The sequence below is a fragment of the Podarcis cretensis genome (assembly GCF_951804945.1).
Source record: "Podarcis cretensis genome assembly, chromosome: 17".
Lineage (NCBI taxonomy): Eukaryota > Metazoa > Chordata > Lepidosauria > Squamata > Lacertidae > Podarcis > Podarcis cretensis.
Window position 1 is genome coordinate 32,860,177 of NC_137187.1, and position 462,476 is coordinate 33,322,652.

At 46.5% G+C, this 462,476-nt stretch overlaps 10 protein-coding genes and 2 long non-coding RNA genes across 27 annotated transcripts; 7 read left to right on the forward strand and 5 right to left on the reverse strand.

Annotated features, from left to right (window-relative positions):
* Nucleotides 1-5,214: 5,214 nt before the first annotated feature.
* Nucleotides 5,215-82,906, reverse strand: KANK2 (KN motif and ankyrin repeat domains 2). Of its 4 annotated transcripts, none has more exons than XM_079959260.1 (15): nt 82,854-82,906; nt 82,601-82,675; nt 48,211-48,330; nt 21,686-21,807; nt 19,256-19,923; nt 17,444-18,308; nt 15,438-15,551; nt 14,221-14,323; nt 13,530-13,766; nt 12,992-13,079; nt 11,790-12,009; nt 10,380-10,522; nt 9,581-9,781; nt 8,050-8,148; nt 5,215-7,309 (listed from the first exon to the last, which is right to left on the reverse strand). In XM_079959260.1, exons 4-15 carry the CDS (start codon nt 21,723-21,725, stop codon nt 7,250-7,252), a joined length of 2,838 nt encoding a protein of 945 aa, XP_079815386.1. In that variant the 5' UTR covers nt 21,726-21,807; nt 48,211-48,330; nt 82,601-82,675; nt 82,854-82,906; the 3' UTR covers nt 5,215-7,249. The 4 variants fall into 4 exon arrangements, with proteins under 4 accessions (XP_079815386.1, XP_079815387.1, XP_079815385.1 ...); XM_079959261.1 differs by adding an exon at nt 81,590-81,659 and having other exon boundaries at nt 82,601-82,892; XM_079959259.1 differs by having other exon boundaries at nt 82,601-82,892.
* A 12,861-nt stretch (nt 82,907-95,767) lies between these two features.
* DOCK6 (dedicator of cytokinesis 6) lies at nt 95,768-201,311 on the reverse strand. Of its 4 annotated transcripts, XM_079959066.1 has the most exons (49): nt 201,164-201,311; nt 186,605-186,695; nt 184,071-184,246; nt 183,037-183,105; nt 180,111-180,240; nt 176,387-176,599; nt 175,868-175,953; nt 174,724-174,790; nt 173,248-173,397; nt 172,532-172,612; nt 171,651-171,807; nt 170,024-170,148; nt 167,226-167,319; nt 166,412-166,574; nt 157,690-157,807; nt 156,912-156,982; nt 156,470-156,608; nt 155,255-155,356; nt 154,974-155,060; nt 154,179-154,410; nt 150,633-150,791; nt 146,599-146,774; nt 143,635-143,739; nt 140,721-140,810; nt 139,053-139,148; nt 138,213-138,353; nt 137,180-137,293; nt 135,722-135,892; nt 133,777-133,916; nt 133,517-133,686; nt 131,248-131,399; nt 130,223-130,405; nt 129,003-129,129; nt 128,651-128,735; nt 127,109-127,205; nt 125,414-125,548; nt 122,066-122,218; nt 120,195-120,353; nt 118,781-118,881; nt 117,150-117,342; nt 116,651-116,794; nt 114,632-114,763; nt 106,066-106,191; nt 103,987-104,076; nt 103,175-103,411; nt 101,159-101,302; nt 100,740-100,846; nt 99,107-99,274; nt 95,768-97,904 (listed from the first exon to the last, which is right to left on the reverse strand). In XM_079959066.1, the coding sequence occupies exons 1-49, from the start codon at nt 201,205-201,207 to the stop codon at nt 97,862-97,864; spliced, it is 6,333 nt and encodes a 2,110-aa protein (XP_079815192.1). In that variant the 5' UTR covers nt 201,208-201,311; the 3' UTR covers nt 95,768-97,861. The 4 variants fall into 4 exon arrangements, with proteins under 4 accessions (XP_079815192.1, XP_079815193.1, XP_079815194.1 ...); XM_079959067.1 differs by lacking the exon at nt 140,721-140,810; XM_079959068.1 differs by lacking the exons at nt 140,721-140,810; nt 143,635-143,739.
* LOC307206493 (uncharacterized protein) lies at nt 158,184-166,403 on the forward strand. Of its 3 annotated transcripts, none has more exons than XM_079959818.1 (4): nt 158,202-158,895; nt 159,835-160,005; nt 164,347-164,469; nt 165,223-166,403. In XM_079959818.1, the coding sequence occupies exons 1-4, from the start codon at nt 158,605-158,607 to the stop codon at nt 165,307-165,309; spliced, it is 672 nt and encodes a 223-aa protein (XP_079815944.1). In that variant the 5' UTR covers nt 158,202-158,604; the 3' UTR covers nt 165,310-166,403. The 3 variants fall into 3 exon arrangements, with proteins under 3 accessions (XP_079815946.1, XP_079815944.1, XP_079815945.1); XM_079959819.1 differs by having other exon boundaries at nt 158,205-158,895; nt 164,347-164,462; XM_079959820.1 differs by lacking the exon at nt 164,347-164,469 and having other exon boundaries at nt 158,184-158,895.
* Nucleotides 194,120-236,516, forward strand: TSPAN16 (tetraspanin 16). 4 transcript variants are annotated; one of them, XM_079959790.1, is made up of 9 exons: nt 201,445-201,722; nt 205,810-206,003; nt 221,874-221,997; nt 223,593-223,799; nt 229,278-229,352; nt 230,920-231,027; nt 233,086-233,223; nt 233,909-233,992; nt 236,247-236,516. In XM_079959790.1, the coding sequence occupies exons 3-9, from the start codon at nt 221,896-221,898 to the stop codon at nt 236,301-236,303; spliced, it is 771 nt and encodes a 256-aa protein (XP_079815916.1). In that variant the 5' UTR covers nt 201,445-201,722; nt 205,810-206,003; nt 221,874-221,895; the 3' UTR covers nt 236,304-236,516. The 4 variants fall into 4 exon arrangements, with proteins under 4 accessions (XP_079815919.1, XP_079815916.1, XP_079815918.1 ...); XM_079959792.1 differs by having other exon boundaries at nt 221,931-221,997; XM_079959791.1 differs by having other exon boundaries at nt 201,602-201,621.
* A 5,948-nt stretch (nt 236,517-242,464) lies between these two features.
* Nucleotides 242,465-314,778, forward strand: LOC307206611. Its single transcript, XR_013834415.1, has 3 exons — nt 242,465-242,724; nt 313,208-313,592; nt 314,124-314,778. It is a non-coding gene; the product is annotated as an uncharacterized lncRNA (long non-coding RNA).
* On the reverse strand, nt 249,340-282,106 carry RAB3D (RAB3D, member RAS oncogene family). Of its 2 annotated transcripts, none has more exons than XM_079959827.1 (5): nt 281,946-282,106; nt 260,757-260,985; nt 254,392-254,510; nt 251,063-251,187; nt 249,340-250,047 (listed from the first exon to the last, which is right to left on the reverse strand). In XM_079959827.1, exons 2-5 carry the CDS (start codon nt 260,982-260,984, stop codon nt 249,857-249,859), a joined length of 663 nt encoding a protein of 220 aa, XP_079815953.1. In that variant the 5' UTR covers nt 260,985; nt 281,946-282,106; the 3' UTR covers nt 249,340-249,856. The 2 variants fall into 2 exon arrangements, with proteins under 2 accessions (XP_079815953.1, XP_079815952.1); XM_079959826.1 differs by lacking the exon at nt 281,946-282,106 and adding an exon at nt 263,936-264,070 and having other exon boundaries at nt 260,757-260,984.
* TMEM205 (transmembrane protein 205) lies at nt 301,232-314,854 on the reverse strand. Its single transcript, XM_079959847.1, has 4 exons — nt 314,787-314,854; nt 307,015-307,136; nt 305,735-305,898; nt 301,232-301,911 (listed from the first exon to the last, which is right to left on the reverse strand). The coding sequence occupies exons 2-4, from the start codon at nt 307,112-307,114 to the stop codon at nt 301,609-301,611; spliced, it is 567 nt and encodes a 188-aa protein (XP_079815973.1). The 5' UTR covers nt 307,115-307,136; nt 314,787-314,854; the 3' UTR covers nt 301,232-301,608.
* Nucleotides 314,855-314,939: 85 nt separating this feature from the next.
* On the forward strand, nt 314,940-335,701 carry CCDC159 (coiled-coil domain containing 159). The gene is made up of 12 exons (XM_079959699.1): nt 314,940-315,082; nt 317,054-317,146; nt 318,024-318,066; nt 318,756-318,832; nt 320,912-320,993; nt 322,104-322,275; nt 323,261-323,328; nt 330,009-330,085; nt 330,972-331,060; nt 333,093-333,169; nt 334,122-334,231; nt 335,598-335,701. The coding sequence occupies exons 1-11, from the start codon at nt 315,047-315,049 to the stop codon at nt 334,220-334,222; spliced, it is 915 nt and encodes a 304-aa protein (XP_079815825.1). The 5' UTR covers nt 314,940-315,046; the 3' UTR covers nt 334,223-334,231; nt 335,598-335,701.
* A 10-nt stretch (nt 335,702-335,711) lies between these two features.
* PLPPR2 (phospholipid phosphatase related 2) lies at nt 335,712-384,002 on the forward strand. Of its 4 annotated transcripts, none has more exons than XM_079959657.1 (10): nt 335,712-335,841; nt 344,579-344,758; nt 352,874-352,979; nt 356,025-356,213; nt 363,243-363,363; nt 366,150-366,406; nt 369,163-369,339; nt 374,966-375,106; nt 379,632-379,756; nt 381,939-384,002. In XM_079959657.1, the coding sequence occupies exons 3-10, from the start codon at nt 352,914-352,916 to the stop codon at nt 382,042-382,044; spliced, it is 1,182 nt and encodes a 393-aa protein (XP_079815783.1). In that variant the 5' UTR covers nt 335,712-335,841; nt 344,579-344,758; nt 352,874-352,913; the 3' UTR covers nt 382,045-384,002. The 4 variants fall into 4 exon arrangements, with proteins under 4 accessions (XP_079815783.1, XP_079815785.1, XP_079815784.1 ...); XM_079959659.1 differs by lacking the exon at nt 335,712-335,841 and adding an exon at nt 380,456-380,500 and having other exon boundaries at nt 344,101-344,758; nt 381,939-382,013; XM_079959658.1 differs by lacking the exon at nt 335,712-335,841 and having other exon boundaries at nt 344,103-344,758; nt 379,635-379,756.
* A 24,634-nt stretch (nt 384,003-408,636) lies between these two features.
* Nucleotides 408,637-410,158, forward strand: LOC307206630. Its single transcript, XR_013834436.1, has 2 exons — nt 408,637-409,292; nt 409,653-410,158. It is a non-coding gene; the product is annotated as an uncharacterized lncRNA (long non-coding RNA).
* A 20,096-nt stretch (nt 410,159-430,254) lies between these two features.
* Nucleotides 430,255-433,023, forward strand: SWSAP1 (SWIM-type zinc finger 7 associated protein 1). The gene is made up of 2 exons (XM_079959783.1): nt 430,255-430,844; nt 431,928-433,023. The coding sequence occupies exons 1-2, from the start codon at nt 430,578-430,580 to the stop codon at nt 432,453-432,455; spliced, it is 795 nt and encodes a 264-aa protein (XP_079815909.1). The 5' UTR covers nt 430,255-430,577; the 3' UTR covers nt 432,456-433,023.
* Nucleotides 433,024-437,489: 4,466 nt separating this feature from the next.
* On the reverse strand, nt 437,490-457,656 carry EPOR (erythropoietin receptor). The gene is made up of 8 exons (XM_079959538.1): nt 457,408-457,656; nt 452,655-452,796; nt 450,145-450,329; nt 447,781-447,929; nt 446,111-446,261; nt 441,151-441,238; nt 440,327-440,414; nt 437,490-439,651 (listed from the first exon to the last, which is right to left on the reverse strand). The coding sequence occupies exons 1-8, from the start codon at nt 457,580-457,582 to the stop codon at nt 439,088-439,090; spliced, it is 1,542 nt and encodes a 513-aa protein (XP_079815664.1). The 5' UTR covers nt 457,583-457,656; the 3' UTR covers nt 437,490-439,087.
* Nucleotides 457,657-462,476: the final 4,820 nt, after the last annotated feature.

Below are 462,476 nucleotides of genomic sequence, written 5' to 3' on the forward strand. Positions count from 1 at the left end.
GTCAAAAATGTTCCCTGAGCTTCAGGATGTTTGTGTTAGAAGCTCAGTACACCTTCCATTGTGTAATTGGAATGCGGATGGCGCTGTGGTCTGAACCACTGAGCCTCTTGGGCTTGCCAATCGGAAGGTTGGTGCTTCAAATCCCTCTGTGAGCTCCTGTTGCTCTGTCCCAGCTCCTACCAACCTAGCAGTTCGAAAGCACACCAGTGCAAGTAGATAAATAGGTACCGCTGCAGCGGGAAGGTAAATAGCATTTCCGTGAGCCCTGGCTTCCGTCAGTGTCCGAGAAGCAGTTTAGTCATGCTGGCTACATGACCTGGAAAGCTGTCTGTGGACAAACGCTGGCTGCTCGGCCTGAAAGCGAGATGAGCGCTGCACCCCATAGTCGCCTTTGACTGGACCTATCCATCCAGGGGTCCTTTACCTTTTTAATTCTGTAAGGACAGAAGTGGGGGGGAGAGAATAGTGCAACCTGGAGCTTAGGGAACAGCAGGATCCTCTCCCCCTTGGTGCACAACCCCTGTTTCATGCTTGCATAAGTCGCTGCTTAGTCCTTGCTGGGCTAGGCAAAAAATCCAGGCAAAGTCCCTTTAATAGCTCACCTGAGATTCTGCTTCTGCATAGTGAAGAACAGCAATCCATGTTTCCGTTTTCTAGATGTCAACATGAGATGCTGCAAGTCCCTGGACAGCAGGGGGAAGCTGTCTTAAGGCTGCATTCACATAGCAGTTTATTCCATTTCCCTGGCTGTTATGTATTATAGCTGAGCTTTCACACAATGTAAAGGACACTTCTGGAAGTCTAGCAGCGTGTAGGGGAAGTTTAGTGCTTTTTTCTGTGTTAATCACTTCTTGAGGGGGCATCCATCCGCAACCCCAACAACTTAGAAAATCAGAGGTGTTAAAGTGAGGAGATTTGGGGTAGTTAAGCCAGCATACAATTCTTTCCAACCATTTTCATGGGTGAATTGAGGGAAAGAAGCATTCATGTGTAGGAGTGACATTGTCCGTTGACATTCAGTGTGTCATACTCAGTGGTGTGAATGAAATTTGGCATATTGGTCAAAAGGCTGCAGTTCTTGAACGCAACAGGTACAGCATTGTGAAAGGAGTGTTAGCAAAAGGGACAGAAGTGCTAGCATTACAATCAGGAAAACGTAATGCAATAAACCAAAATGCATATATAGCCCCTAGTTCACGAATGCCACCGGAAAACATCTGGGAGAACCTGGTATTCTTACACAAGTTTTGTGAAGCTATTCAGGTGAACACCTGACCATTGAGAGGTTGTGTCCTTGCAGTTGCACTAAGTTATATTTTATCAAGCGTTTTCTTCACTGTTCCTTGATGAAAATCCTTGGGGGGGTTGTTCTTTCCCTAGATCGTGAATGAGTTTAATAAATATTTAAATACACTGAAAGTACTTCGTTTGTTCTTTCTTGGCCAGTGTGAAAGCTGCCGTTGTAGTGTTACTGATGGTGGGGTTGCTCGTTTGTTGCCACCCCAATTTGTGATCCAGTGCACTTTCAGAATGCTTTTCAATAAAGTATCTCCCTAAAGGTTTGGGAGGAAGGGGCGGATGTTTATGATCATTTAAAAATGGGAGGTGTGTCCCCACCCACTTTTGCCTCTAAACTGCCCATCATCTGGATTTGAAGACTGAAAAAATAATGGTTTATAGATGATAGAATGGTTGGATCTTAAGGAATGAATATCACATATAGCTGCAGGTTAGAGAAGTCCTTTTATTACTATTTTTTCTTCTGTATCTTTTAGATTTTTTCTTTCTTTTCCATTTTTTCTCTTTCGTTAGGTTTCTCCTTGTCTTTTCTTCCTTCTGACTGTTTTCTTATAGACTAAGTAGCTGTCTCAGTATATTATAAAACGATACTTGGTGATAGGTATGTATTTTTGCATTTCCTTGAATATCAATAAATTGAAAGAATAGGGGATGATGCCGACAGTACCCTCTGATTTCTTTTCTTTCTTTTTTTTTAAAAAGGGCTTTCTTGCCTGTACTCTTACCCCACCCAGAAACTTGTGCTGCTGCCACAAATATATATATATATATATATATATATATATATATATATATATATATATATATTTGCAGGTCATCTTGCCCATCAGACGGACTGGCACACTGCTTGTCTCCTGACTTCTGCACAGAACAGCTTCCTGGAAGGGCTTTTGAGAGCTATGCTAAGGAGCAGCAGTGAGGGACGCAGTTGCCAGCAAAGCCAGCAAAGCCGTATGCCCCTTGTTGATCCCCTGCAGAGATGAATGGCCTCGCCTGTCCAGGCTGGCTTTCCTTCTCTCAGGGAGCAGGCCAGTTCCCCAGTCTTCAGAGCCAAGTTGCCTGCGGGCAGGCAGAATGCAAAGCTCGCAGCGAGCCGATTCACTTTTATTCAGCCGCTGCCAAAGCCTGGAGCCAGCTCCTTAAGACTCGAGAGCAGCCGATTAGCCGCCGCTGCAGCAGACATAAGCCCTAGACCACAGGAGCATAATCACTGCTTAAGCCGATTGCCCAAAGTGGCTATTAGAAGCTTGTTAGCTTTTTAAATGAGGGAAGTTGTTTCCCTTCCCAGATTCTTCCACAACAGTTAGGGTGGGGATGGGGGGGGGGAGAGTGTTTCTTTCTGCTCTTGCTTAAATTTAAAGGTGCTGACCTATAAAGTCCAAAACAGCCTCAGTCCTGTATACCTGAAGGAGCGTCTCCACACTGAGGTCCAGCTTCAAGGGCCTTCTGGCAGTTCCCTCACTGCGAGAAGTGAGGTTACAGGGAACCAGGCAGAGGGCCTTCTCGGTAGTGGCACCCACTCCCACCAGATCTCAAGGAAATAAACAACTATCTGACTTTTAGAAAACATCTGATGGCAGCTCTGTTTAGGGAAGTTTTTTATGTTTGATGTTTTATCGTGTTTTTAATATTCTGTTGGGAACTGCCCAGAGTGGCTGGGGAAGCCCAGCCAGATGGGCAGGGTATAAATAATAAATTTATTATTATTAATAATAATAATCAGCACATTTAGGGAGGCGCAACTGTCTTGCCTGCACTGGGTGCCAAGCCAAGAGGATGCTGCTGGGGGAGCCACAACAATGACAGAATGAAAGATGAGACATGAAGGGAGGGGATTTTGGCATTTCACTTTCCATTGGTGCAGCCACCGTCACCTACTCTGCCCCTCACCCAGGAGGTGGCATTGCCTTCAGTGAAACCACGTGACACTTCAGGCAACTGGATACCACATTGACAGCTCTTTTACACTAGCAAAATGAGAGTAAAATGTGCCTGTTGCCCTGGTCATCAGTGGCGTAGCATGGGGGGGACAGACACAGTCGGTTGTCCTGGGTACAAAATTGTCAGTTTCCCTCCATCCCTTGCCCCCTCTGCATGGGCCTGGGCAATCCTTGCTATGCCGCTGATGGTCAGTGCTGGATTTACATATGGGCTGAGCAGGCTGCACCCAAGACCTCATAATCTAGGGTAGCCTCAGCCTCTTGCCAAAAATGATTTTAAAAACAGACAGATTTTACTATCTAGGCCCAGTTGCTTAGTAACATTAAACAGGTGACATGAGTCTATGGCCATGTAACAATTACACAAGCATGTACTTACCGTTTAATAAAGTTCGTAAAACAAGCTCGCTCTGACAAAGAAAATTTCAGCCACCAAGATACGTATCAAATAATATTCCAGGAGAAAATTCAGACAGCTTTTCCAAACGTGGAAACAATTTTTTAGATAGTTCCTGCATTTAAAGCTTACAAACTGTACTGGCAAACGATGGTTTTTTAGACTAAAGAATTATATATGGTCAACAATGTCCCAAGATCAGTTGTCTGATCTAAACATTCTCTGCATAGAAAATGATAAACTGGAACTTACTGATTTTAATGATATAACTGATAAGTTCGCATCCAAAAGAGCTCGAGAGAAACTGCTTTGACTTTGCATATAAAGGTAAAGGGTAAAGGGACCCCTGACCATTAGGTCCAGTCGTGGCCGACTCTGGGACTGCGGCGCTCATCTCGCTTTACTGGCCGAGGGAGCCAGCATACAGTTTCCGGGTCATGTGGCCAGCATAACTAAGCCGCTTCTGGCGAACCAGAGCAACACACAGAAATGCCATTTACCTTCCCGCTGGAGCGGTACTTATTTCTCTACTTGCACTTTGACGTGCTTTCGAACTGCTAGGTTGGCAGGAGCAGGGACCGAGCAACAGGAGCTCACCCCGTCGTGGGGATTCGAACCGCTGACCTTCTGATCGGCAAGTCCTAGGCTCTGTGGTTTAACCCACAGCGCCACCCGTGTCCCATGACTTTGCATATGGTGTGATGTTATAAAATAGCCATGGTCCCCCTATGAATCTTCTGTGTGAATGTCTTCATTCATTCCATACTTCAATAAACTTATTGAAGGTTACAAATTAATATGCAATCTTTTTATCAATGCTAAAATTTCAGCAATGTTCTGCTTTCATTGAGTAGATAAAGACGAGGACAAAAGGATCTGAGATCGGCAACTTACCAAAGGTTACTCAGGTTTTTCCTTGAGTTAATCTTGCTCCTCTTTTAAAAATCATACTTTTTGTGCAGGGAAAAAAAGTTATGACAATATTACAGATTTCTCTCTCTCAAGTTGCTATAAGGCGGACATTGCCAAACTTGGCCCTCCAGCTGTTTTGGGACTACAATTCCCATCATCCCTGACCACTGGTCCTGTTAGCTAAGGATGATGGGAGTTGTAGTCCCAAAACAGCTGGAGGGCCAAGTTTGGCCATGCCTACATAAGGGAACAAGGGACGCAGGTGGCGCTGTGGGTTAAAGCCTCAGCGCCTAGGACTTGCCGATCGAAAGGTCGGCGGTTCGAATCCCTGCGGCGGGGTGCGCTCCCGCTGCTCGGTCCCAGCGCCTGCCAACCTAGCAGTTCGAAAGCACTTCCGGGTGCAAGTAGATAAATAGGGACCGCTTACCAGCGGGAAGGTAAACGGCGTTTCCGTGTGCAGCTCTGGCTCGCCAGAGCAGCGATGTCACGCTGGCCACGTGACCCGGAAGTGTCTCCGGACAGCGCTGGCCCCTGGCCTCTTAAGTGAGATGGGCGCACAACCCCAGAGTCTGTCAAGACTGGCCCGTACGGGCAGGGGTACCTTTACCTTTACCTTTACATAAGGGAACACCCCTTTAACAGTAACACCGCTAGAAACAGAAAGAGTCACATCTGATCATTTTACGTTTATTATGGCTATAAATGACCTTAACTTCCTTTAAAAGTGTAGAAATATCATCATATGACAATCCTAAAAGAGATTACATTTATCCGAGGCGATAGCCCAAGTACAAGTTCCAAACACACTCCTAAAGACATGCAGTTTTCTAAAGCCTCCTGTTGCCCGTTCAAAATGTCTGCTTTGGGGGCAGCGACAGAAAACCATTGCCAGGAAGAAAGACTTGTACTGTCTGTGCGTTCGGAGCAACACAGGAGCCAACTGGCTCCAAATAAAGATCTGTTTTCAAGCCCAACTAGTGTCTCATGGCTTTTACACAAGGCAGAATAGAGACTGTGCAAATATATCAGCTGGCAGATTTGCAGCTTCAGACAGTAGTCCTTCGCCCAGCCAGTTACAACCCACCTCAACATTTTGGACGTTGTCTCCTCTAGAATTCCTTAAAAAATTCTGTGCACTAAAATAATTTATATAGTCGTTTTCTTGGTGTATATTAATATATATATATTTATATATTTATATAAAAATAGGTTGTACCCTTTTACTATTTCAAATTATTGGCATTAAAAAAACCCCAAAACCACTATGGTTTATCTTAATTATTATACTTTCCCCCCTCCCCTACTGATCATTGGTTGTTAGGAGAGACAGACATAAATTTTGGTATTAAAACTCCAAATAATTAATAAGCGAAGAGGACTTTTTCAACTTGCATAGCATCCATTAATGAATTCGGTGCTTCGGGTAATCCCAAAGAGGGAAACAGTTTGGGTCTGCCTAATTAGAACTGCGTTATTTTGACATTTTTAGGCAAATAATACCAGATATTTTCCTCAGATCCCAGTCATCCAACATCAGTAAATCAGATTGTAGAGAGTAACTGACAAGGAGAGCTGATTAGCACTCTGGGCAAAGGGTTCAATTCACTGGGAGAATATCTCCTGTGCAAATCTGTTTAATTGGAGCTGTGCAAAGGCCCATCAGCATTCAGCCACAACATTTCCTTGTGCAGAAGAAATAGCCTACAGCCTAGCCAAATAATGGTTATCATTTTGGAAAGAAATCTAATCCCATCTACCCCACCCATGGAAAATATACTATTGCTTCCTTACCAAGTTGGCGAACTCAGTGAGAATTCACATTTTGCCAAATCTGCAAAATTCACTCATTCGAACCTTTGTGTCAAATACTCATTTTAGTTCCATTGCAAAGTTGTTTGTATTACAATAACACACACACGTAGAAACTCCTACCCAAATGAAGAAACATTGATTCAAAACAGGGCCTGTTTCAGGCAGTGTGGCCTTCAAAAATTATTTCAAGTAATGTCGTGTTTAAGTATGGATTTTTTTTCTTGAAAAAGAGAAAAGGAAAATGGATTCTGTGTGGAGTTGCTTTAGGCAGGCCTCTTAACAATACATTAAGTCCCATTTTACAATGAGAGGAGGAGCTGAGACAAAGAGATGCCCAAGATTATTCAAGAAGTGCGCTGCAGAAGCCTATGTGTGGCATCCACTCAGTCTCTCTATAGATTCTCCATAACCCCTACCAAACTCATCAGCTCAGGCTCAAGAGACATCTTTCGCCTTGCAGAGACTTTTAGTACTGCAATGGACTTGGGTGAAAGTTGGGCGGAGAGGGAAACATGTCTCTAGAAAGCAGGAAAGCCTTTAAGCCATGCCAAGTTGGCTGAGAAGCTGTATCCAGAAGTCCTTCACCGATTCTTCCTCTTTGGCTCAATAGCTAGCAGAATTGCAGCTGATCAGGCTAAAGTGGCCGCTCAGAAACTGTAGGGGGAGCTCCTTCTCCTGGAAGGCCAACCAGTCCACTGAGTGTAGCCGATGAGAGAGATGCCAGCTGATGGGAGGGGTTGCAGGAGGCCGAGAACAGACAGCATTTCTTGGGAGATTTACATGCTTACATTATGCACCATTGGATGCTTAGGTTCTGCAGTCCTTGACAAGTTCTCAGGTACTTCTTCAAAGGGAAGTGTAGACAGACAGGAAACCGTCTCGTTTTGTGTTACTGAGCATCACCGGACATAGATGCTATCTTCTCATCTTTCGGCTGTTTGGGGGTCCCCTGAAAAGTGCATTTCATGGTTAGTCTTTAATTAAACAGCCCTACTTATCTCATTTTGCCTCCTGTGTTGCTCCTCAGCCCTTTCCTTTGCCAGAAACAGCCCCCTGAACTCAAAACTGACCCTCGTGCAAAGTTCCCTGCTCACTTAAGCAGGTGGACAAGTCTGTGCAGAGCCAGCCCATCAAATTTATTTTCTAAAAACATCGTTCACCACAAAAGATACAGTGGTACCTCGCAAGACGAATGCCTCGTAAGATGAAAAACTCGCAGGACGAAAGAGTTTTTCGTTTTTTTGAGTTGCTTCGCAAGACAAATTTCCCTATGGGCTTGCTTCGCAAGACGAAAACGTCTTGCAAGTTTGTTTCCTTTGTCTTGCAAGTTTGTTTCCTTTTTCTTAAAACCGTGCATTCACTTCGAGGAGCAACTCATAGCACACGGTGTGGTAGGCTTTTTTGAGGTTTTTGAAGACTTTGGTGATTTTTGAAGCTTTTCCAAAGTCCGTGCTTCGCAAGACGAAAAAATCACAAGACGAAAAAACTTGCAGAACAAATTAATTTTGTCTTGCGAGGTACCACTGTACTGTACACTGTACACTGTCGCATTTTAACATGGGCAACCCCCAGTGCATTAGACCCCCATTCTGCGTCTGATCTGCTGGATATCATGCCTCAAGCAGGGAGCTGGACCAACTGCGCTACGAGGCCGGTGCAATGATTCCTTGACTGTACATGGCAACTCACCGGAGACGAGGCTTTGGCAAAGTTCAGATGAGCATACAGCATGATGGCAATGTCATTCTGGCCTGCTTCCACTGCGATGGAGAGAGCTGTGCTGCCATCCTGCAGGAGGAGGGAAAATCCAAAGTGTTGGTGCTATATAGCCTCGGCCCAGTATACCTGAAGGAACGTCTCCACCCCCATCGTTCAGCCCGGACACTGAGGTCCAGCGCTTAGGGCCTTCTGGCGGTTCCCTCACTGCAAGAAGCCAAGTTATGGGGACCAGGCAGAGGGCCTTCTTGGTAGTGGCGCCTGCCCTGTGGAATGCCCTCCCACCAGATGTCAAGGAAATAAACAACTACCTGACTTTTAGAAGGCATCCGAAGGATGTTTAAGGAAGTTTTTAATGTTTTTAATGTTTGATGTTTTATCATGTTTTTAATATTCTGATGGGAACTGCCCGGAGTGGCTGGGGAAACCCAGCCAGATGGGTAAGGTATAAATAATACATTTATTATTATTATTATTATTATTATTATTATTATTATTAGCAGTGCCCAGTTACCAAATATATTATAGGGTCTATGAAACTTGGGGTGCTTCAGAAGTGGAAAGGATTCTCAACTAAGGAGAAATGGCTTATGAAATTGATGGACTATGTTGACATGGTAAAATTAACTGCCAAATTAAGAGGACATAATGACGAAGTAAGGGACGCAGGTGGCGCTGTGGGTTAAAGCCTCAGCGCCTAGGGCTTGCCGATCGAAAGGTCGGCGGTTCGAATCCCTGCGGCGGGGTGCGCTCCCGCTGCTCGGTCCCAGCGCCTGCCAACCTAGCAGTTCGAAAGCACCTCCGGGTGCAAGTAGATAAATAGGGACCGCTTACCAGCGGGAAGGTAAACGGCGTTTCCGTGTGCGGCTCTGGCTCTGGCTCTGGCTCTGGCTCTGGCCAGAGCAGCGATGTCACGCTGGCCACGTGACCCGGAAGTGTCTCCGGACAGCGCTGTCCCCTGGCCTTAAGTGAGATGGGCGCACAACCCCAGAGTCTGTCAAGACTGGCCCGTACGGGCCGGGGTACCTTTACCTTTACCTTAATGACGAAGTGTTTAAGGAAGAACACAAAGCACTGGTGGATTATCTATCAAATTATCACTTTCCGCTCAGCCTGCAGTGGAATGGGAGACAAAGGGTTTGTGCACTGTATGTCGTGATTCTGTCCTGTGAACTGCCCTGAAACCTGCAGGTACAGTGGTACCTTGGTACCTTGGTTCTTGAACTTAATCCATTCTGAAAGTTCATTCGACTCCCAACACCGTTCAAAAACCAAGGCACGGCTTCCGATTGACTGCGGGAGCTTCCTGCACTCACTTGGAAGCTGTAGAAGGCGTGTCGGATGTTCGGCTTCCGAAAAACATTCGCAAACCAGAACACTCACTTCCGGGTTTGCGGCATTCGGGAGCCAATTTGTTCGGGAGCCAAGCCGTTCGAGTATCAAGGTACCATTGTATAGGATATAGGGCGGTATACAAATTTAATAAATAACAAAAAGGGCTCACGTTGTCGGAGAGGGCAACGTCGCAGCCAGGTGTGGCCAAGAGCAGGCGGACGATCTCAGCATGGCCATGTTCACAGGCGCACATCAGCGCTGTGGACCCATCGTCATCTTGCAAGTTGACATCCGCTGCGCTAGCTAGCAAGGCACGAACCATGTCCAGGCGCCCGTGGCTGACGGCCAACATCAGTGCAGTTTGCCCAGCCTGCAGGAGCAGCGAGGAGAAAAGCAACAGTGTAAGTTGCAGTTATATACTAGGGCCAGGGTTGGGTGGGGTGGGGTGAGAATTGAGGGTGAAGGCTGCTGCAATCTCTGGCTCATCAGAATCGCTTGCCTCTGTTTAGTGCACAAAATTGAAATGCTGGGGAAGGTGGGAGCTCTTGATTTAAGCGTGATTTGACACCGTAAGCATTGATCCAGCTTGCAAAGAAAGAAAAGCCAACTGAGAGTACAAAAATCTGAAAAGCGTTTCACAATTACCTTAACTTGCAATCAAGCTGGGGCCTGCAAAGCTTTCAAGAAACTGAGCTGTTTTGCAAAGTGTGTTGCTTTGCTTTGACAGGAGCATTTCCTCAATTGCCAATGATACTGTTTAAGAAACCTCAGTAAGGCAAACATGTGCAAATGAGGAATGGGGGAAGAGAATCAGGCTTTAAAATCTCATTTGTGCCCTCAGAGCAGAAGAATTGGTGGTTCTGAGCACCCCACCCTGGCCAAAGCAGAAGCCTTTGCAAGGCTCTCTCATCACCTGACTTCCACCTCCACCTCCCTGCCCTGCAAGAAACTGCTAACTATTTGGATACCTGGCTGGCTTTGGCATTTACGTTGCCCATTTTCAGCAGTTGCACAATTGTGTCCATATCACTCTCTGAGCGGGAAGCGGCCAGTGCTGTCAGCATGATGGCCGTATAGCCAGCTTTGTTCTGTTGGTCCACGTGGCACAAACCTAGAAAGGCAAAGGAATCAACAAGAAGCCGCATCCCCTTGGAACCAAAGATTTAGAGCGAATGGGTTGTGTAGCCCCTAAGGCTGGCCTAAGATATTGCCAACAGGCACCTGTCTGAGCCTGATTTCAAAACCATCCATGGAAAAAGATCCCCCCTAACCTAGCCAGATTATTGTGAGCTACTTCCTGATGTTTTGCCTAGATCTTCGTTCTACCACTTCCTGCACAGACCAACATCAGTCACTGCACCCACTTCCCCTTGATTTAATCCACCCCCTTCTTATTCTTATTCATTTCATGTTTATACCACTTTATATTTTTATGAAAAAAATCTCAAAGCGGTCAACAACACATCTGTGATAGGAATTTTGAGGTCTTAGATATATGGTAATGTTCATAACCGCACGTACATAGATCAGCACAGGAAGACCAACCAAAGAACAATGGTAAGAGAAGTTGATGAACCATGCAGAACTGGCAAAAATGACAGATAGACTAAGAGAAAAAGACAACAGAGACTTTGAAAAAGACTGGGAACCATTCATATTATATTTGCAGAAACAAAGAAAGTCAATAGACTTGATGGCAGGATTTAAATAAACATTCACACTATCAGCATTAGAAAATGTTTAGAAGATAGTGAAATATGATGGTGTATTTACCGGTACTTTTATTTTTATGTTTTTAGGCTTGATGTTATGTTATTAATAACTTTTTCTGTTGAGAGATAGCAAAGTAGCAAACCAGAAGCGGAAGTTGGGGGAAGCCTTGGAGAGGAGGGAGGGAAGAATATATAGTAAATGTTAAGAATTTGAGATGTATGTAATGAATGAAAAAGAAAAATGAATAAAATTAAAAAGAAAAGAATTGTAGAGTTGGAAGGCATCCTGAGGGCCAACTAGTCCAACCACCCCACCCCCCCACTGCAATGCATGGTCCCCCGTCCAATTTGAAACCAGAGCGGACCCTGCTTAGCTTTGCAAGTGTGCTAGCAGTTTTATTGCTGCACCACTAGGAGGAAGATGGGAGGTATAGTCCAGCAACATCTGGAGGGCATCAGGCTCCCCATCCTTGCCATAAATAGCTAGCCTGACTGGACACCCAAATGGTGGCAGGCACGAGCTTCAGGCCACATGGAGTTCCAAAGGTGCTGAGCAGCTGAAGCACAAGAAGCTGCAGCAAAAGGGATGCCCCAGTGAACCACCAAGCTGTGGGCCAGCCCACCTCTGGATTCCAGATTTCCCCATTTCTCTCTATGCCCACCTACCTGTTTCAAGAAGCTTTGTGACCACTGGGAAGTTGGAATGTGAGACAGTGTAGTGGAGGGCCGTGTTGCCGTTGGCGTCGGCCATATTGATGATGAACTCCAGCAAGTGTGGGGAGATGCACCGGAAGGCAGCCAAGTGCTGTGAGACCAATTCTGGATCCGCTTCTTTGTGGCAGGAAAGCCTCAGCCAATAGTGGAGCACGGCAGTATAGGCCAATTTCTATGGAAACACAGGAAGGAAAGGGCAGCCGTGGCAACTGTCAGGTGTGTGAAGCTGTTACGTCCCACTTTTTTGTCTTCTTTGCTAAATGCTTTTGGATCTCCTCGGGCGTCTCCCCCTCCGCAAACACCTTCTTCTGGCATATGTGCATGGTGAACAGGAGGAGCAGTCCCAACTAGGGGTTGGGAAAGGGATTATGTGGCAGGCTCACTATCTCATCGGAAGCCCTGCCAGTTCCTGATAGCCAGGGTGGAAGACAATGGTTGTGGGGTGCTTTGGTTTTGCTTTCGCAGCTGAGGAATCAGGGACTGGGAGCACTGGGGATATTGACAAGGCCTTAGAACCCATCCGGTTCAAGGCCTCTGGGCCCTTGATCTGTTGAATACTGCTGGGAGATCTTCTTCCTGCCCCTTTTTCTGCAGCAAAGCTGCCCCTCCCTGTTCTACCCCAGCAGCACTCCTCCTCATCTCCCCACAAGCAATAAACTTTGGGGCCCTAGGATTACAGCCTTAATACACTTTTAATTTGGTTTAACAAGCATGGTTTCCCAAAGGAAGCCAACCCCAGGGAACTGTGGTTCCGTGAAGTGGCAGGGAAGCCCCTGTGCAAATGGCAAATCTGGTAGTTCTTCTCTAAGAGATAACCTCCTCTCCATGTGGATAGGGATCAAATGGTTTCTTTAGGTCTCTCTGAGCCAGCAAAACGCCTTTCCATGAAATCAGGAGCCTCTACAGCAGCGGTTCTCAACCTGTGGGTCCCCAGATGTTGTTGGACTACAACTCCCATCATCCCTAGCTAGCAAGGCCAGAGCTCAGGGATGATGGGAGTTGTAGTCCAACAACATCTGGGGACCCACAGGTTGAGAACCACTGCTATACAGTATCACAGATGCAGACAACAACAAATGAGAGCTATGCTCCCACTTTAAGCTCCCTTCCACCCTCCAGAGCTTCCGCCCTCAAGAATGAGAGTGCAGGTATACCATTTCTTCGTCCATGTGTTCATTGGGGCTCTCCAGGTATTTCTGAAGGACTTCACAAGCTGAAAGCAGCTCCTTGCTGAGTCCTGTCCTGGAATGGGTAGATAGAAAGAAGAACATGGGGGAAGTTAGTTTTTGGACAGTGAGTTCCTTTGAGAGAGGAAGACAGGTGTAACATTATAAACTCTGCTTATGTTACAGCTATGCACTATGAAAATCTGACTATGAATTTCCTGTCCAGAGTAAAAGAGAGATATCTGAACAGCGACTGAAGACGATATGTGATCTCAACCGTTTCCTTTCTCTCTGCCGCCTCACTTTTCCTCCCTGTATTCTGGTTTTTTAAAAAATTGCCCTTCCTTCCATTCACGAAAATATTAGCAAACGGTATTTGTGAGAATGAGCAAGAGGTGGCACGCGTTCTATGTGCATTGAATCATTCATTCTGGGAGTAAAGTTTTGTTTCTCCAGAGAAGAGAATGTGGAATATTTGGGGCACAGAGTCATGACAGCTAGGAAGATGCCCAAGGCTGATGGTTACCTTGTTTTGCCTGGTGGCTCCTTGCTGGCGCTTTCTGCGGCTGGCATCTCCCCGCTCTCGGCAGAGACTCCAGGGCGAGAGACGGCTGCGGCTGTCCCAAGGAGTTTTGGGGGCTCCACTGCCATTGCCTGGGCTGCAGGGAGCCCCTCGCTCGCCTCGTGGTATTCGCTCTCGGTGCTTTCATTGTCTGAGACGTTCTCAGCTGTGCTGGAGTCTTCAGAGGAGGTGGACTCATACCTGGGGTGGGGTGGGGGCAACAAGGGGGTGAGAAGGAACAACAGAGAAAACAGCCCCCCAGAGCAGAGAGGACAAATAGGGAAACCTCCTGAAAAGCTCTGTGCCTAGTTCCGCCTAGCTCTGTGCCATTAGAGTACTGCAGGGCAGAGGATTTCCCAGGTGCCAGGTGTGCTGATCTTGGATCACAAACCACATGGGGACTGGAAAATACCTCCTAGCTCCTGCAAGTGGAAATCCAGCAAATAGCACGACTCTGGCGCAAAATCCCACACATGTGTGTTTTGTGGTGGCGGTGACATTTGACTTCCTACAGTCCAGGTTTAGTGTGAAATCAGGCAACCAGGAGTGTGGGAAACTGCTGCTGCTGCCGCCTGGCTGCAGCCTCACTGGACTCAAGAGCAGACTGAAAGGCTCTCATTCTATTTTTATTTTGGGAGCAGAGGCTTCGCCATACCCGCCATTGACACCAACAAACTGCAGGCTCTTCTTGTTGGCCAGAAGCTCTGTAGGATCCTCCTTCTTCTTCATGATCGACCGAATCCCTGCTCCGAATGAAGCTGTGGGGAAATGAAGGAAGGTGGCAGCAGTCCATTAGAGTGTATTATTATTATTATTATTATTAATTGAGTTTATATACCGCCCTATACCTGGAGGTCTCAGGGCGGTTCACAGAAAAGATCACAACATATATAATCAGAATATAAACAACAGAATATAAATAACACCCCCCCCCCAAGAAAAGAGGCACATTTTAAAAGGGTATAGGATATCAATCAGATCAACCAAAGGCCTGGTTAAAAAGGAACATTTTTGCCTGGCACCTAAAGGTGTATAATGAAGGCACCAGGCGAGCTTCTCTGGGGAGAGCATTCCACAGACGAGGAGCCACTGCAGAGAAGACCCTGTTCTCGTGTTGCCACCCTCCAGACCTCTCGAGGTGGAGGCACACGAAGGAGGGCCTCAGAGGATGATCTCAGGGTCCGCATAGGTTCATATGGAAAGAGGCGGTCCTTGAGGTATTGCAGTCCTGAGCAGTTTAAGACTTTATAGGTCAAAACCAGCACTTGGAATTGGCCCAGAAACTACCGTATTTTTCGCTCCATAAAATGCACCTGACCATAAGACGCACCTAGTTTTTAGAGGGGGAATGCAAGAAAAAAAAAATTCTTTAAAGGGAGCGCTGAGCAGAGCTTGTATGCATCCCAGGCTCTGCTCAGCACTCCCTTTCACAAGCCGCGTGGAGCGTGTGTGCGGCGCTTGCAGGCTTTTCCCTGAGGAGGGAGAAGGGCAGCCATTCACTGACAGGCTGCCCTTCTCCCTCCTTGGGGAAAAGCCCCCAAGACCCGCACACACGCTCCACGCAGCTCTTTAAAGGGAGCGATGAGCAGAGTCTCCTGCCTGCATTCACTCCATAAGATGAACAAACATTCCCCCTTACTTTTTAGGAGGGGAAAAGTGCGTCTTATGGAGCGAAAAATACGGTAATTGTTAGCCAGTGCAGTCGGACCAGAATCGGTGTAATATGCTCAAACCATCTTGCTCTGGTGAGCAACCTGGCTGCTGAATTCTGCACTAGCTGAAGTTTCTGAACCGTCTTCAGAGGCAGCCCTAGGTATATGGAAGGCACTGTATGGAGGAGCCCACAGCACCTCTCTCCATCCCAGTCCTTACCTTGGTCCTCTCCCTCATCTCGTGCCTCTCGTTGAGGCTCCTGGGATATGCAGGGAGCCGCTTGCTCTGTCTGGAGGGAGTCGGGAACTGATTTCTTTAATGACCCATGAAGTTCTGGAAGAAGAAGAGAGAGGCAACTGCATCAGCACTAGCTTCTCTGAGGCGTTACTCACCAGGTAGGATGTCATGGCTCCTGTACTGAGCTGGGCATCCTGACTTGGGCTCTGGCTCTACCTTGCAGACTCTCCTCTTGCAATCCTTCCACCCCACAGGTTGCCTACAGCTGCAGCAATCCAAGGAAAGAGGGTGATCTCTTACTGAACTGGTTCTGTTGGTGTGAGGAGACCGTGCAAGATTTTGAGCTACACCAAATCCTCCAGGGAGATGGAAGATCAGGGTGGTAAACAGTCATTTCAGAGATTTTGTTCACTGACCTCCAAAGAGGCAAATCTCCCTGTACGAACATTCAGCAACAGGTATTGCGAGGTGGGGAGTAGAGATTGGAAGTTTCACGCCCCAGGGAAGGAGATGCTTTCAAAGGATTCTGGGAAAATGTCCTCCAACCATTGTGTTTTGTTTTTCTGCCTACAGCGTTTCTGTGAGTTTCTGGTTGGTTGTAACAAAGGTATTGCCCAACTGTGAACATGTACAATGGCAATGTGTGTAATCAGCTCAAAGCATCCAAGGCCTTCAGTTATTTCCCCCCAAACCTCTGGAATCCATGCAGCTGGATTCTCTACCAAGCAGCTGAAAATAAACTTGGAAAATCTTAACCATTTAATACAGCACCCACAATAATCTCCCCCAGCTCATGCCCATATCTGGGCACCAAGCTCTCAGCAGCAAATCCCCAGGTGGCTAGGAGTTCAAATCCAGATTATTCTGGAGCTTCTGCGGTGGCCTTTATATGCTGAGCAAAGGATGCACCCAGTTCCAAGAGAATTAGGAGGGACACCAGTCTCTCTTCTTGGGCTCTCCAGGGACCTGGAGTTCAGGCTGGTTCCTGACTCATGAGAGCTCTTTTTCCACCAATTCTTTGTGGCAAAGCTGGCTCATAAATGGAGCTTCCAATCATCTTTTCATTCCAGAACCTTTGATCTCACCCTGGGAACATCACAGACTATTTTAAGAGTTTCTCTTTCCCTTGCTCCTGCTATAAACAGCTGGTAAAAATCAGCGTATTAGTTACACAAAAGCCTTTTACGGGGCAGGGAGAAAACAGCTGAGCGTTGCCACTGATTTCAGTCCAGAGAGAGGGAGAAAGATGAGGGCGTGCATTTTCTGGTAAGCCCAGACAAGGAAGAGAAAAAGGGGCTGCCAGGACTCTCTTTCCCTGCAGACTCACCAAAGCTGGGACTTTTGACAGGCTGTTTTAATCGATTGTTTTGTTCTCTGGCAGCTTGAGTTAAGCTGGTATTGGGGGGGGGGGTCATTTTAATTTGATATAGAGCTTTATACTTAGTGGGTAAAAAAAAAAAATCAATCAGTTCAGAGAATGCACCCAACACATTTCAGCTTTTACAGGGTATTCCTGGCACTCCCAATTCAAAGGCAGCAGGTAAGCACAACATCCAGTCCACAAGTAAACAAAGAGAAGCATAGATTTGGGAGGCAGAAGGAGAGTCAAGCTGCTTGTTCTCTTCTCTTGGCCAAGAGTTTTGGGTCTCACACGACAACAGCACATCTGCAAACTGAATGGAAAGATCCTTACCACCATTTCCCCATTTATTTTTTTGCTGTTTTATTATGTACCCTAAGGACTTGGATGAAGAAATGACAGAAAAGTTTTATTTAGAGTGGGGAGCCCTAGTCGGAGGACTGGTGGGATTTGTGGGAAGAGTAACAGAATTGTAGAGTTGCAGGGAACCCGAGGGCCACCTCATCTAACCCCCTATAATGCAGGAAGATGCGACAGATTTTCCACAGTTGGGGTGAGTGTATTCTCCTTCAGAAACATACACACACACACACACACACACACACACACACACACACACAGAGCTTACCTGCTGTATCCTGCTGTCCATTCCCCTCTGTGCCAATGATGCTGATCTTTTTCACAGTGTGGAAGGTGGTAGCTGTGCTCTCTGCGCCAGCATGGACCGGGAACGTGGTCTCCATCACCTCGTTGCTGCGGTATGTGGCATAGAGCGGCACCATCGCTTCTTCCAGCCCTGCGTCTTTGCCCGCCAAAGCCTTGAGGCTGGCATAGGACTCCTTGTTCTCCAAGCTCTGTGCCCTCTGCGGCCTGTGGTCCAGCCCTGTGGCTGTGCTGGCGGCGACCTCTGGCTCCCTTTCCACTTGGACAACCTTGACTGTATCCACCCGAATGGGGACTTCCTGGGGCCTCTGAAACTCTCTGCCGCCCCCTTGTCCCGGACCCTCTCCCCCTGCTTCCCATTCTCTCAGGCCACCACCGGACGTTCCTTTGCCCCCCTTCTCCTTGCCCTGCAGCTCCAGTTTCTGCTGGGCGGCTTGAAGTTCTTGGAGTGCCCTCTTCAGCTGCACCTCTAGCACGGCAATCTTGGCGGACAGGGCCTGAACCGCCTGGCGCTGGCTCTCCTCCTCCAGGGAAGGCAACCCCAACTCCTCCTCCTTGACCGCCACCCCAACATCGCACCTCCCCACCTCTGCCTCTTCGGCTGACATGCCCACGCCCACTGACCTCACTTCCTTCTTGTCCAGCCTGCCTCCTGCATCAGGCCCCACGCTGCCCTCCTCATTTCCACCAGCCCCCTCCTCGGGGATATCTATGTAGAGCTCCCCCTTGGATTTTCCTTTGCCGAACCCCCCCGGGTGCCCCAAGAACTTCTGGCTCTTGAGCTGGACACTCAGCTGCCGCTTCTCCTCCTGCAGCACCGAGATCTTCACCTGCAGCACATGAAAATGATGTATCGTTGGTACTTAATTCCGAGTAAAACAGCAAAAATGTATAGGACAAGTTCAAATATTTGCTGGAAATGTAAAGAAAAAGAAGGCACCTTTTACCATATGTGGTGGAAGTGCAAGGTGGTAAAAGAATTCTGAGAAATGCTATATAATGAATTGGAAAAAAACAATGTTTAAAATAACTTTTGTTAAAAAACCAGAAGCTTTTTTTAGGTGCAGAAATACTAAAGGAGCACAAAAGACTGTTTCTGTACGGAACGACAGCTGCATGGATGCTCTTAGCCTCAGAGATGGAAGGAAGACAAAGTTCCCACCAGACAGGAACGGCAGACCAAATGGATTGACTATGCAAAGATGGTGAAAATGACTGGGAAAATCAGAAACCAGGAAGACCAGAATTTCAATAAAGAATGGGGGAAATTTATAATTTACCTTGGAGATCACTGTAAACACTTGAACTCTTTAGCAGGATTTGAATAACACTTGCAGTGTGACAGGTACTAGGGTACTTAAAATTTGGAGTGGCTTAAAATATGCAGCGGAAAAGGACTAATGATGGAACCCATGGAAGGGTGGGGGGAAGAAGCCCAGAGATTCGGGTGAATCTTTGTTTATTTACCTTTTTATTACTTACGACTTTGAAAGTAAATTTTAATTTGTAAAACCAAATAAAAAATTATTATACAGTGGTACCTCGGGTTAAGTACTTAATTCGTTCCAGAGGTCTGTACTTAATCTGAAACTGTTCTTAACCTGAAGCACCACTTAATTAATGGGGCCTCCTGCTGCTGCCGCGCCGCTGGAGCACGATTTCTGTTCTCATCCTGAAGCAAAGTTCTTAACCTGAAGCACTATTTCTGGGTTAGTGGAGTCTGTAACCTGAAGCATATATAACCCAAGGTACCACTGTATAAAAGAGAGATCTTCACCTGTAGCACTGGGATCATCTTGACCTGCTCCTCCAACTGGCGCAGCTTCTTCAAGGCTACGGCCATCTGCTCCCGGACATGCTGGAGGTGCCCTGGCGTTGGGGAGACTGGGGTGGAGAGTCCTGAGCCGATGGGCGTGAACTGCCCAGGGGCGCCTTGCTGTGAGCCATTGTAGGAAGTCTGGCGGGAAAGGCACTGGCTTCCCACCAAGGAGCTTGTTGATCCAGATACGCTGCTGTGGAGGCTCCCGAGACCACCTGCCCTGGTCCTTTCTCCATCTCCAGAATCCGCCTGGTCTTCTAGCTTCTTCCTGGCATCCAGCAAGGTCTTCTCCACGCGGGCATTGAAGCTGCCGGGCGTGGCGTACTGTGGGTAGAAGCTGCGCCCGCAGTAGGAATAGGAGGAGTGGCGGCTATCCATGCTGGCATTGGAGCAGAGGGACTCGGTGGAGGTCCACCATGAGCCAGTGTAACCATAGCCTCTTGGCAGGGAGCTGTAGCGTGGTCGGCGGTGGACTGGAATGCGCTTGATGGTGTGGCCCTTCTCAATGTCATCCACATATTTGAGGAAGTCCAGGTCCAGGCGGTAGCCATAGGGAGTCTCCACGGAATAGGGCAAGTCCTGTTCCTTCCCATGGAACGCCGTAGCAGAGGTGGGATTGGCCTTCCCTGCAAGAGCACAGAGGGGAAGAGATCAGCTTAAAACATTCCTTTGTTTTTGTAATTAGTTGAGCGCCCTTGAGAATGCACTGATCATCTCAAATACATGGTGAAGTCGGGACCATCACGTCCTGGCTCAACAAACATACCTGAAGGAGCATCTCCACCCCCATCGTTCAGCCTGGACACTGAGGTCCAGCTCCGAGGGCCTCCTGGCAGATCCCTCACTGTGAAGTTACAGGGAACCAGGCAGAGGGCCTTCTTGGTAGTGGCACCCGCCCTGTGGAATGCCCTTCCACCAGATGTCAAGGAAATAAACAACTATCATGTACTAACTTTGGAGCAATTAAGGCGTTTATGATTTTTCAGTGGCACCACAGGAGTTCTTCCACTGCCAAGTGGCGCCAATTTCAAACAAGGGAAGGATGGGTGAAAATGACAATTTTGATTTCTCTCAGTTCTCATTTTCCCAGTCTGAAGTTCACGTTTCCACCTCAGTCTGCAATTTTTTATTTTAAAAGTCATCAGCATTTCTCCTAAAACACTCATTTTCTAATGCACGTTCTCCTAACATATAGTATTTTTGTATGCTGCTTTCACTAATAGGCGCATTTCTATGTACTCTTCACCTGAGTATTTTACATTTTTCATTTCCGTACACACTCTGGTCCGTGACCGAAATTAATCTATTCATTCATTTCTGTACAAATTACTTGAATGGCAATATCTGGAGGAGTGTGAATTTTGAAAGACGGTGGTGTTTTGAAAGTGTGAATTACCGTATTTTTCCGTGTATAAGAGGCACCCATGTATAAGACGATCCCTAATTTTGGGGACTCAAAATTAAGAAAATGCACTATGCACTATCCGTGTATAAGACGACCCCTTATTTTAAACGTCAAAAATATACAGTAAGTAGATTTGCCTTTGAGTGCAAATGTACTCTTATTTCTCCCCATATGTAAGGGTTTGAAGTCTGTAGCCTATATTTCCCTCAGTTGTGTGTGTGTTGTATTTCCTATTTCTTGGCAAATCAGCATGTCATTCTTCTTCTTTTTACACAACTATATAAAAAGCCATTTGATGTTTGCTCTGATTTGGTGATAAGAGTGAGTTTTCCCAGCAGAAAGCCGTGGGAGAAGCAGAAGTGTGGACCAACCCTACACATTAAGAGCTTTATTTTGAAGCCTCAGCTTATTTCTCTACAACAGTCCTAGGTACTATAACAGCTGATGACAGCGGAATGCCTACAATAGCTCAGGTGACCCCCATAACCCAGTAGATTCTCTTGTTTTTAGTATGGTACTGCTTTTGTGTGAAGGCTCAAGATGCATCACACATTTTCGAGAAGCAGCATAAAATATTTTAAAAATCAAATTACAGAAGTTACAAAACTCACAGGGAAAACTGTAAAATGGTGTACACAGACTCTGGTGCGCAGGACTATTCAGGGCCACAATACATTTTGAAAGGTTAATAATTTGCCTTCAATTTTGTAGTAACATTTCTTTACACAGCTGCATTTCTTAATTTGGGGAACATGGCATGGGGTGTGCGATTAGGGAGACTGCCCTGATGAGCCCCTGCACTTCAGAATATACTGCTACTGCTTCCTATCAACCTCTGCATCAAATACTCTCTCCCTACCAAATCTAGGAAATGGATCTTCAGAATTTTATCTGAGGCCATACATCACATCCAGCAGGCCTGATGCCCCATTTTGCAGCTTTATCTGTCCAAACAAAAAGTGTTCATGCACATGCACACATACCTGGGAAAGCAGTGGTCTCCATGTGCAGAACCTGTGCCATTCTTGAATTCTGGCCCCAGTTCAAAGTGTGTGTCCAAAGCAACAAGGAAGCTCTTTCAGAGTACAGCGAGGAGCCACACAGCCTGCAAAGAAAAGCAGGTTGAATCCACATGTGCCAGATATGAGACTATATTATGAGGCAGCCTGTTTTTGTTGGTTGAAGGAATGGATGACATTAGAGAATTCACATATTTTGGACTTAGAAGGTCATGACAATATTTTTGGTTGGAATGCTTATTTCTGATATGAAAAGGTGGCAGTTCATAAAGATTTACAAATCATATAATCAGGAAAATTATTCCGTTGTTGAACGATGGAACTCATTGCTACGAGAGGCAGTGAGGGCCACCAACCTAGCTGGCTTTAAAAGAGGGTTAGGCAAATTCATTGAGGAGAGGGCTATCGCTGGGAACTAGCCATGATGGCTATGCTCTGCCTCCATAGTCGGAAGATGTATTGCTGCTGGAAACTGCAGGAGGGGACACTGCCCTTGTACTCAGATCCTGCTTCCGGGTTTCCCACAGCCATATGGCTAGCCTTCATTTTCTTCTTTTTTTTAAATAATATTTATTACTTTTAAACCTTACAAACAAGAAGAAAAAGAAAAGGAGAAAAAAAGAAAAAAAGAAAAGAAAGAAAAAACAATACAATACAATATATAAACAATACACCACACAACATTAACACATTAAACTAAACAAAACAGAACATAAACAATTTAAAAACATACATCATACCATTTCAATGCCTTTTCTTTCATTCCCTTGTTTCATCGACTTCCTCTCACCTCCCTTTTTGTATTCCACTTCTATTAATTGTTTCAGGAAATCCTTTCCATCTTTCACTATTTTCTGTCATATAAATATCTTAACTTATTTTAACCTTATTTTCCATTAATACTATAATACTTATTTATGCTTAACTCCTTATAACACTTCTACTAATGCCATATAATTTCATTCCAACATTTTTCTAATACTCATTAATTTTACCATATTTCTATAAATAAACTTTAAACTTTTCCCAATCTTCTTCCACCATCTCTTCTCCCTGGTCTCGGATTCTGCCAGTCATTTCCGCCAATTCCATATAGTCCATCAACCTGGTGCTCTTCTGTCCGAGGCTCTTAACTCTTTTCCAGGTCCCTTCTGCAAGTCTTCTTCATATTTATACATACACTTTACTTTGTCTTCTGCTGATCTTGTTCTTAATTTCCTTTCTTTGAAGCTGAAGAGTAGGTCTCGGGGGAGCTCCAACCTAACAATGTTTTTATTCCTTCTCGACATGTCATCCACATCTCCATGGTTAAAACTAAAATCCAAAAGATATTTCAGGACGTGTTTCAAAGTCCCTCCAAATCTGCAGGTCCCCACAACTCCAATTTCCTCCTGACCCAGGTCCAGATCCCAAAGGTCAGTAAATCCCTGCATGAGGTGATCTATCCAACTTACTTTCTCCAGTCCAAGCAGGGTTCCAATCTGACTTTCTCTGAATTCAATCATAGAGGGCAACAACTTGTAATCATCAACTTGCCTCTGTAAGGCTGGGGCTCTCTCCCTCTCCACTTGTATTACTTTAGGTTCAACAACCACAACTTTCTCCCTCGCTTTCTCCACCATTTGGCATGTCAAAGTAGATTCCTGTATCGGTTCCTGAATAGTTTCTGTGTAGATGTTCACTTTTTGTCCCAAAATATCAATTTTAATATTCATCACGCCCGTCTTCTTGTGGAGCTGTTCCAATGACTCACTTATCTTGCATAGTGCAATCACTAAGGCTTCTTCTGTCGACATTCTCAAGCATTCCAAGGTCAATCTCACGGTTTTCTCTTGCAGCTGGAGATTCCACCAGCCCAACTCTTGTAACAATTTCAAAGGCTCCCTCTAGAGGGAAACAATTTCTGTTTGTATCAATCCTTTTAAGCACAGTTCAAGCAGTAAAATTAGTTTCAATTTTCAGCTACTTTTACTCCTTTTTAAATGCAGAAGGAGACAATGAAAACAATGTATTTCTCTTATTTAACTAACTGTCACAGTCAATGAACTTTCCCAAAAATGTCAGTCTTACTAGCAGTCCATTTCCAGGTTCAGAGCGGTGGTGATCCAACTTTCTTCACTCTCTCCTGCAGGCTTACATGATCCAAATTCCCCCCCCCCTCTTCTCCTGCCTCCAAGGGGGGTTTAATGATTTTAGCCGATGGAAGTTTAATCCTTTACATAGGACTTTCCAAGACTTTAGCTTGCAAATTCTTTGCTTCAATCTATTTACAAAAGGGGAAGGCGGACTTCCTGTTTGAAACCTCCCCGTTTCGGTGCCAAATTAAGACGTTTAAAAATCCAATTTTCCGTTCTACTCATGGGTAGTTGTTTAGAGTCAAATTGTCCACAGGAAAAAGTCAGCGCTCTCCGGCAACAGCAATGCGGCTTCACTCTGTGAAAGAAGCAGTCAATTCGAAGCACTGCGCCGCTCACCCCACATCGCTCCGGATCCCCAAAACTGGGTCTCCCCGTGAGTAGAGGAGGCGCAAAAGGTGCCAGCCGAATCCCATGTTCACAGGCTTCTCCTGCCTGCGATTTTTAGTGGGTCTCCGCCTTTGCCGTGGCGGCCAGACCCTGAATTCCACGGAGCAAGTTCCTCCCGATCAGAGGAATTGCCGGAGGCGCTAACCCATAAGTCTCGGCTAGCCTTCATTTTCAAATGAAGGCAAATGTCCTACAAATATATAGAAAATAGTAAAAGAAAAAAGAAAAAGAAAGGTATAGGGCCCCTGGACGGTTAAGTCCAGTCAAAGGCGACTATGGGGTTGCACCACTCATCTTGCTTTCAGGCCGAGGGAGCCAGCGTTTGTCCACAGATAGCTTTCCGGGTTATGTGGTCAGGATGACTAAACCGCTTCTGGCACAACAGAAACACCGTGACAGAAACCAGAGTGCATGGAAGAGCTGTTTACCCTCCTGTCACAGCGGTACCGATTTATCTACTTGCACTGGTGTGCTTTCGAACTGCTAGGTTGACAGGAGCTGGGACAGAGCAACAGGAGCTCACCCCATTGTGGGGATTTGAAGCGCTGACCTTCTGATCGGCAAGCCCAAGAGGCTTAGTGGTTTGGACCACAGCACCACCCACGTCACATGCAAGGGGAAAAAAAGTAAATACTGGTGGGAAGGAGGACTGATTGCTACAGAGGTATGAGAACAGGAGGACATCAGGATCAACAACGGGGCAAGGAGCAGCAGCAGGAGGAGGGCTGAATTGTATTTATTGTTTTCTAATAGCCAGCCAAATCTTAGACTGCGGCTCCCCAGTATTGTTAACATTTCTTGGGGAATCGCTGAGAAGCCATTAAAATTCTTTATCTCCTTATCCATCTTCTCCATTCTGGCCTCACATTCTCTGGTTGCAAAGCACAACCACAAGGAAGGGGGTGGGTGGGAAGAGAGACTTCATTTGTGCACTGTCTTTCCCCCCCCCCCCCGCCATCCCATGTCGGAACCCCCAGCCCAGCCCCAGAGCTGGGTCAGCAGATAGTCTTGCACTCCTTTCTTCCAGCTCCTTCCCCTGCCAAAACCTCAACGCCACTAGACAGTCCTGCTGCCTCAGCCCTGTTCCCACCACCCTGCTCCTTCCGCGATCGAAGCCGAGGGCCTGGCAGCTGGCGAGAGAGCACGAGCCTTCCCAGCCAGAATTCCTGTGTCAGAGCGAAGGAGGACCACAAAAATGAGCATCGAGAGCTGAGGCCTGGAGCGGGAGGTGCCACGACTTCAACTGCAGGCGGCTGGCCAAGAATGACTCTCTGACAAGGGAGGCTGCTGGGACTCCTCTGGTGTGGAAGCCCTAATCCCTGACAGGAGTAGGGGTTTGGAGAGGAAAACGAGCTCTGCGCATGCTCAGAGTCCCTTGCAAGTCCAGGCATCGTGCTCCCCGCTCCCTAACCCGCAGGCAAATAAAGGACCACAAAGACTGGCTTGAATAGAAACAGGCCACAACTTTTCATGGGGCAATCAAAAATACTTGCCCACCGGAAGTGACACGTAGGTGAAATAGGGTGACCCCCCCCCCCGCAGGACCACTCCCCCCGGATCCCTTTAATGGGATAGCCCAGTGTTTGGAGGGGCAGGTAGAGACTAGAACCTCGCCTTCATCCAAGACAAAGGACTGCCCCAATGCCCAACTCAGTTGTGATGACTGCTATGAGGTAGGCAATTGGCCCGGTGGACAAATCCCTACCCATTCCCATAAAACAGCAACCACCATAGCCACAGCAAAGTCCTTAACCATCAGGTTCAACCAAGGGAGGAGGGGTGTCGAACCCGACAAGGAGAGGTGAGGGCTGTTTAAATGGCCAGGGAGTGGACCTGAGGGAAGCCTTCCTGCTCTGTTGGCTCTGCCCCCCACCCCCACCCCGTGTCCTAGTCTACATCCCTATTTGCCAATCTGGGATGCAGGCTAGGATCTGGCTTCTGATAGGAGATTTGAGCTTAAGCCCCCGCCCCCTATTTGGAAGGGACACCAATGCCGCGATTCCCTTGTCGGGGGCCTTGGAGGAGCCCCTGCCACCCTGCGACACCTCTGCCCCGAAAGGCTGAACGGACTTATTCTTCATAGTCATTTCACGTGCTTTAGGGCTAAACCCTGGAGAGATCCACAATTACCGTACTATTCGGTGTAATAAGGTGCGGCAATTACCTTGGACGGCACAAATTCCTGGAGTAGAGACAGTCTGTCATCTGCAGTTAATCATGAGAGCTAAACAGAACCACCCACAAGGGCACGGCAGAATAAGTGAGGGTGGGGAGAGCAGCTCCCCTCTCATGTGACTGGCATCACATGGAAGTAGAATACATGAATTGGTCTTTTGCAGCACACACCATCTGAAAGGAGGTTCCGGCTGAGAGCTAGAACTGCATTTAACCAGCAATGTCATATTCAGGGGCGGCGGGTGGAGAGAATGCAAGGATATGGCTTCACTGAGCTGTGATTCCTGTATTGCAGGGGGTTGAACTAAACGGGTCCCTTCCAACGCTACAATTCCATGATTCTATGATTCACACTTACAAAGGAACATCCAGGAAACTTAAGAGGGCCAAATGCAAGCCGTACGTACCATGTCTGCTGAGGTCAGATCCAGCTGGGATCACAGGCTGTCAGGTGACTGACAAATGGGCAGCTCCACCCCCTGTCAAATGTGGCCTGTTGAGTTGGCCACAATCTGATCTGGCCTGCTGGCCAAAAGTGGTTCCCCACTCCTAGACTGGAGTCCTGGGGCTACTCACCACCCTGTCCGAAATGCATTGGTGGGGGCAAATGTCTTAGGAGCTCTCACCCCTATACAATAATCCCAGTTGGAGAGGAAATGTGAGTTTCCCTTCCGCTAAGGCCCTCCACTTCATCTGGGTTAATGAATGAGCAAAGCTTTGCTGCTCTAAAGAGGGAATGGGGAGTCACTTTATTACCGCACAAATAATCAAGGAGGAAGGGGCTAACAATGCCTATTAGATGCCCTGGCTGGGCATGGTGAGAGAGAGGTGGTCGTGTCAACAGGTCTGATGCTTGGATTCAACAGCTTTTCTCTGCAAGCAACAGCTGGCTCATCTCATCCGCACTGCTATCCAAACAGCCTGCAGCACAAAGCCATTACTCAGACACAGAAAGCAGCCAGATCCCACACATCTTCAGGCTGGGGAGGCAGGGGGGGGGGCACGATGCACTAAGTCATGGTGATGGCTTAAGAAGGAGTGAGGGGGCTTCATATCCCAGGGTTTTGCTGGAAGAACTCCAGTTGACCCTACTGCTGCCAGAGCAAATGACGGCATCCTTTCCAAACCAAAACCACCTGCAATCCCTTCCCTATTTTTGGTTTCTGGGGCTGATGGAAATGCAACAAGCCTTTCCGAAAGAGGGGCTTGTGTGCTGCGATTTGGGATGCGGCCAGCCATTACATCACAGCCACGCCTTTTGGGCTGCACAGGCAAGGTGCTTGGCCAGATGTGAAGAGGACGCGTCTGGGAAATCTCTTGACAACTCTGCCTACCTCAACTCCAGTCTTGGAGGGTTTGCAACCCCGCACCCTCCTGCATGGGCAGCTATAGTTCCTCTTTGCTTCCTGGCTGCCAGAAAAAGCTCAGCCTATGGAATGTGAGCTGGCAAAGGCTGTGCAAATGGGAAAAGGTGTGTGTGTGTGTGTGTGTGTGTGAGAGAGAGAGAGAGAGAGAGAGAGAGAGAGAGAGAGAAGAGGAGGAGGAGGAGGAGTAGGAGTTTGGATTTGATATCCCACTTTATCACTACCCTAAGGAGTCTCAAAGGCTAACATTCTCCTTTCCCTTCCTCCCCCACAACAAACACTCTGTGAGATGAGTGGGGCTGAGAGACTTCAAATAAGTGTGACCAGCCCAAGGTCACCCAGCAGCTACATGCGGAGGAGCGGGGAAGCGAACCCAGTTCACCAGATTACGAGCCTACCGCTCTTAACCACTACACAACACTGAGAGACAGAGATAGAAAGAAACAGCCTAGGCAGCAAAGCCAGTGATGGAATGCAGGTGGCGCTGTGGGTTAAAGCCTCAGCGCCTAGGACTTGCCGATCGAAAGGTCAGCGGTTCGAATCCCTGCGGCGGGGTGCGCTCCCGCTGCTCCGTCCCAGCGTCTGCCAACCTAGCAGTTCGAAAGCACCTCCGGGTGCAAGTAGATAAATAGGGACCGCTTACCAGCGGGAAGGTAAACGGCGTTTCCGTGTGCGGCTCTGGCTCGCCAGAGCAGCGATGTCACGCTGGCCACGTGACCCGGAAGTGTCTCCGGACAGCGCTGGCCCCTGGCCTCTTAAGTGAGATGGGCGCACAACCCCAGAGTCTGTCAAGACTGGCCCGTACGGGCAGGGGTACCTTTACCTTTAAGGAGTCTCAAAGGCTAACATTCTCCTTTCCCTTCCTCCCCCACAACAAACACTCTGTGAGATGAGTGGGGCTGAGAGACTTCAAATAAGTGTGACCAGCCCAAGGTCACCCAGCAGCTACATGCGGAGGAGCGGGGAAGCGAACCCAGTTCACCAGATTACGAGCCTACCGCTCTTAACCACTACACCACACTGAGAGACAGAGATAGAAAGAAACAGCCTAGGCAGCAAAGTCAGTGATGGAACCATAGTAGTCCTTGGTTTCCGTAAGGCCTGGTCTACAGGTTGGTGGGGAAGGTAAACAAAAAGATGCCAGCGGCCGGGGGGGGGGGGGGGATGAGCAAAGCAAACATACCAAGGGTTTGAATTTTGTCAAAGTTCTTATTTATTTAGAAAGGATGCTGAGAAAAAAATATAATGACAGCTCTTACGTCATCACAGGTATGAGTTCCAGGCAGGCTAAGCCTCTCTTTTTGGACAGCTGCATATTCCTACATTTCAGGGGGGGGGGTGGACTAGACTCTAGAATTCTATGAATCTATGAAAATCAACTACCGGTAATAACTGAAAGGAGGAAATGCAATATTGGAGTGTCATGGTGTGCTCCCCAAGCCAGGAATAGGATCCAGGAATACTGGATGTTTATGTGTTTTAATCCATCCTTCTGTGATTGCTGAACTACAGCTGCCTTTCCAGACACAGGAGAAGATTCAGTCACAATTCTCAGCTTTGCTAGTAACTCCATTGCAGAGCCTGGGGCAGCCAGCCAGCCAGCCAGCCAGCCAGCCATCCGCTTGGCTCTAAACCCCCAGCTCTTCTTCCTAACCTTCACAGAGGCGAATATTGCCAGCAGGGTCTCTGGCCCAGCTGACTGTGAACAAATCTCACTCCCTTAAATGCAGGAGCATAGCGTGGAAAGAATTTCGGCCTGGTGGCACATTTAGTCCCGTATTATATCAGCAAAGCATCTGTAGCCCAGGGAAAAGAGGGCTGCTTCCCATGCAAGCCAAGACAGCCATGAGGTTTCTTTCCAGAGCTGTAGCCAGGCAGACCTGCAACTCCTAGCAAAATTCCATGCGGTTTGGTCACACACAAACACCCACCAGAGCCACTGCCAGGGATCTGGAAAGTCTGAGGCAGGCAGGGGAGTGACACTGAGTCATGGTTACGGATTTCATGCTTCTAAAACCATGCAACAAGCATTTGACCTCATGCAATAGGTTTCGGTTTGAGATGTCGGTTCTACTTGGCTTGAAAGGAACCAGCCTGCGGAGGTGGCTATAGGAAAGGACTCACATCTCAAACCTGGGGACTCTGCCCTGAAGGATGCTGAGCCAAGGTTGCCCCCAAAGCAGACCTTGGGCATGGAGCACATAAGTTTCCACTGTCTGCCCATGAAGCCACTATGCCCCGTATGGAACTAAGTGCTCATATCCACAACTTGTACTGCCATCAAAGCCTGACAGGCCTCATACTACTGGCTCATCCTTGAAGCACATGAAAGAGTGCATCTGAGCACACAAAGAGCACATATCCTAATTACCAGGCTCCCTTGTGTCCTTGGAAAGTACCTCCATGGCTGGGACAGACCATGGACCAAAAACTCAAAAAGGATGCTTTTTGCCGCATTTGACTCACTCCATGGCCATTGGGGTTGGGTCTGCTCTGCCTGGTCTCACCTCCTTTTCCTCTGTCAGTCTGTCTGTCTGAGCACGCAGGCAGGTGGGCTCTTAGCCACTCTCAGCCAGAGTGGATATAGATTGTATTTGCTCCCCGATGGACCTGACCCCTTGCCGGGGGCCAACCTGTCCAGCCCATGGCAATGGCCCTGATAATGAATGAATGTTTGGAGTACATTTCCAGGTTAGGGAAATGTGGTTTCGAGGTTTCCTTGAGCCTTGGCACTACTCTATTTAGAAATTAACCATTGCATTGTGACTCTACCCTGACAAGGCAGGAAGGACTAGGCTATCCAATGCACTGAGAGAGAGAAGATCATCACAGAATCATAGAATCGTAGAGCTGGAAGGGACCCCATGGGTAATCTAGTCCAAGCATCTACAATGCAGGAATCACAGCTAAAGCATCCATGACAGATGGCAATCTAACCTCTGCTTAAAGGTAAAGGTAAAGGGACCCCTGACCATTAGGTACAGTCGCGGACGACTCTGGGGTTGCGGCTCTCATCTCGCTTTATTGGCCGAGGGGACCAACGTACAGCTTCCGGGTCATGTGGCCAGCATGACTAAGCCGCTTCTGGCGAACCAGAGCAGCACACGGAAACGCCGTTTACCTTCCTGCCGGAGCGGTACCTATTTATCTACTTGCACTTCGTGCTTTCGAACTGCTAGGTGGGCAGGAGCAGGGACCAAGCAATGGGAACTCACCCCATCATGAGGATTCGAACCACCGACCTTCTGATCGGCAAGCCCTAGGCTCTGTGGTTTAACCCACAGTGCCACCCGTGTCCCTAACCTCTGCTTAAAAACCTCCAGTTAAGGAGAGTTCACCACCTCCCAAAGGAGTCCGTTCCACTATCAAACAGCTCTTACTGTCAGAAAGTTCTTCCTAATGTTTAGTCAGAATCTCCTTTCTTGTAATTTGAATCCATTGGTTTGAGCCCTACCATCCAGAGCAGCAGAAAACAAGCTCGCTGCATCTTCCATGTGACAGCCCTTTAGCTATCTGAAGATGGCTAACATTTCTCCTCTCAGTTTCCTCTTTTCCAGGCTAAAGATATCCAACTCCCTCAACCATTCCTCACAAGACTTGGTTTCCAGACCCTTCATCGTCTTGGTTGCCCTCCTCTGCACATGTTCCAGTTTGTCAATATCCTTCTTAAATTGTGGTCCCAGAACTGGACACAGGACTCAAGGTGGGGTCTGGCCAAGGCAGAACAGAGAAAGCCAACCTGTTTAGCTTATACAATCAGTTAAGTCAAGTTAAGTTGTCCCATGACAACACTTCATTCTCAAATTTGCTTCCATGACCAAGAAGAACCGTTCTGCCCTGGGAGTTCAAAGCGTGATGAGCAATCAGATAAGCAACTGCAGGGTTATCTTGCAAATGCAGAGATAGGTGAAGTTCAGAATGCAGTGTGAGTTAACAGTGACCTTGGGCTGCCAGCTGCACAAACAGAGCAAGCCAAATTGATTTGGGTGGGCCAGGAAAACACATGGTAGGCAGAGTTTGCAAACAGTACACAGCAAGAGTACAGTGTTTTGCACCATGACAAAACCTCACATATAAAGAATTTTACTTTTGAAGAGAGGGGGAAAATTGTGCCGCAGATGTGAAAAGGAAGTGTGTTTGCAACTTAAAAAATAAATAAATATGAAAGCTGACTAGTGTGGTCATAGGCTCATTGGGGAGAAGGACTGAAACATGCTATTCTGTACATGCGTGTTCACACACATGGTCTACATGGCATCTGGAACTCCTGGCAAACTCAGCATTAAAAAAAATGTCTCTGTAGACTATGTTTTTGTTGTAGCCAGCAGATAACTGCAAGCCTGCCTTGTAGTAAGGGCTTCTTCATTCTACTGTACCCCATACATGTGCCCTTTTCTGATAGTTATTGAAGATGACATCATAGCCAAAAGTGCCTATGACATTGGACAGGCGCAGTTCAGGAAATTTCGGCAAGCAAGGCTGCTTGACCTGTTGAAAGAGATCACAGGTCCAAATCTTGAAGGACTGTTTCCAGCTACTTGGAGAAGAGAAGAAGAGAGAGAAAAAGATGAAAGAAGATGCTGTTTCAAAAGAGGAGGAACAGAGCACTGATATGAAGAGGGACCTGAATCTGTTCTCAGGACTATTCATCACTTTCCATTCACAAAACAGGAGATCAAAGAGACTTCAAACACAAACACAATCTTTGGCTTTCAGCACCCAGAGAACTCTGGTGCAAAGTCTTACGACGAAGCATCTCTTTCTTTGCAGCAAACAGCAATGCTTGTCCCAAGAGTGATGCAGCAGTTGCTGTTTATTCTCTGTTGGTAAATTTGTGCAACTTTGACACTGCTAGAAATTTTCATGAATGTGCCAAGGTAGGTCTCCTTGCCAGGCACCAGCAGTCAAGCAAACTGATATCATTCGGGATGTGCATAAGAAAGACAGCTTGCAGAGAAGTGTTCAAGAGAATAGGGGTGCAAGCGTAGAGAGATTCTCTCAGCATGGCTCTTTGCCAACTGACTTCTTAAGAACTGATCCTTAAACCAAGACTGAACTGCTCAAGTACCTTACAAAGAAAATCTCAAAGCGTACCTGCAGAAGCTCATGACCAGCAGACATGGAAAGCAAGTCATTTTCAAATATCAGCCATTTCAACATGGGCAATGTTGTTCCATGCAACTATAAATAAGTCCATTCGAGAATAATGCTCCTAGCTAGTATGGGATGCTGCTGTTTCTGCCGCAGCGGCCCCTCATGGCTGCTCAAGATTCCTGATATAGTCTTTGCCATTTGAGTCTTTCTGTAGATTCCCACCAAGCTACTGGTGCTGGGCTTTGGTATTGGGAAGAACTATAGACACTAAGCTGCTCTATCGGCTGCCGTGAAAGGGGAAGACCGTGGCATAGCCGTCCTTCGTATTCATCCAGTGTCACAATGACTAAATGGAGATGACCAGCTCACAGCATGGGAAATGCAAAATATGCTTCAAAACAGCTCTTTCAGTATGTGTTAGAGCTAGGCTGAGTTAGCTTAGAATCATAGAATCACAGAGTTGGAAGAGACCACAAGGGCCATCGAGTCCAACCCCCTGCCAAGCAGGAAACACCATCAGAGCACTCCTGACATATGGTTGTCAAGCCTCTGCTTAAAGACCTCCAAAGAAGGAGACTCCACCACACTCCTTGGCAGCAAATTCCACTGTCAAACAGCTCTTACTGTCAGGAAGTTCTTCCTAATGTTTAGGTGGAATCTTCTTTCTTGTAGTTTGGAACCATTGCTCCGTGTCCGCTTCTCTGGAGCAGCAGAAAACAACCTTTCTCCCTCCTCTATGTGACATCCTTTTATATATTTGAACATGGCTATCATATCACCCCTTAACCTCCTCTTCTCCAGGCTAAACATGCCGCAGCTCCCATTGCCGTTCCTCATAAGGCCCTCCTCTGAACACGTTCCAGTTTGTCAGTGTCCTTCTTGAACTGTGGTGCCCAGAACTGGACACAGTACTCCAGGTGAGGTCTGACCAGAGCAGAATACAGTGGCACTATTACTTCCCTTGATCTAGATGCTATACTCCTATTGATGCAGCCCAGAATTGCATTGGCTTTTTTAGCTGCTGCGTCACACTGTTGGCTCATGTCAAGTTTGTGGTCAACCAAGACTCCTAGATCCTTTTCACATGTACTGCTCTCAAGCCAGGTGTCACCCATCTTGTATTTGTGCCTCTCATTTTTTTTGCCCAAGTGCAATACTTTACATTTCTCCCTGTTAAAATTCATCTTGTTTGTTTTGGCCCAGTTCTCTAATCTGTCAAGGTCGTTTTGAAGTGTGATCCTGTCCTCTGGGGTGTTAGCCACCCCTCCCAGTTTGGTGTCATCTGCAAATTTGATCAGGATGCCCTTGAGTCCATCATCCAAGTCGTTGATAAAGATGTTGAATAAGACCGGGCCCAAGACAGAACCCTGTGGCACCCCACTAGTCACTCTTCTCCAGGATGAAGAGGAACCATTGATGAGCACCCTTTGGGTTTGGTCAGTCAGCCAGTTACAAATCCACTGAGTGGTAGCATAGTCAAGTCCGCATTTTACCAGCTTCTTTACAAGAATATCATGGGGCACCTTAGGGCTCATCCACATTGCTGCTTGCCCCGTGCCAAAAAAAACATGGGTCCAAGAGGTTTCCCATTTGCCCTGCAACTTTTCCTGGGGAAACCCTCTCTTTACAGCTGAATCAGACCAAGCATCAATCCATGGTAAAGGGCATCAACATTTGCTCTAATTCAGAGGTAAAGAGCAGGTTTTCCCAGGGTAAAGCGGCAGGCAGGACAAGAAGTGTGGACAAGCCCTTTATTATTGGTCTTCTGTTTTGTAATTCCCAACAGTACTTTTCTAATTGTATTTCTTTGCTGGAATATGGGCTCTTTTTATGCTGCTACTTTTAAGTATTTTAAAATTAAGCTATCTCTTCAATTCTCGTAAAAGCCTTGGTATCAGATCCAGTTCCTTGGCCTCCTGGTGAAACAGCTACTGAGTAATTTTTATGAGCTTGAGGCTCAAACACAGGTTTTTAAGCTCTTGTCCCTGTGAACCTCAAGTGATCGTCAATAATGTCCTCTGGTTCAGAATGGTCGGACTACAGAAGTAGTGGCAGCTGTATTACCTTGCAGTAGGATTGGTTTTCAACTCTGGTCACTTAAAAAAAAAAAAGGTAAAGGACCACCATGACGGAAGCCAGAGTGCATGGAAACACCATTTACCTTCCCGCCGCAGCGGTACCTATTTATCTACTTGCACTGGCGTGCTTTCGAACTGCTAGGTTGACAGAAGCTCACTCCGTCATTGGGATTTGAACCGCCGACATTCTGACTGGCAAGCCCAAGAGGCTCAGTGGTTTAGACCACAGCGCCACCTGCTCCTTCTGGTCACTTAGCACATGCTAAACCAACAAGGGCCAGCTTCCAGGATTTGGGGGCCCCAGTCCTTGACAGACATGGCTGGCTTTGTAATATTTAATGTATTTTATAATATAATGAATCTACTAATTTCTGCTGCTGCTACAGATGAAGATCTTAATCCTACCTATTTCCTCTGTACACTCCTGTTTTGTCGGCATTTCATGATTCTTTGTTTACCAAGGTATTTAATTCTGACTCTCCAAATCAATATGTAATGCTTTCAATAAAACATTTTTCAACTGGTGTTTTGAGGGGAAGTTATCATTACAGGATGGGGGGAAAGTTTTTCTTTTTAATGTGACAAGATAAATGGTATTGACTGCAAAGCAGTGAAAGGACAGAATGTTAAAACAAGCATTATTGTGCATAATTTAAAATTACCCATGAACTTTACTTACTTATTTCTCAGTAAAGGAAGGAAGAAAAAAAGAACACAACAATGATTTATTTATTTAAAAAAAATATATTTAAAACTGCAAGTATTTAAACTTTAAAAGTATGTAAAGAATTTGTGTAGAAGAAATGATGGCGAAGACAAGTTGTTCGTGGGGGGAGGAACCCTACTCTAGCCATGAGACTCTTACTCAGGTGACTATTTTCACCTGCTAGCAATACTAATACTAACCAAGCATATAAGCACATTTGAAACACAGGGAAGTCTCATAGCTCAGTAAAGACACAGTAGAGATTCCTGCATTGCAGGAATAGATGAAACTTGGGGTCCCTTCCAACACTACGATTCTATGACTCCAAACTACCATGTATGAGGGTGTGTGGCAAAAAATAATTGCACGATATAGACTAAGCAATCATGTGATAAGCTGATTGGCTCTACTGGCTCATTGCTAGAAAAGGAGGAATCAAGAATGGGACACACCAGCAGTACTCCCAGATGGGGTGGGATGCGGGTGGCACTGTGGTCGAAACCACTGAGCCTCTTGGGCTTGCCAATCAGAAGGTTGGCAGCTCCTGCCAACCTGGCAGTTCGAAAGTATCTCAGTGCCAGTAGATGAACAGTGGAATTTGCTGCCAAGGAGTGTGGTGGAGTCTCCTTCTTTGGAGGTCTTTAAGCAGAGGCTTGACAACCATATGTCAGGAGTGCTCTGATGGTGTTTCCTGCTTGGCAGGGGGTTGGACTCGATGGCCCTTGTGGTCTCTTCCAACTCTATGATTCTATGATTCTATGAATAGGTACCGCTGTGGTGGGAAGGTAAATGGGGTTTCCTTGCGCTCTGGTTTCCGTCACGGTGTCCCATTATGCCAGAAGCAGTATAGTCATGTTGGCCACATGACCTGGAAAGCTGTCTGCAGACAAACACCAGATCCCTTGGCCTGAAAGTGAGATGAGTGCTGCAACCCCATAGTCGCCTTAAAGGTAAAAGTTAAAGGGACTCCTGACCATTAGGTCCAGTCGTGGACGACTCGGGGGTTGCGGCGCTTATCTCGCTTTACTGGCCAAGGGAGCCAGCATTTGTCCGCAGACAGCTTCCGGGTCATGTGGCCAACATGACTCTACCGCTTCTGGCAAACCAGAGCAGCGAACAGAAACGCCGTTTACCTTCCCATCAGAGCGGTACCTATTTATCGACTTGTACTTTGACATGCTTTCAAACTGCTAGGTTGGCAGGAGCAGGGACTGAGCAACGGGAGCTCACCCCGTCGTGGGGATTCGAACCGCCAACCTTTTGATCGGCAAACCCTAGGCTCTGTGGTTTAGACCACAGCGCCACCTGCGTCCCTTGGACTGGACTTAATCATCCAGGGGTCCTTTACCTTTACCCAGTGCTTTTTCTGGGGGTACGCATACCCCTAAACATTTTGTGAATCTATGTTTGGCCCCATTGAGGGGCAATATTTCAATATTAGGAAAATGAGAGTAGAAAAAAGCACTGCTTTTACCTTTACTCCCAGATCACACAGATAGGCTCAAATCACTTTCAACATTGAAAGACAAGGGAGCTTGAGCAGAACAATTTCTGGGACATTCAGATGTGGGGACAATAACTGGTGAAGAAACAAATACTTGTACAGGACTGAATGACACAAGAAAGAAATCACATTGGATCTCTTCTCCAAAGGTTCAGGATGTGTGTTCTGGACTGATTCGAGATGGATGTTATAGAAACTGTTTGTGTCAGAAGAATGAACTGTGTCAACAGCACGGCACAAAAGAGAATGACATTTTTTCAGGTTGCATCAACCAGAAGTCTCACTGCCATACGTTGGAAATTATACTATAATAACTCAGCTCCGGGAAGACTTCTTTGGAGTGCTGTGCTTGTTTCTGGGAATCCCAGTTCAAAGAGTGCTACAAGACTGGTACTAAACAGCAGTCTAAATCACAGATTCTTTGAGAAACAGCTGAAAGAAATGGCTATGCAAAGTCTCAAGGCTGAAATAGTTAAGGACTAATAAAGCAGAGACATGCTACAAGAGACCAAAGACCCATCTGGTCCAGGTGCTCTCTTCCCCACAGTTTCCTACCACATGCCTTCAAAGAGATAGCTCAGTCGCTAGAGCATGAGACTCTTAACCTCAGGGTTGTGGGTTCGAGCCCCACGTTGGGCAAAAAAAATCCTGCATTGCAGGGGGTTGGGCTAGATGACCCTTGTGATCCCTTCCAACTCTACAATTCTATGATCAGGGCCGTCTTTAGCATATGCGCCGCCAGAGTGCAAAGATCTGCCCAGCGCCCCTATATTTTGACATGACTGATCTCATGACTATTTCCCGCGTTGCCACCTGGGGAAAAGCAAGCGCCAGGTGACCTCTGTGCGCACCCTGGGCGAAAGTCCACCACTGTCAGGTGATGGTGTGATTGCTCGAGAGCAAACAGGCAAGACTCCAACCTGTCTTTTCCAGGCTTTATTATCTGTACAAACTATCTTACAGTGCAGAGCGTCACAAGTCCAGAATATGGGAGTGGGCGGTCCTTATACCTTCCCCAGCATAACAGTCCTGTGATCCCCATCCTTCTCCTCCTCTCTCTGCGCGCAAACCTACTGCGCAACGTGGGCGCTGGCAAAGGGGGACTTGCCTCCCCTCCCCTTTGCTCAGGCTCAGTGTTGAGGCTCTCCCTAGCATCTTCTGATCCCTGCGCCCCTTCCCCACTGGAGGCGGGGCTTCCCTCCTCGCCAGAGGAAGAACTGCTTCGCAAGATCTTCGGAGGCTCCCTGTAACACAACTGCTCTTCCACCTCTCGCCTCTGAGCTGATGGCAGTTCCCTGACAACCACCTTCCAAGGGAGCCTGTTCCACTGTTAAACAGCTCTTACCGTCCTAAAATACATGTTCTAGGAATTCTTTGGATGTGGTTTGCAGCATGTTTGCCAAAAAGCTTGGCCATGATTAATGCTGCCAAAGCAAAACCAGCAGGGATCAATACCTTTCTTGCAGGTGCAGGCTCCAGCCAGATCTCCCTCTCTCCATCCCCAACTCGGTCTCTCCCTCCCTCCAGATGCCACAGGGCCAGCCAACAGAACTGAGGGAGATTGCCCAAGAAGACAGAACTGGGCCAAAAGAAAGAAAGCAAAGCCAGGAAGCTGAGCAGCAGCCGGTAGCCTCAAAGGTGAGTCTGGCACCAAGACACAGAAGGAGCTCAGGAAACAGAAGGGGGCAAGCAGAATATAAAATGGAAGAATGGTATAAAGAGGTGTGGGATGTAGCTATTAGTGATAAATTAACATGTGCCATTAAGGTAAGGCAGGGAAATATGCAGGAGAAATGATTTTGAGGAGATAATGGAAGGTGTTTGTATAATTTGTGAAAGGGGTCAAACCATCGCAAAAGGTGTTTGAAATTTTTGGAGGTTGGATAGTTACAATGGCATGGTCTCAACTGTGGGGTGCACATTTTTATTCTTATTTATTTATGATTATTACTTTGTAATATATTTTTTAAAAATGTATAAAATGTAAATTAAAGAATGAATAAAATGGGGGGGGGGGGAGAGAGAGAAGGTGCTCAGAGACCAGCCATACCCTCCAATATTTCTCTGATGAAAATAGAGACACCCTATTCCATATTAATAATAATTCTAATGTTATTATTTGTGCCCCACCCATCTATCTGCCTTGCAACACATATAACAACATAATAAAATATTAAATATTAAAAAAACTATACAGGGCCACCTGCAGGTGTCTTCTAAAGGTTGTCTAGTTACTTATATACTTGGTTCAGGGGTTGAAAATAGGGATGTCCTAAGGAAAAGTGGGACATTCTGGGATCAAATCAGAAAACAGGACAGCTTATGTAAATCTGGGAGTGTCCTTGGAAAATAGGGACACTTGGAGGGTCTGGACCAGGGGTCAGCAAACCTTTTCAGCAGGGGGCCGGTCCACTGTCCCTCAGACCTTGAGGTGGGCTAGACTATATGGGGGGGGGCGCGCGGAAATGAACGAATTCCAATGCCTCACAAATCACGCCAGATTTAGAAGGTGATTGGGCCGGATCTGGCCCCTGGGCCTTAGTTTACCTACCCATGGTCCGGCCCTACCCTTCTTAATTTGGCCCGCGGACAGTCCAGGAATCAGTGTGTTTTTACATGAGTCGAATGTGTGCTTTTCTTTAAAATGCATCTCTGGGTTATTTGTGGGGCATAGGAATTCGTTCTTTTTTTTCTTTTCTTCCAAAATATAGTCCAGCCCCCCCCCACAAGGTCTGAGGGACAGTGGACCGGCCCTTTGCTGAAAAAGTTTGCTGACCCCTGCTCTGGACCATCTCCAGGCAAGAAACTTACACAGGGTCAAGACTGTATGGTGAACACACAAGGAGGGAGGGGCAGCCCAAGGCCCACTAACTACAAAGGGAAGCAGCAGCAAATAGGGGATAAGCCCCTAACCCAACAGTCAAAATGATGCCCAGTTGCAAGGCTGCATGCAGCTGGAGGTCTCTATTAACTGAATTTGTTAAATCTGCTTAGATTTAGAAGAGTGACTAGTGGGGTGCCACAGGGTTCTGTCTTGGGCCCGGTCTTATTCAACATCTTTATCAACGACTTGGATGATGGACTCAAGGGCATCCTGATCAAATTTGCAGATGACACCAAACTGGGAGGGGTGGCTAACACCCCAGAGGACAGGATCACACTTCAAAACGACCTTGACAGATTAGAGAACTGGGCCAAAACAAACAAGATGAATTTTAACAGGGAGAAATGTAAAGTATTGCACTTGGGCAAAAAAAATGAGAGGCACAAATACAAGATGGGTGACACCTGGCTTGAGAGCAGTACATGTGAAAAGGATCTAGGAGTCTTGGTTGACCACAAACTTGACATGAGCCAACAGTGTGATGCGGCAGCTAAAAAAGCCAATGCAGTTCTGGGCTGCAACAATAGGAGTATAGCATCTAGATCAAGGGAAGTAATAGTGCCACTGTATTCTGCTCTGGTCAGACCTCACCTGGAGTACTGTGTCCAGTTCTGGGCACCACAGTTCAAGAAGGACACTGACAAACTGGAACGTGTCCAGAGGAGGGCAACCAAAATGGTCAAAGGCCTGGAAACGATGCCTTATGAGGAACGGCTAAGGGAGCTGGGCATGTTTAGCCTGGAGAAGAGGAGGTTAAGGGGTGATATGATAGCCATGTTCAAATATATAAAAGGATGTCACATAGAGGAGGGAGAAAGGTTGTTTTCTGCTGCTCCAGAGAAGCGGACACGGAGCAATGGTTCCAAACTACAAGAAAGAAGATTCCACCTAAACATTAGGAAGAACTTCCTGACAGTAAGAGCTGTTCGACAGTGGAATTTGCTGCCAAGGAGTGTGGTGGAGTCTCCTTCTTTAGAGGTCTTTAAGCAGAGGCTTGACAACCATATGTCAGGAGTGCTCTGATGGTGTTTCCTGCTTGGCAGGGGGTTGGACTCGATGGCCCTTGTGGTCTCTTCCAACTCTGATTCTATGATTCTATGATTCTATGATTCTATGCTTACTCAGATTTATCCAAATAGTCTGAAGACGGAAAAATGAAAATAGATTTAGTACACAAAGAGCCAGCTTTGCAAAAAAATCCACAATGCATCCAGAAGAGAGGAACCTCTCGCACCCGATCCCAGCAACAGGGCCTCCACATCATGTTCCCTTCCCCAGAGGCCATGAGCAGAGATAGACAAAAGCAGCTGATTGGAGACAGGAAGGGTGGGTGGGCATCCTGACCCCAGGGGCTTCCTGCTCTACTAAAAAGTATAATCCATGATCAACAAGCATCCACTGGAAAAGGCAAACAAAGCTTTTAAAAATAGCAGCATGAGGCAGAGAGGAGGCTTTTGCTTTTGAGGCACAAAGACACTCAGAAGTTGCAGCTGAAAAGGGAAGGGCAGGCTTGGGGGACTGAGATCAGGGTTTGGAACAACAACAAAAATCCCACTAAAGTAGAGGATGAGGTTGACAATGGATTTGGCCATTGCATGTGACCGTTCCATGCCCTCTCCTGGGAGAGTCTGGTGGACAATGGGCTTAAGCCTTGCGTGTCAGATACTGAGCAGCAGTGGAAGAACCATCAGCGGAGAGGTGTCAGAAGAGTTATGCTCCTCACAAATGGATCCGCTACTGTAAAATCCCATCCTACCAGATTTCCCTGCAATGTGTTTAACTGAATCACTTCTTTGATGAGTCTAGATCCAGCCTTAGTAAACGGAGAACCTTCAGCAGAAAGAGACTAGGTCCAGGTTCTCCACTCCTGCATGGTAGGTCACTCACTACATACATATACCCTCCGACATTTCTCCAATGAAAACAGGGACGTCCTAAGGAAAAGCGGGAGATCCCGGGATTAAATCAGAAACCGGGGCAGCTTCTGTAAATCCGGGACTGTCCCTAGAAAATAGGGACACCTGCAGGGTGTGCATTTATACAGTTTCCTGCATGTTGAAATTTAGCATATCATGGGAAGGCCAAGACATAACTCTTCTCCCAACAACTTTTCTATATGGAAGTGTGTGTGTGTGTGTGTGCGCGCATGCACATGAGAGAGAGAGAGAGAGAGAGAGAGAGAGAGAGAGAGAGAGAGAGAGAGGGGGGGGACATTCTATTGCAGTCTGAAGTGGTACAGCACAAGCACATGTTTGCCACAGTGAAATTCAGAAAACAGGCTACCAGAAAGTTTAATGGTGGAGTGTTGCGGGAGCCGAGGAGGGAACTTGGGACTGTGCCTAAAATCTCAAGTGATGCGGCACTTAAAATTCAGAGTGGCAGCCGCCAGTTGTGGCTCCCTCACTTGGGGCTAGTTGACAATGAGGGAAGGAATACACATGTCAAAGGGATAGGATTTCACTGCAACCCAAATAGTGGAATGAACAGCAAGAGGCACCCCTCGGAAAAGTTCCCTTCCATTTGCAAGACAGGATGAATGGGAGGCATGCTAACCCCACTTTGAAAATACATTTGGGTGTAGCTTATCTCGGTTGTGGGTGCACTGAATGAGTTTAAACGCCAGAGGTCCAGCTCCAAAACGCGCCCACACCCTTCTTGGGAAGGAAAGGAAGCAGCAGCTTGGAAAACCCCCTGAAGGCTTGGAACTGGAGACAAAGTGCACCGTTGTTCAAACGGTCAAATTAGATTTCTGTTAGGTTGGGAAACATTGGCCCAAGGAAGGATGAGGGCCACTTTTAGAAAATGGGCGATGCTGGCATAAGGCATTGTCCCAGCTCCACTCCCCCTGGTTCTGCTGCAGTGAATGCTGCGTAGTCTCTACGTATTGCATCCCAGCATCCTCTTCCAATTCATTAAAAAAAATATTGAGAGAAATAAACAACATGCAAGTAAAGTAAAGGTAAAGGGACCCCTGACCATTAGGTCCAGTCGTGGCCAACTCTGGGGCTGGGGTGCTCATTTCGCTTTATTGGCCGAGGGAGCCGGCGTACAGCTTCCGGGAGGTCATGTGGCTAGCATGACTAAGCCGCTTCTGGCGAACCAGAGCAGCGCATGGAAACGCCGTTTACCTTCCCACCAGAGCGGTACCTATTTATCTACTTGCACTTTGATGTGCTTTTGAACTGCTAGGTTGGCAGGAGCAGGGACCAAGCAACGGGAGCTCACCCTGTCGCGGGGATTTGAACCACCAACCTTCTGATCGGCAAGTCCTAGGCTCTGTGGTTTAACCCATAGCGCCACCCGCGTCCCAACATGTAAGTAATATATGAAAAAATAAAATAAGAGTGAGATATAACTAATCCACAATGTGTTTTCATTTTTAGGCATGCCCTACGTAGCAAGCATACACCCTTATTGGCATTTTTAGGTAGTCTCTAGGGCATACCGTACTTATTGGATCAAGCGGCTGACTGGATTTATTTATTATTTATTAATCTTATATCCCACCTTCCCTCCAAGGTGTTGTACATGGTTCTCTCTCCCCCCACCCCACCCTCCGCACACTCCATTTTATCCTCAAAACAGGATTTGAACCTTGATCTCCCAGGTCCTAGTCTGGCACTCGGACCACTAGGCCACACTGCCTCTTGTGCAATCCTGGCAATGAGTTCACCATCGCAGTTGTCTTACGAGGAACTGCCGGTCAATGGAGAAGAGTCCATGGGGCGCTGGGGGTGGCAGGTGGGGGTTAAGAGAAAGAACTTAGCTGTTAAAGTATGTGGACAAAGGCATGCGAGAGAGGAGATGAAATGCGGGGAGTGCCCTTTATTTACTTATACACTGCTTTTCAATGACATTCTCCAACGCAGCTTACAAAAACAACTCATCTGTACGGCTAGAAGCAGTACAGATGAGTGGGAATGGGGAGGGCGGGCTTGCAGCCCCCAAGTATCGATGACCCCCAGGGTTCCCTATCCCTGCAAAAGAGGGATTCAATCACAGCCACAGAATGAAGTCAGCTTCAACCAGAAAAAAACCAAAACTGTCTTCTGCCAGAAAGAAATAATGGGCAGCACCAGCCAAGTCCCCATGGGGAGAACCCTCTGGGGCAGAGGTGCCACAACTGAAAAGGCCCCCCACTCTCCTAGTAGCCACCTCCTTGACCCGAAGAAGGGCCTCCGAACACACAGACAGGTCCATGTGGAAGAAGGCTTCACTTCAGGCACCCAAGTTCAAAGCTTCCCAGGACCTTAAAAGGGTAACCAGCAACCAGCAGTTTGAACTGAATTTGGAAATGCACCAGCAGTCAGCGAAACTGTTGTAAAACTAGTGAGATATATTTCATTGGCTGGGCCTAGCAAAGTTGGACACAGTCCATCATCCGAGCAGTGTTCAAAGGAAGCCCCACATCCAAAGGATTTCAGTAGGGCCCCCTTCACAACTGATGTGGTTTGCATGTGTTTTATTCTTAGACTTTTGCATCCATGCTTAAAAGCTGTTTTTATGTGGTTTTATTTTTAGTTACTTTGCGAAACCTGAGCAGCTCAATACCTCAAAACCTAAGGTCTAGCAAACTCTTTTTTTTTAATGGACAAAAACACACACTGGCCAAACATTGTCAACACACCTATCTACTGCAATAATTAATAAATATTTGCAATGCACCATCCACATGCTAGGTGTTGTTCAAAAGCATCACGTTGACAGACTAATCCAGGCTGCTTGATTTCTGCATCAAAACCTGAGTTTCTCCATAGCTTATTAGTTCAATCCACCCTTTTCCATGCCATTATCAGGTGCAGTATGAAGCCTGCAGGGGACGCAGGTGGCGCTGTGGGTTAAAGCCTCAGCGCCTAGGGCTTGCCGATCGAAAGGTCAGCGGTTCGAATCCCTGCGGCGGGGTGCGCTCCCGCTGCTCGGTCCCAGCGCCTGCCAACCTAGCAGTTCGAAAGCACCTCCGGGTGCAAGTAGATAAATAGGGACCGCTTACCAGCGGGAAGGTAAACGGCGTTTCCGTGTGCGGCTCTGGCTCTGGCCAGAGCAGCTTCGTCACGCTGGCCACGTGACCCGGAAGTGTCTCCGGACAGCGCTGGCCCCCGGCCTCTTGAGTGAGATGGGCGCACAACCCCAGAGTCTGTCAAGACTGGCCCGTACAGGCAGGGGTACCTTTACCTTTACCCATGAAGCCTGCAAATCGGACAAATGGACAATGGCTAGCTTACCCAGATGCTAGCATAAGAGCCAGTGGGCTGATAAGGACAGAGCAAGTTCGAGAGGAGCTGACAAGAGAGGAAAGAAGCAGGCCGCTCTTATTTTCAGGGTGGGCAAGCTTGTGGCAGCATTTGAAAGGAGCAGAGTAAGTTGAGCATCGCTCCTTCAAGAGACAGGCAGAGCAACTCTGGCCCTTTCCCCCTATATGGAAGCAATTTTCTCCAAAAATAAACAATTTTGCAGGCTGCTACATGAGAACTTCCTCCTGCTGACAAAGAAATCTTGGCAATGATGGGGGAGGAGCGGAGGATGAAACACCAACCCAGTGGGAGAGCAAGGAAGTTCAGTTTCAGCAGCCAGGCTTTTTCCCCAGAGCAGGAAGCTGGGGCGAGTTGCGGCGGGGGACATGCAGGGAAGCAAAGCGTTTGCAAGCAGAGTGGAGCTGAAGCAGCAAAAGTCGAACTTGGGAAAGTGGAAATAGGACTTCCCTTCTGGGGTCAGAAGGAGAGGGAGGGCTGGGCTGCGTGAGTGAGTGACTGATCATAAAATCATTGCTTCCGAGGGTCAGTGATAGGAGGCTTTGAAATCTGGTACAAGCAGAACTTGCAAAAATAAAAATAAAAAACCAGCACCCCAAAACCACATACCTAGAGGGCTGCTTGAACCTCCTGTCATGGGAGCAAAAAAGGTAAAGGTAAAGGTACCCCTGCCCGTACGGGCCAGTCTTGACAGACTCTGGGGTTGTGCGCCCATCTCACTTAAGAGGCCAGGGGCCAGCGCTGTCCGGAGACACTTCCGGGTCACGTGGCCAGCGTGACATCACTGCTCTGGCCAGAGCCAGAGCCGCACACAGAAACGCCGTTTACCTTCCCGCCGGTAAGCGGTCCCTATTTATCTACTTGCACCCGGAGGTGCTTTCGAACTGCTAGGTTGGCAGGCGCTGGGACCGAGCAGCGGGAGCGCACCCCGCCGCAGGGATTCGAACCGCCGACCTTTCGATCGGCAAGCCCTAGGCGCTGAGGCTTTAACCCACAGCGCCACCTGCGTCCCGTCATGGGAGCAAACTGCTACCCAAATAGCCCTAAATAGATCTGAGTGGTGGCATGCCACAGGCAAGTATGCCTCTGAACACTAGTTGCTAGGAATCACATGTGGAAAGAGTACAGTGGTACCTTGGGTTAAGAACTTAATTCGTTCTGGAGGTGTGTTCTTAACCTGAAGCACCACTTTAGCTAATGGGGCCTCCCGCTGCTGCCGCCATGCAATTTCTGTTCTCATCCTGAAGCAAAGTTCTTAACCTGAGGTACTATTTCTGGGTTAGTGGAGTCTGTAACCTAAAGCGTCTGTAACCTGAAGCGTCTGTAACCCGAGGTACCACTTTAATGTTGAACCCAGGCCCTGCTTGTGGCCTTCCTATGGAAATCTGTTTGGCTGTTGTGAGAACCATAAGCTGAACTAGATGGGCCACTGGCCTGATACAGCAGGATCTTATATTCTCATAGGTTTATGCCTTCTAAAACACAAACTAAGCATCAGTTCAGGCAGAAAGCAAGCCGCATTCATGTGCTCAAACTACTCAAAGCCAGTCTCCATCGGAGGTCTTTACAGTACCTCTCACTTGATAGCAATCCTGCTCACTTTTCAGGTTCTTTCCTTTTCAGTGGAGAAGGTGCCACAACTCTGCAAAGCGGCTTAGCTGGGGATAGCATTCGTCTACAACAGCTCCCACACCAATTGTGATTTTCAGAGAACCTGCCTCCAACAGAACTCATTGCTGAATTCTGAAACTGAACATTTGTTCCTACCACCCCCATTTTCCTACCAACCTTATAGAAGCCAGAATGACAATCGTCTCTCACAGAGCAAAAACAAATGCCAAATGTTCATTTCCATGTAGATACATAAACTCCATGACCTCTGCACAGGACTGGGAAAAGAGTCATTCCACTCTACTGGCAGAAAGACATCAGCCATCTTGCTGGCCGATGTTTCTTGATCTTCCTCAAATTTCTCTGCTGGTTGGGAGCCAGTTTCATCACTGGCCGTCTCGACAGCTTTAACAAAATCACTCTCCTCGCCACTTGCAGCTTCAACCACAATGCATTACTGGCAACCTGCTAGTGGTGCAGCAATAAAACTGTGAGCTCATTTGCAAAGCTAAGCAGTATCTGGTAATAGTTGTCCACCTTGAGGAGCCTCACCAAGAGGGCAATCTATCTACACACACACACACACACACATATACAGTATATCAGTTCTGCTTTATGAAGCAGGGACAGGACCTGAACTCATCACAGTGGAATTAAGCTGAAATTAGCCAGGAGGTGGATGCTGAGCCAACCTCCTTTCAACAGCCCCAACTCAAGCACCTCCAGCCACTTAGGATATCACTGCCACCAGACAGAAAAGGAGTGAGCTACAGCCACCTTATTGCTCCCAGGAATTCCTCCCAGCAGGCCAGACAGTAATGTTCATGCATTGTCCTTGGGAACAGAAATAGGTCTAGGAGATTTAGGTGCAGGGCTTGCTAATCCACAGCAACTTTTCCTCCGCTCTTTCTCAGCACAGTCCATGCTTTAAAGCTCCATGTCCAAGTGCCTTTCTTTTTGCCCTAAAGCTTTCCCCATGAAGACCTACTCTTTAAAGCTGAATTGGAGCAAACGTCAGCCCTGCGGAAAACCTGAATCGATGTTTGCTTTGATTGAGCACCCAAGAGCGGGTTTCCAAGGGGAAAGCTCCAGGGCAAAAATAAAAAAATAAAAACCATGTATAGAGATGGAGCAGGGCAAAAGGTCAGTGTGGCTAAGTCCATGGTCACAGGGTTTGTAGTGGCAGCATTGTGAAGGATCTGGCAGCATTGTGAAGTAGCAAAAGGGCTAGCAATCTGCAATTCCTAACATTGCAGAAGAAGTCCTGGTTGTTGTGCGCATCAAAAAGGTTTCTCTCACCTCAATCAGTGCCTCTCCCGTCTCTCTCTCTGCAGCCTGGAGATAAGGCAGCATGCCGATTCCACAAGTATGCCCCTCTCTTGTCCTTCTCTAGCCAGCAGTCCCCGTGTATCACTGTCCCTTGAAAAGAAAATAGGAAAAGGTCATTTCCTCACCTGCAGCTGGTCCAGAGAACAAGAGAATAAGGAGGGTGAACCTGGGGCCCTCCAGATGTTGCAGGACTTTAAGTCCCATCATCCCTGAACACTGGCTGTGACTGATGGGAGCTGGAGTCTAACAACATCTCCTGAAGGTCAGTATTCCAAGACAGCAACATTCACCCAATCCTGTAAGAGATCATTTTCCTCTGCTGGTTCAGGCAGAAAGAACATGTCCCCAAACCCTGATCATTCAGCATCCGTTGCTTTAGTGCTGCCTCTGACTAATCCCTGGACTTTAGCTGATGCTTTCTTAAAAGCCCCAAACCTCAAGGATTCTTGAAACCTCAAGCATATTTCCGCCATCCGCCAGTCATCTGGAACTCAGGCCTGCTGCTGTTGCTCCCATCAAATTGCTGCACGACTCAGCCTGTCTGGTTTTAATTTCTTGTAACATGGCATTGACAGCATAGAAAGCTTTGATTCTGCTCTGCCACCCAGCCCCAAGGAAGGAACCACAGAGGTTTTCCAAGGAGGAGGTCAGGAATCTGGGATTCATACTCTCTACTTGTAGACACAGCATGGGCTTTGTGTGCAAATTTTGATTGGAACAAAGAAGTTGATCTCGTGTCCATGAGGCGTCAGTATTTTACCTCTTAGTAAAGCCAGGATTACTTGTGGCTGAGCGTAGAAAAATGCATCAACACACATGGGGTCAACTGGACCATTGTCATTGTTCATATGAAAGCCGTAACACTTGGATGTGCGGCTGTGAGTTTCAAAATGCATCTAAAGAAGACTTTGCCCCCCAGATGTTTAGGACTGCAACTTCCATCAGCTTCAGCCAGTGTGTCCAATGGGAATTGACATTCAACATCTGGAGGGCACCAGGTTGCTGATTTAAAGGAGAATTCCCAAACCTGAGAAAGGCTATCAAAAGGCCTTCAGATCACTAGACATTGTCCAGATCTTTAACTAAGACCAACAACAGAACCACATGATGCAAAAATGAAGCACATGCTAGCTTTTAAATTGTCACCTCACATAGTTTCCTGACTTGGAGCAGCATTTTTAACTTTGATGATTGTCCTACTTGGTGGGACGATCTACTTGGCTCTCAACATGGACCATGTGGTCAGTCCTGATTCAGTCACATCGAGCAAGAGCAAAGGGCTAAAGTTCATTCAGTGACAGCAGGGAGCCAGAGACTAAGAACTCATTGTAAGCAAGACAGGACAGAGTTTGGAAGCCCCAAGCCACCAATTGTCCAACATCAACAGGAAGCCAGGAAGACCTGTCTGGTTCCACGCATCCCCTGTGTAGCCAGAGGCCCAAACATGACCTGATGCTGGATCCAGGCTTGCAACATTGGCTGACAATACTTCCCCACCTGGCTTTGATATCTAACCTCCTAACTTGCAAGAGTCCAAAACAAAAGCCATCTCCAGCTGTTTTTCACCCTCAGGTGAGCACTAAGCCCTGGAGTGACCCAAGCAGTCACTCAGAAAGACAATATTGTTCAGCCTGCCAAAAAATCGGATGGGTGAGTCAAGACATGTTGCCCTGTGGATAGAATTCCTTAGCACCGTTGTAGAGAGTGCATGCTTTGCATGCAGAATGGCCCAGGTTCAATCCCCAGTTAGATAATCTCAGGAAGCAGATGCTGGGAAAAAGAGACCCTTGGAGACTGACCGGCTGCCAAGTCAGAGAAGGTAATATTGAGCTAGATCAGGGATGGGAAACTTGTGTCCCTCTTGATGTTGTCAGCTCTCATCAGCCCAAGGCAGCATGGTCAATGCTCAGGTATTATAAACGGTGTGGTAGTCTAGCAGGCTACCAGTTCCACATCCTTGGGTGAGATGAATACAGTCTCAGTATAAGCACAATTGGTTTACCCCAAGCTCTCTTGCACTAGAATTTAAGATACTGGTGTGTATCTCTTTGATTCTGCAGTCACCTGGGGCAACAAAATAGCTTGGAGTGACTGTGAACAAATTTTAGGCTGCTTCACAGTAACCCCCCCCCCCAAAAAAAAACCCATATGGGGCTGAACAGGTTTTTTTTTAAAAAAAGCTGTGTTTAGTTACATTTTTCCTCTCAAAATTAGATTACGGAGTTAATCTTGAACACTGCAGAATTTAAAAGAGTAAGATTAATTAGCTGAACAGATTCACATCTGCTTATACAACAAGTTTAATTAGACTGATGAACAGTGATTTATCTTTCTGATAATCTTTAAATTAAATTCCATGTATCAAGTTGACTATTAATTTATTGCTGCTAATGCTACACCATGGTCAGTGGTAACGATTTTATTATGAAATGGGATGAACATCCGTTATTAGCTTCCAAGCATCACTGCTTAACCAAAAAGAAAAACATAGAGCAGTATCTTGGTGGTGGGGGTGATATTTTGGAACTCGGAGAATGTCAGCAGTTCAAAATCTGAAAGGATGTCGGTACTGCACAACCACAGAGAAAACAGAATCCCGCTGAACTGTCCGCTGTAGAAGTGCCATTAAGAGGCAAGTCAAGGCAAATTACATTGGATAAACTGAGCCCAGCTGCTTTTGCTAGAACCAAGGGGCTGCAAGGGATTTGGAGATCACGAACATGCAAGCCACAGCCCTGAAGACTGAGTAGTCAAAAGTGGGGAAACATCCAAAAAAGTCTGTGTTGTGGGGAAGCCCCAGGAAACACAACATGTTAGTCCCTGAGCATGAGCGAAACTTCATTCCCATGGCTTTTAAGGACTGCTGTCTCCTGTCCCCTATGGGGAAGCAGCAGGCAGCAAGAATGACGCCTTCTGGCAGGGCCTCATATTTGAAAATTCCATGTTCAGCGAATGTTCAGACACAGAACTTTAAGGTGTGGCCCTGTGCCCAGAGACATAGCAGAAAAGGAAGTCTGGATGAGCCCTTAGGCTATCTCTTCAGTTTATGGCTGGGGAAAAATTTGAGCTAAGAATTTGTTGATTCTTAATTGAGTGCAGGGACGCGGGTGGCACTGTGGGTTAAACCACAGAGCCTAGGGCTTGCCAATCAGAAGGTCGGCAGTTCGAATCCCTGCGACGGGGTGAGCTCCCGTTGCTCGGCCCCTGCTCCTGCCAACCTAGCAGTTCGAAAGCATGTCAAAGTGCAAGTAGATAAATAGGTACCGCTCCAGCGGGAAGGTAAACGGCATTTCCGTGCGCTGCTCTGGTTCGCCAGAAGCGGCTTAGCCATGCTGGCCACATGACCCGGAAGCTGTATGCCGGCTCCCTTGGCTAGTAAAGCAAGATGAGCGCTGCAACCCCAGAGTCGGCCACGACTGGACCTAATGGTCAGGGGTCCCTTTACCTTTAATTTAGCGCAACCCCATATACATCAACTCAGAAACAAGTCTCACTGAGCTCAGTGTGCTAACTACTTAAGCCAGTATAGGACAGCAGCCTCAGTCTCTTCCAGCGGAATTCGATACAGAGGTAAGTGGGGTATTTGTGCTGGTATGAGGTCCGCTCATGCAATGGGACCCCCCCCCCCCCCCCCGCATGTTCCCCTAAAGCTGTCCTGGGGTTTTCCCCAACTCTCCAGAGCAGATTTAGGGGGGCTTGGAGAGAGGAGGATGAGGAAGCCCTGTTACATAAGTGGACCTCATTCTGTGCATGCAACAACTTAGTGGAATCCCACCCATAACACTGGAAAGAGTTCTCTTTTGAGCCCATGCTAGAAAGTAAAGATTATTTTACACCAAGAGTAATTGGGACCTTGCAGTTGTTGCTGGACTTCAGCTCCCATAATCTCTGACATTAACCATGCTGGCTGGGACTGATTAAAGCAATATCTGATGGCTCCGTGTTGGCACACCCAAGATTTACACCTTGACATAATTTTGTGTAGCTACAACATTGCCGGCCTTGACATCTCAGCTAGTTCTCAGATTTTGAGATGAGCCAGTCCCTAGTTGCTCCTTCCTAGGGCTGTTAAAGCCACAATATCTACATTCATATATAAATTATGGCATTGTTCCATATGCTGTAGAAAGATAAATAGCAGGTGCATGGTACAGGTAGACAACAAAATATACATAAAGAATGAGCAAGTGTAACAATAATAAGCAAAGAAGGGAAAAAAGAACTAGTTCAATAGCACTGAATTTTCAGATGACTGAACTAAAGTTAATACTTGAATGACATTTATCTTTGCTGTTTGTTTGTACAAGTAAGTGTTCACAATATGCATACTTTTTACGGGTGTGCACCAACCACAAGATTCGACTTGTGTTTCTAACTTTGGGAAGCAGCCCAATCTTTAAGAACCATTCTGTGCCTTTAAAATTCAACTCATTATTGGGGGCCAAATCAGATCTGTTAAAAATGAAGGTCAGTCCCACCCCCTCCATTTACTACAGTGGTGAACCTACACACACATTACAGAAATGAATAAAATTTGAGGGCACAGCAGTTCCTCCAGATTAAGGGGTTGCATTAAGCTTGCCAAATTGCAGGCACATAAAGAACCTTTAAAATTAATGGCGTATTGGGGTTTTGGAAGGAAGGAAGGAAGGAAGGAAGGAAGGAAGGAAGGAAAGAAAGAAAGAAAGAAAAGTTCTCTTTTATTTTATGCCAGAATTGGATGCAATTTGCAAGCATGATAAACCCTTATGAGGGAATGAAGTCTGCCAAATTTCAGAATGATAGCAGCAAAGAAGACGGAAAGGAAAGGAAAGGAAGAATTATGGTTGCAGGGATTCTATTTTATCATTTTGGGGTGGGTACAACAGAAATCATGGAGATGATGGAGGCAAAAAGAGCATGGAAGAAAATGTCAGTCCCTCTCATGGACTCTGCTAGTGGTTGATTAAAAACAAAGTTCCCAGAGTGCATTGGAGAATTAGTAAGTCCCTGATCTAACTCAAGATGCCTTGTTAACAGCACAATCCAACTGAATTATGAAAACTGCCCCTCTATGTGCCCCATAATTTGAAAAGTACATAGGGCCGACACACATTCCTAATAAATATTAATATTGATATTACAAAAGTTAGTGCGAATTTGTCACATGGAACATGGGATATTTTCATTCAAGCGTCTAGGGTTTTAAAAATAAAAATCTGAGCAAGTTTAGGCCTTTAAAAGTATTAACCCCTTCCTTCAATTAAAAAAAAACACCACAATTCTACAAGCTAAGTCTAGCTACGCTACTGTTCTGTGCCTTTCCCCCCCAACTCCTCCTCCCAGTTCATTTCAGAGAGAAAGCAAGAAAGTCTCTCTTCTTCACAAAGCTGAACAAAGCAACTTAAAACTGCCTTCCAAAAACCCTTGTGAAAAGAAAACTGAAACAATTTTACCACAACAGCAAAACCTGCAGCCATTTGAAACCCCACTGGGGAAAGAAAGCCCAAGCCCGAACTTTAAAGCAGAGGGCCAGCTGTTTTATTTATTATTATTAAGAAAAAGGGATGGGGGATTGGATTCTTTCACCTGGTAAGCTTTCTGTGATATTGAACAAAGACAAAAGCAGAGTACAAGGCAAAACCATATTGTAGGGTGTTCAAAGCAGTTGGAGCATTGTCTTTTGCAGACAAGAATAAAAGCAACGGCAAGACCCACGTATGAAATACATGCAAAACAACCAAAAAGATGCAACAGAGATTCTCTGGGGATTTGCACCACAGTGTCTGACAAGAAAGTCGCGACTTTGACAAAAGTATTCCTAGGATTTACGAACATACAAAATGCAAAGCTTTGGCTCAGTGAGTTTGGATCAGGGGTAGGCAACCTAAGGCCCGGGGGCCGGATGCAGCCCAATTCACCTTTTCAATCCGGCCCGCGGATGGTCCAGGAATCAGCGTGTTTTTACATGAGTAGAATGTGTCCTTTTATTTAAAATGCATCTCTGGGTTATTTGTGGGGCCTGCCTGGTGTTTTTACATGAGTAGAACGTGTCCTTTTATTTAAAATGCATCTCTGGGTTATTTGTAGGGCCTGCCTGGTGTTTTTACATGAGTAGAATGTGTGTTTTTATTTAAAATGCATCTCTGGGTTATTTGTGGGGCATAGGAATTCATTCATTTTGTTCCACAAAATATAATCCAGCCCACCACATGGTCTGAGGGACGGTGGACCAGCCCATGGCTGAAAAAGGTTGCTGACCCCTGGTCTGGATAGCTCAGCTGGTTAGAGGGCTCTATTGATAGGTGGTGTCTGCAGTTGCAGTTGTTCAGTGTGCCTTCAACAAGTCTCCTGGATGGCCATAACAGCTATTCTTCATGGCGGTTCAATTACCCCAACTAGACTTGTGCAAGCATGCACTGCACAGATGGGGGCTGTAACTGAATTTCAGTGTGCTGCAGCGAACGTCGGTGCAAAGCCATATCCCCCATCATTTTAGGAGGGCAATTCAGGGGGACCTCCATCACCACCCCACTGACCCTGTCACTTGCCCCCTCCCTGCCGCTGATCCCTTCCTCGTCCACCCCGCCCTCCCTCCACAACCTCCTACCTTTGTCCAGTCCTCCTCCTCCACAGCCTCAGGGGTATGTCAGAAGACACCCCTACTGGAAGTTTGCCTCGGCCTCAGCTGTGTACAGAGACCCAGACCGGACCGGACCGGATCTGCCTCTTCCCCTACTCCTCCAGCACTGCAGACAAACCTTTGGTGCTGCCATGGAGGACGGAGGAAGAGGAGGTCAAGGTAAGTTTTCCTTCCATTTTTTTTGATCCTGCACTCTGGTGTGAGCCAACTGACTCATGCCACAGCACGGAACCAGAAAGCCCCCGTCTTTGGGTCTCTCGCTCTGGCGCAACTGGCACAGGGGAACAAAATCGGGGCATTTGGGATCAGAAGTGGCTTCTGTTAATTTGGGGTGTCCCGGTTAAATTGGGACACTTGGGGGTTATGCAGTGTGAGGGTACCTGGACTTGCCAGATGAAGCACCGCAGAGGGTTGCTGTCCTTCTAAGTGCTCTAAAAATGAGGATAAAATCTACAAATAGTTCCCTCTTAGCACTGCACGGCATACCGACCTCATGTTCTTGGTACGGTCAAATCTAGCAATTCCTGCAGTCCGTCAAAGGTATTTCTAATGAAAGGAATATCAAGAATCCACCACGGTATCTCGCCTAGTGTGGGGGAGGCAGCGGTCACACCATCACCCCCTATTCCCAACCTCCAGCCCCGCCTCCCATCTGCCTCCAATATAAATAGACAAGGGTGGGAGGAGAAGGAAGCGGCTGGTGGGAGAGAAAGCCACGAACTACAGTCTTGGTGACCTTTGGCTTTCCGACTTGGAGCTATAGACAACACTCTTGGCAATGTGCCTCCCTGGCTGTCCTCCAGCTGCATCCCTATTCCCCTAGGAGTAGGGATGTCTTCTTCGCCAGGGCTTCGCATCCAGGGCCTCGGAGGGTCGGCAGCTTCAACTGCCACGGCTCAGGGCTATTCTTAGCATCCGAAATGCTAGCGTGGAAAGGAGCCAGAAAGTTTGCAGTACAAAGGCCTGCTTGTCCGAGGAAGAGATGAAAAACAGCCTCCGAAAGCCTGGAGTTTAAGGAGGGATGGGAGAGGTTTGGCCCAGGCTGAAGGGGTGGGAAGAGAAGAGCTTCTGGAAGGAAAACAGAAGAAGAAACACAAGGAAAGGGGAGAAAACCAAGAAAAACAAACCCTTCTCAGCAGATGCATGAGTAGCCACACCCCAAAAGCAACCAGAATTCCAGCAAATAATCTTATTCCTCTGGTCCTTGCCTGTGAGTCACTCTTGGCTCCTCCCTAGGAATAAAACTTGCCCAGAGGCTTGGAAAAAAAGGGCTGCTTTGCAAGGGTCATGCGGCCCCAAGCCACGGGGGAATGATGAAAGCTGGGTAGGGCCCCTTGCCTTGCTAAAATCACAAGAGCCAGGAGTCCAGGGACTGAACCATATAAAGTTGCCATGTGGTCGGTTTCAAAACAGACCCAGCTGCCCATCACTGTCAATCCTCACTCCCAATCTTTTCACTCCCAATCACTGGGCAGTTTTAATTTCTGCTTGTGTCAGTCTTCAGAACTCCACACAGCTAGTTAATAAAGCTGCTTGTTGCATGGAGGTCTGCAGCCCTGCCTGTGGGAGCCAAAACGCAGACTGAGCGTAAACGCATAGTCAGAGGGCAGAGGCATTGCCATTACCCGCATGGTGGCAAAACAATTTTAATTGCAGGGAAATGCAGAGTTAATATACAAGTGGTACCTTGGGTGTTGAACAGCTTGGCTCCCAAACAAATCGGCTCCTGAATGCTGCAAACCCGGAAGTACCGTATTTTTCGTCCCATAGGACGCTCCGTCCCATAGCACACACCTAGTTTTTTTGGGGGGAAATAAAGGGGGAAAATTTCCTTTATTTTCCCCAAAAAACTAGGTCGGGGAAACCGAACCAGGTCGAGGAACAGCGGGATGGCGGCGCTGCGCCTCCTTGCTGTCCCCCGAGCTTGTGGGGCTGGCCGATGTCTGTCCGGCGAGCGGGGCACTCTGCTTAAGGGCGCTTGTCGCGCCGGACGGCAGGCTGCTATCCGCAGTGTGGGGAGCCCCGCAGGAACTCCCGCAGGGCTGCCTAGGCTGCGGATGTGCTCCAGAAGCCTGGAGAGCGAGAGGGGTCGGTGCGCCTCTCGCTCTCCAAGCTTCAGCGAAAGCCTGCATTCGCCCCATAGGACGCACCCAGATTTCCCCTTCATTTTTGGAGGGGGAAAAGTGTGTCCTATAGGGCGAAAAATACGGTAAGTGTTCCAGTTTGTGAATGTTTTTTTGGAAGATTAATGTCCGACGTGGACTCCGCAACTTCCAATTGAGTGTAGGAAGCTCCTGCGCCTAGTTTGTCCAATGGTTCCAGGAGTCGAACAGACTCCTGGAAGGGATTAAGTTCAACAACCAAGGTACCACTGTAATTCCAGCTGTCAACTGCCAACTTGGCAAAATATTTTTACTACATTGGGAATGGTGCTATTGGGGTTTTCCCCCTTAAGTAACCTCTAGAGGGTTTTTTTCGACACCTGTAATGGGAGACGGTGGGCAGGCCAGAAGAACAAGAACAAAGAAGGTGTTTGGGTCCGAATGACACATGGCAGATATACCCTCCAACATTTGTCTGATGAAAGTAGGGATGTCCTAAGGAAAAGTGGGACCATTTGGGGATCAAATCAGAGACCGGGGTGGCTTCTGTAAATCCAGGACTGTCCCTGGAAAACAGAGAGACTTGGAGGGTCTCAGATACAGTGGTACCTCGGGTTACAGACGGTTCAGGTTACAGACGCTTCAGGTTACAGACTCCACTAACCCAGAAATAGTACCTCGGGTTAAGAACTTTGCTTCAGGATGAGAACAGAAATCGCGCGGTGGCGGCGCGACAGCAGCAGGAGGCCCCATTAGCTAAAGTGGTACCTCAGGTTAAGAACAGTTTCAGGTTAAGAACGGACCTCCAGAACGAATTAAGTTCTTAACCCAAGGTACCACTGTATGCAAAAGAGAAAGTTGTAATGTCAGAATCCAACTCAGGACTCAGCCCCAGAACCTACTTTCATTGAAATTCAAGGTTAGCTGCTGAGCTTTCCAGAGGTCTAAGTGGACAGCAGGGGTCACTCCCCATTAGCAGAGGGTTTTTTGTTTTTGTTTTGAGGAGTACACCCCTCACAGTTACTCTTTGGATGGTACAGAGGACCTTGTATTTTCCTAGCACTCAAACTGAAACAATTTGTGTCTGGGAAATAGCACTTCTTCCCCCAGGATTGCACCTTCGCTGCTGTTGAGGCATGAGCAGTAACAGCTTATAGAGAATATTGCTTTTGACATAATTAACCCACAAGCAGACACAGCTTCTCTCTGCATAGTTGCTTAGAAACAGGATACTGGGTACCTTCTATCATATGTGGTGGACTTGCAAGGTAATAAAAGCTTTCTGGGAGATGATATATAATGAAATAAAAAAAAATGCTTAAAATAACTTTTGTTAAGAAACCAGAAGCTTTTTTATTAGGAATTACAGGTATCGACATACCAAAGGAGCAGAAAAGACTATGTATGGAACAACAGCCGCCCGGGTGCTATTAGCCCAGAGTTGAAAAGAAGACAAAGCCTTGACCAAAGAAAAATGGCAGACCAAGCTGATGGAATATGCTGAGATGGCAAAGCTGACTGTAAAACTCAGAAAACCAAGAGGATAAAGACTTTATAAAAGAGTGGGGGAAATTTGTAAGTTACCTGGGAGACTACTGTAAGTAGATGGAAACAAGAGCAGGATTCTGACTCACTTGTAGTGTAAAAAAAATATTAAGGACAATATGGTTTGGTATAAAAATTGGAGTACGGATGAATGTGCAGTTGTAGATGCTTAAAATTAGACTCCATGAAGGGGATGGAGGGAAGTTTCGAGATTCAGAGAATCTCCTTATGCATATATGTTCTTATTAGTTTGTGTTTATTTGTACTTGGTACTTGTAAAATCAATAAAAATGATTTATAAAAAGAAAAGAAACAGGATTCTGGGCAGGATGAGCCCCTTGTCAATGAAGCTCATACTTGCACATTTCATGGAACAGACAGTGAACCAGTGCAAAGGTGCTGTCTCACATATCCTTCTTTGCTTTGCCTCTCGTGTGGTTGGGTCCTGGCTACTCTTTGGATGGTACATCTTCCCCTTTAACCATCCACACATAGCAGCTGCCTGGTTTCCCCTCTGCTTCCAGCACATGGCAGGACAAAGCCAACTAATGAACCACACGTTACATAAGGTACTTGCATAACCTCGTGAGTGTTAAACTACCACTGCAGGAGGAGAGACGTGACCATTGCATTCTTTGAATGCAAGTTGGCCAATGGAAGGCAAACTTCAGATATCCATGAAATTTAATTTAATTTCATGGTGGCCGAGAGAGAATATTTGGTTCAGTTCTGCAATAGACTTCAATGCTGCCACTGGACACTCTAAGAGAAAAAGCCACATATACAGTTATTCAATTAAATGTGCATTCGTATCGTTTTTGTTTGTTTTTTCCAAAAAGAGAGAGAAAATAATAGGTTTTAGAAAGTTGAGAAACTGCTCCATGGGGGAAAGTGAGGTGGTTCATCCATTCCACCAATCAGTGAAGTACACAAACAAGTTTCTTTCAGAAACACACAACCAGTTTGCTCCAAGATGGATCTCGGAGAAAGAAAATACCAGTTGAACAAAATCTAATCGGTATGCTCAAATAATGCATGTTTGAATGCTTCCTGGATGTATGAACGGACTTCAATGATTTTCATATTTTTATGAAATTGTATGAATCTTCGGCTGGTGGAATTTGCTTTCTGATCACTGTCAGGCTTGCAAAGTCCTCATTTAGGGCAAAACATTGCATGCTAACACATACAGCAAACCTAGATAAAAAATGCTTTGGAAGGGAGCGGAGTAGAGAAGTAGGTAGGGGGGTGTAAACGCTCAACTCTTGCCTAGCCAGCCATTTGTTTTTGTTCTAAATCAGCCACAGACGCTGCTTGCTTCTGTGTTTCAAATACACACATGTAAGGGTACACACATTTTTGGAACTGGGGGGGCAGGGGTGGGAAGGGAGAGAGAGAACAGTGTGGGAGACGTCATAAAAAACACAACTGAATAGGTAACAGGGTTTAGTGAGCAGGAAGAGGCTGTGGCAGAAAGCAGTCCAGAATTGGAGGCAGAAGTAGAAGCAGGCTACTGAAGAAGGCAAGGAATTTCCTCCTCCCGCTGTGACCAGCTCGCCTCCTGCTTGGTCTCCCAGAACATAGAGAGGAATTAGAGAGCAGTGGGAGGGTAGGGACCTTCGATCCTCACAACTGCCTCGCTGATACAAGACCAACTGGGAAGAGTTGCAGTGATCACTAGGCCTGTGCTGTTTTGACTTCTTTGAATAAACAGTTAGCTTCTCGGGCACCAGGTGTTTTATTGCTGACCTGTCCAAAACTCTGGGTCCTGAAGACAGCTAAGACATCCCCAACATAATCTGCCTAGCCTCTGCAGTCTGCTCTCAGACCCCCTGGCCTGCAGTTTGCAGTGGGGGAGAGGAAGCTCCCACTAAATTCAGATCAGGTCCCCTCACAGGCAATTCATGAAAGGAAAAGCCTGCGCTCGGAGGCAAATGGCATGACAAACGTCACGTGTCACCCGTCCTTAAAGGTAAAAGGTAAAGGTACCCCTGCCCGTACGGGCCAGTCTTGACAGACTCTGGGGTTGTGCGCCCATCTCACTCAAGAGGCCAGGGGCCAGCGCTGTCCGGAGACACTTCCGGGTCACGTGGCCAGCGTGACATCGCTGCTCTGGCGAGCCAGAGCCGCACACGGAAACGCCGTTTACCTTCCCGCCGGTAAGCGGTCCCTATTTATCTACTTGCACCAGGAGGTGCTTTCAAACTGCTAGGTTGGCAGGCGCTGGGACCGAGCAGCGGGAGCGCACCCCGCCACAGGGATTCGAACCGCCGACCTTTCGATCGGCAAGTCAAGTCCTAGGCGCTGAGGCTTTAACCCACAGCGCCATCTGCGTCCCACTGTCACCCGTCCTTACTATCCAAAATAGCAAACCCAGCCACGTTTGTTAACTGATGCACATACAAGATGTCAAAAAGGGGGGGGAAATACTTTGTGGAAGATGTCAGAAAGCGGAGGGGGGAGAGCGGACCCTCTCTGGTGTGCATAATATAGTTGCTGTTCTGAAATTGCTCATTTAGTAATTGTGCATCTTCCACACTCTCATGAACAATGGAATCACAGTATATGGATGAGAGTGGGAGCCAGCAAAACATTTTCTCTTTCTCCAGCACAATACAAGGTTCCCTAGTGGGGTGGGGAAGTGCCAAAGGAGAATGATGGGGACAGCCATGTTTGCATTTCCCACATCTGTCTCATTCATGCTAAAATGTATCTGAATGCATGTGTGCCTTAATTTTCACATCAAAAGCTGCACACAGGTGAGCAAAGACAAAACCTCCTCTCCTGTGGTCTGTCTCCAGAATTCCCCCCCCCCAAAAAAAAAAAACACCCCCACACCCCTTACTTCCAGTATCAGAGCTGGGAGGAAAGTTCCTCAGACAACAGAGCATGAGGTGGGAAAGCAGGCTCAATGCCCATGTAATTGCAGCCATCTTTTCTCCATGCAAAAAAATAGACTCCATGAGATGGGAGGAGAAGGGGCTTTTATGCCTCAAGTTCTTGTATAATGCTACAACGGCAGCAAGAATATCAATAGCTAGAAATTGGAAAAGTGAAATGGTACCAACAAAAAAGGAATGGCAGGATAAATTATTTGAATATCTCAAACTGGCAAAAAGGATGGATGTGATTAGGATACATTCGTCGTGGAATTTAGTGCGAGGAGGATGCAGGCCTAAGACACTTCATGTCTTTAGACTTTTTGGAAGGGGCAGGTAAGTGTAAACTTTGAAAGCAGTAGAGTAGTGAGCAGAATGTTTAGCCTTTAACCAAGGAGAGCCAAATTCAAATCCCAGGCTCAGCCCTGAAGCTTCCTAGATGACCTTTGGCAAGTCACTCATCCATTGTAAGGATTAAAATGGGATAAACCCCCCGCGTTGCTGACGTCCCCCACCCCCCAAGTTCTTTGGAAGAAGGACAAAGACATAATTGCAACAGCCAACACAATTTGATCCTTTGGCTGCAGCCGAAATGCCTTTTTTTTGCATTGTGTTTTCAAGCTTGCTTTCCCGCTTTCCAGAACAGCTAATCCAAAACAATCTTAAAATATGCATCTTGTTCTACGAAATGTTGGGAGGGGATGAACAGGCAGGCTAAGAAGCCTTTGGAGAGGCCAGTGGCATGAGTCACTCACTTAGTCCCACTCCAGAGGCAAGGAAAGCACTTCTTAAGAGGTCCCTGGAGGCTCAGGATACGGGCAGCTGCTTCCTGAACAGCACTCACAGGGCAGCCCACTAGGAAAAAGGGACAAACCCAGCTATGCTAATCATCTCTGCCATTGCTTGTCATACCTTTTTTACCCTGTAAGCTGACGTTTGCTGTCGTACATACTGCCAGCTGGTGTCTTGAATGGGCCTGTAGTTCTCCAATGGCAGTCTGGGCCCTGAACCTGGGAAGGCTGTGTGAAAGAAGGTCACCCTTTAGTGCTTACAAAGCTCAAGAAATTTGCAAAGGTTGGACTTGAGCAAGAAGGTGGGTGAGCCATCAGGAAAGGGGGGGGGGAGATCACAAGGTAACTGAAACCATCAACAGAACTGTACGGAACAACCTTACATTTACAGAGCAAAATATCCTCTTGAATTATGCACCCAGCACATGGAACCCCACAAAAGGACAATACGAGTGGATTGTCCCTGCCCTGACCACAGCAAAAAGACTGATACTGGTGAACTGGAAAAATAAAAATGTGGCTCCCTCCTACGACTGGACTGAAGACTTATACAAACTCGCAGCATATGAACAACTTGCATATAAATGCAAACTTGCCATGAACAAATTCAGTGATACTAAGGCCCAACCGCCTTCTCAATCCGGCCCGTGGATGGTCCGGGAATCAGTGTGTTTTTACATGAGTAGAATGTGTTCTTTTGTTTAAAATGCATCTCTGGGTTATTTGTGGGGCATAGGAATTTGTTCATCCCCCCCCCCCCCAAAAAAAATATAGTCCGGCCTCCCACAATGTCTGAGGGACAGTGGACTGGCCCCCTGCTGAAAAGGTTTGCTGACCCCTGGGTTAAGATCTGGTGAAGTAAAGTATACAGTTTTGGGGGGGGGTTCCCTCCTCCCCCCCCCTTTTAAATGGGTTCTGTTTCTGTTTTTCTTTTTCTCTCTTTTATTTACGTCTCGCCATGTTTAGTGCACATATAATTATGTGCTTTTTGAACTTTTGATAAATATGTTCACTTAAAAAAGAAGGAAAGGGGGGAGATTAGCAGCCAGACTCAGCATTACTCTGTTAAGAACAGAGACGGCGCATTAGTTTCCACATTAAAGCCCTCTGCTCAAGAGTCACTTTCTCCCCACCTCAAAACGCAGCTCTTAAATGTCTCCCAGCATGTAAAGGGGCTGAAGCACCCAGCCCCAGCCCTCCCTCTTTGCAGTTAAAAGCTTCCCAGGACAGGAAGCAGCTGGTAGCAGTGGGCAAAGGGGAATGGAAGAGGGCCTTGGTCGGGCAGAACATCAACACACATGGTGCGCTGATTGTTACAGTGTGTGGGCGATGCAGCTGTGGAATGCTCCCCACCCAGTCCCCTTCTGTTTCTCAGAACTGAAGGGCAGGTATGGGACATTCCATGGTGCCTGTTCCCCTGCCTTTGCCAGCTTCTCCTTCAACAGTGAGGTGGGGTGTGGAATCAGTGTCTTGCTTACATGATGCACACCCAGCACATATAGTGAAGATGCTTGCACAAGCACTGGGGAGAAGAAATTGGATGGAAACCTGCCTAAATCCCTCTCATCTCATGCCAATATTCCTCTCTCCAGCACTGAATTTTCTCTCAGTGGAGAGACCAGTTCTCATCAGAAATCCTTTTTTTATATATACTTTTCAGATTTAGACATTTCACTGATTTTACAGTCATTTTGACATTTCAAAACTTGGCTTCCTCCCCCCGCCCCTTTCCGTGGTTTCTTATTTTCAGTACAGTGGTGCCTCGCAAGACGAAAAGAATCCGTTCCGCGAGTCTCTTCGTCTAGCGGTTTTTTCGTCTTGCGAAGCAAGCCCATTGACGGCTTAGCGGATTAGCGCTATTAGCGGTTTAGCGGCTTTTAGCGGCTTTTAGCGGCTTATCGGATAAGCGGCTTAGCGGCTTAGAAAAAGGGGGGGGAAGGAAAAAAAACCCGCAGTAACTCGCAAGACATTTTCGTCTTGCGAAGCAAGCCCATAGGAAATTCGTTTTGCGAAGCACCTCCAAAACGGAAAACTCTTTTGTCTAGCGGGTTTTCTGTCTTGCGAGGCGTTCGTCTTGCAGGGCACCACTGTATCTTCTGCACATCCAAATTAACTTAATTTGCTCATTTATTCATCTTCTTTAAATATACAGTCATACCTCAGAAGCGGCGAATCACGACCCGCGCACGCGCAGACGGGGGTTGCATTCACTTCAGGATGTGAACAGGGCTCCGGAACGGATCCCGATCACATCCAGAGGTACCACTGTACACTCTCATGCACGGGTAGGCAACCTAAGGCCTGGGGCCGGATGCGGCCCTATCGCCTTCTCAATCCGGCCTGCGGACAGTCCAGGAATCAGCGTGTTTTTACATGAGTAGAATGTATCCTTTTGCTTAAAATGCATCTCTGGAATTTAAAATGCATAGGAATTCATTCAAAATTTTCCCCCCCAAAATATAGTCCGGCCCACCAGATGGTCTGAGGGACGGTGGACCGGCCCACGGCTGAAAAAGGTTCCTGACCCCTGCTCTTATAAAACTGCAGGTTATTACAATTTCTCATCAGAAATCTAAAGGAACTGCATCCCTAGATTCCAACATTGGAAGTTACAGTCGGATTGTAGGCAAGATGGAATTCTTTCAGCCCTGAGCCAAAATATTTAGCCTTGCTGAATTTTTGGAAGTTTCATAGGTGAAAACACTCCCCAAAGAACGGTAGTAGCAGTGGGGGGAGGTTTAATTTAAATAATGTCTGGCTTTCCGTAAATATGAGGTGGCAGAAATTTTTCTTCTTTTAAACCAGAAAAAGAACCTCTTGACATTGTGCAGGACATGTCCCAGTGAGGCTGCCGTATTGTGACAACAGAGTCATTCTGTCCCAGGAAAAGAGTGTGGCCAGGATCTGCCCAGCATTGACCTGAAGCAATGGCAAAACAATGGTGGGGGTGGCGGCAAAACAAAACCTCTCATATTTTAAGGCAAACTAAGCATTTTAAAGATTTGCTTGTCCACCCCTGAAAGTCATTGAATATCCCCACCCACTCTTTCATTGGGATCAAATGATTCCATGATAGTAAGGATGGGGGTGGTATTGACACACCCATAACTTCTCCTTGAACATATCCAGCAAGCTAAGGGTGTTGCTGTCTTGCTTTGGCATTCGAAGCCAAATCAACATGTGGTTGCAGTCATGCTGTTTTGGATGAGTCATGGGCTGTGGAAGGGCCAGTAGACTGAAACTCAATCCTGCCAAATAGACAAACTATAGATCTGTGGTTTGTGTGACCAGGGAGGAGATGCTCAACCTGTTTTGGATGGGGTTGCATTCCACCTAGGTGAAAAAAGGTAAAGGTAAAGGACCCCTGGATGTTTAAGTCCAGTCAAAGGCGACTATGGGGTTGCGGCGCTCATCTCATTTTCAGGCCGAGGGAGCCAGTGTTTGTCCACAGACAGCTTTCTGGGTCATGTGGCCAGCAGGACTAAACCACTTCTGGCACAACGGAACACCGTGATGGAAACCAGAGTGCACAGAAACGCCGTTTACCTTCCCGCCACAGCGGTTTATCTACTTTCACTGGAGTGCTTTCAAACTGCTGGGTTGGCAGGAGCTGGGACAGAGCAACAGGAGCTCACCCTGTTGCAGAGATTCGAACTGCCAACCTTCTGATTGGCAAGCCCAAGAGGCTCAGTGGTTTAGACCACAGTGCCACCTGCATTTCCACCTAGAGAATCAGGCCCACAGTCTGGGGCTGCCAAGGGATCCACTTGTGTCTCCTTGGGACCCCAAGCATGGTGTGCCGCAGCTTTCAGCATCCAAAGCTCATGTGCCAGCTATGACCCCTCCTGGATTGAAATGCATGGCCGTGGTTCTCGGTGCTCTGACATCCTCTAGACTTGACCGTTCTAAGTCTGTAATGTGCAAGGCTGCCTTTGAAGACTGCTCATGTTATTCAAAAATGCAGCTCTGGGCTAGTAACTGGGACCAGTCAACAGGAACCAGTTTTAAAACAGCTCACCAGCTTCGGCCTCGGCCCAGTATACCTGAAAGAGCGTCTCCACTCCCATCGTTCAGCCCAGACACTGAGGTCCAGCTCTGAGGACCTTCTGGCAGTTCCCTTACTGCAAGAAGTGGAGTTACAGGGAACCAGGCAAAGGGCCTTCTTGGTAGTGGCACCTGCCCTATGGAACGCCCTCCCATCAGGTGTCAAGGAAATAAACAATTATCTGACTTTTAGAAGACACCTGAAGGCAACCCTGTTTAGGGAAGTTTTTAATGTTTGATGTTTTATCGTGTTTTTCATATTCTGTTGGGAGCTGCCCAGAGTGGCTGGAGAAACCAGCCAGATGGGCAGGGTATAAATAAAATAATAATAATGATAATAATGATTGTTGTTGTTGTTGTTGTTGTTGTTGTTGTTGTTACTACTACTACTGATGAACTGCTCCCCTGGCTGCCAGTTTGCTTCTGAGCAGAATTCAAAGAGCTGATGCTTACCTTTAAAGTCACTTGGGAAGCTGGGATTTGAAGGAACACTTTCACCCACACGACAGTGCCTGTACACCAAGTTCATCAGACGTGGGCCTCATCCAGGTCCATCTCTCCTCCCTGCAGCCTGGTAAGTTCTAGTAAGTGGCTAACTCACCACAAGATTAGTCTCTCCAGGGAGGTTTACTAGATAGAGCTGCCCTTCTGTTTCAGAAGAAGGCTAAAGACTTTTAAAGATCTAGATCATGGGTCGGCAAACTAAGGACCGCGGGCCGGATGAGGCCCAATTGCCTTCTGGATACGGTCCGCGGACGGTCTGGGAATCGCTGCATGGATCGCCAGCGCGCACAAATCGCCAGCGCGCACGTTCTTTCCCTCTCCCTCACACGGTGGTAGCGCCTCCTCCCTCCCTCCTCCTGGCTTCTCCCCGCCCTGCCTAGAGGAGGAAGGGGGCTGGGCTTTGTTGGTGCCAGCAGCAGCAGCGCTCAAGCGGCCGCCATTTTAAGCAGCCCCTCTCCAGAGCCCTTTTGCGCGCCACTCATCATTCTGCCATTGCCACCAGCCCCTGCTGCTTGCAAGACACAGGTAAGCAGCCACTGGGGCTCGTGGTGCTCTTTTATCTCCCCCCGCCCCCAAAAAATATAGTCCGGCCCCCCACAGGGTCTGAGGGACAGTGGACCGGCCCCCATGCTGAAAAAGTGTGCTGTCCCATGATCTAGATTGCAGCTGGCTTTATTCTGTTGCTCTACTGCCCCACCCCCATTCCCTTACTTCCCCCCTCCCCTGGTAACTTTTCATTTGCTGTATAAGAAATGGATAGCTTTATACATAACCAATTAAGCAACAGAGAAAACAGCATTACAGAGCTGCTGAATGAGTAAAAAATGACAAACCAGAATACAGAAATGCAGTCATGAATTCAGAGAATGTCGGATAGAATGCATATATCCCATTTTTATTCCCTTAATGACTTTTTTATCCCTTGTTTTATTATAAATATATGCTTTTATTTTATTTTTCAGTTGTATTGAAATTGGATTTTTTTTGTAAACCACTTTGAGGGTTTTTAATAAAAAATCGGTATATAAAAACCATAAAAGCACAAATAAATGGCATGTTGCTCCACCCAAATAGCCTTCACTTTATCTATAGGGCTTCCTTGCTTCTGCCTACATATCCCCACACTTTCTAATTTAGACCTTTTCATTAGATTGCCCTCCCTGGAGGCTCACCCAGTTCCAAATTTAGGGTGTCTCTCCAGGGCCAGGTGAAGAAAACATTTCTGTTTTGCCCAGATTCCATATATGTCACCTACTCTGGCTTTAATCCAGTGAACGCTTATTGATCCTGTGCTCTGCTGTTTAAATTTTATATCGTCGTAACTGAGTTTTGCTTGATAATGTTTTTATGACTCTGCAGTATCAGAAGCGGTTATAAATAACACAAATAAGAGGTGGGCATGCTAAGTCTTAGGTGGAATCTACACACATATAAAATCATTCTGAAAATGTTTTTTAAAGCGTTTTTAAAAATAAATTGAATTTTCCATAAAACTCATCATTGCCACCTAGTGTCACATTGTATATTGCACTTAAAACACACTTAAAACGTTGTATAGCTGAGTCCTAGGGATGCGGGTGGTGCTGTGGGTTAAACCACAGAGCCTAGGGCTTGCTGATTAGAAGGTTGGCGGTTTGAATCCCCGCGACGGGGTGAGCTCCCGTTGCTCGGTCCCTGCTGCTGCCAACCTAGCAGTTCAAAAGCATGTCAAAGTGCAAGTAGATAAATAGGTACCACTCCAGTGGGAAGGTTAACGGCGTTTCTGTGTGCTGATCTGGTTCGCCAGAAGTGGCTTAGTCATGCTGGCCACATGACCCGGAAGCTGTACGCCGGCTCCCTCGGCCAGTAAAGCGAGATGAGCGCCGCAACCCCAGAGTCGGCCACGACTGGACCTAATGGTCAGGGGTCCCTTTGCCTTTAGCTGAGCTCCTTAGTCACATAAACTCTGGCTGGGAGAGCAGGGTCAACCTCTCTCCCAGCAACATCACCAAGTTAGCTCAAGCAAGAGCAAGAATGATATTCCTAAGCAAACTCTGGATCTGTACACAATCCCTGAAACCTGAAGAACAGGACAAAACTCACAATTGCTGCTTCCTTCTATGAGACCCATGAGACTCAGTGGAGCTGAGCTGGTCAGATGCAATCCTGCCTGCTTGCCTGCCTGCCTAATGTTGCTTCAAGCCTCTGCCTTTGCCTTGTGAGCTTTCTTTTTCATATTATATTCATTACTGCACATTATCATCACTTCCATGCAACTGATAATGCTCTTGGGATGCTTGTGTATGCGTGCAAATCTCTTTTCAGATTTCTTTTCAGTGCTTCCCTGAGCATTAAAAGAGAGGTACACAGCCAATTGTTCAGTGCTATCATTATGGGACGCAGGTGGCGCTAAAGGTTAAAGCCTCAGCGCCTAGGACTTGCCGATCGAAAGGTCGGCGGTTCGAATCCCTGCGGCGGGGTGCGCTCCCGCTGCTCGGTCCCAGCGCCTGCCAACCTAGCAGTTCGAAAGCACCTCCGGGTGCAAGTAGATAAATAGGGACCGCTTACCGGCGGGAAGGTAAACGGCGTTTCCGTGTGCGGCTCTGGCTCGCCAGAGCAGCGATGTCACGCTGGCCACGTGACCCGGAAGTGGCCTCTTAAGTGAGATGGGCGCACAACCCCAGAGTCTGTCAAGACTGGCCCGTACGGGCAGGGGTACCTTTACCTTTACCTTTATCATTATATACCTGAGCAAGAATACCCACCAGTTTGATCTGATCCCCCTCCATACCAAACCAGAGCCTGCAGGAGAACAAGTATTAAGAACCCTATTGGTCCAACGAAAGGCATTGCATTTTCCAACCTTCCAAAAGCCTCCAACAGAAGGCAGCCCAGTGCCTCCAAACCATTTTCAAGTGAAAAAGGAGTCTAAACACTGATGGACACTTTCTATGGCGTGTAATCAGCATGGTTGGACTATAGCTGGGGGTCAAGAACAGCACCTCGTATTTGTCCACATCTCCAGGCCTCATCAGAAGTGACCAAATGACCCAACAAAGTCCAATGTCTATCTTTCTAGCTGGATAAGTTTCAGGGAAATCCTGTCCGATGCTCTAACAAGGAATGACAGCTACTTCCTCCCCTTCCCTCCATGAGGATGCCTCTTGGCAAAGATTTGGGATGGATCTAATAGCAATAACCAGGCTTGGATCTATTACAGAAACTGGTTCCACTCAGACATATAAATCTGGCCATTAACGGCACAAGGGAGGACTGGAACAAAGAACTGGATTGCCTTGAATGCTTGAGACAGTGGCAAACTATGTCGGCCTCTAGCGGGTGGCGCTGTGGGTTAAACCACAGAGCCTAGGACTTGCCGATCCAAAGGTTGGCATTTCGAATCCCCACAACAGGGTGATCTCCTGTTGTTCGGTCCCCGCTCCTGCCAACCTAGCAGTTCGAAAGCACGTCAAAGTGCAAGTAGATAAATAGGTACCGCTCCAGTGGGAAGGTAAACAGTGTTTCCGTGTGCTGCTCTGGTTCGCCAGAAGCGGCTTAGTCATGCTGGCCACATGACCTGGAAGCTGTACGCCGGCTCCCTCAGCCAATAAAGTGAGATGAGCGCCACAACCCCAGAGTCGGCCACGACTGGACCTAATGGTCAGGGGTCCCTTTACCTTTACTTTTAATGCAGCAAAAACTTGTCTTCGTCAGAAATGTCTTGCACCCACATTATGGCACACAAGTTGTGGCGCTGAAACATACAATCTGGTCATGCCCTATAGTGGCACTGTTTTGGATGGAAGCCATTCTCCGTATTAGTTTTGTCCTGGGAAAATACCAGAATTTATTGGATGCTCAAGTTATATTCCAACTCTGTGGGCCTTGGCATTGGGGCAACATAAGTGGACTATGCACACCCTGTTGGTGGCCAAGAGGCTTCTGAGAGGAACCAATGTCTCCACTGATTGATCAGTGGTCAGAAGACTTATCTACCATTGCAGCATATGAAAGAGCTATCTTTGGCAGGCGACACAAAGAGAATAATTTGGGATCCGTACTTGGAATTATTTGCATGAATTACATGCCCAGTGGGCATTTTCCTGCCCTACTCCCCCCCCCCCAGCTTCAGTGGTACAATTACCATACTTTTCTGTGTATAAGACTTTTTTATTATTATTCAAAAATCATGTTAAAAATTGGAGGTCGACTTATACATGGATAGTGCATTCTGGGGACGTGTGATTGGTTGCTGCCACTAGTCGGAGATTGTTATTGGTGGCTGCAGCAAGGGCTGGTGCTGATTTGCTGTCGTTTCGGCAATAGGGTGGGTGATTTGCTGCTCCTGTCGACGAGTGGATAGGTTGCATTTGGAGCAGCCTTGTTGGTCTGGCGGCTGAGCGATTTTTAACAATCCTTCCCCGAAAAAACGCAACAACTTTTCTTAATTTTGAGTCCCCCAAAATAGGGGGTGTCTTATACGCAGGGGCATGTTAAACACGGAAAAATACAGTAGTTAATTTTGCACCCTGGACTTAATGGTCTTTGGGAGATATGGGGTTAGACAGACATGGGTATTATTTTGGTTATCAATTGCACAGTTTCTTGTCTTCCCACTCATTTGTGGGGAGGGGGCTGGGCTGTGGGACCTAAGCTTTGGCCAAGAGATCCAGCCATATGTGCAACCTCGAACGGCTTCGCCCTGCCGCTTGCTCATCCTGGCTCTCATCACATGGAAGCAGAAACTGGGCGCATCAAGAGGCATGGTTCCAGAGCAGGACTTGGGGTGGGTGGGGAATGATTATTCTTCAGAATTACCAGGAGGGTCCAACCAGCTCGCTGATTCAACACTATGAGGCTGTATTACTCACCACCTCCAAAGAGTTGAAGGTGACTTGAAAGGGGGGGCGACTCTGGTGCCGCACTCGTCTTGTTTTTGCCTCTAGTAAACAACTTCCATCATTACGTTTGGGGCCAATGCTTTGCTTAAACCACTTTCAGCTCTCACAGAACCGCAATTCCCCTGTCATCTGTTGTCTAAAACCATTAAAATGGGGGCAGTATACTGGGTAGACGTGCTAAAGACAGACATCCCTTTGTTTTAACGAGAGACTGCTCATGGTAATGTTATGAACACAGCTCATTTATTATAAGGCACACCCCCAACTCTTCTTGAAGCAGCCACCCTTTTTTCCTTTCCTCTTTTTTCCAATAGTCTTCCTTCTTCCTTGGAGGTTTTTAAGCAGAGGATGGATGGCCAACTGTCACGGGTGCTTTAGCTGCATTGCAGGGGGTTGGTTGGACTAGATGACCCTTGGGGTCCCTTCCAACTATGCAATTCTATGATTCTACTGAGGGCTCATCCACACTTAGCTTCTGCCCTGCGATTTCCAGGCACAGGTCCATGCTTTAAAGCTCCACGTCCAAGCACTTTCCTTTTTACCTGTCACTTTCCCCTTTCCACTCTCTCATGCTGAATCGAAACAAATAGCAATTCGCAGTTTCCACTGATTGCCATTTGCTCCAATTCAGTGATAAAGAGTGGGTTTTTCTGGGGAAAGCTTCAGGGTGGGGGGGAAATTGCCCGGACCCAGAGCTTTAAAGCACAGACCCGTTCCTGGAAGCGCAGCACAAAATGAAGTCTCGGTGAGCCCTGAATCTGAAATGGCGAAAAGAGAGCTGGGGAGAATGTGTTCTAGCCCCTCCTCCCCAGCACAACCTGCCTCCTTCCCACCCCCCTGATCTGACAAACTCCTGTCTTCCAATCCTTCTCCCCCTCCTCCCCCAGGTGCAGCGGCCCCTTTAAGACAGCTCCGTCCGGCTGCCAAGCACACAAGGATCCAATTAGGTCCTGCTTGCAAGACCTGGAAGCTAGGCAGCTGGGTGGGGTCCCCCTGGAAGCCTGCCTTTCTGGATCAGCTTCTTCCGCTCAGATAGTATGATGGCATAGGGGGGGGGGTCCACTTGGATTGGGAGACTCCATGGCAGGCTGGCAGGCGGGTTCTGCTGGTTCATAACCAGGTCCATCGGTGCCACGATGCAGCTGAATCTGGCACTGAGCATTTGAAAAAGAACCCTTCAGCCCTCCCTAACCTGCAGAGGCTGGGGGAGGAAATTCTATTTCCTGGATGCCAATCTGGAGTGAGGTGACGGAGATATAAGAACCTCCGCTTAGCATTTTTAATGAAAATACAGTCTGTGGGCAGTTTGCCTGCTCATAACCAGGCGTATGCCTCCAAGAGAGCCCATCCAGGTCACAACTGAAAGCCAGAGAGCATGGAAGAGGCAAAGAAGGGCAAAGCAAGGGAGATTCTCCACTGCTCCTCTTCTAATCTCTAAGGATTAAGGGCAAACTGAGAGTCAGGGCCAGGAGCCAGTTCTGTTCCTCAGCAAATAACATTCAGGACAATGGAGGTCACCCGGGACAATTGTCAAGGCTGCCCAAGCAGCCTCTAGACCTTCCCACCTTGACCTGGGACAGGGGTCTCAAGGTGGGCTGGAGGGTGCTTAGAGAGGAATCCTCCCTCCTGCCCAGCTTTGGTGAAGACCAGTTGCTTCTGGGGGACATTAGATGAAGCCACTGTCTGCTCCCTTTTCCTTCTTTTACTCCCTCTTCCTTTGCACCAGCCACGGGGACCAAAAACAGGGTGCGCTGTGAGTTCCAAGCCACTGCCTCCCCCTGGAAGCGAAACAAGGGGAAAGTGCAAAAACTCTATAAAGATTTCCTGCCCAGCCCACCTGTTCATCTTATGCCATTCAGGAAGAGAGTGCAGTTGAAAGTCAGAGCAGTGCACAGTGAACATGAGGGTGGCCAGTTGGTGCTTTGCTCCTTGGGCCAAGCTAAACGCGACGCCATCCACACGACTGGGGAATTTTTAAAAGAAAAAAGCTGGTATGGAGCCCTCTCCACTGACTAGGATTGCAAAGGCTTAAAGCTTCCCTGCCTGCCTGACCCTCCCACCGGGGTCCCAATCCGGAAGAACCCCACACCGGCTGCTGACATATAAAAAAGCATCTGCACCAATCACATGAACATTGTCACATGTCATGTGGCCCTTGTTTTTTACTGTGCTCCCAGCAGCCGCTTGGTTTGAAGACAGTCCCAATGTAGAGGGTTGACCCAACTGGAGGAGTTCCTTGCCTTGAGTCAGCAAGGGCTGCAAGGGTGTTCAGCAACTTGCCTGCACAGGAAGCAATGAGAAAAAGTCAACTCCATTCGGTAATGGTGAAGGTAAAGGACCCCTGGACAGTTATGTCCAGTTAAAGGCAACTGTGGAGTTGAGGCGCTCATCTCACTTTCAGGCCGAGGGAACCAGTGTTTGTCCACAGACAGCTTTCTGGGTCACGTGGCCAACATGACTAAACCACTTCTGGTGCAATGGGACACCAAGACAGAAACCAGAGTGCACAGAAATGCCGTTTACCTTCCTGCCAAAGTGGTACCTACTTATCTACTTGCACTGGTGTGCCTTCAAACTGCTGGGACAGAGCAACGGGAGCTCACCCCGTTGCAAGGATTTGAACCGCCGACTTTCTGAGAAGCACATGGGCCATCTCAGCAGCAGGCCTTTGAAGAGACCTGAATAAGGGGGTGGGGGAAGCTTCTACTGGAAATTGTGTCTTAGTTGATAAATCACATCTAAGTTATTAAAGTTTGCAGCATTAACTGAGGGGGAGAAGAATTCCATCCTTTGCCACTAAGGACTACAAGTATGAGGAGGAGGTGAAAGAATGCTAAGAGGTACCCATGTTGCAGCCAATGATCCTAACGGACTGCCTCTGGAGAACACACCGTGCCTTTTCTTAAGGGCTCTCTCTACTGTCCTAGTGTGCAGTCGTGCTTGTAAAGGGCAAGTGGGCATTTGGTTACACGCTCACAACACATGCAAGACAAGGGAAGGCCTTTGTGTTAGGGAAGGATGCCCACAACCATCTCTCGAGGGTGGGAGGGGAAAGTCAATGGCCTGAACCATTTTGCTGTGAGTGTTAGTGGCAAGGAGCAAGTTTCTAGCTTCAGGGCAAGAGGAGTGGAAGTGCAAGAGAAAAAGCCCATTTGAGCTTGGCTGGCCACTCCCCAAACCTTTCCTGCAGTGTGGGAGATGGGCGGAGAGAGGAGGAGGAGGAGGAAGGACTAGTTTTTAATAAGAGTCTCCAGCTGGCATGAAAGAGCCAATTGTATGATCTTGCCGAACTCCCAAGACCTCCTTATACAATGAGCCCCTTTAGCCCACAGAGCTGAAAGCTGCTACCTTTTGCCCTGCAGGCAACGCTTGCTTGCTTCTGGAGCTCTGCAAAAGCATTAGGCCCCTTCTGCGCAGCTCTTCAGAGGAACAGGTGCTGCCCCCTAGGGAAGAGGGGTGCAACTTTGGCAAGGCCAGGGCATGAGGTTGGTGTGGAAAAACACACAGCAGCAGGCATGGGTGGGTGGGGAGACTGACGTTCATCACAACAGACAAGAGTCCAATGCTGAACAGAACCAGGGTGGAAGAAACACACCATGTAGGTTTTTTGCCTCTGCGGGGGGAAAAAGGCAATCTTGAATTTGTCATCTCCGCCTGCTTTGCTCTGGGACATGATCATTGGCTATCACTCCAAGAGAGAAGACACCTGTTCTTGTGAAGTCAATAGGCCACTCAGGGGCTGAGGAATGCTGGGCTGCAGAAGAATTCTGACTCAAGACTCAACCAGCTGAGTCGAGAAGAGATGATTATTCCCTGTCTGTAGACATCTCTTGCCAAACCTTCTTTCCCTAGATCTTCCTCCCTGCTAACCCATCAAATTACCGTAAGATTGCAAGAAAGTTCCCAAGCAGAGAACCATCAGGCAAAAGGAACCTATTGTATTTTTGTGTTGGCCTGCTCTCATTTAACCCGATAACATAATCAGCACTTTCTTGGTGCTGAATTTGCAGTTCATTGGCACAGGACTTCCTATGCCTTGGTGCAAAATCATTTTCAAAGCGTATATGGGCCATGGCTTCTCTCAAATATAAACGTTACACTGCATGCCATCTTCTTCCCTTGAATTTCAAACCCAAGTGCAATCATTCACTTCAATATCAATAAAAGCGTGGTCTATGCATTCTAAGGTTCACAATTAAAGTGAGTTGGCTTGGGATGTGCTCAGCTATCATCTGCATCACCTTTTGAGGGTGCCCAGTTCCGCCAGTGTTGACAGCAAAAGTAGTCCCCACTGAAAGGTTTAAGTTTCTGGGTAATATTTATTGGGTGGACCATACAGAACTGATCCCATTTCACCTTGAGCAAGCCTGTTTCTCCGCTGGACAATCCTGAGCGATACCAGAGAACTTTCTGGTGGGAAGCCAGACCCACCCAGAGGAGTAATGGCCAACTAAGAATGGGTGGACTTTAAAACCAAGAGGAATGTGAGCTTTTTACAGGACCATCTTGCTCCTCCCCCTTAGGATGAAATTCTAAGTTGGTGCTCATAACATTTCCCACCCAATAGCCCTGCCCTCTGCATCCCCATATGTAGGGCTGGAATTCTAACGCAAGCAGCAGAGAGGCCCCACATCAAATTGTGGCTCCTTGCAGGCCCTCATTTGGCATTAATCAAGAGACAAGCCAAACAAACATATGCCAAAAAATATACAGGAGATTTTCTGTTGTCTGCTGCAGTCTATCTAATTGGCCCGAGAGACAATATGGGTTTGTGCATTTGTATTTTGCTTGCAAACAAATTGATGAACTAAAAGTTAGTTTTCTAAATATTTCACTTGCTCTCTCTTTCTGTTGTTTTCTACAAACCTAACTCAGGTGTTAAGTACTTGGGCTGTGTTCACACTCCTGTTTCCTGTGCAGTAATTTCTTTTCCAGTGCAGGGTTTTAAGCCATGTTCACATGGCACTATCCAAAATGCACACGTATCCTGTTGTTGGCATCTGTCTGTCTCAAGAGACAATGGATTGTGCCTCGAAATACTACTTTTTGATGTGTTGTTTCTCAAACCGACTGGAGTTCTTAAGCTGCTCCTAATATAACTCTACATAAGTGAACGCCTTTGCACAGGGTAAAGACATCCTGGCTGGCCAATGCTCCCTGGGGTGAACCCAAATGGAAACTAATCTGACACTAATGAAGCTGTGCTGATGTGAACAGCTAGAGAGGAAAGAGCTGTGAAATTCCCGAGGCCCCGAGAGCAACTTCGCTAAGGTGATAATGTGAACAGTCCCTAAGACCCCAAGATAAAAAGGTAGGCTGGACCCACCATTTAAAATAAGTAGATAAAAGGTAAAGGTACCCCTGCCCGTACGGGCCAGTCTTGACAGACTCTGGGGTTGTGCGCCCATCTCACTTAAGAGGCCAGGGGCCAGCGCTGTCCGGAGACACTTCCGGGTCACGTGGCCAGCGTGATAATGTGAACAGTCCCTAAGACCCCAAGATAAAAAGGTAGGCTGGACCCACCATTTAAAATAAGTAGATAGGCTGGTCTTATTGCACCCTTTCTTCCAGAATTCCAACCCCGTCCATACGAATATTCATTTAGTAAGTCAAGCAATAGAGCTATGAGTTAAAGCACTGCACTCCTCTGCCCCAGCACAAAATTTCTTCTTTGTGTCTTTGGATAATTTGGAGTTGGGACAATATCTGTGTTGTTACTGGCTGCTTTCTGCAAAGATCTATCTGAGAAAGGACAGCTTCTGGGCCAAAGCGCTGTTAGAAATTTAGATATATGAGCTAGGCGCCAAATGGCTCCTTAAACCAGGGCTACATTTGCCAAAATGGAATGCCTAGTTGCCATTTTGGGGCCAGATACGACTTTGGGGTTTCTGAAATCCATTCTGATTGTGCAGATAAAATATAGCAGATAGAATTCTACAGGATACGTTGCTAGTGTGTAAAAACAGTCAAGATCCAAGGATCCCCAGGCATGCAGCTCCAGGTGGTGAAGGTGTCAAGTGCCACCCTGATGCCTGGGCATATTCACTTGGTCGCAAGTGGCCGATAGCCAGGTTCAAAATGTACCTGGCGCCTGGCAAATTTCAAATGCTGGGCCAGAGTGACACTTTGAGAGCCCTTCTCCTCTCACTGGAGAATTTAGTGTGGCTAATTCTCATGCCCTGAGAATCAGAGAGACCGCATCATTTTGTCAGACAAGACACAGGACAGAGCACACACACACACTGAAAAACCAAAAGCCGCCTCCTCTTCATTTTACAGTCGTATGTGTGTGCAAAAGGGCTTTCTACAGCCACTGCCTGTCACCACCAATGAGCCAGGCTCAATTAGACCTTCAAGCCATCCACAGAAGACCATTAATTAGTTAATTCTTAATCACTCTCTAATCGGCTCACCACCCCCCCCCCCGCTCCCCCAGCTGTGATCCTGCTCCTCACAGTAGGGGATATCTGCGGGTCACAAGAACAGGGTGAGGCCAGGACACAAACTACTGCTCCAGACATACCTGCTTTCTCACGAAAGCCCCCACTGCCACCATCTTTATCACCATGTCCCCAGGAGGGCACAACACAACATGAGGCTACCTCAGCTACCATGTATTGGCAAACATGGCCAGTGATCCCAGGATGATAGGCGTTGAAGCCCAACAACAGCTGGAAGGAGACAGGTGGATCCAGTCTTGAAAGTGCAGCATGACCAGCTTCCTTCTCCAAAATGCTACTAGGTAGGTATTATCCAAGCCAGAGGCAGCTGCATTCCTGAACCACACTAAGATGCACATCACTGGACCAAAAGGATATTGCGGGTGTGTGTCCAGACACTAGGAGGGTGCCTCAAAACTCTCTGTACCACTAATATCTAACAGGCTAACACCAGAGGAGGAGGAGGGAAGCTTTGGGGGTTAGCTAGTCCAACTCCTGTCCAAATGCGTAGAGAATCCAGAGCTAGAGCATCAGCCTCTACTTGAAGACTTCCCAGCAATGGCACTGTGATTATCTGGCCAGGAACAGTCACTGACGCTGTTGACCAACTGGAGGCTGTCAGTTTACTGCACATTGTGCATCCCACCTGCACTGCTCCTATCTTCAAGGAAGGCACTTCCGTACGCCAATCGTCCACCCCCACAGCTGCCCAGAGGGCAGCTAGCCAGCCATGCTTATTCCCTTCTCAGAAGCTGGGAGGGAGGAAAGGTGTTCTTAAGCCACAGAGCAAGTCTGTGGCTGAGTCAGGAGCGGAAAGTAGTTAATGAGAATCACACCAGGCATCACAAAGATATCCTCGCCAAGGCAGCCCAAAAGCATGCTTCAAAGGACACACGCATACAATTGCTTCACCTTTCTTCTAAAGATCAGAGCCTTCAATTCCAGGCATTCTGCAAACTGCACCTTATATGTCCTGGGAGTCCTGCTCCAGAATCCCAGTTGTGTCAGTGAAAAATGTCCCTTCCTCTCCACTCTTTCTGCATCACACACTAAGTCCTGGGACTGAGAAGAGAGACTTCTCCTCCTGGCCAGAGACCCTGCCTGAAACAAATACCAAGCAAGGTGGTGGCAGGTTTTACTCCTCCCGGGGGCGGGGGGCTCAAGGCCACTCACAAATCCAGACTTGCTATTCTCCTACTTCTTGCCCATTGGTTCCTGAAAATCTACAGCAGCAGCAGCATTAGAGCCAAGGTGGAGAACTGCATCCGGCTGACACATTGGACCGGGAACTGGCCCATCCTTCATGGACCACTTTGACAGGCAGCCTAACATGATCCAGCTTTAAAGGAAGTTCTGAGAGCACACCCTAAGCACACTCTGAATTCCTCTCTTCCTTCTTTGCAGCCCCAGCTTGCATTCTGCATCAAATGCTAGCCCTCTGACTGTGATCCCCTGGTGGAGCATTCTCAAAGAGGGGGCTTGTGTTTGGTGCCAAATGTGAAAAGTGTCAATTAAATGCAAGGCCTGCCCGCTTGCAGAAGAACTCCTGGGAGTGTACTCCTGCCCCACCTGACTGTCATATGATGCCAGGTGGGTGTAGCGGGGCGGAGGACTGTGCAAGCCAGATTAGGACCACTGGCAGACTTAATTTGGGCCACAGGCTAGAAGGCTATATGCATCTCTCTCCCTTTCTTTCTCATTTGTTCTTGGGATAATAAGGCAATACTCATGACCCACAACTGTAACTTCTTTCTCCTTCCTCTGAAGACAATACAAGCCTACAGTATCATGTCCAGAGACAAGCAAAGGGACAGAAACAACGAATAGAAACAGAAAAACTCTTCCAAATCCAACTCGTCGTGGTACCTCTTAACTCTTTATTTGGGGGCATGTGCAAGGTTCACAGTGGCAAGAAACAACATCAACGATGAGGCATTTTAGCACTTAAACAAACAATTTGCGAGAGACTTGCAAAGGACAAGCTTCCACGGTTTGATAACAGCAAGTGAGAGCAATAAACCACAGCCCTTGCAAAGCATCTGGGTGTTCTGTAGGGGTGACGCATCTGTACGCTCCCACCCTCTGGTTCTCCCGCTCCCCCTGCAGCTTGGCCCAGCCCCATATCCTATGTCAGTCTGTCTTCCCTGCCTCCTGCCTTGCCTTCCCTGCCTGCGGAGCAGAGCAGAGGCACATTCTGAACCAATAATATTTTGTTGCAACACTACAGTCAAGAAGAGACCCTCCTTCACATAAGAGGAATGCAGTGTTTTGGGGGGCTATTCTACAACAAGGCCTGGGTGAGGCATTTCCCTTACACCCCCTAAAAATTAGTTTCTGCCAGCACTAAGCTTCTCTCCCAAGTGAACACTTGATTGTATCCTGGGGAAACTTGCTTTACATGTCTGTTAGCTTTACACCATGAAACTCCACTGGGGACCATTTTCAGGTCTGTATTACTCCAAACAGCTTCCTTCTGCAACAGGGCCTCCAAAGCTACCCAGAGGATAAGGTTGCGATAGAACAATGGCAATGCATGCTGATGCAGCTTCTGTCACGTTGGGTTCACAGAACTGTGCATAAGTAAGTGGGAGAGGGTTCTGTAGCAAGATCTCGACCCAGAAGCCAGCTCCCAGCATTCCATCCCAACTCTCTCAATGTTCTGGCAACCACTAGGAGGGGCTATGCCAGGAGACTCAAGGCTGCCCACAGACATTTTATCTCGATCTGGAATATTGTAAACAGCTGAAAGATGACCAAACGCCGCTCTCTGTTCACTAGAACAGTAGGAAGGTTTAGCAACACCCCCCCCAAAAAAAGTTTCCCAAAATGCACCCCTTTATTTTTGCTTTTGTTGGTGAGCGACTAGCACCCACTCCATTGGGTACAAAATAAGGACTACAGCTGGAGGGAACATTGCAGCAGGAGAAAACTCTCTTACACAGACCCACAGACACTGGGTTTCCTGGCCTCTACACTAACAGGAGCATTATGAGGGTGTTAGGCATCCTACAGTGTTGCTTTAGACACACTACATCCCTCGCTCTGCCATAGGATCTCTGCAATACAGTGGTACCTCAGGTTACGTACGCTTCAGGTTACATACGCTTCAGGTTAAAGACTCCACTAACCCAGAAATAGTACCTTGGGTTAAGAACTTTGCTTCAGGATGAGAACAGAAATCGTGCTGTGGCGGCACGGCGGCAGCAGGAGGCCCCATTAGCTAAAGTGGTGCTTCAGGTTAAGAACAATTTCAGGTTAAGAACGGACCTCCGGAACGAATTAAGTACTTAACCCGAGGTACCACTATATACCAAAGTCCCCTCTGCAACCAAGATGAAAATTCTGGTCCTGTCCATCTTCCTGGACTCCAGTTCTCACCATTCCTGGCCACTGGCCATGCTGGCTGGGGGGTGCTGATGGGAGCTGGGGTCCAGCAACACCTGGAGGGCCTCAGGTCTGTCACACCTCAGTCTACACAATCTCAGCCCATCAAGGCCACCAGTAGTTTGCTATTTCAGTGCAAGTCCGGAAACAGGGCGCACCTGGTGTGTCTTAGCTCAACTGAGCGCCTGCTCAAGTTGGAAAGGGTTTGCACCCAGCCTGCAAGACACTCTGTGGACAGATGGAGAGAGCGCTCCAAAATTGGAGAGGGCTTTTGATAAAGGCAGAAGTGCTGGCCCAAGCTTCCTGTTGCTCAGCAAGCCCAGGGGCCCCAAGGAGGCAGCAGGACTTGCTTGAAAGGCACTGAATGCCCTTCTCTCCCAAGGCTGCTGGAGGTGGGATATGGAGCTACCCAGCCTGCTCTGGTTTCCTGCAGGATGGCTATCCAGATGTTCTCAATTATGCTTCTCTCTCTGCACCAGCCCACCCCCGTCCGCCCCGCTGGCTATTTTCCGGGGAGCCCAACCGACCCCCCCCCTCCCATTCCTCCAGATCATGGCCAGAGATTGGACCGTGGGCCTTCCCCCTCCTTTCCCCCTCCTCCGGGTGCCAAACCCCGCCACTCCCGTCTGTTTGTCCCTGCTGCTGCCCCACCGATTCTTGCGGGCAGAGAGCGCGCGCCGATGCCAAGCTGCCCTCCCCGGAGCTCCCCAAGCGAGGAGTTGGGGGGGGGGGTGGCGAGGCGCGGAAAAAACAACTTGAAGAAGCCGAGTTCTGCCTGCCTGCCTGCCAGCCCAGCGAGGGCGGCTCTCGCTAATGGCCAACAGCTGGACGCCAACCCCCCCCCCCGCCCGAAAGGCGGGCGAGGCAGCGAGGGCGGGAGAGAGAGGCAGCTACACAGATGTCATTTGTTCCTTCGCTCCGGCTATTTCTTCCCTCGCACACATGGAACGCGCGCGGGGGGGCGGGGGGAGAGAGAAGCAGCGGCTTAAACCAAATTAAAACGGGGGGGGGGGAGTTGGGTAGCGTCTTCTTCCCTCAGCGCGGGGAGGGGTGTCTTTCGCTTTGTCTGGGCTTTTGAGGCAACTGGCAACCCCCCCCTTTTTTTTAACGAAATAAAAGAAGCCAGCTGAGGAGACTGAGGGCGCAAACTTCGTCCCCTCAGGACTTACCCGGAGCGAGACGCGCGCGGGGCGGAGGGCTGCCCGTCTCTCGCCTTCCCTGAGCCGCCTTGTCGGGGTCCCTTCCTAGAGTCCGAGGGGCGGGATGGGGGCAGAGAGAGAAAAGGGGGGGGGAGAAAAGGGAGGGGAAAGGCCGTTGAGAAGGTGCCGAAGTTTGGGGAGGCGCCTGGGAAGGAGAGGCGCCCCCGGAGCGGGAGGGGGCGAGGGGTAGCGGGGTTAGCGGAGCATCCTCTCCCCGAGGTACCTTCTCCTCTCGGCTTCGTCGGCTCCGCGCTGGAGAAGCTGCCTCGCCAGCCGAGCGGGGTCCCCGGGGCTGCGCGAGGCTCCGCCCCTCCCGTTGAGACCCCGCCCCTCCCGCCGAAGCCCCGCCTCCGCCGTCGGAAGGGCAACGGCGAGGAGGAGGAGGAGGAGAAGCGGAGCTGCCCCGCGAGCGGTGCGGACGGACGGACGGACGGCGCCTGCTTATGCCGCCCCGATCGGCCCATCCAAGCCGGGCGTTGTCTTCTGCCTGGTTGTTTGCGCGCTCGTAGGAACGCAGAGCCCCGTGAGACCATCGGGGGTCCCTCCAGCTCCGTGTTTTCCAAACTTGGGTCTGTTTTTGGACTACAGCTCCCATCATCCAAAGGTAGCAGAACCAGAGGTCAGGGATGATGGGAATTGTAGTCCAAAAAAACCAGCTGGAGACCCAGGTTTGGGAAACAATGTTGTAGCTCAGCATTGTCCACACTGACTGTGTGTGATGGCCTGGGATTCGGACTCGGAGGCTGAACCTGAGGAATCCCAGCCTGCATAGGAGTCCCCGCCTCCAGAACCAGCTGAGCCGGGGCTGGGGCTTGAGCCTGAAGGGTCCTCACCTGTGCTGGATCCTCAGGTGCAGGTACCAGCTGAGTCTGCTCTGGCTCCGGAGGTGATGGAGGACCCATTGCCTGCAGGTGCTCCACTCTCAGCCCCGTCAGGGGAAGCTGAGGCTGTCTCTGGGTCCGGTAACCCTCCAGCCTCTCCTGAGCTGCAGAGGCTCAGGGCAGAGAGGCGGAGGGAACTAAGTTCCTGCAGGAGGAGTGCTTGCCTCCAGGCCAGGAGAGGCGAGTCACCTGTGGACCGGGGCTGCCCTATGCCTTGGGGCAGATAAAAGCCAGCCAGCCCCAGTCCCAAGTTGCGGGAGCAACATTGTTGGTAGCCTGTTCCTGCCTGCACCTCTGCCAGAGTTCCTGACCTCACCTGACTCCCTGCCTTGGACCCTGCTTCAGCCTTGACGGACAGCCTTCATACCACACCCTCAACCTCGGACTGGACTCGGACCTTGCCACACGGTTAACCCTCGGCACCAGCACACTTTCAGCCCATCGGGGGAATCCATCTGCCTCAGTAGTGCCAGCACAGACTGGCAGCAGCTTTCCAGGATTTCTGGCAGGAGCCTCCCCGATTCTGATCTGGAGGGACTGAACTTGGCACCTTCCGCTTGTGAGGCAGACGCTTTGCCACTGAGCTGTGCCCTTGCCTTGCTTGTCATTCCCAACAACTGACAGTGGAGGGATTGCCTGGTCGGGCTGGCAGCCACTGATCCTGGAGCCTCTGACCCAGACTCTGACCTTCTGCCGCCTGAGGCAAAATGGGGAGGTGCTGCCCTGCACAAGTGCCACCCATCCATTCCTTGCCACCTCTGCCCAAGCCTCCCTTGCTGGGGTCGCATGGCTGTGGCTTCTGGGTTCCAGCGAGACCTCGCAAGAGCCCTGTGAGTTCACACAGAGGCCTTGCATTCCTGGAACCCCAGTGAGAAAGGGATCTCAGGAAGGTCGTGGGAGGCCTCTGCAAGATTTTGCGGGGTTCTTGCTTTGGCAGCGGAGGCACACCCATGAAGACACCTGTCTCAGTCTGCCTCGTGGAAGGGCCGACCTTGCTCTGTACACACTGTCAAGTAAAAACCCCACTTATTTTGGTTGAACTTCCTCTTAAATGCATATCAGCTGCAACCAATCTTGATTTTAGTGGATTTTTGTATTCCTCCTTATCAGTGCTGTTTTTCTAGAACTCGCTATGAATGCCTCCCTCATTCTCTTAGAATGCCAATGGCACCCACCTGAGAGGTGCTGGAACTGAGTTCCGGCTGGGGGGGCGGGCGGAAAGTGCCCTGCTTGTAATATGGCATAAGCAGTCTGCCCCCTACTCACAACTCCACCCCTTTAAGCTATGTGCCCCGGGCATCTTAACTGTCAGGACTCTTGTGCTGGCATATCGATCATGGCGATGTGGTGGCTCTCTCCGCAGAAGGGTGCAGAAAGAGCTGTGTTTTAATGTGGAAGCTTCTCAAGCACCTTCTCTTCCCATGTGAAAAGAAAATGGGAAGAACCATCTAAAGGATAAACCTAGGAGAGGGAGTCACACGAAGCTTAAGAATGGCAGAGAAATAGGTTGTTGCTCAAGTCAGATCAGTTGAGAAGGCGAGCGCTAGCTTTCAGGGGAGATGCCTGTTCCCCCACCCCCTGAAATGCTAAATTCAGTGCACAGCAAGAGTTGACAAAGTAGCCTCCAGGGAGAAAGTTCACACACACACTTGCTTTACTTGATTGCTGAAACATCAAAGGATGTTTTGCACATGTGTAAAAGCCTCCGCAGCTCTAACACCACAAAAATAACTTTCATATCAGCTCAGCTGCAGGACCCTTCCGTGGAGTCAGTTCACAACTTGAACTGTACTCAGGAAATATACATGCACAACCAAAGTGGCAGCCTCTTGCAAAGGCAGTGTGGGGTGCTGGGTTGGGGAGAGAAAATGTCTGCCTAGCAACAGCTTCTATCACTTCCAGGCAGACTACAACCTGCCATTGCCCACCATTTTCAGGAGGAGGCAAATGGACCAGAAGAGGGCAGTTAAGTTGGTTAGCAAAGTTTATGGCACAATGGCAGCTTGGGCACATATGCGCTGTGCTCTAGCCTAGTTGCATACATGGGAGAGTTCCTTTGTAAGTGATTTGTTCCTAATAATTTGAATGGTCTTGACAAGAAGACAGCCATTCACTAGAGCTCAGGGACCCAAATAAAGCTTGTTGACCGATCTTGTCACTCAAAAACAAAGAACTGGGTATGCAGAAAGGCAGAGATGGGGAATGTGGGGGCCTCAATATGTTGCTTGGTCCCAGCTCACATCAGGCCTAAGGGACGCGGGTGGCACTGTGGGTTAAACCAGATCAGAAGGTTGGTGGTTCGAATCCCCGTGATGGGGTGAGCTCCCGTTGCTCGGTCCCAGCTCCTGCCAACCTAGCAGTTCGAAAGCACGTCAAAGTGCAAGTAGATAAATAGGCACTGCTCCGGCGGGAAGGTAAACGATGTTTCCGTGCGCTGCTCTTGTTCGTCAGAAGTGGCTTAGTCATGCTGGCCACATGACCTGGAAGCTGTATGCTGGCTTCCTCGGCCAATAAAGCGAGATGAGCGCCGTAGCCCCAGAGTCGGTCACGACTGGACCTAATGGTCAGGGGTCCCTTTACCTTTTACCTTTACACATCAGGCCTAGCCAGCATGGCCAATGGCCCATGGTCAAGAATGACGGCAGCTGCAAGTCCAGGAACTTCTGGAGGGACCATGGGTTCCTCACGCCTGCAGAATCTGCTGTGCATTTGAGAATAGTGGGCACTCTGGCAAGATGCATTTAACAGGGAGAGGAACGACACAAGGCATGTATATGGGTGGGACCTTCCTCCTCAATTCATGCTGATGGTAAGGAACTTTCTGCCCAACCCTTAACTGAGCCAGGACAACTTCCTTCTTTCAGTCCTTAATGCATCTGACCATAGTTGAAGTCTTGGCTTCAGGTCAACAAGCTTGTTGGTCTGGTCTCCTTACAGCTTCTCACAAGCTGGGAGGTAGGTCAGCTGGCAGAAGTCCCTCGAGTCACAAAATAGTCCCTGTAGGCCTTTTAATGGCCTGGCCCTTCCTGTAAAGATTTCCAATTCCATTACATCTGTGATATTCAGCGGTTGCCCCAAACACAGAGCTCAGCAGACATTGAAGAAGGGAGAGTGTGGGCAGTCTCGTGATTTGGATAACCATTCAGTTCCTCCCAGCCAGTCGCCAGCAGCTAGCATGCCTTTGTATCAGAGCAGTTCCTCTTGAGCTCACCCCAAGGTGATTGTGGTGGGGCAGCTTCCCCCTCCTCTTATCGATACATTGGTAGTGGGTAGGAGAGAGTTGGGGCAGCAGGCAGGAAGTGGTCACCCCATAAATGTCGCCCAAAGGGAGGGCACAGATTGAGCAGACAGCTGCTAGGAAGTGATTCATTCAATAAGAGAGCAGGAGGGAAAATAACATGAGCAAATGAGATGCTCATGTTACATTGGGTGTCATTCTGGCACAGCTTTGGAGGGGATCCCAATTTTTGTAGTTCGTAGTTAATAAGCCTGTCGTTCCTTCAGGAAGAACAAGAGCATTTACTGTAGAAATCGCAGTGGGGCTAAAAAGTGACAAGTCTACCTTATAGCATCCATCTCATATTTCTAAACACACTTTCATGAAAGGAGTGAACATGCCCTCCTACATTTCTCCAATGAAAATAGGGACGTCCCATTCCATAATGATAATTTTACTATTTTTACTCCAGACATCTTACTGGGTTGCCCCAGCCACTCTGGGCAGCTTCCAACATATATAAAAACACAATAAAACATTAAAGAACCCCAAACCCCTTCCCTATACAGGATTGCCTTCAGATGGCTCAGGAGTCAGATAACTCCATAATGCCCTCCAACATTTCTCCAATGAAAATAGGGACATCCTAAGGGAAAATGGGACATTCCAGGATCAAATATGAAACCAGGCAAGCTTCTCTAAATCAGGGATGCCCCTGGAAAATAGGGACACTTGGAGGGTCTGAGAAGAAAGCTGGTTGAGCCTCTCCACTCTCACGAAGAATACTATGAGGTACATGTCCCCAGATTAAAATCTGAGTTTCCTGGAGTGATTTCTGCTATCACAGTGGTGGTTCCTGAAGTTCTGGGCTGAAATGGCTACCATACAGCAGATTAGTGTATCTGGGGACGTTCCCCGTTACACATAATGCCTTCTAAGCAGTCATGTCCACTAGGCTACATGACCTAATCTTATGGGCCATGGATTCCAGGGAGATTTCCTGCCTTCCTTCCAAACCAGTATGTTTAAGATTACAGCCTAAAGATTGTTAGGGTAGGGTGTGGCTTCCCACTAATTCAAAACCAAGGATCTGTTTTCTAAAAACATCCTCGACAAATATGGAAATCACTTGCAACGCTGTTTTCTCTTCCTTGGTGCTTTGCTTTGTTTTTTTCAGTCAGTGGTTAGGACAGTGGGAGGCATGATATTCCAGCTTTCAGGCAGGGGCGGAGGAAGGGGGATGCAGTGGGTGTGGGCCGCCCCGGGTGTCACCACTGAGGGGGGTGACAAAATGCCAGGCGGCACTCACCGTGGGGCCTGCAGTGTGCCCGAGCCACCGCGTCTCTCTTGAGAAAGACAGGGTGGCTTGGGCACACGCAGGCTCTGTTCGCCCGAGCGGCTTCCTCTGCTGCTGCTTTCAGGACAGACATCTGTTATGAAGTACACCCAAAAAAATCCAGCTTTTGCTATGGTAGCCTTCACCTGAAAAGGAAGCTCAATTTTGTCCTGGGGAAACGCAAGTACACTACATTCCCAGCAAGTTGAGTTGCAACACCTCCTGCTAAATCCTTGGGTTGCTCTCTCCTGCACATCAGCCTCTGTTATCATTTGTACATTTAAAGCAAACAAAAGAACACTGGGCTCCTTCTAGAAGTGTTATGCAAGGTAAGGTAAAGGGAAAGGGAAAGGGACCCCTGACCATTGGTCCAGTCGTGGCCAACTCTGGGGTTGCGGCACTCATCTTGCTTTACTGGCCACATGACCCGGTGTACAGCTTCCGGGTCATGTGGCCAGCATGACTAAGCCACTTCTGGCGAACCAGAGCAGCGCATGGAAACGCCGTTTACCTTCCTGCCAGAGCGGTACTATTTATCTATTTGCAGTTTGATGTGCTTTCGAACTGCTAGGTTGGCAGGAGCAGGGACCAAGCAACGGGAGCTCACCCCGTCGTGGGGATTCGAACCGCCAACCTTCTGATCGGCAAGTCCTAGGCTCTCTGGTTTAACCCACAGTGCCACCTGCATCCCAGTTACGCAAGGTACGATCACCTAAAATGTCACTCCTTTTTTGCACCTAATCAAATAGTTTCAGTGGTCTGAGGTTCTCACCAAATGAGCCCAAAGGGTATGCCAACCTCTTTCTTCCCATCCTACCTGTAAAGCGAAATAAGATGCATTTTTTGGAAGTCATTTCCCTGGCATGTAGGATGCCCCTTTCTTGGCTGGCACCATTTGAAAACTTTTAACGCCCACTCACTGCCAGGAAGTCAGGATTAGCAATCTTTGTCTTTAAGTGCATCTTGAACATAAAAAGTGATGCATTTCACCTTATCAACGGGGAATCTTTGGAGTCCCTAAGGATATATAATTCTTTCCACATTTCCTGTTCCTCACCCCATCCTGTTGGCTTGGGGGGTGGGGTGGGAATCAGCTCTCTCTTCTCCTTATCTGTGCTCATTCCCTCTTTCCACTGTTTTTCAGCCCCCAAACTCAGATCCTCCTTCTGTCACTATCTGTAGCCACTCACCGCAAAAAACTGGGCTTTTATTCTCAGCTGTTACCCCAAAGTCTCCTCCTGGCTCTCTTCTGGTTCTTACCTAACAACTTTCCCAAAGCCAGAGTCATAGCTACCGTGCGGGGCGCTAGCTGGGGTTTTTTTTTGCCCTGGGTGAAGCCTCCAGAGGGGTACCATTGAGGCTCCCAGCCTGTGTGTGTGCATGTCCTGGTTTTGGGGTGTAAAAATGGCATCATGGGTGAATTTTGCTGAATTGGCAAAATGTCAGGGAATACCCGGATGGCAATGCGATGGAAAAAGCAGTGGAAACAGCTCAAAGCGCATAAAATCACTATTTTTGCAGGTGTCAGGAATTTTTACTTTTTGAAATATGGCAACCCTATCTGGGGGTGTGTGTGTACCAAACGGGGTCTTTTACCCGAATGAAATCAAGCCTAGATTTGCCTCTGCCAAAACTCTCCAAAATTGCTACCCAAACTCCCTTCTCCTTTTCTGAATCCCTTGTTCCAAAACAAGCAGATCCTTCAGTCTAATCTTCCCTGTTCTCTCATTCAGCCAACATCATCCCCGCCCCCGCCCCCCCCCCCCCGCATTTCTCTTTCCTTACTTTTTCTGTGTTTTCAGGCATGCTTTTGGAACAATTGTTTTTTAACTCTTTCCTCTGTTCAAACATCTTTGGTAAGTATGTTACTTCCCTTTTTGATACAATAAAAATTGACGTTTGATCTTTCTGTTGCCCTTGCAGTGCCAAATTCTGGAGCGCATCCAGGTCTCCACGATAAAAAGATTCCAAAATATTACAGACAGATTCGTGATGAAGGTTAAAGGTTATCAAGGGCCATAATGGCTATGTTCAGAGGCCATGTACTGCACTCTCGGGCCTGCTTATGAGAAAGAGGAGAGCTTATTTACATGAACAGGGACGTGATAAGTGAAGCAGGTGAATCCATTCACCATCTCTCAACCTTCCCACTTAGCACCCTTTGAAGTAGCCTTTTAGCAGCATGCTGATTTTTTAGTTGATTTTTAAAATTTGCACTAACATGCCTTTTCACCTACGGTTAGTTTTAAAATATTCAGAAATCCCGCACAATAGTGGAGTGGTTAAACGAAAAAGCATTTTAGCATACATTTTCAAAAATGGACTATTTTTAAATCCCCCAGTGTTCAATTACCATAAAAACGCTTTTAGTTTGTTTGGTGTTGCTGTTGTTTTTAAGGGAGGAAAAAAGGTTAAATTGCAAAACATTGCCTCCCTAAAAAGTGCTCCAGCAGTGCAAATTAAAAAGCGACTGAGATTGTATTGTGAAGTGAATTTGCTCTTCCCCACCCAGATGGGTTTCAAATATCCAGTAGTATGAATGAAATATAATGAGATGTACACAAAGGGAAGAAAGAAAAGAAAAAACCTAACTCTCCTCCACAATTAAGTGTGGAAAGTAAATTACAGCCCTGCCAAAGTCTCACAGTGATAAGGGAGAGCTAAGAGCCATTGGTTTGGTCTATCACCCAGTAACAGCCAGAGGGTTCTATATGTGATGGCTTAAGAGGAAGCAAGAGAGACCAAGAGCACACATCTCTACATGCTTGGTTTAGGCATGTGGAAAATAATCCACTTCTGACAGTCCTCCTCTGCTTGGCTTTTCGAAGAGGACATTTCCATCATCCACTGTGGGACAAAGGACCTTGCGGGAACATGTCCCTGTCCCATTCTGCTGTTGCAATATGAAAGGGTTCATGGAACAAGGTAAAAAGGTAAAGGACCCCTGGACAGTTAAGTCCAATCAGATGAGACTATGGGGTTGCGGCGCTCATCTCACTTTCAGGCTGAGGGAGCCAGCGTTTGTCCATGGACAGCTTTCCGGGTCATGTGGCCAGCATGACTAAACTGCTTCTGGCACAACGGAACACCATGACGGAAACCAGAGCACACAGAAATGCTGTTTACCTTCCCGCTGCAGTGGTACCTATTTATCTACTTGCACTGGTGTGCTTTCATTATTATTATTTTTTAAATAATATTTATTAAAGATTTTCAAATATAACAGAAAAAGAAAAACATCCAAATTTAAAACCTTATTTTCATTGGCATCTTTCCAGGACTTCCCCTCCCCCCCCTTCTTGTATTCCAATTCTTTCAAATAGATTCAACAAATTCTTACCCCAAATTTTAAAATTATTATCATTGGCCCAATTTTAAAAAAATATTTTCCCATCCCCTAAAATCGACCTGTTCCCTTCCACGAGTTCCCGTCTTTAATATGCAATACAGATTAAGATAAACAGAAAGATAAAAAAAAAGAATAAAATGTAATTTAACACCCTTTGGATTCCAAATTTCCCTCCCCCCTTTCCCGGTTGCGTTCCCAATGTCCATCAATGTCTACTGTCATCCTGGAGCTCCCACATCTAAACCACAGTCCTTCACCAGTCCGCTTTGCCGTCTTTTTATTAGTCTTTGCCATCTTTTGGTCATCTTTGGTTTCACATGTCCAATCTTGGAAGGAGTCTATCTTCCAACTTTGTCCAGTTCTTGTTATTCTTATTGTTCTTGTTGTTCTCTCTCCTCCTCTTTTTTTTTTTTTTCCCCTGCTCTCCTGCACAAATGTTCTAATTCCAAAAAGCTTCTAATTCCTCTGCAGAGGCTTTGTTATTCAGGAACAAAACATTACGTCAAGTCCCTTCCATTCTTCAATAGATAAATCTATTGTCTCCTTTAGTGTGTAGACCTCTGTAGACAAAATAGTGTTCCATTTCTGCAGTTTCCCAGGCGATAAAAAGTCCTATTCAAATTCGATGCCCACAATACTTGTAGTGTCCCACAGCTCCTCTAGAGGGATTATAGTAACTCAGTTTTCTTCCCGATCACACCCAACAGTCAAAGTAACTTATTATTCCTTGTTTTAAACAATTTATATCCAATTTGTAACAAATGTGACCAGCAAAGTCTTCGTAACAAAGTTCTCTTTTTGTTCTTCCGCTTTGACAGCTCCTTTGACAGCTGTCAAAACCTCTATTTCTCCTCTCCCGGCGCTCTTTCAGATCGCTCCCGGGGTTTCCGGGGGGGGGGGTTGCATTTTAATTCACATTCCACTTTTCTCCTCCAGCCCAGTCTTATAATTTTCCATCGCGAAGTTAATAACTTTATCAAAAAAAGGTTACACTCGATCTTAGTTGTCAAATCCTTTGCTTTAGCTCCTCTACAACAGGGGGGAGGCTGACTTCCTTTTTGCACCTCCCCCGCTCACTCTGAATTTAAATAGAATTTTTCCCCTTTTTTAATCCAAGTTCCAATTACTCACGGGTTATTCTTTTAAAGACCAAATTTTCAATGGAAGAAGTCAGCGCTCTCCGTCGAATGGCATGTGGCTTCGCTCGGCAGGGGAAGCGGAGGACTCACAGCACCACCACCCCCCCTGTCACCCGCTCCGCAGCCTTTAAAAAGGCTCCTTCGCGGGTCGGGGGGGCGCAAACGGTGCCCGCCGAGTCACCATGCCCATGGGTTTCAGCGCCCATGGTTTTTGAGGGTCCCCGCGTCGCCGGCGCGGTAGAACCCAGCCCCTGCCGAGCAGGCTCCCTCCGGAGCTCGGAGGGAGTCCGCCATTCGGCGATGGCGCCAACCCGGAAGTCCCACTGGTGTGCTTTCAAACTGCTAGGTTGGCAGGAGCTGGGACAGAGCAACAGGAGCTCACCCCGTCGTGGGGGTTCAAACCACCAAACCTCTGATTGGCAAGCCCAAGAGACTCAGTGGTTTAGACCACAGCACCACCCGCGTCCCCTGGTTTGTGGAATAAGAGGGGGTCAAAAGGAGTCCATAGTCCTTTCACCCCTGCTTTGTTTTTAATGCACAATTACCCCATTTAAGGACAAATCACTAATTTTAGCATTACCTCCTGTCCCCATTAGCAGGGAGTCACTGCAGTTACAAATTTCTGAGCAAAGGCCTTTGTAGTGGAAAGCTCACATTTCTGCAGATATTCTCTTATTCTCTCCCAGTGTCTAGACATGGTTGCTGGCGCTTCTGGCTTTTAAAGTAATTTGTGCGGGGGGGGGGGGGAGTAACACAGGTTGTGTGTGAACCCAAACAACTGTTCTATTCTGAGCTGCCTTAGCAAAGCGCTTCCTTCACTGTTCTGTTTTATTTCTGCTAAGATAATCAGACAAGGACAAGATGCTATTTTCTGCTTTTGCTGTAAACATCCCAAAGTCATGGGGTTCCCATTAAATGTTCTGGGCCAGCAATGCTAACTCCTGCAAGTCCCAGGAGGCCCTCCCCAGATATGAAAGCGTCCCTTCAGAATTACGCCAAGACATGGAAGGACCTCTCCAATTGGACATTGAGGTACTATTATAATAACAGATCCAGCCGTGGAGTACCATATATTTCCGCCTATAAGACGCCCCTATGTATAAGACACCCCCTATTTTGGGGGATTCCAATTTAAGAAAATGGGGAGAGATGGCAAAGAGCTGTTGAGCTTTCAGAGGATTACCCAGAGTTGCTGAGCTTTTTTGGGGGGTGGATTACCCAGAGTTGCTAAGCTTTTTTTGAGGGGGAGTTGCTGAAAATCGCTCACCCGCTCGCATTGCTAAATCCGCTCCTGTCTGTCCCATCGCCAACAGAAGCTGCAAATTGCACGCCCAACTGCCGGAGCATCAGCCAATCAACACCACAGATTGATGCAGCAACCAATAACAGCCATTGACAGCTGTGGCAGCAGCTAATCAAACGTCCACCCTATGCACTATCCATGTATGACACCCACTTCTTTGGAAAAAACCTAGTCTTATACACAGAAAAGTACGGTATTTGCTGTCCACATTCCCGACACACGAGAAGCCCCCTTCTGGGGCTTTGCCATTAGCCTCCTGTCCTTCTATTACAATTTCACAATTCAAGCGTTCTTAACGGGGATTTCTTCTTCCCTTCACCCATTTCCAGTTCATAATAGCTTCATATCAGCCCAGTTTTCCCAATGCAGCAAAACATCAGCTGCCAACCTGGGCTGTGGCCTGGATGCTCATTAAAAACAGTGAAGAGCCTCGTGGCACCTGTATACATTTATTATGGAATAGACTACAACCCATGAGAAGGGTTCATCAAGAAGTGTGATCCTGAGTTACAGGCATATGCATAGACACACTTTGTTGTTTCTAATGCAAAAAGCTGGCACAGTTACTGCTCTGGAAACCATGAAAGCACTGAAGTGCCATGGATGGTCTAGTGTGATTACAGAGCCCACAGTGTGCCAATAGGTTTGCATGGTAGCTTCAATGATGAAAGCTCCCCGTACTTTCTTTCTTTTCAAATTGCCTGTGTTACTGCAAGACACCAGGTACCCCCAGCACTCGCCTGTGGGATTTCCTGTTGCTCCCTTATCTTTGGGCTCAACTCCTGCATCACTCTCTTCTTTCACTAGCTTGTTGGCCAGATGGTTTGCAAAAGCCCAGGCACAATTGCAAAACCAACCCATGGTCTGCAAACAAGGCCCCACTGAGCACCAGCTACGCCTTTGCCCTGCACCTGGGCACCAAACCCACACTGTTATTGGGAAACTTTGTCTGTAAGCTAGATCTTCCACCTTGGGATTCAAACTCTTCCCATTGTAACTGTCAGCCCTCCTGTGCCACGTTGTTGTTTTGTTTGTTCCTGGACAGCAGAGTACTAAGGTGGTACTTGGGAATGCTTTGCATAACGCATGCCTCTTCCATGTTAGTTTTTTTGCTTCATACGCCGCCTCCTCTCTTGGCTTCCTTGTTTGCAAATGCCTCTCCTCAAAACAGTTTCTCTGATTATTTTTCTAGGCCCCTGAATGCCCCATCCTTGGCACTGCAGCACTTGTGATTCAGAAGCATTGGTGCAGGAGGGCTAAAAGGCTGCACTAGAAATATAGCCACAATCGGCACCTGGAAAATACACATAGCCGAAGTTAAGTGTTTGCACGTTAAACAAATAAGTAGCTATCCTATTTTTAAAAGACATATTAAGGCAGCCCTGTTTAGGGAAGTTTTTAATATTTAATGCTGTATTGTTTTTAATACTTGATTGGGAGCCGCCCAGAGTGGCTGGGGAAACTCAGCCAGATGGGCGGGGTATAAATAATAAATTATTATTATTATTATTATTATTATTATTATTATTATTATTAGATAAATGTTTGGATTCAGAGCCATTGAGTTTTGTCAATGGCAGCAGAAAGGGTGTTTGTGGTGGTTAGAAAAACAAGTCTGTCAAAACAGAGAAGGAACAGGGATTAGGGGACAACAGCAGCCCTATCCCAAGGGTGTCCTAAAATTTCAAAGCACAAAGCAAACTCTGCCCATATCCGTGGGTTCTTGCTAACAATGAGGACCTAAAACTTGACCAGTTCAAAAATGGAAAGTTGGGTTCTCTGGATTCACTAGGCTCTTGGATTAGTTCTTGTATTCTGAAGTTTATGGCACAACTGTAGCTAATACAAATTCCTAGGTGACATGAGTGTGAGCAAATGACACAACCCTATTCATTAATAAGAACAGAATCAGTCTCTTTGGATTTTGTTTAATGGCATTATAAATAAAATGTTTACAAACTTCTCCACCAAGGAGCAAGACATACAGAAATCAAATCTCAGCTGCCTACCATTGGCCTGGCCATAGCACAAACGTAGCATTTACCATGTCCAGAATATCTGGCCTGGAGCAAGGTAAGAGGAGTGGAACTCTGATCCAGAGAGAAAGACATTTCTTAAACATGAGAACATGACATTTTGAATCTGAACTGTTGCAGTTTTGGTTATAAGTAAGCAACTGAACTCCAGCACTTAGCTCCTTTTGTCTTCCACTGTTAGGAAAGAGCACCAACCGTTAATTATTATTTTTTTAAAAAAGGTCTTTGGGTGGTTATGTGAAGGGGGTTACTGAGCAAGGGAGAGAAACAGTGGGAAGTTTCACCTGTTGGATTGGTCCAGTGCCTGTACGAATCTACAAAAACCAAAAAGGAGAAACTTGGAACCGAATCAGCACCGCTTACACAAATCTGTTTGTTCTAGCTTGTTTTGCTTTCACCAAAAATGATGCTAAACTGAGCAAGGGAAAAAAATACTTAGTCCAAATCAAGGGAGTCCATACAGAAATATCATCTGGATTAATCCTATGTATGTGGATGAAATGCTCCCCATTGCTTTCAAGTAAATCTGGATTTACTCTCTCCAGTAGTAAAAACACAAGAGCATTTTGCCGTTGCCCTCGATCCTCAAATCATCCCCTATTAAAGAAAGCAGAATACACCCATTTCTCCCAAATACACGTCGCTCTGCCACTATGGGCAGGGGCTAATCACTACTCCCCCAGGAGAAGGATGTTCATTCCTATAAGAGTGAGATCAAAGTCTAAACTCAACTCGAGCCTGCAGCGGTGATTTTCCTTCACTACCGCTTGCTTGGGAAGGTGGGGGAGAGGCACTGACGAAGGTGAGGGATGCTCACAGTTCATTCATCCTCTTAACGAACAAATGCACACACAACCCCTCCCCCTTGGCATTTTGGGGGGCGGAAGGAGGGGAACAGAACTCCTCTGCTCACTCTAGAAGGCACTGCTGTGATCAAGTGTGCGTGCAAATACTAGCCCCTGCCTCCGAAAGGGTATAGCAAGAGACATGTGAAATAGGGAAGGGTCTTTGGCCCATGCTGCAAGTGAGGAAGCTGAGGGTCCCAGAAGGCAGTTGGCAGAAGGCCATCACTTGGTGACCAGCTACATAAAAACCGGCAGTCAGGAGCTCCTGGGAAGGGGCTGGAGGGAAGAGAGGAGGAAGTATGGGGTCAGGATTCCTGGGTTTCAGCCCAAGCACTGGGTGGACATATCAAGCTCTTAGTGCAAGAGGACTTGTTCACCTCCAAAGGTGAGAAGCGAACCCAGGTGTCCTAGGTTTCAGCCCCCTAACTCAACCTCAGAGACCACTGCCTCTCTCTCTTCTCCCCACCCTCTCCAGTCAGGAATGGGAACAAGAACTTGGTCCTGTCATTCTTGTTGATTCATGAACAAATAGCTGGCAACTCTATGTGGTTGGTAGCCAAAAAGGGGAGTGTCAAAAACGGATCAGGAGAAAGGGGGAAACCTAGGTTTTTGGGCTAAGCCCAGCTGTCAAGACAGAAGACAAGACAGAATCCACAGTGGGTGGGCCTCCAACTGCAACCATACCCAGAGTTTCAAATCTGGCTATTCTTTGTGGAAGTCAAAGGCCCATGAGAGCAAAAGCAAATCTTCAGTTCATTAGGGAAGAGGATCTGCAGATGGTCTCACAGCTGGGGTGCTTCATCGAGAAAGCTGTGCACTGCAAGGCTTCCTGAGGGTGGGGCACAGCCCTGAGCTGCACAAATGTGGGAGCCAGATCACTCCCACCGCCAGCTCCCACAGAGATGTCTCCTTCCTCTTGAAGTGTCCGACTGGCCCACATCCTGGAGAGAGTCTGGAATGACATGGAAGCGTACTCCAAGTCTCAGCGTTGGCCTCCCAGAACAGAGCAAGCAGCCTGTCTTCCTGCTTGGCGGCAACCCTGGGGGATGCAAGGCTCAGTAGTTCCCTCCCACGAATGGTCCCTGCAGTTTTTCAGGTGGTCCGTTCCAGCGGGGGCTTCCCTTTCTAGGCTTCAGTCTTCCGCAAACTCAGTCTGCTGAAGGAGTTTCTGGCAGGAGGAAACAAGCACAGTGCAAGACTCAGAAGAAGAAAAAGCATGTTCTGTAACTGGGGATTGGGAGGGAACGATAACAGGAGGGCAAATGGCTTCATCCTGAAGGTTCAGGCAGATAAGACAGTACACATTTACTGTCCAAATCTAAGTCATCCTGAATGGATAAAAGCCACACTAGTAAAGCCTGAAGCACAGCTTCCAAAAAACTGCCACCTTTATAAAAGGTACAGAGCAAGCTGCCTATGCCAGCTCAAAAACCACTGGTCCACTTAGTTCAGTATTGTCTAAACCACTGAAGAGTCAAAGCCCCAAGGTATTTACACCTTAGAATTGGAGTGGGGTGGGCAGACAGGTGGTCCTCCAGATAAATGATGTTGGAATCTAACTCCCATGTCGAAACCAGCATAGCCAATGGCCAAGGATGACGTGAGCTATAAGTCCAGCAACTTCTATAGGCAGAGCCGCTGGTTAGCAAAACCTGCTAGGCTGAAACTATGCACATGAAGGAAGTGTCTGCACCAGCTATGTGCCGCAGTGCAGTATACTTGGGGGATGGGGAACGGCCCTTCAGAACTGGTGTACAGGATTGTGGGGACCCCAGAGGTTTTTTCCCACTGTGCTGGTGAGCAGATGGCCCTGGGCTCTGCCTTAAGAGGCTGGCTGGGGTGCCCTTCTGGTGCCTTCCAACTCTATGAGTAGGGGCTGTGAGCAAGGACCAGGACCAAAACTTCCTTTTCCTAACAAACAAACAAAAACGACATAAATGGGATAAAGGAATAAAACCAACATTTAGCAGAAATTGCGGATAGACTTCCAGGTTCAGGAAGGAACATGTCCTTTAAAAAAAAATGAAATGAAATGTATGGAGCTCATGCTGCACTCTGTGTTTTCTTTCCAGACATCCGGGCAAAATCCCAACAGGAGCTTCCTGCCCTGGGGAGCAGCACAAGGGCTTGGGGAGGTGCTTCCAGTCGATGGTGCCATGTCTGCAGAGAAACCCCAGTAGTCCCTTCTAGGCTTCTCATAAAGATCTTTGCTGAAGGGGGAAAGACAGAGGCCAAAACGACGAGTAGGTGGCCAGTGGAATCCTGGCAGCTGTCACCACCAAAGTTGCCTGTGTGGTCTGATCGAAGCATCTTCGATCTGAGTCTCTGCTCACGGCCTTTTTCGGAATCTGTGCAACAAGTTTCCCTCACCTGTGTGCAGAATGGGGGGCCAGAGGGGTGTAGAGTTGAGGGATCTTGCGGTTGAGAAGCGGGTGCAGGGCTTCCTTGAGGCGCTGGTAATTCCTCTCCAGCTCTCGGAGAAACTCCCGCTGGTCTGGTCCAATCAGCGTCTTGTTCTTGCGAAGGGCATCTTCACACCTAAAGAAAGAGGGCAGCGAGTAAGAGGTTCGTGGTGGAACCAGCTCAGGGCTGGTTGTCTCTCACTCCAGGCACAGACTCCAGGTATAAAGTGCTGAAAAGCAGACCATCTAAATTTCCTTAGTTTAAAGAGAAGCACAACCAGGAATTAGAACTGTCAATCCTCTGGACAGAGGGGAGCTAGGTCTGTTCTCTGCCACAAGAAAACCCAAGACCATCCTCTCTGCCACAAGAAAACCCAGGCCTCCTCAGATGATTCTTAAGCTGCTATCCTATGCTCACTTACTTGAAAGTAAGTCCCTCTGAACTCAGTGGAACTTGCCTGAGCAGATAGGCAGACAATTGAACCATTAATAAACTATAAATAACATCTTCATGTTATTTTTAAGCATTTAGAGGCTTAAAAATTACAGGATATTCTCTGAAGGCACCACCTTTTTAAAAAAGAGTGGTCCTTCTTATTACCAGCTATTAAACTGCTCTGGAAGTGGTTGCAGGGGGCAGAATATACGTTATCCGATTCAAGTAATGTTGAGTATGCTGGCAGTCAAAACATCCTCAGTTTGTCAAGCTTCATGCTTTAAGGTGCTGGTGAAACCACCATATTGATTTCTACTGATGATGTGTTGTGGTTTTCTTGTTGGACTGACTGATTTTAATGTTTTTAAATGATTTTCTGGATTCTTGTATTTTGTTATTCTGTTAAGATGCCTTGGGGCATTTCACGTAAAGGGCAGGATACTAGTCTAATGAGAAATATAATATAGGCAGCCTGCAGGTGCTTTCCGCAGTCTCCCCCTGCATTGACAATTAAGGAATAGGTAGCTTCATGAAAAATAATCCTACTTTCCCACCCCCCTCGCTCAACAAGAATTGCACCAAGATCATGCAGCTGGATGGCTCGGTTGGTTACAGTGCGATGCTGGTAACGCCAAGGTTGCAGGTTTGATCCCCATAAGGGACAGCAGCATATTCCTGCATTGAAGGGGGTTGGACTAGATGATCCTCAAGGTCCCTTCCAACTCTATGATTCTGTGAATACTAGTGGGACTTGTCACAGATCAAAGTAGAGAACGAAACAGGAGCAAAGCCCCTTCCTGTTCAATGGCTGATGTGTGGGAATGGGATAGGAAGTAATTTCTAGCCTAGCCCTCCATTTTCAAAGCATTCAGCATAAATTTAGACATTCAAATCTCCTGGAAAGAAGGTAAGCTAAATTTCCAACAGCAACTTCACATCCACCAAGATTCAAATTGCGACAGGAAGCTCTTGGCAGGGTGTTTAATTAAACACAGCAGGATGCCAGACAAAAGCAGCCACAACAAAACGTACTAATAAGCAACCTCAATTCTCTGAAAAGGCACTTGAAGCAGAGCAAGATTGAGTGGATATATCCATGTAAGGGCATTACAGGCGGAAAAGGATTTCAAGCTACAGATTCAGGGCAGGTGTGCTTGTGCAGTACCTCTTGGTGAAGTCCTTGAAGCAGAGCCTCAGCTTATTGTGGTGTCGGTAGAGCTTGGGGTCTTCGGGGATCTCAGCCAAAAATACCTGCGCCACCTCCAGAGGTCCCTGGAACACAAGGGCCTTGGGGTCAAGGAGAAGTCCTCCTACTGCCCTCCACATTGATTCTGACTCAGTAACTCACTCTTAGCTATCACAATGGCACCAAGGGTCTCCATCCTGCTTTCAGGCTCCCTTCCCCTACCCTCTACTTCTGTGTTAACCTGAACTCCTTACCCCCATCAGACCCAGGATTAATTTCTGTTCTCACCCCACACCTGTGATCTGCTGACTCCACAGTCTCAAGGGGTTTGCTACTCTGGCTGGAAGCTTCCCTTTCCCCCCAAATCGATCACTTATTCCCATTCCGTGGGCAACTACCTGGTTGACTATGGTGCCAACACATCCTTGCAGCACCATCTGCAACATCTTGGCATCAGGTGGATCTTGGTGGGTGGCAAAGGCCAGCTCCTGGGTCTTCTTCTGCATGTCCTCTATGGCCACCTCTATGGGAATGAGAATAATCTGGGGAGAAGAGACCAAACAACAGAAACATGGCTGAAGCGTCAGGAGATGGGCATGTGCCATTCATCTAAAACCCCAAACAAGACATTCTGGGCCCAATCTAAATTCTGCATTAAAAAAAGGGGGTCTCAGTTCTGCCAACTGCAAAAATTAAGCAAATTGAGTATATATACTGTACATGCAAGTCTCACTTAGCAAATGCAATACATTCCCAGGAAATTGAGCATTCATATAATAAGAGCATTATGGGAACTTTTCAAATTTGTGATCTCTCTACCCCTCCCTACCATGTTTTTTTCCTAAAATGGCTGCAGTCAACAAGCAAGAGAAAGACAAAGGAAAAACTGATTTGTCCAATCTCTCCTGATTTTGATTTATCAAAATTTGCTCTCCATTGGCTCCCTCCATGCAGTGACAAACCTTGAGGTCTCAAATTTCAGCAGTGCCCCGTGCGATGCCAAAATTCAGTGGCCCCACCTCCTCTTGCCTTCCATTCTACATCATAATTGCAGCACCCCCTGTGGTACCCCTGAACCCAGTGTGACTGAACTGGTCGCGCTCCCCTAAATCCGCCTCTGCTCCATGGTTTCTGCCTGGAAATGGCAGGCGCCAACCAGTAAAGCATAAACAAGCAAGGCAGATGGTGAACTCTGGCTGTTCGGATATCTGAATCAGCCATGCACATAGCGAGGTCTGGGCATGATTCATTGTGTTTCGATAAGTGAATTTTGCACAATGAGCAAGCAGATTGTGGGACTCACATGTATGCTTAGAAAGTTGAGGTCATTTTAATCTGTTTTATATTTTAACTCTTGTATGCTTTAAAGTATAGTTACATTTTCTTCTTTATTTCACTGTTTTATCTTTTGTAAACTGCTTTGAGGTTGTTGTTGTTGTCTTAGTAATATAATCTTTATTAAGAATAACATGAAACAATACAAACAACAAATAATGGTACTGGTCACCAGAAACAAAACAAAAGACAGTCATAATATTTGTATGGCAGAAAATAATAGCAGCGTGTTAAGTTAAAGAACTATGCTTTGGGGTTTGTCTGTTTGTTTTACTATCAAGTGGTGAATAAATTCCATGAAATATAAACAAACAAGTAAGTAACTAAGCAAGCAAGCAAGCATGGCTTCTCTTTTATAATTTATTCTGCAATGTTTATTATTTATTTTGAGTTTTGTCAGTCTCACAAGGGGAGTGGGGAGAGACATTTTAGCAGAAATGCTGGATCCCACCCCACTGGAAAACATGTCACAGTTTTTCTGGTTTCTGAGATTGCGGAATGCATTGCTTACAAGCTCAGGGACTCAAAACGTGCTTTTGAATTTTTTTGAGATTCTTGCTTAGCTGAATTTTTTCACTACTGTCAGGGAACTGCCATCAGCTCAGAGGTGAGAGGTGGAAGGGCAGTTGTGTTATAGGGAACCTCCGAAGATCTTGTGAAGCAGTTCCAGTGGGGAGGAGGTGCAGAGACCAGGAGATGCTAGGGAGAGCCTCAACACGGAGCCTGAGAAAAGCGGAGGGGAGGGAAGTACCCCTTTGCCAGCGGCCAGTCTGCGCAGTAGGTTTCGGGTGCAGAGTGGGGGGGGGGGAGAAGGATGGGGGTCACACGGCTGTTATTCTGGGGGAGGTACAAGGACTGGCTACTCCCAGATTCTGCTAGCGACTAATCCAAACATGAACTTGCGACGCTCTGCACTGTAAATAGTTTGCACTAATAATAAAGCTGGAAAAGACAGGTTGGAGTCCAAGCAACCACACCACCACCTGACAACTACACTATTTTTTTATTTCTGAGAATTGTAGGCCCCGCGGCCCTGCTCCCCATTCTCATATGCCTCCACCCCCCCCACCCCAGAGTACCTCCTCCTTGTGGATGACATTGATGCGGGTCTTGATGTAGGGGAAAGCGTGGGAGGTGGTGAGCAGAGTCTTGCGCTTGAACTGCTCATGCAGGTCGCCGTGCGCTCGCCCGTCCAGCGTGAAGGGAGTACAGAACATGAAAGTGCGCAGGTTGTAGTTCTTGTCAAAGTATGTGACACGATCCTTCAGCTCATACGTGTCGAAGAACGGCTCCACGTAAGTCAACTGGATGTATGCCTGGGGCAAGGAAGACATCAAGGCGGCAGGGGCAGTCAGTAGAAAGCTGGGGCAGCATCACCTCGTTCTCCTCTGCCGCACAAGGGGTCTGCTTGTCCTGACTGTCATCTAAGCTACCAAACACACTGGGACCAACTGACTATGGGAGAAAGCATCTCTTGGTGCTGCAAAGGCTGGACTACAGATAAAAATGACCTTAGCAGACTGCGGTAATAAAATGCCTTTACCTGCTGCCAAAACTATTGCTATGGCATGGGTCACGCCATAATTTCAGCTTCCTATGAACAAACCAAGGGTTATGGAAGTAGTGGGGAAATAAGAACCTATTTTAATTGTGATATACGGGGCTGGGAGAAGGAAGGTGGCCATTTAGCCTAGAAGGAATAGCATGCATCAAATCTTGTAGAGATCTCTTTCCTTGCTGAACATGAGACACAATCCCAGACCACATGGGGCAGAAGTCCCCCTCCTCCGTTTAGTTATTCCAGCCCAACAAAATATGCAGACTAGTCCCTCAGCAGTGCCTGGCTTGCTAACGCAATGCACTCCCAACACATGATAAAGAGCGAAACTACCTTGTTAGGATCCAGCTTGGCTTTGTCCACAGGGTTGGAACCTTTGATGATTTCTACCATTTCATGCCCAAAGCGCTCAGTGTAAAACTCCTACAAAGGGGAAAGGATACAGGGGAGTTCGTCAGAGCATGACAAAAGGGACAGAGATGAACATTTGGGCTTCTCCAGCCACTGAGACCAAGGAAAATTCCTTACAGCTATCGTGGAGAGAGGCTTATTCTGCACTTGCTTCTGAAGGGCAAACCAGAATTACCATATTTTTCGCTCTGTAAGACACACCAGACCATAAGACGCACCTAGTTTTTGGCGGAGGAAAACAAGAAAAAAAAAATTCTGAATCCCAGAAGCCAGAACAGCAAGAGGGATCACTGTGCAGCGATCCCTCTTGCTGTTCTGGCTTCGCCACGCAGCTTGCATTTGCTCCATAAGATTTAGGAGGGAAAAAGTGCGTCTTATAGAGCGAAAAATACGGTATGTGTGTTTTATTAAGCATGCACTAGCCAATTTGGGTATAAAGAAGGGGTAGGTAGGAGTCCTTTTTCCTATCAAAGCGAGTGCATGACAGAAAGCCCACCTCTTTCCCTTCCCAGCTCAGACCCAGGCTGGGGGTGAGAAATAACTTAAAGCATCTGAGTGTGGCAAGCAAGGCTTTCAGTTTCCATACCACATCACGATGCTCAGTTTGATATACAAAGGAGACTCTACCACAACTATGCTATTTTGTCAAATAGGGAAGGATGCCTTTAAGAGACATATGCTCTCCTTGGTCCTCAGAGTAAATGGTGGGAAAAGCCCCGAGGACACGATGATCTGCATGGACAGGTGCCATGAATCAGCCCTGAGAAAGCAGGCAGCCGCCTCCACCAGAGCTGACTCCAAAACCTCTTCCCTTTGGCTCTGCTAGGACTACAGCTGAGCGACACCTTTGCCAAAAGCCACAGCTGCCGTGGCTAAAGCGAGGGAGCTTTTGGGAAGATGGATTGTGAAGGGAAAGGGTTGCGCACGTGTAGGAGGGAGTGTGAGTCTTGCTTGTTGTAAGTCACAGCTTCCTCCCTCCTTCAACACTGCTTTAGCTAAGTTAATTGCTGTACCATTCTTGGCAAGACAAGGAGAAGAGACAGGTTGAATCCATGCAAATAGAGGGGTCAAACATTAGCAGAACATCCCACCCCAACTAAGTGCAAACTCTTGCAGGTAGTTGAGAATAAAGGCCATTATTTCACATATGATGGAATCCCCACATGGAAATGTAACTGAGCTGAGTGCATCTTTCCTTCTATCTTCCTTGGCTCCCCTGGCTTTCATTGCCTTCCTCAGTGTCTAATTTGAGTGCCTCTGGGCAGCAGAATCTATATTTTTAAATTGTTATTGTGTAGACCACCATGTACTCTGATGATGTCATCTAAACAACAACTTGTGGGTTCCCTCCACGTAGAATATCTGAGCTGCATACATGTGCTTGAAAGCCAAGCCTAGCAGCATCTTCTCAGCACATTTATGCCAGGTATTTTTGACCTGTCCATCTCCTCCATCGTCCCCACTTCCGCCAAGGAAAATGTTGCATTACTTCTCTATTAGCCTTTTGGTGCCTGTTATTATGATGACTATTTTGATTATTTCATTATTAGGCTGTCTGTCAGTATGTGTTTTACCACGTTTTTATTGTGTTTTTTATAACTGATGTTCTGTAATGTATTTTTAATGTTGTACACTGCCCTGGGACCTTTTCATAAAGGGTGGTATATAAACTGAATAAATAATAAATAAAGATAATAAATAAAAATATTGATGAAGACATTCCTCTTTCAACAAGTCTTCTAAAATCTTTATCCTAGTTGGAATTGCTTTTGTGACTGTGTTTTAGACTGCTTTTATATTTATAGTTGTTGTTGTTTTTATAAAAAAGGTTTTTATATATGATTTATTTTTAAAAAGTGTTTTTTATGTGAAACTGTTGTATATGTAAGTCGCTTCGGGATGCTTCATAAGAAGCACTTCAATAACGACATAAATGACCAAACCGACTCTCAACCTTCATGCTTGATCCATACCTTTTTTCAAGGATGTTTTAACTCTTACCTCAAGCCGGTGAGAGATCTCAGCCAGCTTGGTGATGGAGGGTTCCTTGTAAACAAACTCTTGTTCATCCAAATCCCCAAACTTGCAGCCATAAAAACCAACTCGGAAATACGTTCCAAACATTCTCTTAAGTGATCTGCATGGTAAGAGTTAAGATAACCGCGACACAAATCAGGCAGGTAACTTGAATGCTGACTCTAAAGCCCCAGTAAGCATGGCTTACTAAATCAACCACCAAAATACCTGCCCTATTCCCAACCACTTCTCTCCCTGGAGGCTTCCATATGCACTATGGGTGAATCTGGTGCTTGAGATCCAGGAAGCCTACATTAATGTTCCCACTGTCATTGAGTCCATAAAGAACCAACTCAATGACCACTGGGTTTACAATGTGCTTTAGAGATCTTTGCAGGTGCTTAAATCACAAAATCTGCACCTGTGACCCCACCTGAAATACAGCTGCTACAGTTCTAGAATCTCCCCTGAAGCCTCCACCCCAATTCCTGTACAGTGGTACCTCGGGTTACAGACGCTTCAGGTTACAGATGCTTCAGGTTACAGACTCTGCTAACCCAAAAATAGTACCTTGGGTTAAGAACTTTGCTTCAGGATGAGAACAGAAATCGTGCTCCGGAGGCGTGGCAGCAGTGGGAGGCCCCATTAGCTAAAGTGGTGCTTCAGGTTGAGAACAGTTTCAGGTTAAGAACGGACCTCCGGAACTAATTAAGTACTTAACCCGAGGTACCACTGTAAGGTGAAAGTAGTTCTCCTTAATACACACACAAATGAACCAGACCACTGCTCCCCAAGACAAAATTTCAAGAAGTGCACTCCAACTTACCAAATCAGGCCAGCAGGACCACAAGCAGATGGCAAAGTTGAAAGAAAAGCAAAATAAGAAAAAAGAAGTTAGAAAGAGTACGGCAGCTACTGGAACACAGCAACTGTAAGGGCGGGTAAGTGGAGGGCAGCTGGACTGTTTCCATTTATTTTTCTGTTCTACAAAGTTCAAAATACCACCTCATTTCTAACAGCCGCTGCAAGCCCTACGACTGTGTGCAGAAAATTCTCTCCAGCGATCTCTCAGTTGTACTGCAGAATTATCATTACCTGCTGTGTGCTATTTTCCCCCCTCTCCCACCATACTCCCTGTCCAAATTGGTCTGACAGGTCTCTGCAGCAGGAGCACAACCTGATACACCACAACAGGTGTTTATACTGCCATGACTGGCACCCACAATATCGCTGGGTGATGAGAGGCACACCCTTTCTATACTGATACATGCAATGCCCGAAGAAGTTGTGCCAGCTCCTCTGGGTCTGGAAGAAGTAGGCGCAATTAAGCAAAAGCATTCCCTCTCACAACTACAGTCGTCAAGGCATTGCTGCTAGATCAGGGCTACAGCCACAGCAATGGTTAGGAGGACCTTGCTTCCATTTCTGCCCTAGAAATGACTGCCTGCACGCAGCCCAAAACTGAATGAAATTGCCCCCTCCACAGCATCATCTGTATTTCAAACACGCTCTGAGCATCTGCTTGACATTTATGGAACCACTTCTCCTGAAAATTCATCAGAGTCCTTTAAGAACAGGCCTGTCTTACCCATAGAGGCTAGTGGGGCGGGGCACCAGGGAACCAAGTTCTGGAGGGCGCCAGGCGTGAGTCTGGAGAACACCAAACGAGCGTGCTAAGTGAGCGAGGGTGCGTGCGCCGCTCCCGCCGAGTGTCAGTTCAGGTTTTTCCCTTTTAGCCTGCAGCCCCCAAATTCTGCGGGGCGCCAGAAGGATAAAAGGGAAAAAACCAAGCCGATGCTCGGGGAGCGACGCACACACCCTCGGTCGCTCAGCACAGGCCACCTCGCTCAGTGTGCTGCCTACCGTGGCATGAAGTGGCCAGTTGAGCCAGGAGGCCCTCCAGCCGCCACCTGCCTCCTCCAGCCCTAAAAAAAGGTTGAGAACTCTGGGAGTGGGGGGGCGCTGGAGGGATCTTGGCACCACAACGCCGGATAAGCTTAAGATAACCCTGTTTAAGAAGCACTAGGTGGCTGAGCTGGAGCTGTTTAAATCACTTCTATTTTAATGTTTCTGAGATATTCTATTACCTACCTCGAGCTTTCAGGGCAGTGGCAGGAGGACACCAATAAGTGGTGTCTTGGGGCCCCCTCCAAGGCAGGTAGCTGGCTTAGGGACCCACAGACACTCTCATGCCTCCTCTCCCACATCCAAATACCAGCACCTTTCACTGCTGGACTCTTCTATGCATAGCACTTTCTCTCTCTCTCCCTGGAAAGTGCAGGGAGATCTGGGTTTGGGAGGCTTTGACACTCTACAAAGATCTTATGCAGACTTGTCTGCTAAATTGCATGGTGTGCACATGGGGAAATGCATTAATGATGCACACTATGCAACAGAACCCCACATAACTAGAACTAGACCCAGCTGCTGTGCCTCAAGGCTCCCTTAGGGCCACTTCCTGGCCCCTCTGCCACAGCCTAAACTGAGGCTGTTCCTGATCCCCTGATTCCTTGCCAAGCAAAGGCATCAGTGGGCTTTAGAATGGTGTCTTCCATTTTCAGGACCACTTCGGATATTACAGAGCGCGACGGAAATGTTCAGAGCGCGATGTAAGAGTGTGTCTGCTCTGCAGTGGTCATATAGAATAGCTTCACTGAAGTCCAAAATGAAAGCAAAGAAGACTTGCATGGTAGTTAAAGATGGACCAGCCTTCTCCACTATTCGTGCATCTCAATATCGCCACGTGATAACATGCATTTTCAGAGCACAGGTAGGATAAAGTTACTTCAAAACCAGTGCTTGGGGGGAAAGAGAAAGTTTGGGTAGATTTCCCCGTGGTCTGTATGCGCTAGAAAAGGAAGCTGTACTGGTCTCAGAGGTAGGCTGTGTCAGCTAACGTCTATGCCAAGTATCCAGGCCTCAGTGCAGGCAAGATTTTAATCCAGTGGCTTGAAAAGCAAGTATCTTGAGCTGAGGGACCAAGAGGTAGGTAGACAATTCAACCAAAAGGACAGAGACATAGCCAGGTAGCATCTGCTGTAAGTTACCCAGACTGATGGAATGAAACAAACTTCGAAGCAAGCAGTGACTTGGGATTAGCTCTCCAGACTGGCCCTGATCCCTAAAGACCTGGAAGATTTTGGTATGTGGAGTTAGCATCCCCATATGGACCACCTTTAATTCTCTTATCTGTCCAGTGACAGTAAGAAACAAAGAATTTATCTACTCGGCTCTTGTTCTGAGTCCCCACAACACCCAACAATGCAGTGTTTTTGTGATACTAAGAGGCTTAAAACGAGTGACGCTTCCCTTGTGGTCTATCTTTTCAATGGAAAATCAGTTCTGGGACTGGTAAAAGCTAACAAATACCAAACAGGTTAAGAACGTTAAGAACCTCTATTCCTAAAATCCTTTGGATCCACTGTAGAGGTGCAGGCTACAATGTCAACACAGCACTTCACTGCCAAAAACCCCCATTCCTTCCATTCTTTCACACTCTGCATGTTTGTTTTGAGTGGGGTGTGTGGGTGCATACATCTGAACACACACAAAACTCAGGATTGGGGTGCTGCTCTTAGTAATAAGACACGCTGGTGTACAAGTGTAATCTTTAAACCAGATGAAAGTTCTGCAAATGCACTAAATTTGCTTTGAGTATTTTAGTAGGCGAAGATAAGATTGCTGGATGAAAAATACTGAACTGTCTGGGAAGAGGCCTGCCTACTCAGGGAAGATAATGCTTTGGGACATTTTAATTTATATTAAAAAAGCCAAGAAAGGGATGTGGATAAAGAGTACCCCCCCCCCCCAATCATACTACACTGGAACAATCCAAGCTGAATACTGGGAAGATTCAGGAGAGACAAACGCAAGCACTTCCTCACACAGCACATACTGTAGTTAAATCATGGCATTCACTCCCACAAAATGGGGAGTTGGCCACCAACTTACAATGGCTTTAAAAGGGGATCTGACATATTCACAGGGAGTAAGGCTATCCATGTCACTAGTCATGATGGCTATATATTATCTCTAGCATCAGAAGCTAGTATCTAGTCTCTTAATGACAGTTATTATGCCCTGCATGGGAGCCTTCTTGAGAGTGGCCCCAGCAGGCTTCCCTCTTCAGAACAGCTTTTAAGCACTGTTATTACCCAACTATGGGAGGGCTGAACTGAATGTGATTTGAGCCATTCTGTACTTTGAAGTCGTACTTTGATGTCTCCTTACTACATATATGTTTACTGCCTTGGCTCTGGTAAAGAGAAGTGCACATTGTAAGTCTGGGTGTAAATTTTCAAACAAGCAAACAATTTTATTATTTGCACTGCATTTTCTCAACCTGCTTAAATGGATGGCACCTGGTGCTGGATCATTTATTAACTTTGCTTGACAAAGGACTGCAAAAGTAGAAGTCACAACGACCCTAACCTATTACCTTAACAAAACCCGGTTATCCACTTGTGGATCTCATTATAGAGAAATACTTCTGAGCATACACTTCCAGACCCCCAGATCATATGGGATGCAGGGGGCAAGCCTCTGGGCAGAGGTCACGATCCCTAAGCAGCTGTTTTGAGAAATGGGGATGGGGAGAATAGAATGGAAATGGCAGGGCAAGAAGAGTATGGCCAGGACAGCTCCTTCTCTCCACCCAACAACTGAAAGCAGTGAGTGAGCAGCAGGCACAGAGCTCTCCAGTGCACACTATGCAAGGACCCACCAGCTGACGGAGATGTCATAGAGAGGCTGCAGGAAGGGCCTCAGCAAAGCAGCTGGAAGAGGAGCATGGACAGCACCAGCTGCAGGATATGTGGAAGGGGACAAAGGCTAGGGGCACAAATCTGCAGGGTGAGCTGGACCAATGGGACTGTAGCTAAGAGTGATGCTGGCTACCTGCCTGCCTCAGTCAGGTGTGTGTGGCTCTGGCGGTGGCTGGGAGCCCTCAAAAGGAAGGAATGCCACTCCCAACTATGATCTAAGGCAGAAGTTCTCAACCTGAGGGTCCCCAGGTGTTGTTGGACTACAACTCCCATCATCCCTGAGCTCTGGTCTTGCTTGTTCAACAACATCTGGGGACCCACAGGTGGAGAAAGGCTGATCTAAGGCATTTATAGAGCTGTTTTCAGACCTCACAGAGCAGTTTAGATAAAAAAATGATTTTTTAAATGATAACAAATAAACATTATTTCATAAAATAGAGAAGGCAAACCACTGCTTGTTGTTGTTGTTTATAAAAAGTTGCTTCTGCTTCTTTCCCTCTCCTCCGTGGGCAAGATAGAACATAAAGGTAAAGGTACCCCTGAGCATTAGGTCCAGTCGTGATCGACTCTGGGGTTGCGGCGCTCATCTCGCTCTATGGGCCGAGGGAGCCGGCGTTTGTCCGCAGACAGCTTCTGGGTCATGTGGCCAGCATGACTAAGCCACATCTGGTGAACCAGAGCAGCACACGGAAACGCTGTTTACCTTCCCACCGGGAAGGTACTTGCACTTTGACGTGCTTTCGAACTGCTAGGTTGGCAGGAGCAGGGACCGAGCAATGGGAGCTCACCCTGTCACGGGGATTCGAACCGCTGACCTTCTGATCAGCAAGTCCTCGGCTCTGTGGTCTAACCCAAAGCATCACCTGTGTCCCTACAGATAGAACATAGGAAGCTGCTTTATACTGAGTCAGACCACTGGCTCATCTAGCTCAGAAATGTCTGCACTGACCAGCAGCAGCTCTCAAGGATTTCAGGCAGGAGTCTCTCCCATCCATACCTGGAGATTCTGGGGATTAAACTTGCCGCTTTTTGCTTGCAAGCCAGACACTCTATCATAGAGTGATGGTTCTGCATAAGCTCCTGGCGTGGCAACAGGAGAAGGAAGGGGCCACTGGCAGCAGCTGGAGGGCAGTTAATAATAAATAACAGGCAAGGGCAAAACATGCTGCCCTCTGCAAACCTGTGTTGTGGTGTGTTTCCTCTCCACTGGAAGACTGCCAGGATAGTGGAAGGACAAAGAGCTTGGCAGCACAAGCTTTTTCAAAGGGGCTGAACATCCACAGGTGGCACACACTTTTTTTTTGCTTGCTTTAGGTACTCTGCAGCACAGAAGCAGTTTAGCCTGTTCAATCTGCATCGCAAGATTCCTAGTTTCAAAGGATGGGCTTCTCTTGAATGGGGAGTCTGGCCACCTGTGCTTCCTGCTGAGAATCTGTAGTACAGGAAGCTGCCACTCAATAGACACACTCCAAAAGCAAAAGAAAGCACCCTATACCAACTGCAGTCTTGGCACAAGGCTTGTGAAAATATGAATGGAGTTCCATCACTTTAGTCATGGAACAAACTGACCAGTCCTAGCCTACACCAAACGTATTAACTGGAGGGGGCCCAGAAAAGACAGAGAGGGCCTTTGGGGTCTCTGCAGACAGGGTCATGTCCATTCTCTTAGGCATTCCAGTAGGATTCTGCAACACAGTGGTGCTCCTTTCCCAGATGCTAGGCCCTCATCTACAATCTTCCTTATAGCAAAACAGATATGTCTCATACAATAAAAGACTGTTTTGCTGCTGCAAGATACAGCCTCCACACGTCCAGCAGGCCTTTTGTCAGTAGCCAGCCTCTAACATTTACAGCAAACATTATTCGTAAGAGTACTGTAGTGTGCAGGATAATGGCATAGATTTGGAACTATGATCCTGGGTGAGACCATGAAACTGCACTGTTTCCATCTATTTTCCCTGAGGATTGCTGCCATTTTGAGGCACGCACAAACATTTGCCTTGCTCAGCCTGCACAAGGAAAGTTCAGGGGCTCCCACTCGGGTGTCATTATCATTGATTAAATTTCCATATTCCCTTTCATCCAAAGATCACAGGGCAGCTCACAATATAGAAACACAAAAATATGTACCATAGCAACAAACAATAACCACCACCCCCTGACAAACACAAACACACACACACACACACACACACACACACACACACACGAGTTTAAAAGTTGCAGTAACTGCACCAACAATGCCAGCTAGAGGAGGAGTTTGGCCGTAAGTGCACAGAGGAGAGTGGAGATTACGGAAGCGACATGCACACTCACACAAACACTGACACAGAAAATGTAAGACATGATGCAGCCTACCTCCCAGCCAGAGGCCTGATTGACAGGACGGAGAGGACAGGAAGGGAACAGAGAAAACAGGAAGAAGAAGGTGGTTATTTATTTGTTTTCAAAACTCAGCACCCGTCTTGTCACAAGCCGACCACAGGCTAGGCCCAGGCATAACCCTGAATGGCCACAGTCCAATCTGAACATAACAATTCCTGTTCTTGTGAGGCATCCCAACCACTGCCAATTTCTCGAAGAAGCAAGCAGGAGATGGCACTATAATCCTAGCTCATTTCAAAGTGTATTCTACCATCATCTGCAAGACCCAGCCACAAAGACTAGCACACTGCCAACCTGAGACCTTGAACACAACTTTGACCTTGGCCCAGGAGGGCAGGGAGGGATGTTTTGGTTTAAAATGCCACCTGCAATCAGTATAGATCCATCAGCTCCCAATAGCTCTTTTCACCTTTTTTCAGGGTTGACATTTGATGGAATATCCAAGTGAACCCTGTAAGAATCTGGAGCTCCCTGTTTAGCTGTGATTACAAGAATAGAGAGTGGTAAGTTCTGGCTTGGCAGCATCCTCACTAGGCTCTAATCCTGTATGGAGCAAATCCTAGAATTCTGGACTCCTGGCTGCTCTATACCGAACCCATACTGGGCACATTCCCCTCTCTATGATTCAACAGGGGGGGACGGGACAGGCTATGGGTTCCAGTTCAGCAAATAGGGGTGCTGATGCTTTCCTCATGCTGTCACAAGGCCCTAGAGGACTTTATAGACTCCCACTGCAACTCTCTGTCTCAAAGCAGGACTGTCCATTCAACTGAGTGCATAAAGAGCACCTCCACTATGAACATTGCCCACAGCATCTTGATTTACAGTATGCCGAAGCTCAGAACTCCCATGCCACAGCCCACAGCCCCAAAGTTTCCCCTGCATAAAGGTTTCACATCACGTTTTCTTATTTTGACATGGGTAACGAAATGAAACGTGAGAAGGACTTAGGCAACCATGGAGGAAGGAGAGCTTATGCTGGCTCTCTTACTTCAGCCATCGCCCTAACAAGGCATTGCAAAAAAGGTCTAGAGACCAGGAGTGGGGAATCTCAGGCCCCAGGGCTGAATGTGACCCTCCAGGAATCTATATCGGGCCCTTAGAACTCTTCCTAGGACATGCCCCCTCTCCCCCGGCCACACCCCTCACTGGCTTTTGCTTCACACTCCAACTTCTTTTGCCTGGCTGGAATATGTCATTGAACCTTTTGATAGTCTGGATGCCAGAGACAGGTGGGTGAATTATGTATAGAAACTAGCCCACTGTACAAAGGTAAGATCTACGTTTACTGCCTCCAACTGCACCCACCTCTTGCCTGCGGCCCCTGGAAGAGAATGTGGCCCCTGGGGGGGAGAGAATTTGGTCATTGGCTTGAAAAAGGTTGTCCAAGAAGCTGCACTCACTTGGCTCGATATCTTGCTGAAGGCATCCTGCAGCTTGCCATGCAGCACTGCCAACTTCTTGAAGTCACGGTTGGCTTCATGGATGGGGATGAGGATCTTGTAGACCTCGTTGACAGCCTCATAAAGCCCACCCTGAAGAGAGCGAGAAGGAATTCAGAAAGTCACTTCAGTCCTCAGGAAAGACCTAACATGGGGCTGCAGGGGGTAAGGCAGCTGGACCACACACGGCTAGAACCTCACAGAGCCCCCAGTCAAGGTGGAGGCCTGTTTGGAAATATGCAAGCAGAGCTTGCCTGCAAAAGGTTTTAACTTTCATTGGAAGGCAATTAAGTCTCTCCTAAGGGATGAAGCTTTACTAAGTCTGCAATTATTATTATTATTATTAAATGAATTTATATACTGCCCTATACCCGGAGGTCTCAGGGCGGTTCAGAGAACAAACTCGAGATATAAAACTCCCTTCTACGATTGGATTGAAGATTTATACAAACTCGCAACATATGAACAACTTGCATATAAACGCAGACTTGCCATGGACAAATTCAATGATATTTGGAATCCATTCTTACAAATACTGTAATAGGTTGAGATCTGGTGAAGTACAATAACAACCTTGTAAAATATACAGTTTTGGTCCCGGTCCCCCCCCCCTTTTACTTTCCCTTCTACACGGGTTCTGTTTCTCTTTTTCTTTTTCTCTCTTTTATTTATGTCTCACCATGTTTAGTGCACATATAATTATGTACTTTTTGAACTTTCAATAAAGTTGTTTTTTAAAAAGATAAAACTACAAACTACATAATAAAAATGAAAACAACCCAATAGCCCCCCCCAAAAAACCCACACATTTTATATATATATATATATATATATATATATATATATATATATATACACACACACACACACACACACACACACACACACACACACACATTTTTAAAAGGCATAGGATGTCAATCAGATCAACCAAAGATCTGGTTAAAAAGGAACATTTTGCCCAGCGCCTAAAGGTGTATAATGAAGGAGCGAGGAGAACTTCCCTGGGGAAAGCGCATGCCACAGATGGGGAGCCACTGCAGAGAAGGCCCGTTCTCGTGTTGCCACCCTCCGGACCTCTCGAGGAGGAGGCACACAAAGGAAGGCCTCAGAAGATGATCTCAGGGTCCGAGTAGGGTCAAATGGAAAGAGGCGGTCCTGAGCAGTTTTCGTCCAATGGGGCAGGGGGAAGCAGCTAATTGTTACTTGTGGGTTACAACCAGGTTCCTACTTCTGCTTCTGGAAACGAACTGTATGAATTCACACTACTTCACACAACTGTTTATTTACAATCACCACCTACTGCAGCTTCATGCGCCAGGAGGGGGCTTTTGTGTGTGTGTTGTTTTAAAGGCAGTGTGGGAGGGGGAGAGAGGTCTGCGGTCTTCCACGTACTTTAATTTTCACTAAAAACAGAGGGACTGAGATACCTGCAGGGAAACACAATTGGCCCCTTGCCTAAATGTATTACCGAGAAGTGGAAAAAGCAACACCCCTGAAATCAGAGTGCTCCTTCCCTGAGGAAAGGCACCCCAGATAAGCAGTGGTGCATTTAATGCTCGGCAAACTGAGCATCTGGAAACAATCAAAGTGAAGGAATGCAGCCAACGTGTGGAGAAAAGATGGCTGAAGCTTACAGAAAAACAGACAATAGAAGAGATAGAAGAAAACAGGTGGGAAAGAATTTACAAGAATTGGCTGCTATGGGAAGGGCAGAAAACACAGCCTCTCTGTGACCATTCAAGTCCCACTCACCCACCCACCCACAATCCACACCATTCAGGTTTCTAAGCCATTTGCAGTTTTAAAAGGAAGCAGAAATTTGTGCACAAAAAGCTGTGTTCTATGGCACTGGTGCCCAATCTCCAGGAGTCTAGACACCTGGGATTCAGCCGCCTACTGCAGCAAGAGAAGGCAGCTGCCACCCTCAAGCACAGGGAATGCTCTCATACACTGAAAGTAAAAAGTTCAAGTTCTCACCATAGTAAAGGAGGAAGCCGCCTGCTCGAGCAACCCAACCAGCCCTTGCTCAGTGAAGTACTTTCCAGAGCAGATGCCCTCTTCATCAGGGGACAGGACGTCATCCGAGACAGCAGATTCTTCCAGCACGTTGGAAGAGATGTTCTTGGAAAAGGACAGATGTTATTGTGGGGGGGAGGGGCACACAGATCTTCTCACTCTTCCCTCCCAAACAGCCTGTCAGTTGAACAAGGCAAGAACTCTAGGTCTCCAGGGGCTTAGGGAAGCAGAGGCCTTGCTAGGGGCAGGGAACATCTGGGCATCACCCCAAGTTTTGGTTTAGGGGAAGGAGAAATGGGAGGTAGACCCTCTGTTCATTCATTTCTCCTACAGGAAAGTAGAACTGGGGCTACGGGTAAGTACTGAAGCTAAGAAAGAACAGAGAAGAGCAGGTCAATGCCTTGATGCAGCAGACCAGTCTTTTTTTGAAATGATGCTTTGGCTTTGCCCTTCGTCTTACCTGGAAAGTGACACAGCCCACAGGTAGGTAGCGGCAGTCCTCCAGCATACTCAGGTACTCAGCTACCAGGGCAGCGGAGTGCACCAGACACTGAGCGGCCTCTGCATGGTTCCCACGCTCAGAGTGCTTCGCTGCCATGTTCTGCAGCCAGGTCAGCCTCAGATCTGGTGATGTCTGGTACCCCTTGGCTATCCTGAGAGGCAGGTAATGAATGTTCAGGGACAGAAGTCCTGAGTTCTATGGCCGCCTTTGCTACGGACTCACTTTAAGGTGACTTGCTTCAGGTCAATGGAGTTTAATGGAGGTGCAGGTCAATTCTGTGTCCAGGGCAGTGGTCTACAAGCTCCATCTGGTATGCTGGCTAAGACCCTACCCACCCACAGACTGTCTCGCCAGAGTGGTCCATGCTCTGGCTATCTCCCACTACTGCAATGTGCTCTACGTGGGGCTACCTTTGAAGATGACCCGGAAACTACAACTGATCCAGAATGCAGTAGATAGACTGGTGACTGGGAGTGGTGCCAGGACCATATAACACCCGTCTTGAAAAACCTATATTGGCTTCCAGTACATTTCCGAGCACAATTCAAAGTGTTGGTGCTGACCTTTAAAGCCCTAAACGGCCTCAGCCCAGTATACCTGAAGGTCTCCACCCCCATCATTCAGCACAGACACTGAGGTCCAGCTCCGAGGGCCTTCTGGCAGTTCTCTCACTGCAAGAAGTGAGGTTATAGGGAACCAGGCAGAGGGCCTTCTTGGTAGTGATGCCTGCCCTGTGGAACGCCCTCCCATCAGATGTCAAGGAAATAAACAACTATCTGACTGTTAGAAGACATCTGAAGGCAGCCCTGTTTAGGGAAGTTTTTAATGTTTGATTGCGTTTTTAATATTCTGTTGGGAGTTGCCAAGAGAGGCTGGGGAAACCCAGCCAGATGGGCGGGGTATAAATAAATTGTTGTTGTTGGACACGAGTGAGTGATGCACAAACAGTGGCTGTGTTTGTGTCATGGACATATACCGGAATGCATCTCAATACATTTACATCAACACAAGGAGCAATAGACATTCCCCACCTGCATGATGTCGTCCCATTTGTGTCAGTGCTTTCTGCCTGGGTTGATTAAGCCTATCAGCTTACACAAACATCCACCAAGAGATGAACGCCTGCAAGGCTCTCCCCAACCCCACAGTAATGTTACCACGTAGTGTGAATTTTTCCTTTAATATTCTCTGGAAGGTGTGCACTCCCCAGACCACCCTTTTCCAGCCCCAGAGCGCTTGGCCCCCTCATATGAAGAAGGTTATCCCGGACAGCATAGGCTGTAAGGCTAGCTCACCCACTTCCATTACATGCTGAGTGGGAACAAAAAGAGGAGCTCTCACCATATGCAACATATGAGGTGAGTGTAAAAGCAGGGAGAGATCTCATGCTGCAACAGGCTTGCCAACAGCCAATGAGGCTGTGGATGATCTGAGATATGAACCTTCTTTGTTTCAGGTGCAAATGCAGTCACATTGGCTCCTGCATTTTGACACCCTCCCTTTGGGAAACTGAGGTGAAGAAAGCAGGCCTTGCTTGCCTCTGGGCCTTCCTGCCACTTCCGTACCCAGAGCGCTGGCTACTGTCTCACCTGTACATCAGGTCTATCAGCATCTCCGGGTCCTCCTGATGTTCCTTCATCTTTACTGTGTCTGTCAAGATCATGTGCAGGTTGAAGACGAGGTCTTGAACCTGGTCAGGGAAAAGAGGAAGCACCTTCTAAGTCACAAGCATGGAGAGCAGGCACAAGAACACACAAATGCCTCCATCAAGAGTGGGGATGCCGCAAGCACTCAAGTAAAGGCACTTGCGAAAGAGGACATCCCTGACGCAATACTTGCCGACAGGATTGAGATGGGCATAGCCCTGTTCACTTATGGGCTGTGTTCACCTCGATCCTGGTACCCCCCCCCCAATCTGCCCACTTTTCAGAAGGAGAATAGCAAAACAATTTCCAAATTTAAATATTCTAACCCAGGCATAGGCAAACTCAGCCCTCCAGATGTTTTGGGACTACAATCCCCATCATCCCTGACTAGCTAGGGATGGTGGGAGTTGTAGTCCCAAAACATCTGGAGGGCCGAGTTTGCCTATGCCTGCTCTAACCATTTCCCAAGGTATATAACCATTTTAAGCAATTTCAGGTTCCTACCAGAGGCAGATTTAGGGGAGCGTGACTAGTTTGGTGCCGCCAGGGACACAACTATGGTTTACAATGGAACGTGAGAGACAGAGGGGTGCTGAATTCTGGTGTCACACAGGGTGCTGCTGAAATTTGAGACCCCAAGATCCACCACTGTTTTTACTGAATACTGTAATTCTGGTTCAAGAAGAAATATCAACATTTTCTGATATAGGAGGTGATCATTTTTTTCTCATTTAGGCTTACACTTTATATTTCCATAGGATTCCACAATATGACTATACAATATGTATATTGTTATGTATTTTTACTTCCTGGGAAGATTTATGTTTCAAATTTAGTGAACAGTCTTGTAGTACAGTATCACATTTCAGTTTTTTAAATAAATATTTTTATTTAAAAATAATAGCAAAATGTTTGCTTTAGTTTGATCATACACTGTTATCTGGTAAATAAAGCATTGTAATATTTTTAAATAAATCCAATATATCTATCCAGTGCTTTTTTCTGGGGGTACGCAGGGGTACGCACATCCCTAAACATTTTGTGAAACTTTGTACTTTTGTCCATTTATTAATTTTCCCCGATTTGAACTACAGATTGGTGATTTTCTTGAGTCAAAACGAGAGTACCCCTAAACATTTTTTTAAGGAAAAAAGCACTGTATCTATCACACATGTATTGTTGAGAAATTGGAAAAATTGCCTAGAAATCCCAATGAAAATTAAATTGTTCATAATTAATTGCAGAAGCTGTAGAAGAGACTGCCAGGGTCAGAAGGTATCAGCTCAAGCCACAACCCAACTTCTGGAACTTCCAGAGGCCCCTAGTCTGATGTTTATGGGTCTGCCATCCAATGTACCTGCTCAGCAAATGTGGTTTCTCGCAGCTCTGGGTCTTCCTCGGCATAGGTCAGTATGGTCTTCAATGAGCGCCGCAAGTGCTCCTCATTGAAGTTCTGTGACGTTCCCACAAGCGAGGAGAGTGACATGGTGACTTGCATCTTCACTCGGGCAAAGTTCTGTGCAAGAGAGACGTGGCAGGAGTCAGCAAGGCAGGGCAAGCCAGAAAGATTATTCAAATCCTGAACCAAGTAAAAGCAGAGGCGACGCTTGGAATGGATTCCGCAGAACACAGTTCTAGAGTGGACTGATTTAAATTAAAAATCACCTAGAAAAACGGCTGGTTCAGAACACTTTAGAATTGAAGTTTCCTACTGGTATTATTTCCTTTAAAATGCGAATAGTAATTGCTTGGCCAACTGTTAAAACTAAAGAGAAAGTTAAAATTAAAGAGAAGGTTTACACTATTTAGGAGAGCATGCTTCTTTTCAACATTGCTGCTCCTTGTTTCATTTCCACTCCTCTTTCCTACACAACATTAATGCACATGCCTTTCTCTAAGACCACCCCCACCCCAGGAATACAAGTTAGATAACAATCCAAAACTGTTGCTTTTGGCAACTCATGTCAAACACTTTGAAGAAGCTGGTCATGCACATAAGGCTGTGAGAGAAGCAGGAGTCTGGAAGCGTCTCAGAGGGGATCCTCTCCCGTTTCCCATAGCAGCAACTGAAGGATGTCAGCTGGGGCATCCAGGCTGGTTCAAATGTATTATTTTTATTTACATAACGCCATCAGTGTATGCTGTATTTTACGGAGTAATCAAATCACGAGACGGGCCCCTGGCCCCAAGCAGCTTAACAATTTAAATTTTGACATAGGTGGGGGAAGAGAACAGACGCAGGGAAAGAGTTTGTGCAACGTGGCAATACTGCAGGGATCAATGAACTGATTGAACCTACCCGCACCCTGAGATCATCTTCTGAGGCCCTCCTTCGTGTGCCTTCTCTTCGAGAGGTCTGGAGGGTGGCAACACGAGAACAGGGCCTTCTCTGCAGTGGCTCCCCATCTGTGGAATGCTCTCCCCAGGGAAGTTCGCCTGGCGCCTTCATTATACACCTTTAGGCGCCAGGCAAAAACGTTCCTTTTTAACCAGGCCATTGGTTGATCTGATTTACATCCTATGCCCTTTTAAAATGTGGCTTTCTTTTTTCGGGGGGGGGGGTGTTATTGGGTTGTTGTTTGTATTTTGAATATATATATATATAGTGGGTTTTATGTTGATCTGTTCTGTTAACTGCCCTGAGAGCTCTGGGTATAGGGAGGTATATAAATTCATTCATTCATTCATTGGCTCCCAGTACGTTTCCGAGCACAATTCAAAGTGTTGGTGCTGACCTTTAAAGCCCTAAACAGCCTCGGTCCAGTATACCTGAAGGAGCGTCTCCATCCCCATTGTTCAGCCCAGACACTGAGGTCCAGCTCCGAGGGCCTTCTGGCGGTTCCCTCCCTGCGAGAAGAGAAGCTACAGGGATCCAGGCAGAGGGCCTTCTCGGTAGTGGCACCCGCCCTGTGGAACGCCCTCCCACCAGATGTCAAAGAGAAGAACAACTACCAGACTTTTAGAAGACATCTGAAGGCAGCCCTGTTTAGGGAAGGTTTTAATGTTTAACAGACCACTGTATTTTAATACTTTGTTGGAAGCCGCCCAGCCATATGGGCAGGGTATAAATAATAATAAATAATAAACAAATAATAATAATAATAGTAATTCAAACAACAACAACTGCTTGGACTCTGGTGATGGCCCAGGCCTGCTCCCAGGAAGCACCCTTACAGCAGAAGAGACAGAGGACAGCTCTAGCACCTCCTTACTCCATTGAGCACTTACGTTTCCAATCTCGAAGTTCTGTCGCATGAGAAGGTACAGCGAGGTGCTTGCATGGGTGCGGATGATGCCCACCTTGCTACTGCAATGGCGGAGAAGGCGCAGACACAGGTCAGCACACAGTTCTGTGTCCTCCTCAAAAAGCATTTCGGGAAACTGCAAGCAAGAGACTGGAATTATTTTATCTAACAATGATAATACTGGCCTTCCTATGGACTGCAAGGAAGGCAATATATAACACTGGTCAACAACAAATTTGTTGTCTGCGTTTTTTCAGTTGATTTAGGACGAATCTGGTGCGCTGAATCCAAAAATCACATTGGTTTTGCTCAATCAGGTCAAGTTTTTGAGCTATGGCCACATGTCTTTTTTTACGTTTTTGTTCACATGTACGCTTGTGTGGAGCATTTTAGAAGAAGTTGGTGGGGGTAAAATGCCATGTCGAATAATTGTTTTGATTGGAAATGATTATTTTAATGACAAGAAGTATTCAGGTCCGATAGTTCTGGGTGATTATGTCGAAAAGGGATCAGTTTGAAGTCATAAAACCTCGAAATCTTCCATAAATTGGTGCGGCAAAGCATAAACTTATTTTGGTATTAAACTTGGTGACCCGGATAAAGCTTGGGCACCACACATGGTGTGCAAGGCATGCACTGAGACTCTACGTGGGTGGACCAATGGCAAGAGGAGTCTGAACTTTGGAATTTCCATGGTTTGGAGGGAGCCGACAAACCATGTCACTGACTGCTACTTCTGCGCTGTTGATGTGACTGGGATCAACAGAAAGAACCGGAGCAGCCTCAAGTATCCTGATCTTCAATCAGCACATCGTCCTGTAGCTCATTGTGATGAAATTCCAGTGCCTATCTTCGGAGAACTTCCTGACATTAGTGACGAAGATGCCTCCAGTGTTGAAGGACATGAAGAAGAAGAAGTGGTTCTTGAAGATGATGCTCCACATCCATTTTCCCAAAAGGAGTTGAATGATTTAGTTCACGACCTCAGCTTGTCAAAGGACTCTGCTGAACTGTTGGCATCCAGATTGAAGGGGAAAAGACTCCTCTCTGACATCAGCTTCTTCCGCAACAGGCATCAAGAGTACCTCCGTTTTTTCTCGGAAGAGAAGGACTTGGTGTACTGTGCAGATATTGCGCAGCTTCTGCTCAAGCTTGGAGTGCCACACTACGAACCCAAAGATTGGAGACTGTTCATTGACAGCAGCAAGCGATCACTGAAATGTGTTCTGCTACACAACAGCAACCAGTTTGCCTCTATACCCCTGGCTCACTCGAGTACACTGAAGGAGAACTATGAAGCGGTGAAGTATGTGCTGGAGAAAATTGGTTATGATCAGCATAAGTGGTTTATTTGTGTTGACCTGAAGATGGTGAACTTTTTGTTGGGACAACAGTCTGGCTTCACCAAGTACCCATGTTTTCTGTGCATGTGGGATAGTAGGGACCGTGCTCAGCATTACACAAAGAAGGACAGGCCTGTGCGGGAGGAATTGGTGCCTTGCAAAGGCATATGTTCTGGTAGTGAAGGCATATGTTCTGGTAGTGAAAAACTTTCTTGGCAACAATAAGGCCAGAAACTATGCAGAACCTGTCAACAACATGCTGACTGCTTTCAGAAACCTGGGCTGCAACATGAGCGTTAAGATGCACTACCTATTTTCACATATGGACCGGTTTACTGAGAACCTGGGTTCAAGGAGTGACGAGCAGGGGGAGAGATTCCATCAGGACATGAAAGAGATGGAGACCAGGTATCAGGGTCGCTGGGATGCAGTCATGATGGCTGACTACTGTTGGACTCTGAAGAGAGACCTCCCTGCCGCTGAGCATTCCAGGAGTTCCAAGAAATGGAAGTTCAAGCCCTGAAGTTTGAAAAACGGTGAAGCAACATGCAATTTACGTGTACGTCCCATTATCAATGCCCACCATTCAGTTTACAGTAATCGATGTTTCTATCAGGTAATCAATATATGTTGTTGGAAAAACATTTTTTTCTCTTAAAAACATATTTAGGATGATATGTGTTGACAAAAATCAGCTGATAATGCCACAAAAATGTAATCGATTTTGTCACAAGATCTGATTTTTTACAAATCAACATAGCACAAAAACCTGGCCTGATGGAGAGAAACGGATGCCATTTCCTGATTCAGCAGTGCAAAAATACCCTAAATCAATTGTAGAAATCTAGACAACATTCAAAAGGTAAAAAATTGTTGCCCAGTGTAATAGATGCATAAAACCCAACAGGTGATAATCTTAAAAGCAAGGTATTAACGCACTTAAGAGAGGTAAGTTTTAATATTAAAAGCCTCTGTGAATCAGGTTTTCACCCAACACTTGGAAGCATAAAGTGAGGGGTCTGTCAGGCCCTTTTACAGAGGTTGTTCCAGATCTGCAGCATCATAATTAAGTAGACTCAAATCATAATGAGCTGGCTTTGGTCTCTATCTTTCAAGGCTGAAATAAAGCACTTATTCAATAATCCACCTTGGCATGGCAACAGCTTATTTCTGGAAAAACAAGGAAGAGTTTGCTTTGGGAAAGTGGGGTGATAGAATATGGCAACTGCTGGCTGCTGACATCACCCTTTGGCAATGCTGGCTCACTAGGGGTGAAACAGAATGGGGTGCCTTTTCAGATGACCGGGGGCCATTTGTCTCATAAATCAGTCTTGGGGAATCCAGGCCCCTGCTCCCACAGGTGCAATTTTTAAAGAATACATTGGCTTGGTTAAATAAGTACAGGAGGCGTGAAACAGGTCTTACATCTGGACATCATGTTTTGAAAGATATTTTGGAAACACACATTGTGAAGTTGGAGGATTCCCAGACATGGCGCAAACGCTCTGTAGGATTGAGGTTGGTATTCATATTCTGGTTTTATATATATTTTTGTGTGTGTGTGTGTGTGTGTGTGTGTGTGTGTGTGTTTGTTCACTCTCTCTCTTGCGCGCGCGCGCTCTCTCTCTCTCTCTCTCTCTCTCTCACACACACACACACACACACACACTCTCTTAAGTAAGCAGACTCTGCTGTGGACAATCTCAGAAAAACCCTGGAGAGAAAAAGCCCCTTGAGCAGAGTTAAAGGTTGGAGAACATGAGTGGTGACAGACAAAAGCTAACAACCTGAGGGATAGATTAAGCCCTTCTTGTTCCTGAAGTAGCCATGCTCCACTTACAACCAGAGCTGGCGAACTTGGATGCAGACAAGTCAATAGTCTCCCTGCACTGTCTTCTTAGGAGCAGAGCAAGATGCTTTGCAAAATCAGCTGGAATTCAACCGCATCATTCATGTCCGCTGAGTTTTCCCAACCAAGCAGCACTCACCTTGCTGACCAGCGCCCTCTGGGTAGCAAAGCAGTGTTGCAGGAAGGCAGCACTGGGAGTGCAGCCCATTGTGTGCAGGAGCACCCTCAGCACCCCGCCGAGGACACTCTCCTTGGCTTCCGATAAGATCACAGTCTGTGGAGAGGAAACCGGGGAGGAGAGGTAGGTAGAGAAAGAAAGAAAAAATGGGTGGGAAATTGTACTCAAATTAGGAACCCCTCCATCAAAGAATGTGTAGCCCCATTTGTAACATGGTGAGGCTGTCAAAATTGCTTCATCCAGGCCAGACTTCATCTTGCAACAAGAAGCCCATGGAAGTCACTGGGACATGAGTGGCCAAGGCAGAGATGTGACTTTGTAAAATGAACAAGCAAAGCTTATCATCTGCATGCCTTAGGTGTTCCGCTGCCTCTGCTAAAGACGGCAAAGGACCAAGAGCTATGCTGGCCAGTGAATTCCAGCCCCCGGACTATCCTGACAAGACAGAAGTACTGTTTTTGGGGGACAGGAGGCGGGCAGGTGAGGAGGATTCCCTGGTCCTGAATGGGGTAACTGTGCCCCTGAAGGACCAGGTGCGCAGCCTGGGAGTCATTTTGGACTCACAGCTGTCCATGGAAGCACAGGTCAAATCTGTGTCCAGGGCAGCTGTTTACCAGCTCCATCTGGTACGTAGGCTGAGACCCTATCTGCCTGTGGACTGTCTTGCCAGAGTGGTGCATGCTCTGGTTATCTCCCGCTTGGACTACTGCAATGCACTCTACGTGGGGCTACCTTTGAAAGTGACTCGGAAACTACAACTAATCCAGAATGCGGCAGCTAGACTGGTGACTGGGAGCGGCCGCCGAGACCATATAACACCGGTCTTGAAAGACCTACATTGGCTCCCAGTATGTTTCCGAGCACAATTCAAAGTGTTGGTGCTGACCTTTAAAGTCCTAAACGGCCTCGGTCCAGTATACCTGAAGGAGCGTCTCCACCCCCATCATTCTGCCCGGATGCTGAGGTCCAGCGCCGAGGGCCTTCTGGCGGTTCCCTCATTGCGAGAAGCAAAGCTACAGGGAACCAGGCAGAGGGCCTTCTCGGTAGTGGCGCCCGCCCTGTGGAACGCCCTTCCAGCAGATGTCAAAGTGATAAACAACTACCTGACATTCAGAAGACATTCAGAAGGCAGCCCTGTTCAGGGAAGTTTTTAACGTGTGATATTTTACTGTATTTTTGGTTTTTATGTAAGCCGCCCAGAGTGGCTGGGGAGGCCCAGCCAGATGGGCGGGGTATAAATAATAAATTATTATTATTATTAATATCTAGGAGAGCCCAGCTCAGCATAACCACAACAGAGAGGATCAAAACAGCCAAGGACAAAGAAGACAGATGTGGCTCTCAATGCACTCCAAGGAAACACTTTAGCAGTAATAGAAAAACTGGAGACAACTTTTGTCCTCCAGCTCACCAAATCAGACTCTGCTTATGGAAGCTGGATGAGAAAAGTTGTCTCCAGCAGTTTTCATCAAGAAACTGAATTTTCCTTGTGGGTGTGGCTTGTGAACTGTGAGGGGGCGGGGAAGAGCTACAATTCAGAAGGTACCGCTGCAGAGCATAGATAAGAGATGCAATCTTCACCCTGGAAGAACAAATTAATCCCAGAGCCTTGCTCTGGCGGGTGGGTGCAAGACTGCAGTCTCCATCAGATCCTACCTGCACAATGATTTCTAGGGTGTCCAGCACCACCATGTTGGCTTCTGTGGCCATATTCCCATCCACCAGAGCCTCATGTTCCATCTCTTCCTTGGATCTGAGCAAGGGACAAAAAAGGGTGTGGGTTTGTGACATTTAGAGTCACCAGATGCCAATCCTCGCTTGCATGGTTATTCCGGTTTTCTGCTCACTGTGCTGCTCGTACAGGCCTTCCAAAGGTTGGAGCTACACTAGGGACATGCAAAGCCAAAGTCATTTGGCTTCCATGAAATAGGTAGCTAGTTCCTGCAATTAGCTCTTGCCAAAGATCAGGTGCAGCCCAAAGGGGCCTGAGGCACCTTCTCTATAAGGGTGGGAAAGCTGGGATATGGGATAATGGCAAGCCAACGAGAAGAAACTAAAAGCACATCTCTTTCTTGGACTCATAATCTTTATCCCACACAGTCTTTTTCTCTATACGTTTTCCAACACAATCATGAAAACTAAAACCTGAGTTAATTTTTTAAATAAAAATAATAATAATCTAGTAGATGCCCTGAATGCCATGTGATCATGGCTATGCGACAAACCAAACACACTAATTTATGATTAAGGCACTGCACACAACTCACACACACACACCATGAGAGTCACTGTGTGTTCAGGCCCAAGTTTGGTTTCTGTTCTTGGGTAACTGCCTGCACTGTGGGGACTGTTCTATAGCTTACTGCTCGTGGTTTGTCTGGAGGAGATAAACCATGAACCTGGATTTCAGCGTTAATGCTTTCCCCCCCAAAAAAGTTTTATTGGTTTTCACAGTATTATAAACAAACAAACAAACATAAATCATAGCCTTATTGAAAATTACACTTATTAACTTTGTTAAGTGACTTCCTCGCTTCTCTTTGGTTGAATTTCATTGCATGTCCTTTTAACGGTTTTCCAAATCCCAATTCTTATGAAATTTAACTTAAACATTAACATCCTTAAATCTTCACCTTATGGAATTAAAACATATTAATTCATCACTTAATATAAATAACATCCTAAGCCAATTAAGTATCTGCAAGCTATTTTCAATTAATTTAAGTTAACAAATTTAACTAGATAATCATTAAATTTATTCCACTCTTCCTGATACTCCTCCTCCTTCTGGTCGCGGACTCTTCTGGTTAGGTCGGCTAGCCCCGAAAAATCCATCATCTTCATCTGCCATTCTTCTACCATGAACCTGGATTTCAGTGTTAATGCTATGCTAAACAATGACTTCATTTGCAACAGCAACAGGGCGGAGGGGGAGCAAAGCAGCCACCGTCTTCTAATTATTATTATTATTATTATTATTATTATTATTATTATTATTATTATTATTATTATTCCCGAAGGTCTCAGGGGGTTCACATAAACAGATCACAGTATATAAAATAAAAATAAAAGGGTTGCTCATTTGCACTAAGCCACGGTTTCGCTAAGCATTATAGGTAAACCAGTCCAATGTGTGCATGTAAACAAGGGACTACCTTTCTCCTGATCCCCCCCCCCCAGAGTTGCCCACAAACGCACTTGTCCACCTTGTCCGAATTCTGCCTCCAATGGGCAATATTCTTCCTCCAGCGAACATTTTCTTGGTTTCCAAATGGACTCCGCTCTGTGTAAGAAGGGAAGGAAGGGCATGAGTACCATGACAGATCAGAAAACTCTTCCCCACCAAGCCTAGTTCCAGTCACCTAAAGCCAGCCCTTAACGTTTGAAAGATGCTTCAGCTAGAGTGAGCCTTCAAGGGAATGAATAGAGTTCCCTTCTGTTCACCAGATGGTACTCCAAAGAGTTTATATCTGCTTACTTCCAGAAGCTTGCTTCTGGAGACTACAGAAGCAAGCTCATGATAAACAGCCCCACCCTCTCTCATTCTCACCTCGGCTGCGTCGCACCATCTCCTGGCGTGCCCCAATAGTACCCAGGATGGCTTCCTCCAGTCGTGCTTTCATGTCCAGAGACTTCTTGAAGGTCAGGCTGTTGATGCGCTCAAAGGCCTTCTTGCCCTGTGGATGGCAGTGAGTCTAAAAGTCCTTGCTGCTAAGCAAGAGGGGGAGTTTGGCTGCAGGAGCAAAACCTGGCAGGCCCAGAAATCACAGAACAGGCAGACAGTTGCTCACTGAAGAAAGTGGCCAAGTGCTCATTTCAACAGGCGCTGAGCAGTGGGATGTGAAGCCCCTTCAGCTTTTACCATGGAGAATGCTTCTGGCTAGGGCCACATCAGCACCAAATACAATAGGCAAGAATTGGTAGGCTGCCATACTTCACATCTTCACAAGAGGTATTTTGGGGCTCCAAATGCAAGGTTCCCACCACTCCCCATTTTAGCTCATAGCCAACAACAGCACTATATTGAACTGAATTGCACTCCTGGACTTCACAATATCTTATAGGAATGATGTCACTTTAAATTGTTAGCGGCTTCTTACATTTAGCTTCCTATTCAATCTCCACGTTAGAAGAATTCTTACAGCAGGGGTGGGAAGAAGGTAGATCAGGATCTACTGGTCAATCTCTGTGTGGCATGAAGCAGATTGGCAAGGATTTATGCCCCCACAACTTAACAACAACAACACGACTCTCCCTGCTGAAATGGATCATGGTTGTACTTAGATGGGTGTGCATTTTGTATACGGAAAGACTGTGAACTTGACTCAGTTCTGGTACTGAGTACAAGTTCCTGGACTTAGAATTCTTTAACTGAAGTGTATGTTTTTTGCCTTAGACTCCAACAAGTGAACTCTCAGGGTTCTATTAAACAACAGAGAGGTCCTACAGCCTGAAGCCTTTCTGCTCTTGCCTTAAGACACCCAAAGTGTTGTAGAACCACTGTTTTCTAAGGCTCTCCTTGGAAGGAAATGAAGCCTCTGACTATTAAAGTCAGAGGCTGCATTTCTCTTGCCTCTTCTCCTCTCTTTCCTGGCCACGTTCTGTCAAAGACTGCATGCTTTGAGATCTGCAACCACTAAGGAGTTTGTCTAGGTGAGGAGTCCAGCCAGCTAAAGGTGGGATTCCTGTGTTCTGTCCCCCAAAGTCCTGGGATGGGCAGGAGGGAATCAGGGGAGCCATGTTTGATTCTCTCAGCGCCTGGACTCTAACCTTATACTCGAAGCAAGAGACGCAGAGGTAGAGCAGGTCAAGGAGACGGTTCACATGCAAAGCAGAGAGGTCAGCAAGCCAGCGATGCAGCACAGCTCCATCCGCATTCTTCAGTACCCACAGGAGACACACCAGCAGGTTGCGACTTGATTCAGCTGACAGCATGCTATACTGGCGTGGCGGCTGCAAACAAGCAAGAGATGAGCTCAGTGCAGCTCTTACAATTCACTTGACCCAGACCCCCATTCCCTCCCTTTCCCACTAAGAGTGCCTAAATGGCACAGTGCACCGAAGAAGGCCCTGCTGCTCTCTATTCATAATGACCTCCTTTCCTCTGGTTTTGAGCCCACATTGCCTAATGATTTCACTATGTCGGAATAGGAAATGCAAGTAGTAGCTGAATGGAGTTTTCAAATTGGCTGCTTCATGCAAGTCCTTGTGGTGTGTGTGTGTGTGTTTGTTTTTATTAAATGATTTTTCATAGTTACAAAAGAGGATGCCTTCACCCCAGAATGGCTGTCCTTTATTACATACACAGCCCAACAAGATAGTAATATAAACCTCGCAACAGCACACAAATTGATAAGGCTAATCTGACCCAATAACCGCCCCCCTCACATAAACAAACAAAACTCACTGTAATCAACTAATAGTTTTTGTACTGTTAAATCTCCTATTGTGTTGGAGAACAACCAAGTTACAAATCTGAACGCACAGAGACTTTCCTGCTGAGGACTGAGACCTGTATGCTCCTGGGTTCATTCCACAAGTTCCTAATAGACATGGCTTCTTGCCTAAACAGGAGGCTGTACAATACCAGGTATCATTATCACTGAGATAGGGAGCTTATGGTCTTCCAGATGATGTTGGATTCATCACCCCTGACCACTGGGCTGAAGGGAGGGAGTTGGGCGTCCAACAGCATTTGGAGAGCTATACAAACCCTCATCCCCTTCTAATGTGCAAGTATTCCCCACCCAACTTTCGGTTTCGTTCTCTAGCCCCAGAGGACAGTGTACACTCACCACTGATGGCATTTGGAAGACATTGGACCGATGAGCGTGGGGCAAGGGAGAGCCAGCAATGGCCATGGCAACTGACTGGCTAATGGTGCTGCCATCCCCATCGCCGTCCTCAACCGTCACAGAGGCCAGCCGCCCTCGCTGGCTGAGGTTCTCTGTAAAGTTGAATTAATTGCCCAATAAGGGCCGATAAGGGAAGAAAAGATAGCCCAGCCACCACCACCACCACCCAGTCAATAACTTTGGATAGTGATACTCTCTCTCTCTCTGTGTGTGTGTGTGTGTGTGTATGTATATATATGGACAGCTAATTTGCACAAATGTTCCTTAATAAGGTTTTGACTCTCATTTTCCTCTTCAGAGACATTCCAAGCAGCTAAAGTGAACAATAAAGGCAACGGAAGCTAAGCAACCCACCAAAGCTAATGTAAGCTAAGGTGATGGGAAAGTCACTTCAAGATTTTTTGTTTGGTTGATTTCACAGACTGATTTCGTTGAAGAGATTTCTGGCAAAATCAGAGCCAAGGCTAGGCTGGGGCCATGAACCACCTCTGCAGGCAAGAACTTCTGCAATGCTGACCACTAAAATGAAGAAGGGCCAGACTCCTAGCAGTGTATACTTGGCCATTCCAGGGGCCTCAAGCTACCTGCAAATTATTGGGGTAAAAAACCACACACTTCTTTCCCCTTATGTAAGCTCTGGGACAGGCTCTCTCAGCCTAGTGCCTTCCAGATTTTGTTGGACTCCCTCCGCTATCCTTGACCACTGGGCCAGAACAGCTCAGGCTAATGGGAGTTGTGGTCCAACAACTTCTCGAGATCCACAGATATGGAAGGCTGTTCTAGGACCGAGTTCACACAGTCCTGGGTAGCTTATCAAGTCAGTTCCAAGTGTCAGGCTGTGAGATTCCGTGCTTATAGCTCTGGATTCTATTAAAAGCACCAGACTTTAATCCCAGACTCTTCCTCTGGCTTTCTTTTCTTTTGTTCCTTCACAACTTCCTTGTTTTCCCTTTCATTAGCTTCTCTATACTATATCATGCAGTCTTTAAATCTGCATGACTTGAGACTTCCTTTGTGGCTCTGACTTTGCTTCAAATGTTGTACATTTCCCCAAAACAAATGAGAAACGACATGGGAAGCTATGACACATAACCAAGCCACAAATCACCACTCAAATTGTGGCTGTTTTCCAGGATTTCCTGAGCTGTGAGACTGACATGTTTCTGAATATTCAAAGACTGGTTCTCTCTTCTTAAGTGCCACTCTTAAGCTCACTTAAATTGCATTAGCTCAACTGACAGGCTTTAGATTTTTGCTTTTGTGTTGTTCAGTAAGTGTGTGCTGAACTGATGATGGGGAAACTGGCTAAGGATGTTGTAGTTAGGAATTAAAGGACAGAGTACAAAAGGAATTAACTAGGAAAAAACAGACGGCAAAGAAATATTTTTTTCTTCTTCTAGTCTTATAGCTGGGTGTCAAATCATAACACATTAAAAGGCATTGTATTTGGAACAAATCCTTTGTATCCTCTTAACCAGAGAACAGTTACTTCATTGACTTTGATATTAGAAAGAATGAATGCAGCAAGTTGCTCAGAATTTATAATTTCAGAGCTAGACAGAAAGCTAATTTGCTTTCATAAACTACAAATAGGAATCAAATGGCATCAGATGTAAGTGGAAATCTCTTTGATTGAATTTTCAGATACAAAGAGATGTCACCATTTGCACCTCTCACCAAGAGTGTGATTATTTTTGGAGAAACCTTAGATAAGGAGATGGAACAAACAGTTTTAATGGCGGGTGTGATAAGACCTAGCCAGAGGGATCCTCAGTGATACTAAAAACAATATAAAATAAAGAGAGAACCTGGTTTTAATAACAAGGCCAAAGTACTGACCAAATGCAGAACAGCAAAGCATTTTTTTAAAAGTCAGCTTGGTATGGCTTCACAGAATGACCACCATATCAAACCTCAGCTAGCAAAACTTATATGCTGGACAGCTGGATTCTCCTCCCTCGCTTGGGAGGGCAGCAGCTACAGTCAGTGAGTTTGACACAACTGGGATTGATGCCATGGCCACCCAAGCCCTCTGCTTAAGTGGCTCTATTCCAAGTATGCAGAACAAAACTGGTCAGCAGGCTTGCTGGCAGCAAGGAAGGTTGGGGAGAGGCTGTCGTTTCTGAAAACCGGCTAGGAATCTGCACACATTGGTACCTCCATCCATTACCACCCTCCTCCCTGCCTCCAGAAGGGCCCCCGGCCTCACCTGTGAAGTCGTAGAGCTGGGGCAGGGCATCCATGACGATGCCAATCAGAGGCAAGTACAGCTGAGCCACGTGCTCCCGTACCGAACGGTCCATGTAGCGAGGGTCCGAGTCGTGGCTGCACAGCAGGTTGTGAAGAGTGCTGATTGCCTTCTTGTGCAAGAAGAAGGCTCTGAGGCAAGGGAAGGGAAGAGAGCAGGGATGTCAGAAAGGGCTCTGGCTACAAGGGCATCAGGGAACCATCCCAAAGGACTGCACTTACCCCTCTGCATCTGGCTCCAGGATGAGAGCCAGCTCCATCAGCACCAGCCCTGCCAGGAAGTGCTGCTGCCGAAAAGCCACCGACAGCTCAAACATGCTGGCCACTCGTTGGTCCTGTGTGTGGCTGGAGAAGGCTGAGCCCTAGGAAAGGGGAAAGGCCATGAGAAATTAAGCAGAGCCGACTCCAGCCAGCGTGTCGCGAACGGTTCCTTTCCTTATCATTGCATGGAAAAGAACAGCATCCAAGCTTCACATCTCAGTTGCCATCATTTATTGGTAGCCTTTCGAATGAGCCACTCTCTCAGTTGTTGCTTTCGTGAACTACTTCTTTAAAAGGGGGGGGGGGCAAGGAAAAGAAAGGAAAAGTTCCACAAGTGTCAACTACGAAAGGTGATTGTGGCGTTTGCCCTCCTATGTGTGTGACATCATACTGGGTTCATAGGGAAAGGGTTAACTAATTGTAAAATGACTAACCAATGGGAACCCAAGGGGCAGAGTTAACTGTGTATAAGGTTTCAGCACAGAGAGAATTTGTTAAGAAGAGTTAGGGTTAGAGTGGTTGAGAAGACAGTCTGGAGTTAGACGAGAGAGGGAAGATAAGTCTGTGGGGGTTGGGCTAGTCTGGTGTGAGAGAGTGAGAGAATTTGTTAAGAGGAGTCAGTCAAACAGTTGAGATAATCAGTCAGAAGGTATTAGGAAGGTATAGGCTGGTAAAGAAACTAAAGTTAAGATACTGACAGGAATATTATCGGAGAAACCATAAACTTGTTCATGTTTGTAAAATAAACTTGGTTTTTTTTGTGGTTCACTTTTAACAACTGACTGGACTCAGTGTTTTACCAGAGAGTAACTGGCAGCAGGGAAGCGATCACAGTGGTGGCACAGGGATCAATAGACTGTTAAACATCCGGGGACCCTGTGTGATCACCACAGTGATATATAGCTCTGCAGGAGCAAGGGAAGCAGGAAGAGTTAATGGGCAGGGAATCAATCCTCTGCAGTGTTTCATTACTTCCTAGGGGTGACAGTGCTGCCCCTTTCAGCCATGGGGGCAGGGGACTGACCTCCCCAGGGAGAGTCAGCTCACATCTCCTGCCCAGTCACCACTTGGTCTCACTGATTGTGCCATCCATGGCAATGCTCCCAATTTCTTTTCTGTCCCTCCAATGCTGCCGTTTGCCTCTTGGTTTTTCAACATGCTGATTCCTCTCGCTACCAGTAAAAACTTTCTGTCTCTTTCAAGTCTTTCCTGGAAGCCTACTTCTTCGGCAAACCTTCTTTGAGCCAGTAGTCATCACCCCAACACACACCCCTACCCCAATTCCCAGTGGTATCTGCTACCTGCCCACTTGCTTAAGGCAGCTCTAAAAGGGATCAGACTACAGGGGTGCCCCGCAAGACGAATGCCTCGCAAGACGAAAAACCCGCTAGACGAAAGGGTTTTCTGTTTTGGAGGTGCTTCGCAAAACAAATTTCCCTATGGGCTTGCTTCGCAAGATGAAATGTCTTGCGAGTTTTTCCGACTTTTTTTCCCCTTTCCCCCCCCTTTTTCTAAGCCGCTAAGCCGCTTATCTGCTTATCCGCTAAGCTGATAAGCTGCTAAAAGCCGCAAAGCCGCTAATAGCGCTAATCCGCTAAGCCATCAATGGGCTTGTTTCGCAAGACGAAAAAACCGCTAGACGAAGAGAATCGTGGAACGGATTCTTTTCGTCTTGCGAGGGACCACTGTATTTCACAGAGAGGGCATCCCTTAGCTGTTCAGGATAGCAGAGGCTGGGGGCAACAGGGCAGCTGCTGCCTTCGTGCCCAGCTGGTGCGCTTGTGGAGGCACCTGGCTCAGGGTTGTTCAAGGCAGGCTGGTGGGACCGGATGGAGTCATGCTCTGACTCTGATCCACCAAGAGCATCCTCTTCTCACGTTCCCTTCCATTACGCTGGGCTGCTTACCTGGGAGGTTGCTGAAGAAACGGAGGGGGAGGGGGAAGCAGGTGGGGAGAGGCCACTGCAGGGCAGGTTCAGAGTGACGTAGTGCTCATGGCTGCAGATGATACGGATGAAGTCCATCCTCAGAGCAATGAGCGCGTTGGGGTTCTGGGTGGTCAGCAGCCTGTTATTGATCTGGAGAGGAGGAAGGAAGGTAGCTGTTGTGGGCTTGGTAAAGGTAAAAAAAGGTAAACCACCCCTGGATGGTTAAGTCCAGTCCAAGGCGACTATGGGGTTGTGGCATTCATCTAGATTTCAGGCCAAGGGAGCCGACGTTTGTCCACAGACAGCTTCCTGGGTCATGTGGCCAGCATGACTAAACTGATTCCAGTGCAACAGGACACCGTAACAGAAGCCAGAGTGGACGGAAATGCCGTTTACCTTCCCGCCGGAGCGGTACCTATTTATCTACTTGCACTGGCATGCTTTCAAACTGCTAGGTTGGCAGGAGCTGTGACAGAGCAACGGGAGCTCACTCCATCACAGGGATTCGAACCACCAACCTTCCAATCAGCATATGCAAGAGGCTCAGTGGTTTAGACCACAGCGCCAGTGGCATCCCTTGTAGGCTTGGTACAGCATTGTGAACCCTCCAGCCTCTAGCAGAGGCCACCCAGAGTCACCATCTCCTTCCCCAGTGTCCAGTCTAACATCAAAGCCCTGATTACAACTGAGTGAGGGTTCAAGCTTTAACCAATTAAAGGTAAAGGAACCCCTGACCATTAGGTCCAGTCGTGGCCGACTCTGGGGTTGTGGCACTCATCTCGCTTTATTGGCCGAGGGAGCTGGCGTACAGCTTCCGGGTCATGTGGCCAGCATGACTAAGCTGCTTCTGGCAAACCAGAGCGGCGCACGGAAACGCCGTTTACCTTCCCGTCAGAGCAGTACCTATTTATCTACTTGCACTTTGACGTGTTTTTGAACTGCTAGGTCGGCAGGAGCAGGGACCGAGCAACAGGAGCTCACCCCGTCATGGGGATTCGAACTGCCAACCTTCTGATTGGCAAGTCCTAGGCTCTGTGGTTTAACCCACAGCGCCACCTGCGTCCCTTTTAACCAATTACTTATGTATTTATTTGCATTCATACCCCACCTTTCCTCCAAAGAGCTCAAGCTGGCATACCTGCTTTTCTTCTTCCCCATTTTATCTTCACAACTACCCTACAAAGTAGACCTATGGCTGGCCCAAGGCCACCCTATGATCTTCATGGCTGAGCAGGGATTTGAACCCTGGTCTCTCAGGTCCTAGTCCAACACTCCAACCCCTACAACACACTGGATCTGAGTTCTGCACGTACAGAAAGTTTTCCGCAGCCACCTATCTAAATAAAACTCTTGCCCTCTCTCCTAGTTAATGTGCCCTCTTCCAGGAGGTAAAATTAGCAGCCTGGGAAAAGAGAACCACTGGGTTCCTCTTGTTACCTGCTTGTAGTAAGAACGCAGGAGGTTGAAGACAAAGCCACGATCCATGAGAGATAGTAGGTCATTGAGGAAAAAGGCCAGGCTGCTGTTGAGACGTTCCACCAGCTCAATATCCTGCAGAAGAAGCACAGAAGTATGTGAGGTGGCAATTGAAGGGGATTCCGTGGCGCTCTGGCAACCCCGAATGGAGGGTCAGAAAATGAGCAAGTGGGAGAGGGGATTAAGACCATGTGAGCGAGTGCAAACTGCTAGCACAGAATCAAAATGGGGCAGATATCTCACAGAATTCCCACACATCTCAATGAGGTTCATACAGAAGTTCTCAGCAGATTATACAAAAAGGTTTCCATTTTGCTCCAGTTGTGAATTTTAAAGGGAGATCAAGAACAACTAGCATTCTTTGGGGTTTTTTTGTGGTGTTATATAATCACATAAACCAACTTTAAAAAATTGTAGTCTGCGGGGGGGGGGGTTGCAGGGGTGTTAATACAGCTTAAGTTACTCAAATGTAATATATATGCATGAATGGATGCACATTTATAAAGAAGGTGGGTAAGACTTGCTGCATGTATCTACCTATATTATTAAGGGCTGCTATATCCCCACCATTAATGTTTTAATCTAGCAAGGATACTATTTTATACAGATAGTCTGCTTTGGTTGTTTTTTAAAAATCACATTTTACATGAAAAGTGGGTCACAACAATATATTCTAGGGCATTCAGTGAAGGGAATTCCATATCCATTATGTTTTTTGTCACTTGAGAGATCCTAGGAGTTAAATGAAAATGAAAAGCTTGGGTTTTATTTATTTACACCTGTAGTTTAGGAGGAAGAATATGGGAAAGCAGAGAAACCTGTACCTTGTTGCTCCCAACATTACACTTTTTAAAGTTTGCACTCTAATGCAGGTCAAGGTTTAAAACATGCAAACATGAATTAAGTCGCTTGGCGTGTTTGTGGAGTGATGCGGATAGGAAACTCTGAAGGAATGGATGGAGAGGCAGGCAAACGAAAGAAACCTTGCACAAACCTTCTGGCAACGGCTGGCGATTTCGGCACTAACGGTGCACACTAGGGCTGAGATGTCATCCACGAAACGGCCAGGGAAACGCAGCTTGCGAGGTGCCTCCAGCTTGTCACACAAGAACAGATGGTGTGCCATGCTCTTCACCTAAGAAAAGCATCAAGGGTGTTTCATCCTCCCTTTCATCCTCCCACTGCCCAATTATTCCAACCCCTTTGGGAATTCCAATTTAGACTGAGCTGACCTGTACGGCTGACCGTGGTTGGGCAAATCCTCTCTTAGAACAGTGCACTCTACTTGGGACTATCTGCATGTGAGCAGCTGAAAATCAGTTATGCTGCTTAAACTACAGTGCCAAAGCTGCTGGCCTGACTGAAGAGAGGTTAAATATCCAAAAAAGAACTGGCAAAATAAGACAGGCAGAAAAGAATTTCACTTTAAATCTGAGAAGTCTGCCACTGGGATTATCACAGAGCGACTGAGCCACTCATAATTCTGTTCCTTTCGGAAACCTTCCTCGACTTCCAAATACAAAATGATGAAATTTGGACCTAGGTGTGGTGCTTTCAACAGAGCACCTTGTAGAACTGCACATCAGTTCTTTTCATTGCTTAATATTTTAGGGAAGGTGGTTGGTTTTTTTTTTCAAAGGCTGATCTAGGATACACCTTGAGGGGCAACTCAGTTCTCTCATAACTTTCTGTAGTGACACTGTGCAAAGCAGAAATTTGGAAGCTGGACAGCAAAGGGACAGTCTACATAAGGCAACACATAAAGCCAGATCATGGATGCTCCTGGCCGGAAGGCCAACAATTTGTTTAGGGAGATCAGCAGCAAGGGGCATACCATCAACTGGAAGAAGAACCAGGCTTGATGCAAGGCAGCTTCCCGCACGGAACTGGTGCTCACTACCCACTGCAGGGCCAGTTCTTCATGAAGCAGCTAAAAGAGATTCACAAGGAGAGGAAACACTCAGCATGCCCCTTGCAGAAATTCAGGTCAACCATTGCAGGATTGAGTACAGAGCCACAGGCTGGTGCTTCTGGAGCTACCAGCTGCTTTCAAACCAGGGAAAGAGAGAGGGAGTAAAAATACAGCCCTCATCTGTACACCCTATCCTTCAACTCAAAACCTGATTGATTGCCTGTCAAAAAAAAGTCACAGATCTTCAGAAGATGCTGTTAGGTTAGAAAAACAATGACTGACAAAGACTAGGAAATGGGCCAGGTTTTGGAATAAAGGCCTAGCCTGAAAAACCACAGATCCCTAATGAGATTTCTGGGGAGTCATTCGTTCCCCAGTCAATTTACACAGATGGATGCTTCTTGGTGTAACTGACACCAACCAACTCATCTCACTTAGATCACTGCCTCATCTGAGTCAGTGGCCAAGGAGTCAGAAGCCTTGTAGCATACATGCTATAAACACAGCCATTTAGCGACTGGTTGTGTTTTCACTCCAGGCTTCCTGCATGCAGAATGGGAATGAGGGGAGCACACACAAAACTGCTCTCGTGTCTAAACAGAGGTATCAGCACCCAACTATCCCTTGTAGTTCTCAAAGCACTATTATCTGGATACAACAGCACAGTCTGGACTCCGGACCAATCTGTATTCAGAACTCGACAACCCAGACCCACTTCCTTCCCCTAGGTTGGGGTTTTTAAAAATCCATATAATGTTAAATATGTTATCAGTGAAATAACAAAAGCTGAAGTAGCCAAGAGTCTCAAGTTGTCCTCCCTCCCAATGAGCTCCAGCCAGGAGCAGCTTCCATCTAGGACTGCCTAAAAGCAAGAAGTCTACATGTTTATTCCTGGCAGACACATTGAATGTCTCCCATAGACGTGGGAGGAAGGTTCAGGTGAGTTGTGTATTATGAATAGAGGACTCAGAGCACCAGCTCTGCGAGAAAAAGCCAAAAAGATGGCAAATAACACTGAAGGAAAGAAAGTAGAAATGGAAGTATGAGAGCAAGCGGAATAGCATTCAGAGGAGGGTGGGATTTTTATCATGACTTAATTGGTTTGGTTCCCAATATCAGCAGGGCCTGAATTTCTTCATGGCAGAAACCAACCACAGATACATGATCTCCACCCAAAGGGCTTACCCAAGGCAATGCCACATTGCAGAGCTGCCTGCACTTCTGTTGCCTATTCAGAGCACATAACATTATTACACATTCACAACAACCAGTGCCATTTGCTTCTAAACCAAATACTTATACTCAGTGCTTTTTTTCTGGGGGGATGCATACCCTAAACATTTTGCGAATCTAAGTTTGGCCTCACTGAGGGGCAGTATTTCAATATGAGTAGGAAAATGAGAGTACCCCTAAACATTTTTTTTAGAAAAAAAGAAAGCACTGCTTATGCTAGATGGATTCGATGCATGTCTACTTGGAAGGAAGTTCCACTTAAATCCATGCAACTTACTCCCAAGGGTGCATAGGATCCTAGTCTTAAGTTTGTCTTCCAGGGCGACATTTCTGGGGTGCTTCCCAGGCTCTCTCTACCTTTTTGGTTGTTGATCTCATCGGGGTGGCCAGAGGAAAAGTGGAGTTCTCAAGATAGGAGGAGATACGATTAGGTGCTCGCTCCGCAGCCTGTGAGATGAGCAGAAGCAAGAGAGAAAAGAAGAGGACACAGTGGTGGTGAAGAGGTATTACTCAGGATGGAAGGAGGAGCGAGGTGATGGTTTGCAGGAACAGTGCCCGGCTTCCTTAATGAGAGGAAGGAGCTCAGAATTTGAAAGCAAACCACAATTTGGAAGGAAGCAGGAGTCTATAATGGATTTGCAAGGTCACCAAACTCAGGGCTGCTCAACCTAGACCAGATAGGCCAAACCAATGCTTATATGCAACTCAGTTAACAAACAGGACTACGTCCCACACACAAGGGGGGAGCACATTCAAGAAGAGTAATAAACACCAAGTGTAATCAACCTGTTGCCCTGGCAGGATGAGTACTTGTTGTACACAGGAAGAGCAGGAGGGTCCGTGGGGTGCTTTTAGGTAAAGACCCAGGCCTCCACTCCTGCCTGCCTCTCTAGTGGTGCACTGCTATCCAGTTCAGTAGATTAGAAGGCAAACATACAGCAGAGGTATGGAGAGTGCTTGCTTATAGCCATAGGATGCGCTCTCATCATAGCAGCTTTTTTTTTTTTTTAAGCAAGTGTAACTATCAGCAGTTAGGCAAGACCAGTACCTGCAGTCCACAAAGCTGCCATTAGATGGCACTGTTGCAGAGTGAAAGACAATTGCCCAATTTAGAGAGCTCTGATAAGGAAAATACAGTGATACCTTGGTTTACAAACATAATCTGTTCCGGAGGTCCGGTTGTAAACCAAAACAGGTTGCAACCCAAGGCGTGCTTTCGTCAATGGGGCCTTCCCCCCCAAAAAAAAAAATTGGTTGTAATCCCCCCCAAAAAAGGGACACTCACTTCAGGGTTTGACATGCTTGTAATCCAAAACGGTTGCAAACCAAGGTACTACTGTACCTAACACACCCTGTACTGAGAATGCTACATAAAATCACACGAATTGTGGCTTCTTCCCAAGAATATTCACTGACCACCAAGGGTAGGGTAGGATAGGATAGAATAGGATAGGTGGGGGAGACGCATCTTTCCCATGTAGCAGGAATGTCCAACGTCCAGCGCACATTAACAATTTCACAGAGAAGCATAATACCGGTCATATGTTTGCTGCGCATGGTGAAGGAAGCAGCTGTGCAAGCCAAGAAACTGCCTAATTTCACTGTGCAGGAGGACTTTGGAATGTGGGTATTATATGGTTGCAGAGAGAACCTTGGAAACCTTGAACCTCACATATGCCAGGGAGAAAATAATCCATGCTACTGTTTCCTTAAAACAAAGACACTTAACAAAATTATCTATCACATTTTTGCTACTGACTTTCTTCAGGGATCTCCAGGCAGCATACATGGGGTTAACCCCTATTCATTCTCATGCATCATCCTGCGGCACGTTAGGTTGTGAGGTGGAGACTGGTTCAAGGATATCCTGGAAACTTTATAATTGCTGACAGGGTGTTTTTTTAACTGAAATCCCCTTAGTCCAACTTCCACAATCTCTGCACTTCACCACAACGGCTCCTCCCACTCCCCCTTCCCCACTGCGCTTTGAAGTGTGGCCCCTGGCAAGCAGCAGTTCCTGCGTCAATAGTTTAGTCGCTGCTTTGGCCCAAATTAGACCTGCAAACCAAGCCAGTCGCTCCTCTGCATGCGCGATCCACCTGCCGTCTCCCCCTGCCCCTTCTGCCTTCCAGGCAGGGTTACCAAGTGCCAAGTGCAAAGAATCCTGCCAACTGTGATCCATCGTGGAAGGGAAACCGAAGCCTGAAGAGAATGCAGGTGGCATTTATAAAATAATCCATAAAGGAGATTTCATGACAGCCCTAACCCAGGAAGAAGCAGAGGAGGTGAGGTGCTGCCCAGGCTCCTAACTGCACCCTGGGTGTCAGACAGCATTATGTCTGCGCTGCTTTCAAATGCTCTTCCAAACTGCTTTCAGCGAGCACAAAAGGGTCAGTTGCGTGAGGAAAATAAATAAAACCTTGCACAGACCTTTGCAAACAAACCCCTCCCCTGACATTACCAAACCTCAGATGACGGAAGGCTACCGATATCAAAACTATGCTTTCCGTGTGAGGCAGTGCAACCTCATAATGCTGCGACTACACCTCTAAAACCTAAGGCTGCCTTGGGCTCTTTTGGGAGGAAGGGTGGAATATAAACAGAATAAATAACAATTAATATTAATAACAATCAGCGCTTTGGAGTAGAAAATGAAGTGCCAGTACTCCTATTTCGATCACAGTGTCATGGGAACCAGCACAAAATGGCTGCCATGGGGACTGAGAGCTGGAGGTGGGTTTTGTCACAAAAAGGCACAAATAATACAGTCAAACCTCGGTCATCAAACATAATCCGTTCCGGAAGCCCATTTGGCTTCCAAATGTTCAACAACCGAGGCGTGGCTTCTGATTGGCTGCAAGAGCTTCCTGAACTCAAGCAGAAGCCGTGGCGGATGTTCGACTTCCGAAAAACGTTCGAAAACCGGAACATTTACTTCCATGTTTTCGGCATTCGGGAGCCGAAATGTTCCAAAACAGAGGCGTTCGGAAACCGAGGTTTGACTGTAATGCCATTCTTTTGGAGTGGCAAAGGAGAAGCAGATGAAATTTCAAAGGTCAGTCCAAGAAGGCAGCTTTCATTTTCATTTTTTCATGAAAAACATGTCCCCTGATGCCTGTTGTGGGGCTCAACAGCCCCCCCAACTCGAGCCTTCTGGGAAAACATTACTCTTTACCCCAATGCAGGCATTAATGGCAGGCATACTCTGGTGAGCAAGTCAAGGAGAGGAGCAAGGGGTCGGAGCACCAGGGAGAGGGGAGGGGAAAGGCACCTGCTTCAGATCCATGCTGGAGTTCGGATGATTCCTACGAAGCACAGACTTTGGGCCTCCGGGGGCATATGCTGAGTTGACCCAGGAGTGAGAGCGGTCAATCCCCTAGGTAGCGTGCAAGAGAAGAGCAGGAAAGGAAAAACAATCAGAACCAAGAAACCAAGGGTAAAGAACCACAACCATTGCTGCTGTGATCGCAGAGAAGGAGAAGGAGCCTTAGTTAAACCAGGGCCTGCAATTGCCATGCAAGTGACCAAAAGGAACACACACAAAGCATCATAATGCATTAGAAGCCCAGGTTTTCCATTGCCACAAAGACCATTGATTTGGGGAGTTGTGTGCCATACGTTTTATGGTCACAGAATGCACCTGAGTGGGGCACCAGTTTGTAGGGAAGACAGGGAAGCAGGACAAATAATAGGGGAGGACATGGCATGAATCACCTGTAAGGGTCTATTCCTGGGGTTCCCAACATGCAGCACATGCCCCACAGGGCGGCAATTTGATTTTAAGGGGGTCAATTTGAAAATGAGTTATTAACAGTGTTTTTTGCATTTCTTATGGTTCTAGGGGCCTCATATACAGTATATAAATATATATTGTGACATACACATTTTTAAAATTAAAATAAAATTATATGTTGGGGGGGCATCAGGATTTTAGAGATGCTTAGGTGGGGCATGGCCCAAAAAAGGTTGATAACCACTGATCTATACTGTCTCCCACTCTGCCTTCCTCCAATTATGAACAGCAAGCATGCACGTGGAGGGGGTGATTCTGATCAGAACGACAGCAGAAGCAAAGGGCTAAAGACCACCACTCACCCAGCCACCCACCCACCTCATGCCATGGTCCCGATCCAGTTTGACCTCCTCACCCCAACACTGGCTGTACTTTCCTTTGTAAAAAACTTGCATACCAGGGCTAACCAAGTAACAAAACACCACACATAATCTGTCCCTTGAAAAAGCTTAATGGCAGTGATCACCCTCCAAGGTTTCAAAACAGCGAAAGTATTATTTCAGGCAATTGTTTTTCCAAAACAAAGAATTAGGATTAGTGGCAGGGTGGTACAAGTTGGTGCTGGGCCCAGAAGGGTGGCACTTGGGCACTCATGGCAAAGCTCACTGCTGCAATGACTACTGGGGTCCTATTTATGTGATTATTAAAATGCCAGATGTATACAGATAGTTTTTGACCAGTGGGAAACCTCTGGCCCTGTTAGGATATAGTTCCATTCCACCTTAAAAGGGTCAGTCATGATTGTTGTGTATCACATGCCTGTTTACTCCCAGCACTGTCTGCTGGGAACTTCCGTTTGTATATAGCTTTTGTATTCCAGCTGTTTTCCTGGACACGGAGGCAAGCAGTCATGTTTTTCCTTTGTTCTGAACTACGTTGAATAAAGCTGTAAATATGCTCTCTCTCTGTCTGCATCTTTCGTTGTGGAGACTCTGCTGAAAGGGTGTGCACAGGTCTTGGAATGTCTCTGAGGCTTGTGTCGCTAACTGACTGATGCTGTTCCACAGGAGACTGGTGATCGTCCGGAGACAACTGGGGGCCTGCCTGATGCCTCTGTCTCCCTGGCAGTATCCCAACCGGGCCTCCCCACTTGGCCCACGAGGCTGTTTCAGTCAAACCGCCTTCACCTGCCCTACATCTCATGTCACCTCCACCTGAAGTCATAAACGACATCTGGCCTGAGGCAGACTAAGATGGAGTTTGCAAGCACCCACAAAGTCCTGCGCCTGCAAACCACATTTAATTACTGGGGCTTGCAAATAAATGTGCCTTTGCCTACGTGGTTTGATTTCAAACCACGTAGACAAAAAAGGAAGAAAGGGGGTCACTTGACATCACTGTGCCATCCGGTGACTGACACATAAGCTGCCCCACCCCTCTATCAAACCTGCTCCATGGAGGGTGGGGGAGATAAGGCTCTGATCCAAGGGATGGATCCAGTTTCACATCCTTGTGGTATATGATGCTCGGACAACTTTGGAACTCCCTCCCTGAAGAAGCTAGACTGGCTTCTGCCTTGTCCTTCTGCCAACATGTAAAGACTTTCTTATTCCAAGAGGCTTTTGGGAACTGACTGCTTTTGATGAAAGGGCCGGTGCTGTGGTGTTTTTATTGCAACTCTCTGTATGATCTTTTATACCTATATATAGTTTTAATTCTATCATTTTTGTAATGATTGGGCTTTTTCTTCTTCTATGTTTTTAGCTGTTCCTATTCTATCTGTAGGGGACGCAGGTGGCGCTGTGGGTTAAAGCCTCAGCGCCTAGGGCTTGCCGATCGAAAGGTCGGCGGTTCGAATCCCTGCGGCGGGGTGCGCTCCCGCTGCTCGGTCCCAGCGCCTGCCAACCTAGCAGTTCGAAAGCACCTCCGGGTGCAAGTAGATAAATAGGGACCGCTTACCAGCGGGAAGGTAAACGGCGTTTCCATGTGCGGCTCTGGCTCTGGCTCTGGCCAGAGCAGCGATGTCACGCTGGCCACGTGACCCGGAAGTGTCTCCGGACAGCGCTGGCCCCTGGCCTCTTAAGTGAGATGGGCGCACAACCCCAGAGTCTGTCAAGACTGGCCCGTACGGGCAGGGGTACCTTTACCTTTACTTATTCTATCTGTATCCTGCCAACCTAGCAGTTCGAAAGCACGTCAAAGTGCAAGTAGATAAATAGGTACTGCTCCGGCGGGAAGGGATATGGCATTTCCGTGCGCTGCTCTGGTTCGCCAGAAGCGGCTTAGTCATGCTGGCCACATGACCCAGAAGCTGTACGCTGGCTCCCTCGGCCAATAAAGCGAGATGAGCGCCACAACCCCAGAGCCATCTGTGGCTGGACCTAACGGCCAGGGGTCCCTTTACCTTTACCTTTATTCTATCTGTAAGTCACCTTGAGCCCCCATCAGGGGAAAAGGTTAAGTATAAATAAATTAACAACAAGAACCCTCAGCAGCGCTTACCTTGCTGCCAACAATCTTCTGAACCTCTTCATCTGGGGAGTTTGGTGTGGTGGTCAGGTCAGGGTTGCTGTTGCTGATGCTTTTGGAGCGAGAGAGATTAAGGCTGACAGGGCGCCCAGTTGTGCGGGACAAGGTGGCGTACTGGATGGGGCCACTGTGGGGTGGCATTCCAGTCTCTGTAAAACACAAACACACACAAACCACTAGGTTAAGTCAAAGGACAGACGGGCATATTGGGGTGGGAAGAATGCTATTGAGGGATGATGCCTCCAGCAGTCACGAATAGGCCATCGCTTCCCATGGCCATGAGAAGACAATACGCTGCCACTGTGTCCCAATTTACCCTCCATTATTTTATCCTTGGATGCCTCCTCCCTGCACCAGAATGGAGCATCTCAAGTGAAGAGTCCTTCTGGCTCAGCCAGAGGGCGTGATCTGGCTGGGACACACTTCTGAGCTCCAGAATTGCTTCCCCCGTAGGATCTGGGATACCTTCTTTTCAATCCTTGTTTTTCCTCCATGTTCCGTTGGCATGGCCATGTTTTGTTGTTGGGTTTTATTAGTTGGTGCATCTTCTTAAGCTGTAGTACTTTCTGTCCTCAACCCCCTAATATCCCTATGGAAGTTTAAGGCTCTACAAGTCCTGTCTTTCCTGGTGGGTACAGTCAGTTGTCCATAAATCAGGCATAGGCAAACTCCAGCCCTCCAGATGTTTTGGAACTACAATTCCCATCATCCCTAGCTAATAGGACCAGTGGTCAGGGATCATGGGAATTGAAGTCTCAAAACATCTGGAGGGCTGGAGTTTGCCTATGCCTGCCATAAATTGATATCCTCTCTCCAGCGGAGCAGAAGAAACCTTCACAGTTAAGTCAATACTCTGTATTTCGGCGAGTCCTAATAACCTTTTCCACCCTTTTATGGGGTACATCATCATCCACATTTCTGAGTCGCTTTCCTCAAAAACGAGGACGATACTGCCTCTCTGCATACCAGAGACCACTGAAGAGCAAGTAGCTGTGTTTAGGCCACTCCTTTTTCTGTAGGGCCAAGAGTCTGGTTTCCCATCCCCACTGCCTCGTTCCTGGCACAGAGCTGCCACTGAACACCAAAGGCAGAATGTGGAAGAGGCACTGCTAGGGTGAAAATATGCAGGGAGTGTCTACACTGAGAAGAAACTCCAAGGGTTTGATGAAAGAAGCTCAGAACAGCAGTGGCTGCCCAGCTCCCTTGCTGTTTGGTGCCAGATCTAATCTGCGCTTTTAACTGCCAGGCATGGTGCCAAGAGAAGGGGAAAACAGAAATCCCCAACCCTTGCAGCTAGAAAAGTTAGAGGATGAGGAAGTCTTGAGATTTTTCTATTTTTGTCCCCCAAGAGACTTTTGATAGTACTGCAGTCCATGGAGGAAAACGACGAATGATCCCTCTCCCCTGGCCCCTTGGGAGTCTGGGTTTTCCAATACTGGGTGGAAGGAGCCAGCTCATAACTGGATGCTGTCTCCCTTCTGAGTGAGGAACATGCACAAGGGAGAATCTCAGTCCACTCCAATGATGACAGAATTGAGATTAAGGAGGATGTGTTCACCACCCGTAACAGTGTGTTGGCTGAACAGGAAGGGCTGCTAACTGGGAAGAGGTACTGCCTTCAGTGCTCCGTGCAATGGCCTTCACATGTATGGCCATGGATGTGGGGAAGGACCAAAGTCTCTCTTCTCCTCATCAGTGCAAGCCTGTTTCAAAGCAAGTTGACTTTCCTTCACCAATTTCAGTATGTGCCGCGTCTTTCCCACCATCTCCTGCAAACCGCAACAAATAATCTCCCCTTATGCATCTCACTAAGAGTGTTACTATGACGTCATTTCACTATCAGAACTTCTTGATGGTGGCTGGGGATGGAAGGGAAGGGATTGGTCCTCTTTTTCAAAGTGGGGGTGCTCTAAAAACCTCCTCCATCATATACATACATTCACTACCACCAATAAAGCTCATTCCTCTCACCCCACCCCTGTCAAGAATACAAGGAGAATGAAGATCTCATGATACTGTCAATATTGGCCTAGAGCACGGGGGGGGGGGGGGAGAGAGTACCATATTTCACTGCATAATGGTCACATTTTTAATGCTGATTTTTCTTTTCAAAAAAGCAGGGTGCAACTATTATGTGGTGGCGGCCATTACGCAGTGAGAGGCGGTAAATGCATAGCTTAGCTTAGGTCTCTAACCCAATCCTGCAAGCCCCACAGAGAGAAGCAGGAGGCTAGCTGCACAGGCCCTGTCTCAGGCAGTTACCGGGCACTGGGCACATCCACAGGTCCCAGCTGCCTGCCTCCAGGCAGGACCTTGCCGCTGTCGCATTTCTCCTCCATCGCTGGCTCTCGAGCCAGGCCTCCTCGGTTGCCACCGCCTTTGCTCCCCGTGTGAAACTGCCTCATCCTCCACAGGCTGAGGGCTGACTTGGCCAACAGGCAAGTCCCGCAGGCAAGCCTGGGCCCGCAGCGGAACACGAAGAGGGTGGGAAACAACTGTGCTAAGAGCTATTCCATTTACAAAAGCGGGCAAAACAAAACACTTCAGAGCAAAACAAAATGTCTGACTGACACCCCTGTGACTATTATGCAGGGAATGCTCTGGAGACTGATTTTAGGATCCGAAAAAGGGGTGTGTGTGTGACTATTACATGGGCATGGGGAAAGAGCTGATGTGCATTGAAACTAGTAGGGTTGGAGGTCAACAGTAAGTGGAGCCAATGATGGGTGAAGCCAACTAACTCCAAGTCTCCATCCTGCTCCCTACTGAGCTCTACAAAGGAGGCACTGAAACAAAGGAGGAAGAAGCTGAGAGCCAGCTGGTTGTAAGTTGGGGGTTGGCTGGGGGAAGAAATGAGGGAAGCACCCCATTTGCCCTAATGGACTAGCTTCCAGTAGCCACTAAGCCAGGGGTCGGCAAACTATGGGCCCCGGGCCGGATCAGGCCCATCTGGGTCCTGGATGCGGCCCGCACCGTGAAGCCGGAACCTGCCGCGAAGCCGAACCCCCTGGCAATGTCAATGGGAGGAAGAGGCCGAGCAGCAGCGGCTCTGCCCCTCAAACGCCGTGCCTGGTTTACCTCTGCCAATCAAACACCGCGCCTGGTTTACCTCAGTGGCGTTCGATTGGCAGAGACGTCCCCGCGCCGCGCTGAGGTAAACCAGGTATTTGATTAGCAGAGCCGCCGCTGCTCGGCCTCTTCCTCCCACCGCCGCCACCCTAGTGCTCCTAGTGGGCCAGAGAGCAGAGCGGATGAGTTCACTCTGCCTACCCACGAGAAGCAGCAGCAGCGGCGGTGGTGGTGGTGGCAGCCCCTGGGAAGGTAAGTGCAGCGGCTGGGGCTGAGGAGTGGGGAGTACTTGCCCCCCTCGCCTCTTCTTCCAGCTCCACACCCCCCGGTACCGCTTCTCCAGCCCACCACAAGGTCTGAGGGACAGTGGACCGGCCCACTACTAAAAAAAGTTGCCGACCCCTCCTCGTGTTCCATTTTGGGCTATGCACTTTGTCCCTAAAAGCTACTAGTCTACTGCTATGACTCATCTGCTTCAATTGGCCTCAAATTATTCATAAGTCCCATCTGTCCCACGTATGACCTTTCCTGGGAGGAAACTCGTGGAGCCAAGTTAGGTACCTCCCTGAACATGCCCATCTATCCCTTAGGGGCAGGCAACCTGCTGACTAATTTCATGGAGATAGAGGGAGGAGGAGAATAAGTGGAAGGAAAGAGATGGTAGGCAGAGAAGGAAGGAGCACTGCTCATTTTTGCCTCTCGACTCCAAAACTGCAAACATCTCACAGTGTCTGCTGGGTGCCGATCAAATCAGGCCGCTGTTTTCCTTGAGACAGAAACACACTGCTATCAGCACAAGGAGCTGGGCATCTCTCATAACTCCGGAGCGCCTGGGTTGCAGACCAGGGGAAATGGCACCCAGGGCAACATGAATGACAGCCAGGCACTTGCTCCTATCCCCACCTCGCACACATGGAACTAAACACTCTGTTCTATACCTGGTAAGCCTGGCTCTGCCACAGGCAGACGGAAAACGTAGAAGATGTAAGAGGCCAGCAGATGGTTGTGGCCATGCTGGTCCTGGCTGCTGTCAAGGTTCTTGTGGATCTGGTTCACCATCACAGCAATGGCTTCAAAGGCAGCACGGCCCAGGTTCACTGAGAAAATGGGGAGATGTGTGGACTTGTGTTAATGACCAAAAAGTGGCTCAAAACACCAAACACTGGAACAGAAAGGGCAAGCAAAGGTTAGATGGTTTTCAGCAAACAAGAAGGATGAAAGGCTGCTTGATCTTGGGAATTCATAGCATGTTAGGGCATGCATAAATTTGGAAAAAAGGAGCAACCGCGGGCTTTTTTATTGTCCAGTTTGCAAGGTCTACCACTTGTAGTTCTTCCTCCCCATCTCTAGCTCCTCGAACAACAAATGCACAGGCTGCTGAAAACTAAAAACCAAAAGAAAACACTTCCCTACGTTTAACCTGGGAAGAAGGTTGACCTTGTGCCAAAAATGTAGTGGATGTGTTTCCAAAAAATAATGTTTTCCTTCAGAAATCCTTACATAGAAAGATGCAGCTGTAGCTAGAATTTGGCGCAGAAGAATACAGATACAAATGGGACTTTGGTCTTCTTTATTGCTGCATGCTGTACTTTAGAAGAAGAAAGTCACATCGTAAATCTTTCTTGCTCACTGCTTCCAACACCTGCTTTAAAGCATGATGTGGGGTGGGGTGGGAAACATGAGGAGGGGTTCTTGACCCTGAAAGACCCCTTCCCATGAGTTCTCAGTTTTGGGCAGAGGACATGGGTGAGGGGGAAACAACATTGTCCCTAGCAAAAGGCAGATCTTTCAGAGAAGTGAATTTAATTGTGACAGCAACACTGGCAATCACGTAAATGGGAAAGTAATAAGCAACTGTCAGTACAGTCATACCTCGGGTTTAATGTGCTTCAGGTCGAGTGCTTTTGGGTTGCGCTCCGCGGCAACCAGGAAGTAACGGAGCGCGTTACTTCCGGGTTTTTTTTTTTTTTTTAATAAATGTTTATTAGCATTTCAATAATACACATAGACACACACAAAAAAAGAAAAAATAACAGAAAATACAAAAATTTAAAAAAAGAAAACAATTACAAACAAATGAAATTTCAATTTCTTATTTTCATATAACTTCTTTCTTAGACCTCCTCTCCCCTCCCCTTCTTGTATTCCAGTTCAAGTTATTAGTCCTGAAAATCCTTATTACTTAATTCTCAACCTTAAACTTAATAATTTTAACATACTGTAATTTTACCTTTCCTCATTCTTCCATAAAATTATTATTACATTCCTCATTTTCGTTTCCTTTTAACCATTTTAGACACCAATTTTAGCTTATCTAATCTTAAACATCTTATACATCATTTCTTATTCTTTAACATATTTCTTAAAGTCAATATTTCCCTTCCATAGCTTTCCCAACTTCCATACAAATATCAAAACAAATTAAAAGTAAGTAATTAAAAATTCTGTACCCTTTGGATTACCAAACTCCAACCCCCCTTTCCCGGTTTAGACCCCAATAAATGTTCATCAATCAATACTGTTTAACCTGGAGATCTCACGTCCGAGGCTCTCAAGTCACCCTCAGTTCCTCTCTGCCGGCCTCTTGGATAGTCCTTTAGGTTAAGCCCCAAGGCTCGAAGGGGCTCTGACCCAACAAGATCCATGATTTTTCCAGTTGACCCTCCATATTTAAGATTAATACTAATGAGGTGTTCCACTCTCAAATTTGCAATTTCCAACTCAGTCCAAACTTTCCACCTCAAGTTTTTATTCTCCTTTGTTGTCTGCATGCCAGGCCCCAAGCTGTAATTCTCCCTTGACATCTGCAAAATTACCAGTCCACCTTCCTTTTCCTCACAATCCACAGTCTCGTGACTCTCAAATTCCTCTTGTTGTTGATGTATATAAACTTCCTGCCTCCACTCCCTGTCAGCTTCAACAATGTTGTTTACTGCCAGGGCCAGGGTGTTCGCATTTGTAGTCAAAACATCTGTCTGATCTTGTAACTTTCCCAGGAGAGCCAGTATTTTGTTGAGTTTAGTCTGATTATTGCTTCTTTCAGCCATTTTTACAGTGTCTCTCAGTTTAAAAACCAGTCAGTAAGTTAATTTGTAGCTGCTCTCCCTTATTTTCTAGAAGTTGCAACAAATATAGCCAGCAGATGCAACAAAGACAAAGTTCCCTTTATCCTTTCCTTTTGACAGCTATTTTGACAGCTGTCAAAATCTTCAATAGTTCCTCAACAGGTTCTCTCACGGGGCGTCCCCGGGTTCTGGGGGGGTGAAACTTTAGCTCCAAACGTCAAGTTTATCCTCCGGTAAAGTTTATAGCGTCAAGCCGTGAAGTTTATTTTTTTTTTAAAAAAGTTCTCTCGACCTTAAGTTGCAAGCTCTTTGCGTTAGAATATCTACTCAAAGGGGGGGGCGACTTCCTTTTTGACCCTTCCCCGCTCGTTCCCAATTCAGGAAAAATTTGTTTAAGATCCAAATTCCATATTTACTCACGGGTTCTTGTTTTTGAGTCCGAATGTTTCAAGGAAAAAGTCAGCGCTTCTCCGGCAATGGCATGCGGCTTCGCTCCGCAGAAGGAGCAATCGACTCACAGCACCGCGCCGTCCCCCGTCCCCGTTCCTGAGCCTTTAAAAAGGCTCCTTCGCGGTTTGGGGGGGCGCAAATGGTGCCCGCCGAGTCACCACGTTCACAGGCATCCGCGCCTGTGATTTTTAAGGGTCCCCGCGTCGCCGGCGCGGACAAGACCCGATCCTGCGGAGCCGATTCCCTCCGGAGCTCGGAGGGAATCCGCCATTAATCGGCAGCGCTAACCCGGAAGTCCCGCGTTACTTCCGGGTTTTGCCGCTCGCGCATGCGCAGATGCTCAAAATGACGTCATGCGCATGCACGGAAGCGGCAAAACGTGACCCATGCATGCAAAGATGCGCCATCGCGTCTTACGTTCCATTCAGGATGCGAACGGGGCTCCGGAACAGATCCCGTTCGCATCCCAAGGTACCACTGTAGATGAATGGTTAAAACAACTGTGATACTGAAATGCCCCTAACATAACAGCCCTCCACTTTTATATTAAGAAAGGAGTTTTGTTCAAAAGTAGTCTCTTTTTTCCTTGGGAACCCCACCCAAATTTAACCAAATGAATGGTGCGCTCCTATATTTATGACTTGTTTTATGTGTATTTCTTTTTCATTCAACTCTTTCCAACCTGCGAGCTGACCCATTTTAACACACATCCTTCTACTTCCAGACTTATGAAGCCGGGATTCTACCACAACCCATGTTTCCCTTACCCTATCCTTGGAGTGAGTGATGCCAGTATGGAAAACCCTGTCTCTTACCATATGACTGTGCAAAATGTGAGAATGCTTCAATTTCAGATTTTGAAGACCCTTTGTGAAGCATGCCAGATGCTCAACCAAAGAACTCAATATGGCCCAGACAATGGTAACCATGGGACAGGGAGTGGAATAGGAGGAGAAGCACAGCACTCACCAATCTGCCCTGCGATAACAGGTGGGTACACAATGAGTTGGATGAGCTTGTTGAGAATCTGGTGGCTAAAGACAACCAGGGACTCCAAGCTAGCCACCCGTAGGTTGCCCACACTGGATTTCAGCTCAGAATCCATGTTGTTTTCTGTGAGGATTACGTCTTTTAGGCGGAAGGGGAAAGTGTATTCTTCCAGCACATGGATCAAGGTGAAAAACTTGTCCAGAAATGGGTCCTGCCAGGATAAAGGATAAGAAAACTATGGTGTAACTCAGAGTTCAAAGCATCTCTTAAATGTGGAGTGTCCTTTGTTCATTTCAACATCAGCAAAAGAACAGATATGTGCTATCTCAAGAATCCTTTGTATGTCTTTGATAATTTCTCTTTGAAAGATAAAGGATTGCCAAGTTGAACCAAACTGATGTTCAGTCCAGCTCAGTATCCTAAACCCCAGAGAGGTAAATGGCTCAGATGTATGTTCTCCCAACATGCATTGTTTTGATGAAGTAACCAAGAAAACCCCATTTTTCTCTCTGAGATGCTCCTTGATTTTTCAAACTGAAAAATAAGGCAACTGTTTTTGAGCTTCTAAAAAAACATTGCAAACAGCTTTCCACAAGCATGATGCTGGAAAGTGAGCTAGCATCAGGCTTTAATTTAGTTCAAGGCTTGGAGACAGGACAGTTGATGCAGGAGCAAAAATCCCAGCTGGCATGCAAGAACATGGCTCAACTGAGTCCTGCTTCTACTTGGCTCTACGTACATTCCATTCCTTGCAATGTGAAAACCTCCTCTCACCTGAGTATGGACAGAAGACACTGCCAGCACCTCCACATTGAAGACCCCCTTGTGGTTATCCACCCACTTCATGCCAGGCAGCTGCACCTACAAAGGAGCAACAGGGATAAAATATAATGCCACTAAAGGGTGTCTGGAAAGGAGTGAGAGAAGAAGGAAAGCTGGAGATGAGAGGCAACAAGGAAAAGAAGAAGAGAACATTCCTCACTTCAGCATAAGCAAGGAGAAGCCCTTCAAGGGACTCTCCTTTCCCCAGGCTACTTACAACAGCCGCTACTTACATCAGGGGTGAGTACCGAGTAGCTGGGAGGAGGCTTGTCAACAGACACAGGCAGGCAAAATTGTCCTGTTCTCAGCCGGCCATGTTGCATGAGGGGGATCCACTAGAGAGAGAGAGAGAGAAGGCCGGAGTGAGTCCTAGCAGGATGACATGTCTTCCCTTGTCAGTCCTTCACCTGCCCCTCCCTGCCCACAGACTGCCTTTACTGAGCAGGGGACAGCAGCAAATCAAATACTGCCCGCTGAGAAGGAAGATTTGTTACTGTACCCCACCTTGTAAATCTTCAGTACTCAAGGTGGATGGAAGGACAGGAATCCCACACAGGAGATGGAAGGGCACTCTCTGTGTCCAGGGCAGCTGTCTACCAGCTCCGTCTGGTACGCAGGCTGAGACCCTACCTGCCCGCAGACTGTCTCGCATGCTCTGATTATCTGCCACTTGGACTACTGTAATGCGCTCTATGTGGGGCTACCTTTGAAGATGAACCGGAAACTACAATTAATCCAGAATGCAGCAGCTAGACTGGGGACTGGGAGTGGTCACCAAGACCACATAACACCAGTCCTGAAAGACCTACATTGACTGGCAGTGCATTTCCGAGGACAATTCAAGGTGTTGGTGCTGACCTTCAAAGCCCTAAACAGCCTCCGCCCAGTATACCTGAAGGAGCGTCTCCACCTCCATCATTCAGCCTGGACACTGAGGTGAAGCTCTGAGGACCTTCTGGCAGTTTCCTCACTGCGAGAAGCCAAGTTACAGGGAACCAGGCAGAGGGCCTTGTTGGTAGTGGTGCCTGCCCTGTGGAACACCCTCCCATCAGATGTCAAGGAAATAAGCAACTACCTGACTTTCAGAAGACATCTGAAGGCAGCTCTGTTTAGGGAAATTTTTAATGTCTGGTGTTTTATCATGTTTTTAATATTCTGTTGGGTGTCGCCCAGAGTGGCTGGGGAAACCCAGTCAGATGGGCAGTGTATAAATAATAAAATTATTATTATTATTATTATTATTATTATTATTATTATTATTAGGCCTTCCACAGTGTCAGGATACGGGTTCATCTAGCCCAGAGCCGCTTAAGTGGCAGTTGCTCTCCAAAGTCTTAAAGTTACCAGAAATCTTTTGCCACCGGAGACATGGGTTTTGAACAGAGGAGCTTCTGCACATGAGCTCGGCTTCTGAGCTACAAAACGCCATGAGTTCTGAAAGCACTCACTGTGTAGCCAACTGGGGTCTCCAAAGGCGTATTCTGCTTCTGCTGACAGCTGATATGGTAAAAGGTAAAGAGCAGGTGGTGGTTGTCCGTCAGGTTGGCTGGGATCTTTAGCTTGAACTCCTCGTAAAACTCAGGGGACCTGCAGGATACAGGAGGGATGTCACAGTGGTCCACCAGGAGCCAGCACTGGCTAAGCCAGAGCCTCACCCACCCACAGGGGATCTTGAATGCATCAGACAATTTCTAATTTCCCCATGAAAGAAAACTGCCAGGAAGAAGATTGCACAGGAGAACAATCTTATTTTTATGAGGCAGTTAGCTTGGGAGACCGCTGGTTCCTTATCCAGGGAGCTGTGCATCCTGATCAAAGCTGCAACTCTCCCCTCCCCGCCTCATTTGCAACAATTATCCCGTCCTGCCACCATAGTTACTTAGGACTCACTTGTTATGGTATACAACAGCTGTGTAAGCTTCTTTTGCAAAGTCACTGCAACTCGATTTCCCAAAGATGACCTGGGGTTGTTAGGAAAGCCAGAAATAGACTTAGTCAGAGACAGGGAGGCTGAAGTCCAGCAGACCACAGGGAGGGAGCTGAGGACGCGACGGTCAAAGGGCCACCTGAAAAGGCTATGCAATTTTCAATGTTTGCTTACAAAAAAAAAATTACCCAGTATGTCTCAACGCTTTTCCACATTGGCTAGAGCCTCACCAATGCCACTGCCCTCTCCTCAATCCCCCCGAGAAACTAGAAGGGGTGGTGGCAACAGCAGCATCTGCCACCTGAACCAGGAATGCTACAGAAGGAGTTACTTTGGTCATTGGCTAGAATTCAGCATGGAAGGTCACCAGCTGCCCACCCTTAGCATGAAAGCACCACCCCTGGAGGCTTAGATCTGCTGTAGATGTAGCTATATTTTCCCATAGATGAGGACTAGGATCTTGACCCGAGGATATCACAAGAATAGGAACTGTGAATCTGCTTAGCAAAACTGTTCCCTCCAAGCTATGTATAATTAAGAGAAACGGGAGAGTTCAAAATACAGAGAGGGACTGGCTAGGAGACTAAACTTTGGGCAAATTGGCATATTGGGCTCTCTGTTTTCCTTTCTTATATTCAGATGCTCCCTCGCTCCCTCACAGCACAACCTAGATCTTTGCTCCAGAAGGCCAGTGGAGCTGCAAAAGTTGTAAGGAAGCCACAGGGAGGTTGCCTCACTCACTGGCATGGCTTGGCCAGGGTCCTCTCCAGCCATGAACTGGAGCTTCACCGCGATGTTCCGCACTGAACCTTGACGACTGCTAAAGTTCAGGCTTTGGGGATAAACATACAGCAGGTTCCTGCAAGAGAAGGGGAATCTTTACAGTTCTGAGGGAGAGCAGCAGCAAATGTGTACATGGCAGAGAGACCCATAACTGATGCGATTGCCAGAACACCTTCTCCTTATCTGCAAAAGAAATTAATGTACACCTGCTGGGAATCAGTTGCACTCAAAGATTAAGGTACAACTTAGTAGGGATTTTCACAGGCTATGCAGATAACTTAAAATGTGTTCTGTTCAGAGTTCCAGCCCACCAACAGCTCCTACTCCATTTCCTGCCCCTCTGGTCTCCCATTCTCTGCCCGCAGTTGGTCAGAGTTCCATATGCACAGAGCATGCTCAGTCCATAAAGGTAAAAGAGCAGGAGACCTTTGGAGCATCAAGTCTTTGCATCACGCCAGTCCTTCATGCCACCCTCTCCAAGAGGCAGCGGATTACATCACGTTGCTCGATCCCACAGCCCAGCCAGGATAAACATAGCCAGCATTTGGACAGACACGCCACCTTCCCCTCCCCGCAACCTCTTGCAACCGTTAAGAGGTGCCAGAATCCAAAGTTAGCCTTTAGGTACCTCTGCAATAAGCTGCCATCTGCCAGCATTGTGCAACTCTGTTGCCCCAGGTCAGAAGTTCTGTGCCCATGCTAAATGTGGGATGAGAGCCCAGGATTAAAATACTGCTGGCTCATTAAATGCTGGAGTGGGTTGTTCAGTCCAGCTCAATCGTCTCTTTCCCCATCGGACCCCTCCCTCGCTTCTGCATATAAAGCGGCAGGCTTACTTCCTTCGGTTTTTCCATTGGCTTGCAAGTCACAGCCATGCTGACTTTCCTATTCCTGAGTATCTTGCTGCCTTCTGCAGCCATACTTGCCCCTATCCTCACAGGCCAGCAGCAGCCCGCGGCTCCGCAGGAGGTAAACATTCTTTTCTACGGGGTAATGCAGTTTGCCAGCACGCTGAGTGACCTCTACGAGTCCACGACGCAGAAGCTTGACAAGATCAGATGCAGCTCCGACTTCTACGAGAGGGGCTTGGAGGAGCTGCGTCGTCAGACCCAAAGAGCCCAGCAGAAGCAGGAAGAGATCAGAGAGATTGTTGAGGGGCTGGAGGTAACTGTGTTTAAATTATAAGGGCAGGGGAAGGAGGGAAGACAGCGCCAGCCCAGATTAAAAGGCATTAGAGCAAAGCGGTAGTCATATTTTATTGGTGGGACAACAGGGCCTTGACCAGCTTTATGAAATGCTGCCCCCCCCCCTGCTGATTAGACAGGCACCTATGATCCTTTGCTTCAGATGCCTGTTGAAAACTTTTCCTTTTTAAAAAACCTCCCAGCTGAACTGTTGCTTTCAGTTTGCAGCCGATATGACAAAAAAATGAGCATTTTACTGTAATTTTGCTTACTGGCTGGTTTTTATATTACCGTATTGGCCTGAATATAAGCCTCACCTTTCCCCCCAAATTCCGACTGTGAAAAGTTAAAGTGCGGCTTATATTCGCGACCTTACGGTATGCAGCCAGGAGCGTGGGGCAAACAGTGCCAGGAGCGTGGCAAAGCAGTGCCCACCCCACACGTAGCCCCCCATCCTCTCCCCCAAGGCCTGGAAGGGAGACAGCGAGGAAGTGGAAAGGCTGCCAGCAACACAATGCGGCTTTCCTCCCCCCCACCTACCCCCCCCCCCAGTATGCAGCCAGGAGCAGCAAGAAATGGAGCGGCTTATATTCGGGTGTTTTTTAATTTCCCCCTCTCCAGTTTTAAAGGTGCGGCTTATATTCCGGGTGCGACTTATATTCAGGCCAATGCGGTATATGCTCTTGTCAACAGTTTGGATATTCTGTGTTAAGCATTTTACAATTAAAAAAATAAAAACAAATGAATAACGAAACCTAAGCAGGGGCTTACACCTATAGCTCCATTTTCAATCTTGTAATCTTCCGACCATACAATGCTAAGTTTCCCTACCTAGTCCACACCGCCAGGGTCCCAACTTCATCAGAGAGCCCCTTTGGTCAGTCTTCCTCATCCACCATTCCTGCTCTTTCTTTGATAGGATGAGAGCCTGGCAAGATGGCAGCAGGCTCACAGCAACAAGGAAGCGTTGCAGAAGATGCTTGCGGGCCAGCAGGACCTAGTGCGACAAGTGAAGGCTCTCGAAGGGATGCTGGCTATCATGGAAGAGCGAGGTTTCCAAAACAAGGGACGGGAATTTTCTGCTTTGAAGGTAATCCGCCACCTTCTCTTCTGTAAGGCGGCATCCTAAGTCACCTGCTCTGGCCCCCTTGCGGTTTCTGCCACTCTGCTCTCCAAAATCTCTAGGGGGCTTGAAGAAGTGCCTAGACAAGTGAACTCTGAGCTAATCTGTACAGCATGAGAAGCCATCTCCATGTAGCCCCACTGATCACTACACTCAAACTTACAGATACAGTAATGAACCAACTCATGCATAGATCAATGGACATGCACTCACATAGACAATCTTGCACATGGGTAGGCAAACTAAGGCCTGGGGGCCGGATCTGGCCCAATCACCTTCTAAATCCGGCCCGCGGATGGTCTGGGAATCAGTGTGTTTTTACATAAGTAGAATGTGTGCTTTTATTTAAAATGCATCTTTGGGTTATTTGTGGGGCATAGGAATTTGTTCATTTCCCCAAAAAAATATAGTCCAGCCCCCCACAAGGTCTGAGGGACAGTGGACTGGCTCCCTGCTGAAAAAGTTTGCTGACCCCTGATCTTGCCCCTCACCCCTCTAGCTCTTCCATTCATAGAAGGTGCAATCATTGAATGGGCCTTCTCCACAGGAGGAGGCATCCAACTGGTAGTGAAACCACAATTCCACCAGAGGCTTCTAGCTAGTCTGCCAGCAGACACAGGGAACTTGCCGAGGAGGATGGTTCAGCTTACTCAAGCAGTCACAGGGAGAGCAAAGGGGGAAGATAAAGAGGCTGCACCCCTGAAAGAAACTGGTCGGTGATGGGGACTGTCTTACTCCAAATGTCCCAGTAGAAGTGGGGACTTCCTCACCACCATTTATGGATCCTAGGAGGTTGCAAGCCTCCACAATCCCAACTACCTGCAAACTCTTCGGCATGGACAGCAGAAGCCTCAGTGGCTGCCGCCTGGCATTTGCACTGCTATCAAAGGCAGCCAGAGATCATGGAACCTTCTAAGCCTTTGACAGTGTTGCGTGATCAGGAGAAGCCCTACTGGAACCTCTTTGTGCCATGCAAAGCTGTTATTTGCAGCTGAGCCAATGTAATTGTGATTTCTGCATTGTAGAGGGCTGGATTAGATGATTCTCAGGGTCCCTTCCAACTCTACAATTCTATGATACTACAATAATAATTCCCATGGCCAGATGAAGTCCTGACAGAACCCCTGTGGGCTCCATGAAGCTGTCATTCTGAGGGCTGGCTGGGTGAGAAGGAGTTAAGTTGGGAATTTGTGTTATTCAAAGCCAGATAAGAATTTGGGAGCCTTGTAACCCTTTCCTCCTCTTTGAGTCAAGCTTGATGGGGCCCCAAAGCTCACATCCAGGCCTGAGCTAGGAAAGCTTCACACCAAGCACAGCGTAACATTCCAGCTCTCTCAAAAGCAACACACAGATGCTCGAAAGCTCAGTGGCAGCATCTCATTGCTCTGAAATATCAAGCCAGATCCCAACCCGTTTTAAACTCATAAGCTTATTTTCAGCTTATCCAAATCTCTTTTAAGGTACCGTCTGCTTTAACAGCATGAACAGCAGGGAGGGGTGTGCGTGGAGAGGGTAAGGATTAGGGCTCTCCGAGCTCAGTGCATAAATAAGACTAGGCAGTTATTTACTCCCAAGAGGGGAAGTACTGTTTTGGGGGGACAGGGGTCAGGCAGGTGTGGAGGACTCTCTGGTCCTTAATAATAATAATAATAATAATAATAATAATTTATTATTTGTACCCCGCCCATCTGGCTGGGTCTCCCCAGCCACTCTGGGCGGCTTCCATAAAAACCAAAAATACACTAAAATATCACAGATTAAAAACTTCCCTGAACAGGGCTGCCTTAAGATGTCTTCTGAATGTCAGGTAGTTATTTATTGCTTTGACATCTGCTGGAAGGGCATTCCACAGGGCAGGCGCCACTACCGAGAAGGCCCTCTGCCTGGTTCCCTGTAGCTTTGCTTCTCGCAATGAAGGAACCGCCAGAAGGCCCTCGGCGCTGGACCTCAGCGTCCGGGCAGAACGATGGGGGTGGAGACGCTCCTTCAGGTATACTGGGCCGAGGCCGTTTAGGGCTTTAAAGGTCAACACCAGCACTTTGAATTGTGCTCGGAAACGTACTGGGAGCCAATGTAGGTCTTTCAAGACCGGTGTTATGTGGTCTCGGCGGCCGCCCCCAGTCACCAGTCTAGCTGCCGCATTCTGGATTAGTTGTAGTTTCCGAGTCACCTTCAAAGGTAGCCCCACGTAGAGCGCATTGCAGTAGTCCAAGCGGGAGATAACCAGAGCATGCACCACTCTGGCGAGACAGTCCGCAGGCAGGTAGGGTCTCAGCCTGCGTACCAGGTGGAGTTGGTAGACAGCTGCCCTGGATACAGAATTGACCTGCGCCTCCATGGACAGCTGTGAGTCCAAAATGACTCCCAGGCTGCGCACCTGGTCCTTCAGGGGCACAGTTACCCTATTCAGTCTTCTGTCTTGTCAGGATTCAACCTCAATCCATTAGCCGTCATCCATCCTCCAACCGCCTCCAGGCACTCACACAGGACCTTCACTGCCTTCACTGGTTCTGATTTGAAAGAGAGGTAGAGCTGGGTATCATCTGCATATTGATGGACACCCAGTCCAAACCCCCTGATGATCTCTCCCAGCGGCTTCATATAGATGTTAAAAAGCATGGGGGAGAGGACGGAACCCTGAGGCACCCCACAAGTGAGGGCCCAGGGGTCTGAACACTCATCCCCCACCACCACTTTCTGAACACGGCCCAGGAGGAAGGAGCGAAACCACTGTATAACAGTGCCCCCAGCTCCCAGCCCCTCTAGACGGTCCAGAAGGATGTTATGGTCGATTGTATCAAAGGCCGCTGAGAGATCCAGCAGAACTAGGAAACAACTCTCACCTTTGTCCCTAGCTCGCCGGAGATCATCAACCAGTGCGACCAAGGCAGTTTCAGTCCCATGATGAGGCCTGAATCCCGATTGGAAGGGATCCAAATGGTCCGCATCCTCCAGGCGTGCCTGGAGTTGTTCAGCAACCACGCGCTCAATCACCTTGCCCAAGAAAGGAAGATTTGAGACTGGGCGATAGTTGGCCATACTGGCCGGGTCTAAAGATGGTTTTTTAAGAAGCGGTTTAATGAGGTAACTGTGCCCCTCAAGGACAAGTTGCGCAGCCTGGGAGTCATTTTGGACTCACAGCTGTCCATGGAGGCGCAGGTTAATTCTGTGTCCAGGGCAGCTGTTTATCAGCGCCATCTGGCATGCCGGCTGAGACCCTACCTGCCTGCGGACAGTCTTGACAGAGTGGTGCATGCTCTAGTTATCTCCTGCTTGGACTACTGCAATGCACTCTACGTGGGGCTACCTTTGAAGGTGACCCGGAAACTACAAGTAATCCAGAATGTGGCAGCTGGTCTGGGGACTGGGACTGGCTGCTGAGACCATATAACACTGATCCTGAAAGACCTACAATAGCTCCCAGTACATTTCCAAGCACAATTCAAAGTGTTGGTGCTGACCTTTCAAGCCCTAAACGGCCTTCGGCCCAGTATACCTAAAGGAGCATCTCCACCCCCATCGTTCAGCCCGGACACTGAGGTCCAGCTCTGAGGGCCTTCTGGCAGTTCCCTCACTGAGAGAAGTGAGGTTATAGAGAACCAGGCAGAGGGCCTTCTTGGTAATGGCGCCCATCCTGTGGAACGCCCTCCCATCAGATGTCAAGGAAATAAACAACTATCTGACTTTTAGAAGACATCTGAAGGCAGCCTTGTTTAGGGATGTTTTGTCGTGTTTTTAATATTCTGTTGGGAGCCGCCCAGAGTGGCTGGGAAAACACAGCCAGATGGGTGGGGTATAAATAATAAATTATTGTTAAGTTATAGAGGGAAACCTGTATGTAAGCAGCAGCAGCAGCAGCAGTAGTACCTCTGTCTCCTCCTGGCTCTTGATATCAACTTGTCATAAGAGCACCACACTCCTCTCTCTATTAGCACTGCTAGTAAATTGAGCATGTTACCCCTTGCAGAAAGCATTAGTAATGGCTGCAACAGCTCTCTAGGATTGACTTCTTGGGTGAAGCAGAGTACTAGGCTGAAATTGTGACTGCATAGTCCTGCTGAAGAGAGATCATATTCTGCACTGGTTGTGAGGGGAAGGGGCAGAGAGAAGGCCTGGTAACTGTATGAATAGATGGCCCAGAATGGGAAGTGAATGAAGTCATGGTTTAGGAGTCCCCAGGGTTGAAAACTGAGATGAGGAATTCCCCAGGGTTGCAGACTGAGATTAAGGGGTCTAAAACATCAGAAACTGCTAGCAATGGATAAAAGAACCCCCACCTCTCGGTTAACCGATATCCTCTCCCCTCAGGCACACATGCAACAGCAGAATCTCACCATCTGGTCCCTGCTGAGAGCTACCCAACAGCAACAGCAGCAAATGGCTCGGCAGACAGAACAGCTGCTCTGGATCCAAAGACTAGCAAGGCAAGAGGTGCTTCTTGGGGACGTTTCATAAACAAAGATCAAGTTAGTGTGTTGCTGTGATAAGGGCAGCTCCTGGCTCAAACTGCTGCCATTTGCTAGTTGTGGTAACCGTCTTTCTGATGCAGGGCACTCATGCCAAGATCTCAGTACTGTAAAGTACCCTTACTATAGTAATGGGCGCTGTGGTCTAAACCACTGAGCCTCTTGGGCTTGCCAATCGGAAGGTCAACGGTTCGAATCCCCGCAACGGAGTGAGCTCCCATTGCTCTGTCCCAGATCCTGCCAACCTAGCACACCAGTGCAAGCAGATAAATATGTACCGCTGTGGCAGAAATGTAAACAGCGTTTCCATGTGCTCTGGTTTCCGTCATGGTGTCCTGTTGTGCCGGAAGCGGTTTAGTTGTGCTGGCCACATGACCCGGAAGCTGTCTGTGGACAAATGCCGGCTCCCTTGGCCTGAAAGTGAGATGAGCGGCACAACCCCACAGTCGCCTTTGACTGGACTTAACTGTCCAAGGGTCCTTCACCTTTTCTCTTTTTTTACCTATAATAATAATAATGGGAGGGAAGGAACAAGTCTGATCCCCAAGACACAAAGTGCAACATACCTGCCTCTAACTTGCTAAGAAAGCAAAGACGATGACATACGCTAAGAGCCCAGGCCTCTGGGCCCACAAATAAGGAAGTCCACCTGAGAGAACGTAGGTTTGATCTTTGAGATCTGCTTGCTTAATGCCGTCTTACTTGTCCTTGTTTCTAGATGAAGAACCACAAAGCTGTGAAGCTGAATGTGGGGGACCTGAACAGAGACACCATGGCAACATTTGTGCCAAAGAGGGGATCGTGATTTTTGGAGCAGAAAACCTTTTGCTCACAGCGGCTTGGTGGTAACTATTTGCACCTGTCCTGAAACATGGCCGATTGTGTCATAGCATCCACAGGGTGGCCGGTAGGAGATCAGCAGCAGGCTAGAAGAATCCAGCCTCACGACGAGAACTCTCCAACACCTGCCGGATCTAATCTAAATATGTAGATCCTCACCTTCTCAAGTGAGGAACTGCGAGTCCTCCGAGGGATCTTTAGAAAAGTCGCAGTATCAGCAAAACAAGCAACCTTTCTGAAAGCTACATCGCCCTACCCAAGGCTACTGACTGCTGCATCAGAGATGGCTCTCATTATACAGAGCACATTATGTGTACACACTGAACATCTGCTTTTCAGTGTGGATGGGCATTCTGTGCTGCAATACTGCCTTGGCTGCCAGGGCTTACCAGGAATGAGAGTACAATATTATGAGTGCTTCACCAGATCAGACACTGGAAGGAAGCCGCAACAGTTGCTGCCAAAGGACTACAGTTTTATCTACTATGCGCCGAAAAAGATCTGGGTCATTATTCAGTATGATGACAGTGGCAGCTGAACACTTAAGGCCAGAATCTTGGTGCTGAACTCTTGACAACCCTGTGGTCATATTGCTACATAGCAACCTGCAGCCTGACAGGGGATGGGAGGAAGCTGGCAGCTTGTCACAGTTTCACTTAAAATTAGTACTGAGAACTGCAAGATCAACCAAGGAGAAACTCATCCCTTTGTTCCTGAGCACACAGTTTTAAGGAGTCAACACACATTATTCACAGAGGGCTAGGATAATGAGTGGAAGTCCTGAGTGGAGTTTCCTATAAAGGGAGGCAGCTTGTTGGCAACTAAGAAAAAACAGGTTACAGATGAACTGGTGGAGAAGGAGAGGGAACGAAAGCTGAAACCAATAGCTTGTTCAACCAATATCAGTTTACCATTGTAGCATTTGTTTCTGCCACTTCAGAATACAGAGGAATTCAGTACAAGGTTGAAAATATCAGAGCTGAAAAGCACGGAATTAAAGCACCACAAAGCACACAAAACAGAGCTGCTTTTGCACCCACTGGCCAGCAAAGCTGCCTTAAACCTACCTGTACGTTGTGTGTGGTGTGTAGACTTCCTTGACTGGAAACTCCAGGATCTCCTTGGTGGGCCGGACTCGGAGGTCAGGATACGGCAGCACATGCAGAAGTTCCGGCGACAGGCAGTAATGGGGGTTCTCCGGCACAGGAGAAATGTCGATCTTGAGCTGGGCTGTGAGGCAGAAACAAGAGGGCGTGTGGGTGTGGGTGTGTAAGGAAAGTTTGCATATAGAACCCAACATGACAAAACCGACAGACCTCTGAGACTGAGAATGTGTGGTAGAGGGCTGGAGAGTTCTAGGGTGCTTGAGTTTCCTGATCTCCATTATATCACTAAGAAGAATGAGCACACACACACAGATTGCACAAGGAATGGAAATGGACAACAGAAACTATGGATAGGCCTCCTTCACCTCAAACAGAGAACAATGATGAAGAATGGTTTAAAAACTTTTAAAATTAATAATAAACTACGCTGATTTGCTCTTGCTCTCATTTGACAGGATTCTGAAACACCTACAGCTATTTCTTGTAATGACTGATCTTTCTGCCTCACTTTGGGAGAAAACTGAACACAAACCCAGACACACACAAACACACACACACACACACACACACACAGACTTTTTCTCCGCTTTCTGTCCTCAGGAACCATTTCCTACTCTTGGCAAAAGTGGGATCTGGCCAAAGAGTTTTATTGCTTTTGTCACAACAGACTACATGGCTACCATAATCAACACCAGCTCCAGAATTTCCCACTCCACAGAGCTCTCAACAAGAGGCAGTGCCTTGTCGCAGGCTGATTTACAGGCACACACCTTACCTGTGACAGGTCGGAGTCTTCTTAGGACAGATGATGGCCGCCTCATGTCTGCCAGGAACTTGTATAGGTCCTCATCACTGAGACGATCACCTTCCTAGAGGTTTTTTTTTGGGGGGGGGGGAGGAAAAAAGGGGAGAGTTGAACCAGAACAGAAGAGTAACATCCACCAAGACAGTGGCATTAAGCCCCTTGTGAGTTCCTCAGTGGATGTGGCATTGCTCTAGCAATATTTGTTCCAATTTACTCATTTACCCTATGTATAGACTGTCCATTGCATTGCACTGCTAGGACTATTTCCAATAAGTCTAAACACATAATACAAGGAAACACATCAAAGCATACATAGGATAAAATCCAATCTTAAACCATTACAAATGATTGTTTGAGCAGTAAAGTACAAGATAAGATCTTGACACCAGACTGAAATAAAGCAATTCACCCGATGCCCTGAATTGGATTTTAACCTACATCAGAAACTCATTAACAGAGAGGGAGTATAAGCCTCTAGGGACAGGGAATTTCACGACTGAGGCACCACTACAGAGAAGGCGTTGCCAAACAAGTAGACGTGAGAGGCACCTGTAATATTCCTCAGGTTCATTTTAAGACTCTACCAGAACGTATACTTCACTGTATACAACTTAACTTTCAAAGTCCTAAATTGCAAGTCACTTGAAGGTTCTGTCAAGAATCTGAAGCTCTGTTGGAGCGTACAAGTTCTGAACATGCACTGAAGACTCTTGTGGAAAGTGCTTGAAAATCTTGAAGTTGTAAGAAAAGAAGGGGCCCTGCAAATAAAGGCAGAGAATCCTGCTGGGCCCTGGGCAGTGACCATACCCCATCTTCAACCCATTTCCCAGCATTTTATGCTGAGTGGGGAAAACAATGAAAGAAGAATCGCAGCTTCTTATGAAGAAAGAGAAAATTCTCTAGCACAAACAGGTAAAGGTGGACCATTTGGATCCCTTCCAATCGGGATTCAGGCCTCACCATGGGACTGAAACTGCCTTGGTCGCACTGGTTGATAATCTCCGGCGAGCTAGGGACAAAGGTGAGAGTTGTTTCCTGGCTCTGCTGGATCTCTCAGCGGCCTTTGATACAATCGACCATAACATCCTTCTGGACCGTCTAGAGGGGCTGGGAGCTGGGGGCACTGTTATACAGTGGTTTCGCTCCTTCCTCCTGGGCCATGTTCAGAAAGTGGTGGGGGGGGATGAGTGTTCAGACCCCTGGGCCCTCACTTGTGGGGTGCCTCAGGGTTCCGTCCTCTCCCCCATGCTTTTTAACATCTATATGAAGCCACTGGGAGAGATCATCAGGGGGTTTGGACTGGGTGTCCATCAATATGCAGATGATACCCAGCTCTACCTCTCTTTCAAATCAGAACCAGTGAAGGCAGTGAAGGTCCTGTGTGAGTGCCTGGAGGCGGTTGGAGGATGGATGGCGGCTAATGGATTGAAGTTGAATCCTGACAAGACAGAAGTACTGTTTTTGGGGGACAGGGGGCGGGCTGGTTTGGAGGACTCCCTGGTCCTGAATAGGGTAACTGTGCCCCTGAAGGACCAGGTGTGCAGCCTGGGAGTCATTTTGGACTCACAGCTGTCCATGGAAGTGCAGGTCAATTCTGTATCCAGGGCAGCTGTCTACCAGCTCCACCTGGTACGCAGGCTGAGACCCTACCTGTCCGTGGACTGTCTCGCCCGAGTGGTGCATGCTCTAGTTATCTCCCACTTGGACTACTGCAATGCGCTCTACATGGGGCTACCTTTGAAGGTGACTCAGAAACTACAACTAATCCAGAATGCGGCAGCTAGACACAGACTGGGGGCGGCCGCCAAGACCACATAACACCAGTCTTGAAAGACCTACATTGGCTCCCAGTACGTTTCCGAGCACAATTCAAAGTGCTGGTGTTGACCTTTAAAGCCCTAAACGGCCTCGGCCCAGTATACTTAAAGGAGTGTCTCCACCCCCATCGTTCTGCCCAGACGCTGAGGTCCAGCGCTGAGGGCCTTCTGGCGGTTCCCTCATTGCAAGAAGCAAAGCTACAGGGAACCAGGCAGAGGGCCTTCTCGGTAGTGGCACCCGCCCTGTGGAACGCCCTCCCATCAGATGTCAAAGCGATAAATAACTACCTGACATTCAGAAGACATCTTAAGGCAGCCCTGTTCAGGGAAGTTTTTAATCTGTGATATTTTACTGTATTTTTTGTTTCTATGGAAGCTGCCCAGAGTGGCTGGGGAAACCCAGCCAGATGGGCGGGGTACAAATAATAAATTATTATTATTATTATTATTATTATTATTATTATTAAGGTAAAGGTACCCCTGCCCGTACAGGCCAGTCGTGTCCGACTCTAGGGTTGTGCGCCCATCTCACTTAAGAGGCCGGGGGCCAGCACTGTCCGGAGACACTTCCGGGTCACGTGGCCAGCGTGACGAAGCTGCTCTGGCGAGCCTGCACCAGCGCAGCACACGGAAACGCCGTTTACCTTCCCAGTAGAAAGCGGTACCTATTTATCTACTTGCACTTAAGAGTGCTTTCGAACTGCTAGGTGGGCGGGAGCTGGGACCGAACGACGGGAGCTCACCCCGCCGCGGGGATTCGAACCGCCGACCATACGATCGGCAAGTCCTAGGTGCTGAGGTTTTACCCACAGCGCCACCCGCGTCCCCACGCACAAACAGGTAATTGCCTGCAAATCTCTGGTCCTGTTAGGTGCACTCCTACAGATGTGAAAACCAAAAGATAGTGATATTATGAATCAGTCCAGACAGCCCAGACTCCAAGCCTCCCACCTGCTTGAAGAAGTTGGTGACGGTGAGGGTAGCTGGGCGGAAGTTGCTGAAGCTGCACATCTCCTCCCCAACACTCATGCGCTCATATGTTTTCCTCTTGCGCTCATTCCAGGTTCCCTTGCGATCTAGAACAGAGGAAGATATGTTCAATAGGTGAGGTGCACACATGCACAAATAAGGAGTCATATTTAGGCAATAGGCAATGGTGAGAAGAGAACCGGGCTCTGCCAGGAACTCATGCTTGGTATTAGGCGAGTGGCTATCACTGCCTCTCAGCTTCATGTCCACAGCGCTGGGGAGGGGGATGTGGCCTACTTTGCAAGGTTGTTGTGAGGGCAAACCTAATGGAGACCACAATGCTGTACAACGCAATGGTAGCGCTAATAGGCATTTTGCAGAAACTACCCACAAGCTTCCTCAACAACTTAGAAGAGTTGTTTCTACAAAACCAACAGGTGTCCCACAATAACACTGGAAGCAGCTTTTCTAAAGTAGTGCAGTATTGTCCCTTGACAAATACCTTACAATTTGCAATGGAAATGAACTTCAGAATCTCCAGCCCAACCAAGGGGAGCTGTATCACTCATGTCATGCAGCTTTACACTTAAGCGATAAATGATTGATCGTAGCCAAGAAAACTAAGCCCCTTAATCTGTCAGAGTCTGCTACAGAGGTGGTACTTTGCACTGTGCTATATGGAGGCAGATGTACAGACACCAGGAAGCCCCTGAAGTTAAGTCCACTGAATAAAAAAACCCGTTTGCGTACTCTAGCAGACATGGTATAATGTGTAGCAAATTACACTTGAGGTCTGCCGTATAGAGCTCTCGGAAGATGCTCCTCATACCCAATTTTTCCCTGCTGATAGATTGAAGGATACCCTTGCTTGAAGAAAGGAGAGCAAAACGTAGAAACTGCCGCTTCCTTTGTCTCAGTCTCTAGCTCATGAGCATAAACAATCTACCTCATTCAACATTTCTGTTTTGTGAGCTTTAGGGCTGCATGGACATGACTGCAAATTTGTGGCTTGATTTTACTCTGTTTGTAATGCTAGCATGCTGTGAGTCAGCTTTAAACTACTCCTGTGATGCACAACTGCCAGTTACAAGTCATCCCATTTCTGATTATAAACATACGGTGCAATCTGTGGCACTGTTGTTGTTGTTACATCCCACCATTCCTTCAAGGAGCTCAAAGTGGCTTACAAAGTTCTCCTCCCCATTTTATCCTCACAAGAACCCTGTGAAGTAGATCAGGCTGAGAGTGTGTGACTGGCCCAAGGTCACCCAGTGAGCTTCATGACCATTTGGGAATTTAAACTCGGGTCCCAGTCTGACACTCTAACCCAGGCATAGGCAAACTTGGCCCTCCAGATGTTTTGGGACAACTCCCATCATCCCTAGCTAACAGGACCAGTGGTCAGGGATGATGGGAACTGTAGTCCCAAATCATCTGGATGGCTGAGTTTCCTATGTCTGCTCTAACCACTATATCACACTGCCTCAGTTCCCGAGGTTCCTTTGGACAAAAGCTCCATGTAACTGGGAAAAAGCAGCGTCAGCAGCCAACTCTCCACAGTAAAGGAAGCGTCCTTTCTCAAATGGCTTGGTCATGGCACTATACTCACCACTCTCAGAGTCGGAAGCATCCCTCTCAAGCATCCCAGTGCTGTTGATTATATTCACGAGGTGGATGGCAGTCCAGGCAAATGGCATGCGGTACCTTCCCAGACGGGTGCAGAACTGCTCTCCTGCCACCCGCAGCTTCTCCAGCTTCTCTTTGTTCTGGAAGCACAAGGGGGGAGAAATCAGGATAGCAAACTTTTTATAAAAGAATGGATATGGTTTATTGAATATTTGCAAATAAACTGTAAACTGATAGGAACAATGGCAGGATTACTGTAATAACCTGCAGTTTTATAAGAGTATACATTTAAAAAAGATGCATAAATGATTAAGTTAATTTGGAATAAGCAGAAAATATTTTTAAAAATAAATTTAAGGAACCGCAGAAAGAAGGGGAAGAAAGTCGATTTCCAAAATGTGAAAATGATTGTAAAATTATTGAAATGTATAAAAATTGAAAATCATAAATAAAAATTTAAAAAGGAAGCACAAGGGGGGAAACTTCACCATTACTGTGACCAAACTGTAAATGTTGAACCCCTTACTACATCCACCCATAAAATAAACCTGTAATGCAGGCCATTTTCATTCCATTGAGAACATGCAAGAGGTCATCCCAGGGCATCCAGGGATTTAATGATACAGGTAGAACTGAAACCTGGCGCCAAGTCTAGCATGCTAGCTAGCTAACACACACACACACACACACACACACACACAGAGAGAGAGAGAGAGAGAGAGAGAGAGAGAGAGAAAGAGAGAGAGAGCATGGCCAAGAATCCAACTGCTTCCTTATCACACACACACACACACACACACAAACTCACACACAGAGCATGGCCAGGAACCCAACTGCTTCCTCATCTTGCTTCCATCTACCTACCTTCAGAGCATCAGTCTCCTTCATGACCATGTATGGCTCACAGCATTCACTGATGTCCCCTTGCTGCAGCACCTTCTCCAGCTGGGCAGGGAAAGGAAAAGCAAGTTACTGGTGAAGAAGTCTAGCAGATGCCTTGGAAGTTCCCAAATATTAAACCAAGAGTGCTGTGAGCTCCACCTCATGTTCTACAACTAGCCCTGACGAGAGAGGCCTGCAACCAGAGAGGCCTCTCAGCTGTCCCTGAAGCTAAGGAAAGATGAAAAGTCCTGCACCTAGAGCTGGGCTTACTCAGTGCTTGAAAAGAAAATATGGGGCAAGGAGAAAAAAATAGTGTTCTGCACTATGTAATTACTTTTCTTTTGCTTATGTTTCTTTTGCGTTATTCATTCAGCTAACCAAAACCATAAGTAAAATGAAAAAGAATGGGCCCTCCCAGACCTCACTCCAGTTTCAGAGAGTCTGCTAGACCTTGCCCACACACATTCAAATCTCCCTCCAAACCCATGGGAACTAGAAACATGTTTTGTTTTGTTTTGTTTTAAGGATAGCTGAGATTCTCAAGCTGTTAATTCTGATGCCCAGCTCAAACAAGCTATTTCCCTGCACTCACAGAAGGAGGCAGAATATATGTGCCTCCATCGCTCACACAGCGCTTGCCAGAATGGCTGCAAAGGGGGATAAGCTCTGGAGGTATGACTGAAAATCAAACATCTTACCTTGATCACTAAGAATATATCTGGAGAAGGATGTGTGAGGGAGAAGATGGCTGAGCGAGCCAGCGTGGAGATAGCAGGGTGGGCACTGTGCGCTCGCAGAAGCCCCTTCATGTGCTCCGAATTCAGGTCAAAATAGAAGTTTTCAGAGATCTAGAAAAGTTGGGGAAATGGCAGAAGCCAGGCAAAGTTACCATGCATTCAAGACCCACTCCCAACCCGACACAGCAATAAAAGCAACAAAGCTAGGAGCACCACAACAGACAGCAGACTTTAGATCTGGACAAGGCCTATCCACTGTGGTCTTGAAATCTGGCTTGCTGTCGCCACCACTACTGTAACAAGACCTGGGACTTCTCTTTCCTGCAGCCAGAGAGCACCAGCCCTGTTTCCCACGGGCTTCTGCCAGATCTGCCTGGTTCCACACAGTAGTTTCCTGAGGCGCTTAATAAAGCCAAGCTTAGGAGACTGTGCTGGGGAGAAGTGACACTTGTCAATTACAGTGGTACCTTGGTTTAAGAACAACTTAGTTTATGAACAACTTGGATTAAGAATGCTGCAAACCCGGAAGTAGGTGTTTTGGTTTGCGGACTTTGGCTTGGAAGCAGAACATGTTGAGTGTGTTCCATTTGTAAATTGAGTCCCCCACAGCTATGGGAAAGCATGCCTTGGTTTAAGAACACTTTGGTTTAAGAACGGACTTCTGGAACGGATTAAGTTCATAAACCAAGGTACTACTGTATATCGCGTTATAACTGCGTTATAAACATGGTGCTTTAGAGCAGCGATCTGTCACCAATGGGATTTTCCATTAAGAGCTTTTATAGTGTTTTTTTAAAATCTGTATAGATCCAGCCAGAGAGAACTAAAGGCACAGAGACTAAAGGCAGCAGGGCATGCAGCTGGCTAGGCTTCTCACTGCAGCTGAAGTCACCCTGTGTCCTTGGGATGGGAATGAGGGGTCAGGTAAAGCACAATCTGAAGGCACCTGCATAGCTGCTGCCTGCGGAATGCTCTGATCCACCTTTCCCTCCTGGCTCAGCTGAGGCAGTTCATTCTCCTGCCTTTGAAACTCCTCTAACTAGAAGGAAGCGCTTGAGGCAGGAACCCACAAGAGTTTGCAGCACTAACTGAAGGCAGGGCAGTAGCTAGGGGAGAAAATGCCCCCTTTGCTCCAAATGTCTGGAGGCGGTTTCTACCTGTTCCAGAACAGGAAGAAACTGCAGACTGCTCTGATTCCAGGGGAACTAGTAAGAAGACACATCAAGTAGCCTTGTGTATGTGCTGCATGGACATAATCAAGAGCATCTCCAACCCAGCGCTTCCTATGTCTATCAAACTAGTCTTTCAAACATCTCAGCAATTTTAGGCAACTGACCAATTTGCATCCTACCTTGCTATGCTTTGCTCTCTGCCCATTTTATAAAATGGTCCTGCTTCTAGCTGTAAAGACAAGTATTGCTCAGAATCACATAGTACCTTCTTCTTCTCCTTCACATCGTAAAGCGCTAGCGATCCAAAGATCGGTTCGATCTCAATCTCAAACCTGCTCCATGGAAGGATATGAGAGAGAGAGAGAGAGAGAGAGAGAGAGAAGAGAAGAGAAGAGAAGAGAAGAGAGATGGTTCGGTGAGAAAACAACCATACATCAACCATAGCCAGCAGTGCACCTTGTGCTGTCCATGAACATGGGCATCTCCTGACAAAGCAACAAGGTGCCTTCTTCCCAAGGCAATTGCAGGTTGTTTGCAATTTAGCATGGGGGCCTCTTGTATGGACTGAACCTAGTGCCAGTGCTGCTCTCCACCATGAGATGATTGGAAACAGAGGCATGCACACCCTCCAGTGAGAACAGTGCATAAGAAATGGACCCCTGGATTCAGAATTTGGTTTTCCGCGGAGACAGCTTTGAAATCCTCCAGCAAAGTGTCATGTAATTCTACTCAATACTGATCCAGAGCAGAACTCGAATGTATAGTTAGCAGAGTAAAACTTAAACATGTTGCAAGATTCCCAAAAAGAGACCAGAGGCAATTAATATTTCACCCAGCAGAGCTTTGCTGCCACTGAAGGCAAATGAGCATAATGATCACAAATCCAATACACTCAGGACTGGCACTGTCCATAAGAAATCCAGTTGTAGGAGACTTAACTTACCCTTACAGTAACTTATAATAAGTCTAAACCTTAACACTAAGCATACTATGTACAGAACACCACACCAGACGGAAAAGAGATAGAAAGAGAAAGAGAAACCCAGGCTCCTTCTGGCTTATTATTAAAGTCAGCAAGACCTTGACAGAAGAGATAACAGAACCAGTTTAAGCCAGCTGTACTCAGCTTCTCTGAAGGAATAACCCAAACATCACAAACCTTCTGCTTGTTTCTTTCACACAGAGAAGCTTCCAGAACCCTCTTGAATTAATTAAATAGGAAAGAACTCTGCACATCTGATCAATACTTTCTGCACTAAGAAATGCAAACTGACACAAAGTTCAGCCAGGGCCTCACACCCTTTGCACAGCATCGCACCCTGAAGCATTTGTGAAAAGCAGTGCAATGGACCCAAACTTCCATGTATGTCCTACTTTGAGTTTGGTTTGGCAAATAAAAAGTGACTTACTTCAGAGACAAACACTTCACCAGGATCCTCTGACCAAAGTGCTCCTTGGGAACTTCTGGGATGCTGCAGCGTTCTACTGCCTCATCCTGAAAAGATAAAGGGAAGCACATCATCTATACAACCATGTGCTTAGCGTTAGGAAAACAGTATCGGAGCTTGCTAGAACAAAGGTGAGTCCAAACAGAGTGTCGTAGGGCAGGGAAGAGACTGGACAGTTCTGAGATCTCTGGAAGAGGAGGAAAGGAGGGGTGCCAGGCAAAGTAATGATCCCTCCCACTCCTCTTTCTTGACAAAACCACTTAAAAAAGAATGACAAGACTGTGGTGGTTCGTCCTCCAACCTTTACCACTCAGCAAAGTCTGTGGCCGTCAAAGCATCCTCTGCACAACCTGGTATCTGCCCCCAAGAGGCAAACAGGCACCTTCTAATCCTCATCAGCCTACATCCAAACATACCTGCCATCTCCTGGATGCTACAGGATCATGCAAAAGCTACTGGAATCTCAGGGCCTGCGCTCACCTCATCTGGGGCCGGGTAAAGGGCCAGGATTTCACCGTGCCGGTTCTTCTTGCGCAGCTCCTCATTCGTGCGGTCAGTCTCTTCGATGGCAGTGCGCACCAAGAGAGAGCGCAACAAGAAGTCGGCCGCGGAGTTCTTCAAGTCAAAGATGCTGGAGGCCCAGCTGCCACGGGGTGTATCATCGAGGGAGGTGGAGCAGCGTTTCAGGTCATCCTGGAAGGGACAAGGAATACCTGATGTTATGGTAAAAGGCCTTGTTGTCCACGGCATTGCCTTGTCGAGAGCCACATTGTCTTCCTACTGACAACAGCAAACTTCACAGAGCATCTAGCAAATGCACAGCAGCCCAGAGCATTTCGCCAGGCTCAGCATACCATATTTTCCCGTGTATAAGACACCCCGTGTACAAGACGCCCCGTGTATAAGACGCCATGTATAAGACGCCATTTTGGGGGGCTCAAAATTAAGAAAATGGGGGGAAATTACCCAGAGTTGTTGAGATTTTTTTTTGGGGGGGGGGGGATGCACCGCAGAAGCATCCAATCATATTTCTGCTCGCCGCCAGCAGCCGCCAATCGCCCGCCCAATTGCCACAGCAGCACCCAATCAACAGCAGCTATTGTCGCAGCCACCAATCACCCACACTAACCCCAGTGACAATCTACTGCTCACAGCAGGAAACAATACACCGCCCTGCCCCTGCACTACCTGTGTATAAGACGACCCCAATTTTTAACCATTATTTTAACGTAAAAATCCCACCTCATATACACGGAAATGTACGGTATTTGCATGCAGACCCCAGTGATGTGTTGTTGCACGCAGATATCCCAGACAAGCTAGCATGGTTTCTGTCTTCCAGCATTAGGCCAGACTGCAGCTTATACACAGTGAGGCAAAAGTCAGCATGGTCTAATTTTCTACCGCAATTTATTTGTGGGGGTTGGCGGGTTAGGAAAGATCACCTCTGTATATTCTCTGCCTTTCATCAGCTTGCATATGTAAACTTTGCCTTGCTAATTTGGCCTTCAAGTTTCAGAATATGCCAACGTATGTATTGTTTATGTATTTCCACCCTCTTTTTGCGCACCTGTGCGAACTAGAAATTTGGGACAGTATTCGACTTACTCGTCCCATCAGCGCAAGGATACCACTAGCACAACAAGGAGTCCTCTTCTCCCCCTGCATTACACCATCGCCAAATCTGCTCTAGAGATTTGGAGAAACTCCTAGAACAGATTTAGCAAGGAGCAGGGATAGGAAATATTAGGAAGTTCTGTTATGCAAGCAGTAGTCCTTGTGCTGACAGAACTACTTACTTAACACTACTTGCTTTATTTTTCTAAGATGCTCCTGATGCAATATTCCATGCCAAAGGTGTGAGTGACCTATACATATATGTAGCCATATATGTATAAGAAAAATATGAATGGGCTGGATTCAACTAAACAGCTGCATGTGTGAGAGGCAGCTCAATGTGGCCATTTTCTGTAGTCATGTCATATTTTTCCTTCTAGATAATTTCTTTCTCAAAAGCTGTTCTCCCAAAACACAGTTATTGTGGGGGGGCTGGTATTTGAAAATGGAATAAGAAGTCTAAACAAATACAGAAATCTAGGAAAGCAATTCCAGGAAAATAGGCACATGTACAGAATGTGTACTTCTGCATGGGGCCTTACATGTCATAGTTTTTGGAATAGGTTTTGGGCTTATGCAGATTTTCAGCCTACATTTTGGGCATAAAAATCCAATTAGGACCGTGCTGAATATTTGCCATGCTGCAATTACATTTGCTCCATTCACTGCCCAACTCACTCAAAATACTAAGAAAAAGGGGAGAAGGAGCTAAAAATATAGGCTTAAAATACAAGTGCCAGGTTTACAGAGATCGGAAGGCTTTTCTTCTGGGTATGGTTGGCCAATTGGTGCCAAGGAAGGATAGGACGTTTTTTATGTATGCTACTACAGCAGCAAGAATTCTTCTCGCAAAGTATTGGAAGACACAAGAACTACCCACTCTGGAAGAATGGCAGACGAAGGTGATTGAATATATGGGACTGGCAGAGATGACTGGCAGAATTCGTGACCAGGGGAAAGAGACAGCGGAAGAAGATTGGAAGAAATTCAAGATATATCTTAAAAATTATTGCAAAATTGAGAAGTGTTAGATGTCAGGGAATAAGAAATAGAGAATTGCAGCTGCAACTAATAAGTCAAAGAAAAAGGAATGTAATGAAAGTGAATTAAATAATTAATTATTGGAGAATTGCTAAAAAAATGTTAAAAATCAAGGATACAGTAAAAGGGAGGTATGGGGAAGTTGGAGAAACAAGGGGTATGAAAACAGGATTATGAAATTATACATGTTGTATATGTTTTTGTTTGTGTATGTGAATGTGTTGTTTGTTTTTATTTGTGTTGGAAAACCAATAAAAATTATTTTTTTAAAAAAAATACAGAGATCGGAATTTAACACTTTGAATTTCTGCATCCTTACATTCAGAAAGACTGATCAGATCTCAGCTTCTGATAATCTGAACTCAGCTTCTTTCCTATCAAGGCCACAGACTCTAGAGTACACTGCAGAACCTTTCTGTTGGCCAAGTTATTAGCTCTCCAGATGTCACAGGTTGAGTCCCTTCTGTTCCGGAATCTGGTGGATTCCTCCCCCCGACATCAAGAAAAGCCAGGTTCAACCTGTCATGGAATTGATCCAGAGCCAAACTCGCAACACATAGTTAGCAGAGTAAAAACTTAAACACGTTGTGGAATTCCCAGAAAATAGAGGCAATTAATATTTCATCCAGCAGAGTTTTACTGCTGCTGAAGGCAGTGAGCATAATTGTCACAAATCTAATACATTCAGGATTGGCACTGTCCATATGGAATCCAGTTGCAGCAGACTTAACTTAAACTTACAATAACTTACAGTAAGACTAAACCTTAACACTAAGCATACTATGTACAGAACACCACACCAGAAGGAAAAGAGGTAGAAAGAGAGAATGAAACCCAGGCTCCTTCTGGCCTATTATTATAGTCAGCATGACCTTCACAGAAGAGATAACAAAACAAGTTTAAGCTGGAACTCAGCTTCTCTGAAAGAATAACCCAAACATAATGAACTTTCTGCTTGCTTCTTTCACACAGAGAAGCTTCCAGAACCCTCTTGAATTAAGTAGAATAGGAAAGACCTCTACACATCTGATCAATACTTTCTGCAGTAAGAAATGCAAAGTGACTCTCAGAAAAGGAAGGATGGATACAAAAACTTGTGGAATATGCAGAAATGGTGAAACTTACCATAAGAATAAGAAATCAAACTTGTTACAAAAGAATAGAAATGGTGTATTGAATATTTACAGATAAACTGTAACCAGATAAGAACATTGGCAGGATTATTGTAATAACCCCCAGTTTTATAAGAGTACATATTTAAAGTAGATGAATAAATGAGCAAATTAAGTTAATTTGGAACCGCAAAAAGAGGGGGAAGGAAGTCAAACTTTGAAATGTTAAAACGATTGTAAAATTAGTGAAATGTATAAACCTGAAAAGTGTACATAAAATTTTAAAAAAGAAAAGAAATGCAAACTAACAGAACTCCACCCCCAAAAAAAGATGGTCTTTCATATTATATTGTGACTCTTTGCTCATGGATCCCATAGAGGACACAGAAGAGCTGCTCCAACATGCTAGATTTTACAAATCTGACTTGACTTACCGAATCCCCCTGACTGCTCCGCTCTTCAGCTACTTCATCAAGTTCAAAGACTTGCCTAGGCAGCCCCTTCTGCCTCTCCCTTTGCCTCTCGGCCGTAATAGCATTGTACATGGTGCTCAGCCTTTGGTACCTGAACCAGGGTAGAAGAAACTGTGATGGTAATGCCTGCTGGGAACCTTTGCGACTTAAAATGCAGAGACTTTAAAAGACAATCACATCAACCTCCACAAAGGTGCCATTCACCTTGCTATGACTATTTCAGGTATGCAAAAAGGATAATTTAATCTCAGAGGTCCCCCAAAAGGGGGTGGCTTCTTTCCTTTATACAATGTGCCCATGTGTTTCAGCCAAAAATGCCTCTGCCAAGGGCTTCTCTAAAGAGATCATACAATATTCATTAAACAATTGTCCAGTCACAAAATAAAAATGGTTAAAAAAAACTGAGAATTATTATATTAAAAATTCTAGCAAGTCAGAAATACGATGAAAAACTTATGTTAAACTGGAAGCAGCCATAACACCCACACAAAATTAAAAAGAAAAACCTAATACAAAAGAGCAACTTTATTTCTTACCAAACCTAGCTCAAACGTTTGAGCTGATAGGGCAAAAAAGCTTGTAGGAGGACCTCCTCAACCTGTGCATTTAAATAAAAGGTAAAGGTAAAGGTACCCCTGCCCGTACGGGCCAGTCTTGACAGACTCTGGGGTTGTGCGCCCATCTCACTTAAGAGGCCAGGGGCCAGCGCTGTCCGGAGACACTTCCGGGTCACGTGGCCAGCGTGACATTGCTGCTCTGGCGAGCCAGAGCCGCACACGGAAACGCCGTTTACCTTCCCGCTGGTAAGCGGTCCCTATTTATCTACTTGCACCCGGAGGTGCTTTCGAACTGCTAGGTTGGCAGGCGCTGGGACCGAGCAGCGGGAGCGCACCCCACCGCAGGGATTCGAACCGCCGACCTTTCGATCGGCAAGTCCTAGGCGCTGAGGCTTTAACCCACAGCGCCACCAGCGTCCCGTGCATTTAAATACTTTATGCCAAACACAGGTGTCTTAACTTCACTAACAAGGAGAGATTCGTTTCTCTTTTTTGTATGCAAACTTTGGCTGCTTCCTGATTTTTTGTATGAATACTTCTGGGCAACACAGTTTATTGTAGGGTGTCTCATTGGGGTTCCTCCATTGCCATAAAGCTAGGGGAACTTTCCAGCACAATTTGGTTGAGTGAGTGGGGGAGGGGAAGACAGAATGGCAGCACCAGAAAGGCAGGAAGAAGGAAAACCAAAAATTGGAAGGGAGGGAAATTGTGATATTATCAAGATGGCCTGTATGTCCTTTGTGGAACAGTCTAAATGAAAAAGCAAGCCGTTTCGGAACTGCTGCCCTAAAATGCTTTGAGAACTTTCTGAAAAATTATATGTGGATATTTTATAGCCGGAGGCTACCATTTGCGCAGAATGCTGCGGCACAATTGCTGACAGAAGTGAGGACTTGTCAGCATATAACTCAGAGCTCTGCACTGGTTGCCGATCAGCTACCAGGTCAGGTTCAAGGTGTTGCTCTTAGGCTAAAAGGTAAAGGTAAAGGGACCCCTGACCATTAGGTCCAGTCGTGGCTGACTCTGGGGTTGCGGCGCTCATCTCGCTTTATTGGCCGAGGGAGCTGGCATACAGCTTCCGGCCGCTTCTGGCGAACCAGAGCAGCGCACGGAAATGCTGTTTACCTTCCCGCCGGAGTGGTACCTATTTATCTACTTGCACTTTGACGTGCTTTCGAACAGCTAAGTTGGCAGGAGCAGGGACTGAGCAATGGGAGCTCTCCACGTCGCGGGGATTCAAACCACTGACCTTCTGATCGGCAAGTCCTAGGCTTTGTGGTTTAACCCACAGTGCCACCCGCGTCCCTTGCTCTTAGGCTACAAAGTCCTTAATAACTTGGGACCAGTTTACCTATAAGATAACCTTACCCCTATGTGCCCTTTGACTGCTTTGACCAGTGGAACTGGCACTGCAACATGTGCCACCTGTTCTGCATTTGTTAGAATTTGATCATTTAGTGTCGCAGTACCTACACTTTGGGAACTCCCTGCCTGTTGATATCAAGCAGGCACCTTCACCAAATTCTTTTCGACACCTTCTAAAAACATTCTTGTTTAGACAATCCTACCCAGATGCTTAGAAAGGTTTGTGTGAATTTTAATCTGCTTTAGTATTTAATATTTAGTTTTAGTATTTTAGTATTTTGTATCTACTCACTGGGTTTACCTGGTTAGGAAGGCAAGTCATCAATCACAGGCTGCAAGGCAGGGCACTGAAATGCTTGTTATGCAAGAACCAAAAGGCACTATTAATTAACAGTGAACTCTATTTGAAAGGCTCCCAAAAACTGAGATTACAATCCACAACATATACTATGGCTCATCTGAATGAAACAACTTTTCCACCACTACAGAATGACTGCTGAAGCAATAATTATGCAGCAATTGAAAGGACTTGGGCAACTAGGGCTCTGGCTATCAAATGGTCAATTATAAGCAGATACAATTATTACAGTGCAAGGATTCACTCCAATGCAATCTTAAAGAAGTTCCATAGAAAGTTAGGACTTTCCCTCCAACTTCTCTAGCCCTTCCATTGACACTTCAGAGGGCTGGAGGATGGGTGAATAACAGCTTGTGGGAAGGTGAAAGTCAAGGCTAGTCCAGCTGGAAGTAAGAGAAGTCAAATAGGTTCCTTTAGTTAGAATAATGTTTGTTTAAAATCTTTTTTCAGTTTGAAACGTAGCACTCCCCTACCAAAGGTTCTTTCTGTTAGGTCCATATTTAATCCACATCCAAAAAGATTAAGCACTGTCAGCAAATTTCACCACCGCCACAATAACGAAGAATCCGTCTTTGCTATCCTTTCTCAAATAAGAGGTGCAACCTACTTTCTTTGGACCATGACCCAGTCTTCTGTGTAGACTTGTACAGCATCTCGTACACGAGCATCCTGCTTCCTGGAGAAGAATGAAAGAGGAAGAAAAGCAGGCTAGTAAAAATGTCGACAGGTTAGTAACATCCAAAGACTTATCTGCAAGGAGAGATAAGTATCAAATTTCTCTCCACATGTTTTGCTTCCACACCTTTATTAAACAACAGATAATGCCTCCCGGATATTCTTTTTTCTCACATAGAAACAAATTTAAAATGTGGCCCTTGAAAACTACTAGCCTTAGTGCTTGGTAAACACTACAATAAGAGCCTCCTTGTGCTTTGAGCCTACAGGTGTTCCTGGGTTTTAGTAGCAGTCAAGAGTGGGTTTTCCCCCCTTGTATTTGAAAAGCTGGTCATTCCTTCCTATGAGCATGGTGAACTGGATAGTTTTTGTGATGATTTCTGCATCTTAGTGCCATGATGAATAGTGCACTGAAGTCTATTTTCCCTATTAATATGTTATTTTTCTGTGGGATTACCAAAAAGGCAGAATTGTGAAAACCCTTCAGAATTTTTTCCCACACATCTTAGGGGAAAGACCTGTAAGCAGAACCCACCCGGGGTTTATCTTGTAAAATCCCAGATGACTTTCAAGAATGACCTACACCTCTTCACCCTTAAGTCTCCTTTGGGAATTAAATGGATGCCTTCCCAAAAGCTTTGTGCAGATGTCAAAATTCAGTTATATTGCCATTTAAATCAGTCTTCCAAAGCAGCATTCAGCCACACTGAAATTGTTAATGTGAAGATTAAAAAATAGTCTTTGCCTACCACGTTTTCACTGGTCAATACTGCAGAACTAGCAAGTTCTAATGCAGAAAACTGCCAGCAAATTGCCAAGTACTTTTTCCTTGGCAACTCTTACATACGACTGTCCTGAGGTGAAGGGGGCTCTGCAGTGAAAGGCTGCAGGAGTAAATGGAAGCAGAGGTGCTTATCACAAGTATCAGAATAACCACAATCCACAATTAATAATCCCACCACTTACTCATCTTCAGGGATGCCAGGTTCCAGTGTTCGACAGTCCCGCGTTTGGTGGATCACCTCCAGGTCATCCGTGGGAAACTCAACCAGATCACGAAGTGGACCAGGCTCAGCATCTGGCACATGGCTGTCAAGGTACTCCTCAAAATCTACGGGCTCCACCACTTCTGTCAGAGGCACCTTAGAGAAGAAGGTCAAGGAGTGGGGTAAGGAAGAGGAACCTACAAGTCAGAAAGTCTTTAGCGCTCAATCAGAACAAATGGCCATTTGGGGTTTCTCCAGATTGATGTTTGCTCTGATTTAGAGCCAAACAGAGTTTTTTCCCTATCCAAGAGATATGCCTCCTCCTCTTTTTGGCTACAGGCCTGACTGGGCATGAAATTAAGTACAAATAAGCAACTACAGCAATATTTTTTTTAAAAAAAAACAAACAAACACAATTGTATAAGTTGTGTCTTTGCTTTCAATTTGTATTGTGTTGTTTTATGCACTGTGACTTGCTTTTTATTGATTACAGTTCAGAATAGTGTTTCCCAAAGTGGGTAGATCACCATTTGCTTTGATTGTTCACTAAACAGCAGTTTTTCCCTCGAAAGCAAGAGTCAAGCAGAAAACTGCTCCGGGTCCCTTCTTTCTAGGCACGGGACAAGCAGGAGTGTGGACAAGCTTTCACTTGCTGAAGTTGTCTGCTGTGCCTGAATCACTCCTAGCTGTAGCGCATCGTAACAAGGATGATAAGGATTTGTCCCAAGGCCTGAGTCTGGTATTCTCCATTTTATAGACTGGGAAATGGATGAACACCTTCCCATGAATCCATGATTCCAACATGTTTCAGGTAAATGCCCACTATTACCACCAAGTTAGACTATGAGAGCTAAAAAAAAAGTGTGTGAATTTCCCACCTCTTCCCCTCAGTCCAACAGAGGAGTCAGAGAAATACAGAGGTTTGGGGGCATTTCTTGGTCCTTCACAGAAGCTTCTGACAGAGGCGCCTCCCTTCATCTTGAAGGACAACAACAGGCCTGAGGGAGTTGCAGTCCTTCCAAGATGAGAATGCAGAAACCAAGGTGAGGAAGACTGCAGGAGCTCATCTTTAAGACTAGTAAATGTATTCCAGTTCCCACCACAATGCCCAACTAACCAGCACAAAAGTCATCTGAGCTGCCACAACACATAGCTCTGCTCTTAAATTATTACAATTACAACATAGTCTAAGTGACTTTGTTGAGCACTATTGTTCAGAGAGGAGCAAGAAGAAACAGGTGCTGTGGGGAGGAGAAGAAAGACCCCTTCGTTTCCTCAAGGCACAATTAACACTGCATGTCACAGGCCACTTGGAAACTGTCCAAATGCAAACATTTGTTCTTATGACAAATGGCAAAAGCTAAATTTTCTCTCCCTCCCATCTCCACCAACTGTCTTGCTGTTGCTGAGCAAGGGAGAGAGCCTACTGAGAGGCTAGGCGCTCTTCTGACAGCTTCTCAGTGAAAACCAGGGAGGAATCCCCTGAAAAAGTAACGAGGCTAAATGACAGAGAGACCTGCAAGAAGGGAAGAATGGGGAGAGGACACAAGCACAGAGGTCTGGGAGACTAAAACTATTTTTAAAGACATCCAAGCCAAACCTCACCCAAAAGATTCCAGTTTCAAACTCCTTCACACCTGGGAAATTGAAATCTACCCTGTCCTCACCCAACAGCTGCTTTAGGAAACACTACATAAGGGAAGCCCAGGAGTTTTTAGAAGGCCACAGATGTTTGTTTGTTTGTTTGTTTGTTTGTTTGTTTTAAAGCTGAAACTCCAGAAAATAAAGCATAGTTTCTGCAGCTGTTCTGGTCTTTATGCCACCCAGGAAGAACAAATAAAATGCAGCCAATATCAGAGATTGGGACTGGAGGTGGACTAGAGGAATAAGGCAACTAATTCATATGTAGCCATGGTTCCCCAATATGCTTCTTGCAGAAATGAAAGGAGATAGTAGTGGTTCTTATGCTTCTTCCAATTTTCCATCTCCGAAGAGGCCTCAGGTATGTCCATAGTGACAGTAAGCCAAAAGGAAATCCTGTCTCCCATGAGCAAATAGTGGAAGTCAGCAACCCACTGGCAAAGGGTAGCAGTTGGCTAAGAAAGGCAAAGATTTAGGACAGGAACGCAGCACATAGTCAAACTATGGAACTCACTCCCTGAGAAGGCAGAAGTGGCCACCAACTTGCATGTCTTAAAAAAATTAGAGAAGTTAATTAGGAATATTTAAATATAGATATCATTTAATTCAGTTGTTGTTTTTCTAAAAAAACAAACCCAATTCTAAATAAGAGGACTTCCTAAAGCACGAGCAAAATGGTTGTCCCTGCTATATGTTGGATTACTAGCAATTTCTAAAATGCCCTGGAAATGGGCAGTTTCCAAATTATGGTTGTCTGATACTGCCTATTTTCTTTGGGTGAACAGATTTTCTTCCCTGTCTTATTAGCCAGAAGCTGCGGTGTTTTCTGCCAGATCTCTACCCCCCACCAAGACATACTACTGAATAACTCACCGACTGTGGGGGGCCACCCCGCTTCTTGGAAAGCTGAGGGGAGTTGCCATATTCCCGGGACACCTGCTTCCTTACTTCAGCTGCCACCGTCCTGTAGGGGAGGAAGAAAACAATAAAACATCTACTTTTCTGGGTCTCAAAACGCTATCCTGAGAGGTATGCCCCATTGTGTCCCTGGAGAGAGTCTGGCAAAAACGGGAGCAGAATTTCTGCCCACCCACATTAGACTTCCCTAAGAAAGCATTCACTCCAAAAGCTGTCAAGCACGAGCAGCTTTTACCGTTATTGTCTGAAAACCAACTTTTAAGAACACCCCAGGTGCAATTACTATACAGAAGAGTCTAACACAAATATAATGTAATAATAATCAACCTCAGCAACTCATGAAGCACAATCCCTGCAGCAAGAAAATTAGTGTCATTTCACCAGCTCCTTCCAGGTCTTCTCTGCCACTGGCAGGAATCTTTACCACCACAAATACAAAACATAACAACTTACTGAACTATCAGGCAGAGGCCAGAAAGGCGGGGAGCAGGGGAAGGCTTGGTTTTGAAAAACCAAAAGCATTTAATCTGAAAGGGGAGAGGGAGCTGTGTTGTACAGTGGTACCTCCGGTTATGAGCTTAATTCATTCCGGAGGTCCGTTCTTAAGCCGAAAACATTCATAACCCAAGGTGCACGTTAGCTAATGGTGCCTCCCACTGCTGCCAGCATGCAACTTCCACTCGCATCCTGGGGCAAGGTTCACGACCGGGAGCATCTACTAGCAGAGCTCATAACCCGAAGCGTTTGCAAGAAGGACGGTACGTAACGTAAGGTTCCATGGCATCTTGCAATGTAAGAAATTCTTAAGATAGCCATCAGGCAAAAAACATTACTCGTAAGAAATACTAAAAGAAAATGGGGAGCAAGTTTTATGAGCATGAACCAAGAAGTCTTGAAAGTCCTGTTTGATCCACGGCCAAACCATTGGTTATGTTAATCACATGGTTTGCCCTTAAGTGCACAATGTTTATTTCACAAATAGAAAGTGCAGAGACCTGATCAGGATGGCGACGATGGTGTGGAGATAGGACATTTCCTCCCACTGCAACCTGACTATTAGCGTGGGAGGGGGAAGCTCCCACCGAAACTATATTTTTCCCATATTGCTGAGGAAGACCCACTGATTTATTGTGTTTAATCTTACAAATCACTTTGTGTACCCATGAACAGAAAAGCAGGGTAAAAATAGTAATCAGGATGATCCAGCATCTCCAAGGCTTCATCAAGCAAACTCCTCTTGGACAAAGGTTTTATGCACACTCAATCTCGAAAAAAAAGTCCTATTAAAATCAGTACATAAGATTGTGCAGGCTGCATAGAGACAACAAAGAAGCTATAGCTCTCTACACTCAACAATCAGCACCTGCTGGCCACCAAATTACACGCTGTCAGATACCTGTTAGGTATCTAAATCCAGCTGCAAATTCTATATACTTTTACTTCTTATGTTCCAAAATGGAACTCAGGGTTGTAATGATTTATTTAATACAGCAGATGTGACCAGCCAAGCTATAGAACTTCCTAAGACAGATTCAATTTGGCTTTGACGCAGCCCAGTGAAAAATCAGTGCTGGACCCTGTAGAAATCCACTGGAAACTACTTAAAGGGAACACTTTCAGTACCCTCTGGCTTCAGGCACAACACTAAAGGCAATAGATAACTGGGAGGCATCATGATGTGCCAGGCACAAACGGGCAGTACAAGCAAAATGGAAAAAGACAAGGGGACTCCTTTTCTCTGCCTTTCAAAGTAGTTCTACAATTATGAAACTGTCATGCAAGATTGGTGGACGTTGTTCTTCCATGAGTTCAGAAAGCCAGCTGTAAGGCAAGAGACAGAGAACTCTTAGAGTCCAAGTGCCTTGTTACTGGAGGGTTTCAGAAAGAAACTCACATCCTGGAGACTACCTCCGCAAGGATCAGCTCAGCTCACTAAATTACTCGGAAAGTGGGCAAATGCTGCACCTTTGGAAAAGCACCCAGTCTGCTAGCTTTACTGCATGTTCAAATTGCAGCTAATCATTCAACCACTTGAACTACTTTGGGAGGTTCTCTGATCTGACCTCTGTGTCCTCCAACCCATCCCCACCCTCTTAAAGGAGATCGGCTCATCACAGAGGCTGAATCAGCGTGTGGAAGTACAGTCATACCTTGGTTCTTGAACGCCTTGGTACTCATATGTTTTGGCTCCCAAATGCCAAAAACCTGGAAGTAAGTGTTCCGGTTTGCGAACGTTTTTTGGAAGCTGAACATCTGGTGCAGTGTCCATTTGACTGCAGGAAGCCTTGGTTTTCAAACAGTTTCGGGAGTCGAACAGACTCCCGGAATGGATTAGGTTCAAGAACCAAGGTACAACTGTACAAAGAAACCTATTCAGCATCTAGCAGCAGCTCTGTGTAAGAGGGAGGGAAAGAGAAGAGTACCTACCATCATTCCTGTCTTCTTTATTACTTTCCTGCATAGCCCCATCTTATGTTGCACATGGCATGGGAGCCCAGAAACCATGTCCAATAACCTTTTAGGCCCTGGTTCTCACATTACCTCAGTGGTACAGGATGAAGCCACAATACAGTAGCTCCCATACCACTTGTGTAACATAGGATAGAGCCACAGGTGCACCATTAAGGGTTTGATAGGAGGCTGGAGCAATCTCAACCTAAGACTTTAAATTGTTCACTCTGCTGGATAAAATTGTGGGCACCCAGCTCCACACCAACAAGCCATGCCTCTTAACCAATTGAATTCTGAAAACAAAGCAAATCTGGGCACTATTTTAAGGCAGGGTGTGCTTTCCTTTATCAAGACAAATTTCTCAGGGTAGAATTTACACAGAGTGAGGGCATATATAAGAGACAGACATGCTTGCCTAATTTTTTTTTTAATTAAGCCATGACATTTGTTGGATCCTTAACACAACAAAGTTTATCTCTCCTTTAATGGCCTAATAATAATCCAGCCCCATGTTCTGCCCCAGTTCCAAGTGGTTCCAATTATTCTTACATGGCATAATACAAATTAAGAGGCAGACAAGCTAGTAAAGGTAAAGGTACCCCTGCCCGTACGGGCCAGTCTTGACAGACTCTGGGGTTGTGCGCCCATCTCACTTAAGAGGCCAGGGGCCAGCGCTGTCCGGAGACACTTCCGGGTCACGTGGCCAGCGTGACAAAGCTGCATCTGGCGAGCCAGAGCCGCACACGGAAACGCCGTTTACCTTTCCGCTGGTAAGCGGTCCCTATTTATCTATTTGCACCCGGAGGTGCTTTCGAACTGCTAGGTTGGCAGGTGCTGGGACCGAGCAGCGGGAGCGCACCCCACCGCAGGGATTCGAACCGCCGACCTTTCGATCGCCAGTGACCACATATAATCTCAGCAGCTTGCTATGGCTATTTTTTTTTTAAGGAATATTCCCTATGGTAAAGCTGTACAAGATGAAAATCCCGTGCATGGTCTGCATCTTCTCTCTCTCCCCTCCCCATTCAAAGGGCTTCCAGGGGTGGGACAGACTGCTCTTGCCAGGGGTCTGAACCAACTGCTTACAGAGGGCTCCCATCCTCCTCCCTCAATCACTGCATCCGTTTTTGGCCTTTTTGCCCAATGCCCCTACCTTCTCTTCCTCTAGACTCCCCACCCAGGTAAAATTAAGCCAATGGCTACAATCTCAAAAGACTTGAGTTCCAGCTTCTGAAATCCACACTTCAGATCCATGGCTTTCCGGATACTTTTTTTTTAAAAAAATGCATCACACAAAATGCCTGCATGACAGTCTTAAGACCATCTGAGCATTAGGAAGGGGTGGGATATACATTTGACAACAATTGGAGTAGGATGGATTCTCAGTGAGTGAAATAATGGAACAGAGACAATAAAGACTGTGCAAATTCAAACAAAACAAGGACATCTGAAGAGCTTAACTGGTTTATTGTGGGATCTGTGTTTGTAAACAGAGTGAGAAAGAGCAGAGAATACATCCCATTCCATATTCTAGCAAGGCACGCCTTTGGAAACTTGTTCTTAGATCAACAGCAGGAACTGCTTCTCCTCCCCACCACACTCAACATCCCCAGTTAGCATATATTTGCCTCCAAGCAGGCTACTTAAAAAACAGACAGATGTACCACTAAATCCCCTAACAAGATCAAAGGGCATTTGGAGAAGAAGGGAGAGGAAGCAGGAGGTTGTAAATAAACTGTAATTAAGCGAGAACTTTGCAGCCTGGAAGGAAACAGGCAAGGCCTTAGGTTCTTGGGGACTGGTCCAGGAAACTACCTCACCCTTTCCTTTAGATAAGGAAGTTGCTTTATCAGTGAATCCATGAAGAACAATGCACACAGTTTCCGAGCAGAACAAAAACACCGCAAAGTCACATCACAGACTGGGAATGGTCCAAAAGGCAACCAAATATAACTGCCTGCTTCATGGAAAGACCCACACAGTTCCACATCAAACCAGATCACACTGAGTGCCTGAAGTAATAGCATATCTGAATAATATCCACTGTTTTTTATCCCGCATATACTCCAAAGAGCTTGGAGTGGCACTTTAGCTTTGCAACAAACCTATGAGGCAGTTTAGCAATTGGGCACGCAAGTTCTCAGAGTGCTGTAAAATCTGAAGACGGAACAATTGTTCTAAGTTTTATGAGTGTGCAGGCAACTCTGATGGTGCTAGGAGGGCTGTCCCTTTAACAGACCAAAGGCCTAGGTATTTGAGCGGCCAAAGCAACCCAGGGTTCATGAGTGAAGACGGAAGGTCACTATGCACATGAAGATTTCATTAGAGACCTTTTCCCAAGACCTCCCTGGCCCCCAAAGACATGTTTCTAACATTCACAACAACTACAGCTCGAAACAAGCTCAAAGCAGAGACTAAGTAAACCTTCCAGTGGCAGCAGGTTCTCTCTCTTCACTGCTTGGCACAGCCCTTGAGCAGATTTCCCCCAATAATCCTCTCGCATTACCTGATCAGGAAGTTACAGCCAATTGGCACAATTTCCCCTAGAATCCTGAATTTATAGTTTCCAGCTGCAGGGCTGAGGATTCTTTTTTATTTTCCTTTTTCCTGTTCAGAACTTAATATGCGTTCAAAACAAAACAAGAATTCTGGCCTACAGGTCCCAGAGATTAACTTTCCAATGCTAAAGTGAAGGCATTACTACTACATGTTACAGACATATATAACAAAACTCTGACAGCTGCTTCTATTAGGCAAAAGCACTATCAGGTTGGGGTGATGTGGAGCACAGAAACATCCGCCGTTTCCCCCCATTCCCCCCGCAAGGTTCAAGATGAATGTTTACCATCAAAAGCAACCATCTAGAATCTCATGGAAGCAGGGCTCAGGGCCAAACTAGATGAGATTTTTCAATTTAATGAGAATGGATTTTTAAAAATGCATGTTGCATCAGCAAAGAGAGTGGAACAAACAATGAGAAGAAATTTAACATCATCTATCCCTGCCACAGTCCTGAGGAAAAGCCTTATTCTGAAGTTAATGTTTTCTTCCATTGTGAACCCCCCCCCCCCGCACCTTCAGCAATCTCTTCAGGAACACATGGAGGAAATGTTTACATTCCTCCTATGCACCTGCTGTAATCCTTATAACTATATCTCACACACAGAGACGCACCAAAGCTGATACTATTTGCATTAAATAAATAAAAAAGCCTGCACTTAAAACACACAGTCATTTAACATCATATAATGGGCAGGGGTACCTTTACCTTTTTAATGTCTAGTTTGACCCCCAGGGAGAGTAACTGCAGCAGAAAAAATCAGCAAGCAGGGAAAGGGTTAAGTACCACCCACTCACCATCACTTTTCCACTCTAAATACCCCTTTTCCAATACTGGTTTTTTTTCCTAACTGCAGTTTCTGGCTGGGTTACCCATGCTTGTAAGTAATGTGTAGCTCTACCCTGAATCAGTTCCTGCTGATTTAACTGCGATGCTCCCCAGCCCAAATGGCCTAGAAGAAAAGATTAGAGGCCATAGGGGTCAAGGTCTGTTCAGTCCCCCCCCCCATAAAATATTTGAGGGGGGTGGGCTCCCACAAAGTTGATGGGCATTGCCATTCAAATGGCATGCAAGAGCTGCATCTTGTGACTGATTATGTGGGGTGGGGCTTACCTGGGCCCCGCCAATATTTTATTCAAGTTGGCCCCCCCTGTTGGGGCAACAGCCCAACAGTTTGGGGGGCCTGTTTTTGTTTTCTGAGGTGGGAGACTAACCATAGCCACAAGCCATAAATTATTCCTTGCTTGTGCTGTAGCCTGCCAAGCTGAATAAAGCAAAACGTTTTCCAAAGTGACACCTCTGCCATGCCTTTGTGTGCTCTAGAGCACTGAGCCAAACAGACTGATGCCTCGTTCATTTCTTCTGCACATACTGGCCTCCCAGAGAGAAAAGGGTACCATGCTCACTGTAAGTAACATTATCAAGAAGAACATTATCTGAAGGTTCTATAGGACATTTTTTTATGTATTATCAAGAACAAGGGGGAATATAGACTCCTCAGCCTTCTCCTTGAAACTGTTATTGAGAAACTCCACCCACCCTCAGGAAAGGACTATATAAGGATATAGATGATATAGCTAAAGGACAGGAAAGAAGCAAGCCGAAAGAACCTCTGGTTTTTAAAGTCTTGGTTTCCAAGTCCATTCCACACAAGAAGATATTTCAAAGTTCTCTCAACTTTGTCATACTTGAATATCATTCCTGAAAGCCAGGTTGCAGGGGCAGTTGAAGTTTCAACCAACTTCCACTGGATTCAAGTCTACCATTCTCAGATTCATATGTAACAATAGCCACCCACGAATTCAGGTTTCAAACTAATGAGAGTCCCGCTATAGCAACAAGGACTTGCTCTAGCACAGTAGGGCTTTCCCCGGCTCCTTGCACCATTCGCCTCTGAAATTAGTCACGGTGGGGTCTGGAGAATCCCCAGAAACAGCATGAAGGGGAAGGGGGGTGTTGTTCCATCTGGCAAGCTAAAAAAGGTTTGCACTGACATTACAATTGCCATAGCACTAGGTTGAATTCCTCCCCATGTCCAGACTACCTACACTGATTTCATGGCTCAACAAATTCTCCAAGTTGCCCGGAACACAAGCAACCAACCTTCCAACAGGCTGTCCCACATCCTGACCTGGCCACTTTTCCTGCAGTGTTTCAGATACTATCTCAAGGTGGCTGGGATGTAAAAAGTCCCAATGCTTGTGGAGGGCATCTCTCTGTCTTCCTCTCCTGCCCCTTTGTCATTGCTATGCTCAATTAATCTAACCTCAGTAACAATAATAGTACTGAACAAAGACACAACTCTCTGAGAACCTCACAGGCCAATCAATGAGGAACCTCACAGGTTTGTTGCAAGGCTAACGTAACACTCACACATTTTGGGAGGATGTGTAAGCTATTAACACAATGAATAATATTCAGAGACTGTTGTCTTGGGTGTAATCCTCAGACATTAAGAAGAAAGAATTCCAGGATTTCTAAGCAATACCTACTGCTGGCACTCTTGGGTTGAAGGTGAGTTCACATTTTTCTGTCTTTCTGAAATCATTCTCTGCTGTGATAAATGGCTCAGGGCGGACTGCCAGCCCTGAACACAAGAGCTTTATTGCTATATTTATGTAGCCGGAAAGGAAGGGAGTTCCTGTCATCAATGTTCACCTCATCCTATAAGCCTGTGTTTCTCAAACCTGTGTCCCCAGCTCTTGTTGGACTACAACTCCCATCATCCCTAGCTAGCAGGACCAGTGGTCAGGGATGCTATAAGCTGATAGGGTCCCCAAGGCAACTCACCTCTCACTCCATTTGTTTTCCCTTCCTTTCTCTCTTGGCTCACCTACCTTCAACCACAGACTTAACTCCTGGACTTCCAAACTGCCTAACTTTAGTTCCTTAGTTTAAATCATTTCCTCACTTCCCTGGAGAGAAAGTGCCTACAGAAAACAAGGAAGAGGTCTGTAAAGGAAAAGAAATTCTCCTAAGGACAGAAGGCAGATTGCAATTCACGGAACAACTTCTGGTGAACCACCTACCATCTGGTGATTGCTAGGACACCAGCAAAAGTAAATGAAAATGCTGGACTAGCTGGCCTTGGTTTAATCAAGACGGTCCTTTTTAAGCAAACGTGAAATATTTGAAATCACAAAACTAGTTAATTAACTGTTATGAGATCCTAAGAGTACCCTCTTCCTTTGTGAATTTAGCATACATCATTGGACCACAGGACCCTAGTTTTTTAAATTAAGCAAATCAGAACATACAAGACTGAAGTCAGCCAGCCCTTAACACCAGCAGCACTTGATCCTGTATATAATGCTATTAACTTGCTTCCAATACTGCAATCTCAGCTCTTCCATGGACAGCAATAGCCACAAAACTAACAAAACCAGGAGGTATACACTAGCAGAATCATCATTATTGAAGTAAAGCAAACCTGAAGTTCAACACTATGTGGAACAGGGCAAGAAGGGATTGTGCAAGTTAGTTAACTGTGTAAAGAAGGCACATGATCAAGCTGAATAGGTATGTCCCTGTAAACTGTCTGGATGGCTGAGTAGATAGGTGAATTGACAGATACATAAAATAAACTGCATCAGGTATTTGTGTGCCATAGACTTCCATGGCAGAAAATAGTACAGTGGAACCTCGGAAGTCGAACGTATTCCATTCCAGAAGGACATTCGACTTCTGAAACATTTGAATTCCGAGGGACGGCTTCTGATTGGTTGACAGATAGGCTTTTTGCAGATTGGAAGCTGCGTCGGACATTCGGGTTCCAATGAACATTCTAAAACAGGAACACTTACTTCCAGGTTTTCGATGTTCGGGAGCCGAAACGTTCGGGAATGGAGCGGTTCGAGAACCGAGGTTCCACTGTACAGTCAAATACAACCTTATCTCCTCATCTATTCACAATTACCCTTTAATACAAAATCTTGTAGTACCTCAAAGAGTTACAAATTTATTATGGCATAAACTTTCATAGACAAGTGTCTACACATCAGATGCATCCTAAACTGGCAGTATATTACACACACACACACACACACACACACACACACACTTGTATTAGGAAAAAAGAGATCTAAGTCTCCCTGTGGATAATAAAGGTGTACATTCCTCCATTTAAAGCAACCATTGAGGATCTGTTATTGCACCCATGTTCCTCTATAGGTCTATCACTGGCTTGATAAAGAAAGAGAAAACCAAGAGCAGCCACAGAACCACAGTACCAGAAATTATTCACCCTCAACTTCTGCCAGCACTGAAGTCACCCTGAGGCTCCCCACAGTGCCTTGTGCTTCACAAACAGGCAACCAGACGCATTTTAGTTATTTGTTGCCCGCTAGCATTTAGGGGAAGAAAGGGTGGAGTGGCAGGAAGAGAGAGAACATTTTGGTTTCAAAAACTGCTGCTCAAGTCTAAATGAGCTGCAACTGGAAGGGCTCACTCAAGAACCATTCAAGCAACAACAATAACCATTAGGCTGCATTCCAAAAACATTAGCTTGAACTTTCCAGTGAGCGGTCAAAAGGGAGCAAAGGCAGGAAGCAAATGGGGGGGGGGGGAATACATGCAAGAAAAATCATAGCACATCTGCCAAGGCTCCTCCCATCAAAAGGAAGATACTGTTTCCTTCCTTTCCATAAAACACTGCAAACAGCAGAGGGTAGATGGGACTGAGATTTAAGCATGCACTGCTACTTATCCACTAAGGATCTGCTCCCACAAACATGTTTCCTCCCACGCTTGCAACATGAGAGCTTCCTGAGAAGTCTCAGGCTTATTCAGGCAGACACCCTCAAGAAAGAGATTAGCTGTGCTAATCTGAAAACAAAATTCTCTCTCCTTCCTCTTCAGTATTAAAGTCCAGCTTAATATGCATTTGGGCTTCTTCCTGGCAAGCCTCCAGCTCCAGACCTTTAGCCCTTAGAATTACAGAAACCATTCTTCTTTCTCAGAATCCCCAAGCAAAAGTGCATCCCCACAAAAACTGAGACCTATTGTCAGTCTATTTGTCCTCCACAGAGCTAGAATTGTGCTGCATTTCAGTATTCTCCAAAGACAGCTTCTGAATATCCAAGACTAAAAGTTCTGCTCTGATGTTAGACTTGCAAGATCCTGAAAATGCCATGTATACTTGTCTTCCCTATTCTGGAGCCTTCCAGATGTTTTGGCAGGGCTGAAGGCAGTTGGAGCCAAAAACATCTGCAGGGTGCCAGATTGGGAAAGGCTGGTCTGCATAGCCAATACTGTATAGCTGAATGCCTATCAACTATCAAATTCATTCCCAAATACACACACACAAGATTGTACTTCAAATCTTCCCACAAACAAAGGTGGCTCACATCCAACTAAAGCATCCTCACTTTCTTTTCCTTTTCCTTTTTTCTTTATTTACTGTATGCTCTGTGAAGCTAAGTCATTAATATCCAGTGCAGGTAAGTAACGCAATGAGTATACAAAGGTACCGTAAATGATGCTACACTTATAACCCAACATCTATAAGAAGAATACAGTATAGCAATAGTAACAAACATTCCATCCGCTTAAAAGTTAGCCAGGAGGGGTTATCACTGTTAAAATTATGAGACTTGAGAATCCGAACCATCAATTAGCATTAACACTCATTTATGAGCTGCCTTAAGGCCACTGGTTCATCTAGCCCTATGTCCAGTACTCAAAAGGTTTCCAACACGGGTCTTTCCCAGCCTTACCAGAGGATGCAAAGGAACGACCTGCTTGCAAACGAGGCTCCCTGTCATTGTGCTAGGGCCCCTCACATTTTGATAGCTGAAGTACACTTTTTTCCTGAATTATAACTGGAGGCACAATCCAAGTCTGCAGCTCATAAAGTCTGTAAGAGTATATACATTCTCAAAGGAGCTCATCCTTCTGCATTTCCTAATAAGTCACTGATCTGAGTGTGTTTTCAGGATAGAAGGACAAGGCCAGAACAGTGTATCATGCAGAGACACAGCAGACAGATTCTCCTAGTAGACTCATGGGAGCTTTTACTCATATAATTACAGATTCATAGACTTGTAGAGTTGGATGGGGCCCGGAGGGTCATCTAGTCCAACTCCCTGCAATGCAGGCATATACAGATGGTCCATATGGACCCACAACATTGGCATTTTCAGCACCATGTTCTAACCAACTGAGCTACGAGTCATTCACTATGTTAGCAAAATGAGTGCTACAGCATGTGGGCACATTTGTAACCAAAAAAGGGAGGAGAACAGAGTGGGAAAAGGCTATCTATTGGGGGGGGGGTTAGGGTCCACATGATCACCTACATCCCCACCCCCACTGCAAGCCACAAAAGGTCACAGAGGTTGAGGACTAGTGACTTGCTTAAGGATGCTTAGTAAGTTTGTAGCAATAGTAGGACTTCAAGCAGCTCTCTTAACCACAATCTTATACTAGCTCTCAAAACAGATAATAAAAATGACCATTACAATTAATTAAACAACAGTATATTCTACTATCAACTATTTCACTGTTGAAAAATATCCTACAGATTCATATCGTTAAACATCTACCTATTTCACAGATCCACACACTGACGTATATGGACAACCTTGATTTTGAATAACACTTTATTTATTTATTTATTTATTTATTTATTCATTCATTCATTCATTCATTCATTCATATTCAGGCTACTAGTATACTATGGACATACACATTTTTAGTAGTCTGCAGAAAAACTTTCCCTACAAACAAATGTATGCATGTGCTTCGTTTGCTAAAAAGCTACTTGTTTCTAGCTTTTTAAAAACTTGAAGCTAATTATTAAAAGCTTACTCTTGCCTTGACTTGCTAAGAAGCTCCCATTTGTTTTTGTTTGTTTGTTTTAAAAAAAACCTTTTAAACTATGTATGTAGAGCAGAGATGGAGTGAAAGAGAATACCATGTCTTCATCCCCAGTTAACTCCAAGAAAAAGGAAAAATTAAGATACATAGTGTACAATATATGCCATGCTATCAATCAGAATGAGTACAGCAGATTGACACTGAAGATCTATAATCTGATTCTGGTAGTCTCGCACTCTACCTCCCTGAAAGTTACCGTATGTCCGTATGTCTCTTTCCCTACTGCTCCTGTCATGTGAACTCAACCAGTTCAAAGTAGCTTCACTTTATGAGGATGGGGAATATGGAAGATTACACATTCATCTATCACAAGAATGGGCAATCTGTTTTGCCTCCACCCCCATAAAGGTGATAATCTACTGTACCCTTGTTTGTAGGGCTGTTGTTCCACCATGAAGTATATTTCTTTTGAAAGGCAAATCAAGCCCTCGCTCTGTTCCACTACTTCTGGTGGAAAAATGGGAGTGTACAGATGAAGAAGAGGCCATTAGAACAGCAACAAGAAAGGGAGCGCCGCAGTGCATTTAACAGTTACATACACTGTCCCACTCATTTGTCGTTAAAATATATATTCAGCTTTGAAATGTACAGTGGTACCTCTGGTTACGTACTTAATTCGTTCCGTAGGTCTGTTCTTAACCTGAAACTCTTCTTAACCTGAAGGACCACTTTAGCTAATGGGGCCTCCCGCTGCTGCTTCGCCACTGGAGCACAATTTCTGTTCTCATCCTGAAGCAAAGTTCTTAACCCAAGGTACTATTTCTGGGTTAGCGGAGTCTGTAACCTGAAGCGTATGTAACCTGAAGCATATGTAATCCAAGGTACCACTGTATTGTTTAACCCTTGCTACCTCTGTGGCCTCACCCATATTAAAATGCTAATGTGTAAACTGCTTGGGATAGAGACCTGGCCTTTTGTATTACAGTGGTGCCTCGCAAGACGAAAAGAATCCGTTCCGCGAGTCTCTTTGTCTAGCGGTTTTTTCGTCTTGCGAAGCAAGCCCATTGACGGCTTAGCGGATTAGCGCTATTAGCGCCTTTTAGCGGCTTAGCGGATAAGCGGCTTAGTGGCTTAGAAAAGGGGGGGAGGGAAAAAAACCCGCAGGAACTCACAAGACATTTTCGTCTTGCAAAGCAAGCCCATAGGAAATTCGTTTTGCGAAGCACCTCCAAAACGGAAAACTCTTTCTTCTAGCGAGTTTTCCGTCTTGTGAGGCATTCGTCTTGCGGGGCACCACTGTACTCTGTAAGCTGTGTTGTTGTTGCTGCTGTTGTTTAGTCATGTCCAACTCTTCGTGACCCCATGGACCAGAGCACGCCAGGCACTCCTGTCTTCCACTGCCTCCCATAGTTTGGTCAAACTCATGCTGGTAGCTTCGAGAACACTGTCCAACCATCTCATCCTCTGTCATCCCCTTCTTCCCGTGCCCTCCATCTTTCCCAACATCAGGGTCTTTTCCAGGGAGTCTTCTCTTCTCATGCGGTGGCCAAAGTATTGGAGCCTCAGCTTCAGGATCTGTCCTTCCAGTGAGCACTCAGGGCTGTTTCCTTAAGAATGGATAGGTTTGGTCTTCTTGCAGTCCATGGGACTTTCAATAGTCTCCTCCAGCACCTTAATTCAAAAGCATCAATTCTTCGGGCAAGATACAGAATGAAGAAAACAGCAGCAGACACCCTGAATTTAAACAGGTGAGCACACAAGATCGCATCCTTGTGTTGCACATGAATTAACCTAGAGCAGCCATTAGCACCTGCCCACACACCCCTCCAGGACTGAACCCATACCGAAAGTGATAGTGTCTGGATGGATGGGCTCACTGTTCTTTTTCCTCTTTGACCTTACTTTTCTACATACAACCCCAAGACTGGAGTAACTTAGTAACTAGAGCATCCATTCAGGTAGCCCATGTAGTGGCACTCAGAGCAGAAACAAAAAAGGGCAAGATCAGGGATGGTCAATCTTTTGAACCACACTTACCTCCCCTACAACGTACCAGCGAACCCCAAAAGTCTTAGCAGAAGCATGCATAGGCAAGGAACAATTTCCTGAGGACTAGTTTCTATTCCTTTCCTCCCTCCCCCGCAACATACCAATGAACCGCAAGCAGCTTAGCGCTGGCATACATATAGGCAAGGGAGGAATAACAATAACAACAACAACAACAATAATAAAGTGGTTTCCCCAGTCACTTTTCGGAGGACTAGCAGGTTTCATGGGCATTCCCAAGGTTGGGCTTTCGTTTGTTTCCGGGAGTGTGGAAGGAGAAAAAGAAAGGCAAAGGCAAGGGAACCTTTGGAATCATAGGCACTATATGGAAGGGTCGAGCTGGACGGGACCCAGAGGATCACTTGGTCCAGGCCCCCTGCAATGCAGGAATCTCAACCAGATCATCCCTGGAAACCTCCAAGGGAGGCGAGTCCGCCACTTCTCGTGGGAGCCTGTTCCGCTGCCGAACAGCTGAGCGACTTAGGGAGGGGTCGGGTTGGCCAGCCTCACCCCCCCCCCCCGCCGCTCGCCAGCCGCTGAGCCCCGGGGTAGGAAGCCCCGCCATCCCCTCGACCCCGCTCGGCTGCTGGTGCGCGAACCCGCCCGCCTTCCCCCTCGCTTGCCCTCCCGTCGCCCCTCACCGGTTAATGCGGTGCGCGAAGGCCCTCCGCTCCGCAGCCGCCATTCCGCCTTGGCGTCGCCCGCGCCCGGCGCGCCTTCGGCTCTGGGGTGGCTTCCCTCAGAAGGTGCCTGGGCGCTTCTCCGGCGCAGCCTCGCGCCAGGGAAGGAGCGGCCGGCCGAGGAGGAGGAGGCGGGACCCCGTCCCCGAAACCCCGCCTCGGAGGCTAGGGCCGCCCCTGGCGGCTGAAGAGGCCGAGGCAACTCCAGCCTCTCTCTTTCCCTCGCTCGCTTTCTCCCGTCGGCCTCGGGATCGTTGCCTGAGGGCGGGCGGGAACGGCGCGAGGCAGGATGGGGCGGCCTTCTTTCCTTCCCTCCGCCCGGCGGCAGGTGCCTCAGGTTGCCTCCGTGGCAGGGCCGCCGGCCCACCCTAGAGGCGAGCTGAGGTAGCTGCCTCAGGCGGCAGGGTTCGCAGGAGCAGGTGCGGACTCTGGCTATAGGGCACCCTTCGCGAGGACAAGTTTTATATTCAAAATATTGTATATTTTGATTTTGTTCTGTGAACCACCCTGAGACTTCCAGGTCTAGGGTGGTATATAAATGCTCTATATATTGAATTTATATACAGTCATACCTCGGGTTGAAGTAGTTTCAGGTTAAGTATTTGCGAGTTGCGCTCTGCGGCGACCCGGAAGTAACAGAGCGCGCTACTTCCGGGTTTTGCCGCTCGTGCATGCGCAGACGCTCAAAATGACGTCACGCACATGCGCGGAAGTGGTGAATTACGACGCGCAGTCGCGGGTTACGCTCTGCTCAGGATGCGAACAGGGCTCTGGAACAGATCCCATTCGCATCCAGAGGTACCACTGTACTGCCTTATACCCTATTACATAAATATAGATAGGCATACATACATACACAGTGCTTTTTTTATTAAAAAATGCTTGGGATACTCTCATTTTCCTACTCGTATTGAAATACTGCCCCTCAATGAGGCCAAACTTAGATTTTCAAAATGTTTAGGGGTATGTGTACTCCTTCGTCCCCCCAGGAAAAAGCACGGGGTGGGTGTACACACACACACACATATATACACATACCAAGGAGTTCAAGGTGGAGTGCACATGGTTCTCCTCATTTCATGGTTCTTCTCATTTCATCCTCACAACAACCCTGTTGAAAAGATGGCTGGCCTAAGGTCCCCGAGGGAGCTTCATGGCTGAGTGGAGATTTGAACCCCGCTCTTCCAGGTCATATGTTCCAACACATCGTGCCACACTGGCTCTTATTTAGTCTCTCCCCCCCCCCATATTTCTTATTTGCATACACAAAATCCTTTTTAAATTTATTATTACTTTGCGCCCGCTCGGCTCAGCTTCCTGGGATCGCTCTTGATCCAGAAGCTGCGGTTTGGCACAGAATGCTGCAGCACGACTGGGCAGGCTGTGTCAGCGTGTAGCAGCCATGCTCAGAGGTCTGTGCTGGTTGCTGATTTGCTACCGTGCCAAGTTTCTGTTAGCATGTAAACCGCATAAGAACCTGGAGCCGGTTTACCTACAAGATCACCTTACCCCACATAACACCCATTTGACTGCTTTGATTGGTGGAATTGGTGCTAATACAGGTGCCACGTAATAACTGTTCTGCATTTGTAAGAACAGGATGATTTAGTGTGGCAGCACTTGGGAACACCCTGTCTATTAGAGCTCAAGCAGGTCGCTAACATCAGGGCACAATGAAAGTATCAGATTCTATCAGTCTGACTTTAACCTGGAAGTAACTGCAAGGGTCAATAGTATCTCTTAGAGAATCGCCAATGAAAATTCTCGTTATTACATATTTTACATGGCTGTTTATGTGTATATATTTTTAAAATTGTATATATGGATGTTTTATGATGCCCTATATTTGTAATGCCTAATAAAGGTTTGGCAAAGTAAATGATCAAGGAGGCACCCGCCTAGGACTTGCCGATCGAAAGGTCGGCGGTTCGAATCCCTGCGGCGGGGTGCGCTCCCGCTGCTCGGTCCCAGCGCCTGCCAACCTAGCAGTTCGAAAGCACCTCCGGGTGCAAGTAGATAAATAGGGACCGCTTACCAGCGGGAAGGTAAACGGCGTTTCCGTGTGCGGCTCTGGCTCGCCAGAGCAGCGATGTCACGCTGGCCACGTGACCCGGAAGTGTCTCCGGACAGCGCTGGCCCCTGGCCTCTTAAGTGAGATGGGCGCACAACCCCAGAGTCTGTCAAGACTGGCCCGTACGGGCAGGGGTACCTTTACCTTTACCTTAAAAAAACTCTTGTTTAGAGAAAAATACCCAGCTGCTTAGAAAGCCAAGGTAATTTTAATCTGCTTTAGTATTTTAACTTTTGTGTGTTTTAAAAGTATGGTTGTGATGTTTTTCTCGATTTTGTTGTTTTATCTTTGTGTAAACCGCTTTGAGGTATTTTTTTTTACAATCATGTCTTCTAGTGGAGACTTATCAAGCAGACCCTGCCTTTGAGCACTCTTTCTCACTTTATCTAATTATCCAAATTAAAGCTTCAGTTCATGGCTTCAGAGCTGGGCTTAAGTTTTGATCGCTGGCATCTTTTAAACTTATTTTTCAAAAAAACACAATTCTGTTTCTATTTTCTTCTTAGGATTTGCCTCAAATCAAATGTCTCCACTAGATGGAGACTTAACCATTAAAATGCTTTGAATTGTTCACATAGCAAGAGTCAGTCAAATGTAAAACTTGTAGACTTGTAGACAGAGATAGATAAATAATTACATGGGATCCGAATCAAAGTTTGTTAATATGTTCAAGTTTAAATGCAAGTTGTTAAACTAAAAACATTTGAATTGTGAAAACTAAATTTCACATGTATGCAAGCTTCAGGACAGCTCTTTTAAGCTTGTATCTAAAGTAAAATTGCATGTACTATTTTACTAACAGTTTTAAATATGAGTTATAAAAATAAGAATATATGTTAAAGAACTCCCTAGACTAGAAGATATTTTGAGTTCAGTTGTCATATTTATTTTCATTTTAAAAAAATGGTTGAAAGGGTGGAGAAATCCCCAGCAGCAGTCATTCAGGTGTGTACTGAAACACCTGTGCATTTCTGATTCCCTTTCTAAATCCAGGTTGTCAGGGGTTTTACTTTTTATACCAGAAGCCTGTGTGTAAATCATTTTCCATCTCTATTCGTAACAAAGCTTGGTTCTCATGCTCTCCTCCTCCTTACCTGGGATATTAGTTTGGTTATAGGGGATTCCATATGTATAAATGCCCAATTAGCATTTAGGATTCAAATTATGAGTTTTCCCCACAACATCCTTTTTAAAAATGGGGTGTTGGAAGTTTCTGCTGTTATAGGAATTCTAAGGTCTCTCATATCTATCATCTATCTATCTATCTATCTATCTATCTAAATAAAATGTTCATAAATTTACAATGCAAACACATACATAAGTATATAAACCATGTGTCTGAAATAGTACAGGAGATCAATCTTGAAACCATTTTGACTCTCCCAAACGGACCTCAAATATGTGTGTATGAATGGGGTGAGCCTGTGACCTGGTTTCAGGAATTAAAGCATTTACCATCACAAAAGATTGCCAGGCCTGCCCAGGTAGAGCAATGATTGACCATTGTCAGGTTTCCTGGCGGACAGGATTTCTGTAGTAGACTGCCCCCCCCTCCCGTGATGTATTTCTGCTGCGGACCGCCTCCTTCTGTGATGTATGTATGATGTTTGGGGGGGTGGTCTTGAGCTACAGGGTGGGCAATTTCAAAAGTCTATATAAGAGGTTGCACACTATTGTTCTGGGTTCCTCTCCTCCCTCCCTGTGTGGGGTGAGTAGGGGACCCTGTTGCAACAGTTTAATAAAGATCATGCTTTGCTTCTCAATATTCTCGGGTTGGTCTCTGTTATTTTCTCCTACCGAAAGAAAACCTACCTAAGGACTCTATACGGGCTCTTGGATACCCCATAAGGAAAAGGGAGCTGTTTTTTCTTATGACACTACCCTAAAAGGAACACCCTGTCTCATCATTACATTGGTGGTGATGCAGAGCACACTCCACAATGGCATCTATCTACCACAGAGGCATGCAACGACAAACTGGAATGCATCTTAACCACAACTTGTGTGTCGCCTTTTGATTGTAACATATGGGTGTCAAGGTGCCTCTTGTATAGGGACTGACTCTATAGGGCCCTGGGCCCTTCACCCAAATAAAATGTTTAGGGGGGGTGCATACACCACAATATTTTCTGCAAGTTGGCAACTTCCTCCCTCACAACCGTGGCCAGCCACCTCCCCACTAGCCGGAAGCTGCCCTCTTTTCCTGGCTTGGCTCCCCACAGCGGAGGAAGGTGGTGTGGGGAGAGAAGAGCAGGAGGGGGAGAGGCCCCGCCCCATATTTTGTTCAAGTTGGCGCCTATGGCTTCTTGTGCTCATATATTTACAAAGCACCTTTGACATTGTCTATAGCTGTAATGTGAGCAATAACAGCCAGAATTTCCAGAGTCTGATAAGATATTTGGGTGCAGGTCCTCTGGGGATAGCCAAGCCACTTGGGCGCAAATATAAACCAGCAGTTCCTTGGGTTTTGAAAATAAAGGGTTAAGGAGCTGTCTCATCTCCCGGGAGTGCTATGTAATCGCCTCCCTCTTCCCAGGCTGGGAGTTAAGGAGCAAAGAGGAGAAGAGACAAAACTGTTGCAGAACCAGGTGCAGGGCAGGGAGAGAAAGTATAGCTCTAGGCAGCAGGAATATGGGTGCCTGTTAAGTAGCTGGCCACACCCTGAAAACCAGAAGCACAGGAGGTGCTGGGGGCACAGCAGCACATTTCATAGCTGAAAACCATCTAAAGGTAAGTTGAGTAGAACAGCTGCTTCACCTGGATACATTGAAATGAGTGCAAAGTGTTGAATTTCTATTGAAGGACGTGCTGGGCCAGATCGAGCAGTGGCGTAGCGTGGGGGGTGCAGGGGGGCCCGGCCGCACCGGGCGCAACATCTGGGGGTTAGGGTTAGGGGGCGCAAATCCACGGGTTAGGGGACGCAAATCCACGGGTTAGGGGGTGCAACTTACTTGCCTTGCCCCGGGTGCTGACAACCCACGCTACGCCACTGAGATCGAGAGTGCCCTGACAGAAAGAAGGGCAGCAAGGCACCTCCATGTTTAAGAGCTGTATGATAAGACAAAAATCAGCAGGAGTTGCCAATGAATTTTAGTGAAATAGCTGCTTGGACACTGTGATTCAAAGCATAGTACCCAGTCTGCCCAGCCCTACATCTAATCTGATCTCTGGTTGACATGGATTGTTATCACATGGATAACTGCTTTCCTTTACCTAAGGATGGGGGTCCCATCAGAAGCTGGTTAATAAAGGCAAGGCTATCCCCCACCCAGATGGCAGCAGGGGAGGGCTGTAAAACTGAACTGATATGTGGTATGTCAGTGTTTCTTGACACCAGTATCTGGCCTCCGGAGCAGTTTAAGGTGCTTGTGAGATTGCCAACTCTCAGGTAGAGTTACCAGCTTCTTTCCCAGCTCCTGTAGATGTGCCTTTAAAGGTAAAGGTACCCCTGCCCATACGGGCCAGTCTTGACAGACTCTGGGGTTGTGCGCCCATCTCACTTAAGAGGCCAGGGGCCAGCGCTGTCCGGAGACACTTCCGGGTCACGTGGCCAGCGTGACATCGCTGCTCTGGCCAGAGCCAGAGCCAGAGCCAGAGCCGCACACGGAAATGCCGTTTACCTTCCCGCTGGTAAGCGGTCCCTATTTATCTACTTGCACCCGGAGGTGCTTTCGAACTGCTAGGTTGGCAGGCGCTGGGACCGAGCAGCGGGAGCGCACCCCGCCGCAGGGATTCGAACCGCCGACCTTTCGATCGGCAAGCCCTAGGCGTGCCTTTAATAGTAGCTTTATTTGCAGATATTAACAGGTGATAATGTTCATCACATTGCTTTGTTAAGTTTGACCTGTTGATTTCTGCAGCTCAAACAAGTAGAAGTGAGGGGTGCAAATCAAGCAGCCCTACTTTGAAGTTCTCAGGGTCTTTTCCTTTCTCAGAGTCTGATCTAACTTGGGGAATCAATGCAGTAGTTGGGGTGCTTTAGGTTAAGCCTGGCTGGCTCAGGGGAAAGATTGAACTAGCAGTTTCACAGAGACGTGCCCTCTCTTTCTTCAAATAGATGGGATCAGGCTTGAGGACTTGCTGTCCAGAATTATTCTTCCGTCAGAGTTTGGTTAATGTTTGCTTGCTGCATACTAAGACTTCAGTCAATGATTGTGTAGCCCAGTCAACCGTTGCAACTTTAGACTTCTAGCTACAAAGCGAAAGTTGGTGATTAGTCAGCATAAAAGTTCTAAACAGAACTCAGCAGGGACATTTCATGAGGAACTGAGGTTTATATGCACCTGCACCCCAAAACGAGCTTTGTCCCCCTCATATCATATATCTTCATAACTGGCAGACTTTCCCCTTTGAGATCCACAACCATTCTCAGCAGTGAAAATAATTGCTTTTGCACACCTGGATGCACATGACATTTTACAAATAAGTAACTGGGAGTGTGCAAGCCAAACTAGGGTTTGGGCCGCTCCATATCATACCCCTCCTACAAGAGAGAGTCCTCTACAGATGACAAAGAATAGTGTTTGGCCCAGTGCTTTGTTTAGTTACAAGATACCATCAAGCACAGCATCTCATGTCTACTATAGCCTGGATATGTATACATGGATAAGGAACTGGATTGTGCACCCCACAATAAGCTTTGGGCCAGAATTCTCTGGCTATGGCAATATGCAATGGGCCAAAGCTTTTTTAGGGGGACAGTTCCTTTTTAAGTTTTCCAATGGAGCTGTGCTCCAAGCTCTTACACAGATAACAAACTAGGAACTAGGAACTATAATCTTGTCCCATAGATTCTATTAGGTTCATATGAGCCAACTTCTAGAGGCCAAGGGGTCTTCAGCCCCTCCAAAAATATTTGAGGGTGCTGCCTCCCCCCAAAGTTTATGGGCATTGCCATTCACCAGCCACCACTGAAAAGCACCCAGGGGTCCAGTAGGGAGGGCTATGAATGATGGCATAGCTGCGATGGGCCAGTGAAGGACACTTCTAAACCACTGGAGATTCGGTGGGCACCTTTTGCGCCCCCCGGTACTGTGAGGGAGCCTTTTTAAAGGCTTCTGAGCGGCATCGGGGTAAGCGCGGTGCTGAGAGTCGTCACCCAGCTAGCGGAGTGAAGCCGCGTCGCCATGAGCGGAGAGCGCCGATTCCTTCCTGCAATTGGAATTTGACCACAACACCCGTGAGTAAGATTGGAAAAGTAACGGGACTTTTAAAAAAAAATAAAATTGGCTGAAAACGGGAAAGGCAAAAATTAAGGAAGTCTGCCTCCCCGGAACTGCAGAAGGAGCAAAGCAACGAAAATCAAGCTGCACTTAAAGGGAACCTTTCTAATTTTTTTAAGCTGTCAAACTGACATCGGACTTAAAACCTCCCCCCAGACTGGCAGGAGAAGGGGGGAAGGGATTGGAACGTTGTTAATCTGCTGGAAAATTAATGAAAAATTAAGAACTTCCATTGCCAAATCCCCTGGGGTCGGGCTGCCCAAACAAGACACCTGGGACGTGGTCTGTCCAACTCTGAGAAGTGGGGACTTGTTTGCAAAAAAGTTATCGGACCTTAGATGTACTTTGTTGCATTTTGGCCACATAGAAAAACAGAGACTTTACAATTTGGATATTGGAAACTTTTGGCTACTGTTGTATTCCCTTGCTTCTTTGTTGTTTTTCCATCTTTGCCATTTGGATACAATTGAATACTCCCTCTAGAGGGCTCTATCTGAAACTGTTGCACTTGAAAAAGTAACAGTGGGATTTTCCACTTGGGAATCAACTCTGTGAGAACGACCTTGAGGATATGAGTGCCCCTACAGATGAGATAGTAACAAGGCAGAAAGCAAAACTAGCTCACAAGAAAAGGGCCTCTATATCAGGAACTGCAGCTGTGCAGGAAAAAACACCAGCTTCTATGGATCCTATGACTCAGGCTCTACTTAAAATAAATCAATCCCTGGAAGCATTGACAAAACTTTCGACAGAGAACTCTAAAAAATTAACAGAGTTGACAACAAGGTTGGACGTGAATACGGCTAGTGTCGCATCGAACACAGATTCTATAAATAGATTAATTCAGGAAAATTCAGAAACACGAAAGATTGCAGAAAGTGCAAAAATAACAGCTGAAGAGACAAAGGAAAAATTTGGGCCTATTGTTAAAAAAGTGAATGAGCATGATGCAGCCCTCTCCTTACTGGAACTTCAACGTAAAGAGAAGAATTTAAAATTTAGATTGGTGCCTGAAGTGGAAGGGGACAACCTTGTGAAATTTCTCACAGAGAATATCATAACTTTTTGGCGGGAAGAATGGGAGGAAGATGAGGAACTTGAGATAATTTCAGCCTTTCGATTGGGTAGAAGGCAGGACAAAAAACCAAGGGATTGCTTAATTACTTTGAGATCAAAAGAAGAAAGAGATAGAATATTGAATTTGCATTACCAAAAGGCATTGGTGATCCAAAATTGTCAGATACAGATTTTTAAGGACATTCCTAAATACATTTTAGAGGTGAGAACATACTACAAGAGTCTAGTAGACCTGCTGAAGAAAAACACCATACCATTCAGATGGGAATTTCCACAAGGACTGTCCTTTAACTTCAATGGAAGGAAGATCAAAATAAAAACAATTCAGGACAAAGAACAATTTCTAGAGAAGTATCTGGAGGATTTGCAGAAAGGAACCGTGGAGGAGAGGGAACCACCCGATATAGCAAATTTGTCATTTGGACTTTCACTACCACCATCGGAGGAAGAGCAGAAGCTTGGAGCAGTTGGAGGAACAGCTACCTAAATACAAAATGTCTCTGCAACTCCTTAGTTGGAACTGTAATGGTTTGAACCTTCCTCGGAAAAGAAGACAGGTTTTTCACATTCTGAAGAAAGAACAATTAGACATAATATGTTTGCAAGAAACCCATATCGCCAGGATACACAGGAAATTATTAATAAATAAGAGACTCGGTCAAGAATTCATCTCATCAGATAAAGTAAAGAAAAGAGGTGTGGTGATCTATGCAAAGGAAAAGTTGGCTCCAAAATTAATATTTAAAGATGAACAAGGAAGATACCTGGCAATTGAAATACAAATTCAAGGAGAAAAGATATTAATTGTGGGAGTTTATGCCCCAAATGAAGGGAAGGCCGAATTCTTTAGGAAGTTGCATGAGACATTAGTTGACTTTTTAGACTATAAAATCCTAATGATGGGAGACATGAACGGAGTTGTTTCAACAAACATGGATAAAGCACAGAGACAAGTGATTTCAAAAGAAGGGAGACTACCAAAGATCTTTTTCGAAATGACTGAAACTATGGACTTGATTGATATTTGGAGAATAAAGAATCCTCTAGAGAGAGAGGGAACCTTCTTCTCTGAAGCAAAAATGACATGGACAAGAATAGACCAAATTTGGATTTCTAGTAGTCTGGCGTCAAGAACAAAAAAAGTAGAAATCTGCCCAAAAACGTGCTCCGACCACAACGCGGTCAAGATGGAGATGAAACTAACAACAACTGGTTCCTTTAGATGGAGAATGAATGACACCCTATTCAAGGATGAAGAGATCCATAAGAAGGCCCTTAAAACAATAAAAGATTATTTTGAGATCAACAGGAAAACAGATGTGGAAAAAAGAATAATTTGGGACGCAAGCAAAGCCGTGATGCGAGGTTTCCTAATTCAACAAAATTCCATTAAGAGGAAGCAACAAAATGAAAAGAAGGAAAAAATTTTAGAAAAAATAAAAGAAGGAGAGAAGAAGTTGAGGTCTAAACCAAAGTCTCATGAGATTTTGAGAGAAATAAAGTTTCATCAGATGCAATACATGGAACTTATGAACCAACAAATAGAATGGAAGATAAAGCAAATGAGACAAAAAACTTTTGAGTCAGCGGATAAATGTGGGAAACTTCTGTCATGGCAATTGAAAAAAAGGCAGAAAATGAACACGGTAACAAGTTTAGAAATGGATGGAAAGATTATCCACAAACCCAATGAGATCAACAATTGTTTTCAAAGCTTTTTTAAGAAATTGTATGCACAAGGGCCAACTAACGAGCAAGAAATAGAAGAATTCATTAGAAAATACGGCTTACCAAAAATCTCAGAACAAAGTAAAAGGATCTTAAATGAGGAAATAACAGAACAAGAAATAGAGGGTGCCATTCAAAATATGAAATTGGGAAAATCACCAGGACCAGATGGCCTGACGGCCAAATACTACAAATTGCTGAAAGAATGGCTGATACAACCATTGAAGGAAGTTTGCAATGAAATTTTAAAGGGGAAAAAGGCACCTGAATCGTGGAAAGAGGCTTTCATCTCACTTATACCGAAAACAGAGACTGAGAAGAACCAAGTTAAAAACTACCGCCCTATATCTTTACTTAATGTGGATTACAAAATTTTTGCAGACATTTTGGCAAAAAGATTGAAAAGAGTGTTGGCAGATGAGATTCATAAGGACCAAACAGGCTTTCTCCCAGGTAGACATATGTCAGACAATGTGAGGAACATTATAGACATTTTGGAGCTGCTGGATGTGGACATTAATAGGAAAGCAGTTTTGATTTTTGTGGATGCGGAGAAAGCCTTTGACAACATTTGTTGGACTTTTATGAAAAAGAATCTCCAAGGGATGGGGGTAGGACAAGGTTTTGAAAACGGTATAGGTGCAATATACTCTCAACAAAAGGCCAAATTAATTGTAAATAACGTGGTAACAGAAGAAATACCTATAGAAAAAGGTACACGACAGGGCTGCCCAATATCTCCTTTGCTTTTTATATCGGTCCTGGAGGTTTTGTTAAACATGATCAGAAAGGACCAGTTGGTTAAAGGAGTCCAGGTCGGAGTTAGACATTATAAATTAAGAGCATTTGCAGATGACCTAGTATTGACTTTGCAACAGCCAGACACTAGTACTAAAAGAGTATTAGAATTAATTGAAACATTTGGTCGAGTAGCAGGTTTTAAATTGAATAGACAAAAAACGAAAGTGTTGGAAAAAAATTTAACAATGGAAGAAAGAGAGAGTTTCCAGAATGAAACAGGTTTGGAAATTACAAAAAGGGTAAAATACCTGGGGGTAAACTTAACATCCAAGAATGTGAATTTATTTAAGGATAATTATGAAAAATGTTGGTCAGAAGTTAAAAAGGATTTGGAAATATGGTCAAGGCTGAAACTTTCCTTGTTAGGCCGAATTGCTACCATTAAGATGAATGTATTGCCTAGAATGCTGTTTTTATTCCAGACGCTGCAGATTGTGGATAAGATGGATTGTTTCAAGAAGTGGCAGAAAGATATATCAAAATTTGTCTGGCAGGGCAAAAAGCCCAGAATTAAATTTAAGATTTTAACTGATGCAAAGGATAGAGGGGGGTTTGCCCTGCCGGACTTAAGACTCTACTATGAATCAGCAGCTTTCTGCTGGTTGAAACACTGGCTACTTCTTGAGAATACTGATATTTTGGATCTGGAAGGGTATGACAATAGTTTTGGTTGGCATGCATATTTATGGTACGACAAGGTAAAGGTGTACAAAAGTTTTAAAAACCATATTGTAAGGAAAGCATTGTATAATGTTTGGATTAGATACAAAGATTTGTTGGAAAGCAAAACCCCTAGGTGGGTGTCACCGATGGAAGCTAGGGAAGTAAAAAAGCTTAATATGGATTCTAAATGGCCAAAATATCATGAGATTATAGAATACGATGGGGAAAGGGTGAAACTTCAGAGTTATGAGAAACTAAAACCTAAGGTTCGAGATTGGTTGCATTACCATCAGATAAATGAGACGTTTAAACAGGACAGGAAAATAGGATTTCAGAAAGAGAAGTCAAAATTAGAAACAGAATTGTTGGAACCCAATACTAAGAATTTATCAAGAATGTATAACTTGCTGTTAAAATGGAATACACAGGATGAAACGGTGAAATCAGCTATGATTAAATGGGCACAAGACATAGGTCATGATATTATGTTTGCTGACTGGGAACAGTTATGGACCACCGGTATTAAATTTACTGCATGTAATGCTTTAAAAGAAAATATTATGAAAATGATCTACCGGTGGTACATGACCCCAGTCAAGCTTGCAAAAATTTATCATTTGCCTAATAATAAGTGTTGGAAATGTAATGAGACTGAAGGCACTTTCTACCACCTTTGGTGGACCTGCCCAAAGGTTAAAGCTTTCTGGGAAATGATCTATAATGAAATTAAGAAGGTTCTTAAGTGGACTTTTCCTAAGAAACCAGAGGCTTTCCTCTTGGGTATGGTGGGCCAAGTGGTGTTAAGGAAGGATAGGACATTCTTTATGTATGCCACTACAGCAGCAAGAATTCTACTGGCAAAGTATTGGAAGACGCAAGAACTACCTACTCTGGAAGAATGGCAAACAAAGGTGATTGACTTTATGGGACTGGCTGAGATGACGGGCAGAATCCGGGACCAGGGGAAAGAGACAGTGGAAGAGGACTGGAAGAACTTCAAGATATATCTTAAAAATAATTGTAAAATTGAGGAATGTTAAGATGTCAGGGGGTAAGAAGTAAAGAATTGCAGCAGTAAACAAAAAAACTTAAGAAATATTTTTGAAAAAGAACTAAGACAATGGACTTAAGGGTTGCTAAAGAATTTTAAACAAGGATGCAGGGATTGGGAGGTATGGGGAAGTCAAAGTATGAACCGATGATTATGAAGTAATACTGTGTTACATTGTTCTTCATTTTATGTGTGGAAAATTAATAAAAATTATTATAAAAAAAAAAAAAGACAGTTCCTTTTTAAGTTTTCCAATGGAGCTGTGCTCCAAGCTCTTACACAGATAACAAACTAGGAACTAGGAACTATAATCTTGTCCCATAGATTCTATTAGGTTCATATGAGCCAACTTCTAGAGGCCAAGGGGTCTTCAGCCCCTCCAAAAATATTTGAGGGTGCTGCCTCCCCCCAAAGTTTATGGGCATTGCCATTCACCAGCCACCACTGAAAAGCACCCAGGGGTCCAGTAGGGAGGGCTATGAATGATGGCATAGCTGCGATGGGCCAGTGAAGGACACTTCTAAACCACTGGGCCCTCAGCTAGTGCCCAGTCTGGTCCTGACCGGATTGCATGCCTTATCACTGAGTCATCCCATATAGACCCAATATAACAAGGAGCAGATATGTAATTCTCTCAGTAGCAGTTTCAAGGGTTGACATTTGTGTGGGTTTAGTGAGGTGTTTTAAGAGTCCATCAAGGGACTGCAAGTTAGGGGAATGTTAAGTCAGGGGAAGGGAAGGCTGGGTCAGAGTCTGTGGGAATAGTTCATATGCAGGCCAAGGAGTCAAAGTTGGAGAACAGTAGTTTTGACAACTAGCAGTGGTAGCCCCCAAAATCTCCTAGGCTAGGGGTGAGGAAGCTCTGCCCCAAATGCAGCCCCCGAAGCCTGCCTGTCTTGCCCAGGGACTCCCCAAATCATGCTCCCATACCAGCTGGACCCACTCTTCCCAGGCCACACCCCACTGACCCTGATTCACACCTTCCTGTTGTGATGTGGCTATTTTGTGGTGCCTCTAAATGCTCTTAAAACCTTTTTAAATACGTTTGAATTTTGTCTTTCTTTGCATTGTTATTACCACTTTGCTGTTTGCTGCTCTGGGCTCCTTTGGGAGCGTGGGAGGGTTAGAAATGTAATTAATAAAATGCTATAAAATAATGCATAGTTCCACTCCAAGAGACCCTGCAGAGAACCCTGGGAAAGGACGCTTCCTTTGTCAGGCCTCCAAGCCAGGCACCCAGTTGAGGCTTTTGCTTCTTGTTCTGCAGGATGCATCAAGTGTGCTCAGCAGCGAAGGCTCCTGGTGGAGATTCCTCTGAGAAACCAAAGCCAGGCACTTCCGAGAAAAGAACAGTTGCTGCTGTGCTGCTAAGCAACAGCTTCGGCTTGTCTTCAGCAACAAGGAAAACAAGGGCCCAAGCTGAGCAACAAAAGGACGCTGGCAAAATGGCCCAGCAAAGCAGCAAATGCTGCTGTTGCCAGCAGTCTGGTGGCAAGCTGTCCACACCTTCTTGGAGACCTCAATCCAGAACCAACACATTCCATGTCTGGATTTAGGTACAGCCACTGCAGCCTTGACTGAGGGGGTCTTACGCTGAGGTCCAGCGCCGAGGGCCTTCTGGCGGTTCCCTCATTGCGAGAAGCAAAGCTACAGGGAACCAGGCAGAGGGCCTTCTTGGTAGTGGCGCCCGCTATGTGGAACACCCTTCCAGCAGATGTCTTTTTTTAAAAAAAATGATATTTATTCAACTTTTCAAAAATACAAAAACATTAAAACAACAGAGTAAAAAAAACAAAGACAAAAAGAAAAAAGGCAGAAAGAAGAAAAAAAGAAAAAAGTATATAAATTCAAAATTACTTCATTTCATTATCTTGTGTCTTAAACCTCCTCATACCTCCCTTTTTGTATTCCAATTTAGTCATTATTTCAGCAAATTCTTCCCATATTTGTAAAAAATAATTTATCTTAACAATCTATCTTAATTTATCAATATTATCTTAACTTTATCTTTACCTTCCGAACCATAAACTTTAAAATTTAGAATTTAAATTTATATTTATACTTAATACCTTCAAGTCTTTCTGCTAAAGCCAGTTATTTCCTTTCCGGCACAATCTATTATTTCATTAATATTACTCAGAAATAGCAAGATATATAAAAGAAAGTTATCTTCTAGTTTTATCCATCGTCCCTTTCTTCCTGGTTTCCGGTTGTGTCCGTCCTTTCTTCGCTTTAGGTCTTAACCTTCAGTCCGGTGTTCTAATGTCTGAGGCTCTCAAGTCACTTCCATGCCCCCTCTGTTGACTTTCTTGATCCTGATTATAGTACAACGCTTCCTTGTCCCTTGTTGAAGTCTTTCGTGGTTTCTTCCCTTTCTCATTGGGGAGTGGATCTCTGGGGAGTTCCATACAGTCATAGTCTCCATTTTCATTTGTCAGGTTGTTCCATTCCCCCCAGTTCCACTCCCCATTGCTGATTTTGTAATCCAAACAAAAGTTGCTCCAAAAATACTTGTCCTCTTGTTTCACAGTCCGACTAGAGTTAGGAATTTCCTTAACTTCAAAAGTTTGCAGACACCCTTTAAGTTCAATGATGTTAGATCTCTCATTTTGTAACTTTTGGGGTATAATAACAATCTCTTCCATCTTCCACTGCCCTTGGATTTGCCTTAAGTCAGTTTCCTGAATTGGTTGTTGTAGAGTTTCTCTCTCTTCTTCTCCTGTCAACTCATACTTCCTAGCTACAGCAGCCATGACATCCAGTTTTTCATCCACCAAGTTCATGTCCTCCTGCAGCTGCTGTAGCATAGCATCCACTTTGCCAAGGGCAGAAAGTAAAATCTCCTTCCCGCTCATTTCTAGTCAAGGTCAAGTATCTGGTCTCACGCTGATTCTCACAGCTGTTATGTCTCTTTGTGAACTACAACAAAGAAACTAACAAACTCCCTCTAGAGGGCACAGCTTCTGTTTAACCTCCATCTTTAAAATGTAGCAAACAAAGGAGAATTCACTTTCAATTTTCTAGTACTTTGTTTCCTTACAAAAAGCAAAAGCAGAGGGCAACATTAAAGTCAATTTGTTTCTCTTTTATTTCTATCTGTCCAAATCCGTTTTCTTCAAAGAATCTGTCCTGACGTCCCGTCCCCAGGTTAGGGGCAATGGGAATTTATATTCCTTAACTTTCTCTCTGCAGGCTTAGGTAATCAAAATTCTTTTACCCCCTTTCCTCCTGCTGTCAAGGGGGTTTTGATGGTCATAGGTGCAGGAAATTTCAATCTTAAATTCAAATTCAAGGCTATTTAGTTTGTACGATCTTTGCTTCAGTCTGTTTACAAAAAAGCGGGAGGCAGACTTCCTGTTTAGACCTTCCCGCTTCGTGCCTAATTCAGAAAGAATTTTCCCTTGGTCAAATCCTCTGTTTTTACTCACGGGTACTTGTTTAGAGTCCAAATGTCAATCAGGAAAAAGTCAGCGCTCTCCGACGATGGCTATGCAGCTTCCCTCCGTGGAAATAGCAATTGGTACGCTGCACCGCACTGCTCACCCCACTTTGCTCCGGAGCCCCGAAAAGGGGTTTCCTCGTGAGTAGGGGAGGCGCTCTTGGTGCTCTGCTGAACCCCACGTCCCCAGGCTTCTCCGCCTGAGGTTTCTAGCAGGTCCCCATCCTCGCCGCGGTGGGAAGACCCAAATTCCACGGAGCCTGTTCCTCCGGTCGGAGGAACTCCACCATTCGCCGATGGCGCCAACCTGGAAGTCCTCCACCCTTCCAGCAGATGTCAAAGCGATAAACAACTACCTGACATTCAGAAGACATCTATTAAGGCAGCCCTGTTCAGGGAAGTTTTAACGTGTGATATTTTAGTGTATATTTGGTTTCTATGGAAGCCGTCCAGAGTGGCTGGGGAGGCCCAGCCAGATGGACGGGGTATAAATAATACATTATTAGTAGTAGTAGTAGTAGTAGTATTACCATTCAGAAATCTTCCGAGGAAGATATGGGGAGCTTGACACATGTGAGGGCTAGAACTTAGCTGTTTGCCTTGCTTTCAGAGTTGCTGTGCAATAAGCATGTAGGAGGGGACGCGGGTGGCGCTGTGGGTTAAACCACAGAGCCTAGGGCTTGCCGATCAGAAGGACGGCGGTTCGAATCCCCGCAACGGGGTGAGCTCCCATTGCTCGGTTCCAGCTCCTGCCAACCTAGCAATTCAAAAGCACGTCAAAGTGCAAGTAGATAAATAGGTACCGCTCCGGTGGGAAGGTAAACAGCGTTTCTTTGCACTGCTCTGGTTCACCAGAAGTGGCTTAGTCATGCTGGCCACATAACCTGGAAGCTGTACGCTGGCTCCCTCGGCCAATAAAGCGAGATAAGTGCCGCAACCCCAGAGTCAGTCAGGACTGGACCTAATGGTCAGGGGTCCCTTTACCTTTACCTTTAAGTATGTAGGAGGTCAATACGTGATAACTAATCTGATGTGTGCAGACAGCTACACAGGCACTTGGTATAACGTCCCTGGCTCTGAAATGGTTTGTAGCAGGTTGGAAATCCCAGGGAAGGGATACCAAATGAATACAGGTGTGGCAAGACATGGTCAAAAGGAAAAGGGAGGCCTTGACAAACTTACTGGGGAGTGGCTATAGCAGTGATGTCACTTGACCAACTTTTCAGTGACAAAAAGTAAAAAAAAGTAAATGGCCCCTAGATGATTACATTCTGTCAAAGGCGACTATGGGGTTGCGGCGCTCATCTCACTTTCAGGCTGAGGGAGCTGGCGTTTGCCCACAGACAGCTTTCCGGGTCATGTGGCCAGCATGACTAAACTGCTTCTGGTGCAACGGAACCAGACATGCTTTCAAACTGCTACGTTGGCAGGAGCTGGGACAGAGCAACAGGAGTTTACCCCATCGTGGGGATTTGAACCACCAACCTTCTGATCGGCAAGCCCAAGAGGCTCAGTGTGGTGTAGTGGTTAAGAGCGGTAGTCTCGTAATCTGAGGAACCGGGTTCGCGTCTCCGCTCCTCCACATACAGCTGCTGGGTGACCTTGGGCCAGTCACACTTCTTTGAAGTCTCTCAGCCCCACTCACCTCACAGAGTGTTTGTTGTGGGGGAGGAAGGGAAAGGAGAACGTTAGCCACTTTGAGACTCCTGAAGGGGAGTGAAAGGCGGGATATCAAATCCAAACTCCTCCTCCTCCTCCTCTTCTTCTTCTTCTTCTTCTTCTTCTTCTTCTTCTTCTTCTTCAGTGGTTTAGACCACAGCACCACCCGCATAGCCAACTTTCTAGTTCCCACCACAGAGTGGCTGAAATCCTGTCTGATTGGTAACTGGGCACATCTGTCCTCTGCTACCAACTTTGCAGACGAAAACATAACTCATCAAGATTGGGTCAGCCCGACGTGCTATGCGTCTTAGTTGTAGTCACAACATTGTGATACTGGAGACTCAGCAGTGTGTGTGTGTGTGTGTCCCCAAACAGCATTGCTTGCTGGTGTGGAAGGTTTGTTCCCATGTTCATTCCCATCAAGGGCCTTTCCTGCCGCTTGTGTCTTTGCTCAGTGGATGATGTGGTTGCAACCCCTTTTGCTGAGTGATTTAATAATAATAATAATAATAATAATAATAATAATAATAATAAGTTATTATTTATACCCCGCCCATCTGGCTGGGTTTCCCCAGCCACTCTGGGTGGCTTTCAACATAATATTAAAATACAATAATCTATTAAACACTAAAAGCTTCCCTAAACAGGGCTGCCTTCAGAGGTCTTCTAAAAGTCTGGTAGTTATTTTTCTCTTTGACATCTGGTGGGAGGGTGTTCCACAGGGCGGGTGCCACTACTGAGGAGGCCCTCTGCCTGGTTCCCTGTAACTTGGCTTTTCGCAGTGAGGGAACCACCAGAAGGCCATCGGCGCTGGACCTCAATGTCCGGGCAGAATGATGGGGGTGGAGACACTCCTTCTATTTCTAACTGCTAGCAATATTCAATTTTGCCACCTGTCAGAGCTGCCTCCAGGTCCCAGCTCACAGAGGACCAACGCTAGGCTGTAGTTATGTACAAAAGTCTTTATTGCAATTCAGTTTCCATTTTAAAGCCGCAGCGTGCAGCTCTACGTCTCGACCTTAGACCGGCGAAGTCCCGTCTGAGTCTCCTCCCCTTCCACACCAGTTTAAGACTCTCGCTTTGCTCCACCTCTTCCTAAGTTCCTTTCTCCTCTGGGCCCTCCTGCCCGCTAGGGTCTCATCCTTCCTGGACTCCTCTGACGCTGACCCTGACGATTCTTGCCCCTCCTTCCGGCGGGCTTTAGGACCTGGTTCCCTATCCGGGCTACCTTCTGTGCCGCTCGCCTGTACCTTTGAACTTGGCGCGCGCGCCCAGCCTGCAACTTTCCTCTTGACCGTTAACTCGCTCTCCGATGGAGGCGTGGTCAACCCTGACTCATCTTCTCTCGCTGGTGGTGCATATGTGGGCTCTGACACCTGGGACTCCTCCCCCCCACTACGCTCTGGTGGGGAAGCTGGTCCTGATTTCCAACTGCTGCTCTGGGAGTCCCCGCTGGCCCCTTGCTTCTGGGGTGTCCCCCTTGGGTCGCCCCTTGCCCTGCCCATCGGCGCCCCCTTCTGTGAATCTTCCGATTCGCTGGAGAGGCTCATGGAATCTATCGGGCTGCTGTCATATTCTCCTACGCTGCCCTCGGATTGCTCCCCCTCGCTTTCCATCTCCTCTCCTCCCTGCGCTCCCGCTGAGTCCCTGACACCACCACTAATACTTTTCTTTATCCTGTATCCGTCCTTCCCTGCAAGGGTGCCAATTTGAATAAAATATGGGGGGGGGGGGGCTAGGCAAGCCCTGCACCACATCATTGATTACATGATGTGGTGCACACACACCATTTGAATGGCAATGCCCATCAACTGGGGGGGGGAATCCCCTCAAATATTTTATGGGGGACCCCCTCAGCCCCTAGGCATATGCTTCCCCTTGAACTTGAGTGTCAAGTTCAGATTTAATTATAATTGTCAAATTGGATTCAGAGAATTGCTTTGGAATACTGATTAGCATTACAAATGCCAAGCTGTGGATCCCTCAAAATAAATTGCAGATTCACAACTAGCGGGTGCTCAGCTAAGCAGCTGCCTCTGAAAACTCTTCATGAGCAGAACACCACAGGGCTGGCTGATGCTTCACCCTGCTGGTTTTTAAATTTTATTTTAAGTAACCACGTGGCAAAATAAAAGAAACATTAAATGTTGGATCCTCTCTTGGCCATCATGCCAATGGCAAATATCAGGTGAGGTCTATGCAGCAGATTGGAACTCCGTTGCGATTTCACTATGAAACAACTGCAGTGACAATCTCAGGACTGTAGTCAATGGCTAAGCATGGGATTTGCTTATTCTCTTGGCTTCATCCCTTTCAGCATCCTGAAAGAATTGCCTTAGAAGGAAGCTGCAATTAACCCAGCAAGCACATGTATGGGCAGCTAACCTAGTGGTGGGCAGCTTAGCAGCTTAGGGACTCAACCTTTCCCCCACTGCACTCCTGGAGAAGAAAGGGTCAAAGTGAGCAGATAGGAAGGAAAACAAATGCTCAAGAAGAGGGAACACCCACTCTCACTAGTAAGTGCTGTTGTTTCTCACCTCGCTCCAAATTTCATGCAGTAGGAGGGTGAAGATGGAGAATGGTTGCTTGATTTGCAAGCAAGCAATGGAAGATGTTGGGTTGGGGTCAGGGGTGCTAACTTGAATAAAATAGGGGGGCAGGTAAGCCCAACCCTGCACAATCAATCACATTTCACAGCTCATGCACACCATTTGAATGGCAATGCCACTTGAATGGCAATCAACTTTAGCCCCCCCCCCCCCCGCTCAGTCAAATATTTTATGGGGGCGGGATCTCAGCTTCTAGGAGTTGGCTCCTATGGTGGGGGTGGAATGAGTAGTTAACCTTCCAAAACCTATTCCTATCCAAAGCCAGTAGAAGTAGTTGCTGCTGACCTAGCCAAAGCCAGCATTACTTACCTGTGCAAATGTCAGCTCTTCTGTGGTCTCTTCACCTAGATGACAAACTCAGGACTGGTCAATGGCTAAGCAATGGCTTCATCTCTGCTGCTACAGGTGCAGAAAGATGGTTTGCTTCTCCCTTCTGAAGGTGATGATGTTTGTATTCAACGGCATAATATTTGTGAGTATGCAAGGTGGATGGTGAGTATGCAAGGTGGATGGGATGCGGGTGGCGCTGTGGGTTAAATCACAGAACCTAGGACTTGCCAATCAGAAAGTCAGCGGTTCGAATCCCCGTGACGGGGTGAGCTCCCGTTGCTCGGTCCCTGCTCCTGCCAACCTAGCAGTTCGAAAGCACGTCAAAGTGCAAGTAGATAAATAGGTAGCACTCCAGCGGGAAGGTAAACGGCGTTTTTGTGCACTGCTCTGGTTCTCCGGAAGCGGCTTAGTCATGCTGGCCACATGACCCAGAAGCTGTATGCCGGCTCCCTTGGCCAATAAAGCAAGATGAGCGCCGCAACCCCAGAGTCGGTCACGACTGGAGCTAATGGTCAGGGGTCCCTTTACCTTTACCTTAAGGTGGATGGTAGCCCAGGATGGCACGGCGGGGTGGGCCAAGCAGTGGAACAAATTCATAAACATTCCATGATTTTTTAAGGGCACAGCTAAATGTTGCAAAAGGGACGCGGGTGGCGCTGTGGGTTAAACCACTGAGCCTAGGGCTTGCCGGTCAAAAGGTCGGCGGTTCGAATCCCTGTGACAGGGTGAGCTCCCGTTGCTTGGTCCCAGCTCCTGCCAACCTAGCAGTTCAAAAGCACCTCAAAGTGCAAGTAGATAAATAGGTATCGCTCCAGCGGGAAGGTAAACGGCGTTTCCGTGTGCTGCTCTGGTTCGCCAGAAGCGGCTTAGTCATGCTGGCCACATGACCCGGAAGCTGTACGCTGGCTCCCTCAGCCAATAAAGCGAGATGAGCGCCGCAACCCCAGAGTCAGTCACGACTGGACCTGATGGTAAGGGGTCCCTTTACCTTTACCTTTAAATGTTGCAAAGACAAAACCACACGATTCCATTCAACTGCATATGTCTTTTATAATGGGGCATTCACTGGGGAGAAATAGTGATAGGAAGGAATGCAAATGCACCCCCAGGCTTATTGTATTGTCTTCCGCACCCCCTCAACTGGACACAAAGGCCAAGAGAAAAAGGCAAACTGTGTGGGAAACATAGGTAGGGAAATTTGCCTGGGAGAATTGGCCAGTGGAAAAATGGTTGAGCCCCCTCTCCTACCTGCAGAACTTTCCCTGCAGATGTCCAAAGCCCTGTATTTACTGGCATACATGTGATTAGGTAAAGGGTAAAGAGACCCCTGACCATTAGGTCCAGTTGTGGCCGACTCTGGGGTTGCGGCGCTCATCTCACTTTATTGGCCGAGGGAGCCGGCGTACAGCTTCCGGGTCATGTGGCCAGCATGACTAAGCTGCTTCTGGCGAACCAGAGCAGCGCACGGAAACGCCATTTACCTTCCCGCCGGAGTGATACCTATTTATCTACTTGCACTTTGACATGCTTTCGAACTGCTAGGTTGGCAGGAACATGTGATTAGAAACATGTTTTAACATGTTAACATCCTCAAAAGTGGATGTTAAGAGTTAAGGAAGCTGGAAACCGCTTTATATGTATAAAAGCTAACGGAATGGCAGAGTTCACTGCAGAATGACAGCTTCCTAGATGAGAAATGGCATCTTCTTACCTCTGTTCTCTCCCTTGCCTGTCCAGCTGGGGGGCCTGGCTTTGCTGGGAATCGGCATCTGGGTGAAGGTGGACGGCGGTTCCTTTGCGAAGGTCCTGGGAGCTGCAGCTCCACAGTTAATGCAGCTGATTAACGTGGGCTACCTGCTAATTGCCGTTGGCACCTTCCTACTTCTCATGGGCTTCACGGGATGCTGGGGGGCTGTGAAGGAAAGCAAATGCCTGTTGCTTGTGGTAAGTGCCCTAATTAAAATTGGGAAGGAAAGTCTCCCAGGGCTAGGCTTGGGTGTCATGGAACTTCTGCCTGGCTACAGGATTACACAAGGGCGTTTGCACATTCTGACTGAAATTTGTGCATCTGGGCCGTGTCTCGGAGTGTTAGCAGCAGCTAGTACAGGAGTAGGCAAACTAAGGCCCGGGGGCTGGATCCGGCCCAATCGCCTTCTAAATCCGGCCTGCGGACAGTCTGGGAATCAGCGTGTTTTTACATGAGTAGAATGTGTCCTTTGATTTAAAATGCATCTCTGGGTTATTTGTGGGGCCTGCCTGGTGTTTTTACATTTAAAATGTATTTTTATTTAAAATGCATCTCTGGGTTATTTGTTGGGCATAGGAATTCGTTCATTTATATTTTTCTTCAAAACATAGTCTGGCCCCCCACAAGGTCTGAGGGACAGTGGATCAGCCCCCTGCTGAAAAAGTTTTCTGAGCCCTGAGCTAGTAGCTCCAATATGCCATCTTGCCTAGGGGCTCCTAAAGGGTTGATGCATTTGGACAAGGTCCCTGACAGTGCTTTTTTCCAGGGGAAAAAAGGCGCCGGTATGCACCACACAAGGAAAGGTTCTTGGCACTGGCAGAAGAACGTGGGGGCGGGGGGAGCAGTCCTCCCCGGGTGCCATTCTGGGGGATGCCATCGTGCCCGCCCGCCCCCCACGACGCACACCGCTCGCCACTCGCCCCCGTGATGTACGCCACGCCCCCACGACGCGCACCAGCCATGCCCCCGCCTGTTCGCTGCTCTGGGTGCCAGAGATATTCCTCTGCCACTGGCACTCAGACCCTGCCAGAGCATTGCGCTTCCCTCCTTAAGCTGGGCAAAAGCTTCCCAGGCTTTGTGAAAGTGGCAAGAGATGTCTGACAGGAGATTTTGCAGCCCTCCTGCCTCCTTTCCAAAGTCGGGCGGGCTTTGGGAAAGAGATGTGAGGCTCTGATTTGGGGGGGGGGGGGTTTGCTGGTACTGCATAAAAGGTAAAGGTAAAGGTACCCCTGCCCATACGGGCCAGTCTTGACAGACTCTGGGGTTGTGCGCCCATCTCACTTAAGAGGCCAGGGGCCAGCGCTGTCCGGAGACACTTCCGGGTCACGTGGCCAGCGTGACATTGCTGCTCTGGCGAGCCAGAGCCGCACACGGAAACGCCGTTTACCTTCCCACTGGTAAGCGGTCCCTATTTATCTACTTGCACCCGGGGGTGCTTTCGAACTGCTAGGTTGGCAGGCGCTGGGACCGAGCAGCGGGAGCGCACCCCGCCGCAGGGATTCGAACCGCCGACCTTTCGATCGGCAAGCCCTAGGCGCTGAGGCTTTAACCCACAGCGCCACCTGCGTCCCATACTACCAGAAAAAAGCACTGGTCCCTGCACTTCCTGATCTTTGCAGGAGTCCTCCCTGGCTTCCCTGCACAAATTCCTCTCAGGTCAGTAACATGTAGAGCATTTAGCATGGATGGCTTTGAGCTGCAGTATCACCACTCAGTTCTTTTAAATCAAGAATGTATATGATGCACAGCAAGAGATGAAATCCATCAACCAGCACAGGCAGTTGTTGAACAGGAGAATACAGTGGTACCTCTGGTACCGGCATTTGTGCCGCTCCGGGTGCCAGAGCAGCTAGCTCCGCCTCTGATGTGATGTACTTTCAGATTTTCATTTTCATTTTCAAACATATTGACCCAGCTTGCACATAACACTAAGCCAAATGATGGCTAAGCTCAGAGGTGTGTAGTTAGAAAATTGCAGCTGCCTCACTTCTCCATTCCTACTGCTGCCACGCTACTGGGAGTGAAGCCATGGTTTGGCTTAGTTTTACAGTGGTACCTCGGGTTAAGTACTTAATTCGTTCCGGAGGTCCGTTCTTAACCTGAAACTGTTCTTAACCTGAAGCACCACTTTAGCTAATGGGGCCTCCTGCTGCCACCGTGCTGCCGGAGCACAATTTCTGTTCTCATCCTGAAGCAAAGTTCTTAACCCGAGGTACTATTTCTGGGTTACCGGAGTCTGTAACCTGAAGTGTCTGTAACCTGAAGCGTATGTAACCCAAGGTACCACTGTAAAAGGTAGCAAAAGGTTGATGGTGCTATGCTCAGCTATCTTGGAGTGCTTTCATGTGGAAGTATTTTTTGTGGAATCAGTGTTGTTCATGAATGCACATGTTTTTCACGGAGTCCACATGATGTGGTCATCATAAAAATGTCAGCCTATACATTTTTTACATTTAAGCCCCCCTTCCCTTCCGTGGGACATGTAAACATCTGACATGTAAAAATCTGACATGTAAAAATAACCCAAAATACACTGCCAATTTGAAAACGTGTTAGTGCATCTTGGGGGGGGCTTCATATTACACCAGTCAAATAAAACATCAGAATTAAAAAGTAAAAGTAAAAAAGAAATGGATGTTGCCCTCCCACAAAAACCTGATTTTTGCCCAATGTGAAACATGATAACCAAAGCTGGTAATGGTTGCTGTTATGAACTTCCAGGGATTTTTTTTTTAAAAAAAGGTTGTACACTTACACGTACAGAAATACCTGCATGCGTGCATGGCCAGAACAGAGAAATTCTCCTGGAGGTTGGGGAAGGAGTGATTGAAAGAAGGGTCTAAAAAACACAGCCCAGGAATATTCTGTTAAGCTTCACTTGTTGGTAGGGATGGCATAGCGGAATAGCAATTAATATCCATGGCTAAAAAAAACCAGGAATGTGCAAAGGTGGAAGGAACTTGTCACAGAAAAACCTGGTCTTTATGACTCGTTTGTGATATAAGGCTCCCCTTTCAGAACCACCTTTAAACTTTCAGTTATATTGAGAATGAGTGGAATCTGACCTTTCCGTAGGTGCACATAGACTCTTTTGAAAGAAGAGCTTAGGATCTACCACATTTGGCTCCCAGGAGGTCTGAACTAATTAGATTCAGCCAATTTTAACAAGACTCCCTTGGTGAGGTGGGCGGTGAACCTACTTCCTTTGAAGCTCTGAATTCACTGAACATGTTCATAAATAGTACAAAGGCCTCTCTAACCTAAGTTCTTTATAAAAGATCATAATATATAACCACCAGAGTTTTAAAACTTCAGAGGTAAAGGGTCAGACATAATTTATAGATGACTTAATGGGCAACTGTGGATGTTATGCTAAACCATCGTTTAACATTTCGCGAACAAGCTGACTTGGGTTTATGTGCCCCCAGCCCTTCCCAGCGCGGCCACAAGCAGGAGCCTGGAAGCTGGTGAAAATGAATGGCAACGTTTTTCTTCCCCCAGACAAATTGTAGTGTATCTTTGTTTAAAACGAGCCAGCTTAAAACCATAAGATTCTGAAGCTGGCTTGTTTCTACATAGCTAAGATTAACCATAGTTTAGAAGCTGGGTGGCATTCTAAACAATGTTTTTTTCAAATTCAGTGGTGAAAACTTTTATTTTTTCATTTTTTTAATTGGTTTTCCAAAATTTTTAGACAGACAAACAACCATACATCTTAACTGTACTTTATCCAATCTTAGTAACATTGTTAAGTGACTTCTTCAAATCCCCCTGGCTGAATTTCAGTGTATATCATTGTAACAGTTTTCCAAAACCGATTTTCTCATAAAATTAACTTAATCACTTAACCTCTTACTTTGTTTTCATTTTAACTTTAAACATATTATTCTCTAAAATTACATAATTAATTCCTAAGCCTATCTGGAATTTGCAAGTTTTTCCAATTAAGCTATCTTAGCATATTTAACTAAAGGTGAAGGGACCCCTGACCATTAGGTCCAGTCGTGGCCGACTCTGGGGTTGCAGTGCTCATCTTGCTTTATTGGCCAAGGGAGCCGGCGTACAGCTTTCCGGGTCATGTGACCAGCATGACTAAGCCGCTTCTGGCGAACCAGAGCAGTGCACGGAAACTCCGTTTACCTTCCCGCTGGAGTGGTACCTATTTATCTACTTGCACTTTGACGTGCTTTCGAACTGCTAGGTTGGCAGGAACAAGGACTGAGCAACGGGAGCTCACCCCGTCACGGGGATTCGAACCGCCGACCTTCTGATCGGCAAGTCCTAGGCTCTGTGGTTTAACCCACAGCGCCACCCGTGTCCCATACTAAATAGTCTTTAAATTTCATCCATTCCTCCTGGTACTCCTCCTCCTCTTCCAGTCAGGTCAGCTAGCTCCGAAAAGTCCATCATCTTCATCTGCCATTCCTCCACTGTCGGGACTTCTTGTGATTTCCAATTCTTAGCTAACAAAATTTTAGCTGCAGTTGTGGGAAAACTTCTGATCTCTTTGTTGTGCTTGTGGCACAGGGTGTGGAAGGCCAAATTTCACTACAGCTTGTTCTCATGCTAAACAATGGGTAGGAAACCTTTTTCAGAGTGACAGCAATTAATCTAAATTTCACCTTTGTATAGTTGGCTAGTTTTACACACACTCAAATGCACCCCTTTATCTTCCACCCAGAGAAGTAACAGAGTTCAAAGACACATTGCAGTCAGGCAAAGACACTTGACGATGTGAAATAGGACCAGTGAGGGGTGCGGCAGAGGAGGTGTATCCTGAGTAGAGTCCCGAGGGCCAAAAAAAGAAGTTTGGAGAGCTGCATTTGGCTCACAGGCCTCAGGTTCCCCACCTATGTACTAAACTATGGTCTGCTAAGATCTGTACTGGGGACTGGTGCTTTTAAACCTATTAAATTATCTGGGTTAGATGTTAGTAGTGATGAGCCCAGGTTTGCCCTGTTATGTACTGAGTTGAATAGGATCCAAATGCAGCAGTCTGATTGGTCCTAGAACAATGCAGCAGTATGACTGGTCTGCAGGAGCCACCCAGTCCAGCTCCAGGTGGAAGTGAATCCGCAACCTGATTGGCCTACAGGAGAATCCAGGAATTAGCCAATCACGTGCGGCCCATTGTGTAAATAATGTATATAAAGCAGATATTGTGGGGGAACTTTCATTCCTCACCACTATGAGCTGAATAAAGAGCATGAAATCCACTCTTGACTCCGAGTATATTTCAGCCCATTACCTCAAATTGCACTGATGACTTTAAAAACAGTGTGAAAGTGTAATGGAAATATTTGGGCTACGACAGATGTTACCATAAAACCTGGTTTACATCAGAGGAAGAAAGGCATCACGAGAACAAACCTTTTCAAAGGCTTTCTAACCTGAAGTTGGAGGCCATTATATGCTGCTGTCCTGAATGTCTTCAGGTAAAGAGAATGGGCAGCCGTTCCACTTTGAGTCCCCCAAGCTCCGAGTAATATTCAACTAAGTTTTATTCACAGTTCTTGCTCAACTTCATTATATTCATTAATTTCAACAAGTCTCCTCTGAGTTCATTGAATAGCACCCTCCTGTTTGCCACCTCAGGTGATCTCTCCCCTGGCATTTATGAGCTTTCTCTTTTTTTGCTGATTGTGGATTCCTCCTCCCTTTCCCTCTGTTTCTAGTTCTTTGTGGTCATACTGATTCTCTTCATAGCAGAAGTGGCCGGTGCTATCGTGGTGCTCCTTTTCTCTTCTGTGGTAAGTCAGTGCTGGCATCTGGAGTTTGTGGCTTCTGCAATTGGAATTTTAGCGGCAAAAGGATCCCTGACTAGAAGTAGAATCTGTGTTGTTTACCAGCAGGAGGCAACACAACACCACCTCTTAATTCTCACATTGTTTCTGGATTAAAGTGTCCCACTAGCTCCTGAAAAAGGCCGGGGGGTGGGCAGCACCAGATTTAGGGTGATGGGGGCAGTTCCCCCGCACAGGGCATACAAGAGTGTGCAAAACTATGATATAGTGGACGAAAGCATGCACAGTATGAAAGGGGAGAGGCGGAAGGGTGCCAAATTTTATCCTTGCTCAGCACACCATATTACAAAAGTCTGCCCCTCAAAGGAGGAGGGTTAGCACTCCCTTAGCATAAGCAACAAAGAGTGGCACTTAGTAGCCAGCAGAAGCTTAATAATAATAATAATAATAATAATAATAATAATAATAATAATAATTTATACCCCGCCCTCCCTGGCCAGAGCCAGGCTCAGGGCGGCTAACACCAACAAAATTACTGTAAAAACATAATAGGGGGGAAAGGGGAGGGGGGAAAGAAAAGAAAAAACCCCAATTTTAAATACAGGTTCAAATGCAATTTAAAATGCAGCCTCATTTTAAAGTAGCTGATAAATCAAGACCATAAGGGGAGGGAAACATAAGGGTCAGACCGAGTCCAAACCAAAGGTCAGGCGGAACATCTCTGTCTTGCAGGCCCTGGGGAAAGATGTCAAGTCCCGCAGGGCCCTAGTCTGTTGTGACAGAGTGTTCAACCAAGTCGGGGCCAGTACTGAAAAGGCCCTGGCCCTAGTTAAGAGCAATCTAACCTCCTTGAAGCTCGGGACCTCCAAAGTGTTGTTATTTGTGGACCTTAAGGTCCTCCGCGGAGCATACCAGGAGAGGGTATTAGAAGGTCTAGTGTATTTTCCTGTGGACTGAAGTTCCATAAGGTGGGCACCAAAACAAAAACGTCTTTGCTCCATGCTCAAATGATGCTACAGCAAATGATGAAATGCAGAGCAAGGTCTCTCACTTGTTGCCAACATTAAATACTCCTTCCTGAACAAGAAAGGTCTTGTTCAACCTTTTCCCATGTCTCCTCTTTTTTGGGAGTGCTGTCAGTCCCTCAACTCTGTGCATGATCCACTCAACTTTTCCTGTGGTTCCTGACTTCCTGCTGTCTCCCCAGTCCTTTAGCCTCTCTTCTTCTGGGCCTCCTCCCCACTTAGTTTCCTAGCTGTCAGCCTCCAAGTGCACCCTATATTTGTGTTCCCTCCTGCTACAGCACTCTTCTTGGCTGGGCACTATTTTCTTCAGCCAAATTGATCTTTCTATTCCTAAAGCTGTGTTTATCCTCAACATTCTGTTTCATTATATCCACAGCATTCAGCATGTTTGTGAACATTCCATGACTTCCATAGCTCATCCAGTGTCAGAGAAGAAGGGCAGGCAACAGTTTTAACCTATTGTATAAAACATGAGTGCAAGGAAGTCCTGGTTTTATGGTTCTTTATGGAAGTTATGATTTTCTTATTCACCTGTCTCCTGGTTGCAGGCAGATATATTTGTTGAGCACTTGCAAAATTGGGCCCTGAAGACTTTAAAAGAGGACTATGGCAAGCAAGAGGACATCACAGGCATTTGGGCAACAACAATGAAAGAGGTGAGTGAGGTTTGTTGTTGGGGGCACCAATCTATCTCAGGATAAATCCTAATTTCTGGTGTTGTAAGACAGAGGTTTTAAAAGAGCCTCCAAATACTTTTTGAAATGTTTTGAAATGTGCCTTGAGCTTTGTGGACGCCGTAAAATTCAGTCAAGTGATTTATTGCTTGACTGGTCATAAACGCATTAAAGGTAAAGGTAAAGGTACCCCTGCCCGTACGGGCCAGTCTTTCCAGACTCTAGGGATGTGCGCACATCTCACTCTATAGGCCGGGAGCCAGCGCTGTCTGCAGACACTTCCGGGTCACGTGGCCAGTGTGACAAGCTGCATCTGGCGAGCCAGCGCAGCACACGGAACGCCGTTTACCTTCCCGCTGGTAAGCGGTCCCTATTTATCTACTTGCAGCCGGGGGTGCTTTCGAACTGCTAGGTTGGCAGGCGCTGGGACCGAATGACAGGAGCGCACCCTACCGCGGGGATTCGAACCGCCGACCATGTGATCGGCAAGTCCTAGGCACTGAGGTTTTACCCACAGCGCCACCTGCGTCCCATCTCATAAACGCATTACAGTAGCACTATTTACAATCATTATAGCAACAGCTGTAACGGCATACTGTACTTAAGTTTCAGCCCCTCTTTAATGAACAGCAAGAAACAGACAGACAGCATCTATAGGTAGTCATGACGCAGCAGTTCGCAGACAGCATCTGTTGGTCAGTTGCCTGCAAAAATCGAAAACGAAAGTTGTTTTATTGGCACTTCCGGCTGAAGCTGCGCATGCCTGGAGTACCACTCCCACTTACATATGACTGTTCTGGAATCTTCTCCCTGTTTCTGGATGAATGACTCCCTAACAGATAGTACTCAACTGGTCTCCTTCTGGTTTTTGTGGCAGTTCAACTATCATCCGAACAGCTGGTGTAACCAGTTTTGTGATTGAAGGAAGATGAACACGTGTGCTTTTTTAAAAACATTTTTTTTACAGAGAAATTCTTTCTTGACGCTTCCTGTACTGCAACACTAAGGCTGTGTTCACAACACCTCCATTTACTGTGCACTCACTTGTGTTTCCAGTGCTGGGTTTTTGAAGCCATGTCCACAGAACGTTGCCCAAAATGTTTATGTATCTTGTACAGTGGTACCTCTGGTTGCGAACAGGATCTGTTCCGGAGGCCCATTCGCAACCTGAAAAGATCACAACCCGCCTCTGCGCATGCGCGGGTCGCGATTCGCCGCTTCTGCGCATGTGCGTGATGTCTTTTTGTGCGTCTGCGCATGCGCGAGTGGTGAAACCCAGAAGTAACTCTCCAGTATTTCTGGGTCGCCGCGGGACACAACCTGAAAACGCGCAACTTGAAGTAAACGTAACATGAGGTATAACTGTACTTTGATTAAGATACTGCAGCTTGATGTGTTGTTTCTCAAGCCAGCTTCACAAGGATTGGAGTCCTTAGGTCATTCCTAATTCAAATAGCCAAGGTGTGCACACCTTTGCAATGGATAAAGGCATTCCTGCCCTGACAGCATCCCCTGATGGGAACACAGACAAAAATAAATTGAAGCTGTGCTTTTGTGAAGAGCTGGGGGGTGGCAGAGCTGTGAAACATGATGTGGGGGACAATTTCATTGCACTTTAAGGCAGTAACGCGAGTACACCTTAAGCCAGGCATCCCCAAACTCGGCCCGCCAGATGTTTTGGGACTACAGCTCCCATCATCCCTAGCCAACAGGACCAGTGGTCAGGGATGATGGGAACTGTAGTCCCAAGACATCTGGAGGGCCGAGTTTGGGGGTGCCTGCCTTAAGCCAGCAGAGCAGGTAGCTCCTCTGCACAACTGCTCTCCTTAGAGTTGTACGACTCCAGCTCCCATCATCCCTGACCTTTGGCCATGCTGACAGGGGCTTAATGGGACTTGTAGTCCACATCTGGGTGGGCACCTAATTGGCTGTCCCTGCCCAAGCATTTCTTTTTTGTTCAATGGCTGCTTCCCAATCTCGAATGTGCATGCGATATAAAACGGCTACTATAAAACAAGATGGTTGTTTCTCTGTTTGTAGCTGAAATGCTGTGGATTCAACAACTACACTGATTTTAACAATTCCTACTTCTATCAAACACACACTGAGAAATACCCCTCCTTTTGCTGCTCAGAGAACAAAGAGTGCCAAGAATCCGAAGTAGACCATGACAAACAGGTAACTTGGCTTCCCAGAGATCACAGACTCCATGCATTTGTGTTATTGTGTGCCATGGGCTACCTAAAAAAAGGAGCGTAAAGCAAACTCAGCCCCATAAGTCTTTGTGGCAGGGAAAAACAACTGGCAAGTCAGAACCTCCTGGGTCAACTACGACTAATCTGGAAAGTAAGAAATGATAGTAGGAGTTCTCTTCTGTCGATAGAGAAGATCAGAAGATCAAAAAACTACTTAGGGTTAGGGTTAGGGTTAGGGTTAGGGGTTAGTGGTAGTGAGCATATTTCTGAAGCAGCCTCTTTTGCATAATATTATGTACTGAGTTGAATAGGATCCAAACTGATTGGTACTAGAACAATAGGATCCAAAATGCAGCAGTCTGATTGGTCCTAGAACAATAGGATTCAGAATGCAGCAGTCTGATTGGTCCTAGAACAATGGAGCAGTATGATTGGTCGGCAGGAGCCACCCAATCCGGCTCCAGATAGAAGTGAATCCACAACCTGATTGGCCTACAGGAGAATTCTGGAATTAGCCAATCACGTGCAGCCCATTGTGTAAATAATGTATATAAAGCAAATACTTTGAGGGAACTTTCATTCCCTCCTCACCACTATGAGCTGAATAAAGAGCATGAAATCCACTCTCGACATTATATTTCACATAATGTATTTATGTCTCCTTCCAGGGCTGCCTGAATGAATTCCAGGTGTTTCTGAGCCGCAATGGGAAAATTGTTGGAGGGGTGGCTCTAGCTATTGGGGTCCTTGAGGTAAGCTCACACACATATATGGCTTGATCACCGCAGGTGCTTCCAGAATGTCAGCATTTTGCATACCAGAACATTAGGTTTGTGCAGTTTAAAGTGGATTAAAAGACATTGTTGTACAAGTCAACAAAACAATAGCTTTTTGTGGTTTTGGAAAGTGCCAGGGAAATGCCTTGAAAAGGGTAGGATGAACAAATGATTAATGGGAAGATGCTTAACAATCTCATTAGCAAATCAGGATGGATGCTTGTTGGCATAAAACCACCCCATAAAGAAACCGGAACAAATGTTCAATAAAAATCAGACATAGTCCAATGGGACTATATGTCTCTTGCCCCTAGAGTACTACACTGCTTGCTAGTGAGCTACTGCACTGCTAGCATTCAAGGCCCTAAATGGTTTGGGACCTCAGTACCCCCCCCCCATATCAACCACCTTGGACTGACTGTAGATTGTATGAGACCCCATTGGTGATGCTGCCAATAGGAGTTGCCCAGTTGGCAGTGACCTGGGACAGGGCCTTCTAGGTGATGGTCCTTTGTTTTTAGTATGCCCTCTAGTGAGGTGCATCAGTCTTCCTCACTACAGTGGTACCTTGGTTCTCAAATGCCTTGGTTCTCAAACGCCTTCGTTCCCAAATGTTGGCTATTGTTTCTGGGGCACCTGCACCAATCAGAAGCTGCACCTTCATTTTCAAACATTTCGGAAGTCAAACAGACTTCTGGAATGGATTAAGTTTGGCGCTTTTGTTTTTGCTATTTATTTTGCATTTTTGTTTTTGAGGCTTTTTTCAGTTAATTTGTTTTTGTGACTGTGTGGAACCCAGTTCAGCTACTGATTGATAGATTGTGTGACTGCGGAAATGGATAAAAGCCCCCCATCCAAACAATGACTATCATCAGTACAGGTAAGGAAAAAATAATAATTTTAAATTTTATCATCTACAATACTGTCTTATTTCTTTTATAGTATAGTACATTGATTATTGCTTTCATTTTATGGATCAATGGTCTTGTTAGACAGTAACGAGTTGTTTTTAAAAGCCTGGAACGGATTAATCCGTTTTGCATTACTTTCTATGGGAAAGCGCGCCTTGGTTTTGGAACACTTTGGTTTTGGAACGGACTTCCGGAACAGATTAAGTTTGAGAACCAAGGTACCACTGTACTCACATTTAGGAGAACTTTAAAACCACTCCTGTTTACCCAGACATTTGATGGTTGAAAGTTATGTCCATGGCAACCCTGAAATTATTGGTTTGAAAGGAGGTGATAGCTTTTAGGAGTTTTAAACTATTTTTAGAAGTTTTAACTGTATTTTTAGAAGTTTTAACTGTATTGTTGACCACAAACTTGACATGAGCCAACAGTGTGACGCGGCAGCTAAAAAAGCCAATGCATTCTGGGCTGCATCAATAGGAGTATAGCATCTAGATCAAGGGAAGTAATAGTGCCACTGTATTCTGCTCTGGTCAGACTTCACCTGGAGTACTGTGTCCAGTTCTGGGCACCACAGTTCAAGAAGGATACTGACAAACTGGAACGTGTCCAGAGGAGGGCAACCAAAATGGTCAAAGGCCTGGAAACGATGCGTTATGAGGAATGGCTAAGGGAGCTGGGCATGTTTAGCCTGGAGAAGAGGAGGTTAAGGGGTGATATGATAGCCATGTTCAAATATATAAAAGGATGTCACATAGAGGAGGGAGAAAGGTTGTTTTCTGCTGCTCCAGAGAAGTGGACACGGAGCAATGGTTCCAAACTACAAGAAAGAAGATTCCACCTAAACATTAGGAAGAACTTCCTGACAGTAAGAGCTGTTCGACAGTGGAATTTGCTGCCAAGGAGTGTGGTGGAGTCTCCTTCTTTGGAGGTCTTTAAGCAGAGGCTTGACAACCATATGTCAGGAGTGCTCTGATGGTGTTTCCTGCTTGGCAGGGGGTTGGACTCGATGGCCCTTGTGGTCTTTTCCAACTCTAGGATTCTATGATTCTATGATTCTATGTTCTAGTACTGACAAGTTTGCTGCCGTGGGCTCTTCTGCGAGAAGGTGCAAGATGTGTATATAAACAGTATCACTTCCATGTGAACTTTATGCAATCTATTACCTTCTTCTGCTGTAACCCAGTTCTCAACTGATGTGTTTGCAGGAAATGCTAGCGTCGTGACGAGATAGTAAAAATGGCCAACAGCATTGTTCCATGTCTTCCAGAAGCGTCCTGTGTGTTAAATGCTGCCTCACCTGTCCTTTTGCCCCCTAGCTGGCTGCCCTGGCTGTCTCCTTGATCCTGTACTGTCAGATTGGTACATATGCCTGAAGCAAAATTGGCTACCTACCGCTCTGGCTCCAGCTCTCAGCTTCTGCACCAGCCATGAAAGAGACATCGCAAGCATCCTTATTCAAAGAGCAGATGTGGCAATCACTTTTACTGGATCAAAAGAGCGACATGATCCTCATCCTCATTCATAATTATTAGCTACTAATCCATCACTAATCATTAAACCCTAGTTTAACAGTACTTGCTTTGAAAAAACACCCTGAAAAAATATGTAAATATGTTTTGTGCTTCCTTTGCCTTACGTTGTGGGAAATCCAGGGGAGCCTTTACATCAGGGGTTGGGAACATCCAGCCTGTGGGCTAAATATGGCCTCCCAGGCCTCTCCATCTCTCCCTTGGGACTCTCTCAGGCCAGCCCTATTCTGACCCTCCCTGAATTATTTTGCCTGGTTGCAATCTGTCCCTCAACATAATAATGCCTCTCATTTGTGAGGCTATAATTTGGGCAGACGTCTCATTTTTAAGGTGCTTTGGCTCTGGTGTAATAGAGAATGAAAATTTTATTATACTTCGTAAAATGGGTATCTCGCTTGATTGTGGAAAACCTCAAACCTGCATTCTTGCTTTCTGATTTGCGATGTAGGCTGAATTGTCTTTTGATCTGTACAGGCCTGCTATCATGTATGCAGGGTGATCAGGTGTGCAGTTTTAGTGCAGGGGAGATTTAAACTATACAGTGGTACCTCAGGTTACAGACGCTTCAGGTTACAGGTTCCGCTAACCCAGAAATAGTACTTCAGGTTAAGAACTTTGCTTCAGGATGAGAACAGAAATTTTGCGGTGGTGGCGTGGCAGTAGCGGGAGGCCCTATTAACTAAAGTGGTACCTCAGGTTAAGAACAGCATCAGGTTAAGAATGGACCTCCAGAACGAATTAAGTTCTTAACCTGAGGTACCACTGTGTGCAGTAATGGGACCTTAAATCAGGGGTGGACCAACTTTGATGGCCCTGAGGACCACATGAGGATGAGGCAGTGAGTTGGGGGCCACATATGCACACAAACACACACACATATAACACCCCACCAGCAACTGTTTTATGAACACACACACACTAGCTTCAGCATGCTCATCAGCTAGGTGGGGAGAAGACATGAAGAGATTGCTGAGATCTCTTCTCACGCTTCTATGCAGCCCAGTTTTTTGGCACTGGACAGAGCTGAGGAGTATATCACTCGGCAATGCTCCTCTTCTTTGGCCATCACTCATAGCTGAGTAAGATTGTCTTCCATAAACATGGTCTTAACAGTGAGTCCGTAAGTGACTGTGGAGGCCAATTCTGGATCCACACGTCCTTCCACAGTGGGGACATTGGATTCCGGGTGGGAGTTGATCACGGTGAGGGTTTGCCAAGCGTGCCTTCCTCTTAGCACATTTCTCCCTTTCATCCTGAGTTCGAGCATCTTCAAAGCCCATGACACCTTTGGTAAAGGCTGTTCTCCAACTGGAGCGCTCGCTGCCCAATCAGCTGGGCACTGGGGAGGGGCAAGGTAGGATCTCAGCAAATCGCTTGTTTGTCTTCTTCCCAGTCCCCAGCTGATCGGTGCACACAGTTGCCTTACTCTCAGATGTGCGGCAGGCTGAGGGGAGCAGGATGGTGATGGGGAAGATGGAAGGTACAAAGGGACAATCATCATCATGTGCCTTCCTCCCAACAGCTGAGGGATGCTGTCAGGAGTCCCAGTTTCCAACTTGATAACATAGCAAGCATGGATAACTAAAAAGGAAGATTTATTGCAAAAACAGAGTTCTCCAATTGGCTCTAACATGTCACCATTCTCATTAATCATGATGACCCTTCTGATAACTGCTTCCAGCGAGACCAGAAGCAACTGAACTTACATTTTGTACTTCTTTTCCTATCTTGGAGCCCTCCCATTCACCGAGACCTTGGAGAGATGGGGTCAGCTCCCTCCCCTTCCCCATTCGCTGAGAGGCTGTCTCTTAACTCTTTCCCACCTGTGTGTGCTTCCAGTGAGCTTTGACTGTCTCCCTGCCATTGCCTTATCAGCCTGCATTCCAAGGGGCGGAGACGATGCTCACCCTGCATGGCAGTTAACCCTCTCTGTTCCTGGCTTCTTCCTTCAATTGACAGCAACCCTTCCCTGAGGGCTGGCTGCAAACCTTCCCTGGGGGTTGGCTCATTCATGACAGATGCACAAGTGCCACTGCAAAGTTCCTGTGATTTCAGGGAGGGAAGGGAGCTATGTAATCTGTTTGAGGCTGCATATGCCCTTTGGGCAGAGCATTTTCTGTGGACTTTTTCTCCTCCATGCCTGCCTGCCTCTGCTCCCAGGCCCTTCTCAGATTGCCAAAATGTATTTCATTCCCATAGTTTGTAATTCCATCTCAAATTTAATAAACTGAGATTGTTGCAGGCAATATCTGTTAAAAGTACAGAAATTAGTTATTTAAGGATGTCAGCTTATTAAAGTACGCTTAGCTGATTAACCAGCTGTCAATTGAAGGGTAGCATACAAATTTAACAAATAATAATTTTCATATGAGCAGAACTTCAGTATACTTTGTTGAAATGTTTAATTAGTGAAGGCTCCTGCTCATTGATAGGAGGGAAGCTAATCTGTATGTATTATATGACTTCATTTTTCCACATAACAAAGTAAAAAAAAAGTGTTTTTATTACAGTGTAATAAATAATAACCATCGTTTCCCTTAATGATCGCAATCCAGAACTTCCCTGATGTGTTGAGGTACCAGGTGTCTAGTTCTACCTTCTTTGAGTAAAATTTATGTTGATGGAGGGAATGTAACATACAAGTCTGGCTTTCAATCTTGGGCAAAAAGCTCTACTTGGGTTTGCAAAATGGTGGAGAGATGGGAACCAGGATGTACCAATCAGAGAGGAATAACCACCATGTCCATCAAAGTACAATCAAGTCCAAGCTGTTTTCCCTTGATCAATCCAAGCAAGATGGACCAATCCTTGGAGCACTACAGAGGACAAGAACATCCAACATCATGCTTCCATCACTCCCTCGTTGTTTCAAGCCAGGCCCTCTTCTGTGGTCCTTGCCCCAGGGGATTATTTTGTCCTGTTTGATCCAAACAACCTTGGCATGGCAAGCAGGGAAGCTTGGTTGGCTTTGACACATTATGAGACTGTATTAGAAGTGCCATTGTTTGGCTTCCGGTTCTGGTCTGTCCTAATGGAGGCAGCTCCCATGATAGTGGAAGATCACTGGCGAAGGAAAAACAAGGATGATTGAGGGTAAGGTAAAGGTAAAGGTAAAGGTACCCCTGCCCGTATGGGCCAGTCTTGACAGACTCTGGGGTTGTGCGCCCATCTCACTTAAGAGGCCAGGGGCCAGCACTGTCCGGAGACACTTCCGGGTCACGTGGCCAGCGTGACATCGCTGCTCTGGCCATTGATTGAGGGTAATTATCCTTAAAAGTCCCCCCCAGGGATGTGGGCTTCACTCGCAGTTCATCTCAGTACCTGGCTCTCGCTCCGGCATGGAATGCGGGAGGCAGGGAGGTGCTGAGTGCAAAAGCACTTCACCTGCCAAAAACCCTCCTACGCCGCCATTAAGAAACAGGTTCTCCTGTTAAATAGAGCTTAATTTAGACTAAAGTACAGGCACATGCTGAATAATGCTAAAAGTACTTGGAATTTAATTGGAAGTATAACTGCTCATTTATCTTCTTATTGGTACATCCCGGTTCTCATCTTTCCACCATTTTGCCAACCCAAATAGAAAATCATCAAACCATCAATTCTAGCACATGGGAGGCCACCTAAATTATATAATTTGGTATATGAACAATTGGTATTAGCAATTGTATTATGATTTGGTATTGTTATAATGTTGGAAAGTCATACTTCTGATTTTGCAGTGCAATTCTCCAAGCAAAAAACAAAACAAAACAAAACAAAACACACACAGAAAAAAATTGTATATTGTGGGAAAGTGTGAATAAAAAATATACATATGTGAAAGCAGCACTAAGAGCGCATTATTTTAGGGAAAATGTGCCTGGAAGTGCACAGGAATACTAGCACAATTTTTCCCCCTCACACAACTTAATAGAGAAATTAGGCAAACTAGAAATTTGGAAAGAGGAGATACTGAAATAAGCCCTAAATTGACAGACTTCCCCTCCCCTGATCCTGCCCATCTCTCCAGGCCTCAGGCAGCCTGTCTTTATTTTTTCCTTCTTCTGAAACATTGCATTTATTCAGTTAAACTATAGATTTGTCTAATTTTTAAAGAAAGAGTACATTTTTTTTAGGTTGAAAAAGGGCCCTAGGGATGATTGCAAAGTGGTTTTTGCTGAGTTCAGTCTGGGAGAATATGATTTGTCTGACAAGAACACTGTGAATGCATTTGCAGAACAGCTGTGTTTCCACTGAGCAAATAAAGCTTTGCTCCTGTGCAGCCCAAGCTTTTATGATGTATATTTAATGAAAAACAAACACCTGTAGTAAAAAAAAGAAAAGGTTCACTTTCTGTTCAGCAACAGAGAAGTCTGATGTCATCAGACCTGATATTTAGTTAGTATGAAACAAAGCACCCAGAAGAGCCTCATTGGCTGGTGTTCAGTTTAATATATTAATTGTGTTCATTTAGTCTATATTTTTGGGACGCAGGTGGCGCTGTGGGTTAAAGCCTCAGCGCCTAGGGCTTGCCGATTGAAAGGTCGGTGGTTCGAATCCCTGCGGCGGGGTGCGCTCCCGCTGCTCGGTCCCAGCGCCTGCCAACCTAGCAGTTCGAAAGCACCTCCGGGTGCAAGTAGATAAATAGGGACCGCTTACTAGTGGGAAGGTAAACGGCGTTTCCGTGTGCGGCTCTGGCTCTGGCCAGAGCAGCGATGTCACGCTGGCCACGTGACCCGGAAGTGTCTCCGGACAGCGCTGGCCCCCGGCCTCTTAAGTGAGATGGGCGCACAACCCCAGAGTCTGTCAAGACTGGCCCGTACGGGCAGGGGTACCTTTACCTTTACCTTTAGGCTATATTTTTAGCCTGATGTTCAATCGTATTGATTTCCAAAGCAGAACACAATTAAATTACAATAATACAAATGTAATCAATGCTTTTTTTTCTTAAAAAAATGTTTAGGGGTACAGTGGACACTCGGGTTGCAAACGTGATCTGTGTGGGGGGCACGTTCGCAACCTGCAGCGCTTGCAACCCGCAGCGTCTGCGCACGTGCTGGTCACGATTCAGCGCTTCTGAGCATGCACAAAGTGTGATTTAGTGCTTCTGTGCATGCGCGAGTGCAGAAACCCAAAAGTAACCCGTTCCGGTACTTCCGGGTTCGGTGCAGTCCGCAACCCGAGGTATGACTGTACTCTCATTTTCCTACTCATATTGAAATGCTGCTCCTCAATGAGGTCAAACTTATAGTCACAAAATTTTTAGGGGTATGCGTCCCCCTGTGTCCCCCCAGAAAAAAGCACTGAATGTAATAATAAAACAATGCAACAGCAGAAGGCCAAGATAAAATCAAAAGCCAACAGTGAAAAATGGATCTTTGGTTAATGTTTCTACCTTCAGGGAACAGCTTTAGCCACAAAGTTAGTTGAAATAAAGCACTTAGAAAAGACAGATCTATTTCTCAGCTTGAATAATTATAGCACAAGTCCTTTTAAGCCTTCAAACTGGGCCCAGGGCTGTGATTAACCTGATGCTTCCTTAATTATCTAAAAAATGGGATATCTCAGTCTACCACTTCCCTTTATTTCTCCACATACCTTGGCTACTAGCAGCCTCCACACAATCACATAAAATGGGCTGATTTGGTAGTCAGCACTGTACAGTCATTGTTTGCTTTTATAATTGGGGTTTGGCTACAGTTCCCCGTGCAGTTGTAATCTAACTGGACTACTACAATGTACTTTATGTGGGGCTGTCCTTGAAGACAGTGCAGGCAGACGTTTCAGCTAGTGCAAAATGCTCAAGGCCAGTGGGGGCTGCAGAAAACAAACTGTCTGCACTGACTCCCAGTCAGCTCTTGAGATTGATTCTGAGTCCTGGTTGCTCTGAGAAATGGCTGGAGCCTTGAATACCTTTGTCTCCTGCTAAATATGCTGTTATAAGTTTGTGGGGGGCAAGACTCCCCTAAAAATTTCAGGATTCAGTAAAGAGTTAGAATTTAAGCAACCCCCTAAAATTCATGGGTAGGCAAACTAAGGCCCGGGGGCCGGATCCAGCCCAATCGCCTTCTAAATCTGGCCTGCAGATGGTCCGGGAATCATTGTGTTTTTACATGAGTAGAATGTGTCTTTTTATTTAAAATGCAACTCTGGGTTATTTGTGGGGCCTGCCGGGTGTTTTTACGTGAGTAGAATGTGTCCTTTTATTTAAAATGTATCTCTGGGTTATTTGTGGGGCATAGGAATTCATTCATCCCCCCCCCAATATAGTCCAGCCCCCCACAATGTCTGAGGGACAGTGGGTCGGCCCCCTGCTGAAAAAGTTTGCTGACCCCTGCATCCTTAGGTCCAGTAGGGACAGGAGTTCAAACCACTTTTTCCATATCCAGGAAATTTCCTGGTAGAAATTACCTGGCAGAGGAGCCATCAGGAAGAACAGGGGAGGAAGCGCTAGTTTTGCAAGATGGAGAAAGGGGCTGGAACACCACGTGGGCTTGCTGAGACAGGCTGTAATGAAGACACAGACAGCATGACTGATTTCTCTGTTGGCAGACCCAAGCCTGCTGCACCTATGCGAGAAGCAAAGGACCCTCAGGGTGCAATGTTGGGATTCTCCATCTAGGCTCAAGTTATATATAAACCATGGGTCGGCAAACTAAGGCCCGTGGGCCGGATCAGGCCCAATTGCCTTCTAAATCCAGCCCACAGACAGTCCGGGATTCACTGCGTGGATCACCAGTGCGTGGATCGTCAGCGCTCGAGCTCTTTCCCTCTCCCTCCTTCTCCCTCACACGGCAGTGGTGGCGGGCGCCTCCTCCCTCCCTCCTCCTGGCTTCTCCCTGCCCTGCCTAGAGGAGGAAGGGGGCTGGGCTTTGTTGGTGCCAGCCCCTCTCCGGAGCCCTTTCACACGCCGCTCATCGTCCCTCGTTCATTTTTTTTCTTTTCAAAATATAGTCCGGCCCCCCACAAAGTCTGAGGGACAGTGAACCGGCCCCCTGCTGAAAAAGTTTGAGGACCCCTGAAATAAACCATCTATCATAAAGTCACCACAGCATCCGTTGTGCCTCATTTCCAAAGGAAACACAAACCCTAGGTAAGTGCCTGGACCCCTGAAATCTTGCACCGCTCAGAGATCGGGCTGGTGTGTAACAATACATTAATGTATGTCTGTGGCCTTGTCCTGAGTCATCTAATTTACAGAGTTAAAGCAGTGCAATAACTGCAGGGTACTTCCATCTGGCAATATCTAGGAAGCTTCCATTGACAGGTAGAGAGCTTTCTCTGATCACATATGTTTTACAGACTTTGGTTCCATGCCCGCTGCTGCAAATGCCTTTATTGTGCTATTATTAGTTGATTGGTTATTCATTATGCTATATTTTTAGCTTTAAAGTTTAATGAGCTATTATTCATATCTGCAGCTCATTTTTTTAAAGGAAGTTTTAATGTAGCAAAGTGTCTGATCCATAATTCAGTCGATAAATATAAAGCATCCTTTAGTCAACCCAGCCAGCCTGTGTGTCTCCAGACCTTACACAACCACTTTGTTAATGTGGAGTTATGAACATTAGCTGCCTTTGGAGTGATTTGGGGCCGTGTGTTGTTCTTGGCATGGCGAGACCTTCAGTACATTCCTAGATCAAGGTCATCTGACTCAGCCTAGTGTTTTTTTTAAAGGGTTTCCAAAACATGATATGTGGCCTTGATGCACACTGTAGAATTCGCATAACCAAACCCGATGAGAAAGTCACCCTGTATTTCACTCATTTCAGCTCTTGATTAACAAAAATACAATTATGACTGAAGATGATTAACTCTAAAAATCCATGTTTGGCACAAAGATATTTGGACGTGTGTAGGTTGTAGCACCTATCTTTAAAAGACATCTGAAGGCAGCCCTGCTCAGGGAAGCTTTTAATATTTAATGCTGTACTGTTTTTAACATTTGATTGGGAGCCACCCAGAGTGGCTGGGGAAACTCAGCCAGATGAGCGGGGTATAAATAATAAATTATTATTATTATTATTATTATTATTATTATTATTATTATTATTATGGAACAACATCCCCTATTTTCAAAGCTCCTTAGTCCCTGTTTGGAAATTGCACGGAAGAGTAGGAGGCACTCAGCCCTGCTTCTCCACCGAGCCCTTTAAGTGATGTGTGGTTTGGGTCCTCCACTCAAAACAAATAGGGGAGGGGACTGTATAAATTAAGCAAATCCTTCACAGCACCTGATTGGCCAGATGAGGTTTTTGACCTGCCACTTAAGGTCCAATGACAGGGATGGCAAACTTGTGACCTTCCAGATGTTGTTAGATTGCAACTCCCATGAGTCCTGGTCAACGTGGCCAATGATCAGGCATTATGCAAGTTGTAGAAACATCTGGTGAGTTGCAGGTTCCCCATCCCTGCCCTACAAATATTGTAAGCATCTATCCTTAGTTATTCAAATGAAAAGTTTCCAGAAGAAGCTGAACAACATGAATATCTTGTAAAAAGTCAGTAAATAATGTCAAATGGTGCTCATTAGATCAGCTTCATCTGAAGGTGAAGGCATATACTCGCTGTGGACCCTGCTTTCGGATGAAATGATCTAGATGTTCATTCCACCCAAAATTAATGTGCAGGTAGGGGGCATAACACTGGTAGCCTCTTCCCTCTGTAGTGGAACATCTCGAGAGAGCTTCTTCAGCATTCTTCAGGACAGGTTGCCTGGGGTGAGGGGAGGGCTTATCTCCCCTTACCTTTTGCCTTGGTCTTTCTAGGCTCTTTAAAGCTGAAGCACAACAAATAGCAATTTGGGTTTTCTGCAGATTGCCATTTTCTCCAATTCAGCTTTAAAGAGTGGGTTTTCACAGGCAAAGCTATAGGGCAAAAACCAAAAACAAACAAAACCAGCACTTGGACACAGAAGTTTAAAGTGCAGACCTTTGCCTTACAAAAGGTAAGTGTGGATAATCTCTAACTGATGGGATTATTGTTTGATCTGCTTATTTGTCAGTCTTTTGCATTCTGGAGTGATCGCCTCATTGGAGAAAAGGCCATGTGACTCTTTTTAAAATGTCTGTAGGCACCTTAAGTGTGTCTCTGACAGCAGAGGGCTGACTTTTGCAGCAAAACCTTTTTCAAAAACCACAAGAGCTCTTCAGCTCACAAAATCTGGAACCTGTAGGCACAGTTTAACTTGCTTGCCCTTTCTATTACCTGTGGGCCATCATCCGTAACACTGTGCACCAACACCTCACATGATTCCTTCCTGAGTGTTGATCCTGGCTGGTTGACAATCAATTTACTGTGCTTAAGAATAGTGAATATGTCTTTTATCTTCTATTGCGCTCTCTCTCTCTCTCTCTCTCACACACACACACACACACACACACACACAGAGGGAGAGGGGTGTGTGGGGAGAGATAGACTTAAACTTGTTTGGTTACTTAGTGGAAAGCCTGTATTTGAACTGACGAGATGTTTCTAGCAGACATTCCATACACATAATAAGCTGATTTGAAACTCCTGTCACTGCTGTGAGCCCAGACAGTCTTCCTTTGTTTTCTGGACGGAGGTGAAAGCAGGAGCTAATACCCAGAAGGGACATATACAGCTTATCTGATCAGAGGGGGTGAAGGAATTGTGCACACAGTTGAAAAACAGGGTCCTCAGTCACTCAGTCATGCAGGGTTTGGTTCTCTGCTACATAAATTCATGAGGGGACCTATACCAAACCAGCTTTATTGATAACAAACTTGCAGGGTTAGATCTTTTGATGTGATGATAAACCTACAGAAATTGTATTTGAAACCATTTTTGGTAGCATTTGATCTGTCCTGCTTTAGAAATGTGGCTTCCTCAGTTACCTTCTCCATCCCCAGTAGATCTAGGAAGCCCACCTTTTGTGTGACCATCCTCACACCAAGGTCCTTTAGCAGCGCAGGTTGGTCTGATAGAGCCAATGGGGTACTGCCTCTCCTCCGGTCCCCACCTGCCTGCCCTCTTCCTTACCATGGGGTGGTACAGTCCATTAGCTTCCTTCTCTTTTGCTATCCTTGTTAGGATAATGATGTTCCGTTCCACCTAAACAGATGTGTGGAGCTGTTGTATGTCACATGTCTGTTTACGTTCCAGCACAGCTTGCTGGGAACTTCCATTTTGTGTATAGCTTTTGCCTAATGCTGTTTCTTGCTCTTGGACATGAAGGAGAGGAGACACGTTTTCTTTGTCCTGATCTATGCTGAATAAACTGCTTGTAAATATGCCTTACATATGCCTCTGTCCACCCTTCCGTCGCGAAGAGTTTGTTATCTCTGCTGGCTTGTGTGCTCAGCTTCTGAAAGGCTTCTGAAGCTCTGAGTCGCAGTTTTGATGCAGAACTGAGGACAGGAGTTCGACCAGCTGCCGGCTGGTGGGCTGGAGCCAGCTGGGGGGTCTGCCAATTGCCCCCGTTCCCTTGGACGCATCACAACAGTCCTTGTAGAAGTCAGCAGGAAGAAGGATGCAGAAGCAATTAACATTATTTGGCTCTGACGCTTCCTACTCTCCTCCCTGTATTCTACCCCTCAGTTCCCAATAGGCACCAGCCCTCATGCAGTGGGTGAAGTTTCTGTCTCCCTCTGGTTCACAGAATCCCTTGCTGCCCCATACAGCTTAGGGCTAGACCAGGGGTAGGCACCCTAAGGCCCGGGGGCCAGATGCAGCCCAATCGCCTTCTAAATCCAGCCTGCGGATGCTCTGGGAATCAGCGTGTTTTTACATGAGTAGAATGTGTCCTTTTATTTAAAATGAACCTCTGGGTTATTTTGGGGGACTGCCTGGTGTTTACATGAGTGGAATGTCTGCTTTTATTTAAAATGCATCCCTAGGTTATTTGGGGGGCATAGGAATTTGTTTATATTTTTTTCTTCAAAATATAATCCAGCCCATGACATGGTCTGAGGGATGGTGGACCAGCCCACGGCTGAAAAAGGTTGCTGAACCCTGGGCTAGACTATCGGAAAGATTGTATTCCCTCATACAAACCTGCCTGAGTGCTGAGATATTCGAGGGAGGCCCTTCTCCCAGTCCCACCACCCTTGGTGGGGATGCGGGAGAGAGCCTTCTTGGTGGCGGCTGCTCCTAGATTCTGGTACTCCCTCCCTAAAGAAGTTGTCCTTCCACCAACAGATGAAGGAAGACCTTCTTGTTCCAACAGGCTTTGGGGAACTGACTACTTTCAATGAAAGGGCTGGTGCCGTCCTGTTTTTAAGCTGCCTTGAGCCCCTGCCAGGGAAAAAGGCAGGATATAAATAAATGCATCATAATAACAATCAGAGGGACGCCGGTGGCGCTGTGGGTTAAACCACAGAGCCTAGGACTTGCCGATCAGAAGGTCGGCAGTTCAAATCCCCTCGATGGGGTGAGCTCCCGTTGCTCGGTCCCTGCTCCTGCCAACCTAGCAGTTCGAAAGCACATCAAAATGCAAGTAGATAAATAGGTAACGCTCCAGCGGGAAGGTAAACGGTGTTTCCGTGCGCTGCTCTGGTTCACAGAAGCAGCTTAGTCATGCTGGCCACATGACCTGGAAGCTGTACGCCGGCTCCCTCGGCCAATAAAGTGAGATGAGCTCCGCAACCCCAGAGTCGGTCACGACTGGACCTAATGGTCAGGGGTCCCTTTACCTTTATATTCCTTGGAAAAGGAATGCCTCCATAGCAAGCCAGCACTGAGAAATCAGCAAGGCTTGGAGATGTCTTCTGCATACATTAATTTGGAATGATGCAGGGGAAGAAGGAGCACAATGTCAAACTGCCCCCCTGCCAATATCTTGTCAGTTGCATTTGTTAGTGCAGAAAGTTCCTTGATCTGGTGTGTAGAGATCTTTCCTATTCTACTTAATTCAAGAGGGTTCTGGAAGCTTCTCTGTGTGAAAGAAACAAGCAGAAGGTTCCTGGTGTTTGGGTTATTCCTTCAGAGAAGCTGAGTACAGCTGGCTTAAACTGGTTCTCTTATCTCTTTCTGTCAAGGAGCCTGGGTTTCACTTTCTCTTTCTATCTCTTTTCTTTCTACTGTGGTGTTCTGCACATAGTGTTAATGTTTAGTCTTATTATGATTCATTGTAAGTTTAAGTTAAGTCTGCTGCAACTGGATTTCTTATGGACAGTTCCAACCTTGAATGTATTGGATTTGCGACCATTATGCTCATTTGCCTTCAGTAGCAGTAAAGCTCTGCTGGATGAAATACAATTGCCTCTGGTCTATTTTTTGGGAATCCTGCATTGTGTTTAAGTTTTTACTTTGCTAATTATACATTGGAATCTACTCTGGATCAATAGTGAGTAGAATTTCAATGACGTATCTTATTCCTTGTGTGTACCCACAGGTGGGGATAAAAACAGGTTTGTTTGTCTTTTATCCAAGCAGCACTTAAAATGGGGCAATTAAAATGTTAAAAGTTAAATAAACCTTGTGGAGGGAGGAGTGTTAAGGTATATAGAATTGTACATATGGTTGATTTGAATATGTTATTATTGATTATGTATACCCAATGTATCAGCTGCCTGGGGGTTTTCACTGTTTGTTTTCACTGTTTGTGTTTCGGTTGTTGGTAAAATCAATCAATCAATCAATCATCCATTCCCCTATGAACCACCCTGAAAGGAACAGGCCTCCCCAACTAGGTTAATGAATAGAACAATAATGGGTGGTAATTTCTTGTAAAGAAATAAAGTGGAAAAACGGGAAGTGTGGAATGGGAAGTCTAAGGGGAACAGATGTAGGGAAATATGTAGAATATGCATGTATGCATTGAAATTCTGGAAAAAACAAAATAAAAAAAGGAACAGGCCCCTCCATCACCCCACTGTGACAGCCCTTCAAGTTGTATTTCTCCCTCCCTTAAAAGCTCAGGAAATGCGGATATCCGTCATCAAACTGCCACTGGGTTTATTTTTTTAAATAGCGGAGAAGTTGGCAAAAGGCTGCTGAAGTTGGCAAAAAGAGAACTGGCCTCCCAATCTCTTCAGCGATACAGGCAGGTTTGGCTGGTAATGTATGTAAACGGTTGGAGTTTGGCTGGAGACTTGAAAAGAAGTTGGGGGAATTTCTCCACTGTTCAGGAGGTGGGTCAGCATCACCCAGGATGCAAAGATAGTTTGTATACTGGAAGGAGGGAGTGTGTGTGTGTCTCAGAGAGAGAGAGAAGGGCAGAGAGAACAGGCAATCATGCTCCTCTGCTAGAAAATGCCAATCATGCTATGGGGTGGGGGGCAGAGGGGGACTGGGCAGCTGGCACATGCTGTCAGAGGCAAAACAGGTACAGCCAGAGGCAAACAGGGCAGATCAGCCAACCAGAGGTCAGGTGAAGAGGTGCACAGCTGCTGAGCCTTCCTCTCTATGTACGACAATGAATTGCTACAGGGTCCAAGGGGTGGGCACAGTCCTATCTAGCAAGAGCAGCTGCTGGACTGTGCAGGCGGGGTCTCATTCAGGGCAGTGTTTTTGTGGTTGTTGCTGGCCATGCCAGGGCTGGCGTCCAGGCTCTCGTTCATCTTCTCGCAGATTATGTCCACCAAGCGCTCAAAGACTTGCTTGACGTTGATGTTGTCCTTTGCACTGGCCTCAAAGAATTCAAAACCTGTGAAGGGGGAAAAGCATTTTGTAAAAAAGAAGAAGAGGGGGCCAGAGGAGCACAGAAACTAAGAGCCCCGCGGGATCAGGCCCATGGCCCATCTAATCTGGCATCCTGTTCTCACAGTGGCCAACCAAATGCCCGCGGGAAACCCAAAAGCAGGACCTTGCAAGCAACTCTTCCTTCCTGCAGTTTCCAAAAACTGGTTTTCAGAAGTATGGCTAGTAGCCTTAGCCACTGGTGGAGGAAGGGGTAGGGTGGGGCCTGGGTGTCATCCCTGAGCAGGGGGGACTGTTAGAATTCCTGCTCCATGGTTGCAGTCATGGGATTGTTGTCTTTCACATGATGGTATATGTTTTGACTCCACAGAGTGGGAAGTTACGGAGACAGGATATTTGTGTTACTGTGTTCCGTGAAGTGGGACTATTGTCCTTTGTCCTTTTTCTCTTTGCTGTCTGATGCTAGAGAGAGAGAGAGGGAGCCATGTTGCAGTGCTCTGTGTGTGTTTATATGTAAATAAAGTAGATTAGCCAAAATGCAGAGTTGCCGGGGTTCTCCCACGCAAGCTATGAAGACTCTGCAGATCCCTAAGTGTGCCGATGTCGACTGGCATCGGTCGCTGTGATGTTTGGGCTGAAGAAAGCTTTTGAAGCTCCCGAACGATCGACCAGGAGGGAGGGAACATGCCAGTTGGGCATGTGTCTCTGCCAGGGTCCTACTTGAGTGTAGGCTGAACTCCTGACAGGGACATCACTGCCCTGCCCCCCGGGACGCTCGCCCCGTTCCTGGTGAACAGTATTGCGCACCGCTCTGGGTGCCAGAGCAGCTAGCTCTGCCTCTGGCCTTAGTTTCCATGAATTTGCCTAACCATCTCTTTAAGCCGTTCCAAGTTGTTGGCCGTCCCTGCCTTCTGTGCGAGTGGTTCACTATGTGCTGCGTGACAAAATGCTTTGAGGGGTGGGGTGTTGAGGCAGGGGTCTGATTTAATCTGGAGCTGTGTAGATAGGAGGTCAGGACACACCTAGCTCATCCGCCAGCCTCTTGCCGTCCTCAGTGGGTATCACTCGGTCATCCTCCAGGTCACACTTGTTCCCGACTAGAATCACTTGCGCATTGTCCCATGAGTAAGTCTTGATCTGAGTTGCCCTACAAGGGGGACAGAGAAGGCATTTTTGATCTTGTAATTCTTTTTTTGTGAAACGCTTTGAGTTTGTTTCTTTATGGTCAAGTATCATCATCATCATAATTTATTATTTATGGCTGGTTTTTCCAGCCACTCTAAATTTTGTGAAATAAATAAATGAAACCACCCAACTCTAAAATCACACAACAGCACCGCTGCCCTTCACTACGTCAATCTTGTGCAAAATAATAGTGATTTGGGCTAAAAAGAATGGGATTCCAGTTTCAGTGCCTACAGCAGGGATGGGGAATCTGCAGTCCTCCAGATATTGTTTTGTGTCTTGCTCCCATCAGACCCAGCCAGCACAGATTCCCCATCCTTGGCCTACAGAAACCACAGAACTGAGGGTTGTATGAGTATGGACGAGATCAGAATGAGCCATCAGCATGTACACATAATGCTCTCAGCTTTCCTGATCGCTGCTTCCAGCCACCCACACTGATCTTGCAAAGTCACACAATCCCTGACCACAGGGATCATGGAAGAAGCATGGCTGGCTTCTTGCTGTGGCCACTGTCCCAAGGGTGAAGGCTATCTGGTCTCCCCTACAAGAAGCTTCCTGTGTTCCTGGAATAATCTCTGTAAATAAAGGTTAAATGGGTTAAAATAGATATACGTATATACATAGATGTATATAGTGGTGCCTCGCAAGACGAAATTAATCCGTTCCGTGAGGCTCTTCGTATAGCGGTTTTTTCATCTTGCGAAGCAAGCCCATTGACAGCTTAGCGGATTAGCGCTATTAGCGGTTTAGCGGCTTTTAGCGATCAGCTGTTAAGCGGCTTATCAGCGGATCAGCTGATAAACGGCTTAGCGGCTTAGGAAAAGGGGGGAAAAGGGGGAAAAACCCGCAGGAACTCGCAAGACATTTTCGTCTTGCGAAGCAAGCCCATAGGGAAATTCGTTTTGCGAAGAGCCTCCAAAACGGAAAACCCTTTCGTCTAGTGGGTTTTCCGTCTTGCGAGGCGTTCATCTTGCGGGGCACCACTGTATTATTATTTTATTATGAATACGTTGATAAGTTTAGGTAATAGGTTTATTAGAGTGAAAAGATGTTGAGAAGGACGGGAAGTCAAATTTATGTACTAAATTTATACTAGGAAGACTTACATATACAGTGGTACCTCGGGTTAAGTACTTAATTCGTTCCAGAGGTCCGTTCTTAACCTGAAACTGTTCTTAATCTGAAGCACCACTTTAGCTAATGGGGCCTCCTGCTGCCACCACGCCGCCGGAGCGCGATTTCTGTTCTCATCCTGAAGCAAAGTTCTTAATCCAAGGTACTATTTCTGAGTTAGCAGAGTCTGTAACCTGAAGCGTATGTAACCTGAAGCGTATGTAACCCGAGGTACTACTGTATATTTGTTGGGATTTTTATTTTGATAAGTTTGATTTACAGATTATAAAATGTCTTTGATGTACGGATGCAATTACGGTTAATAAAGCATAAAAAAGAAAGTAATGCAAAAGACGCTTCCAAGTAGCATATTGCATTGTCAAATGCAACAACCAAACAAGGCTAAATGAACTCTTCAGCATGTGGAATGTAGACAGACACATCATTTGCCACACACTATTTGTTTAAGAACGAAGGGGGATAAACAGGCAAGAGCGCATGTGGTTTCTCTGTTGGGAAATTTAACAGGGGTGTTTAGCTCTCCTGGTCTGGTGCAACAAACACAGCCAAGAGCCTTGTGGAACCATAGAATCATAGAGTTGGCAGAGTCCACAACCGTAAGGGCTAACAGGCTTAATGTGGTTTCGAGCTTTCAGGGACTAGAGTCCTCTTCATCGGTGCTGGGCGTCATATGTACAGATGCCACTCTTGAATGCTTTGAGGGATACAATAATTATTAAGGTAGATAAACTCCAGATGTTTCTCAAGGCAGACCTCAGACGTGAAACCGAGATGGGCTTGCAGCTAAGCAGCTAATGCCTGAAAGATCTCTGCCAACGCAACAAAACCTGAGCAGGCTTGCAACTCCTCCTGGGTGTGTCTGTGCAAGAGCTTTTGGGGCTTTAGTTATCAAGCCAGAAGTGACTGATTGCGGGATGCTGCAACTTTTAACCCGCAGTCCAACCCAACAAGTCTCTTCGTCGGCTTGGAGGACTAGCCGGGATCAGCAGAGGGGATGGCTCTGGTGCTGTGAGGATTTCATGCAGTTTGAGCCGTGGAGAAATCCCCATGCAGACCTGCCCCAGCAAGCTCTCAAAAGAGCTGCCTGCAATTCATTTCCCTTAAAAGGCCATCTGCAAAAAGGGAATAAGTTTGAGGAACCCTGGAACAGGGTAACCCAATGCTTTGCTCCATAGGCACAGGAAAGAAAGAACAAAAGAACGAAAGTTTGGATTTGATATCCCGCTTTATCACTACCCGAAGGAGTCTCAAAGCGGCTAACATTCTCCTTTCCCTTCCTTCCCAACAACAAACACTCTGTGAGGTGAGTGGGGCTGAGAGACTTCAGAGAAGTGTGACTAGCCCAAGGTCACCCAGTAGCTGCATGTGGGAGGAGCGGGGAATCGAACCCAGTTCACCAGATTACGAGTCCACCGCTCTTAACTACTACACCACACTGGCTCTTCATGCATGCCAGGTCTTTACAGGTTTCAAGGCCTTTGCCATACATCCCATAACCTTATCCGACAGCAAGGGGACAATTGTATAGCGTATATTTCCTACATAAGAAGCTGCCTTATAACCAAGTCGCACCATTGGCCCACCTAGTTCAGTGGTGTCTACTCAGGCGGTCGGTGTCTCTTTGGAGCCTCAAACAGGGAAAGGTCTTCCCCAGCTCTCTAATCCAATATCCTGAACTGGAGACCTCTGGGTGCAAAGTGTGTGTCCCACCACTGAGCTATGGTGCCTTTGGCCCACTGGAGAAGGAACTTTGGCACTGAGCGCTTTCATAAAGACCTGTTCCATACTGGGTGTAGGCAAGCGGAAGACTAAGCGAGTTGCGTCATAGCATTTGAATTACGTTCTCTCGATACCAAAGCAGTGGCTGTCCTGAGAGAAAGGACCTCAGGCACACCCTGCTACACCTCTACCTGAGCACACCCCCTTTTCTGCTTTAAAGGCACACAGGTAAGGTTGGAAATCCACATCCTGGGAAATAGGAATACATGGATCCCAGTCTCATCCTAGGATTCTGTGCAGCGTTCCTTACCAGTCTTGTACAGCACTGAAAGACTCCTGGTTGGAAATATCATACATGAGTAAGAAGCCCATGGCTCCCCTGTAATAGGCTGTTGTTATCGTCCGATATCGCTCTTGGCCGGCTGTGTCCTTAGAGAAAGAGAAGAAGGTTATTTATGTACATGCCACTACTGCGGCCCATGTTTTGTTAGCCCCAAAATGGAAAATGAGTGAGGTCCCAACCAAAGGAAAGTGGCAACTTAAGTTGACAGAATATGTACAGCTTGCAGACTTAATAGAATAAGAGAAGAAGAAGAACATATGTTTAGAGAAGATTGGGAAACTATTGAATGTATGGGGGAATACTGTGTACACTTGAAAACGCTGGCAGCATTAAGATAAATTTGACAGTGGAAATAAGTTTTGATGGATGTAATAATGGAATAGTGAATGGTTTAGTTTATGTAAAATACGCAGGGATTTATGATATGCAAAATGAACCATGGAAAGAGAAGAAGGAAAGTCACTGATATTTTAAGGATGTTTAAATGAGTATTCTAAATTGTAAAACAGAAAAATTAATAAAAGTATATTAAAAAAAAGAGAAAGAGAAGGTGGTTAGCCAGTAAGAATACAGTCCTTTCAGCCAAAATTCCCAGGAAGGATCCATCTCACTTCACCCACTGTAAGGAATCCTAAGAGCTCTACTGAATCAGATCAAAACTCAATTAATAATAATAATAATAATAATAATAATAATAATAATTTTGTACCCTGCCCATCTGCCTGGGTTTCCAAAGCCACTCTAGGCGGCTTCCATCTTGTCTGGCAACCTGTTTCTCAAAGTGGCAAGAAAATTTCTCAGGCGTTCCCCAAACACGGCACCCTTCCCTTCCACCCACCCAACCAGAATCAGTTATTGCCTGACCAGCCATACATCTTCCAGACTGGTTTGTGGCTGAAAGATGATGCCATATGCACCCAGCTTTATACACTTGGCTTTTCGTAACTCCTCGAGAGGTCAGGCTTCTCATTTGGGGTGGGAATCTATATTTTAATTTTAAGGCCACCATGTTTATTTGTGCATCACTGCGAGCCCTCTCTTGAGTGGAAAACATGACTCATAAATACATATAATAGAGCACTAGAGGAATACACAATGATGACCAAGTGAGATATGGAGCAAGCGCTAAGGTCACACATAAAGCACAGATGCAGAAAGGCTGTGGAATGATAGCTCATCCCCAGCTGCTTAGCCTTGGAGACAAGAGTCGTCCCTGGTTCTTCCTGGACACCTGCTCCCCTGCAGCCCGGAGACTTGCCGTTACTGTGGAAACCAGAGCTTACTTTTCAGGGCTATGACATAGGTTTCCTTTCATGCTGACAGCAGGCTCAAGGGAGAGTTTCCATGATGGCTCTGATGTGCGTAAGGAGTGCCATTTGACTGCTATTAAAATTTAAAGAGGTGCAAAGCTTAATGGAGCATTTAAAAGGAAAGCGAGGTCTTACGAGGCACCACCCAAGGACCAAGAGTCAGGGAGATGCTCTGGGGAGGGCAGCAGACTTAGCTGGAAGGACAGCTGGGCGCCAAACAGCCAAGTCTTGATCAAAGAGATTCTCAGGATTGGAGATTTCTCCCCACTGCTGACCAGTTATCATGCCACAGTCCACAAAACAGTCTTCTAAAAAGCCATTCTGTCCTGTGGTTTTGTGGGGAATCCTTTGGGGCCCTTTTGTGGTTCTATGTTTTCTTTTTTCTTTATATTTGTAGATGGTGAAAGAGTAATCCTACGCAACAACCAGCCATCTCCCCAATCCCAGAACGATCTCTGTGAAGCCCACCCTCCTGGGGCAAAAGAAGCGACGAGGACTGAGAAAGCTCGTCTACACAGACTCACTCTTTTGCCACAGAGGAATGCTTTCACCCATTTGAAGAGACATTGCGGAGAATGTTTTCTAACAACCAGTGACTGTACATCCCATGAACTGGACCACCTGAGGTCCCTCTCTAAAGTGGGCTTCCTTTTTCTGGTCTAAGGTAGAGATGACATGCTAAGGCCACCTACACAGCAGGCAGGTGCCATTATAAGCACTAATAATAATAATAATTTATGATTTATTCCCCGCCCATCTGGCTGGGTTTCCCCAGCCACTCTGGGCGGCTCCCAAAAGAATATTAAAAACACGATAAAACATCAAACATTAAAAACTTCCCTAAACAGGGCTGCCTTCAGATGTCTTCTAAAAGTCAGACAGTTGTTTATTTCCCTGAAATCTGATGGGAGGGCATTCCACAGGGCGGGCGCCACTACCGAGAAGGCCCTCTGCCTGGTTCCCTGTAACCTCACTTCTTGCAGTGAGGGAACTGCCAGAAGGCCCTCGGAGCTGGACCTCAGTGTCTGGGCTGGACGATGGGTATGGAGACGCTTCTTCAGGTATGCTGGGCTGAGGCCATTTAGGGCTTTAAAGGTCAGCACCAACACTTTTCTGGAGTCAGTGCCTGCACCGTATTTCAGGAGTAAAGCTGGCCTTAGCCATTCTATGCCAGCTGAAGGACAGCTTCTTGAGGGAGCTTTCCTTTCCTCATATGATGCCTTACTTTGTCAATCCTGTTGACAACGGCTGGATGTCACTACCTTGGAGACCATAAGAGGCCCATTAGGGAGGAGGACTCTCCACCAAGCCCTGACCCGTTTGGCGACCAATGTCAGCTGCTGCCGCCACCTGCAAAAGACCCATTGTATCTAGTATTTGCACAGGATTATCACACAGCTGCCAAGTGGCTTGTTTTCCCATGTCAGCCAACACTCTGGAACAATGCTCCAAGAAAACTTGAGTTCCAAAAACAGCACACCAGAACAGTATGTTTTCTGGCACCACTTTGCAGTGGGCCCAGGCAAAGGGTGGGGTGTGTGTGTTAGGGGAGGGGTGGGGACACACCGTGCTCCTTCTGGGGTAGTTTGTCCACCTTTGGTTCCCAGCCTGCACTCAGCTCTCACCTGTGGCTCCTAGAAGCTGTCAGCATGTGACAGCGGCCACACCCTGGGACTGGCTTTGACTGGCTGGCTAAAGCAGGTGAAGGTAGCCAATGGCCCTCAAACCCTCTGTGAATTAGGGACTTCCCCTGCTTGCAAAGACAGCCTCTGGCAAATTCAGGAGACAAGACCAATAGCGGTCCAATAGTGGTTTCTGCATGAAGAAGAAGAGTTTGGGTTTGATATCCCGCTTTATCACTACCCTAAGGAATCTTAAAGTGGCTAACATTCTCCTTTCCCTTCCTCCCCCACAACAAACACTCTGTGAGGTGAGTGAGGCTGAGAGACTTCAGAGAAGTGTGACTAGCGCAAAGGCACCCAGCAGCTGCATGTGGAGGAGCGGAGACGCGAACCCGGTTCACTAGATTATGAGTCCACCGCTCTTAACCACTACACCACACTGGCTCTGTACAGCATGTGCTGTAGAGGGAAGTGAGGGGCAGATAGGGCCCATCAACCTGGGAAGGTAGCCCATCTAGGAGAAGAAAAACTCTGATCTTAAACATCTGCTGCCTTGTGGGACATCTTCAGGAGAAGAAAAGGCTAAGGAGCGAACCCTACACGAATCCAGAGTCCTTAAGATGGTTGGGATGGCGCCTTGTATGCCTTCTTCCAGAAACTCCTGCAGCCAAGCTGGTGCCAAACGTATTGCCCTGCTTTCCTTTGGACCACATCAGGGAGGCCGATAGCAGGCAGCCCAGGACCTCTATACGCACTGCCCAGCCTTGCACCCCGAAGAGGTCACTTCCGTGCTCCTAACGCAGCGGTTTGACTTCACCCCCGGAGGCGCACTCCATTGTCTCTGAAGGCAGACGGGTGTCAACAAACAACAGAAACAAGACAAGGTGCAGGCCAAGTCACTTGAGTCGAGAGTCGGCGGTGGTTCAGCTGGGCCCAGGACACTTGGACCAGAAGGTTTGCTCAGTTGTGGACATGCTGCAGTTGCTTCCCTCTCATCATGGTCACTATGGACCATGGAGAATGGTGCCATGTCAAGACAAGCAGAAGATACGTTGAAAGACCCTCCTCAGGTCTGGAGTTCTCTTCCCCCACAAACCCAAAAGTCTGAGCATCTTCCAACAGAAATATCACAGTTTTATATGTGGTTCAGCTTTTTGAGGTCTGAGACACTCCTTCTCCTGAATTTGGTTTTATCAATAGGGGAGCACTTTGATGAGTTGCTTTCAAATAATGCTGTAACCTACTCTGACTTTTCAGGGTTGGTGGACGCTCAAAGTCCAAATAAAGAGGAAGCCAGTGTAGGCCTTTGGATGCTGCCAGCAATTTCCTGCTCCACCAGAAGGTAGGACATTGTATTCAGTACCGGCAATGGTTGTCACTGGAGACTTCCACAAGCACACAACCTTTCTACCTAAACAGACATGTTCCATTTATTTAATTTATTTACTTATTGCAGGGTTATGTCTTCCTGTTATGTCATCTCTCTCCCAAAGGTGGCACTAGCTAGGACTCTGCTCCAAACCTGGACTGGGGACACCTGGCTGGATGTGGGTGGTACTGTGATCAAAACCATTGAGCTCTTGGGCTTGCCGATCAGAAGGTCAGCAGTTCAAATCCCTGTGATGGAGTGAGCTTCCATTTCTCTGTCCCAGCTCCTGCCAACCTAGCAGTTCAAAAGCACACCAGTGCAAGTAGATAAATAGGTACCATTGCAGTGGGAAGATAAACGGCGTTTCCAAGAGCTCTGGCTTCCATCACGGTATTCCGTTGCGCCAGAAGCGCTGGCCACATGACCCGGAAAGCTGTCTGTGGACAAACACCGGCTCCCTCGGCCTGAAAGCGAGATGAGCGCCGCAATGCCATAGTCGCCTTTGACTGGACTTCACCGTCCAGGGGTCCTTTTACCTTTTACCTTTTTAATGGAGGCACACAAAAAACTAGTGTGACACATAGCCTGAACCTTGGGTAAAAATGGAAAGTTCTATTGGCTGCCATTCTCTACAAGCACAGTGTGAGTCTATATAGTTTCACTATATAGTTGCCAGGGAGGCGAATGGAATCGTACTGTGCCTGTAGAGAATGGCGGCCAATTGAACTTTCCATTTTTGTTATTTTGTTATTGTGAGACCAGGTTTAAATCTAGAGTGCTGATATGGCCAGGACGTTGATGAACTCTGGCTTTTCTCTATAGCTCAGTGGCACATGAGAGCCCATGGAGCCTAAAGTCCTACATCATCAGACACCTTCAAGAGTTGTACTGTGTTAGCCCAACATACATGTCACCTTTCAGTGACACACCCAGATGAGTGAAGCAGCAGTGCTGGCACACAAGCCAGTGCCTTTCCCCATGTGCACTTGCTTCCAGCACTCTGGCTGGAGAGAAACTTGAGGATGAAGCAAGGAAACATGGAGCTGACAAGCTGCACTCTGAGCCCAGGAATAGTCAAAGCCAGAGCTGCTGGCATAGCGAAGCAAAAACATCTCCAGAGGAATGGACCAAAAAGCTAGCCACCTCAGTGCTTGGATTCAAGGGTTCAAAGGAAGCAGAGGGCTACACACCTGGCTGAATCAAGACACTAAAAATCAAAAACAGAAGAAGGTACAGTTTGGGCTTCCATAATATCTGCTCGCACCCTATTCAGGACACTCATGCCATGTAATACACACCATGGTCTGTTTCCAAGTGGAGAGAGATGCCAAGATTCTGCTGGAGCACAGAATTCAGATGAGAACCTCCCTTTTCATTTTTGTAAGTGCAAGTTTCTAGTTCTTATGACTGCCAAAATATACCCGAGTGGAGGGGGGTGGCAATGCCTCCAGAGATCTCTGAAGGCAGAAGTGAGGCTGAACCATAGTTCCATTGGTTGCTCCCCACTTTATTCCTTCTCTCTCCTCCAGCCTAGCAAAAGAAGGGACACCTGCAGGACTTGGATTGCCTGGGATTGGAACAGAAATTTAATTTGATATATTTACTACATAAAAAAGGTAAAGGGACCCCTGACCATTAGGTCCAGTTGTGACTGACTTTGGGGTTACGGCACTCATCTCGCTTTATTGGCCGAGGGAGCCAGCATACAGCTTCCGGGTCGTGTGGCCAGCGTGACTAAGCTGCTTCTGGTGAACCAGAGCAGTGCACAGAAACGCCATTTACCTTCCTGCTGGAGCGGTACCTATTTATCTACTTGCACTTTGACGTGCTTTCAAACTGCTAGGTGGGCAGGAACAGGGACCGAGCAATGGGAGCTCACCCCGTTGCGGGGATTTGAACCGCCGACCTTCTGATCGGCAAGTCCTAGGCCCTGTGGTTTAACCTACAGCACCACTCGCGTCCCATTAACTGCATAGGATACATACAACTGGCCAAGTTTCTGTGCACCCCTCGCCAAGAACGGTTTCTTACCCAGATCTGCAGCTTGACTCTCTTTTCATTCCTGTAGACAGTCTTGACCTTGAAGTCAATGCCCACAGTACTGACGAAGGCAGAAGTGAAGGAGTCGTCAGCGTATCGGAAGAGGAACGACGTCTTGCCTACACTGCTGTTGCCGATGATCAGTAGCTTGAACATGTAGTCAAAATTCTGGTCGGCGGCATCTTTGGGCGCCTGCCGGGTGTCATTTGCAGAGGCCATCTGTGAGACGAGAGGAAGGCAGTTCAAACTCCAAGGGTCAAATTCCCACCGCTCTTTCCAGAGCTCACAGAGAAAACCAGCTCCAGAGAGTCAAGGCTTCTGTTTGGCCCTCGAGTTTAACCAAACTGCTCACTGCTCCAGGAGTGGCACTTTACATGAGGTACTCAAGAAGATCAGGATTAATGCAGAGAGGGAAGACTCAGTATTCTAGGGCTGCCATATGTCCAGAATTTTCTGGAAATCATTGGTATTTAGCTATCAAAAATTGTGTCCGGGCAGAATTTTCGGGAACTGCTTTAAATGTCCAGGAAAACCCAGGCGTATGGCAACCCATGCCCGATTTTGCCAAAAAAACTCAACTCAACTTATGTGTCCGGAATTTCACTTTCTGAAATATGGCAACCCTACAGTATGGATCATGGGCATAGCAGGGAGGCTGTGTGTCCAGGGGGCAGCCGCCCACCCCATCAAGTAAATAATAATAAAAAATACTTAACTCAAAGTATAAATAATCAGAATATCTGAAATTGAAATGCTTGCTGAGGTCACTTGGATAATGTTGTGAAAGGTTTTCAGCCAATCCAATAAATCTTGTTTTAATTTAGATTTTTTAAAAGTAGGATTTAAAAAGGTACATGTTCTTTGTAATTTTGCAAAATATACTCATTAACCGCATAAAAGTTACTCCCTGATATTATTTTTTTAAAAAAACTTACTAGTTTTCAATTGACTGAAGTGTCTGACAGATTTTTTCCTGAGCACCTGCGGTCAAAAGAAAGTTAACAACTTTTTTTTTTTAAATTATTATTATTATTATTATTATTATTCAGTGTACCTTGGTTGACAAATGCCTTGCGACTTGAACGTTTTGGCTGCAAACCCAGAAGTGAGTGTTCCGGTTTGGGAATGTTCTTTGGAACCCGAACGTCTGATGCGGCTTCCGCAGCTTCCGATTGGCTGCAGGAGCTTCCTGCAGCCAATTGGAAGCCGCACCTTGGTTTCTGAACGTTTTGGAAGTCGAACGGACTTCCGGAATGGATTCCGTTCAACTTCCGAGGTACGAATGTATTTATACCCCACCCATTGAAAACAACTGTTGTTGAGACATTTCATTCCGAATCTGCTAGACAGAGCCAGGCAGAGGATGACAGCAGGTGGGTGTCCTGCCCCCCCCCCAACATAAATCCTGGCTACGGCCATGGTATGCATGCCTCTTGTAGGAGGGGGCCCACCGAGGGGGCCTTGCCTGACCCCCCTCCTCTCAAATCTTAAAGACGGCAGAACTCACAGACTCTGTTCTGAAGCTTTGATTAAAAGGAAGTGTCCCAAAACAGCATCACTTGCCTTCCTGCCCTTCGCATGGTTCAATCCATAGTTGTTGGCAGTAGACATAGGGATTGTGGTAGGAGATAGAGAGCGCATCATGCCACTGGTGGCAATAAAAGAGCAACACCTGCATAACTAGCTCTGGGCAATCTGCCATCGATTCTTGCAAAGGAACATGCCCACACCTAGTGACTCCCATTGTCCCTGCGGCTATAATATTAGAGCAATGTGTCAGGTTGCGTTATAACCCCGAAGACTGAACACTCTGGAACATGGGTCAGCAAACTAAGGACCAGGGGCCAGATGTGGACCACCAGACTCATAAATATGGCCCGTGGACCGTAAATACGGCCCCTGCTTGGTCAATCCCTCTGTGAGCAGCCGCCATCTTGGCTGCGTATATCCCGCCGCGCTCTCACATTTGCTTTCTCTCCCCATATATTGTATTGTTTTTCTTGTTTTTTGTGCACTACAAATAAAATATGTGCAGTGTGCATAGGAATTCGTTCATTATTTTTTTTTCAAAATATAGTGCGACCTCCCATAAGGTCTGAGGGACAGTGAACCGGCCCCCTGCTGAAAAAGGAAACAGGTGCCGGTATTCAACATGAAGTTTTTACAATAAGTGACACACTGGAGAAAGTGCCAGTACTGCGTATGCTTGAGAACCCCCAGAAAAAAGCACTGATCTCCACCTTTTCTAATATAAGCTCTCTCTGCAGGGTCAGATTTGAAAGTGGGCAGAACAATGCATGCAAATTTGACATTTGCACGGTGGCCTGGCCTCGTTTCTACAGACACCAGCCTCCATCCTTCATCCGGGCAATCAAGAGTCAATATCCAAGTTCAAGGGCATATTCCAGACAGGCAGAAACACTCAAGGAGGAGCAGTGAGGGTTGTGGCCTGGGAATGGTGCTGAGGGAGGCCCTGGGGGGGGGGCTGACATTCCACACCCCACCTTAGCACAAAGAACCCACATCCAACCTATTGATGGCTGCAATTCTGTTCACACCTGCAAAGACGGCTCCAAACCTAACCCCATTTACCTGGGAGTAAGCCCCACTGAGGGATGCGGGTGGCGCTATGGGTTAAACCACAGAGCTTAGGACGGCGGTTCGAATCCCCGTGATGGGGTGAACTCCCGTTACTCGGTCCCTGCTCCTGCCAACCTAGCAGTTCAAAAGCATGTCACAGTGCAAGTAGATAAATAGGTACCGCTCCGGCAGGAAGGTAAACGGCGTTTCCGTGTGCTGCTCTGGTTCGGCAGAAGCAGCTTAGTCATGCTGGCCACAGCTGTATGCCAGCTCCCTCAGCCAATAAAGCGAGATGAGCGCCGCAACCCCAGAGTCGGTCACAACTGGACCTAATGGTCAGGGGTCCCCTTACCTTTACCTTTAAGCCCCACTGAATCCAACAGGACTTACCTGTGTAGTCAAGAAATTTTAAAACCTTGTCCTCATTTAGAAACATGTGCTTTGGATCCCCCCCCCAACGCCAAGCCTTAAGAAAAGCTATTTAAAAAACCCAACAACTTTACGCTCAAGAAGCATACTGTGCAAATCTAAAGCTTGCACACTGCATTGTGCCCTTGGGTTGCCCCTAGCAAATACATTACTTTACTTACACTGGTTTGTCAGCCTTTGGACTTCCCGTTTAAGTTAAGTAGATTGTCAAATCCAAAGCAGAGTCTACTTCCCCTGATGCACACATATTCACACACAGAGAAACAGACCCATTTCAACAGCTGCTGGTGCAAGAAACAGCCTCTCTTCCTCTTCTCTTTGCAGACCAAACAGTGCAGAAATCCAGGAGGCAGAGGCGGCCACCTCCTTCTGACAGAGCGGAGCAGTAAAGCTCCAGTCCCTCACCACATCCGGAATCCCTCTTCAGGTGTGTCACCTCAGGCTAAGAAAGCACACAGAAGGAGTCACCGAGTTCTTCCCTGTTGTGAAAGCGAGTGCAACCCCCCCCTCCAAACTATGACACATCTCGACACATCCTAAATAGCAAACAGCTGTGTTTGAACATCCACCCAGAAGGAGCCCCACCCTGGCATGACTACGGGCACCTAAGACAGTTGGAAGATGAGGAGAACCCTGCTCAGGTATGACAGAATATTTCTTTATGAAATTAGCTGTTACTATACTGCTTCTTCTCCGGGACGCGGGTGGCGCTGTGGTCTAAACCACTGAGCCTCTTGGGCTTGCCAATCAGAAGATCAGTGGTTCAGATCCCCGCAACAGGGTGAGCTCCCATTGCTCGGTCCCAGCTCCTGCCAACCTAGCAGTTCAAATGCACACCAAAAGTGCAAGTAGATAAATAGATACGCTCTGGCGGGAAGGTAAATGGCGTTTCTGTGCGCTGCTCTGGTTTCAGTGTTCTGTTGCGCCAGAAGCAGCTTACTCATGCTGGCCACATGACCTGGAAAAACTGTCTGCGGACAAACACCAGCTCCCTCGGCCTGTAAAGCAAGATGAGCGCCGCAACCCCAGAGTCATTTGCGACTGGACTTAACTGTCAGGGGTCCTTTACCTTTTTTTATACTGCTTCTCCTTAGGCAAAGCCCCACCTCCACTGTCTCAGGGAAAGGTATTGACTGATGGCTCTTTGCAAACAGAGTCAGTGGCCAGTGTTGGAAACTCAGATATATAAGCTGGACGCGAAATGGCCCCTTGAACCACATTTACAGCCACCAAAACAGAATGTCTAGTTGCCCTTCAGGGCCAGACGGCACGAAAGTCTTATCTTTCAATACAATTTTGGGGTTCCTGAAATTCATTCTGATTGTGCAGATAAAATGTAACTGATAGAGTTCTACAGGGTGGGTGAAAGCTGTCAAGATCCAAGGATCCCAGGCATGCACCTCTAGATGGTGGAGACATCATGCGCCATCTTGGCGCCCGGGCATCTTCACTTGGTGTCAGAGACCAGGCTGAGGAGTACTGCTCTGCTGAGGAATGGTGGGAGCCTCCCCCCCCCCCGACCAGGATCCTGAAGCTGCCCAGGAGCAGAAAGACAGTATAGATTTGGAACAGTGGTTTGCAGAGGGGCATAGTTCTGAAGACAAAAGTTGGGAAGAACTGGGGGGTGAACAGCAAGGTGAAGAAGAACTGGAAGAGAGAGAGCTAACAGACTTTCTCTCACTGGAAAGGTAATGGGCATACTGGACAAATAAAAGGCCCCATTACCTTCAGTAGCTTAGGGCCTCATCAAACCTAAATCCGGCCCTGGGTACAAATAATAATTATTGAACTATTTAATCTTCTTATCCATTACACTCTACTCACAGTTATATTTTAGGCTAGCCAGCCTTCCCAGTATGCTAGTGATGTAGATGAATGAGCGCACTGATACACCTGAGCCTTACCTGGTCCTTCCTCTCTGGGCAGGCTTCCCATAGAGCAGACATGCAATCCAACCAGCCTGACAGGTTTAGCTCTCTGTGGCAAAGTGCTGCTCAGAAAAGCCACCTTTCCAGTTCCCCAAGTTTGATCAGCACCCAGGCCTACTGATTCCAGGGTTTCTGAACAGAAACAAATCCAGTTCAGGACCAAAGAAAACCTGGGACACAGGCAGCCTCTAGCCCTGAATTCTGAATCGAGTCCTGGCTTTTTTCTCTGCAGCTACAGCAGATTCCCCCGCAAGTTTTTATGTTTGGAACCAACTCTTACCAACTAAATCCCTCGTACAGTGGTGCCTCGCAAGACGAAATTAATCCGTTCCGTGAGGCTCTTCGTATAGCGGTTTTTTCGTCTTGCGAAGCAAGCCCATTGACAGCTTAGCGGATTAGCGCTATTAGCGGTTTAGCAGCTTTTAGCGGATCAGCTGATAAGCGGCTTAGGGCTTAGGAAAAGGGGGGGGGGGAAGGGAAAAACCTCCGCAGGAACTCGCAAGACATTTTCGTCTTGCGAAGCAAGCCCATAGGGAAATTCGTTTTGCGAAGTGCCTCCAAAACGGAAAACCCTTTCGTCTAGCGGGTTTTCCGTCTTGCGAGGCGTTCGTCTTGCGGGGCACCACTGTACTAAGATTCTTCTAAATAACCAGCTGAGTAGAAAGACTCAGCTACCAATAGTTCTACTGACTGACAAGAATGAGACAATATACTTTGCACTTCACATTTTACTACCGGTTTGCCACTAAATCATCTCTGCACTGCAAGAATCCTTTCATATGTTTTGTATGTGGGAACCCAGATTCAGTTTCTAAGTATTCCTGGTTTACTTTCATTATCACTTCATAAAAGTCACTCCACATCTCTGACAGACCCTCCAAGTGTCCCTATATTCCAGGGATAGTCCTGGGTTTACAGAAGCTGTTTTAGTTACCGTATTTTTCGCTCTATAAGACGCACCAGACCACAAGACGCACCTAGTTTTTGGAGGAGGAAAACAAGAAAAAAAATATTCTGAATCTCAGAAGCCAGAACAGCAAGAGGGATCGCTGCGCAGTGAAAGCAGCAATCCCTCTTGCTGTTCTGGCTTCTGGGATAGCTGCGCAGCCTGCATTCGCTCCATAAGACGCACACACATTTCCCCTTACTTTTTAGGAGGGAAAAAGCGAGCAAAAAATATGGTACTTATTTGATTTCAAAATGTCCCGCTTTTTCTTAGGACATCCCTATCTTCATTGGAGAAATGTTGGAGGCAAATCATCATCATTATTTGTGGTTTCATTTAACGTTAATTATACTTATTTTTAATTAGGATCTTCTTGTAACCTGCCCTGGGGCATTTGGTGTCAGATGAGCCGTAAGTACAATGAATAAATAAATAAATAAATAAATATGAATGACGTGTTTTATACTGAAATGGTTCTGTGTTCTAAATTTGTTAGAAAAGCTTCACTGGCCTGAATCCTAATGTATTCCGAATCTGGGGTGGGGGTGAGCGGGGGGAGGAAGCAAGGAAATGTCAAATTTTTTAAAACCATTTTTCTATTAAGAATAAAATCACCATTGACTGTCCCAATCCTAAGCCACTCATCTTCAAAATCAAAACAATATGGGCACCCTCTTATATACATATGTATATAATTAATATAGTTAACCCCCAGAGCGCCACAGAAGCTGACTGAGGGGCAGAATGCAGAGAAGAAAGAAGGAGAAGGAATGAAAGAGAGACAGGTAAGACAAGAGAAGGCTTGAAGGAATGGAGGGAGGCTCCAAACTGGGTGACTGGGGGGGGGGATAGGCTGAGGAAATAAGACATGGAGAGACATTGGGGACTCAGCTACATTAGTAAAGAAAAAGCGTTTTATATGTGTTATAACACTGTGACACCAGAGAGCGCTGTGGAGTCCCGTCTTCCGCCAACATGATTTTCCACTTACAATGCGATTTTCCACTTTACAATGTGTTTTCCTGAAAAGCTTTTTTGCTGTGACTAGATCCAGCCTGAATCTGAAAAGACGAGTCAACAATAGCGGCTAGAGCATCAGACGAGGATTGAGGAGACCCAGGTTCAAATCTTCGCTGGGCCATTTCTTGAGCCAGCTCCTAGCTCCCAGTCTAACCTCCCTCATAGGTTATTGTAAGCATAAAATGGTAGGGGGCAGAACACCACCCCTGGCTTCTTGGAAGAAAGGCAAAACGTGAATGTAATGAAATAAATAAACGTGAGACGAAGAGCGACCTGCTATGTCATCAACACAGATCATTGTACAGTGGGACCTTGTTTTTCGAACTTAATCCCTTCCGGAAGCCTATATGGCTTCCGAAAAATTCAAAAACCAAGGATCAATGGCTGGCTGCAAAGTCAATGGGAAAAAAAATGAAAAATGCGCCTTGGAAGACTTCCAAAAATCGTTAGAAAACCGGAGCAGTTACTTGCAGATTTTTTGAGTTCAGGAGCCGAAGTTTGACTGTAGATGATAAACCTCACACAGGGATTCTTGCATTACCTTGAGGTGGCTGGTATTTTTAGAAGAAAACCATTTAAGAAGACTGTCAGAGCTGCCTCCAGGTCCCAGCTCACAGAGGACCAACGCTAGGCTGTAGTTATGTACAAAAGTCTTTATTGAGTTTCAGTTTCCATTTTAAAGCCGCAGCGCGCAGCTCTACGTCTCGACCTTAGACCGGCGAAGTCCCGTCTGAGTCTCCGCCCCTTCCACACCAGTTTAACACTCTCGCTTTGCTCCACCTCTTCCTAAGTTCCTTTCTCCTCTGGGCCCTCCTGCCCGCTAGGGTCTCATCCTTCCTGGACTCCTCTGACGCTGACCCTGACGATTCTTGCCCCTCCTTCCGGCGGGCTTTAGGACCTGGTTCCCTATCCGGGCTACCTTCTGTGCCGCTCGCCTGTACCTTTGAACTTGGCGCGCGCGCCCAGCCTGCAACTTTCCTCTTGACCGTTCCCTCGCTCTCCGATGGAGGCGTGGCCAACCCTGACTCATCTTCTCTCGCTGGTGGTGCATATGTGGGCTCTGATACCTGGGACTCCTCCCCCCCACTACGCTCTGGTGGGGAAGCTGGTCCTGATTTCCAACTGCTGCTCTGGGAGTCCCCGCTGGCCCCTTGCTTCTGGGGTGTCCCCCTTGGGTCCCCCCTTGCCCTGCCCATCGGCGCCCCCTTCTGTGAATCTTCCGATTCGCTGGAGAGGCTCATGGAATCTATCAGGCTGCTGTCATCTTCTCCTACGCTGCCCTCGGATTGCTCTCCCTCGCTCTCCATCTCCTCTCCTCCCTGCGCTCCCGCTGAGTCCCTGACAAAGACCATTTAAACAAACCTTTCCATCTTCCAAACTCGCAAATGTATTGTGTTCCATTGGTTCTTTTAACCACTTCACTCGCATTCACTGTTCTCTGTCCTCTGCTTGTGCAATTGCCAGGGTAAGTTCAGGCTCAACCAATAACCTGAACCATCCCCTCCTCTTCAAGCACAGTGCAAGGGACAAACGCACCTTTTTAAAATGCTGCTTTTTAGAACACTGTGAAGCACGGAATAATATTTTAACTTTTGCTGAATGTGAGCCATACTGAACACCCCGCGGAATCATTAACCACTCTAATAATTAGAACATTTAAGTAGGGGTAAGATGTTAACTGATCCTCGTGAGGTGTTCCCAGATACATTACTTAAGAGCCACAAACCTGTGGGAAAGTGCTGCAGTATGGAATGGGAGTCAATTTAACTAGCCACGCAGATCCGTCTTTTCTTGGCAACAACACGGCACAGCTCAGCGCTGCGATAATCTTGCTGCTTCATCACCTCCTGCACATCACAGAGAGGAAGAACAGGGAGCCAGAGGGGTTGGAGATCTCAGCATCAGCACAAACTGGGGTGGGGAAGGTTTAAATGGGGTATTTTCTTTTTAATCAACAAATGCAAAACCTGCTCTGCTGAGGATGTGCATTAGGTTTCTTGTCCATATTCTGTCCTGTATTAGTAGTTTTCACATGTGACACAAGTAGCGTCTGAAGGACTCAAATATTTTTGGGGGGCCGGGTGGGGGGAATCCTATTTATTACAAGCCAGAAACAGATTTTGAAATCTGTTACACAAACTAACTTTTTGATTGAGAGGGGGTGGGCTCTCGTATACAGATAAGGTAAAGTGAAGGAAAAAAATAAACACGGATGAAGGAATCATAGTGGGAAGAGGAACACACATTCTGAGAGCTGTAATATTTATCACAAAATCTTGCTCCATCAGGAGGAAGAACAAGGTATGATTTTAAAAATAAAATTAGTTTTTGGAGTATCTGTTATAAGAACAATGCACAACTACTGTAGTATCAACTGGGTTCTTTTGGCACTTTGGTGTGACAAAAGCACATATCATCCTCTTTAAAAACCCAGAGGCATGCTGTTTGATGTGTCCAATTACAAATAAATAGTAAAAATGAAAAAGAAAACCTTTACAGAATCACACTGCCAACCGGTACATGATAAAATTAAAAACAAAACCCAAATCTCTAGAGGACAGAATTCCAAATTCCAAAGTCAGGAAGCCTCTTGAAGTCTGTGGGCATATAAATGTACATGGCAGTAAATTCCATTGAACTCAATGGACTCTGTTTCTATGCAGATATGTATAGGATTGCAATGCAAGGGCGCTCATGGGACCCGGGTGATATATCTAAAAAGGTATTCCTGGTTAATCCTGGAGAGAAAGTCAGTACAATGCCTAATTTAATACTGAATTTCACTGGACGCCTCTCAGACTCGTGTTATTTAAAAAATAGTTTTTTTAAAAAAAGGAATGCATTGCTCTAGTCCTCACCATGCAAACAGTGTCACTGGGAGCTCACAGGTTGAATGCTGGAAAATGTACAGTATTTAGATGATAATCAGACTACATTATGTAATCTAGGCAAATGCATGAATGACTGCATGATGAGTCTGCATAAAGATGAAGCAGGTCCTGCTTGCTCTGCACTTATGACATTGTTTTATACTAAGTTAGACTAATGTTGGTTCATCATCCAGCTTGGCACTTGCAGTGGCCGTCAGAGTCCTAAGGCAGAGGACTTTCTCAGCTCTGCTACCCAAAATGCTCAGGTCAAACTTAGGGCCTTCACCCTGCAAAGAATGGGCTCCGACGTGCAGCTGCGAGTGCACTCAAAATGCTCTATCGCTTAATTAGATTATTTGCATCCTGCCTTTCAATGAAATGATTCTCAAGAAGACTGTGATCTGAGCCTGCAATTCGAAGAGAGCACAGCTGAAATGATCTTCTGCATCCCCTCAAGACAACACACGATTCAGCCACTCTCGGTAGTGGCACCTGCCCTGTGGAACACCCTCCCACCAGATGTCAAAGAGAACAACAACTACCAGACTTTTAAGAGACCTCAAAAGGCAGCCCTGTTTAGGGAAGCTTTTAATGTTTAATAGACTGTTGTATTTTAATATTCTGTTGGAAGTCGCCCAGAGTGGCTGGGGAAACCCAGCCAGATGGGCGGGGTATAAATATTATTATTATTAAGAACAGCAGCAGGACATGTACATGAAATGAGGGAAAGAGGCAGGCAAAGAAAGTCATAGAATCATAAAATCATAGAGTTAGAAGGGTCCACAAGAGTCATCTAGTCCATCTCCCTGCAGTGCAGGAATCTCAACTAAAACACCCATGAGAGATGGCCACCCAACCTCTGCTTAAAAACCTCCAATGAGGGAGAGTCTACCACCTCCCGAGGGAGTCTGTTCCAATGTCAAACAGCTCTTACTGTCAGAAAGTTCTTCCTAATATTTACTTGGAATCTCCTTCTTTGTCATTTGAAGCCATTCGTTCCGAGTTCTACCCTCCAGAGCAGGAGAAAACAAGCTTGCTCCATCTTCCATGTGGAAGCCCTTTAGATATGTGAAAATGGCCATCACACCATCTCCTCTTTTACAGGCTCAACATACCCAGACCTCCTTCAATCGTTCCTCACAAGGCTTGGTTTCCAGACCCTTGATCATCTTGATTGCCCTTGTCTGCACACTTTCCGGCTTGTCAAGATGCTTCTTAAATTGTGACACCCAGAACTGGACACAGTATTCCAGGTGTGGTCTGACCAAGGCAGAATACAGAGGCACCATTACTTCCCTCACTCTGGACACAATACAACTGTTGATGCAGTCTAGAATAGCATTACTGTAGCTTATTTTGCCTGTGCATCAAACTCAGCGCCGGATTTATGCACAGTGGTGCCTTGCAAGACGAAAAGAATCCGTTCTGCGATTCTCTTTGTCTAGCGGTTTTTTCGTCTTGCGAAGCAAGCCCATTGACGGCTTAGCGGATTAGCGCTATTAGCGGCTTATCAGCTTTTAGCGGCTTATCGGCTTAGCGGTAAAGGGGGGGAAAGCAAAAAAAAGTCAGAAAAACTCGCAAGACATTTTCGTCTTGCGAAGCAAGCCCATAGGAAATTCGTTTTGCGAAGCACCTCCAAAACGGAAAACCCTTTCGTCTAGCGGGTTTTTCGTCTTGCGAGGCATTCGTCTTGCGGGGCACCACTGTATAAGCTAAACAAGCTATAGGCTAGGGCCCCAGTCTCTTGGGGGCCCCCCAAAAAATTAAAGGAAAAAAACCCTGGATGTACATTTCCAAAATATAAGATAAAAACCAAATAAAATAAAACCCACATACAGCAACAGTGTTTTGTGTTGCGTAGGCTCCTATTTGTTATGTGCAAATGGCTTTAGATACCTATTGGGTCCATAAATTACCATATATTATATATTCAACACAAAAAAGCGACAATTTGTTGTTGACAAAGGGCAGCTGGACATATAAAGGGCCCCATTATCTTCAGTAGCTTAGGGCCTCATCAAACCTCAATCCGGCCCTGATCACACAGTTGACTCATATTAAGCTTGTGGCCTACTAAGACCCGTTAGATGCTTTCCACATGTACAACCAGTAAGCCAAATGTCTCGCATCTGCTTATTCTTGCCTATGTGCAGAATGCTGCATTTGTCCCTACTGAAATTCAGTTTGCCACCACACTGCAGCAGCTGTGGGCACCTTCAAATTTATCCTTTCCCCTCAAAGTAAAGGTAAAGGTAAAGGGACCCCTGACCATTAGGTCCAGTCGTGGCTGACTCTGGGTTTGCGGCGCTCATCTCACTTTATTGGCCGGGTCATGTGGCCAGCATGACTAAGCTGCTTCTGGTGAACCAGAGCAGCACACGGAAATGCCGTTTACCTTCCCGCCAGAGTGGTACCTATTTATCTACTTGTGCTTTGACGTGCTTTCGAACTGCTAGGTTGGCAGGAGCAGGGACTGAGCAATGGAAGCTCACTCCGTCACAGGGATTCGAACTGCCAACCTTCTGATCAGCAAGTTCTAGGCTCTGTGGTTTAACCCACGGTGCCACCCGCGTACCCTCAAAGTAATTGCATCTTATGTCTACTCCCAATGGCAACTTCCTTGCTATTTAGCTTGGTTCTGTTATGTCTACCTGTTCTCACTACTATTGAAGTGACAGCTTTGCACCTGTTCCAGTTTCTCAGAGCCTGAATTTGGGTTAAAAAAACCATGCAGGCAGGACAGCAAGTTCTGGAGAAGGGTGGGAAGATTATTTGCCTTTTCCTAAGGTGCTTCCTGGCTTGTTTGAAGATGTGCCTTGAAGGAAACAAACTAGGGTCATTTGAGAACTCCTCATCAATGACCCCCAATAAGGTGAGGCCACCAACTTGCAACTTCCACTGGTGAATCCAGAGATGCTCATATGATTCTGCAGCAGAGCAGACACTTTAAAAAAAACTTTTTTTAAGAAATAATTTTTTATTAACCGACCAATCACATCAAATCAAACCAAATTACATAAATTCCAAATTACACAGCCAAATTTTAAATTTTTGTTGGGGCTACCCATATTTCAAGTTCCGAAGGGATCCAATCAACTTCTTGCTTCTTACTGCTGTTTTAATGTCCACAAATCTAACCTTATGATGTTCACAGTACTATCCAGTCCTTTCTTATTATTTTTCCACATCTCTTGTTGTTATTTTCATATATTTTTCCTTTCTCTTTGTGACCTCTGATAGTCTCCGCAAGCTGGTTAGTAGCCATATCCAGTAGCCATATCCAGATGTTTTCCATATAACATCACTTCCATACATCAAAACAGTCTTAGCGTCATTAATCTTCACCAATCTGCCTCCTTTCTCAAAACCTCTGAGGAGATTCACTAGGAATGCAGTCTGAAAACAAATCTGTTCTTCCTCCCGGCTATAAATCCTTTGGCAAGATGGCGACTCCGAATTAATTGCTGCACAATTCCGAAAAGCTCTTATTGCTTCTCGGTCTCCATAAAGCATACTTTTGGTTAAAGTTTATCTCCACACAGACCTTAATCATCCTGCTTGGGTCAGGCAGAAGAGCAGACACTTGTGGCTTCTTATACACACAGAGCACTAATAGGAAAACATACTTCCTCTTCTGCCTCCAATCCCAAGTGCAAACACTGAACAGCATTCAGAAAAAGATAACCTATGTAAGTGCAGCACCTAAATCAAGTTACAACAGTACTGTACATGCATAGGGCAAGGCTGAGAAGGGCAGGTTTATTTTTTTCTCAAGCTATGTGCAAAACAATATTGCAAAAAGAGCAGGCAGGGTTCATTTCCTGCCTGCTCCTCCAAAGCAACATGAAGCAATAGGTCTGCTCTCTTCTGAGCACAGAAAGGGAGACCTTGAAATGTGAGCTCTCTGTCAAAATAGGCTAGCCTCTTTTCTAGGAAGCAGAGTATGTACAACCCTCTTTGAGCCAGGGCTGACTGGGACTGTGCCACTCTTGCCACACCTCTTGCCCTCCAGCGCCTTATCCAACAAAGCCTAATCATGGATAAGCAGCGACAAGGAGAACAAAGCAGATCGGAAGAAGCCCTAAGGTTCCCCTCTATTAAGTTCTGAGTGGACATAGCAGGCGATACAGAGATTTCTCCAAATGGTTCTTTATAGTAGGCTGGAACTGAACTGAACAGCTCAGCCGGCCTGCTTTTATAGGCAGCCGGGTGTCAGCATTGTAACCACCACAACAACTCAGGGTTTCCCACCTAAATTACCATATTTTTCACCCTATAGGACACACTTTTCCCCCTCCAAAAATTAAGGGGAAATCTGTGTGCGTCCTATAGGGCGAATGCAGGCTTTCGCTGAAGCCTGGAGAGCGAGAGGGGTCGGTACGCACCGACCCCTCTCTCTCTCCAGGCTTCAGGAAGCTATCCGCAAGCCTTGGAAGCCTGTGGGAGTTCCCGCCAGGCTCCCAAGGCTTGCGGATAGCAGCCTGTTCTGGGGGCTGGGGTCGGGGGAAGCTCGGGCTTCCCCCGCCCCAGCTCCGCGCCTGGGGGGGAAATTTTTTTCTTTTTCTTTATCCTCCCCCCCCCCAAAAAAAATAGGTGCGCCCTATAGGGCGAAAAATACGATAACTTACGTGGACCTGAGTGAAAACTATGTACACAATACCCCTGGTGGCCAGGGTGAGAATGTCAATACATAACACCCTCCTTAGCTGCAAATAAGGCTCAACACATCATCAGGAGAACAGGTGCATTCTGGATTGGGCTACAGAAACATCGAAATGGCGGCATAATATGAATGAGGGGGGCGGGGAAATATTATGAGAAGGTGAATTTGGTGGGGAAATGGTTTTTGGAAGCAGAAATTATGTGCAGGGATCTGGGAAGGAGATTAAGCAGGAATGCCAGTGGGGCAGAAGAGTTGGAACTGGTTTAAATTGTTCTATAAGCACATAAGAAGATCCCAGCCAGATGGGTGGGGTATAAATAATATTTGGTCCAGGCAGATTGGAATGAATCTGCCCTTCCCTGTTTGTTTGTCTCTAGCATCTAGTAACTTACAAGTATACTGTACTACATCTTTGGATATATTATGGGCAACAGAAGGACATGCAGGAACAATACTGATTGGAGCATCCTCACATTTTTGAGGAAACCCTGACAATGTATAAATCACCAAAGGGGTAAGGTAAAGGGACCCCTGACCATTAGGTCCAGTCGTGACCAACTCTGGGGTTGCAGCGCTCATCTCGCTTTATTGGCCGAGGGAGCCGGTGTACAGCTTCCAGGTCATGTGGCCAGCATGACTAAGCCTCTTCTGGCGAACCAGAGCAGCGCACGGAAACGCTGTTTACCTTCCCGCCAGAGCGGTACCTATTTATCTACTTGCACTTTGACGTGCTTTTGAACTGCTAGGTTGGCAGGAGCAGGGACCGAGCAACAGGAGCTCACCCCGTCGCGGGGATTTGAACCGCCAACCTTCTGATCGGCAAGTCCTAGGGTCTGTAGTTTAACCCACAGCGCCACCCGTGTCCCTTCACCATAGGGGAGTGCTACGTAAATATTAAAACTGCATTTGCAAAGCATCTTGGGAACAGTGCATTTCAAAGAGCTGAACATATATATATTGTGTGTGTATGTTTTGAAATTAATTCTACACATTTCTGTCCCATGCTTCAGCTGTGAACGACTCCCAGAACACCTAACAATTCTTAAAAATGAAAATCAGAAGCAAAAATGCTAACTTTAAAACAACAGAAACAGATATTAAAACCAGAGCCTAGTAAGATCCAAACTGTTCTCAGTACAACATCTAACAGGTCTTCACCCAGGGCCAAAAGGATAACCAAATTGGTGCACAACATTCATTTCTACAGAGGCCCAGGATGTAGTAAAGGGAGCCTAAGTACAACAATTCAAAAAGAAACGCAATTAAAAATAATCCTACAGTTATAAAGCTACATAGTCACACAGTTATTAAACACCTGCAGCCAAATTAAGCCTTCAGAGTGCATACCTGAGAGAACAAAACTATATGGCCTAAATATGGCCAAACGCAGGGCCAGTGGGCAGAAATTTATGTAGATGACCCTCCTATGAACTTCAGAGATTTCTCATGGCGCAATGAAGGAGTTTCAGACAGGTCTTTCCAACAGATCTCAAAGGGTTATACAGTACAGTGGGACCTTGGTTGTTGAACTTAATCTGTTCCAGGAGTCCGTTCGACTCCTGGAACCATTCGAAAACCAAGGGGCAGCTTCCGATTGGCTGCAGGAGCTTCCTGCATTCAACTGGAAGCCACGTTGAATGTTTGGCTTCCAAAAAATGTTTGCAAACCGGAACACTCACTTCTGGGTTTGCAGTGTTTGGGAGCCAAAATGGACGAGTACCAAGGTGTTCAACAACCAAGGTACGACTGTACTGTCGTTGATACATATTGTCCATTTAGCTATTCTGAATCCTACAGCCATGGTGTAAAACATTTTACTGGTTTGGGTGGCCGACCAAAAATTTGTGATCACCAGGCCCCTTACCCCAAAGGGTGGAATCTTGTCCCTATTTTTATTTTACATGTCTCTTGATTGTAATAGGTGATAGGCGGATAAAGAAAGAAAGAAAGAAAGAAACAAAGAAAGAAAGAAAGAAATTAATTATTGGGGTGGGGGTGGGGTTTAAAAACAAGTATTTACAGTAAAACATTAACAAATAATTAAAATCAAAAGCAAGGTAAAACCAGATTAAAACGCTGCATTTTGGAGAACAACCCCTTGCATTGGTAGAATTGTGTTGCATACTCGGAGCATGGAAACTCTCGTGATAGAATCATAGAATCATAGAAGAGTTGGAATAGACCACAAGGGCCATCGAGTCCAACCCCCTGCCAAGCAGGTGATGCCTTTATTCAATCTGATTTTCATTAATTCTGATTAACTGCTCATTTAAAAGAGGTGTGGTAGTGGATTTTAAATGGTCGGTTTTGTGTGACTGTTTCTGCACACTGCCTGATGAGGATACTGGTCCCAAGAGGCAGAATAGAAATCTGGAGCTGGAAAGGGAGACAAAGATCGGCCCTTACATTTTATGCTACCTTGCTGCAGTTGTGGGGATGCTTGGAGGCCTCGGGAGGGCAAAGCCAAACTAGAAGACCTGGCCTTCCTCTCTGGGATATGATGGGCAGGGCTGAACGTTCGGCTGCTGTGCTTCCGAGACACTTGCAAAGCGTGTTCTCCTTCATGGAGAGCACGTGTTGCGGTGGGGGCCGCCAGGACACTCCAAAGTTGGGGGGCGGGCTAATTGATCGTTGGCCACTGATGCGATTGGGGCTTCCCTTGTCGCTGGGAAGAAGTTAATGTTGCCATTTATTGATTGACAGCCAGAAATAGTAAAACTCCTTGCACGAGGCTAGGGCTTCCTCTTTTCGCTCATGCATTGGATTGCCCGTCCCTCCCTCCCAAGAATAGGTTTGTTTGCTTTGACCTTGCTATGCCTGTCATGGGGTCGTCTGCTTTGGAGCAGGGGCCTGGTAGGAATTTTGTCCATCTGGCTGATTGGCTGGGGCCATTTGGTTTTTGCCTACTGCGTAGCAAATCGTCACAACTTGTAAGGTTCGCGGTTAGGCATTGGTTTATGGTTTGGTTGGTTGAGGGGCATGGATTGGCTGTGCCTGCCCCTCTAATGCTGCTGCTGCAAGGGATTCCGTTAAAGGAATTGGGGGCTAACTATTGCTTGCCCACTCTGTCAAGGGGGCTCGGGCCATAGCAATGAGCTCCTGGTTGCATTTGGGGTGAGGGCAGGTTCCCTGCTCCGCGTAACCCCCAAGTGTATTCCCCCATTCTGACTTTCGCATCGTGCGGAATGTCAGTCTGTCCCCCATGGTGGGGGCAGATAGTCGCAACCAATGCCTACGCAACCACTCACAAATTTGTATTTTAATAAAGTTGTGGCCAAAATTATGCCAAAAATCTTAAACAAAAATTTCTGTGTGATGTGTGAGTTATTGGGGTGGACCTGGGGACCTCGACACGCAACATATGCTTCAGGAGTGCAGAAGGAAAGCAAGCCCAGTCCGCTCCCAAGCTTGGACTTGCAACTGCAGGGCAATCCCCTGGCTGCTTCTCCAGCCCCCAAGGCTGGAAGTCTGAGGTTCATCCTGCTTGCCAGAAGGAAGCACAACATTTGCCATGAGGAGAGGAACTGTGGACCCTTGCCCATAGTCATTAGTGCTAACTGTTTAAGACTGGTTCCCCCCAGGAAACTACTTAGCTCCACAGCAGATAATTAAATTGGATTGCCACTGAGCAAAACACCAGTGGCAAAACCTGAGTGTCAAAAAGTGTCACAAGGCCATGCTGTGAAAAGCAGGCTTCCCTCCCTCTGCACTGCTGGAGTCTAACCAAAATCCAGCCCTTCCTTATTGCCACAGAAAAGCAGGAAGTAGCTGAAGGCTGCTGTGCACATTTGTCTATGACTGACAATGGAATGCTCCACTGTGCAATAATAATAATAATAATAATAATAATAATAATAATAATAAGAACAATAATAATAATTTATTTATATCCCGCCCTCCCCAGCCAAAGTTGGGCTCAGAGCGGCTAACAACAGTAAAACTAGCACAGTTTACATAAAATCACAGTCAATTCATTGAAACACATTCTAAAATCAATTCAGAGTCAAATTAATGGCAACCATTGGGCTAGAGTTCTATGAGGATTACAGAAGGGGAGAGGGGGTCAGACTGTGCCTTGGCCAAAGGCCTGGTGGAATAGCTCTGTATTGCAGGCCCTGAAAGATGTCAAGTCCCACGGGGCCCTAGTCTCTTGTGACAGAGCGTTCCACAAGATCGGGGCCACAGCCGAAAAAGCCCTGGTTCTGGTTGAGGCCAGCCTAATCTCTCTGTGGCCTGGGATCTCCAAGGTGTTTTTATTTGAAGACCGTAAGGTCCTCCGTGGGACATACTGGGAGAGGCGGTCCCGTAGGTACGAGGGTCCTAGACCGTATAGGGCTTTAAAGGTTAAAACCAGCACCTTAAACCTGACCCTGTACTCCACCGGGAGCCAGTGCAGCTGGTATAGCACCGGGGGAATGTGATCCCGCAGCGAGGACCCCGTAATTTAGGGAGGGGCATGGAGTTAAAATGAGAGTGTACTGTGCAGGTAGCCCAAATTATCAAATGGTTATCAAACGGTAACAGGGCTTAATTTGAACCCGATCACAATGCCAGGGACATGGCAGGTGCAACATGCCTTTCCAGTAAACAGCCACAACCAGAATTCAAACAGGTTGAACTGGGAGTCTTTTAAGGAGACTGTGACTTCCAGGCAAATATGACATCTCTGAACTACCGAACTGCAGTGAAGCAAATGGGCAGAATTTGAGGCATGGCTCTTACAGAGGTGTTGAAGATGTGCCTGGGCTGTACCACTTCTGTCACAGATGGGGGAATGCATGACAGAGTGCTTCTCCACTCAAAAGCAGAAGGAGGCTAAGTTAGAACACCTCCCCCCGCCCCTCGACCAACAGGCAGGTTTTGGACATTAAGGGATTTATTTTTATTATGGGTGTTCAGGTTTTCCAAAACCTCACATACTGTCTGAAGTGCTACAGTGCAGATGCAGCTTTAACACCTGGGTAAGAAGGCCTGGACACGGGTGGCGCTGTGGGTTAAACCACAGCGCCTAGGACTTGCCGATCAGAAGGTCGGCGGTTCGAATCCCTGTGACGGGGTGAGCTCCCGTTGCTCAGTCCCTGCTCCTGCCAACCTAGCAGTTTGAAAGCATGTCAAAGTGCAAGTAGATAAATAGGTACCGCTCCGGTGGGAAGGTAAACGGCGTTTCCGTGCGCTGCTCTGGTTCTCCAGAAGCAGCTTAGTCATGCTGGCCACATGACCTGGAAGCTGTACGCCGGCTCCCTTGGCCAATAAAGCAAGATGAGCACCGCAACCCCAGAGTCGTCCGCAACTGGACCTAATGGTCAGGGGTCCCTTTACCTTTTAAGAAGGCCTTAGACTTGGGCTCATTTTGTTGGGCTTTAATAAAACAAATAAACAAATGCTTTAATACTTCTCAAATTTGCCGTCGTGGCCTTTGTATGTGTGCATGGCAACACTGCTCTCAAGCTGTAACCAAGCCTTGCCCATCGTGGTGCCCTTCTGATTATGCCAGGCTACAAAACCTCTCCCCATCATCGCTGAGCATTGGCCATGCTGGTTGGGGTTGAGAACATCTGGAAAGCACCGCAATGAGGAATTTTAAAAAGTCAAAGCCCTAAATGTCAATTGCAATATAGGGTAAAGAAAAAGGTGCATAAACCTAGACCTACAGTGGCTTATCTGCATACCCCACCCAAGCTGTCCTGGCTTTGGGAATGCCCCTTTGAATTACTGAAAGCCAGGAAGAGGCATTCAATTCTGCGGGTGCCCTGCCCACCCCAGTGAGCACTGCCTGGAACTTATATATTTACATATATATTTAGCTTGCTACTGCCTAGCAAGTTCTGGCCACCTGCCAGGAGCATCAGATGTTCAACTTCCTGAAACCACCTTCCTCGCTATAGGAAGCGGTTGCCAACTAATCACAAGAGGCCAGGCACGTCCTGCTCCTGCGCCCGACAGAACTCAGCAGGTGAACCTCTATGCACCATGGGGCTGAATTCAGCAGGTGATAAGCAATGTCACCTGCTGGCCTGTGCACATCCTGGCTGCTGCCAAAAGCACAGAAGAGGCTGTTTTTTTTTTTTTTTTGTTTTTTTAAAAAAGGAGGGGCCAACTCATACCCCCTTCATTTTTGGAGTAAAGCCCACACTGCCTTTGTTTCTTGACTCAGGTGCTGAGCTGGCCCCAACATTGCCCAGGCGCAGAATTAATCTCCCTCCTACATCCTTTCCAAAAAGAGGGGTGGCACGGAAACCTCGCTGGCCAACGTTAACCCCAGCTTCAAAATAAAGACAATGCCATTCAGGCACCCGTTCCTGATCTCTTTATCCCTGGGCTCTAAATCGTGCTGCCCAAATATGCCCCACTAACCCCATTATTACTATTATTATTATTTAGGGGAGAAAAGCCGCGCGCCCACAGAATCGCTAATCCGGAGCTCGCCTCCGCTGCCCAAAAAACCAACGCCTTTTCTCCTCCGGCTGCGCCTGGCGGATCCAGCCCGAAGACTCTCCAAGGAGGCGTTTCTCTCCCGGGCAAGGCGGCTCTCCACCAGCGCGCAGGGAAGGCGGGGAGGTCCGAAGCCGGCTGCGCTATTGCGCGCCGCAACCCCCCAAGCCCTGTCTCGGCATCACCTCGCCTTTGGTCTCCCAGGAGGGAGCTGCCTCGCCGCCACCCCTTGCAAAAAACAAACAACACTCCCAACTCCCTCGGGATGAATGAGCAAGCAAAAATAATCACAACGAAGAAGCAAAGTTACCTTTTTTTGCTGCGGGGGGCGCGGAGCCTTTGGGGGCTTTTCCTGCCGCAGCTGCTACTGGAAGTTGCTTCTCCGCCTCCCCAGCCGGATGTCGGAGTCTTTGGAGGCAGCGGCAGCTCCTGGCTTGGAGCCTCCCTGGCGAAAGGAGGAAGGTGTGCCCGGGCTGCCTTTCCGCTGCAGATCTCAGCAATCGACCTTCCACATCACCCAGCCACTCCCTCCCTCCCTCCCGGAGCGGGTAAGGAGGGGAGGGCGGCGGCGGCGGCTGCGAGAAGCGCGCAGCCAGCCTGCCTGCTTGCTTTCGTCCGTGCGCCCTCGCCCATCCCTTGGCTTGGCTAGTGTTGGGAATATGCGCGCCGCCTGCAAGCAGGAGCCGGGCTGCAGAAAAGCCCCAAGGCGAAGCCTGCTGTCAGGGCCGGAGCAAGACGTTTGGGCGCCCGAGGCGGAACACAAAACGGAACAAGCGGGGAAGAAAGATCTACATCAGGAACAAGGGGCGCCCTATAGAGGCGCCATGGTGGGGGTCGTTGGCTGAGGAGGAGGCAGATCTGGCCACCAAAAAGAGTATCCGCTTCTGGCCAGATCTGCTGTCCCTGTGGATCCTGCCGCCCGAGGCAGTTGCCTCACCTTGCTGCTAAGGTGGGCCAGCCCTACCTGCTGTACCTTTGCTTCAGCCAGACCTACAATCCAAGAGGTTCTCCTGTCCACCTCACCTGCACAGGGTGCTCTCAATTCACCCACAAAGAGAGAGAGAGGTTTTATGGTTTCTTATTATTTATTAGTTTTGTTAGTCACTTTATCATGTCCAGGGCAACCCAGAGTAATTTACAACCTGTAACTTTAAGCTGCAATCCTTACCCTGCTGACCTGGGAGTAAGTGCACTTGAATCCAATAGGGCTTCCTTCTGAGTAGAGATGGCTAGGTCGGCACCATTAGTTACTGCTGGCGGCTGGCAAAATCCAGCAGGTGTTTCATATTTTAATTTTATTTATACCCTACCTTTTCCCCTAGACAAGGACTTAAGGCGGCTTACAGATAAAAATAAGAGCAGCTCAAAACATTGGGGGGAATAGTTCAAAATAAAACAATAAAAAATTGATAGTATAGATATAGATGTGCTTTTTGGGGGGAGTACGCAGTGGGTATGCATGCCCCAAAACATTTTGTGAACCTTTGTACTTTTGTCCATTTGCTGTATTTATTTTCCCCAATTTGAACTATAAAATGGTGGTTTTCTTGAGTCAAAATGAGAGTACCCCTAAACTTTTTTTAGAAAAAAACCCCACTGGAGATAGATTAGGTAGGTAGGTAGATAGATAGATAGATAGATATCGAGAAATAGATACAGATAAATAGATATTGCCAATAACTACAGTAAAACAGCATGGCACTAAGCCCTTGCATTAAATGCATTCAGTTCCCAAAAGCCTGTTGGAACAAGTTAAAAGTTCAAAGGTGAACGTATTCCATAATTTGCAGGCTTTTTCTCTGCCTGCTTTATTCCCACTCCATTTCGTTCCTGCTCTTCCCCCCTTGGAAGTTCTGGCCACGTTCGAGGAGTTAGGCCACTACCAGGACCTACAGTGCAGGATGAGAAATGGGTTTGCATCCAGACCAGGGAACGGGAGCCTGTGGCCTCTGTTCCCCATCAGCCCCAGCTAGCATTGGTTGGAGATGAAGTCAGTTGTGATCCAATAACCCTTGGAGGGTGCCCCCCCCCAATCCAGTGTAGGGTGCATAAGGAGGGGCTGGCTTTATCTGGAGCTTTCCTGCAGTTGGGCTCAGTGGCGTAGCATGGGGGGTGCAGGGGGGGGCCGGCCGCACCGGGCACAACATCTGGGGTCGCGTGCTCGCACTCGCAGCTCTCTGCCCCTACTAAAATCCATGGGTTAGGGGGCGCAAATTACTTGCCTTGCCCCGGGTGCTGACAACCCATGCTACGCCACTGGTTGGGCTGGCATTGTGATGGATTTGGGCCTCCTCTGAAATGCTTCTTTCTATTTTAAGGAATCCTCTGATTTTCATACAAGTGACTCTTGAGACTTTGAGATGGGCTTGTTGGCAGTAGGGGGGGTGACTCTTGCCCTGACCCCCTCGCCCAATTTGGTATTTTTGCCACTTGTTGGGAAAGAAGAAGAAATGAGATGGGAAATTAATGAACCTTGCCTTTAAAGACCAAACTTTGCTGTGGGATAAAGGCATGATGTTTTGTGGCCCTTTCTCCAGCTGTCTAGCACCATGAAATATCAGAGTCTTCAGGTGACCAATGCCAAGTTATTTTCAGCCCATAATAATGATAATTTATTATTTATACCACGCCCATCTGGCTGGGTTTCCCCAGCCACTCTGGACAGCTTCCAACAGAACATTAAAAACATGATAAAACATCATTACATTAAAAACTTCCCTAAACAGGGCTGCCTTCAGATGTCTTCTAAAAGTCAGAGAGTTGTTTATTTCCTTGACATCCGATGGGAGGGTGTTCCACAGGGTGGGTGCCACCACTAAGAAGGCCCTCTGCCTGGTTCCCTGTAACCTCACTTTTCGCAGTGAGGGAACTGCCAGAAGGCCCTTGGAGCTGGACCTCACCGTCAAAGCTGAACGATGGGGGTGGAGATGCTCCTTCAGGTATACTGGGCTGAGGCTGTTTAGGGCTTTAAAGGTCAGCGCTGTGGATTAAACCACAGAGCCTAGGGCTTGCCGATCAGAAAGTCGGCGGTTGAAATCCCCGTGACGGGGTGAGCTCCCATTGCTCAGTCCCTGCTCCTGCCAACCTAGCAGTTCGAAAGCACGTCAAAGTGCAAGTAGATAAATAGGTACTGCTCCGGCAGGAAGGTAAACGGCGTTTCTGTGCGCTGCTCTGGTTCGCCGGAAGCGGCTTAGTCATGCTGGCCACATGACCCTTGGCCAGTAAAGCGAGATGAGCGCTGCAACCCCAGAGTCGGCCACGACTGAACCTAATGGTCAGTGGTCCCTTTACCTTTAGCAACATTTAGAATTGTGTTTGGGAACCACTGCTCCTTGTCTCCACTGCTCGGCCCTAAACGGGTCTCAGCTCAGCCAGTGTCCAGATTGTGAAGACTGCCTGGCTTGCTAACTGACTTGCTCTTCTGCCTTTAGCAGCCACTTCTTTTGCACAAATCAGCAGGTGCTCTTCACGACCTAGTGGTCAATGTTGTCTCTTGCTGTACTTTGCCATTAAACGCACAGGTGCAGAGGCTGGTCAAGGCAAGTTGAGAACTTCATTCGCCAGCTTCTGAAAGAAGAGTAAAATGAGATGGGGGGCAGAGAGACCCAGAACAGCAGAAAACCTGAAGCGTTGAGGAAGGCTGACTAGGCTTTCATTAACTAAGCAAATATTTGTTTGCAGGTCTGTAGCAATATTCGGAAGAAACCGGATGCAGCTGTATAGCACCACCTAGTGGTGCTTAGAGTGGAAATCATACCAATTTTGAAGTGGAAAACATTTCCCTATTGCTGAAGTGTCACCCCCCCCGCCCCCATTTGATGTTAACATTTTATATACTAAAAATAATTTAACAATGTCCTCCCTCCAACAAGTTAGGGGCTGCAGATCTTCTGTGCACTCAGCACCAGAGATGTGGAAGAAGTGGCAGTTTGAGTATTGTTGCTTTTTTTTTGTAAAGCCGGAATTGGGGAATGTAGAGTGTTCCTTGCCAATCTATGGCTGATAGGCTCCTCAAGCCTCTGCGCTTTGCTGCTGTTGCTGCTGCTGCTGCATTCCTCAATGCTGCTTTCAAAGCTCTTCCTGCTTGGTCCCAGTTTCCTCCAGCTCTCAGTCCTCTCATCCATTCAACTTCATTTCTTCCTTTTTGATTTACAGTCTTGCTTTTTTCTTCCCTGTCTTCTTAACCTCCAATTTTAGCTTTACTCTTTCAACACATTCTGCTTGCACCTCATACCCAGGAGTAGCTCTTAAGTCATGAGGGCTGAGTTGCCATTGGGTTTTAAATAATATCCCTTCCTTTTCTACTGTAAGTGGATCTTGGATACAGAATAAACTACGTTTGTTGTGCATTAATGCTCTCCCTGGTATCTCTTGTGGATCATTCTGCACTAATTGGGTTCTTTAAAGCTCAGCGACCACTGCTGTTAGTCAAATATGACACATCTTGAAATTTGAGCACCCCTCTTTTTATATTGGGTTTTGTGGTTTCTGATTAAGAATTTTCCCACTTATAGCCAATTTGGCAGGCCTCTTTCCTGATCCATGAATTCTTTAAACAGCAGAACACTTGCTAGTACAGTGGTACCTCGGGTTACATACGCTTCAAGTTACAGACTCTGCTAACCCAGAAATAGTACCTCTGGTTAAGAACTTTGCTTCAGGATGAGAACAGAAATCGTGCTCCGGCGATGCGGCAGCAGCGGGAGGCCCCATTAGCTAAAGTGATGCTTCAGGTTAAGAACAGTTTCAGGTTAAGAACGGACCTCAGGTTTCAGGTTAAGAACGAATTAAGTACTTAACCTGAGGTCCCACTGTATTACTCTTTAGACCCTGTTAGGGGAGCAGGTGGAGCTGTGGTCTAAAACAACGAGCCTCTTGGGCTTGCTGATTGGAAGGTCTGTGGTTTGAAGCCATGCGGCTGGTTGAGCTCCCGTTGCTGTGTCCCACCTCCTGCCAACCTACCAGTTCGAAAGCACACCAGTGCAAGTAGATAAATAGGTACTGCTGCAGCGGGAAAGTAAATGGTGTTTCCATGCACTCTGGCACTTGTCACAGTGTCCCATTGCACCAGAAGCAGTTTAGTCATTCTGGACACATGACCTAGGAAGCTGTCTGTGGACAAACACCAGCTCCCTTGGTCTGAAAAGCAAGATGAGCACTGCAACCCCATAGTTGCCTTTGACTGGACTTAACCATCCAGGGGTCCTTCACCTTACCTTTACCTTTTTTAGACCCTGCCTAAGGAGGTAAGGAAGTCTTAATCTCTGCTAATTTTTTGCACTGATTGTGCACATTGTTAGATAATTATTTCAGATTGCACTTTAATTGATTGGGTGGTTTGTTCAGTTGATTATAATCTTTTTTAAAAAATAATTATTTTTATTTTGTTATTCGCTTTGGGCATTTGTGAAGAAATGTTGATAAATGAAAAAGATGCAGCATGTTCAAGCAACCATTGCTCGTGGTCAGGGAGGGGGATATTGTGACATTCATTCCTTACATCAGAAATTGCAGCCAGTTCGGTGCTCAGGAGATTTGCACAATCATATCCGATGGAAGAGTTATTATTATTTTTTAATAATATTTATTAAGATTTTGGGACGCAGGTGGCGCTGTGGGTTAAAGCCTCAGCGCCTAGGACTTGCCGATCGAAAGGTCGGCGGTTCGAATCCCTGCGGCGGGGTGCGCTCCCGCTGCTCGGTCCCAGCGCCTTGCCAACCTAGCAGTTCGAAAGCACCTCCGGGTACAAGTAGATAAATAGGGACCGCTTACCAGCGGGAAGGTAAACGGCGTTTCTGTGTGCGACTCTGGCTCGCCAGAGCAGCGATGTCACGCTGGCCACGTGACCCGGAAGTGTCTCCGGACAGCGCTGGCCCCTGGCCTCTTAAGTGAGATGGGCGCACAACCCCAGAGTCTGTCAAGACTGGCCCGTATGGGCAGGGGTACCTTTACCTTTACCTTTATTAAGATTTTAAAGGTTACAAAAAGAAAAAGAAAACACACCAAGTTAAACACAAACTTGTAAAAGAACAGAAAAATAGAAAAATAGAAACAATTAAAACAAAAGAAAAAAACCAAAAAAAAACCACAGCAAACCTTCCCATAACATATCTTTCATTTGCTTGTTTCCTTGACCTCCTCACACCTCCCTTTTTTGTATTCTAGTTCGGTTAGCTATTTCAACAAATCCTTTCCATCCTTCCCAATTTTTATCCTATAATTTATTTTAATATAATGTAAATTTACCTTTCCTCCTTTCATCCATTAACAGTCTATTTTTACTTAGTCCTTTATAATATTTATGCTAAAGCCACATAACTTCATTCCAGCCTCCTTCTAACATTCCTTAATTTTACAATGTTTCTGTAAATAAACTTTAAATTTCTTCCAATCTTCTTCCACCGACTCTTCTCCCTGGTCTCGGATTCTGCCATTCATTTCCACCAGTTCCATGTAGTCCATCACCTTCATCTGCCATTCTTCCCGGGTGGGTAGATCTTGTGTCTTCCAGTACTTTGCGATAAGTATTCTTGCTGCTGTTGTAGCATACATAAATAAAGTTCTCTCCTTCTTTGGCACCAATAGGCCGACCATGCCCAGGAGAAAGGCCTCTGGTTTCTTCAGAAAAGTATACTTAAATACCTTTTTCATTTCATTGTAGATCATTTCCGAGAAAGTCTTAATCCTTGGGCATGTCCACCAAAGGTGAAAGAATGTACCTTCAGTCTCTTTACATTTCCAACATTTATTATCGGGCAAATGGTAAATTTTTGCAAGCTTGACTGGTGTCATGTACCACCTGTAAATCATTTTCATTATATTCTCTCTTAAGGCATTACATGCCGTAAACTTCATACCTGTGGTCCATAACTGTTCCCAGTCAGCCATCATAATATTATGTCCAACATCTTGTGCCCATTTAATCATAACTGATTTCACCGTTTCATCCAGAAGAGTTAGGCTACCAGTGAATGTATTAATTTTTGGTGCAGTGTTCCAGGAATAAGATGTATGCACAGACTTCACCTTGCAGCATCATCACAGTAGGAAAAGTGAGTGGCCTCTGTGCAGCAAATGGAACACAAAGTGTGCACTGGGCTCTGATCATGACAAAAGATGGTAACCATTCGATCTTATGCATCACTGGGAAGATCTGAGTTCAAATCAAATCTTTGCTGGCTCAAGAAGCTTCCTGGCTATAGCTTATCACTGCTCTTGAGTTATCTGAGGGCCCTCTTCACACATGACATATTTCCTGCCACAGAAGCCGGAAAGAAAGCATCTACAACATGTGACAGTTATACTGTAAAGCTGCTGTAGGCTTTGGCTTCCCAACTTGAGCAATTTCAGCAAAACAGTCACTCAAAAGCCAGAAGACTGCACACAGAAGACTGGGTAATGCAGGTCTGTCACTGCATAATAGAGAAATGACTGGTAGAAATGACTTGAAAAGGCATTTCTGGCCTCTTATGGTGTATTCATTTACAGTTTAATATAGATTTGTCCCTATATTAGATCTATTTGGAGATGATAATATATACCGTATTTTTTGTTCCATAAGACACACTTTTTTCCTCCTAAAAAGTAAGGGGAAATGTCTGTGCGTCCTGTGGAGTGAATGCCTACAGATGGCGGGGGGATCTGCTGCAGTCAGCAGAGGATCCATGGTTCCCCTTCCTTCCCTCCTCCGTGGCTCGCTTTGAAGCAGCAAAGTGGGAGAGGAGCTGCTTACACGGGTGTAAGCGGCTCCTGTCCGGTTGGCTGCTTTAAGGCGAGGGTGCTCTCTTTCCCTCCCTCCTCCCCAGCTCAGCTTGCTTTGAAGCAGCAAAGCGGGAGAGGAGAGGAGCCGCTTACACCTGTGTAAGCAGCTCCTGTCCAGTTGGGCTGCTTTAAAGCGAGTGTGCTTTTTCCTTCCCTCCCCTTAAACTCCTCTCCTGGATTGTTAGTCGCCTCCTTCTCCACACACCCCACGCGTGCTCCTTGTCCCTTCAGTGTTTTTCCTTCCCTCTCCACTTAAAACGTGGTTACAAAGCATGGATCCACATGGATCCTCAGTATTTTTGCATTGGGTCACCCCAAATTCACCATCTGATCACAAAGCATGTCCATGGCTACAGCCTGCACCCAAAAATCACGTATCCACTGTTGCCTGGGGCCACAATGGTGCAAAAACGTGGTTACAAATCACGGATCCACATGGATCCTCAGGATTTTTGCATTGGGCTACCCCAAACTCACCGTCAAATCACATGTCTGTGGCCACAGCATGAACCACAAAAATCATACATCAACTGTTTCATTCAGAATATTTTTTCCCTTGTTTTTCTCCTCTAAAAACTAGGTGCGTCTTATGGAGCGAAAAATATGGTACATTTCAACCAGCTTACAGTGTTGATAGGTTTTCTACTGCATTGAGCATTCCTTCTAATTTGCTTACTGTAAATGCCTTCCCATTAGTCATTAGTTCTCTCCCCACCCCCCTTTTCATCCCATGCACCTCTTACCTTGGGGGTGTACACCTCCAATTCCTTATTCTTTTCTACATATTTTGGCTACTATTTGTGTGAGCAAACAGCCCTAACAGTGTGTCTCACCCAAGAAAAGCACCGAGTCAGGTGTAATTCGTTGGCATCTCGTAAAGGGTGCTCTCCTAGAGGTATGGATGTAAGATTCGGCATGGCCCCAAGTGTATTGTGGGGTTCACACCCCCAGTTCCCTATTTGCTGTTATTGTTCAAGATCACCATGTGTTTTTGAGCAACGCACAAATACAACAGGTTTTTTTATTAATAATTTTATTGTTTATTTAACATAATTGTTACAAAAGTTAAGCAAAATAGTACAAATACATACATACATACAAATTTCTAATAAGTACATATATATGAAAAAAGGGGAAAAAATTCTTCCAAATTTATTCTACAAATATCTCAATATGAAAAGTGTATATGGAACTGGCGGAAATGACTGGCAGAATCCGAGACCAGGGAGAAGAGTCGGTAGAAGAAGACTGGAAGAAATTTAAAGTCTATCTACAGAAACATTGTAAAATTAAGGAATGTTAGAAGGATGCTGGAATGAAGCTATGTGGTTTTAGCAGTAATGTTATAAAGGATTAAGTAAAAATGGATTGTTAACAGGTCAGAATGTAAAGTTACAATATATTAGATAAATTAGTAAGATAAAAACAAAGAAGGAAAGGATTTGCTGAAACAACTAATGAACTAGAATACAAAAAAGGGAGGTGTGAGGAGGTCAAGGAAACAAGCAAATGATAGATAAGATATGGAAAGATGGATTTGTTTTTAATTGTTTTTATTTTTTTGTATTTTGTATTTTCTGTTTTTCTTTTTCTTTCTTTTTTATTCTTGTAACTTTTTGAAACACCAATAAATATATATATATAAAAGAAAATAGTAATAAAATTTCATTGATTGACTTCCCTTGCTTACACTGCACTTCCTATATACATTTTAAGCAAGATTGTGTCTGTTATTCCATATTTTCCCCAATCTCACACAAATATTCTAATAAATAAGTTTTCTAAATCTCTCATAAATCTATTCTAAACATAACCAATACCTTACATTTAATCCTTGTCTACATAGATAATCATTTAAGCATTTCCATTGTTTCTGGATTATATTTTTTGGTTTTTGTTTTATCAAATCAGTCAACTTTTCTAATCCCAAGTATTCGCATAATTTATTCAACCATTCTTCTTTGATTGGAATATAATTTCCTTTCCAATTATACAGTTTTGATTTGAGAAAAGTGTTGTGGATCTTGGTCGGCTGCCCCCTATTCATGGATATATGATATGGGATAGACCAAAGGTTATTTTGGGGTTGAGGGAGATAAATCTCTTTTTTTTGAGTTTTCTAATTGAGTTGTGTGTCATGCAAAGAAGAAACATGGAACTAGCCACCAGCTGTTTTCAGAGAAACAGGAAATTGTGCCCAGCATTTGTGATGAATGTGGTGCTATATATGTGATTGTCCCCACTGTGTTCCATCCATCTCAGATCATCCCCAGGGAAGCAACCGGGAATTTAGCTTTTGCAGCTTCCTCTTACGCAGCGCTAAAGTGCTGCAATCTTTCTTCTTCAGAACTGTCTGCTGTTCAAGGGAACTTCCTGGTGGCTGGAGCATAGCTATAGCTACGGGGAGTGGGGTGGGGTGGGGGTGGCAGGTTTTTAGCCCTGGTCGAAGCCTGCAGAGAGCGCCATCGAGGCTCCTGGTCTGTGTGTGTGTTTGTGTGTGTGTGTGTGTGTGTTTGTACACAAATGCACATTAGGGTGCCAAACTGGGTCTTTGACCTGGGTGAAATAAAGCCGTTTGTTTCTTTTTCTTTTTTAAATTTTTTATTAACAATTTCAACATAACAAATTATCAAAACAAATCATCTTCATTATTCCCCCCCCTTTCCCCTCCTCCCTCCCTTCCCCCAAGACCTCCCTCAGCTCCTCTCTCTGATTTCTCAACTCATGTTATTCTCTGCATACTGTAAAATTGTACATATCCTTTTATTATCCGTATACTATATTAACCCTCAATAAATTTATGTATGTTTATTCAAAACCTGCCAAGGAGTCAAGTTCATTTCGCTGTCTTTTTAAATAATTTGTAAAAAGTTCCCCTTCTTCTTTAAAGTCACAGTTGTCCTTATCTCGCAATTTGTATGTCAGTTTCTCCAGTTCTGCACAGTTCATCCATTTCTCTTGCCGCTGTTCTTTTGTCAGGGTTTCCTCATTCTTCCATCCTTGTGCTGTCAAGACTCTTCCCTCTCTTCCTCCTTGTTATGTACTGAAGTTCTCACCCTGGGCCAGCAGGGGGATACTGTAGATAGTTTTCACTCAGGTCCACGTCAGTTATTTTAGGCGGGAAACCCTGGTGAGGCATCTAATCATAAGCCTGCATTTTTATTAAAGCTTATATGTTTAATCAGGGCCTGTATCTTAAAAGACCAGTCTTAGAAGACCAGTTGCCTAAAAACCTTGGCAAGATATTTTTACTCCTAGACAAGGGGCCCCCCTGATTTATAGCAGAAAACAATTCTCAAAGTCGTAAAAAGGGAATTACAGGCTGACAGCCAAGGTTACACTGACCCTACAAATTAAGAGTGGATAAATAGTAAAATGAGCCATATCTTCTTCCTAAGGTTAAGAAGGTCAAGAGCAGTGAAAAAGCATCTAGCTGGCAGAAACAGAACATTTTGGGAAATCTTTTCTAAAGCTGTTTCTTTCTTAAACTAAGATCCTTTTAAGATTTCTTTTCCTTTTAAAAGGTTGTTTATGTATTAAATATATTAGCTTAAATATAATTATGCAAAGGATTTAAGAAATGCTAGATTCTTATTTCATATAGTTGTAAGAGTTGTAACTATCCTGAAATTAAGTCAGGCACCAGCCAAGCCCCTTGCCAGACAGGAGACGCCATTGAGCACTCCTGATATATGGTTGTCAGGCCTTTTGTTTAGAAACCTTCAAATGAAGGAGATCTCAATGTTGATGTGAACTCAATCTTTGACATATGCATAAGATAAAAATTCAAGATTAATTATCTGTTTTGGAAGGCAATAGGGCAAGGAGGGCAAGAGGTGAGCTGGTAATTAAGATTCCTTGTTGAGACACATGTAAGATATATTACTACTTATTTGTCATTTATAGATAGAAGAATATATAGCTTTTTGATTTCCATAAAAGGGCAAGAAGGAAATGGGTGTATCTTTTGTGATTGGTTCTAGCAAACAGCCAATAGGAATTTCAGCCAGGCTGATTGGACAGAGGCAGCCACAGGAGGAGCAAGGGGGCTGGATTAAGGAAATATAAGTGCTGGCCAGAATGGCAAGAGGCCAGGCCAGAGCTTGGTAACCATATACCACTGTGCCTCATATTTATTTGTCTGACAAATAAATTACTATTTTAATTTCTCTATTGCTGCGTTGAATATTTCATTCCAGCTAAGCATTAACCACAAGCAGGGTGCTACACTGGCTTGTTGTTGCTACAATGTTGACAGCCGGCTGCCTATAAAAGCAGGCCGGCTGAGCTTTTTGCAGTCAGTTCTATTCCAGCTTGCAAAATAAAGAGCTGCTTTGGAGAAATCGCTGTGTCGTCTGCTATGTCAACCCACAACTTAACACTCCTCTTCCAGCCCAGGGGCGAAACTGGGCAAGAAATGAAGCCCAGTTTTGCCCCTGGGCTGGAAGAGGAGAAAGAGAGGGAAGATGGATTGTTGGTGTGCCTTGTAATGGCAGGCTCTCCTATGCAAACTTGCCTCTGCAGCAAGTACCGTATTTTTTGCTCTATAAGACTCACTTTTCCCCTCCTAAAAAGTAAGGGGAAATGTGTGTGCGTCTTATGGAGCGAATGCAAGCTGCGCAGCTATCCCAGAAGCCAGAACAGCAAGAGGGGTTCTGCTTTCACTGCACAGCGATCCCTCTTGCTGTTCTGGCTTCTGAGATTCAGAATATTTTTTTTCTTGTTTTCCTCCTCCAAAAACTAGGTGCATCTTGTGGTCTGGTGTGTCTTATAGAGTGAAAAATAGGGTACTTGAAAGCTTGTCTCACACAGGCTGAGGTGGGCGTAGGCTTGTGGAAAAAGGCTGTATTCCCAACTTGTAGCAGGCTTCCCTGAGTTTGCCACCAGTGACCCTATCAACTAAGAAAGGTGGGAACTTCCCCAAGAGTCAAAGGCCTTTCATTAAAGCTGTCAGGTTTTGCAGACAGGAAGGAAAGACTTTTGCCAGAGCTGATGCGCTAGTGGGATCTGGTGAGCTGCATGGCCCCAGTCAGACAGCGGATGCAGGAAGCATTTTGGGGCAATTGCTTCTGTCAGGAGACGAGAATGACAATCATGGAAGCAGGCAGAGCTGCTAGCCCAGCTGGTGGCAGAAAAGACATGCTTCCTTTTCTGACATCGCTTTGCAGCCGCAGCCCAAATCCGAGCCACAGCCGGGTCTGCAAACGGAGAATCGAGATCCAAGTAACTTCCACGTGCCTTCTTTCCAGCTGCAATCCAGCGCGTTTTGAACAGGTGTCAGAAAAGGGGTGCCAAATTATACCAGCAACCGGAGTGAAAGAGTCAGGGGTGTGCTCCTGGTTCTTCCTGTTTCAATACGTCCCCAGTGCTGGATTTACGTATAAGCTAAACAAACTATAGCTTAAGGCCCCACTCGCTTAAAGGACCCCTGACCATTAGGTCCAGTCGTGACCGACTCTGGGGTTGCGGCGCTCATCTCGCTTTATTGGCCGAGGGAGCCGGCGTACAGCTTCCAGGTCATGTGGCCAGCATGACTAAGCCGCTTCTGGCGAACCAGAGCAGCGCACGGAAACGCCGTTTACCTTCCCGCCGGAGCGGTACCTATTTATCTACTTGTGCTTTGATGTGCTTTCGAACTGCTAGGTTGGCAGGAGCAGGGACCGAACAATGGGAGCTCACCCCGTTGCGAGGATTCGAACAGCCGACCTTGTGATTGGCAAGTCCTAGGCTCTGTGGTTTAACCCACAGCGCCACCCGTGTCCCTCCCCACTCGCTTGGGAGACCCCCAAAAAATTTAAAGGGGAAAAACCTGGATGTACATTTACAAAATATAAGATAAAAAACAACTAAAATAAAACTACATACAGTAACAGTGTTTTGTGTTGTGTAGGCTCCTATGATGCAAGTAATGGGCCCCGCCTGCTAGCCTGCTCCCTAAAATATCACTGGTTTGCTCATTTCTATGTATAGGGTGCCTACATTCTGCATGGACTGGTATATACTTCTTCTTAATTGTATTTCACTATTAATATACTTCTTAATTGTATTTCAGTTCAACAATTACTTTGATAAAATGCATATTTTGTTAGGTGCAAATGTCTTTAGATACCTATTAGGTCCATAAATTACCATATAGCATATATTCAACACAAAAAACAGCAACAATTTGTTCTTGACAAAGGACAGCTGGACATATAAAGGGCCCCATTACATTCAGTAGTTTAGGGGCCCATCAAACCTAAATCCGTCCCTGTACATCCCTGCGGGTTTACCTGGCCTGTGCCTGATGTCAGGTGATGGGCAGGTAGGGTGGTCTCTGTGAATTGAGGCCCAGCAGGCCAGAAGTTCCCAACAGCTGTTTTATGACAAAAAAGGGAAGGAATGCTGCACTTCCAACGGAGAGAGATTGCTGCGGAAGGAGACACTCTGGCAACAAAAGACGGCAAGTGTGAACAAGGCTAACAATGGCTACAAGTCAAAATGGCTACACCCTACCTCTACTGTCAGAGGCCGCACGCTTCTGAATGCCCATGGCTGGGTATCCCAGGTGGGCACAGTGCTGTTGCACTCAAATCCAGTTTATAGGCTTTCCCATAGGCATCTGACTGGCCATTAAGAACAAGAAGGCTGGACGAGATGAGCCACTGGTCTGATCTAGCAGGCTCATCCTATGTTCTTAAGTACATGTGATACCACCCACAATCTGTTGATTGAGTCAAAAGTGGCAGGTAGCTCTGGAAAGAAGACAAAGTCCCTGCCAGAGAGGAATGGCAAGCTAAGATGATTGACTGTGCCGAAATGGCAAAGCTGGCTGAAAAGCTCAGGAACCAAGAGGACAAAAACTTTAAAAAGGGATGGGGAAAATTCGTAATTTATTTAGGAGACCGCTGCAAGCAGATGAAAACATTAGCAGGATTTTAATCCCACTTGTAATCTAACAAATACCATGGATAATATGGATTGATATAAAATATAGATTATGGAATAATATGCAGTTTATAATGTTTAAGACCCACAAAGGGGGGGGGGGAGTCGCGAAATTCAGAGTAATCTCTATATATGGATATGTATTTGGATTCTTACAATTTTACATTTGCAAAACCAATAAAAATAATTACAAAAAAGAAGTGATGGGTAAGATAGCTCAATGAAGGCGTCATAAAGCTTGCATTTGTTTTGCTTAATGTATTTGCTAATGATGTACTATAGCTAGCTCTAAACCCTGTTTGTTCCTCATATAGGATGTTATTTTCATGGAGCCAAAATCTGTCAGTTTGATGAGCGGGTGTCTAACTCAAGAGTTTGGAAGGAACATCCAGTAAACGATAATTGGGGGGGGGGTATACACTTTCTTATGAATTGTGGCAATGATATTTGATTTCCAGCCTGCTGGCATTTGGGCTGTGTTATTTATATGGGAATTTACTTTTTTGGGCTCCATGATCACTGCAGATGGTGACAGCAGCCACGAAATTAAAAGACGCCTGTTTCTTGGGAGAAAAGCAAAGACAAACCTAGACAGCATCTTAAAAAGCAGAGACATCGCCTTGCCAACAAAGGTCCGTATAGTAAAAGCTATGGTTTTCCCAGTAGTGATGTATGGAAGTGAGAGCTGGACCATAAAGAAGGCTGATCGCCGAAGAATTGATGCTTTTGAATTATGGTGCTGGAGGAGACTCTTGAGAGTCCCAGGGACTGCAAGAAGATCAAACCTCTCCATTCTGCAGGAAATCAACCCTGAGTGCTCACTGGAAGGACAGATCCAGAAGCTGAGGCTCCAATACTTTGGCCACTTCATGAGAAGAGAAGACTCCCTGGAAAAGACCCTGATGTTGGGAAAGGTGGAGGGCACAAGGAGAAGGGGGCGACAGAGGACGAGATGGTTGGACAGTGTTCTCGAAGCTACCAGCATGAGTTTGACCAAACTGCGGGAGGCAGTGGAAGACAGGAGTGCCTGGCGTGCTCTGGTCCATGGGGTCATGAAGAGTCGGACATGACTAAACGACTAAACAACAACAAATTTATATGGGTAATAGCCTAGCCAGGATGGGTTGCCAGCCATCTGTGTGTGCCTTAAAGAGCTCTCTGGTGGCATCATATTCTCACCTGGCGCATTATTTAGTTTCAGGCTTTCTCTGAAAGATTTGATTTCTGTAGGGGATACTGCTTGCCATTCTGGTAGTTTTGACCAATCAATGGTCATCTCTGCAGGATCTGATTTCTTTCCGCAGGGCGTGTAAGACAAGAGTTGTTCCGCCTGGCCTTTGGCTTGGAATCAACTTGATCCACTTCCCCTCTTTCCTTTTTCCTTCTGTGATGGAACTCCCATTTGGGGACTTCCCTGGCTTTTTTCTGGCCCACGTAGGACCAGTCTGGATAGTTGGCCTTGGTGAAGATTTGACGTTTTCATCCCCAAGAAGTTTTTGATTCGAGTTTCTACTGAAATGAGGCTGCACCTTAATGTTGTATTTTAATCTTGTTTTTAAGTTGTATTTTAATCAATTGTTTTTATATCTGGTGTTAACCACCCTGAGCCTGGTCTAAGCTGTGGAGGGCGGGGTATAAATAATAATAATAATAATAATAATAATAATAATAATAATAATAATTATTATCATCTTGGTAGCTGTGGTTGCCCTACCTGCAACACGCAATACCTGGTGTGTTGGTTTTTGGTGCTCACCATCAACTGCCCCTAATGTAGGTGGACGCAAATTTTGGAAGTCTGACATTTTATCAGAAGCAGTGGTGAGTCTTTTTTCGGTTTTTAAACAAGCTCCGTGGCTGGAACAAGCATGGACTGACATTTAAGTGACCTCTATTTAGAGGACTTTCAGTAATTTTGTATTGTTAAAAATGCCTGCTAGCTCCAATTAAGTGTTGGAAGTGTAAAGAGAAAGAAGGCACATTTTATCATATGTGGTGGAATTGTAAAATAATCAAAAACTATTGGGAAATGATAAGAATGTTTAAGACAATGTTTCTTAAAAGACCAGAAGCCTTTTTGTTAGGCATTATAGGTCAAGACTTGCCAAAAGTGTGGAAAAAAACTATTTATATATGCTACAACAGTGGTTAGGATGTTACTAGCCCAAAGTTGGAAAGACAACAAGACACCAATGAAAGAAGAATGGCAAGAAAAACTGATGGAATACGCTGAAATGGCGAAGCTAACTGGAAAATTAAGAGAGAAGGACAATAGAGATTTCAAAAAGGACTGTGAACCATTTATGTTGTACTTACAAAAACACTGTAAAGAAGTGGACTCACCAGCAGAGTTTGAGTAAGCACTTGCAAATAAGAAAACAAGCATAAAAAGTGTAAGCGTAAGATGTAATAATAGGGAAAATAACAAAATGTAAGGGTAATTTGAAAAAGATGGTACAAAAATGATAAGAATATAACAATATTTAACTAAAAGATTACAAAATTAAGGTAGAATAGGACAGGCAGGAGAAGCAAATATTTAAAGAACCAGAATAAGAAGTTGAGGGAAGTCACGGGAGGGAGAGATTGGGATTTATATACTGCAATGCACTCTATGTGGGGCTACCTTTGAAGGTGACCAGTGAAGGCAGTGAAGGTCCTGTGTGAGTGCCTGGAGGCGGTTGGAGGATGGATGGCGGCTAACGGATTGAGGTTGAATCATGACAAGACAGAAGTACTGTTTTTGGGGGACAGGGGGCGAGTGGGTGTGGGGATTCCCTATTCCTGAATGGGGTAACTGTGTCCCTGAAGGACACAGCTGGGAGTCATTTTGGACTCACAGCTGTCCATGGAGGCGCAGGTCAATTCTGTGTCAAGGGGAGCTGTCTACCAGCTCCACCTGGTACGCAGGCTAAGACCCTACCTGCCTGCGGACTGTCTCAATTAATCCAGAATGCGGCAGCTAGACTGGTGACTGGGAGTGGCGGCCAGGACCACATAACACCGGTTCTGAGAGACCTGCACTGGCTCCCAGTATGTTTCCGAGCACAATTCAAAGTGTTGGTGCTGACCTTTAAAGCCCTAAAGGGCCTTGGCCCTGTATACCTGAAGGAGCATCTCCACCCCCATCATTCTGCCCGGACACTGAGGTCCAGCGCCGAGGGCCTTCTGGCGGTTCCCTCATTGCAAGAAGTGAGGCTACAGGGAACCAGACAGAGGGGCTTCTCGGTAGTGGCGCCCGCCCTGTGGAACTCCCAGCAGATGTCAAAGACATAAACAACTACCTAACATTCAGAAGACATCTTAAGGCAGCCCTGTTCAGGAACGTTTTTAATATGTAACGCTGTACTGTTTTTAACACTTGATTGGGAGCCGCCCAGAGTGGCTGGGGAAATTCAGCCAGATGGGCGGGGTATAAATAATAAATTATTATTATTATTATTATTATTATTATTATTATTATTATTATTATTTTAGTATTTTGTGATAATGATGTTTGTGTTGAATATAAAACTGTAAAACTTAATAATAACTATTTTTAAAAAATGGGTGCTAGGCAATCTGAGATGCAGAAATAGAAATGGCTTTTATTCCCAAGGTGGCTTTCACCTATGGAAGCTAAAGCTGTGAAAAGACCCAATATGGAGGTCAAATGGCCGAAGTACTGGGAAATATTAGAAAGAGATGGAGACAATTGGAGATTGCAGAGTATGGAGAAACTAAAAGATAAAGTGTGAGATTGGTTACATTATGCTCAGATTAAAGAGGCTTTTAAATTGGATAAAAAGTTAGGATTCCAGGTGGAAAAATCGAAACTGGAAACAGAACTGTTAGAACCTAAGACTAAGGTACTTTCAAGAATGTATAACTTGTTGCTGAGGTGGAATACACAGGATGAAACGGTTAAATCAGCTATGATAAAGTGGGCACAGGACATTGGGTATAACATCATGTTTGCTGACTGGGAAAAGTTATGGACCACCGGTATGAAGTTTACAGCATGTAATGCCTTGAAAGAAAGCATTATGAAAATTATATACAGGTGGTACATGACCCCAGTCAAGCTAGCAAAAATATATCACCTGTCAGACAATAAGTGTTGGAAATGTAAGGAAACTGAAGGAACGTTCTTCCACCTCTGGTGGACTTGCCCTAGGGTTAAGGTCTTCTGGGAAATGATATATAATGAGTTGAAAAAGGTATTTAAGTATACCTTCCCTAAGAAACCAGAGGCCTTCCTTTTGGGCATTGTTGGCCAGAGGGTGTTAAAGAATGATCGAACATTTTTTATGTATGCAACAACAGCAGCAAGGATACTCGTAGCTAAATATTGGAAAACTCAAGATTTGCCCACCCTGGAAGAATGGCAGATGCAACTGATGGACTACATGGAGTTGGCAGAAATGACTGGCAGAATCCGGGACCTGGGAGAAGAAGCAGTGGAGGAGGATTGGAAGAAATTTAAGGACTATTTACAAAAACATTGTAAACTATATGAGTGTTAAGAAGGATGAGAGATTCGAAAACAACAGGGCACCATAAAGATAGTTGAAAAGACTATGAGAATGAGTGAATTGTATGAGAGTAATAAATTTTGAATAACTACTATTTTAAAATTAGGCATTTAGGATTTTGACAAAAATATTCAAAGTTATGGATAAAATATTGGAATTCTGTATAATAAGAATGAAAATAAGGTGATAAGTTGCTGGCTAAAGTTTTATTAACCTGGAAAGTAGGAGCGAGAGACGTGAGGAAGTCCAAAAGGAAAAAAAAATGAAGAAAAGATGGCTATTACAAGATGTATAATTTCATGTTTGTTTTATTCTTTGTTTCTTTTTTGTTTATTATGTCTTTTCTTTTTTCTTTCTTTATTAACAAAATTCTTAATAAAATTAAAAAAAGAAAAAAAAAAGAAATGGCTTTTATTTATGCAAAAGTGTCCAAAACATGATCATAGAATCTTAAAGAGTTGGAAGGGACCTAGAGGTCTGGGCACTGAGGAATATGACCAAACAGGCTTTAGTCTAGATTGCAAAACAGATTATCCAATTCTGTCCTTCAGGGAGGGGGAAAATCTGGCTGTTTCGGGAGTGGGTAGTTTCCCCCACACCCATTCACTCCAATGAATTGATTTCTGGCCGCTGTCAAACTCCTTCTCTCCAAGTGGTCAATCAGCTCAGAATACAGGCTGTCATATTTGCTTCGAGAGAAAGTTCGGTTTTGTGCCTTAGAAAACAATCCTGGAGCGACGGCAGGAGTAGATGGGTAGAGCGCCCCCTGCAGTCTAAAGGCTGTCCAGCTGCAGTGCTAGGCATGCCAAATTCACCCCAGTGCAGAAGACGCCAGCCAGGTTGCAGAGAGAGGACAGGCCGTGGAACTTGAAGAACTTTTGGCGCAGGTTCTGGTACTTGGCATCCTTCTCCTTCAGAAGCTGGTAAGCCTCCCGCCGAGCCGACAGCCCCACCTCGTCCCCGAGGCCATGCTCCCTTTCAATCTCCTGCATCTTGAACATGGTCTTGGTGGTGACTTGGGAGAGCCAGGAAGCATTGGAAGCTGCCAGAACGAGGCCAATAAAAAAGGACACAATCTGCAGAGGAGACACAAGGTATACCATGACCTTTTTCTGGAATTCTGGGGTGAAAACAGGGTGGATAAAAATCAATTTTTAAAAAAATCAAGAAGATTTTTTTTATTTAATTCATTTTTTTTATTTAAATCAGATTTCTTAAAAATTTAAATTGCATTTTTAAATAAAATGCTTTTGGTCATGTCACAGGAAACAACGTGGAAGGTCAAATCCACCACGATAAGGAACAGATGGAACCCCTATCTTCAATGGATAAAAACTACTGGAACAAAAGACATTCGGTGGAAACTAAAGACGCTATGCCCATGGCTGAGAATAATAGTTTGAACCCTTCCAATGGATAATTGGGGGAGGGAGGGAAAGGAAAGAAATTGTATGGGAAATTTAAAATTGGAAGGAGATAATATAATGTATGTAAAAATCCCAAACTCAAATAAAACTTCAAAAAAGAAAGAAAGAAAGAAAACAAAAAATAAAAATAAAATGCTTTTGGAGGAAAAATCTTTCTATTTATGTTACATTATAGTCCAAAGGCTGTTCATCAGGAAATAAGGATTTGTTTAAGTTTTTCATGTGTGCTAAAACTCAGTCTAAGATTTTTTGTTTTAATTGTTTAACCACATCAGTTAACAAACATACATACATATGCTATAATGTTATTGCTTTAGTTAAATAAATTGTTTAAATTGTTCACAAGGAAATGATTAGCAGAAAAGTTGCCCAAATATAAACAGTTAATTTATTAAACCTCACAACAATTTCATAATTATCGTTCTGTGTATTTCTAATAGAATAACCCAGGCATGTACAACACGTCGATTGACTGGCGGAACCTGAGACTGATTATGGCCAATCGCAACGCTCCTGGTTTTTGACCCGGAAAGCTGTCTGTGGACAAACGCCGGCTTCCTCGGCCTGAAAGCGAGATGAGCGCCGCAACCCCCTAGTCACCTTTGACTGGACTTAACTGTCCAGGGGTCATTTACCTTTTACCTATGGCTCCTATCTGGTAGATCAAATAGTCCCACCTCCTGTCCTCTAAAAGGATAGGCTGTACTTCAGTGCCTTCTCAACAAAGAGATTCCATGAACAGGTTTTTCCAGAGCTGGATTGCTCACATTTCTTCCTGATGCGCTCGGGTTTAAGAAACGGGGAGGTAGCTGTTCATGAAACCTACTGTGTCTTAAGTATCTGCAGCACACAAGGTGAAAACTGCTCCTCTTCCTCGTCACACCAGCCTCCCAGATACAAAGGACTGCTTTCCTTGCTGGAATGTTGTATTTTGTTTCCCACCTTCCTCATATGACACAATGGTCTTTATGGTAAATGATGTTCTAAGATTGAATTACAAATATTTTTAAAATGTTTGGGGGTGGGCAGAGGTTTGTGTAGCAGCAGGGTTGAATAAAGAGGAGTAGATCTTGGGTTCCTTTATACAGTTGTACCTCGGGTTACATACGCTTCAGATTACAGATGCTTCAGGTTACAGACTCCGCTAACCCAGAAACAGTACCTCGGGTTAAGAACTTTGCTTCAGGATGAGAACAAAAATTGCGCAGTGGCGGCGCAGCGGCCCCATTAGCTAAAGTGGTGCTTCAGGTTAAGAACAGTTTCAGGTTAAGAATGGACCTCCGGAACGAATTAAGTACGTAACCAGAGGTACCACTGTAAATATAAAACTTCTGAATGTGTTGTGATTGCCTTAGGCGAGGGGTCGCCAAGCTAAGGCCCATGGGCCACCAGCCGCCGTTGTTGTTGTTTAGTCGTTTAGTCGTGTCCGACTCTTCGTGACCCCATGGACCAGAGCACGCCAGGCACTTCTGTCTTCCACTGCCTCCAGCAGTTTGGTCAGACTTCAAGAACACCGTCCAACCATCTCGTCCTCTGTCGTCCCCTTCTCCTTGTGCCCTCCATCTTTCCCAACATCAGGGTCTTTTCCAGGGAGTCTTCTCTTCTCATGAGGTGGCCAAAGTCTTGGAGCCTCAGCTTCAGGATCTGCCCTTCCAGTGAGCACTCAGGGCTGATTTCCTTAAGAATGGATAGGTTTGAACTTCTTGCAGTCCATGGGACTCTCAAGAGTCTCCTCCAGCACCATAATTCCAAAGCATCAATTCTTTGGCGATCAGCCTTCTTTATGGTCCAGCTCTCACTTCCATACATCACTACTGGGAAAACCATGGTTTTAACTATACGGACCTTTGTTGGCAAGGTGATGTCTCTGCTTTTTAAGATACTGTCTAGGTTTGCCATCGCCTTTCGTCCAAGGAGCAGGCGTCTCTTAATTTCGTGACTGCTGTCACCACAAGCGGCCCTGGGGGTTGTTTAACCGGCCCACGAGACGACCCCGACTGCCCGCTCGGCAAGTCCCAACATGCTGCGCTAAATCGGCGCAGCACAGCACAGGGACTTGCTTCCGCGGTGCCGCAAATCACATCCGCACAGACACCGGAAATCGCGGGCGCGATCTGGCCCACAGAGGGATCTCCGCTGGAGTGAACTGGCCCAGGCGAGGTAAACCTTGCTGACCCCTGCCTTAGGCCTAAGCCTACCTGTGCTGCGATGGAACTAGGGAGGCAGGAAGAACACGGGGAAATCATGCAAAGGATCTTGGGACAGAAAGGCCTTGAAAGGTGAGGGAAATTCCATACAAAATACAAAGGAAGGAAAGAGGAGGTCTTAGAATCATAGAATCATAGAGTTGGAAGAGACCACAAGGGCCATCGAGTCCAACCCCCTGCCAAGCAGGAAACACCATCAGAGCACTCCTGATATATGGTTGTCAAGCCTCTGCTTAAAGACCTCCAAAGAAGGAGACTCCACCACACTCCTTGGCAGCAAATTCCACTGTCAAACAGCTCTTACTGTCAGGAAGTTCTTCCTAATTTTTAGGTGGAATCTTCTTTCTTGTAGTTTGGAACCATTGCTCCGTGTCCGCTTCTCTGGAGCAGCAAAAAACAACCTTTCTCCCTCCTCTATGTGACATCCTTTTATATATTTGAACATGGCTATCATATCACCCCTTAACCTCCTCTTCTCCAGGCTAAACATGCCCAGCTCCCCTAGCCGTTCCTCATAAGGCATCGTTTCCAGGCCTTTGACCATTTTGGTTGCCCTCCTCTGGACACGTTCCAGTTTGTCAGTGTCCTTCTTGAACTGTGGTGCCCAGAACTGGACTTCTTCTAAGAGACACAAATTGAACAGTAAAGCGGCTAGGCTTATTCCACAGAGGAAAGAATTTTTGCAGCATCAACACTGGCTTGTAGGTTTGGGGGGCTCACATCTTCAAACTGCAGGTGTCATGTGTGGGTGCAGGAGCCAGGCCACTGTGACCAATAGGACTCTGCAGGACTGGGGCCTTCCTAAGTTTGTTCTGAAGAGGCAAGGCGAGGCCGATTGGTAACTCACAGCACCTGGTGGCAAGAGCTGGGAAGAGATATAAGGTCAGCGCTTTCCCTTCAGCTCTTTGCCACAGCAACACGTTCCCTGCCTTGCTGTGTCTGACTCCTTGCTTCTTGATCCTCAGACCCTTGACTTCGTGACTCCTTGCTTCCTTACCTTCTGACCCTTGGCTTCTTGACTCCCGGCTCTCTGACCCTCAGACTCTTGACTTCCTGAGTCCTGGCTTCTGGACTCCCGTCCCTGCTCCCACCCCATCTTGCCCCTGTTCCCGACATCCCCAGCCGGGACTTCGATCGCCCATGAACCGGACTGTGACAGAAGGTCCATAGTTGATGATCTCAAGAAGCTACATGAAGGAGCACCTCCTGCACACAGGCCCCAGACGAAAAGCTGCAAGATTTGTAGATGACCGGTTGGTACCTACCTGGACTGTATCCCAGGCGCTGAGAAGCTCCCGCGGGTGGTACGAAGCGAAGATGACCAGGTTCAGGAAGGTGCAGCCAAGCAGGGTGTAGAAATAGAAAGGAAACAGCTTGCTTTGCACCAGGCCAAAGGTATGGCGGCTCACACCCCGGAAGAGAACAAACCCTGTGCAGGTGAGAGAAGGGAGTGGGTTACAGCAGGTGAAGGGCTCGTCCACACTTCCAATTGTCCCGTGCTCGGAGACCACAGGTCTTCACTTGTCCTGTGCTTTTCTATGCAGGTGTCTGAGGGATTTTGCCTTTGCCTCGTTGCTTGCCTCTTTGCTTGTTTAGGTTTGATGAGGCCCTAAGCTACTGAAGGTAATGGGACCCTTTAAATGTCCAGCTGTCAACAACAAATTCTCACTGTTTTTTGTGTTGAATATATGCTATATGGTAATTTATGGACCTAATAGGTATCTAAAGCCATTTGCGCATAACAAAATATGTATTTTATCAAAGTAATTGTTGAACTGAAATACAATTAAGAAGCATATTAATAGTGAAATAATTATTAAGCTCTAACTTAAAATGATTTTCTATTCATAACAAACTTAGTAATGCTAACACATTGGCATTTGGCAATAACAAAAGTTCCTTTACAAACATAATTTGCAAAGACTCATAATCTAGTCTCTAGAATCTTGCTATAACATTAAATTATAATAGGTGTAAATATACGATGCAAACTACTAATAATTCTAAATAGCAGAATGTAGGCACCCTATACTGTATATAGAAATGAGCAAACCAGTGATATTTTAGGGAGCAGGCTAGCAGGCGGGGCCCATGACTTACATCATAGGAGCCTACACAACACAAAACACTGTTGCTGTATGTAGGTTTTATTTTATTTGTTTGTTATTTTATATTTTGGAAATGTACACCCAGTTTTTTTCCTTTAATTTTTTTGGGGGGCCCCAAGAGAGTGGGGCCCTAAGTTATAGCTTGTTTAGCTTATACGTAAATCCGGCACTGGGCAAAGCAGCAGGGCAAACAAAGGTGTGAATAAGCCCTGAGTTCTGGAAGTGAGAAGCAATGGGCACAACAGAATCTGAAACGAATGCATTACAGCAGCCTTCTCCAGCAGCTGCGTTATAGTCCAAAGTATTTGGAGGGCACCAGGTTAAGAAGGGCTGCACTGGAGAAAAGGATCCGAGGAGCACATACCATTTCCTCCCCGGGCAGGCTAAAAATCCAAGTAAGCTTTGTCCCACCCCCACCCCACCCTGGGGAAACGTACCTGAAATAAAGGTAACCCATATCTGCATCCCCCAGGCTGTGGAGAGCACAAAAAGCTGGATGATTTTGACATAGCTGCTCGGCTCCCCCTCTGTTGCCATCTCTGCGGTAAGAGACCTAAGACTGGGCAGAGAGAAACGAAGATAATTGTGATAATTATAATAATAATTTATTATTTATACCCCACACATCCGGCTGGGTTTCTCCAGCCACTCTGGGCAGCTCCCAACAGAACACTAAAAACACAATAAAATATCAAACATAAAAAACTTCCCTAAACAGGGATGCCTTCAGATGCCTTCTAAAAGTCAGAGAGTTGTTTATTTCCTTGACATCTGCTGGGAGGGCGTTCCACAGGGCAGGTACCACTACCGAGAAGGCCCTCTGCCTGGTTCCCTGTAACCTCACCTCTCTCAGTGAGGGAACTGCCAGAAGGCCCTTGGAGCTGGACCTCAGTGTCCGGGCTGAACGATGGGGGTGGAGACACTCCTTCAGGAATGAGAACAGCAGTACAGTGGTACCTCTGGTTAAGAACTTAATTCGTTCTGGAGGTCCGTTCTTAACCTGAAACTGTTCTTAACCTGAGGCACCACTTTAGCTAATGGGGCCTCCCGCTGCCATGCGATTTCTGTTCTCATCGTGCGGTAAAGTTCTTAACCTGAGGTACTACTTCAGGGTTAGTGGAGTCTGTATCCTGAAGTGTCTGTAATCCGAGGTACCACTGTAATGAATAGGACATACAGACTTTCTCCTATCTCTCTCTCTGTGTTTTATGGTGATCACAGCAGTCTACCCTGGGAACTTGGCTGACCTTAGCCTCGTCACAGAAGGATGGCAGTCAGCTCCAGAAATTAACAGGGTCAGAAATACTCAAAAGAACTCGGGACACGGAACCTCAAGAAACATCTAGAAAGGGATTCTGACAAGTCTCAATCAGCCTAACATAATGGTGTCAGAGGCAGAATGCCTGTGCATATCCGCTGCGATGAGCCACAGGGAAGGAGAGGGCACTTGTATCCACGCCCTGTTTATGCGTACCCCACAAGCATTTGGTTGGTCCATGCAAGAACAAGAAACTTGGGCTAGAGGGAGCTCTTGCCTGGATCCTGCAGGCTCTTCTCGTCTTCTTAACGCCGTTGCCATGGATGGAAATGAGGGAAGCAGGGAACAGGTCAGTTCAACAGGGCAGCCTTATGCATTGTGACAGTTTTCACAGATATTAGCACAGTGCCCTTCATCTTTCTCTTCAGCCCCAGTTCGAAGACAGCAGGAAACTCTTACTCAGACGACTCCTTTGCTCTCTGGCAAGATGAGCCGTAATCAGTATAAAGTTGTTGTGCTCTGAAAGTGCACTGTTCTATGTGCTATGGCATGCCAAGATAGCGGGATATGGTTAGTTGCAACACAGGAAATACCCCATGAATCAGATCACAAGAGCTTAAAAATATATACACAATTCCTGATAAGAGAGCAAGATGAGCAGAGACTACTATGGGTATATAATTGGTTGGGTTGCATATCAAGACTATCCAAGGAATCAGCAACAGTGCAGAAGTTCTTTCAATATTTTGGTTAATTATTGGAACTGTTTTTCTCTTCGTTTATTTTATTTTCAACACGTTGGCTCGAAGAACAGATGTTTCTGTTTTTGTATGTTTTACTGAGCTGTGAATCATGTATTGTAACGGCACTGGAAATGAAATCATCCGCTCACATCATGCTAACAGTATTAAAAATCATTAGCATTTGAAAAACAAACGCTCAGAAGGCCTGGGTAAGTTTCTACTGCCTTCCCCACACTGTTCCAAACAGCAGCTGGCAGAAGGTGATAAGACGAGATGGGAGAGGCAGGCCCCACACAGGAGTCACGTGCAAAGCGATCTGTTCTTGTGTTTACTGAAAGCAGTTGTGCTACAGCGATCAAGTTTGAATTTCACCTCTGCCACGATCTCGCCAGGTGGTCTTAGGCAAGCTCCCCACCCCACCCCCAGCCTCAGTCCCCTTCCACCATCCAGCATTCAAAATGTGCCAGGTGCATTCTGCACTTGGCTATTGCCCATTTGTGACCAAGTGAGGATGCCAGGGAGCCAAGATGGCTCCTGACGTCTCCACCATCTGGAGCTATGCATGCCTGGGGATCCTTGGATCTTGACTGTTTTCACACACTAGCAACACATCCTGTAGAATTCTGTCTGTGATATTTCATCTGTACAATTGGAATGAATGTCGGGAACCAAAAAGTTGTTATCGAAATGACGACTTTTGAACCACCTGGCCCCCCAATGGTAACTAGCCATTGTGTTTTGGTGACAGTAACCCTGGTTTTAAGGAGCCATTATATCTGAATTTCTTTTTTTGTATATAATTTTTATTGAATTTTCTGTTTTACAATTTAGAGTACTCATTTTTATAACCTTAAGATATCTACGACTTCCCTTCTCTCTCCATGGTTCATTTTACTTATCATAAATCCCTGCATATTTACAAAAACTATACCATTCACTATTCCATTATTGCATCCTTCAAAACTTACTTACACTGTTGAATTTATCTTAATGCTGCCAGCGTTTTCAGCTGTACACAATTATTTCCCATATATTCAGTAAACGTTTTCCAATCTTCTTCCAATGTTCTTCTTGTTCTCTTATTCTATATGTTAGGTCTGCAAGCTGCGCATAGTCTGTCAACTTAAGTTGCCATTCTTCTTTGGTTGGGACCTCGCTTGTTTTCCATTTTTGGGCTAACAAAACACGGGCCGCAGTGGTGGCATACATAAATGACCTTTTTTGACACCTGGGAATTTCAGTCTAAATTATCCCCAACAGAAAGGACTCTGGGGTTTTTGGGGGGGAAAAGTACTTTTAAACACTTTTTTTCATTATGGATCATTTCACAATACTCTTTTACCCTTTTATAAGTCCACCACATATGAAAGAACGTTCCCTTATTATATCTTAATTTCTAACACTGACCCCATCCATGGAATGGGGATCATAAGACTAACTTACTTGACAATATGGGAGATGTGAAGTACTTTGAATACTCGAAAGTAGAGCAGGCGCAAGGCATTTTGCAGACCCTGACCATGCTATGCTCCTGAACTGGTTGGGAGTCAGAAGGCATTGTTTTACGGTCGTTCCACTCATACCTGCATGGCTGGCCTCAGAAAACAAGGTGCCACAAACAAGGTGTTTTGTCTCCCGTGCCACTATATGAAGTCACTGGGACCAGCCATCAGGAGGTTTGGGGAATAGTGTCACCCGTGTGTGCTGATGACACCCAGCTCTAGTGGTAGCCTCACATTTAGACTACTGTAATGTGTGCTTTGTGGGGCTTCCCTTGTGGCTGTTCTGGAGAGTCTGCAGCTGGCACAGAATGCCGCAACCTAGCTGGTAAGCAGAGCCCATTATCGATCACCTATTACACCAACATTACAGGATCTGTCACAGTGGCCGGCTCTTAACCACCAATCCAGTCTTAAGATCCTGGACGTGGGTGGTGCTGTGGGTTAAACCACAGAGCCTAGGACTTGCCGATCAGAAAGTCAGCAGTTCAAATCCCCACAATGGGGTGAGCTCCCGTTGTTTGGTCCCTGCTCCTGCCAACCTAGCAGTTTGAAAGCATGTCAAAATGCAAGTAGCTAAATAGGTATCACTCCGGCAGGAAGGTAAACAGCGTTTCCATGCTCTGCTCTGGTTCGCCAGAAGCGGCTTAGTCATGCTGGCCACACGCCCCGGAAGCTGTACGCCGGCTCCCTCGGCCAATAAAGCGAGATGAGAACCGCAACCACAGAGTCGGCCATGACTGGACCTAATGGTCAGGGGTCCCTTTACCTTTCCCCTCATATAAAGCCTTCTTACCCCAAACAGGCAGTTACCCTCCTCCCCTCCATTGTAAGGGCATGTAGCTGAACAAGTGGTTCTACCACAGCTGGATGATTGGGGTAAAACAGTGTTCGAAACTCCCATTCTAGGCGCATTTTGCGACAGGGAATTTCATGAGCGCGAGCAATTTCTGAGCTCTGGGTGCAGTACTGCGCCTAAGATTTCAGAGTAAAACTGCGGAGTGGAAGGAAAGGACAATTTTCTGCCTCCCCACTTCCAGCTACTCTCTGAAGACCGGAGAAGAGACCCTCTTAAGAATATTGGGGGGACGGGAAGGACTGGACCATGTAAAAAATGAAGTTAATATTTTAGCTGCAGTTTGTTCATTTCCAGCTTTGTGTTCTCGTTATAAAAAAGCACGCCTTGACATTCCGTTGCTGCAGCCATAACCTAAGTTTAAGGTACCATTTAGCTCCTAGCTTTCATGTCTCAGTCTCTAACCCTAGGGTAACATGGAGGCAGGCCTTTTCTGTGGTGGCCCCAATGCTGTGGAATAGTCTCCCTGCTGAAATGCGAGAGGCCCCATCAGTTCTGTCTGAAAGAAGACATAGCGCTTCGGACAAGCATTACCCTCACCTCGTGCACGAACCTCCTGTCTTAATTGTTTTAACCACTTGTTTTAAATTGTTCTAATTGTTACATCGTATGATAATGGCCTAGTGATGTATGGAAGTGAGAGCTGGACCATAAAGAAGGCTGATCGCCGAAGAATTGATGCTTTGGAATTATGGTGCTGGAGGAGACTCTTGAGAGTCCCATGGACTGCAAGAAGTTCAAACCTATCCATTCTGAAGGAAATCAGCCCTGAGTGCTCACTGGAAGGGCAGATCCTGAAGCTGAGGCTCCAAGACTTTGGCCACCTCATGAGAAGAGAAGACTCCCTGGAAAAGACCCTGATGTTGGGAAAGATGGAGGGCACAAGGAGAAGGGGACGACAGAGGACGAGATGGTTGGACAGTGTTCTTGAAGCTACAAACATGAGTCTGACCAAACTGCGGGAGGCAGTGGAAGACAGGAGTGCCTGGCGTGCTCTGGTCCATGGGGTCACGAAGAGTCGGACACGACTAAACAACAAATGATAATGGCCTACCCTACTTTTTAACGAAGGGTGCTTATTTTAACGAATTAGTTTTATTGTGCATTTGAATTATGTGCTGCTCTATTTTTTTGTAACTGCTTTTATAGTAAACCTCTTAGGAGCCATTTGGGCAGGTAAGCCTTATATAAGATCCATTATCAAGACAGTGTTCCACCTGTCCCATTCAATATACTGGTGTATCCTGGAGGGACACACAAGGGAGGGAAGCAGTCCAGCTTAATGGCCATGCCATGTGGCACATGCCACTCTGCCCAACAATCCACCCTTGCTCCCCTGCCCCCCAAGGCAGCCACCTAACTCAACCTCATGGGAGTCGGGCTCTGCCAAAAGCACAACACAAATGCTATGTATTAAGCAAGCCTGACTGAGTTTCACGTGACTCCCTCCCAACAGCCCACACTGCCTCCAAAAGCCTTTGCTCTTTTCTCCTAAGGGAGGTCTGGATGGTGCCCAAAATGCAGTTCTGTAGAATCCCAGGATTCCGCAATTGCTTTTCCATTTCAAAACAAAACAAAAACACCACTGGATGTCAGCCAGAGCTGTTCCATTCCCAGCTCAAAAACCGTACGTTTAACTCCAAAGTCACATCTGTTGTGTTGAAGGAAAGCGAGCAGTATGCCTTTTGAAAGCACATTTTCCTTCTCAAATAACGCAGACACAACCTTAGTTGTTAATTCCCAGCAATCCTTAACAAACTACAGTGGTACCTCGTGTTACATATGCTTCAGGTTACATACGCTTCAGGTTACAGACTCCGCTAACCCAGAAATAGTACCTCGGGTTAAGAACTTTGCTTCAGGATGAGAACAGCAATCGTGCTCCAGCGGCGCGGCGGCAGCAGGAGGCCCCATTAGCTAAAGTGGTGCTTCAGGTTAAGAACAGTTTCAGGTTAAGAACAGACCTTCAGAACAAATTAAGTTCTTAACCCGAGGTACCACTGTACAGTTCACAGAATCCTCTGAGGCGAAGCATGTGCTTTGAAGTGTGTACACCATGGGTAGGCAAACTAAGGCCCAGGGGCCAGATCCGGCCTAATCGCCCTCTGAATCCGGCCCAATCGCCCTCTGAATCCGTCCCACGGACGGTCTGAGAATCAGTGTGCTTTTACATGAGTAGAATGTGTCCTTTTATTTAAAATGCATCTCTGCGTTATTTGTGGGGCACAGAAATTCATTCATTCTCCCCCCCAATATAATCTGGCCCTCCATAAGGTCTGAGGGGCAGTGGACCGGCCCCCTGCTGAAAAAGTTTGCTGACTCCTGGTTTACACAAACCTTGCTGTCTGGCGGGGGGTGAAGAGGCCGACAGCCCCAGGGTTATAGAAGTCTGCTGGAATGGAGCCCATGGATTCTGGCTGGCTGCTCCCTTCTGGCCTTCCCCACCCAAGGGTGCTATGTTTCCTGTGCTGGGTGCATGGCGGTGAGTGGGGCGGAAGGGATGGGGATAAAGTCCAAACGCAGAGGGCAGACACTTTCCTGCATGCCAGGAGCACAAAGGAAGGTGGTGGGCTGGCAGGTGGGAACATAGGAGCCAACTCCTAGGGGCTGGTGTGTCTTCGCCCCCCCAAAAAAGTTAATGGACACTGCCATTCAAATGGTGTGTGTGTGCTATGTTATGTGATCAATTCTGAGATGATTACCTACTGTTCCCCAATATTTTATTCAAGTTAACACCCCCTTGTGGGAGGTTGCCAACTCATTCTATAGCAGTAAACGAAATGGGGTTAAGACCCGCTTTTGCTGTATTTCTTCTTGTATTTTAATCTTGTTTTTAAGTTGTATTCATTCAACTTGTTTTTATTATTGCTTGTTAGCCGCCCTGAGCCCGGCCTTGGCTGGGGAGGGCGGGGTATAAATAAAATTTATTATTATTATTATTGCAGTGGTACCTCGGGTTAAGTACTTAATTCGTTCCGGAGGTCTATTCTTAACCTGAAACGGTTCTTAACCTGAAGCACCACTTTAGCTAATGGGGCCTCCTGCTGCCGCCGCACTGCCGGAGCCCAATTTCTGTTCTTATCCTGAAGCAAAGTTCTTAACCCGATGTAATATTTCTGGGTTAGCAGAGTCTGTATGTAACCTGAAGCGTATGTAACCCGAGGTACCACTGTATTGCCACCACGAACAGGAGGCGCCAGTAGCCGTCCGGTCGTTACGAAACCCAGCTCGTGTCAGCGGAGGCAAGATCCTGCTATTTCAGCGAGGCTTACTCCAGAGAAAGCGCAAACAACACAACACCAGGACGGCAGCTCAAGCCTCTGGCGATATTTGCAAGAAAGACGCGTGTCGAGCGTTGAAAGGAAGCGGGTCGGGCTGCTGAGCCGCGGGAGTAAGAAATGCAAGGGGGGGGGGTGTCTGTTGGAAAACCCTTCCCACCCCCGCACCCCTACAAGAGGTGGGGGGCAGGGGTGCCAACTTGAATTAAATGAAATATTGGGGCGGCCCAGTTAAATCCCGCCCCGCACAATCGATCTCAAGACGAGGTGCAGCCCCCTCCAATTTTTTATATGGGGGTGTGCGTGCAAAGACCCTTCGGCCCCTAGAACTGGCTCCTCTGAGTGGAGGGGAGAGAGGGAAAGGGGGCTTCCATGCTCCTGCAACCCCGGTCCCAACAGTAGTATTTGCATCGGAAGGAGGTGGGAGGGAAATCGGGGGTGGGGTCGTTGGAACTCCCCGCCACCCCCTGAAAAAAAAAGAAGACGGGGTGAGCTAGGAAAAGGGGGGCTTCGATGCTCCTGCACCCCCGCCCCGTCCCCTTACACGCCGGACCGCGAGATCGCGCCTCCCCTACCTGATGCGCTTCTTCCGCCCTCGCGGCCGAGCTCCTCCGCAGCGCCTTAAGCAAGACCCCGCCCACGGAGGCGGGTCGCATTGGGGGGTGTGGCTGTGCTAAACAGCAGCGTCATGAAGAGAGGCGAGGCCACGAGGGACCACGCCCCTTTGTTACACGCCGGGGGGGGGGCGGCGTGCGGGATCCCTCGGGCTGCGCTCAGGCAGCTCCTGTCTGCGCCCGGCAGGGCAAGTGGAGGGCGCTCGGGGCAGAGCCGCGCGATGGACTCGAGAGAGGAGGTGGTGTTGGCCACGACGGTAAAAGAGGGGGAGATGGGGTGGGAAAGAATAGCATCCGCCGGGGGCAGGGTACCTGGGGGGCCAGAATCGGCGCAGGATCCGGATCAAGAGGCGCTCTTCCTCCCGGAGGTCTGAGCATCACGTCCACCCCAGGCACTCGGTCAGCCATGGAAGCTGGTGGTGGTTGGAAAAGTATATTTTTGGGAAAGTACTTTCCAAAACACACACACAACAACAACAACACACAAACACACACAAAAGAGTCCTTTTTATTAGGGATAATTCAGATGGAAACAACAACAACAGCACAGAAATACAAAAAACCAGAGTCCTTTTTGTTAGGGATGATTGAGATGGAAATTCCCAGGTTTCAAAAAAAAAAAAAAAAGGCTATTTATGTATGCCACTACTGCGCCCGTGTTTTGTTAGCCCCAAAATGGAAAACGAGCAATGTCCCAATTAAAGAAGAATGGCAACTTAAACTGATGGAATATATGCAGTTGGCAGACTAAACTTATAGAGTAAGAGGACAAGAAGAACATACGTGTAAAGAAGACTGGAAAACGTTTATTGAATATATGGGAAATAATTGGGTACGTTTGAAAATATTGGCAGCATTAAGATAAGTTAAACAGTAAATAAGTTTTTATGGATGTAAGAACGGATTACTGAATGGTTTAGTTTATGTAAAATATGCAGGGATCTATGGCGTGCAAATTGAACCGTGGAAGGAGGAGAAGGGAAGCCACTGATATTTTAAGGTTGCTCAAATGAATAGTCTAAAATGTAAAATAGAAAAACTTAATACAAATTATACACCCCCCTCCAAAGGAATCTGCAGCTGGTTGGAAGAGGGTGCCTGACCAAGGTAGCTGCAGCCTCCTTGCCTGTTTTAGGTGGTTTTAAGAAGCAAGTCTGAGGTCTCGCTTGCCTAGAAAGAAGGGACCCTGTGCAGTTCTCTGTTTGACTCATGATTTTGAGGGGGGAACCGCTGTTTAGTCATAAATCAGAGCACATGGTGATCCGCTCCCTTCAGGAAACACTGTTCTAAACTGTAATTAATAAAAATAACAGCAACTCAGTGCATAAAACATCACAATGCACATCGAAAGCAAAAGATACAACTTATACAATTTAATAATAATAATAATAATAATAATAATAATAATAAATTGCCGTAGCTGCCTATTTATACTTAATTTCATGCACACGACCTCCACCCAGTCAGGCCTGTAGGCAAAAAGTGGAAGAACCTCTCAAATAGCTTAGTGGGATATTTCTTTCTCTGAATAAGCCTTTCTCTAAAATGATTGAAACTAATTCTCTTAAGCCCTTCTACTTGTACATATATTAAGACAACTGTGCAGGAGATTCTCTTCTCCAGACTTTGCACTGGCTGAAGCTGATGTTCAGTTGTAAGGTAAAGGTAAAGGGACCCCTGACCATTAGGTCCAGCCGTGACTGACTCTGGGGTTGCGGCGCTCATCTCGCGTTATTGGCCGAGGGAGCCGGCTTACAGCTTCCAGGTCATGTGGCTAGCATGACTAAGCCGCTTCTGGTGAACCAGAGCAGCGCATGGAAATGCCGTTTACCTTCCCGCCGGAGCGGTACCTATTTATCTACTTGCACTTTGACGTGCTTTCGAACTGCTAGGTTGGCAGGAGCTGGGACTGAGCAACAGGAGCTCACCCCGTTGCGGGGATTCGAACCGCCGACCTTCTGATCGGCAAGTCCTAGGCTCTGTGGTTTAACCCACAGTGCCACCCGCATCCGTCTGATGTTCAGTTGTAGGCACTGGGAATAAAAACTTGCAGCACCACCTAGTGGCAAGTTTTCACACCTCCAGTCCAGGGGCTTGGAAACCAAGAGACTGGGGCACTATAGGGACTCGCCGCTCAGGTCCCAGCGTTCTGCTGGTTATTGGTCTGGGCCTCCTTTCTCTGACCCCCCTGCCAAATCAAATGTAAACTCTGCCTCCTTCTCTCCCAGGAGCCATTGCTGATGCCAGTTTCCTACGGTGATAAGTGCCGAAACCTCTCTCCTAGCTGGTGCCTGTCTCGGGCAGGCAGCACGGTGCCAATGGTAAGTGCCGTGGGTGGGCCACGAAAGGGTGGCAGAAAGTGCTTGTGTTCCACTAAAGGAAGGTTGGGAGTGGCAATCCTGGCTCCTTGGTGGGGACTGCTTAAATAGAGAGCCTGCCAAAGCTACAAGTGACCCACAAGCCACAAGCCTGTTCTGGTTATCCCTGACATGTGTGTGAGAGGGAGGCAGGTTTGCACCCACCAAGCTGTACTGCCAACATTACCGATGTTGGACATGTGGGGGCGGGGGGCGCTCAGTGGCGGAGCTTCATTTAAATCAAGTCTTACTGATTTAAATCAAGTCTTACTGACTAGTGATTTAAATCATGATTTAAATTTATTTGATTTAAATCAAATCCACCCTGCTGTAAACCATGGCCTGCTCAGTCGTTATCCCTCTATGTGACAGGGAGAAGCAGGATTGCGCCCTCTAACACTGCTTCTGACTTACAGAGGAGTCCATTCCACTGCTGAACGTTTCCTGAGGTTTAGGGGGAATCTCCTTTTTCGTAACTTGAAAGTATTGGTTTGCGTCCTGTCCTCCGAAGCAGGAGAAAACAAACTTGCTCCATCTAGAAAGAATAGCTTATGTTTGTACAACCTATAAGATTTAGGCATCCATCCCATGAGAAACCCAGTTCCTGACTGTCAGAATGCTGTCATCGGCTCCTGTCTGGTCGCCCAGGAAAGTATAAAGACAAGGAAAAGACACTGGGTGCCAGGCTATCTGATTCCATCCCACATGTCTCCACCAGGTTCTCTGGAGTTCTTGTGGACCATTGTTAAAGAGTTAGCTTATTGGAATGCGGCAGATGGTGATTATTATTATTATTATTATTATTATTATTATTATTATTATTTTGCTCCTTTTTGTGCAGCACGCCCAGACCCAGCTTGAGACAGCTACTATGAAGCCAACTGGTAAGTGATGTTCTTTGCCTTGTGACCTTGCAGAAACTTAGTTGACTGGTGATGGGGATAAATGTGGAAAGGCTAAGTGTCTCTCCCACTTGGAGGTGATCTGGAAGGAAGCAGGGAAAACAGCAGAGCTGGACCAACACTTTCTGGTTTACAGTCCCAGGCTCCAGCTGCAATGAGAATCGGGCTTCCGATGGAAGATAAAGGAGATAAAGTCCCTAACAGAGAAGATTGGCAGATTAAGTTGGTGGATTATGCCAGAATGGCTAAAATGACCAGAAGAATCAGAAATCAGGAAGACAAATTTTTTAATAAGGAATGGGGGGAATTTATAATATATCTTAAAAACCACTGTAAACAGCTAAGATTGTTAGTAAGATTGGAATAACATTTGTAGTTTAATGGTGAATTTCGGCTACAATGGTGATGTAAAAGATTTGGATTATCATAAAAGATTCAGGAGGAAATGATTAACAAGAGGACCCACAAAGGGGAGGAGGGAAGTCCAGGAGATTCTTTGGATTCTTGTTTTTATGTTGTATGTTGGATATGTAAAATTTTAATTTGAAAAACCAAATAAATAATTTCATATAAAAAAGAGAGAATTGGGATTTCTGATTTTAGCCTGAGCTTCAGATGTTGAATTCCACCCCTGGTGTTTCTTATGCATAGCTGCTGCCTTTCTCTTGCAGTGATGGTCCCAGAATCCCAGATGATGGTGAAAAACGAAGTGGATCTTATCAAAGCTCAGCTGCATGCTCAAACCAAGGTAAGGTCTTGGGCAGAGGTAAGGCTGTGGAAGATGCTCCTTTCTGATCCAGGTACATTTGGGAAAGCACTGGGCATTTAACCATTGGAGTTGGGAAGCTTTGGCTTAGTAGAAAGGGAAGGAGTCAGATAATTGGTCCATAGAGCTTAGCATTGGCTACAGCAACAGGTAGGTAATCTCTAGGGTTTCAGGCAAAGAACATTCCCAGCCCTACTTGGAGACTTGGAAGAATTTAACCTGGAACCTTTCCCACATTATTGCAGCACAGTTAATATTGGAAATGTATCTAACATGGCCAACAGCTTGGACTACTGCAATCCGCTCTACGTGGGGCTACCTTTGAAGGTGACTCAGAAACTACAACTGATCCAGAATGCGGCAGCTAGACTGGTGACTGGGAGTGGCTGCCAAGACCATATAACACTGGTCCTGAAAGACCTACATTGGTTCCCAGTACGTTTCCGAGCACAATTCAAAGTGTTGGTGCTAACCTTTAAAGCCCTAAATGGCCTCGGCCTAGTATACCTAAAGGAGCGTCTCCACCTCCATCATTCTGCCCTGACATGAGGTCCAGCACCGAGGGCCTTCTGGTGGTTCCCTCACTGCGATAAGTGAGATTACGGGGAACCAGGCAGAAGGCCTTCTCGGTAGTGGTGTCCGCCCTGTGGAACACCCATCAGATGTCAAGGATATAAACAACTATCTGGCTTTTAGAATACATCTGAAGGCAGCCCTGTTTAGGGAAGTTTTTAATGTCTAATGTTTTGCGATTTTTTATGTGCTGTAAGCCACCCAGAGTGGCTGGGGAAACCTAGCCAGATGGGTGGAAGATGATGATGATGATGATGATAGTGGTAGTAGTAGTAGTTGTTACCAGATAACCTCCAGGAAGCTCACAAGCAGAGCATGAAGGCAAGAGCTTTCTTTCTGCCCTGTGGTGAAGTCAGGGACCTTGACTACAAGAGGACTGTGTCTTCATGCCAGTCATCCAGTGCTGCTTTCCACTCTGCAGCCTCTGCTCTCCCCCGCTCTGGTACCCTAACACAGAGGAGAGAGACTTTCTGTTCCTCATCAGACAATGGCATTACTACCTGCCTTGCCCCACCTAGCCTTTCCCAGACCATGACTTTGAGAACAGCAGCAGCAGCTGGGAAAAGAGTTCAGGGATATTTTTTTTAAAAAATAGTTTTATAAATTGTGCTTCTTTGTTTCTCAGTTTGACCCTTTTACATGGTTTTGTATGTTTTTGTGGTATTTTATGCATTGTGATCTGCTGTTACTTCTGTTGATTATAGATTGGTAATTCTTTATTGTGGTTGAACTGCTGTTTAATTATTATTTGCTGGTGTTTAATTTTACTGTTTACTGTTAGATTACTGATGGATTGTTGAATGTTGCTTTGTTTGATATAAGTTGTTTATTTTAAAGTTATTGTGATTTTTATATTGGATCAGATTGTTTTATTATGTTTTCATGTCTTGGAGGCTTCCCAGAATGACTTGGGCAACCCAGCCAGATGGGTGGGGTATAAATGAAATATTACTATTACTACTACTACTAAAGTTAAAGGTAAAGGGACCCCTGACCATTTGGTCCACTTGTGACCGACTCTGGGGTTGCGGTGCTCATCTCGCTTTATTGGCCGAGGGAGCCAGCATACAGCTTCCGGGTCATGTGGCCAGCATGACTAAGCTGCTTCTGGTGAACCAGAGCAGCGCGCGGAAACGCCGTTTACCTTCCCACCAGAGTGGTACCTATTTATCTACTTGCACTTTGAAGTGCTTTTGAACTGCTAGGTTGGCAGGAGCAGGGACCGAGCAAGTCCTAGGCTCTGTGGTTTAACCCACAGCACCACCCATGTCCCTACTACTACAACAACAACAACAACAACAACAACAACAACAACAATAATAATTTATTATTTATACCCCGCCCATCTGGCTGGGTTTCCCCAGCCACTCTGGGCGGCTTCCAAAAGAATATTAAAATACTGTGATACATCAAATATTAAAAGCTTCCCTAAACACAAAGGCAGTGGCTGTGTGCATTAACCCTGTCTGTGCCATGTTTTCCTGCCAGGCTTTTCAGGCACTGAGCCACTCAATCACCTTGTTGGAGCACGAGAGCAACCAGCAACAAGGTCGGATCAAGGAGCTGGAAGGTAAGGATTGTGGAGACTCCTAAGCACCAGCCAATCTGGAGCACGGCTTTAAAATGCATTGGTGCTGCTTACGGCTTTGCAGAATGTGGTCTGCTCAGTATTTAGTATAGCTCCAAAGGGGGCATCACTTACCTGTGCAAAGGAGGAATGATGCTCACCTTTGGGGATTCCGTGTGTTCAGAATTCCCCATGAAGCCTGGTGTCTTAATGTGTCTGGTCCTGATGGCTATGAAATTTCTGCAGGTCTTCTATAGAAACACCACAGAAGTGAACTAGATCGCAATATTCGTTCATTTCAGTGTGACTCCATCTGGAAAAATTCCTAGTGCAGTTTTCCTTAGGATCCCAAGTCTATCATGACTAAGACTTTGAACAATTGGAGGAAAGTAACTTATTACAATGCCCCATGTTAATCGCAGGTCATGCTCTGTGTTCCAGTGTGTGCTAATGAGTTGGGTATTCTTCACAGTTCTACGTAGCCAGTTGATATTGATTTTGTAAATTACCATATTTTTTGGTAAGACGCACCTAGTTTTTGGAGGAGGAAAACAAGAAAAAAAATATTCTGAATCCCAGAAGCCAGAACAGCAAGAGGGATCGCTGCTCTTCTGGCTTCTGGGATAGCTGCGTAGCCTGCATTTGCTCCATAAGACACACACACATTTCCCCTTACTTTTTAGGAGGGAAAAAGTGAGTCTTATAGAGCAAAAAATACGGTAATTACCCTACTCTGTTAAAAGGAAAACCTGGAATGCTGCACCACGGAAAGGCCAAATTCTTCTATTCCGCCTCCGTTCTGCAAAGAACTTTGTAGCCTCCTGAAGTCCACCCTGCTCAGCTCTCCTAGCAAGACCAATATATTTTCAAGCTTCTCTCCACAGCCATAAGGACAAGAAACCCAATAACTTAAAAAAACGAAAGCCAAGAATGTTGGCAGGCTAAGTTCTGCCCCTGATGCGAAACCCCACACTTGCGCAGGTCGATCAAAGGTGTGCTGAATACCTGCCGCCTCCTCAGAATAGTGCAGGCCGTTTTGTCCTGCCTCTCCTTTGGAAAGCTCTGGTCTTGGAAAGCTCTGCTCCAACGACTCCTTTGTCTCTTCCTGTCCAGAGGAGGTGCAGTTTTTTGCCCGCTCACCTCATGGGGAGATGTTTGATAGCCTCATCCAGAAAAGGATCCAGGATGTATGGAAAGTCATGACCAGAGAAGTCCAAGGACTCCATGGATCCATGATCGAGAAGGAAAGCTCCATGGAGAACCTGTCGCAAGAGGTCCTTGAGAGGTGGGAGAAAACACAGGGGGCGGGAGAAGAAGGCAGGGGCTGTTGGGTGGAGTGTGAGGTCATATTTCACAGTCCTCAGTTCAGTATCCAATGCATATCTGATCCTGGCCTGACTGCGCTGACTGCCAATTAGTTTCCGTGCCCAATTCAAAGTGCTGGTTTTGACCTATAAAGCCTTAAATGGCTCAGGACCACAATACCTCAAGGATCGCCTCTTTCCATATGAACCTTCCCGGACCCTGAGACCAACTTCTGAGGCCCTCCTTCGTGTGCCTCCTCCTTGAGAGGTCCGGATGGTGGCAACACGAGAACAGGGCCTTCTCTGCAGTGGCTCCCCATCTGTGGAATGCTCTCCCCAGGGAAGTTTGCCTGGCAGCTTCATTAGACACTTTTAGGCACCAGGCAAAACTGTTCCCTTTTAACCAGGCCTTTGGCTGACCAGATTGACATCCTATACCCTTTTAAAATGTGGCTCTTTTTGGGGGGGAGGTGTTATTGCGTTATTGTTTTTATTTTGATTTTATAGAATGTGATATTTTCTATGAACTACCCTGAGACCTCCGGGTATAGGGCGGTATATAAATTCAATAAATAAATACTGGGAGGAAGACTTGATCAAGGGCACCCCTGGCTCCATAGACCCACTGAAACATCTAAGCAGGCTTAGGTGTCAGGTTGGAGTGGAAGGAGTTTGGTGGATGATCTTAATCCAGATGTAACCAAGGTGGTACACTTTAGATGTTGGACTACAACTCTAGATGTTGGACTACAACTCCCATAATTCTTGACTATGCCCATAGTGGCTAGAGCTGATGGGAGTTGTAGTGCCAGAACAAGTGCCATGCACCATGTTGGAGACCTTCAACAGACCAAACTGGAGTGTGTTGCTCTCTTACTTTCTCAGTGAGTCTCCATTACTGTGTTTTGAAGTTCTCCCTTCTTTCTTTTCTCCCCCTCTCCCTACCCACCTTCCCTCAACCTGCAGCAAGAAGTTCCTTTGGGAGGAGCTGGAAGCTGTGCAGAGTGAACTGCGGCGCATTCATCAGAAACTGAGTATGTAGCTGCTCCGCTCATATTCCTTGTGTCCTTTGCAGGACCCGGAGCGTTCCCCCTCTCCGACATGCAGTGGGTGCCTCTCCAGCCATGTTGGAAGGAATTCGGCAATTACCGGTCATTCCGGTTATTCTGCCAATCAGAGTCTTTCAGCTTGTCAGGCGGAACAATCCCCCCTCTCCTCCTTCCCTCCTAGGTTTCAAAAATTAAATGGGTTGGCTTAATACACACACACACACACACACACACACACACACACAGAGTGGACCCTCGGGTTGCAAACGTGATCCGTGAGGGAGGCATGTTCGCAACCTGCAGCACCGCGTCTGCGCACATGTGGATCGCGATTTGGTGCTTTGCATGCGTGAGCACCGAAACCCGGAAGTATGTGTGTGTGTATCTCAGAGAAATAGAAGTTTGGAAACTAGACCTAACCCATTCACACATCACTAGCACTGCTAAAAAAGGTAAAATAAATTAAGCAGGGGTTTCATTCGTGAAGGGAAAAAGGGTTCTTTGCTTCCTGTTACAGTCAAACCTCGGTTGCCAAAAAGCTCTGTTTTGGAATGTTTCGGCTCCCGAATGCCGAAAACCCGGACGTAAATGCTCTGGATTTCAAACGTTTTTTGGAAGCCGAACGTCTGACGCGGCTTCTGCTTGAGTGCAGGAAGCTCCTGCAATGAATTGGAAGCCGCGCCTCGGTTGTCGAACGTTTTGGCAGCCAAACAGGCTTCTGGAACGGATTGCGTTCAACAACCAAGGTTTGACTGTGCTTTATATTTAATGAACGAATAAATAAATATTTGCAAGGATGGCTTTGGATTCTGACTCTGGATTGTGAGAGGAGGTTTTCCAGGTTCCCTTGTGCAGCAGAGAGAGAGAGAGAGAGAGAACATGCAGAAGGAAGGAGTGTACCTTAGGTGTTTAGTGGGACAGCACACAGTGTATTTGCCTTGACTATCTGTTAGTCTCAACCATGGGTAGGCAAACTTAGGCCTGGAGGCCGGATCCAGCCCAATCACCTTCTAAATCCGGCCCGCAGATGGTCCAGGAACCAGCGTTTTTTTACATGAGTAGAATGTGTCCTTTTATTTAAAATGCATCTCTGGGTTATTTGTGGGGCATAGGAATTCGTTCATATTTTTTTTTCAAAATACAGTCTGGCCCGCCCACAAGGTCTGAGGGACAGTGGACCGGCCTCCTGCTGAAAAAGTTTGCTGACCCCTGGAACCTTGCCCTCTACTGACTGGAGCCATGCAAGGTTGCTTATACCCAACACTCTCAATGCAAGAGCCAGTTTGAGGAGTGGGGGAACAGGAAGTATAAGAGAGTATTAGGAAATGATATATAATGAATTGGGGAAAATGTTTAAAAGTACCTTTCCAAAAAACCCAGAGTCCTCTCTGTTGGGGAGGGAAATTCCCAGGTGTCAGAAAAGACTATTAATGTATGCCACTACTGCACCCTGTGTTTTGCCAGCCCAAAAATGGAAAACAAGTGAGGTCCCAACTAAAGAAGAATGGCAACTTAAACTGATGGAATATGTGCAGCTTGCAGATTTTACATATAGAATAAGAGGACAAGAAGAATATACGTTTAAAGACTGGGAAAAGTTTACTGAATATATGGGTGAAAATTGTGTACAATTGAAAACGTTGGCCGCATTAAGATAAATTCAACAGTGTAAATAAGTTTTGATGGATGTAACAATGGATTACTGAATGGTTTAGTTCATGTAAAATATGCAGGGATGTTGGGTATGCAAAATGAACCACGGAAAGAGAAGAAGGGAAGTCTTTGATTTAAGGTTGTTTAAATGAATATTTTGAAATGTAAATTAGAAAATTTAATTTTATATCTATATCTATATTGTCAGATGGCTGGTGTGGTTGCTCGAGAGTAACCAGGCAGGACTCGAACCTGTCTTTTACAGGCTTTATTTTGGTGCAAACTATTTACAGTGAAGAGCGTCAAAAGTTCATGTCTGGCTCAATGGCTAGCAGAATCCGGGAGTGGTCTTTTTTTGGACCTCCCCCAACGTAAGAGTTTTGTTATCCCCAACCTTCTCCTTCCCTCTTTGCGCCTTAGGCTACTGCGCAGGATGGGCGATGGCAAGGGCGTGTTTCCCTTCTGTCCGCCTTGCCCAGGAGCAATGTTAAGGCTCCCACAAGCATCCTCTGGTCCTTGCACCTCTTCCCCACTAGAGGTGGGGCTTTCCTCCTCCCCAGAAGAGGAACTGCTTCGCAAGATTTTCGGAGGCTCCCTGTAACACAACTGCCCTTCTGTTCCTCGCTTCTGAGCCGATGGCAGTTCCCTGACATATATATATCTATATCTATATAGATATAGATAGATATCTATATACAGTGGTGCCCTGCAAGACGAATGCCTCGCAAGACAAAAAACCCGCTAGACGAAAGGGTTTTCCGTTTTTCGAGGCGCTTCGCAAAACGAATTTCCCTATGGGCTTGCTTCGCAAGACGAAATGTCTTGCGAGTTTTTCCGACTTTTTCCCCCTCCCCCCCTTTTTCTAAGCCGCTAAGCCGCTTATCTGTTTATCTGCTAAGCTGATAAGCCGCTAAAAGCCGCTAATAGCGCTAATCCGCTAAGCCGTCAATGGTCTTGCTTCGCAAGACGAAAAAACCGCTAGACGGAACAGATTCTTTTCGTCTTGCGAGGCACCACTGTAGATATCTATCACTGGAAGGACAGATCATGAAGCTGAGGCTCCAATACTTTGGCCACCTCATGAGAAGAGAAGACTCCCTGGAAAAGACCCTGATGTTGGGAAAGATGGAGGGCACAAGGAGAAGGGGACGACAGAGGACAAGATGGTTGGACAGTGTTCTCGAAGCTACCAGCATGATTTTGACCAAACTGTGGGAGGCAGTGGAGACAGGAGTGCCTGGCGTGCTCTGGTCCATGGAGTCACAAAGAGTCGGACACAACTAAACGACTAAACAACAACATATAGAGATATATATAGATAGGGGGGATACAGAGGAGGAGAGATGAGGAAAGCCCCTTTGCACTAGTGGAAGAACCTGCTGCTTCTGACTGCTAGTTGGGCTCTTTACCTGAATCCAGCCAGCATTCCTTCCCCTCCCTTCTGCAAACTCAAGCCATCCTGAATCTTCCTCTACAGGAGACCCTCCGTTATCCTCCCACAATCTGAGCGGGTGGCAAATGTGAATGGCTTTGGACTCAAGCGTAACTCTGTCTGCTGGGCCACCTAGTTTATACCTTCAGGGTATATAGAGGGGAAGGGTCTTTGCCCTCCCACTCAACTAGGGTAATAGAATTAAAATCTCCCATGTCCACATGTGTTCATTCAGTTGGCATTAGCCAGCCAAACTCTCCCTCCTACAACTGAATATTTTATAGACTTAAAAGCTTTTTTCTGGACCTTTTGCAACCTTTGCTTTAAAAATCTTGGAGGAAGGAGACTTTCCCAGCCTCCCAAAGCGACATGTTCTATCGAGTGAGCTGCTCCTGTTAATTAGAAAGATTTCCTTTAATTTAACACTCTTGCTTAATCTCGTCTCGTCCTCAGCGGTGAACTCTCTCATTCGCCTGTCTTCCGTTTGATTTTGTAACATCAGCAGCTGACCTTTGAGTGTGGTTTTTAAATTACTTGTTCTGCTTGCAGGAGGTTCCCCGTCCCCCCAGTTCTACGTATCTCAGCTTTGCTTAGGAGAATTGTGACCAATGTCGAGACCCCAGACATTGAGACTCTAGGCCCTGCCTCCCTTCCGCCTTCAAGTCAGGATCCACTAGGGCAAGGATGGGGAACCTGTGGCCTAGCAGATTTTGAGATCCAGCTCCCTTCAGCCCCAGCCAATGGTCAAGGAGGGTGGGAGTTGGCTGTGTCCTAAGTCATTGCTAGTATGCCTAAGGAAGGTTCCAGGAGCAGCATAATCACCCTACAAAAGGGGTGTCGGGGGTTCATTAAGATGTGGGCCCCCCACAGCATGTTAGAACAAATTCAATCCTGGATCTGAAAAGGCCGCTATTTCCATTTTTAAAAATTATTTTTGCGTTTTCAATTTTACAACCAATAACAACAAAAAAGAAACAAAATACAAACATCATTTTCCCTTTGACTTCCCTCCCCCTTTTTATAGATCCTTATGTTTTAATTTTCATTCTGCATCTCTTCACTAACTCAAAATGTTACAAGTCCTTATTCATACTTCAAATTTTAATACAAGTTTTCTGTCAAACCTACTAATAAATGTCGTTGTTTACAATATAAAAAAATTCCTTCCAGTAGCACCTTAGAGACCAACTAAGTTTGTTATTGGTATGAGCTTTCGTGTGCATGCACACTTCTTCAGATAGCAATAACTATTTACAATAGTTTTTCAAATACATTATATACCTTCCCCATTCTTTATTAAAGTTTGATTCTTCCTGACTCCTAATTCTTCCTGTAAGATTTGCCAATTCAGCATAGTTCGTTAATTATATCTGCCACTTGGTTGGAACTGTATTTCCTGAGGATCTCTGTTATAAACCACCAGTGACTTTAACAAAGGGGAAAACTATGTTGGTGCTGGCATGATTTGAATGACACAAATCCCATGTTGTCTACTAGGTTCTTGTATATGTGTGTCAAGATTCAGGCAGGCCTGCCTCCCCTCCCTTGCTATAGCTGTTCTGCTTTCTAGAGAAGGGCTAAGCCAGGGTCCGGTAGGTGGGAATTTTGGGAATTCTGAGGAAGTGCTGTGGGGAGCCCATCCCAAAATGGCTGCCACCTCTAAAAGCAGGAAAAGATACAAGGATGCAAAACGATGTAGCCCCACCACCAAAGGGGGGGGGGAAGAGAGAGAGACCTACGTCAACTGCCACCACCATCTTCACATTCGCTTTCGGAGAGGAGCTGTGTTTTTGTTTTGTTTTTTCAAATTTATACATTTTATTAGTTTTACAATCAATTCATCATTTCAAAATTTGACTTCCTTCCCCCTCTTTCTGTGGTTCCTTAAATTTATTTTTTAATACCTTCTGCATATGCAAATTCATTTAACTTGCTCATTTAATTATCTACTGTAAATATCTACTCTTATGAAACTGCAATATTATTATATTACAATATATTACAATAATATTACAATAATCCTGCTAATGTTTTTATCTGTTTACAATTTATTTGTAAATATTCAATCAACCATTTCCATTCTTTGATAAAAAAAAGTTTGTTATCTTGATTTCTTATTCCTCCGGTAAGTTTTACCATTTCTGCATATTCCAGAAGTTTTTGTATCCATTCTTCCTTTGCGGGGACTTCTTTCCATTTTGGGGCAAGTAACATTCTTGCTGATGTAGATTTCTATACAAGTTAGGTAGTTCTGTCCCTATAATTCCCAAAATAAAAGCTTCTGGGTTATTTTGTTTTTAAAATAAAAGTTATTTTGAACATCTTTTTCAATTCATTGTATATCATTTGCACCTCTCTTTGCACCTCTCCCTAGTTCTGAATGAACGGAAAGAGGGTCCAATCCCAGAATCCAATGAAATGTTGGCATGTTTAACAAGGAAAGTTTGGTGCAGGAGAGGCCAAACCAATTCAAGCAGGAGCTGAGAGCAAGCAACCTCTTGTGCATCATTGAATTTGAAGGGGTTATTTGCTGAGACCTTTGGCAGACACCATAGGAGGCAATGCCGGGCACATTGGTGACTCTCTGGGCTAAGTGCACTCCACCCCTTTGCATCTAGTAGAGCAAGGGGTCCTTACTGCACCAGACTCCAGAAACCTTCAGGCCTCTACTCCCAGCTGAGGGTCTAGGCTGTGGCTGTTGCGTGGCAAGTCCCCCCCCCCCCCCGTGGAAATAATGACACATGACACAATTATTAAGGTTAATGGGCTAAAAAAGGTCACAACTTTATTGGTTACAGGTGATGAATGGTATTGGCTTAGGCATTGGTCCTAACCAACTATATCCAACTTCAGCCCGTCCGCTTGAAGTCCGGGAAGGGTTAACCACCAGTAGGCGGAGTCCTGCTGATGCACATCAACTAGGAACTCCCCCGGAGTCACGCCTTAGGCCCTCACCTCCGTAGGCTTCAGAAAGGGCCACGCCCCCTGGAATCCTTTACCGGGCTACCCTTCAATATACGGGGCAGGTGATGGCGCTACCTCCCCACTTCCATCTACAGAACTATACCAATGCCTAACTGCCAATCCCAGAAAGTTATGACGATTTGCTACGAGGTAGGCGCAAACCAAGTGGCTGGTGCCAATTTGCCAAGTGGAAAAAAAATCCTACCAGGCCCCTCAACAGCGACCAACCAAGGTCCATAGCAAGGTCAAAGAACGAAAAACCTTATAGGGCGGGAGGGTGGGAAACCGGAACAGCTGATGAGTGGCAATGAGGGAGATCCCCAGCCGCGTCCTGCCTTTATAGGGCAGGCCACGCCCCCTGACCCAGCCAATTGGCCAGCCAGAGGGTGACGTGGCCAGGAATCCCCCCAATCGCACGGGGCTGGCCTCCACCCACTGTGTGCGTGGTGGGGCCGTGAAGCCCACAACCCCACCTCCTTCGTAGGGTGGAAGTGGCTTTTGCAAGGTCTAGCTGGCACAAGGAGGGTGTGTGTGCACAATTCCTGGGCAAGAAACAGAAAGGTTGAAATGCAGAGGGGAAAATCTTGACCCAAGTGTGTTTGGACTCTTACCATAGAGGACCAGGAGGTTGATATCACCAGGAACCTGGTCAGCATTAAGAAAATGCAGGCAAATCAACTGAAGTGCACCAAGGTGAGTAGCTTCTCTTGGCTCAGTTCTCTGAGATTTCCAACGTGTGTTTGTTGGACCTCTGCAAGGAGCCGGTGCTGTTTGTTGCACAAGTCTGTATCAAAGGAAGCAACACCCCATTGCCTTCAACTGTAGATTAATGAGTTGTGTTCAACTAACTTGCTCGGGGCAGACTCAAAGAAATTAACAGCTGCGATTAACATAGGTTCATTAATTTCAATAGGTCATCTGTGAGGTAGTGTCCGAGGCTGAGGCCACCTGAGGTTCTGAGGATCCTAGAGATCCAAAGATGGAGATCTCTGACCCAGATGAATAAGAAAACGGAAGCGCCAGCTCCTTTGACTTTGATGGGGGATGAAGTGTGTGTCATATAGATCACACAACACTTGTGTCCTGTTCGATGTGTGGCCATCTAGGCCATGGATCCTGTGGCAATAAGCTTGAGAAATTCATGCTCCTCCTTGGATCTTCTCTTCTTTGGCGATCACTCGTAGCTGAGTAAGATTGTCTTCCATAAACACGGTTTTAACAGAGAGTCCGTAAGTGACGGTGGAGGTCAATTCTGGATCCACACGTCCTTCCACAGTAGGGACATAGGTTTCCGGGTGGGAGTTAATCGCAGTGAGGGTTTGCCAAGTGTGCCTTCCTCTTAGCACATTTCTCCCTTTCGTCCTGAGTTTGAGCATCTTCAAAGCCCATGATACCTTTGGTAAAGGCTGTTCTCCAACTGGAGCACTCACAGGCCAGTGGTTCCCAGTTGTCAGTGTTTATACTACCTTTTTAAAAGATTTGCCTCCTTGGAGCACCCCTACTGGACAGCAGCAAATAGCTGCTGGCTGCCGTCCTCCCAGTTTTGTTCCTTACTTGTATCCTTCCCTGGTCTTCCTAGTTCCTGGGCCAGCTGAAGTGCAGAACAGCAGGCGATGCCTTAGAACCTGCAGATAATAAGCCTGTGACTGAAGAGCTGAACAATATCTGGTAAGTACATCATTTTGGGGATTCCTGTCAATAATCCCACCCTAAGCACTCAGCCTGCCCTGTCCCTTCTATTTCGTGCCCATGTGAGCTGCCTTGAGGGGTGAAAGAAAGGACAGCCCTCCCTCTTCTACTTTTGTGGACTTTGGTGTTGTGAGACATCACCTTTCCAACAAAGGTCCGTATAGTTAAAGCTATGGTTTTCCCAGTAGTGATGTATGGAAGTGAGAGCTGGAACATAAAGAAGGCTGGTCGCCGAAGAATTCATGCTTTTGAATTATGGTGCTGGAGGAGACTCTTGAGAGTCCCATGGACTGCAAGAAGATCAAACCTATCCATTCTGAAGGAAATCAGCCCTGAGTGCTCACTGGAAGGACAGATCCTGAAGCTGAGGCTCCAGTATTTTGGCCACCTCATGAGAAGAGAAGACTCCCTGGAAAAGACCCTGATGTTGAGAAAGATGGAGGGCACAAGGAGAAGGGGACGACAGAGGACGAGATGGTTGGATAGTGTTCTTGAAGCTACCAGCATGAGTTTGACCAAGCTGTGGGAGGCAGTGGAAGACAGGAGTGCCTGGCGTGCTCTGGTCCATGGGGTCACGAAGAGTCGGACACAACTAAGCAACTAAACAACAACAACAACAACAGCTTGTTCAACTCTGTAGGCCTTGAATTTCCTGTACCAGGAAGTTCCACCTCTGCTCCTTACTTTTACATTTTCATACACACAGATCCAAATTCCGGCATAAAGATCTGCCTGTATTTTGGATCAATGTGTACACATATCTGGAAATGAAAGGCTAAGTTTTCTTCCAGACACATACATCAGATTAAGAGAGAGAGAGAGAGAAAGAGAGAAGCATGTTACTGTTTTCACATTACAACATACATACCTTGGATTTCTGTATGAAAATGTAAAGAAGTCGCCTGGGTCTGAGGGATCAATTAGATCAGTGGTTCTTAATCTTTTTTGGGTCATAGACTCCTTTGAGAACCTGATGAAAGCCATGGGTTACAGAAAAATGCATGCAAGGATACAGAAATAAACAGGAAATAAATCAAATGAGGGGGATTGGGGTTTTTTTGCACCCGGTTCATGGCCCCTCTGAAGCCTATCCACGGCCCCAAGGTTAAGAACCCCTGAGCTAACCTGCCAAAGAAGTTGAAAAACATCTTCATGTATGCGACAACAGCGGCGAGAGTCTTAACAGCACAAGGATAAAAGACTGAGGAAATCCCGACTAAAGAATTATGGCAAGAGAAACTGATGGACTATGCAGAACTGGCAAAAATGACACATAAACTACAGGACAAGGATAACTGTGACTTTAAATGGGAACCTTTTACAAAGTATCTAAAGATGCAACAAAGTGAATCGGACTCCTTGGCAGGCCTCGAATAAACACTCACAAACTTTTTATTGATAATAATCAGTTAGATAAATTAAGGACTTATACAATTCTGTAACATGCAGGTTATAGCATTTATTGAGAAACCAAAGATTGGAACTGAGGGAAGTCGGGTTTGTTTATGGGAGGGAGGGGGGAAATGAGGGGGGAAATTAAGGATATGTTTTAAGATAATATGTTTTGTTGAATTACCTAATAATTTTTTTAAAACAAAACCCCTGAGCTAGACGTCGGTGACCACAGTGATCAAGAGCCTGGGTTCAGCCTGGAGAGTTTATTTCCTGTACTAGCTACCAAAGGGGAATGAAGACCCATGAAGGGGGGGGGGGCATGTTTCTGCTCTGCAGTCTCAGGAGCAGGCATTCTACACAGAGGTCCTTGTACAGTGGTACCTCAGGTTAAGTACTTAATTCGTTCCAGAGGTCCGTTCTTAACCTGAAACTGTTCTTAACCTGAAGCACCACTTTAGCTAATGGGGCCTCCAGCTGCTGCCGCGCTATGGGAGCACAATTTCTGTTCTCATCCTGAAGCAAAGTCCTTAACCTGAGGTACTGTTTCTGGGTTAGCGGAGTCTGTAACCTGAAGCATATGTAACCCGAGGTACCACTGTATCTTCCTCCCGTACAGGTCAGCTGTCAACACACTGCGCAACTCCTTCACCAACAGCATCTGGAGTGACAAGAGGGGGTCTCAGAGGATGAAAGGTGAGTTGCAGCAATGGCCCGGACTAGAGAGAAGGCACGTTGGAGAAAAGATTCCTGCATTGCAGTGGGTTGCACTAGATGACCCTCGTGGTCCCTTCCAACTCTACGGTTCTACGATTCTATGAAGTGTGGACCCCTTTGGGCTGGGTGACCTCAACCTATCTGGCATGGCTTTCCAATGGGGGCCTCTCCCTCTTGACTTCTTTGGACTTGAATCTTCAGCTTGCAGCTTGCATTTCTTAGTACAGAAAGTATTAATCTGATGTCTAGATATCTTTCCTATTTAATTAATTCAAGAGGGTTCTGGAAGCTTCTCTGTGTGAAAGAAACAAGCAGAAGACTCATGATGTTTGGGTTATTCCTTCAGAGAAGGCTTCAACTGGTTCTCTTATCTCTTTCTGTCAAGGCCCTGCTGACTATAATAGTGAGGCCAGAAGGAGCCTGGGTTTCACTTTCTCTTTCAATCTCCCTTCTGGTGTGGTGTTCTGTATATAGCATGCTTACTGTTAAGGTTTAGTCTTATTAAGTTAAGTCTGTTGCAACCGGATTTCTTATGGACAGTGCTAATCCTGAATATATTAGATTTGTGACCATTGTGCTCATTTGCCTTCAGTAGCAGTACAGCTCTGCTGGATGAAATGCAATTGCCTCTGGTCTATGTTTTGGGAATCCCGCGACGTGTTTGAGTTTTTACTCTGCTAACTATACGTTGGAGTTCTGCTCTAGATCAATATTGAGTAGAATTCCATGACAGGTGTGTATCGACCATTCTGGGGATAACAATTAGTGGAAAGGGTGGAGGGGACGTCGAAAGGAAAGGAAAGGAAAGTGCTAGAATAGGCCCATCTTGCTTAGTTTGTTTTGAAGACACCAGGAAAGGTAGGGAGAAGGGTGAGATGCTCAGCCATGTATAGCTCAGAGCTTTAAAAAGCTCTCTTGGATCTTTTTACAGGTCGGGGCAGCCGACATCACCGGAAATCTAGCTCACCTGAGGCCTTTTTATCGGACTCAGCCCTGTATCAGGCCCGCAGTAGCTCAGAGCACAGCTCGTAGAATGCAGAGGTGAGTCTGCAGGTTGTTTCTCGTCTCTCTCCCTCCTCATCCCAAATAAATAAATAAATAAATAAATAAATAAATAAATAAATAAAACAAATAAAACAAATAAAACAAACCAACCAACCAACCAACCAACCAACCCACCCCACCCATATGGCTGGGTTTCCCCAGCCACTCTGGGCAGCTTCCAACAAGGGATTAAAAATACATTAAAACACCAGTCATTAAAAACTTCCCTAAACAGGGCTGCCTTCAGATGTCTTCTAAACGTCAAATAGTTGTTTATTTCTTTGACATCTGGTGGGAGGGTGTTCCACAGGGCGGGCACCACTACCGAGAAGGCCCTCTGCCTGGTTCACTGTAACTTCGCTTCCCAGTGTCCGGGTTGAATGATGAGGGTGGAGACACTCCTTCAGGTATACAGTGGTACCTCGGGTTACATACGCTTCAGGTTAAAGACTCCACTAACCCAGAAATAGTACCTTGGGTTAAGAACTTTGCTTCAGTATGAGAACAGAAATCGTGCTCTGGCGGCGCGGCAGCAGCGGGAGGCCCCATTAGCTAAAGTGCTGCTTCAGGTTAAGAACAGTTTCAGGTTAAGAACAGACCTCTGGAACGAATTAAGTACTTAACCCGAGGTACCACTGTACAGGTAAATGGATGTACAAGCAATCTATCCCCTCCCACTCCACTTAAGAGACCACCAGGTGACCTCAGGCCAGTCCCTCATTCTCAGCCTAAACCTACCCTACAGAGTTCTTTGTGAGGATGAAATGCGGCGAAACCAGGGGGGGGGAAGAGAGGTAGGTACACTACCTTGAGTGGCTCAGAGGAAAGGTGAGGGTTCGAGGTCCCAACCCAAGAAGAATAGCAACTTAAACTGTTGGAATATGCGCAGCTTGTGGACCTAACATATAGAATAAGAGAACAAGAAGAACATACGTTTAAAGGAGATGGAAAATGTTTATTGAATATTTCGGGGGGGCGAATTGTGTACACTTGAAAACTTTGGCAGCATTAAGATAAATTCAACAGCGGGAACAAGTTTTGATGGTTGTAATAATGGAATACTGAATGGTTTAGTTTATATTCAACAGCGTAAACAAGTTTTGATGGTTGTAATAATGGAATACTGAACGGTTTAGTTTATGCAAAATATGCAGGGATTTATGTTATGCAAAATGAACCATGGAAAGAGAAAAAGGGAAGTCATTGACCTTTTAAGGTTGTTTAAATGAATATTCTCAGAAAATTTAATAAAAATTATACACAAAAGAAGAAGAGAGGTGGGGGCATAAATGCAATAAGTAAAAGAAATGAATAAGACTCAGGCGCCGGGCAGACTAACTGCACCTCCTGTCCTGTCTTTTAGGTATAGAGCAAGACTCAACTCAGGAACCTGGAAAGACTGGCACCTTCCTGGGGGCTGAATTATGGACAGTGCAGATGAAATTAAACCGCGCTGGTTGGAAAGAAGGTTGTCCTGGACATGACTAGCACAGGAACCCAGAAAGCTCCTTTCTGCCAAGTCTCAGGCCCTTGGTTCATCTAACACAATATCACCTGCATGCTGGTTAGCAGAGGTCTTTGCCAGTCCCACCTGGAGATGCCTAAAGGTGAACTAGGAGACGGGGTGTGCAGAGTGTGTGATCTGCCCCTGAGCCTTGGACCTTTCCTGTTGTTGTTTAGTCGTTTAGTCGGGTCCGCCTCTTCGTGACCCCATGGACCAGAGCACGCCAGGCACTCCTGTCTTCCACTGCCTCCCGCAGTTTGGTCAAACTCATGCTGGTAGCTGCAAGAACACTGTCCAACCATCTCGTCCTCTGTCGTCCCCTTCTCTTTGTGCCCTCCATCTTTCCCAACATCAGGGTCTTTTCCAGGGAGTCTTCTCTTCTCATGAGGTGGCCAAAGTATTGGAGCCTCAGCTTCAGGATCTGTCCTTCCAGTGAGCACTCAGGGTTGATTTCCTTAAGAATGGAGAGGTTTGATCTTCTTGCAGTCCATGGGACTCTCAAGAGTCTCCTCCAGCAACATAATTCAAAAGCATCAATTCTTTGGCGATCAGCCTTCTTTATGGTCCAGCTCTCACTTCCATACATCACTACTGGGAAAACCATAGCTTTCCTTGCTCCTTGCTTTTGGGCAGCTGGGGATCACCTGGTCAGCTACATTCCTGCCCCCCCCCCCCATAGTGGGTACCTGAACCCTGCCTCTTAGTCCCCACTCGCGCCTTTTCCATCCACTTGGTACTACTTCCCTTGTTTAAAGTGTGGTGTGAACTTCAATTAGTGCCAGCGCCTTCTGTCAAGAGCTTGGGTGTAACCTTCGACGCCTCCCTTCCCATGGAAGCGCAGGTTGCAGCCACAGCAAAGGTGGCATTTTTCCATCTCCATTAAGGATATTAATTAGGATTAATATTAAGGCGTTGGTCCCTTACCTTTCTCGCCCTGATCTGGCCACAGTGATCCATGCGACGGTCACCTCCAGGCTTGATTATTGTAACTCGCTGTGCGCGGGGCTGCTCTTGAAGCTGACCCAGAAACTCAAGCGGGTGCAGAATGCCGCGGCGATTCTCCTTACGGGGTCCTTGCCACGGGATCACATACATCCAGTCCTTTACCAACTGCACTGGCTCCTGGTGGAGTACATGGTCAGGTTTAAGGTGCTGGTTTTGACCTTTAAAGCCCTATGCGGCCTAGGACCCACGTACCTACGGGACCGCCTCTCCTCGTATGCCCCACAGAGGACCTTAAGGTCCACAAATGACAACATTTTGGAGGCCCAGGTCACAAGGTAGTTAGATTGGTCTCAACTAGGACCAGGGCCTTTTCAGTACTGGCCCCGACTTGGTGGAAGGCTCTGTCACAAGAGACTAGAGCCTGCAGGACTTGACATCTTTCCGCAGGGCCTGCAAGACAGAGCCGTTTCTGCCTGGCCTTTAGTTTGGACTCAGCCTGACCCTTATGTTTCCCTCCCCTTATGGTTTTGATCTATGGGCTACTTTTAAAATGAGACTGCATTTTAAACTGCATTTTAACCTGTATTTTAAATTGGTTTTTCCCTCCTACAGTTTTTGCTGTAATTTTACTGGTGTTAGCTGCCCTGAGCCTGGCTCTAACTGGGGAGGGCGGGGTGTAAATAAAATTTATTATTATTATTATTATTATTAAGGCTGAACGATCCAATGTTGGAGCCAAGGCTACAGCAAGAGAAGAAGGCTACTCGTTAGTCAAGTTATCTTGTTTTCCTTAAGTGCCGTTGCATTGAAAATGAGCTTGAACCAGCTTACTATTTTTAGCTTTCTGTGCTTGTCTGAACAGCGGAAAGGCAGGATCTGAGTTAAGCAACTGCCTTTCAATGCACGAAGGCGTCCTTGCCTGGGTTGCTCCCCTTGTTTACTCTGGGAAATAGGAGTATGCTAGTTGGGTTCGAATCCCTGCGGCGGGGTGCGCTCCCGCTGCTCGGTCCCAGCGCCTGCCAACCTAGCAGTTCGAAAGCACCTCCGGGTGCAAGTAGATAAATAGGGACCGCTTACCAGCGGGAAGGTAAACGGCGTTTCCGTGTGCGGCTCTGGCTCTGGCTCTGGCCAGAGCAGCGATGTCACGCTGGCCACGTGACCCGGAAGTGTCTCCGGACAGCGCTGGCCCCTGGCCTCTTAAGTGAGATGGGCGCACCAACCCCAGAGTCTGTCAAGACTGGCCCGTACGGGCAGGGGTACCTTTACCTTTACCTTTAGTTGGCTGAGGAACATAGGAAGCTTCCTGATACTGAGTCACACCAGAGGCTCATTTAACTCAGTATTGTTTGCACAGACAGGTACAGCTCTTGGGGGGGTGGGTGTTTCAGGCAGGAGTCTTTCCCAGCCCTACGTGGAGATAACCCTCCTCTAGAGGTGCAGAGGGTAGTAACACAAGAACGGGGCCTTCTCTGCAGTGGCTCCCTGTCTGTGGAATGCGTTCCCCAGGGAAGTTCGCCTGGCACCTTCATTACACACCTTTAGTTACCAGGCAGAAACATTTCTTTTTAACCAGGCCCTTGGTTGATCTTATTGACATCCAACACCCTTTTAGAATGTGGCTCTTTTCGGGGTTGGGTTGTTGTTTTTATTCTGATTATATATGTTGTGATCTTTTCTGTGAACCACCCTGAGTCCTCCGGGTATAGGGCAGTAAGGTAAAGGGACCCCTGACCATTAGGTCCAGTTGTGGACGAGTCTGGGGTTGCAACTCTCATCTCAGTTTACTGGCTGATGGACAGCTTCTGGGTCATGTGGCCAGCATGACTAAGCCGCTTCTGGCGAACCAGAGCAGTGCACAGAAACGCCGTTTACCTTCCCACCGGAGCGGTACCTATTTATCTACTTGCACTTTGACGTGCTTTTGAACTGCTAGGTTGGCAGGAGCAGGGACTGAGCAATGGGAGCTCACCCCGTCGTGGGGATTCGAACCGCCAAACTTCCAATCGGCAAGCCCAAGAGACTCAGTGGTTTAACCCATAGCACCACCCGCGTCCCTATAGGGCAGTATATAGACTCAATTAAGAAGAAGAAGAAGAAGGATGGAACCTGAGACTTCTGCACTCAAAGCAAATGCTTTCCTTAACAACAGAAGCAGAGCATGCTGGAATCAGGCCAGTGGACCATCTAGTGCAGACAATCCTTGTTTTGTGTGGGGGTTATGTTCCAGACCCCCATGTGGCATAGCACGCACAAGCGCACCCTGCCCTTTTTTGTGTGACGTCTTTATGACATTTGGGGGCTACTTCCAGGTTAGGTGCTCTGTGTGTGTGTGTGTGTGTGTGTGTGCATGATTGTGCATCATTCAGGCACGTCTAAATCAGTTGTTGCCTGTACAGTGGTACCTCTGGTTAAGAACTTAATTCATTCTGGAGGTCTGTTTTTAACCTGAAACTGTTCTTAACCTGAGGTACCACTTTAGCTAATGGGGCCTCCCGCTGCCGCTGCACGATTTCTGTTCTCATCCTGAAGCAAAGTTTAACCCGAGGTACTATTTCTGTGTTAGCGGAGTCTATAACCTGAAGCGTCTATAACCTGAAGTGTCTGCAACCTGAGGTACCACTGTACAACAACTAGTGGCCAACTAGAAGCCTGTGGGAAACTCTGCTGGGTTCTTTTGAAGGTGTTGCTGCTTTTTTCATTCCATTCTATTTTCAGATTTCCCAGCAGGGTCTTCTAAACGGGCCATTTTGCTTTCCCCCTTGGACTTAGCAGTGTCAAAAGCTTTTCCTGTCTCCAGCCTGCAGTCAATTGGCTATGCTTTGCTGCGATACTTGGGAATGCTCATTGGGGCAAACTTTGCCACCCCCAAGTTCTCTCCAGGCCTTCTGAGTACCCCATAATATCCTATCCATCATAGGAGAATCCACATCCCAAACCACTGATAAGCTGTAGGGTGGAATCTACCTTCCCCAAATATCCTTGGAACATATTTTTTTAACCTTTATGTCATTATTTCTGCTTCAAAGAAGGATTTTCTGCTCTACTTAAAGCGTGGTCTGATTCTTCTTCCCTTTGGTTATTTTTTCACACTTTTGTCCTCTCAGCCTCTCTTGATTGTGCTTAAAATTTAGCAGCCTTGGGATCTTTTCTGATGTTGAGTACAGTGGTACCTCGGGTTAAGAACTTAATTCGTTCTGGAGGCCTGTTCTTAACCTGAAACTGTTCTTAACCTGAAGCACCACTTTAGCTAATGGGGCCTCCTGCTGCCGCCGCACCTCCAGAGCCCGATTTTTGTTCTTATCCTGAAGCAAAGTTCTTAACCTGAAGCACTATTTCTGGGTTAGCGGAGTGTGTAACCTGAAGCGTATGTAAACCGAGGTACCACTGTATCTCTCTTGATGGCTTCTGCCCCTGGACCCCACCCTACAAAGGATTTTCCCCTCACCTCTTTGAGTCACGATGAGTCAGGTTGTTTCTAAGAAGCTGGATTACAAAAAGATTTCTGCTATTATCCTTATCTTGCCTTTCCACTTCATATGAGCTCATCCACACTTTTTGCTTGACCCACATTTTGATCGCATCGTGTACCAATTTATTCCCCCCGGGCCTGAGAGCTTTCCTCATTGTTCTGCAGCTGTGTTTTTGTCAAAGTCCCCTCTCACCCACTGAACTGAAACTCTGTTGAAGTAAAACCTCTCTTTGGTTGCTCTGCTCATCTGACAAGGTCCGGTTCAGCGGGTAGGATCGGATTTTGGCAAGGCACAGCCGCCGAGCCATGAGAAAAGCTTGTGCACAGATGGCATCTTCCTTGCAGAGGAGGAGTTTTTTTTGGGGGGGAATGAATTTTAAAAAATTATTTTTCCCCCCAGCTGCGGCTGCCGCCCCAAGCCTTGCGCGCTCGGTGGGACCTCCCGCCGGGCGCGCAAGGCTTGCGGACACTCGCCCGAAGCACGAGGAGCCCTCTGGAGGGCTCCGCGTGCTTCGGGCGGCAGGCTGCCGCCCCAAGCCTCGCGCGCCCGGCGGGACCTCCCACCGGGCACGCAAGGCTTGCGGACACTCGCCGGGGCTGCAGGCTGCTGCCCGCAAGCCTTGTGAGCCCGCGGGAACTCCCGCCGGGCTTGCAAGGCTTGTGGATAGCTTCTTGAAGCCTGGAGAGCGAGAGGGGTCGGTGCGCACGGACCCCTCTCGCTCTCCAGGCTTCATCGAAAGCCTGCATTCGCCCCATAGGACGCACACACATTTCACCTTCATTTTTGGAGGGGAAAAAGTGCGTCCTATGGGGCGAAAAATACGGTAAGTAATGCACATCAGGTAAAGACTCCCCCTCCCACCTCTCTGGTGTGTACAGCAACATAAAAATGTGACTTGAAATGCAGCAAAGGGGCTACTAATGTGTCAGAGGTGGTGACTAGTCAACATGCATTGGAGTCACACACCAACTTGCCTCCCATTTCAAAGCTCTGCTGGTGACGTCAGTCAGGGATCTGTCCTGGAAGTGTGTGTGTGTGTGTGTGTGTATGTGTGTGGATGAATGTGCAGCACAACCAGGCAGGTTCCCCCAGTGGCAGTAGGGATGCCAAGGGGCCCTTCTATCTATCTATCTATCTATCTATCTATCTATCTATCTATCTACACACACTTTGATTTTTAAAAGTACAGTCATACCTTGGGTTACAGCCGCTTCAGGTTGCGTTTCTTCGGGTTACGGACCACCAAAACCCGGAAGTGCAGGAACGGGTTACTTCTGGATTCTGGTCGCGCATGTGCAGAAGCGCCGAATCGCAACCCATACGCAGACATGCAGACACGGGTTGTGAATGCTGCAGGTTGCAAACATGCATCCCGCATGGATCATGTTCGCAACCCGAGCGTCCACTGTATATACATACAACAAAAAGCAATTCTGAATCCAAATGTTGAGATTGCTCTGAATCTCCTGACTTCCCGCCATCCCTTCCATGGGTCCTCACAGTATTTTTTTACAATTGCATATCCATACTTATCCAAATTTTTAATCCTTCTAAATTATCCATACTTTCCATTACTTTATAAGCGTGGCTAAAGTCCTGCTAACATTTTAACCTGTTTATAGTGGTCTCGTAAATACATTATAAACTTCCCATTCCTCCTTAAAGTTTTTGTCTTCTCAGTTTCTGAGCTTCCCAGTTAATTTTGCCATTTTGACATAGAGCGGTTGCTGAACAGCTTGGTAGGTTTCTGGATGAAACATCGGCCCTGGATCCATTCCAGTCCGGCTTCCGCGCTGGTCATGGGACCGAGACGGCTCTGGTCGCCCTAGCAGATGATCTCCGCAGGAAGCTGGATCGAGGCGGGTCGGGGCTGCTGATTCTTCTAGACCTGTCAGCAGCCTTCGACATGGTCGATCACGAACTCCTTGCCGACGTGGGGATCCAGGGCACAGTCCTTCAATGGCTGCGCTCGTTTCTCTCTGGTCGGGGACAGAGGGTGGCGCTTGGGGGAGAATTGTCATCGCGCCACTCCTTGGTGTGTGGAGTGCCTCAGGGTGCGATTCTCTCCCCAATGCTTTTTAACATCTTTATGCGCCCCCTCGCCCAGCTTGTCCGGAGTTTTGGGCTGGGTTGCCATCAGTATGCCGATGACACCCAACTCTATCTGTTGATGGATGGCCATCCTGACTCGGCCCCAGACACACTGGCGAGATGTCTAGAAGCTGTGGCTGGATGGTTACGTGGGAGCCGGTTGAAGTTAAATCCTTTGAAGACAGAGGTCCTCTGGCTGGGCCGGGACGATATGGGATTGAGGGGGCAACTCCCATCTCTTGCGGGGGTGCAATTAGTGCCAGCACCGTCCGTTAAGAGTTTGGGTGTAATCTTCGATACCTCCCTCTCTATGGAGGCGCAGATTACAGCTATAACAAAGGCAGCATGTTTTCATATCCGCCAAGCTAAGCAGTTGGCTCCTTATCTCTCTCACCCTGACCTAGCCACTGTGATCCACGCGACGGTCACCTCCAGACTGGATTATTGTAACTCGCTCTACGTGGGGCTACCCTTGAGACTGACCCAGAAACTCCAGTGGGTGCAGAATGCCGCGGCGAGACTCCTTATGGGGTCTTCGCTGCGAGATCACATTCACCCGGTACTATACCAGCTGCACTGGCTCCCAGTGGAGTACAGGATCAGGTTTAAGGTGCTAGTTTTAACCTTTAAAGCCCTATACGGTCTAGGACCCTCGTACCTACGGGACCGCCTCTCCTGGTATGTCCCACAGAGGAACTTACGGTCTGCAAATAAAAACATCTTGAATATCCCAGGCCACAGAGAGGTTAGGCTGGCCTCAACTAGAGCCAGGGCCTTTTCGGCCGCGGCTCCAATCTGGTGGAACGCTCTGTCACAAGAGACCAGGGCCCTGCGGGACTTGACATCTTTCCGCAGGGCCTGCAAAACAGAGCTGTTCCACCAGGCCTTTGGTCAGGGCGCAGCCTGACCCCCCTTCTCTGGCAATCTGCACAGAATTTTGCTTATTGGTTGCCATAAATTTGATTTTAATTAATTTTTATAATGAAATGTTTTTAGAATCGTTGGATTATTTTGATTGTTGTTAGCCACCCTGAGCCCAGCTTCGGCTGGGGAGGGCGGGATATAAATAAAATTTATTATTTATTATTATTATTATTACATCAACTTGGTTTGCCGTTCTTCTCTGTTCGGGGTTAGTTTCTTTCTTCCGCCAATGGGCCCTTCTGATCCCCAAGGAAACAGTACTGATCCCTCTGGCAACCTCTCCCTAACTCGGTTCCATGTGTTGCTCTTAAAAACAACAACCTCAAATACTTTCCCAGATCGGAGTCAAGAGAATTGGATCATTAACCACGTTCCCTAAGACAGAGTCCAGCTGGCCCCAGAGGGTGTATCCAGAGGGTGATTCCTGCTTCTGAGGCAAGAATTTTTTTATTTTTTATTTTTTGCTAAAGTGCTAAAATGAGGTAAAGGTAAAGGGACCCCTGACCATTAGGTCCAGTCATGACTGACTCTGGGGTTGCGGCGCTCATCTCGCTTTATTGGCTGAGGGAGCCGGCGTACAGCTTCCGGGTCATGTGGCCAGCATGACTAAGCTGCTTCTGGCGAACCAGAGCAGCACACAGAAACGCCGTTTACCTTCCCACCGGAGCGGTACCTATTTATCTACTTGCCCTTTGATGTGCTTTTGAATTGCCAGGGTGGCAGGAGCAGGGACTGAGCAACGGGAACTCACCCTGTTGCGGGGATTCGAACTGCCAACCTTCTGATCGGCAAGCCCTATTAAAGCCTTGTTGTTGAGAGTTCAGAAGATGAAGGTGCTTTTCATACCAACTTAATTCGCAGTGCCTGGCTGAATTATGGTTTTCACTCTGGGGTAATTAAACCTTGGAGTTTACTGTTCGGTTCGACACAAATGTGCTAGCTTGACAATGTGAAGATTCGGCACTTGCTCTTGGTACACGCCTGGTAAGTAAGCCAGGCTCGGTCAGCTGGTGCCTTAACTTTCCCATCTGTAAAATAGGAAGAAATTCCCAAGCAGGGCTCGGCCATTTAGGGCAAGAGAAGAGGGCAACCCGTAGCTATTGGAAGTTACTTTTCAACAGCAGAGTGAAATAGGCCAACACAATTGCAAGTACAGGCTGGTCGCAGACACGGGGAATCGAATGGATTTCAGCGAAGCCGTCTAGGTTGCGCCTCTTGCCCTTCTGACCCAGAGCGGACACAGGCAGCATTTCAATGAATTCTCCCCCTTGAAATATCCTCTCTCTCCCCTCTCTCCTCCCTCTGTGTGTGTGCGCGTGCATGCATGTGTAGATGTGTGTCGCTCCCCCCCCTCCTCTCCTCTCCCTGGAAGGGCTCCAGCTGCTAACACGAAACAACGTTTTAATCCAGCGGTCCAGCTTCTAATTGGGATATTGGCATGATCAGCATGGATTCCCCGCTGCATCCTGCAGACCGTTGAAATTGCTTAGGAGAGGAGGAAGAGAGCGAGGAGGAGAAGAGATTGGATGTGGGCCGGGGAAGCCATGGCTGCTGCCTAAAAAATACACAACACTCGCTGACATACAGAAGGTGAGAGAAGCAGTGGCTGGGCTGTGGGGCTGATGTGATGGCGGGGGGGCTGGGGGGGCAGAGTCTCACTTCATCCTGTGTCAAATGGGCTCTCCGTTTTCGAAGCATCAATTGCCTCTTTCTGTTTCCTTCTCCTCTCTCTCCCCCCACCCCAAACCCCCAGTTATCCATACAGTCATTGTCACAGCTTTGACAATTACTGGGCTCTCTCTCTGTGTGTGTATGTATATATATATATGTCTGCATTTCTGTTTTAAAGGCCACGTTGCTAAGTTACACACTCTGATGGTGGTGCAGAGATATGTGTGTGTGTGTTTGTTGGTGTGTCTGTCACTGTGTGTGTATACACGCACAGACACGGGTGCAGATTTGCTGGCGCTCGCTCTTTGCAGCCCAGCAGTAAGCAGATTCGGTTTGTCAGGAAGACGGAGCAGGCGGACTTCGTGTCTTAATCTCGGCTCATGGGGCTGGCGAGTTGCTCTTGGCGATGGGATGTTGGACTGAGGAGGAGGAGGGGGGCAGGCAGCGGAGCATCTTTGCAGCTGGATTCTCATGGCCCCGGCTCTACCGCTAGCAAAGTTGGGACAGGTGGCACTGAACTGGCATCTGTTGGGAGCGACGTGGTTCTGCTACTCTGGGGGTGGGTCATCTCCAGTTCTTTTAGGTGGGGCGCTGGTGGTGCGGTGGTCCTGCAAAAAGAAAGGAAGGAGGGCAGTTGAAGCCAGAACCTTTGCTTCATAATGGGAGAGACCTAGAGAAAGAGCTTGTGTCCCATGTGCATTTATCATGATTGACAGTGTGGATTGATTGAGCCCGTAATAGAAGACTTGAGGGTGTTCTCACGTACATCTCTGAGTCTTACTATTTAGAAGAGGGGCAATCCTCCGCTGCAAATCTCCCCGATCCAAATCCTGCACTATAAAGAAACCTGATTCTTTGCTCAAAATGAGGTCTGCTAATCACTACAGTGTACTAAAAAACAACACTTACCTCGTCCAGAGTTGTGTCTCCTTTATCCTGAACAGGGCATTTTGAATTTTCGGATTCTGTTGCTGGAGAGAAACATGGAGGCGGAGGCCAGGAAGTAAGAGGGGAGCAATAGAGGATCAGGGAGAAGGAAGCAGGGAGACAATTGCAGCTGGGTAGGAACACGGAGACAATTGGACCCAGCTCCCAAGTCCTAGATGCCAGTATAATCTATATACCGTTTCCCTCTTGCTGTATGCTAAAACACAGAGACCAAAATAAACTGCTGAAAGTTAACATTTGTTGAAATAAAACCGTGTTAAGTCCTCTAGAAATTGATCAAAAACGTAACAATTCTACTCATGGCTTGCTCCTCCCTTTCCCCTCAAATGTGAGATCGAGGGGTTTATTGTTTTAATCGATCTTCTGGCATGAGTTGGTCAATGGTTCTATAACGTTATAGTGAGGCAGAAACTTTCATTAAACCATTAAAATAAAAATCCGCGCCCTGAAGGAAAGGTGCAGCTTCATCATCAGCCTGGTTATGAGGGCTGCTGAGTTCTTGCTCCCAGGTAAGCATGCGTAGGATGCCAGCCTAAAGGACATGGAAGTTGCCACTGCCAATTGACTTGGCCCATCTGTGTGTACAGTGGTACCTCTGGATGTAAACAGGATCCATTCCGGAGCCCCGTTCGCATCCTGAGTAGAACTCAACCCGTGTCTGCGCGTGCACGGGTTGCAATTTGCCGCTTCTGTGCATGCGTATGACATCATTTTGAGTGTCTGCGCATGCGCGAGCAGCGAAACCCAGAAGTAACATGTTCCATTACTTCCGGGTCGCCGTGGAGCGCAACCTGAAAACACTCAACCTGAAGCGACTTTAACCCGAGGTATGACTATAATACAGTGTGTGGGTGTGGGTGTACACACACACACACACACGGGAGCACCAGCCCTACCTTTAAATAAAGTGAGATTACCTCAGGCAGTGCATGCTAGGAGATACTGGTGCTATCAGAACAGTTTGGGCCTGCGCCCTAAAAAAGGTAAAGGACCCCTGGATGGTTAAGTCCAGTCAAAGGCGACTATGGGGTGCAGCACTCCTCTTGGTTTCAGGCCGAGGGAGCCAGTGTTTGTCCACAGCTTTCCGGGTCATGTGGCCAGCATGACTAAACCGCTTCTGGCGCAACGGGACACCATGACGGAAGCCAGAGCACACGGAAACGCCGTTTACCTTCCCACTGCAGCAGTACCTATTTATCTACTTGCACTGGTGTGCTTTTGAACTGCTAGGTTGGCAGGAGCTGGGACAAAACAACCAGAGCTCACTTAGTCACGGGGATTCAAACCACCGACCTTCTGACTAGCAAGCCCAAGGGGCTCAGTGGTTTAGACCACAGCGCTACCTGCGTCCCTTTTGCCCTATACCTAGTTTGCTGCCCTCAGGTCAACTGCCAGTCCAGTCCACTTCTGACAGGAACACCATACATTTCTACCTCTGGTTGTGAACAGGATCCATTCCGTGGTCCGGCCACATCCTGAGGAATTCGCAACTAAAGGACTGCTTCTGCGCATGTGCGTGGCACGTAAAGTGCTTCTGTGCATGTGCGTGGTGAAACCCGGAAAAATACTTCTGGGTTTGCTTCGTTCGCATCCCGAAGATTACGTATCCAGAGGGCTACACAAGTGGAATTACGACTGTATTGTCCTTCACATCAGGTAGCAAAATTTCTTGGGATGGCTCTGCATATAAGTTTGCACAGAAGCTCACACACCCCAGTTCACTATGCTTATGTACTGCATTGAACTACAGTTTTTCTCCCCAGATACTATTGACACAAATTCAAATGCAATGTAGCAACTATGAGAGCTAGAACGGAGCTTCCTTTGAACCGGAAACTTGGATTTCTTTATGAGGTGTTCAAATTCTCTGTCAGATGCAGTTTTGTGCACCTCTGTTGACAGATGTGTCCATGATGATATGTGAGAACAGGAAAATGGGCAGGCTGGATTTCTGGGCTGGATTTCTGAGCCTGCTGAACACAAACTCTATTCCCTTGATCCCTTCAACACATTAGAATCATCCCACTAGGTTCCCACTAGGTTCATCTTCTTGAAGAACTTGACCCCTTCTTCAGCCTCTCAGAAGAATCAAATACAGGCTATGTGATGAAGCAGCAAAGTGACTTTTCATTTTTTATATGTCGAGATGTACAAAGTGACTCTATGTATGTCTGACTCACATAAAATCTCACTATTCAATAGTACCTACTTGCAAGAAAGTGTGGATTGCATTCTTAGGTGTGTTGTGAATGTGGGGTTGGTGAAGAAGTTCTACTCAGGACCAATTTAAAGCCAAATTTGCACTTTGTGAACCAAAATGCAGGTATCCTTTGAAATTCGCACATAGCCGAATATTGCTATGCAGTTCGTCAACAAGACAGTATTTACAAAAATGCATATATTCGGGGAAAGCGTGCATAAACATGAAAATAGCACACAAAAATGCATTACATATGGGGAAATTGCTTGCCAAAATGTGTTACTGTAGTCAAAATGGGACATTTATTAGAAATTCATCAAATGTTGATGAATTTTAATGAGGATTCTTTTTTAAAACACACACAAATTGTTTGCAAAATTTGGAGAATGGAATTTAAGACTGGAGAAAGGAGGAGAAGTGAAACTGACATATATTTAGGTGTGAGTAATACAAACTGAGAGAGGTTTGAAAAAAGAAATGGCTAGTTTTCATCCTGCTGTTTTTAACCATTCTGTCCTGTTTTCTTGTCTTAACACTGATTTCATTTTATCCTCTCTCTTTTTAACAAACCGCCCTGGTATCATTTATTCATTTTTAAAATGAAAGATGCTATTGTTTTAATTTTATTCATTTAGGTGCCATAGCCCTCTTTCAACTAGATGCTGGAACATCCTTTCCATTACAGAGTATGTGAAACCATCAATTTAACAGCCAGTGTAGCATAGTGCAGTATAGTGGTTAGAGCATCAGATGAGGACTTAGGAGACCATGGTTCAAATACCCACCCAACCATGCAGCACCCTGGGCCAGTCACTATTTCTCAGAGTAATCCTACCTGGAGTGGTTGTGGTGAGGATAAAATGGAAGCAGGAATTATGTAAGTAGCCTTGAGAAACTTGGAGGAAAGACACAATATACAGGCATCGCCGTCCCCCACCTATGCAGGGGTTATGTTCTGGCCTCCATAACTGAAATCATGTAAAATGGGGAGCATTCTCTAAAAAGCACCTGAACACCTGCTTTTTTCCTGCTCTCCAGCTCTCTCTCCAATCTAGACTAAAATATCTAGAGTTGAAGCTCTGGGGACCAGCTGGAGGCTGAAGAAGGCACAAGAAAGCAGTTGTTGCTGAACTTTCCTGCACGTCAGCTATTAGGTGGGGAGGCTGAGCTGCCTAAACAAAACCCCTCTGTGCCTTGAGTCTATTTGGGGCTTCCTCTGCCCTCACTGACGTCCTCTTTAGGCTCTGGGGAGGGTCTCCTCGTGAGCCACAAGGACTCTCAACCTCTCTCCCACTATTCCCGGGTTTGAATTAAATCGTTTATTTATTTCCCAGCACTGTTTGTAAACACTATGGTTACCAGATGTCCCCGTCTCCCAGGAACAGTCCCCGGATTTACAAATCTGTCCCCAGACAAAATCCGTCCCCGGATTTCATTTAATGTCCCCAGATTTATATTTTAAGTGTTGTAGATTTCTTAGTAGGGAATGAATGTTGAGTGATTGGTTCAACGGCACAAGACACATCATATGGGGACTTCCTTCGAGGCAAAATGGTGGGTGCCATGGCAGTGAGCAGCTCCTGAAGCCAGCCAGAGCCAACTGCACTACCAGGCTGGCTCCGGGCTGCTGAGACCGCCGCTGCCAAGAGGGAACCGGGGACGCCTGGCACGTCAACTGGGGGAGCTGCCGACCCCCCCATAACCCAAATCGAGCCAGGAGTGAGAGCCCCTGGCCACCTGGCCAACTGCCCAGCAGCGCTCCAGGGCCAGTAAAAACCCTGGAGCTGGTGTAGGGAGAAGGAGGAAAGGAGAAGGAGAAGGAAGAGAGAGAAAGAGGAAGGAGAAAAAAGAGGGGAGCCCCGACCTTGGTGCATTGCTGCCACACCCACTGCTGAGGAAGAGAGGGAGGAGGAGGAGGAGGAGGAGGAGGAGGAGGAGGAGGAGGAGGAGTTTGGATTTGATATCCCACTTTATCACTACCTGAAGGAGTCTCAAAGCGGCTAACAATCTCCTTTCCCTTCCTCCCCCACAACAAACACTGTGTGAGGTGAGTGGGGCTGAGAGACTTCAGAGAAGTGTGACTAGCCCAAGGTCACCCAGCAGCTACATGCGGAGGAGCGGGGACGCGAACCCGGTTCCCCAGATTACAAGTCCACCACTCTTAACCACTACACCACACTGGCTCTACACTCACACTGGTAGGACAGCACCGGGAGGGCAAGGACACGTGGCTGAGCCCAAGGCCCAACCTGAGCCTACTCCACAGCAGATAGCACTCCAAAAGATCAGGCTGGGGCCCAGAGGAAGGCTGCATGATAGAAGAGACCCAGAAGAGAAGATATTACTTCTTAATTATTTTAAAAAAATGATTTTTCCAAAAAAAAAAAGTGTCCCCGGATTCTTTGAAAACAATCTGGTAACCTTAGTAAACACAGTTGTGTGAGAGTCCATTGTGCATAAGTGGAGGGGAAGCCTGTAAATGAAAATGCAACTAAAATAATAAATGCCATCAAGGAGCAGGAAGGGTCAGGAGCTGGAGAGATTTAGCTTAGGGCTATACTGAAGAACTCCACAATGAATTTCACCCTTAATCAAAAGAGAAGTCATTTCAAACTTACAAACAAAATGCCACCCTGGTCCTGTAGCTTAGGGATGATGAACTTGAGGCCCTCCAGGTATTGCTGGACTCCAACTCCCATCAGTCCCGGTCAGCATGGCCAATGGTCAGGGATGATGGGAGTTAAAGTTCAGCTATATATACAAGGTCACAGCCAGTTCCTTCATCTATGATATGACTTCTGTGGAATGGGAAACGTCCAAATGTGACAAGATAAGGGGAAATCCCCATACGAACCATGAACAATAACTTGCTTGTGGGGCTACAGAGACCTCCATGGTGGGAGCTGGCTGGAGCAGCAAACTCTTTATCATCTCCTGATAGGATCACATGAAAAAGCATTTGGGCACAAGTGGCAGTGAGTCAAGGATTAAATACTTTGCATGCGCACGTGCTGTACCATCGCCGCTCCCAGTAGGAGTTTGAAACACCTGGTTTGAAGCCTGATCTCCAGACTTTCAGGTCAGATTTATTTTTAGCAGTTAAGGAAAGCTTTCCAAGGGCTCAGCTTGCGAAACCAAAGCAAAGCACAGAAACAGCTTTGACTCCTCCGCAGACTAGCTGAAATAAGCCTTGGGAAACCCAAGCTGCTAGACAAAATCTGAGCTTCCTTTGCAAAGCATGAGTAGCTGAAACAACAACAACATACTTAAATTGGCGCATGCTTATCCTTCAAGCAGGGCAACATGAAGTGGTGACTTTCAAGGGTTGAGATTATGACCATGCACTGGAGAAAAACGTGTGTGTGTGTGTGTGTGTGTGTGTGTGACCAAATCAGAATATATTGTTATGGATATGGGGGGGGGGGCAGATTCCCCTAAATGCCTGGGTGTCAGATCCTCTCCATAATTCCTGCATTTAGCATAACTTAGAAATGAAGTTTGATTAAACTTTACTAAACACGGAACCCCCCTGGATTTAGTTAGGCTTAGAAGCCAAGCCAGCTCAGCAGAGCTAGCAGGGTGGATCTTTAATGGTAAAGATAAAGGGACCCCTGACCATTAGGTCCAGTCATGGCCGACTCTGGGGTTGCGGCGCTCATCTCGCTTTACTGGCCGAGGGAGCCAGTGTACAGCTTCCGGGGTGTGTGGCCAGCATGACTAAGCTCCTTCTGGCGCAACAGAGCAGTGCATAAAGGTAAAGGTAAAGGTAAAGGTACCCCTGCCCATACGGGCCAGTCTTGACAGACTCTGGGGTTGTGCGCCCATCTCACTCAAGAGGCCAGGGGCCAGCGCTGTCCGGAGACACTTCCGGGTCACGTGGCCAGCGTGACATCGCTGCTCTGGCGAGCCAGAGCCGCACACGGAAACGCCGTTTACCTTCCCGCTGGTAAGCGGTCCCTTCCTGCCGGAGTGGTACCTATTTATCTACTTGCACTTTTGAGGTGCTTTCGAACTGCTAGGTTAGCAGGAGCAGGGACCGAGCAACGGGAGCTCACCCTGTTGCAGGGATTCGAACTGCCGACCTTCTGATTGGCAAGTCCTAGGCTCTGTGGTTTAAGCCAGGGACAAAGGCCAGTGATGACTCACGAAGGAAACCATTAGAGGGCAAGACTGCTAGGTAAGGGGGCCTCCTTTGTGGGGTGCTAGTGGGCAGAGGCAACGGCTGAGTTTACGGTTTTAACTTTGAATGGCATAGGCTGGGGGCAGGTCTTGGAGTCAGTCAGGAGCAAGAAGGAGAGGCAGAACTCCAAGTCATCTGGGGATGACAGGTTGGAATGAAGAGACACAGAGGACAGCTTTTTGCTGACTTGTGAATCCAATGTTGCCCTTATGGGAGAAGCCAGACCCTCATTTTTTAAAAAAAGTTACAGGACCCCTGGACAGAGCACACGGAAATGCTGTTTACCTCCCCTCCGCAGTGGTACCTATTTATCTACTTGCACTGGTGTGCTTTCAAACTGCTAGGTTGGCAGGAGCTGGGACAGAGCAACGGAAGCTCACCCTGTCGCGGGGATTTGAACCACCAACCTTCTGATCTGCAAGCCCAAGGGGCTCAGTGGTTTAGACCACAGCGCCACCCGTGTCAACCATAGGCTGCAAATGCTCTGCAATCACTCCATCTAGGTGCAGGTTGTGTAAATAAAACCATATATTGTAAAGACACCACAGTCTTTACCTAATTTCTGTGCCTAATTTCTGAAAGAAACATGAATCCTGGGTAAGTGCCTGGAATCTCACACTTTTCAGAGAGAGGAATGGCGCGTAACAATATTCTTGCTTGTCCGGAAGCCACTTGACCAACTTGCTTTGGTATCTCCTTTCTGTAGTTTACATCTTTCCTTGAGGAGAGATCCAGGCCCTGTCGACATGGCTGCTGATAAGCAGGAGCTTAAGAGAAGCATCTCCATCATCCCCTGCTTTGTGTTTGTAGAGGTAAGGATGCCACTGGATTTTGCCAAATGAACAAGTGACTGTTTCCCTGGTACTGAGAAAGGAGCAGCCAGCATGGGTTAGTTAGGCCTCCAGGGTGCAGTTGCATAAGGACAACCCCAATGCTGTAGTTAAGGGGTGTTGTTTCTTCTTTGGCGATCACTCGTAGCTGAGTAAGATTGTCTTCCATGAACACGGCTTTAACAGCGAGTCCGTAAGTGACTGTGGAGGCCAGTTTTGGATCCACACGTCCTTCCACAGTGGGGACATAGGTCTCCGGGCGAGAGTTGATCACGGTGTGGATTTGCCAAGCATGCCTTCCTCTCAGCACGTCTCTCTCTTTCGTCCTGTGTCCGAGCATCTTCAAAGCCCATGACACCTTTGGTAAAGGCTGTTCTCCAATTGGAGCGCTCACAGGCCAGCGTTTCCCAACTGTTAGTGTTTATACTACTTTTTTTTTTTAAGGTTTGCCTTGAGAGAGTCTTCAAACCTCTTTTGTTGACCACCAGCATTACGCTTTCCATTGTTAAGTTTTGAATAGAGTAGTTGCTTTGGAAGACAATAATCAGGCATCCGCACAACATGAACAGTCCAACATCAACAGTTGATGTTGAAGAATCATTGTTCAGCAGTGTGCTTGAACATACTGTGTTTCGCATTAACTGTGCTTCCAAGTCCTTTGAAGCCATTCAAAAGTATTTTATTCATGTCCAGCGCAGAGCATTTTGCCCGTCCTGGAGCAGCTGCTCAGTGCAATCTAAGCAATTTTGCTGCAGCAGCCTTTAGAATATCAACAGGGACTGTGATTGCACACAGTTGTTTCCTCAGTTGCTGGGTCCTGTTGCTTTGCTGGGGTGCAGAGACTGAATGGTTCAGGAAGTTGGGCATGTTTAGCCTGGAGAAGACCGAGAGGGGACGACAGCCACCTTCAAATATCTAAAGCAGGGGTCAGCAACCTTTTTCAGCCGTGGGCTGGTCCACTGTCCCTCAGACCTTGTGGGGGGCCAGACTATATTTTTTTGGGGGGGAAACATGAACGAATTCCTATGCCCCACAAATAACCCAGAGATGCTTTTTAAATGAAAGGACACATTCTATTCATGTAAAAACACGCTGATTCCCAGACAGTCCATGGGCCGGATTGAGAAGGTGACTGGGCCACTCTGGCCCCTGGGCCTTAGGTTGCCTACCCCTGATCTAAAGGGCTATTCCATGGAAGATGGAGCAAGCTTGTTCTCTGCTGCCCCAGAGGTTGGGACCCAAACCAATGGATTCACATCACAAAAAAGGAGATTCTGACTAAACATAAGGAGGAATTTTCTGATGGTAAGAGCCATTCGACTGTGGAATAGACTCCCTTGGAAAGTGGTGGAGTCTCCTTCCTTGGGGTTTTTTAAGCAGGTCTTGGATGGCCATCTGTCTGAGAGTCTTTAGCGGTGTTTCTTATATTGCAGGGGGTTGGCCTAGATCAGTGTTTCCCAACCTTGTGCCTCCAGCTGTTTTTGGACTACAATTCCCATCATCCCTTGCCACTGGTCTTGCTAGTCAGGGATGATGGGAGTTGTAGTTCAAAAACAGCTGGAGGCACAAGGTTGGGAAACACTGGCCTAGATAATCCTTGAGGTCCCTTCCAAGTCAACAATTCTATGGTTCCTTGCTAATTTTTCAAGGGCCTCTCTTTCCACACCCACCCACCCCATGGAGCCAGGAGCAGCTCTGGGAGATATTGAGTACGCACGTCTGAAGAGGGGCATGCAGACATAGACTTCCCCACTCCAGACCTCCCCAAGCAACCTAGAGGAGCCCTGGGAGGGAGGCTGGCAAAGAGGTATACATCTCTGGGGCAGTGTCAGCAGTGAGACACCGCTGCCCCTTCCTTGCATAGAGCTCCCTAGCATGCACGACACACATGGGGTGCAGTTTGAAAAGTTGCCTGGCCGTGGCAGGCAGGCAGGGATGGGAAATAAAACGGGCAGGTGTACGAGAGCTCTTGTGCTGGGCCTGGGAGTTAACCCGAGCAACGCGGTACAGGTCCGGTTCCGAATCCAAGGATTCCGCGAGGAGTCACTCCAACAGGGCCAAGGCAAGTGACAAGGCTAGGTCACAGGCTAGGTCAGGCACAGGGTCTCAGGCAGGTTCTAGCATACAGCAATGTTGCTCCCACACCTTGGGGTGGGGCCCGACAGCTTTTATCTCTGTGGGGGTAATGGCCGGTCCTGTTCCCCCAGTGACTCACCTCCCTGTCTCGCCCGAATGCAAGCACTTCTCCTGCGAGTACTCAGGGGCCCCCTGCTCTCAGACCTGAGTTTCTGCAGCTCGGAAGATGTCAGTGGGTTACTAGATCCAGAGACCGCCTCAACCTCTCCTGACCCAACTGGTAGTGGAGCAGCTGTAAGTGATGACCCAGCAGGTCATCGAGGTAATCCCCGCATCTGGAGCCAGGGCAGGCTCAGGCCCCTGACTCGGCCCAGCTGGTGTTTGTTGTAGGGGAACCTGTGCAGACTGGAATTCTTCAGGGTCAGGCCCCAGACCTGGTTCATATGCCGCCTGAGGCAGAGGATCCGGTGCGGACTGAGACTCCTCCGGTTCTGAGTCCGAGCCCGTCCCAGGCCATCACAGCTCAGCCCTTCCGCTCCCAAGCCCCTGAAAATGCGGCCACCTACACGTGGTCTCAGACACCAGCCCTCTCCCTGCGATCATCTGCAGTAGATCGCCAGGATATGGAATGGAGTTATTGGGTGCTCAGGAGGAGGGGGGGCAGGAGAAGGAGAAGGAGGGGTTGCATCAGAAGGAGGCAACTGTCTGCCTGACTTTGAGTCAGCAGGCTCGGTGCCTCTCCCGCCAGCTGTGATGTGATGCACAGCTACAGCAGGCACCCAAGCGTGAAAAGGAGTACACGAGGAATCTTGCACGGAGGAGCAGGCAGAGGGTGGGGTGGGGGCTGCCAAGCTCCAGCTACTCCAGGGACCCGGCTCTCCTGGCTGTGTCCATCTCCCATTCAGTCCTCAGCGCCGCTTCCCTGCCTGATGTGCCATGTTCTACTTCCAGCTGGTGATTATGGCGGGCACTGTGGTGCTGGCGTACCACTTCGAATACACGAACACTTTCCCGGTCCACCTCCAAGGCTTCTTCTGCTACGACAGTGCCTACGCAAAGCCCTACCCTGGCCCCGAAGACACAAGCCGAGCACCTCCCGTCCTCGTCTACTCTCTCGTCACTGCTGTGCCCACCATAACGGTAAGAGCCCAGCAGGGCACATGGTGGGTGGATGGGTGTGGAAGGGGTGACAACCCCCCTGCTGCTGTTGTGAGATTTGGGGCCACATGTTCCCTCTGGGGGTAAGATCACCAGGGAGCGTGGTTTCAGATATCAAAGTCAAGGAAGCAGAGGTACAGCTAGCTCTTTCTTTGCAAAGAACTTTGAAGCTCCTCCGGAAAAATGGTGTGGAATTGTTCAGTCATTTTCTTTTGTACTAGAATTCAATAACCATTCCGGCTTGTAGATCAACTGTGCCTGATGCACACATGCAGATATATGTGCTTGAGATGTAGGTGTGCTGTGACTACCCACCAAAGTCGGGCAGATTCATCCATTTCAGGCGCATGAATTTGACATGCGCTCATTCATGTCAGTACTGTCCCATTTCTGCATTAACCTGCAATTATGAATAAAGTCCTTACAAAAATGCATATTTAAAGGTGAACTTAAATTGTATTTTGGAATGCATTTTCTGAGAAAACACACACACACACAACCCTAAATTATGCATTTTGGTACATTTTATTAGCTGAACACTACATCACAAACTTTGGAGGCACACATTTCAAGCTCTGCATTCGCTCAGGAGCTTCTTGTCAGGCCACTTTGTATAGGAATTTCTAATGTATGAATTCTTCAAGAACTGCCGCTACACGCAAAAAAAGTCTGAGCAAGACACTCACATATAGGGATAGAGGAGAAATTAAATTTGGATTTCATTTAAAGCTGAATCCATGAAATCCACATTTTCTAGAACAATATGCAAACCAAAACACAGCTATCCTTTGAAATTCACACGTCTCTGAACTTTGCAATGCAGTTCTCTAACCAACCAATGTTTACAAAAAGGCATGTTTTAGAGGGAAGGGTGCATAGAAATGAAGATATTACTGAAACTAACATACAATAGCATTGTATGTTTGACACAAACGTGTGTCGAAACTACATATAAAATATGTTAATTAGGAGAAATTCGCAGAACTATGGAAAAATGAGAAACTGTGAGAACCAGAACTGAAATATCCTTGCATCCTTACTCTTGTGTAGGTTGAGAATTTACAATGCTCCACCTCAAATTTATTAATCTAATCTATTGTTACATTTTATTTTTATTTTTAATAGATTTTTATTAAGATTTTCAAAATTACATGAATAAAAAAAAATAAAAAAACCACACCCAATTAAACAAAAAGAAAACAAAACAATGTGTAAAAACAAATCACATCACAGGAAAAAAATAAAAATAAAGAAAACAGACAAAAAAAGGACAAATCAAACCTTTACATAACTTTCTTTCTTTAGCTTTTTTCCTTGACCTCCTCACACCTCCCCTCTTTGTATTCTAGTTCAGATAGATATTTCAGCAAATCCTTCATCTTTGTTTTTATCCTAATAATTTATCTTAATATACTGTAATTTTACATTCTCTTCTTTCACCAATTAACCATCCATTTTTACTTTATTTAATCTTACTTCTCCTTAAAACTGATATATTTGAACTTAATCTCTTAAGACATTTCCCCTAGGGTCATAAAAATTTCATTCCACGATTTTTCCAACTCTCATCAAAATTTTTTTTTTAAAAAATCTCCATATATACATTTTAAATTCCCAGTTTTCTTCCACCGTCCCCCCTCCCCGGTCTCGGCCCCTGCCGTCAGTTCCATCAACCTCCAACAGTCCATCAACCTGGAGATCTTATGTCCGAGGCTCTTAACTCTTCTTCATGTCCCATCTGCCGATCTTCTTGATAATCTTTGGTGCTAAAAAGCAGATCTCGGGGGAGCTCCAACGCATCAATGCTCATATTCCTTCTTAACAGGTTTACCAGATTTCCATAGTTAAAGCTAGGGCCCATAAAGTATTCCAAATCTTGTTTCACCTATTGTTACATTTTAATCCCACCCTCCCTGTAAGGAGCTCAAGGAAGCATGCGCAGATCTCCCGCCCTCTTCCCATGTATCCTCACACCATCTTGGTGAAGTGGGAGAGAGTGGGAGACAGGGATTGCCTAAGAGCACTGAGCAGGTATTTGAACCCAGTTCTCCCTACATCCACAGTCAAACCCGTTTGCCAGTCCATCATACTGGATCTCATCTTAAGTGCATCATGAATTAATATGCAGGAGAAATTGCAGACTGATATGCATACAGTAGGACTGAGCCAAGCTTACTGGGATTGTCTTCACTGCACACATTTAGAGTTAATATCACCCTACCGTTCTGTTAAGCATGCAAGCTGAATGTCTGACTATTCTCACTGCTGCTATCCCAGTGCCCTCCTTTAATTCAGACGCCATCTCTTGTCAGTGTCTGGATAGCAGTTCCCTTGGAGCAAGGACAGTGACCCACATTGCAAGAAGGCCGCTGGTTAATGATATCCTGACCAACCCAATCTTAAACCAGCTTTTTCAAAACAATCATCTTGCCATCATTTTATCTATTTTCAGACTTGTGTCTGTGGGATACCCAAAGTACAGACGCAACATTTAAATCAACAACACAGTTTTTTGGGTAACAACCTCCCAATCACCTATTAATTAAAAAATATAATGCCCTAACTTAAAAAGCTTGTCTAAAAAAGGACAAGTTTTTGTGGGAGTGTTCAGGGATGCAGGAGAGGATATATTGTTTGATTATATGCTTTCCAACTTGTGTTAACAATTTAGCAGAGTAACATTCCCCTTTTTAAACTTGCACAGTGGATGTGTTTGCTCAGGCTCGCTAAAGCCTCTAAAATACGCTTTCCTTTTGGTAATTCCCCATTTAGTCCCCATTTTTTAAAAGATAGACACGACGCAGTCTTCTATAAAAGTATAAAAAGGGTTTACTCACACATTCTGTTCACAATTGGATCCCAGAAGGCAGACTTAAGTTAGAAAAGTAATAATGAAAATGAAATGTAATAATGAAATGAAAAAATCCAGAAAAGGAAAATGTGCTACTTCCTAAAGGTAACACGTTCCAACGACATACTGCTGTTATCATTAGGAGATGCTTCCAGATGATCAAATCCATTTTTTCCCTTTCGGTCAGTGGCCTGGGGGAAATAGACTCCCTCAATGATTTCTGTTGACCTTCATCCTGCGTGGGAGAATGTGAAATAGTACCCAAAAACCTTGTGGAAATGTCCAAAAATTCATAATGGAGCTTCTGACACTCCAAGTGATTCACAGCCTTTGGCCATTCCTTTGCAAGCCTTCTGTTGCTTTGCAATCATTTGTTTTTACTGAAGGATTTTCATCATTAACAAGGATACATTTAACGTCTCTGTTTTCAATTCGTAGAGTCCTTTCTACAGGTCTGTTACATTCGGCATGAAACTCTGCTGTCATAGACCTTGTGAGATGTGGGGGGAGATAAATGGGGAGGGGGGGTGGGAGGAAAGAAGAGGGGATAATGATATTTCATGCTTTTGCTTACTGTATGTGCAGAGTTTTTTATGTCAGCGTCACGAGATTTTGCCAGCAAAAACAGACAAATAAAGAACCTCCAATCCTATTTTTAAATATCTATCTAATTTGTTTACTTATTTTCTTCGCCCTTCCCTCCCATTTTTGAGCTGTGCTTCATCAACGTGTAGTTCCAAGTATATACAGTGGAGACAATGATAATTAAATAATAATTATCACAATTAGAAAAGCCTTAGACTTTAAACCATAGCATCACCTCAGTCCAACTGATGGGAAAAAACACATAACCATGGTGAAGACCCTAGGTAAAGGTAAAGGCCGACTCTGGGGTTGCGGCGCTCATCTCGCTTTATTGGCCAAGGGAGCCGGCGTACAGCTTCCGGGTCATGTGGCCAGCATGACTAAGCCGCTTCCGGCGAACCAGAGAAGTGCACAGAAACGCCGTTTACCTTCCCGCCAGAGTGATACCTATTTATCTACTTGCACTTTGACATGCTTTTGAACTGCTAGGTTGGCAGGAGCAGGGACCGAGCAACGGGAGCTCACCCCGTCGCGGGGATTTGAACTGCCGACCTTCTGATCAGCAAGTCCTAGGCTCTGTGGTTTAACCCACAGCGCCACCCGCGTCCCAATGGTGAAGACCCTACTCAATCCCTAAAGCTTGGATTGCACCTGCAAACTATGCCTAAATCTCAGTAACGAGGGAGGCAGACCTGCTTCTAGAGGGAGGGAGTATATATTTTTTCTGTTTTTTTCTTGAAATAATTTTACCCTCTGCCTCCCATGGATGCTGATTCTCCCCCACTTTCATCCCAGGAAGAGGGAAAGAATAGGGAAGGCAGCAGCTGTGATTTGATACCCCTCCAGCCATTTCTATGCCTGCATCTGTGGCTTCTCTGCTGCTCCAGTCTGCCTGCTTCTCTTTATGGCACCTTCTGCTCCCTTGAGGTTGGGGCGATGTGGGCATGTCTCTCCTCACAGGCCCAGCTCCCTCTGATGGTCCATTCCATTAGCTAGGGCATCTCAGTGCTGCTGCCCACCCCACAACCACGGTACCATCTAGTGGGGAAGTGATATAGATAGGGAAAGTGCGCCTCGGTTTAAGAATGGTTTTGGTTTAAGAACAGACTTCTGGAACGGATTAAGTTCGTAAGCCGAGGTACGACTGCAACTCCCTACTAACTGACTGGGGAAGTGAAATATTAAGTGAGATTGTGACTCTTCTTGGGCTAAAACCCTGCAGATGGGTGAATGGGCCATAGGCTGTTGCAAAGAACTCTTTACCAAGCAGACTCTTCAGAAATGTCTGAAAGAAAGATTAAATATTTCTGCTCACCCCCCAAAATAGTCCTCTTGGCTGGTACATCGTGTTACTGTATACCCTGGGTTTCCCACATTTAAACCACACCTTTTGGCATACCAACATGTGAAATGTGGAGAAAAGATGAGCAGGTCCCCCACCCCCAAAGTAGTCTGTGGTCCATGAAAGTCTATGCTGAAATTCGGGATTTTGTGTATTTTTATGCTGCGAACTGCCCTGAGATCTTCAGATAAAGGGCAGTATACAAATTTAATGCATGGAAATAAAAATAAATAAACGCCTGTGCATAATTAATGTCTAAACACACAATACTGCCAGAAATGTAAAAAGCTAAAACAAATGGAACTAAGAGAAGCTAAAGGACACCCTCTGGTTTTTCCAAAAGAACTATTCTTTAGTTGGGTGGGTGGGTAATTTATTTGAGGTTATATATATGTGCAGTGACTACATTTCATATACAGTGGTACCTCGGAAGTCAAACAGAATTTATTTTGGAAGTCTGTTTGATTTCCAAAATGTTCGGGAACCAAGGCGCGGCTTCCGATTGGCTGCAGGAAGCTCCTGCAGCCAATCAGAAGCTGCATCAGACGTTCAGGCTCCAAAGAACGTTCACAAACTGGAACACTCACTTCCGCGTTTGTGAGCCAAAACGTTCAACTCGCAAGGCGTTCACGAATCAAGGTATGACTGTATTTTATTTAAAGGGGGGGGGAGGAAATGTGGATTTATTATTATTCAATTCAATTCACTTTATTTAAATTTTCATTTTTGAAAGGAGATAATAGACCCTCTCATAGTCACTTTACAGTATGGAAAGCAGGATCACATATAACTATTCCGATACCACCATGAGCGTAACTGAAGATTAAAAAAGAATGTCTGGAGAAATCCTAAGTAACAAATGTCAGGATTAGTAGCACAGATACACATAATTTTACATGGTTTTCTGATATTACCCTTAAACTCGGGCAAATAGGGATTGCAATAGATTTGCTTCTTCTATCGGATAAGTCACAAATCTTCTCTCTCATCAAGCAGAGACTGCTAGACCATGAAATCCCAAAAATCTACCTCTTTGTATGCCTTTGTATGCCTTCTGCTTACTTAGGATTTCAGCCCTACCAGGGAGTAATGCCTAATTACCTTTATAATCTAGATATTGCATCACAGACCTTTTATTTCTATTCGTCTAAATGCATTCCCCTCATCTGTTTTGTTCGGAAGGTTTCCAAAAACCCCCTTCCAGAACAGATTCTGCTCCTGTAATAAGAAAATACCAGATACAGCACATAATTTTGGACTGCACTCTTGGCAGAGATCTCCTTGTGCTTTCCTTACACCCTAAAATATCAATTTACAAAGAGTCTGTAATCCAATATTTATTGAGGGATGATACTCCTGAAACTACCAAGATTGTTTCGGGGTATTTTGCCGAGATTTTTTAAACTAAATCTAAAGTTGCCTGATTTACTCAATGGCGGCTATCTAGTCTTTTATATATTGTGTGTGTTCTGGATTATTAATGTATTTGGATGACATTGCATGATTTTATTGCTTAAACTTATGCCAATAAAGGCAATAACAATAGCAACAACAGTATCTCTGCAGACAGGTAAAGGTAAAGGGACCCCTGAAACATTAGGTCCAGTTGTGGCTGACTCTGGGGTTGCGGCGCTCATCTCACTTTATTGGCCGAGGGAGCTGGCGTACAGCTTCCGGGTCATGTGGCCAGCATGGCAAACCAGAGCAGCGCAAGGAAACGCCATTTACCTTCCCGCTGGAGCGGTACCTATTTATCTACTTGCACTTTGACATGCTTTTGAACTGCTAGGTTGGCAGGAGCAGGGACCACCAACGGGAGCTCACCCCGTCGCGGGGATTCGAACTGCCAACCTTCTGATCGGCAAGTCCTAGGCTCTGTGGTTATCCCACAGCGCCACCCGCGTCCCTTATCTGCAGACAGGAGCAGACTTAAATTGGACTCGGCTGGGTACCAGGCTCAAAGAGCAGAATTAGGTAGTCACATCTTTTTCTGCAGCAAGTGCCCATATATTTGTTTCAGCCATTTATGGTCACAGAAATGGATACCCCGACAAAGAGTGAGGTCCCTTCCTGCTAAATAAGTGTGTTGGACCTACAAGTGGTATAAAATCACTGTGTCAGAAGCACTTTCAAAGAAACAGATTCTTTCTCACTTCGGTGGTTAATGAATTGGGCTTGACTTGGCCAAAGCTTATCTTCTCTCTCTCTCTTACCCATTACTTGCCTGTCTCAGATTCTTGTTGGAGAACTGGCTGCCTTCTTCCTCCAGCCTGAGAGACGTGAGGAGAAGACAATCATCTCAGGAGAGTGTTGCTATTTCAACCCCCTTCTACGGCGCATCATTCGTTTTCTGGGTAAGAGAAAGATGACTTTACCATGCTGCCTTGTTTTCTTGCCTCAAGGTCACTCCCAAGGTTCCCTCCCCACTTTCAGCTCCACCCTGTTAAGAGTTATGTGAGCAGAATTCCCTGATCCGGACCTTGTGCAGAATATGGATCAATAAGCTCTCCACGCCGAGAAAAATAGAGTTCCAAAGTTTTACTGCAAACCATCTTTAAACTGGTTACAAAAAAAAGGTAACCGACTAAAATACAAATCAGCTCATTGCTCTTAAACAACTAGCAATGCAGTCCAGTTTTCTTTAGGTTCTTACCTAAGGACTGTTCTCTCTCTGGTCCCAGAGCAAGTTATCTGGCAATATGCCAGCAGTTTCTAAGAGAGGCCCAGTCTCCCAGTCATCAGTTAACATAAATACTGAAGCAAAAGGCCTATCTGCACTTCTGTTCAGCCCATGATTTCAAGTGTTTTCAAATCACAGATCTGAGAGGTTGGATTTTTTTGGTCCCACCCCTTTCCTCAGGAAAAGGAGCTGTTTACTGCTGAATTGGAAGAGAAAACTCGATTAACGTTTGTTCCAATTTGACAGTAAACGACAAGGTTTTGTGGGGAAAGCAGCGGGACAAAAAATATATTCCTCTTGGACCTGTGACATGAAAGCATGGGACAAATGAAAGTGTAAGGTAAAGGTAAAGGTACAGGGACCCCTGACCATTAGGTCCAGTTGTGGCCGACTCTGGGGTTGTGGCGCTCATCTCACTTTATTGGCCAAGGGAGCCAGCGTACAGCTTCCAGGTCATGTGGCCAGCATGACTAAGCCACTTCTGGCAAACCAGAGCAGCGCACGGAAATGCCGTTTACCTTACCGCCAGAGCAGTGCCTATTTATCTACTTGCACTTTGACATGCTTTTGAACTGCTAGGTTGGCAGGAGCTGGGACCGAGCAATGGGAGCTCACCCCATCGCAGGGATTCAAACAGGCGACCTTCTGATCAGCAAGTCCTAGGCTCTGTGGTTTAACCCACAGCGCCACTCGCGTCTCCAAATGAAAGTGTGGATGGCCCCAAAGTTTCCATCCTCTTGTGGCAGCTTTAGCTTCAATAGCACCTTTATTTGCACTTGCCACAATTCTCTGCAAAGCAGACGTTCAACATCGCAGTATATAGGCCAGCTAAACATCGTGATATACAGCTATATCATGGTGTCTGAAATAAGGAGGGAGCTATGTAGAGGCATCGGCTGGCCTCATAGCTTTTCCTGCATCATGATTTTGCTCTTGTGATTTATTGCTGCCTGCTTGAGGCAGGGGAGAGCTGATCCAGCAGAGTTAATGGGAGATGCAGGAATTGAGAGACACATAGGCTGGCTTCATGGTTTTGCACACATTGTGATTTTTGCATAGCACACACATACATGATAATTCATGATATACTGCCAGGAAGGGCTGGATTTAGGTTTGATGAGGCCCTAAGCTACTGAAGGTAATGGGGCCCTTTATATGTCCAGCTGTCCTTTGTCAGCAACAAATTGTCGCTGTTTTTGTGTGTTGAATATATGCTATATGGTAATTTATGGACCTAATAGGTATCTAAAGCCATTTGCACATAACAAAATATGTATTTTATCAAAGTAATTGTTGAACTGAAATACAATTAAGAAGAAGTATATTAATAGTGAAATAATTGTTAAGCTCTAACTTAAAATGATTTTTATTCACAACAAACTTAATAATGCAAACACACTGGCATTTGGCAATAACAAAAGTTCCTTTAGAAACAGAAGTTACTTATAATCTAGTCTCTATAAACTTGCTATAACATGAAATAATAATAGGTGTAAATATATGATGCAAATTACTAATAATTATAAATAGCAGAATGTAGGCACTCTATATATAGAAATGAGCAAACCAGTGATATTTTAGGGAGCAGGCTAGCAGGCGGGGCCCATGACTTACATCATAGGAGCCTACACAACACAAAACACCTATGTTGTATATAGGTTTTAATTTATTTGTTTTTTATCTTATATTTTGGAAATGTATATCCAGGGGTTTTTTCCTTAATTTTTTGGGGGGCCCCCAACAGAGTGGAACCCTAAGCTACAGCTTGTTTAGCTTATACGTAAATCCGTCACTGCTGCCAGGTGAAAAATTATGAAACCGATATCACGATATGGACTTCAAACTAGTTTTGGACGATATACCGTATTTTTCGCTCTATAGGACACACTTCCCCCCCCCCTCCAAAAATGAAGGGGAAATGTGTGTGCGTCCTATAGAGCGAATGCAGGCTTTCGCTGAAGCTATCCGCAAGCCTTCGGAGCACCGCGGAAGTGCCCGCCAGGCTCCAAAGGCTTGCGGATAGCAGCCTGAAGCCCGGGGAGCGCAGTGCCAACTGCGTTCCCCGGGCTTCAGGCAGCTATCCGCAAACCTTCAGAGCGCTCCCCCAGCCCACAAGCTCTGGGAGCGGTGACAAGGCTACGCAACCTTGCCTGTGCTCCCAGACCTGTTCTGGGGCCTGGGGTCGGGGGAAGCTCGGGCTGCCCCAGCCCCGCAGCTAAAAACGAAGCCGCACGCAGCCTCTCCTGGCTGGACAGTCTTGGCTTCTTTGCTCTTTGGGGCGGGGGGAGGGGAGAAATAATTTTTTTTCTTTATTTCCCCCCCTAAAAACTAGGTGCGCCCTATGGTCCGGTGCGCCCTATAGAGCGAAAAATACGGTATCTTTTACAAACCCCAGCTTCCCACCTCCAGCTGCTCATCTCCTTCCTTTCAGCCCATTTCTTCCCCTTTCCTTTCCCACAGGCATTTATTCCTTTGGCCTCTTCACTACCACTATCTTTGCCAACGCTGGCCAGGTGGTGACTGGCAACCAGACTCCGCACTTCCTGTCGGTGTGTCGACCCAACTACACTGCCCTCGGCTGCCAGGCGCCCCCAGGCACCATCTACGTCACGGACAAGGCTGCCTGCACAGGCAACCCCGTCTTGGTCACCGCCGCCCGCAAGGCTTTCCCCTCCAAGGATGCTGCTCTCAGTGCCTACGCTGTAGCCTATACTGTGGTACGAGGCTCTGGTGGGTGGCGGGGCCGGGGAAATGGGTATCAGAGTGAGGAAGGAGCTGAAGTGACAGGGGTATGAAGAAAGCGCCCATCTCTTCCCACAAGGACATGTTGGATGTGGTGGAGGTGACTGCTGGGCCTGAACTTTCAGAGGCCACCTACACCAAATTTCCCCAAACTTGGGTCTCCAGCTGGTTTTGGACTACAGTTCCCATCATCTCTGGCCACTGCTCCTGCTAGCTAGGGATGATGAGAGTTGTGGCCCAAAAACAGCTGGAGATTCAAATCTGGGAGATCTAGGGTTGCCATATTTCAAAAAGGAAAAACCAGGGCACCCCGAAAGTTAGGAAGACCCCAGCATTGTTGAGTTGTTGTTTTTTTTAGGAAAACCCAAAAGCTGTAGAGTTGTTGTTTTGAATAACAAAAACGCCCCCCCCCAACCCAAATTCAATTGACTTGCCTAAAATCCAGGACAAAGCGTCACCTTTTGGAAATTCCCTCCCAAATGTCATTTCTGCCTTCGAAATCCTGATAATGTCTGGGGAAATCTGGATGTATGGCAGCCCTGGGGAAACTCTGACCTACAATCGCAAGGCATGCCAGCCAGCTCTGGGTTTTGTTTGCTCCACCCCAAAATGGGCTCCTTAGGAGGGCTAGGGTGCCTTCTGATGGACATGAAGGGAAAAAGAGGGGAGGAAAGTGAGCCTTTTGCTATCAAGGCTCAGAAAAGAAATGGGTTTGGTGGCTCAGCAGTGTCACAAAGTGTTGCCTGTTCTGAGCAGAGAACCTTCCCTCTTTTCAGATGGAGAAGACTGAATGGTCTACCTCCACAATTGGAGGCAACCATGCTTCTGAATACCTGTAGCTGGTAACCACGGGAGGGGAGAAGGCTTTTGTGCTCATGTTCCCCTCGCTGGTTCCCCACAAGACGTATCTGGTTGGCCACTGTGAGAACAGGACACTGGACTAGATGGGTCATTGGCCTGATCAGGCCGACGAGTTTGTTTCTATGTTCCTAAATAATTTCCCTTTGCCTCTCCAGCAACATCTGGTGGATGCCCAGGATCAGCAATAAAGACTTTAGCTGAGGTGGTGGCTGGAATCTGCTATGGGGTGGGAAGACATAAAGTCGGGAATAAAGGTTCATCCAAAATTCCATTTGCTCCACTACTGAATTGGAACCAATGGCAATTGGCTTTCTGCACAATGCTGCTTGTTCCAGAGAGAGGATTTCCAGGAAAAGTGAGAGAGCAGAGGCAAAATTGCTCGGACCAGAAAACCGCCCAGATCTGTGCTTTCTAGGCAAGGGACAAGCAGAAGTGTGGATGAGCCCTTAATATCTGCATGTCGAACAAGACTTTTCAATGTGTTTGCCTATGTTTGTTTGTGTGTGTGTGTAAGAGAGAGAAAGGGGGAGAAAGAAGATACATGGGCTCTGCCCTGGGCAGCAAAATGTCTTGGGGCAAGCAGTGGATGAAACAAGGGAGAAACTCATCATATCAAAGAACTGGAAGAGACCAAAAGATGATTAGAGCAGCCTCTATTCTGGGCTGCAGAGCCAGCTTCCCCATTAGGCCTCTTCCTGCATATGAAACACAGACCATGCAGCGCTGCCGAAAGGTGCTTGCTTATTTATTAGCTTTGTGCACTCGCTGGTTTCATGATTAAGATTTACATTATTAAGATTTATTATTATTAAGATTTTCATTATTAACATGATTAATAAGCTGAACAACCAGCTCTAGAGAACAAAGCAGCCGAGTCTTGCAGGAAGAAAGACACACATGCACAGATGCACTGCTGGCCAAACTGACTTGGCAGAGAACCTTTCCTGACCCCAGATATGTGGGCTGGTCAACCCCCCCCCCCCGAGAATAAAGAAAAGGCAGTGGCGTAGCGTGGGGGGTGCAGGGGGGCCCGGGCGCACCGGGCGCAACATCTGGGGGTTAGGGTTAGGGGGCGCAAATCCACGGGTTAGGGGGTGCAAATCCACGGGTTAGGGGGCGCAAATTACTTGCCTTGCCCCGGGTGCTGACAACCCACGCTACGCCACTGAGAAAAGGAGCCTTCCCACAGGAGAACCGATATGGGGCACACTGTTTCAATTGGGGTTAAAGCAGTGCTGTGTGTACTGAGCTTTCCATTGGGTGTGTGTGTGTGTGTGTGTGAGAGAGAGAGAGAGAGAGAGAGTTAGGGAGGAGGCACAGTGGCCAGGGGCAGGGATGCTGACTTGCCCCCACTATTGAGGGATCCAATGTCTGATGTCACACGACACGTCATGCAATGTACTGATTTCGCACGTGCCACGTAGTGCGAAGCGCTGATGTAACATGGGGGCCTGGCTCCCTCCTTAAGAACTTCGGGAGGGGCAAAGTATCTTGGCCCCCACTAGCTAACGCACCTGGTCACAGGTTTTGAGGAAATGTGGTGGCAGCGGCTACAGGAATGTAGGAAACTGCTGGTTGCTCTAAGGCCCATTTCAGTGGGAAGCTGCGGGGGGCAGGGGGGGAATGATTCAGGACTCTGCAGTTGACTGCTACCTCCCTGGAAGCTCCACAATACAGAATATTCGCAATAAGAACTGTAAACCCGCCTTCTTTATTTACATTTTAAAAAGACCACAACATAATAGCTGTGCATCCTGCAATGCCCGCTGCTCTGTTGTGCGTTCCTAACACCCTCCAAGGAAGACTAAGCAACTGCCCCCATTGCCAGCCTCCGAATGTGACCCTCTGTTGCTCCTCCCTCCCCCTGCAGATGTACGTGACCCTGGTCTTCCGGCTGAAGGGCTCTCGCCTGGCCAAGCCCTCCCTGTGCCTGGCTCTCTTGTGCCCTGCTTTCCTGGTGGGTGTGGTTCGCGTTGCGGAGTATCGGAACCACTGGTCCGATGTGCTGGCGGGGTTCCTCACCGGTGGGGCCATTGCTGCCTTCCTGGTAAGTGATGGTGTGTCTGTCGTGGGCAAGACTGAAGGCAGGCAGGGGGAGGTGGGGCTTCTGCACAGGACATGGGGAAGAGAGAGCTCGGGCCACTCCACCTGCAGATGCAGGATGTTATCTGGTGCAAGACCTTGAGATACAGGGAAATGGCCTAGATGCTCAGGAGTTGTGCCACATGGGCCTTCAAGGGGGGAAGGGGGGACTTTGTGAGCAGTAGGCTAATGTTCTGTTCTGTTCTCTTCATTCTTTTCTGTTTGGCGATTAATAATAATAATTGGGACGAGGGTGGCGCTGTGGGTTAAACCACAGAGCCTAGGACTTGCTGATCAGAAGGTTGGTGGTTCAAATCCCCATCACGGGGTGAGCTCCCGTTGCTCGGTCCCTGCTCCTGCCAACCTAGCAGGTCGAAAGCACGTCAAAGTGCAAGTAGATAAATAGGTACCACTCTGGTGGGAAGGTAAACGGCATTTCCGTGTGCTGCTCTGGTTCACCAGAAGTGGCTTAATCATGCTGGCCACATGACCCGGAAGCTGTATGCCGGCTTCCTCGGCCATTAAAGCGAGATGAGCACTGCAACCCCAGAGTCGGTCACAACTGGACCTAATGGTCAGGGGTCCCTTTACCTTTTAATAATAATAGTAATAATAATAATAATAATAAATGTTATTTATACCCCACCCTCCCCAGCCAAAGCCGGGCTCAGAGCAGCTAACAACAGTAAAAATAACACAGTTTACATAAAATCAGTTAACTGAAATACATTCTAAAATAAATTCATTCTAAAATAAATTCAGAGTCAAATTAATGGCAACCATTGGGCTAGAGTTCTATGAGGATTACAGAAGGAGAGAGGGGGTCAGATTGTGCCTTGGCCAAAGGCCTGGTGGAACAGCTCTGTCTTGCAGGCCCTGCGGAAAGATGTCAAGTCCCGCAGGGCCCTAGTCTCTTGTGACAGAGCGGTCCACCAGATCGGGGCCACGGTTGAAAAAGCCCTGGCTCTGGTTGAGGCCAGCCTAACCTCCCTGTGGCCTGGGATCTCCAAGGTGTTTTTATTTGAAGACCGTAAGGTCCTCCATGGGACATACCAGGAGAGGCGGTCCCGTAGGTATGAGGGTCCGAGGCTGTATAGGGCTTTAAAGGTTAAAACCAGCACCTTAAACCTGACCCTGTACACCACCGGGAGCCAGTGCAGCTGGTATAGCACCGGGTGAATGTGATCCCGCAGTGAGGACCCCATAAGGAGTCTTGTCATGGCATTCTGCACCCACTGGAGTTTCAAGGGCAGCCCACATAGAGTGAGTTCCATAATCAAGTCTGCAGGTGACCATCACGTGGATCATAGTGGCTAGGACAGGGCGAGAGAGGTAAGAAGATTGTCTTCCCTAAACACGGTTTTAACAATGCGTCCCTAAGTGACTGTGGAGGCCAATTCTGGATCCACATGTCCTTCCACAGTGGGGACATAGGTTTCCTGGTGGGAGTTGATCACGGTGAGGGTTTGCCAAGCATGCCTTCCTCTTAGCACATTTCTCCCTTTCGTCCTGAATCTGAGTGTCTTCAATGCCCATGACACCTTTGGTAAAGGCTGTTCTCCAACTGGAGCACTCGCAGGCCAGTGTTTCCCAGTTATCAGTGCTTATACTATATTTTTTCAGATTTGCTTTGAGAGCATCTTTAAACCTCTTTTGTTGTCCACCGGTATTTCGCTTTCTATTCTTAAGCTGGGAATAGAGTAGTTGCTTTGGAAGACGAAAGAAGCCTAATTTAATAAGTGTCTGCACAGCAGCTACAGGAGTCTCCTCACCAGATTATTAGTATTATTATCAGATTAGTACTTCACCTACACCGAAGCCTCTAGGTGCCGTACAACATACAAAGTAGGAAATGCAATTACATGGAAACATTGGCAAGCATTGTACAAAACTACGTGTAAAAAGCTTGCCTCTCCAAAATAACAGCCTCCGTAAATAATGTTACAAACCAACAGCAGGGGTGAAATGATAATTCTAACACCTTAAAAATCCTACCACTGTTAAAGCTGACAAAATTACCAAGGACTACAGAAAAATGAACAAACTCGTGGGGTGGGGCATAGCTTTGCCTGGTACCGAAAAGATGGCACAGAAGGCACCAGGTGATTTTCCCTGGGGAAAGTATACTATGGGAATCATAGAATCATAGAGTTGGAAGAGACCACAAGGGCCACCGAGTCCAACTCCCTGCCAAGCAGGAAACAAGGGAAGGGTGCCATCACCCAAAAAGTCCTGTCTCTTGACGCCACTCTTGTTTGTTCATTTGTTTGTTTGTTGTAATTTCCAATTTTATACATTTCAGTAATTTTACAATCATTTTAACATTTCAGTTTTTGGTGTATTTTTGTTTTAATTATACTTTTCAAGTTTATACATTTCATTAGTTTCACAATCAATTTAACATTTCAAAATTTGACTTCCTTCCCCCTCTTTCTGCGGTTTTAAAAAATATATTCTGCATATCCAAATTCATTTAATTTGCTCATTTAATTATCTACTTTAAATATATACTCTTATAAAACTGCAGGTTATTACAATAATCCTGCTAATGTTTCTATCTGTTTGCAATTTATCTGGAAATATATCATTTTAACATTCATAACTTGACTTCCTTCCTCCTCTTCCTGCGGTTGCTTAAATTCATTTTTAATATTTTCTGCATATCCAAATTAACTGAATTTGCTCATTTATTCATCTACTTTAAATACATACTCTTATAAAACTGCAGGTTATTACAATAATCCTGCCATTGTTCTTATCTGTTTGCAATTTATTTGTAAATACAGTATTCAACAAACCGTTTCCATTCTTTTATAAAAAGTTTGTTATCTTGATTTCTTATTCCTCCAGTAAGTTTCACCATTTCTGTGTATTCCAGAATTTTTTGTATCCATTCTTCCTTTGCTGGGACTTCTTCTTCTTTCCACTTTTGGGCGAGTAACATTCTTGCTGCTGTAGTTGCATACATGAATAAATTTCTATACAGTTTGGGTAGTTCTGTCCCTATAATTCCCAACTTGATGCCACTCTCTATACTTCCAGTGGAGCCATAATCTTGAAGAGAGCCCCCACTGACAATTGCAAAGTTAAGGTAGGCTCATCTAGGAGGAGTTCAGGTACCAGGTTCCTAAGTTGCATAAGGCTTTAAAAGTTAATACCAACACTTTGAATTGGCCCCAGAAACATCTGGCACCCACCTGTGTAATATCCTCAGAACACCTGATCCTAGTAAGTCACCGTGCTGCCAATTTCTCCACCAACTGAAGTTTCTGAACCAACTTCAATGGCAGCTTCCTGCATTAATCTAGAGGGAGGTTACCAGAGCATAGGTCACTAATGCTAGGCTATCTCCATCCAAGACAGGGTCACAGTTGTGCCACCAGCAGTCCACACCACAGGGAACGTCTGTGCCTTCAGTGGTAACAATGGATGTAGGAATGTTCCCAGTCTCCTTCAGGAAGAGTACAGCCACCTCCAGAACTGGCTGGGTACCACTTCTCTGGACCAAGAAGCCATCCTCAAACAGCACCTCTGTCTTGTTTGGATTTAGCCTAATTTTGTTGCTCTCATCCAGTCCATTGCTACGCCCAGCACATCCACACCCAGAGGAGATGAAAAGGAGAAACGTGTTTGTGTGTCCATCCGAAAAGTTGATAATGCACTCCAGAATGCCCCACTTGGCAGTTTAATGTACTGTAGATATTAAATAGCATAGGGGATGAGATTGAACCCTGTGGAGCCACAACCCCTAACTAGGTCAGCCATCCCAGAAGCATACCATGGTAGATGATGCCAAAAATGGTTAGAGCGGTTCTCAACCTGTGTGTCCCCAGATGTTGTTGGACTACACTCCCATCATCCCTGAGCTCTGGCCTTGCTAGCTAGGGGTGATGGGAGTTGTAGTTCAACAACATCTGGGGACCCACAGGTTGAGAAAAACTGGCTAGAAGAACCAAGAGGATCGCATTTCTACTGTCTCCTTCCTAGCACAGGGCAACCCAAGGTAGTGACAAAAGCACATGATATGGATCCAGAAAACCAGTGTCCTCCAAGAATATCTGAATCTGATCAGGTTTGGTGGTGCCTTTTAACAGGACCTTACCAGGGTTTCATTTGAGTTCATTTATGAGCATGGAAGTGTGTTTGTTTAAATGCCAGCAGGTGGTGGTATTGCTGCAGGGGACCTCAAATTAACTGCTGTAAGGGACCTCAAGAAACACCAGGAACAACTTAACATGACACAGCAGGGGGTTATTGTAATTGTAGTCCAAGAACTTCAGGAGGCCCGATGATACTCATACCTACCCTAGGTACTGTAGTGCACATAGAACTGAGTCCTGCAGCCCCAAACAAATTGTGTGGCTCATTGTGTGGCTAGGGTACTCTTTCCCCATTGTGGGAAAATAATGTGTGACTGCTTGGGCCCCCTTTGGTCTGACCCAGCAGGGCTTTCCCCATATATGGAAAGGAGTCAAGGAGCTTGGCCAATAGCCGTTGGCACGGAGTCAAGGAAGGCTAGCATTAGCAGAAAGTGCCATATGTGGTGGACCGGTAAAAGGGTAAAAGAGTATTGGGTAATAATTCATAATGAATTGAAGAAAATGTTTATAAGTACTTTTCCAGAGTCCTTTTTGTTGAGGATAATTCAGCCGGAAATTCCCAGGTGTCAAAAAAGGTTATTTATGTATGCCGCCACTGTGGCCCGTGTTTTGTTAGCCCAAAAATGGAAAACGAGCGATGTCCCAACCAAAGAAGAATGGCAACTTAAACTGATGGAATATGCACAGCTTGTGGACCTAACATATAGAATAAGAGAACAATAAGAACGTATATTTAAAGAAGATTTGAAGATGTTTATTGCATATATGGGGGGGGGGAATTGTGTACACTCGAAAACATGGGCAGCATTAAGATAAATTCAACAATGCAAACAAGGTTTGATGGATGTAATAATGGAATACTGAATGGTTTAGTTTATGTAAAATATGCAGGGATTTATGTTATGCAAAATGAACCATGGAAAGAGAAGAGGGGAAGTCATTGATGTTTTAAGGTTGTTTAAATGCATTTTCTAAAGTGTAAAACAGAAAATTGAATAAAAAATATACACGAAAAGGAAAAAAAAGGAAAGGAAAGGACTTGGGGAACTTGACCTATAGCCATGTGCATGGAGTCAAGGAAGGCTAGCATGAGCAGAAAGTGAAGAACTAAAGTAGAAGAACTAAAATTGGGCAGAAAGTTTAGTTGTTGTTGTTGTTGTTGTTGTTGTTTAGTCGTTTAGTCGTGTCCGACTCTTTGTGACCCCATGGACCAGAGCACGCCAGGCACTCCTGTCTTCCACTGCCTCCCGCAGTTTGGTCAGACTCATGCTGGTAGCTTCAAGAGTCTTCTCTTCTCATGAGGTGGCCAAAGTATTGGAGCCTCAGCTTCACGATCTGTCCTGCCAGTGAGCACTCAGGGCTGATTTCCTTCAGAATGGATAGGTTTGATCTTCTTGCAGTCCATGGGACTCTTAAGAGTCTTTTCTTTCACTGTATTGTTCGGGATCAGGTGAAGAGGGTTTTTATGCTCCTACCTTCTTTTGCTGGCAGGTGACTTGCGTGGTCAACAATTTCCAGAGCAGCCCACCTACGGCCAAGAAAACAACCCCAACTGAAAGCAGCTTGCCCAGTGTCCCTGTCATGGGCTTGCCCTGTGTGGACAGTTCCCTAGAAAAGTTGAGTGTGGCTCAGGTAAGCGGCATCCCGCCCAGCAACCCTTGCCTACCTCCTGCTCTGCGACATCCTGAAACATCTCTACAACTTATGCACAGACACACAGTTGGCTCCAGGTTTGGGGGTGGGCTGTGGGCAAAATGTGGCCCTCTATTGGGCTCCCTCCTCAGTCAGTGGGCCATGACAGGCCTACATGGCACAGTGGGAGCAGGAGTGGGGAGCAACTAAAGCTCTCTGATCAACTGGCTTTAGCCACCACTTAAATCCCATACAGCATCCCAGAGGAACACTATGTTGGGGCATTATGGGAAATTCCTCCAGTTTAGATGCTAGATCCAGTTGCTTGGAGTGCTGGGTCTGATAGATAGATAGATAGATAGATAGATAGATAGATAGATAGATAGATAAATAGATATATCTTCTGATATACATGTAAGGCTATCATCATTCAGTCCTACTTGGAGAATTTCTCATCACAACCCTGAGTTTGCATGAAGTTAGGGTGGGGAAGGGCAGCAAAAGCAGGTTGTAAAATGCCGCTTTTAAACAGCAGCATAGGTTGGACTAAAGGAAAAAGAGAAGGAGAAAGCGGTGATTTTAAAAAATGCAAAGGGTTTAAGTAGAGTGAGGAGGGGGTGGCACTGAGGGATGGAAAGTGGCAATTTAAAAGTTTGAGCACTGGAAGGAGTGAGTTAGGAAATGCTCTGTTGTGTTAGCTTCAGATAGTCCATAAGTAACTTCCCACAATCATACATTTCATTCCTGGTGCCTTGTGTTGTCCTCAACATGAAGTTCTGGGCTCGATGCAGTAATTTAGAAGAGATATTCTATGGGGAATTCCATGTATGACTACCTGAGTTCCACCATGAAAGTGGGATGTACCATAATAGACCAAACAAGGAGAATTCAAAAGTTTCTGTTGCTTAGAGGCCCATATAATCTTGGTGTGATGGAAAGGACAAAACTGGGAGAAGACATAATGTGTCTAGTGAAAAATGAGAGATGATAGCTGGAGGGAGTAATCAGGAAGCAAGAAAGGAGGTTGTGGTAATCCAGGAAATGTTTGGGTGGAAGAAATGAGTTTTAAAAGGGAAGGCAAAGATGAAAAACAGGTTGTCTCTGATGTAGGGAGCAGCTTAGCAAAAGGCTCCAAAGTGAGTGTTGAAGACTGGAGAGCAGATGAATTTGGGCAGAGGGAAGGGGGCAGGGGTTGAGAAAGACGGGAGGGCAGAGCTATAGAACAAGTTCACATAAAGCAACCTCTTTTGTGTGATGGGACATGTCTGGCTGTCCATCACATGGTACCTAAGCTGTCCTGCAGCCATCTTCTCATCTCTTTGCTCCACTTCAGGAGTGGTCAAAGGGAGGACTGACTAGCTGTTGCCTTGATGAACAACTGGGCAGCCGTTTTGACATGGTTTCCGAGAATTGCCCTTCTTACAGGGATATCTGAAACCTGGTGAATATCATCATTCACACATGAGTACCCACCATCACAGATGAATTTCATGATTGTCTGAAAGTAGAATATGTGTTTCCCCAGTTTTAGAAATGTACAAATGAATGCCAACAGCCAAACCAAGGTGACTATAAACATTCATTGGTGTATCTCCAAGCTTTCAGTTATTCACAAAATCTGTTTAGATTGCCAACCTTTACACATGAATTGTGACACACCCCAACTATTCTTTTGGCCTCTTTTACACTTACAACTGTTCTCTTTCTTCGTTATTTTCAGCACCAGAGCTTTCACTCACTAATAATCTATATGCATAGCATTGAGTTTTCCCCTCCATTCTAAACCACCTTTTTTCCCCACTCGTTTCTATCTCGATAAGGATTTGGGTCTCCAATTCTCTATCCAAGTATGTAGCCTTGGTGAGGTGTGTGTGTCAGGGGTGTGTGTTTGTGTAACTTTTTCTCACCCACCCACCCACCTCATCAAATTCTCTCTCTCTCTGTAGATCATGCCACGTATTTCCTTTTAATATTGCCAGAATCCATCCCTTTCTATAATCAGTTGCTAAATCGTTGCTTCGGGCTCTGATTGTTTCTCATCTGGGATTCCCGTCATGTTTTGTTTTCTGTCTGGCTCTCTCCCACCTTAAATGTTTCATTTCTCTTCCAAGTTCTGCTTGCTGAATAATCCATACCGCATGGTGGTGCTTTGATCATGTCATTCCTCTTTACTGCTTACTGGACTGGCTCCCTATTATCTTCCAGAGACACTTTTGCTTCCTGCTTCGACATCCTGGAAATACCTTTCGCCTCTTTGCACTTGCAGTTTCCGATCGCTCGCTATGTTGCACCGTCCGCTCTTTGCTCCCTCTCCTGACAAGGCCTTGGGTTTCTTGCCCTGTCCTTCCCTTCTCTACTTGCTAGGAGCCCTCTTTCTCCTGCTAATGTCTTGCTTTCTTCCATAAAAAAGCAAACAGAATACACAGGTGCTTTTTTAAAAAGTGCCTTGCTGTCTAAACAAATAACCACAGGAAAAAATAATCCACCATGCAAAAAGTGCTTGATCCGTTGGCTCACAGTCTGAATGCAGAGAGCTTTTAGAGATGCCTGGACTTGATGCCAAGAAAAAAATGGAGCAGTGCCAAAAAATTGAGTAGGGTGGGTTCATTTGTCAGAAGGAAAAATGCTCTTCTTGGCTGAGCTATTCTGAACCGTTTGAGAGGGGAAGGTTAGCATAAGGGAAGGCCAGGAAACAGAAGGTAAGCAGTTGCAGAACTTGGAAAGGTGGCTCTTTAGGGTGAAAAGGAGGAGGAAGCAGGGGGCAGCAAGACATGGCCAATATCTTGCCAGCTCTAACCTTAACAGGGAAGTGTGTCAGGCTAGCTACTCCCCTTAGTTCTTGAGCCCCTAACTCTAGCTGCCTCCCTGGATGTGGGAATGCTAACTGCCACAATGATTCTTGGACCACATGGGAGGAAGCCACCTGCCAGCCAACTCTCTTGAATTCCCAATCTCCTTGCAATTTGCTTATCTCAGAGCCTGCTCAGTCCACCCTTCCTTTCTCTGCTCACATATCTGTAAGCCCAGAGCGACTCCTATTCAAGCAAAGTCTCACCTTCAGCATGGTTGGGTGGGATTGGCAGTGTAGGGCATGGGTAGGGGACCTGTGGGTCCTCCAGATGTTGGTGAACTACCTCACCCCTGGCTATTGTCCATACTAGCTGGGACTGATGCAAATTTGAAGTGGGAAGTTCTCTGTGTCTACTTTCCCCCGTGCAGACACATCAGTCTCCAGTACAAGTTGCAGTCCCAACACTTTCAAACAACATCTGAAGGGCCACCTAGTCTCCATCCCTGCTTTAGACACAACCCCTGTGATGGAATTGTGGGACTGATTATGGACCTGTTTGGTCCTCTGCCCCAACCAAATGCTGCAGGCAGGCAAGGAGAAAGTGGCCCTTCTACACAGAAGGCATGAGTTTACATAGTTGTGAGTCAAGGCCATGCTTTGTGGTGAAATAAGACACACGGACACAAGTAGTTTAGGTTAATGGGCTAAAAAAGGCCACAACTTTATTGGTTACAGAATGTGAGTGGTATTGGCTTAGGCATTGGGATCCGAACAGACTATACTTGACTCCTGTCCGCTCTGCAGGGAGTCACATGAGTGTTAACAACCTGTAGGGGGAGCTTGTTGATGCAAATCAACTGGAAGCTTTCCCCTAGAGTCACCCAAGGGTCATGCCATGGCCCTAGCCACCACCTGGGCTTCGGACAGGAACCACGACCGCCAGATCCCTTTAACAGAATACCCTTCAAGGGGAGGGGGAGGTGATGGCCACAACCTCCCCTCCGACACACAATGCATTTCCAATGCCTAACAGCCAAACCTTACAAAGTTGTGATGATTTGCTACAAGGCAGGCAAAAAACCAAGTGGCAGGACCCAGTCTGCCAAGTGGAAAATATTTACTACCAGGCCCCTTGGGCAATCAATCAAGGCGACCGACTGAGGTCCATAGCAAGGTCAGGTGCTGAGGCAAAGCCTAAAGGGAGGGTGGGTGATCTGAGGAAGCCAGGAACCAGAAGGAGGAGCTTGTGGGGCCCGTGGCCGTTTTAAACAGCAAAACCACACCCACCAGCCCACCGGATTGGCTGGCTGGAGTGCGTGACACGGGCCCAGGACTCCAATGACACAGAGGGCCTGGCCACACCCCTCTGCGGCCGCAGGAAGCGATTCCCGCTCACAACACATCCCCACCGGGAAGAGGAGAGGCTTTACACATAAACAGAGTGAGTTTTTGTGAATCTATCCATGCCCCGAATTCTGGAACTTTGGGGATTCACAAGTCCTTCTTTGTGTGGCATGAGCCACTGTGTCCCCAAGCCCTCGCCATTCCCCACACCTTGAAAATAACCCAAAACTTCCATTTTCTTCCCTCCCCAATCCAAGCAAGTGTGTGTTGACCAAGCAGCTAATTGTTTCAATCTCTGTGTCGTTCTCTCCCAACCATCCATGTGTGCTCCCCCACTCCCCTGCTATGGTGCTGCCTGCCCGCCCCCCTTGGGGTGGGGTGGGGATGTAGCAGGTGAGGGACCCCCCAGAAGAACAGGAGTTTTCTACACTACTCTCAAGAGGCCTGGAAAGGCAGCTAGCACGATCTCTCCGCTTGGCGGCGCCTGGAAACGCAGCAATGGCCCGCCCCTACGAGTAAGTGACTGATCTGGAGGAAGGGGGAGGGAACTGCCTTTGGGTCAGACTCAGCCCCCTGCAAGATGCCATCCCCACTGCTTGCTCAAGGCGGAACACTCATTGAGGGAGAATAATATTTGGGCAGGGCGTCAGCGTAGGGAATAACTAGAGGTCAAGAAAGTTGAGGCCGCAAGAGTTGAGAAGAGAGGGCTGTGGGAATGGATGGGTCCAGAGAGACAGACATGAAGATGTCAAGGGAGTTGGGTCAGTTGCTTTGATGGTTTGAGGAGACCCTTCAGGCGGAAAGGAAGCATTGAAGGAAGCAAGAAGTTTCCCATCCACCTGGGCAGGGTGTATGGAGGTCCTGAGCTGCCCAGATGATCAGACCCCCCTCTTGGCCTTGCTGATGTGGTCCAAAGGAAAGCAGAGCAAGATGTACAAGGCACCATGCAACTGTCTTAGGAACTCAACTCTGGATTTGTGTAGAGTTTACTCCTTAGCCTTTTCTTCTCCCGAAGATATCCTGCAAGGGGGCAGACGTTTAGGACCAGAGTTTTCCTACTCCTAGATGGGTCCCTTTCCAGGTTGACGAGCCCCATCTGCCCCTCAGTGAGGGGGCAGCATCACCCTAAATCACAGAGAGCTCTCTTCATTTTAATGGCAGGGGATAGTCATCCTTGGGCGAGATCCTTATTCTGACAATTCTGTGTGCAACAGGAGGCCTGGCAACATGGCGGAGTAGGTTAACAAATGCCCTTGGAGGTGTGTTTGCATGGACAGCTTATCTGTGGATGCCCATTGCCCATCCTGCAGGCAACATGCACCAGCCTTTCCCCCCGCCCCCTGCTTCCCTGAGCTTGAGCATTAATAACCCACTTGCTCTGGCTGTGCCATGCTTTCTCTGATGCTTTGCAGAACAGCAGGAAGTGACCTCAACATACTGAGCAAAGTCCTGAGGGTTAGCCTGCTTGGGCAGCTGGGGTACAACCCAGCAGCTGGCTTCCTTAAGAATGTGACTGCCACACCATGCTTCTGCTTTGGTTTTGAGCACTGGAGGAAGACAGCACCTCTCTCTGAAGAGCAGCAGGGATGAGGTGGCAGTTCAGGAGAGCAAGGGACTCATGTCTGGGGGTAACTAGCTCCACTGGGTCCCAGGCTCCCTTCCCAGCAGCGCTGATGGGTCAAAGACAGGCTGAAAACAGAGCGTTGAATGCACTTCGTATCATATCTGCTGCAGATCATATGACCCTCGAGAAACAAACGCTTGCAGGCACATCCTTCAAAGGAAACCAGCAGCAATGTTGTGTTTATGTGTGTGTGTATTTGTGTGTGTGTGTGTGTGTGGTTCTGTGCTAGATACTCCAAATTCCGCAACTAGAAAAATTCTGAGACAAGAATAAATTATTCCAGCTAGATAAATTTACATAGCCAACCTAATCCACACACATAGGTCGCAATCCTATGCCCACTTACAGGGGTATAAGCCCCACTGAACACAGTGGAACTTACTCTTGAGTAAGTAGGCACAGAACTGCTGCAAGTCTTGGTTTTCTTTGTTGCTGTGCTGCTTTGCCTTTTATACATATGTGTTGTTCACACCAAAATAAACTTTTTGTTGTTGTTTGAGACATTTTTGCAACAACCAGAAGACGGGGGGTGAAGTCTCATATGGCAGGGCTATAAGTAAAGACTAGGTCAACTTTTCCTCTGAATTTTCCAAACCTATAAGCGGAAAATCCTCCCTTGCACTTAAAAACACCATCTTACAGCCACAAGGACTAGGAGTGTGCTTCTTTAAAATGCACACACATCAACAAGATGAGGAAAGCTTTAAATTTACTGGATTTACTCGAATGTAATGCACACCTTTTTTTGGCCGAATTATATCGCGAAAATTCAGGTGCGCATTATGTTTGATGGCACATTTACATTTGCCAGCAAATACTTTTTTGGTTTCAAGGTTTTGAAAATTGAGGTGTGCATTAGATTCGATGGCCCATTACATTTGAGTAAATGTGGTACTAAATTCTGCTTGATAGATTACCTTGGGTGTTGCACCACTGTCATGACCCTTCTGTTTTGGTTCTAGTAGGGCCCAGCTGAAGGTTCTGATCAAACTCAGACCTCTCTAACAATTTGTTACTGTTTCTGAAGGCAGAACTGACTCTCTTTCTTTTGCCTCTCCCTCTTTCTGTTCCAGAATCACGGAGTTGTGTTCTCAGAGGTCACCTGATCCTCAGCTGTGTCTTTTCCCCACCACCCCAGATGTCCTCATTCCCTCCCGGTCAGTCACAAGCGAAGTCTGACCTATGGAGGCACTCCTGGTCTCCTTAATGTGGGACTGGGCCTTTTTTTTCAGGGGGGTGGGGGCGTCTAACTTCTCACACTCTCAATTTCCCAACCTCCTCCTTGGCCTTTCCTGGGACCAGGTTCGTTGATTGTCATGACATACTTCAGATTATCTGATGCGAGTGTGCAACATAGCTTGGGGGCAGGGAGAGTAAGAATGAAACCTTCTACGTTTTCCAGGGAGCCTGGGGCTGTTTGCAGGGGCTCGATCTTGCTGCTAGTTGTGTGTCTTCTGGGAGACTGAACCTACTGGGACTTTAAGAGTTAAGACTCCTCACCACTTCCTTCTTGCTGTGGCCTTTTGTGCCTCTTTAAGGAAACTGGGATGCACACTGACCGACTTGGCACCCCCATCCTTTCCACAGCTGCTTTTTTCTCTTTTGGAATGGGGTTCAGTGCTGTTTCCAAGAAGTAGCTTTGTCTACATGGAATGACATCCCATACCCTTTGAGCCCAAAGGAAGCAGGTTCTCAGTTATATTCAACCAGGAATGAGCTGGGTGGAGTTTTGTCCAAAGACAAGGCCAATGGCCAACGTCTGAGGATATGGTTGGGGAACAAAGGAAGAGAAACCCAGGCAGGGAGGACAGAATGACTAAACCCAGGGGCTACTATAGCATTGTTTGGGAGACTGTTGACCTCCAGAGCTGGGGGCAAGGATAGGAAGTGTTTCCTTCTAGTGTTCAGCAAAGCGGACTAGAGGGAGGCATTTATGGAACACCAGCTTAGTGACTTACAGGCCGGCATCAGTCGGTCCACCAGAAAAGACAAAGGCCTCCAAATGCCAATCACTTAACAAGTGCTGTTTGCATACCAGCCTCTGTACACCCTGGGGAAGGGGAGGAACATGGGGAATGATGGGTTGGAAGCATTTCAGGAAGGCGTCTGTGGTGGGCTCTGTTTCTATGTGCAGCAGCTGATCTTGGCACCTTCTGGTGCCCCCCCCCCAAACTGGTGGTCATTTTAATAAAGAGCAGTTGTGTCAGGATCTCAATCTCAATCAGCAGAGAAGGACCTCTGCCTGAGACCTTGGAAAAACCATTGCTGGTCAGAATAGACATGATTCTGGTCTAGGCAGACCAATGACCTGAAACATACAGCCTCCACATGCTCATAGAACCAGGTTATGTGGCATTCTGCAAATGTTCCAGATCACTTTCTGCTGTGGCTCAAATTAAGCCTTTCCTAGTATGGACCAGGACCAGCTGCTGTGCTCTAGAAAGGGCTCCCGGAGCTCTGCGTTAGCATGACTCTAAGCATATAGAGTCCCTTGAGCCCTGAACCTTCAATGGCCCATTAGACCAGTTCCCTGTATCACATCCCCCATTGGGCTTGGAGCCGTTTGCATGTGGGTATTCTAGGGTGACTTAGGGCAGACCCTCCAACCCTGTTGTCTCTTAGGGGCATGCTCTCACTACTGATACATGAGTTGAAGCAACTTCTCTCAATTCCCATTCCCACTGTGGTCGAAGCCAGGTCAGGAATAACATTAGCTTACATGCATGACATAGATAGCTTCATTGTCCCCACCACACCTCTTTCGCCCGCCAGCAGCAACCCCACTCTTCCAGATATTTCAGTTGCAAGCATCTTGGCAGACAGTGCTGTCCTCACAACATCCTGCCTGCCCACTGTGGGTAACCCCCCAGCTTCTGGGAAGAAGCACTGCCCTGGGCCTCTCCGCCCATACATTTGAGAGACCCCCAACTCCCAGCCAAGCCAGCACCTCGCCCTGGTGCCGACAACCGCTGCTGTGCCAATGCAGCATAACCACTGGGCATATTTTGGATACAACCTGGGGGCAGAGGGATGCTTCAGAGAGCACCAGAGGCTCTGGGCTGCTGCTACTATGCTTGGAGCAATGGAACACCCACACGTTTCCAGAATGAATTGAATAAACTAATGTTTTAACAATCTCTCTTGTTCAGGCGAGTCATTCATTTGAGAAAGGGTTGTGGTGGTTTGAGTGGAACTTGGGAATGCCCAGTTCACTGTGGATCAAATATGGAGGGGTCACTGTTGGTTTCTCATTTTTCCAATCTTAAGTTCGATTCTCCACATCAGTTTGCAATTTTAGCCTTCCTTCGTGCTCTTCTTGAGTGCTTTTGCCTGGTCTCCTTGAACTGTCATAATGCCTCTTGTTTGGCTGGATGGAGAATGGAGTGGATGGGTGGGTGGGTGTGTCTAAACCTCTGACTTTCTGAGTGGCTGGAATAGAGCCTACTGTGCAAAGGTAAGAGCCACATCCATTAATCTGCGTATTGTTGCTTCGGGTGCCCTTCCATAAGGCGGAAGGAGTGAGGCAGCTGCCTCAGACAGCAAATTCTGAGGGAGGAAAGGTGGCTAGAAATGTGCCATGTGGTCTGTCCTACAGCCCCTAAACTAGCTTGCTGCCCTAAGGATGTGGTGGAAGACATTATTATTATTATTATTATTATTATTATTATTATTATTATTATTATTATTTTCATTATTTGTACCCCACCCATCTGACTGGGTTGTCCCAGTCTATTCCATCACCAGTGCTGAAGTAAGATTCAGCTGTCTAGTCAAATTTTGTGCAAAAAATGGGGAATTCACTTCCTTTCCCTTTGCCCCAGGTAGCAAAATGGCTTGGGCAGATCCTGACCTCTGGCCTGGAGTCCCATAAGGGAGAATATGGCCTCCAGGCTGAAAAGGTCTTGGTCTAAAGTGTCCTGGGTGCAGGGTCAGTGTAAAAAATAAATGATTTGCGAATGGTATATGCCCAAAGGTGGAAAGAAGAAACAGTCCCAATGAAAGAAGATCGGCAATTAAAACTGATGGAATATGAAGAGATGGCGAAACTTGCCAGAAGAATAAGAGATCCAGACGAGAGACTTTTTCAATATCAGAATGTGAATTTGTTAAATTTATGAAGACAAATTGTAAACAATTAAAAACGTTAGCAGGATTGACATAAACAGGAGCAGTAAAAAAACAACAACATAGAGAGTAAAAAGATTAAATTTATAAATAGGTTGGAATTGGTGATGCAGTAAGATTGTGATATAAAATAAGGAACAGCAGAGAGGAGGTGAAGCAGGTCGAAGAAAATGTTGGTTTTTGTTTAGATTAGATTTTTTTTTTTTTGGTAGAAACATTGTAAAATGAAAAATTGGAAAAATAAAATATTTTAAAAATAAATAAAATATTAAATGGCTTGCAGGGGGACAAGACAGAGTTTTGATGATTGTGTAAGGTGTCATGGGAGAAACTTCGTTCCAAGTTAGTTTCCCCTACCTCTTTCCTCCCTGATTAGGCTCCAGAGTTTCAAAAACAACAGCAGTATTGGTAGGCCTCTTCCAGGATCGGGTTTTCCTGTCAGTAATCTCCCTTTAATGAGGAGACGCCTTTGTATATGCCTGACCTGGAACAGAACAGCTGTTTTGTGTTGCAATGGGTATACATGATCTCTGGCAAATGACAAGGCTTTCTTTCTTCCTTGACTGTGGAGAATTCTTAGAAAAATTAAATTTGACTTCCCTATAACTTTAGGTATTAGCTAGCATTCTTATCCTCTCCCCATTCCCAGTTGTGTTTCATGTTTCGATTGTGATGAGCTGTATTTCTCTTATTAGAAATCTAGCCCATTTGTTGTTGTTTTTTTGGGGGGGGGGGGTTTAGGCTGTGGCCAAGGAACTTAAGGAGGCTTGTCACTATGCTCCTGGCACAACTTTGCAGCTTTGCAGTAACTGTAAAATATGGGGTGAGATCCAACATCAATCATACTCAAAGTAGACCCATTAAAAGTACTGGATTAAGTAAGTTGATTGATTTCAAAGGGTCTTTTCTGACTTAGTTGGATATCACCCATGGCATTTATTGCCTATAAAGATAGTTAAAAGTTTTGCTCGTTATTTTCCATAACTGGGAATTTCTCATTCCATCTAAAGAAATCCAGTACATGTGGAAAACTGTCATTGATTGATTTAACACCATCTGCTAACACAATTTTTCTTAACACCATCTGTTTACCATCCCATTTTGATGATAAGAAAAAGCAGTTTATAGAGAGGAACAGAAACACCTCTATCAAATATGAGAGTAACCCCTAAAATCGGGGAACAACATAAATAACAACTGAGAGAAGCCAGAGTAAGTTAGTTAACCATACATCAAATATTGCTTCTTGTAACTCATCCAAGACAGACATGACAAGGCCATTATCTGAAAATCTTATTACTGATGCATATTTGCCAAATAGTAAAGGTATAGTCTCAACTTTATATAAATTGCAGGGTTTGTTTAGCTTGGGAACAGAAGGGTTAACATTGATATGGGAACCAGGCATTGGGGAAACAATAGGTAAAGAAAAATGGCAAGCCCTGAGAGAGCAGGTAAGACTTTTTAAGATGGTCTCAGCAAAAGTTAGAGAGTCCTCTTTTAAACCATTGCTGGTATCATTCCCCAATTAAATTAACTCTGTCTGTTGCACAGGTTGCAGTAATAAAGGTACATTCCTCCACATGTGGTGGACTTGCCTCACTGTGCAATTTTTTGGAGACAAAGGTCTTTGCTGAACCTGGTAATGTAATTTGGCACAATGTACAACCATCTCAGAAGGCTTATCGCCAAAGAATGGATGCTTTTGAATTATGGTGCTGGAGGAGATTCTTGAGAGTCCCATGGACTGCAAGAAGATCAAACCTCTCCATTCTTAAGGAAATCAGCCCTGAGTGCTCACTGGAAGGAAAGATCCTGGAGCTGACGCTCCAATACTTTGGCCAGCTCATGAGAAGAGAAGACTCCCTGGAAAAGACCCTGATGTTGGGAAAGATGGAGGGCACAAGGAGAAGGGGATGACAGAGGATGAGATGGTTGGACAGTGTTCTCAAAGCTACCAGCATGAGTTTGACTAAACTGCGGGAGGCAGTGGAAGACAGGAGTGCCTGGCGTGCTCTGGTCCATGGGGTCACGAAGAGTCAGACATGACTAAACGACTAAACAACAACAACAACCATCTCTGGAACTTGCCCTGTTGCTATTGTCCAGAAAGCAAAACTGATTGCTACCTTTTATAGAAATAGTGACATACCTCCAGGATGCAGCAAGACAGCGAATAGCACTAGATTTCTGAAATAAATAACATTTATGGTTCAAGCAAGCATTTGCTGAAAACCCTACTAAACAATTAAGAGCATGAATAAACAAAAATTCTGAAGATGAATTTGCAGCACTGTCACTTAGATACATAATATATGTTAATGAACAAAGAAGGGAGGATCTCGCTGAATGGTGATTCACTTGGGTTAAGTATCCCATCTAAAATGGAACTGGTTTTAAGCTCTTTTGGACTATAGGTCTTGTTAGATCAGAGATTCCTTAACAAATCCTCCCATGGCTATGGAACAAAACAGACAATAAGATAAATATACCGTACTTCATGCTTATTGTTGGCAGATGGGGTGAAGGAGATAGGCACTCATACCTGTGAACAATAAAAATAAAATTCTAAGAAGATTTGGCAAAAACCTCAGGCAGCAGCAGCTCCTCCTCTTGCCATCCTGTCCTCCTTCCTGAAGCTAAGCTGAATTTTTATTATTTCGGTCACAGACCAGTTCCAGACCGCATACAATATCAAGGAAGTCATAAAACACAATAGGGATACATTTGAATTTGCAATTAGGCATAACAGGGACAATACAGATAGAGCAACAGTTAAAATATATATAAATTAAAACTTAGTCACTAACATATAACCTAAAATTATCATTTAAAACCTTAATCATTATGATAGCACAGCTTGTTCCCTAAGTTTTATGGCAATCGCACAGAATTTGGGTACCCTTAACGTGATCTCAGGATCCTTTTCCTCTACCAGGGATTTTAGACATTGAAGAGCATAAGACTCTTAACCTCAGGGTCATGGATTCGTGCCCCACGTTGGGCCTGAAGCTAAGCTTGCTTGGTGCCCTCCTTCAGGTATGGTGGAACATCACCAATTTTGAAACAAGATTCAGCTTCTACTCTCGTCAGATTCTCTCTGTGGTGGAATTTTGTGTGCCATCTTTAATAATAATAATAATAATAATAATAATAATAATAATAATAATAATAATACCTTTATTGTCAATATACAACCCGTGTACAATTAAATTAACTGAGCCTCCCCCCAAAAAAAACACTCAGTCTCATTGCACTCTGTGTGCTTGTCGCACAACACACCAACCCCGAAAGTCAGTTGCACTATATTATATATATCTTGTCCTTTCCCTTGGGCAGCAAAATGTCTTTAGGGAGCCCTGTTTGTTTACCCATGTTGAGTTGCGCTGGAATCTGGCACCACAACATTTAAATCTCTTCCATTAACAGCTACTAGTAATAACATGGCATCTTTGATAATTTTATTGTGGGGGTGGATTTCAAAATTCAACATTGCAGCAAGTTCTCTTAATAGTTCAAATAAATCCTTTGGGAGATTGGTCCCAATGGGATGCCAACCCATCAATCCCCGTTGAATGAACTTTATTCAGAGGAAATTGATCAGCAGGTTATCCCAGTTTCTATCAAGTTTTGGGCTGGCTAACTAGATGCAGTGGAAGACCAGGCAAAGATAAAGTTGATGTTGTCAGGTGTAGCTTGTCATATAGGGACAAGGAAAGCTGCAGATACTGTACTGAAATTCCTTCTTCCTCACAGTACAAAAATACAGTGGTAGCTCAGGTTAAGAACTTAATTTGTTCCGGAGGTCCGTTCTTAACCTGAAACTGTTCTTAACCTGAGGCACAACTTTAGCTAATGGGGCCTCCCGCTGCCACTGTGCCACCAGAGCACAATTTCTGTTCTCATCCTGAAGCAAAGTTCTTAACCTGAGGTACTATTTCTGGGTTAGCGGAGTCTGTAACCTGCAGCATCTGTAACCTGAAGTGTTTGTAACCTGTGGTACCACTGTAAAATAAAATACAGGAACCCTGCTGAGTCTTCCTCTGCATTTGGCCACCTGAGTTATGGGGTCGATCAGAAATCAAACTCTCTGCAGACTGTTTTCCATCAGATTCTTTCACATGACGTTGCTGAGGCAAAAGGAATCTCTTCCTTCCCTGCTTTCCTGTTGGAGAGATCAGAGTTGGTCTCAGTGGGTTTACATTTAGGTCTTCCCTGGACCCTGACAACAATGGGAAATGAATGCAAATATTAAAATATTTACTCTGATTGTCTTTTCTTTTATTTCTTTATGCATTTTTTTGTCCGTCCCCCCCAATTATGTTTTATTGTAATTTTATTGGTGTTAGCTGCCCTGAGCCTGGTTCTGGCTGGGGGGCGGGGGCGGGGTATAAATAAAAAATTATTATTGTATTATTATTATTATTATTACTATACCTCGGGTTAAGTACTTAATTCATCCCGGAGGTCTGTTCTTAACCTGAAACTGTTCTTAACCTGAAGCACCACTTTAGCTAATGGAAGCTGCCGCCGCGCCACCGGAGCAAGATTTCTGTTCTCATCCTGAAGCAAAGTTCTTAACCCGAGGTACTATTTCTGGGTTAGCGGAGTATGTAACCCGAAGCGTATGTAACCTGAAGTGTATGTAACCCGAGGTACCACTGTATTATTAAACAGTGGGTTTTGCGGGAGAGGGGGGTGCTGTGCTGCCTTCACCTCCATGCTTGGGATTTTCAAAAGCTAGCAGGCAGGGAGAGAACAGGGAGCTCTATTTGGTGAAGGGATTTGGGGTTCCCCACTTAATCCTTGTATCAAACCACATATTACTCCTTGAGAGTGCATTTCTGGCTGTCATCAGTGTAAAGCACTGACTCCAGTTTAAGGATTTAAGGCTGCAGTATGACGCTCACTTACCTGAGCCCAATGCAACATTGAAGGCAGTGACACAATTCTACTTTGCTTATGAAATGCATAGCAGTGGCTATGCTGAAAATGCTGAAAATATTACTACCTTTCGTACAAAAGGAACCACAAACAAATTTAAAAACACTACTCTTTTATGCTTTAATGTTTTCATAACTACATTTTCCTGAATTATGTTTGTAATCAACATTTGTAAAACAATTCGAAGTAGCATAACTCGCTTAGCTTAACCCATTATTATAATCATTTCAATTAATCTGAAAAATAGTATTAATGGCATCAGCAGCATATTTCTATACAGCAACTAAACAACAACCCCATCATATTGGATAATGTCTAGCGAGTCTCCAATATTCCATTCTTGGGCAAGATGCTTCAACATATAGCAGGGCTGCCATAGGTCCAGGTTGTCCCAGACATGTCCGGGAATTGGGCAGGAAAATGGCGTCTGGTTGGATTTTTGACAAATCAGCAAAAAGAAGAAGAAGAAGAAGAAGAAGAGGAAGAAGAAGAAGAAGAAGAAGAAGAAGAAGAAGAAGAAGAAGAAGAAGAAGAAGAAGTAGTCTGGAGAAACCCGTATGCAAGGAGCTTAATATATATATATTTAAATCAATTTTAAAAATTATAAAAATGCCAAAAACTTAGATCTTTTATGTTCTCAAAAAAAGCTCAACAACTTCAAACACAAAGCTTTTGGGAATATGGTGCCATCTCAATTTGAAGTGTTTCTGGATTAAGCAGATTATCAAAATTAATTAGTTTGTTGTTGTTGTTGTTTAGTCGTTTAGTCGTGTCCGACTCTTCGTGACCCCATGGACCAGAGAACGCCAGGCACTCCTGTCCTCCACTGCCCCCCGCAGCTTGGTCAGACTCATGCTGGTAACCTCGAAAACACTATCCAACCATCTCGTCCTCTGTCGCCCCCTTCTCCTTCTGCCCTCCATCTTTCCCAACATCAGGGTCTTCTCCAGGGAGTCTTCTCTTCTCAAGAGGTGGCCAAAGTACTGGAGCCTCAGCTTCACAATCTGTCCTTCCAGTGAGCACTCAGGGCTGATTTCCTTCAATTTGAAGTGTTTCTGGATTAAGCAGATTATCAAAATTAATTAGTTACTGGATGGTAACTGATTTGGTCACCTGATAGGAGATCTATACTAGGAACTGTGGAGGGTGTATGTATCCCTGTTGGTTGTGCTGGACCTCTCTGTAGCTTTTGATGCCATGGTACCTTTCTGGGCCGACTGGCTGGGATGGAACTTGAAGGCATTGTTTTATGGTGCTTCTGGTCATTTTTGGAGTACCGGTTTCAGAAGGTTGTGCTAAGAGACCCTTCTTTGACATCTTGGCCTTGGGTCTAGGGTGTCCCTCAGGGTTCCACCTTGTCCCCCATGTTATCTAACTCCTAAATGGAACTGCTGGAGGGTGTTCATGGGAGGTTTGGTGTCACCAACAGGCTGGTGACACTCACTCTCCTTTCCATCTAAATCCAAGGAAGCTGCTCCAGTTCTGAATCAGTGTCTGGACCAGATGAGACTGAGCATGCAGAAGCTTGATCCTGAAAAGATATTGGTTCACCTGGTCAGTCAAAGAGCTGATCAGGGAGTTCCACTTGTTTTGGAAAAGGTGCCATTCCTCATGAAAACTCAGGCTCACATTTTGGGTGCCCTCAGGGATTCATCCCAGAAGTGGACTGCCCAGGTTTTGGTGGCAGCCAGGAATGTTTTTGCACAGCTCAGGCTAACACGCCAGCAGCACCCGTCCCTATAAATGTATGATCTGCCCATGATGACACATTATTTATTTATATGGACTGACTCATGGGTCGGCAAACTAAGGCCCGCGGGCCAGATCAGGCACAATTGCCTTCTAAATCTGGCCCACAGATGGTCTGGGAATCGCCATGTGGATCACCAGCACGTGCGTTCTTTCCCTCTCCCTCCCTCTCCCTTACACGGTGGCAATGCCACCTCCTCCCTCCCTCCCTCCTCCTGGCTTCTCCCCGTCCTGCCTAGAGGAGGAAGGGGGCTGGGCTTTGTTGGTGTCAGCCCCTCTTCAGAGCCCTTTCGTGCGCCACTCATCATCCCTTCACCCCACCGCCGCCACCAGCCCCTGCCGCTCACAAGACACAGGAGCCGCAGTTGGCTGAGCGCCCCTCTTGAGTGGCCACCATTTAAAGCAGCCCCTCTCCAGAGCCCTTTCACGCGCCGCTCATCGCCCCTCATCCATTTTTTGTTTGTTTGACCAAAATCTAGTCCAGCCCTCCACAAAGTCTGAGGAAGAGTGGACCAGCCCCCTGCTGAAAAAGTTTGAGGATCCCTGGACTGACTGATCCAAGGTAGCCAGTTTAAGAGTTCTGTGTGTTCTGATCTCAGCCAGGAGATCCTGATTCAGTTATAGACAGAGGGGAGTTATGGCCAGCTGGGAAGCAACACTCAGATCTTCTCTCTTGACTTTTAGAAACTCCATGGCTTTCCCTTGTGGGCTAGACCAGACATGACACCTTTCACAAAATTAGCAACTGTGTTCTTTGAAAAATCAAATAACTGGTGCCTGGACAGCTCCTCCACTCTGGTGTAGGAAGGAAGACATTAATAACATTTTGTCACAATCCTGATCGTGAGGTGGAGGGCTTGCTCTTTGGGGAGATGCTTGCTCTCTGAATCAGGGAAGTTCAGTGCTCTGCCCTGTGATGGAGAGAGGTGAGTCTTCTAGTTTTCCCCCAATCCTTGGGAGAACTGTAGCACACCCAGCTTTGTTACCTTTCCAAACCTTCTCCTACCAAGCTCTTTCTTTCTCCCTAACATGACCTTTGCTCCTCCCTGGTTGTCATAGAGAGGAACCAGTCTTGTCAGCCCTCTGATAAGGTGCAGGTGCTCCACCTTATCCACACCATCTCAATAAATATTTCAGAGCACCCTCCGGGCAGACATTTCCCCCCATTAATCTCCCATTAGCTGAGAGTGGGTACATGAGATGGATCACCTAGGAAGACCATGATTCAATCACTGCCTTCCCAGGGGCTTGCCTTTTAAAGCCAGTCCATCATCCTAGGTGGAGACAGGCAGGGTGGGTTGCTGCCTGCAAATGCCCGGTCAGGTGATTTTGGGTGGGGGTGGTGCTCAGAAGCATGGATTGGGAGGTGGAGGGTAAGCATGGCACAGCAAGACAAGCAAAGAAAACGACCCTCTTCAGATGTTCTCATGCCACCCCTTGGGCATGTGGGTGGCATGAGAACAAATACATTACAGTGGTACCTTGGGTTACAGACGCTTCAGGTTACAGACACTTCAGGTTACAGACTCCGCTAACCCAGAAATAGTACCTTGGGTTAAGAACTTTGCTTCAGGATGAGAACAGAAATCGTGCTCCGGCAGTGTGGCAGCAGCAGGAGGCCCCTTTAGCTAAAGTGGTACCTCAGGTTAAGAACAGCTTCAGGTTAAGAACGGACCTCCAGAACAAATTAAGTTCTTAACCTGAGGTACCACTGTACTATAATGGTGATGTGTGCATTTCTGCAGAGAGAAGGGTAAGGGGAAGAGAAATGTTTGCATGTATCTCTCTCTGAGCATTTATTTGTGTCTGGTAGTGTGTTATTGTGCCCTTGTCTTAGTCTGGGCAAGGGGCCACTCCACACGTGGCATTCCTCATATGTGGGTGTGAAAGACTGCAGCAAAAACTTGCATCTGTTTGCAATGCATCATCATCTAGGAAGATCATGTATGTGCCTATTTCACTTCATGTCTCTGTGTGTGTGTGTGTGCTAAGCACCTACAGGTTTTTACCTGCAACAGGGTGAGCCCCAGGTTTTCTATTATTATTATTATTATTATTATTATTATTATTATTATTATTTTATTTTGCTACTCTTGGTGAACATCAATAATGTCCCTGTATCTTATCATACACTGGGCAACATAACAATAAGACATTAAGACATTTTTAATGACTGCTGCTTCTCTCCTTCCCATCCTTCCTTTTACCATTGCATGGACTGAGTCTATACTCTGGGTGGACAACTGATGGGTCTTGCTTGCATCCCCTAGAACAGTGTTTCCCAACCTTGGGCCTCCAGCTGTTTTTGGACTACAACTCCCATCATCCCTAGTTAGCAAGACCAGTGGTCAGGGATGATGGGAATTGTAGTTCAAAAACAGCTGGAGGCCCAAGGTTGGGAAACACTGCCCTAGAATACAAGACAGCATTGCCCAGTTGATGATGGTGATGACAACAACAACTTACCAGTATTACTCATACCCCGCCTGTCTGACTGAGTTGCCCCAGCCACTCTGAACAGCTTCCAACATTATTATTTTTTAAAAAACTTAGCAAACTTCAAACCTTTACAACTTCCTGATACAGGGTTGCCATCAGATGTCTTTGGAAAGTTGTATAATTATAAGCTGCCTCTCCAATACTGCATCTCTCCCAGAAGTACCAGCAATGGCTTTTACACAGTTCTGTAATTTTGCACACTTAGCTCCCCTTTGTGGACTGGGCCCTGCTCCTGTGTTGACCCATGGACAATTGTAGCATGATCATCTCACATGTGGGTGGGTGTTGATGTAAAAAGGGATCTCACAGGTGTTTTGTTCCTGCATCCATGAAGAAGAAGAAAATCTTGTAACATGAAGTGACTCTTTTCCTCTGAAGAGACATCTAGTCTCCTTCCTGCCTTCTTCTCTCCCTCTGTTATTTCCAGATTCGTTAACCAACCAACCAGAGCTTTAGGGATGCGAAATAGCAACATCCCAGCTGGCAGAGTGTGGTGAAGCAAATGTGTTGGCTAGCTGCAAACATCTTTGGGCACATGGAACGTGCATGGTCACCTTTGATCTAAGTGCAATCAATGGGAGTGGCTTGCCTGCAGCATGCTCTGTTTGGGGAAATCTGGCAAGCAAGGGGTGAGGAAGCAGGGCTATTTAACAGCTGAAAGGCCAAGCATGGTGGGATATTGATTGTAGATCCTCCTAGGAGGCTAAGTGTAAAGTTGGTCTGGGCAACTTTAAGGACAACAGAAGAGAAAGCAGACAGATCTATACCTGCCGCTGGGGGACAGAATACACAAGGCAACCTACAGAGGCACCCTGAAAAGAACAGGGCCCAAGTTCTTGCACAACTTCAGTCCCAATAGGGCTTGTTCAGGGAACCTTCCCCACAGGCTGATTAGAGTGGGGTTGACATCTTGGCCTGCCCTATAGTGCCTAGTTCTGCACTGGAGCTGAAATGAGCAGCTGCAAAGATCTGAAAATTGGCCAGGACCTAATATGCCACTATTGAGACTTTTGAAAGGTGACATTTGAAAGGTTTAATGGGAGGCTTAAACTTTAAAACATGAGTTGTTTAGATGACTGACATCTCTTGACTTTCAACATTAAAACAACAACTATAGAGTACAGGATAGCTGACAGCTTTTGAGATGTTTTGCTTAGCTGCCAAAATGGAGAAACGAAAAACAGAGACCAGGAAGTGTAAACCATTCCATTTCCCAGAATAAAAATTCATGTTCAATAACTGAGTGACAAAACTGGAGAAGGTTGCCAAATGTCACATTTTTGTTGGGTTTTCTTGCAGCTTCACCACGTTCCTGATCCTCTGAGTGACTCTGCTCCTACTTCTCTGCACCTCAAGCTGGTTTCTATGAAGCTTGTTCAGGAGAATTTCCTTAGGTGGCTGGTTGCCCATGCGATGGGCCGGGTCTGTTTGCCTTGCCCCCAATTCACCAGCTCTTAAGGGTGCCTCGCCTCATGGCAAGCCCAGTACACAACTCAGTTGCATCCTCTTCACTTGGCACATGCCCCCCCCCTTTGCAGGGCCCACCTGCCTGCCTGCCACATCCCAGTCAGAAAGAAAACATACTTCTATCTCCGCCACCCCTGCAAAGAAACCCATTTTTGAAAAGAAAACGTTTGCATCCTCCCTGAATTGCCTGCCAGCAGCTGCCAACGCTGCCTCAGCCCACTCCAAATTCAGAGGGGGGGGGGAGGCGGCACCCACGTGCCCAGCTAAGTTTCCATCCCTCCTGACATCTCCACTCTCCCCCACCCCCACCCCCGGGGCATTTGGGCTCCTGGGGAAAGTGGCACCAGGCTAGATGGCAGCTGAGCCCAGCCCTTTTCTGGGCTTGAAGTCGCTTTTGGCAAGGGGGGTCACACCTCCTGTTTCCATGGGGTGCGTTTCCCGCCCCCGCCCCCCCCATGCCTGCCAAGGTAGATTGTGTTTTAAGCTGGGTGGGGTGGTTCTCAGGCATCTCTCTGCGCTCTAGGCCAGGGCTGCGCCTCTCTGTGCGCGCGTCCATCAAGGCGCAGGAGGACTGGTTTTTTCGCTCCCCCGTTTTTGTACTCCGGGATGTGGGGTCGGGAGCCAGGAAGGGAATAGGATGGGTGGTGTGTTTTCCCTTCCCCTCCCCTCCCAGAAACATGGAGGTTTCTGGACGAGGGAGGGTGGGAAAGAGGAAGCATCGGCAGGGATGGTAGAGAGAGGAGGGAGGAGAAGGAGGTGGGAGGGAGGGAGAGAGAGAGGGAAGGAGGAGGGCGTAATCTCCATGCACACACCAGGATGGGATTCCATCAGAAATCCAGGGCTTTCCTCAACTGGGAATGGACCGCGGAGAAGAGAAGAGGGTGGAAGAGGCTGAGGCAGCCTTTGGGAAGCTCCCATCAGTATTGGAGAGGCCAAAAAAGGAAACGGGGGAAAGACCCACAAGGGTGAGTCGGGGCTTATGTCTGTCTTGTCTCTTTCTCGGTTTCGATCAGGGCGGAATCTCTGCTTGGAGCCTCCAGATTTCAAGGCAACCCCGATTTGTCTTCTCCCCCCCCCCCCCGTCCCACGTTTCTGCTCTTGCGTGTTCCAGACTGGACAGGTCTCCTGGTGTATTTCAGCTGCTCCGGGAAGATGGCATTATTGCTAAGGTGTGGCAGGGGGAGAGGAAAGAGGGCTGCTCTGAACTCCCACCCACCCCCCACCCCGCTCCAATTATTTTTTTAACACCTTCGTATTTCCCTCTGTTCCCATGGCTAAATCCTATCCCGTGTGTGTGTTGTGCTGCCGCTTTATTAATTCCCCCCCACCTGACTTTCTTAGCCCCCACTCCCGGGGGGGGGAGTTAATATTTCCTCCACCAGCTTTCCCAACTGACACTCTTGTGAGAAGAAGGAGAGGGATTGAAATGTCATTTCTGTAACCTGCTTCACGACCATTAAATTGTGGGAGGTATATGTGTATGCATTTTTGTATGAATTTAATTAGGAAGCAAGAATGTACTCCTATTCTTTCCATCTTTAAGAATGGTTTAAAGGTATTCCCAACATTTCCAATATCTTGATATGAGGTTCTTAATGTTTTTGGATTATTATTTTTTAAAATTACCTCCTCAATTTCTCTATCTAAAGAACGACCCTGGAGGCTTCTGTTGGGCCAAAAGGCCAGACAAAAACATTAAAAATGACAGCAGTGTTGTTCTGTTTTTTTGGTTTTGTTTTAAAAGAAATGATTGGCTTCATGCTCCTTTGTGAACTTAACATTTTAAAATGCTTTATTTATTTTTATGTTTAAAATGCACTCTTCCTAAATCTACTTATCCATACAGTTTCCCAATGGAATCTCTGGATTTGGGGGGGGGGGATGGGATTACTAAGGAAAAACTGAGTAACAAAAAATACTCTTCTGAAAATCCAGCGCTAGAGATGGCTTGATTTGTCTTGGGAAGATATTGATCTTCAGAAATGTTTGCATTCAAAGTTGCATCTTAAGTCACTTATAGAAAAGCCCTTATTAAAGCCTTAAGGGGACAGGGAGGCCATATGATATAAGGCAGAAAGAGCTGGTCTGGCTTCCTCCATCCAAACCTTTCACCTTCCATTTCCTATCACCAGAGCAAAAACATGCCTTCTTTCTGATCGGCAGTCAGTGTGCATGTGGGGAGGAGGGAGAGGGGGAGAGAGAGCGAGAGAAGTTAACTAAAGCTTATCCTTCCGCCTGGGGCTATATGGATCCAAGGCTGAGAGAACCCAGTTGCCAGATGGTTCCAGTATCTCCAATTCCCCCTGGATTGCATCTCACGTTGCCTGGTGCAAATGGCCCTCGTCAGATACTAGCGCAACAGACTGGATGTTAGAGGTGTGATCTGGAGTCGTCCATCAATGGGATTCATTGCCAGAGCCTCTAGCATTTCAACCAGGCTCTCCGCAATTATTAGTGTGGGGTTTGGTTTGGTTTTCAAAGCGGAGTGGGCTGATGGGAGCTGGCCTTGGTGCTGGAATTCAGCGGCACTTGAGGGCTGTAGCAAGCATGCAGCGGAGTAGAAAATAGCTTGGCCTGAATTTAACATGGTCCAGTATTGCTAGGGCTGACCCTGCCATGCATCAGAGTGAAGCAACCCACATCAGGGTGGGGAGGCTGGAGGCTTGAGTCTGAAAGTTGTAGCAAGACTTTTAAAAAGTGTTGGCCCCAGCAGGGAGGCACCATTTGGGGTCCAGTAAGGGACGCGGGTGGCGCTGTGGGTTAAACCACAGAGCCTAGGACTTGCCGATCAGAAAGTCGGTGGTTCGAATCCCCGCGATGGGGTGAGCTCCCGTTGCTCGGTCCCTGCTCCTGCCAACCTAGCAGTTCGAAATCATGTCAAAAGTGCAAGTAGATAAATAGGTACCACTCCGGCGGGAAGGTAAACGGCGTTTCCATGCGCTGCTCTCGTTCGCCAGAAGCAGCTTAGTCATGCTGGCCACATGACCCGGAAGCTGTACACTGGCTCCCTCGGCCAATAAAGCGAGATGAGTGCTGCAACCCCAGAGTCAGTCACGACTGGACCTAATGGTCAGGGGTCCCTTTACCTTTACCTTTACAGGAAGCAAAAGCTCTTGGGCCAACACAGATTGCTGCTTCAACAACCTAAGGAAACTTCAGCCAACAAGCAGAATACTATGAAGGTTTTGCTTTCAGGGCGCCTGGCAACAGAGGTTTGGAAAGTAGGTGGGCTGAAGTGTGTGTTGGGGGGGAGAGGAATAAACAACAAGAGGAAACTATTTACCTTTAGAGAAGCCACAAAACCCATCAGTCCTTATTCCCAAGCTTTTCCCACTCCCCATAAAACGTAGACACCTTCCTTCCTCCCCACAGTTCCCTTTTTTTTTGTCATCCAAGAAAAGAGAGAAGGCCTGATGCATACAATCATTTTCGGAGATCTGGGTTCCAAACATTTATTTTGCCTCCATCTCTTCATCTATAGAAGTGGTAGGAATTGTGGGCCATTTACCAGCTGACAGGTGAACATATGGCACACATAGTAATTTTAAGTCTGTAACATTGTACTGAGGGGCATTTTGCCACATATCTGCATCCCTGATCAGAAATCTGGTGAAGTAAAGGGAGTAGTAAAATTCTCTCCTCCAAGTGACTGTATACCATACAGTTCTGTACATACTTGGAAAGCCGTTGTTTTGTAATTGGTGTTCTGTGTTTGGCTAGTGACTGCCTTTGTTAGGGCACCAGATCTTAAAAGTGTGGGATAGGTCACACCATGGAGACTCAGTGAGGGTCCTCCCTTAAGTCTAAACCATTGTCTAGCACCGAACAAACCATTGCCTCTGTAAAGGTAAAGGTAAAGGGACCCCTGACCATTAGGTCCAGTCACGGACGACTCTGGGGTTGCGGAGCTCATCTTGCTTTATTGGCCTAGGGAGCAGGCGTACAGCTTCCGGGTCATGTGGCCAGCATGACTAAGCCACTTCTGGCGAACCAGAGCAACACATGGAAACGCCATTTACCTTCCCGCCGGAGCGGTACCTATTTATCTACTTGCAGTTTGACGTGCTTTCGAACTGCTTGGTTGGCAGGAGCTGGGACAGAGAAATGGGAGCTCACCCCGTTGAGGGGATTCGAACCGCCGACCTTCTGATTGACAAGTCCTAGGCTCTGTGGTTTAACCCACAGCACCACCCACATCCCAATTGCCTCTCTCAGCCCCCTCCCCCAATTTTTAGTCCTAGAAAGTGTTTGGTGCATAGTACATTGCCTCTGTACTATGCACCAAACACTTTGTAGGACTAAAAATTGGGAGAGGGGGCTGAGGGAGGCAAACCTTGTGCTCTTTCTCCTTCCCACCCCCATGTACTCTTGCTTTTTTCCTTTTAGCCTTGGCCTGCATGTCTCCAAGCCCAGATGACATTACAGTGGTACATCGGGTTAAGAGCTTAATTCGGAGTTAACCATCAAGGGGTCCTTTACCTTTTTTTAAGATACAGGGCACAGGCCCAAACAGTTCTGATAGCACCAGTATTTCCTAGCATGCACTGCCTGAGGTAACCTCACTTTACTTAAAGGTAGGGCTGGTACTCACAAATGTGTGTGTGTGTGTGTGTGTGTACATACACCCACCCACCCCCACTATATGGTGTTGGGGTAGTCTTGAAGATCGCGTCGGAGGACTTCACTATCTATGTTGGGAGAGCTCAGAATTTCATGGCCACCAGGACAACAATGAGGTTATCTCAGTGCATTGTGAGCCCAAAATATGTGGCAGATCTTCTGTTTAATCTGGTTTTGCTACAGAGTGCTTTGGGAAAGATCCAACAATAGGCTGGGTTCCATCTTACTCAGGTGTCATGGACAAATCACTCCCTGGAAAGATTTTGATTATGCGGGGCAGTCTCACCCTGCAATGGGGTGGGAGGTGGGGACCTATTAGCACATTCTAATGTGTGGCTTGGTGACCTCATACGTAAGAGTGACTTTAAGTAAGATGCAGTTGCTATCAGGTACAGTGGTACCTCGGGTTAAGAAATTAATTCGTTCCGGAGGTCCGTTCTTAACCTGAAAGTGTTCTTAACCTGAGGTACCACTTTAGCTAATGGAACCTCCAGCTGCCATTGCGCCACCCCCACACGATTTCTGTTCTCAGCCTGAAGCAAAGTTCTTAACCCGAGGTACTATTTCTGGGTTAGCAGAGTCTGTAACCTGAAGTGTTTGTAACCTGAAGCGTCTGTAACCCAAGGTACCACTGTACCAGGCTGTCTCTGATCCTGGGGAGCCTTGCACAACCATCTGCAGTATTCTGGAGGTTCACTGGGATCCTTGCATTTCTGGCATCCCCTATGAGTCAACTGAAGGCTAGGTTGGTTTGCTCTGATGCCCGTCAGTTGAAAGCACAGTGTAAGGAATTCCTGTAAGAGGTCAAAGGTGACAGAAAGGCCACTTGGGGTGGAGCATGAGCCATCTCTTGCCCCAGTCTTCCTCCAACCCTCTGTCCTCTCTTCTCTAACTTTTCTGTGCTGAATTAGGACCATATCTGGAGGCGGTTGTACCAGCCCAAGTAATATCAGTTGTGCTCTTCCACCAGCAAAGCTCCAAGCTGGCATGATGCCACAAGTGATGAAGTTGTGCTAGCATCCTGGCAGTCCTTGTGTCTGATTCCTTGCACTAGTAGGATCGGGCTGTCAGTAAAGAAGCCCTGGTCTAGGCTGATGCTCAGTCTTGGCTGTGGAAGGGCCTGACTGTCTCAGTGTCATAGTGGGAACTCTATAGTGGTACCTCGGGTTAAGTACTTAATTCGTTCCGGAGGTCCGTTCTTAACCTGAAACACTTCTTAACCTGAAGCACCACTTTAGCTAATGGGGCCTCCTGCTGCTGCCGCGCTGTCGGAGCACAATTTCTGTTCTTATCCTGAAGCAAAGTTCTTAACCTGAAGCACTATTTCTGGGTTAGCGGAGTCTGTAACCTGAAGGGTATGTAACCTGAAGCGTATGTAACCCGAGGTACCACTGTGTGTGTGTGTGTGTGTGTGTGTGTGTATCAGTCTAAAAGAGACTTGTCTCCTGCAACTGGGCAAGGAAATGGGTCAAAGAGCCAATATAGGTTTTGGAGGCCTGAGCAAAAATGAGGAGAATGTGCTGAGAGAAAATAACGTTACACCACAGCTTTGTAATGAGAGCCACTTTTGTCATTTGTGGGGATTGTGTGACTGGTACTGTACAAACGTTGATATCCGCTCCATTCCTCTTGCCCTGAATAAATATGTTTCAGAGTAGTTCCACTTCTATGATCTGCTAAAAAGCCAAGGAGGAGGAAGGGGAGGCAGAGGGGATGGCCAGCTGTTTCTTTTCACACCTGGAAAACTGGCAATAGTGCGGTCCTATACATAATCCTACTCAGAAGTTAGTCTCATTGATTTTGACTGGGATTACTCCCATTTAAGTGGGTATAGGGCTGCACCATGAATGGGACAATGGGGGGGATCAAGCAATCTAGGCACAGATTTGTGCTTTAAAATTCCCTGTCCAAGCACATGTGTGTGTTTTTTGGTTTTTGGTTTTGGTTTAGTTTTGGGCCTCTGACTTCCCCCACAAAATTCCGCTCTTTACCAGTGAATTGGAGCAAACAGCAATCCTTTTTTTTTTTTTTAGAATAATATTTATTCAGGTTTTAAAACATTACAAAAAAAAAAGAGAGAAGAAAACACAATACAGAAAAACAAGACATTTCCAAGAAAAAATGCAAAGAATAAAAAAGTAAAAACAGATAAAAAGAAAAAAAATAATTAGAAAACACATACAATCAAAACAGAAAAAAAGTTAAACCTTTACATAATTTTTCTTTCTATGACTTATTTCCTTAACCTCCTCACACCTCCCCTCTTTGTTTTCTAAATCAAATAGATATTTCAGCAAATCCTTCATCTTTATTTCTATCCTAATAATTTATCTTAATATACTGTAATTTTCCATTCTCTCTTTCACCAATTAGCCATCCACTTTTACTTTATTTAATCTTGCAAACAGCAATCTACAGAGAACCCCGATTGCAAATTGTTCTGATTCAGCATTAAAGAGCAGGTTTTCCCAGCAAAGCAACGGGGCAAAAAAGGGCACTCAGACACCAATCAGGAAAGCGTGGAGTTGTGCCCAGGAAGCACAGGGCAAAAGGTCTGTGTGGATGAGCCCTAACTTCCAACAGACTACATGTTGGAAATGCAAGGAAGCCCAGGGCAAGGAGCTTGCGCAATCAGCTCAGGATATTGCTGTAGCATTTGTTTATGCTGTTATTTTTAATTGTAAGCTGCGTTAGGTGGCTTGACAGAATATAAATGCAATAAATAGAACCATAGAGTTGGAAGGGAGCTTGGGGATCATCTTGTCCAACCCCCTGCAGTGCAGGAATATGCAGCTGTCCCATATGGGGATCGAACCTGCAATCTTGGTATTATCAGAACCACAGCCTAACCAACTGAGCCATCCAGTGGGATAATAAATAAATGTGCCAGATACTCCAGCTTCACACCCCAAAGTCAACGAAAATGTGTGTGTCAGTCCATCGAGCCCAAATGGATGGAAAAACCAATGGACGAATGGGCAGTTGATAAAACTAGAATTAAGCGTTCATCCTTTCAGCTGTTATATATAGCTATAAATGGGAATTAAGAAGGAAAGACAGGGCTCATTCACACTTCCACTTTGCCCCAACACTTTCCACCGGGGAAACCCAATGTTTATCACTGAATCAGAGCAAACATCAATTGTGTTTTCTCTAGATTGCTGCTTGCTCCAATTTAGCGCTAAAGAGTGGGTTTTCTGGGGGGAAGCAGCTGGGCAAAGGCAAAACCTCTCAGACCCAAGCTGAAGTGTGGATAGTAGTAGTAGTAGTAGTAGTAGTAGTAGTAGTAGTAATTATTATTATTATTATTATTATTATTATTATTATTATTTATTATTTATACCCTGCCTATCTGGCTGGGTTTCCCCAGCCACTCTGGATGGCTCATATCAACATGCTAATATCACCTACACAGCAGGCAGGTGCCATTATTAGCACCTTTAATAACAATAATAATAATTATATATATATATATATATATATATATATATATATATATATTCCCCGCCCATCTGGCTGGGTTTCCCCAGCCACTCTGGACAGCTCCCAAAAGAATATTAAAAACACAATAAAACATCAAACATTAAAAACTTCCCTAAACAGGGCTGCCTTCAGATGTCTTCTAAAAGTCAGATAGTTGTTTATTTCCTTGACATCTGATGGGAGGGTGTTCCACAGGGCGGGTGCCACTATCAAGAAGGCCCTCTGCCTGGTTCACTGTAACCTCACTTCTCGCAGTGAGGGAACCACAAGAAGGCCCTCGGAGCTGGACCTCAGTGTTTGGGCTGAACAATGGGGGTGGAGATGCTCCTTCAGGTATACTGGTCCAAGGCTGTTTAGGACTTTAAAGGCCAGCACCAACACTTTGAATTGTGCTCGGAAATATACTGGGAGCCAATGTAGGTCTTTCAGGACCGGTGTTTTATGGTCTCGGTGGCCACTCCTAGTCACCAGTCCAGCTGCCCTCAGAGCATTTCTCAACAACTAGGCTAATGCTAGGAATACACATTAGGTCTGGAGTTCCAGGTCTCCTTTCAGCAGCTGTACATCAGCAGAGAGAGAGGAACAGTTGTTGTGGAGAAGCAGCTGGCAGGAGGAACTTAACCCTGCCCTCACCTGCTGCTTTTCCCTTGCAGGCTCATCCATAACCAGCGACTTCTGAGTAAGGGAAAGGGACAAGGTGCAAGTGGTTGCAGTGGGTGGAGAAAGGACTAAGCCTCTTTCGTCTACACTTGTGTTAAACCTCCCCTGCCACTTGGTAAGAACATGGGTTCCAACCCTTGACCTGTGGCTGAACATGTAAGTTAAAGGTAAAGGTAAAGGGACCCCTGACCACTAGGTCCAGTCGTGACCAACTCTGGGGTTGCGGCGCTCATCTCGCTTTATTGGCCGAGGGAGCCAACGTACAGCTTCCGGGTCATGTGGCCAGCATGACTAAGCTGCTTCTGGCGAACCACAGTAGTGCACGGAAACGCTGTTTACCTTCCCGCCAGAGTGGTACCTATTTATCTACTTGCACTTTGACGTGCTGTCGAACTGCTAGGTTGGCAGGAGCAGGGACCGAACAATGGGAGCTCACCCCGTCGCATTGATTCGAACCGCCGACCTTCTGATTGGCAAGCCCTAGGCTCTGTGGTTTAACCCACAGCGCCACCCGTGTCCCAGCTGAACATGTAGTTATCTCATAATGCTGCAATCCTGTGCACTCACACTTGAGAGTAAGTCCCACTGAAATGAGTGGGACTTACTCCTTGATACGTTGGTGCAACACAGGGCCAAAGCAACTGTGACTCAGGAAGTACCTGGTGCAGTCTCGGAGCTTGGAGTCTCAAATTTCAGCGGTGCCCTGTCTGACACCCAAATTTGGTGCTCCCTACCTCTCATGGTGCATTCTAAATAATAGCTGTAGCATCCTCTACAGCAGGGGTGTCCAATTGGTCGAGTTTTCGCTGTGAGGCAGATAGTTTTATTAGCGATTTTAATGGGGGCATGACTTTTCCCTTTTCCCCTTTCCTCAGTTTACCTGAACTGCTTAAAAAGGGACTTTCCCCCCTAAAAAAAGCTCAGCAACTTTGACCTGAATCCCAGCATCCCCAGGGCTCCGTGCGCAGCTGAACTGGTTGTGCTCCTGGGCTTCTTCCTGGTGTGGCCTTCACCAAGCCACAGTCTCTCAGTCTCAGCCCTCCATCTGCAATATGGGTAGTAGTGGGTTTTTTTTTCAGCTGGAGGATGCCAGAGTGCAGTTCTGGCACCTCTCAGGCGAACGCCATTGCGGGCCGGCGCTCCCCCTGCCCGCTTCTTACCTTGACATACTTCTGAGAAGCCCAAAACAAGCTTTCCAAGTCAATATGGAAGCTGGCCAGTCTTTTCAAGGCCAAATGAAAGCTGATCAGTGTGTACAAGTCTACAGTTCTTTTTGGCTCTGTGTCTCCACTTAGCTCCTAGCCGCTCCTAGCCATAATTGGTCAAGCTATGGGGCAGGGCCAATTTGTATTTCCTTTTCTTCAATCTGTCTCTGTGCTGGTCCCGGGGGGGGGGTGTTACCGTGCGGTGTGGTCTGAGTCCAGTTCTGGGTCGAGGGTCTGGAGGCTGTCCGTCAAGGGCGAAGCAGGGTCCAAGGCAAGGAGCCGGGCGTGGTCAGGAACTCCGGAAGAGCAGGCCAGGGTGCTGACAGGAACAGGTTTCCAACGATGTTGCTCCCGCAACCTGGGACTGGGCTGACTGGCCTTTACCTCCTCTGAGGCCTAGGGTGGCCCCGAACCTCAGGTGACTCGCCTCTCCTGGCCTTCAGGCAAGCACTCCTCCTGAGAGAACTTAGTTCCCTCCACCTCTCTGCCCTGAGCCTCTGCAGCTCTGGAGAGGCTGGAGGGTTACTGGACCCAGAGGCAACCTCACCTTCCCCTGACAGGGCTGGGAGAGGAGCACCTGTAGGCAATGGGTCCTCGATCACCTCTGGAGCCATAGCGGATTCAGCTGGCATCTGCACCTGAGGATCTGGCACAGGTGAGGGCCCTTCAGGCTCATGCCCCAGCCCCGGCTCAGCCGGCCCTGGAGGTGGGGACTCCTGTGCAGGCTGGGAATCCTAAGGTTCAGCCTCTGAATCCAGTTCCCAGGCCATTACAGTCTCCTTTGTAGTGGAAGCAAGTTTTAACCTTTCCATCCAGGTCTCTACCTGCACAGGGACTCTTCTGAGCTGCCCTAGCCATCTGCCTGAATCTAAGAGAATGAGGGGGTGCATTTATTTGACCTGCACCAGAACCAGGGGCAACCCCCAAACCAGCTAGGGAGATGGCTTGCCATAGTTTTTAACACCTCTGTGGGCAGTCAATGCGACTGTTGTCAAACCAGCATCCGTCAGGGCTGCCCCCAAGTCACCCGGCAATTTATTGTAACAATTTCATGGTGAGTTCTGGCACCTATTTATCTTGAAAGAAAGCACTGAATATGGGGGACAAAAAACCCCTCACTAAACTGTGAGTAAATATCTCTGACAGAGCGGTTACAAAGCACTTTGAACATTAGAAACCACTCTACCCACATTACACGGTGATGCAATTGTTAATAAATATGAATATGATTGGGCTGCAAGGATGCACACGTGCTAAGACAAATGAGTTTAGGATTAACTTGCTACCTTCTCTGAGGACCGTGGGAACTGTAGTTCTGTGAGAGGAGAGGAGATTTCCAGCAAGGAGTTCTGTGTAGTGTTTCAGCTTTCATCAAACTATGGTTCTCAGGATTTTTTGTGGAAGACAAGAGCAAAAGTGGAACCAAGATTCTGGGATTTGAATGCATGTGAGTCACAGTCTGAAATGTTACTCTACCCAGTGGGTCCCCAAACTAGGGGATCTTCATGATTCATCGCAACATAATATAAAGGGATCTTGGCCAGTAGAATCAGCAGAGCTGGGCTGCTGCCTGTCATTCACAGATATGGCCTTGTGCCAAATTGATTGCATCCCTGTATAGGGAAGTTTTTGATGTTTTATTGTGCTTTTAATATTCTGTTGGGAGCTGCCCAGAATGGCTGGAGCAACCTAGGCAGATGGGTGGCATATCATCATCATCATCATCATCATCATCATTATCATTACAGTCAAACCTTGGTTTCCAAATGCCTCCATTTTAGAATGTTTCAGCTCCCGACCGCTTCCCAAAAACCCGGAAGTAAGTGTTCTGGTTTTTGAACGTTTTTCGGAAGCTGAACATCCGACGTGGCTTCCACTAGAGTGCAGGAAGCTCCTGCAGCCAATCAGAAGCTGTGCCTCGGTTGTCGAACATTTCGGAAGCCGAACGGGATTACGTTTGATAATCGAGGTTTGACTATACAGTGGAACCTCAAGTTGTGGACATAATCCATCCTGGAGGTGTGTCCGCAACTCGAAGCATTTGCATCCAAAAGCGCTGTGATTTAGCGCTTCTGTGCATGCGTGAGCGACGGAACCCGGAAGTAACCATTCCGGTACTTCCAAGGTGCCGCAGGATGCAACTTGAAAAGACATAACCTGAAGTGAACACAACATGAGGTATGACTGTATTATTTTTAAGACAGCAGGGATAGAAAATTGTGCCCAGTTAAGCAAGAGGGCACTTTGTCTAGTCAGAACTAAAACTAGCCAACAGAAGATGCCTCTCCTTTTCTTTTTCTGTCTCTTTTTTTACAGGCCAAGATGCCTCCTTCAAGACAATTCCCGTGGTGGGACTTTGCTGAAGAGGACCCAGCTGAATGGTTGACTGACTAGCCCCCTTCGATGACGGGTATTCTTGGGTATATAATACAGATGGCGTTGTTATTGCTTGAGAATACGCGTAGTTGAGGGGAAGTTGATTCGTCTCCGCAACTGTTGGAAGGTGCTTTCCTGCCTCTCCCTTTCTCTTCCGCTTCCTACACCTCCAGAAGAGCGCACAGTGTGTCTTCCAGCCTTCTTTGAACAAAGCAAATGGAATGAAGAAACCCTACACATAAATAAACTTCACTGGGATCATCTTCTCCCAGGCCTTGGACTTCCTGTCCAGATTCCTGCTTGACGTATTTAGTCTGTAGAACTGATTGCTACTATATCTTGCTGTAGTTCAAAGCTTTACAGGATTCTAAGAACAGAATAGGATACAAGCTGCAACCATGTATTTAAGAGATATGTTCCTCCTCCCTCAGAAAGGCAGGTGGACAATCCAGTTGGTTCCTTTTAGATAGAATGTGAATAGCTCTGTTCCAGTGAAATGTTATTATTTTATTATTATTTATTGAATTTGTTGAATTTATAAACTGCCCTATACCCGGAGGTCTTAGGGCAGTTCACAAAAAAGATCACAATATATAAAATCAAAATAAATTTCCCCCCCCCAATAATACCACCCCCCCCACCCCCCCAGAAAGAGCCACATTTTAAAAGGGTATAGGATGTCAATCAGGTTAACCAAAGGCCTGGTTAAAAAAGAACGTTTTTGCCCGACACCTAAAGATGTATAATGAAGGCGCCAGGCAAACTTCCCTGGGGAGAGCATCCACAGACAGGGAGCCACTGCAGAGAAGGCCCTGTTTTCGTGCTGCCACCCTCCGGACCTCTCAAGGAGGAGGCACACGAAGGAGGGCCTCAGAAGATGGTCTCAGGGTTTGGGTAGGTTCATATGGAAAGAGGCGGTACTTGAGGTATTGTGGTCCTGAGCCGTTCAAGGCTTTATAGGTCAAAACCAGCACTTTGAATTGGGCCCAGAAACAAATTGGTAACCAGTGCAGTCAAACCAGGATTGGTGTAATGTGCTCAAACCGTCTTGCTCCGGTGAGCAACCTGAATTCTGCACTAGCTGAAGTTTCCGAGCCGTCTTCAAAGTTGACTTTGTAACACAGCTTCATGGCATGGCTCACCTGGCTAGCTGGCTCTGGAGTCTCCATGGCCTTTTGCAAGCTGAGCAGCTGTATTCAGAAGCATCTGGTACCTCCCTTTGTTGGGGACAGGAAGCTATTTTCAGCAGAACTGGGCTAATAACTGTCTGGTAATGCCCTTCATTCTATAGGGACGCGGGTGGCGCTATGGGTTAAACCACAGAGCCTAGGACTTGCTGATCAGAAGGTTGGAGGTTCGAATCCCTGCGACGGGGTGAGCTCCCGTTGCTTGGTCCCTGCTCCTGCCAACCTAGCAGTTCAAAAGCACGTCAAAGTGCAAGTAGATAAATAGGTACCACTCTGGTGGGAAGGTAAATGGCGTTTCCATGCACCAGAAGCGGCTTAGTCATGCTGGCCACATGACCCGGAAGATGTACGTCGGCTCCCTCGGCCAATAAAGCGAGATGAGCACCGCAACCCCAGAGTCGGCCATGACTGGACCTAATGGTCAGGGGTCCCTTTACCTTTACCTAATGCCCTTCATTCTAAGATCCTTCAGGCTAGTTTCATGGGAGGGTATGCCCCATCCTGTGCTATCCATCTTCCATGATGGGGTGGATATAGGTCAACTCCAAGGCACACAGCAGGTCACCCTCAGTGCATTGACCCCAAAGGGCAATCACCAAAGGGATTTACTCAGTGGCAGGAGCACCGCCCTCTTGATGGCTGGGAATAGGTTGAGAGGACTTCAATCCTAGGTGAGAGTCTGGGTCCAAGAGGGTGAAATCTCTTAGCCAAGAGAACTGCCCTATGTGTTGGGTAGGTGGTTGAGATACACAAACGTAAGAGCTGAAAGCCACCTATCATTTGGGAGAAGGGCTATGTGTATACTGTGCCCTGTGGAAATTCGTGGAATGAGGGGTTTGATTTTGACTACAGTAGCACTTTCTTGTGAGGTAAGCTATTTATGTATGCAAGCACAACTGTATTACGAACTATTGCTCTCTTGATGAGAACTGAAGGCTCTGGTTCTCTGGCCACTTAAAAGCACTGTAGCACTGTATTCTGGATTGCGGTTGCATTATTGGAGCCCTAGTATTTTGCATTTTCTGTTCATTTGCGGCCTTAGGAATGAAGAACTGTGGGGTCTGTGGAGTGGGGTTCAGCGGGTGCAACTATTAACAAGGTTTTGGTGCAGAAGGAAGTATGGGGCTGGGTGGTGGAAGGGGCCACAGATATTTAAAGCCCACTGCCCCATTTCCTGCATGTGATTTGGGTTGCCATGCCTGTTGGTTTTCCCACTTGGTGCTGTTGTTTTCGGATGCTAGCGCAGCCCATAATAAAAACAGAATCTGGTTGTGGTTGAAGGGGCTGACCTGTAGTGGATTACTGAGACCTGGGTGGATGAGCGGGGTGAGCCAGATTTGTCTACCTTGATGTTCGCTGCATCATCAGCACACTTCAGAAGGCTGGCTGGGTTCTTCTTGGCTTTTTTGCCACAATCCATGGAAATTCCATCTTTTCACGAGGCAACCAATCTTCTTGGGAGCTGGATTTGAGGGTTTGTGCCTGGTTTTGGGTCAGAGAAACAGAACAGGAGTTTTCCTGGTGCACTGTCCACCCTACTGGTGTTGGGGTAGTCTTGAAGATCGTACTGGAGGACTTCACTATCTATGTTGGGAGAGCTCAGAATTTCATGGCCACCAGGACAACTATGAGGTTATCTTAGTGCATTGTGAACCCAATATATGTGGTAGATCATCTGCTTAATCTGGTTTTGCTACAGAGTGGTTTGGGAAAGATCCAACAATAGGCTGGGTTCCATCTTACTCAGGTGTCATGGACAAATCACTCCCTGGAAAGATTTTGATTATGCGGGGCAGTCTCACCCCTGCAATGGGGTGGGAGGTGGGGACCTATTAGCATATTCTTATGTGTGGCTTGATGACCTCATACGTAAGAGTGACTTTAAGTAAGATGCAGTTGTTATCAGGTACAGTGGTACTTCAGGTTAAGAACTTAATTCTTTCCGGAGGTCCGTTCTTAACCTGAAACTGTTCTTAACCTGAGGTACCACTTTAGCTAATGGGGCTTCCCGCTGCTAAAGGTTGGCAGGAACTGCTAGGTTGGCAGGAGCTGGGACAGAGCAACAGGAGCTCATCCCATCGTGGGGATTCGAACCGCCGACCTTCTGATCGGCAAGAGGTTCAGTGGTTTAGACCACAGCGCCTACATCTCTGCATTGCTGGAGCAACTGGACTTTAGCCTTATAGAGGAACCCTGCAAAGGTTTCATCATAATTAAGTCTCGATGCATTCAAGGGACTTACTCCCAAGTGGCATATACCGTATAGTATGGCAAACTTAGTTACCCAATGGCTCTCTTCCCGGTTACCCACACACTCTGCCAGATCTTCAGTAAAGTCCCCCAGGCAGGGACAGGTGCCAGGTAACTATTGGTGAGGATTAACAGACTGTAGGGCTTCAGTATTCATTTCCTGGTGAAAGAAGCTCACAGCTTCAAATTCCCAGGTTTGTGAATCAGTCCACAAGAATCACCAGCCCACAAAAAAAAAAATACTAGCCCACCTGACCAAATATATCCCTTTTAGTGTGAAAGGAATGGTGTGAGCCTCCTGCAGGGCTTCCCAGCTTAGTCACCTAGAAGAGATTTTTCACTCACCGCAGATGAGCAGATCTGGTTCATCTCCTCATTCTCACCAACTTCCAGTCTCACCATTGGTAGAGTGGGGGGGGGGGATGAAGAAAAGACAGATAGCTTAAGACCCACCTCGTCTATATAAAATATATATGGTTTAAACATGCAGGCAGGTAGAACACTGTCAGATAACAGACACTTACTCTGTGGGAGACTGACTTGATCATACTGAAGAATAGAAAACTGTGTGGGGAGCCTTTGATTCAGGATTTGTACTGAAGGGTGAATCTTTTGAAGAACCTTGTTCTAAATTTGAGAACCTTTTGCAGAATCGTTTTTTTAAAAGGCTAAATTTGTGTGTACATGTGTGTTTGGTTCTTTACAGGAGAGGTCCAGGTCCAGGAAATGTCTTTGTCCTTTGACATTCATAAAGGCAGTGATCCAGCTACTGTACTTCAGTCTCTGGTCCACAGAGCCTCTTGATCAGGCAAGTGGTCTCTCTTCTGCCAGGCCTGCCCCTTCTCGTTGATCGCACACTTGCAGTTGTGCAAGGCAGTGACTCCCTGGCCGTCCTGCAAGTCGGATTTACACCTGGACGTTCCACCATTGATCACTGCTTAGTGTTAGATTATTTTGTTTATAAGTATGTGAAACATTGGAAAAAGTCATTGTATGCGGCCTTTGTGGACCTAAAGGCAGCATTTGATTCTGTATCCAGGGGTAGGCTCTGGGCCAAATTGGCCAATATGGGTATTAACAGAAGCTTATTACTTCTGATGATTAAGCTTCATGAGAACAATACCCTCCAGATATGAGTCGCACAGGACGGCAGACTCTCTAGAGAAATCCCAGTCCAAAGAGGAGTCAGACAAGTATGTCTATTAGCCCCATTTTTATTTAACATCTATGTTAACTCCCTGGTCACATGTTGCCGTGAAATCGAAACCCATCCCCCCGTGTTCTCTAAGGGCAGAAAAGTACCAGTTTTAATGTATGCGGATGACGCTGTTCTTCTCTCTCAAACCAAAGTGGGCTTGAAACGTGCCTTAGGAAAGTTTAGTGACCAATGTAACACTGAGCTGTTAACAATTAACTTTGCCAAAACCAAAATTGTACATTTTAACCGCTCCTTCAGGAAAGATAATTGGAGTGTAAAGGGAAACGCCATTGAACAGACTAAGATCTTCCAATACCTAGGCATTACTTTCTCTTATAATGCCAAATTGTCAACACACCTGACCACATCAGCTATATCAGCAGGAAGAAGTGCAAATGCCATCCTTAGATTATTCAGAAGGGAAGGAGCTGGCTTCCTCCCAATGGCCCTTAAAGTTTTCCAGGCAAAATCTTTAGCCCAACTCCTGTATGGCTCTCAAATTAGCCCTTCTACCACCCTTAAAACCCTTGAAACAGTACAATCAAAATTCTTAAGATCATTATTTGCTACCCCAAAGTGTACGCCTAATGCAGTCTTAAGGCAAGAGGCAGGACTGCCCAGAGTGGAATTAAAAGTCTGGGAGCAAGCAATATCCCTCTGGCTGAAAATCCACTACAATTCTAAGGGACTGTTACCTTACTTACTTCCTGGCCGCAGTTCCCTATCCTCCTTGGCTTATGCAAATAACTAACAATTTCAAACAAATTGGCCTAAACCCTGAAAATCTTCTTATTGGAACTCTGAACAAGGCAAAAGTAATTATCTTTTTTTTTTTTTAATAATATTTATTAAAGATTTTCAAATATAACAAAAAAAGAAAAACATCCAAATCTAAGGCCTTATTTTCAATATCATCTTTCCAGGACTTCCCCCTCCCCACCCCCTCTTGTATTCCAATTCTTTCCAATAGATCAAGCAAATTCTTACCCCAAATTTTAAAATTATTATCATTAACCCAATTTAAAAAATATTTTCCCATCCCCTAAAATCGACCTGTTCCCTTCCACGAGTTCCCCTCTTTAATATAAGATACAGATTGACATAAAAAAAATTAAAAAAAGAATAAAATATAATTTAACACCCTTTGGATTCCAAATTTCCCTCCCCCCTTTCCCGGTTGCGTTCCCAATGTCCATCAATATGTACTGTCTCCTGGAGCTCCCACATCTAAGCCATAATCCTTCACCAGTCCGCTTTGCCGTCTTTTTAATAGTCTTTACCGTCCTTTAATCATCTTTAATTTCAAATGTCCAATCTTGGAGGGGGTCTATCTTCCAACTTTGTCCAGTTCTTGTTATTCTTGTTGTTCTTGTTGTTCCCTCTTCTCCTCTTTCCCCCCCCCCCTGCTCTCCTGCACAAATGTTCTAATTCCAAAAAGCTTGTAATTCCTCTACAGAGGCTTTGTTATTCAGGAACAAAACATTACGTCAGGTCCCTTCCATTCTTCAATAGATAAATCTATTGTCTCCTTTAGTGTGTAGACCTCTGTAGACAAAATAGTGTTCCATTTCTGCAGTTTCCCAGGAGATAAAAAGTCCGATTCAAATTCCATGCCAGCGATACTTGTAATAACCCACAGCTCCTCTAGAGGGATTATAGTAACTCAGTTTCATTCCCGATCTCACCCACCAGTCAAAGTAACTTATTATTCCTTGTTTTGAACAGTTTATATCCAATTTATAACAAATGTAACCAGCAAAGTCCTTGTAACAAAGTTCTCTTTTTGTTCTTCAGTTTTGGCAGCTCCTTTGACAGCTGTCAAAACCTCTATTTCTCCTCTCCAGGCGCTCTCACGGATTGCTCCCGGGGTTTCCGGGGAGGGTTGTATTTTAATTCACATTCCACTCTTCTCCTCCAGCCCAGCTTATAATTTTCCATCGCGAAATTAATAACTTTATAAAAAAAAAAAAAAAAAGGTTGCACTCGATCTTAGTTGTCAGGTCCTTTGCTTTAGCTCCTCTACAACAGGGGGGAGGTTGACTTCCTTTTTATACCTCCCCCGCTCGCTCCGAATTTAAGAAAAAAATTATTCCCCTTTTTAATCCAAGTTCCAATTACTCACAGGTTATTCTTTTAAGTCCAGATTTTCAATGGAAGAAGTCAGCGCTCTCCGCCAAATGGCATGCGGCTTCGCTCAGCAGGGGAAGCGGAGGACTCACAGCACCACCCCCCCCCTGTTACCCGCTCCGCAGCCTTTAAAAAGGCTCCTTCGCGTGGTCGGGGGGCGCAAACGGTGCCCGCCGAGTCACCATGCCCATGGGTTTCAGCGCCCATGGTTTTTGAGGGTCCCCGCGTCGCTGGCGCAGTAGAACCCAGCCCCTGCCAAGCAGACTCCCTCCGGAGCTCGGAGGGAGTCCGCCATTCGGCGATGGCGCCAACCCGGAAGTCCAAGGCAAAAGTAATTATCACTCAGAGACTCTACGATGTCGAATTACAACAAGAAGACGCCCTACTCCCGGAGACGTATAGATGTTTAAAAGCTTGGTCTAATTTTGCAGCTGCCCCTTACTTAACTAACATCACTAACGAAGCTTATAGATGGGCTTTCTCCAGAGCCCGCTTTGAGACAATGCCCTCAGCAGTGCTGTACGGCAAATTTACGCGGGTACCAATGCATGCGCGTCTCTGCCCCTGTATGTCTAATAAGATAGAATCTGTCCCTCACATCCTTCTATTTTGCGAATTTTATAGTGAAGAACGAGTTCAACTTATTTTGCCGCTTTTATCAAAATTTATACCCCTACAACATTATTTGGAATCCTCCCCCGAAATTCTACTAAAATACCTTCTGGAAGATTCCTCAAGCTCAATATCATATGAGGTGGCCAAATTTTGCACTTTAGCAATCAGGAAGCGTAAATCTCTTTTGTTGAATGGCACACTGCGAAGTTCCCTTCTGTAATATTTTTTCCCCCTTGATGCTGTTGTTGATTTCCTTTTGTTTGATCTTGTGGTGTTCTGTGTCGCTGGCTTTTGCCGCAATAAAACTTGACTTGACTTGACTTGAGTCCTGCAAGTCTTGCCAAGCTGTGACCCACTCACCATTTAATCTGCCCCACCGCAGCGAAGGCAATTTACGGTAGAGCAATCAGTTCCACTGCAATGGATACCAAGCCTAGGGGGCACCACAGGGCTCTGCAACTACTATGTAGCGAGTTGTAAAGAACCAGTGGCATAGTGTGGTGGGGGAGCCCCACGGGGTGGTTGCCCTGGGCACAAATTTGTTCAAGGCACAAAATTTCAACACCCAGTGTTGCCTCAATACAGCTGTGTACTTCCGTTGTTGGGCTCTGTTGAAAATGGCTTCCTGTGAACTGGACAATGGAACGACTCTTCTTATCTTATCTCTGCTGCTATGATTTCCTGGGTGATGCAGACATCATTAGGCAATTGAATGTGCACAAGTATTCCATCCGTTTTCCTCCCTCCCTCCCACCCTGCCCTGGGCACTGGCATCCCATGCTACACCATTGGGCAGAGCAGGAGGCGAGAAGCAGAGAGTGGTGAATTTTGGCCTCCTGCAGGGTGCCACACTGAAAATTGAAAATGTGCCCCTGACCTCAGTTACCCACCCAGCTGCCACTAGTGCCAGAACAAGAAAGGGGGGTGTGAGCTAAAGGCGGCAGGCAGGCAGCATGACTTAGGTATGTGTCAGCCTTCCTTCTAGCTAGATCAAGCATGCTGGCTCGCCCCTGCGATTGAGGGGGCTGGCACCGTGTGCCACACTGATGCTGTGTGCGCACGCTGTGCAACATGCTAATGTCACTCATGCACAGCATTCAACATGCTGGTGTCACTTGGGCATCCCATGCGATGTGCTGACATTTCGCGAGCACCCTGTGGCATGCACAAGTGATGTCAGCATGTTGGGTGGCGTGCGGGAGGTGAGCATGTCGCATGGTGTTCACGCATGGCCACCACAGAATTTTGAGGAGGCCTGGCCCCCTCCTTGAAAAACATGTTGTTGTTGTTTTCAGTTGTTTTATATTTATTTAAAGCATTTTTTTAATTCAAAATTATAACAAGACATATTATCCAAAAACTTATCATCCTTGTCCCCCCCCCATTTTTCCTCCCTCCCCCCCCACAGAACCCACCCACCCCCACCCCCCGGCTTCCCTCAGTTCCAGTCTTTGGTTTCCCTAAGAATGCTGTTTTCTGCATGTTACAAAGTTGTATAGATCCTCAAACTATTTAGCTGATTATTATCAATAAAAAGTTTGTGAATGTTTATTCAAAACCTGCCAAGGAGTCCAGTTCGCTTTGTTGCGTCTTCAGATACTTTGTAAAGGGTTCCCATTCATCCTTAAAGTCACAGTTATCCTTGTCCCGTAGCTTATATGTCAGTTTTGCCAGTTTTGCATAGTCCATCAATTTTTCTTACCATGATTCTTTAGTTGGGGTTTCTTCAGTCTTCCATCCTTGTACTACCAGAACTCTCGCGGCCATTGTCGCATACATGAAAAAATTGTTTTGGGGGGCCATGGCTGCTTAGCCCCAGATGGCGCCCCTGAACTAGGTGGTTGTTTTTGCGCATGGAAATGTAGGCCTGAATATTGGGCAGGCTCTAAAAGGGCATGGGGCAAAAAGCTCAGGGAGACTCATACGAGGACTGATTGTAGCGGCTGGAGTTCAGGGACTGTGCCATCAACAGGAAAGACTGTATCAGCAACTGTTGGCTGTTAACAGAGAATTTAACTTCCACCAGGCTCCACTGTTTTCCAGCCTGGTCTGACTCAGTTCTGGCAGGACACCAGACTTCCAGGGCATGTCTGTTTCCTTACAGAGGCAGATCATCTGAGCCACTAAAAGGATGTTTCTATGTCTTTGAGCAGATGCATTGCATTGGCCTTCTGGGGAGCTGGAGACCAGCCATCTGGTTCCTGGGCGCCATACTCAAAAGCCATCCACCCCCAATCTGGACTTAATGGTGATTCTCGAGAGCCAATGGCCCCGTGGCCACCTCTGGGTAAAAGGTAACGTCCATCCTTTGAAAAACACATGGAACTGCCTGATATTGAGTGACATTACTGAGCAACCTAGTTCAGTATTGTCTACATCACAGACAGGCAAAATGGTGCCCCAGAGATGTTCTGGACTCTCATGAATCCCAGCCAGCAATGCTAGTGATCAAGGATGGTGGGAGTTGGAGTTCACAGCATCTAGAAGGCATCACTAGGAGTGCAGAGGAGTGCCTGGCATAGGGATGTAAGGAAACAGTGACTGCTGCCCCAGTCACAATCAGCGCTGTGTCAAAAAGTTCTTCCTGATGTTTAGGTGCAATCTCCTTTCTTGTAGCTTGAAGCCATTGGTTCAGCTCCTACCCTCCAGAGACGGACCCTGCCACCTCCATTTTTATCCTCATAATGATCTCCACCCATGGGCAGAGGAAAGGTCTCACATATCTGGAATGTTCAAAGGGCAGTATACCTCTAATTGTAGCAGAGTTATTACCTTCATGCCCTGGTTGTAGATCTTCTAGAGTCATGTGCCTGGCCTGGGTGGGAAACACAACACTGGGCTAGTTGAACCGTTGATCAGCTGTGTTTCATTGTGTTTGTTGACTGAACTAAAAAGTTGCAATACATATTATGTTGACTTGTTGAGGTTAATTAATTGTCAGACGAAGTTATTAAACTCATTTTGAATACCTCGGGTTAGAGACGCTTCAGGTTGTATGTTTTCGGAATATGGATGTGCCGAAACCCAGAAGTACCGGAACGGGTTACTTCCAGGTTTCGGTGCTCGCGCATGTGCAGAAACACTAAATTGCACTTTGCGCATGCACAGAAGCGCCAGATCACAACCCGCGCATGCACAGACACGGTGCTGTGGGTTGCGGATGCTGTGGGTTGCGAACGTGCCTCCTGCACGGATCACGTTCGCGACCCGAACATCCACCGTAATATTATTATTTTCCCAAAAAAGTGTTGTGAGCCCAATTTTTAAAATTTTATTTTAAAAACACATATTTTAGCCATTTTGTCACCCCCCTCAGTGATGACACCCGGGGTGGTCTGCACCCACCGCACCCCCCTTCCTACGTCACCGCCGTTGATCTGTTCCAGCAGCGCTTCATTAATGCTCCTGTGCTCTTCCTGGCTTGATGTGTCCAAATCAGTAATGCAGCTGGGTGCTTTTTCAGCTCTGGAATCAGCAACGGAGGAAGCCACTCAGGTGTCTGTAGGTGCACCGCCGGGCCTCCGAAGTCAGCCTGCCTCCTCCCACTCTGCCACCCTACAACTGGGGGCGGGGAGGCAGTGGGCAGACTGTTTGGGCAGTGCAGAGCCTGTGCGCGCAAGCCGCCACATCTCTCCCAGGAGAGACGTGTGGCTCGGGCATGTTGCAAGTCTCACGGTGAGTGCTGCCCAGCATTTTGTCAACCCTGCCCCCTCAGTGGTGACACCTAGGGCGGCCCACCTACCACACCCCCTTCCTCCGCCCCTGTCTGGAATTCATGGTCCTTGCAAAACTGGCCAGAGCACACCTCTAGTCCAAATAATGGCATTCTTAGCCGCTCAGTCTCTTGCTCTGATGCCAGGACAGACCCTCCAAGTGTCCCTATTTTCCAGTGACAGTCTCGGATTTACAGAAGCCATTCCGGTTGGTGGTTTGATCCCGGAATGTCCCGCTTTTCCTTTGGGCTTCCCTGTTTTCATCAGAGAAATGTTGGAGGGTATGCCAGGGTCAACCCTGGGATAAGAGACTCAAGCCATCGACCCCAACAATGGGGCTGCACCAGAGCAGTCCCAGAATTCCCACTGGCTCCCTGCATATGATAGGGAAACAGGTAAGAGACAGGATCTCACCCTGGGAAGGCAGAGTGAACTGGTGTGTTATTGCAATGGGACTGGCGGTGGTAATGCTGTGGGCACACTTTGGTCAACAAAGGAAATCCATCACTGAGATTTTTATTTGCTTCCATGCTTGTTTTCTTTCCCATTCCATTTAAAAACAAAAACAAAAAACATGATCTGAGAATGAAGAGCAATCTGCCCCAGCCAAATGCACTGTAATTGAATCAACCATTCTGTTCAATCCTTCTCTGCTCCTCACAATATCCAATTCCAGATCACTAATGGTCTGAGGAGGATATGCAAGACGTTTCTCCAAATTACCTTTTATTTTGTTTTTGCTGGTTCAAACGCTCGGAGCCCTTTTCAATCAATATCTGGTTCATTAAATTACATTTTCAGAAATGGAAGGCACTACAGGACCGAAACCTTTTGCTGTGGTACAAGAAGATGTGAACTCTGGCTATCACAGATTAAATAACTCACCAAGAATGTGTTTCTAAGAGTAAGGAAGATCCAGAGCATTTCATTTCTGATGCATCCTGTTCAGAAATATGAAACTCTCATATATGAAATTCAGAAACTCTCTTCCCCCATCAAATGGGGAAATTTGGGGAAATTTGGTTTTCATGTTGTGCTTTGCTGCTTTTATTTCTCTACATCAACTGCTCCCTGTTTGTTTGGAAAAGGCAACCTTTGCCTGGCTCCTGTGCTAGGCAACTTTTTTTGTTTGTCTTTGCTTTTGATTTAATTTTTTTTTAAATAAAAATCTTTATTTTAAAAAGGGGGTATTTTGCCACAGAGGCCCCCTGGCCCGAGCATGACTCCATGACCAGCAGTCCATTTCTTAAGACACATTACAGAGGAAAGCTTCAACTTGCTTGGAAACAGCTGAACTTGGCTGTTGTTAAGTAAAGGTAAAGGGACCCCTGACTATTAGGTCCAGTTGTGGCCGACTCTGCTGTTGCGGCACTCCTCTCGCTTTATTGGCCGAGGGAGCTGGCGTACAGCTTCCAGGTCATGTGGCCAGCATGACTAAGCCACTTCTGGCGAACCAGAGCAGCACACGGAAACGTCGTTTACCTTCCCTGCCAGAGCGGTACCTATTTATCTACTTGCACTTTGACATGCTTTCGAACTGCTAGGTTGGCAGGAGCTGGGACCGAGGAATGGGAGCTCACCCCGTTGTGGGGATTCGAACCGCCGACCTTCTGATTAGCAAGTCCTAGGCTCTGTGGTTTAACCCACAGCGCCACCCGCGTCCCTTGGCTGTTGTTACTTGGTGGCTAAAGGATGACTGTGTGTGCTTCAGGAGCTCCTTGTGTTTCAAAGCTGACTATGTCACTCAAATGAAGTGATGGAGTGGAATCTGGCTCAGATTAAGACCAGCCTGCAACCACAAGTAGCTTTGAGTTGCTTCTCAGTTATCGTGAAATGACAGCGAGAAAAGGAGAGAGAGAAAGGGAAAAGGTTGGTTGACCCTGTGGAGTTTTTTTACTGACTCTCGCATTTGTGTGCTTTTAATCGCAGCTAGGTCTGCAGGCATTAATCAGTGCTCCTGTTTATCCCCAGGCCTCAAAAAGCATCACCTGCTAATTCTTGCATATCAAGATGTTGTCAAAAACACAGGAGCAAACCAGGCTTGGTGTTTTCCTGCTCTGCTGGAAATCCTAACTGGGAGAATTGTTACAGCTTTCACAGGGGAGAAGCCAATTTCAATAAATGCAGAGAGTGAACTCATGTTTGATAGATGCTGTTGAATTGTACGTGCACACAGATGCACAGGTACAGTGGATGAAAACAAAGTTAACAAGAGGAAGGGGGAATAAATGTTAAAAACAGGCTGCTTATGTGGCAGCTTGTTCAAGTGTGGAAGACTTCCCATGCAGATATAACTTCAGAATAAGGGCAAGTATGCAAACTCTATCAAGCACAATGATAATCACATCTGTGTGTCTTTTTGTTTTGTGCCCTTGCCAGAATAGAGAAACTTTGGGAAGAAAGCCCTGTTTCTCACTGAGCACCAGGAAGCCTGCCTGGAATACTGAGGACTAAAAACATACTATCTATAAAATTGTGAATCTTAGAATCTGAGGCAGATTCTTCTTCTTTGGCGATCACTCATAGCCTAGTAAGATGGTCGTTCATGAACATGGTCTTAACAGTGAGTCCGTAAGTGACTGTGGAGGCCAATTCTGGAGCCACACGTCCTTCCCCAGTGGGGACATAGGTTTCCGGGCAGGAGTTGGTCACAGTGAGGGTTTGCCAAACATGTCTTCTTCTTAGCACATTTCCCCCTTTTGTCCTGAGTTTGTGCTTCTTGAAAGTCCATGACACCTTTGGTAAAGGCTGTTCTCCAATTGAAGCGCTCGCAGGCCAGTGTTTCCCAATTGTCAGTGTTTACACTACATTTTTTAGAGATCTGCCTTGAGGGAGTCTTTAAACCTCTTTTGTTGACCGCCAGCATTATACTTTCCATTTTTAAGTTTGGAATAGAGTAGTTGCTTTGGAAGATGATAATCAGGCATCCGCACAACATGACCAGTCCAGCAAAGTTAATGTTGAAGAGTCATGGCTTCAACACTGGTGAGCTTTGCTTCTTCCAGTACACTGGCATTAGTTTGCCTGTCTTCCCAAGTGATATGTAAAATTATTTGGAGATCCCAATGATGGACTCTTTCGATGAGTTGGAGATGGTGTTTATAAGTTGACCATGTTTCACAAGCATACAGCAAGGCTGGTAGTACAATAGCTTTGGAAACAAGCATTTTGGTTTCCCTGTGAATGTCCCAGTCCTCAAACACTCTGCACTTCAATTGGGAGAAAGCTGCACTTGCAGAGCTCAGGTGATGCTGGATTTTGGCATCAATGTCAGCCCTTGTGGAAAGATAACTGCCCAGGTAGGAGAAGTGACCAACGCTTTCCAACTAAGCCATTGAGTTGGATTTGTGGCGTTGCAGATGGGTTGCTTTGTGCTTGTTGGTGCAGCACTTTGGTTTTTTGGATGTTGAGCGATAGGCCAAGCTTTCCGTAAGCTTCTGTGAAGATATTTAGGATGGTTTGGAAGTCATCCTCTGGTGTGCAAACACTACATTGTCATCAGCATACTGAAGCTCTATGACTGAAGTTATGGTACTTACTCTTTATAAAAATAGGGAATCTTAGAATCTGAGGCAGATTATACACCTTCTGAGTCCAATGTCATCCCTTCCACAGTTGCCAGCTTTGGAGCTGTACCCTTCAAAAGATACCATATACATCTGACAGCAAAATCAGGGCTACCCTATATTTTATCTAGAGATAGATTGATCATTGATGACTACTCTAGTGGGTGCTCATATTGGGAAATGGCATAGGAGTGTTTGCTCATGTGCAGATAGATTTGGTGCCATTCATGTGTCTATGAAAGTACACATAATGAGGTCAGTCTGTGGTGTGAGCTCTGTGTATACACATACAGTGGTACGCGAGTGGCACTGTGGTCTAAACCACCAAGCCTCTTGGGCTTGCCGATCAGAAGGTTTGCAGTTCGAATCCCCACGACAGGGTGAGTTCCTGTTGCTCTGTCCCAGCACTTGCCAACCTAGCAGTTCGAAAGCACACCAGTGCAAGTAGATAAATAGGTACCGCTGTGGCGGGAAAGTAAACAGTATTTCCTTGCACTCTGGTTTCCATCACTGTGTTCCATTGTGCCGGAAGCGGTTTAGTCATGCTGGCCACATGACCTGGAAAGCTGTCTGTGGACAAAGGCCGGCTCCCTCGGCCTGAAAGCGAAATGAGCGCTGCAACCCCATAGTTGCCTTTGACTGGACTCAACTGTCCAGGGGTCCTTTACCTTTACCTTTTTTATACATGTACACACACACACAAGCACACACACAGAGTGATGGGGAGGGGAGTGTTGTGGAATGAATAAGTTTCTCAGGAAAGTGGAATTACGTCGCGATATTTCCCACCCAGAAACCCTAAGAGGCACACAGCATCACTTTCCATCTTACTGGTTGTCTCTGAGCTGTGGCATCTATATTTGCCAAGGAATGCAGAAAAAATATAATTAAGGGTTAATATAACCTTTTAAGTGGGTTGATGATAGGAATTGGGTGGTGGTTGGGGGTGGGGGTGGGGTGCTGGTTTGCTAACTATAAAAGTCTATCCATCAGAACCCTGAAAGGAGTTCTCTGCGTAACCTGGCAACCAGATCGGCAGTCACTAGGCAACGTGGTTGCTGGGCAGCACTAAAGGTGATTGGCAGCTCTGACAGGCAAGGCTAGAAAACTGCACTTGACCTGCCCCACCCCCACCGAGGAAGCTGCAGCACTTTGCTACATCATAGCCCCCCACCCTGAACGGAAATCAGATGTTGGTCTCTCACACTTGCAGCTGTGGGCGGAGGGGGTGGAGCAAAGGGACTCGCCTGTGTGGGTAGGTGAAAGCGTTTTGTTAGTTAATGACATGTCCATCAAAATAATCTGATGCGTGTCTTGGTCACAATGAAGTGATAAAAGATTTGAAGGGCTGGCGGCGGGAGAGAGGGAACTGGAAATTCAGTGTGGGAAAGTGGCAATATTATTCACTCTTCTCCGCCCCCCCCCCCCGGACTGAAATGGGAAAAGTGAGAAATCTTTAGGGGAGGAAACAATTGCCGCCTCCTTGGAATTATTATCTCTTTCAGGACAATCACTGAAATACTTTTGAGTGCTGTGTTGCAAAATTATTATTATTATTATTATTTTTAAAATTATCATCCAGCCATTTCCACCAAAGGCATAGCAAAGCCAAATGCACTGTACAATAACATAAAATATTGTTTGGGTAAATATAAAGTAAATAGGAAAGCTATAGAATACAAAACAGTCTTTAAAATGTTTTGTCCTTTTTAGGAGTCCATCAGCCTCCTGCAATGAGGTGCCATCAGTTGGATAAGACTGCGCAGTGTTCTGAAGATATGAGCAATTTAAAATGTTTTTGTGCTTTAAACAGCTCCCTGGGCTGATTCTGTAGAGTCTGAAAGTGCATCTAGCGACACGAAGGATGTCTTATACAAACTATTTTCCACTTAATGCCTCTTCGCCTCTCACTTGCCTCCAATTCCTTCATTTTATCCCTTTATTTGAATACCTGCATACTGCTTTCCCCAAACTTTCAAAGCAGTTTACATCAGAACAAACACACACACACACACTCTGACACAGAGAGAAAGACAGACAGACAGACAGACAGACAGACATACACACACACACACACACACACACACACACACACGTATCAAACAGAATATGAATCACTTGTGTAGCCATGGAAATAGCACTTCAATCGAAGCTTTCTTTTTTAAAAGGTAAGTCGTAGAATGCTTTTCAAAAATTCAACAAAGAGATAGGTTTCCATGCCTCTTCTGGAAGAAGCTTCCACAGTTTTGCAGCTGTTTCAAACGGCTGCTGTTTGCACCCGTTGCAAAGTCGGTAAAGGTAGGGTTGCCATATTCCCAATAGTGAAAATCTGCACAAAACTGTTGAGCCTTTTGGGGGTGGGGAGTTGTTGAGCTTTATTTGGGAACATCTCCCCAGAGATGTTTTTAAAAATCTCCCTACTTGCCATACGTCCAAGTTTTCCTGGACATTTTGCTGATTAAGCAAAAACCCACCTAGATTTTTATTTTATTTTATTTTTATTTTTTTGCAGTCTGATTCCCTGATATATCCAGGAAAACCCAAATGTATGGCAGCCCTGGTAAAGACAGCAGTGCTGCTGTCATAGACACAACACCCAGGACATTTCTCTGGTAATCACACATATAGCACATGAGGCCCACTTCCTGGGTCCCCCCCCCCATACCTTTTTAATACCTGGAAATGTTATCTGGGCAACCACAGTTTCTGTGAGTTGACAATATGCCTGCCGACCCCATTGCTGTGAGATGTTGATTCAGAAGCTTTTGTGACTTGGCCAGACCTTTTGTTCCAAGGGTGATTTCACAGGGCAAACCTAGATCTGTCCCTGTCCATCAATCCTCACTCCCTGACCAAGCAGACTTATATGATATGTGTGTTTGTAGACATCCGTATTGCACCTTTAGGTTTACATTGTAGCACATTGCACACTTAAAATAATGTAAAGGGACCCCTGTCCATTAGGTCCAGTTGGGACCGACTCTGGGGTTGCGGCACTCATCTTGCTTTATTGGCCAAGGGAGCCGGCGTACAGCTTCCAGGTCATGTGGCTAGCATGACTAAGCCGCTTCTGGTGAACCAGAGCAGCACACGGAAACGGTGTTTACCTTCCCGCCAGAGCGCTACCTATTTATCCACTTGCACTTTGACGTGCTTTCAAACTGCTAGGTTGGCAGGAGCAGGGACCGAGCAATGGGAGCTCACCCCGTCGTGGGGATTCGAACCGCCAACCTTCTGATTGGCAAGTCCTAGGCTCTGTGGTTTAACCCACAGCACGACCTGCGTCCCTAAAATAATGTAGTGCACACTTAAAACAATTTAGTAAAATACTCGTGTGCAGAGGAGAACCTCAGCACCTGCAAGAAAGTTGGACCCAACTGAACTCTTGGGTCTTGGTAAGTTGAGAATTTGGATCAAAGGGCTGCTTATTTTGTCTTCTGCCTCCCTTACTTGCTTCTCTTTCTCAAGAGCCAGCATGGTGGACTCGTAATCTGGTGAACCGGGTTCACTTCCCCGCTCCTCCACATGCAGCTGCTGGGTGACCTTGGGCTAGTCACACTTCTCTGAAGTCTCTCAGCCTCACTCACACCACGGAAGGGAAAAGGAGATTGTTAGCTGCTTTGAGACTCCTTAAGGGGAGTGAAAGGCGGGATATCAAGTCCAAACTCTTCTCCTTCTTCAACTAAAAAGCCCCCAAACTTTCGCTCATAGCGGAGCTACCATCATATGGCGGTAGCTGCTGCTGACATCTCAGATGGCTCCTCTGTGCCTAGGATCTAGCAGGACAGTATCTAACACAAGAAGACCTGACTCTTCCCCCACCTGCTGTTCTGGTCCCGGGGGAGGTTACCGTGAGGCATGGTCAAAGTCCGGTCCTGGGCCGAGGGTCTGGAGACTGCCCACTAAGGGGGAAGTGGGGTCCAAAGCAAGAAGCCAGGTGTGGTCGGGAACTCCGGAGAAACAGGTCTGGGTGCTGGCAGAAACAGGTTTCCAACGTTGTTGCTCCCGCAACCTGGGACTGGGCTGACTGGCCTTTATCTGGGCTGACTGGCCCACAGGTGACCCGCCTCTCCTGGCCTTAAGGTGAGCACTCCTTCTGAGAGAACCCAGTTCCCTCCACCTCTCTGCACTGAGCCTCTGCAGCTCAGGAGAGACTGGAGGGTTACTGGACCCAGGGGGAGACTCACCTTCCCCTGACAGGGCTGGGAGAGGCGAACCTGCAGGCAACGGGTCCTCGATCACCTCCGGAGCCAGAACGGATTCAGCTGGTGTCTGCTCCTGAGGATCCAGCACAGGTGAAGGCCCTTCAGGTTCAAGCCCCTGCTCCGGCTCAGCCGGCCCTGGAGGTAGGGATTCCTGTGCAGGCTGGGACTCCTCAGATCCAGCTTCTGAATCAGATTCCCAGGCCATCACACCTGCCTTTAAGTCAAGCACCAAGAAGAATCCAGCTCCTACCTTGCCGTGCGCGGGAGGAACCTCAGCCCTCCCTCCCCATTCTCATGCACTCGACAGATGGTGAGGGTTTGCATGCATCTCCATGCCTCAGCACTGCCAAGCATGCAGCAGATGGTGGCACCGGTCTGCTGAAAGCACCAGCATTTAGTAACTGCTAAATGTTTTAATTAAGCCCCTTGCTGCCTGCCCCTCATGTCTCAAAATGACCTCTGAAACACAAAGTCAGAATGAAGACAGGTGAACTATGTATCTGTGCAGGAGGGCAGCCTGCGTGCCTGGAGAGGGGCAAGGAGAAATCCCAAGGAATTGCAGACTCGAGGGCAACTCCCCAGTGAGAAGAGAGTTACAGCCGGTGCTTTTTTTCTAAGAAAAAAGAGGTGCTAGAACTCACCTTGAATGCCTCCCTTGTTCTCTTATAATGGCAATGATGCCCACCTGAGAGGTGCCAGAACTGAGTTCCCGTGAGTTCCAGCTGGGGGAAAAACCTGGTTACAGCATTTGTGGCTTCTTAGTTCGTAAAAAAAGGTAACTGGGCATGATTAAGATGCATGAAGATTTTTTGTGGCATGGAGAAAATGGAGTGTTTTTCTCCCTCTCTTGTAATACAGTGGTACCTCAGGTTAAGAACTTAATTCATTCTGGAAGTCCGTTCTTAACTGGAAACTGTTCTTAACCTGAAGTACCACTTTAGCTAATGGGGCCTCCCGCTACCGCCATGCGATTTCTGTTCTCATCCGGAAGCAAAGTTCTTAACCGGAGGTACTATTTCTGTGTTAGCGGAGTTTGTAACCTGAAGCGTCTGTAACCCAAGTTACCACTGTACTAGAACCTGGCACCATCCACTGAAGCTGAATGGTAAAAGATTCAGGGACAGATAAAAAGAAGCACTTTTCTATATAGCACATAAGCTGATTTATTGAGAGCCAGTGTGGTGCAACAGACTAAGACTTGCGAGACCAGAGTTCAAATCCCCACTGAGGCAGGAAGCTCACTGGGTGATCTTGGGCCAGCCACTAACCCTAGTCTACCTCGCAAGATTCTTCTGGGGATAAATGGTAAGGAGAACTATGTTCAATAACCTGAGCTCCTTGGGAGATGAATATAATAAATAAAATAAAAAAGATACCATGATGGTCACCAACTTCGGAAAATCTACTGAGATTAGATTAGACCACCCTTTCTCAATCCTGGGTCCCCAGATGATGTTGGACTACAACTTCCATGATCCTTGACCACTGGTCCTGCTAACTAGGGATGATGGGAGCTGTAGTCCATTTGGGGACCCCAGGTTGAGAAAGGCTGGATGAGGTAAGGCCCAACGATGGCTACCAGCCCCGAGAGCTATTTACTACCTGCAGAACCAGGACATCCATGCCACTGAATCCACTTACAGTGGAAGGTATTGGGGTTACATATGGCTTTCGGACAAAACCAGCATTTGAACTGAGCCCAGAAACTAACTAGTAACCAGTGCAGTCATGCCAGAACTGGTGTTTGGACCACCCTGCCCCAATCAATCTGGCCACTGAATTCTGCACCTGCTCTCTCTGCCTGAAGAACAGCTGCCTATCAAATTAGAAGTGAACTGACTCAATCTAAGGCAGCTTCACATGATCCTGATAAATCTACTTTATACATCCCAAAACTAAGTCCTGGCGTTAAATAAATATGATGGGCCTGTTTTGTGACTTACGCCTCCACCCAAATCATCGTAGGGATGGGTGCGAAAAGAGTGTGTTCTCTTCTAGGACCCTGTTGGGCAAGAGATACCCCCCACCCCTGCATTGCTTGCCATATGACAAGGCTCCTTCCTATTAAGGATAGCCGTGGGTGGGTTCAACACCCCCTCCCCCCTGGGATGTTCAGAGTAAAAAAGAAAGGTTGTGATCAATGCAATGTATAAGCATTCTACAATTTTAAATTTTAATTTGTTCTTAGATTTCTTTTTTTATTTGAGGGTGCATATGATTGTGACAAGCTCATTTCAACAATACTGAACATGGTAGTTTATAACTTTATTATTTATCCATTAGATAAGCAAGGTTTTTAAAAACAACAACAACAACCAAGTATACATACAATCATTACAAGCTCATTTCAACCATCTTTAATATGATAACTTAAGCAGATATATAAATGCACCTGAAAAGCAGACAACATTCCTCAAATCCGGGTTTGCCTTTCACTCCCTTGTGCCTTGTATTCCCACCACAATAATGGGTTGGTTTTGCTGCAGACTTTCACAGCAACTAATCTCTTATGGAGAAAGTGGAATATCACCTTAAAGAAACAAATAGAAAGCCAGAACAACGAAGCAATCTCCAGTTATTTTCCTCCTGCCTTGGGAGCCGTTAGGAAGCCGTCAATCAGTTAGCCTCCAAACCTCTCAGCGAAAGTCTGGGACAGTCCATGGTCCAGAAACTCGAAAAAAGTCGCACTTCTAATAAATAGCGCTGTGGCTTGACTGGGAAGGGGGTCCCCTAGGGCTGCTGCGACTGCCCACGCGAAGCCTGCGCGCCTTGCCCCGCCGCCCAGGCATGAACCAGTGGAGAGGCGCGATTTTTGCACCCATGTCCCGGGGGCGAACCTGACCAACTCTAGCTAGGCACCATCTGCTCACCAGACCTTGACCCTGAGCAACTCTTGCGGGTGCCGCAGCACGCTACTCCAAATAGGGGCTCGGTTCGGTGACCTGGTATTAGCAGCCTAACCACTACCTGCTCCGAATTCTTGGTGAGACCAGCTAGGAGCTGAATAAACAAAAATAATGGCAGCGCCGGATTGAGGGCAGTGTGGGCGGTTCCCTGCACAGGGTGCCAAGCCGAGCAGGCGCAAAATACTATTACTAATTCTGCTACTAAAAACAAACAAACAAAAACAAACACCCTATATTTATACGTAAAGAAAAGCAAAATGAATTATTGTGAAAATACATCTTTTAAAGGAGGGCGCCAATTTTGGCCTCGCCCAGGGCGCCATATTAGCAAAGTTGGAGCTCCTTAAGGGCGGGCAGCAGTGAGATCGCCGTTGTGCCAAAAAGATAAATAAAATAAAAAAGATACCATGATGGTCACCAACTTCGGAAAATCTACTGAGATTAGATTAGACCACCCTTTCTCAATCCTGGGTCCCCAGATGATGTTGGACCCCAATCCAAAGAGAGGCGGCTCGTGCGTAAAAGGAGCGCGGTGCCGATGTCCCGATTTGGCGACCTGCCTCTCCCCCCACCCCGTTCAGAAAGGATCAGTTGCACGAGACAAACAAAAAAAACCCACCTCCGACCCCCCGAACCCAGCTGCCTCTAGCATCGAGGGGACGTTCCCACGCGGCTGCGAAACCAGACCAGCCACCAAAGCGGAGCAATCCACATCCGCTGCGCCGCCGATTGGCTGTCGCCGCCGCCGCCGCGCCCACTCTCCGCGGCTTCCCCTCGGCAAAGGCGCGCGGGCGCCACCCGGTCGCCGGTTCCGGCCATGTCGGCGCTGCAGCAGCAGCAGCAGCAGCAGCCGGTTCCGGGCGCCGACCCGGCTAGCCTCCTCCTCCTCCTCCTGCCGCGGCCGGCGCTGCTGCTGCTGGGTCCCGCTGGCTCGGGGCGCTCGGCGCTCTCGTTCCGCGCGGCGCTGCTGGGCGCTGCTTCCTCCTCCTCCTCCTCGCGGGCTCGCGCGCTCTTCTTGGCGCCGCGGCCTCTGGAGCGCCTGCCGGCTGGAGGCGCAGATGCAGCCGGAGCCGGAGCCATCCAGGTGGGTGGGCGGGCGAGTGGGTAGGTGGACCAGCAGCCCACCCATGAGCCCAGATTGCGGGACCGGATTTAGGGCGGGGCGGGCGCGGTGGGCGGGCGATCAGCTGAAGGAGTGAATAACAACAACAAAAATACCTATACAGGATTTATGTGGGTCCCTACTGAGATTAATAAAAAAAAAAAGCAGCTGTATCAAAATGAATTATTGTGAAAATCAGAAATATTTTTTGGGGTGGGTGTCACATTTTGTCCTCATTCAAGGTGCCATTGAAATTTGAAAGGCCGAAGTCCACTGCAGCACCAGGGGACAAATATGGTAATATGGCGCCCTGAGCAAGGACAAAATTTGGTGCCCCCCCAATATTATTTTGCATTCCCTCGACTCCGTGCTATGGGGGTTTAGGGTGGTGCAGGTGGTTCCCCCTCCCCCGGGGCACGGAGTCGAGAGAATGCAAAATAATAATATTTGGGGGGGAGCACCAAATTTGGTCCTTACTCAGGGCGCCATATTCATAGCTGTCAACGTTTCCCTTTTCTTGTGCGGAATCCTATTTGAAATAAGGGAATTGCCCTTTAAAAAAAGGAAAAAGTTGACAGCTATGGCCATATTAGGGATGCGGGTGGCGCTGTGGGTTAAATCACAGAGCCCTAGGACTTGCTGATCAGAAGGTCGGTGGTTCGAATCCCAGCGACGGGGTGAGCTCCCATTGCTCGGTCCCTGCTCCTGCCAACCTAGCAGTTCAAAAGCACGTTAAAGTGCAAGTAGATAAATAGGTACCACTCCGGTGGGAAGGTAAACGGTGTTTCTGTGTGCTGCTCTTGGTTTGCCAGAAGTGATTTAGTCATGCTGGCCACATGACCCGGAAAGCTGTCTGTGGACAAACGCCGCCTCCCTCAGCCAGTAAAGCGAGATGAGCGCTGCAACCCCAGAGTCGGTCACGACTGGACGTAATGGTCAGCGGTCCCCTTTTATGGCCATATTACCAAAGTAATATGCAAGTGAGGCAACCACTGCCCTGGCCGGTAGTGTGGCTTATTCATTCCTACAAATTGGCCATTAACACTCTTCCCTTTCCTTCCCTAGAGAATCCACTTCCTGTACCCGCCATCGTTCCGGGAGCTGCTTCAGCTTGTGGCCTCCCTACATGAAACCTTTTCCTGCTCCCTCTCCCTAATCGTTCTGGATGGCTTGGAGGAATATTTGGGCAGCTGCTCCAGCCCAGCGATGGCAGCTCAGCTTGTGGCCTTGCTGCTGGACACGGCGAACCATTTCAGCCAGAAGCTCCCCGTGGAGTCTGCTGCAGGCTGCAAGCTCGTCGTTTCCATGAGGCTTTCTGGAGAAGCTGGGGAACAAGCGGAGTATTTCTCGGCAATTGAGCGCTACTTCCCAGCCCAGTGCTGGCTGCATCCGAGCACAGAGGAGATTGCTGGTTCAGGTAGCCAGGGCATCACCAAGCTGATTAGAGCACGTCTCTCCCAGCCGGGCACTAAGGACCAAGAATGGCTGGTGAGATTCGATCCACAAGGGGACATGAGGATTTCTCTGCTTCCGTGCGAAGGGGAGGTTGATGGGTGCACAGCTTCGAAGAGCAATCGACCCCCTGAGACTTAAGCCCATTCTTTTCTCGGCTCCCAATCTTAGGCCTCTGGTGGTCCTTAGTTGAGTCATTTTTGTGTTCAGGTAATCAACTACCTCTGACCCAAACGCATACATTCACATCCCAGGTGATAACCACTTTCTTACTCCAGTTTGTTGTTTGTTTCTTCCCAGCTTTGGGCTGAGAGGTTGCCTTTTTTGACAAGCAGCAAGTTCCAATGCTGTACTATAGAGTCATTTCAGCTTCCCCATCGACTCTGCTTACACCGGAGACCGGCTGCACCTCCGATCGCAAACGTGAAATGTACCTTTCTTGCTTTGCCAGTTGCAGAGAAAAGCCCTGGAAGGAAGCAGGGCCCTAAGACTCAGCAAACAGAACACCAAGAGATTAAATCTTACACTTCTGCGTTTGTTTGTTTTTTCGTCTTTTAAAAACCCAGTTGTACAGTGTGAGGGAAATGGTTTTCAGAGCGTGACCTGAGGGGAAGATGTGGACAGTTATCTATGGAGTGGGTGAGCAAAAGTGCCTCTTGGATTCTTCCCACTGTGTTACCTTGACCAAATAAAAAGAGAGAGATCTCTATCCCTCCGTTGACCTATTTTATGTTGGTTACACTACAACAGATAGGGAAAGTGGTGTTGGGTCTTTCACATACAGGTGATTCCCCACTTATGCGGGGCTTACATTCTGAGCATCAGTGCTCATAAGCGAAATGCACATAAGCAGGGTAAGTACAGTTTTCTTCCCAACAGCTGTTGCAGTGATAGCTCCTGCACACCTTTTTGGAGCCCTTGGAGCATTTTTTCCCCTGGACTTTGGACTCTGGGAAGGGATTTCCTGGCAAGGCACATATGTACAGTTGCGTGCAAGTCAATTGCACACAAGTGGTGGGGTCTGTATGTTTGTCATGTCTCATGTTTGCTTCCCAGAATAGTCAAAAGTGTACACAAAGCACATGCTCTTCCTAGGGAGTTGTGACCTAGTGCATGGCACGCATTCAGTGCACCACAATGTGAGAAATCCCTCTTGTGTTCCCCCTGGGTTTGTTTGCTCTTGTAACTGTGCTCCCCTGGGGTAAAATATATCACATGGGGCTTGATTTGGGCACACCGCTCATATTGCTGCCCTGCACTGTTGCGTTCGCAAAGTAAAGGAAGGATTGAACTCTGATTAATAAGAATACACACAGAGGCTTGAACCAGCAAGACTCTGGGAAGGGTGCGTATAATCGTGTCTCTCTGTGCTTGTCCGATGTCTGCAGCCCCCTGGCCCAGGTAGTTTTTATTCACAAAAGAGCTTTTTACAGAGTGTTCGTAAGAACCAATCAGATTTCTTCTGAGCATTTCCACAAACCCACATGGGGACAAGTTAAACTACTAAAACTAATTAAGCACAAATATTTCTGGGGTAAACAAAGAACAGAACTTCAAAGAAGAGCATCTGGCAACAAGCAATACATATGATAAGAAGGATGGCCAGGAGGACAGCGGATCATTATCACCTTCATGTGAGATCTGTTTCCAGGCCCTAAGATTAACATCCTAAGATTAATATACATTAGAGAGCTACTTCAAATAAGCTTGCCCACAATCTTTATGGCCCAGGATGCCTGCCTGGCGAAGCAACTGCTGAGCTGCTGTGTACGTGACATGTGAGGGGAGAGAGATGGGCAGCAGAGTCAAAAGGGCATGAATGTAGAATCTTATGGGATTTAATCAGAAATTATCGTCAATATATCAAACCCAGTCAACACAATGTCTTCATCGTGGACACGATAGCTTGATGTATATTCTATAATTCCTCATGGTAATCCCATCTGATCCCTACACTGCACTGGTCCCAGTGTCTGTCTTCATGGTTTCAGTGCCGCTGTGTTTCAGGGTAGAGCAGCACCATCTGCAGGATCAATTTGCCACATGCTTGCAGCTGCCCGGCCACTAGTCTCTCCACCACCTTCTCTCAACCAAGGGTATTTGTGTCTGGTCAGTAGTTATCCCAGTCTAAGATGTCCAGGACCAATTCCTTTAGGAGTGGCAGCTCCATCACCTCTTTCAAGGCAGCAGGGAACAGTTCCAGGGAGCATTCACCATGAATCAGTAAGCCACACCACCCAAAATAATTGCCAACTAGCTATAATAATAATAATTCATTATTTGTAGCCCGCCCATCTGGCTGGGTTTCCCCAGCCACTCTGGGTAGCTCTCAACAGCATATTAAAAACACAATAAAACATCAAACATTAAAAACTTCCCTAAACAGTATTGCCTTCAGATGTCTTTTAAAAGTTAGATAGTTGTTTATTTCCTTGACATCTGTTGGGAACGTGTTCCACAGGGCAGCTGCCACTACCGAGAAGGCCCTCTGCCTGGTTCCCTGTAACTTTGCCTTGCAGTGAGGGAACCGCCAGAAGGCCCTCGGAGCTGGACCTCAGTGTCCAAGCTAAATGTTGGGGGTGGAGATGCTCCTTCAGGTATACTGGGACAAGGCTGTTTAGGGCTTTAAAGGTCAGCACCAACACTTTGAATTGTGCTTGGAAACATATTGGGAGCCCTTTCAGGACCAGTGTTATATGGTTTCGGCGGCCACTCCCAGTAACCAGTCTAGCTGCCACTTTCTGGATTAGTTGTAGTTTCTGGGTCACCTTCAAAGGTAGCAGGATACAATGCAAGCTGCAAAAGAAGCCATGTTTTCACATGGCAGGCACGGTGGTTACACTAACCAGAGCTTGGTTGGCTTTGGAGCAAAATTTGTACCACTTGAGCACTGCAAGAATTTGGACTTCCAACACCAGGAAATCGCCGTGTTCCCCTCTCTACTCCTTATATCCGCTTAGTCTGAAAACAGTCTCAGCAATATGTAGCATCATGTCCCGATCGCCTGTTCTGTAATGGGCGCATGATGAACTGAAAGGACATTCTGTACCCTGTAATTTCTGCTGTGTTTCCTATAGTGCCTTGAGCTGTTTTGCATCCCACCATGTGCACCACATTGTAAAGGTAAAAAGGTAAAGGACCCCTGGACGGTTATGTCCAGACAAAGGCAACTATAGGGTTGTGGTGCTCATCTCGCTTTCAGGCCGAGGGAGCCGGCGTTTGTCCACAGACAGCTTCCTGGGTCATGCAGCCAGCATGACTAAACTGCTTCTGGCGCAACGGAACACTGTGATGGAAACCAGAGTGCAGGGAAACGCTGTTTATCTTCCCGCCGCAGTGGTTCCTATTTTTCTACCTGCACTGGCAAGCTTTCAAACTGCTAGGTTGGCCGGAGCTGGGACAGAGCAATGGGAGCTCACCCTGTCACGGGGATTCAAAAAGCCGACCTTCTGATCAGCAAGCCCAAGAGGCTCAGTGGTTTAGACCACAGTGCCACCTGTGTCCCATTGTACTGGAACCACAGACACAGGAAGGGGGACTGTTGTAGGTTTCACACCCCTCTTCACCAAATGCAGCCCCATAGCTTTCCCAGAAACAACATGCTGCCTGCGGTGTGCTCCACTTCCTCAACAGACCATTGGATTCAAGCCATTTTCTTTTCTCAAAGGGCCTGCGGTTCTAAAGGCAGTTCTGGCAAAATATTGGGGTGGCCAGGGAAACCTTATTGGAAGGTGAGGCCTGAGCTGCAACAGACACAGCTGGGCTTAAGCTGCCTGTTTGGACATGACTCATGAACCAGCCCAAAGCAGAGTCACAGGGGACCATTGCAACAAGCCCCCCAAAAGCATCTCACGGAACAGGGGAAAGGGCCTCCCCTCTCCCAGAAACAAGGGCCTATGCTGGTTCTGTTCTGGAGCTTGCCCAACATCAGCAAGCGGTGGGTTGGTCTCCTGCCACTTTTTGCAAGTTGCGTCCCTGATAACGGTTACAGAGGTGCTTGCTGCCACACTGATAAGCCCTATCACAACAGCGGGGCCAGGGCTGGGCCTGCTGTGCTGGTGGGCTCTTTTCAGAGGGCGTAAGGGTTGGGCATAACGTTTTTTTGAGTGTTGACAAGCAGCTGCCTTCCTGCCTGCCTGGTCTAAGCCCCTGATTGCTCTCTCATCTCCCAACAGTTTACCGCAAGGTTAAAAATCATACCTACGGTGTACAGGGAGATTTTGGGAGGGAGAATTGGGGAAATCAGAAGCTCCACCTTCTTCAAAAACTTCCTGTTGTTTGGCAAATTCTTTATTTAGCTTCAGGGCTTGTAGTTAGCCCCCAAACCCAGTTTTTTTTTGTTGTTGTTGCAATCCTATACACACATGGGAGCAAATCCTATTGAATCCAGTGGGTGATATCCAACTAGGGCATGTGCTAAGGTAGACCCATTGAAATCAACGAGCTGAGGAAACTTGAGTCTATTCTGAGTATGACTAACATCAGTGGAACTGTCAGTGATCTGTAGGACAACAGGATGTTTTCAGAGGGGATGGAGAATGGCCTTTCCCTTCTCCTGCCCTACCCTGTTAAGCCCTTCCAGGCTATAAAGGTAAAGGGACCCCTGACCATTAGGTCCAGTTGTGGCCGACTCTGGGGTTGCGGCGCTCATCTCGCTCTATAGGCCGAGGGAACCGGCGTACAGCTTCCGGGTCATGTGGCCAGCATGACTAAGCCGCTTCTGGCGAACCAGAGCAGTGCACGGAAACGCCGTTTACCTTCCCGCCTGAGCAGTACCTATTTATCTAATTGCACTTTGATGTGCTTTCGAACTGCTAGGTTGGCAGGAGCAGGGACCGAGCAACGGGAGCTCAACCCGTCATGGGGATTCGAACTGCTGACCTTCTGATTGGCAAGTCCTAGGCTCTGTGGTTTAACCCACAGCGCCACCCGCGTCCCTTCCTTCCAGACTAGCTGGAATCTTTTTCAGGAGCACCCCAGTTGCTGTGAGACTCCACACCCCCACACCTGTATCCTCCTAACTCGGAGGTCTGATTTGGTGCTCGTGAAATGGGGAAAGCAGTTCCCGGCAACAAAGGAAAGAAGAGAAGGGAATGGGGAAAACATTTGGGTGAACGTTAAGATATCATCTTGTTTCCCACAAGGACAAGGGAGTCAGAATGAGCAAAAACACTGTTTTTATATTTTTATTTTTATTTAAAAAAAACACTTTGGAGTATATAAAGTATATAAAAATATATCCAGTTTCTGTTTTGATACACAAATTCAAGAGGATAATTACAAAATCTTTGTGGCCATACCTGTGAGAGTTCAGATATTATACAGTCCTCCCAGCACCAGCCCCAGCACCTGATGCTGATCTGTGCCTTCGAAGGATCGTTCGGACACAAGGAAAATAACAGTAATATTCTAAACAGGGCATGTACAGTCCCCACACCTTTCTCTGCCCCACATGCAAGCCCTATGGCAGTAAACAGCTGGCAGAATAGCCATGCAATTCTCTTTGAGTTTTTGGGTTACTGCGCTTATTCAAGCCAAAATCGAAAGACAGCCCCTTTTAACATTTCAATTGGTATTTTGTTCGCCTAGTTTTGTAAATCCCCATTTTCAGTGTTATTTTTCTAGAAAAAGAGGTGCAGGGACTCACTGGGAACACCTCCCTCGTTCTCTTATAATGGCAATGGCACCCACCTGAGAGGTGCCAGGACTGAGCTCCAGCTGGGAAAAAAAAGCCCGGCCCATTTTACAGGAAGGTAAGCAAAGGCCACACAGTGCATTGTAGCAGAAATGAGACTCCTTCATTCTGCACACTCTTCCATGTCGTACCCCCTCAACACCCAAAAGACACCAGTTCCAACTCTGACATTTGGACATACATATTTTTGCAATAATTAGGCACATAGTATAATGGGCATATATGTCTGGCCAAAAAGCTTGGTAGTTAAAGGAACAGAGCAGGGTCAGAGGGGAAGGAGTTTCATCAGAAGAGTGTGGAGTGGGAGAAGGTTAGCTACCTGGCTAGCAAGCAAGTGCCGACAATAGTCCACACCTCAGTCTACAAACACCTCAAGCCTTAAGCCTGCGCTGCTACTTGCAAACCTGATGTGCCACACCAGAACTCTAGGTGTGCTTTTGGCCAAGTCCCCGATCCGCAGCCTTGTAGAACGCACTTGCCTTGGGGTGAGTACAAATGAAAGAAAGATGGCACAGCACATTTAATGTTAGAAAGGACTGCTTCAAAGGGTTGTTGTGGGAACAGCAAGTCTCTTTCGTGGGCCTCCTGCCCTTTCCTCATTCAAAACAGGATGGCTTTTAAAAAAAGGGATCCGGCAAATTCATGGAGGAGAGGGCTATCAAGGGCTATTAGCCGGGATGGCTATGCGCTACCTCCACAGTTGCGAGGTAGAAATGTTTCTGAACACCAGTTGCTGGAAACCAGGGGATGGGAGAGTGCTGTGGTGCTCATGTTCTGCTTCGTCTTCTGCTCAACGGTTTCCTGTTGAGACATCCAGTTGGCCACTGTGAGAACAGGATGCTGGTCTAGATGGGCCTGATCCAGCAGAGTTCTTCTTACGTCCTTCATCACCTTTCCGTGCATTTTGCAAACCTCTCTTCCTCCTCCAAGAGCGAGTTGGGCCCAACTGGAGCTTTGGAGGCCCCACGGCTGTGTCCATTGGCTTCCCCTGGCGTTTTGCTAGAACCAGGAAGGAAGTGGGAGGTGCCAGGCGCCTGGGATAGCATCTCTGCCTCAGTTCTCCTGCTGATCACTGCTGCTACGAGCACACAATGTAGGTGGGCAGGAATGGCTGTGGCCCTCCATCACAGAGGTTGGTGTATAAGCTCATCTGGCCAGCGTTGGACTCCACCAGGCTATAGTCGGCAGAGATCCCAGAGTCAGACACCATCTGGTAACTGCTCTTGAGCTGCGGCTCGATGTGGCGATGTTGTGGGGACAGACTCTTTGAGCTGGGGTCAAACACAGTGTACTCAAAGCTAGAAGAGGCCTGGCTGTTGTCTGGTGTCCCTACTCCTGCGTCGAGGGCCGGATCTGTGCCCTCGCTGCTGTTGCTGGCCAGCAAGAGCAGGGAAGCATCTCCTCCTAAGCAGCACGGCACCAAGTCTTCATCCAGTATCAGGTAATCATCTTGGGAGACTTCTGGGTTGCGAGGGAATTCCCCCACGCCACGTGCCTTGGGGGGAAGGAGCGGAGGAACGGGAGGGCCATCCACCTTGCGAACATCGCATTCAGACAGGATTTCCACCAAAAATGGCTGCTCCTCCAGGTAAGGAGAGTTCTGGCTCCACCACAGGTAGGTGCTCTGATGCCCCAGCCATAGCTGCAAAGAAAGGGGGAATATCAGCATCAAGGGGTGGGAGGTGAGGAAGGCCACACCTGGCTCCCTTTAACCCTGTTTTCAGACACTATATATTTCTCTCTTCTTTACACTCCTTTTATTTACTAATTTCATAAAATTTACCGTATTTTTCTCAATATAAGACGCACCCAGACCTTAAGACACAGCTAGTTTTTGGAGAAGGAAAACAAGAAAAAAAATATTCTGAATCCCAGAAGCCAGAACAGCAAGAGGGATCGCTGCTCAGCGAACCCTCTTGCTGTTCTGGCTTCAGTGAATGCAACACAAAGCCTCTTCAGGGCAGAGGGAAGAACGCTCCTCTTGCCCTGAAGAGGCTTCATTCGGCTATCCCAGAAGCCAGAACAGCAAGAGGGGTCGCTGTGCAGCAATCCTTCTTGCTGTTCTGGCTTCTGGGATAGCTGTGCAGCCTGCATTTGCTCCATAAGACGCACACACATTTCCCCTTACTTTTTAAGAGGGAAAAGGTGCGTCTTATAGAGCGAAAAATACGGTATACACAAATCGATTGTAAAAACAACAACTGCAAAACAGTTGACGAAACATAGGACCCTCAGAACCCCAGGCTTTGCAACAGGATAATACAGGAAGCCGAGGGAGAAGTCATATGAAGACAAGGAACTACAGCCAGTGTAATACCTGGAAGTTCCCCTTGTAAATTGTGAAAAGGTCCTTGAATTCACGCTCTGGGGTGGGGATTGCAGGCCAGATCTTCTTCTTTAAAAATCTGGTGGAAGATAATAGGCGAGAACAGACTTTAGTAAGAGTGTGCATAACAATCACAAGTGTTAAAACTCATTCCCACTCCATCACCACCTTAGTCCAGGGGTAGTCAACCTTTTTACACCTACCACTAATGCATCTTTCTGGATGGTAAAGTTTCTGTACCGCCTACCAGAGCTCGATGGAAGGATTCAGCTTGTGCTGTAGAACCCCCTACCGCCCACATAGAATCCTGAAACGCCCACTAGTAGGTGGTAGGGACCAGGTTGACAACCCCTGCCTTAGTCAGTACTTTTTTCTGGGGGTACACAGGGGTACGCATACCCCTAAACATTTTGTGAATCTGAGTTTGGCCTCATTGAGGGGCAGTATTTCAATATGAGTAGGAAAATGAGAGCACCCCTAAACATTTTTTAAAAGAAAAAAAGCACTGACCTTAGTAATGAAAACTAACTAGGGCAGGGATGGGGCACCTGTAGCCTTCCAGATGTTTCAACTCCCATCAGCCCCAGTTACTTTGGTCAATGGTCAGCGGTGGTGTTGATTGTGGTTCGGCAACACTGAGAGGGCCACAGGTGTCCCACTCCTCAATTTAGGGCATTTCCTGATGGCTCTAACTGCTGCGATTGAAAATGCTCTTACAGTCCCTCCAGACCTGATGGCCAAGGTCCCGGTACTCAAGAAGGCCACCCACCCTTTGGTGGGTAGGAGGGTTGGAAAATAAACGAACTGGGCATTACCTTCGGTTAAACATCAGGGTGAGGAAAGCCAGCAGCAGAACGATCAGCGCCAGAACGACAGACAGCGTCAGGATGAGGGGATCCAGTTCTGCAAGTCAGAAGAACAGGTTAGCCTAGCGAGAGGCACTTCATAAAAACCCTTTGGTTGGTACCCAAGTCTCCTTCAAACAACCTTCTGTTACATAGTCACTACATGGAGAAGGCACATACTTCTGGCAGTAGACATGGTAGGATGAACCAGTGATATGCTCTTGCCTAGATTTCAGCTTACTACCTGGTTCTTTTCAGATGTCCTGGTAGATAGTGAATCATGACTGTTAAATACTTCAGAGGACATACAAGGCCAGAACACCATGTTGAAATCTCCTGAGTAGGCCAACTGTGGTCATTACATCACATCATCTAGTCAACTGAGCGCTCTAACATGTATTCTTCTTGACCACTAAGTCTCCCACCATTCTATGGCCACCCCTCCATTCCTGGCCCAGATAATGAAGATTAGAAAATATTATCTGGAGAGGTAGTGCAGTGAGAATTGTCAAAGCACTATGAGCTGCACCTGCCTTCAGCAACCATATTGTGAGCAAGGTAAGCTATTGCTCCAGCCGGGAGTTGGAAGGGCAAGAAACCACAACAACTGAGGGAGGCTTCCACCCCCCCCCCCCCAATAACAATGCGGCAATGGTGTCAAGTTTGTGCTTGGTGATGGCATTTGAAGACAGCAAAGGAGAGGCTGCAGATGTAGCTTGTGGAAGACACTGGGGACTGAAGGTGGAAAAAAATGAGCTCTTTCAACATTAGGTCCCTGTGGTATGATGGAACCACTCAGCCTGATGTCAGGGTCACTGTAGATGAATGAGCTGGGGCATGGCAGGGTGACAATAGAGTTTGCATGGGCACACCAGCAAACCATGCAGCCCTGACCTCATCACAACCATGTCCTGCCTGTCCAGGTAAGTTGCAGTGGCACCGGTTTGGGGAGGGTGAATCCACACCCACCATACAGGGTTGCTACTGATTAAACCAAATAACTGAAAAAAGTAAATAGACTGCTTAAAGAAAATAGAAAAAGGTGGATGGAAGAGGAAGCTAGTGGGGAACCTGTGGCCCTCCAAATGTAGGTAGATTCCAGCTTCATCAGTCCTGGCCAGCATGGTCAATGGACAGAGATGACCAACTGGAGGGCTACAGGTTGCCTAGTCCTGGACTAGAAATATGTGCATTAACAGCAATGGAACTTAGTATTGCCAAATTGCTGAAGTTCTACTTTTCCAATAAAATAATACCGGACCTTTTAATGAACTAAATCCTGTGGAGCTGTTAACTAATAAAACCCATTATCTTTTGGACTGTACAATAAACGAACTTGTCAAGAACATAGAAACATAGTAATTATGCATGGTAGATAATTATCATAGAGTTGGAAGGGACCATGAGTGTCATCTAGTCCAACCCCCTTCAATGTAGTACTTTTTTTTGCAAAAATTGGGCTTGAACCCACAAACGTGAGATTCAGAGTCTTATGCTCTACTGAGCTATCCCAGGTATGTTTAGTAGTTATATTTCTCTCACTGGCAAGTACTAAATTGCTAAACTACATGCTGCAATATCTGTGGCTGAGCTTATAGTGAAATAGTACTGCACTTTCTGGGTAGTATCTGCTGTTGTATTTATAATAGAATTATTTTTCACTGGAGTATTGTACAAAAGCAGCCATTAGGTAAAACTCTCACAGCTGCTATCCAGCTGAATGTAATAACTGGTGGTGGGTAAATTATAATTCTTGTTTAAGTTGCAATGTTTGATGCCCAAAGTAAAATGCAATATTGATTGTGAAGCAGAAAGTAAATATTAGCATCTGGATTAAAGGGCCATACTTTTGGATGTTTTTTGTTGTTAAGCATGAAAAACGTGTTTTGAGAATGGATGATATTAAAAAGATAAAGCATTTTGTATATCAAAAGTGAGAAACAGAGACTCCAAAAGGCAAACAGGAGGAAATGCAGAAATAAATGGAAATAGACTGGAAGAAAAATCTATTTTGAGGGAAGAATGGGAAATATGAAAGATTGCAAAAATGAGAACAAATAACAGAGGAGAAATGAATAGGAGATTAACGGGGTCTATATCCAACTGATATTTGAAGGATAATGTATGGAAAAATATAAACACAATTATGCATGTAAAGGAAGTAAAATCACAGCCTTTATTAATGGTTTTGATGCAGAAAAAGCTTTCGATAACATAACGGTATTTTCTTTTTTAAAACATTAAAAGCTTACTTTAGAGAAAAAAATATTTACTTTGATTAACATTATTAATAACAGCCCAACTGCAAGGATAGGGGTTGATGACCAAATATCAAATTCATTCTGAGTACTAGAAAAAGACACATATGTCCTGTCATTTTCATTATTTGTTCTCCATTTGGAACCTTTAAGAAGCATAAGAAACATTGGTGTGGTAATAGATGCAGAAAACAAAGGAACTGCACACAGAAAAATAGCTGGTATGTAACTGTCTTCACAGCAATGCCTAAACAATAATAGAGATTGTAAATTCTATCTGTAGCTGGAGAAGATTCTTTTTTCAATATTGGTCTTCTTGTTTGCCTTAAAATTAACAAGGACAAAACAGAAATAATCAATATATATTTACATATACAAAGTGATGTTTAAAAAAAGAACAAAATTAGATCACCAATAAGTAAGTATGAGATCTGTGTTATATTTATATAATATTAAGAAAAAGTGAAAGCATTTCTATGAAGATAATTTTGGGAAGATTATATAAGAAAAGAAGTTCCAAAGCAGAACAATAGCTTAAACATATTGATTTGACCACATGGCTAAAATTATAATCTTGCCCCAATTAAATGCCATTTTTCAGGCTTTGGCAAGATGAGTAAATGAATCTTACTTTAAAATGTGGCAAAGCCTAGTTGTGCAATTTATATGGAACAGGAAGCAGCCAAGAATTAATTAAATAGGTTGTATTGCTGGACAAGAAAAAAGGGTGGCATATCATTTCCAATTTATATTTATATTGCCAATGCCTTTAAATGGCTAAAAGAATGGATACACAATCTAGAGATGACTGGGGCTAAAACTGAACCATTCTTAAGACAATTTAATCTACAAGTTTTATTAATGAAATATTGGAAACCAGTTTAAACAAGGATAACGTCATAGCAAATTTACTAAGAATATGGGGTAAATATAAGTACAAGCAGAGTCTAGCAAAATGACAAGCAGCACCAATAGTTTATGATCTTCAATTTAACCCTAACTATGAAATACTGGGATGCGGGTGGCACTGTGGGTTAAACCACAGAGCCTAGGACTGCCAATCAGAAGGTCCCCGCGACAGGATGAGCTCCTGTTACTCGGTCCCTGCTCCTGCCAACCTAGCAGTTTGAAAGCACGTCAAAGTTCAAGTAGATAAATAGGTACTGCTCCGGTGGGAAGGTAAACAGTGTTTCTGTGCGCTGCTCTGGTTGGCCAGAAGCGGCTTCGTCATGCTGGCCACATGACCCGGAAGCTGTACACCGGCTCCCTTGCCCAATAAAGCGAGATGAGTGCCGCAACCCCAGAGTCGGTCACGACTGGACTTAATGGTCAGGGGTCCCTTTACCTTTACCTTATGAAATACTATGGCGAGTTGGTGGAGTGTGTGTGCGCGCGCGCGCATCATTGCCCATTCAAAGCCCTGCAAGGTTCTCACAAGCAGGGTGGAAGTGAGAATGGAGGGGCACTCTTGATAGGGTTGCCATGTGTCTTCTTTTTCCAGGACACGTCCTCTTCTTCAGGGGTAAAATTTCTGTCTGGGTGGATTTTTTATACTTGCCAAAATGTTTCTGGCTATCCTTTCTGGATGAGACATAGACATAACCGGTGGTTGAAGACTTGCTTTCCTCTTCTCTTCTCCTGCCCCGCTCAGTGATATATCACAGCTTCTATAGCAGGCATCCCCAACCTGGGGCCCTCCAGATGTTTTGGCCTACAACTCCCATGATTCCTAGCGAACAGGACCAGTGGTCAGGGGTGATGGGAATTGTAGTCCAAAACATCTGGAAGGCCAAAGGTTGGGGATGCCTGTTCTGTAGCCTACATATAGTCACGGGTATTTAAAATGAGTCGAATAGCATCATCTTTTTTGCGCTTCAAAATACGGCAACCCTACGTCTGTTTCATTTTTTACAATTTTAATTGTTATAACATAAATTTCCGGGAGAGATTTAGACCAATTTCCAAAGTGGTCTAAATTTCTCCCTGATTCGGGGTTGTATTAGGGAACCAAAATGGCTTTGGATACTTCAGATCCTGGTTCTCCCCCAACAATACTCCCACAAGCTTAACAAGCTGGGGTTTTTTGTCCCCACTGATATCTGAGTTTTGTTATTGGTTGGGCCAGGGCAATCAGATATCTCCTCAAAGAAAAAGAATTGCAGGCTGCCATTGTCTTCTAGAAATGCAAGGGAAATAGGGACTTTCTTCCATCTACAGTGGATCTATCTAACATTAACACACACACACACATACACACACACACACACACACACACAACAGAAATCACCTGTCTTTCATCAGCACCACTGATTTATGCACCATCTGGGCAGAAAATAGCTCTCTGGAAGAAGCCAAGGTTGGGAATTGAAAAGTGGCGGGAGAATTCTCCCATCTTTTTGCAGAGGTCCTATTCTCTTTGAATGGATGTGCTGGACAGATGTAAAGTGAATTGTACTCTGTTTTGGATTCCTTAGGCTTGGGATTTTGGTTCCAGTGTTATTGAGGCTTTTGTTCTTGTTGATTTTGGGGCTTTGGCTTTTGTTTCATTTTTCCTTAAAAGCAGCTTCTCAGCTTCTCGTGGTTTTATGAGCATCGCTCCATGCTAATTAAGTGACTATTTTCAACCGGCCCTGCACCATGGCTGCGGCCAAAATTGCCTGAAGACCACTTACCGCTGGGTATCATCGCCGACGCCGTCTGCGACCATCCACTCCAGAAGCCATCAAAGCTGACTCCGTTTGGCTTGGCCCGCACAGCCAATGTGTAGCGGGTTCCTCCTTTGAGATTCCGGAGGTAATATGTCTGCCCATTGGAAATCTCCACCTGGAGGGAGAAGGGGGGAAAGCAGAGGTCAGAGGGAGGGAGGGAAGGAGGGAGTTTCGAAAGCCAGGTAACTGTGATAGGAATTTTGAGGTCTTAGATATACCTTCGCGCTGCTCCCCGACCTGGTTTTGAGACTAGCAGTGGGGGAAAGCAGTGCTTCTCCCCACTGCCAGCCCCACAAGCTTGGGGGGCAATGGGAAGGCGGCACACCACCTCTGCGCTGCTCCTCGACCTGGTCTTTGGGGCTGGTGGTGGGGGAAAGAGCAGGTCAAAAGGAACCCAAAGCCTCCGGAGCCCAGCGTGAACTCCCACTGGGCTCCGGAGGCTTCAGGTGAACGCACCTTGAACGCACAGAACGCACCTTGTTTTAGAGGGGGAGAACAAGAAAAAAAAAATTCCCCCTGTTCTCCCCCTCCTATGGTCCGGTGCGTCCTATAGAGTGAAAAATACGGTATGTTAGATGTTCATAAGTTTACCAACCAAGCACGTACATAGATCAGCACAGGGAGACCGACCTGAAGCCGTTTTTGATTCCCAAACTGACCAAATGTTTTCTCTGCAAGGTCAAAGGAAAATGGAAAAGCCTCCCCATTGTCTTTTCCTTCACAAATCCTGTCTTAAGGGCACATTTAAGATATGAATAGGGTTTGAGCCTGTGACCTGGCTCAGGAACTAAGTATTTATCATTACAAAAGACTGGCCAGGTTCCTCAGGGTATCCAATCAAGTAAGCATTAACAGATAACCTGGCAGACAGGAGGTAAACAATGCAATCAAGATTTCTGCTGTAGACCACCCTTTCTGTGATGTAGGTAGGACGTATCTGGGGGGGTGGTCTTGAGCTACACCCCTTTTGTGATGTATGTATGATGTTTCTGGGGGTGGTCTTGGGCTCCAGGGAGGGAATTTAAAATGTCTATATAAGGGCAGGCACACTTTTGTTCTGGGTTCCTCCTCCTCTGCAACAGATCAATAAAGATCAGGCTTACTAGCTGCTTTGCTTCTCAATATTCTCTAGTTGGCCTCTGTTATTTTCTCCTACCAATAGGGAACGTATGTAAGGACTCTATATGGGCTCTTGGATACCCCATAAGGGGGGAAAAGGCAGATTTTTGTTTGTTGTTTGTTGTTGTTTAGTCGTTTAGTCGTGTCCGACTCTTCGTGACCCCATGGACCAGAGAACGCCAGGCACTCCTGTCCTCCACTGCCCCCCGCAGCTTGGTCAGACTCATGCTGGTAACCTCGAAAACACTATCCAACCATCTCGTCCTCTGTCGCCCCCTTCTCCTTGTGCCCTCCATCTTTCCCAACATCAGGGTCTTCTCCAGGGAGTCTTCTCTTCTCATGAGGTGGCCAAAGTACTGGAGCCTCAGCTTCACAATCTGTCCTTCCAGTGAGCACTCAGGGCTGATTTCCTTCAGAATGGAGAGGTTTGATCTTCTTGCAGTCCATGGGACTCTCAAGAGTCTCCTCCAGCACCATTTTTGTTTACAACATAACAAAGGACAAAAGCGACTTACCCGCTGGACTATGCTACCCTTATGGAAGATGGCCATCTCATAGAGGATGCTATTGTCCATGTATTGAATGGGGGGCTGCCAGCTCACATTCAGCTGTCCCGGAGGCCCCAACAGCTGCACTGCCAGGTTAGAGGGGGGGTCCAGGAAAACTGGAAGAGGAAAGGAGCAGGATGTGAGAACAGCCCAGTGGCGACAGAACAAAGGTCTTTCTTTCTTTTTACACTGTTGCAGGAATTTATGTATAGGTTGGGAGGGGTTGCCCCTCCAGCAGATATCATGCACATGCAGCCCACTACCAAAATCAGCACAATCACTTTTGTGACTTTTTGATTTGTCCCCACAAAACATTTCATCACAGTTTCTTCCTACTCAAAGGGCCTCTGCTGCACAATGCCAAATGTAAGAATTCACTGATAAATGTATCTACGTACTGGCTCACTGGGAAAACTTCAGAAATTCATATAGATGGGTGAGCTCAGCTACTCAGCAGCCCCTCTGCCTGAGTGATAATTCCTGGCATCCTGATACCTGAGTGCCAAGCAGGTAGCCATTCCAGAAATAACAAACCCAGATGAAGACAAAAGGGTGTGATTAACTTGGCTGGGAAACAGGGAAATGTAAATATCTCTTTTGTTACACTTGATGGGTGTTTGGTGGAGGGCAAGGGGAACCATGGGGCAGGGTCCAGGATGCTCAGATTACTGCCACCAGACCTCCCCTTTCATGATGTAACCATGATGTACTAGTGATGTAGTGTGGGGAGGGGGTGTAACATGGGAATTAGCAGCTAATAAAAGTTTGGGTTCTCTTTTGTTTGGGGCTTCCATCTTGTTTCACCTGGTGGCAGGTGGGAGTCCTGTCGTGACAATCTTCAGTAAAGACCAAGCTTACTGGCTTGGCCAAGCCTACATCAACTGCTCCCTCTTTCCTATCTAGTGCAAACTCATGTTATCTTGCCTCCTCCAGTTGATTGCACTGCTAGCCTCTGTTCCTCCCCCCGCAAAAAAACCCCAAGTAGTTTATGGTCGCAAAGAGTGCAGCTGATCTACTGGCTGGGCACTACAGGCTATGTTTATTTGGGAGTAAGCTTAGGGTTACCATATTTTGAATAGCAAAAAAGAGCACACTATAACGACTCTCATTTTAAATACCCCTACTGTATGTAGGCTATAGAAGCTGTGATCTATGACTATGGGGTGGGGGTGGGCACGAGAAGAGAAGCAAGCCTTCAACCACCAGTTATGTCTATGTCTCATCCAGAAAGTATAGCCAGAAACATTTTGGCCAATTTTTAAAAAATCCACCTGGGCAGAAATTTTACCCCTGAAAAAGAGGACGTGTCCTGGAAAAAGAGGAGACATGGCAACCCTATGTAAGCTCCATTGAACTCAGTGTGATCTTGTGAGCAAATGTGCACAAGCACATTTAAAAGAAAACCACTCTAAGTGCCCTTAAGCCCCAGAAAAAAGTACTGACCACTACGACTCACTCTGAACAATGTTTCTGTGACTTTAACAGCTGTAAAACATATAGGAATTGAACAGGTTTTAGAATGGAGGTCAGAAAACTTCACCTCTCCAGTTTCTGCCTCTGTTGTTGTAAAGGTATAGATAAGGTAGCCTTCACCAACTTGGTACCCAGCAGATGTTGTTATAATACATCTCTCATCACCCTTGACCTTTGGCCAAGCAGGCTGGGGCTAATGGGGCTTGTAGTCCAAAACATTGCTAGTCCTCCCCACACAAACACAAGTCTTCCTTAGACTCAGGTAGTCTGGAACCTGGATTATACTAGTGGGGAGGAAGTGCTACGGTTTGTTGAGCATTTTGAGAAATGAAGCTCTGTGGGACGTCTCTAAGCACCCTTAGCATTCTATAGTTCCCAGGATTCTTTGAGGGAAGTCACAGCTGTTGAATTGGTTTAAATGTGTGGTGTGGGTTAGGGTGCCTCTGAGCACATTCTGAACTTGTTTTCTTTTCCTTACAGAACTGAGCTCACCGTTCTGTTGCACAAAAGTCTATTCCTCTTGCGCTTTCTTCGTTTTGATAGCCTAATTCAGGTGGAAAGGGATCGTTTTGCTGCTGCGATCGTTAATCCACTGGGAGTCAGAAACCTTTGCTGACCTATAGCAAATAACCCAGAGTTCTACCACCACGGTTGCAGGTTTGATCCCCGTAAGGGACCACTACATATTTCTGCATTGCAGGGGGTTTAGCTCCTAGACAATCCTCAGGATCTATGATTCTATGATCCTGATCTACATTCTTCTTGCTTCCAGGTTCCCACCTACTCACCCACTCTAGGAAGACTTGGAGGTCATTTCTTGCAAGGCCCACCCCCCCCACCCCCGCATTGGGAACTTACGTAGTTTTTCCACAAAGATCGTTCTGTTGTGCAGAGTGCTCTTGGGGGAGCGCCCATCAAAGACCTTGATCTCAAGAGGGGAAAAGGCTGAAACATCTTGCCTCGGAAAGAAGCAAGTGTATCGCGTTGTATTCCGGGGTGTGTACTCCACAGTCAAGTTACACAATTTCAAAGAGTCGTCATCCCTGAATGAAAGCAGGCGGGAAATACTGTATTATCATTTAAAGTTTGGGAAGCAGCTTCTGTTGCAAGCATTGTGCCCAGTAGGGTTGAAGGAAGAAGATGGGAATTTAGGGCGGGGGGGCTCTTGAGGTCAAGGCCAACGTCCCTTAGGGCAGTTTTGACCTGTAAAGCTCATTGTCAACGCTCAGTGGCGTAGCGTGGGGGGTGCAGGGGGGGCCGGCCGCACCGGGCGCAACATCTGGGGGTTAGGGAAATCCACGGGTTAGGGGGCACAAATCCACGGGATAGGGGGCGCAAATCCATGGGTTAGGGGGCGCAAATTACTTGCCTTGCCCTGGGTGCTGATAACCCACGCTACGCCACTGTCAACGCTAGACAGCATAAGACTAAATTTTACATACTGAACTGTACTGTATTGGCTCTCCTGGCCTGCCATACAAGTCAGCTCTCAGGCACATGAGTTCCTGTTCTACATTTGAAGAAGCAGCCTGCTGTGGAACTGGCTTTCTTCTCCATAAAGCACTTGCATTAAAGTTGTTTTGGTTCATCCATCCTTTGAATGGCCTCGTCACGTTACCTTTGAGGCATACAATTTCTTCGTGAAGTAGAGAGACGATGTGTCTCTCACAAATCAATATGTGAACGTCAACCTTCCTCGTTTCAGCAGCTCCTATTTCTGTGCCCTTTCTTCTCTGCCCATTCTCCCTCCTCCACCACCTCAGCCTCCTCTTTCTACTTCCCATGTTTCCAAAGGAGCCCACTCAAGATAATTGCACGCAGAGTAGTTACACTCACAGAGCAATCTTAGGCATGTTTATCATAGAATCGTAGAACTGAAAGGCTGGAAGGGACCCCGAGTCCAAACCCCTGAAATGCAGGAATCTCAACTGAAGCATCCGTAACAGGTGGCACTCCAACCATTGCTTAAAAACCTGCAGTCCATTCCACTGTCAAACAGCACTTACTGTCAGAATCCTTTAGTACATTTCAAGATCTATTGTTTTATGCAACATAAAAATCAGTTTTCTAACATCTGGGTAATGTGAGGGTAAAATACAAGCTCCTGGGACTTTTGGGATACAGAAACCTATTTGACTAATACTACAGGTACAACCCTCATTCTGACCCGACTCTTTCCTATTTTGGCACTTCTGTATATATTTTACACAGGCACAATCCGCTAACACCACTTTGATGCATCTCCCAGGAGTCCTTCAAAACAGAAGAGAGATGTGGGAGGGAAGAATTTGGGAGTAGCGCATCCTAGATTTAGGAAAGGTCAGAGATATTGCAAAAAGGAAACCTGTATTGTGTACAGATGCATCAAAATACAAAGAAGCCTTCAAAAATAAACGGAAGCTATGTATTAGGTTTTGCAATAGTACAGTAACAATAATGAAAAACCAGACCAGGTTTTCAGATTGTCGATATAAGTATAGCTTCCCTTGGCATCTTGTTAGCACCGAAACTGTAATACTAGCTTCTCCTTTTTTATATATATTTTTCATAATAATTAATAAGGATAAATTTTAATAAGATAAAATATGTTAAGCCTGAATGTCCCTGAAATATTTTTGTTGTTGTTGTTTAGTCGTTTAGTCGTGTCCGACTCTTCGTGACCCCATGGACCAGAGAACGCCAGGCACTCCTGTCCTCCACTGCCCCCCGCAGCTTGGTCAGACTCATGCTGGTAACCTCGAAAACACTATCCAACCATCTCGTCCTCTGTCGCCCCCTTCTCCTTGTGCCCTCCATCTTTCCCAACATCAGGGTCTTCTCCAGGGAGTCTTCTCTTCTCATGAGGTGGCCAAAGTACTGGAACCTCAGCTTCACAATCTGTCCTTCCAGTGAGCACTCAGGGCTGATTTCCTTCAGAATGGAGAGGTTTGATCTTATATTGTGTAGTTAATTCTGCATACTCTCATATGTTGGAACTATTTGTTACTAATGATTATGTCAGACTGGAATGGTAGCCCTCATGGAGGGAATATAATGGAAGGTGGTGAACTCTCCTTCCTTGGAGGTTTTTAAGCAGAGGTTGGTTGGACGGCTGTCTGTCACGGATGCTTTAGCTGAGATCCCTGCATTGCAGGGGTTGGACTAGATGACCATTGGGTCTCCTCCAACTCTCTATGATTCTATATACGCTGCTGCTTTGCGTGCCTAAGAGGTAAGGCACTATATAAATATAACATAAAATGAAAACAATGCAGAACGTCTTAGGTGAAACCCCCATAACATCCTCAGGCTCTTAGAGGATCTGTAGACTAGATCAGGCTGAGCCTCTGAGACTGGCTGGCTCTGGTGCGGCTTATACACACACTTACTCATATTTGTATCCAAAGCTGTACACGCTCTGGTTGTTTTGCTCCTTCGGGGGTACAAATGTCTCCCAGAAGCAGGCCAGGTCTTCCAGCTGCTGGGTGAAACACTTGAGGTCCGAACGGTCCTCCGTCAACAGATACGCAGCTAGGTGCAAAGCAGACAGACAGGCATAACGTTACCAAATACCCTCCAACATTTCTCCAAAGAAAATAGGGACGTCCTATTCAACAACAACAACAACAACAACAATGTCCCATCCATCTGACTGGGTTGCCCCAGCTACTCTGGGCGTCTTCCAACATATATAAAAACATACCGTATTTTTCGCTCTATAGGACACACTTTTCCCCCTTCAAAAATTAAGGGGAAATGTGTGTGCGTCCTATGGAGCGAATGCAGGCTCCTTGGCTTCAGCGATAGCAACGCGAAGCCTCCGAAGGGCAGAGGGAGTGCCCATCCCTGACCTAAAGGACTAGAACCTTGTTTGCTTTGCTTATGGGTCACCTCCCCATAAAGCTTCTTAAAACAGCTTTAAAATGTAAAAGCAACTTAATACATTTTGTGAGAGTGGAATTTAATCCATATCTGATGTCTAATTACTTGGGGGGGGGGGTTCTAAGCAATATTCCTGGGTGTACAGTTCCTTTATCAGTGTGGAGTTTTGTGGGGGTTTTTTACTACAGGTTGTCATACTGTTTTTAAATTTCATATATGAAACAAAAAAGGTAAAGGTACCCCTGCCCGTACGGGCCAGTCTTGACAGACTCTGGGGTTGTGCGCCCATCTCACTTAAGAGGCCAGGGGCCAGCGCTGTCCGGAGACACTTCCGGGTCACGTGGCCAGCGTGACATCGCTGCTCTGGCGAGCCAGAGCCGCACACGGAAACGCCGTTTACCTTCCCGCTGGTAAGCGGTCCCTATTTATCTACTTGCACCCGGAGGTGCTTTCGAACTGCTAGGTTGGCAGGCGCTGGGACCGAGCAGCGGGAGCGCACCCCGCCGCAGGGATTCGAACCGCCGACCTTTCGATCGGCAAGCCCTAGGCGCTGAGGCTTTAACCCACAGCGCCACCTGCGTCCTACAGCGCCACCTGCGTAGGCTATTAAAAAAAATATTAATGAAAAAATTGAAATCTGAGGAGGTTCTCAGACCCAAATGAGGGATGAAAAACAAGTTGGCCTGCCACCTTCCTCTGTCTCCTTCCTGTGATTCTACAAAATTTTTGTTCAAGGAGATGAATGACGAGTTGCTGTTCTGCTCCAAGTTCTTCCACCCCTCAAAAGTTGCAGCCAAGAAAGGGTAGGAGGTGCAGGGGAACTTTCTCGTACAATATTATCCTACCATCTTTAGCTAAGCATCACCTGGGGCTCACAGAAATGAGGTTCCGTTTAGTGACAGTCACATGCTGCTCATAATGGAACATTTGAACTTTAGGAAGCTGAATTCTGGTCCCAGCAACCTTCTGCATTTTCTGCACAGAAATCCCGTTTTTAATTCCTTTCTTAATCTTGCCCAGCCGTTTCATGCTGTCTTTATTGCATGCCACATTCCGTGCCCCTTTTGCAGAGAAGGGGGCTTACAAATGCATGAAATACAGTAATAAATGAATAAATTAGCAGCAGCAGCAGCAGCAGCAAAGGAACAGCACTCTGTGTACTCTCAAAGATATTCTTGCCTTTACTCTTCTTACTTTAAATGCCTTCAGATAGGCTTCTGGTAATGAAAGCAACTTCATTACCGCCATAGAATCCAGATTTTGTTGGATTGTTGTTGTTGTTGTTTTAAGGGAAACAGTACAAACTGTCATATGCAAAGTCACATGATCGGCAGCTATGTATTTTATGACCCAGCTCTCTTCCTTACGTTACGCACACAAACACAGAAGTCTTACAGCCACCTCCTTCTGGCATCTGTTTCCCCGAGATAAGAGCTGGCTGCACACCCTCAGTCCCAGTAGAGTCTAGGCCGCGGGAGAAAGTACAGGAAAGAGGAGGGGGCAGCCATTTGTTTCTCCCACCCACCCACTTTTTATATGGGTCTGCCAGGAATCCTTAGCCTCACCCATTGGGGTCGGACCAATGGTTTTTAGCTAGCCACGTGGAGACAAGGGCTGGGCTGGGCAAAATGGGGGGGGGGGGTGATTCAAGATGAGCAACAGAAGCAGAGTTAATACAATTCCTTATTTCTCCTATTCCTCCATCCCCAGTTTTCTGCACTACAGAAACAGCATCCCTTGGGAAACTGTCAACAACAGAGAACAGCAGTTGTTAAGTTGCTGGCTCGGTTTGCACTTCTTTTGTTATCGAAATGGAGGCTGCAGGAATGGGAGGACAAAAGCAAATGAAACCTGCTTCTGCTGAAACTACAAGACGTGGGATGGCTGCTTGCTTATCCCAAGAAGAGATTGGTGTGTCCCTGAATGTGGAAAATGCACAAAACTGCAAAAACAGAATAGGTTCAGCCCAGATCAAAATAAACCGTATTACCTGAAGAGATGGTGTAGCGGCAGCTGGCTGGAAGGTTTTAGATTTTAGACATCGGGAAGAACTTCCAAAACCAGTAGAGTCTAGAACCCTTGGGGTTCTAGAATCTGCCTCTGGGCCTTGTGGAGAGGGGTGTTGTTGTTTTGCCTTACAGCAATACAGCTTATAGATTCATAGGAGAGACCACAAGGGTCATCGTCCAGCTTGCTGCAATGCAGGAATCTTTTGTCCCAGTGTGGAGCTTGAACCCGCAGCCCTGAGATTAAGAGTCTCACGCTCTACGGACTGAGCTATCTGGGTAGGGCTTTGATGTAAAAGCCCAGGCAAGCAAATGCCCTTTGCACTCATACACTTCCCTTGTTGAAAAGTTGCATTCAGAAACAGAGGCAACAGGTAAATTTCCTCTTGTTGGATTTAGGCATAGGATTGGAAACTGTCTTAAGTGGAAGGACTGACACCCCCCCACCCAATGGTACATGACTTGATTCTTCTGCACTTGACAATTTGCAGCTCAAAACTGAACAGGGGTCTAGGGTAGAATCAAAGCTTCCTTAATTTGACACAAGTCAAATAAGAACCATACAAAAAACCTCATTTTTATATGTTGAGTTCTCACTAGATGCTGCAGTCATAAAATAATGAGCAAGCATTGAATTGACCTTAAGTAAACTGAACAAACTATATTGGACTCCCCTAGGCAAACAAGCCAAGCACAGGCAGACTTGATAAATCACATGTGTTTTATAGTCTAGACAGCAGCCATTCATTACAAAGTATCTTAATATTTAGGCAAGTAATGTTTAAACAAAGTAGGAACACACACGTTATGGATGTGGAATCCCACCAGAAAATAATAATAATAATAATAATAATAATAATAATAATAATAATAATAATGTCAAAGTAGTTTCTTGCTCACATATTTCAATCTTCCCAATGGAAGCAAATCTGCATTTCACATTTTATTTTTCTACTTTTCCCATTTGGGTAGATGGGTCTGCAACTTTCCAAGAGAGCATCTGCCGCCATTGTAAATCCCACACATCTAACTACTGGGCTTACAAATCTAATGACTACATGGGTGAAGTCAGGAAACAACAATGTATTTCCTCACCCTGTGAGCTTTAACTACTGAACTTCAGCTGTCTGAGGGGAACAGGGATGTCAAAATTGCCACATTGGAAATTGTGCACTCTGAAATTTTGCATCTGCTTTGTTAATACACCCTCAGGTCTACTTGCGAGGGATGTGTGGCCAGGACTGCACAAAGGGTTGTCCACAAACATATTTTTTCCCACAGGAAAACAAACATACTGCAGCTTTAGACCCTCAAACTTTGGGGATGTCTTATTGGTGCTTTATTTCATTGACCTCTGAATTGGCCACCTCCTACCTTCAACAGAAATAGACCCAATAATTCTCACCCCCCGGTTTGCCTCAACCTGTTTCCCTTCCAGGTTACCCCAACACTGGTGTCCAGTTAAAGGATGGATCCTTTTTCTTTCTTTCTTTTTAAGTCGGAGACTTCAAATTTACAAGAAGAATCCAGCAGGCCTTACAAGAACCTGCTCCACGAGTTAAACCCCTCAGATCTCCTTTTTTCTTTAAAGGAGCAATGTCTGCCAAGCTGCAAAATTTCTGCTTTCAACGCGGCTGAGAACAGTGTTTCATCGCACTTAAAGCTCAGGAAGAGAGAGAGATAGTTTACATGAGAACCGCGAGGAGCAGATGAAGTACACAAACTAGGCAAGATCAGATCAGATCGATTTTGCGGAGGTTGCCTCATATTTTATTATTATCGCGCCACTGCCATATGGTGCAATCCATAGTACAGTGGTACCTCAGGTTAAGTACTTAGTTCGTTCCGGAGGTCCGTTCTTAACCTGAAACTGTTCTTAACCTGAAGCACCACTTTAGCTAATGGGGCCTTCTGCTGCTGCTGCATCGCCGGAGCCCGATTTCTGTTCTTATCCTGAAGCAAAGTTCTTAACCTAAAGCACTATTTCTGGGTTAGAGGAGTCTGTAACCTGAAGCGTATGTAACCTGAAGCGTATGTAACCCGAGGTACTACTGTACTGGAAAGAGACTCTGACCAGTTGCATGTTGGGCACACACAGTACATTCACAAGCAGTTTCTTAGCTTCTCTTTGAGTTCTCTTCACTCCTTGTCCCCCAGCTCCCCACCTTGGCAATTGCTCTCTTATCCCCTTTGACCGCCCCCACCCCCACTTTGACAGGGCCCAGGTGGCCAGCCCTATCTTCAAGCATGGTACCTTTGCTGTCGAAGCTGGCGCCCAGGTTTCCAAGCCCCTTGTGAGATGAGCCAGAGGCCCAGAGAACCAGGACCCAGAGGGCAGCGGCGTGTCTCCAGCCTCGCTCCATGCTTGCACGGCTGAAGGAGAGTCTCCCCGCCAAATGTGTCCTTCCACCTGCTCTGCGAATCTGCATCTGGTTGTCAGAGCTGCTTGCCCCTTGCCTTGCTCCCGGCTGGAGGCTGCAGATAAAGGGTGGGCTCTACTGTGTGGCGGCGGCGGCAGCAGCAGCAGCAGCAAAAGCAGCAACTCTGAGCAGAGGCTGAGAAGTCAGGGATCAGCCTCCCTGGATATTTCTCCTGAAATCCTCCTTCTTTGAGGATGCACTGCCGGAATAAGGGTGTATTTCTACCGCCATTACACAGAGGGGAACTGAAATTCTTTTTACATATATACTTTTTATTAATTTCAACATACCAATTATTATACATTCCACAGAACTGCACATCTTATACTAACTTTTTGGACTTCCATCAGCACCTCTGATGATCCACCATTTTTATCATTTCTTCTGCATTTCTTAAATTCCTATTGCCTTTAATTATCTTAACTCACAATCCACCTCTTTAACCATTTTTGCAATAATTCAAATAATTTACCTCACAAAACTTCTTGCAAACCTACAAACGCAGTCTGGTCATCACAATTACTTTTCAAATAGTCCATAAATTTACACCAGTCTTCTGTGAATCTCTGGTCCCGCAGGTTTCGAATTCTTCCAGTTAGTTTATCCAATTCTGCATAGTCCATCAATTTCATCCTCCATTCTTCTTTTGTCGGTAATTCTTCTTGCTTCCATTTTTGTGCCAATAATATTCTTGCTGCCGTCACTGCATATAAAAACAACTTACAATCCTTTCTGTTTATATCATCTCCTACAATGCCAAGTAAAAATGCTTCTGGTTTCTTAATAAATGTATATTTCAACATTTTTTTTATCTCATTATATATCATCTCCCAGAAGTTTTTCACCTTTTTACATTCCCACCACATATGATAAAATGTTCCCTCTTTTTCTTTGCATTTCCAACATTTATTGCTAACTTTATACGAGGGTAACTGAAATTCAAGGCCCATGCGTTCTATGCTCCTTCTGGCATCTAGCCTGTCCTCAGTGCTCAGGCTAAGCCCTGGAATATTTGACGTGGTGGTAACATGCATCAGTGCCTCTGATCATGTGCAAAGGGCACCCTTGGCCAAGGCACAGTCTGACCCCCTCCTTTGGTAATCCTCATAGAATTCTAGCCCAATGGTTGCCATTAATTTGATTTTGAATTGATTTTAGAATGAATTGATTTTAGAACGCTGGGTTACTTTTATTGTTGTTAGCCGCTCTAAGCCCGGCTTTGGCTGGGGAGGGCGGGATATAAATAAAAATTTATTTTATTATTATTATTATTATTAAGAGTACATTGCAGGCCCACCGGATCAGAAGGGTGACTTCCAGGTAGGCAGCCTCTCTGGGACATTAATTGCATGGAGAATTGGAAGAAAAGAAGACGTCAGGGTCAGCTCAAGGCATTTTGTTGCCTGCAGTGGAGGGCAAGATGGCCCCTTTGGTCTACGTATAGGGCAGCTGAATCCTTCAGTGCCCTCCACTGCCCCTGAGGGCAGCAGGAAAGTGCACCCACCTCTTCCAACACACTGTGCCAGTCCCCCAGCATCTGCCGCCTGAGACCCCTGCCTTGCCCTGCCTAAGGGTAGGGCCGGCCCTGGAAGAGGGAGGGAGGGAGGGAGGGAGAGAAAAGCTGTTTTCCAATGAACTGCAGGCAGGGTGCCCAGGTTGAGAGAAGAAAAACGACAGGTCTGGTGCATTTGCTTTGCTTTGGGTAGCGCAGTTGGAAGGTCTGTGTTCGGATGAGTGTACGACAGCCATTTCTTCATCTCCTTCCTTAAGGTGTGGACATGAGAAGTATGGAGAAATGGCTGCCATACAGCCATCCATTTTTTTCTGTTAATAGCAGCTCATTTGACCATATCATTGGGCTGGAAGGAGTCCTTGGGTTTTTCTTTTTCTAATTTTTTTATTGGCATAAAAAACAAAATTATACAGACAGCAAAACGAAGAAGCCTAAATTAACATTGCCTTCTACCGATAAGAAATAATAACAACTATTACAATAATGAAAATACTAAAAGTACATTTACGTCCCCTTTTAAATTTATATTCTGGTTACAATATATTACTATTCTATAAGAATCTGTTATATGTTTTGCTGTCCCATATATTATTTTATTTCCCAAATTCAGCCTAACCCTTCCCTCCTCCCCACTGCTTCCCTTCACCTGTGTGAGATCTTCCCAACATAATATTTTTTTCTAGTTGCTTTGATAAAATAGAGTAACATGAAAACTGTTAAATTATAATTACTTCTTTTGTCCTTGCACACTTAAGCGTGTAAGCGTGTCCTTGGGTTTTTCTTTAAATACAAAGTTCCATAAAATGATGGTCTTATTTCTGGAAAAAATCGACTTATAATTGAAGGGTCCCTTGGGGTGCAGCTAAACCTGTGGATTTTGCCTCCATTTGTTACATATAGGATAGCCCAATCATGGGGGGTGGCAATTGTTCATAATATTCATTTTGTGCGCTTTTCCGTTATCAGGTTGGTTTTGTTGTAACACGGATGTTATATGTGCAGCCACTTGCGAGCGTCTCGTGATTTTTTAAAAAGCCATTCTCATTGGTTTCCAAAGAAAAACACAGGGAAGTAGGTCATTATAATGAATTGATTTTAGAATGTATTTCAATTAATTGATTGTGATTTTATGTAAACTGTGTTATTTTACTGTTGTTAGCCGCTCTGAGCCTGGCTTCAGCTGGGGAGGGCGGGATATAAATAAAAATATTATTATTACTTTTATTATTATTATTAGAGAAGTGAAAGCTCAGCAACCAGAGGTGAAGGAGCTCTCCTGCAATCATAGAATCACGGTGCTGGAAGGGACAAGGTTCATCTTATTCAACCTCCTGCAAAGCGTGTTCTCCTTCATGGAGAGCACGTGTTGCGGTGGGGGCCGCCAGGACACTCCAAAGTTGTGGGGCGGGCTAATTGACCGTTGGCCACTGATGCGATTGGGCTTCCCTTGTCGCTGGGACGAAGTTAATGTTGCCATTTGTTGATTGACAGCCAGAAATGCTAAAACTCCTTGCACGAGGCTAGGGCTTCCTCTTTCCGCCCGTGCATCGGATTGCCCGTCCCTCCCTCCCTAGAATTAGGATTATTCACTTGACCTTGCTATGCCTGTCATGGGGTCATCTGCTCTTGGGGCAGGGGCCCAGTTGGAATTTTGTCCATCTGGCTGATTGGCTGGGGCCATTTGGTTTTTGCCTACTGCGTAGCAAATCGTCACAACTTGTAAGGTTGTGGTTAGGCGTTGGTTTATGGTTTGGTTGGTTGAGGGGCATGGATTGGCTGTGCCTGCCCCTCTAATGCTGCTGCTGCAAGGGATTCCGTTAAAGGAATCAGGGGCTAACTATTGCTTGTCCACTCTGTCAAGGGGGCTCGGGCCACTGCAAGAGCTCCTGGCTGCATTTGGGGTGGGCTGAGGGCAGGTTCCCTGCTCCGTCGCTACCCCCAAGTGTATTCCCCTTTTCTGACTTTCGCAGGCGTGCGGAATGTCAGACTGTCCCCCACGGTGGGGGCAGCTAGTTGCAACCAATGCCTAAGCAACCACTCACATGTTTGTATTTTAATAAAGTTGTGGCCAAAATTATGCCAAAAACCTTAAACAAAAATATTGGTGTGATGTGTGAGTTATTGGGGTGGCCCTGGGGACCTCGACACGCAATGCAGGAATCTTTTGACCAACAATGCCAGGGACGGGGCGACATTTTCAGGGAGTAGAAAATGGGGAACGGCAAAGCACATGGGCTTGTCTCACGTTTCCAGAGACTTTCCAAAGACCACTCCCTGTTCATGTGCGTGAGCGAAACTCCAGAGCAGGTCACTAGAGCAAGTGGCCTCTGTGCCAGTGCTAGATTTGGGAGGTGTGGGCCTTGGGGAGAAAAGTAGGCACAAACAAAAAGTGTTTGGCAGTGATAAGGCTCTAGCAGCTCTGTGCTCTCCTGCACAGCGGTTGTTTATCCCAGCCACTCTGTACTTTTTGAAAACATCCTCACGAAGTTATTCAAGCCATACCTTCTTATCTGATTCCCTTCCGCATTTGGCTGTTATATAGCTGCTGCTGCTGCTGCTTCCACCCCCAAAAAGAACTTTTCCCCCTGATCCAATTTAGTTTTTTAAAAGCCACAACAACAAAAACCCCTATTCCCTTTTCTCTAAAGTATATGTGATATATAATAGGCCTAATGAGATCAGAGCTCTGCTAAATTGGGTCAAATCTGTTTCTAGTCTACTCTCTGGTCTACCCAATGCCTCCATCCACTTTCTCAACTTCATGAGTAATTTTATATTTTATAAACTTCTATCGCGGCCCCTAGTCCTCACCCCCCGAATCAAAAGCCCTTGAACAATTTAGACTTCCCCAGTTGTCTGATCGCTTGATCATTTTGCTCACGCTCTTCTTCTCCCTTTTCTGTACCTACAGCACCTTTCTTGATTGAAGTGGCCAAAAACCTGCACACAAAATATTCTAAATGCAGCAACGGCATACAAAGGCTGATTCTCCCACCCCCCACTTCCCTTAACGGCATACTGGCTGATTCTCCCACCTCCACTTCCCTTAACAACCCCCCCCCCCTATTTTTTTTCCATCCTAATTCTTAGCTCTATTCACCACCACCACAAACTGAATTGATGTTTTCATTTATGTGTTGACTTGATTAGTATTGCAGTCCTACATTGTTGGTCATACATAAACCCCATGTATATGCAAAGCTAGAAAATAAATAAATGCAACAACATAAGTTGCCCCACCGGGCATCGCCTTGTTTATTTCGCAAATCGATTTGCTGTTTTGTTGCCTAGTCATCCATTCTGACAAAAGCTCTTTGCCGTCTCCTTGAGTTTTCACCAATGCCAGGTCAATGATTCATAAGACCACTGCCATCCATGACTTGATCATGG

Coding starts and splice junctions, on each gene's coding strand:
- KANK2 (XM_079959260.1), bottom strand. CDS start 21,725: ATGGCACAGGTTCTGCACATGGAGACCACTGCTTTCCCAG. Junction 8,149..9,580: donor ACGTTGCCCTCTCCGACAAC/GTGAGCCCTTTT, acceptor CTCCTCCTGCAG/GATGGCAGCACAGCTCTCTC. Junction 7,310..8,049: donor TTGCCAAAGCCTCGTCTCCG/GTGAGTTGCCAT, acceptor TGCACTTTTCAG/GGGACCCCCAAACAGCCGAA.
- LOC307206493 (XM_079959818.1), top strand. CDS start 158,605: ATGCTGACTTTCCTATTCCTGAGTATCTTGCTGCCTTCTGCAGCCATA. Junction 158,896..159,834: donor AGATTGTTGAGGGGCTGGAG/GTAACTGTGTTT, acceptor TTTCTTTGATAG/GATGAGAGCCTGGCAAGATG. Junction 160,006..164,346: donor GGGAATTTTCTGCTTTGAAG/GTAATCCGCCAC, acceptor CTCTCCCCTCAG/GCACACATGCAACAGCAGAA.
- DOCK6 (XM_079959066.1), bottom strand. CDS start 201,207: ATGGCGGCTGCGGAGCGGAGGGCCTTCGCGCACCGCATTAACCG. Junction 140,811..143,634: donor CCAGCATGGATCTGAAGCAG/GTGCCTTTCCCC, acceptor CTCATCTCACAG/GCTGCGGAGCGAGCACCTAA. Junction 106,192..114,631: donor TCAGCAAGATATCGAGCCAA/GTGAGTGCAGCT, acceptor AGATCACTTAAG/AGAATGTTTGGAACGTATTT.
- TSPAN16 (XM_079959790.1), top strand. CDS start 221,896: ATGGCTAAGCAATGGCTTCATCTCTGCTGCTACAGGTGCAGAAAGATG. Junction 221,998..223,592: donor TATTCAACGGCATAATATTT/GTGAGTATGCAA, acceptor TTGCCTGTCCAG/CTGGGGGGCCTGGCTTTGCT. Junction 223,800..229,277: donor GCAAATGCCTGTTGCTTGTG/GTAAGTGCCCTA, acceptor CTCTGTTTCTAG/TTCTTTGTGGTCATACTGAT.
- RAB3D (XM_079959827.1), bottom strand. CDS start 260,984: ATGGCCTCTGCAAATGACACCCGGCAGGCGCCCAAAGATGCCGCCGAC. Junction 254,511..260,756: donor GAGTCAAGCTGCAGATCTGG/GTAAGAAACCGT, acceptor TCTTTCTCTAAG/GACACAGCCGGCCAAGAGCG. Junction 251,188..254,391: donor TTCAGTGCTGTACAAGACTG/GTAAGGAACGCT, acceptor TCCCCCTTGTAG/GGCAACTCAGATCAAGACTT.
- TMEM205 (XM_079959847.1), bottom strand. CDS start 307,114: ATGGCAACAGAGGGGGAGCCGAGCAGCTATGTCAAAATCATCCAGCTT. Junction 305,899..307,014: donor ATGGGTTACCTTTATTTCAG/GTACGTTTCCCC, acceptor TCACCTGCACAG/GGTTTGTTCTCTTCCGGGGT. Junction 301,912..305,734: donor GCGCCTGGGATACAGTCCAG/GTAGGTACCAAC, acceptor TCTCCTCTGCAG/ATTGTGTCCTTTTTTATTGG.
- CCDC159 (XM_079959699.1), top strand. CDS start 315,047: ATGGACTCGAGAGAGGAGGTGGTGTTGGCCACGACG. Junction 323,329..330,008: donor GCGCATTCATCAGAAACTGA/GTATGTAGCTGC, acceptor CTCTTACCATAG/AGGACCAGGAGGTTGATATC. Junction 333,170..334,121: donor GGGGTCTCAGAGGATGAAAG/GTGAGTTGCAGC, acceptor ATCTTTTTACAG/GTCGGGGCAGCCGACATCAC.
- PLPPR2 (XM_079959657.1), top strand. CDS start 352,914: ATGGCTGCTGATAAGCAGGAGCTTAAGAGAAGCATCTCCATCATCCCC. Junction 352,980..356,024: donor CCTGCTTTGTGTTTGTAGAG/GTAAGGATGCCA, acceptor TTCTACTTCCAG/CTGGTGATTATGGCGGGCAC. Junction 366,407..369,162: donor ACGCTGTAGCCTATACTGTG/GTACGAGGCTCT, acceptor CTCCCCCTGCAG/ATGTACGTGACCCTGGTCTT.
- SWSAP1 (XM_079959783.1), top strand. CDS start 430,578: ATGTCGGCGCTGCAGCAGCAGCAGCAGCAGCAGCCGGTTCCGGGCGCC. Junction 430,845..431,927: donor CCGGAGCCGGAGCCATCCAG/GTGGGTGGGCGG, acceptor TTCCTTCCCTAG/AGAATCCACTTCCTGTACCC.
- EPOR (XM_079959538.1), bottom strand. CDS start 457,582: ATGCAGATTCGCAGAGCAGGTGGAAGGACACATTTGGCGGGGAGACTC. Junction 446,262..447,780: donor AGGGTAGCATAGTCCAGCGG/GTAAGTCGCTTT, acceptor TTCTCCCTCCAG/GTGGAGATTTCCAATGGGCA. Junction 439,652..440,326: donor TTTACAAGGGGAACTTCCAG/GTATTACACTGG, acceptor CTTTCTTTGCAG/CTATGGCTGGGGCATCAGAG.